Source organism: Eumetopias jubatus, unplaced genomic scaffold (genome assembly GCF_037043125.1).
Source record: "Eumetopias jubatus isolate StellerSeaLion01/CBP00866 unplaced genomic scaffold, mEumJub1_p1.0 scaffold_12, whole genome shotgun sequence".
Lineage (NCBI taxonomy): Eukaryota > Metazoa > Chordata > Mammalia > Carnivora > Otariidae > Eumetopias > Eumetopias jubatus.
The window spans coordinates 97,183,205-97,759,920 of record NW_028274818.1 but is presented as its reverse complement, the minus strand read 5'-3'; the positions used below and the strand labels follow the sequence as shown (position 1 = coordinate 97,759,920).

At 45.5% G+C, this 576,716-nt stretch overlaps 1 protein-coding gene and 1 pseudogene across 2 annotated transcripts; one reads left to right on the top strand and one right to left on the bottom strand.

The window, feature by feature from the left end:
- Nucleotides 1-120,263: 120,263 nt before the first annotated feature.
- Nucleotides 120,264-571,605, top strand: GALNT17 (polypeptide N-acetylgalactosaminyltransferase 17). 2 transcript variants are annotated; one of them, XM_028110175.2, is made up of 12 exons: nt 120,839-120,889; nt 265,815-265,860; nt 279,687-279,870; nt 320,271-320,437; nt 345,534-345,708; nt 351,062-351,259; nt 459,422-459,539; nt 531,045-531,230; nt 533,632-533,769; nt 543,561-543,656; nt 569,207-569,374; nt 570,044-571,605. In XM_028110175.2, the coding sequence occupies exons 1-12, from the start codon at nt 120,887-120,889 to the stop codon at nt 570,170-570,172; spliced, it is 1,608 nt and encodes a 535-aa protein (XP_027965976.1). In that variant the 5' UTR covers nt 120,839-120,886; the 3' UTR covers nt 570,173-571,605. The 2 variants fall into 2 exon arrangements, with proteins under 2 accessions (XP_027965974.1, XP_027965976.1); XM_028110173.2 differs by lacking the exon at nt 265,815-265,860 and having other exon boundaries at nt 120,264-120,889.
- LOC114214492 (ferritin heavy chain pseudogene) lies at nt 452,702-453,344 on the bottom strand (annotated as a pseudogene).
- Nucleotides 571,606-576,716: the final 5,111 nt, after the last annotated feature.

The window sequence follows — 576,716 nt, the reverse complement described above, 5'->3', positions numbered from 1 at the left end:
AGTTTTTACTTTTTTTGGTGCCCCAGGGACAGTCCTTGACCTCCTCCGGGCTTCTGGAAAGGAGAGGGTGGGACCTTGAGCTTTCGCTGGCCAGTTCTGAAAGGTCATGCTTTCTAGGCACTTAGGTTCTTAGTGTGGCTAGGCTGACGAGGGTTAGAGAAAGTTCTGGTGGCGCCGGTCCAATCTTTGTTGAGAGGTTCTTGTAGCGAGATGGACAAAGCCCTCAGAAGACAGCACTTCTTCAGACCAATTCCGTTGTTGTGAGTCATGGGCTGCAGGGGCCCCAGTTGGCTCTTCTCCCCTGCTCTTGTGGGGGAAGGTCGAGGACTCCCGAGACAGCTGGTTTTCATGAGAGTTACTTCTCCTTCCAAAGGGCATGGACTCTCCATCCTCCCGAGGTAGAGTTTAGTGGCTGAATGTCATAAACAGAAAGGAAATACATTCCCTCTTCTTGGTTTCTCTTATGTTAAACAGTTTCTATCTTAACATTTAAAAGGAAGCTACCAGAGCAACTCTGAGGGTCAGCCAAGACAAGCTGCTATTACTTGGCCCCAATTTCCTGTTCAACGCCCGAAATAGTGTGGCTGCTGAGATCAGCATATCCTTGAGCCAAAGACCATCTGGACCTTCTCCCCTCAGGGCTTCACAACCGGCCTGGGCCTGCGTGTCATGTGCATGCTCAGTGCAGGAAGGAGGAGGCCAGCAGGGCTGTTGGATCTGTATCTTGAGTTTCCCTGAAGGATGGGGATGAGCAAAGGGGCCCCTAAGCAGGGAAAGTAATTACAAAATCGTCTCAACAGTCTAGCCTCAAATTGCTCTTCTTTGTCTTGGTTGCTAAAAAATTGTAATGAATCCTTGAAGCAAGGTGGATAGGAGAGGTGTAGACTGGAGAGGTGGTAGGGTGGGGGGTGTCTTTCTTCAGTGGTCTGAAGGTTTTGTTCCTTCCCCCACTGAAAGTCTGGGAGGATGGGAAGAGGCCAGCAGGAGAGGCAAGGCTGGGGGTATCGCTCGTCAGAGGAGGCTGATGTGGATGCTGGGGTTGCAAAGAAGCATTTGCGTGGAGAGGCATAGAGTGTCAACCCCCGGGGACCTCCGAAATCACAGCAGAATTGGCAGACACAAAGGGGCCCGCCTCCTGGCTTTCAGACCCCATGCTCTCCTGGTTCCCTTCCACCTCCCTGGTTTCTCCTCCTTAGCCCAGCAGACAGGTCCTCCTGCATGAATGGACCTCCAGATGTGGGAGCCTTCAGTGCTCAGACCAGACACTCCTGTCTTTGCCTTTCTCCCTGGGGATTGCATCCTTTCCCTGGCCTGAGCACCACCGATGGGCTGATGACTCCCAAATATGTATTTCTTGGTGGACCCAGAGCTCTGGTCTTCCTACTTGACATCTCCCCTGGACAGGCATCTAATCTAATAGGGGTGAGGTGGAGATCTTGGCATCTGCCCAGACTCCCTCCCTCTGTCGCCCCTTGCTTTCCCTTCTCCATGGAGGGTAACAGTATCCACCCAGGGGTTCATGCCAGAACTCCATTTTCTTTCTCTTCCTCTCCCCTGACCATCGGCCCACCCTCATGACCACCATCCTCCTCCCTTACCTGGACCCTGTGTCCATCTCCCTGCTGGTCTCCCTGGGCCCTCTCTTAACTGTCCGTTCACTGCTCTGCACAGAAGCCAGGGTGATTTCAAAGTACAGAGTAGAACATGTGTTCCCCTGCTTAAAACCTTCATGGTTTTCCCACCTGGTGAAAAGGAGTCATCTGCCTTTGGAGCAGGGATGGGACGTGAGGACAAGGTACAGCCCTTTGGGTCTGGGTTCTGACAAAGGCTAATGAGGACACAGACGAGTGGCCCCAGACTCACTGACACGACCACAGTTTCAAGAAGAAGGACGGAGCTCTTGTAGCCCCCCCTTTTTTTTTTCTTTGCCAGCACCACTTCCTTCATGCTCTCCTGGAGGCAGATCCCACTCCCTGGGCTCTTGCGGTCCATCCCTAGTTACAGTGATGGGCGGTGAGTAAGGCTTGACCAAAAGATCCTCTCAGCTACTGGCCACGCTGAATTTTGCAAAGGTAGGTACCCAACCAAGCTCCACCAGTCTGAATCTCTCTCCTGGGAATCTGAAACTTGGAGAGAGACACAACTTGATGGAAAGAAGTAGTAGGAGTCCTTTCATAAGGTCATCCTAGAGAGAAGGTCTGTGGATTCCTGCTGCGGAGCTTCCCAGAGCTGTTCTGGTCGCCATGTTTGCCAAGACTTTGTTGTTCTGCACACCCTCTAATGGTATGAGCTGCCCTGGTAGCCTTCCAAAAGAGCTCTATTTTTGTTCAACTTACCCAGGCTTCAGCTCTGCTGCAACAGGGGTTGCAAAGACGTGAACCTGCAAGACTGCACAGGGCTACACGGGCTCTTCATCACATGCCACACACCCAGGGCCCAGGAACCGTATCGCCCCCTCCTCGCTCCCGGAGCACCAACAGAGGAGACGTTGGCTTTGGCCAGGCCCCAAGCATTCTTGCTGGGAAAAGCCTTGGAGGAAGGGCCAAAGAAAAGAGGAGCCTTGCGTCTGTGTCACTTAGATAACTCGTCACCCCAAAGTAAAGAAGATCGGGCTACTCATGGTCGAATGACAAAGGCATTTGAAATGATCTCCCACCACCAAAGTCTGGAAGTACGTAGTTGAGATGCTGGCTGTCAAGGCGCTGAGTCTGAACCTCTGGGATTCTCACATAGATTTCCATGATCGCATGCACGATGGTAGCTGTGGCTCCGAGCATCAGTTTCCAAAGACAGGAAGAAAGGGCGGTCGCCAAGATGCCAAAAGAAAGACTGCTCTCATGAGCCTTCTCCTTTCCTATCAGAGAAGAGGAATCTTCCCTGGAACCCCTGGCTCACTTCCGCATTGGCTAGAACCATATTTACATGGCCACCTTTAGCTCCCAGAGCAGATGGAAATGCAGATAACTCAATATTATCTCTATGACCGTCTTTGCCCATTGGGATTCATCCCCTGAGACTGCTACAACGCTGCCCAAATCAATCATGTTTAGCGAAGGCCATTGGCTGGGCCATTAACTTTGTTAACAGTGGCCTCATCAGATTCCCAATGTTATTGCCAGGGAGCAGATGAATAACTATGGCCTCCTTTTAAGTCTTCATCAAAAACAAGTGGGTGGTGCATTACTCAGAGCTCTCCAGAGAAGCAGAATCAATAGAATGTACACACACGCACACACACACACACACACACACACACACTATGATGAGGAATTGGCTCACACAGTTATGGAGGCTGACAAGTCCCATGATCCGTCGTCTATGAGCTGGAGAAGCCAGGAAAGCTGGTAGTGTAGTTTAGCCCTAGTCCAAATTCCTGAGGACCAGGGGGGCTGAAGGTATAAGTCTGAGTCTGAGCTCAGGAGCTGAGAGGGTGAGTGAGAAAGGACAGAGAGCCACTTGGGCAGAGGGAGGAGGGAGACTCCTCTGAGCACGCAGAGGACAGGGATGTTGGCAGTAAGAGGCTCTGGAACACTGTGGAGTACAAGAGAACTCTCAAGGAGAGAGAAAAGAGCATGCAACACGTATGGCTGAGGTCAGTGTTTGCATCATCTTCAACGTTTCTCGAGAGATGCAGGAGAGAGATGGGAGTTGCTCATTTATTTATTTTGAGGAGAGTTGCTTTGTTGGAACTCCGGGACTACTCACACAATTCTCGGAATGCAATTCTTTGCAAAGCCTGGTGATATGAAGTTTCCAGGTCTAACCTTTGCAGAGCCCTCCGTCTGGAATGTAGAGCCCTTGGTGCCCACAGACACCCTAACCGGGGGTGGGGGTGGGTGGGAGGGGGATACGGGAACGCAGGTGCACCACACCTGCTCCTTTCCCTTGGCCTGGGTTAGTGACGTTCTCCTTTACAGGAGAAGCCCCTCCTGTTGGGGAGCACAAGCGAAAGGTAGACAGTGAGCCAACTGTGGCTATTATTTTGGAGGTATTTTTAACATTTTATTTTAAAAGTTAACATGTTGTATAATTGCTCCTTTCCCCTGAGTGAACAGTTCTTTGAGTTTTAACACGTATAGATTCATGTAACCAAATGCAATCAGGATACAGAACTGTTCCATCAATCCAGAAAATTCCCTCATGCTACCTGTTGGTTGTCACAGCTTGCTCCCACCCTAAGCCCTTCACTGCAGATCTATTCTTCATCACTGTAGTTTTGTCTTTTCAACAAGGTCATGTAAATAAGATCATACAGTATATATTCTTTTGGCATCTTTCATGCAGTGTGTAAGTGAACCTTTTAAGCCTGGCTTCTTTATCTTTTTTTTTTTAGTATAGTTGACACACAATGTTACATTAGTTTCAGCTGTACAACTTAGTGACATGTTTATACATTATGCTGTGTTCACCATAAGTATAGTTACCATCTGTCCCGTTACATCACTATTAAAATATCACTGACTGTATTTCTTACGCCATGCCTTTTATTCCTGTGACTTATACATTCCATAACTGGAAGGAGACTGGCTTCTTTTATTTAGCCTTTGAGATTGATCCAAGCTGTTGCATGTGTCAATAGCTCATTCCTTTTTATTGCTGAGTAGTATTCCTGCACATGGAAGTACCATAAGTTGGTTCATCCATTCATCTCTTATTCACCTGTTGAAGGACATTTGGGTTGTTTCCAGTCTTTGGTGGTAATGAATAGAGCTGTCATAGACATTCATGTATAGCTTTTTGTAAACATGATTTCTCTTCTCCCGAATACCTTCTCTGTAGTAGTCTGATTTCTTTATGACACTGCCAAACGGATTTCCAGAATGGCTGTACCGTTTTTCATTCCCACAAGCAATATAAAAGTCTAGGTTCTTGTTATTATTGTTGTTGTTAGCTATTCTAGTAGGTGTAGTATCTCATCATGGTTTTAATGGGCATTTCCCTAACAGTGATGATGCTGAGCATCATTTCTTATGCTAATCTGACTTCTCTACAGCCTCTTTGGTGAAGGGTCTGTTTAAATCCTTTTGTCCATTTTTAATTCGGCTGTTAATTTTTTACCATTGAGTTGTGGGAGAGTTCTTTATAATTTTGTATACAAGCCGTTTGTTGGGTATGTGACCCGCAAATATTTTATTCCAGTCTGTAACTTGTCATTTCATTCTCTTAACAATGTCTTTTGCAGCGCAAAGATTTTAAATTTTGTAAAGTCTAACTTAACACTTTTTTCTTTTATGCATCATGCTTTCGGTTATCATGTCTAAGAATTCTGTGCCTAAACCTAGATCACAAAGGTTTTCTGTTGTGTTTCTAAGTTTTACAGTTCTGCATTTTATATTTATTATCTGTGACCTATTGTAGTTCCTTAACTTTTCCATATATATATATATATATATATAAAATGATATGATTTTGATTGATTGGAATTACGCTAAATATAGAGGTTAATTTGGGGACATCTTTACTATGTTGTCTTCCAATCCATGAACCTGGCATGTCTTACAATTTATTTAGGTGTTCCATAGGCTTCAGGAACAGATGCTGTATGTGTTTTGTCAGTTTTATGCCTAAGCATTTCATTTTTGGGGAGTTATTGTAAATTTTATTGATTTTTAAATTCTGGTTCATTGCTGGGTATATAGAAATACAATTGATGCTTGTATCTCCTATGTTGTGGCCTTGTTAAACTCATTTGTTAGTTCTAGAAGTTCTTTTTGTGGATTCCTTGGCATTTTCTATGTAGGCAAGCAAGTGGTTTATAAATAGGAAGTTTTATTTCTTTCTTTCCAATATGTATGCCTTTTGTTTCACTGGCTATGATTTCTGGTACAGTGTTGAATAAAAGGGTAACGTGGATATCCTTACCTTATTCCCGATTTTAGGGAATCTTTGAATCTTTTAAATCTTTCCCTATTCAGGTTATGTTAACTGTAGGTTTTTTGTTTTTTGTTTTGAATAGCCCTTCTCAGGTTGAGAAAGTTGAGGTTTTTTTAAAATCACGAATGACTATAAAATTTTGTCAACTGTCTTTCTGCATTGATTGATATGACCATATGTTTTTCTCTTTTCAACTCTACTTTGACCAATGTTTGGGTGGATATGGGCAGATATGGAAGGGAGAGTGAGGAATGACAGGAAGGAGATAAAGTTTAGCAGAAGTATTGAGTTAGAAGTGGCTAGGAGAAATATAACCTTGCCCCCTCCACCAAAGAACTCTGATATATTGGGAAGATCCTGGACCTATATGTGGGATGAGGCCCAACTCTTTTTATAGAAATCCTAAAGGACAAGGTGATTCCAGAAGTCTGGACACCTGGGATAGATGACTTCTAGGACAAACATGTCTCTCTACTCTTTCATGAACCTCTTGTGTGCAAATTCATTCATGTGTCTTATGAGACTTTTAAGTCATCACCCAGGTCAGTGCCTGGCATATGGGAGGGGTTTACACACTCTGTTCTGATGAATGACCGAGCAAATGAAATGTCATAGACTAGACAGTATGACATTGTGATTATGAGCATGGGTTGGGAGCCAGACTGCCTGGATTGGAACCATTGTAGAGGCTGAACCGTAGCAAATTACTAAAGCTCTATGTGCCTTAGTCCCTTATCTAAAATGGGCATAATAGAGGTACCTATCATGTAGGGCTTAGAAAACTGTTCAGCCCGTGGTACATGCAATGTAAGTCTTATTATTATTATTATTACTCACATCTTTTTCTTGGAATTAGAGCACTGCCTTTACTTTTTTTTTTATTACATCTCCACCATTTCTTTGTCTTTCTTCTTCCTCCCTTCCTTTACCCCCTCTTTCTTTTCTTTTCTTTCTTTCTTTCTTTCTTTCTTTCTTTCTTTCTTTCTTTCTTTCTTTCTTTCTTTCTTTCTTTCTTTCTTTTTGTTTCTTTCTTTTTTCTTTCTTTCTTTCTTCTTTCTGGAAGTAAAGCTTTAAGATAGTTTCTCTTAGTAGAGACATAGAATTAGAAACACCTTTAGGGCTGATCTCATTTGAGCTCTTTGTTTTCTGTGTGAGGAAAGGGAGACTCAGGGAAGCCATGTGACCTACCCACAGTCTCCTGGGTCATTGTTGCCCACCTGGGGGTTCAGACATTCTCCTCTGGCCATAAAAGCAGTTGCTCAAAACAACCCAAATGTCTGCACTGTTGGAAGCTATAGTGCGGGGTCCACTCAGGACCAGGGGACTTGTAGCTCTGCACATGCGTTCTCCTTGGGACCTACAGATGCGTTAGAAAGCGGAAGCACAGATCAAGGAGAACTGTCAGCAGCAAACACTGGCCACACCTCCGAGGAGAGACACCTTGGCTCCTGGGGCTCCCCAGACAGATCGCACATACCTGGAGGCTGCCTTTGTCACTGCTGGCCCCTCCCGACCACCAAAGCCATTTAGTTGGCTTTTCTGGAAAAGGCTGAGGCAGCAGCCCTGAAAATCACCGCAATCTGCCTTGTCCTGCCTAGAATACGCTCTGTGTTCATGCCCATAAATATTTCAGGCCGTGCCGCTTAGTTATTAATGGAATGAAATGAAAGAGAATTTTTTAGCCTCTCTTCTTCTCCACAGATTGAAAACAAGAGCCAATATTTGCGAGGCTGAAGTGACAGTTTCGTGGGGGGGATTTTGATGTTGGGGGGGTGGGGAGGCTGCAAATGGGTTGTGCTGTCTTGTCTTTATTGTGAAAAAGAAGCCCCTGACCCCTTGTTCCAGAACACCCCAGAGCTGTCTTCTGCTCCCTGCTTCTTTGAAACTGTGCGCCCCTGGTGTGGGGGGGGTGGATGTTGTCCTGTGGTGTCTGTCCCCCCTCCTCCATGGAGCAGACATTCAACATGCACGTGGGGAACAGGCTCAACGGCAAGGACTGCCTTCTGTGGACTGAGCCAGGGGGCAGGTGTTTCGATTCCTGCCCTGCCCCCTCTTCCTTTCTCAGAACTCAAGGAGAGGCATTTCACAGAGTGGCCCAGGGTGACGGCTTCTCCATCATTTAAACCCCCTACGGGTTGGCAGGGGCCAGGAAGAACTGGCTTTTTTCTGGGAGAGGAAGCAGGGGCAATGGCTTGCTGTTCCTTTTCATTTGGAACATAGTACACCCCGGAAAGCTTAGACCCCACGCTGAAGAAACCAATTACATTGCACAGCATTTTTAGTGCTCTGAGTCTCCGAGCAAAAGAAATAGGTGAGGCATTGTCGTCATGGTAGCTAGTCGCAAATTGTCTCTTAAAATAGTATCTGTGCTCGGTAAGAAGGGGCTTAATGCTTCCAGACTGGTGGCGAAGACGTGCATTCACCAGTCATGCACACACACTCTCACGGGGCCCCTGCTCCACCCCACTCTGCGAGAGCTTCCTTTGCGGACTGAGTGGACCAGAAGGCCCCAGCAACGGGCCACGACTGAAGGGATTTAGGCTCCAGGATTCCTGTTCTTGTCTCTTCAGTTCATTAACAAGTCTCTGTTGAGCACTTACTATGTGCCAGGCACCATTCTAGGCTCTGGGGCTGCAGTAGTGAATAAGACAGACGAGATCCTTATGTTCTAGTGGTGATGATGGACCTTCCACAGGATGCAAAGAAATAACAGTTAGTGAAGACGAAGCAGAGATGGGGTAGGGGGGCATGGTTTATATGGAGTGCCTAGCAAAGCCCTCTTTGAGACCCAAGACATGAGAAGGAGAGAGGCATTTGGAGCCCTTGATGACTGGGAGATGCACCTTCTGTCTTCCTGGTGGAACAGCACACTCCTGGCTTCTCTCTGCCCCTTTCCTCATTGTGCCCAAGGCAGGTGGAGGGGCTGATCTGATTAGCAGACTTGGCAGAAATCAGCCAGGCACCGCTAACTCTTCTCTCTCCAACCTTCTGCTTATTCTCCTCTCCTTTCCATCTTGGAAGCAAGCCGCCCTCGGGTGCAGGGCTTTACCTCTGTTCCGCCATGCTCTGAGTCTTATGCTGGTGAGGCTTGGGTCTTCTGGGTGGAGAGGTTGTACTGATTCTGGGATATGGTTTGTAGGCCATTCAGCTTTCATATCAAGCTACACTCCACCTAGCCTTTCTTAGTCGTAGAAGGGACATACTGATCTTCTTTGGCCATTTCTTTGTCTTATCTCTCTTTTCAGACTCAAAGTGAAAACAGGAGTGCTTTTATTGTGTCCCCTTTGGGGAAGGAGGCTCTAGATAGAGAAAAGAGAAAGTTCACAAGTTCTGGGGCAGGACGAAACTTGGCACGTTTCAAGACCAAAAAGGGGGTGAGTGGGACCAGAACAGGCTGGTCAACTAGGAGAGTGTCAAAGAAGAGTCAGAGACATGGAGCCAGATGTATGGCCTCAGAGGACTTGGGGTGGAGCTCGCATTTTATTTTAAGCACAATGGAGAGCCAAGAGGAGGATTTTAGGCAGAGGTGGGACATGACCTGATTTCTATTAAGCAACACAAAGCAAAACAAAATACAAACAAACAGGAGAATGTAGCAGCTTTCTAGATGAGACGTGATGGTGGTTTGGGGAAAAGCCTTAGAGGAGACACAAAGAGTGTAGTTAGATTTTGGAAGTAGAGCTGGGAAGACTTGCTGAAGGGTTGAAAGCATTTGGGGAAGGAAGATTACAGAGGAGAATCAAGTAGCCAACGTGGGCCACCTCCTCTGGCTCATGAGGGTGAATGCCAGAGCTAGGTGGGTGTCTGATTGAGTGGCTCTAGAGATGCACAGGGCTTTGGTGGGGTGGCCGTGCCCTGGGGTACTCAGGGTGAAGAGCCAAGACATGGATACGTGGCCAGCCCTGGGAAGATACCAAGGTATGAGCCTTGCTTTATAAGAAGCCATATGTCTATTTGTTACACGACCAAACGTTCATACCTTCTCCCTTTAATGATAGCACTGTCCTGGTCTAGCAAGCTAGAACACTCAGAGTCACTGTCAACATCATCCTTCTTCCAACTTTGCCTTTCCTTTCACACTCTTAGTCGTTCACCACTCTACTGGCCTCCCAACCCCCAACGTATCTGCCCTTTTCCTTCCCTCTGGCTAGCAGAGACTTTGATCTTTCCCCTACATTCTTACAACAGCATCCCTGTCCTCATGGGCTGTTCTTTTCTGTTCTTCTCTTCTTTTCATCCCATCTTTCAAACTGTCAGAATGGTCTTTCTAAGATACATAGGCTGAATCACACAACTCTCCACCCAGAAAATAATCGTGGTGCTTGGTTTTTGTAAAGAATAAAACAAACTCCCCAGCAGGACATTCAGTGTCTGCTATAATTCTTCCAGGCTCTTCCAGTTACTATGGCTGCAAGACCAACCACCCCAAAACTTAGTGGCTTAAAACAACAGCATTTATTATACTCTTGGATCATGTGAGTCAGGAATCCAGAAACAGCTTGGCAGAGTAATTTGTGCTTGGGGTCTGTTATGTTGCAGTCAGATGACTGCTAGAATCTTCTGAAAGCTGACCGAGGCTGGCAGATCCATTTTCAAGGTGGCTTACTCACACGGCTGGCGAGCTGGTGCTGGCTGTTGCCTAGGGGCCTCGGTTTTTATTCATGGGGCTGCTTGAGGGTCTTCATGGCACGGTGGTGGGCTTCTCCTAGAACGAATGATGCAAGAGGCCAAGTGGAAGCTTCAGTGCCTTTTATGATTTAGCCTTGGGGGCTGCTCATCACAACTTCTGCCATCTTTCCTTGGTCAAGGCACTTCCAAGGGTTCGCCCAGGTTCAAGGAGAGGGAACAGAGTCTCCCATCTCTTGGCAGAGGAACGTCAATGTCATAATGTAAGAGCACCCAGTAGGGTGGGCTGGAATGTGTATGGGTGCAGCGCATCTTTGGAAGATACGGTCTGCCACTCGGGCTCTTCGCATTTCTCCAAGCGTCCTGGGCTTCACCCACTTGCCCACCCACTGGCCACATGTTTTTGCAACCTTATTTCTTTCTCCCGCTGTGCCACTGAACAGAAATATCCCTATCCATTTCATCAGTCTTCGAGGCTGGCTCAAATAACACTTTCTGGATGAAGCTTCCCCGATCCTTCCGGGCAGAATGAATTCTCCTTGTACGGTCCCTCCGCATCCTGCTTACATCTCCAATTAGCATATTTTCCTCTCTGCTGTCTGTGAAGTCACTTATTTAAGGGTCTGTGTTCCCCACAAGACGGTGAACCTCATCTTCTACCCCCACTTCCTAGCACATGGTCAAGCCCGGAGCAAGTTCTGAATACTAATAATCCTTGCCTTATGCATACGTCTGAGAGGTGGCCCAGGCGAGATGGCTGTAGTGCCAGGCGGGGGGTGGCGGGGGGGGGGTCCGGGCCATGATTCTGTCGGGGTGGGGGGTTGTCAGCTTCCAGATCCATCAGGCTTGCTCTAAATTTAAGTCAAGGACCTTCCACGGAGGGGATCCCACTCTGAGTATTGGTGCCAAAGCTGGGGCTGGAGGCCCTGTCCCAAGACAGAAGTGGGGGTGCAGAGCCCCTGGCTGGCTCTGGAGTACAGCAGTCCCGGGGAAAATGTGCTGAGTTACAACTACACTTGCTCAGCCTCTACTACGGCTGGGACTGTGTGCCCAGGATTTCAAATGTAACACGTCCCGCCCCACCTTCTTGCTCTGTCAGCGAATGTCCGCTTTGCTCAGGCAGAAAATTCCTATGACTGCTCCTTGAGTCTTTTCTTCTGTTCTGTCCCCACCCCGTCCACCTGTAGGTCCCAGCGGCTCTACCTTTGGAATAAACCCCGAATCTGACCACTTTTCGTTCTCTGCCACTAGCACCCTGGGCCAAGCCACCCTCATCTCATCTAGAAAACCATAGAGGCTCCTGACTGCTCTCTCTGCTTCCATGGTTGCCTTCTCCCATCCTGGCCACCTGCACAGCAGCTTGGTGACCTTTCTCAAGGCTATATCAGGTCATGTCACTCCTGTGTGCACACCCCTCCGAGGCCCACATGTAAGCCTGGGAGTGAAATCCAAACAGTATGCCTTGGCCTGGAGGACACTGCATGCTGTGCCTCATGGCCACCTCTCCAACCCCACCTTCATTCATCTCCTGCATCCCTCCAGGTTCCAGCCCCATTGACCTTTGCCTTCACCTTCGCCCTGCTTCTTCCCCACCTTCACCTCCTGCATCCCTCCAGGTTCCAGCCACACTGACCTTCGCCTTCACCTTTGCCCTGCTTCTCGAGTTCTTCAGCCTTGTTCCCATCTCCAGGAGCTTGCTCTGGCTGTTCCCTCTGCCTGGACGCTCTTCCTCTGGGTCTGATGATTCCCTCCTTGTCAACGTTCAGGTCTGTGCTCAAAGATCTCCTCCGAGAGGCCTCCCCTCCCTACCTTCTGGTCACCCTGTCCCACCACCCTACTCTCCTTCCTCCATAGCCACATCCCTGCCGGAGTAATTATTGGTTTGCTTGCTCATCGTGAGTCCCCCCAGTAGAGGGTCAAGTCCAGGAGATCAAAGCCCATGTTGATTTGTCCCTTGCCGTTGGTAGGCCCCTCTCCTGTCTGCAGCATGCCTTGTACCAGTTGCTGCCTGGAGGAAGGCAGGTGGCAGGAAAGAGGAGCGCAAGAAACAAGCCAACTGTAAAAAGAACCAGCCGTAGAGGAGGCGAAGGCCTGGGATCCCCACTCGGCTCCTCTGAGGGGGCTCCTGTGTCCTCTGCTGGTTTAGCCCTCCCAGCCTCTTCAGAAGTCGGGGCCCTCTCCCCCAGGACCCATTCCTTGAGACTTTGTCTAGGGCGCCTTCTCCTCATTCCACTCTCCTTGTTCCCTGGGGGCCCTGGGTGTGTGGTGCACCCCCACCCCAACTCCAACAGCTTTAGTGGGAGGCCAAAGGGCTGGAGGAGCTTCCTGAGGAATGCTGAGCTGCCCCCCATGTGTTCTGAAGCCCTTTCCATTTCTCCCTTCCCAGGGGGACTTAGGACTGGGTCTCAGCCCAACATAGCTGCCTCTCTCTGCTTCTCTTCCCCTTTCGGCAAGGGGATTATTTTCACCAGGCTGAGCTGAGCAACTAGCGACCTCCTGCAGCATCTGCTGGGGAAGAAAGAATGAATACCAAACACACGGAGGCTCCAATTTGCAGTCACTGCGGAGCCATTCTCCGCATTTCGAAGTGAGTTTGTTTTGCACACTTTGCAGGTGGTAGGTCTTCGGAGGAGGGCAGCAAAGACTCCCTCGGTCTTTGAGCATGGGTGGCCTCTGCTCCTTCAGGAGTGTGACCTTGGCCCTGTCTTCATCTGTGAAATGGAGCGGCAGGTGTCTGCTCACCTGACAGGGCTGGTGTGATCACCCAGCAAGGTGACGGACAGCCCTTGCTTTACAAACTGCCTCTTTCCGCTCTAGCTTGGTTGGTACCTAATCCACGAATCCTCTTTTGTGATGGAAAGAGCTCACCTCGGCTCCCTTTTTCCTGAAGCTGGGTTCATGACCTGCTCAAAGGAGGCCAAGGCTCATGGGAAGGCCTCTCTTACCCCTTGGACTTGGAGCTGAAGTTCAAGAGTAGTATCAGGAAAACCCCCTGGCCTTCTTGGGTGGCCCCAAACCCTTCTTGTTTCTCTTTTCCTTTCGAATGTCCAGGACAGAGGGAGGTGGTTAGGTCCTGTTCCATCTTAGTGAGTGGACAAAGCAGAGGAACCAGGAGGCCCTCACACGTGGGTGGGTGGCTGGTGGCCCCAAGACAGGCTGAGGAGGGTAGGGGGGCAGGCAGAAGAAGGGCCTGGCATCTGGTGGACCTAAGTTCATCCACGTGACAGCCTGCTGCTCAGGGAGGCCACCAGAGACACGTGGCCCCCATACTTTCTGAGAGGAGACTAGGATGTGCCCCTGCCTCGGAACTGACCTGGAGAAACCACCCCACACCTTCGCCCTGCAGAGACACTGGGCCTCTCCGGGAGTCCCTGAGCTCTGGCCTCTTCCCGGGGGCTGGAAACCTAGTGCCGAGAATGTCGACCTGCAAGGTAGGAGCTATGGGTTTGTTTAGTCTTGATACCTTGAAGGGGTGTGTGCATGAATGAGCATCCATTCATACATTCACTTGTTCCACACACTTGTGCTGGGCTCCCCTACTGTGTTCCAGGTAGCATGCAAGACTCGTTAACTTACTGACCTTTTCAGTTTCAGGGGGTCAGGCCTCTTACCCCATTTTACCACCAGTGACCCAGAGACTTGGAGAAACCAAGTGTGAACAAAGCGATGTTAGGGTTGGGATGAGACCCTAGCTTAACATAACAATTATGTCCCTGCTATGTGTCAGAGTCTGGGGCTAGGGGGTTTAGACATATCATCTTTAATCCCACCTTTGGAGGTTGACAGTATTTGCCCGACATTACAGATGAGGCCGCTGAGGCCCAGAGGAGTTAAATGGTGTGCCCAAGGTCACTCAGCATGCCAAGGGATAAGCTGGGATTTGGGCTATCATCCTTCAGAATCGAGGCTCATTTCTGGGCTATAATCCCTCCCTGCCACCTCTGCCCGTAATGCATTTTTAGAAAAACAGCTTTATTGAGATATAATTCATATATACAATTCACCCATCTGATGTGCACAATTCAATGGTCTTTAATATATTATAGAGCTGTGCAATTATTGCTGTAATAAATTTAGAACATTTTCATCACCCCAAAAGGAAACCCCACAGCCCTGAACTGTCACCTCTCCACTTCTAAACTCCTGGGGTCCAGGGCAAGCACTAATCTACTTCCTATCTCCATTGATTTGCCTATTCTGGAAATTTCACACAAATGGAATTACACAGTATGTGGTCTTTGGTGACTGGCTGCTTTCATTTAGTATGATGTTTTCAAGGTTCGTTCATAGTGTAAAATATATCAGATCATCGTTCCTTTTTATGGCTGAATAATATTCCATTGTGTGGTTAGACCACATTTTATTCATCCATTCATCAGTTGATGAACATTAGGTTGTTTCTACTTTTGGCTATTATGAATACTGCTCACAATGCATTTTTTTTAAAGATTTTATCTATTTGACAGAGAGAGACACAGCGAGAGAGGGAACACAAGCAGGCCTCCCGCCTGACCAAAGGCAGACGCTTAATGACTGAGCCACCCAGGGGCCCCTAACAATACATTTTTAAAAGAGAATAGGAAACCCGGGAAACAGGGGAGACCCAAGGCCAGCTGTGTCCACTGCTGATCTGGACAGTAAGGCATGGCTGGCCTGACAGTGGTCACGATGGGGAGAGGCCAGCCAAGCCTCCTTCTGGCCCAGGGCTGCCCCCAGGACTTATAATAAGATCTCCGCTAAGAGTGGCTTCTCTAGGGTGGGCTCTCCCTCTTTCCAGGCCACAAGCTTTGTGACCTAAGACACCAGGGCCTGCTCCACCTGAGAAGCAGGTGCAGTATCTTCTCTGCCTGCTTCGGTGGCCCCCCAGCCCCACCTCCCTGTCCTCCCTAGCGTGGCCCCCACCCCAGCTTTTGAATTAATTTAATACTGGCCAGGGAGCAATTTAATAGGTTCCATAGGTCTCTGTTGCTCTGCTGGAGAAGAAACTCATTTGCAGGGTAATTTTTAAAGGCTTTTACATAAGTCTGATTCCAGAAATGAACCTTTTGATTCCTCAAAGAAGAAAAGGTAAAACTTGAAAAGTGTTAATTACCTTGCCTATGAAATATGAAATATGAAATGGGCAAAATGTGAATTCTGGCTCTAGGGGGAAAGGAACAGGGCAGACTGTTGGCACATCAAGGACCCATACCTTCTCTAGTCTGTGGCTGAGATGATCAAAAGTTGGTAGAAGTGTGGCCTTGACCCCAAATCAGGCACGTTGCCCACATACAGTTAGTTTCCACATTTGTTTTTTAAGCCCCAAAGCCTCCCAGGCAGAGTCTCCAGCTTTGGTCCCATCAGCAGCAGAGAACAGCCCGACTGGTGCCCTGGTGACTCTGGTGTGTCTTCCTGGTGCAGGGCAGGGGCTGTGTAACCATATGGGTGGGGAGGGGAGGCACCCCATGGTGGCCCACAGATGTTGGGGCTGCACATAGGAGGCTCTGGGGTTGACAGTGGTGGAGTCTGGGAAGGGTGTTTTTCTAGGGGCCATGTGGAATGGTCTTGGCTTGGAGGAGCGGACCCCTGAGCTCTCTGTCTATTGGAGGCAACCCTGAATGACCTTGGAAGTATGAAGAGAGAACAGGTTCTGACGGGACCTCAGATGGTGGATGTCTGCAGGAGAAAGTACCAGGAGCCATGTGCACGAGCTATGACAGAACAGAACATTCTGGACTGAATCATGGGCCTCATGTCTGCAGAATGATACAGAGGGGCTGAGGTGGCCCAGCTGTCCTGAGCACAGGAGACATAACACTGTAGCTATGAAGGAATCCTGAATTAGAAAATGTCAATGTTGACCCAACCAAAATGAGAAATGGACAAGAAATCAGGAACAGAGATTTTCTGGGCCAGCAGGTTACAGAATCTGATGATTTCTTAGAAGGAGTAAGAAGGAGGCAGAGGAGGAGGAGGGGGAGGAAGAAGGATTGTCATCAATCTACCCACAGTTGTGGAGATATGGGGGCAGGCAGAACCTGGGAAAACAGAGGCCCTCCTAGTGCCACCTCTAGGAGGACAGAGATGACTCGGTGGCTTTGAGAGGGGACAGGATCAGCCATAGCTTCTGCTGACACAGCCCCAGAGCGAGCCTGGGCTGGCAGGGAGCAGACACCTCTGAGTGCTATGCCACACCTTCCTTCTCATAACCAGTATCTTACTGATACTGGCTATCAATAAGCCTAAGTTTACCAGATGTCCCACAGGACCTGACGTGTCCCCAGTGCACCACAGAACTGGCGTTTGTGTTCTTGGGTCTCAGTGTGGGGACCTCAGGGTGGGGTGGCGTGTGACAGAAGGAGGCCTTTCCTAGAGCCATTTCAGGGCCCCTGGGGACCCTTGGCTTGTCTCAGACTAGCTCATCAGAAGGAGTCATGATGGAGCCTTAGGGCCGCAATGGGGTAAGTGGATAACGTCTGCTAAGAGCTTAGCTTGGGGAAACCATGGAGCTGAGGGCACGAACACAGGACCAGGAGTCACGGGAGCTTCTGAGTTTGTGAATCTTTGGGGCTCCCCATCAGGGAAGGGCTGGGTCGCCTTGCAGGGGCTCCCTTTGCCTCTGGGTCACAGCCTGAAGGCAGATGGCTGTTCTTTGGGTGCCCTGGGGCCCATTTCAAATGGTATCAAAGGGTGGCATAGCAGAGCCAGAAGCCATCTCAATAGTGGGGTCCTGGGTCTTTAAACAGATCCTAGAACTTTAAGGCTTTCTCGGAAGGAGTCTCTGGGGACCTAGGAAAGAGGGAAGGAGGGGATAACAAGGTAGGCCACCAGCTGGCCTGCATGAGGCCTTTGTACAAATTATTAAAAAACAGTCCCCTTTGGGCAGATGTATCCCTCCGGGGACATGTCTGGCATCAGACACGGTCTTTGTGCAAAGATACAGGGTTTGGCAGCTAAACCACAGGCTGTATTTTTGGTGCCTTTGTGCAGTCTACAACTTGCTCACATAGGGCCTGTGGTAGACAGAATAATGGCCCTCCAAAAAAAATATCCCCATCTCAATCCCCAGAACCTATAAATGTAAAGTTCACGGTGAAGGGGACTTGCAGATGTGATTAAGTTAAGGATCTTGAGATGGGGAGATTATTCTGGATTATATGGGTGGGCCCTACATGTAATCACAAAGGTCCTTGTGCAAGGGAGGCAGGGGGGTCAAAGGAGGAAGTAGGAGGTGTGCCCCCAGAAGCCAGAGGCCATAGCCATTCAAAGAAGGATCGCATGTGATGGAATGCAGGGGCTCCCAGAGGTATAAGAGGTAAATAAATGAATTCTCCCCAAGTCTCCAAAAGGAACCTGCCCCTGCGACACCTTGACTTTAACCAACTGAGGCTGATTTTGGACTTTTGACCTCAGAACTGTAAAATAATTAACTTGTGTTGCCATGAGCCACCAAGTCTGTGATTCACTACAGAGGCGACCACCTCCTTCTTCCTTCAAGCCTTCCTTTTCATCCGTGATGCACGTTGGGATTTCAAGTATGATTTCCTTCCACGAGGAAGAAGAACTGCAAAATGTGGTCTAAAAACACAGCGTTGGATGAGAGATGAGCTACAAGGATTGTTTTCAATGTTGAATTTACTCATGTTGATAACTGCGTTCTAGTTTTGGGGGAATGTCTTTCTTCTTAGGAGATGCATCTAGAGGTATTTAGTATGGTGTGTGGAACTTATTCTCCAATGAGTCAGAAAAAATTGTGTGGGTGTGTTTGTGAGGGTGCGTGTGAAAAGAGCAAATGATAAAGCAAATAGGGAAAACGTGTACAAGAGGTAAATCTCAGTGGAAGTATCTATACATGTTCTTTGTGCTCTTCTTGCAACTTTTCTCTAAATTTTGGAGCGATTTCCAAAGAACAAGGTTAAACAAGCCGGCTGTGAGAAAATGCCTCTCAGAGCATGAGCGTGGAGATGGTCCAGAGCTCACACAAGGCCTCCAAAATAGTCTGTAGCTGAGCTGACATTGGAATCGCTGGCTGCTGATCTCCAGGAGGTGCTTTGATGTGCAAAGGCCCCTGGGAAGTTGTAGCCCTTTTAACTAGTTCAGACTAAGGTGTTGATGGCTTCCTGGACTCTTCTCCTGATCCTGGCACCTGGGTCACCTGAACGCAGTGTGACTCTGTGGGTGGACACAGGGGAATGGTCTGGAAAGGAGGCAGAAGGCCCAGAAACTGGCCAATGTTTCTGAGCAGTCCTGTCTTGCTGGGATCCCACTGTGACATTATTTGCCATTGTCTTGAGTGTGGAGAGGTATTGGGATTCATGGTCCTTCCACTAAGTCCTGGGGAAGGTCAACCCATCAACGAATGTTAATGCACACATACTTGTATGCTCCACTTATAAGGGCTGGTCACGCAGATAACACAGCATGAACAAGGGAAATGGGTCTGGCGTGGAGCTTACATTCTAGGGGAGAGAGCGAGCCAATAAACAAAACAAGAGCAATATTTTGTTTAGTGGTGACAAGAAGACAATTAAATACAGAATCACATAGAGCAGCTGTTCTCAACTGTTTTGATGGTAACTCTATCAAAAAATATGGAGCACTTCATATACACACGCACACTTAGACATGTACATATAAAATTGTTTGCAAATAATATACACGTGCCACTGTACTAAGGCATGATAAAATGCACACGAAATAAAAATGTCATAAGATGGAGTAAACAATAACAGGAACAGAAATTCAATCGTTTCTTGGACCTCACTGTATTGTCTTTGGCATCCCAGAGTATGTGTCCCGCTCTGGGGAACCCTTGAGACAGGAAAAGGTAAGGGATTTGCTCTAGTCAGGATATAAGGAATAAATCTCTGAGGAGGGACCGTTTGCCTGGAGACCTGACCAATGAGTTGAGGAGGTGCCAAGAGATCTGGGGGGAGAGCCTTCCAGGTAGAGGGGCCAGCAGCTACCAGGCCCAGAGGAGGGAGTGGGCTTGGTGTTTCTGAGGAAGAGACAGAGGGTCAGAGTGTCTGGAGCAGAGGGGACAGAGAGCAGGATGGAGCGTGGGTTTCGTTCTGACACTACGGGAAGCCATTAGAGGGTGGCCGGCAGGATCATGGTGTGGTCACAGGTCCCCTTGAGACAATTTCACTGGCCACTCTGCAAGAAGGGAAGGTCGGTGCAGGATTAGAAGCCGGGAGACCAGGCAGGAGCTTCTCGCTCCAGCGAGAGTTATGGTAGACTGGGTCACCTGCGGGGAACAGACTGGAGACAGCTGAGGAATCAGGGTCGATTCCTGGATTTCCCGCCTGAGGCACTGACTGAAGGGGAAGCTAGGGACTCAGTTGTGCTCCAGATGGGGAGACAACAGGTAGGCGCTGTGTCCAGGAGTCTGTCTGCACGTGGGGGACGGGCGGGACTGTGGGTGTCAACTTGGCCGTCACTTGGGGGGGTGGGGGTGGAGTCAGAGGGCAGCCTGGGGCCAGTCAGGGGCAGCTGGAGAGCCCAAGATGGAACGGAGCTGCAGGAAGGAAGTGGGAAATCATCAGAGAGGAGCCGCACCATGCAGTGCGAGTTTTGCCCAGACTCAGCCCTGCTGTGCCCACGTTGCCGCGCCGAGCCGTGTTGCTTGGGGTTGCAGCCACAGCTCCGGGGGGCTGGGAGGCCCTGGGCCCCTTTGCCCTGGGGGAATGCCAGACGCAGCCATTGGCACGGGTGGCCGGGTTGGAAGCCCGTACAGGCAGGAGCTCACCCCAGTCCCCCCCACACCCCGGGGAGGGCGTGAGAACCCCGGTGCAGTGCCTCCCCGGCTCCTGCCCTCCCCTGCCCTGCAGCTGCTCCAGGGCCCGCAGCTCATGACATCTGGACAAACGATGCAGCTGGCAAACGAGGGCTGCGGGCTTGCCCAGGAGGACTGGACACATTTGCACGACTTGGCCCACGGAGCAGGTAGGAATGCCGGCCACTGATTCTTCCTGTTAGAAATCGCATCCTATCTTCTAACTGGGCTTAACTTCCATGTCAGATTCCCATTCCACCAAATGGCAGAAGTCTGCGTTTCTGGTTTCCTGGGGGAGGGGGGCACCAAATGCCACGGCTGTGGCATCACCAAGGCACGTGGGTCTCGGCTCTGCTGGGCTGTGTGCGCCGAGCTCTCCTGCGTCCCTCTGATCTCCTGCCATCAGTCCACCCCCCCCTTCTGCCTGTGAGACCCATTTGGGTCCACCAACTCTCGCTGCTGCTTGCAGACCATCCTGGGGTGTATGGGAGACATTCCCCTGCACCCCACTTCCACGGCCCTGAGAACTTTTGCTTTGAGCTCTTCTTCGTAGATGCGTTCGCCGAAACTTTTGTGCTGCCACGTGGCAAGTGGGACCTGTGACCCCGTCATGGCTGCTCCACCCAGTGGCACCCTCCTGCAGACATGGGGCTTTGGCCCCACCATACTGGGCTGGGCAGTCCTGAGTCTTCTTGGGTCCTGACCCGGGCGAGCCTCTTAAAGCTCCGGGGATCTCAACATTCACGGAGTTATGTCTCTGAGGGGCTCATATAAAGAATCAATTCCTTCTTCACTCAAATAGTATCTATTGATAAGTGAAAGTCATGCTCCTCACCTTTGTACTGGGCATAGAACTCTTATGATGGTTAATTTTATGTGTCAACTTGGATGGGTCAAGATGCCCAGATATCTGGTCAAATGTTATTCTGGATATTTCTGTGAAGTTGCATGTTGGATGAGATTCATATTAAAATCTGTGGACTTGGAGTAAAGTGGATTACTCTCCCTAATGTGGGTGGCATCCTCCAATTAGTTAAAGGCTGTAATAAATCAAAGATGGACCTCCCCAGGCAGGAGGGGATTCTGCCAGCAGACAGCCTTTGGAAATAGACAGCGACTCTTCCCTGACAACCAGCCTACCTTGCAGATTTTGGACTTGCAACCTCCACAAATTGTGTGAGACAATTAGGAAAAAAAAAACCACTTCCTCCTTCTGTCTCTCCTTCTCTCTCTCTCCATACCATTGGTTCCCTGTGTCTGGAGAGCCCTGCCTAATATACCTCCGATAGACTAAGGATTTGATTTAATGCTCCCTTTTGGAGACAAAGCACCTAGACTATACTACATGGGTGGATTTAGAAAATTATTTTACTTTAGGGCACCCCAAACATTTCATGGCTTGGATTATGCTGGTGCAACTCTCCATGGGAGCAGCTCTTGGGGAAGTCGATCTTGCAGATGGAACATGGCATTCCTTCCAGGCATAATGGCTTAAACTTTGAATGCCCAATGTGTGCTTGCTCAAGCCACCTGAGTCCATTCTGGGTCCCCCCAGGACCTCAGTGGCTCTAGAATTTGGCACCACATCCTGCGGGGTGCAGGGACTGGCCATGTGAGTTTGCAGGGGGACAGTTGGACCAATGCCACCTCTGGTGTCCCCTGGGAAAGGCCTTCTTGGGATTCAAGGCTGTCTTCACATCCTGGAGCTTGAGCCATGTTTGACCTGTGGACATGCTGGCCAGGAAGGTCCACCTCACTCAAGGCTCAGTACCACTGCTGACCCTGGACATTACATATGTGTGTACGTGTAACGTTTCTGGGCTTTCCAGCCTGCTTAGCATCAACTGTTCCCTTCTCTGGGGAGCCTCTTAAAGCTTCCTCTTAAGGACACAGTGCTCTTTTTATCTTTCTGTCTCCAACCTGCAGCATGAGGCTGAGAAGCTAATACATAATTCATACTTGTTAAATAAATGAATGAAGGAGTATTACTGGCCTCATCCTATGGCCAAAGAAACAAGTTTATCACAAGCTGGAAGATTTCTACCTTATGCTAAGACCACTACTGGGGACAAGGGTACAATGTTGGTGAATAAACTGACTGCTCTCTCATTACTCATTTTCCGGCCCCGTGCCCCTGCCCCATGTGCAGACCCTGTCTAGGAATAGTGGACTTTGCTACACCTGTCTGGCATGGTGTGTCATGAGGTCATTGCAAATACCCCAAGGGAACCTCCAGATTCCATAAGTGCGTCATCTTTTCCTTCTGTTAGTCAATATACTGGACACCTCTTGAGAAATATGTTCTTTGTGTATCCAGGAACATTTATGGTGAAGTGTATGCACATGCTGGCCTTTGGATTGTTCTTCAGTTTTACTGGGATTTGGTTTCTAGAGTTTAAAAGGAGCTGGAGGAGGCCACCCCCATCACCAATGACAATCAGCCAAAAGGGCCACTTATTTTCTCCCAGATTAATTTCTCCCATATTTCACCCAGGTGTTCTCCCTCATCCAAATGGTAGCACTTTGCAGAAAGACTGGAGGGGTATTGAAGTTGTAGCAACAAGCACACATGTTGAGCCACGGGTTCTTGGCAGAATGTCTAAACTCCTTTTCGTAAGAACCTAGGAGGACTCAGAGACCCTGGCTAGAGGATGTCAGAGCAAAGGTGGGATTCCATCCTACGATTCGTAAGAGCAGATCCAGTCTGGAAATCGGGGAGGGCATTCAGCAAGGTTGGTGAGCAAGACCAAAGGCCACGTCCATGGGCCAGGACACAAGAATGAGTAACCAAACTGGAATGGATTGAAATTCAAGCAAAGGGGTGTCTGGGGCAATTGTAAAGACTGGGGTGTTATGGACTGAATTGTGTCCCTTCAAAATGCATATGCTAAGGTTGTAACCCCTCGTTCCTCAGAATGTGATTGTATTTGGAGGTGATTAAGTTAAAATGAAGTCCTTAGTGTGGGCCCTAATCCAATATGACTGGTGTCCTTATAAGAAGAAGACATTAGGACACAGACAGACACAGAGGGAAGACCACACGAGCTGTCCACAAGCCAGAGAAGAGAGAAGCCTCCCGAGAAAGCAACCTGCTGACACCTTGATCTTGGATTTCTAGCCTCCAGAACCGTGAAAACATAAATTTTTGTGGTTTAAACCATCCTGAACGGACTAAGGGGGCTAAGGTGCTCTTGCTAGTCACCCATCAAGTGAGTCAGAGCTGGGTGGGGCTGAGTTAAGGATATGAGGTCCAGATTGGCAACTCTTATGTGGCTTCCTTAAGTTTAGGGAAGAGGGGACAGAAGGTGGCTGTGAATGTCGCCCAAGACAGAGTCCCCTGACCCGTCAGTTGGAGTTGGCCTTGTGGGGTGATGGTTCATCTCCTGCCAACCCTGCTCTGAGTTCTAAGCCTTGCGTTTCTCTGACTCAGCCTCTGCACCTGCTTTTCCTCCAAACTTGGCTCTTGACGGAGCCAAATAAGATGGGTAAGATGGAGACTCTCTGCTCAAGCCAACGTTGGTAGAAAACTTGCCGCATCACCAATGTATCACATCTGCCTTCTTGGTTCAGATTGGGCTCGGTTAAGGCAGAGAGCTCACTTGCCCTGAAGACTGGCTGCTGGAAGTTGGAGTAAAGAGTCATATTGGTGTGGTTCACTTTGCAAAGGGCTGAGCTGGAGGGATTTAAATGGGCCTGTAGGCTGGGTTCATAGATGCTTACCTACCCGAATTTCTAGGTGAAAATTAGTCTAACTAGAGGAATTTCCTCTCACAACTGTTTGTTGTGTTGAATGTATTTTATGCCTCCCGAGCCAGCAGAGCAGTGACAACTTTAATCCAGCTAGTAATTCATCCTTGTCCAAAGCCTCGTAAGTTGTGATGTGTTTCACTATCTGCACCCTCATTCAGGAGTCATAAACGCCCCGAGAGACAGGCAGGATGGGTGTCAGTCATCCCTGTCTTCACAATGGGGGAAAGTTGTCAGTGGGTCTAGGGTCTGGATGCTCCATCTCTGCTTTGGCACTCTTTCAGTTTCTCGGTGTTGGATTTTCAGGGAAAACACTTTCCCACTGAACTGCCTGGTTTTGCAGTGTGTACTCCCGCAGAAAGAGCTAACCCAACCCACTCTTTGACCGGCTACAGACACCTGGGATGCATGCTGACCCTCTCTGTCTTGCAGCTGTGGGAAAAATCTTTGTTATACTCCTGCCTCAAGCTCAGAGAGACGAGAAAGGAACTCCAATGCTGGCGAGTATCAACCTCGCTGTGCATCAGAATCACCAGAGAACTTAAAACAATGTTAAAAACCAATGGGTGGGGGTCCCACCCAGGGGTCTGGTTTTGGTTGGCTGTCATTGTTGTTATTTTTAGACCCTCCGGGTGGTTCTCACATGCAAATAGAGCTGAGTACCCCTGGGCTAAGTTATGACTCATTTGATGTGGGGTCACCAGTCAAGGAAGTGTCCCTAGAGAGCCAGGCAAGACCCTCATTTCTCCTCAGCAATGCCACTGGCCGCCTCTTGTACCTGAAATTCTCCTCTGTGGGTCTCCTGCAATGCTCCTGGTTTCCCGTGGGTGAAATCCGACAGGGTGCCATTTGCTGTCATCTGAAGAGAACTGGTCATCAGTCTATAGCCAAGATGGGGCCTTGGTCGGTGCAAAGTTTGAGAGGACAAATCTTATCTGTGTCAGGGCAACAAAGAGAGATTTGGTTGATGGTCACAAAGAAGGCCTGTAAACCCCCTTTCCTTGTCCCACACGAGGTCGTGGGGGTTGGCCTTGCATGATGAGGAAGGCTGAAGAGGCAAGCCCAGCATGTTGATCTATGCCCGGGAGGGATGACCCACTTTCTGGGCCCACTGGCATGACAGCCTTTCCTGGGCCGGTTCTTGGCTGCTCCCTGAGGTGTTGGCTCTGTGCAAGGGAGCACGGGGGAGAAGCAGGGCCTGAGGAAGGCTCGGGAAGTGTTTAAAAGCAAGCAACATTGGAAGTGGGCCGTGGAGGATGAACAGGCGATCATAGAGGTCATGATGGGAGGAGATGAGAGCCTTCTTGGCCAAGCACAGAACAACTTCACTTCCCAAACTTATATATTCTTGATTCAGTGTAAAGGGTGTGGGAAAATGGCTGATTCAGGCCAATGGGAAGGCGCGGTGGGGGTTTGTGCTTCCTCAGATGACTTGTGCAGCTGTGGCTGAGGACACCGGGGGACTGTGGCAGACATTGCAGTTAGGAGCTGGGGCATCCACAGGGACTGCAGAGTTCACTCTGAGAGCTGTGGGATCCTTGGTCCCTCTTCATCATCACCATTATCACGTAGTAAGAACCAGACTGGTTCAGCTTCCGATGACACCACCAACTCTCAATCTTGTGCAGGTAACGGAACATGGGGATCATTGTCCCCATTTGGTAGATACAGAAACTGAGACTCAGAGGGGTTGAATGACTTGGCAAAGGAACAACAGAATGGGGAACTAGGAACCTGCTGCTCTGGGCTCCAGACACGAAGGGCCTGTGGCTTCTTTTTCAGGCAATCCTCAACGCACGTTTTGTGAAGGAGGTCAACATCGCCTTTTGTGACATTTCCTCCGTGACAGCCGTACCCGGCCCCGCGGCTCACTGACAAGGAACCTGAAGCCCAGGAGGTGAGGTGACTGGCCCAAGGAACAGCCCGAATCTTAACCATGAGGTAGGGGCTTCTGAATCAGACAGGTGCCTGAGAATCTGGCGGGGGGTGGTCTCCCCATCAGAGCCTTCTCGCACCTGCTGACCAGGGGAGCACTCACCCTGCTGGCTTGTGGAGGTGAGGTGAGGTCACCTCTGCGAAGCCCCCAGCACAGTGTGGGCACCAGGTCGCGTTCACTCTGCATCAGGGGGGTCTGACTCTGAAACTCACAATTTACGTATTGAGCAGGTCAGAGGGGGACCAGACCGGAGGCTGGGGCAGGGCCTTGCGGGTCCACTGAGGTGACTGTGCTCCCTTGTGGGCCTTACAAGTCTCCCCAGCCACGCCCCCTGCCAACGTTCTGCAAGAGCTGTTCCCTCGGCTGAGGCAGAGAGTCTAACCGGAACCGGAAATGTGGCATTAAAAAATTTGGCATGGCAGAACCAGCAGCAGTTGGGAATCCAGGCAGTGATAAATTAAATGATGGTCCCAGCTTCTGTGGCTTCACCGTGGCCTCCCAGGAATACATTTCAATATAAATAATTTACCAGGTAAAGAGATATTGAGCCCGCCCACAGGAGCTGCAGGGATTGGAATAAACTCCGTTTCTCTGAATCAAAGAGAGGTGTGTCACCTTGTGAGGCAAAGACCTGGGACCTAGAGTCTGAAGTTCAGGGTCCCTGTCCTGTGGTTGGCCACTGAGCAGCAAACCCACTGAGTGGCTTTGGGCAACCCCCTTCTCATCTCTGGGGCCCCCTGTCCTCCCCCTGGGGTGGCCTGCTCAGGCCACAAAATCTTGGAAGTATTTTCCTCGTCCTTCTCTGGCTTCTTGTTAGCTGCTTCACAAACGCTGAGCATCTTGGCAATTCAGACCACCTGCAGGTTGTTTGGGAGGCATTCCGCACGCACGCATGGGCACACGCACACACACGCACCCATACATCACAGAGAGAAAAAGTCCTTCTTCCGAGTGTTACTTGGAACAGATGAAAAAGAGCTCAAGTGATTTTTTTTTTTTTCAATCCAAGGGAAGCCAGAGGCAAGTGGACAGGAGGGCCAAGTGGAAATTATAATTGCTAGAACCCCTGCATTGGAAACGTTAACTCTTTCCTTGTGACGGTGTGGCGAGGGGGCAGCTATGACACGAGGGGAGCTGGATGTGTCCTTGCTGGAGCCTCTCCAAACTTCGCTCCTTTTGTCTCAGGCTGGATTGGCTTCCTGGACCCCAGGATCATGTTCCTTCTCACCAGGAGCACTACACTCACTCGGAGCAGGAATCCTGCTGCTGTAGCGCATCACCAGACACAGTAACATCTTGCCTTGGCTTCTACGTCCAGCACCTGCTCGCATTTGGGTTAGCGTCTGCTCTTTAGAAACTGCTTACATTGTCCCCACTTTGCAGAGCTGTGCCTGGGTCAGGAGCCGAGTGCCAGAGCCAAAAGAAATAGCCAATCCCATCTATCTCAGCCAGAGAAGTGAAAAGCTACTCAGCTCCAGACTAGCACCCGCCCCAAAAGACTTTACTTCTAACCATACCTCTATTCCAGAAGAGAATAAATTCCACAGTACATTTCGTGGTCAGAAATGTGTACTGAGTGTATAGAAAGTCACCTCAGGACACAAGATTTCTTTCTCTCACCTTCCCTTCCTCCCTCCCTTCTTTATGGAAATACTTCTCAAGCACATATTATGAAGAAGAAACTCACAGACAAGGGAAGTAGGGAGTGAAGACAGAGTCCGAGCTCCCCAGTGGGAGATACAGAAACATTAGCCAAAAATTTCAAAGTGGTGCATTAAGCACTATAATAGAAGAAACAGAGGATGCTGGGAGTGTAAAGGAGGGACATTTTATCCAACTGTGCAATAAATAAGAGACCAGTGTCAGCAAAACTTCCTAGAGGAGGAGATGCTCAAGCTGAGCTGTAAGAACACAGTAGGGTACAGAGCAAGAACACGGTGGAGCACAGAGCAAGAACACGGTGGGGCACAGAGCAAGAACATGGTGGGTGCACAGAGCAAGAACACGGTGGGGCACAGAGCAAGAACACAATGGGGCACAGAGCAAGAACACAGTGTGACACAGAGCAAGAACACGGCAAAGCACAGAGCAAGAACACGGTGGGTGCACAGAGCAAGAACATGGTGGGGCACAGAGCAAGAACACAATGGGGCACAGAGCAAAAACACGGTGAGGCACAGAGCAAGAACGTGGTGGGGGCACAGAGCAAGAACATGGCAGGGGCACAGAGCAAGAATACGGTGGGGGCACAGAGCAAGAACACAGTGGGACACAGAGCAAGAACACAGCGTGGGCACAGAGCAAGAACACGGCGGGGGCACAGAGCAAGAACACAGCGGGGGCACAGAGCAAGAACAATGGGGCACAGAGCAAAAACACGGTGGGGCACAGAGCAAGATCATGGTGCTCTGGGTGTTCCATAATTCAGCTCAGTTCTGACACTAGAGATAGCATCTGATCCCACGTGTTCAGGGCTCAGTCCCACAAGACTGCCCCCCACACTTTAGATGCCAGTTGCCATCCAGGTTGTCATATGGGCTTCTGACCAGGTATAGATTGGAGATTCCAAAGACCTCTCCCTTCAGTTCCTTTAATTTGCTAGAGTGGCCCATATAACTGGGAGACATAATTTGCTTTCTGGATTAGCAGTTTATTATGAAAAGATAGAACTCAGGAAAAGCCAGATGGAAGAGATGCCTAGGGCAAGGCATGGGGGAAGGGAACAGATCTCATGCTTTTTCTGAGAATGCCACTCTCCCTGCATGTCCATGTGTTCATCAAGTCACCAACCAGGAAGCTCTCCAAACCCTGTGCTTTTTTTTTTTTTTTTTTAATGGAGGCCTCATTGCATAGGCGTGATTGATTAGATCATTGGCCATTGATGACTGATTCAACTTCCAGCCCTTCTCCCTCCCTGGAGGTTGGGGGTGGGACCGAAAGTTCCAACCCTCTAATCACAGGGTTGGCTCTCCTGCGGACCAGGCCCATTGTTAGGCTCAGTCCAAAAGTAACCTCATTGGGACAAAAAGAGACTCCTTTATCGTTCTCATAATAGGAAATTCCAAGCATTTTAGGAGCTCTGTGTCAGAAACAGGGACAAACACCAAATATGTATTTCTTATTACAAATCACTATATCACAGGTGTGATGCCACTGCTTGGGGGAAGTTGACACAGGGGAAGGGAAGGCCCATGGCTTCATGCAGAACCTAACTGGGACGAGCAGGTAACGTGGTTTGCAGAGCCCGGCCCGGAGCATCAAAGATGGAGCGTAGAATGTGGATGTGCAGCTGACAGCTAAGCGCTAAAGAAATCAACACTATACCCTGGGTACAGTGCAGGGTGGGAATTAAATGGGTAGGGGCTCCAGTGAGGAGGAAGACATCTTTCTCCGGTGAGGAACTGTGGGCACCCGGGAAGAGGAGGTGGAGATGAGATGAAGAAACCTGGAGGCCTAACCACCCAGGGGTGCGGCGCAGAAGGGGAGGAGGTAAGTAAGGGTGAGCCACGGACACCTACTTGGACAGGCGGTGGTGGTACTGCTCCCAACATAAGGCACAGGGAGGAAGATGAGAATGAAGAGTTAGGAGAGAAAGCGGAGGAGGAGAAACAACCACTCTACCTCTGCTTATCGACTTTTAAGAACAGGAAGGTCACTCCTCTGCAAGATATCATTCCACCGTTCGCTGTAACTGCTAACAACCTTGCCCTTTTCTGGAAGAAACAAACTGCCTTCGTGTAGTTGCTCTGCACAGATCCTAATGTTGCTCTCCAGAGCAGCCTGGGAAGTTTATCTTCTACCAGACAAATATTTGAAGACAATAGTTAGCTAAAAGAATGAATAAGAGGTGCGTTAGGGCTTGTAATTCAACAGAAGATGCTCAGAGTGTTTGTTTGTTTGTTTGTTTGTTTGTTTTGGCCCAGAGCAGCACTAGAGTTAATAACAGCCTGTGGCTTTGGAGGCCAAGAGAGGAAGCGACAGATGCTTTCCAGGGAGGGCAATGAGCCCCAGACAGAAGGGTACCACAGAGTCAAGTGCCAACCCCTCAGTGGCCATGCTGGTGACAGTCAGGGGAGTCTCAAGCCAATATATTCTGCAGAGAGAAGGAAGATGTGATTGGCAGGGTGTGGTCTTAGCCCCGGAGACTTTCTGGTCAAAAAGAGATGCCTGATAATGGCTGTGGGAAAGCATACAGTCTCACTGCAGAAGTGTCAGACCAGAGGTGACATAAATCCCACCCATGGCCACCAGGCGGGGACAGGTGAGGGGGCCAGAGGAGACTGTGGGAAGAACCCATGTACCTGTGCCCACAGAAGGTGCAATGATTAAGATTGTGCGAGGCAACAAGGGTGTGGGGACTGACAATGATAATAAAGATAGGATTTCTGATAAACCCCCATACTAGTTTGCTTGGGCTTCCATAACAAATGACCACAGATGGGGTGGCTTAAGGAAGATAAATCAGTTTTCTCACAGTTCTGGAGGCCAGAAGTCAGATCAAGGTATTGGCAGGGTTGGTTCCTTCTGAGGTCTCTCTCCTTGGCTTGTCTTCGCCCGTGTCCTTCCTGCTATGTGAGTCAATGTCTTCATCTCTTCCTCCTTTTTTGTTTTAATTTTTTATTTAAATTTAATTTAATGAACATATAGTGTATTATTACATTCAAGGTAGAATTCAGTGACTCATCAGTTGCATATAACACCCAGTGCTCATTACATCACGTGCCCTCCTTAATGTCCATCACCCAGTTACCCCAGCTCCTACCCCCCCCCAGCAACCCTCAGTTTGTTGCCTAGAGTTAAGAGTCTTATGGTTTGCCTCTCACTCTGTTTTCGTCTTATTTTTCCTTCCCTTCCCCTGTGTTCATCTGTTTTGTTTCTTAAATTCCACATATGAGTGAAATCATATGGTATTTGTCTTTCTCTGACTGACTTATTTCACTCAGCATAACACCCTCAGGTTCCATCCACATCATTGCAAATGGCAAGATTTCATTCTTTGTGATGGCTGTGTAATATTCCATTGTGTGTGTGTGTGTGTGTGTGTGTGTGTATATATATATATGCACACACACACCATACCTTCTTTATCCATTCATCTGTCAATGGATATCCGGGCTCTTCCCATATTTTCACTATTGTGGATATTGCTGCTATAAACATTGGTGTGCAGGTGTCCCTTTGAATCACTATGGTTGTCTCATCTTTCCTTATAAGGACCCCAGGCGTGTTGGATTAGGCCCCACCCCAATGACCTCATTTCAACTGAATTATACCTATTTGAAGACCTTGTCTTCAACTATAATCACATTCTGAGGTACTCCGGGTTTATATGAATTCTGAGGGGGACACAATTTAGTCCATAACACCATCTAATGCTCTTTTTATACAGCTCAATTGAACATAATTGATTATTCTATTATAACTGAATAGAAAAATAACCCAGCCCTAAAGCATCTGTTGTTTGTTCTGTTGACTTCTGATCACTTTTTCGGGGCCAAGGCAGATCCACAGTATCCTTCCAGGCTTTGCCTAAAAACACAGCTTGCATTAACACCTCTCAGCAAACCAGGAAATATTTGTGAATGAAATCTATCAAAACCTGGCAAATTAATTATTCATGCAGTGTCGTATAAACTGATAAGCTGTTGTGTTTTTGTTTTGTTTTGTTTTGTTTTGTTTTCCTGGAAGCCTAGTTGTATTCTTAAATTTTGGTCCAGTGGGAAGTAGATATTAGTGATCTTTGGGAGAAAAACTTAATAATTCAATATGATGCATTGTGGGCACTTCTGTGCAAATGTGGATCTGTCAGTGTTTTAAGAGGTTTAGAGAAGAAAGTGATATGACATGTTCTTTTGCCTGTAGGTCCTCTGAAAATGGCAAAGGAATCCTTATCCATCAAGAAAACTGCTGGAGTTCTTTCTAAAATTTTTTCAAGCGTGAATACTCAATAGAGATATCTTTATATTTTCCCTGTTGGATTTCTCATTTTAAATAGGCATGAAGACTTGTTTCTTATATTGCTGGACATATAAAATTTACATTGAAGTTTGCTATTATAGTCAAACATGAAATAGCATGCATTTTTTAAATCTCCTATGAAAAAACAAATTCATCAGAAACTTATTAATTCAAACTTGCCTCAGTGCTTCTGATTCCCAAGGGTTTTTAAAAGATTATGGTTTTACTCTACTTGCCTACAGAGGAGCCCTCATATTATTAGTAACAATGTCTAACATTTATAAAGTTCTTATTCTGGGCCAAGCACTCTACTGTGTACTTTACATGGCATCACTTCATTGAATTCTCGCAGTCACTGTTGGCTGTGGGAAAGTTAGGGTGATTATATCCATACATTCCCAAAGCTTAGAGAGCTTGCATAACTTGCCCAAAGTCATGTAGCTGGAAAGTATGGGAACTGAGAGTCAAACTCAAGGCTGCCCATCCCCACAGCCTGGCTCTCCAACTCCATGCAGCACAACCTCCCATGGTGTGATCAGTGGGATCCAAGATGGCGGTCAGGAATCCCTCTTCTGACAGCAGATATCGACTGCACGCACTAGGGGGAGACTCTGTGCTAGATACTATTTATACAAAAATGGAAGCGAGAAATTGTCCTTGCCTTCCAGAAGCCCTGAGCCTAGAAGAGGAAGACAGCCACATACAGACTGGGTAGACTGGCAAGATTTAAGTGCCACAGCAAGAAGAGCACAAAACGTGTGAGCATAGAGGAACATGCAACTAACTGCGGGAAAGAGGGTAGAAGTTTGCATGAGGTCACTGACATTTGTTGAGTTTAGATGGAGGAGTAGGAATTTGCTAGGTGGAAGAAGGTGGTAAAGCCTGAAAGACTGAGAGACCAGGTCCTGAAAATGCCCTACTGTGGAGCAGGGAGAAGTTTGGAAGGGATGGTCAAGAATGACTCTGAGGTTACCAGCTTGGGGGCTTGGCGGATGGTGCTATTAACTGAAATCAGGCACAGAAAAAGAAGATGGGTCTAGCTGGGAAGTGTGGAATTTCTGGGTCCCGCAGATCCGGAGAGATTAAGGAAGAGACCAAGGGAGAGATCAAGAAGAATGAGGATGGTGGGGGCATGCATTTGGGCATCATCAACAGATAGGGGATTTTTGGACGCAAAGTAGTTGATGAGGTCACCCAGGGGGGCATGGAAAACAAAAGGATAAAGACAGCAAAGGTACAGCCCTGGGGAAGAACAAAGTCTGGGGGAAGGTAGAGACGGCAGAACTGGACAAGAAGACCAGGAAGACCATTGTCGGAGAGGTAAGGGGGATGCCAGGAAGGGCTTTGAGACCTAAGAATGGTCGACAGTGTTAGATGCCTCATAGACCCTTGTGTGAGAATTTGGGAATAGTCCACTCACTGGTGATTAGTGTCCTAAGTTTCAGCAAAATGGTCAGAGCTGGAGAAGGAAGAAAGTGGGGAGACCTGAACACGTCGGTAGCGAGTGGAGGCATTGGGAGATGTAGTTAAAGTTGATGTGGGTTAACAAGAGAGCAAGGTGAGGAACAGGGGGGCAAGGCTGAGACCCCCGGCATGCAGAGAGGACAGTGCCTTGGAGGATGTGAGACACACGTTTCTCAAAGGTAGGAGAGAAGGGTAGGTGTCTCTCACGGAGACAGAAAGGAGGGAAGGAAGTGAAGTCAAGGGACTTCCAGGGTTGTGCCTTCTGTTTACCCCGGGAAGTTGGGGAAAACTCACCTGTGAAGAACCAGAGGAGGGTGGGGCAGGTAGGTTTTCATGGAACAATTATGGAGGCAATGAAGATGAGTAAAAGCCAATGAGAATGGTGAGTGAGGGCCTGATGAGGGACTGGCAAGGGTGTCAGAAGCCATCTATAAATTTGTGGTCTTAGGACCTGGAAATTCATGTAATCTTTTTCAGTCACACTTGGCCATTTTGGAAGAAGATTTTAAAAAAATGGGCAGGTGGAGAGATCCCGACCTGAGGATTTCCGGGCAGGGGTGGTGGGATCACGGGGAGGGAGCCACGCACAGCAATAACATCGTGAAGGGCTTACCCAGGAGGGTCAGGCTGGGTAGGAGAGCCAATGAAGCCAGAGGGGGAGGGCTGAAGGCTGGGAAGAATGAATAGAACTCTAGATTCTATGAAAAAACCCAAAAAGTTAGCGAGGAAGGAGAGCAAGAGGAGTGGAGTTGGCAGTTGTCTTGGTGCCTTATCAAACTACCGAGAAAGTGAGTTCTGAGGAATGTTGGGGGTCCCAGGGAGGATCTAGGCAGAAGGTCAGGAGTAGAGGAACCATTTCCCTTCACCTGGCAGGACGTCGAAGGTGCCTCACCTCACCCAGCTGCACCATCGATTATCCCCCGCACCCCCCCAGCCCCGCACCTGCCAATAGTCCTCTCAGCAGGCTGCAGATGTTTTTTCAGGGGTTGGGGGTATCAGCGACATCCCCCGCAGTCCCAGGACTGGATCAATGAGGATCACCTACGGAATACTGAGTGTGACAAAGGACAGAGGGTCAGAGAAGACAAAGTAATTGCTTCTGGCTGGGCGAAAGCCCCTGGCTGAGAGCATTAAGGCGATTTTTTTCCCTCTCTCCAAAGACTCTCTCTGTGAAAGACACAGAAAGCAGGGTCCTGGAGAAGCATTCACAGCTTCTCTGCTCAATGGGGCCGGATGTGTTTGCCGCATCAGAGCGGCCTGTGTGGCCAGGATGGATTAAGGATGGAAAAATATCTCCCTCTCCCCCACCCCGAGTCTGGCTCACAGGGAAGCCAGGCTGGTTTACATCTGCACCAAGGCATCCACATCAGACCTTTCTGGCTTCTTCCTGCTCTGATTCTGGGTCTCAACTGTAGCGTCTGAGGCTCGATTGAACGAATTGGGTTTTTCTTTTTTCTGCACGCTTGAAAGTGCAATGGAAGAAGCAAGTGCCATTAGCTCTCTTAACTAGAGCCTTTGTTCCAAAATATGACTTGGCAAGAGGTTCCAAAAATAAAGTAGTTAAAAGCGATGCCTTCAGGAACTTTTAGGGATAGCGCAGTGTCTCCAGGCTGTGACTATTCTAAACACCATGGCTCTTAAAAAAAAAAAAAAAAAAAAAAATCCCTTACCAAAAAAAGCAAAGGCTCTCAGTTTTCTGACATTTCTTCAGTCTCTCAAAAATGCAAGCTTGCCAATGGTAGGGAATGATGATGTGGCAGGCTGCCGACAAGTTTCTCTTTCAAGGACACACCGCCAGCCACTTCTTGTGGCTCTGGACTCCATCCTAGCTGGTTGACCCAGTTCAGCTGAGAACGTGATGCTAGAGAGTTCTCAAGCTCTCTGTTCCTGCTTGGAGACAGGGTGACAGCCTCCACCATAGATGGACTTGTATTACTTACAAAGCTTCGTGGCAAGCTGGCCATCAATGAGACCACATGTCTGCACACAACCAACACCAGCCTTCTACTGGAAGCTCCGAAGACAAATGAACCTTTCCCGACACCTGCAACTACCATGAAACATTAGAGCATCTTGAGAGCCTGAGAAGCAGCAATTACTGGTTAAAAGCAATTGGAAGGTCTTATTATGTCTTCATGTCAAAGCCATCTTTCCTCCAGTATGTGTTTATTGCTAAAGTAATACTCTAGGAATATTAAGGTTACGAAAAACAAAAACAGTCGACTTACAATCTCTTCATCTGAACACACCTGCTATAAATCATACCGCAAGTACATTTCCGTAATAAGTCTTCGTCCACTTTTCTGGTCATTTCCTAAGAATACATCCCTAGAAGAGGCATTATTGGCTCTAAGAGCCTGGACATCTTTAACAGTTACTGATACATTTTGCCAGATGGCTTTCCAGAAATACTGTTTTACGGCCTCATTGTTGCCTAATTTACATTTCTCTGAATCTTAATGAGCTTGAGCAATACTTTAAATATTTATTAGCCATTTATGTATCTTTCTATGAATTATTTCTTTACTTCCTCTGAACCCATAACTTTTCTATAATTTTGTATGGACTCTTTTTTTTTTATTAAGACTATGTTGCCAAACTTCTCGTTTGTCTCTTAATTTTACTGAGATTGTGATATATAATTTCAACATTTTTGTGTTTATGTATTCAAATTTATCCTACTATCCCTTGTTATTTCCCGAGTAATAATATCACTTACTGAGCACTTGTTTTGCATTAGGCCATCTGTTAGAGACTTTATGCTTTTGTTCTATTTGCTCCTTATGCTAAGCACCAGAGAGGCAGCTTACCATATATCCATTAGACAAATGACCATATAATAGTAATGAAATAAAATAATAATAACAATAGCAATGGCTAACGAGCAATTACCATGCTCTGGGTATTGTTATAAGCACTTGAAATGTACTATTAACCCACGTAATACCCAAAAACACTCCCACAAGGTAAGAAAGATTATCATTCTCGTTTTATAGAGGAGAAAACTGAGGACAAAGAAGTTAACGAAATTAATCCAAGGATACACAGCAGGAAAGTGGCAGGGGTCAGAGTAGGGGAAGTTCTGGAACTTGTCCCAAGTCACAGAATTAACCAAGGATATAGAGGCACGGTCAACCCTCAGCCTGACTAAATTCACGGTCCAGGTCTTTCTGCTTTTCTGCGGTCCTTACCTACTCAACTGCAACACTTGGCCTGGCTTCCGTCAGCCTATATTTAAGACCTACATTTATATATTTATATGACTCTTGCTGTCTTCTTTTTTTTAAAAAAAGATTTTATTTATTTATTTGAGAGAGAGAGAGAGCACACAAGCAGTGGGGAGGGGCAGAGGGAGAGGAAGAAGCAGGCTCTCCACGGAGCAGGGAGCCTTGATGTGGGGCTCGATCCCAGGACCCTGGGATCACAACCTGAGTGGGAGGCAGATGCTCCACCCACTGAGCCACCCAGGCGCTCCCTTTGCTGTCTTCTTTCTCTTTCATCTTTCCTTGCATCAGTTATGTCTTTTGTTGCATAATATTTCATTTGTTACATAGCTTTGGAAGATACACGTTCTGTATTTTATTCTGTGGACCCTCACAGTATCTGGGTTTTTGCTACTCAATGCCAGGTAACACCCAAACAGAGTACACTAAAATTGTAAAACCATCAGGATTATGCTTTAAAGGGAGACACTAATTTCTCCAATGTGAATTATATATCTTGCTTTTATTCTTTTGTGTTGAAGGCTGTGGCTGCTTCCAGAGGTCATATTCCTATAGAATTGTAGTGAGTAGTTGGGACATGTAGACCTTCTGTGATTTTTCTTTAGCAAAAACTCATGAGACGAGCAAGAAGGGGGCGGGTGGAAAGAAGTGTCCGTTTGTCAGGGAAGAACCCATGGATGGAGCGCGGTCCAGAGCAAAGGGCCCACATCGAGTTAGGGTCTTAGATGCTGGAGAGCAATGCCGTGTCCCAGGCAGCTGGGACAAATCCAACCACACACGCTTCAGAGTGATCATATGAGAGTACATTTTCCTGCTTCTTGGAATGTCTACTACTTCTAAATTTTCTTATGTTGAGCTTGTGGCAGGCAAGCAGGTAAGTTACTTGTGGATAACTTTTTTTAAAAAAAGATTTTATTTATTTATTTGAGAGAGCATGAGAAAGAGCACATGAGATGGGTTAGGGTCAGAGGGAGAAGCAGACTCCCCGCCGAGCAGGGAGCCCGATGCGGGACTCGATGCAGGGACTCCAGGATCATGACCTGAGCCAAAGGCAGTCGCTCAACCAACTGAGCCACCCAGGATAACTTTTATCCCTTTGAGTTTTGCTTTGCTAGGTGGGTTCCGAGTAGCCTTTGCTCCAAGGATAGTAAGCTCTCCCACGAAAGTGGGGGTCTCTGGAGTCTCCCCTGGGTACTCAGCAAACACTCACCATCGGGCTGGTTGGAGCTCCGGTGTCTCCCACTTCTGTGTGAGCTCTGGGAATTGTCCAGGTTCCACACCCTCGTCATCCTTTGCTTGCAGCAGTGTTTACTCCATGTGTACATAACCTAGCACTCAGCAAAGAATCAAGGGGACCTCTGTGCAGACTTATGATGCATTGGTCTTGCATAGCTCCCTGCTTTCCAGAACCCTGCCTTGAATTTCCAGCTGCCTCAGCCTCCCCAGTTTTCAAGTTCTACCTCCTCACCTCAGAGAGGCGGCCCTACTGTGTACACGTCCCTCCTCCTGTGCTCTTGAGATAAAGCTGGACAATTGTAGGGGCACCTCATTTGCTTCTCTTCCCCTGGGTTCACGGTCCTGTGCTACCCGTGGCCCCAGAGGCTGAAAACGGTCCATAGTCCAATGCCTGAAAACAGTGTGTCCAGTTTTCCGGTTGTTTATGGTGGCGGTGGGTGGGTGGTGAAGTCCAATCCTTATTACTCCAGCATAGTTCAACAAGAGTGAGAACAATTTAAATACCACGGGCTAATCTGCCTGATGAGTGAATGCCCGAGCTAGAATCTGCTGCTCCTTCCATTTGTCTCAGGGTCCTCGGGCTCTGCTGGGCTGAGTGTTCATATGTTGTTTAGAAAGATATATTTTTTCCTACAATATGGCTCCTCAGCTCAAGTCAATTACTTCATCTGGTGTGCATACGAAAAGCGAGGATCTGTCCCAGCAGGAGGAAAAACTCCCTGGTTGGATTTACTGAGTCTCCAGCTGAGCCCACTTTCCGAGGGCCATTTTTTTTACTCCACACAGTTTTTACCTTACAGGCTGACTTAAGAACCCAACCCCCTCCTAAGACACACCTTCAAAGTGCTTAGATCCCCTTTTAGAGGTTGGGTGAACCTGCAGTTTTGCTTAGGAGCCCTAGGGGTGTGGAGTTTGCTCTCGGCTTAGGACTGATTTCTTCCCTTCCAGGATGCTCTGCGACCAACATCGCACTGTTTATGAGCACTTGTTTCCATTTTAACCCCGGGCCTGCTTCTACCTAATGACATTTTTATACCTATTCGCTTTGTTTAATGGAAGGATCTGGAAATAGATAGTAAATCTGGAAGATTTACTATCTACAATAGTAAATCTGAGCGGGTTTGGTATTAAATTTTCACTCTTCCTCCTGCAGGGAAAGCCTTCATTTCCTCATTTGTAAATGATGGTAACTGTTTCCACCTTGTAGGGCGGTTGGGGCAATTAGATGAGTTTAGGCCCATTTATTTTTCAACTCTCTGGTATGGCTTCTAAACTCACCTCTCCACGGAAACTGCTTCTGTCAGAGTCATCAATGTCTACTGTGTTGCCAAATCCAAAAGACTTCTCCGTTTCTTATTTTACTAGATGACTTACTATTTGATATGGTAATCACTACCTTTTTTTCTTGAAACACTTAAAAAGATTGTTTTCATGATAACTTATTCTAGTTTTTCCTCTGCCTCTCTGGCCATTCCTTGGATGGCTCATATTCTTCTACACCAATCTCCAAGTAAGTGGTCTTCTCATTTATATTAATTTTTATTTGACTCAATTTTTAAAATTTTTATTTTATTTTTAAAAATTTATTATTATCATTTAAGAGAGAGCAGAGGGGAGGGGCAGAGGCAGAGGGAGAGAGAGAGAGAATCTTTTTTTTTAAAGATTTTATTTATTTATTTGAGAGAGAGAGAGCACATGAGAGGGGGGAGGGGCAGAGGGAGAAGCAGACTCCCTGCTGAGCAGGGAGTCTGATGCGGGACTCGATCCTGGAACTCCAGGATCATGACCTGAGCCAAAGGCAGTGGCTTAACCAACTGAGCCACCCAGGTGCCCCGGGAGAGAGAATCTTAAGCAGGGTCCATGCCCTGTTCAGAGCCCCACATGGGGCTTGACCTCACGACCCTGAGATCATGACCTCAGTTGAAGTCAAGAGTCAGATGCTTAACTGACTGAGCCACCCAGGTGCCCCAGTTGACTCAATTTTAATTAAAAAAACAACAACTCATCCTCTAAAATCGTGGGTGTATACGTCTTAGAGCATACAAAATATTTGAGTATGGTGGCACAGGTACGTAATTTTATTTTTAAAGATTTTATTTATTTATTTGAGAGAGAGTATGAGAGAGAGAGAGAGCACGAGAGGGGGGAGGGTCAGAGGGAGAAGCCGACTCCCCGCTGAGCAGGGAGCCCGATGTGGGACTCGATCCCGGGACTCCAGGATCATGACCTGAGCCGAAGGCAGTCGCTCAACCAACTGAACCACCCAGGCGCCCACAGGTACGTAATTTTAAATAACTGTGCACATTGGGAGTATAGGTTAACCATGTTCACTGATGGAGGTGAAATCAGAAACTCTTTGGAGGGTACTGTTGCTCTAAATGCTGGAGATCCTCAGGGTCCGAACCTCTTCTCTTCTCTTCCACTGTCCCCCTGAATGATCACATCCACTTTCATTAAACACCGATATTTCCTCAGTTTACATGTCCATCCAGGCCTCTCTTCTAAACTGTAACTCATGTATTCAACTTCCTTTATTTAACAATTTCCTATGCTTTTTACAGACTTCTCAAACCAAAGAGCCCCCAGACTAAACTCTGCAATTTCTCACCTAAATATGCTTTTCTTCCAGGCGTTTCCCACTGGATGTTCATTCCTTGAAGATTCCAAGCTGGTCTGGTTGCCCTTGCCCTGACTCCTGTCACACACCCCCGCCCCCGAACTCTGGTCTCTGTCTGCTTACTTCCTATCATCTTTCAAGGGTCAGCTGATTAATCACTTCATCTGTCTTTTCCTTTCCAGCATCTCTGCCCCTTTCTTACTCATTCTCTGATTTTCCTTTGGGAAGTGAGCAATCCTGATGGGACGGGGTGTCAAGGGGTCCAGCTTGCCCAGTTCCTTCCCACCAGCCCTCCAAGGAGTTGTCATATGGCCCCAGCAAAGCAGGTAAGTTGAATTTTGCTCAGGTTGATTCAAGGGAGTTAATAGTGGGAACATATTTCTTTTGAGGGTGGCACCTGGAAAAGTCTGCCAGTTGGCTCCTGCTCTCAGATCCCTGAACTTCTGTGGTTAGCTTGTTAGTATTTACTTTGATTCTCTGGGCTACCCCATCTACTTTTGTGTAAATTCCTTAGTTTTACATAAGTTAGCCCCTCCTTCTGTCATTTACCCACAAAGAGGCTGAACTGATATGCTTCCCAATCTAAATTCAGCCCTCACCTGATACTCTATCTTATATGGCACCCAGAGTAGTTTCCTAGGGAGGCTGTAACCAAGTATCCCAACCTGGATGCCTTAAAACCACAGAAATTTATTATCTCACAGTTCTGAAGGCCAGAAGTCCAAAAGCAAGGTGTTGCCAGGGCTATGCTCCCTCGGGCCTTTACTGGAGGATCCTTCCTTACCTCTTTCTAGCTTCTGGCCGCCCCTGACCGCAGGTATTCCTTGGCTGCTGGTAGCACAATTCCAATCTCTCCCTCCATCCTTCCCGTGGCCAAATTCCCTCTCTGTGTCTCTGTCTTCATACGGCATTCTAGTCTCTGTGTCTCTCTCCTTTTCTTCTAAGGATACCAGTCATATTGGATTAAGAGCTGACCCTGCACCAGTATGATCTCATCTTAACTTGGCTAATTACATTTACAGCGACCTTATTTCCAAACCAGGTCCATTCTGAGGAGCTTGAACTAGCCCTGGTACTGGGAGCTAGCACTTCAACATATTTTTGGGGGGACACAATTCAACCCATAATAGCACCCTATTTTTTTCTTTTGTAACACTTCCACTGTTTATGATTATATTTTTATTTGTGAGCTTATTTGTTTAAAGCGTATCCCCCCTCTTAGTCCATGAGGGCAAAAACTGGGTCAGTTTTATCACCACTGTCTACCCGGAGCCTAACACAGTCCCTGTTAAAACTATGATGCCAAATAGAACAACTGGCTGGTACCTGGAACATCAAAGACTCAGAGAAATGATAATTCTTTTGGATTCTTTAGGGAACTATCAGAAAGTTTTACATTGTAAATATATTACCAGAATCTACTGTATTCTGTGTGTCCAAGGACAGGAAAGAGGGCGACGCTAAAATACCCAAGGGGCATGTATTTTCTTCTCTAAATATTAAGAGTCCTATGTAGCTGAGGAATGGAATGGCCCCATCTGGCCCCACATGTCTCTGAGGGGGCCACGAGCTGCCAAGTTAGAATGAGGCCCCCCCCCTGTGATGTGGTGGGCACAGGCAGCCCTCGAGCTGTCTGGAAAAGTGTCTGCATCCCTGCTGGTGTTCATCCTTTACCTGGGCCATCCATTTCCCCCTGGCAGGGCTTTCTCTGTCTGGCTCAGGCATGGAATATGAATCAGGCCATCCCTGGTTACCCAGAATTAATCATTACTCCTTCAAATTGATTGTGTACCCCCAGAGCATTGAGTTGGGCCGGAAGCTCTGGAATCTGTTTTCTAAAATGATTTTCCAACTTGGCAAAAATGTTTCAGCTGGGAAGGGGGAAGAGGTGAATTAAGGAGGAGACTGTTAAAGCTTTGAAATAAGAAAAATTATTGTGCAGAGTTGAGGTCAGATCTGGCGCTAACCAGTAGGGGGATGGGCAGACAGTAGTGGGAAGAGCGGCAGGACCAATCAGGATCCAGGATCGCAGATTTGCTGTGGCATCTATCTGGGGGTGGTCTAAGATTCTCTAGTAGGACTCAGTCACCTGAGACCCAGAATGTGGACTTTACCCAGGGGTGGGTTTTATTGGAGTCGGGGGTGTGATGGAGATGGGGGCAAGGGATTTGAGACTGGAAGTCTCCACAGAGCCAAAGAGGGTAGTGGGATGGGGGAGGGGACCTCGGAAAGGAGATGAGGTTATAATGTAGAGCATTAGAGTTTCAAATTTCAGAAGTGCAGGTATTCAGAGTGAAAGGAAGAGATCCACTGTGGATGGCTAAATTTAAAGCACTTAACATTGTGTCCCAACTCATAGAAAGTGTTCAGTAGTTGTTACCTATTACTGCTATTAATATATATATATGCAAAATCCGGACTCTGCATTGCCTATGGCTAACTGATAATGAGCTCTTGATAATGTAACTGACCTAAAATGGTGTTGTTCTTGTTTAAAAACCATTAAGTCTGGCTTAATAAGAAAGAGCTCAAGATCAGTGTAGGCATGTAAGATTGGGGGAAGTAAGAAATTCCTTATTGCTATTTTAAATTTTGCTTTGGCTGCCAAAACATCTGGATAAAAATGAACATCTCTACTTTCAGACCTTCTGAGTCCATGAGGCCAAGTGTCTGGTGTTTGGCAACCTTGGGAAAACCCATTCCCCAGGCAGCCTGTGCATAGCTGGCGCCCCAGCAAGGTTTTGTGACAGAAGGCCTAGGCTTCAGGGTTAGATTGGGTGGTGGGGAGAGCTCCCTGGCAACACTTGGTTCCAGGGTCTTGGAATTTAAACAAATCCTGTGTTCAATTATCTGCGCCTTTCCTAGAAAACAGATGTTTTACATCACATAGCTGTAATATGACAATAATCAGCTAAATTTTCCAGGCAGCCAAGAGAAAAAATGAAAGAACCATCCGCCTCTCCTGAGTGTGACTACAAAGGTTTTGCTTACTGGAGTCCTGCACCTTCTTTTTCCCCTACTCTAAACACCTTGATGTATTATTTATTTATTTATTTATTTATTTATTTATTTATTTATTTGAGAGAGAGAGAGAAAGCACATGAGATGGGGGGAGGGTCAGAGGGAGAAGCAGACTCCCTGCCGAGCAGGGAGCCCGATGCGGGACTTGATCCAGGGACTCCAGGATCATGACCTGAGCTGAAGGCAGTGGCTTAACCAACTGAGCCACCCAGGCTCCCACCTTGACGTATTCTTTTGTGAGAGAAGATGTGATGTATGATGTCAAGCCCCAACAGTTTCTCATTCACTGTTGCTATCTTGGTCACCCAAATCCTCTTGCACATGGATCTGGAGTTGGGAGAAGTAGTCTTCCTACTGCCGGGCCTGGAGAACACCCTTTTTTGTATGAGAAGGCCATGCTCTTCTACCAAGCTGCAACATTGGATGGGATACCTTCCGAAGACTGAGAACTGAGACCTGCCCCCCTGGGCAATCCAATCAGTAGCCTCATCCCCAGGGGTCAGTGGGATGACAGAGGTCCCAGCCAGGTTCCCTTCACCTCCAGGATGATATTTACAGCAACTCTGAGGAGCAGCCTTTAAATTTAAAAAAAGAAGCCAATAAACCAAGGGCTGCTAAATTTAGACTGCTCAGAGGAAATCAAATATAGAATCCTGAGAGAGAATAAAAACAAATAAATAAAGAGATTAACCTCCCTGGAGACTCCGTTATCCGTTTCTCTGACTGCCTTAAGTGACAATTGTTATGGGTTCTGAGTATTCTTGCCCCCGAAATCTCTTGTCATCTAAGTGGAAGGGGCACAGAGAGGGTTGGAGGAAGGGAAAAGATGGAGGCTGTGTCTATGTGCATGCCTACAAATCCCCACCATGAAATGAACCCGCCTTCGAGCATGTGGGGATTTTGTATACACCACCTCTGAGAATGTATGGACTTCATCTTCAACCTACCACTAAATCTATGACTAAATATTTGGCATTTATGCCCACACCTAACAGATGACGGGGACTTCCGCTTTATTATTTTCCATGAATCCAGCCAGGACTTAGGGAAGGACATGGGAGTGAGAGGGTATCTACAGTAGAACCTGTGACAAGTCCTGTCACTGGAATTTTCTAGTCAGCAGAAGAATAGAAGCTTTTGTTAAGAAGAATTAAAGAGAGTAAAAAGAGAAAGCAGAAAGAAGGAGGAAGAGCCGAAAAAGGAGAGAAGGAATATTACATCATAAAAGAATAAAAGGGGTACCTGGTGGGCAAGGGGCCTCTGTACCCAACATCAGTGAAAAGTTTGAGAAACAGGAGTGAACATGCACATGCAAAAGAGAATTACCCGCTTTCAAAGCAGTCCCCTTAAAAGTGAGGTTGTTGCATCCTTTCCCTGGAAATATTTTGACATGAACCTAAAAATATCACAAACCTAAAAAATGTCTATATAATTTGAACAGTCATTCTTTTACTAGAACTCAAGTGTAATAATATGAGATATGAAATAGTTTTGCATACAGGGGTGTGCATCTCAACTAGTGGTTCTCAGTCCTCTTTGTACTTTAGAATTACCTAGGGAGTTAAAGAAATGTACTGGTGCCCGGGTCTCTAGCCAAACCCTGGGGAGGAGCCCGAGTACGGCAGGTGGTGGTTGCCGTTGTAGTTCTTTATTCATTTGTTTTCCAGCTCCCTGGGTGATTCCAATGTCAATGCATGATCAGATCGCATGACCACCAATGGAAGGCTTTGCTTGACTGGAGCCCTCACACTGTTCAAGACTAACTCAAATTTCATTCCCTTCGAGAGGTTGCCTTGGCATCCTATCCAATCCCCTCGCTCACACTAGATTCCCTATTTTCCTGTTTCATTTTCCTCAGGGTTTGCCATTTCTTTCTTTCTCCTTGTCTTCTTTTTCCCTAAGAGGATCTTACATCATTATTTCTCTTTGGTCTCTAATTCTGAGGACCCCTGCTTATTGTAGGGGGTAGGAGGAAGGAGGGCAGGTGATGGGGCGATGGGTAATTGGTTGTTATTCAAACTATAGCCTGGAGAGGTCACAAAGAAAGTTCTGGGGGCTACTCTGGCCTCCCCTGTACTCTCCAGGCCTGTGATATTTCCATGATTCCCCCTGCGGCAGCCTCTTCCAGCCCCTCAGATCACTGCTCATCTATTTAGGGGATGTTATGAGAGAGAATTCCTCATGCTCTCCTAAGGCACAACTCACCTTCTGGGTTAGAAGCCACATTGAGACATGCTCACCAGAAGAATCTTCCACCAGCTACCACTTTTCAAAGTGTAATCCATGGCATTGTGTCACCTCTTTGGCCCTGGGGACTTTGGAAGCTGTTTTTCCCATTGTCATTTTTTATACTCTCTTTAGTTCATTTTGTTAGCTTGGGGAAGGGTCACCAAGCCTGCTTGACTCCATCATCTTTATCAGGAAGTCAGCAAAAAATGTTCAGTAATGTAGTAAAATGCAAATATCATGGTGTTCAGTCAAAAAAACCAGTGATAGGTTTTGATGGTGACTCGTGTTAATATAAAAAAATGTGGGCAGAAACACAACAACGTGATAATAGCAATGGAATTCTTATGGAGGGATTATGAAAGAGGTTAATTCAAAATTTTCAGTACTCTAACTTTTCCACAACATTCTTATTTTGCTTTTACAGTGATAAAAAGTTCTGTAGAAATCCAAAAGCACACAGCACTCCTCTTTGGAGACTCAGTGCTTTATTGCATAATTCTGTCATTGCTCAGCTAGTTAATCCTTCTCTTTTGGAATTGTCCAGATTCCGTGGTCTCTTCTACGACGGTCCTAATTGGGGCTCATCTTCATCAAAGCCTTGGGCCAAGTCTGGTGAATCAGTGAGCGATCAGTCTGGGAAATCCCCCTTAACCACACTGATGGTGGAAGAGTGTGGCTGAGAGGTTGGTTTGGAGTCTCCTCCTGGGGACGAGCTCTGAGATGCTTTGCACACTGACAATAGCTAATGCTTCTCAAGTGCATGCCCTCTGCCAGGCACTGTCTCAAGCACTTTACATGTTTGAGTGTACTTAATACACAAGACAACCTCATACATTTGGAACTATTTCAATCCCAATTATGTAGATGAGAAAATCAAGGGTAAATAACTCACTTAATATCCTTGAGTAAGTGGCAGAGCTTGAATCTAAACTCCTGAGCCCAGACTCTCAACCATTGTTCTGTACTATCCCTTGTAGTAAGATGGCAGCATCGTTGGAAACAAAGTAATGTCCCAAGGAGCTACCTTAAAGGGGGCAACGGAAAATTCATATGGGTGTGATAGATCTGATGTCCTTGGTTCCAAGCTGATGGGTTAACTTCAGATGGTGTATAAATGAGTGGGGGGGATGGAGTGGTGGAGGGTTATCCATATTGGGTACCAACCTGTCCCCAAGTGCATGGACCCCTGACTAGTGCCAGTGCCTAGCAAGGTCAATACCTATAGCTGAAGGCACTTCAGAACTAATTCAGCACTTACATGAAGACCCTCACCTGCCATCCTGCCTTGGGAGGGGGTAATTGGTCAGACAGGGCAGCATTCAGGGCATGGTCTCGTTTTCTCCCTTAGAACTCATTACCTCTCAAGCATGCACCTGCACGCAACCCTTTTCCTGGGTGCTGATACGTGCATTTAGTACCTAAATGTGCGTGAAGCTTTTCCATTGACCAGTCATGAGCCTCTCACTGCCTTCAGAGATCCTCGATCTGTGGGTGGAATTCCTCCTTTCCCCTTTCCCCTCCACTGCCAAAAAGAGCCACGGCCTTCACTTCTAATGTGATGTCGGTCAACCAGAAACTGAGCATGCCAGCTCCCACCGCCCACCTGCCCTCTCCCTTCAGGCTTTTCTCATGGCTGGTGATTGAAGGCATGGACCTCATGGACTGGTCATCTGTGTAAAAATTCTGGTCCTTTTCTTCAGGTATGTGCCCTTGAGCGAGTTTCTTCACTAACAAATGGAGAATAACTTTCACTCCCTTATAGAGATTTATTATGATTGCTTGCATTAATAAATATAAAAATCCTTAGAACAATGCCTGGCAGGGAGCAATGATACCGGTATTTGCCATTTTTATTGAGTGCTCAGTGAAAGAGGGGACCAGAATGAGCCTTTGCTCTGAAGGCTTGCTGTAGCTTCCTCCTCTCCTGTTTACTAAGGGGTAGTAGAACCTAGTAAGTATAGCCCTAAATAATGTAAACATCCAGGAAACAATTCAGTCCTTTGGGATGACTAAGATACACTTATTACCATCAAGGAGCTTAAAATTTAGCTCCGGAAATAAAACAACCAAAACAACTATAACACAAGGCAGAATCTGACAAATGGTTCAAAAGAGGAATCAATCCAGGGCTGAGGAAGGGATTCTGTCCAGCTTTGGGGGTGGGAGGCTTTGGAAGGGAGATGTGAGGTTGAGCTGTGAAAACATATAGGGCAGGCTGGTGTGGAGAGCAGGGAATTCTGTGACAGAGTGATGTGGAGGGATACGGAGGTCCCCTGTGGCTGAGGTGTCTGGGAAACAGGGGAGTCTGGAGAAGACCATTCTGGGCAGTGTTAGAAGAAATGGGGAGAAATCCTTAATGACATGTGTCTTAGAGGTAATTTGGTTGCAAGAGCAGAAACCCAGTCGAGCTAGCTTGCGTGGATGGGGATTTATTTTGTGATTGTGGTTTCTCACAAAGCCCATGGAGATAAAATATAGCTGGGCACTCCACGGACTTAAACTGGGAACCTCTTTCACACTCTTTCCTTGCTCACTGCCTCATCTCTCTGCCCCTAGGTAGAAAATGGTTTTTCTTCTTTAAATGTTTTTCTTTTCTCATGTATTTCTTTTTTAAATTTTTTTGAAGATTTTTTGTTTATTTGAAAGAGAGAGAGAGAGCACACAAGCAGGGGGAGGGGCAGAGGGAGAGGGAGAAGCAGACTCCCTGCTGAGCAGGGAGCCCGATGTGGGGCTCGATCCCAGGACCCTGGGATCATGACCTGAGCTGAAGGCAGACGCTTAACTGACTGAGCCCCCCAGGCTCCCCTTTTCATGTGTTTCTAAGTTAATAGTACATATTTATCTATAAAGTGTTCTTCCAGGTCCTTTGCCAGCCACTTTTCTGTTGACTAGTTGATATTTTTCTTATTGATTTAAAAGTGCCGTTTATCGCTGTTTATAGTTTGAGGAAACTAACCATTTTTCACATATGAATAATTACCCCCACTTTGTCCTCTGTATTTTGATTTTGTTCATTGTCTTTGCGGCCATCAAATTTACTAATCTTCTCTTTCATGGCTTGTGGTTTTTGTGAGTTGCTCAGAAAAGTCTTGCCTTTTCCGAGATTATTAGAAGAAATCTTGTATTTTCTTGCGATTCTTTTATGGTCTCATTTTTTACTTCTAAATCTTTGATCCATCTGCGATTCATTTAGGTATAAGGAGTGTAAGCCATTACAATTCAAGATTATTATCAAACATTTGAAAAGTATTTTGTTGTCTTTTTTCCTCTAAACCTTGTATTTTTTTCACAAATAATTATATTTGTTGAGAAAAATCTGAAAATAAAAGGAACAAAGAAATCACTCAAAACAATTGCCCAGAGATACCTACTATTATTTTATTATGTAACATTTCTTTGTTAAAAAAAAAAAGCTATGTAAAGATAACACATATTTTTTTCAGAAAAAAATGTAAGGGCATTACGCATCGTGTTTTCTCGCCTGCATTTTCCAGCACACAGTATATCGTGACTCTGTCCAGGTGCATATTTTCAGCCATGTTCTGGACTGAAACCGTGAGTGTGAGGTTGAGGAGAGGAAGGAGAGGGGGTGGAGACATCTGGAAGCCCTCCTCCTCTACAAAAGCTCAGCGGTGACAGGAAGGAGAAATATAGGGCAGCAGTCGGAGGAATCATCCCGTGAGGATGGAGGAAACCAGCCTCTTGCAGACCAAGGTACCAGGGAGAAAGTGAGAGGCGGTGAAGGGGAGGATGGGGAGGTAGGATGGAGCCAGAGAGAGGATGCCCTCGCCAGGAGACAAGAGAACAGGAGGGGAGGGTGTCGAGGAGGTGGTAACTCTGAGGCAGAAGGGATGGAATGTAAAGGAGTTTCCTCTGTGTGGTTCCAGTCTCCCTGAAGTCGATGAGGTCATGGGCCGAGCACAGTTGGGACTGGCCACCAGGAAGGGGGGAGAATTTGGACCCCAAGTTCTGGGAAATTCAGCAGGGAGCCAGCAAGAGCCACAGTGAGAAGCCAAGTAGAGGACCACTCATTGCAGCCACACAGCTCCCCCTCCAGCACCACTGAGGATTCCAAGAGCGGGAAAGACGGGAAGGAGACCAAGGTGCAGGCTTGGGAGATGGGCACAGCAGAGCCCTCTGGCCAGGAGGAAGCACGCTTGGGTGTCCAGACCTGGGGGACAAATGCAGGGGAACGCTGGTCTTCATAAGCACCCTGCCCTGTCCCCCAGCGCAGGGCGTCTGCCTTCCACCTTCTTATTTCAGGGTCTCCATCTCTCCCCCCGCCATCTGTTTGGCTCTGCCTGGCTGCCAGCCTCATCATTCCTTTCCTCCTCACAGCTGGGTCCTCCTGGTCTCCAAGCTGCAGATCACCTCCCGTCCCCAGATCTCAGGGAGCAGGGAAACCAAGTAGTGGCCCCCCATTCATTCTAGAACCGTTTAGCAAGGCCCCTGGGTTCTCCCCCCACCCTCCCATCACCCCTCGGTCCCACCTGCACCACTGTTCAACTTGACAATGTGTCCTTGAGCATCTTGTTGGTGTCAGGCCCTTTGCTGGGCACGAGGGGTACAGAGATGGATCAGATCAAACCTCTGCCCAAAGGAAGCTCTGAGCAAGAGGCACCAGGCATAGTTTATACCTCATCCAGGCAAATGATTCCAATGTGCGGGGCTCTGCAAAGGGCAGCCCGAGAGACGAGCCCTATAGGACAGCAGGCGAGAACCCCATGGGCAAAGGCTCAGACCCACGATGACTCCGGCATCGGAGGGACTAGAACCCTGGGCACTGCCGGCTTGCGTGGCGTTGCAGTGGGCTGGGCTCCAATTCCACAGTTGCTAAGATGTGACCTAGGGAGGGCTCCACGTGGGTCTCGGACACCGGGCCTTCTCTTGGGACTGCCTGGCCACGTGGGTCCTAAGCTGCAGGGTGGGCGTTCTGCTCTCTGTCCTCTGAGCCGGCTCTCTGCTGTGGAAAACCTCTCTTCTCTTTCTCCAGTGCTTTCATTCCTTCCAAGGCCTCTTAAGGGTGGGGTGGGGGTACCCCTCGATCTGTGTTTAATGGAGTGGGGTGTCTCCAAGCAGGGCTACTCCCTCTCTCCAGCTGCCCGTTTTTTACCCATGGGGGAGACAGGGCCCGGAAGGCACATTAGGTCTCCGGCCCTGTAGTCCGCGGGCCTGGACCCCAGCTTGCCTTCCCTTCCCTCCGCTGAAGCTGCGATTTATTCTAATCCTCTCCAGCAGGACATATGGTGTACTGTGCTCCATCATATGCTAATAATGTAATTATGCGGTTAGAAGATCAGGTCAGCAGAACACTGGCCAGGATGGGAGATAAATCAAAGCCGGCATTTCAGGGAGAAGGTCCAAATGCCTCTTCAGCAAGGCCTCTCTGGGCTCCCAGCCCGGGGTGTGGGGCCTTGGACTCCGGGGCCAGGGCAGCTGCAGGGCTGTTAGATCCAGAGAGGGTCTGAGGGTGGAGTGGGCCAGCCCACCCAGACCCGGGGCCCAGTCACCACGCAGCTTGGAAAAAGGGGGTTAGCCTCTACATGGCACGTGAGAGGGTCCGGGACTTCCTCCAGCCCAAAGGAAGCCCAGTTCTTTGTTGGGTGAAAGCAGTGCAAGAGTGGCCCTAGTTAGGCAGATAACTAGCTCCTTAGTGCCTGGTCTTCGGGCCCCAGAGAAAGAGGATTTCATGACTTGGGCCCTCCTCCAATATCCGTGGTGCCTTTGGAGCTGAGGGACAGGTGGAGAGAAATCTGGGGTGCTCACGCTAGGGCAATTGCGGGTCGCTCGCATTGGGCGCCCAGACAAGCCTTAAACAGGGCTCGCGAGCAGTTCTCAGATACAGGTTTCCCCCGCTATCCGAAAGTACAGGGTTCCCATGAAAGCTTTCCTCAATCGAAATGGCGTAAATCGAGGAAGTACTATGAATTTATACGGATAATTTTTTTTTAGCATTTCCAGATCCCCCAAAATAACCTCTCTTAGGCTTTTCTTACCCTGGAACACATCTTGCAAACAAACGCACACGATGAACCGAGAAAAGGTGCAGATGCTCCCAGACAACGGTTCAGATCTCTGGTAGCGGGATTGTGAGACGCTGTGTGTGGTTCCCGGGGAAGGCGCTAGGTGGCGCCACTCTCGCCGCTGGGGCGCACGCTGTCCCCACAGGGCTCCTTGCAAAAACAGCGCTGAACCCTATTTTCACTTTTCGCCTTTTCTCCTAAAAGTGAAAATCCTCTTCGGGTTTCTTATAGTTAGCGAGAACGACTACAAGGGTCTTTCATGTAGGCGAAGTGGCATTGATGCGAACTTTCGAAAAGCGGGGGATACCTGTGTTGTTCCTTCGCTCTTACTCTTGGGGAAACTGAAGCTGGTAGAGGCTGGATTAGGAACGACTGGTTACCCCTCCCCGCCCCGGAGACTGACCTCGCATTCTTCTAAACTTGCGTGGTCAGGGGCCATTCACCCTCCTTCCCTAGTACCTGTGGAACTGCAGTGGCCTGAGCAAATCCACGTCCACGCCGCTGGGGAGGGAAGGCTTTGCTAGAACAGAGCTCATCATTACTGCAGGATGTTGGCTAAACACCTCCTCCCTTGGCTTCCAGCGCCTGACTTAATAGATGCATGGGGAGCCTCTCCGTCCCAATCGTGGGAAAGATTTGCTTATGGAAAAAAATAGCAGCACTGGGCCCACAGGTTCTCCAAGTGAGATGCTGGCTTTGCAGGAAAGAGTTCTTTTGGGGATATCTTAGGACTGCTTAAAAAAAAAATACATATATATATATGAAACAAAGGGAGGGCTCCTGGGTTTCTCAGTCGGTTAAGGATCTGCTTTCAGCTCAAGTCATGATTTCAGGGTCCTGGGATGGAGCCCTAAGTCAGGCTCCCTGCTTGGGGGGCGGGGGTCGGCTTCTCCCTTTCTCTCTGCCCCTCTCCCTGCTCATATGCTCACTCTCTTTCTTTCTCTCTTTCTCAAATAAATAAATAAAATCTTTAAAAAAATAAAAGAAACAAGGGGAAAGAATGCTAAGAAAGCAGGAAGCAGCTGCTAGCTCATCCACGGAAGGGCCCATTCCTCAGCCCCCAGTGACCTTGAGAATTCTACTCCTGGGAGGGGGGCAGCCCTAGGGCCACTGCTATGAGCTCCAGAGGGGGGGCCCACACCTCCAGTTTTCAGCCACCAACTCTCAGAGTGTAAGGGGATGAAAAAGAGAGAGAAGAAAAGTCTTTCAAAGAAGGTGAAGTCAAGAAGGTAGGAAGCAGACCGATGTGAAAAGAGCCACAGCTGTGGAGAGCTGAGTTAATCTTTATCAGATCCTAAGACATGGCCCCTTGCTTGCTTTCCTCTTTCTACTGGCAGAGTGGGCTTTCCAAGGCAGGGACCTTGAGGAAGGATTCATTTATGGAAATGCAAAAGGAATGTTAATGAGGCTGACCAGAGGCCCCCTCTCATCTCATCCTGGAAGCTTTCACTCCCAGGAGCCCCTTCCCCTCCAAGAACCTCCCAGGACCTGGATTTCATTAAATACCATGGAGATAAAACACTTTTTAATCATCTGCAACATTCAGACTCTCAAAGGTCCATGTGTCAGTTGTTCTCAAAATGCAACCCCGAGACTAGGAGCATCAGCAGCCCCTGGGAACGCGTGGACATGCACCCGCAGCTAAACTCACCATCAGCCGCAGTCTGGAAAGCAGTTCTCCTTCAGCAGTTATGTTCAGTCGGCTGGCGCCCAGGGAAAGTGCCCTTGTCCTGCAGAAGCAGGGACAGACCAACATGGACAGAGCACGTGACATCTGCAGGGGGAGGTGGGTCAGCACCGTGGGTCATCTGGCGACCATGTGGTCCTGACGATGCCATGATGTCATGGCGGGCCGCGATGTCACTTCTCTTTCCAGATGAAGAAACTGGAGGCCAGAGAAGTTCAATGACTTGCCCAAGACTGTGCTACTCAGAGGTAGTGGGGCTGGCGTTTGAACCCAAGTCTGAATCCCTCTCCTCTGACTCAGTTTCCCTGGAGTAGCTGTTCTGCCGGAGGGGGTCTGTGCAGCTGGAAAATCAGGTCCAAGAGGTTCGTAGGCAGAGGCAGATGTAAAGTCCTTACATTCCCGTGGAATACAGCAATGATTTTCCAGTCTTTGGCCTGATCTGGGGATCTCTTTGCACTCTGAAAAATTATTAAGGACCTCAAAAGAGTTCTTGTTTATTTGTCTTATTTCCAGTGATATTCACCGTATTAGAAACTAAGGCTAGGAAATTCTTAAAATGCTAATTAATTCATTTAAACAACAACAGTACACCCATCACACGTCCCTGTAAATAATGTGCTTTTAAAAAAAAAGCAAAAAATAAGTAAAGAAGCAAAAGCAAAAAGCAAAAAAAAAACCCCACAAAAAACTGAGAAGAAAGGCATTGTTTTACACTTTTGTAAATCTCTTTAATATCTGGTTTACTGGAGGATAGCTGGATTCTCATCAGGGCTTTTAATCTGTTGCGATATCCCACATCATGCAGCCTCTGGAAAAACCCACTGAACGTTAGAGAATAGGAATAAAAAGGCGAATAGCATGTTAGCATTATTGTAAGGTAGTTTTTATCTTGCAGCATCCCTGAAAGGCTCTCGGGGACCCCAGAGGTCCTTCTCCGGATCCAGCCTGCCCCGACTCCAGCTTGTCTTTCCTTTTGTCTCCTCTTTCTTGGAATGGGGCTCACCATCAGCCCCATCGAATCCCGGGAGAATCCCTACTTCACCAGGAGCAAGAGACAAGCAGACTCCTGCCCAGGGGAAGAGCTAGACACAAAAATAGCTGAGGAATTACCTTGAGTTGCTTTTAGGTGCTCATTTTTAGAATTCATCTTTCATCAATAAGTACTGGGCTATGGTCCCCCCAATCTGGTTTCTGCCAGATTTTCATTTGAGAGGTGGGCTGGGGGTGACGGGGAGATGGGGCAGTGCTGGGAAATGGAATGTGCTGCTGGAATGCTGGAATTGTGAGCCAGGCCCCTCTGGTCACCACAAAGACAAAGTGGGTCGCTGGTGGGCTTGCCACAGGGATGCTGTTCACAGAGGCCAGCCCTGCCCCGCACAGCCAATGACTCAGCTCTGGCCTGAAGTCCACCACAAGGTAGGAGTGTGTGGCAGAATCACAGCCTCTAGAACATTCAAGCTGGGTGCATGTGGAGAAACTGAGGCCCGGGGAGTACAACCTGCCCAAGAGCACATGGTGTTGGTCATGGGTGAGTTGAGTGGAAAGCCCCGGTGCTGTCTCCACCTGCTGACCTGCTGGACTCCATTTTCCAGTTGAGTGGATCCTTCAAGGAAAGTTGCTCCTCCGGGGGAAACTGAGTCCAGGGAGAGGGCATCACCGGTCAGAGCCTACAGTCAACATGTTATATATGAAGGTGACCTTCTCCTTAATGCTGTTTTCCCTTCTTTATATATATATATTTTAAATATTTATTTATTTATTTATTTATTTATTTATTTATTTATTTATTTATTTAGAAAGAGAGCGAGAACAAGCAGGGGCAGCAGCAGAGGGAGAGGGGGAGGAAGACTCCCCGCTGAGCAGGGAGCCTGACGCGGGGCTCGATCCCAGGACCCCGGGATCACGACCTGAGCCGAAGGCAGACGCTTCACTGACTGAGCCACCTAGGCGCCCCTCCTTTCTTTATGTTTTACTAGCATCTCTGGGGATAAAATGTCATTCTACACCCAACCACGTCCCACACATCACTGTGGTGGTCGTGCTGGATGTTGTCAGGGCAATAAACAGAAACCTGCAGGATCCCCACATCGCGGGGGGTCTTGGCCGTGGTGCTCCTTCTTCTCTGCACTCACATGGCCCCAGAAGCAGGTGTTGCCCGGAGCCCCTTCCTCCTTCCCTTGCTTCCACTGACCATTTGTGATGTCCCTTCTGCCATTGCTGGGGACACAAGAACAACTCAGAGTCTTGAAAAGCCCGTTATACTAACAGAAGGAGGAAATCAAGGGGACAACATCTATGGGGTGTGACAAATATCCCCAGGAGTCATAATGGTAGAAGAGGAACCACACGAGGCCAGGCACTTGGTCAGCTGGGAGAACCAGGGACACACAGTGCGTCGGAGAGCCCGCAGCCTGGGATGTGCAGCCAAGCAGGTGCAAAGGGGTGGAAGTGTCTGGAAGGGGGAGAATCTGGGGGAGGAAATGTCATCTTCACTCACTCTCAAGGCTTCCGGAGGTAGCCTGCCCGGGGCTGTAGGGTCACAAGGCCTCTAGCAGAAGGATTACATGTAGCTTCTGCAGATTATGAGCAGCCACAGAAATCTGGCTGTCTCAGCCCTGGGCAGGAGTCTGCTTGTCTCTAGCTCCTGGTGAAATAGGGATTCTCCTGGGACTCGATGGGGCTGATGGTGAGCCCTCTTCCCAGGAAGAGGAGACAAAGGGAGAGACAAGCTGGAGTCAGGGCAGGCTGGATCCCGAGAAGGCTGAGCTGGGCTCGGTGATTGTCCCGTTAATTAGCACCTCAGGACTTGTTATTGTGTCTGAAAGCACCCCTGCTTTCAGGGGACCTGGATGGAGGCCTCCTTTGGGAGGGGTTCCAGAGCCAGACAAGGATAGCAATCCCTGTCTGGGTGCCACATCCCACAGCTCTGTGTCCTCTCCTAAGACCTCTTCCCTCCCTTTAGGCAGGATGGGGTATCGCCTCACCACGGGACTGAGCCTCTTTGTCAAAAGAGTTTTGTTCAGTTGTTTTGGGATTTCAACCTCTTGGTCTCTAGAAAATTTTGATTAAAAAAACCTTGAAAAGCCGTAAGTTAAACATGCTTGGGTTTACACTGTTTTGAAAATCCTCCCTGTGTGAAGATGATCACAGATTAAATGTATTTAGAAAGGAGAGGCCCTCAAATCCCTGCCATCATACTACATCAACACTGACACTCATGGGCAGGCAGAGGCTGTAGCTGAGAGTGTTGGGTGTCCCCGAGCACGACTCCCGGGACATCGGCCAACCTAGACACCAAGTGCGTCCCCACTATCACAGACGAACACCTCAAGTCCGAGGATGTTAAGTTAGAAGTCCAAGATCTGGTTGAGAGACGGAAGCAGGCCCTGCAAGGGATCTAGTGGAAGGCTGCTGAGAGCAGGGTGGTCTCTGGGCAACATCAGTGACCCTCGTGTCCTTCAAAGTCTCTGTGTGTTTGCAGGGGGCTTGGACTGACACAGAACCCGCTGGCATGATGCTCTGGGCGAGGCTGGGCTTCAGGGCAGCTCTGATTCTAGACAAAGTAGCCCCAGCCTGAGGACTGCATCTGCCGGCCTTAATTATCTATGGATGAGTTCACACTTAGAAAGAGAACAGCATGTACAGTATTGGCAAGCTCAGCTGCCGCTCACCCCCCCCCTGCTCTGTTCCAGACACTTACTACCTGCTGTCCCTGGACACCTGATGCACATTGTCAGATTTAATTCTTGCAACAACCCCATTTTGCAGCTTTGGAAACTGAGGCACAAAGTGCCTAACAAGACTCACAGCAACGCCTTGGTCAGAAATAAAAACCTTCTGGGTCTGACTCACAAAGGATGGAAAGCTATAGAGTTGGCAGACATGGGGAGACACAGTGATATCACCAAGGAAATGCAACCATGCACCTTTGCCCTCAAGCCTTAATCTCACTCTCCCCAGGGGCTCCATGGAAATGTGTCCTCTGAGGCTGCTCAGAAGAGGAGGGTGGTCTTTGTGGGGAAGTTGTTGGGAGCTGCCACGTGGCCGACAGCAGGTGAGGAGGAGAGCTAGATGCTGGGCCAACTAAGTCATAGAGAAACCCTAAGTCACCAGGCAAAAGAAGCTAGAACCATGCCCAGGAAACTGGGCCATGAGCGGTAGGAAGGAAGTTCAAGAAGTCCAAGAAGATAGGTGAGTTGAGCCAGTCTCCAAAAAGGTGGGTTAGATGGCGAGGAATTGGTTGGATGATAACAGAGCATAAGCACCAAGACAAAGCCAGAGAGAAGCACACAGGGCTTAAAGGAGATACACCAGGACCCCAAGACTGGTCCTTGAACTCAAGTTCAAGCACATGAACTAGAGAGGAACTGGTTTAGGCCTAAAATTAAGGCCCAATGTTACAAACCGGGAGGCCCTGGAATGGCCTACCTGCAAGTTCCCCTCCCCAGATGAGTTCCCTCTTATCTGCTCCCCTGGATAAGGTCCCCTAGGCAAGCAATACTTCTCATTAAGGGGAAACAGCATAGTTCCTGCTTGTCCATGAGGAGTGGGTTCCAATTCCTTCCAGCTCACAGAATTATTCAAGCAAGCCAAGCACATCTTCCTGAGGGAACCAGGTCACCTCACCCTTTTGATCCCACCAAGTCTGCCTCTTCCAGCCCCGCCTCATCCACTCTGTTCCTGAGTGTAACCCCTGTGTGGTCCTGCATGGTGCCCAATGTCGGCTTCCCCCAGGTCATGACTCTATGTGATTAATAAATGGCCATTGACCTCGTGTGTCCAGCGTCAGGTACTGTGCTTTGGGTCATATCTATAGTCCTAGGGAGGAATCCCTCCCTCACAAATGGGGTGAGTAAGAGATGATTAATACAGGACCAGACACTGTCCATGCCCTCTTGGAGTCCCTTTGGGAAGACAAGTTGTGAAAGAAAAAGTATTAAGTGACATGCACAGACCAGGCAAGAAATGTGAATCATTCATTCATTTGACTAATAGGAAGTAAACTCCCGCTGCATATCAAGCACTGCTCCGGGCCCTGGAAACACAGCTAGGAAGGAAACAAACTAGTTGTCTGGAGAACTACAAGCAGAGTACAAGAGATAGAAGGCCTAGGGTAGGCATGGGGTTGCTATCTTGCTTATGTAGGATGGTCATGGAAGATCTCTCGAATAAGGAGATATTTGAACAGTAACTTAAAGACCTCGATAGAGGAAGCCATAAGAAAATCCAGGGGAGAAGAATTCTCAGCAGAGGAAAGAGCCAGAGCAAAGGCACTGAGGTAGGAGCAGGAGGGGATGGAGGGCTTGCTGTGCACTAGGAGCTTCTAGAAGAATGGGACTTAAATAGACCTGAGGAATGAGCAGGTTTTGACCACAGAAAGCTTGTGAAATCCTATGTTGGCCTCTTCCATCAGCCACCATTTTGCATGGTGCCCAGGAGTTCAGAGACCTGTAGAGAGATCCCGGGAACCCCAGGACTTAGGCTCCAGGCTGAAGTCTGAGAAGTGCTCTGCATACCTCCCTTCCTACTCCTACTTGACAGGACCCGGGCACTTACAACTTATACTTGCTGTCGACACAACTGCAGCTTTCTCCAGCAACGGCACAGATAGGGTCCCACGGTAGGGGCACAGACATTTGGCTCAGTGCTCCCACCCACTTCTGTTGACCACCAAATGCGTCCTTCCCACAGGCAGTGGGGGCTCGCCACTATTCCGTGAAGTAGCCCACAACCCGCTCCCTCTTGCTCCCAAAGAGCAAGGCAGTTTGCTTGACATCATGAGAAAATACCTGAGCTGCCTCCAAACTGTAGGGTTCTTTAGAGCCACTCTCTTCCACGGGTATCTGTCCATTTAACAGTTATTGAGGTCTTCGTCTGGGCAACTCACTGTCATAGCTGCTGGTTTGTCTTGCAATGAAAAGACAGACATGGAGCTTGCACTTGATTCGTCCAGCCCTGCAAGACCCCTTGAAATCAGAAGGGTTACAGTTCTTCTTGGTTCCTGGAGTTCACTGTGCTCATTTACGTGCCCACCTCGATCACTAGGAGCCAAGGCCATGACCCCCAGGCTATGCCGGTAGCCACCTCAAAGCAGACACGTGCTGTGGACATATGGCCTAACCACACGGACGGACACACACACACACTCAGGCATACAATCATGTGCATGCACGCACATATATGCACATGATTGTATGCACTTTCCGTGCACAGGATTTCTGCCCTCAACACCAGCTCCACTCCCTCCCTATTACTTTCAGCATTTTTTTGTGATTATCTAATTTATTTATTTGATAATACTGCATATATTTTTGCATATATATATTGCATAAATATTTATTTGATATATCCTATATAATAGAAAATATATGTGTATGTGTGTATATATATATGTATAAAATGTATCTGTATATAGGGAAGCATTTGTGGATGAATCACCTGGAACTGGCTTTAAAATGTCTCATGCTCCCCCAAATTGGGAGGCATGTATTTGTGAAACAAAAATGGCAACGTGTGGAAATTGTTGGTGCTAGGGTTTATTACATAATTGTCTCTACTTTTGGAAATGTCTGAAAATTTCCAAAATAAAAAGGGAAAAGAAAGGTAAGTTAAAAAAATAAATAAGGTATGTATGAACCGGCAAATAATAATGAAGCAAATGCCCATGTAACCACCACCCAGGTCAAGAGATAGAAAATAACTAGCCCCCCCGCCAAAAAAAATCCTCTCTGTCCTCCTGCCTCACCAGACATAACCATTAACTTAGCTTTCGTGATCCTAATTTCCTAGGTTCCTTTATGGTTTTACTACCTTTGTGAACATTGCTAAGCAACACAGTTTAATGTCTCCTGTTATGGATTCACAGAAATGGAATCACATAGTATGTGTTCTTTTGTGACAAGGAGGAGAAAATTGGGGGTGAAAAAATTGGGGGAGAAAGCATGACTGAGCTGGGAAGAGTTGCAGTTTGTCCTTGTGAGAACAAGATCGAGGCACAGCAAGGTGGAATTCTCATCCAGAGTGCCACACAAAGAAGAGGTTGGACACCAGGTCTCCTGACATTAGGGCAGAATATTCTGCTTATCCAAGCTTTGTTCAAGGTCATATATTCCGAAGTAGGACCAGGTTGAAGACCATCCTAATGGTTTGAATGAAATTCACGAGGACTTCTGGCCACCCGGTGGATTTGCACACGAGGCAGGTTGCTCGAGGGGGATTCAGCTCCAGGAAATGGAGTTTGTGAAGGACCAAAATACTTTCAAGAAGTCACATGGGACACAGCCTCCTGGGAGCAACTTTAAGGACAGTGTCCTAAAATTGGAGGGCCAGATTTGCAACGACGTGGATGGAACTGGAGGGTGTTATGCTGAGTGAAATAAGTCAATCAGAGAAAGACATGTATCATATGACCTCACTGATATGAGGAATTCTTAATCTCAGGAAACAAACTGAGGGTTGCTGGAGTGGTGGGGGGTGGGAGGGATGGGGTGGCTGGGTGATAGACATCGGGGAGGGTATGTGCTATGGTGAGCGCTGTGAATTGTGCAAGACTGTTGAATCACAGATCTATACTTCTGAAACAAATAATGCAACATATGTTAAGAAAAAAGAAAAAGAAGATAGCAGGAGGGGAAGAATGAAGGGGAGTAAGCCGGAGGGGGAGACGAACCATGAGAGACGATGGACTCTGCAAAACAAACTGAGGGTTCTAGAGGGGAGGAGGGTGGGGGGATGGGTTAGCCTGGTGATGGGTATTAAAGAGGGCACGCTCTGCATGGAGCACTGGGTGTTATGCACAAACAATGAATCATGGAACACTACATCAAGAACAAATGATGTAATGTATGGTGATTAACATAACAATAAAAGAATTTAAAAAAATTGGAGGGCCAGGGCTAGAAATTTATGCAGTACATGACATATGAGGTAGGTGGGCCAATAATGGTTCCCAAAGTGTTCATATCCTAATGGTATCTTACATGGTAAAAGATTTGCAGGTATGATTAAATTAAGGATCTTGAGTTGGGGAGATTATCCTGGATTATCTAGGTGTGCCATTAATGCAATCACAAGTGTCCTTATAAGGGGGAGGCAGAGGGAAGATAGTGGAGCGATGAGGATTGCCAGCAGCCACCAGAAGTAAGAAGAGTGAGGACAGATTCTCCCTCAGATCCTGAAAAGAGACCACAGTGAAACTGATTTCAGACTTCAAGGCCCCAGAACTGGTGAGAGTAGAAATATGTATTGTTTTCAGCTACCAAGCTCATGATCATTTGTTACAGCAGCTGTAAGAAAATAATACAGATGTGTTTATTGAATGTCTACAGTTCTGCACACTTGTGATCAACGAATAAATTAGACCAAGCCCCTGACGTCTAGAAGTCCGAATAATCTGGTGGAAAGAGGGATATGTTGGGTGCCTGGGTGGCTCAGTTGGTTAAGCGACTGCCTTCGGCTCAGGTCATGATCCTGGAGTCCTGGGGTGAGTCCTGCATCAGGGTCCCTGCTCAGCGGGGAGTCTGCTTCTCCCTCTGACCCTCCCCCCTCTCATGCTCTCTCTCTCTCTCATGCTCTCTCTCTCTCTCTCTCTCAAATAAAAAATAAAATCTTAAAAAAAAGAGGGATATGTCAAGAGGGCTTCTCGGAGGAGGTGATGCTGGGACCCTCCCGGAAAGAATGAGCATGTGTAGCCAGGGTAAGAGAGGGAAGCAGTGGATGCTAACAAGAGGCAGAGCACCACCTGCATAATGAAGACTCACAGGAGCCCAGAAAAGGCTGAGCACCACACTCAGAGGGCATGCAAATGGGAGCCACATTGTCCAATGGCTTGATGGAGACACAGATGCACCTGGGCGATGCTTTGCCTACCCGACCGCTGGCGGCTGAGAATCGACCCCTGTGACTCAGGAATCGGATGCAAGATGCCGTGGCCTCACCAACTGCAAAATGACCCCACGGGGCCCCTGCTTCTCCGCACTTCTCACTCCCGACGTGGAGTCCAGGCAGGGGCATGCGGTGAGCGTAGCCAGGCCGTGGGTCCATGCCTAGCTGCAAGGGAGCCTGGCAAAATAAGTGTCTTGCACTTTTAGCGTCCATACTCAAGGTGGGCTGTAGGGAGAGGGTTCCAATGCGGGGCAGCTGGAAACAATGACAATTGTCACTCCACCAGAAATGGGGGGCTGGATTTAAAGGAGTTGGGGGACATCGTCAGAGAGAAGTGTCTCAACTACAGAAGGAAATTAAGAAACTCTGACACCTGATCATTACGCTTTTATTAACTCCTTTAATTAAGGAGAGCCCGTCACTGCCTGAGCAGAAGCTCTGCCTCAGCAAGCTGAACGTGGCTCTCTGTCTCTACATAATGTTTTACGATCAGTGGACGTGGATGCTGTCCTTTATGAACCACCGTCCATTACAGAAACAGCAGGTGTTTCAATTGCTCCTTCTCTGATCAGCCCACTCTGACATTTCAAGTATTTTATATTTCAACCCAGAAGGCAATTGCTAATGTCTTTATCCTAAGCATCTCAGGTGATTCCGGGAACTACTTGATGCCTAACAGGGACTTGTGAGCCCCCAGGGCATCTTGGATTATTCAGTCTTTGTGAGGAGGCCTGGCTTCACTTCAGAGAAGTGCTCTCCCTGGAGCTGAATCTTTGCTTGCTTCTCCTTCTGCAGGGATTTCCACCAATGCAGAAGGATTTTGGAAGGATTTCCATTTTTCTAGGAGACTTGGATTCGCTCTTAATTGTCATTGTTGCTATAATTTTTTTTTTTTTTTTTTTTTTTTTTTTTGCTTCACAAGGATTATAGATTCCATGTACTTAATGCTATAGACAGCCTTTGGAAGGTACATGGATTCTAATGCACATTTTACAGCTAGGGAAACTGACATAATGACAGATTAAGTGATTTAGGCAGCGAGGGAACCAGGAAGTGAGCCAGCACCATCTGATACCAGAATGTGCTCCCCGATCTCTGCAGATAGATCCCACAGTTATCCTTAGCTGGGGCCACTCACAAGACAGGTAGCTGGGCGTCACACTCAGGTCCGGCTCTAGTGACATAAAGGAAGCCTCTGGGAAGTGGTGAAGAGATGCAAGGCTTTGCAGCAACGGGAGATCCTGGTGAGACCCACCTGAGAAATACGAGTATTTGCTAAGGGATAACTAAGCAAAAGACTTCCATGTTCAAGACTTGGGACAAAGTGACAGCACTCTCTAGGTCCTGAGTGGCAGAAGTGGCCATGGCCCGAGAAGCCAGCTCGTGGACAACAGAGTGTGGTCAGCAGAGGTAGGAACAGACACAGTCAGGGGCAGAAACAACAGCGCCAAAGGTCCCAGAAGTGCATGGAGGGGGCACCCTCAGCTGTGAGGGCTTGTCTCCTCATCAAGCTGCTGGGACTCAGTGCCGTGGCTCTTGGGAGGAGGACATTGGTGAACCCTCTTGCACCTACAATTTGGCGGTGGCTGGGGGGCATCTAGGTTACATCTGTTCTCATCCCACTTGGTCTCTACCAACGCAGGCTGCATTTCTGCTGTGTTGCTCATATTTACCTTGGCTACTCTCCCTCCATGTGAGCACCGCTTGACCCCTCTCAGACATAAACATTAATGCTGTAGGGAGTGGTTATTAATAGCTCAGAGTTGTCACATGGCTAATTTAGGGGAGATAAACGGCTTTGCAGCTTTCATCTTCCCAAATGAGAGAGAAAGGAAAAAAATTGCCGGTACCAAAATAGATATTTCTGGATAGCAGCTTCTAATATGAGAATAACGCTGAGATTTCCCATTTGTTTTATATGCTGTGAAGTCAAATCATTTACAGGCAAAAACAAACACATTACCGTATTTTAAAAAAAAACAGATTATTTGAAAATGTTAACTCTTTTATATATCTGGTAAAACTAATTGAGCTGAAAGGATGTGGCGCGTGGGTGGAATATGATGACATCTGTGTTTCAGAGGATGCTGGGCTTGACTGGAGTAGTGAGACTTCCTTGGGTCTGGAATGTGCCCCCCTGACCGACACCTTGCCCAACCTTCTGCTCTTTGGCTGGACGACTCATCACCTGAACAAGCTGGGTACCAAAGAATATGATAGGATATGAGTTTTAACATGTGAAAGGGATCCCGATCCATTACCAAGACTCTAGACTTGGTCTTTGAGCCCCAAGTGCCTCAGCTGCCTATGGAGAGGCTATTTCTTCCATGGAGCTAAATCAAACACCCAGATGCTATGTAAAACCCTAAGTGACCCATGAATTTGTTATGTCTCTTTGGAGGGGTGGTCTTCCTGTTCTTTCTGTGTTCAGCTTGCTATTGCGGGCTCTGTAGAGTGCTTAACCCTCCTGCCCCTATTTGCTCCCTTAGGATGAGAATTTTCCCAACAAAATCAGAGAAAAGACTGCTACAACCAGAGAGACACCAACTGGAAGCCCACAGTTTTGAACTGTTGATTTGTTTCTGAAAGTTAAGATGAGCATAGCCAAATTCTAAACGCAAGCAAGTGTTGCTGGGTCAGGAAACAGAAATAAAACTATCTCATTATTTCGAGCTTTTTCTGTCTGAGTGTGATGTGTTTCAGGGGACTCAATTTAGAGAACAGCCAAAGGAACCTTTGCAAGACTTTTGCGGACATCCGGGTTGTGTGGACGTCCCATGATCTGTGCAATGCGGGAAGGCCATTAGCAGTCTGCACCACTGTGGGCTTAGTAATCACTTCTCTGGGGACTCAGCTCGAAGTCTTGAGATGTGAGCCCCGGCTTCAGACGTGCCCTCTTTGGGAGCCAGTTCTGCCAGAGCGGATTAAAGGCACGAGTGGTAGAACAAATCTCTTTCTCTATTAAAGACATCATATCCTTGCCTTTTGAAGATGACACTGCTAAAGCTGCAGTCACCAGCGTGTAAGCTAGGAGCTGTTTTCCCAGGAGTGGAGAGGGATTTATCCTGTTCAGCCACACGTTCTGGCCGGCTGCTTCTGCAAGAATTGTCAGGCACCTGGCCAAGGTCAAGAGAATTGTCTGTGCTCCAGAGACTGGGACTCAAAATGGCTGAGGGAGGAAGGGACGCTGTGATCTCTTGAGCCAGCAAAACTCATCAAATCCCAGGGACAGAGGCAACGATGGGGAGGGGGAAAGCACCCCTGGAGGAAATGTCATCTAGATTTGCCACATTGTGAGGCTCTCAAAACCATTCATTTTCATCACAGCATTCTGCATGCAGCCATGAATAAATGGCCTCATCTTTCAATCTAGTAACATCCTCAGCGCTTTCTTTGGGGCAAATGTTAAAGGGATTGGGACACAGGTAGACACCAGGTTGCTGTGGACCGCACAAGACAGTCAGCACTTGAGCCATTTAAAAGAGGTAGGTAAACAAATAAACAAACAAACTGACACACACGCATGATCACACGCCATGCAAAGGCCCTGAGGTAGCTTACAAGAATATAAACAACATGATAAATAGGAGATAAATTTTTAAATTGTGGCATAGGAAAATATAGAACTCGTGGAAGGATAGGTCTGGGAGAAACCCAACAGGTACATATGATTCAATCAGGCAAACAAAATAGCTATTAAAATTAGGGAGAGTGGGAGTGTCCTATTCTCCAAAATAAAATCAGAAATACAATTTATTACTAATACATATTGTTCTTGATCCGCCCTCTCTCAAATTATATTAATTCTTCAGGATAAGCCAAAATATTCTAGACCAATGGGTCTAAAACAAAATTTTTTTTTCATAGAAAGGACAAAGCAAGAGCTGCGACATTGTGTCTGCAGTAATGTAGGAGTGGGTTTGTAGGGCAGTTTCCCATAGCATTCCTCAGTGTGAGCAGGGGGTCCGTTTGGGAAACGTTCTTCTGCTGCAGGAGTGAAACAATATAACGTTTTCCAATAGTTGGGTCTAATGTCCTCAAGCTTTGGGGTAGATCAGAATTATTTGCAGAACTTGTTAAAAAATATAGATACGTAGGCCCCTTGCCATGGATTTAGATTCAGCGAATTGGACCAGGCATTTGTATTTTTAATAATCTCCCCTGGTGACCGCAGGTTCTACCAAAGACTGAAAACAGCTGGTCTGTTCTGTAACTTCCTGAGCCTGTCCCTGCTTCTAGTTCCACCGGCCAGGGTCATTTTCTGGGGGCTTCTTTTTATACTTGCTCAACATGTGGAGAGACATTAGGTAATTGCTTCAAAGGACACCCCACTGGACTTCTCCAAGTAAACAACCAAATCAATAATCTCTAGACATTTAAAACTTTACTTTTATATACCAGATCAGCAAATGCAAGAAGGAAGCTTCCCCCATGCCTTGATTTTTAGCAGATTTAAATTGGATAGCATGAATTAAAATTGTATTCATTAAACACCAGGAAGGTAATTATGTTTGAGAAGATATAAATGCTTTCCCCTGTGGCTAGGAAGAAAGGCATATTAGAATCTCTACTGGATTCATTTCTCTTTCTCCTTGTAAAACTTTTTCCTTTCCAGGATACTTTCTGTGTGTCTACATGGGGCTCCCAGCTCAGTAATTTGGCTGAAATGGCCAGTTGAAAATGAATCACTTTGGTTAACAAAAGTTAATTAAATTAGTTTCTTGTTAATTAAAAAAGTAGCATTCATGTTTAACAAAAACTCATCTTAAAAACCTACAAGATTGGGGTGCCTGGGTGGCTCAGTTGTTAAGCATCTGCCTTCAGCTCAGGTCATGGTCCCAGGGTCCTGGGATCGAACCCCACATCGGGCTCCCTGCTCAGCAGGAAGCCTGCTTCTCCCTCTCCCACTCCCCCTGCTTGCGTTCCCTCTCTTGCTGTGTTTCTCTCTGTCAAATAAATAAAAATCTTAAAAATAAAAACCTACAAGATTATTTGTACATGTGTACAATTGTTCAATAAATCATTAAATATGTTAGCAAAAAATACATTTAAATATCCATGAGTGGAGGTGGCTAATTAAATTACGTTATGTTCATAAGATGAGCTAATATACAGTCACTAAAAGTAATCCAGTTACCATAAAAAGGAACAAAGTACTGATACCTGCCACAAAATGGATGAGCCTCTGATATATTGTGCTAAGAGAGAGGAACAATGTTAGCAAAATGGCAGAATCTCCAGCTCACATCTGCCCAACACAATTTGTTAATTGGCAGTCGTTCATGGACAAAAGTGCCTTTGTGGGAACTTTGGAAACAGGTAGAAGGTTGCAAAACCCTAGTGAAGCCCAGGACCAAAGACAACTGTGGTGAGAAAACATGCCCATGTCCCAGTGGCAGGTTTGTTGAATGTGGTCTCAGCTGCAGAATGAAAGCAGTGCCATCCCCTGTGGACTCAGCTCTAGCTTCCCTTGGCCATGGTTTCGCAACCAGCCCCAAATGCCGGGGTACCTTAGGAGGAGTTACACCTACCCATGCCCCTGGTAAGAGGCTTGCCAAACTTGGTGTTAACTGCAGATTCTGAGTCAGCCCTATGAATAATCTGTACCCCTACTCTACCATGGTCCATAGTCTCAGCTGAAATTGAGACCCAGCAATGCCCGTTTATATTCCTGGTATCAGGCCCATTGACCTCAGTCCTGTCTGTGGACCCGGAGGAAGCCCTGTGACCAGCTCCAGCCCTGCTAGAATCAGTTATGCCTGCCCAGAGACCCACCCAGGGACTGGTGGGAGAATGCTCAGGGACCTGACAGGTGCCATTACCCATCCACTCCCCTGATAACAGGTCTGCTATTTGCAGATCTGGAAGTGGCTCTGAGAACTGGCTCCAGATCTGCTTGACTGTGGTCCTATAGGTATTTCCTTCCACCTGGGGATCCAGCAGGAACCATTCACCCACGCCCCTGGTAGCAGGCTTGCCAGCCATGTACCCACCCATACACCTGGCAGCAGCTACATGACCCAGTTCCAGCCCCACTCAGTTGTGATTCTAGAGACAGTCCTAGGAGAAGAAGGTCTCTATCTGCTAAAATTGGTCTATAAAGATGTGTTTGCTCCTTCAAATGACTAGGCATCAATGTAAGGCTATATAAATAATGAAAAAAATCAGGTGAACATGACACTTCCAAGGGAAATGAATAAAGCTCTGGTAACTGACCCCAAAGAAATATAGATTTATGAGTTGCCTAACGAAGAATTTAAGATAATTGCTTTAAGAAAGATCAAACTACATGAAAATACAGACAATTCAGCAAAATCAGGAAAACAATACATGAACAAAATGAGTTCATCAAAGATATGTAAAAATAACATACAAAAGAATCAAACAGAAATTATGGAGCTGACAAATACAATGAATGAAATGAAAAATGCAATAGAGAGCTTCAATAGAAGAAAGAATCTGTGAGGAAAGTAGAAGCAAAAAAAAAAATCAGTGAATTCAAAGAGATTTGAAATGATCTAATCAGAGGGGAAAAGAGAAAAAAGAATAAAAGTCAAAGACAGAATTTTGAAAGCAGCAAGAGAAAAATGACTTGTCACATTCAAGAGAACCCCCATAAGTCTATGAGTAATTTCTCAGCAGAAACCTTGCTGCCAGAAGAGAGTGGGATGATAAAAGTCAAGAGCTGAAAGATAAAACTACCAACCCCAAATTCTACACCCAGCAAAGCTATCCTTCAGAAATGAAGGAGAGGTAAAATATTTCTCAGATGAACAAAAGTTGAGGGAATTCATCACCACCGGACCTGCCTTACAAAAAATGCTAAAAGGAGTTCTTCAAGTCAAAACAAAGATGCTAATGAAAACATGAAAACATATGAAAACATAAAAGTCACTGGTAAAGGTAAGTATATAGTCTAATTCAGAATACTCTAATACTGTAATGATGGTGTGTAAATCGCTTATAACTTTATTATAAAAGATGAAATCATTAAAAATATATGCAATGATTGGTTCATGAATACACAATGTAAAAAGATGCAAACTGTGACATCACTAACATAAATTTTGGGGGTGTAGAAGCAAAAGTGTAGAGTTTTTGTATGTGATTAAAATAGACTGTTTTAACTATTAAATGTTTTATGTAAGTCTCATGGTAACCACAAGAAAAAAATCTGTAGTAGAAACACAACGATAAAGAAAAAGAATCAAAGCATACCATTAAAACAAATCATCAGTCACAAAGGAGGATGGAAACAGAAGAAGAAAGGAATGAAAGACCTATAAAAATATTCAGAAAACAATTGACACAATGGAAATAGTAAGTACTTACCTATCAATAAATTACTTTAAAGATAAAATAGATTAGATTTTCCAATCAAAAGATATAGAGTGACTGAATGGATTAAAAAAAAACTAGATCCAATTATATGCTGCTTACAGTAGACTCACTTTTACTTTAAAACAACACATAGGCTGAAGGTGAAGGGATGGAAAATATAGTCCATGTAAATGGTAACCTAAAGGGAGTAAAGATGGCTATATTTATACCAGACAAAATAGACTTTAAGTAAAAAACTGTCACAAGAGACAAAGACAGTCATTATATATTGATAAGAGAGTCAATTCAATAGAAGAATATGAAATTACAAATATATATATGTGCACCCAGCATCAAAGCACCTAAATATATAAAGCAAACGTTGACAGATCTGAGGGGAGAAATAGACAGCAATACAATATTTGTAGGAGACATCAATACCCCACTCTGTAATGGACAGATCATCTAGACGGAAACTCAATAAGGAAATAGTAGAACTTAACAATGCTGTAGACCAAATGGATCTAATAGACATACAAAACTTTTCACATATTCCACATGCATATTCTCAAGCACATAAGGAACATTTTCCAGGATAAATCCAATGTTTGGTCACAAAACAAGTCTTAACAAACTCAAGAAGAATCATTCCAAGTATCTTTTCCAACCAAAACTGAATGAAGCTAGAAATCAGTAACAGCAGGAAAATGAGAAAATTCACAAATAATGTGGAAACCAAACAACACACTCTTGAACAACCAACCATTGGGTCAAAGAGGCAATAAAAAGGGGATTTAAAATATCTTGAGACACATTAAAATGAAAATGCAACATACCAAAACATTCCAAAGCAGTCATAAGAGGGAAGTTTTTATTAATGGATTCCAACATTAAGAAAGAAGAAAGATCTCAAATTAACAATCTAACTTTACACCTCAAGGTACTAGAAAAAGAAGAAAATCTAAGCCCAAAGTTTGCAGAAAATAATAAATGGATTAGTCAACTGATCTTCAATAAATGTACCAAGAACACCCAATGGGGAAAGGATAGTCTTCTCATCAAATGTTGTAACAGGTCATTCATTCACAAGACAGGTCTTAATAAATTCAAGAAGAATCAGTCCAAGTCTCTTCTCTGACAAAAATGGAAAGAAGCTAAAAATCAATAAGAGCCTTATTTGTGTTGGGCAACTGAACCTCATTCAGAAGAATGAAGTTGGACTTTTACCTCACATGACATGCAAAAATCAACTTGAAATGGATGTAAGTCTTAAACATAAAATTTGATACAGTGAAACTACTAGAAGAAAACAGGGGAAAAGCTTCTTGACATGAGACTTGGCAATCATTTTTTTATTTTTTGTTTTTTGTTTATTTTTAAAGATTTTATTTATTTGAGAGAGAGAATGAGAGAGAGAGAGAGAGAGAGCACATGAGAGGGGGGAGGGGCAGAGGGAGGAGCAGACTCCCTGCTGAGCAGGGAGCCGAATGCAGGACTCGATCCAGGGACTCCAGGATCATGACCTGAGCTGAAGACACTTGCTTAACCAACTGAGCCACCCAGGCGCCCGGCAATCATTTTTTTAATATGACATCAAAAGCACAAGCAATAAAAGCAAAAATAGACAACTGGGATTGCAGGAAACTAAAACCATTCTGCGCAGCTAAGAAAACAACCAACAGATGGAAAAGGCAACCTACAAGATGGGAGAAAATGTTTGTCAACCATATATGTATCTGGTAAGGGATTGGTATCTGCAGGTTAGAGATAATATCTGTCTACCAGGTCACATGAACCTGGTTTTACAACTGAAGATACCTCAACCCAGATCGGAAAAGTAACAAGGCAATATTCATGGGGAGGGTTGGTAGCAAGGCACCATCCACAAGGCATTCCAAGGAAACCGTAGTCTCTATAATATCCAAATGGCTAGCTCTTCCCACAGATTCCAGGGTGGACACTACATTAACCCAATGTGTGACCAATAATGGCAAACTGGCTGAGTAGAAGGCTTCAATTTGTCCTTTCTGGTGTCATGTAAACACCCACTAAAGTTATTTGGGATTTAGATTCCATAGCTTCCCCCTAAGACTCCTATGGGGTCCTGAAATAGCATTCTTACCTGCCAAGCTCTTCTTCCCAGGTTCTGTCCTAGACCCTGACCCTGGGAAGACCTTCTCAAAGGCAGGATCTTCACAGTAGCCAGCCAAGTAGAGAATAGCTCCAAAATCCTTCTACCATCATTTTTTTTTTTTTTTAAGTAGGTCCACACCCAGCATGGAGCCTAATACAGGGCTCAAACTCACAACAATGAGATCAAGACCTGAGCTAAGATCAAGAGTTGGACACTCAACTGACTGAGCCACCCAGGTGTCCCTGCCCTCATTCTTTTTTATTCATTTGTTTGTGTGTTTTTTGTTTTTTGTTAATTTTTTACTTAAATTCAAGTTAGTGAGCGCTGTGAATTGTGCAAGACTGTTGAACCACAGATCTGTACCTCTGAAACAAAAAATACAATATATGTTAAAAAAAAAAAAAAAAAGAAGATAGCAGGGGGGAAAGAATGAAGGGGGGGAAATCGGAGGGGGAGATGAACCATGACAGACGATGGACTCTGAAAAACAAACTGAGGGTTCTAGAGGGGAGGGGGGTGGGGGGATGGGTTAGCCTGGTGATGGGTACTAAGGGGGCACGTTCTGCGTGGAGCACTGGGTGTTATACTCAAACAATGAATCATGGAACACTACATCCAAAACTAATGATGTAATGTATGGTGACTAACATAACAATAAAAAATTTAAAAAAATAAATTCAAGTTAGTTAACATAACTGTATTATTAGTTTCAGGGGTTGAATTCAGTGATTCATCGGTTGCATAAAGCACCCAGTGCTCATTCCATCACGTGCCCTCCTTAATGCCCATCACTCAGTTACCCCATCCCCCTATCCACCTCCCCTCCAGCAACCCTCAGTTTGTTTCCTAGAGTTAAGAGTCTCTTATGGTTTGCCTCCCTCTCTGATTTTGTCTTATTTTATTTTTCCTCCCCTTCCCCTATGTTCATCTGTTTTGTTTCTTAAATTCCACATATGAGTGAGATCATATAATTGTCTCTCTCTGATTGACTTATTTCACTTAGCATAATACCCTCTAGTTCCATCCACATCGTTGCAAGTCAAGATTTCATTCTTTTTAATGGCTGAGTAATATTCCATAGTGTGTGTGTGTGTGTGTGTGTGTGTGTGTGTGTGTGTGTGTGTGTATACCACATCTTCTTTATCCATTCATCTGTTGATGGGCATCTGGGCTCTTGCCATATTTTGGCTATTGTGGACATTGCTGCTATAAATATTGGGGTGCAGGTACCCCTTTGAACCACTGTGTTTGTATCCCTTGGGTAAATAACTAGTAGTGCAATTGCTGGGTCATAGGGTAGCTCTATTTGTAACTTTTTGAGTTACATGCTGTTTTCCAGAGTGACTGCACCAGTTTGCATCTTGCCCTCATTCTTTAAGAGTAATCGGGACTTGGAAAAATACGTAAGGAGCTGGACTCATTGTAGAGGGAAGAACACTGCATGGTGAGTCATGGGGTCTGGGGTCAGGCTCTGTGGCTTGACATTGGAAAGACAATTAGCCACTCCAGGCCTTGGATTCTGTTTTATTTGGGGTTCTCCAAAGAAACAGTACCAATAAGATATGTGTGTTTGTTTGTATAAAATTATAAGATTCGGCTCATGTGATTATGGAGGCTGAGAAGTCCCACAATATCTGTCATCTGCAATCTGGAGACCCAGGAAAGCAAGTGGTGTAATTGAGTCTGAGTCTAAAGGCATGAGAACCAGGAGTGCTGGTGTCTGAGGGCAGGAGAAGGGTGACCCAGCTCACACAAAGAGAACAAATTTGCCCTTCTTTTTGTTCTACTCAGGCTCTCATTGTAGATTGGACAATGCCCACGTGCATCGGTGAGGGCGATCTGCTTTACTCAGTCTACCAGTTCAAATGCTAATCTTTTCCAGACACACCCAGAAATCATGTTTTACCAGCTGTCTGGGCATCTCTAGTCCAGTGAAGCTAACACATAAATTTAAGCATCCCAGCCTCCTTTCTTGTAAAATGATAAAGTTAGAATAAATGACTTGTAAAATTTGCTCTTTCCGAACCAAAATTCTGTGATTCTACTTCTAACCCCATTGCCCAGAGTGCCCTGTTGACCCTGACCCTGACTCTGCCGTCTTGTCCCTTTCCAATGTCCACTGTAGGCGAGAGCCCCGCCCTTTTAAAATGGCAGTTGCCACGCTCGTGCCCCAGCTGGCTACATATTCTCACTCTCCATATTCTCACTCTCCTCCTAAAGTGTGCTGACTTTCTGTTCTTTAAGGGTTTCTGTGAGAGGAGATGGGTCTGTGGTGTGATCAGACAGCCCTTCTCTGTGCATCTGAAACCTGCTGCTTGGAAAATCACAGGTAAAGCCTCTGACAGCATCATTAGTGTGAATCAGCATGATGTTCTTCAAGCCCGCAGTAATGTGGGGAGTGAAGGGTGTAATTTGCTTAAGCACACATACTCTCCTGCGGAATAATTACTTTGCAACCCACACACTTTGGGGGGGGGGGTCAGAACTCCTCTTGACTAAGCACAGCCTTCTTTGTTGTCTTCTGTCTGAAGAAAGACACCTACTCCATTGTCAGGAATGGAAGCATGAAAAATGAATGGAAGAACAAATAACGCAGGGAGGCAGGATGGTTTTTGTATCATTTGCTGCTCAAAGGCTTATTTTGCCATTCGGGTGAGAAGACATCCAAATGCCTCATTTTTTTAGACCCGGATACAAGGGCAAATAGGAGAACTCTCTAGCTTCCAAGCAAATCGATTTGGCTTAAGGACAGTGCTGGTGATAGAATATGGGACTCTCCCCATACCTGTGTCTCCCAGCCTATTGGACTATGCCTAAGGTTCCTCCCCAACCCTGCTCTGTTCCTACCTCTGCTCTGTGTTAGGAATCATGATTTGGAAAAACATATAACTCGCCATAGCACACTGCATGGGGAGTGAGAGGCCCTGGGCTCTGGCTCTGTGGGTTGACCTTAGAAAAGCAAGTAGCCATTTGGGGCCTTGGCTTCCTTTCTTGTCAAATGATAAGGTTGGAATAAACAATCTGTAAAATTTGCTCTTTCTGGGGCCAAAATTCTGTAATTCTACTTCTAACTCCATTGCCTAAAGTGCTCTGCTGACCCTAACCCTGACTCTGCCCCTTCATCCATTTCCTTTGTCCACTGTAGTTGACAGATCTAGAGATTTGAAGACATACCATTGTCACTTCAGTGATTTAACACAACCCAACGTACAAGTATAACAAGCTAGCTCAGTGAAATTACAACCATTATGCTTTATTTACTATACATATAATAATGAATATTGAGCTTGTACTTTGGACCTAGCTTGGCACTAGGCATTGTGGGTATATCTAAGGAGAATGTGACCTACCCTTGCATACACGGAACTAAAGGTTTACTTGGGAAGTTCACTTGTTCAAACTTCATAAAATAAGGAGAGAATAATTGAGCCTTAGTCTGTGGGCTGACACATGAGAATAAGAGTTTCAAAGAAGGGAAAGGTGCGTGTGGGCAGAAATGGAGAGAGGTATTTGGGAGCAAAGTGGGGTCAAGGCTGGGCCTTCAAGGATGGGTGGAGACTGAATAGGTGGAAAGAACCTCAGAAAGAGGGAGAGAAGAAATCCCCAGTGTTGAGGGGCAGTGAAGATCTTGTGCTCTCTGGAGAAGAGACCTCATGTTGGAAATGAGGTGAAGTAATATAAAGGTGGTTATAATCCTACAAATATATCACCTTTCTCATGGGAGAACTCTTATCTGTGTTATCTAAGTTAATTCTTACAACATCCTTCTGAGTTGATCTTATTATCTCTTCTTTGATGGGTGAAAAAGCTGTGACTCAGAGAAGTTACATAACTTTTCCAACAGTCACAGCTAATAAAAGGGGCAGAAGCCCATGTCTTCTGAATTTAAGTCAGTTCTCCTTTTACTCTGCGATGCTTGGAGAGCTAGATTATCGTAAACCTTACGTGATAGGTCTGACATCAGAGAGAAAGGTCCAAGACTCTAGACTCACAAAGACTCATCATAACTTCTATTTTCTCAAGAATTTTTACCTGGTCCTGACTCAGCATAGATCTGTGGGTTTTTGTGGGGAGCTGTTGGAGTGCAGACAGGGCAGAGCAAAATTTGAGATCGAAAGATCAGTCTGGCTAAGAATTTTGAAGTATGTTGGACCAAAAGTGGAGGAGGGAAACTCAGTTGGAAGAATTCACTTCAAAATTCATTTCAATTATTTCATCTTTTATTGAGTGTCTACTATGTGCTAGGCACTAGGCCAGGTGCTAATGTTTCTTCTTCAGTGTCACGAAGAATTCCAACAATACCTCACCATCTTACAACCCTTTCCCTGCATCTTTCCACTGTTCAGAACTTCAATTATAAATTCACCCAGCAAATATCTGTTGCACACTTACAATTTAATGGGCCCTATGTGAGGGTTATAGGAAGCACACACACAAGAGATAGGCTTCTAACCTCTGGTACAGGAATGAAAAAATTAAATAAATAATGGGATAGGGTTAAAATCAAAGGCTCTGAAATAGACACACAGTAGATATTGAAATTTGATACATATGCTGGAGTGGTATTTAAAGTTATTGGCTAGTGCTGGAAGGCTTTAGACTTGGATCCTTACCTGTACAATAAGTAGATTCCAGACGGATGAGAGAGTCAAAGAACAAAAGAAAACCACAGAAGAAATTGTAAGATCATGTTTCTCTCCTATTTAGATGGGAGAGACCTTTCTGAGCATAAGAGCAAGAGAAGAAATCATATAAAAATATCAATAGATCTAACTTCACAATTTAAAAAAAATGTACACACAAAGAAAAATACTATAAACAATATTGATGGAGGTCTTCCATGGCAATTTGATGCTGTGAGTTTACAGGTTGAATGATGCTCTTTGCTAGAAACTCAGCAATGATGGCTAAAACACAAAAGACAAAACTAAAGGATAGATTGGGGCTCAAGTACAAGATAAACATCTTCGTGGATTGGACACAGCAGAAATGCAAGCCAAAGCCTTGGGCTTGCTGCACCCTGGGTCCAGTGTCAGGCTGAGAGTAGCATAACTAAGCTAAAATCACTGCTCTGTTGGAAGTTAGGAGCTGAAGAAAGGCTTACTGAACTTGTTCATGAAAAGAGCCTGAAAAAAAGCTTCAAAATACTACAGAAGGAAAATATTTTCAAATCATACTTTTGATAAGAAACTTGTATATCTAGATATACAAAGAACACATACGACTCAACAATGAAAAGACAAATAACCCAATCAAACATGAGCAAAGGATTTGAATAGACATTTCTCTAGAAAAGATGCAGTAGAATACCCTTATTCATGGTTTCACTCTCTGAGGTTTCAACTACGTCCAGTCAACTGTGGTCCAGAAGCAGATGACCCTCCTGACATACTGTCAGAAGGTCATTAGAGGCCTAATGCTATGTCACAATGCCTACATCATTCACCTCACTTTATCTCATCACATGGGCATTTTATCATCTCACATCACAAGAAGAAGAATGAGGGCAGGTACCATCAGATATTTTGAGAGAGAAAGAGAGCATATTCACATAACTCTCATTACAGTATATTGCTATAATTGTTCTATTTGGTTATTATTGTTATTAATCTCTTATTGTGCCTAATTTATAAATTAAAGTTTATCATAGGTATGTATGTATAGGAAAAAACATAGTATATATAGGGTTTGATACTATCTGTGGTTTCAGGCATCTGCTGGGGGTCTTGGAATGTATCCCTTATGGATAAGGGGGGAGTACTGTACTCAAGTCACCAATAAACACATGAAATGTGCCCAACATCGTTAGTCTTAAGGAAATGCAAATCACACATGATGGTATCTCACAATGAGATACCATTTCACACTCACTAGGATGGCACTAATAAAAACAATGGATGATAACAAGTGTTAACAAGGATGTGGAGGAATTGGAATTCTCATACATTGTGTGTGGGAATGTAAAATGGTGGAGCTGCTGTGAAGAACAATTTGGCAGTTCCTTAAAAAGTTAAACCTAGAATTACTATATGACTAAGTCATTCCATTCCTACGTATATACCTGAGGGAACTGAAAATAATATATCCATACAAAGGTTACACCGAAATGCTCATATCAAGTGCTATGCACTGAATTGTGTCCCCCCTCCCCCAAATTTGTTATTGAAGTGTGATGGTATTTGGAGGTGGGGTCTTTGGGATATAATTAGGTTTAGATGAGGTCATGAGGGTTGGGCCCCCCCCATGGGATTAGTGCCCTTATAATAAGAGACATCAGAGAGCCCCTCAGCTTTCTACCATGTGAGGACACAGCAAAAAGATGGCCATCTTCAAGCCGGGGAGTTCTCACCAGAACTCAACCATACTGGTACCCCGACTTCAGACTTCCAGCCTCCAGAAACGTGAGTAATAAATTTCCATTGCTTCAGCCATGTAGTCTATAGTATTTTGTTATGGTGGCCTGAGCTAAGTAAGACAGATTTTGGTGCTAAGAAGTGGGAGGCTTCTGTAAGAAATACAAAACAAGTAGAAGGAAGCAGTTTTGGAACAGGGCAATAGGTAAAGATCAGCAGAGTTTTGAGGTGCATGACAAAAATATGGAATTAAAGGTGATTCTGGTGAGATCTCAGATGGAAATGAGGAATATGTTATTGAAAACTGGAGGAAAGACCATCCTAGTTATAAGGTGACAGAGAACATGTCCAGACGACGTTCAAGTGTTTTCTGGAAGGTAGAACTTGCAAGTGATGAAATTGGATATTTAGCTGAGGAGATTTCTAAGCAAAGTGTTGAAGGAGTTGCTTGGTTTCTCCTGACTTCTTACAATAAAACACAGAGAGAGAGAGATGAATTGAAGAATGTTTTAGGCAAAAAGGAACTGGAACTTGGATATTTGGGAACATCTCAGACTATCCATATCGCAAAAAAATGAGAAAAGCTGTTTGGAAGAGAACACTGAGGGTGTGATTGAACAACCATTTGATAAATCATGGGTATGACTCATGGACTCAGTCAGCTCAGCTATCTCAGCAGAAGCCAGGAATAGAGATAGTATTATACTAGTGAAGACACTGCCAGTTTGAACTAAAGGAGACAGAGAAAGCCCTATTGGAATTAAAGAAGGCTCTCAGACTCCGTGGATCTACAGGACTGGACTATAGAGATATTTGACTATAATGTGCACTGTTTTATCATAAAAAAGGAAGAATGACCCCAAAGTGATTCTGAGATCATCAGCACTGCCTCTTTGGTTTCAAAGAGCAAGGCCATCACCTCAGTTTCAACAGGCTAGATAGTCTCCGTCCCAGAGCCTTGGGGAGCAGGACCTCTGTCTGGCAGAGGCAAGGGGACAGAACGGCCACCCCAGTGGGTCCAGAGGGCGGGATATAGAGTCAAAGAGGATTATTCTCAAGCCTTAAGATCTAATGGAATTTACCTCGTTGGGTTTTAGACTTGCTTGGGACCCATCACCCCTTCCTTCTTTTTTATCTCTCGCTGTTGGGTTGGGAACGTTTATCCCATGCCTGTCTCATGATTGTACTCCACACAGTTTGGTTGCATAGGTCCATAGCTGGAGAGGAATTTTTCCTCGCGATGAATAGTACCTTGAATTTCACCCATTATCTGATGACATTTAGATGAGACTTTGGACTTTAGAGTTATTGCTGGAAGGAGTTAAGGTTTTGGGACTGTTGAGGTGAAATTAATGTATTTTGCATGTGAGAAGAACACAAGTTTTGGAGAGCTAGGAGCAGAATTCTATGGACTGAATTGTGTTGTCGCCCCGCCCCCCTCCAATTCATATGAAGCCTTAACTCCCAGTGTGCTAGTATATGGAGAGAGCGCCTTTGAGCTATGATGAGGTTGGAATGAGGTCACAAGCATAGGGGCCTCGTGATGGGATTAGTGTCCTTGTAAGAAAAGACAATGTGAAGACCCAACAAGAAGGTGCAATCCAGGAGGAGAGCCCTCGCTAGAGACCAACCATTCTGGCAGCTCAACGTCAGACTTCCAGCCTCCAGAACTGTGAGAAATAAAGTTCTGTTGTTTAAGCGTCTCAGTCCATAGTGTTTTCTTATGGTATCCTAAGATGACTAATACAGCAGAATTATTCAAAAATCAAAAAGTGGAAACAACCCAATATCTGTCAGTTGATGACTTAGGTATATAAAATGTGCTATGCCCATATAATGCAATACTATTGAGCAATACTAAAAAGGAATGAAGTACTGAAACATGATACGATATGGAGGAACCTGGAAAACACTATGCTAAATGAAAGAAGGCAGACACAGAAGGCCACATATTGTATGATTTCATTAATATGAAATGTGCAGGATAGGCAAAGCCAGAGAGATAGAAAGTTTAGTGGTTTCCAGGGGCTGGAGGTAGCAGGGGAGGAGGAATGACTGCCTACGGGTACAGTGTTTCTTTCTGGGTTGATAAAAATGTTCTGGAATTCGTGGTAATGGCTGAACAGTGTTATAATAACTATAGTAAAAACTACTGAATTGTATACTTTACAAGTATGAGTTTTATGATATGGGAATTATATCTCCATAAAGCTATTATTTTAAGAATGCTGCCTATGGCACTAGCTCCTGGCAAACTGTAGGCCCGGGGAGGAAGGTGAACATAAGCTTGACCTCTAGATTAAGACACTAGCCAAGTTGTGGGCCAGCTTTATGACTGGGTATGTGATGGTCCCAAAATCAACACAAAGCCTGGTTATGGATTGGGATCCTGAAGAATCAGGTGGAGGCCACTGCAAATCACTAGACAGAGAGGAATAAATAAATGAAAAAACAAACAAAAATAAGAAATTATACTGTAAACCAAAATAAGAAAATACATCTGATGGAAGCCAGCAAATAAAATCAACATTCAGAACAGAACATAAATTCATTTGTGTGAAATTACATTTATAGAACAGTCTGACAAAGACTTTAATTTAGATATAATTAGGATGCTTGGAGAGAAAAAGAAGACTTACTTTCTATTAAAAAAAGAAATTACAAAAAACAAGGAAAGCTGAAAAAGAGTAAGTAGATACAAAAAAATGTCAATTAAAATGATACAATCCCAGAAAAGGAATCACTACAATTTTACAAAATGGAAACAAAAGGAGGATCAATTAATTGGAAGACAGAATTGAGAAATTCACACAAAGTGTATCACAGAAAGGCAAAGAGATGCCAAACAAGAAAGAGTAGTTAAGAGACATGGAAGATAAATTGAGATACCTCAACATTTAACTGGTAGGTGTTTTAGAAAAGAGGAATGGTGGGAGCAATGGAAAATCTGTTTTCCTAAAGAAATAATTTACAGAAATGTTCTCGAATTTTATAAAAATAGTCTTCAATTTGGAAATGCACTCCAAGTATTGAACATGATCTAACTGCATAGAAAGCTCAGGAACATACCCTCAGGCATATGGAAAATCAACATATGAAAGAGATAGCATCATAAATTAATGGAGAAAGTAGTATTGCTAAAGAAATATGGAAACTATTATGTTCATATTGCATAATATAAACCAAATAAATTTTAAGTAGACAAAAACCTAAATTGCAAAGGCAAAGTTTTAAAACTTTTAGAAGAAAATACAAAAGAATAACTTATAATCTTTCCATAGGGTGGATCTACTTAAAAGAAAGCACAAAACATCAAGGAAACATTAGATAAATTGGACTACTCTATTTTATTTATTTCTTTCTTTATTTAAATTGGACTACTTTAAACATAGAAAACTTCTTTACAATCAAAATAGGGAAAAAAAGGTTAAAAGACAATCTACACACTTAGAGAAGATATTTACAAAGTACGAAAGAAAGAGTTATTTACAGAACATTTAAAGAATGTCTACTATCAAAGACAATCCAATAGAAAAATGGACAAATCATATGAACAGGCAATTTATAGAAGAGGAAACCTGAATGATGAATGAATATTCATTTAAACATTGAACACTGAAAGGTCTCCATTTCACAAGTAACCATGGAAATACAAATTAAAATAACAATGAATGTCAATTCATACCTATCAGATAGGCAAAAATTAAAGTCTGACAATACTGAGTGTGGGTAAGAACGTGGAGAAACAAATTCTATTACACTGCTAGTGGGTGTGCACATTGACATAACTACTTTGTGAATTTGATTGTATTTGGTAAAGCAGAAGATTTTTATAGTCTACCACTCAGGAAAGAAATTCTCACACGGGCTAAAGGAGATATATTTATGAATACTCATTGCAAAAGGAAAACCAAACAAAAACAAAAAAGAGAAAAGGAAAAAAGGAAACAATAGAAATTTTCAATCCATTCACAGGTGACTAGATTAATCATATGTGGCATGACAAGTTAATAGAGTAAACTATACTGTAACTAAAATGAATGAACTACAGTTATATGTATCAAAATTGAAAAATATTGGGAAAGAATATGGAATGAAAAGAGCTAGATGCAGAGGGGTAAATGCCAAATACACATTATATACATATAATATAAATTTAAAACATGGAAAACAACATCATCGAAACCCCATGGATGTCTAAATTTGTAGCAAATGCATGGAATAAAATGACTAAATTCATGATAGTGGTTAACTAAACGGGGAAGTGGGGAAGGGTTTGGGGAAGTGGGCGATGGGGACATAGAAACCGTAAGTTTATCTGTAGATCCTTTAAAACAAGTCTGAACTTATTCTAAATATAGAATAATGTTAATATTTTATAAAGTGAAGTCATGAATGTTTCTTTTATTGTTTTTATTTTTTGCTAATACACTTTAGATGCTTATTATAATGAAAATATTAAAAATTCAAACACTCCAGTACTAACAGATAAAATATAAATTGGGAAAGAATAATTGCAACATGTGCCGGACAGATGCTGGAGGTTCTCATTACATAAACTACTCTTGTTAAGCAGTGAAAATGAGATGAACGCATAAGAGGAAGTTGGAGTTAATAGCATTAACAGGCAATTTGCAAGAAGAGAAATACAAGGGATTTGTGAGTTTATAAAAACAAATTCGATATCCCTGCAAAGATGCAGAATGGAGCAGCAACAAAATCCACTTTTTTTAAATTTACCAAATTCTTGGAATTGACCCATAAGAAGTGGCCAGGAATTCTCATAAAAACAAAACAAGACAAAACAAAAAACCCCTTTATTTTCAGGGATAATATTCATGGTTAATGAAAGTGGTGAGAAAAAAATATGTGACAATAGAGTGTGTGCGTCTGTCCACACCAGCAACCTAGGAGAAAGTCTTGATTTCGTCCTTTTTACTCCCCATCACCAAAGACTGACAGTTCTGCTTAATAAATTCAATGTCACACATGTGTTGTTCACCTTTTAGCATCTGGGAAATTGGGGTGTGTCTTACAGTCATTGCCCGCTAGGGGGCAGTCACGATGTAGCTGTCATCGTCTAGATGAGCTGATCAAAACTTGGAAAATAGGTGTTAACGTTCCTCTCAAAAGCTTGGTAAGTACCGTAAGTACCATACAAACTTCATACGTGCAAACAAGCTCAGAAACCCACAGTCATCTCAAAAGTGCCACCTTAGTACAAGTTAGAGCAAATTAAGACAACTCTGTTGAATAAGAGAGAAAGGAAACCACAAAGCAAAGCTGAAGTTGAGATGGCATCTTTATATATGATAGGTTTGTATCTTTGTATACCATAGGTTACTAGGCTGGTTGCTAGTTTGAAGTTCAGGGAAAACAGCCTCATTCTGAGAACTGCAACAGGATGTAGCTGTTTGTGGTTGGCAGAGTCTAAAAGTTCAGGTTCCATCCAGGTGTGCTTGTGCATAGGACCAACTTCCCCAATCACCTCCTGGCTTCTTTTTAGGGCCCTCTGACATTCCTGACTCCATTTCAGATGTTTCTGTTCACAGATCTAAACCAGTTAAGTGAAAACAAGCAGGAACAAGCAGAACATGACATTTTTAATTTAAGTGAAATGTGAGTGTAAGTTTAGACAAAACTAAGCAGTTCATGTCAAAGTCGGAATCTGTCATCCTTCTTGGAACCAATCCCTTTCAGGGCATTAAAACAAGTTCTAGCTGAAACAAAACAGTGTATGTGAAACTGAGCTCAAAAATCACTTGTTCTCATCAAAATTTCTTATTGCTCATTAGAACAAATTAATATGTAACTGAACGGTTTATATTGAACCAAAGACAGACTCAAACATTCTTTGCAAAAGTGACAATCTTAGGATGTGTTGGGGGGTGTGTAGTTGAAACTAAGCTGTACGTATACAATCAACCTTGCAATCTCTCATGCATTTCAAACAAAACTCATAAGCTTTGTAAATGCTGTATGTGTAAGCAAAGAGAAGAAATGTTCCTTGCCCTGCTGATCAAGAGGTCATTGGACTCAGTGATCATTTGTTTCCCATTTGCTTGAAGTCAGATTTGAGTTGCTTTGAATGAGGAGGATAATCTTAGCAGCTCCTTGGGAAGAGCAATTCAGGGACACACAAAGGAGGATTTGTAGGTGCTCTAAAGCAATGTACAAAATAGTGACGGGGGATGAAGAGTTAATATCCTCATTGTATAAAGGGTCTCTGAAAATCTCTAAGTCCCTAATACATGTATAGGCCAAGAACAGAGAACTCGCAAAGGAAGAAATACCATCAGCCAAGAAACGTTTGAAACATATAAACTCGAGGGAAATCAGAGAAATGCAGACTAGGACAAGAAGTTAATTTTGCCTCTCAAATTACCCAAGATTTAACCGATAAACCATCCATCATTGCTCCGGTTACAGTAAAACAGGAAATATTACGTCCTTGTGGGAGGGCTCATGGAAGTAGCCTTTCTGGAAAGCAATTTGCCAATATGTAAAAAGAGACTTAAAAATATCCATGCCTTGCTCATTTACGCAAAAAAAAAAAAACCTGTAGGAAGTATAAACGGAAAAGTAAACACTGGTATTCGAGGGTGAAGGGGGAGTATGAAGAAGAGGAAAAGGAAATCATAAAGAGAGCCAGAGAGTGGCATTTGTGAGTTTATACATTTTTTTTTTTTTTTTTTTTAGAGAGAGAAAAAGAGAGAAGGCACGCGGGGTGGGGAGGGGTAGAGGGAGAGGGAGAGGGAGAATCCCAAGAAGGCTCCATGCTCAGTGCAGAGCCCTAACTGGGGTTCCACACCTCCCTACCCTGAGATCATGACCCGAGCGGCTGACTGAGCCATCTAGGTGCCCCATGTGTGTATAAACCTTTCATGTAGTTCTGAGTTTTATTTATTTATTTATTTTTTATTTTTTTATTATTATTTTTTAAAGATTTTATTTATTTATTTGAGAGAGAGAATGAGAGAGAGAGCACATGAGAGGGGGGAGGGTCAGAGGGAGAAGCAGACTCCCTGCCGAGCAGGGAGCCCGATGCGGGGCTCGATCCCGGGACTCCAGGATCATGACCTGAGCCGAAGGCAGTCGCTTAACCAACTGAGCCACCCAGGCGCCCTGTAGTTCTGAGTTTTCGAAACAGAACCCCCCCCAAAATGAATAATTTAAATCAGCCAGGATGTGGGGAAACCCAGAATAGAATACAGAGAGCAGGAAATGAACCTAGTTGTGTTACAAATGATTAACTCACTGAAGGTGGTAGAGAAGAAAAAACTAACCTTCAGAACATTGGAAAACAGGGTTTTGGCTACATATTGCAAGACCAAAGACAAATAGAACAGTATAAAATACTGTGCTCAAGTTAGTAAATGTGTTTCTCGCAGGAGTATGGACTAACAATTCTGAAACTACCTTATATGTACACTAGGATTGAATGAATGAATGAGTGAATGATGAATGAATGTATAAGTTGTAAGTAACATTTGCAGGGGTACCCGCTGTTAGAGAAAGAAGTTACAAACAGGGAAAAGGGGGAAGGTTTTGGATTGCAATTAGAGGTATCAATATGAACTCAAGAGTTGTCAGTAGAAAAATGTATATTCAAATGCTTTGCCCATTTGTTAGTTGGGTTATTTGATTTTGTTGTTGTTGTTGATTTGTAGAAGATCGAGCCTGCTTAGGACTCCCTCTCCTTCTGCCCTTCTCCCAACCCCATGGGTGTGTTGCACGCCCACTCTCTGTCTCTATCTTTCTAATAAAAAAAAGAGGAAGAAGAAAAATTCCTGGAGATCTATTTCACAACAATGTGAGTGTACTTAGCACTCACTACTGAACTAACTTAACAATGTTTAAGATGGTTATGTGGGGTTTTTAAACCACAATAAATAAACAAACAAGTAAAAATTTGAGAAGAAACAGGATATTTGCATAGTCTTAAAAAAAACTCCCATCATCCAAATATTTATTCATTTCAAAGGGAAAAATAGAAACTGTACTGTAGGGAAACCCGGCAGACACCAGACATTACCTTAACCAAGTGATCAAGGTTAACGTCACCAAAAATAAGACTTATCAGCCCTAGGACCTTCCTGTGGTAATGCACTGATAAGGGCACAACATCACTTCTGTGGTTTTCCTGCCAAAAGCGCATGACCTCAATCTAATCATGAGAAAGCGTTGGGCAAACTCACATTTAGGGACATTCTCCAAAGCTTTAAGGTCTGGGGCTTTGAGCAACCAAGCAAGACTGAGGAGCTGTCACAGATTGGAGGAAACAGAAAAATATGATAACTACGTACAATACGTAACCCTAGACTGGATCCTGGACCAGCAAAAGGACATTAGTGAAAATACTTGTGAAATCTGAATACAGTCTATAATTTAGTTATGAGCATTCTTAAATTTCTAAATTTCAAGATGGTAACATTAGGGAAGCTAGATGGAGGGTTTACAGAAACTCTTTGTACTATTTTTGCAACTTTTCTGTCAAAGTTATTTCAAATTACAATTTAAGAAAATCCATACATTGGGGGAAAACTCCCAATTGCTGGCAATTTTTCTTTCCTAAAGGAAGAATCTGAAATACAGAAGATAATCATCATAACATTATTCATAACTTTAAAAATTAGAAACAAACTCTATGTTCCTGAAAAGGATGCTGGTTAGTAAATTATGATCTCTGGGCTCTTGGATTTAAACAGAACCTGTGCACATTGATACCCAAATATATGTCTCTGCTGGTAGAGACCATGGCGGGCTTCTCATCTCTACTCAGAGGAAGGTCTAAAAGACACATCAAATTGGTATCTGCAACTTCAACCGCAGACTTCCCTGTGGCTTAGGTGAAACCTACAAGTTGTCTTGAGTTCCTTTCATTTCCTTGTGTTCCAGGCTTGCTCCATTAACAAGTCCCTTTGCTCTCCCTCCAAAACATAGCGTTGATCAATTTACTCTCTGCAGCACCATTGCTCTTCCTGGTGCAAGCCCCCGCCCCCCCTGCCGCCCCAGACCTCTCCTGGTCCACAGCACAAGCCTCCCAATTTCTCCCCTGTTTCCTCTATTGTCTGCTCTCATCACTCTCCATGCTGCATTCTGAATGATTTTAAAAGAACACATCAGCCTGTTCCGCCTCTGCCTAAAGCCCTCTAGTGGTTCCCTATTACACATAGAATAAGGTTCAACTTCTTTACCATTTCCTGTTGGGTCCTACAGGAGCTGGCCTGGCTTTGAGCTCTGGGCCTGTCCCTCAGCCTCTCGCCTCCTCTGTCCTGTGTTCTGGCCAGAGTGGCCTCATTCAGTGTCTTAAATGCAAGCTCCTTTCCTTCCCAGGGCCTCTGCCCAGAAGATTCTGTGCCCAAATCTTCCCATGGTTGTTTCCTTCTTGTATTCAGGGATTGAAGCAATGGTCACCTCTTGGAGGTGAGTTAACATAAAACATCCCCCCTCCTACCCCAGTGTCATTCTCTATGCCAACAATGTATTTTAACAACTTCTGAGCACTCGTAATAAGTAATAGTCCAAAATTATTTTGTTCATGCATTTGCTCAATGGTTAACTTTTTTATTGTTATGTTAATCACCATATATTACATCATTAGTTCTTGATGTAGTGTTCCATGATTCATTGTTTGTGCATAACACCCAGTGCTCCATGCAGAACGTGCCCTCTTTAATACCCATCACCAGGCTAACCCATCCCCCCACCCCCCTCCCCTCTAGAACCCTCAGTTTGTTTTTCAGAGTCCATCGTCTCTCATGGTTCGTCTCCCCCTCCGACTTAACTCCCCTTCATTCTTTCCCTCCTGCTATCTTCTTCTTTTTCTTTTTTCTTAACATATGTTGCATTATTTGTTTCAGAAGTACAGATCTGTGATTCAACAGTCTTGCACAATTCACAGCCCTCACCATAGCACATACCCTCCCCAGTGTCTATCACCCAGCCACCCCATCCCTCCCACCCCCCACCACTCCAGCAACCCTCAGTTTGTTTCCTGAGATTAAGAATTCCTCCTATCAGTGAGGTCATATGATACATGTCTTTCTCTGATTGACTTATTTCACTCAGCATAACACCCTCCAGTTCCATCCACGTCATTGCAAATGGCAAGATCTCATTCCTTTTGATGGCTGCATAATATTCCATTGTGTATATGTACCACCTCTTCTCTATCCATTCATCTGTCGATGGACATCTTGGCTCTTTCCACAGTTTGGCTATTGTGGACATTGCTGCTATAAACATTGGGGTGCAGTACCCTTTCGGATCCCTACATTTGTATCTTTGTGGTAAATACCCAGTAGTGCAATGGCTGGATCATATGGTAGCTCTATTTTCAACCGTTTGAGGAACCTCCATACTGTTTTCCAGAGGGGTTGCACCAGCTTGCATTCCCACCAACAGTGTAGGAGGGTTCCCCTTTCTCCACATCCCCGCCAACATCTGTCGTTTCCTGACTTGTTAATTTTAGCCATTCTGACGGGTGTGAGGTGGTATCTCATTGAGGTTTGGATTTGGATTTCCCTGATGCCAAGCGATATGGAGCACTTTTTCATGTGTCTCTTGGCCATTTGGATGTCTTCTTTGCAGAAATGTCTGTTCATGTCTTCTGCCCATTTCTTGATTGGATTATTTGTTCTTTGGGTGTTGAGTTTGATAAGTTCTTTATAGATTTTGGATACTAGCCCTCTATCTGATATGTCATTTGCAAATATTTTCTCCCATCCTGTTGGTTGTCTTTTGGTTTTGTGGACTGTTTCTTTTGCTGTGCAAAAGCTTTTTATCTTGATGAAATCCCAATAGTTCATTTTTGCCCTTGCTTCCCTTGCCTTTGGTGATGTTTCTAGGAAGAAGTTGCTGCGGCTGAGGTCGAAGAGGTGGCTACCTGTGTTCTCCTTTAGGATTTTGATGGACTCCTGTCTCACATTTAGGTCTTTCAACCATTTGGAATCTATTTTTGTGTGTGGTGTAAGGAAATGGTCCAGTTTCATTCTGCTGCATGTGGCTGTCCAATTTTCCCAACACCATTTGTGGAAGAGACTGTCTTTTTTCCATTGGACATTCTTTCCTGCTTTGTCAAACATGAGTTGACCATAGAGTTGAGGGTCCATTTCTGGGCTCTCTATTCTGTTCCATTGATCTGTGTGTCTGTTTTTGTGCCAGTACCATACTGTCTTGATGATGACAGCTTTGTAATAGAGCTGGAAGTCCGGAATTGTGATGCTACCAGCTTTGCTTTTCTTTTTCAACATTCCTCTGGCTATTCGGGGTCTCTTCTGGTTCCATACAAATTTTAGGATTATTTCTTCCATTTCTTTGAAAAAACTGGATGGTATTTTGACGGGGATTGCATTGAATGTGTAGATTGCTCTGGGTAGCATTGACATCTTCAGAATATTGGTTCTTCCAATCTATGAGCATGGAACATTTTTCCATTTCTTTGTGTCTTCTTCAATTTCTTTCCTGAGTATTTTATAGTTTTCTGAGTACAGATCCTTTGCCTCTTTGGTTAAATTTATTCCTAGGTATCTTATTGTTTTGGGTGCAATTTTAAATGGGATCGACTCCTTGATTTGTCTCTCTTCTGTCTTGTTGTTGGTGTATAGGAATGCCACTCATTTCTGTGCATTGATTTTATAGCCTGCTACTTGACTGAATTCCTGAGTGAGTTCTAGCCATTTTGGGGTGGAGTCTTTTGGGTTTTCCACATACAGTATCATATCATCTGCAAAGAGTGAGAGTTTGACTTCCTCTTTGCCGATTTGGATGCCTTTGATTTCTTTTTGTTGTCTGATTGCTGTGGCTAGGACTTCTAATACTATGTTGAATAGCAGTGGTGAGAGTGGACATCCCTGCCGCGTTCCCGACCTTAGGGGAAAAGCTCTCAGCTTTTCCCCATGGAGAATGATATTCGCTGTAGGTTTTTCATAGATGGCTTTTATGATATTGAGGTATGTACCCTCTATCCCTATACTCTGAAGAGTTTTGATCAAGAAAGGATGCTGTACTTTGTCAAATGCTTTTTCTGCATCTATTGAGAGGATCATATGATTCTTGTTCTTTCTTTTGTTAATGTATTGTATCACGTTGATTGATTTGCGGGTGTTGAACCAGCCTTGCAGCCCAGGGAAAAATCCCACTTGGTTGTGGTGAATAATCCTTTTAATGTACTGTTGGATCCTATTGGCTAGTATTTTGGTGAGAATTTTTGCATCCATGTTCATCAAGGATATTGGTCTGTCATTCTCCTTTTTGATGGGGTCTTTGTCTGGTTTTGGGATCAAGGTAATGGTGGCCTCATAAAATGAGTTTGGAAGTTTTCCTTCCATTTCTATTTTTTGGAAGAGTTTCAGGAGAATAGGTACTAATTCTTCTTTAAATGTCTGATAGGATTCCCCTGGGAAGCCAACTGGCCCTGGGCTTTTGTTTGTTGGGAGATTTTTGATGACTGCTTCAATTTCCTTAGTGGCTATAGGTCTGTTCAGGTTTTCTATTTCTTCCTGGTTCAATTTTGGTAGTTGATACATCTCTAGGAATGCACCCATTTCTTCCAGGTTATCTAATTTGCTGGCATACAGTTGCTCATAATATGTTCTTATAATTGTTTGTATTTCTTTGGTGTTGGTTGTGATCTCTCCTCTTTCATTCATGATTTTGTTGATTTGGGCCATTTCTCATTTCTTTTTGATAAGTCTAGCCAGGGGTTTATCAATCTTGTTAATTCTTTCAAAGAACCAGCTCCTAGTTTCGTTGATCTGTTCTACTGTTCTTTTGGTTTCTAGTTCATTGATTTCTGCTCTGATCTTTATGATTTCTCTTCTCCTGCTGCGTTTAGGCTTTCTTTGCTGTTCTTTCTCCAGCTCCTTTAGGTGTAGGGTTAGGTTGTGTATTTGAGAGCTTTCTTGTTTCTTGAGAAAGGCTTGTATTGCTATATACTTTCCTCTCAGGACTGCCTTTGCTGTATCCCAAAGATTTTGAACAGTTGTGTTTTCATTCTCATTGGTTTCCATGAATTTTTTAAATTCTTCTTTAATTTCCTGGTTGACCCATTCATTCTTTAGTAGGATACTCTTTAGCCTCCATGTATTTGAGTTCTTTCTGACTTTCCTCTTGTGATTGAGTTCTAGTTTCAAAGCATCGTGGTCTGAAAATATGCAGGGAATAATCCCAGTCTTTTGGTATTGGTTGAGACCTGATTTGTGACCTAGGATGTGATCAATTCTGGAGAATGTTCCATGGGCACTAGAGAAGAATGTGTATTCCATTGCTTTGGGATGGAACGTTCTGAATATGTCTGTGAAGTCCATTTGGTCCAGTGTGTCATTTAAAGTCTTTATTTCCTTGTTGATCTTTTGCTTAGATGATCTGTCCATTTCAGTCAGGGGGGTGTTAAAGTCCCCCACTATTATTGTATTGTTGTCAATGTGTTTCTTTGCTTTTGTTATTAATTGCCTCATATAATTGGCTGCTCCCACGTTAGGGGCATAGATATTTACAATTGTTAGATCTTCTTGTTGGATAGACCCTTTAAGTAGGATACAGTGTCCTTCCTCATCTCTTACTACAGTCTTTGTTTTAAAATCTAATTTGTCTGATATAAGGATTGCCATCCAAGCTTTCTTTTGGTGTCCATTAGCATGGTAAATGGTTTTCCACCCCCTCACTTTCAATCTGGGGGTGTCTTTCGGTCTAAAATGAGTCACTTGCAGACAGCATATTGATGGGTCTTGTTTTTTAATCCAATCTGATAGCCTGTGTCTTTTGATTGGGGCATTGAGCCCATTTACATTCAGGGTAACTATTGAAAGGTATGAATTTAGTGCCTTTGTATTGCCTGCAAGGTGACTGTGACTGTATATTGTCTGTGTTCCTTTCTGATCTATGCTGCTTTTAGGCTCTCTCTTTCCTTAGAGGACCCCTTTCAAGATTTCTTGGAGGGCTGGTTTCGTGTTTGCAAATTCCTTTAGTTTTTGTTTGTTCTGGAAGCTTTTTATCTCTCCTTCTATTTTCAATGACAGCCTAGCTGGATATAGTATTCTTGGCTGCATATTTTTCTCGTTTAGTGCTCTAAAGATATCTTGCCAGTCCTTTCTGGCCTGCCAGGTCTCTGTGGTTAGGTCTGTTGCCAATCTAATATTTCTACCATTGTAGGTTACATATCTCTTCTCCCGAGCTGCTTTCAGGATTTTCTCTTTGTCTCTGAGACTCGTAAGTTTTACTATTAGATGTCGGGGTGTTGACCTATTATTATTGATTTTGAGAGGGGTTCTCTGTGCCTCCTGGATTTTGATGCCTGTTTCCCTTCCTCACATTAGGGAAGTTCTCTGCTATAATTTGCTCCAATATACCTTCTGCCCCTCTCTCTCTTTCTTCTTCTTCTGGGATCCCAATTATTCTTGATAAGATGTTGTTTCATCTTATCGTATCGCTTATCTCTCGAATTCTGCCCTCGTGATCCTGTAGTTGTTGATCTCTCTTTTTCTCAGCCTCTTTATTTTCCATCATTTGGTCTTCTATATCACTGATTCTCTCTTCTGCCTCATTTATCCTAGCAGTTAGTGCCCCCATTTTTGATTGTACCTCCTCAATAGCTTTTTTGATTTCGACTCGGTTAGATTTTAGTTCTTTTATTTCTCCAGAAAGGGTTTCTCTAATAACTTCCATGCTTTTTTCAAGCCCAGCTAGTATCTTTAAAGTCATGATTCTGAACTCTAGGTCTGACATCGTACTAATGTCCATATTGAGTAGGTCCCTGGCTGACGGTACTACCTCTTGTTCTTTTTGCTGAGGTGATTTTTTTCATCTTGTCATTTTGTCCAGAGGAGAATAGATGAATGAGAGAACAAAATGCTAATAGGTTAACAACGTCCCCAGCAATTATACTCTATACAAATCAGAAAAGATCTGAAACCAGGGGAAAAGAAAGGGAAAGAATGAAAAAAGAAAGAGAAAAAAAGAGAAAAAAGATAAGAACAAAAACAGAACAATACAAAAAAAGCAGAATATGATCAAATATGATCAGGCTAGTGCATAGATCAGTGCCACACACTAGATTTTGGGCGTATTTTGGTCTGTTAGAAAAAAGTGCCTCCTAAAATTATAAAGGAAGCAAGACATATATGTATAAAATAAGGGTTGATATAATGAAGGGATGGAAGATGACTGTAAAGATGAAAATTATAAAAGATTTTATAAAAGGAATTGATAAGTTGTTTGAAAAAAGAAAGAAGAAGATTTAAAAAAAAAAGAAAAAAGGGAGAGAATGTGATCAGGCAGGAGACTAGAACAAAGCCATACACTAGTGATTTAGGGTATATTTTGATCTTTTAGAAGAAACTGTATCTCAAAATTTTAAAGAGAGAACAACTTATGTATATATGCCAAAAATAAGGGTAACTACTATGAAGGGATAAAATATGACTCTAAAAATGAAAAATAAAAAATGTTTTTTTTAAAAAAGGGATTGATAAGATGTTGGTTGAGAAAGGGAAAAAGAAAAATTAAAAAAAAACAGTTAAAAAATTAACTTTGATGAACTAATGAATCATGGTAAAAAAAAAAAGCCATGGATTCTATGTGCAGTATTCCCCTAGCGCTGGAGTTCTCCCGTTCTCCTTGATCGGTAAACTTGGTCTTGACTTGCTGGCTGTTCGTGCTGATCTTCTGGGGGAGGGGCCTGTTGCCGTGGTTCCCAAATGTCTTTGCCGGAGGCGGGATTGCCCCGCCCTTGTGGGTCTGGGCTAAGCAAGCTGCTCGGGTTTGCTCTCAGGAGCTTTTGTTCCCTGCAAGCTCTCGGTACAGCTTTGGAGGACCAGGGAGAAAATGGTGGCCTCCCAATCTCCACCCGGAGGAGCTGAGAACTCGGGGCCCCGCTCCTCAGTGCGCCCCCAGAGAAAAGCAGTCACTCCCGTGTCCCCGGTCTCCGGCCGCACTCCGTGCTCACCCGGCCTGTGACCGAGCGTTTCTATCTCTGGCACCCGACCCCGTGTGGAGTCTCCAAACCCAGCAGATACCTGCGGTGTGCTCCTGCGCTGCTCCTCCCGGGGGAGGAAGGGGAGTCTCCCTGGATCTGCCGCTTGTTGGGTCCCTGCTGGAGGAGCAGTGGCCGAACTGGGCCGCGGATCACAGTTTATGGCAACCCCGAGCTGAGAGCCCGCGCCTCGGCTCCATCTCTGCAGCCGCCTTCCCCGCTCCGATGCCTGGGAGCTCTGGCGCACTCAGGCACCCCCGGTCTTTCTGTGACCCCGAGGGTCCTGAGACCACACTGTCCCGCGAGGTTTCCACCCCCCGCTTAGCCACTGGAGCGACGTCCCCCAGCGGAGCCGACTTCTAAAAGGTCCGATTTTGTGCTCCGCGGCTCTATCACTTGCCAGAAGCGTCCGCCGGAGGCCCCTCCCCCGCCGTCTAGCCTCCCGAATATCGCCTCGGAGTCACTTCTCCGCACGTCCTACCTTCCAGAAAGTGGTCACTTCTCTATTCAGAGAGTTGTTGCTACTCTCTTCTTCTATCTCCTGTTGAGTTCGTAGGTGTTCAGAATGGTTTGATCCCTATTCAGCTGAATTCCTGAGACCAGACGAAATCTAGGTCTCCTACTCCTCCGCCATCTTGCTCCGCCCCCTCAATGGTTAACTTTTCTGCCTCGCTTTAAAACATAATCTTCATGAGAATAGTTCAATTGTATTTTGAAAAATTTCAGACCTCCAGGAAAGTTGAAGGACTAGTACATATACCTCACCTAGTTTTATCAAATGTTAACATTATACATGGTGTTTCTTGCTCTGTTTCTACACACACACACACACACACACACACACACACACACACACACACACACTTTTTCCCTTAACCACTTAGAATAACTTGCAGACATCATGGGACTTCACCTCTAAATCCTTCCTCATGCATTTCCTAAGAATAATGACATTTTTCTGCTTAATATCAATACCATAATTAAGAAAATGAATAATTCCGTATCATCTAATATACAATCCAAATTTCTCCAACTATCTTTTTTAAAATCAGTTTTATGTTTTTTTCCCCCTTCACTGAGGATTCAGTCTAGTGTCAAGCACTGCATTTGGTTGTTATGTCTCTTTTTTTTATTTTTTACTTTTTAAAGACTTTATTTATTTATTTGACAGAGAGAGACACAGCGAGAGAGGGAACACAAGCAGGGGGAGTGGGAGAGGGAGAAGCAGGCTTCCCGCTGAGCAGGGATCCTGATGCGGAGCTCGATCCCAGGACCCTGAGATCATGACCTGAGCTGAAGGCAGACGCTTAACGACTGAGCCACCCAGGCGCCCCTATTGTTATGTCTCTTTAGTCTCTTATCTTGTCCTTTAATTTTTCATGATGTTAACTTGTGAAGAGCCTGAGTTCTTCAAAGAGCCCAAAGAGTCCATCTGTTATATAAAAGGCCCTGAACTCTGAATCTGTCTGATTATTTCCTCCCGGTGTCAATTGACATATCTTCTGTGTTTTCTTTCAGCCAAAGGCTAACTCCACAGCTGCAATCCAATATGGTGGCCACTTGCTTCATGTGAGCACTTGGAATGTGGTTAGTGGGACCGAAGACATGAATTTTCACTTTTATTTAGTTTTAATTCATTCATATTTAAAGTTTTAAATGGACATTCTTTTCAGCTGTTGGGAATTTTAAAATTATGTTTGGAATGACTTGGGTATGTGAATCTACTTTTTAAGCTGTATATTATATTGAGATCTGCATTAAGTGTAAAATATCAACTGAATTTTGAAGACTTAGAAATAAAAAAAGAATCCATTCACCCATCCATTCACAAAATCTGCATTCAAGCCATGGTTTAAAAATTCTGACAACACACGCACACACACACACACACACACACACACAATTTAAAAAGTCAGGAGCAGAAAGGCAAGGGCTAGTTGAAAATGACTCACCAGCTTGTAAATTCTACCAGGTAGGGATCATTATCTCTTACTCATCAATGTATCTGTGGTGTTTATGCAACACCTGACACGGAGTTGATGCTTAATGGATATTTCTGGATGAATGAGAGTGGGTGACCAGATGGTCAGGCCTCTGAGGAAGGGAGAATGGCTTTGCTGAAAGCTGAGGGGGCCCTTCCCAGCAGACCTGCAAGCACGAACAGGCAAACAGTGGTGCCCTAATCTAGGAAGAACAGAGACAGGGAGGGCATGAAAGATCTGGCAAAACCCCAGGGAAAGGGATAAGCGCCTTGCCCTTCTTTGGGCATTCTCTGTGTGGGCCTGTTTTGGCTAAAGCACCTGCTGTGAGTGGCAGCCTGGCCTGGGCCTCACTCTGGGACATGTTCCTGGCCAGCAGGACCTGCAGTGTGACACCTACCTTGGTAAGTGGCCTGGCACTCGGTCAAGCCCTGGCAGCTGCGTCTGGCCTCCCTGTGCCCGGAAGAGGCACACACGGGACATGCTTCAGAGACCCTCTGTGTTTCCCAGCCACAACATTTGTCTTTCTTTCATCATAGAGGAACGGATAGGTTGGGGACTGATACATTTAATCATGAGAGTTCATTGTACCAAGTACTTAAATACTATCCAGATCCCATTCTAATCCTGAGGAACACGTTACAAGGTAGGTATGATTATTCTCAGTTTAGACAGGAAGAAACTTGATTTTGGATAGGTTGAATAATTTGCCAAAGACCACACAGCTAGTCAGTGTCTGTGCTGGCTTCTGAGAGTAGTGGGGCCCCAAGTTTTTATTTCTCCACAGGCGAATAAGACTATATAATCACAACCCTCCCCTGGGGCTGTCCTTGCACAGCTCTGGAGTCTGTGCCCTACAACTCTGTCTTCTTAAGTTGTGTGTCCCGTATATGTCACTTTGTACATTTATATATAAACATAAATTTTATATATATAAATATACAAAATTATAGTCATATTTAATATTTAAATATTAAACTTACTCATCGATTTTTATTTATTATTCATTAATTTTTATTAATAATTTATCAATAAAATTAAGATTATATAATTATTAAATAAATCATGATCAATTATTTAGTATTAATTAATGTTACTTAATATATATTTAATAGTTATAGATTATAAATTTTTATATGTGTGTATATAAAATATAAAATTATATTATATATTTAATATTTAAATATTAAATTTATTTATTATTCATTTCATTTATCATTTATTAATTTTATTAATAATTTATCAATAAAATTGATTAATATCATTTAATTTATTAATACTAACTTAATAACTATTTAATATTAATTAAATATATTTATATACATACATGTAGAATATTTTATATAAATATTAAATATATGTTAAATAATAAATTGATAATAAATAATCAATAATTATAATAACATATTATGTATTATATTATATTATTTATTTTATTAATTATATTTCACTAATTATTAAATTATTATAATAATTATATTATGCATTGTGTTATAGCATTTATTTTATTAGTTATATTTCACTAATTATTAAATTATTATAATAATTATATTATGCATTGTATTATAGCATTTATTTTATTAACTATATTTCACTAATTATTAAATTATTATAATAGTTGTTATAGTATGCATTATGGTTATAGCATTTATTTTATTAATTATATTTCATTATTAAATAATACTTATTTATTATTAATTTATTTAACATTTGATATACATTTAATATTTATATATTATAACATTGTATATAAGTATGTATATAAATGGATAAAATTATATGCGTATTAAATTTTATATATACATATGTGTGTATTCCATACTTATATTACATATACATACACCCATGCATATATATATATATATTTACATATATATAAATTGCATTTTTTTCTAATTAAATTATGGGAAGAAAGTCTTGCTCCCCAAATTTCTGGTCATATTATTAAAAGCTTGAGGGAAAAACTGTTAAATCAGAAATCAGCTGACACAAACCTATCCCTCCTAAAACTGGTTTCCCACATTTGAATGGGACCCAATCCCTGCAATAGCATGCAACACTCTTCTTCTGAGACCTGGACTACCCACTACCAACAGTGTCAGCTTATCGTTTGCTACAAAACTGTAGCCTTGGCTAAAAGTGCCAGAGCTTGGAAGGCAACCCTATGCCTGTCTAACGTGCTTTTATCTAAACATTCTTCCATTGCAAGCTTGGAGGTTTCCATTAGAGAGGGTTCCAACTTTATAATGATCAGAAAGTGGGGGGATTGACACTTTAGTTCCCCTACTAAAGAGCAGTATCCCACGGAGAGTGTTGAAGACATACTGAACAACAGGATCTGCTTCGGAATTACAAATAACCTTCATGTAATGAGATCTGGGGAAAACTGTTTTACAGAGAGCTTCGAGATTCCTGGATTAAAATGTGGATTGAATTGTACATTTATTTTCACTCCCTTCCTAAATCCTGCTGGGACCATAGAAAAGAGATTTTAAAAATATGCAAACACAAACGTGTGGGAAAAACAAGAGAGAAGATAGCAACAGAATTTGGGGTGATGGATGGAAGTAGATGTATGCGTGGTAACTGACTTAGGAGATCCAATAAAGCTAAATCCTAAGCCAGCAGTGGGCCGAGCTGCAGGCCACTCTGATATATACTGCAGAATCCTGAAGAGCCACAAGAGGCATTACCTCTGAATCTAGGCAAAGCCAGTGGCTAGGATGAGAGAACTGGGTAAAAACTGAAAAGAATTGGAGGGAGAGAGGGAGAGAGGATGTAGCTCTGTGACCTACTTCCTCATGTGGGTGCGATCCAAGGCCATCTTGAGAGGGCTTAAGTAGGCAAAACCTTCTGTGTGCTTCCCTCAGCATCTGCCTCAAATTAAACCCATCAAGTTAAAATTGTTAAAACAAATGTCAAAAAGCAACTTTAAATTAAAAAGACAACAGTTTGAGGATGTAAACAGAGTGAGGACTTGTAGATCAGTTGTACGTGTACAAGAATGAGGTTTTGCTCTCTCAAATTAAAGCCTCTCCTTCACTCACATCATGTACCCTCCGGTGGCAGGTGCTGGGAAGTTTCTGAAGAGTGCCTTGGGTAATGACCCTAATTTCTTACAGCTAAAAAATGGCTCAACCTGAAGGCCCATGTAGCCTCTAATAGAAAATTGCCAACGCCCTAGAATGTTTTTCTTGCGACCAAATGCTATAAACACCTTTGAGTTACACATTGCTGAAATTCATCAGGAATTATCTTTGAGCAATATACTGAAATGTCCTTGTCTGGGCTTGGAGGTTTAATTTTTTCAGCTATCTGAATTCAGCACTTGGTCAGATGTCATAACCTGCCATTATGTCAGCACCAATGTTATTATAAAACTACATTGAAATAATTTCTGTGACAGGCTTGAGTAGTAAATAGACAGCTTAGAGTAGCATAGCATTTTTCAATTTTAAGTAAAGAATCTCTTTTAAAGGGAGGGAAAAAATCCTTTTGCTGTACCTCAAGTATTGACTCAAATTATTTTTATTTGTTACTAAAACAAATACAAACATTAAACAAGACATAAATTCCATGTTTTTATAGCTCATAAACTATACAATCAAAAGAGATATTAAAATTAAATTTAAACGAACTATAGACCAAAAAAATCACACAATACTTTTAAATTGATAATGCTGAATTCCTCTATAATTAGGATCTAGAAGTTTATGGCAAATTAGTACTCCTGTCATAATGACTAAGAAATAACTGGATGAAATGAAATTTTACGTTTTTAAAATATACCAGAGAGCTGTGGGTGCAAATAAATTTAAAGGAATAAATTCCAGAGAGGAGAGAGTCCTTTCTAGATGAGGCAGAGATCTCACCTAGAGATTAGCAAGCTTCCTTCCTAGGGGCATTTGCCAAATTTGGGCACAGGCAGAGATTCAGTCTTACCATAGGCAGAGAACACTATGCGGGAAAGAGAAGCCATTGTAATTTTTAGCGACCTTGTGGACTGGCATGAAGAAATGGAGGATGGTTTTTCCTACCTGCCAGTTTTTGATCACATAACTTTCACTGAGTATTGGGGTTGTGATTAAGAATAGAGCTTGGCTAGGAAGGCAGAGAAAGAATCCCTGTAATCTTCTGGTTCTTGAAAAGGATAACCCCTGGAGGGAAAGCCCTGAAATAAACACAGACAAATCTCACCCTAGATATGCTTGAAAACAAAGGAAAAGTAAAACTAAGTAACTGAAACCAAGACCCAAAGCAGCTCAATTTGTTGACAGAGAAAAAAGGCATTTTTTTTTTTTGCCTGGGAAAAATAGCTTTACCTGCAGTCCCTATGGATCTTATCTTTTTTGTGCACAATATCTGGCACAAAATAAAGAATGAAAAGATTTTCAGGAGAATATGATCATGCCACTTTGTGTATTTATATATAAACATGAATGTTATATGTGTGTGTATCCTATATTTATATTATGTATATAATTTATATATGACATTTTCCCTAGTATTAGGAACAAAGTCTTGCCACCCAAATTTCTACATCATATTATTAAAAGTGAGAAATGCCATGATTCAAGAGAAATAACATTCTATTGAAGCAGACCTACAGACAACCCAAGCTTTAGAATTAGCAGAGGACCTTAAAATAATTGTTATAGATACATCTTAAAAATAAAAAATCTAGAGAGAAATGAATGAAAAGATAGAAAATTTCAGTAAATAAGTAGAATCTATATCAATAAAATATAATCCAGGAACTTAAAAATACAATATTTGAAGGGAAGAATGGAAAGAATGGAGAGGGCAGGAATTCCAAAACGGTGGCGTGAAAAAAGGAAGGGCAAACTTTTTAATTTTAAAGAAATTCCATTTATTCTTTCCTTAAAAATCATAGTTTTGGTATTATTCTAAGAAATCTTTACTTAACTCAAGGTTACAAAGATTTCCCCTAGGTTTTTCTCAAGAAGTTTTACAATTTTCTCTTACATTTAGGTCTATGATCCATTTTCAGTTAATTTTTGTACATGCTTTGAAATACAGGTCTAAGTTTCTTATTTTAAATACGGATATTTAGGGGCACTTGGGTGACTCAGTCAATTAAGCGTGTACCTTAGGCTCAGGTCATGATCCCAGTGCCCTGGGATCAAGCCCTGCATTGAGCTCTCTGCTCAGTGGGGAGCCTGCTTCTCCCTCTCCCCTCTGCCTGCCATTGCCCTGCTTGTGCTCTCTGTGTGTCTGTCATATCAATAAAATCTTTAAAAATAAATAAATAAAAATGGATATCCAATTTTCCAGCACTATTTGTTGAAGAGACCATCTTTTACCCCATTGAATTGCCTTGAAACCTTTGTCAAAATCAGCTGACCATAAGTGAAAAGGTTTATTTCCGGACATTTTATTCTGTTTCATTAACATATATGCCTATCCTTTGAGACCAGCTACTGGAAGTCTTAAAAGTTTGTTCTTCTTGTTCAAATTGCTTTGGTTATGGATTTTGATAAGAATGGCATTGAATGTATTGCTCAATCTGGGAAAACTGCCATCTTAACAATACATAAACGTGGGATGTATCTTTATTTGGAGCTTGAATTTCTTTGTTGTGTATCTATGAGTGGATCTCTTTATATTTATAGTAATTAGAATTTACTGAGCTCTTTGGAGATATAGATTGTTTTTCCTGAAAATTTGAGGCTTTGGACATTATTTCTTTGAGTATTTTTTCTGCCCCTTTCCCTCTCTTCTCTGATTCTAGGAATCTGTGTTGGTGTACTTGTCCACAAGTCTCTGAGGTACTCTTCACTTTTCTTCCTTTTTTCTTCCTGTTCTTCAGATTAGATCATTTCTATGGGTCTATTTTCAAGTTCATGGATTCTTCCTTCTGCTAGCTCTCATCCTATCTGCCTTTGAGCCCTTCTAATGAATTTTTCATTTCAGGACTATTCAATTTCAGAGTTTTCTTGTTCATATTATTTATTTATATTTTATATTTTATATATAAATGCAAATCAAAACCACAATATAATAACACTTCACACCTTTCCACACACTAGGATGACTATAATTTAAAAAGATTGACAGTATTAAGTTCAGTGAACATGAAGAGACACTGGAAATTTCATGTATTGCTTGTAGGAATGTCAAAAGGCACGACCACTTTGGAAAATCAATTTGGTGGTTTCTTAAATAGTTAAACCTACACTTAATGGTAGAAGCTAATAATCTCATTCTTAGGGATGTATGAGGAGAAATGGAAATATATTTCCATATAATGCTCCATTTTCACAGGAGCATTACTCATAGTAACCAGAAACTAGAAACAACCAAATTATCCATCAACTGGTGAATAAATGAACAAAATGTGATGTCTGCAGGCAATAGAATGTTGCTCAGCAACAAAAGGAACAAACTATACATGTTACAATATGATTGAACCTCAAAAAAGGTACACTAAGGAAAGTAGCCAGACAAAAAAACTATACATATTTTAAAACTATATTTATAGGAAAATTCTAGAAAAGTCAAATCTCTAGACACAGGAGGCAAATTACCCTAGTATAATTATCTGGGTCAAGGAGTGGGAGTAAAAATGTATCATAAATGGGCACATAGGAGCTTTTTAGGGTAATGACAATGTTCTGGAACTGCATTGTGGTGATAATTTCACAGCTGTATAAACTTACTAAAAGTCACTGGATCATATGCTTACAATGGGTAAATTTTATAGTATGTAAATTATATATCAGTTAAACTGTTAAAAAATTTGATAAGGTTGTAAGGAAAAGTTACAGGCCCATCTTACTCATGACCACAATACAAAAGTTGTACCCAGAACATTAATGAACCAAACCCATCAATATATAAAAAAGGATATTGTATTACCATTAGATTGTGTTATTCCAGGAATGCAAGGTTGGTCAAACATTCAAAATTGGCCAATGCAGTTGTCCCATCAGCTTGTGTTGGGTCAATGGTGAGGGTTCTGCTACCTGACTCTGTGTGCTCACTTGGCTTACTAGTTGCCTATTTCCCCAGGTAGTTTTGGGGCGCCCAGACCCCTGGCTCAGGGGTATCTTCAATGGAAACATGGATGGGATTCTGTGTCTCGACTGTGAGGTGCATGCCTACTTCTGCCTCGGTCAGGTGGAATAGAACTTTGGCTTTGGCTCTAAGCAGATGGGTTTCCCCACAGTTAATTTTCCAGAAAAGCGGGAGATGATCTTCCAGTGCTCGTGTTTACTGGCCATTGCTGTGGTTGAGCTAATGCTGGTGATGGAGTTGTCCATAAGTTGGCAGTGATCCTAGGAAGGAACCCATAGTACAGTAGCACTAAAAAGTCCATGGGAACTCATGCATAATGTTTAAAGAAGACTTCTGTGGAGGAAACCTTCAGTGTGGCCACTTTTTTGTGTTATTGTAGAATATTTAACTCACCTACAGAAGCAAGAAAATAAGTGGATGGGCAAAACTGATAAGATATGTTAAGCATACACAATGCGTAATCTATTAGCTTGTGAGAGAGGACATGAGTAGGGATGTGTGGTTAGTGGGTAAAACTAGGAAAAAGCAAGGAGGGGCACCTGGTAGCTCAGTTGGTTAAGCATCCAACTCTTGACATCAGCTCAGGTCTTGATCTCAGAGTTGTGAGTTCAAGCCCCACATTGGGCTCCATGGTAGACATGGAAACTGCTTTAAAAAAAAGAGAGAGAGAGAGAGAGAGAGAAAGGAAAAGCAAGGAAGGGCTTACCATGGACTGTTCTAAGTAACACCTGAACATACGTCCCTGACCACCTTTCTTAGAACATTTACTAAAAAGGTCCTATAATTGTGAAACCTTCTTCTGTCCCTCTGAGATGTATATGTATGTCCTACAACTCCAGAGTGTCTTTCTCAAGAACCTGAAAGCCATTCCTTTAAAATATAATCCCCAGGAAAGTAGGGCCTCTGTCTCCCAGTCCCTGTACAAGGAAAGAATCCTATCTTAGAGAGTTGCCAGCAACAGACACAGCTGGCTTCGTCAACATTTACACTAACCCACCCTTTGTAATCTCTCACTTTTCTGCCTCTGCTGACCCCTGCTTGCCCCCCTCCCCAATTCCTTATTCTCCTGTTAAAATACCCAGTCACCTCTGCGCAAATCAGGATTGGGTTCACGTTCAGTGTGGATGCTCTTCTCTACTGCAATAGGGATGTAAATTTGAGATTTACTGTTTAAAAGCTGTCCTTACTGTTTAAAATCTGTCCTTAGCACTCTTGAATTGGTATCTGACTGTGCTTATCTTTGACACTATAAAATTGGGGGACAGGAGGAGAGTGGGGTGGGGATGTTATGGGGGCCTCTGGGAGCTGAAGTTCTATTCACGAGAATGATGGTTACACAAGTGTCTGCTTTGAGTCTTCGAGCTGCCCATTTTTGATTTGCCAACATTTCTGTAGATGTGTTATAGTTCCTCATTTTTAAAAGGGTTAAAAAAAGAATAATTGGATCTGCTTCTCCCCAGAGGCTAGGGCTTCATGAATTGCTTTGTAAGAATGTGAACGTAAATGCCGTTCATTATTAGCTTCAGGAGAAAAATTGTGCTGACTTTGGTATTGCTGTTACGATTCATTGAGGAAGAATATAGATTTTTATGTATTAATGACTTTTTGAGAAGCCACTCATATTAGATTTTAAAACGTTTGATGCAGAATCTTTCCACATACTAATGGTTTCTTTACATTTCCTGAAGTGTGTGTATTATAGCGTAGGAAACTCAGGGAGTAATATCCTAGTAAATCTTGGACTTTGAAGGATGTTGCATACTCCTGTTATTTTTTGTTTTTTCTTTAATTTTTAATAATAGCAAACGTCTATATAGTGCTTACTCTGTGGTCAGGCCTAAGTGCATTACATAGATATTATTAACCCATTTAATCCTCAAGAAAACTCTATAAGGTAGATACTATTTTTTTATCTCTAGAAATAATGAAACTGAGGACCAGAGAAGTTAAACTACTGGACTGGCCACTGTGCATAGTGGGTTGGTTTCCTGGGCTGCTTGCTGCAGATGGTGGGCCATAGCTCTATTTTTATATACGGTTTGGCCATTGTCTATTTGCGTATTATTTGCATACTCAGTTCAAGATCACACAGTCAATAGTGGTAGAGCTGGACTTTGAGCCATGTGGTCAGACCCCCAAATTCATGTTCTTTTTTAAAAAAATTTATTTGAGAGGGAATGAGAGAGAGAGAGAGCATGCATGAGTGATGGGGAGGGGCAAAGGGAGAGGGAGAAGCAGACTCCCCACTGAGCAGGGAGCCCCATGTGGGACTCCATCCCAGACCCCTGGGATCATGACCTGAGCTGAAGGCAGATGCTTAACCGACTGAGCCACCCAGGCACCAACCCGTCCAACCAAAATTCATGTTAACCAACAGGCTATGTTGTCTTATAAATGCTAAATGAATAATTTTATTGCATATGGTAAAATAATAATGCGTTGTGCAGTTTAAAACATATATAGGATTAAAATAAGAGTAAGAGTCTGAGTATGCAAATGGTCAGTGGTCAAACCATATATAAAAATAGAGCTATGACCCACAATCTATAGCAACCGGCCCAGGAAACCAGCCCATTATGCACAGTGGCCAGTCCAAGAATCAAGCTTCTATCTCAGACTGGAGATCAGACAGCTAACTTCCAGCAACTGGCCCAGGAAGCTAAATGATAACAAACAGTAACAATTGGCCCCAAATGACCAGGATTTGATGAAAACCTGACAGCTTCCTTAATTTTTGTCCCCATTTCAATTTAGGACCAATCAAAGAAGGTGAAATATGCTCCTCTTGCCAATCATATGGAATGCCTCCTTCTGATGATCCCATCTACAGCTTCCCCAAGTCAACAGTCTCCCCTCAGGGCCTATGATCCTCTCTTTCATAATTCATTCTCTTGCTGGTTCCTGCTTACATCCCCTCTGCATACCAACCCTTCCCAAGCTTCTAGTCAGAATTTATTTCCCCCTTAGACCACCAAGGCCAGTCTTGGTCTCCAGCCCCAAATAATGAATGAACTTTGGAAGAAACTTCTAAAAACAGCCTCACAACTTCTTTCCGGGGGGCTGTATGCCTGTATCCCCCGGGGCCATTCAAGGGAAGGCCTGGTCAGGATTTGTTCTGAAAATACAAAGGAAGAAGGACTATTTGACTTTCAAAATTCCTGTTCCAACTGTGAGATCCTGCAGTTTCCTGATTAGACAGAATGAAGGATGGAGCCTGGCATTTATCCATTAAAGCAATGATGAGTAGGTCTAATTTGTGGTATCTCTAACTGATAGTTTGCATTTTAAGGTTAAGATATTTTATTGCTTCCAGATGGTCAGCTAACTTCCAGCCAGAGGAACATTATAGCCGAGTTTAAGAATAGCTATGACGCAAAGAGAGATTTTAATTATCATGTAAAGGATCTAATTAAAAAGACATACAGTAGTCGGCTTTTCACATGCTCAAGCCCATAAAAATCAGTAGTTTAAAAAATTACCTTGAGAAAGAAATTGGAAAATTATTCAATTTGAAGCAGAGACACTTGAGGAATTTCTCAAATTGGGGAACCAGAATTAGGTTAACTGCTTATTCCTAGAGACCTTGATTTCCATGTTGTTCCTTCCCTTCTGCTTAATGGCAAAAACTGGTGGAGGTTCAAGTCTTTTTCTTCTTTGTTAGTCTGCGTCTGGAATAAGGCAGATTAATTTCTTGGTCTCAGAACTTCACATCTCTGTGTTGAGATCCAGATTCTTCCACTTACTGGGTGACCTTGGGCAAAGCACATAACCTCTCTGAGCCTCAGCTTTCTGGTGTGTAAAATGGTAAGCCCTCTCCTGAGGGTTTCTGGAGCATATCATGAGACAATGAGTTAGCTATTGTGATCTGCAGAGTTTTAGAATGAGGCCAAGGACTCTGGAAGACAGGTACCTAGCAGGAATTCTACAGAAAGGTATTTGACAATGTACTGTTTCCTCTGTGACTTCCTCTCCCTGACTCTTGAGCTCTGCAACACAGAGACATTTTTCAAGAGGAGCAGTGGAGTTTGTAGCAGGGCTGGGGAGAGAGTCCTGCTGCAGGCAAACTGAGCTCTTTGGACTTAATGATTTGGACCCAGGTGGCTACTGACATGTGATATGGTGATGTTGAATAGACATCATCTTCCCATGATGCCCCCGGCACTTTCCTACATCAGGACCTCCTGATCTACCCAGCCCCATTTCCTCCATTTGTACCTGGGGCCAGTGCTGGAACAAAAAGCTGCAAATGGCCAGCAAAACTCAACTTAAAACCTGTCCCATCCACCTTCTTCCTCTTTGTGGCCTCCAGTCATCCTAAAGTCTCCATTCTCTCCCCACACTACCTCTCCTTCTCCTTTCCCGTTTGATCCAGGGAATTAGTTTGATTTGAATAAACTTGAGGTCTCCAAATATGTTAATCCTTTTCTTGGAGGGTGAAGTTACTACAGCCCAGTCTTCTTTTTTTTTTTTTTTAAAGATTTTATTTATTTGACAGAGAGAGACAGAGAGAGAGAGGGAACACAAGCAGGGGGAGTGGGAGAGGGAGAAGCAGGCTTTCCGCTGAGCAGGGAGCCCGATGCGGGGCTCGATCCCAGGACCCCAGGATCATGAACTGAGCCGAAGGCAGATGCCTAATGACTGAACCACCCAGCTGCCCCATGCCCAGTCTTCTTTATAGCTCTGTGGAGTGCAATGAGGCTTGGCCAGGTGCTATGAAGAAAGAAAGACATCCCGCCTTCTGCGGCTCTGGGTTGGAAACCCTAATTTATTGGGCACCAAGGCTGTTCTCCTGATAAACACAAGGCAACCCAACAACAGACCTGCAACTTGTGGACTCTTTCCACTTCTGCTTTCTACCTTCAATTGTTGGTCACATTATTTAGTTAAAAGGAGTTAGAGGAGACCTGGAGGGATCATTAGGGAAGAATGAGCCCTGGTCTCTCCTCCCATGAATCAGTGGGCCCCAGGACAGACATTCCATTTTCTGGACTTGGTAGAACCCATAAGGCAGAAAGTTGGTCCAAGTCGAAGAATGTTTAATTTGTTAACTTGAGTGACTGTAATAGCCTTGCCCAGAACCCAGTGGGGGTTGTAGATAGCTAATAACTCCCTAGAATATCTTTTCCTTTATTTCTACCTTTCCTTTCTTCCTTCCTGCCTGCTATGTTCAGAGGTCAGATTTAAAAGAATGAGAAGGTTCTAGACCATACCTCTTTTCCCCCAGAGACAAAGCCCAGAGCCCTAACTAATGCAGCAGGTGTCAGCCACATGCAGAAGCCCAGGCTAGTTCACGTAACAATTGTGGACAAGAAGCTTCCAGTAATTAGGGTAAGTAGCTCTGATAACTAGGAAAGGGCAAGTCACTCCCTACTGCCAAACACACAGAAGAGTGGGATTTGTGTCTAGAACATATAAAGAACTCTCACAACTCAGTGAAATAATACACAATCCATTAAAAAAATAGGAAAAAGACTTGAACAAATATTTCATGAAGGAAGATTTATGGATGACCTACAAGCATATGAAAAGATAGATGTTTATCGTCATTTGTCATGATGCAATTTAAAATTGCAATGAGATACCGTTTCATACCCACTGAAATGGCTAAGAGGAAAAAGACTTACCATACAAAAGCATTGGTGAGGATGTGGAAGAACTGAATCTATCATATGTTGCTGATGGGGACTTAAAATGGTACAGCCCCTCTTGAAGGCAGTTTTGCTGTTTCTGATGAAGTTAAACATACATTTGTCATATCTGCCCGTGATTCTCCTCCTAGGCAGTTACCCAAGAGAAATGAAAACATATGTCCACACAAAGACTGGATGGATGTTCATAGCAGTTTCATTCATACTAGCAAAAACTGGAAACAACCTGATTTCCATCAACAGATGAATAGATAAATAAATTGGAATATCTCCATACAATGGAATATTACTTAGCAAGAAAAAAAGAATGGATTATTGACACATGTTACAATATGAATGAATCTCAAAATGATTATTCTATGTGAAAGAAGCCAGTCAGGCCAAAAACAAAGTATGTATTGTTTAATTTTTTTTTTTTATAAAGAAAACAAATGAGTGTCTTCCTGGGGCTGGAGAAATTGACCACAGAGGCGCATGAGGGAACTTTTGGGGGGTGATGAAGATATTTTCTATCTTGAAAGGGGATCCTGACATTTGCGACAACATGGATAAACCTGGAGAATGTTATGCTAAATGAAACAGCCAGACACAGAAGTAGAAATAACTGCATGATCTCACTTACTGGTGCAATCCAAAAAAGTGAAGTACATAGAAGCAGAGATAAAAATAATAGTTAATAGGGGTGGGGAGATGGGGAAAACAGGGAGATGTTGATCCAAGGATACAAATTTACAGTTATGTAGGATGACTAAGTCTAGAGATCCAATGTACAGCATAATGATTGTAATTAACAATACTGTATAGAATATGGGAAATTTGCTGAAAGTGTAGATTTCAGGTGCTTTTATCACACAAAAAGGTAACGATGTGAGAAGATATGTTAATTAGCTTGACTGTAGTAATCAGTTCACTATGTATATGTATATTAGATCACATTGTACACCTAAATATATACAGTTTTTATTAAAAAATAAATAAATAAGTCACTGACTAAGTAAAAAAATATTCTTTATCTTGAAAGTGACGATTGTTACAGGAGTGGATGTATTTGTTAAAACTCACTGAAGTGTACATTTAAAACTGACACCTTTGGTTATATGTAATTCACACCTCAATAAAATTGGTTTTTTTAAAAAGGGGAAAGCACAACTCTAAACCCAAACCAATGAGCAACAACCAAAAATATTGCTAAGACTTCTGAGTGGGCTGAGGAATATGCCTGGGGGGGGGCAGTAACCAGAACTCACAGGAGGAAGGCAAATCAGCTGTGCCAAAATCAGTTTTTGGTGTTTCTCTGAGAAGAATTTGTTCCCAGCAGAATTTCCCCGCCATAGTAGCATGCACATAGCTGTCTGTCTGCATCTAAAATAGTGGGGTGGCTGGTGCAGATTGAAGGACAGACGGCAGGCAGGTAGTTCTACATAAAATCACATCTATCATGCTAAGAGTAAAACCAAGTTACTTTTAAGTGACAGACGATAATGGGAAATCAGGCTTTTCTGAGCTCAGAGAATGTCAGCTAACCTGCCTTGATAGGCCTGCCTTGAGACATGAATATTCTAAGCTTAGGGATGCTATTAGGGGGCTGGAAGGCTCAGGGCAGATGCTCTGATGTTGGCTTTACGGATACCCGCAAAGAAATTCTCCTGTGTATTGGACACAAGTTTTCACCTCCTATCAGATTCAAATATCTCCTTTCTTCCTTTCTACAAGAATAAAAGGCTGGATGTGCAACCACAAATACAAATCAAATCGCAGTGGAACTACTCCAGATTTCAGGCTGAAGGACGTCCACCACGGCCCCTGGGGGGCACCTGCATGACCCATTCAGACCAGAGGTTGTTCGTTTATTTCTTCAGGTCATTAATTCACTCCCTCACTCGGCAGATATTCCTTGTGAAGCTTCTGCATGTAAAGTGTCCGAGACAGACAGCATGTTTCTGACACTGTCTCTCACAGTCCATTTGGTGAGAGACATGTGAACGAGTAATTACAATGTGATATGATCATTGAGGTGAGTGTTCAGGAAGCTCTGAGAATACAGACAAAGGAGTAACTCACACAATCTAGGGAATTAGGAAAGATTTTGCCCACACCTAAGGGCACGTGCACACACTCAGGGGGTTACTTCCCAGACAGAGGTGCCAAGGGCCAGTTTGGCGAGAGAGTCCCGAACTTTGACCTTCCCTGAAACAATCCATGTGAAGATATCACCCGTGGTTTCTCTAGATCCATTTAAGGCTGAAAGTACCAGAAAAATGAGGAAAGGAGGAAGGTTGTTTATAGTCTCTCCAGTTCTGGGATGAAAAGGATGGGCAATCTTATTTCCTTCACCCAGCAAAGGTATGAGCCATCTTCTGGGTAGGAAGAAAATAGCACGTTGGTGTAATTTATTCATTCATCTCACTTTTTAATGTGCGTGGACGGGCTTAGTGATTGCCATGATGCAATCGTACACATACATTTTCCCCAAATCCACAAGGTGCCGGGATCGGGTTACATCATTCTTGATTTTCATTCTTTGTTCTGCCTTGCCTTTTTCCTTTTCCTCTTTGAGGGACCCCACCTCCTTGTCCTCCTAGGCAAAAAGATCAATAAGAAAAAATGTCATTCGCAAATTTTGCAGTGACATTCTGAAAATGCAGGTTAATAGCAGCATGCTCTGGGGCCGACTGTAGTGAGAGAAAGGAGGCTTCTGCTCTGTCCCTGACTTCTCTGACATGCCTCTCCCCTCCCAGTTGTGGGGTTTTGAGATCTACCCACATGGGTGTGTAGTAAAGATGAAAAGTAGTTAAGGCTTAGCTCTGGGGCAGGGTGTGCTGAAGTGGAGTACACATATACCTCTGATGAAACCTGAGAAAAATGAGGTGGTCTATGGATGGGCATATTTTGTGAAAAAGTTAAATCACTTAAAGGGCATTACGGGCACATACAACTTACAAAACAGGGCTATGAAAAAAGGTGGCAGCCTGTGATGGTTCAAAGCATGAACGCTCGAGTTAGACTGCTTGGGTTCAAATCCTGGCTCTTCTACTTATCAGCTCTTGGAACTCTGTGCCTCAGTTTCCTTGTTTGTTAAATGGGCACGATAATAATAGCCCCTCCCGTATAGAGTTCTTATGAGGATTAAAACCCAGTTAGTGCATGTGAAAGATCAGTAAGTTACATAAGTGACACATTAAATAAGTTAAAACACATGTGTTGAAAGCATGACACATAGTAAGCATCTGGTAAAATTCCCCTTATTATTTCATGGATCTTACTATTTCAAATGTAGCTACTTGAAAAGAGAAGTGGGTTTGTTTAAATAAAGAAGTTCTCTACATAATGACACAGTTGGTACTTAAACATGAAAACATTGGCGAATCTATCCACAGTACGGAAGGTTAGGGTGACCGTAATGAACATAACCCCCCAATTCAGCATCTTAAAGTACAAGAAATTTATTATTTTCTTCACAGTGGAGGACAGACATTTCCAGCAAGCAGGTGGTTTTGCTCCATGTGGTGTTTCAGAGCCCCAGGGTCCTTTAGTCTGGAGGGTCCACCTGCCCTGCAAGTTTCCTCATCACCTTCATGGTTACTAACGGGCCGGTTACCACATTTGGGGTCTCGCACACAGGAAAGGGGAAGGAAGGCTGGCAGCTATCTTCAAGTCTCTGGCCAGGAAGGGGCCGCCCCACTGCAGCTCACAATCCTTTGGCTAAAACTTACTCCCATGAGACTGGGAAGAGCTGTGTAGCTGGGCCCCCAGTTTGGATGGACAGCTAGCTGACTCTGAATGCAAGTGATAGAAGTTTGGGAAATACTGCTCTTGGGGTTGGTGGGGGGATTCTTCTTAGGACCGAGGTCAAGGAGCAAGATAGCAGTTAAGGGAAGGGCCAATGAGTTTTAGGCCCCCTGCCACTTAACACTGAGCTTTACTTCTGGGAAAAGTAAACTTCTGTGTTACATACTCTGTTATATACAGTTGCCCTTGAGTTGGAGGTGCCTGGGGCATGATGGATGGGACTGTGATGGGCAGAATAATTCACCCCCCCAAGACCCACAAAGATGTTATCACCCTAATCCCCTGAACCCATGAATATATTGATGTACATTGCAAAGGGTCTTTGCAGACATGGTTAAGATTGAAGACCCTGAGATGGGAAATTAGCCTGGATTTTCCAGGTGGGTCCAATCTAATCCTTTGAGTCCTTATAGATAGAGAATATTTTCTGGCTGCCATCAGAGAGCCAGAGATGGTGGTAAGAATTCAGACTGAACCAATTGGCTTGAAGATGGAGGAAGGGGGGCCATGAGCCAAGGGGTGCAGGCAGCCTCCAGAAGCCTGAAAAATGCAAGGAAATGTATTCTTCCCCAGAAGCCCCAGAAAGGAATGCAGCCTGCCAGACACTTTGATCTGAGCTCAGTGAGATCCGTGTTGGACTTCTGATCTACAGAACTAGAAGACCAACTTGTGTTGTTTTAAGCCTTTAAAGTTTGTGGATACAGGTCTCTGTATCCCTTGGTTTGGAAGAAATAGTGAAGCAGGAGCATGGAGACATGGAAAAATGTTGGCTGGAAATCCAAGGGTTTTAAGCACGAGGTGACAAGGACAGCCAGGCAAAGGTGAGCAACCTCAGAGAATCTTACCCTTAGAAGTACTGGGGGGAGGACATTAGACTTCTTGCAGCAACTACAATGGAGGATCATAAAGGAAAAGGTGACCCAGGGGCCTGGGGAACTTGGGGGACAATCAGTTTACATGTCCTTGGCCATGAAGCAAGGTAAAGCTAGCCAAGACAAAATCCCACCAACTTCTATGCATCCCGAAAATTTCATCTTCACCGTGAGAATTCCAGTAGCCTTGTTCTCTCTCGGAATTCTTGCAGAGTATTTGGGGCTGTTGCACGTGGATGCTTTCCTGGGAGTTTTCTCCAAACGAGCTGTTGCATTCAGCAAGCTAGCCCAGGAAGCTGTAGTTTCAAAGGCCACCTCCTGAGGCTGCAGGAAACGATCCAGCAGAGCTAATCTTGAGCCCAGCCTACCACCCATGACAGAAAAGCTGCTGGGCTGTATTGGTCAGTAAGTATGTAATGAGAAAGGCGTCGTGGGGTATAGGAAGACACATTTCCTATGGCTCCGGTGCATAGGTTCGCAGGTATCAAGTTGTGAACAAAGGAAGATGTGTAGAAAACACCCAGAAATGGAATTCTAGTCCTTGCAAAAGAGCATGGGGATTAATGGTTTAACAAATACCTTCAACTCACCTGCCTCTGACCCTGAGCACCCACACCTGCTCTTGTTAACTGGAGCAGGACTAAGCAGGTAGGACTAGAGCTGGTGTGGGGCTGAGCGGGATCAGGGAGTGCGCCGGGGCACTGCGGGGTGGAGGGACTTCATTGCTGTCCCTCTCACAGATGGTTTGAGCCCCTGGCCATCTACTTCGTTTCTGAGCTGCCTCGTCCACTCAGGCCAGAGTCCCGCCGAGCAGCATCCACATCACACAATACCTGTGGGGCCCATGGTGGGGAAAGCCTAGTCTCTCGGCCTCTTCTCCACACGCTCATGCTCACCCCAAAGCCAAAGCAAGAAGGGTCCAAGAAGGGCTTTTATTCACAGTAACATCAGGCGATGGACAGACAGTGAAAAGTTGCTTTTGAGTTCCTTATTCACACTTTCCCTCTTCTTTTCACTTAGAACCAATGACAGACAATCTTTTGGTTGTTCATTAAATGAACAGATGAATGGATAAGGAAGATGTGGTATATGGTGGAATACTACGCAGCTGTGTAAAGGATGAGAGCTTGCCATTTGCAACAATTCAGATGGACCTAGAGGGTATTATGCTCAATGAAATAAGTCAGACTGAGAAAGACAAATATATGATTTCACTCATCTGTGGAATCTAGAAAAAAACGCCAAATGAATAAACAAACAAAAAGCAGAATCAGACCTATAAATACCAAGAACAAACTGATGGTTGCCAGAGGGGGGTGGGCAAAATGGGTCAAGGGGCGTGGGAGATACAGGCTTCCAGTAATGGAATGGGTAAGTCATGGGAATAAAAGGCATAAAATGGCCTAAGGAATATAGTCAATGGTATTATAATAGCATGGTATGGAGACAGACCATAACTATGCTTGTGGTGAACATAATAATGTAGAAACTTATCCAGTCACCATGCTGTGCTCCTGAAACAAATGTTAACATTGTGCGTCAGCCATAGTAAAAAAAAAAAAAAAAAAAAGTTGCAGATATAAATAAAATAGAAGCTTGGGCATACAAAGCACCAGAGTGAGGTCCATGTACATTTGAGAAGAGCATTTCCAGGCCTTGGCATTTTCAATGGAGCTGTCCTTGGGAGGGGTGTGGGGTCCCTGAGCAAAAATAAGAAGGAGCCTGGGGGCAGGGAGGAGGGAAGGGGAGTCCCCAGAGTAGCTAGTTGCACAGGGCCTCCTGAAACCCTGTGACTCCGTGAACAACAGGCCCGGGACACCAGATCCCCACGGTTAGGCAGAGTTATTTCTCCTAAGTGCAACTCAATAATTTTGGTGTTATAATGTATTTGTGACCTACCTCTCCTCCTAGACAATAAACCCCACAATTCCCGGCACACAACGGTCCATGACAAGTATTTGAGAAATGTTCAATTACTGAACAAATCGATGAATAGGCAGGTACTTTGTAGATTGGTAGATATATCTGTGGATAATTTGTCAATAGAAAGGCATCCAGAGTTCTCTGATAGGGCTTCCCAGAGGGCTGGGAGGCTAAGCTGGGCCTTAAAATGGTCTTTGAGTTTTAGGAGGAATCCAACTTCTAACAGAAAGGGAGCATTTTAGTGAAAATGTATCCCCAGGGTTTCCATGCAAGTTGACCAATAGACGACTATTGCTTTTTAATGGTGGACCCTACCAGGAAAAGATGTGAGACGTGTATGCCCATTATATATGTGGTTCTTTAGAAATTATGTGCATGTGTGACTCTGCATATATTAAATATCAGTAGCTTTTGATTTGTTTCTTATTTTGGATAGCAGTTGAATATTTTCTTCCTACACCCCAGTGGGTTGCCTCGTGTGCCCATCTTGGAAGCCCACATACTCCCGACTGGTTGGTGATTGCCAGGGGCATGGGGATAGGTGGTACATTGGCAAAATGAGTGAAGGGGGTCCAAAGGTACCCACTGCCAGTTATAAAGTAAATAAATCATCGGGGATGTAAATGTACATCATGTTGACTGTTGACTGTAGTTAATACTGTATTGTATATTTGAAAGTTGCCGAGAGAGAAGATCATAAAAGTTCTCATCACATGAAAAAATATCTGTAACTCTGTATGGTGACAGGTGACAGACTAACTGTGCTGATCGTTTCACAACGTACACAAAGAGCAAATCATTATGTTGCACACCTGAAACTAATATAATGATATATGTCAATTCTATCTTATTAAAGAAATCAAATAAAACCCCCAGTTTCTGTTGCTCAGGGTTTTATGGGAAAAAATGATAGCTCCACCCCTTGCTTCCAGCAAGAGTAAGTAGCTTGGCAAAACCTCTGTAGAGAGATGAGCCCCTGTTCTTCCTGATGAACCTCCAACTCTTTCTAGCTTCTGTGACAGACCAGGGTGAGATGTGAGAGATTTTTAACAGGCAAGGAAAGGTGACACAGAGAAGTCAGCGTTGCGCATCATGTGAGCCATGGTGGATGAGTGAAAAATGTATGTGGGATTGAAATCCTTCGTGAACCGTTGACAGAAATACATCTATCACCCTCCTTTCAGTTGGCTAAACAAACCAACAAACATGCCGATAAACCTCTTTTTAAAAGTATCTGTAGTTTAACTGAATTTTATGATTGGGAAAGATTTTTGGAGCCCTCCAAAAGTCGAGAACTGATTTGCTTCTTGGTAACAGGTGGACTAGAGCCAGGATCTCCTGGTGAACAGGCCGCAGAGGCTTGGAGGTGTTGTTTTGTTGGTTTTACAAGCTGGATTGGGGCAAGTGGTGTGTAGATGGATGGCAGTCATTGAGGGAGCTCGCCCACCCCTCTGGGAGCCTCTGGTTCCAGGACTGTAGGTGGGTCCTTTTGTCTCTGTGTATGTGGTTTAAATGGCTAAGTGTGTTCCTTCCAGGCCTGATGATTTCCTCAGCAGGCAGAACCTGTTCAATTCAGTTCCTTCGTATTAGTTCAACCTTCATCCCTACAAGCTGCTGGCCTTTGTCCGGAGTCTTCTTTCTTCCATCAACATATGCAAACAACTAGAGAGTTCTACCAACCTGGTGTGCCTTGAGCCACTGATTTTTATTGGCATACAATAAATATTGACTTGATTATGTTTTTGCATATCCAACATATTCCGGGCAGGTTTTTAAATTTTTGGTGTCTCTGACCACCATTGAGAATCTGTTGGAGGTTGGGGGGCTGACCCCTCAGAAAAATGCCCATATGACACACATGTATACATTTTTGTATTGGATTGAGGGGTGTTTACGGACTTCTGAAGTCTACCCTGGGCACCTCTTGGTGGGGGGCGGAGCTGGTTAGGATCATGGAATTAAGAATTAAGGATCCAGTTCAAGTTAGATACCACCAACTGGTAAGGTCTCCAAGCTTTGGGTGATGGCGTTTTCCCTAAGCGCACTCTCTTGCTTGGAGGCGTGGGTGCAAGAAAGAAGATGGTGAGATTAATTCAGAGGCGGAGATGGCTGGGCTGGGGACTTTGGGAGCATACACACAACAGAGTGTGTGAACTGTGGCCACTACTGGGAAAGTGTTTGAAATAAACAAGTAATCAGAGCTAAAGAGTAACCAGGAAGGGCAGGGAAGGAACTCAGGAGGGATTGGAAGGGGATGTAATGTATGGTGATTAACATAACATAATAATAAAATCAATCAATCAATCAAATCAAATAGAAAGGAAAGTCGGAGTGTCAGTCTTGGCATTTCATAAAGGTAGAATTCAGATCAGAAAGCATTATGAGATAAAAGGGTACTTGATAATGATTAAAGCTGCAGTGCATGTTAAAAAGAAATGGGGACCATCTACATACAGGCAGGGAGCGTTCTCCTGGATGTCTTGTTTTATGAAAATAGAAAAAATGTATAAAGAAAGAAGGGGGGAGCATATGAATGTGTATATGTGTTCATTTTTAAAAAATAAAAGAATAAGTCTATTTTTAAAAAAAGGGGATGGAAGGGCTTGGGTACTTGGGAGGGAGACAGGGGTTGCTGGTGGCTGGAGAATACGTCTGTTTGGAATTGTGAGTGGGAAATTTTCGTGCAGGATTGCGGGAGTGGATCACTTCTCTGTGATGACAGGGCTCAGGATGTGAGCCTGACAGTGGGTCACTCATGGACTTCAGCATGTCAGATGTCATTTAGGAATGGAGAAGTTTTCCAGGATGCTTGTGGAAGGGGAGGAGAGAAGCCTATAAGAAGCATGATAAGATCATCAGTTAATTGGGGCCAGGGACCTCTCCTGCTTCGGGGGTGGGGGGAAGAAATCTCTCTGAATTTGCATCTTATGTGGAAACATCTCTATTGCTCAGAGGGTGTTCCCTCTACTTTGCTTCCTGTCTCCTACTCCCAAATAGGCACATGCTTGGGAGTCAAACCCACCTGCGTTTATAGCCACTCATTTCTGGGGGACCCTAGCCCTGTGTCTCAGCCTCCCTGGCTTCAGTCTTGCAGCTGAGTAAATGTTGGAAAATGATTTTTGCAGAAGTTTCCACTGATTGTGCTAGCTTCCATCTGGGTCCTCGGTGAGATATTGTGGGGACCCTGACTGCCCCGGCGCCTGTCATGTCACAGCTACCCATTAACTCAGGTTTCTAGGCCCTTGGCTCCTTTCCTGCCCAACAGGTGTGGCTAGAAATGGTCCCTTGGGGCTTTTTATATGTGGCTTTTTCATTTAACTCTTTTGTATTCACTTTTTGTAGGCGATATAAGGAAAAAAAAAAAAAAAAACAGGAAGATTCGATTGAACCCAGGCACCGAGTTCCAAGGGAATAAAAAATTTAAAAATCGTTTTTTTTATGCACTTTTCTGTTAAAAAACGAGTTAAAATAATAAATAAGCAAGAAAAGCCAAAACCCCCAAAACCCAATAGTAAAAAGAAAAACTTCAGTGAGATCGAAACGGTGAGGTGGAAACCACCAGATTCATTGGCCTTTACGGCCCGATCTTTATTAGTTGGCAGTCTGGGTTCATTTTTAGGCCCAAGGAATTAAGTGGATCAAGAAGGGTCTTTGAATTCTAGCCTTTCAAGCGCCTGGCTTTGAAAAGAGGAACAGCTCGCGGAAATCCAGTAGCCAGAATATGCTTCTTATGATAAAATGTGGGTGGGCACAAACACTGTGACTTGGACGGTTAGAATTTTCACACGGAGACAGCCCCCCCCCCCCCCCCAGCCCACTAACGCGCGGCCTGGCTCCCAAAGTAACAGAATCCGAGTCTCCAGGCCAGATTTTCCCTCTAGCCATTCCCGGCCACGCAAAGCGGAGCTGCGAGCACACAGAAAGGGATGTCTTCATCGCCTCCCAGGATGGAACAAACCCGCCAGCTCGGGGAGTGCTGAGAACCAGAGGGTTCCTCCGACGCCGGCAGCAGCCAACATGACTTGACTGCCCCCATCCCGCGCGGTCCCTACTCTCCAGGCTCCCCCACCCTTTCCGGGTGCGCGCGCACGAGCCGGCGAGCCAGGAGCTGTGCGCCTGGCAGTCTGCGGGCGGCGGCGGCCGCCCGGCTCGTGGGGAGAGCGGTGGCCAGGGGCGGCGGCGGAGGAGCTGGCGCCGCAGCCGGTCCCCTCGGGCCGCGCCCCGCCCTCCGCCGCCACCTGCGCGTCCCCTCCGGGGCTCTCCAAGCCGGGGCCAGGGCCGTGTGGGCTCTCGGTGCCGCAGCGGCAGTATCGCGGCGTCCGCCAATTAGGAGACTCGGCGTTTGGCTCCGTGGCGCGCGGGACGAGCGGCGCTGCCCGTTCTGGCGAGCGAGGGGGCGCCGCCGCGCTCCCCGCGACGTTTTAGGAGGGGTAGAGAACTGCTGTGACTTTTGAGGTCCGACTCCTCCTTCCGGCCAGCCTCGCGACGCGCCAGCTTGGGGCGAGGCCATTGTGACCGGCAGGCCCCGAAGGCTCACTGCGTGGGGCTGGGGCTTGGAACGTGTCCGGGCGCCCGCGGCGCTGTGCGCGCTGGTGAGTTTGGTGGCGGGGTGGGGTGTCCCCGGCGCGAGGGGCGGAGAGGACGTCGCGCTCTGCCCCTTGGCCCGCCCCCTAGTGCTGCCCCCACTTTGAGAGTAATTGAGACTTGAGCGTGACTGCGGAGCCGCAAGGATGCGGGCGCCGGGCGCGGGCTTTCCCTCTGCCGGGCGTGAATGAGCGGGTCGGTGAGCGGAACAAAGGCGCCCGCCCCGGGGAGTGGGTCCTGGGCTGAAGACCGCGGGCCGCGCGCCGCGACGGCCGCCTGCGGACGAGGGTGGTGGCCGTGCGGCCCGAGGCGCGGCGCGCTCCCCCGCGGGCGGGCGGCAAACCCTGAGCCCGGCACCTGCGCGCCGCTCCCGCCGCGGCGCCGGGGCAGCTCCGCTCCCGGCGACGCCGAGGTCCAGCGGCGAGCCACTTGCTGGTGCCGCGGAGAGACTCACGGCCCCCGGCCCTTCGCCGAGAAGCGGAGGCGCCCGGAAAGGGCCGCGCGCCGTGAACTGAGCGGGCGTCTCCGGGAGCACTTCTGCACACCGAGGGCTTCCATGTGAGCGATTTCGCTCTCCCCCTGAACGCCCCGTCCTCCCAGCCGTCCCGCTGCCGGAGCATCCGCGCTGCGGGGCCAGGAGCCTCTGGGCTCCCCGCCGGCCGTCCGGAGTGTGAGGCTCACACGGCCCCCGGCTGCCCCGCGCCTCGCCGGAGCCCGAGGGGGCGCGGGTCCGGGGCGAGGGCCGGCCGGGCGTGTTTGATGGCTTCACTGAGAAGAGTCAAAGTGCTGCTGGTGTTGAACTTGATCGCGGTGGCCGGCTTCGTGCTCTTCCTGGCCAAGTGCCGGCCCATCTCTGTGCGCAGCGGGGACGCCTTCCACGAGATTCGGCCGCGCGCCGAGGCGGCCAACCTTAGCGCGCACAGCGCCAGCCCCATCCAGGATGCGGTCCTGAAGCGCCTCTCGCTGCTCGAGGACATCGTCTATCGGCAACTGAATGGTAAGGACACCCGCCGGCGCCCACGGGGCTCTGAGCGGGCGGGCCGGGCCCCGGTAAACCCCTGGGGCCCTGCGCGCGGTGCCTGGGGAGTGGGGGGAGCCGGTACCTCCTGGCTCCCGCAGGCTCCCTCTTACCCTTTCTAACCTGTCTTGGTCAGGAGGCCGGGGCTGCTGGAAAGAATTACCTGCTTCTTCTGTGCCCCAGCTGTAAGTTTGCTTTTATTGCGGAAACATGTCAGCCCAGCTGGCTCCCCGTTCCCTCCTGGCGACTCGAGCCCGAGTGCAGAAACTAACTAGTCGCGCGGCCAAATGGAACTGGAGGCTCAGGCCGGCCGACTTGGAGGAAATAGCTCGTGCAGCTTAGCGTTTGGTGGGGTCAGACAGGGAGGGACACTGGCGGGCTTAACTGTCTGCAAAGTCAAGACCTCAGGTCTGGAGCTCATGCGCTTCGGTAATAAGTTGGATGACTATGTCATCTCCCCGGGAGGTGGGCTGCGCAGCTAATAATGAGGACTCCTCCCTTCCTGCTGCCTCCGTGGAGGCTGCTATTAAAAACACACCCGGTTTCTCGCCGGAGAGCTGCCTGAGGGCGATTGTTACAGTTCCTGGTGGGTTGGGGAAGCAGCGTTTCAGAGTGCAGCAAAGCGAGGCGTGCCGTCCAATTAATGGCAATTGTCAGAATCTGTCCCATGTAAAACGTTCTCCTCAGTGCTTCTGGAGAAGGGGGGACTTTTGATGTGCCCTGGTCACGTCTGGCCCAGGGACTGATGGGTCAATGGACACTTGCTGTCCCCAAGGTCAGAGTGCAAATCACCTGAGTACAAGGAGTATTGGTGGTCCATAGGGCTGGCATCCAAGGCAGATCCAAGGCTGCCACCTCCCTTCCTGAGCTTCTAACTCGTGTTCTCATGATAATTCCAGAACTACAAATAAGCATAAAGATAATGATAACAATAGTAATAATTGGTATAATTTTTGCTCCCCAGTGATCCCTGCTGGGTCCTTCTAGGTGGGATGTGGTCAGATCTCTGAGCACCCTCTGAAATATCGCCTTGGTCTTCTTGATGTCATGTCACAAGTGTCCAGGGGATGCTTTGAACTTGTATCTGCCCTGGGTATTTGCAATCCCCAGTTTGTTTCCAGACAAATTAGAAGCTTATGGGGTGGGCCTTTGATTCTACTCAGATACCGGCCAAAGACCCACCCATAGGACCCAAAAGAGAGAGTTCAAGATAGCCCGGGTCTCACTGTAAGGCTCCACATAGGGACACAAGTCGTTTTAGTATTGGTTTCCGTTAGGAAATGAAATATGGTAGAGCCACACTCCCACGTGCTCCAAAGAGGAGTAATTAAAATGTGAATGGTATTTACTAAGTGCGCAGACATGCAGGGACTCATTTAGTCTTTATAGCAACCCCAGGAGATAGGTGCTGATACTGCCTGCTGAGGAGTGGAGCTGAGAATTGAACTTGGATGGTCTGTTCCAGAATTGAGGTTCTTAGCTGCGGCACCAGTCTGCCTCAATCTTTGGCATGTGTCAGAGTCAGATGGAGGGCCTGTTAGGTCATAGGCTTCTGGACCTCAGCCCCAGAGTCTTTGATTCAGTAGATCTGGGGTGGGGACCTGAGACTTTGCGTCCGGGCTAGCTGTGGCCTGCACCGTGGCCCACTGCCTACACCGAGCAAGCAAAGAGGAAAACCCATTCGCCCGTTGGTGCCAGCTGGTTGGGGTAGGGGTGGGAACTTCTGAGAAGCCAAAAGCCTGCTTCACATGGGGGAGGTGGGGAGGTGTTGGGTTTCTTTGCATGTTGCTCTCCTGTGATGTAAGCAATTCCCTGGGGGATGAGGGACATGTCTGGCACTGGGGGCGGGTTGGGTTGGGCGCTGTGGGGTGGGAAGATGGAGCTTTCTTGACTTGCTGCCTCTGAGGTGGAGCTGGTAGGAAGACTGGCTTGAGAGCTTTTCCCGGGCCAGCCAGGAATTCTAGCTGCGACTAGGTGGGTGCTATCTTCCTGGCTGCTGAGTGTAATTTGGAGCGATGGGAAGCCCGAAGGAAGAGGTCAGGGAGGAGTCAGGAAATGGAGAGGACACCCCTCTCCACCCCACCTGCTGGTGCGCCATGCCTGTGCTTGCCTTGGGCATTGTGCGTCCCACCTGTTGATGCAGTAGGCCCGCTGGGGCCGCCTGCTGCAGGGTGAGGGTGGCTGAGGGTGGCGAGGGCTCCTGGGGCCTGGGTTCCGGTGTCCACTTGCTCTGCAGCCTATCTCTATCCCTTGCCTCTGAAGGATAAAGAAACCTTGACCTTGGTGTTCTTTATTCCTCAGGGATTAATGGTGGGCCTGTGAGAGCCTGGCACTGGGCATACCGTAGGAGCAAGGCCACTTGGGTCCAGCCCTCCGGGTACAGAGTGGGAGCTGGCCTGTTGAAGGCTGCCCAGATTTCTCAAACCTTCCTGTGGACTCTTAGCGAGTTCCTGCAGGAGGGACGGAGGTGGGGGGGGCTGGGCTATGGGGCCCGGGGCCCCAGGCTTCCTTAGAATCAGCCTCTCTGCTAAGATTCTCAGTGCCCACATCCCAAATCCTGCCTTTGGAAAAACAGTTACAGGTTGTTGAAACTGTCATGTTTTTCTAACTATAGGCTGCCAAGGATGCTTTAAAGAGAAAGCGGAGATGCTGATATGGCAGGGAAAGCACATGGAGATGAGTTAGTTTTTTCCCCTCCAGACTCTGTCTGGCACCTGCTTTCCCATTCTTTCGGCAAGGCTCCCACTGCTGACCCCAGATGTAGGGCAGTACGCTCTGCCCCGTGCCCTGGGCCTGGTCTCTCACACTAGCGTTCCACTGATTATGCGTGGCTCCTGCTGTCGGCGTGGGAAGCACCACTCCCCAAGGGCCCAGCTTCTAGTGGCTTTCTGTTTCCTAAGGAATCACGGTCAAGCCTGGAGGCTGATGGCCAGGGTCGTCCACAGCCAGCTGCAACCATCATCTCCCAGGTTCTCAACTTGCCCAGTGCCTTCTGCCTCCTCCGGCCAGACCCATATGCTCGCAGGAATGCCCAGCCTTTGCCTTCGGATTGTAGCCTCCATAGTTCAGCCCCAGCCTTCGAGAAGTTGTCTGGGTTTGCTGTCCCTGCTCCCTTTATGTTTTCCTCCATCCTTGAAAGTTTGGCTCAAGGTCTTTGCCCTGGGGGTGGGAGTGGGGTTGTGCCAGGCCACGTGTCTGAGCTCTTCCTGCTCCGAGGTACTTGAAGCTTTCTTGTCAGCGACTCTTTGCACTCATGGCTTATATTCCTGTGCCTCCGTGGGTTTGCCTTTGAGTCCAGAGCTGGACGGTAGGCTTTTTAAGGGCTTGAACCAGTATTTTGGACTTTTTAATACCACTTCCATCCTTCAGGCATCATCCACAGCACCTCGTACAGAATGTGGTTGATTAATTGGATGGGAGCTAGTTTTAGGAGGTAAATGATAGACACAGAGGAAGTAGTCTTGACACTGTCATGGCTGGGTCAGGCTGGGTGCATGTGGTGAGGGGGAGGGAGCTAGAAAGACTGAGCTGGGGAGACTGAGTGTGAGGAAGCCATCTTGTCTCCACCATCTTGTCTGCGCCATCTTGAGGCTGCTCTGGTCCTTCGCTCTCCTGACAGAAGGGCTCCAGATCCTTCAGAGGAACTTGGAAGGGAAGCAGTTGTCCAACATAGGGAATAATGCATTTCAGTATATTTTCTTTGAATGTGTGATTTTTTTTTATAATATGAATATGGTTTTATATTCCTTTTTTTGGTAGGAAAAAATTCATTCATATTTATTGTAGAAAATTTGGAAACTCTCAAAGAGTTACATGAGAGAAAATAATGCTGTGTTAAAATATTTTATGAAACGGCGGCTTGGTGGTTCAGTACGGGCATTAGGAACGACTGACTTAGGGACAGACGGATTTCTTGTTAGAATTCTCATGGAACTCTGCACATGACTTGTGACTTTCTGTCACCTTCTGAGGAAATTATTTGTTTCATTTTAGAGCTGAGAGAAAGGTGAGAAACAGAGATACTGTGTGACTCAGCCAGGATGACATAGCCAGGGAAGGGCAGCGCCAAGATTTTCTGAAGACTCGGTACTTCCCCCAGGCAGGGTGGGAGAAAGTCAGGGTGAAGACGGTGTTTCTCTGTTCGACCTGCCCCACGCCAGCCCCAGGATCTCTGTGGATGATGCCTGAAGGATGGAAGTGGTGGATTGAGCCCCTGTGTGGCACGTCGGAAGGATGCACGTTGCTGCTACAGGGAAGCCCAGGGCAGCTCTGTCGTAAGAGAAAATGCAATCGGGGCGCCTGGGTGGCTCAGTCGTTAAGCATCTGCCTTCAGCTCAGGTCATGATCCCAGCGTCCTGGGATCGAGCCCCGCATCGGGGCTCCCTGCTCAGCAGAAAGCCTGTTTCTCCCTCTCCCACTCCCCCTGCTTGTGATCCCTCTCTTGCTATGTCTCTCTCTGTCAAATAAATAAATAAAATCTTAAAAAAAAAGAGGAAATGCAATCGATTCAGGTTAGCTTCCAAATTTAGATTTCAGAAGGGTATTGAGTAGAAGCAGCATGGCTTGAAGAATTGAAAATCTTTATGGGAACAGAGAGAAGTCAGAATTACCTATCTGAGTCCTGCTCCCAAACCACAGAGGCAGACGGAGCTGGGGTCTGAGCTGCAGAAAACCAACAGGTTCCCAGCAGCGCCTGCACAGCCCACCCAGCCTGCCGCCCAAGGACAGCCGGACAGAGGTGGAGATTTGCTCTCGGAGGCCTGCAGGTGGAGTCAGAAAGAGAGGGATGGCATTTTGAAGGCACGTCTACATGGATGCCGGGGCCGGCCTGGAGCTTTTCGCTTTCTGCTGCCAGGATATAGCCGTGTGCCTGGGACCAGCACTGGCTAGGGGAAGGAGGGCAGGGGGGAGGAAGAGAGGGCAAACGTTTGTATTAAAATCAGTCGCTGCAGTGCACATCAGAAGGAGGCCAGGGCAGTTCGAACCTTCATGGGCTGCGTGCAGGTCTCTGTGTCAGGCAGGGGCCCAGGCTCGGTCAGCGGAGCCAGGGTCTGGGTGCTGGAGGGAGGCTCGCTTCCTTTCCCTCCGATGGACCGCCAGCATCTGGTACAGCCACCCCTCCTGCAGAGAGGCAGCGTGTGGGATGGGCACCCTGCCGGCGGGGTTAGCTGTCACCTGCCCAGCCCAGAGGTGGCAGGGAAGAGGCCACCATGTCATTGTCGAGGAAGAAATCCAACCCCCTGACCTTTGCTGTTGCCAAATCGGGAGTGTCCTTTGTGGACAGGAAGAAGGCTCAGTAATTAGAGCAAGAAGGACCTGCTCTTACCCCTTTGGAGATTCACATCGCAGACAGCAATGACCACACTCTGCAGTGCGGAGGCAAAGGGAGGAAGGGGCATGGGCATGGTAAGGCGCATGGCAGACAAAGAAAATCTGAGATCAGATAACCTGCAAGTCTCTTCTAAGAATATACAATTGGGGAAAAAAAAGTTTGTTCACTCGGGCATCGGACAGACTGGATTGGATGACTGATTCTGGCACTTACTAGCTCTGTGACCTTGGGCAAAGCACTTCACCTCTCGACTGAGAAATGGGGTGGTTGTAAGGCAGGATGAAATGGGACTCAGAGAGGATGGGCCAAGCCCCGGGGCCCGGCGTGTGGCAGCTGGGAGAAGGTGCAGGTGTCTGGAAGGAAGGGACCCGGCCGGCCTGCCCCCCTATCCCATCCCGGACGCTGGGAGCCGTCCTGGCCCATAGCAGGTGTTTAGCAGATATTTCTGGCACGAGTGCACGAGCAGCTAGCCATGCTCTGTGGCGGGGTGTGGTCATTGTTGTCTGCGATGTGAATCTCCAAAGGAGTAAGAGGAGGTCCTTTTCCTTCTAACTTGCTTGGACTCTGAATTAATGGAGATCCTTCTCTCTTCCTGTGTTTGTCTGAGGCCGAATTCTGTTTCCTTCGTCCTTCGTTCTCCCTCTCCCTCTCCCACTGGACTTACAAAGATGATGCCTTTGGATGATGCTTGTGAGGCAGAGGAGTAGTCATGAGCCTCTACACGTCGGATCCCGAGACAGAAGCTCATGTGCGTTCTGAGCACGGCCGGCTGGGGGCTGGGGGCCGGGATACGGACAGGGGCAGACATCTGTGGTCTCGTTGGAAAGGTGCGTCGGTGGTTTTAACAGGTGCAGACGTGGCAGGGTTAGTAGCGTGAGTGTGGAAGGGCTGAGGCCTGGACGGGCAGGTGGGAGGTGCGTTGAACTTTAACCCAAGACTCAGAAGTTTTGACACGTGCACCGTAGGACACAGGTGGTCTGACCCCCCCGGGGACCTGATGTGGAAGCGAGTTGCAGACGATGGTCCGCTCCCAGGACTGGGAACCCGCAGGGTGGCTGGCATGGGGAGCCGCAGAGATGGGGCAGAAATATGTGCGGGGAGCTGGCTGGTGAGGTGGGGCTGGTCTGGAGGAGCAGGTGGAGAACTGCTTCAAGCCCCAGGTTTGGACTCAGTTCTGCAGACATGGGGGGCGGGCCCTGGGTGATCAGGGCACCACGGTGACATGAGGGAATTGATGTCAGGTCATGGTTCAGTGTAGGCACAAGCAGGTGGGAAAGTGGGTTAAAATCCAGTGGCGGGTATAGGTGCTGGCATCCCCTGCCCAGCTGTGCCTCTGCTACAAGATGCATCTGACCCTCCGAACTTCAAAGATCCCAGTGCACCTCACTTTGGAAGCCCATCCTTGGCCATGTCCTGGACCAAGAGTCAGCACCTGGAATGGCTCCCTCTGGAAAATCTGAATCCGCCCTCGGAGCTCTGCCTTGCACACTCCACTTGAGCTTGCTCTCCCAAGCCCTCCCCTGCTGCTTTCAACCTCATCGAGGCCCTCCCAGCCATGCCCTGCTTGCCCCCCAGCCTTCTCTGGCTCCCTGGGGCTCTGTCCTTCCCAATCCAGCCTGGACAGCTGCTCCCATCAGGAATTCTGCTGGCTCCTCCAGGGTCCTCCCCTCTGTGTCCTCTGTTCCATTTACCTGTTGTCTCCCTGATCCTGGGGCAGCTTATTCCCGAGGAAAAGTCCCACCGTGGCAAGAGGTGGCGCCCTTAGGATGCATGCACCCTGTGCAGTCTTAGCTGGGCGCCCAGCTTGTCCAGTACTTACGACAGGTCTCCCTTTCTGTTCCGCAGCCAAAGAGGTTGCCCGGTGGCCTGGGGGCTGGGGGACTCCGTGGGGGGCCACGGTGAGGACGTGGGGTTGAGGCTCCCACTGCCCTTCTGCCCTCAGGGGACACAGAAGCCTGTTCTACCCCAGCTGCCTCTGCAGCAGCCCACCACACGCAGGCTTTGGCCCAGCTGAGACTCCCCAGGGTCTGCCTCCTGAGGCCACCACCCGGCATCTGGGTCCTGTTACCCCTTCTGGATTTAGCTGAGGTGCTGTGTTGTAGGGCAGAACCTGCTTCCGCAGTGGCCGCCGAAGCAGAAGATGGAACCTGGACGTCCAGGAGAGCCAACTCTCCATGGCATGGCCTTTGCCTGGGGGGTGACAGGAGCCACCCCTCAGCAGGAGGGGGGTCTCCCTTCCCTCCCTCCCTCCCTCCCTCCTTCCTTCCCTCCTTTCCTGATGTCTGCAGCCCTTGAAAAAATGCAGGACTCATTTGGTTGAAAGGCCTTCTTCTGTGTTAGTTATTGCTCCTCGCAGGTCTTTAGACTATTCTGACACAAGGATGACAATTGGCTTAGCCACTGATAGAGAAGTTTTCCCTTTTAATAATGTCCCTGTCATTGCTAACTGCAGAGCCTCAGCCTTGCCATGCATGAGTAATAAACCACTGCCATAATTACAGGCGGCCACATCCAGACACCAACACATGAGCGTGCTGACAGTTAATAGGGAGCAAGGTTCCACAAGAGCCTCCTTCCATCCTAGCCTCAGACACAATGGCTAATTGTGTGATTAGTGTTTACTGAGGGGTGTCTAATGGTTATACATGCCTTTTAGGTGCTGTCCGTCCCTATAGAAAGAGCACTGAACTAACAGGGGACCGGGGTTCTAGTTCTACCCTCTTTCTAGGGACCAAAGTTTATGTGTGTATAACTGAGAGCTACATGACTTTAGGGTCCTTTAACTCTCAGATTATGAGTAACATCCTTCTCCCCCCTCCCCACCCCACTATTAAAACCTCATGCATTCTCCAGCAACCATTCAGAATCCCTTTAATCCCTGAAACCTTCCCTGCCACCTTGTCAGAAATGCTTGTCTCGTCTTCTGGGCTCTTACGGTACTTTGCAGGGTCTGCTTTTAGCCCTTGTTCTTCTCTGCCTTACATTATAACGAATTGTTTACATGGTCAGAGCCAAGAGTTTGCAAGAGAATACATTTTATTAATTTCTAAAAATCTTTCTCTGTGTCATTTGGGAATTAATGCATCAAGTAACTGGTTCTCTCATGATATGCCCAGAAGTAGTGGTAGCTAGCTTTGGTTTGGCATTATGAGGTCATTATGATGACATAATTTTATGACATTATAAATCTCTTGGTCTTCATTGTTGCAAGATGGCTGCTGTGGTTCCAATCATTGCATCTTTGTACAAAGAAGGAAGTGGCCACATCTCCTATTCTCTAATCTGGAAAGAAAATCTTTTCCAGAAGTGTCTCTGGCATGATCCACATGTGGTCTGGAAACTGGTCACATGACCAGCCTTGCTTCAAGAGAACAGTTGCTTTCTGGAGAAAGTGAGTATGGCTGAAGCAGAAGACCAAAGAGGGAAAGGCATTTACATTACGAATCCACGAATCCACGGTGTCTGTATCCCCTCCACACCCCCAATGCATTTTCAGTGACTATTAAAATGAAGCAAGACTCTTTGCTAACTAGAAATCAATTAACTAGAATACTCAAGTCCTGGGGCATTTTGATTAACTGAGATTTGCCTTGAAGACCTCTCACGCATTGAAACTGTAGCCATATTTTGTCAATGGCCATTTTTGTGTCTCTGAAACATTCATTAGGGTTGGTGATGTGTCATAGTTTAACTGGTAGCATTTTTTCCCCATAAAAATGGTACAGCTTATAGTCGGAGGCATCTTAGATTTGGTGAAATGCAATATGTGGTATTTGTGCGTATCTATGTATACAGTAGTTTACCCTGCACCGTGGTTTTATTGAGCACTTAATACATACCAAGGGTTTTGTGCTCCTGAATTCTACATCCGGCTTACGCATACTATTATGCCCATTTTACATATGAGAAAGCTGAAACTCAGAGAAGCAAGTAAGTTGTCCAGAGACACCCACCTGCTGCCTCTCTGTGTCTCCCTTTGTGAGATTGGTGCTCACCGCCTCCTGGGTGGCCACCCAGTCCTGATCAGCACTGGTGGCTGGCCCGGGGATTGTAGAGGGGCAGGCTTGGGGGTTCGGTGACAGGATGGTGGCAGGGAACCTTACTTCCATCAGGTTCAGCAGTTATTAGTGTGTAAAGTCGCAAAGCTGTTAATTCTAGGGCTCTAAATTATGCTGCGAGAGCTTTAAATCCAGCCCATAATTAGAACAAAATGTGAGAAAAGTGAAATTGATATTAAGTTAATTAAAAGGCTTTGCTGGTATTTGCAAGGAAATTAGCACAACAAGAGTGCTGACAAGTGCACATTGTTAATTTCTTCTTTGTTTGGGCAACTCTCAGCAGGCCTGAGGCAAACTTTGTTCTTGGCTTCTGCCTTGTGCCCCCTCTACAGTCCAGTCTCCAATTTATTGGTGTTCGCAGTGGCTTTAATTGGGCAAGATCAGTGTAATTCTGTGAGGGTCATTTTTTAATGGAAACCAAGCCTTGAGTAGGAGCCACACCATCCAGCTGAGGGTCGGCCCAGAAGGATGTGTGGGGCTTTGGATGTTGTAGAGGCACCTGCTTCTGGGAAGCCGGTGCCACAAGCTGATATCCCAGAAAGTAAGCCCTTTGGCTCCAGCACGCCCTTCTCATTCCTGTTCACCATCCTGACCTGTGCGAGAGACTTGGGGTTGAGTATGTGGTGTAGAACTCTAGTTTGGAGTTCCTAGGAGGCAGGGACAAGTCTTTTTGATGGTACTGTTTGCACCGGATCAGGGTCTCCATGAGGGAGGCTGATATCAGGCAGCCTAGAACCATCCTTGTCTCCAGTCGGGGTGGCAGAGCTAACGCTGATGCTCACCAAAGAATTGCCCTTTCCTCTTGAGCACAGAGCTAATCTTCAGCCTTGCCTGCAGTTAAGTGGGGGCCATGTGACTGAGTTCTGGATAGAAGGTGAGTGGAAGCGATGTTTGTCTCTGTCAGGTTTGGTCCCCAAAATCCCCTCCATGCTTTCTCTCTTTGCCTGTGTTTTTGGATGGTTGTGTTAAGCCATTGAGATCTTGGAGCTTCTCTGTTATAGTGGCTAGAGTTAATTATCCTGACTAATTCAATTAGGCTAGTCTCCCTGAGTGACAGACCAGCCTTTCTACTCTAGGTCTCAGCCCTTGATTAATATGATCAACAAGTACTGATTGAGCTGAGCAATAAGTAGGTTGGGGTAAGGTGGTGGGATTGAAATAGATCTGGTTCTGGACTAGCTTCTCTGTCTGATCTGTTGGCTTTAAGAAAGAGTCTTGTTGCTCAGTGTCCTGGTGTTCTATTTACAGAGTGATGGAGTGATTGTAATCATCCCCTATTTATGCTCCATGTTGGAGCTGAGGGATAAGTATTGAAATATAGCTAAGTTGTTTGCAATTATAAAGAACTAAATAATATATGCATTGTCTTTATTACAGTTTCTGCTGATAGGAACTGGCATTTTTCAAGATGAGACAAACTGAAAAGGTTAGCTTAAGAATTAGCAATTTAAAAAATCATGATCTTTGCTGCCACTGCATTTTAAATCATGCAAACATTTATGTTTGTGCCAAAGTTTCACAATTTCCTTTAGAGCAATTACTGAAATGCATTTACAAGATAAAAATGGAGTTCAGGGAAGAATATTTAAGAGCTCTTTAATGATGTTACAAACTTTGCTAATTTGCCAAGTTGTTCTAAAACCTACTTCAGTTCTTTTTTTTTTTTCTGCCTACCCATCTTCCTGCAATTGAACTGATTCCAGAAGGTTTGAAGAAAGGGGCTGCAACTTATATTAAAATACACAAATCTTATGAAATATCTTTTCAAGAGCTTCGTGTCTTCCTTCATTAGCTGAAGGTGAACACTCAGGAAGAGACAAGAACCCTTGGGCTGTGTTTACTTGCACAAAGCAGTTTGGGGAGCAACCAAAAGCCAAACAGTAGTTACTAAGTGGGTAGTTTGAGAAAGTCTTTTATTGCCCCTCAGCGGCTCCTGTACTAGAGGCTTGGGGAGGAGTAGACAGTGCGAGTGTTCTCTTTGTCCTCTTCACTCTCAGAGGTCAGCCTGGACTTGTGGTCCCTGCAGCCTGGCATCTGAGTGGTGTTGCAGCTTCCTCGTCAGGGCTCTGGGAACCCACATCTGTCCTTCTGCTTCCGCACAAGAAAGGATCTCACGTTCGTGGTGCAGAGTTTTGTTAAAGTGTAAGTTCCTGGTTGCCTCTCAGGGACGGTTCTCTTGAAAGCCTCATCTTCAGCAGAGAAAGTTTGATGCCGCCGAGTTCTGGACAAGAGCCAGCCATGCAACCCTGCCCCCCCGGCTCCCCCTGCTCTTTACTTCCCCAACCAGCTGATCTCCAGGGGGTACCACACAGTGGACTGAGCATGGGCTTTTGAGGCCGATAGATTTTTTCCAAACTTCCTTTTGACTGTGTAACAAAGCCAAGCCAAACCGTGGGTTTTGGGCCATTCAGTGTTGCCGAGCCTCAGTTTACCCATCTGGAAAATAGCAGTTGCCCCTGTAAGTATGGTAAAGACTGGACAAGAGTGCCTGTAAACAGGAGAATGTTGGGGAAAGATCCTGTGACTGCCGTAGCAGTGGTGGGCAGAGCCATTGTGGCTCCCTGGACGAAGACAGCTAGCCCCTCCGGGACTGCTTTTCTCCCCAGCGAAATCTAGATGGGATCGAAAGTGTGTTCAAGTTCTGTAATTTTATGGATCAGATTGGTGATTCAAAAGTGCCTTTCCATGTAAACCGTGGCCAGTCGGCATTGGTTGGATATGCATTTTTTGGCCGCCATAAAAAGTTCAGTCTAAAGGAATGAGAAAGGAGCGACTGCCTTCTAAGGCTAGAATTCAATGGAAGCGATGTTGCAGGACTTCGGAGGCTGGGTCTAAAGGGTGATAGAGTGTCTACCAGGCACTCTCTCTGGGGATGTGCATCTTTGAAGCCTTGAGCCACAAGTCAGAAATCAGGCTGTCCTGAGGCCACTGTGCTAGGGGAGAGAGAGAGGGGTGGGGGGAAGGAACAGGGGAGGGGGGGGAAAGAGTTTCAGAGGGTCCAGCTCCCAGCTGCTTTTGTCTTTCAGGGCAGGTGCCAGACATATGCGTGAGTGAGCTTCAATCTACCCCACCCACACTACCCTTCCCTGCCGACCCCCCCCCCCACCTAACCCTCCTACGCATCCACCCCTACCTGTTTCACCCTACCCCACACCACTTTGGCCTTCAAGCCTCCCCAGCCGATGCCAAGTGGAGCGGAGAGTAGCAGTCCCCACCCCCAAACTCTGCCCAAATTGCAGATTCATGAGCAAAATAAATGTAGTTGTTTTAAGCCAGTAACTTTTTGGGTTGGTTTGTTATACAGCAATAAATAACTGGAACACCGGGCCAGCACCCTTGTGTTCAGTAAAGTGTTTTTTTTCCTTCCGACCCACAAGAAGTCGGGGATTCCTGGTGATGATGAAGACGATGGTGCTAACAGGAATACATGTAATAGTAGCTAACATTGCGTGTGCGCTTAAGGTACCCAGCTCTGTGCTGAAGACTTTATACGGATGTAATAGTGGGTCAGGAAACTCTTTTCTAAGCCTTGGGTTTATAGGCCGCCGAGAGACTGTGGAGAGCAGACTAATGGTTGCAGAGGGGGTCAGCTTGGCCACGAATTTCAGCATCTCGTAGCCGAGTTCCTGATTCAGCCCGGACTGCTAGGCACCACTGCTGTGCTTCGGTGGGAGAGGGGGGCGTGGCGGGCCTGCCCCCTCCCGTGAGGGCGGCCCTTCGCTCACCTTGAGCATCGTGTCCAGACTCATGGACACCCAAGTTCCCACTGTTTCAGGTCTTTGAGGAGGTACAAGAATACGTTCAACAGAGCTTGTTTCTGCAGGAGACAAATGACTTTCTGCTTGCGGGGGGTGGGGGTGGGGGGAGCCTGGAGCGTTCTTCTATAAGGAAGACACACAGTGCAAATCTACAGAACACCTTATGCCCCAGAAGTTGAAATAAATACTGTAAGCTTCATTTCTTTTTTAAAGTTTTTTATTGTTATGTTAATCACCATACATTACATCATTAGTTCTTGATGTAGTGTTCCGTGTTTCATTGTTTGTGCATAACACCCAGTGCTCCACGCAGAATGTGCCCTCTCTAATACCCATCACCAGGCTAACCCATCCCCCCCTCCTCCCCTCTAGAACCCTCGGTTTGTTTTTCAGAGTCCATCGTCTCTCATGGTTCGTCTCCCCCTCCGACTTACTCCCCTTCATTCTTCCCCTCCTGCTATCTTCTTCTTTTTCTTTTTTCTTAACATATGTTGCATTATTTGTTTCAGAAGTACAGATCTGTGATTCAACAGTCTTGCACAATTCACAGCGCTCACCATAGCACATACCCTCCCCAATGTCTATCACCCAGCCACCCCATCCCTCCCACCCCCCACCACTCCAGCAACCCTCAGTTTGTTTCCTGAGATTAAGAATTCCTCATATCAGTGAGGTCATATGATACATGTCTTTCTCTGATTGACTTACTTCACTCAGCATAACACCCTCCAGTTCCATCCACGTCGTTGCAAATGGCAAGATCTCATTCCTTTTGATGGCTGCATAATATTCCATTGTGTATATATACCACCTCTTCTTTATCCATTCATCTGTCGATGGACATCTTGGCTCTTTCCACAGTTTGGCTATTGTGGACATTGCTGCTATAAACATTGGGGTGCACGTACCCCTTCGGATCCCTACATTTGTATCTTTGGGGTAAATACCCAGTAGTGCAATTGCTGGATCGTATGGTATAAGCTTCATTTCTTCTAGTGAAATAGACTGGGAAGTAGGGGGCTTGTCTGGACTGCGGTCTTATAACGAAGAAACAAATCGACATCTCACTTTTCTCAGGGTGAGAACACTGTATTTCGGTCCCAACTTGGACACACAGTGCCTATGCTTTGTCACTTACTCAAGAGGCCAGAGCTTCATACTGATGAAGAAACTTGGGAAACTTGGGAAACTTTGGGGAAAAGTACCAGTTCCCAGATCCCTCCACCTGGAGGTTCACATTTTGCAGATACCAGTCTTGGATGGACTTGGCTTTGGAAATCCTTCTTTTTCAAAAGCTCAGTGGGTGATTCTGATGAGCAGCCGGGAGCCAGGGAGGGTGGTGGCCACCTGTGCTTTGAAGTGCTTCCTTCTTTATCTCTGGAGTCAAAAGCTCCCCCCGCCCCCCCCCCCCCACCGCCCTTCATACCACCCTCAGCCGGCTTCTCGGAGGGCAGATAGCACCCCTCGTTTCAATGTCTGCATCTCTAAAAACATTGATTCCACAGGGCTTTTGGGAAGCTTGGATGAGTTTATTCACGTGGGATGTTTGATACATTCCTGGCTTCTAGTAGATTTTTTTTTTAAACTTCCCAACACAATTAACATTTTTGCCAGGATTTGCCTCTTAATTTCAAGATGCAGAAATGTACCTTCAAAACTGACCTTTTCTTTTTCTCATTGCAAGAACACTGAACATGAGATTTACCCTCGTGATCAGTGGGTGTTGCTGTGACCCCAGCAGGTGGCCCCCCTTTTGGGGCTCGCGGTGTGCCCCTGTTCTGCCCGCACCATGCCCACATCTCATGCCATCTGGGTGTCTTTGGTTTGGATAAGCTTGATCTGGGTGAATAGATTTCCTTCTGTTTGCCGGGAGTACAGTTTTACCTTTTTATGTAAAACCTGCTTGTCGTCTGGTGTTTGCTAAATCAGTTTACTGTAGTATTGATCTGGTTTTACAAGGTGCTAGCTTCCGTCTTTGTTCTCAGATGCGGTAGCCGCCCATAGCGGCCTCCTGAGGACTCCCGGCTCGCCCATGCCTTTCTGCTCCCTCTTCCTGGTGCGGCCCCACATCCTGCCCAGGACCTGGGAATTGGCTCCAGGATGGTCTCCACCTCCAGGCTCTGCTCCAAGAACGGCCACCAGCGCCGTGGTCCCCAGCCATCCCACACCCTCCATTCGCTCCGGTTTTGTTCTTCATCCCTGGCAATGCTTCTTACCCCTTAGCACCAAGGTGCCTTTCCTGAAGAAAGCCACCTGTCATCTCCAAGCTCCTGAAAAGTAATGGGGGTCTGTGTGGATGTGATAGTTTAGACTCTAAGACAGCACATTTCTGCGGTGTGCAGAAACCTTCTAGAGTTGATGCATTTCTTTTTCCTAACCTTGTGTGGTTGTCTTGCCCACATCTAATGGCATTCCTTGCCCGCTTGTGGTTTTCTCCCCCCCCACCTTGAGTCTTTCTAAAGCGTTTAACTTGGTTTTCACTGAGACAGTCACCCTCTTTTTTTTCTCACTCATAATGTCATCCATTTATGTAATTCAATAGAATTACATAATTACAGTAACAAGCACAGCTGGTATGAAGAAGTTTGGGAAAAACACAAGGGACTGTTGGCAGGTACACAACTCAACTGAAGAGAGCAGAGGCAGGTGGCCTGCGAAATCGAGGGGTACCTGCCAGCCTGGCGACTGCGTGCCGGGGTCTGTTGGTCTGTCTGCATCTCCTACTTTACGGAGGTGACGGAGGGTGGCAGCCAGGCGGTCTGTGTGGCAGTTAAGAGAGCATCTCTGGGGGCGCCTGGGTGGCTCAGTTGGTTAAGTGACTGCCTTCGGCTCAGGTCATGATCCTGGAGTCCTGGGATCGAGTCCCGCATCGGGCTCCCCGCTCATCGGGGAGCCTGCTTCTCCCTCTGACCCTCCCCCTTGTCATGTGTTCTCTCTCTCAAATAAATAAAAAATCTTTAAAAAAAAGAGAACATGTCTGATATCAACTTAGCACATTCACTGTGATAAGTTGGGAAACAGGGAACAATGGAAATTCAAAAATAAAATTGTTATAGCTCTACAGCATTAAGATAAGAGCATCTTCTTTCTTCCCTGTAAACACTCTTGCATCTTTAAGATCATGCTTGCATATAAATGTTTGTGTCCTGTGCTTTCTCTTAACATTTTTATATAAATATTTCCCCGTGTTACCAAACACCTCGTCAACATTAATTTTGGTTATATAGTATTTTCATGCAGTGGTTTTATCCTAAGTCTCTATCTCACTTCCCTCTAGGCAGAAATACAGATTGCTGCATCAGGAAAAAATTCAGAGTTTTTCCTTCCTCTGTAGGGAAAAACCCAGTTCTTCCTTCCTGTGTCTCTTCTGTGTGTCTCCTTCATGACTCACAGAGAGCACTTCATTTCTGACACTTCTGGTCGCCAGATGTGGTGTTTCCCCACACCTAGCAATTCTCTGTGCTTCCAGCTGGGGGTCCCGTAATTCAACTCAATTCTGGTACTGTCTACCTGGGGATAGCGTCAGATGCCCAGGTTAAGGGCTCAATCCCACAAGACTGCCCTCGCCCTAATTCAGATGTCAGTCACAAGCCAGAGTTTCCAAGGACTCCCTCCTCAGGTTCAGTTAATTTTGTAGAGCACCTCATGGAACGCAGAAACATTTTACTTACTTTCACAGGGTTGTTATAAAAGGATGTGGTAAAGGATACAGTTGAATATCCAGATGGAAGAGATGTGTAGGACGGACCGTGGGAGCTTCCGTGGCCGTTCTGGGCATGCCTTTCTCCCAGCCCCTCCATGTTCACCAGCCCAGAAGCTCTCCGGATCCCGTGCTTTTGGGATTTTATGGAGGCTTCATCACACAGGCACGATCAATCATTAACTCTATTTTTACTCCTTCTCCTTTCTCAAGAGAATGGGATGTGGGGCTGGAAATTCTAAGCTCCTAGTCATGGCTCCATCTCTCTGGCGACTAGCTCTCATCCAGGAGTCCACCTAGAATCACCTCATCAGAACGAGCTCCTCCATCACCCAGGAAAGTCCAAGGGTTTTTGGAGCCTGTGTTGGGAACCAGGCTCAAAGAGGACACACTAGAACAAAAGATGCTCCTCTTGCTCTTATCGCTTAGGAAATTACAAGAGTTTGAGGAGCTCTGTACCAGGAGCTGGGACTGGAGACCAAATATATATTTTCTATGATTTCCTTTCAAATTTTGATTATAAATAATAGTGTGATGAACATCTTTATATGTAGAACTTTATATCCAGTATCAGGTAGAAGTAGTGTCCTGTGGAATCAGTAGACCGAAAGGTATGGGCTTTTTAAAGACTTTTGATAAATTTTGCCAAACTGGTTTCCATTAGGTTTGTATGAGTTTGTTTTTCACAATAGTACCCGACAGTCCCTGTACTCCCTTATCTTCTTTCACAATGACGAGATGTTACAATTTCTAAAACCTTGCTAATTTGATAAACAATCACACCTTCGTGTTTTAGCTTACATTCTCTTGATTGGTAGTGAGATTGAATATTTTTCCAAATATGATTTATTTGCATTTGCATTTTGCTAAAATTTTAAGCTCTGATTGATCTGTTCAAAACAATTTATCTGTTGATTAATTATTGATTTGCATACATTTTTTAATGTAGTGAAGAGATTATCTTTGTCTTCAGTATTTATTACAAATATGCTTTCCAAACTCATGGCTTACCTTTTAATGTTGGTAATTTTTTTGGACGGGATGTATTGGCTTTACATTTTCCAAGAACGTTGAATTTTACAAAGTGTTCTCTGATTCGGTGTTTAAAAAAATACCCACATGTATTTTTTCTGGCTTTATTTAAAAAAATTAAGCTGGATTTTTAGCATGTAACTAAAAATACACATGAGAATTATGCTTGGGAATTATACTTGGGAGTTGAAGTTCTAGCTTGATCTTTTCCACTTATTTTAGTTATTTCAGCCGTGTTGGTTGAATAATGTTGCCTTTCCCAATGACTCATGTTTCTCTTTTGTCGAGCTCTCAATTGTTACATAGAAAAAGATGATGATGTTTCTGAGAGGTCTGTTCTGCTCTGATGTTATATCTATATACTTGAATCAATGCCATGTTGTATTAATTATATGATCATATTAGTCTCCATCATTTGTCTTCTGTTCGTCTTTTTTTTCCCCCTTTTTGTAAAAAAGGTTTATTTATTTGAGGGAGAGAGAGAGAAAGCGCGTGAGCAGGGGGAGGGGAAGAAGGAGAGGGAGAATCCTCAAGCAGAACCCCCGCCCCCAACCCGGCGCTGTGTGGGGTCCGACGCAGGGCTTGAGCCCAGGACCCTGAGATCAGGACCTGAGCTGAAATCAGGAGTCAGACGCTTAACCGATTGAGCCACCCAGGCACCCCCACATACTGGAATTCGTAATTTTGTTTGTCTTTCACAGACCAGTAACATTTCTGAAGGAAATGTGCGGGGATGATAGATTTTCAGAGATCTCGTTTTGTGTTTTTCCTTTGCTTTTATGTAGATATATGCCTTGGCTAACTACAAAATTTCTTTGTTGAAGTCTTTTCCTTGCAAGCTGTGGCATTATATTCTGACATTTAGTACTGCACTGCCTAAGTTGAGTCCATCTGTCCGGCCATCCATTGATCCATGGATCGAGCCATCCATCCTTCTGGGACCAGTTATGTAATTTGTGGAGCCCATGGTAAAATGAAGATGTGAGGTACCTTGTTCAACAATCATGAACCATTTCAAGATGGTGACACCTTCTCCTGCTCCCCCTGCTTGTGCTCTCTCTCTTCTGAAATAAATAAATAAAAATCTTAAAAAAAAAAAGATGGTGACAGCAGAGCGTTAAACCAAGTGCAAGACCCTCAAAGTTCAGGGCTTCTTTATTTCATGGACGCTTATTGAGCATGTGCTGTGTGTTGCATGCATTAAGGGAATGACCCCTCAAGGTACAGTCCACTGGGGGACAGAGGCAACTCAGATGTGGCATTGTTAGTGCTCGGTGGAGGTGTGCCCAGGATACTGGGGATGCACAGTAGAGAGGAGAACTCCACCAGACCTAGCTTCCAGAGAAGGTTTCTGGAGGAGATGATACATGTACTGATGTTCTGAGTGATGCCGGGAGAGTTTTGTGCTTAAAGTAGCGACATGCTCCAATTCAGATGTTTTCAAGAGACCACCCTGGCTGTGTGGAAATGATGTTGTAGGGGACAGGGTGAAAGCAGGAGGGGAAGCAGTGGGAAGGTCATTGTGGCAATCCAGGCAAGGGAAGATGGAAATGGTGGCTTAGATCTGTTTGGAGTAGTGGAGGCAGTGAGACGTGTGATGTCCCAGGTAGATTTTGTAACCAATTAGAAGAATGGGGTTGTCATTCACTAAGACGGGCAAAACTTGCGGGAGAGCAGGTGTGGGGGGAGATGAAACATCCAACTTTGGATACACTGGATTTGAGATGCTTATTAAACATCCAGGTGGAGATGTTGAGGAGACAGTTTGATGTGAAGTTCTGGAGCTGGGCTTGACCTAAGAGGGGGAAGAGGCTTTGCCAAGGAGATTGTTAGGGAAGAGATGATAGATACACTGCCAATAAAGTGTTTTTTATTGTTACTGTTTTTTATTCAAGCATAATTAACACAGAGTGTTATGTTAGTTTCAAGTGTACAATATAGTGAGTCAACAATTCTATACATTGCTCAGTGCTCATCACGTGAAGTGTACGCTTAATTCCCTTTATCTGATTCATCCGTCCCCCCCACCCCTCCCTTCTGGCAACCACCTCTTTGTTCTCTCTATTTAAGAGTCTGGGTTTTTGTTTGCCTCTTTTCTTTGTTTATTCACTTTTTTTCTTAAACTCTACATTTGAGTGAAATCATACGGTATTTGTCTTTCTCTGACTTATTTCACTTAGCAGTATACTCTCTAGCTCCATCCTTGTTGTTGCAAATGGCAAGATTTCATTTTTTTTGATGGCTGAGTAATATTCTGTCATGTATCTAATACTACTTCTTTATCCATTCATCAGTCATGGGCACTTGGGCTATTTCCGTATTTGGCTATTGTAGGTAAAGCTGTTATAAACATAGGGGTGCTTGTCTCCATTTGAATTAGAGTCTTTGTATTATTTGGGTAATTACCCAATAGTGTCATTGCTTGATTGTAGGGTAGTTCTATTTTTAATCTTTTGAGGAACCTCCATACTGTTTTCCACAGTGGCTTCACCAGTTTCCATTCCCACCAAAGGTCCCAAGGGCTCCTTTTTCTCCACATCCTTACCAACACTTGTTATTTCTTGTGCTTTTGATTATGGCCATTCCGAATAAACTGTTCCTACTGACCGATTTCACATAGAGAAGGAGGAAACAGATTTAAAGAAATGACACTGACCAGCTTTTATGGCTCTTTCCCCCTCGTTCGTGAACCAAACAGGGATTCCGGAATACAGAGTCATGTTTCTTTCTTTTGGAGAGAGCCAGTCTTGGAAGTATTTCTTCTAGTTCATATTCCTGTAGGAGATGATGAAGACAATTTCTTGATATTTACTTATGATGAAGAGAGAATTGCTGCCACTTAAATGTTGAATTATTAATGATTCAGGAGGAAATGACTTCTTTCGGAAACACTGATCCTGAAGGCGTGTTAGACAGAGGCCAGGTAGTAAATTACCCCTTTCAGCGACAGGCCTAACGTGTTGATGCGCCTCTAAAAGGATGCAGTGATTACCTTCACCGGGTTGGGTTCAGGCAGTCACGATTCTGGAAGTCCAAATCAGTTCGCTTGTGACACTCGGCACATTTTACAAGTCCATCTTTGCTCATGGAATCCGTTACTATGGGATTAATCTCTTACTAGGGGGAAAGTGGGGATCTTTAGAATCAGTGGAATTGGAACCGAAACAGAGTATTTTCAGGGTTCGGGGAAGAGCCGATGGGTCCCAGGACATTCTGATCTGACCTTATGAGACAGTTCTTCCAGGGTCTGGGGCTGTTTGTTCCCAGGCATGGTGGCATATTAGGTGGGGGAAACATAGCACAACCTCGTCCCCTTTCACAATTCAGAGGAGTTTTTGCAGAGAGGTATGGGACTTGTGTGGTACTTGCCTTGTGTATTGTCACCAGTAGGAAACTCAATGAGGAGACGGGGACGGCAGAGAGGACCATTTTAATCATCTGGGGAAGCAGGTGAGTGTGAGTGTGTGGGTATGACAAGGTGTGTATTTTATCATCATCTCATACATTCACTTGCAAAGAAGAAGTTCTCTAAGGCCATTTGCTGTGTTCTGAAATGTATTAAAAGCTTCCTTTATTTCCAGCGAGTGATTTAAATATTGGATAGCTCATTTGTAATTGACGAAAAAATGCAGGGGCTCTTTACAGATTTTGAAGGCATTCTCTCCAAAAGGCTGTTTTGTTTTCTCTTTTTGAAATAAACATGAATTAGCATAAGAAATAAGGAGGCCCTGAAAGGAATCAGTAAAATTAACTGGAATGGGATTTCACACTTTGAATGCATTACACGTTCCTATTAGGGGAGATATGGAGCAAAAGGGAATCAGTTCAAAGAGAAGCTGAGGCTCATGAAAGACTGACCTACTTCAAGAGGATGAATATTTAAAATCAGAAAAGCTTGAAAAATAATTTGCTTTACATTGATGGACCGAAGCGCAAAAATAACAGGGAAGCCTACTGGAAAGACGGGTTGAATGAAGCTGGGCTGTCACCGTGTTGGGGAAGCCCAGAGGTGTGGGGAGAAGCCCAGAGGTGTGGGGAGAAGCCCACGCTTGGATTCTGATCTGGCTTTGAGTTCTGGTGCTGCTGATTAGTTTATTTCAAATATATGTTTTCATTTTCACCCTTAAAACTGTTTTCATTTGCATTGCAAATGAAATTGGCTTGGCTTTACTTGAATGTTAAAATTAAGCCCATTTAATTTTTTTTAGGTGAAACAATGAAGGAGGAATTTAGTAGTTCAGACCAAGCTAGAGCCTTGGCATGGAGGGGCTGAGAATGGGGAGTGAGTGTCCCTGCAGACGTGACCCACAGCGCTCCTTGATGAGGTGGGCAAAGGCTTCAGGGAAGGCCACTCTTTGCCCACCTGAAACTCTCCTTACCTCCTGCTTGTGGGGCCCTCTGAGCCTGGAGTCGTAACACAGATAAATGCTCAGGGCGGTGAAGTTTCTGCCTTCTGAAGAGTTGTCCTTTGCAGAGTTGTGCTGACTTCATAGTTCAAGCTCAGTGTGCACGTCTGTTGATTTTTCTTTCGCAAATGAATGTGGGCGCTCAATGTAGAGCATCCGTATGGAACCAAAGTAAAGTTTTCTGTTTACCTGGCAAACAACTGAATTTCCTCATGAATAAAACGGAGAGGGGCTCCCGGGTGGGTGGCTCAGTCTGTTAAGCGCCTGACTCTTGGTTTCAGCTCAGGTCATGATCTCAGGGTCATGAGATCAGGCCTTGCGTTGGGCTCCACACTCAGTGGGGAGTCTGAGATTCTCTCTCTCCCTCTGCCCGCTCTCTCTCTAAAATAAATACATCTAAAAGGGAGATAAAATGCCCATCAGATTTGTTCAGCAGTCTCCATTTCTTTATACTTACTTGGACTTTTTAGAAGTTTTTTTTAAAACAGCTTTATTGAGATATAATTAATAGACAATCAGCTGCACGTTTAAAGATTATACTTTGTTAAGTTTTGAAATATACATGCACCAGGGAAACCACCACCACATTCAAGCAAATGTACGTATTCATCACCCCCAAAAGTTTCCATGTGCGCCTTTGTGATAATATTTCCTGCCCCTCCCATCTGCCTTTCTCTAACAACACCTGGTATGCCTTCTGGCATGATAGATCGGTTTGCATCCTTCCTTAGTTTTACATAAAGGGGATAATATAGTGCGTATTCTTTTCTGGCTGACTTCTTTCACCCAGCACAATCATCCATGTTGTGGTGTATATCAATAATTCATTCCTTTTTATTGCTGAGTATATTCCATTATATGAGTAGCCCACAGTTTGTTTATCCATTCTCTTGTTGATGGGCATTTGGGTTGTTTCCAAATTTTGTCTATTCCAAATAAGACTGCCATGAACATTCATATATAAGTCTTTGTAAGGATATAGGCTTTTATTTTTTCTTAGGTAAATAACCAGACACAGATTGGCTAGATTATATTGTAGGTAAACACTTAAGAAAGTATTTTTAAGAAAGTACTAACCCGATTTCCATTTAAATTCTCACTAATGGTGTATGTTAAATTTGAGCCATTTTAATGTGTGTAGTGGTACCTCTTCGTAATTGTAATTGCCATTTCCCTAATAACTGATGTTGTTTTTCCGTTCAAATCTTTGCACATATTTTTTCATTTTTTATTCCTGAGTTTGTATCCCTTGATACAATTGTCTTATCAGATATGTGATTGACAAATATTTTCTCCCGGTCTGTGGCTTGTGTTTTCATTCTCTTAATAGTGAGTTTTGAAGAAAAGCTTTAAATTTCCATGAAGTTTATCCAGTTTATCTGTTTCTTCTTTTATGAATCATGCTTTTGGTATCTTAGTTATTAACAAGTCTTCACCTAACCCGTTTTCACAAAGGGTTTCTTCCATGTTTTGCTTTATATGTTTCAAGTTTTGGTTTTACATTTAGATCTATGATCCACATTGAGTTAATTTTTGTAAATGGTGCAAGTTACGGATTGAGGTGTATTTTTCTTTTCTTTTTGTATATGGATATCCAGTTATTCCAGCATCATTTGTTGGGAAGACTGCTCTTCTCTCACAAACTGCCTTTGTACATTTGTCAAAAATCAGTTGATCACATATGTGGGGGTCTATTTCTGGACTCCCTGTTCTGCTTCTTTGCTGTACATGTCTGTATTCACAACAATACCACACTGCCTGATTACTCTAGTTTTATAATAAGTCTTAAAATGGTTAGTATGAGGCCTCTAACACTGTGTTTCTTTTTTAAAAGTTCTTTTACCTGTTCTAGGTTCTTTATATTTCTATATGAATTTTGGAACCGGTCAGTTTCTGTAAGTGGGGGTAAACTCCAGTTGGTCATCGTTTTTTTTTTCCCAAGATTTATTTCTTTGAGAGAGAGAGAGAGAGAGAGCGCGCACACGTGAGCAGGAGGAGGGGCAGAGAGAGAGGGAAACAAGCAGACTCCCCACTGAGCACGGAGCCTGACCATGCGGGGCTCAATCCCAGGACCCTGAGATCATGACCTGAGCCAAAACCAAGAGTCTGACACCTAACCAACTGGACCTCCCAGGTACTTCTTCCAGCCGTTCATCTTTTAAATTTATTGTTGAATTGTGTTTCGAATTACTGCATCTATGTATCTGTTGGCTGATAGCAACAGACACTGTTCTGGCCCTCTGTAAGTCCCAGCCACTGTTACCTGTCTTCCCTCTGGGTGGTTCTTTCCCCAGCCTTTCTTCACACTAATGCATTGATCAGTGTTCAGCGGATGCTGGAGGGGGGCCCCTCTGCAGGCCTCTGGAATTTTCTCTCTCTGCGGCATTCCCTCTCCAGTGCTTTGCCCTCTGAATCCTAGCTGTCTCCAACTCCGTGGACCCTCTTCTGTATCCCTTCAACTCAGGAAGGCTGCTGGCCTTTGCCTGGGTCTCTTCTTCCAGTAAGTGGTCGGGAAACTCTCAAGGTAGTAGCTCACACTTTTCCCCCTCTCTTTTGGGGGTCATTGGGCTTTGTTGCCTGATGTCCAGTGTCTTGAAAACTTTTTTTTTCTTCCCCATATGTTTTGACTATTTTGGTGGTTTCAGGTGGGAGAGTAAATTTGGTCTCTGTTACTCCATCTTGTTTGGAAGTAGAAGTGACTTACTTGGGTTTTACATAATGGTTTCTTCTTCTTTTTTTAAAGTTTTTATTTTTTAAAGTAATTTTTATGCCCGTCATGGGGCTTGAACGCACAACCCCGAGATCAAGAGTTGTATTCTCTGCTGACTGAGCCAGCCAGGCACCCTTATGTAATGGTTTCTTGGTTTGGTCTGCTTTTTATATGGGACGTTACCCTAGCCAGGCTGTCCGCGACCTTCTGTGTGGGGAGGGCAAGTTCTTTCTATCTAGAGTCCCCCCTTCCTTTGTCTTGAATTTATAACACCTTTTCTAAACTCTTGTCATTGTTTTTTTTATTGTTTCTCTTTTCCATTTGACTATAGTCTCCTTGAGGATTATGGCTGAGTTTTATTTACATCTTGCCCTGCTAGTGAATGTTAGTTTATGTAATGAATAAGTCAATGAAAGTGAATGAGATTTTCCATTTCCATAACAATGCATGGGTTGCTCTTTTTCCCTTCCCCCTTCAAAGAAGTAGATCAGCAAAGGATATACTCTGTTGGAAGGGTGAGGCTTTATTTAAAATTTAGCTTATTTGGGATTTTGAGTGTGGGTTCATGTGCCTGCATGGGTGCAACAGTAACAGGGTGCTTGGTGTTTTAATATTGTAAAGGGCTGGCTAATTGGAAGTCAGAATGGCCCCAAAATAATACATGGTGAATTTCTCTCCAGGAGATACAGGTCTGGGACCATATGTTCCTGAGCTTTTTAATGGAAGTTTATTAAATGAATGTTATCATGCTTTATAGCTATATAATGTGTGCTGTTTAATCCATTTTTCTTATTTCGCTTTTGTTGCTAAATGGGATAAAGGCAGAATTGCAAAAATGTATGATTCCTAGGAAGCCCCTGTGGGAATTTGGTGTCTTTGAGGGGCCTAGTGAGTTAGAAGGAGGAGCAACACTCGTGAAAAAAACTTAGTAGAAGGGGTATCTATCTCTATGAAACAACTCTTTTAGAGAGAAAATTTGTGTCTTGGAAATATTCTCATTAGAAATTTTTGATTTCCAATTACTTGCAAGTTGCTAATTTGGGGAGGCGAATTTACTCATTCTTATTGCCATGCACTTTGCTCTGTTCCCTGTGATGTACGCCTCTGGCTGTTTTGCAGAATGCGAAATGTAAAACAAATGCAGACGGGGGTTTTTAATCTATTTGAACAATTTGGAAACTTGCATCCCACTGTAATGGAATTTGCTGTGTCTTGCCAAAGGATTTTTTTTTTTTTTTGATTCTGAAGCTTTTGTGCTATTTGCTTTTGCTTTATTTGAAAAAGATTCTGGGACGTTGCCAAAGACAACTGGGAATTGCTTGAAACTATATTAGAAATACACGCGATGTGGGTTGCACGTAGAACTATAGCTGCGTATGTTGTGAGTCATTCCCAGAGCCGTTGTGGGACTGGGTATGGCTTTCCTTTAAGTAGTTGTGATCATATTTGTAAGGAGACAAGTCAATAGTGTGAAGAACGCGAGGTTATGGGATTTTTTGCGCTAGAATACGTTGATCGAAAGTTTCTAGAGTGTTTTCCTTGACTGTTTTTGATTTTCCACACAGTTTAGATTTATTTTCAGGAAAGGATACATACACCCTCCCCTAATCTGCTGCCCACTCATCCGATATTTTGCTTGACTCTTTTTGGCCCTTGGAGTTACCTGGGTGTGCTAATGTGAGGGTGATTTTGTGGAAGGGGAGGGGACTGAGGAGCAGGTAAGAGAAAACCACATAGGACAGAAGAAAACATGGTAGAAGAAGAATTTTGGAAGAGGGCAAAGAAGTGAGAAAGGGAGATGAAGGTGTATGTGTTCTTCAGAACTATTGACGAAGTTAACCAGGTTTAGGAATGGATTGTAAGAGCCCTAAAATAACCCTTTTCCGCCTCTAGTCTTATCTAAGAATCTTGGTTTTCCCCAAAGCAATGGCTAGATGCCATCTTGGACTGCTCTTTAGAAGGACTGAAGACCCCACAAGGACCAAACCCTCTAGAATGAAAGCTACCTAAGGGCGAATGTGTCACCATTTCCCAGTTTCTGCCATGCCGTGCACATAATAGTAGCTTAATGAATGTTTACCAAATAAGTCAAAGTCCCTTAGTCCTGAAATTGCACTACACTTCATGATTTTTTTTTGATAAGCAGAATAACCCGATTGCTGAGATAAGCTATACTGAGTGGCTTTGACATGTCCTGGCAGCTTCCTGTTTAGTTTGAAATGAAGGTGTTGTTGCATCCTAAAGGTGAGAAGTGGGATTATAGAAAACTGGTAGCAGGAAGAGAAAAACCAGGGATAGGAGATGGGGCCAAGAAAAGAGCAGATGCTAGGGTAGGGTATGGGTTTTGTATCCCTGCAAAACAACTGAATAGGTTTCACTGTCATGATTATGATTGCCCTCCCCCCCCCCCCCCCCCCACAACACAGCGCATTGTCTAGCTGCTGGCTAGCTGGCCCTGGAAACCATCATGCCCATCCCAGGAGAACCTGGGAGGGCAACAGGCAGTCATTTGGTGGTTTCCCTGATCCTCGGAGGTGGTAGTGTGTGTAGGGCCCTCTGGAATTGGTGGAATGGTTGTGGATGCAGATCCTGGAATCCCCAGCCATGTGAGTGGGAAAGGAGATGGTGGGCCTGCACTCCTGAGGTCATGGTATGGCCATAGACTTCAACTCTTGGGCTGTGTGTATTTTGATAAGGTGAGCTGTGTCGCTGCATCATGGAGAAAGAGAGTATTTAGTCTAATGATGTGACTAAATAGTTTAACATTCTAGTATTATTATTATTTTTCTTATTAAAAGTAAGCCACACAATCTCAGGGGCTTTTGTCTGTTTTATTCACATTGTATCCTCAATACCTAGGGCAGTGTTTAGTTCAGGGTAGGCACTCAATAGATAGTAGATGAATTTTTTTTAAAATTTTTTTATTGTTATGTTAATCACCATATATTACATCATTAGTTTTTGTTGCAGTGTTCCATGATTCATTGTTTGTTCATAACGCCCAGTGCTCCATGCAGAACGTGCCCTCCTCAATACCCATCACCAGGCTAACCCATCCCCCTACCCCCCTCCCCTCTAGAACCCTCAGTTTGTTTTTCAGAGTCCATCATCTCTCATGGTTCGTCTCCCCCTCTGACATACTCCCCTTTTCTTCCTCTCCTGTTATCTTCTTCTTTTTCTTTTTTCTTAACATATGTTGCGTTATTTGTTTCAGAAGTACAGATCTGTGATTCAACAGTCTTGCACAATTCACAGCGCTCACCATAGCACATACCCTCCCCAATGTCTGTCACCCAGCCACCCCATCCCTCCCACCCCCAACCACTCCAGCAACCCTGTTTGTTTCCTGAGATTAAGAATTCCTCCTATCAGTGAGGTCATATGATACATGTCTTTCTCTGATTGACTTATTTCACTCAGCATAACACCCTCCAGTTCCATCCACGTCGTTGCAAATGGCAAGATCTCATTCCTTTTGATGGCTGCATAATATTCCATCGTGTATATATACCACAGATAGTAGATGAATTTTTAGACAGCATAACTACAGTGTCCGTGGGTCAGGCAAGGGGAGGAGAGAGAGAGGAGCAACGAATGCCCTTGTGCTTTAACTAGTTTCTCTTGGCGATCTTTTCTTTTAGGCAACATAAGAGATTCTTCAGTGCTTGCTGTGCCCCAGCACAGTGCTAGGCACTGATAAGACAGATGGGTAAGGCCCGGCCCTGCCCTCGTGGAGCTCTCACTCAAGAAGGAGAGGTATGGTGGCAAGTAAGCCATTGCCATAGAGCTGCTGTGGGGGTCTGCTGCAGATGCTGGGGGGATCCTGGTAGGCTCTCCAGGGTCAGGGGGGCCTCCCAGAGGGGACCTCTGAGCTCAGGGTTGATACCCTCATAGGATGGCAGAGAAAGAAACTGGGGGGAGTTCCTTTACGCAGAGGTCATGCCAGAGCACTGGTATCAGCCTGTGGGACCTTGGCCCCATCAGGGATCTGCACACCTTTAGGTGTGTCTGGAGCTCTAGGGAGGATCTGGGGAGGATCCAGGCATGGGACAAAGCTTAGCAGAAGCCAGATGAAGAAGAAGCTTGTGTGCCATGCTTAGGAATTTGGATTTCCATCTGTGGGAAGTAATTGAAGATTTATTTTATTTTCATTTCCTAAAAAACTTTTAGGTGAAAAATTTTAAACATGTGCACAATTCACGTTTTTCCATATTTGCTCTCTCCATCTTTCTCTATCTTCCTGTCTATCTGTCCATCCATCCATTTGTCCACAGAATCATCTGAAGCCTCAGTCACACACATCTGGCTGGTTGATGGCTGGCTCTTGCCCAGGATCTTATAGGGACACCCAGGTGTGGCCTCACCACATGGCCTGGGATTCTTCACAACATGGTGTCTGGATTATGAGGGTGAGTGTCGAGAGAGAGAGAGAGAGAGAGAGAGAGAATGAGCACACTAGGTGGAATGACTGCCGGGACACAGCAAGCACTGAAGAATCTCTTATGTTGCCTAAGAGAAAAGATCGCCAAGAGAAACCAGTTCAAGCCCAAGGGCGTTCATTCCTCCTCTCCCTCTCCTCCCCTTGCCTGACCCGCGGACACTGTAGTTATGCCGTCTAAAAATTCATCTGCTACCTGTTGAGTGCCTACCCTGCACCAAACACTGCCCTAGGTATTGAGGTATTGAGGATACAATGTGAATAAAACAGAAAAAAGCCCCTGAGCTAGTGTGGCTTACTTTTAATAAGAAAAATAATAATAATACTAGAATGTTAAACTAGACTCCAATGTCATGTCCCATTGTTTTCAGCACATTGTGGTCATCAGGGCAGTCACAAGTTCAAGAGGAGAGAAAATAGTCTCCACCTCTTGATGGGGAGTGGCAAGATTCTAGAAGAGCGTGTGGATCTGGAAATACTGCTGTTGGCCACGTCTGGAAAATACAGCCTCCCCTCCAGGGGCCAAAATGGCAGGATCTGTAGTTGGATGTACAAAGGGTCTGAGATCACACTCAGGCCTCTAGGATGAAGGGAGGGGGGTCATGCACAGAAAGGGCAATGTGGGTAGAGGGACAGGAAAGCGGGGGGATGATGAGGAAGGAGTTTGGTTTGGGGCTCCCTGATTTGTTAGTAAATCCTGCATCAGGACAGCTTCAAAAACTACAAAACCCACAAGTATAGCATTATTCCAGGAGTAGACAGCTGAATGTTCCAGTTGTTTTCTGACAGCTTGGGCTGAGTCGGGTTTCCTGGCCTCCCTGCGTGCTGGGAATGCCAGGGCCCTCAGCTACTGGCTTCCTTCAGTGCCTTGGAGCAGGACTTAATGAATTCATCTAGCAGGTGTTTATTGAGCACCTATGGTATGCTCTGACCTGAAGGGAGCCCAAAAGAGCTTTGTGCATAGACGGGGAGATGGTGCTTGGGGCCACACACGTACCGCTAAGCGCCAAGGATACGGAGCTCGGAGCAGGGGCAGATGCCAAACGTGCTCCCTGGGTTTTTCCTTGCCTCTGGGTCCCCCACGGGGTGCACTGTTGCTGGTGTCTCTGTTGGAGCACAGAAGGTTCTGCCTGAGAGGAGAGGCCTGGCCACCCATCCTCACACGTTATGGGACATTTATCCGCACGGGGCTCTCTTGGTCCCTAAGTCAAGCTCAGCATCCTCAAGATGGCATCCCCTCCCCCTGCCCCTGGGGCAGAAGGCAGACACAGTGGCCAGATGGCCCTGACCAGTATTGCTGTCTCTAGGCATGCAGTGTCCCAGAAAGCCTGCTTCCCTGGGCATAGCCCCCGCCCCACCCCTGACTCCCAGCTTCCCGTGTCTGGGCTCTGATTTAGTGTCATATTGCCTGGGTGGTTCTCACACTATATATTCTGAAAACCCCGCCTGCAAATCTGATTCCCTGTAGCTTGTATACAAACGAATACAATTCAGGGTAGAAAGCCCTGAAATGCAGAAAGAGTTCCACAGAGGGAAGGAACCCTTCTGCCTGGGGAGAAGAGAGCAAGTTTATTTGAGGAGAGAGCATTCCAGGTGTACTTTGAAAATCAAATAGAGCAGGATCTACAGAGCTGATGGGGATGATAGAAGAAACATTCCTGTTAGAGTCCCAGCTAGAAAAAAGAAAAGCAAGGGAACAGGACATGATTTTTAATGATTTTTATCAGCTCCTTCCAGGAGCATGCATACAGTTCATGCTGAGCTATTTACCTTTATTTATGTCTTAAAATTCTTACTAAAATTAGTTCATTATTTCCTCCTGCCTACATGCGGACATTTGCTTTTATCAAGAAAACCTGAGCAGAGCCCTCCGGCTGAATCTACTCCATAGGTGATGTGAACAGAATCAGCAAATTGGGAACATTTTGATTGAGTCAGAACTTTTGAAATGTTTTAGAGAGAGTTCTAGCATTTTAAAATCAATACCAGAGTTTTATATGGAATGTGTATTTATTTCTGTTAAGATTAAGAAAAATAAACCAGGAAGGGAAAGTTTGCTTGTCTGAAGATTTAGGTGATCTGGAATGTGTATTTTCCAGTAACTTTTTATTTTATTATTATTTTTTTTTATTAGAGAGAGAGAGAGCATGAGCAGGGGGAGAGGGGGAGAGGGAGAGAGAGAATCCTAAGCAGGCTCCAAGCTCAGCATGGAGCCCAGAGTGGGGCTAGATCTCATGACCCTGAGATCATGACCTGAGCCGAAATCTAGAGTCGGACACTCAGCTGACTGAGCCACCCAAGGCGCCCTGTAGCCCTCCATATGTAATTCAGAGACCACTTTATACCTTTTATTTTCATTAACATTCACACCTTCCTGTAGATTTGAGTTACCACCCACAGTCCTTTTTCTTCAGGCTGGAGAACTTCCTTTAGGGGTTTAGAGTTTTGCTGCATAACGAATTCTGGGTTTAACAGTTTTTCGTTCAGCAGGTTAAAGATACTGTTCTACTGTCTCTTGACCTCCACGGTTTCTGATGAGAAGTACACACTCACTTGTATTATTGTTCTCATGGATGTAACGTGTCACCTTTCTCTGGCTGTTTTCAAGATCTGAACTTTGTATTTCTGCAGTTTGCCTGGATGTAATTTTTTAAAATATTTATTCTGCTTAGGTTTTGTTGAGTTTTGTGAATCTATGCTTGTTTTTACTAAAGCTAGAAGTTGTAGGCCTATTAAAATGCCTCAATTTTTTTTTTTTTTTCCTGCCCGTTCTCTGTTTCCTCTCTTTTCTGGGACTCCAACTATAAGTTGAACTGATTGATGTTGTCATACAGGTCTCAAAGCTCTGTTCATTTTTCTTCAATCTTTTCTCCCCTTCTGTTCTTCAGATTGGACAGATTATATTGATCTTTCTTGAGGTTCAGAGACTTTAATGCTATCTCCAAATCTGCCATTAATCCCATTCCAGTTATTGTACTTTTTACTTCTAATTCTCATTTGGTTCTTTTTTTATAACCTCTAATTTCAGGGCTGAGATTCCCCCATCTGTGCATTCATTATGTATATATTTTCATTAAAATTCTTGATATGTATAATAGCTGCTTTAAAGTCTGTGTGCTAATTAAAAATTTTTTTTTAATTTTTTTAGAGCGAGAGAGCACAAGTGCAAGGGAGGTGGGGAGGGGCAGAGGGAGAGAGAGAATCTCAAACAGGCTCCACACTTAGAGCCTGATGCAGGGGCAGGGATCCATCTTAGGACCCTGAAATCATGACCTGAGCTGAAATCAAGAGTTGGATGCTCAACTGACTGAGCCACCCAGGTGTCCCCTTTATGTGCTAATTTGAATTTCTGGATCATCTCTGAATTGCTTTAAAAATTATTTTTTTTGGGGTGCCTGGGTAGCTCAGTCGTTAAACGTCTGCCTTCGGCTCAGGTCATGATCCCAGGGTCCTGGGATTGAGCCCCACATCAGGCTCCCTGCTCAGCGGGAAGCCTGCTTCTCCCTTTCCCACTCCCCCTGCTTGTGTTCCTTCTCGTGCTGTGTGTCTGTCAAATAAATAAATAAAATCTTTAAAAAAATTATTTTATTTCTCAAAAATGGGTTCTGTTTTTTCATGTCTAGTGATTTTGGATCAGTCCCTGGATATTATTAAATATATGTTATAGAGACTCTGGATCCTGCTAATAAGTTCCTTTCAATAGGATTCTTATTCTAACAGACCGTTGACTTGGCTGGAGTTAAACTCTAAGCTTGGTCCCTTGTACTAGGTGGCACGTGACATCTCCATTTATTTCTTTCAGTTTCCAGATGCTCTTTTTCACCAACCCCATGCCCCTCCCCCCACCCCCATCATGGTCCTTCATGTCTGTGTGTAGTCTGGTAGTCAGCCAGGAATCTGGGGGGATTTCATATACAGATTTTATGGGTTCATCCCATCTGCAGTTGCCTCCCTCCCAGGATTTCACCTCTAACTTTCTGACTTTTCTAGCCACCAAGTTTTCCTCTGATAACTGAAGCCAGTTAAGTCTGTGGCCTTCTGCCACAGAAGCATGCCATTTGGAGAGGGCCTTCAGGTAAAAGGCCTCTGCGGTCACAAATTTTACCTTCTGAAGCTATTTTTCAAGGCTTGACTCTTGTCCAGTTTCAGCCTGCTTTTGGTTCCTCTCCCATACCTTTAAATACTTTTTAAGAAAATTATACTTTGTCTGGATTTGATCGTTATTATCTGCTGAAGGCTTAGTTTGTACAAGCCGTTCTGACATTACTGAAGTCTGGGTCAACATGGAGATTTTTTTTTTTTACAGTTTCATTGAGGTATAATTGATATAAACTGTACATATTTAAAATATATAACTTCAGGGTGCCTGGGTGGCTTAGTCGGTTAAGCCTCCGCCTCTTGGTTACGGCTCAGGTCATGATCATGATCTCATGAGCCCCACATTGGGCTCCACACGCTGGACGTGGAGCCTCCCTGGAATTTTCTCTCTCCCTCTTCCTCTCTCCCCATTCCTGCATGCACCATCCCTCTAAACAAACAAACAAACAAACAAATAAAATCTTTAAAAAAAAAATATAGGGGCACCTGGGTGGCTCAGTCGTTAAGCATCTGCCTTTGGCTTAGGTCATGATCCCGGGGTCCTGGGATGGAGCCCCGCATCGGGCTCCCTGCTCTGCGGGAGGCCTGCTTCTCCCTCTCCCACTCCCCCTGCTTGGGTTCCCTCTCTCGCTGTATCTCTCTCTGTCAAATAAATGAATGGAATCTTAAAAAAGAAAATAAAATATACAACTTCGTAAGTTCTAATATATGTTTATGCCCTTGATACCATCACTACAATCAAGATGACAGCTTTTGAGTTTTGTTAAAAAAAAAAAGTCATATGAAATGAGTAGTGAGAAAACAGGGCTCTCTCATGCTTTATATTTTACACATTGCTTTCAAATGCAATATCTCATTTTGATCTTCATAGTATTCCTGTGTTATGGACAGAATGTTTGTTTCCCCATCCTACCCCCTCCCCCATTCATATGTTGAGATCCTAAGCGTCCATGTGATAGTATTAGGATGTGGGGCCTTTGGGAGGTGATTAGGTGATTTGGTGATGAGGGCGGAACCCTCCTGAATGGGATTAGTGCCCTTATGAGAAGAGACAGGAGCCCTTGCTTTTCCTCTCTGCTCTGCCACGTCGGGATGCAAGCTGGCCAACTGCAAGCCGAGAAGTGGGCCCCCACCGGATACTGGATCTGTTGGCACCTTGGGCTTGGACTTCCCAGCTTCTAGAACCGTGAGAAATATATGTTTGTTGTTTGAGGCACCCAGTCTATGGTAATTTGGTCCTGAACAAAGACACCTAGTGAATGTACCTTGGTTCTTAATGGCACCCTTCTGCTGATGAAAAATTGAGGTGATGTGTTAAGTGGTTTGCCCTTTTCATGAAACCTGCTATGCTTCCTTACACCACCACACACCCGTGACTCTCAGACACATCAGCTGTGGTCCTGCCTTCAGGAGTGCAGTTTTATTTCGCGTGGGGAGAGGAAGCTGCTCAGAACAGGGCCAGGTGAGTTTGGGGCCGAGAATTTGGAGACCCTGGAAGCCAAGTGGAGGTATTTGGACCAGACATGGGGTGTGGTGGGGAACACTGCGGTGTTCGAGCAGAGGAGGTCTGGGACAAGGGGGGCAGTAGGGCTCAGTGAGAAACCGAGTCAAGGAGCCCCGTTTGGGAAGCGTGTGCAATAAGGCAGTGTAATATGATGAGCGTGGTTGTGAAAATGGAAAGGAAAACAGGTATTAGAGCCTTTTCAAAGGAAGAACTGTAGGGAAATAGGAGAAAAGGGAGGATCCCAGGTGGTAGCCTCTTTATTCATTCTTGATGCCTGTGCTGTTCACTGTGTAAGTGCCCAAATGAATGTTAGTCGAAATAACGTGAATGGCAGTGGGGAGAAGGGTGCCGGGGTGAAGCTTCCTCACAAGCCACTAAATTAACACTTCCCTAACTTGCGTGTGCATCAGAATCACCTGGAAGGCAATTTCTGGGTCAGTAGGCCTGGAGTGGGCCTCCCAATTTGAATTTCTTTTTTTTAATCTTTTAAATTTTTATTGTTTTTATCATTGAATCAGGCGAAACAATAAAGATGTTCTTATGCTTTTTTTTATTTTATTATGTTATGTTAATCACCGTTTGCATTTGTAACAAATCACATGCATCCTGCTAGCCCACGGCCGGCCGCACTTTGAGAACCAACTGCTCAAAGTCAAGAGAAACTTTATGAATTCTGCTGTCTGCCCTTTCCGCTTCGGTGGGGCTGACTGCTTGGAATGTTTTTCTCTCAGTTTTGTCTGCTGGGATTCACAGTTGGAGAGGTGTCTTTGGGATCATTAATCACGATTTAACATTTGCAAGAAATCTACTTTATTACTTCCCTGAAACTCCAGAGCCCTGTTTCTGGATCCTCTCGGGTAACATTTTGAGAGCATTGTATGTTCTGCCACAAATTCTTTGTGAGCAAACGAGGAGGCTTTCCAAATGTTACAGAAGATCCCGTGTCCTGGGAAGGCAGTGCTGGCTGGCCCCAGCAGCGGACAGATTGGAAGGTACTCGTGGGAGGAAGGACGTTCGGCTTATTGGCTAATGTGCGGATTCATGACTTCACGTATCATCAGGTAGGGCATCCTGGGCATCTCTCCAATTTGTCAGGGGTCTTCTTGAGTTTCTGCTTGGATTGCAAAGAAGGGAATGTTTCTGTTAATGAAGCCCTTAATGTGTTCAGGCACTGCAAGCCGGATGCCGCGGGTAATTTTTTCTTAGAAAAAACCATGTGCATTTCGTGTCAGTGCCAGGCTGTCGGGGTGTTGCGGACCTTGAGGGATTTTGTGATTCTTTTATGATTTTATGACCCAGCTGTGCAAAGTGACGGGGTTTAGCTTATTCTCCACGTAGTGTCAGTTCATGGCAGGAACTGAGCCTTGAGCGCTTGGGAGCACGTGCACTCTCTACCCGGACGTGTAACCATTTCACTCATCTGGTCCGCTGTGAATGATGGCTTTGTTCTCCTACACTCCTCCCAGCTCTGGAAGACAGGAGGAATCACCCTGAGCACACACCACTGGTCTGGACCTGATATGTCATCAGGACGTTGAGGTTTTCCCTAATTCCAACCCCTGCACTCACAGGACATGTGTTTTACAAAAGCCCCCACTCCCACGTTTTATTTTTTTTTAATTTATTATTGTTATGTTAATCACCATACATTACATCATTAGTTTTTGATGTAGTATTCCATGATTCATTGTTTGTACATAACACCCAGTACTCCACGCAGAATGTGCCCTCTTTAATACCCATCACCAGGCTAACTCACCCTCCCACCCCCCTCCCCTCTAGAACCCTCAGTTTGTTTTTCAGAGTCCATCGTCTCTCATGGTTCGTCTCCCCCTCCGACTTACTCCCCTTCATTCTTCCCCTCCTGCTATCTTCTTCTTCTTTCTCTTTTTTCTTAACATATGTTGCATTATTTGTTTCAGGAGTACAGATCTGTGATTCAACAGTCTTGCACAATTCACAGCGCTCACCATAGCACATACCCTCCCCAATGTCTATCACCCAGCCACCCCATCCCTCCCACCCCCAACCACTCCAGCAACCCTCAGTTTGTTTCCTGAGATTAAGAATTCCTCATATCAGTGAGGTCATATGATACATGTCTTTCTCTGATTGACTTATTTCACTCAGCATAACACCCTCCAGTTCCATCCACGTCGTTACAAATGGCAAGATCTCATTCCTTTTGATGGCTGCATAATATTCCATTGTGTATATATACCACCTCTTCTTTATCCATTCATCTGTCGATGGACATCTTGGCTCTTTCCACAGTTTGGCTATTGTGGACATTGCTGCTATAAACATTGGGGTGCACGTACCCCTTCGGATCCCTACATTTGTATCTTTGTGGTAAATACCCAGTAGTGCAATGGCTGGATCATATGGTAGCTCTATTTTCAACCGTTTGAGGAACCTCCATACTGTTTTCCAGAGTGGTTGCACCAGCTTGCATTCCCACCAACAGTGTAGGAGGGTTCCCCTTTCTCCGCATCCCCGCCAACATCTGTCGTTTCCTGACTTGTTAATTTTAGCCATTCTGACGGGTGTGAGGTGGTATCTCATTGAGGTTTGGATTTGGATTTCCCTGATGCCGAGCGATGTTGAGCACTTTTTCATGTGTCTGTTGGCCATTTGGATGTCTTCTTTGCAGAAATGTCTGTTCATGTCTTCTGCCCATTTCTTGATTGGATTATTTGTTCTTTGGGTGTTGAGTTTGATAAGTTCTTTATAGATTTTGGATACTAGCCCTTTATCTGATATGTCATTTGCAAATATTTTCGCCCATCCTGTCGGTTGTCTTTTGGTTTTGTGGACTGTTTCTTTTGCTGTGCAAAAGCTTTTTATCTTGATGAAATCCCAATAGTTCATTTTTGCCCTTGCTTCCCTTGCCTTTGGTGATGTTTCTAGGAAGAAGTTGCTGCGGCTGAGGTCGAAGAGGTGGCTACCTGTGTTCTCCTTTAGGATTTTGATGGACTCCTGTCTCACGTTTAGGTCTTTCAGCCATTTGGAATCTATTTTTGTGTGTGGTGTAAAGAAATGGTCCAGTTTCATTCTTCTGCATGTGGCTGTCCAATTTTCCCAACACCATTTGTGGAAGAGACTGTCTTTTTTCCATTGGACATTCTTTCCTGCTTTGTCAAACATGAGTTGACCATAGAGTTGAGGGTCCATTTCTGGGCTCTCGATTCTGTTCCATTGATCAATGTGTCTGTTTTTGTGCCAGTACCATACTGTCTTGATGATGACAGCTTTGTAATAGAGCTGGAAGTCCGGAATTGTGATGCCACCAGCTTTGCTTTTCTTTTTCAATATTCCTCTGGCTATTCGTGGTCTCTTCTGGTTCCATACAAATTTTAGGATTATTTCTTCCATTTCTTTGAAAAAACTGGATGGTATTTTGACGGGGATTGCATTGAATGTGTAGATTGCTCTAGGTAGCATTGACATCTTCACAATGTTGGTTCTCCCAATCCATGAGCATGGAACATTTTTCCATTTCTTTGTGTCTTCTTCAATTTCTTTCATGAGTATTTTATAGTTTTCTGAGTACAGATCCTTTGCCTCTTTGGTTAAATTTATTCCTAGGTATCTTATGGTTCTGGGTGCAATTGTAAATGGGATCAACTCCTTGATTTGTCTCTCTTCTGTCTTGTTGTTGGTGTATAGGAATGCCACTGATTTCTGTGCATTGATTTTATATCCTGCTACTTTACTGAATTCCTGGATGAGTTCTAGCAGTTTTGGGGTGGAGTCTTTTGGGTTTTCCACATACAGTATCATATCATCTGCAAAGAGTGAGAGTTTGACTTCCTCTTTGTGGATTTGGATGCCTTTGATTTCTTTTTGTTGTCTGATTGCTGTGGCTAGGACTTCTAATACTATGTTGAATAGCAGTGGTGATAGTGGACATCCCTGCCGCGTTCCTGACCTTAGGGGAAAAGCTCTCAGCTTTTCCCCATGGAGAATGATATTCGCTGTAGGTTTTTCATAGATGGCTTTTATGATATTGAGGAATGTACCCTCTATCCCTATACTCTGAAGAGTTTTGATCAAGAAAGGATGCTGTACTTTGTCAAATGCTTTTTCTGCATCTATTGACAGGATCCTATGATTCTTGTTCTTTCTTTTGTTAATGTATTGTATCACGTTGATTGATTTGCGGATGTTGAACCAGCCTTGCAGCCCAGGGATAAATCCCACTTGGTCGTGGTGCATAATCCTTTTAATGTACTGTTGGATCCTATTGGCTAGTATTTTGGTGAGAATTTTTGCATCCATGTTCATCAAGGATATTGGTCTGTAATTCTCCTTTTTGATGGGATCTTTGTCTGGTTTTGGGATCAAGGTAATGCTGGCCTCATAAAATGAGTTGGAAGTTTTCCTTCCTTTTCTATTTTTTGGAACAGTTTCAGGAGAATAGGTATTAATTCTTCTTTAAATGTCTGATAGAATTCCCCTGGGAAGCCAACTGGCCCTGGGCTTTTGTTTCTTGGGAGATTTTTGATGACTGCTTCAATTTCGTTAGTGGTTATAGGTCTGTTCAGGTTTTCTATTTCTTCCTGGTTCAATTTTGGTAGTTGATATATCTCTAGGAATGCACTCATTTCTTCCAGTTATCTACTTTGCTGGCATAGAGTTGCTCGTAATATGTTCTTATAATTGTTTGTATTTCTTGGGTGTCGGTTGTGATCTCTCCTCTCTCATTCATGATTTTGTTGATTTGGGTCATTTCCCTTTTCTTTTTGGTAAGTCTGGCCAGGGGTTTATCAATCTTGTTAATTCTTTCAAAGAACCAGCTCCTAGTTTCGTTGATCTGTTCTACTGTTCTTTTGGTTTCTAGTTCATTGATTTCTGCTCTGATCTTTATGATTTCTCTTCTCCTGCTGGGTTTAGGCTTTCTTTGCTGTTCTTTCTCCAGCTCCTTTAGGTGTAGGGTTAGGTTGTGTATTTGAGACCTTTCTTGTTTCTTGAGAAAGGCTTGTATTGCTATATACTTTCCTCTCAGGACTGCCTTTGCTGTATCCCAAAGATTTTGAACAGTTGTGTTGTCATTTTCATTGGTTTCCATGAATTTTTTTAATTCTTCTTTAATTTCCTGGTGGACCCATTCATTCTTTAGTAGGATGCTCTTTAGCCTCCATGTATTTGAGTTCTTTCCGACTTTCCTTTTGTGATTGAGTTCTAGTTTCAAAGCACTGTGGTCTGAAAATATGCAGGGAATAATCCCAGTCTTTTGGTACCGGTTGAGACCTGATTTGTGACCTAGGATGTGATCAATTCTGGAGAATGTTCCATGGGCACTAGAGAAGAATGTGTATTCCGTTGCTTTGGGATGGAGTGTTCTGAATATGTCTGTGAAGTCCATTTGGTCCAGTGTGTCATTTAAAGTCTTTATTTCCTTGTTGATCTTTTGCTTAGATGATCTGTCCATTTCAGTCAGGGGGGTGTTAATGTCCCCCACTATTACTGTATTGTTGTCAATGTGTTTCTTCGCTTTTGTTATTAATTGCCTCATATAATTGGCTGCTCCCATGTTCGGGGCATAGATATTTACAATCGTTAGATCTTCTTGTTGGATAGACCCTTTAAGTAGGATATAGTGTCCTTCTTCATCTCTTATTACAGTCTTTGTTTTAAAATCTAATTTGTCTGATATAAGGATTGGCACCCCAGCTTTCTTTTGGTGTCCATTAGCATGGTAAATGGTTTTCCACCCCCTCACTTTCAATCTGGGGGTGTCTTTGGGTCTAAAATGAGTCTCTTGCAGACAGCATATCGATGGGTCTTGTTTTTTAATCCAATCCGATAGCCTGTTTCTTTTGATTGGGGCATTTAGCCCATTTACATTTAGGGTAACTTGAAAGGTATGAATTTAGTGGCATTGTATTGCCTGTAAGGTGACTGTGACTGTATATTGTCTGTGTTCCTTTCTGATCTATGCTGCTTTTTAGGCTCTCTCTTTGCTTAGAGGACCCCTTTCAATATTTCTTGGAGGGCTGGTTTTGTGTTTGCAAATTCCTTTAGTGTTTGCTTGTCCTGGAAGCTTTTTATCTCTCCTTCTATTTTCAATGACAGCCTAGCTGGATATAGTATTCTTGGCTGCATATTTTTCTCGTTTAGTGCTCTGAAGATATCATGCCAGTCCTTTCTGGCCTGCCAGGTCTCTGTGGATAGGTCTGTTGCCAATCTAATATTTTTACCATTGTAGGTTACATATCTCTTCTCCCGAGCTGCTTTCAGGATTTTCTCTTTGTCTCTGAGACTCGTAAGTTTTACTATTAGACGTCGGGGTGTTGATCTATTATTATTGATTTTGAGAGGGGTTCTCTGTGTGCCTCCTGGATTTTGATGCCCGTTTCCTACCCCACATTAGTGTAGTTCTCTGCTATAATTTGCTCCAATATACCTTCTGCCCCCCTCTCTCTTTCTTCTTCTTTTGGGATCCCAATTATTCTAATGTTGTTTCCTCTTATGGTATTGCTTATCTCTCGAATTCTGCCTTCGTGATCCTGTAGTTGTTTGTCTCTCTTTCTGTCAGCCTCTTTATTTTCCATCATTTGGTCTTCTATATCGCTGATTCTCTCTTCTGCCCTATTTATCCTAGCAGTTAGTGCCCCCATTTTTGATTGCACCTCATGAATAGCCTTTTTGATTTCGACTTGGTTAGATTTTAGTTCTTTTATTTCTCCAGAAAGGGTGTCTCTGATAACTTCCATGCTTTTTTCAAGCCCAGCTAGTATCTTTAAAGTCATGATTCTGAACTCTAGGTCCAACATCGTACTAATGTCCATATTGAGTAGGTCCCTGGCAGATGGTACTACCTCTTGTTCTTTTTGCTGAGGTGATTTTTTTCATCTTGTCATTTTGTCCAGAGGAGAACAGATGAATGACAGAACAAAATGCTAACAGGTTAACAGTGTCCCCTGCAAATATAGTCTATACAAATCAAAAAAGATCTGAAATCAGGGGAAAAGAAAGGGGAGGAAAGAAAAAAGATAGAGGAGGAAAACAAAAACAAAAACAAAACAATAGAAGAAAAACAGAATATGATCAAATATGATCAGGCTAGTGCATAGATCAGTGCCACACACTAGATTTTGGGCGTATTTTAGTCTGTTAGAAAAAAGTGCCTCCTAAATTTTAAAGGAAGAAAGACATATATATGTACAAAATAAGGGTTGATAGAATGAAGGGATGGAAGATGATTGTAAAGATGAAAATTATAAAAGATTTTATAAAAGGAATTGATAAGAGAAGAAGTTGTTTGAAAAAAGAAGACGATTTAAAAAAAAAGAAAAAAAAAGGGGAGAGAATGTGATCAGGCTGGAGACTAGAACAGAGCCATACACTAGTGATTTAGGGTATATTTTGATCTGTTAGAAGAAACTGTATCCCAAAATTTTAAAGATAGAACAACATATATATATATGCCAAAAATAAGGGTAACTACTCTGAAGGGATAAAATATGACTCTAAAAATGAAAATAAAAAATGTTTTTTTAAAAAAGGGATTGATAAGATGTTGGTTGAAAAAGGGAAAAAGAAAAATTAAAAAAAAAACCAGTTTAAAAAACTAACTTTGAAAAACTAATGAATCATCGTAAAAAAGCCATGAATTCTATGTGCAGTATTCCCCTAGCGCTGGAGTTCTCCCGTTCTCCTTGATCGGTAAACTTGGTCTTGGCTTGCTGGCTGTTCGTGCTGATCTTCTGGGGGAGGGGCCTGGTTGCCGTGGTTCTTAGATGTCTTTGCCGGAAGCGGAATTGCCCTGCCCTTGTCGGTCCGGGGTAAGCATACTGCTTGGGTTTGCTCTCAGGAGCTTTTGCTCCCTGTAAGCTCTGGCACAGCTTTGGAGGACCAGGGTGAAAACGGTGGCCTCCCAATCTCCACCCAGAGGAGCCGAGAACTCGGGGCCCCGCTCCTCAGTGCGCCCCCAGAGAAAAGCAGTCAGTCACTCCCGTCTCCCCGGTCTCCGGCCGCACTCCGTGCTCACCCGGCCTGTGACCGAGCGTTTCTATCTCTGGCACCCGACCCCGTGTGGAGTCTCCAAACCCAGCAGATCCCTGCTGGTGCAGCAGATCCTGGCGGTGCGCTTCCACGCCACTCCTCCTGGCGGAGGAAGGGTAGTGTCCCCGGATCTGCCGCTTGTTGAGTCCCTGCTGGAGGAGCAGTGGCCCGACTGGGCCGCGGATCACAGTTTATGGCAACCCCGAGCTGAGAGCCTGCGCCTCGGCTCTGTCTCTGCTGCCGGCTTCCCCGCTCCGATCCCTGGAAGCTCTGCCGCACTCAGGCACCCCCAGTCTTTCTGTGACCCCGAGGGTCCTGAGACCACACTGTCCCGCGAGTTTCCACCCCCCGCTTAGCCACTGGAGCGACGTCCCTCAGCAGAGCCGGTTTCTAAAAGGTCCGATTTTGTGCTCCGCGGCTCTAGCACTTGCCAGAAGCGGCCGACGGAGGCCCCCTCCCCCGCCGTCTATCCTCCCGAATATCGCCTCGGATTCACTTCTCCGCACGTCCTACCTTCCAGTCAGTGGTCGCTTCTCTGTTTAGAGAGTTGTTGCTACTCTCTTCTTTGGTCTCCTGTTGAGTTCGTAGGTGTTCAGAATGGTTTGATCCCTATTCAGCTGAATTCCTGAGACCAGACAAAATCCAGGTCTCCTAGTCCTCCGCCATCTTGCTCCGCCCCCCCAGTCCCACGTCTTTGAGATTCCAGAAACATGGCCCCATGTGGGTCCTCAATTCTAACCCAAATAGATAAGTGTTCCCTTCTCTCAGAGAGGAGCCTTACTGGGGCCTTACCGGGGCCTTACACCTGGCCCCTTCAAGAACTCGTCTCCCTCCCAGGCTAGAGTCTAGTGTCTACTGCTTGTCTGTAAACTCCAACAAACAAAAGAATTCAGCAACAACCTCACCTTCACTACGAACTGCCATCCAGCCTATAATGGGCCGAATTGTGCCCCCCAACCAAGTCCTACAATGGAGTCCTAACCCCTAGTTCCTCAGAATATGACCATATTTGGAGATAAGGTCTTTAAGGAGGTAGTTAAGTTAAAATGCGGTCTTCAGGGTGGGCCCCCATCCAGTGTGACTGGAGTCCTTATAAAGGGAAATTTGGACACAGCAAGAAGGCCGCCACCTCCAAGTGTAGGAGAGCGCCTCAGAAGAAGCCCACTCTACCCTCATTGTGATCGCAGACTTCCAGCCTCCAGTCGGAGGAAATAAATTTTTGTTGTTTAAGCCACCTGGCGTGGTACTCGGGTAGCTGTTGAAGTAACACAGATCTGCATAATATTTGTCCCTTCTCTGAGCTTGGGGCCCATGGCCGAATCGCACAGTCTCCCCCAGCTCTGTCCCTTAGGCCTATGTAGAAAGCTTATAATCAGACCCAGCCTGTCTTCTGGTTGCTGTCTTCACTGACACACTTTACCTCAGGTAAATCCTTCCCGTCCTCAGCTCAGCCACGTAGGAGACTTACCCTCTTTGGATAAACCCAACAGGCCCTCTCTGGCTAACTTTGCCAGCTCCCGGGCTCAACCCTCAGACTTCCCTCCCCTCGCTTAAGATGGAAACCAGCTGGTTACCTCAAAAGGGCTATGCACTCATTTCCCTTGTTGGTTTTGCAGCACAGTGGGTTATTAAAGGCCCATTTTACATGACCCTATTTGTAGCCATACCTGCAAATGCCGGGTTAGTTGGCATTTACCAGAATTCTAAGTTAACTCTGACACCAGCACTAAAAATGTTATGGGGAATGAGGGAGCGGGTTTAAGGCAGTGCATGTGAGTTCTGAATCTGGAGTCAGCCTGCCATACAAACTGTGGGACCTGGGGGGGAGCATTATCTAATTGTCTACGAGTCCGTTTCTATATCTACAAGATGGGGGTGAGAATTGCAGTCAGTCATGGGGCGTTGTGTCGTGTTGAGCTGCAACATAGGAAGCAGATGCTCTGTCTGGAGTGAACTCAGTTCTTAGAATTGTTACTTTTATAGTAAGGATCTCCAAGATAATTCAAGATTCCTATGTGCCCTCTACGTCAACAGAGATATATATTCTGTTAGATATGCTACATAATGGTGCTGTTTATGATCTTTTTCTATGAGTTACTCTGTATAGGTTCTCCAAAAATGGTAATCCAAGTAAAGAAACTGTATGTAGCCCTGTTTTTGAACAAAGAGAATTCTGCTTTTTTTGGGGGGGGGGTCTGTGAGTCCTTAGATTTATATTTCCTGGTTGGTTTCCTTTTGTTATTTAAAACTAGAAGGTGAAATTGCATCTCTTTCTCATTTCCCTGCTCCCTTGCTCCTCTCTGAGAGAAGGGAACACTTATCTATTTGGGTTAGACTTGAGGACCCCCATGGGGCCATGTTTCTGGTGGGGTGGGCCATGGCTTGTGAAAACCTCGTGCTTGGGAGTGTGGCCTTTTTTGCTTCCTCTAATCCGTGCTGCAGCCCTAAGCTGAGCTGTCCTAACTATTTTACCATCTTTGCTCTTCTCCTATGGGCATTCCATTGCCTTCATATTTTCATTGGAGAGTGTAAGAGCTTGCCTTTTGGGTTTGGGCTTAGCAGGTGGGAGAGACTTGTAGAGCTTGATCCTCAGCCCCACAAATCAATCAGAGTTCACTTCACATTTGCCATTGCCCTTTGGGTGCTGGTCAACCTCAAGAGCATGATGGAAAGGAGAGGTTACTAGCCTAATATCATCAAAACTCCAAGCCCAGTTCCCCAAACAAAGGGTCTTAACAGCCATTATTTCCCTAGCCAGTACCAAAATGAAAGTGGGATTTGGGCCTCTACGAGCAAACTCAGCTACCTGGTCGTGTAAGTCAAGGCTGATGCTATAATGGGAAAATAAACATTTCCCCTAAGGCAAGAAAAGCTGAGGCTGCTGAAGCCTGCAACTCCTTCCCTCAGGACAGAGGCTGTGTTTCTCTTATTTTCTCTTTTTCTCCCCAAAGAGAAACATTCAGGCAGACAGCTGCCCTCACCTCTGCTCCACAGATCTCCTTCCTGTTTTCTCTGGATTTTGTATTTAAAAGCAAAGCTCAAATCTCTTGACAGGTGGACCCAGCCACAGGGTAAGAAGCCGCAAACTGCAGAGAGGGGCGGGCACCTCCATGTCTTAGTAGCTGCCCTAAAATGATCAGTTCAACAAGAAGATCTGGGATAAAGACATGGTGACATTTTCAAGGGACAGGTAGAGATCTCTCCTAAGTTAAGCTGACTTTTGTCTGCTTTGTCTATTTAGATCACTGTTGTTAGTTTTGCTAGGTAGCTTTATTTTGAAGGAAGCCACAAAAAGAAATTGTTTCCTAGTGTTATTCCCCCCCCCCCCCCCCCCCGCCTTGTCCATTTTCCATTGTGGGATTCTTTGTTCTTGGGAGTATAGTTAATGCTTAAGAGCCGGGAGAGGCTGACGTTGTAGGTTGCAGTTGTCCCGGGGACCATGCTGCCTGGTGAGAGCCATATCACTTTATATGTTGAAATATCTGCAGCAAAGCTTTGGGCACCTCGCTGGGTCACTGGAAATGGGCCCGAGGGAGAGTGAAGATGCAGGGGAGGTTTTGTTTTGTTTTGTTTTTATTCCTGTAGCCGCAGCTCAATGTAAATGTAAATTACGCCTGGGTATTTTAAGTGTGTGTGTTTTGATTCATGCCGCACAGCTCTTGAATGAGGTTTTGATACAAGAAAGAGAGGAAAACTGAACAAAAAGGTTGGATGATCCTTGGAAGGCAGCCTTCCTCATGGTCCTTCACTCAAAAGTTGTTTCTGCCCACAGGGGCTGTGAGCTAGCATGTGTAATGTGCAGGTGCCAAAGGGATTGATAGAACCCCAGTCTCAGGCCCTGGAAAGGATGGGCAGTCAAAGGGAGGGAGGGAGGTGGGACTGATCTTGGCCATGAGAGCTGACCAGTCAGTGTGGTCCAGTGGTTAGTGCAGGGAGAAGGCTAGAATGTGGGTCACTGATGCTGTGGCCATGGTCTGAGGAGGCCCCTGTAGGGATGTTTTGGATTGGGCGGGAGGGGTGGGCAGTCAGGAGAAGGCTCAGCCTGGCCTCAGCTCTCCTTCAACCAGAGCATCTTTGCTTTGAACTTTTTATGTCTTGGGCATGTCCCGCAGGACTGTTTGAACAAAAACCGTAGACGAAATAAGATTAAAAGCCGCGTCCTCCCAGGAATCCCAAGGGGCCTGAGGCTTGGTCATTAAGAAACAGCTATACAAGATGAGCTTGAACTTGAATTTCAAATGTAAAGCTAAGAATGCATAGAGTCTAAGAGAAAGACATCCCAGTTTAGAGGTAAGATCCCACCCTTGTGTTTCTTGAAAATTTTTTTTAAGTATTTCTAAATTGAGGTGTAATTTACATGTGGTATGAAACATATAGATCTTAACCGTACAATTTTGATCAGTTTGGACAAACTGCTTACGTTTGCATAACCGACACTCCACCAATATATAGACCAATTCAATCACCCCAGAAAGTGCTCTGTACCCCTTCCCAGTCAGATCCACATCCACCAGAAACAAGCACTCTTCTGATATTTTTCACCATAGATTAGTTCTGCCTGTTCTAGAACATCACAGAAACGAAATCATGAAGTTCATACTCTTCTGTTTCTGTTTTTTTTCCTTCTTCACTCAGCATAATCTTTTTGCATTTATCTTTGTCAGAAGTCTATAGACATTTTCTTAAAGAAGCAAATAGTAAATATTTGAGGCTTGACAATCATAAGGTCTCTGACATTATGCAAATGACTGGTCACTGCTCTGTTTCAATAAAGCTTTGTTTACAAAAAACAGGTGGCCATTCTGCTGGTATAATTTGCTGACCCTTGATCTATGTTAGTTTATCAGAAGTTTCTTTTTATTATTTATGAAAAGTATTCTGTGTATGAATAGATCACAGTTTATTCGACCTTCTGTTAATGGACACCCAGGCTGTTTCCAGTTTTGGGCTATTATGAATAAAGCTACTATGAATGTTTTTGTGTGAAGACTTTTGTGAGCCTGAATTTCAATTTCTCTTGTATAAAAACCTGCGCGTGTAATCACTGTGTCATAGGGTAGGTGTACGTTTAACTCTTAAAGTACCAGACTGTTCTACAAAATCATTGTACCAACTTATACTTCTGTCAACAACATATGAGAGTTCCGGGTGCTCCTCACCCTTGCCAACACTTGGTGTTGTCGGTATTTTTCATTTTAGTTGTTTTAGTGGGTATGGAGTGGTATCTCATCATGCTGTGAATACTTACTTAATGCAATTCCATCCCAGGCATTGTCTTTATTTCTGAGGGGGCTGGGAAGGCCATGCCTCTTCCTATGATCAACCTTCCAAGCATTTAATAGCTTCTCTTTACATGGAATCTGGATGAGTAAGTGGCATGTGATATTCAGAGTCTTTGACAGGATGTATTTTGGTCTTTAATCATCATCTCCTTTAATTGTCCCCATGAATCAATTTTATTCTTTGTATTCTTTGGTGGAGAAGAGCTGGGAGAAGGGTGGTTCTTCTTGGTTCAGTTGGTGGAACAGAGCTGGGAGAAGGGTGTCAGCAATGACGTCATTTCTGTTTTTTACAAATGCCATGCTCTTTCCTCCTTTAGAGCTTTAAGACCAGGCTGGTCCCCATTTATTGAAACACCCAGTTGATTCCTTCCTGCCATATGGTTGATTTTCCCTGGGGGTGAGGGGAAGGACTGAGAAAACAGACCCATATGCTGCTGGTTACTCTGTTTGTGTTTGGATACAGAGTTTGGTTTGATTTGTGTCAGAAAATAGCAGTATTTTTATTTCATTGATTTCCTTTTTGCTTCTTTTATAAAAGGAAAGAATAAAAGCTGGGAAATTAGCTACAGAAATAGCAAGTAAATAATAAAATAATATGTTGTTGGTCCATGTGCAGTAGAAAAAAAGGAATAATGTTTTACTTTCTTTTGGTGTGTATTGACAAAAAACATACTGGTTTCTTGTATCAATGTGGTGTTTTAGAGGCATAAAGAATTCTTGTATCCCCTTTCTTATTCAGTAGTGAAAATAACCCTGTGAACTAGTTTTATCAATTATGAAGCCCATTTTATAAATGAGGACTCTGAGGGTCACAGAAATGTAGTAACATGCCCAAGGTCACTTAGCTTGGACTGTGGTCCTAATTGAATAGGTATTTGAAATTGCAAATGGCTTGGTTTGTCATAAAATACTTTTAGTGAATAGTTTTTTCCCCACCTTGGAAGAAGAGATATGGCATCTTAAGAAAAAAACAAAAAACTTTGGGATCCTCAAGTTCAAATAACGGTATTCCCAGGAAGGTGCAATAGTGAAATTAGAGGAAGGAGAAGGGAAAGGTGGATTTGGGGGAAGAGAGCTTTATCTAGAGATTCAGCTGTGCATTGAGACAGAGCCTGCATCTGGTATTGATGCTGACTGGTGGGGACATGAGGTGGTAGGGGTGACAGCCTGGGTGTTGAGGAGAAATTTCTGATTACTCTGCGTGGATACGATCTTCTTTCTCCCTTACAGCTCTAAACTTTACTCATTACCTAAAATAAATTTCCTTCATTTTAGTTACTCCCTTTAATCAAAGAGTAGATTTGGTAGAGTTATGAGCAAAACCTAAAATAAGTTTCCTTCATTTTAGTTACTCCCTTGATTCAAGGAGTGATGTCTTAGTAGAGTTATGAGCAAAACACCAGCACCCCTCAGTGTCCAGTGCTGGTCTCAGATTTGTATGGTCCTATTGGAACAAGGTCCTTAAGGAATTAAAGGGAACAAGGGATGGGTAAGAGTTGTCTGTTCCTGTGTCTGGAGAGACTATAATGGCCTTTGGCCACAGCTTCTAACTGTTACACCCACCTTTAGGTCCCAGGGATGTGAGTTGATGTGGAAAGGTGTTTGCCCAGCCCTGGCCTGGGTGGAGGGGCTAAATGGGGAGGCAACAGTAGCTAATACGTATTGAGCACAGAGTCTGTGTCAGAACTTTACATACATTATCTTATACTGTATCCTTATAACAACCCTATGGAGCGGATATTACGATTAACGGCATTTTACAAATGAACGCATCCTAAAAGCTTTAAGTGATACACCGAAGGTGACAGAGATGGCATTTGAACCTTGATTGTCTAATCTGGAGCCTATGATCTTAACCACTATTTTATGAGTAGCCACATGATAATATCAATAAGCCAATATTTCTCGACCCTTGCTTTTGGCCAGGCGTGGTGCAGAGCACTGTCCAGGTGCTGGGGAGCTGTTGGTTAGCAGGCTGGGCCAGATCCAGGGCAGGGGACAGACAATGGATTGGTGTTTTTAGATTCTGTGTTTGTGTCTTTGGCATCCATCAATCATGGAGCCAAAGTAATGGTCAGAGTTGTTTTTCTCTCCTCTGGGGTCCGGAGTCCATAATGTGAACTGCCTTGTTATATAACTTTCACCCACCAGGCCAGTATCTCCCCTGCTTTAAATCAACCCAGGGTCGGGGACCAGACAACTGGGGACAGCTCTCTGCCCCAGGTGTGCTGGAATTCTTCAAACCAGCCAATCCTGAGCTCTTCACCTGCACTGCTTTGCTGAGGCCCAGGCTTTTGCCTCAACTCCTCCTTCTGTCTCCTGAACAACTCCAGATGGCCCTGTGTGGGGTGGCGTGCCCCTTGCTCTTGGGAAATGCAAGTAGTCAATGTCTTCTTTCAAAGGCCTTGGTCTCTCTTGTTGTCACTCAGTCACTTCCGTAAATCAAAATCCTATGGTATAATTGAGACCATCAGTTACATTTTGCTGACCAAAGATTTGTTCTGGAGAATGGAATAATTGACTCTGGGGCATGTATACATTTAAAAATTTGCCAAGGGTTCATTGGGTTTTTAGGGAAATATTTGAGGAACAAATTTGTCTAGCATAGCAGTGGACTGAGAAGAGGCTTTGTACCTGGCTTACCCGGTGGGCAGAAAAGATTTAGCCCAGCAGAGCTGAGACTATTATCTTTGTGGAGATCTACCTACGAGGTTGGCCTTTGGCTGGCATCTGAGAGCTTGGGTTTTGAGCCGTTGCCATCCTTTCCTGATCGGAGTGGCTCACTGTGCCTAAATTGTTTGTGCAAATAATATGGTTTATGCTGAACACCTGCTTTCCTTCTGGGAGCCTGGAGTTTAGGTACATGGTACATGGCCTATGTGACAACCCCCAGTGATAACCCTGGGCACTGAGTTTCTAATGAGCTTCCCTGGTAGGAAATATTTTATATGTGTTGTCACAACTCCTTGCTGCGGGTACTGAGTGTGTCCTGTGTAACTTTACTGGGAGAGGACTCCGGAAGCTTGTGTCTGGTTCCTTCCAGCCCTTGTTCCATGTGCCTTTTCCCTTTGCTGATTTTTGCTTTGTCTCCTTTCCCTAGAATAAATCCTAGCATGTTTATGGCTATATACTGACTTCCGTGAGTCCCCTACTGAGTCATCCGCTTGGAGGTGGTCTTGGTGACCCTCAACACACCTGTATTTGAAACCTGGTTCTGCTACTTCATAGTGTGTGGCCTTGAGACAGTTGCTTGAGTTATAAACATACTCCTCGTCTGTAAAACAGGATGAAAACACCAGTTCAACTGGTTAGGGCCTGGGGTTCAGCGAGAAATATGCATATGGTAGCCTTCACGGATTAGTTCTTTTCTGCCTTCCCACCCAAATGTAGTAACTAACCAGAACGAGTGATGAGTCGGTGGACATTGCTACAGGAAAGGAAAGGCCTGCAGCTTCCTTCCATTTCCTGTTTTCCTTTCCTGTTTCCGTTTCCTGTTTTCATTTCCTTCATCTGCCAGGCCAATAAACTTGGCCCTGTACCAGAGAGATTGAGAGAACACCAAAAGACTTTGAGCTCCCAGAATTTTTTCTGGGGTGTCTGGACTAGTGGTAGACAGCTGATGCCAACACAGAGCTCCTAAGAACGAAGAACCTCACAATTACCTGTACTCTAGCTTATGTACCTTGGGAAGTTGGGTACCTTGAGTTAGCCCAGGAGTCACTTTAGTCCGGGTGTCTGCAGGTGGGGTGTATGAAAATTTCAGTAGAAGGAATTTTTATGTCTGCATTTCACCTGGAAGGCCTCTGTGTTTTCATCAGGGAAACGTGTGTGTGTGTGTGTGTGTGTGTGTGTGTGTGTGCGTGCGTGCGCGCACGCACATACTCTCCCCTCTGCCTTCCTAAAAAAAGAAATCTGGGTCAAAACAAAGTGTGAAGTTCCCTTCATTTATGTGCTGGCTGCAGGGGTTCTTGAACTTGAGCCGGCTTCAGCATCACCTGGAGGACTTGTTAAAACACAGATGGCAAGCACCACCCCCAGAGTTTTTGATTCATAGGTCTGGGTGGGATGTGAGGATTCACATTTCTAAATGGTTCCCAGTTGCTGCTGCCGTTGCTGGTCCCTGTCACACTAGCCTGTGGCTTCTGTGGTGGCATAGCTGGGTCTGGCCGAAGGACGTCTCTCTGTCAGGAGTGACTCATTTAAGCTCCTCACTGTGCTGCTTTCACCCTAATTAATGGCCCAAGAGTTTAAGCTTAATTTACAAGGCAAGAAGCCCTGAATTTTTTCTTTGAATGATTTCACAAATAATCCATCTAATTTTTTTTCACAGAATGACATTTTAAGTCTTGTTTGCTCTCTTGTTTGACTTGTGTTCAGAATATCACTGTTCTTACTGTTGTAACTTTTGTAACCCACTGGTTATGTATAAGTGGTTTGAGCAGCTCCTTCCTGGTGGATTCGGACTCACAATCATCTATCCCCTCATCCATCGATCCATCCATCCACCTACCCACCTATCCAGCCAGCCACCCACCCACCCATTCATCAGTCCACCTACCCACCTTTCTATCCACCCACCCATCCATCCACCCATCTGGCCACCCAGCCATCTATCCACCCAGCCAGCCAGCCAAACAGCTAGCCATTCATCCAGCCAGCCAGCCATTTACCTAACATAATGTGCTGGTAGGCTGTAGAGTTATAAAGAAAAATAAGACAATGTTCCTGCTCTCAAGAGGTTTATGGTACTGTAATAGAAACTCCTCTTTCTTGTCTTCCCTAGAGCAATTGTGCATTTCTTTCTTCCTAGTGAGTTTCAATAATACTTGCATCCATTAGATTAATGCTGTCCCTTCCCTACAAGCATTCATTTCCTCAGAAAATGTTGTGAGAAATCTGCTGATTTCTTGAAATAAAGGCACAAATGTTTTTAACTCCATGCCTTATTGGAAAGGCAGCTCAAGGAAGCCTTTCATAGCCTCTTGGTGATAATGACAGGTTTTCTTTGAATCAGGCTGCTGCTTTTTAGAAACTTCTGCCGTGTTCTCAGGTTATCTTGAAAGACCCATGTCTGTTTCAGCAAGCCTCACCAGTGGCTCTGTGCAAGATGGTTGTGGAAGGGGTTTTTGCAGTGATGGAGCACCCCCTGTAAATAATTCTAGAACATCTTCCTGGGGACATTTTTTTTCTTTTTTCTTTTTTAGTTTCAGAGGTAGAATTTAGTGATTCATCAGTTGCATATAACACTCAGGGCTCATCGCATCATGTGCGCTCCTTAATACTCATCACCCTGTTACCCCATCCCCCACCCACCTCCCCTCCAGCAATCCATAAGAGTTTCTCATGGTTTGTCTCCCTCTGATTTCATCTTATTTTATGTTTCCCTCCCTTTGCCTATGTTCATCTGTTTTGTTTCTTAAATTCCACAGATGAGTGAAATCATATGGTATTTGTCTTTCTTTGACTGACTTATTTCGCTTAGCGTAACACCTTGTAGTTCCATCCACATCATTGCAAATGGCAAGATTTCATTCTTTTTGAAGGCTGAGTAATATTCCCTTGTATTTATATGCCACATCCATTCATCTGTCGATGGACATCTGGGCTCTTTCATATTTTGGCTATTGTGGACATTGCTCCTATAAACATTGGGGTGCAGGTGCCCCTTCAAATCACTATGTTTGTATCGCTTGGATAAATACCTAGTAGTGCAATTGCTGGGTCATAGGGCAGCTCTATTTTTAACTTTCGGAGGAACATCCATACTGTTTTCCAGAGTGGCTGCACCAGCTTGCATTCCCACCAACAGTGTAGGAGGGTTCCCCTTTCTCTGCATCCTCGCCAACATTTGTTATTTCCTGAAGTGCTAATTTTAGCCATTCTGATTGGTGTGAGGTGATATCCCATTTTGGTTTTGATTTGTATTTCCCTGATGCCCACTGATGTGGAGCATTTTTTCATGTGTCTGTTGGCCATTTGTATGTCTTCTTTGGAGAAACGTCTGCTCATGTCTTCTGCTCTGACCAGGTACCACTTTGGTTTTCATTGCTGGGTGAGGTAGTTCAGGTGAGTGCCTGTCCACAGGTAAGAACTGCTTTGTTTCCTAGAGGCCTTTTCTGAAGCATTTAAAATGGTGTCTTTGCTCCATGTGTCCCTCCATCTTGCAAAAGTGTCAAACATTTGCATTATAAAGTTGTATTAAAATACCCGAATAATTTTCACCTCTCCTTACCCTTGTCCCATCTTTACTGAAACAAATAGAGCTCTTTGCATGGCTGTAATCACGGATATTCAGTTTTTTGGCTTTTCCCATTTTGCATTATTTGGTAAGTGTTCTTTCTTGCACCTACGTGGCCATAATGACTTCATAGTAGTCACGGTATAATATACGTTTATTGCTTCTCCATTTTCCTTTGCTGAATATTAGGTCACTTCTATTTTTTTAAAATATAACTAAATGCTTCTATATCTAGTATCTATATACAGAAAGAAAAAAATCAAGCACACTCTTATTTCTGCCTTTGAATTATTTACATACATTTTGATGATTGGGTTATTGTTCTTGTCGCTGTAGTTTTAATTACTCTTGATGCCATGAGTGAGACTTTCTTCCCAAAGAAGTGAACCGATTATCTCCCTGCCAAAATTGAGCTTAATAATTTTTCTTTGTTTTTCCAGTCTAATAAATTTTAAAGCCTATGCCCACTATTTTGATTTATAATTCTTTAATTGCCAATACCATTAAACCTGCTTTCAGTTATTGGTTTACTAAAGGAGTTCTGTTCACGCCCACGTTCATATTTGTGCTAGAGACTGATGACCTGCGTCTCCTTTGTATGGGGCATTTACATATATACTCGTGTGTGTGTGTGTGTGTGTGTGTGTTAATATTTACATCTGGATTTTCCAGTGCTATGTTTTTTTTTTCAATTACTCCTGCTTGGCCTCATAAAAGTTGATGATTTTTATAAAAATACATAGAACAGTAAGTTCTGCCTGTTTGGAACTCAGATATTTATTGAATGGACGAATATTTATCTTTTATTTGAAGTCTCTTCTATTACAATAAGTTTAAGAACCACTTGGGAGAAGAATGTTATTACTACTTCTATGTTTTTTATTTCCGTAGGCTATATTTTCCATTTCCATTACTTGTAAACTCTTAATTTTTATTTAGGCAAACTCTACCCGCAACGCAGAGCTCGAACTCACAGCCCCAAGATCAAGAGTCGCACACTCCACTAACTGACCTAGCCAGGCTCCCCAAGTGTCATTTTTTTCATTCTAGTTTTTCGACAGGGCTTGATTTGTTACATTAAACCGTTTTGCTACCAAATTCAGATTGGGTATGAATCTCAGCTAATTTTTCTCCATTTTATTATTTGGTTTCTGTCATAATGTACACTATTACATTTATTTCCCGTTCCCATTGTTTTAATTCTTAAAAGTTTGGATCATCTTTGGGGTTCCTCTTGTGCCTCTGTGATTTCTGGCTTGGTTTTGAGCCATGCCAGTTCATGATATGCTTGAACTTCAAAACAAAACATGCTTGTTTTGAACATGTTCTAATATTTAATGGAAAAAATCCTTTTTTTTTAAATTCATCCCTTTCCTCTGGAAGGTAACGTTTTTCCCTTTTCTGTTTTTAATTGCATTTTACATACAACAGTGTAAATAAGGAATGAAGAGCTTTTTGGAGCAAAAGGTAGTTTAAAGAGCAGCCCTCCCCTCTGTAGTTCCAGGGAGATATAATTAGAAAGGTATTAATTATGTATTTTTATTTAGAAACTTATCACACAGGACTGTAGTAATCTATTTGCTATATACATATATTTTTAGAAAATAATTGTTGTACACCTAAAATGTCAGTCATATCTCACTAATAAAAAAAACTTGTCACGCAGACAGTATTACAACAATAGTAAAGAAAATAAAGTGAAAAAAATCACCCACGGTCACCTGTAATTTTTTTTGAAGCTTGCACATAATTCTATTTAAAAGTATCTGAAGTTTTATATGGTTTTAACTCTAGCCAAACTTTAGTTTTATAGCTTCATATTTTAAATGTATCCATTTAACTTTATATCACAAAGATTTCCCCATATTATTATGTTCTAAATAGTTACTATTTTCTGTGACTCGGTAAACTCTATTGCATCAAATCAGTGGTTAATAATTGGTCTAACCAATTCCTTCGTTAAGTATTTAGGCTGTTTCTAGCCTTTTGCTATTACAGATAATGTAGAAACAGACTTTGTAGTACATACGGCTTTTTCTCATTGCGAGTGACTTTTTGGGATATTTCACTGCAGTGAGGTCACTAGGCCAGAGAGTAGAGACATATGGGTGTTTATACAAATTGCTAAGTTGCTTTCCCAGCTTGAGAATGTGTGCAAATTGTATGATGTAAACAAATGCTTGGTGAATTTTCCTACAGCTTTGATTTCTTTGTGTGTGTGTGTGTGTATGTGTGTATGTGTGTGTGTGTGTGTGTGTGTGTAGTCACCTTGTACTCCTCAAATTAACAGTATATATATTTCATGAGTACAAGGGGACACATAATTTCAACTTATATTTCTTTGAGATTGAACATTTTCCCATTTTGTTTATTTATACGATACTTCTTGTAGGAGTTGGGTCCCCTGTCCAATTTTTCCATTCCAGAGAGCTTTTCTGAGTGCCTCTGGGGGGCCATGTGAGACACTGCTCAAAGCAGCACTGACTATCCCCGCATACTCGGAGGAGGAGATGCAGACGATTCAGCAAGCAGGACAAAGACCACATTGGGGAAGTGAACACTGCTCAGCATGGCAGGGCACTTAACCAGACCCAGATTTCCCACTTTCCCTGCTGCGTGATCCCTTTCTGATCACGGTAGGGATGAACAGACCAGGGGACCCTGTAAGGACAGTGTATCTGTGTGACTTGGCCGTGGGCAGTGGGAGAAGCTCTCATCAGTGTAGAGGTCCAAGTTCATCTTTCCATAACCACGTCGAATTCTCCCCCTTTGTGATCTTACTCTCTAAGGCACACACTCATTCCCCAAGTTCCTTCCCAGAGATTCCCTTGTGGTAGCACCAAGCAGACAATATGCAGCCTTGATTCTAATTAGTATTAGTATTTTATTTGCAGGATTTTCTCACGTGATTCCATTTCTCATGTGAGGTACAGGGAGAGGTTCTATTGTCAGGGCAACCAAGGTAGTGGCTTTCCAGAGCAACCTTGATGAAGACGTCTCCTTGGGCCGGGTCCTCGGTTTCTGTGGCCAGAGGAGGCACACCATCTCTGGTCTCTCCCACTTTGCCTCTTGGTTTGATCCCTCTGTGCAAGGGTCCCCTCTTCTCCTCAAGACTGATCAGCAAGAGGTTTCTCTGGAATCTACCAGCCTAACTTTGTGATGCCTTTCTGCCCTCCCAGAAAAGAGAGCCCTTCTCTGAATTTTGCCTTTGATCATCAGTTGTGTTCTATTTTTAGTAAGCAACATATATTTAGCTTTTGATCCAGTTTTAATTTCTCTTTTTTTTAACTTGTAAGTTTAACACACGCCCCTTTGTTGTCATACCTTATTTTTTTGGTTTGATTTTTGACGTGATATATTATTGAGCTGCCACCTGTCTTCTGTTCTCTTGAATCAGAATAATTTTATTTACCTTCATCTTCTGTAGTGATGTGGAGGGTGGATACCCTATTTAATTCTTCTGCTAATTTGCACTGAGGACTGGAGGGATTTCATCTGCCCACGTGGATAGTGGGAATGATGGAAGCTGGTTGGGGTGAAGGTGGGGATAGGGTAGGATGCATGTCACGGCAGATGGACTTTCCGAGAAAGGGCTTTCCAAGACAAAAAATGACATGCCACCATAAGGAAGTATCATCAGTGCCTGGACTTTAGGGGGAGAGTGGTGAGAAATGAGCTGACAACCCGTCAACAGTTCTTGAGGGCCTTACATGCCATATTGATGAATGTGAACTTGATCCTGAAATCACCATGAGCTATTGGAGCTAAGCTGTCAGCATCTTCTTGAAATGGAGGAGCAAAAGTTCACTGACGGTTTTCTGGCCATTTGCTTTAGCCTGGGTATTTGTCATAAACACATATCTGGAACCATCGATGTACGTTCAGGTATGAGATGGACACACGGCTGTAATTTTGATTTAAATGTGATGTCCTAAGAATAACTGCACATACCTGCTCCCAAAGGAAGATTGATCAGGGGCGAAGTAGCTTCCTGTCCATAGATTGCTGTAGCCAGAGAGCCTCAGCCAGACTGACCCCCCACAGTCAGATGCCGCCAAAGAAACATTAATGACGTGGCTTTCACACTGTGTTTGTTTTGATGTAATTGGTGCTTATAAATCACATAAACTATTTGTATTTCCTTTCTTATGTAAGCAGTTTCAGTATTTTCATGGTATGATATGGACTTCCAGAAATGGAGTCTCCGTTAAGAACGTGATACTCACAGGAAACAAAGAATTGATCTATTACTTGACTTGCTACTTTTGTCCAATAATTGATTAGGTCAGGGTTGGCAAACTTCTTCTGCAAAGGGCTGGAGAATAAATCCTTTCAGCTCTGCAGGCCATATGGTCTCCGTCAGAGCTACACAACCCTGCCGCTGTGGTGTGAAACAGCCACAGGCACTGCGTAAACAAACGAGTAGAGCTATGTGCCAATAAAACTTTATTTTTGGCCAGTGATATTTGAATTTCATGTAATTTCCATGTATCACAAAATATTCTTCTTTGGATATTTTTTCCACCCTTGAAAGATGCAAAAATATTTTTAGCTTCTGGGCTATACAAAAACAGGCCAGGGGCCAGATTTGGGCCCCAATTTACTAAACCCCCCCCTTAAATATAGGCTTAGATCATACTTTAGGGTTGTCTGGAGAGCTGTGATTTACATAACACACTGTGTGTGCTAGGTTCTGTGCTGTATACTTTTCATGTATCAGCTTACATAATTCCCATGAAAACGCTGAATTCTATTTATTTATTTATAGGTGGGGAGACTGAGCCTTCCTGAGTGCCCAGGAGAATGCACGAGGGGGTGGCATTTTGAACTGAGATCTGCCTGAGTTTAGGTTGGAACTGTAAATTCCTCGTACCTGAGGAGTTTACAGAGTTGTGGGGAAGAGAGTGGGCAGTTAAATAATTTTGGAATTGTAACACAGGGTCATTATAATTCAGCCGATGAGCAAATTCCTAGCTCCAACATACTAATAAAGTCTAGGATGACTTTAGTTCTTGGCTCTTCATCAAGCGTAATACAGGAGAGGAGAAATTGTCTGGGCGTGAATCTGGCTCCACCACTTGGAAGTTCGTTGACCTTCAAGTTATTAATCCTCTCTTTGCCTCAGTGTCCTCATTTGTAAATGCAAGTAAAAATAGTGGTTTACACCGGGGAGTTGTCCAAAGGATTATATGAGCTGGGATAAGCTAAGTGGTTGGCACATTAAATGGGAGCTGTTGTTACTATTTTGAACTTCGAGTCAAGTTAAAACCCCCATAGCTATGTTTAAAACTCATGCTCCCCATTCTATTTTTGTGAACTTACTTTTGGAAAAAAAAATATTTTATGGACTAGTATATTGTTCAGTATATTTTCCCTGCATTCAGAAATGAAATTGCAGAAGAAGTTCCTTTTGTACATCGTCCTTATTAATGTTTGTGATTGCAGATGACTTCTTTCAGGATGAAGTATATCACATACCTTCTTTTCCTGTGCTTAGAACTACTTTGCAGTGTTTAGCAAAACTGTTACATTTATTAAAATTCATTCTGGGTCTTTCAGATTAGGGAGTTATGAGAGTATATGTGTCTAGTTTTTTTTTCTTATTGAAATTGCTTGTCGTCGTCCAGTTACTGATTTGTTTAAATTTTATAGTTCTCATTGGCTTGGTATTTTAAAATTCAACAGAAAATTATAAATTACCCTTAGATTAACCAATCCATTTATGCATAGCATTTTCAAATGAATTTTCTCTATCATGTACATTGTTATTTTTCATTTGTAATGTTGTGCATTTGTGTTTATTTCTTGTTTAAATTTACCCGAGGATTTTCTGGGTCTTTTTGTTTGTTTGTTTTTTCTTTTTAGTTTGAAAAAAAAAAAGAAACTCTTCCTTTTATTCGTCACTCCCCAAACGTTTTTATCTTTTATTAACACATTTGTTATATTGTGATCAGAGATTTTGACTCCTATAATAATTACCTTTCTGTACTTAATGGCATGCACTAACTTATCAATTATTATTCTATTGCTTTCTTTGAAAAGGAGAAACACTGTTTTCATTTAATTTGTTCTAATTCTCCATTAATTAAGCCTTATTAGTTATATTGTTCAGATGCATGCCAATGCTTTTAATGTACCAGATTCCTAAATTCTAACAACATGACTTTATGGTAAATCACTACAGGGGTGATTCCATCAAGTTGTCTACATTGGACAGTCAGTCTTTATATATTTTGCTGATATTTATTACTTGAGAAATGTTCAGCATTCTTTGGTTTTCAGTCGTTAGTATGCCTTTAACATTTTGTAATGACCATATGTAATTTAAGTGAATTTTGACTCAAACACTCAGTACTGTTTCCAGTTTTTACTTTTGTAATTGAAGTACAATTAACATACAGGGTTATATTAGTTTCAGATGTGCAATATATAGTGATTCAACACTTCTATACATTTCTCAATGCTCATCGTGGTATGTGAACCCTTGACCTCCTTCATCTATTTTCCCCACACCCCCCCACCCCACCTCCTCTCTGGCAACCATGAGTTTGTTCTTTGTATTTAAGAATGTGGTTTTTTTTTTTAAATTTTATTTTATTATGTTATGTTAGTCACCATACATTACATCATTAGTTTTTGATGTAGTGTTCCATGATTCATTGTTTCACATAACACCCAGAAGAATCTGTTTTTTGTTTTTTTTTTAAATTATTTATTTGACAGAGAGAGACACAGCGAGAGAGGGAACACAAGCAGGGGGAGTGGGAGAGGGAGAAGCAGACTCCCCGTGGAGCAGGGAGCCCGATGCAGGGCTCCATCCCAAGACCCTGAGATCATGAGCTGAGCCGAAGGCAGACGCTTAATGACTGAGCCACCCAGGCGCCCCCAGAAGAATCTGGTTTTTTGTTTGTCTCTTTTTCTCTTGGTTTGTTCATTTGTTTTGTTTCTTAAATTCCACATATGAGTGAAATCCCATGGTATTCGTCTTTCTCTGATTGACTTCTTTCACTTAACATCATACTCTCTAGCTCCATCCATGTTGCAAATGGCAAGATTCCATTATTTTTTTATGGCTGAATAATATTCCATCATATATAATAGGATCTATATTCCATAATATATAGTGGTGTATATGTATATACCACTTCTTCTTTATTCGTTCATCTATGGATGGACACTCGGGTTGGTTCCATATCTTAGCTATTATAAATAATGCTGCAATAAAAATGCATGTACCGTTTTGAATTAGTGTTTTTTGTTTTCTTTGTGTAAATACCCCATGGTGGAATTATCAGATTGTATGGTAATTCTATTTTTAATTTTTTGAGAAACCTCCATAATTTTTTCCAGTGGCTGCACCAGTTAGCATTTCCTACCAACAGTGCATGAAAGTTCCTTTTTTCTCCACATCCTCACCAGCACTTGTTTCTTGTGTTGTTTTCTTTTAGCCATTCTGACAGGTATGAGGTGATACTCATTGTGGTTTTGATTTGCATTTTTCTGATGATGAGTGATGTGGAGTATTTTTTCATGTGTATGTTGGCCATCTGTGTGTCTTCTTTGGAAAAAAGTCTATTCAGGTCCTTTTGCCCATTTTTAAAATTGAGTTATTTGTTTTTTTTTTGGTGTTGAGTTATAGAAGTTCTTCATATATTTTGTATATTAACCCCTTATCAGATATATCACTTGCAAATATCGTCTCCCATTCAAAAGTTGCCTTTTTTTGTTGTTGTTGATGGTTTCCTTCACTGTGCAAAAGCTTTTTATTTTGGTGTTGTTCCAAAAGTTTAATTTTGCTTTTGTTTACTTTGCCTGAGGACACATATCTAGAAAAATGTTTCTGCAGCTGATGTCAAAGAAATTATTGCCTATGTTTTCTTCTAGGAATTTTATGGTTTCAGGTCTCACATTTAAGTCTTTAATCCATCTTGAGTTTATTTTTGTGTATGGTATAAGAAAGTGGTCCAGTTTCATTCTTTTGCTGTCCAGTTTTCCTAACACCAATTGTTGAAGAGACTGTCTTTTCCTCATTGTATATTCTTACCTCCTATGTCATAGATTAATTGGGTTTATTTCTGGGCTCTATATCTTGTTCTGTTGATCTCTGTGTCTATTTTTTGTGTCAGTACCACACTGTTTTGATTATTACAGCTTTGTAATGTATCTTGAAATCTGGAATTGTGACCCCTTCTTCTTTCTCAAAATTGCTTTGACTAGTTGGGTTTTTTTTATGGTTCTGTACAACTTTTAGGGTTATTTGTTCTACTTCTGTGAAAAATGTTGGTATTTTTTAGGATTGCATTAAATCTGTAAATTGCTTTGGGTAGTATGGACATTTTAACAATATTGGTTCTTCCAATCCATGAGCATGGAGTGTTTTTCTATTTCTTTGTGTCATCTTCAGTTTCCTTCATTGACGTTTTATAGTTTTCAGAGAACAGGTCTTTTACTTCCTTGGTTAAGTTTATTCCTAGGTGTTTTATTCTTTTTGGTACAATTGTAAATGGGATTGTTTTCTTAATTCTTTTTCTGCTTCTTCATTATGAGTGTATAGAAATGCAACATATTTCTGTATATTAAGTTTGTATCCTGCCATTTTCTGAACTCATTTATCTGTTCTAGTAGTTTTTTGGTGGCGTCTTTAGGGTTTTCTATTTGTAGTATCATGTCATGTGCAAATAGTGGGAGTTTTACTTCTTCCTTACCAATTGAGGTAAGGAATACCAATTTGCTTGCTTTTTATTTCTTTTTCTTGTTTGACTGCTGTGGCTAGGACTTCCAGTCCTAAGTTGAATAAAAGTGGTGAGAGTGGACATCCTTGTCTTTTTCCTGATCTTAGAGGAAGCACTTTCAGTTTTTCACCACTGAGGATGATATTAGCTGTGGGTTTTCATATAAGGCCTTTATTATGTGGAGCTTTGTTCCCTCTAAGCCTACTTTGTTGAGAGTTTTTATCATGAATGTATGTTGTACTTTGTCAAATGCTTTTCCTGCTTCTATTGTGATGATCATGCTGTTTTAGTCTTTTCCTTGTTAATGTGATGTATCACATTGATTTGTAAATATTGAACAAAGTTTGCAACCTGGAATCTTGATCATGGTATAGGATTTTTTTTTAATGTACTGTAGGATTTGGTTTGCTAATATTTTGTTGAAGTCTTTTGCATCTGTGTTCATCAGAGATATTGGCCCATAGTTGTCTTTTTTTGTAGTGTCTTTATCTGATTTGGTATCAGGCTAATGCTGGCCTCATAGAATGAATTTCAAAGCCTTTCTTCCTCTTCTGGTTTTTTGGAATAGTTCGAGAAGAATAGGTATTAACTCTTCTTTAAATGTTTGGTAGAATTTACCTGTGAAGCCCCCTGGTTGTGGACTTTTGTTTGTTCGGAAATTTTTGGATTACTTGATTCAGTTTCATTGTCAGTAATCAGGCTGTTCAAATTTTCTATTTTTTCCCGATTCAGTTTTGGAAGATTATATGTTTCTAGGACAATCCTTTGTATTTCTGTGGTGGTGTTATTTCTCCTCCTTCATTTCTGGTTTTACTTATTTGAACTCTTTTTATTACTTTTACTTTTTTTTAAAGATTTTATTTATTTATTTGAGAGAGAGAGAATGAGAGATAGCACGAGAGGGAAGAGGGTCAGAGGGAGAAGCCGACTCCCTGCTGAGCAGGGAGCCCGATGTGGGACTCGATCCCGGGACTCCAGGATCATGACCTGAGCCGAAGGCAGTCGCTTAACCAACTGAGCCACCCAGGTACCCTACTTTTACTTTTTTTTATTTTTAAAAAAATCTGTACACATCCTTTTATATTTGCTTTTGGTTCGTGTGTAATAGATTTTGTTCACTAAACCAGCTAGAAACTCCTTTTTCCCTAATGGGATAATAAATAAGTTCTTTTGTATTTGGCATTACATTTGGATCATCTTCTGTCATCCTAATTATTATTTTCATATTTTTAGTTCTTTTGACATTTTTTCCCAATTATAACTACATAAATCCTGGCCATTCCTCACTGGCCTTGTTCCTTATTTTTTTTCTCTCTCCATTAATTTCATTCTTCTGGTAACCAGCCTCTTCCTACTGTAATATCACTAAACCAAATTGGGCAGCAAACATTATATCTTGGCACATACCTTTAATTTTTTAACTGCTTAATGCAAACCAACAATTCTGGTTTAAAACTATTTTATTTAAAAATTTTTTTAAAAAAGATTTTTTTTATTTATTTGAGAGAGAGGGAGAGTGAGAGGGAGAAGCAGACTCCCTGCTGAGTGGAGAGCCCAACATGGGGCTCAATCCCAGAATCATGACCTGATCCGAAGGCAGATGCTTAACTGACTGAACCACCCAGGTGCCTAAAACAATGTTAAATAACAATTATGTGTAGTTAAGCTGTACAACATGATGATTTGATGTACATGCATACAGTGCAATGGTTAAGCCAATTTAATCTATTGCTTCTTTACATAGCTGCCATTTTTCGTGTGTATGTATGATGGGAGCACTTGAAATCTACGCTCTCAGCAAATTTCTAGTATTCAATACTATGTTATTAACTACAGGCATCATACTGTACATCGGATCGTTGGACTTACTCATCTTGCATAACTGTGACTTCCTGCCCTATCTCCCCATTTCTCCACCTTCCTGCCCCTGGTTAACCACCATTCTGCTTTGTGCTTCTGTGTTGCCAACTTTTTAAGATTGTGCATGTAAGTGAGATCATGCAGTTTTCTTTCTTTCTCTTTCTTTCTTTCTTTCCTTTCTTTCCTTTCTTTCTTTCTTTCTTTCTCTTTCTTTCTTTCTTTCTTTCTTTCTTTCTTTCTTTCTTTCTTCCTTTCTTCCTTTCTTCCTTTCTTCCTTTCTTCCTTTCTTCCTTTCTTCCTTTCTTCCTTTCTTCCTTTCTTCCTTTCTTCCTTTCTTCCTTTCTTCCTTTCTTTCCTTTCTTTCCTTTCTTTCCTTTCTTTCTTTCTGTGTCTCGCTTTTTTCACTTAACATAACGTTAGTAATTTTGGATCCTCTCGGTGGAGGAAGAGCAAGTGTGTCCCGCCCAACCCCAACCCTTCACCCAGTCCCCAACTTTTCCTTTTACACGTGGAATCTTTGAGAAGCTCAGAGCCAGTTTGTCTTTGATACCACACTTTATATGGCTCTCATTGATCTGAGATTGTATTGATTCCTATTCCTCACAGTGCAGCACCCCTTCCCATTAGTGTCTTTTATTTATCTTTCGGAGTTGGCATTTAAATTCAGTTGCTGCTTTGAAGTCATTTCAGAAGTGAAATTTGTCAGTAGTGGTGTGCACGATAAATAATTCCTTTAGGAGTTGGACACATTTAGGTCTTCTGTTGCAGGCGTTCTGAAGTGATAGCTTTGCAGGGTAAACAATACCTGGAAGTCTCTGCTTTTATGTCTGAAGATTTATGTGTACTGCCAAGGTCTAAGATGAGAATTCCGAGAAAAGCCTTATTTGTGGTGTTTCTTTCATCATAACTCCTCCTTTCCTTTTTCAGTGCATTAGGAAGGCATTTCCTAGGAGAGATTGGGGTCTTCCTCCTTGCTTGCAGATGCTGGAAGGAATGTCATGAGCTCCGTTGGTCTCCAAACTAAGTTTTTAAACAATCTAGGAAAACAGAGAGTGAGAGAGCAGAGGTGGGGAGGAGAGGCAGAGGGAGAGAGAATCTTAAGCAAACTCCACGCTCAGTGCAGAGCCCAATGCGGGGCTTGATCTCACGACCCTGAGATTATGACCTGAGCCGAAACCAAGAGTCAGACGGTTAACCAACTGCGCCACACGGGGGCCTCTTCTCAGGTGTTTCTAATTGCTCCCATCTTATTGTAGTCTTCTTTTCAACCGCAGTTTAATCTTGATTGATTTTCAAGAGAAGATGCCAGTTGTTACCTGAATGTCATTTTTGATTCTGGTAGTTGTTACATTTTGGTTATCAAAGTGCTGTTTCCAGCCCACCCTGCCCCTGGCCGGCTCCCAGGGCTTTGAGCTTCTGTGGTGGAATACATTTTCGTCCATCCTGGGTTTTTGATTTTTTTTTTAACATTGTTAAAATTTATTTTTCTGTTTAATTTGTTTTCTGTTTTATTGGTATTTTCAGTGGAAGAGCCTGTTTTGTTACCTTCAATTTTTTTTTTTTTAGGTTTTTTAATTTATTTATTTGACAGAGAGAGAGACAGCAAGAGAGGGAACGCAAGCAGGGAGAGTGGGAGAGGGAGAAGCAGGCTTCCCGCGGAGCAGGGGGCCCGATGTAGGGCTGGATCCCAGGACCCCGGGACCGTGAACCTGAGCCGAAGGCAGACACTTAACTACTGAGCCACCCAGGCGCCTCGTTACCTTCAATTTTTGGAGAGTGTTTTCATTACCATTTTTCAAAATGATCTTTTATTGTGTTTTATTTATTTCCCTGATGAAGGTGTGTGAACGATTATGACTTTATTTTATTAATTTTTATTTTAGTTGTATTATAATAAAATTTAAAATTCTACATTAAAGTAGATAGACTTCTATAATACTCTCTCATGTATCCCATGCCAATACCCAGGTACTACCTAGCTTTAGTAATAATTAGTTTTTTTTCAGTCTCATTTTATTTATACCCCACAGACCCCATTGTTTGTCCTGGAGTATTTTCAGGTGAAGCCCAGATATTATGTCATTTCACCTGTAAATGTTACATATCAGAGTTCCGGGTATGGCTGATGCTTCCTCATGGGTGTCATTGAACTTGCTTCTCCAGAACCCGTATTTCCTGTAAACTGGTGGTTGGATTGAGAGCTGGGGTTCTCCAACTTTTCGGCCTTCGGATCCCTTTGCAATCTTACATATTATTGAGGATCCCAAAGCTGTTATTATGTGGGTTAAGTCTATTGATATTTGGTACAGTAGAAATTTAAAACTGAGAAACTTGTAAAACACAAGTTAGCTCTAAGCTCACTCTCCATTGGTCATAGATGACATCATCCTGTGTCCTGCCATTTCTGGAAAACACCATATACTTGGCTGAGAATGAGTACATAGAAGACAAATAATGTCCTCGTATTATTAAGAAAAGAGTTTTGATCTTGTGGATTCTGTAAAAGGGTCCTGGGGGACTTCCAGAGGTCCCAGATCACAGTGAGAGAAGTGCTGATCTCGGGGCTCAAATGTATTCAGATTCATCTTTTTAGGGATGTTGGGGGAGCAAGGGTACCTCAGATGATACCGTGTTCTCCTACTGCATCCCATCTGGGGGTGTGTGAGGACTGGTTTTCCCCTGTTACTGATGCTGAGATGGATCCGTGTTTATAGGTAAGACCATATAATCTGACCCAATTTTGGGAAACGTCTTGTGTACATTTGAGAACAATAAATATTCTGCTTCTCCTATTATATGCTTTTAGTTAGTTGTACTTTCTCAATTGCTTTATTTAAATTAAGCATTTTTTAAAGATTTTATTTATTTATTTGAGAGAGAGAGAATGAGAGAGAGAGCACATGAGAGGGAGGAGGGTCAGAGGGAGAAACAGACTCCCGGCTGAGCAGGGAGCCCAATGCGGGACTCGATCCCGGGACTCCAGGATCATGACCTGAGCCGAAGGCAGCCGCTTAACCAACTGAGCCACCCAGGTGCCCTAAATTAAGTATTTTAATTGTTCACTTGGTAACCATATTATGATATTGGGTGTTATGATTTGGCACTATTTCCGTGAGAAGAATTTTTCTGGAATTTATGACATTTTTGCCTTTTATATATTACTACAATATTGTTTGGGGATGTAACTTTAATATTCTATTCATGTATTTTGTCCTCTATTGTCATATACTCTCCGCGTGTGTGTATGTATGTGTGTGTGTGTAACTTTTTTGCTTTTGTTTTCACTTAATATTTTTGTCTTAAATTTTCATTTGTGGGTATAATGATGTACTTGCATTTGATTAGCCCAGTTTTGATATTTTATATTTTAATCTGAGGTGTGTTTAGTTTCCATGAGCCTTGTATAATCAGCATATTGTTGCACTTGATTAACTCCAGATGGAGAATTTCCTTCTTCTTCGTCAGACCAATCAGCTTGCTTGTATCCAGGGCAGTGGTTGTTATATTTGAAATAGCTTCTATCTTTCCAGTTTTCCTACTGTTTCATTTTTACCTCTCTTAGTCTTTTCTTCTTCACTTTTATAAAAGTGCTGAAGTTGCAGGTACATACGTTATTATTGGAAACTTCCATAATTGGGAAGTAGAGAAGGAGAAGTGTCTCCACAAACTTCTCTGCACTCCGTGCTGTCATTAGCCCTGTGAGCCGTTTGGCCTCTGCCTTTTCAAAACCTTTTCTATGCGCTTCTCCACAAATTTGGAGACGTTAAAATCAAAGTAAATACTTGGGTTTTTAAGATGGTTTTCGAAAATGATAAATGGGTACGTACCCTGTGTTTTTTTTCCTGCAACTCACTTTTTCTTTGTCTTTTAACCTGGCAGTATGTCTTGGAGATCCGTCCACATTGGCAGAATAGCCGACTGCATTCTCGGAGATGCTGCGTGGCCGGGTGTAGATGCTGGCAGCCTACTCTTGATGGACATTAAGGTGTTTCATTGTTTTCCTTTGGCAACCACTGCCATCCTTAACATCCTCACGGCGGCCTCTTTGTGATATTTATAGTGTTTCTCCACATAGAAACCCAGAAATAAGAATCCTCAGGAGAAAATTCTGTCCATTTGGGGGCGCTTGGGGGGCTCAGTACGTTGAGCTTCTGACTCTTGATTTCCGCTCAGGTCATGGTCTCAGGATCGTGAGATCGAGTCCCTCAGTGGGCTCTGTGCTGAGCGTGGGTCTGCTTGGGATTCTCTCTCTCCTTCTGCCCCTCCCACCCCCACGCACGCTCTCTCTCTCTCTTTCTCAAATTAAAAAAAAGAAAAGAAAATTCTGTCCTTTTCGTGGTGTAATGGGCACCACCCCGTTATTCTCCCAACAAAGCTGCACCACGCAATGGATTTCTGTTTTCGTCTCTTGCCCATTTTCCCACTGGGTTGTTTGCAGGCACCCATTTACAAGTTCTGGCTATTAATCCTTCGTTACATTTGTTTTAAGGGTAGTTATTTGCTTCTGGTGTTTTGCTTGGCTTTTAGCTTTGTCCATGGCTTGTAGTTTTTAATCTTTTGCCACTTGCTCATTTTTTTTTTTTTTCCGCAAAAAATTGCTCAATCCCTTTAAAGGATTTTCTGTGTGGTTCTGTGTTTTTGCATCTTTTCAGTGTTTTAGCATCTGGAACAGAGTCTGTGGACTGCTTTGTCATTTAGTTCCCCTGTCACCCACACGTGTGACACACATCCTCATCACTGCGGACTTGCGGAGAGGTCTGAGGGGAAGACCAGTTGCTGGGGGAGCCGGAGGTCTTTTCCCTGACAGACAAGGCCTTGCATCTGGCTCTTTCCTTGGATTCTGTCCTCAGCTAACCAGGATTTTGTGTTTTCTAATCCCTCCGTGATGTCTCCTGCCCCTGTGACTGTATGTGTTTTCCTTTCCATCTGGAAAGTGTCCCACTTTTGCTTAGCTCTTAGCTGCTGAGTGCTCAGAGTGTGCGGAGCACGCTGGGAGGTACGTCCAAGGTGTCATCTTTGCTGCCTGCCATTATCCTACAGGGTGACCCCGGATGAATCAGGCCTCGTGGCGGCTGCTACACGTCATGCCCTCCCAGCCAGCGCATCCACACTGCCCGGTGACATGCTCCAGTCTGGGAGGCCATGCTGATTCTGGGCAGCGGCCTTAAGAAGGCCCGGGTGCCCTTGTGTGCCCGGAGCCACCGTGGAAGGGAGAGGCCCTGAGGCTTCCTGGAGCCATAGAGGACAAGAGGGCCGGCTGTGCCAGAGTCCAGCCGAGCCCTGCCTTCTCTCTGTCCCGGCCACGGCGCCACACTGTGGGTGAAGCGACCATGGCTTCTCCAGCACCATCCATCACCTGACGGTGGCCTTCAAACCAGCAGGAGAACCGATGAGCTGAGCCCTGTCAACCCACAGAATCTTGAGAAGTAATGACACGGTGGTGATTTTATAACACTAGGTTTGGGGGCGCCTGGGTGGCTCAGTCGGTTGGGTGTCTGCCTTCAGCTCAGATCATGATCCCGGAGTCCTGGGATCGAGCCCCGTGTCCCTGTTCAGGGGGCTCCCTCTCCCCTAGCCCCTCTCCCCCTGCTCATGCTCTCTCTCTGTCAAATAAATAAAATCTTCAAAAATAAATAAATAAAATGCTAGGTTTGCAGGAGTATCTAATGCTGCAGTAGAGAAATGGAACAGGGAGGTGCGAGTAATTGCTCTGATAGAGAAGGGCTAGGGATTACTTAAAAGGCTTAATAATACTATCAACAGTAGTCGTCCTTGAATGAAGTGTCTACAGTGGTCCAGGCCTGGTGTAGATAATGTACACACATTCTGCATGGAAAACGGCTCCATAGTCTTCATGGATTGTTACTGATTTTATAAGAACACGAGCAATAACAACTACTCTTTATTGAGCAGCTAGTACATGCCAGACCCTCTCTCTAGGTACTTTGTGTGAGTTATTGTCAGCAGATTCCTACTTGGTGTGGGTGATTCTCAACCGACTTCTGCTCATCCTTCAGGATGGTGGCCAAAGGGAGGCGACAGCCCCCTGTATGGGCTCCGCCGATGGCTGGCCCATCCTTGCTTCCCCTAGCTTGCAGAGTACCTGGCACTTTGCACCCGACCCTGTCTCCCTCCGCCCTCTCCTGATACCTGCAGGCTAGAGTGGTTGGTCCAATCAGGTCTTAGCATTGACCCTCCTAGGACTATATATGTACTGTCCCCTGATAACCCAGGAATCTGTGATCGCATTCATAATCGCGTACAACTCCTGTAGTGAGTAATCACCTTGCTTTTTGTCTCTTCCTTGCTCTTGGATAGTTTTCTTTGTGCTTATGGCGACTGTCCCATATGCTGCCACAAAATGATGAACCCCTCTGGATGCTCTTTTCCACATGGTCAAGCACATGAGCTCCATTTTCTGTTGTGTTTTTGTTCTTTCCTTGGAGACGGTCCTCCTGGGGCCCCACAGTGCCTGCTGCACACCCTCCTGGGGTTCCTTCTGCCTCCTCCTGTGCTCGAGGGCTGAGTTTCCAGGAGCTTCTGTTCTCTTTTTGATTTGTTCCCTCGGGATCATTGGCTCTGCTGTATATGTATTTTAAATCTTCGTCTCCCCGGTTTTCTGAAATGCTTCTCCATCAGGTACTATGCCTCCTTGATTGAACCTCTGACTTTCCTTTTTCCCCTCAGATTTTTTGTTTTTTGCCTTTTTATCCAATTTTTTTGGTGGGGGGTAGATTTGGTCTCCTGACTCTTCTCTTAAAACTTTAAAATTTCTGTTCTATGGAATCCCTAAAACATTTTCTTATCCAGTAGTGTTCTTCTGAATATGCCGGCTCTGTTCTGTGAGTGTAGCGTCTTCCCCTCGACTCTCTGAGGATCACGGGGGACTTGCCCTGTGCTCCCTGTGGGGTCCGCGCACTCCACGTCCCAAGCGTGAGGTTAACTGTTTGTTTTGGCATCATGTTGTTAATTTTCCTCAAGTACCAGTGATACTTTGTTCTTTCGTATCGAGGAGGAAGGCACCGAGGCCTTGGGGAGCTTTCTGTGCCTGGTGGGGCAGAGCAGCTGGGGGTCCCCACTGGTGGGCACTCGAGCAGGTGGGTGGCCATTTCACCGGGTGATAGGGGTTTACTTGTGTCACCCCAAATTCATATGTGGAGGTCTTACTTAACCTCCAGTTCCCCCAGAATGTGGCCGTATTTGCAGATAGGGTCTTTAAAGAGGGAGTTAAGGTATAATGAGTATAATGAGGTCATTAGAGTGGGTCTTAATCCAATACCACCGATGTCCTTTTAAGGGGTGGGGCTTAGGACACAGACATACACAGAAGGAAGATCACGTGAAGACACAGGGAGAAGGCAGACATCTGCAAGTCAAGGAGAGTGTCCTCTGCAAACATGTATGGTTCATAGCTTTTGAAATCCTTTTACTTCTGGGGCGCCTGGGTGGCTCAGATGGTTAAGTGTCTGCCTTCAGCTCAGGTTATGATCCCAAGGTCCTGGGATCGAGTCCCGCATCGGGCTCCTTGCTCCTTGGGAGCCTGCTTCTCCCTCTGCTTCTCTCTCTCTCTCTCCCTCTGTCTCTCATGAATAAATAAATAAAATCTTAAAAAAAAATAAAATCCTTTTACTTTTGTTTTGATAAGATTTTGGAAGAAAGCACAGAGGCCTGTGTTCAGTACCAAACGTGTTTGGTCCTAAAGATTTTTGTTTGTTTGTTTGTTTCTTACGATGTTATTTTAATTATATTCACTGTCCTCTAAATAAATCCTCTCTGAAGTGGGCATCTTTTAGAAGGAGTGCTTCCCGTCCCCATCTTTCCAGACACTGTAACCTGAATTTCCTCCCCCATCCTTAGTCTGGTGCCCTTGGCACCGATATTATACCTAACTCAAGCCCAGGATCCTACTCGGTTTAAAACCTTTGGCACATTCCATCCTGGTCAGAGCCAGCAAACCACAAGAAAAGCCTCTTCCCTCAGAAGGAACCAACCCTGCTGACACCTTGATCTCAGACTTCCAGCTTCTAGAACTAGGAGAAAACGAGTTTCTGTTGTTCAAGCTCTCCCTAGCCCATGGTACTTCGTTATGGCAGCCCGAGCAGACCAAGACGCCAGGTGAAGCCCACTTGTCAGTATCTGTGGGTCTTTCTTCTGGGGCCATTCACTTTCCCTCGAGGAGAAATTCCCAGTCTTCTGCCAGGTTGGAGGCCTGCTGTGAGCATCTGGGAGCTCATGATGGGGAGCTAGACTTCCATGTGACCTGCCTCTGTTCCCTTTGACCCCTTGCCCTCCTCCAGGGAGCCTGGCACTGGGGCCTCCGCGAGGGGAGGCTGTCAGCTGTCGGAGTGGGATTGGCATGGGGTGGGGTCGGAGGACTAGGGGCATAGCTGCACCTTATATAGAATTACAACCGTGCTTCTCTTTCAACCCTACACCTTGCCCTTACTTTCTGGAGATCCCTGGGTGTGAGTTGGCATCTCCCTCTGCAGTGGAAGAATCTGATCCTTGTCTCGTTCCATCTCCCCATGCTGCTGCCCGGGGTGTGAGTTTCATTTTTAGCTTTGCATTTTGAAATAATTGTAGACTTACAGGAGAGTTGCTGAGAGAATACAGTGAGCTCCTTAGTGGGGACATTTTACAGAACAATGGTATGACAGAGTGGAGACGCTGGTGCTGGTACGATCCGAAACTAAATATAATAACCAGATGTACTAATGACAGAACTTGATTCAGAACTAACGAACGACAGAACTTGATTCAGATTTTACCAGATTTTTCGGCAATGCCCTTTTTCCACTCCAAGATCCAATCCCGGATCCTACATTGTGATCAGCTGTCTGGTTTTTGCTGTCTCTTCGAAGCAGTTGGAATTGCTCTGGATTTCCTTGTGTCTCATGACCTCCTATGCTGGAAGGGCGCTGGTCAGGTATTCCGTAGAAGGTCTCTTAACTTGGGCTTGTGTGGTGTGGAGCTTTCTCATGATTTGATGAAGGGTTTTTTGGATTTGGAGGAAAGGACACCGCAGAGGGGACGTGTACCCTTGGGGGCATCATGTCAGGGTTAGGGGACCTGATTGAGACAACTGGTAATGTTCATAGGATGACTTGCTTAGGTGAAGCCTGCCAGGTTCCCCTCCCCCAGTAAAGTTCCAGTCGGGGGTAAAGCCTTCTTTGTAATTAATATGCCTTTGGGGGATCATGGAAGCCTAAGCAAGTGTCCCATTTCTCCTTGAAATTTGGCCCACCCCCCATGTTTAGCATACGTTGGTGGGCATTGCCTGTAGCAATGGTTACTGTGGTGGAGATTTTCTATTTATCATTCCTTCCATACTTCCTAATTGGAGTGCTGTAAGGAAAAGTTGTCCCTTGTCCCCCATTTTCTTTGTTTATTCAAGAATTTACTTATATCAGTAGGGATGGATGTATGCATATTTATTTTATTCTTTGGGGCTATGTACAGTACTCTTTTTTCTTTTATTGCTCAAATTGTTCTCACGCTGGTCATTGGGAGCTCTGTCAGGTTGTCAGGTTGGTTCTTGTGACCTTGTGATGTGTGTCCAGCTTTTTTTTTTTGAGCATTTTTTCATTTTCTGATACCACAAGATGCTCCAGGCTCATCTTGTATAGTTCATAGATTTTTAAAAATTCTTTTTACTTCTGTTTTGATAAGGTTTCAGAAGGAAGCAGAGAAGAAGCATGTGTTCAATACAATGCTTTCTCTAAACTTTTTGATCATAAAGGTTTTCTTTTTCTTATGATGTTATTGTTTTTTAATTTATATTCACTGTTGTCTAAATAATCTGTTAGAAGGAGTACATCCAGTCCCATCTGTCCAGACACTGTAACCTGAATTTTCTCCCATGCTTAGCCTGGTGCACTTGGCACTGACATTACACTTAACTCGACCCCAGGATCCTACTCGGTTTAAAACTTTTGACACCTTCCGTCCTGGTCAGAGCCATCAAACCAGGAGGAAATCCTTTCTAAGGGCTTTGGGAAGGGGAAGCTTTCTCTTTCTTCTATAGAAGCAACCAGAAGATATGTTCTCCCTTTCCTTGGATGATGATGTATTCCGAAACATCAGGTTTGGAGCTGCTGCAGCCATTTTGCCACCATGAGGGTCAGGTGCTGCTACCGGGAGCTGTTGCCATGTAGAGCCTGAGGGTGAAGCCAACCCAGGAGGGAAGAGGCCAGAAGAACCAGCACCTTGGGGCTTTGTTTGAGTTGCTGCTGTGGAAAGCCCCACATGACCTCCGTTTGGACAACCAAGTCACAAACCGAAATACCTCCTTTATTGATGAAACCAATGCGGTGTATCATTTTTGGATAGTTTCCCTTCCAACGAATATAATCTCTTTCTTAACAGAAATCATGTTTTACTGCCTTCAACGTGCAAGCAGGGTAGGCAATAGAGATAACAATGATCTGAATTGATCTGCAAATGTTCTGAAGCAAGCACAGTCTTATTTTGTATTTCCAGGTTGGTAAGTGCTTTGCGCTGTGTAATGAGGACAGTGATTACATGGGAAGCTGCTTCTTTGACAGCTGAGATGTTTGGGACTATAAACTCCCTGCCCTGGGCCGTTCTCCTAGGAAGTTAGAATTCAGTCCAGGCAGGGGCGCCTGGGTGGCTCAGTCTGTTATGCGTCTGACTCTTGATTTCAGTTCAGGTTGTGATCTCAGGGTCGTGGGATTGAGCCCCGCTCTGGGCTCCGCGCTCAGTGTGGTGTCTGCTTGGGATTCCCCTCTGCCCCTCCTCCCTCTCATGCTCTGTCTCTCAAATAAATAAATAAGTTAATTTAAAAAATTAAGTCCTGTCAATTAGTAGGGCTGTCTGTTAATTTTCACATACAGAGCAGCCTTGTACTCTGTTGTCTAAGAGACTTCCCCAAATGTCTTGTTGCCGTGGATGACACAACCTGCCTTTTGACCAAACAGTTACATCTTAGGAAATTATCTCAAGGAAATAAGTAGAGAAGTGTGTGTATACAAGGAAGAAACGTGCCAGAGGGTTAGTGTAGTGTTGTTACGACCCAAGAAAATTGGGGATGGCGTAAAGGACCAGGAACGGGCAGTTAGTTACATAAATTATGGTACATTTGTGCAATGGCATACCACACAGCTACGGAACAGTGATGTCCATGTATATTTGGATGTGAAGCAATGCTCATGATGCACTCTTAGGTTAAAAAGAAAGCAGATCTATCACAGTGTAGTATGATTACATTTTGTAAAAAATTATATATGCATACCTATAAAAATTAGCAGTTATATTATAGATTTTTAAAATACCCCTCTTATTTAAAATTTTTCTAAATGAAATCCACACCACTTTTGAGTAATATATTAAAGCAAATTAAAACCCAAATTAGCTTTGTGACACCAGTACCCTTCTTCTGGAGCTTCTGTTTCTGAACAGCAAGTGAAGCGTGCATGAGGTGCTTCTTTAATAATCGATCATTCGCGAGCTGGTAAGGTCTCACGTGTCTGTGACACAGATATTCCCCCCCACCCCACCTGGCCGTTCTCGGGGCTTGGCGCAGGCAGCCTGGACGGGGAGGTGGGGTGTCCTCTGGTCAGCAGCACAGCAAAGGTGAGTGTGAAAAGCAATGGACCTGGATTCTAATTCGGGGTCTTTCATTTCCTATCGTCATGGTCCAGTCTGAACCCCTCTGCTGTTACATAGGGGCATGGGTCTGGCTTTCTCTGCTTCATAGCAGTATTGTCACAAATGAGGTGATATACACGAAAGAGCCTTATAAACTAAAGGAAAACATCCTTGGAAAGGCTCTGAGGTCCTATCACGTCTTGTTTGGGAAAGAAGCTGGGATGTTGTCTCTGCCTCTTAACGTTTCTTGGGCTGAGAGTCTGTCCGGGTTCTGTGCTGCCTTCTAAGGAACCCCACATCATTGGAATGGAAGGGAGCAGAGGGTGGGGGGGATCATTTTGTCTTCTCCAGCCTTTGAGCCCCTCCTTAGAACCTTCCCTCCGTGCAGTCAAGAGGGAGACCCTGGAGGTCAAGTGGTAGGTCCTGGAGCTCTGGGGAGAACCCGGTTCTCTCCAGGCCACCCTGTCCGCCTCCTGTAGGAGCCTTGTCTGACCACACTTCTTGTCCCGTTCTTCTGCTTTGCCTGGCTCCATGATCTGGATGCTTCGAGCCCTTTTCATAAGCCATGATCATGTTCCTTTGGCAAGAGACCTGTTATCCCCCCTGCCCCCTTTGCTTGATGGCTTAATTTCGTTTGCTCCCACCATTTGATTTGATTTGATGGCATGCAGCATGACGTCCCCAAATCATTTCTGCCTGTTAAGCAAACATATATTTCTGGGATTGATGTTTTAATTTAATGAAACACATTCTAATGAGGGTCAGCTGCAGCCATGAATTTTTTATGAGTGATTTGCTGAAAACCACATCAGATGGTAACATCCTGTGCTTGGCTGAGGGAGCCTGAGCCTTCATTCCAGCACATGGATTGAGTGAGACGCGAGACGAGATTCTGCTGGCCGCGGCGTGCCTCGCTTCTCCTGCGCATTAGGATCAGTCCCTTGGCTTCTGTGCGGTGGCTCGTCAGATGCCATATTCCCGGGGCTCCCTTCCATTGGGATAAAGAGGGAGCGTTTGGGGGTGTCCAGCCCAATAGAGGAGGACACCGTGGTCCCATAGAACCCCAGCTTGGTGTCTGCTCCAGGGCCTCATCTTCAGGATCTATCAGGGCAGAGAATTGGGAGGGCTTTGCTTGATGTAGGTGTGTGTGCATGTGCACACACGTTAGGGGGTGCTGAGGTGGGAAGGAGGGGTCAGAGTCTCCGTGAAGGAACCTTAGGGGCTTACATCGCTGGTTTCCCATCCCAAAGCCATTCTCCCTTGCGTTTGTTTCTTGCGGCTTCGGTAACAGGTCACCACAGACTGAGTGGTGTCAAACAATGGAAACGTATTCTCTCTTGATTCTGGAGGCCAGATGTCCAAAATCTGTAACATTGGACTGAGATGAAGGTGTCAGCAGGGTTTTGCTACCTCCAGATGTTTGAGGGGAACCTCAGCCTCTTCCAGCGGCTGGTGGCTGCCATTTGTCGTTGGCTTGCAGCTGCACCAGTCCGTCCTCGCAGGCCAGCTCCCCCTGCCCCTTGCTCTGTCGTCCCCTTGCCCTCTCCCCTCCAGTACAGGTCAGTGAATCTGTGATCGAGTGATCCTTAACTTGATCATGTTCCCTGTGAGCCCTTTTCCAAATATGGTAACACTCACAGCTCCCAGGCATCCTTGGGGCATTTTGCAGCCTATAGTCGTCCTCCTTCCTCTTTGCCAAGGCCCCGATTTGATGCTACTCGGCCAGCACCTCTGTGCCCGGCTGGTCTGGTTCACGAGGCAAAGGACAAGTCAACGGTGGGTGTCCGGGCTGCCACTCGCCCTTCTTTTCTGCTCTGGGGGCTGCTATGTGAAGACATGACTCTCAGAGGTGACGTAGCCATTTTATAATCATGAGCATATGTCCAAGAGAATCGTGAAGAACCTGACCCAGAGCCCAGACGGGACTGCCCACTTCCATGTTCCTCTGCAGCCAGAAAGCTGTTCACTGACCCAGGATTCACTTGGGAGGCCCCTCCTGCCCTGGCTGACAGGCCAGCCTCCCTCACTGGCCTTGGGGCGAGGGCACGACAGGCCCAGGCTGGATCCTAGAGTCTTCTTTTGTTGTGTTTCTGGCTCTTCCGTCAGCCACAGCACATCTGAGCACTTGCTGGCCACATGGTTTGGCCACAGGCCGTGCTATTTCTCAGCCTCATGTCTGGAAGCCAGTGCCGCTGAAGGAGAAGATCAGATCAGGGAAATCCATGTATGGGAGGTAAAGTGAGGGCCTCTTGTGAGCCACGCTTACTCTTACTGTGGAGAGAAGTCCCCCAGCTGTCCCCAGCAGCCCCTGATGGCCAGGCAGAGAGGCACAAGGGTGGCTTGGCTCTTCCAAAGTGTCCTCACTCAACCCAGCACATTAAGTCTGTGCTGGGAGCTGGGCCCTACCTGGACGTGGGGTGTGTGAGAAGTCATGGGGCCACCCACCCCCCTCGCTCAGCTCAGTGTCTGTGGCAAGCTGTGCCCGAGGCCGGGCAGATGCCCACTTAGGTCATCCCACAGGCGGAAGGAGAGTATAACAGGGTGGAGCCGAGAGCAGCGACCTGCATCTCTGATGGGCTCCGACTGACTGAGCCAGAGGTCAGCGGGACGTGCTTGGCAGGCCTGAGGCCCCACCCGGCACAGAGAACACCTCACCGAGCTGGGGGCCACGACTAAGGGCTACTGGGAGAGGGGCCAGGGCAAGTGGGCCCAACAGGTAAAGGGACAAGTGAATGGAGGGGACCTGGACCTGGGAAGAGGAAGCAGAGGGTGTTCCTCGCATTGTTATTACTGCTGCTTCTGCTCTGTGCATCTCCCTGCCCCCAGGAGACCAATGCTGAATGACCAGATATGAGGGAATTGGTTAAAATGAAAGTGGAGTTAATAGTCTATCAGTTGAGATCTATCAGCCTTAAGACACGGAAAACCAACTAACAGCAAATTCAATAGGGGGTTGTTTTACTCGTGACCAAGAATGCGGGAACAGGCTGCTACTGCATGGGAAGAAGCTAATGTCAGGGCTTCCCTCCTTGCTGCAAGAAGGCTGCCACAGCTCCGGGCATGCTGCCTGCATTCAAAAAGAGGGAGGGAAGTTGGCAACAGCATCAAGGGACCAAGAGTTTTCTCAGCTCCCCCGGCCCCCAGCAGACTTTCCCTTTGTCCCCTTGGTCAGAACTCTGTCACATGGCCACTCTTAGCTGCAGGGGAGGCTGGGACGGTTGTATTTGGGGGCTGGGAATGAGGCTGGGTTAGGCATCCCCCAACATCGGCACAGCATGACCTGTAGCACTTCAGTGTCTGCAGGTAGAGAGCATTATGACCCGTGGACCCTGCCAAGGGAGGAGGAGGGAAATCCAGAGCCACCCCGCAGGTGTGTCTCAGGTGGGGTGAGCTTCTGCTTCAGTAGACCCCTGACATGGGCACATCCCAAGATAGGTGACAGCGGACTGGCTCTCAAAGTGTGGTCTCCCCAGGAGCATCATCGGCATCACCGGGAACCTGTGACATACGTAAACTCTTGGGCCTCACCCAGACACATGGATCAGAAACTCTGGGGTGGGGGCCAGCCGTCGGTGGCTTCACAAGCCTCCAGGTGATTCTGGTACACCCTGCAATTTGAGAACCGCTGACTCAGAGGCCGGACGTTGGATCAGAGTACCAGCATGGGCGGGTGCTGGTGAGAGCCCTCTTCCTGGCCTGTACAGGGCTGCCTTCTCGCTGTGTCCTCACGTGGTGGGGTGGGGAAGAAGGAGGGGGGAGGGAGGGAGTCCTGCCTGTATCCTCACCTCCATCCCACCACCGCCGCCTGGGGGGTTAGGGCTTTTAACGTGATTTGAGGGGCACACAGACATTTGGCCCATAATGATGGGGAAGTTGGATCTGGATGGCTGGTGTCTCCCGGGGCAGATGGGGGTCTTTAGCATTCTAGCATTCCCTGAGTTATGCTCAAAGTCACTATTCACTTTGGAGAATCTTGATTTCCACAGAGCCCCACTGGGCCCTGGGACGCTTGGTGGGTGTCCGTCAGCATGAAGAGTTTGGGACTTGGGACTGGGGTGGTAAAGGTGAAGGGCATAGAAGCCTGATCCTCCCCTCAGGGGTGGTGTGCTAAACCCCCGAGGGGAGGCCTCCACACTCTGTGCCCTCAGACTAGACTGTTTGTACCCTGGCTCCAACCAGCCCATCTACTCACGCAAGGGTGAAGGCTCCTCTCGGGGCCATGGTTGTCACGGTCAGTGGGGCGGGCACAGCCTTTCAGAGTAAATTCTGCCTCCAGTGACGACTCCCAGGCAGCTTGTATTTTATTGAGATCAGTAGGGGGGCACCCAGATACAGAAAGCAGAGGTGTAGGAGGGGTGGAGGGCGAGGGGGTTTTATACGTGCTTAAGATAAGCAGGTGCATGTCCATGGTGAATTCCAAATTCACACACGTGTCATCGAGTCATCTCAACAACCCTGTGAGGTCGCTTACCCTCTGTGATACAGAAAGGGAAACTGAGTGCAGAGCGCTGGAGTCTGCTCCGCCAACTGGGAGGAAGGCTGGATTTTAAACCTCCGGTGTTGGCAATGTGTGACGCACAGGAGAGCTGTGACCAGAATAAATCCTGAGTCCTCCTCCCAAGGAAAACAATTCTCTTTCTTTTTTTTTTTTTAAAGTTTTTTTTATTTATTTGACAGAGAGAGAGACACAGCAAGAGCAGGGAACACAAGCAGGGGGAGCGGGAGGGAGAAGCAGGCTTCCCGCGGAGCAGGGAGCCCGATGCGGGGCTCGATCCCAGGACCCTGGGATCATGACCTGAGCCGTGGATGATGGGTGCTCACTGAACGTCCTGCAGTAGTCATTTCACGGGATTTGCAAGTCAAACCATTAAAAGGGACACCTTAAACTTACAGTGAGGTATGTTAATTACATCTCGGTAAAACTGGGAGAAAAAAACCCCCTCGGGCATTCTGCTGGGAGCCCTGGTGGCCAGTCCACCACACCCACTGCTCCCTCACCTTCTTTTCCACGTGGGGGAGTCTGTCCACAAGCCTGGGGCCAGGGCTGCGCAGGTGGAACTGCCCCTCCCCACCTGCTAGGCTTACATCCCGGTTCACAGAAGTGGGAGCCATGTCGGGGAGAGGACAGAGCGGGACCAGGGAGCCCCTTACATAGACCATGCATCCTGTGGATCTGCATCTTGTCTTCCATACTGAAGGCTCCAAAGATGGAGGAGCCCATGTGAGGGACCCATTCACTGAGCGTCGCATTCAACGGCACTGGACCCCAGGATACCAGGTGTTGACATTGGGAGGAGCGGTGTCCCTGATGCGAGGCCTAGAAAAGTGTGCGTGGGCATGACCTGCACAGAGCCCTCTGTTGACCAAATGGAAAGCCAAGGAATAAATCAGAAGTGGACTCTGGGAGCCTGGAACCCGAACCAGATCAACGAATCGAGGTGTGACGGCCGCAATCTAGGAAGGAGGATGCAGCTGCTCTACCTCATGGGGCCATGGTCTTGCCTTTGGGCTCTCATTCTGTGGTTCCAAGCTGACCCATGGGCCTTTGGAGCCCAGGCTCTTTGCTCCAGGTGTCTTAACACCGTCAGGCTACACACCGGGCGCCAGCCTGTCTCTTTCATGTGTTTTTGCACGATTAGAGATTTCTGAGCTAGTGTGTGCTGACATTCCATTTAATCTTGGAGGACACACCGGATGTGAAGGGCAGGGGGTTGGGTAAAAGGAAGATAACTAAACCAACCCTCCCGCACCCGTCAGATGTTCTGGAACGGATCTTGGTTTCATCCACAGTGATAAATAACCTTGTTTCTTTCTGCAATGATAACCCCCAGTACTGGACCCGGACTGGTTTTATTCCCACCCTGGAAACCAGCCCCAGGGTTACGGATGCTGATTCCCAGGTTGGGGACCAGGAGATGTGTCCTGGCATGAAATGTCTTTTTGTACCTGGCCTTCTGCACAGTGAGGACCCTGGAGGCTTGCCTTTGCCCTTCACGATAAAAAAATTCAGTTCGCTCCTCTTGGTTTCGCCCCCAGTTGGGAATCAGACCCTCTGTCCAGGGTTTGTGACTTCATGACACAGATGCCCGTATTACTTGGGATCTCTGGTTCTCATGGTGCAACATAATTTTATTTTGCCGTTTTTGTTTGCTAAGGACCCAAAGTGACTTGGATGGCATTGCCGCTGGAATAAATGATGTATGAAATGAGAAATCTTTGTCCAGTACTGCCAGGGGGTGGGAGAGGAGAAGAGTGGGCTTTCAACAGCACTGCTATTGTGCAGAATTACTTCTGATACAAGCCAGAAACACCAAAGAATCAGACAGTGAATCATCATATATTTCTCTCCATTTTTCCTGAAAAGTCAGGATTTTATCACTTTTCCATTACCCCTTGGAGGCTCCCAGCAAAGGAGAGTGGATCTTACACCAAATGAAAGCGAATTTTCATTTAGTCCAGCCCCTCCCAGGGGTCGAGCACAGGGGACCCTGTTGTCTCTTTTGCCTCGACAAATCTGCTCTCTCAGGAAAGGAGCCGACAGGCTCATCCACACTGAGGTTTAAAGGGGGGATGATGCTTCATTGCTAACTTCCCTACAGGGGGATTTATTTTGAATGGCGGAAAACCGGGATCCAAGATCGGAATGCACCAGAAAGCAGATGATGCTTCTCAGGGCCGATGCCCGTGAGGTCGAGCAGTACGGCCTGGCTGCAGGATGGGTCTGGTCTCCTCGTCACGTGCTTTCTCAGGAGCTTGCCAACCATGCACACTCTCTCGTCTGCAAGGCTGCTTTGTTTTCTTCCTCCACGGTGTGCGCAGTTGCGCCATTCGGCCCCAGGGCCCCTGCTGTCCCGCGTGGGGCGGGCTGGGGGGGGTGGGCAGACCAGTGTTCTCTCCACCACCGCACGCTCCTCGATCTCCAGACGACACCTTTGGGCTGGGCTGGGAATCCGCAACCAGAGCGTCAAGAGCCAGACAGATGGAATCCAGGCCAGCCCTCAGCAGGGCTCCTGACCTTGACCTCACTCACAGCCCTCGTGTGGAGTGTTTACAGAAGCTGCACCTGCTGCCGTAGCTGGTGGCCATGCTGGGGAAATGTAATCATCTCAGCCATCGGAAAGAGAAAAGCAAAGAAAGTCAGCCCGGGGAAGGAAACGATCCATACCCTGCTCTATTTTTGTCTCTGCTACATGCTCACTGAGTGTCCTTGAGGGAACTGCCTTGGTTCTTGGTCTTGCTCTGTTACTGCCCGGGCCGAATTTCATGCAGTGCTTGCTTGCCAGAACTCCCAGGGAATCTTGCGCCTCCCTGACAACACGCGGACATACTGGCACATTGTTTTTTGGGGGGGGGGCAAGGGGCTGCGGAGGGTGGGCGGTAGGGCCATCCGTCATAGGGGAGGGCCAGCAGTGCCCCAGTTCATCAGATCGTAGGCACATTGAATCTTTGTGCTGCCCTTTTAGGGCTAATCTTATTGTCCTTATTTGTAGCCCCAGAAGGGTTTCTCCCAGCTGGGCTGCAGAGGGCCTAGGAGAGCTACCATTTGCTGACCGTTTCCCGAATCCTTTCTACCCACGTGTGTGCATCATTTTACTTGCTTCCCATTTTCAAGAAGAGGGAATCAATGCTTCAGGAGGTCAGGTTATTTACCTGGAGCAGAATGGGAACATCTCTTGTTTTTAGACTCCAGCACGGAGCCTAGCACATAGTAGGTGCTCAATAAATAGTGCCTGAGGAGGAATGTGGGGACTCTGGGGGGCGGGGGGCGGTGTTTATCCATGCTCTGCCCTATCTCAGTTCCCTGGCTGGTTCACCTGTAAAATAATGTGCACTGGGTCCTTGTGTGTGATGGGGGATGGCTGGGGGGTGCGGGCAGTTGTTGGCACCCCGTTCTACCCCACCTGAGTTTGAAATCACTTGGGAAATGAGCACAGGCATCAGGCCCAATGGAGTAAAAATGTATTAGCTTTATTAGTGATAGAAGCTGGCCTCGGAGGGTATGGCTTCAATCCGTGGCCAGAGTGGGTTTCCTACTATTTCAGCCCACAATTAAACTTGTCCACCAGTAACAGCTGGAGCTGGACAGCTTCCCTGTGGGACAGAGCACATCCCACGTGGCAGAGGGCGGATCAGTCACACTCTGTCTGGGCAGCTGGAGCTGCAAGAGAGAGAGCCTTAAAGGGGCTGAGGCACAACAATGACTCTCCTCTCATCTGTCCCAACCCGGTAGCTCACTCTGGTTCCGAAGTGGGGTCAGGGAATGGGAGGCTTTGGGAAAGAGGAAGCTACATCCAGTATTTATTAAGTTAATGGGTTAAATATCAAAGACCAAGGGAATACAGGTTCCCCCAGCCCTATGGATCTCTTGGACTCAGCGTTTGCTCTTATCCCAAGTGAAATAATGAATGATGCCTTTTCTTTACGTGCAATTAAAGCCTGTCCTAGGAAGGAATTTGGAGGCAGCCTCCGAGGCATGCCTGTGTAGCACATTTATGCCCAGGAGTAATCCTCTCCTCATGAATGTGGGTAGGGCTGTTGACTCATTCTAATGAACACAATGCAGCAGAAGTGACTTACGACACTTCTGAAATTAGGCTATAAAATTCTGCGAGGGCAGTAACAAACCAAGACCGAGAACTAAGGCAGCTCCCTCGAGGACCCTCAGCGAGCATTTACGCTATCTGGGGCACACTGTCTTGGAACACGCGTCTGGAAGAACCCAGTTGCCACGTCATGCATGAGGCAGCCCTGTGGAGAGGTCCACGTGGCAAAGGATGGAGGCCCTGTCAACAGACGTGTGAGTGAGCCCGGGAGGGATTTCCCCTCATCCCCAAGTGGAGCCTTCAGATGAGACAGCAGCCTCAGCTGACAATTTGATTGCAACCGACCGAGAGACCTTGAGCCAGAGACACCCAGCTAAGCTGCGCAGATTTCCAACCCATAGAAACTGAGATAATAAATGTTGCTTTAAGCCACTACATTTTGGAGTAATTTGTTATGCGATGACAGGCAGCCAGTGCAGAAAGCCTTCTTCCTTGCACGAGGGCCCTGCAAAGTTGAGTTACCAAGAAAGCCCGGTCATATCCTAAACTCGTGGCCTTTTATTTGTAAGGAGCAGAGTCTGCCCGTTTGAAGCAGCTCAGCCAAACCAAGCCCAGGATTCATTTTCACCTCAGGCCCCAGACTAGGGATACGGCCGAGCTGGATCACGTGATAGGGCTCTGCAAACAGGTTTAAAAATAGCTTTACTAGCTCACACTTTGAAATTTAAGCCATCCATTTAGGAAATACTGTGTGTAGCTAGGAGAAGTGATTTTTACATTATTACTTTTCAAGAACAAAGTGATAAGTGACTTTGGAGTCAGGAAGGGGTTGTTTGCAGAATTTATGAAAAATAAGCTGTCATCCTTGTCCTATATTACCTTGGAGTCACTGGGAGTTAGAACTTAGTTTTCTTAAATTTGGGTGTTTTAAGGGATCTTGGACATACTGAAATAAAAGAATGCCTCACAGTTACACAGAAGTGACATTTCCCACTTTTCCCCTCCAAGGATAGAACATTAAAAGCACGCTTACTCTTTTGGATCTTTACCAAGGGGCTTCTGCACAGTGCCCAGGGAAGAGCCTGAAATAGAGACACATGTGTTGCCCCAGCCGCCTTAGCTGAGACCAGAGGAATTGTCAATTATATTTAGATAAGCCATATTCTCAGACACCAAATATACTTTCTAACGGCATTTGGGGAATCAGGCAGTTCTGTTTGCTTGGCTCCGAGCTTGTCCATAAGATCTCTGAAAGTGGCTTGTTTTGCCAACATACTTTGCATATTCCCCAAGTTACAAATTCCCAAGGAGGCTGATGCCCTTGGGTGACTGCTCTCTCGTTCTTTCTCTTTTTCTCAGTTGGCTGTTCTGATAAGGGCTCTGATGGGAGAGTAAGCTCCTTGGGGACAGGTGCCATGCGTCCATTGTGTCCTTCGCCCTTTGTGACAAGGACTGCTAGTTGCCCGTCTTCCCTAGAGACAGACTTTGCGGCTAGATACATGACCATCCTCCCTTGCAGTGTGGTTGCAGAGATATGAACTAAAGGGATATGAACAGAAGGGTCATGTGCCCTTTACAGGGAAGGAGAACGCTCCCCTCTTCCCTTTCCCACTCACCACTGGCCGGAATGCAGATGTCGTTTTGAGCCAACTTGGACCATAATGAAGAGGACAGCTAGCTAGGGATGGCGGGGAGAAGCCGGGGCCCCTGAGGACTTTGTCAAGCCAGACTTCCTGCCACCTGCCTCATTTCAGCCAGTATCACTTCAGGTCTCTGTCACACACAGCAAAGATTGTGTCCCAGTTCATTCCCCTCTGTGACCCCCAGGGTGCGTGTCATGGGCCCGCTTGGGAGGTACCCAGTGTTCATCAAATCATGTGGTTGAGCAAGACACCACCCTAGGTAAAGACAACCACTGAGGATGTTTGCAGATGGCACCTTCCTTCTTCGGTCTGTGGTCTCCCACCACTTAGGCCATTAGAACCTTAGGCTTGGAGAGAATCTTCTGGATCAGCTCTCTAGAGCACCCTTCACTGACGTCCGTTTCTGCACATCCCTCTTGGCCCATCTAGCTCCCAGCCTGATGATGGAACACAATGTTGGACAGTCTTAATTGTGCCCAAGTTCTTCCCAACAAGCAGAAATCTGCCACCTTTGATCTTATCCTTATTTTCTTCTTTGAACCCCCTCGAATCGATACTTTCGGGGGCAGATTTTTCAGGGAGGTAGTGAGAAAGTGTCCAAACTTGTGTAAAAATGAAATCTATTCATGAATGTCATGAGTGTCATTGGCAGGAAGGGGATGGAAGCCACACGGAAGTGGGTTGGGATTCAAGGTGAGAAAATGGGAGAATGGGGCTGTTGGAATGGGAAGTGAGGAGGGGCCACAGGGAGGGCTTGCTGTACCTCTCCAGGAAGGAGGGGTGCGAACAAAGGAGGGGTGCGAGAGAGCTGGGACACACTGCTGTGTCCAGGTGAAAAGGTGAAGAAGCAGGGCAGACAAGGCTGGCCGGGAGAGCATTGTCCAGATGGGGAGCGCCGGAGGCCGTGATGAAATTGGGCAACTAGATTATGAACAGAGGGACAGACAGTTCATCCTTTGAGACCAGAGGGAGGCAGAGTAAATGTGTTGAGGTGGTTTGCTCTGAGGTCGAGGTCCAGGAGCCGAGGGAGATGAGCTTGATGGAATTAGTGAAGCGGCAGACAAGGTTGTGTGTGGAGCCCAGTGTTCAGCTTAAACAGGACGCTTGAGTAGCATCATGAAGATGTGCCACAAAGCTCCAATGGGCATAAGAGAGGGAGCCTAAAGGACCTGTGTAGGGCTGACCAAGTGCCCAGCTGAGGTACTAGAACTTTCCAGCAGTCCACACAATGGTGTGATCCTTTCTGAAAGTGCTCAACCACAGTGATACAGGCCCAGAGGCAGTGGGTTTTGGCCTTGATCCAGGGTAGGGTGAGGTCGTGGGTGCCCTGGAAGGACAGGGGTGCTGGGGAGTCAAAATGAGTGTGAGACAGTGGTTTGGGGGCCAACCTTGGGCCTAGGTGGGGAGAGAAAGGAGATGCAGGGGATGCTGGCTTGTTTGAGCAGTTTTCACTCAAGCTGGGGGAGGGTAGGGGTGGGAGGCTTGCCCTGGTTTCTTCCAGGTGTGTGTGTGGGGGGGAAGCAAGCCTTACCTTCCGTGTGCCTGGCTCCAGAGGATGCTGCCTCTGTCTCCCTGGGACAATCCTGTGACTTTTCCTGACCATCCACCTTTGGGGTCTTCCATCCATTCTCCTCCTTGAGGGTCTCACTGCCGGTCCCAGCCCCCACTCTGGGGCCCCGCCCCTTCCTCCCTGGCTCAGAACACATTTCTCCCGGCTCTGCAGCCATCCTTGGAGCTGTTTGAGTTCAATATACCCTCCTTTGCTCCCACTTGCTCAGCCTCACCATGGGTCTGTCTTCATAAAGCAGAAAGCTTGCCATTGCCATGCTGGGTTTGAGCGCCCAGGCACCGCCAGCTAACCCCAGCTTCCTAACACCATAGCATTTGGTTTCGTGGCTTGTTCATTCTTCTAAGGTAGACAAAGAGCTCGGTGGTCAGGAGCTGAGATGCTGGAGTCACGAAGACCTAACTTTGGACTTTAACTCTGCCATTTATTAACCGTGTGACCTTGAGCGAATTGCTCTGCCTCTTTGTCCCCATCTATAAAATGGGGACAAGAGAGAGGCCCACGTGAGGAATAAGCGATTGCACGCGAGCTTTGTGGGCATGATCTCGGGCTGAAGACAGAGACAGGGAGCCTGAACGTGGCCGGAACTTGGATTAGAACACAACCAACTAAACCACTCATCTTTTGGGAAGGACCCCCATGACGAAATGGGTATCTCCGAGGAAAGGCAGTTAATCTGTGTCACACAGCCCCACCCTAGACACTCCCAAATACCCCATCGTGTGTTTGTGTTTGCGTGGTTTATTGGCTCACCGACAACAAGCAGTTCGGTAATTACATTCTAATTCTTGGGCACCCTGTAATTCTTGTCTTCCACCCCCCTACTCTGTGGAACCTTTGTCACAGCCTACAAATAACATGCCCGAGGTCTGTGGGTTTTTTCTGATGGAACACACACTTGTAGCCCGCGGGGGCCGTGCCAACAATGTGTGCAAAAAAGACAAACTATTTAAAAACCATCTTGATTTTGCGAAGCACACTATAGTGCCATTTTTCCTTCGCACCGCCTGTCCCCCAGGATAGATGGGAGGGCACAAGTCTGAAGTAGCCGACGTTAATTGTGACACTCCAAGCACATTTCTTGCCCTTGGGCTGGAAGGGAGGAGGCAGAGAAGGATAAGCATCACCGGGCTGGGCGCGGTTGGTCTAACATGATTTTGCCATGAAAGAGTGGGGGGTTTGCAATCCGCCCCACCCCCCGGCTTGCGTGCAGCTTCTTGTTCTGAGTCCCTTTCTGGACACTGGGGACTCAACTGGCTGGGGGTTTCACTTTTCTGGCTCTCTGATGGGCAGAGGCTCGAGATAATTAAGGGAAACCCATGTGCAAATTAGTATTTCAGATTAGCTTTAAAGGAGATGGAAATTTTGACCAAAAAAAAAAGGCACAAATCACTCCATAAAAACAGGGAAACCATTAAAAGAAGGCTAGCATGAATCGTGAAGTCTGCAGAGAGAATGTATTTGCAAAGAAATCCTTGCTGCCCAATACGGTTGAGGTGTTGCCAGGACCCACAGGCTTCCAGGTAGCTGGTGGCCTTGTAAATTCCAAGTCACACTTTGGGAAAGCCATTTGGAAGTACACATCATGACCCATAAAAATATTTCATACCTTCTGAACGGGTAATCTCCCTTCTGGGGATTTATCCTAGGGCAGTCGGTCTAAAAGGAAGAAAAATATCACATACATGAAAATGCTGATTGTCTTGTTGGTTTTAATACTAAGAATTTGGAAGCAACCTCAAGGACCAACAGGGATGGGGTGGTGACTTGAATTATGGAATATTGAATCACAGAGTATCAGCCCGTCATTAGGTTATAATTACGAAGACCACGTAGAAGCATGTATCTGTCTGAGCTGACAAGCTTTCATGATATAAGTGAAAACAAGCATAATGTCAACTGTTCCCTGTTCTGTGATTTATACGTAAAATCGAGGTATGTCTATAAGAAACAGAACCTAGAAGGGCACGCAGAAAGTGAGAATGTTTGATGGGTTCACGCGGCGAGAACAGGCATGATTGCCTCCGTTATTCTTGTAATACGGCTAAAAGTCAAATCCTAGTTTTGTCACTGGATTATTTGAGTTTGGTCATCTGTAAAATGGGTATAATGCTACTTCAGAATATGAGCAGCTCAGTCCCCACCCCCAGCCCAGGCTCCGTTCTTGGCCAGTCCATAGGTCAGCTCTTTTAGTCTCCGACCCCTCCCCCGGCCCCTCTTGGGGTAGCCCTAGCAGACAGGAGAGAGAGCTTGGACGGTTTGTCATATGAAGGTCACTCGGAGCAGAGTTGGGCTTCCAAACCCACGTGGTTTGACTCCAAAGGCAACACCCTTCACTCCCTACCCAGTTCAGTCTCCTTTGCCTCTGCTTTCCTGGAACTGTCTGAGTGTGTTGTCGAGGTAATGTATGCTCCCTTTGGGCCTGGCATTTAGTAGGAACTCAGTAAACAGGAGCTGCTAATCACCATCCTTATTATACTGTTTGTATAATAAAGAAGTAAGAAAAAAAAACAAAAGTAGAATGAGTACCTTGAGGTTCATGTATATGGGTGAGTAAAGCTTACAGGTAATATTTCCAGGTCTGTGCCCTATTTTAATGAATTCTTAAGGTCCGTCTTCAAATGACAGCATCTATTACAAATTTTCTTATAACAAAGCCATGTTAGAATGAACATCGGAGGGGCGCCTGGGTGGCTCAGTCATTAAGTGTCTGCCTTCAGCTCAGGTCATGATCTCAGGGTCCTGGGATGGAGCCCTGCATCAGGCTCTCCCTCTGTCCCTGCCCCTACCCCTGCTCGTGCTCTCTCTCTCAAAATGAATAAAAATTTTTTTTTAAAAGAATGAGCACTGGACACCTTTAGCCTGGATGAGAGCAAAATAGCACAGATTTTTCACCAGCGGGGTCAGAAATAATAGCAGTTCATTTTAGTTTAGACCTCTTTATTTATAATTGCTTTGCCTCTCTTTGGCACTCTCGGCTTCTTTAAAAGCATTCTCATATTATTTTTCCACTCATTGATTTGGTGAGACACACAGTGGTCTCTTCACTTAACAGGGTGGGGGCTCTAACCTTTTTTTGATCATATACACTATTGGTGAGAATTTTTGAGCTCATACCTCTAATACCTGTATATTTGTTTACTTATAAATTATACGTGTGGCTCACAGTGCTGATGGATCAGGTGTGAAAGCATGAGATGGTAAGGTGAAATAAGCAATGTTTAAAAAAAAAGTTTTCTGTGCTATTTGATTTAATAGCACAGAAAACTTTTATGCTCTCATTAAAATACCATTGCTAGTCATAGTTTCAATGAGAGTGGCGTTAGTGGATATGTTTTATTGTCTTCAAAATCCTGACTTAGTACTTGGTGATACGGTAACTCAGATGTCTGGTTTTAATTCACTTATTTTTGGTTCCAGTAGCTGCAGACGTACCTCAAGGAGATATGTAGATTTGAGTGGGAGAGGTTCCTAGGCAGTGGTACTTACTAAATTATGATGCTCATTTTTCAGTCCCATCCGTGTGTTATGCAAAGGTTTTTGTTGAAATTCAGCTGGTAAATTTTCATTTCTCAGGATGTCAGTCCCTTGTTTTTGCATACTAGCTGAAATGTGCTGCATTTCAATATTTTTAACAAATAGGTTTGAAGCCCACTGAAATTCTTCATTTGGAAAGACATTTAAAAGACTAGGAAAATCCGTTTCCAAGTTTTTGAAGTGTGCAGATATGAGCTTTTATAAATCGAATTACAGCGTTTTCAGCCACAAATCATTAATCACAGAAACGTTTCCAAACATCCATTTTCAAAATGCCTCTCCAATGGTACGAGTTTTTTTTCTTTCTTTCTTTTTTTTTTTTGGAAAGCATTGCTTCCTCCTTCATCATGAAAACGTCGACTTTACCTGGAGGGAACAAATTAAGTGTATTTATTTTTCCTGAAAATATCTGCTGGGTGCCATATGTTTTTGATAGTCACCTGTCATCCAAGAATAGGCCATCAAATTTTGAAGTTTAAAAAAATAATAATGCATCATTTAATTTTTTAAATTTGCAACTCGTCTTAAATTCTTTGCAAGATAACCAGGAAACATCTGGGTGTTCCAGAAGATTTGGGTCACTGCCCATCTTATTAAATGAAGTTTGGTAAGGCTATGGCTCCATTTTAAAGATCATGGGTTTTTACAGTTGATGTCTTGGAGCCCTTGGTGCTCTTTGCTACAGTCACTTGCCAGGAGTGATGCAGTAAGTGAATTTCCTTGTGCTGCTGTCTCTGTAACCGAGCCCCAACCCTGTTTTTATTTCGGGCAAAGCTACCATTCCATCAGGAGCTACATTGAATTTCCTCCAGCAACAACGTTTTCATTTAGTTCAGAATATGAATTTACTGTCAATCTTTTGTTAATTGACGCGTGCGCACACACACACACACACACACGCACACACACACACACACACACAAAACAGTGTGTCATTATGGAGACAGAATCTAGCACATACCACAAGCTGAACTGCACCGAGAAACACTCCGCCCAGAGCACAGCAAACCTCCAGCTGCATGCATCTTCCTCAGGTTTCTCTCTTTAGATCGTCACCACTGTTCTCAGTACCTTTTCCAAAGGTATTTGTTGACAAAGAAGTGCATTTAATTTGTGGGCAAGTGGTTTTGCGTGAGATTGGCTAGTTTTACTATAGTCAAAAGCACAAGTGTTTCTCCCACAGGGTTTCTTACTTTTCTCTATTAAGAAACCTTAAAAGAGAATCGAAATGTTTTTCTTTTAAGATTTGGTTTATTTGAGAGAGAGAGAGCACAAGCAGGGGGTGGGGCAGGGGGTAGAGGGAGAGGGTCAAGCAGACTCTGCTGAGCAGGGAGCCTGATGCGGGGCTCCATCCCAGGACCCCGGGATCATGACCTGAGCCGAAGGCAGATGCTTAACCGACTGAGCCACCCAAGCGCCCCAAGAATCAAAATGTTTGGGGAAAGTTTGGAAGGCACTTGGATTGTGTCTCGTGCGATGTTAAGTATCACTGAAAACACCCTGGCGATTCATGTCCGTTTTCTGTATGTTTCCGTGAGAGTGACGGTCTCCCGCTGTGCTTAGCTAATCGCTCAAGGCACAATCTGTTCTTCAGGTGAGGGTCACTGTGATGAGAGTGGATTTGCACCCACGCATTCCAGTTCTCTTCTTGCTAATTCCTTTTCTTCTTATCGGATCTGTGTCACATTGGCACTGTTTTTACCTGCTATGGTAGCTGAAGACAAGCTCCCATCAGGGGGAACATGTCAGCTTTGCCCTGCTTGGTTGTTGGCTCGTGCTTGCCTTACTCCCATCATCCTCAACACCTGCGCTTTGCAAAAAACCTCTAAGTCTCTCACCTGTTTTATGGAGGTTGGTTTTGTTAAAGCCATGCTCTAGAATCTGTGCAGTTCGTGGGCACATGTAAATGGCACGTTCAGCGCGGGGCTGTGATCAGGCCCCCGCAGGTGTTGCATCCTCTGGGCTGTGGAGGTGCTGGGCTCACTTGGGGCACTGCATTTTTTTTTTTTTTTACCATATGTGACAACTCCCCCAGTGGGGATGCTGCCGTGACGGTGTGTATTACGTGTGGTTAGATTCAATATCCTGTCTTATTTTCAGATCAATAAGCATTACTATCACAGAAGTTGTAGTGTAGGCTTGTAATCTTTTCTGTTTTTTTTTAAAGATTTATTTACTTGTTTGAGAGAGAGAGAGAGAGAGAGCATCTGAGTGGAAGAAGGGGTAGAGGGAGAAGGAAGAGAGAATCTCAAGCAGACTCTGCACTTAGTGGAGCCCGATGCGGACCCTGAGATTGTGACCTGAGCCAAAACCAAGAGTTGGATGCTCAACCGACAGAGCCACCCAGGCTTGTAATCTTTTATCTGCGGTTCTGAAACTCAAAAAAAAAAAGATGGTATCCAAACCCACAGAACGTACAACACCAAGAGTGAACCCTAATGTAAACTATGGGCGTTGGGCGATAATGATGTGTCCATGTAGGTTCATCGATTCCAGCAAATATGGCGGGTGCTGAGCATGGGGGAGGCTGTGCATGTGTGCAGGCAGGGGAAATATGGGAAACCGCTGTGCCTTCCTCTCAATTTTGCTGTGAACCTGCTCTAAAAAATAGTCTTTAATAATCCTTCTTTAAAAAAGTGCTCAAGTCTAACCCTATCTGAATATAAGGCTCTTTATGATATGTATTTATCCCATTTAGTGTAACTATGTTTACAATGTATACCGGAGGAACATTCACATGTTCATTTGGGGTGCTGGCCTGGGCCCCCCACAGAGTATTAGGTCATATATGTAACTCCCCCAAATGCTGATTCTGAAACTGAGCTCAGCCCAAGGTTTTGGTATGGGACTGTGAACCTCTATGAGCTTCCCATGGCCCTGTGGATTGTTCTGGGCTCTCCCAGAGAGAGAGCACCCCACTTTTGTGTATACAGAGGGTGAAACCAAAGCCCAGGGGAGTTTATCATTCAGAGTCACCCATCAGGCTAGAAACAGGAAATGAGACAGGTTGAGTGCTGCTTTCACTGAATCACATCCGATTGCCCATCTGAGGAGAAGCTTCTGGGTCTGGTTTCAAACCAGAGCTTCCCTAAGAGAACATGTATATCCGTGGCCTCCTGCCAAGAGAAGGTTTCATTCACTGTCAGCATCAGCTGTGAGAGGCAATGTCAGCAAGTGGGATGAATCTAGAATCACAGAATGTTCAAGTTAGAACATTTTGTCCATGGATTCCTTTCTATTTCGCTCGCCCATTCAACAAAATATTTATTGATCCTGTGCTAAGACTCAAGCTAATGCTGGGGAGGCCAAGATCAAATATCTGTTAATTGCTGCCTGCCCTAAAGGTGTTTACGGGTCCCTGTAGGACAGCCGGGTGTGTATGCAGACTGCACGCGTACAATCCCAGTCCAGCAGGCTAAATGCTTGGGACTCGGGAGGAGAGGCATTCTTCCTCGGCAGTCCAATGAGGCTGGGCTCTAGGGAAAAGAGCTCCTCGATGGAGATGTGAAGGTCGACTGGGATTAGTGCATTAGCCTGGAGAAGGCATTTCAGTTGAGGGACCGGAGTGGGTAAAGGCATGGTGGCTGGCTGGGGGGCTTGCTAGGTCTCACTGCGTTCTTGGTATACTCCAGTGTTGGCCTGTTTCAACTCCGTGTATCTGGGGTGAGCCAAGAAGTAAGCAAGGTGAGAGAGAAACCAGCCTGGTTGGCAGGGGCCCTGTCCTCCCAGGCCCTGTGCTGAGGGGCGTAGTTTTCCCGTGTGGAGCTAGTGAACCAGTTTGAACAGGGGAGGGACGGGTTTGTCTAAAAAGGCTCCCCAACCCTTGGCCCCGCAGCAGTTCCTTTGGTGGCATCCCTGGTTGGGTGGCCTCTTGTTCACCACTTCTGAGACATTATTTGGTTAACGTAGAAATTAGGTTTTTTTTACGTGGCTTGTCATCTGTAACTTCCATTTGCTTTAAAACCTTTTTTTTTTTAGGGCGCTCTGTACAACTTCAGGTCCTTTTTTGGGAAATGGGTGCAGGATACTTTAATTCCTTTTGTGTTTCTCATTTTTCACACCAGTTGCCTTATTATTCTTAACTCTTATTAAAAGGAATGATAAAAAGTAATTAACCATCTGGAACAGATTCATGCTTCCCATTAGTCAGGGCATCCATTATAAAACCTCCCCAAAGTTCAGCCTTGGAAATAAATTCTGCAAGTAGGTGGATTAGCTAATGAATTTTTCCCCTCCAAAGGCGAGCACATTTTCCCAGCACAGCCAGTCCTTCACTGCCCATTTATCAAAGGGGGAAAAAGTAGAAGTGAAAATGGAAACAACTTATCAATATAAATTACTGTGTTAAAGCTGTAGATTTGATAGGGTTTTTGTAGGGCTTCTGCACTGTACTTTTCCACCACCATTTATGGATTTAGTGTGGCTTTTAACATCAGCTTATTCAGCCAGTGCTCCCTTCGGGGTTTTTGGGAAACAGCCCCCGTCCTTCCAGTCCATGATGGGGAAGCTGGAGATGGGTCTGTAGCAGGAAAGCACCGAGGGAATGTTGGAGGCCACAGCTTGTCTCGTGTGGATGCCCCTGTGAATTTTAGGGGTACTTGGAATTTGCCCAGAGGAGGAATTGTGTTAATAGTGGGTGAGCTCTGTGTCATGCCTGGGTTCCATGGATCCCTGTTTCCCACAGCATCCTGGGCATGGATAGGCGGTCCGACTCCTGGAAGACCCACGTGATATGGCTCGCAGCTATGTTGGACTGCCATCCTGGCTCTTTGTACACATAACCCCAGATCGTTGCTTCCCCCCTCCCCCCCCGCCCCGCTGCTTCCCTGGTGTCCCACAATTGCGAATACCCAGGAACTGAGCTGGGATCTGTCATCACTCACCATTTCCTCCAGATTCAGGCTGCCCTTGAGTGGACATAAGCTCAGCCCCCAAAAGTCCGTCCTTGGGGAGAGGCATCCGCCCTCGGTTATTCTTCCTCGATACAGAACACGGGGCTGCAAGGCTGACTCCCCATCAGCTGTGTCAACAGGAGCATTTGCTTTTCACCAGATCTGAAGCTGTTCATAGCACTCAGAATTCCCAAGGTGCAAGGCTGATTCAGGGCCAGGAGTGAACTCTTCATGCTCCATGAACTTTTCTACGGTTTTGTATTAGCCTGATGAGGCTTAGCTTAAGTAAACTTTCCTTTATGAAGCTTTGATAATGCTAGCTTACGAGTCAATTCTATTCAACAAATATTTATACACTACCTTTTGTATGCCGAGCCCCGTGCTGCAGTCTGAGGATACAGGGGTGAGTGAGGCATGGATCTGTCCCCAAGGAGCTCTCCGTTTGCTGAGAGATGCACATACAGAAAAGTTACAGATAAATGTGGTAAGTACTATGAAGGAATAATCTCAGAAATAGGCCACAGGAGCCTGGAGAAAAGCCTTCCCATCTACTTTGGAGGCTTGGGAAAACCTTCCACGGAGAGGATTATATTTATGCTGGGCCTTGATGTGTTCTCAGGAATTTGTCAAGTTGAAAACAGTTGAAGCAGAAAGGACACGTACAGAAGCCTGGCTTGAAAGACTGTGGGGTGGGGCACGGTGTTTTCTTTTCTTTTTTTTCCTCTTTTAAGATTTATTTATTTTGAGAGAGAGAGAAAGTACGCATGTGTGAGCAGGGGGAGGGGCAGAGGGAGAGGGAGAATCTCAAGCGGACTCCCTGCTGAGCACAGAACCCGACCCGGGGCTCGATCCTATCACCCTGAGAGCATGACCTGAGCCCGAATCAAGAGCTAGGTGCTCAACCGACTGAGCCACCCAAGCGCCTCAGCATGGTGTTTCTTGAGACTGATGCTCAGGGTATTCGTCCAAAGAGGGTTAGCCTGGAGCCCGTCCTGGTTGTATCTTCTCTGTTGCAATCACCTTAGACCCCAAGCCTGGCACGCAGTGCCCACTGGGAGCAAGGGGCCTGGATGGAGACCCAGGATGAGTTCACGGGCGAGGGCTGGGGCAGGAGCTCCCACCTTTGGGAGGAGTGACTAAACATGGCTGTCTAGGGGATCCCCTGCCCAGGAACTTGGAAGGCAGGGATCAAAGCTGCAGATCTCTGAGTAAGAGGAGGGGGCTCCAGTGGGAGGAGAAACAGAAGCAGGTTGTTTGAGCCAGGGATGAATGGCACTTGCATTTTCCAGTTTCATATCTGCATGTCTTTATTCTTCCAATAGATTATACTTGAAAGCAGAGGGGATGGCTTTAAATTTCTTTTTAAGTCCTAAGCACCAGGATCTAGTATTGTCAAAGCACGTGAGAAGTCATGCCACTTGCTGACAGTTCCAGAGTCCGTAGGGTGGCAGAATGAGAGGCACTGTGCCTCTGGAGCTTGTGTGTCAACCCCAGCTCTGGATGGCTCCTAGAGACAGAGTGCTTTTCTCCCCTCCCCCGGCCCCCACCCCCAAATCCAGGTATTGAAAGTTAATTCCCCAGTGTGGTGATACTGGAAATGGGGCCTCTTGGAGGTGATTGGATCATGAAGGTGGAGCCCCCATGAGTGGGATTAGTGCCCTTATAAAAGCAACCCCAGAGAGTTCCTTTGTCCTTTCCACCGTATGAGGACACAGCAAGAAGATAGCTGTGTGTGAACCACAAAGTGGGTCCTCATCAGACATGGAATCTGCGGGTGTCTTGATCGTGGACTTCCCAGACTCCAGAACCATGAGAAAAAAATGTTTCCTGTTGAAGCCACCCAGTTTGTGATATTCTGTAATGGCAGCCTGAGCGGAGTAGGACAGAGGTTCCAATGGCCCCTGTCCAGTGGGTCAGGTCTCATTCAGGGAATGTGCTTAGTAGACCGTGTCACAGATAAGAATGGACATTAACAAATTAAAACGCATGCAGAGGATGGAGACCTGCTGTCCTTTGTCTTATCCTATGAAAAAAATTAAGGGAGCAGAGAAGTTGCCAGAGAGGCCTGTGTGTGTTGGGTGGGGGGTGGGGGGTGGGAAGCAGGGTCATTAAATATTTGCAGGAGTTTCATGTGGAAGAAGAATTCGTTCTGGCCTGTGTGGTCTCGGGGGCAGAACATAGAGGTTGCATTGAGGAGGCAGATCTCCCCCTACCCACTGATGCTGCTTAAAATTTCAACAGGCAGTTTAGAAAGAGTAAGCCTCCCTGGACAAGAGGCAGAAACAGCAGGGCTAGTGTCAAGGAGCTTCCTTCTCTGAGTAGGGGATCCCACCAAATGATTTGCAATGTCTCTTCCAATTTGAGGTTTCTATAAATCTCTTGATGCTTCTATAATTCTGCCATTCTCCCCTGGCTGCCATCAGAGGCCAGGCTGTGTGAAGACATCAGAAGCTGAGAGGGTGGCTGACTGACACCCAGCCTCTGTCTTCATTATTTCAGTGTGTGGGATCCATTTGCCAAGAGAAATTGGGAAAAATATTTTTAGCCGAGGCATTTGCTTTCATGGGACCCAATTTCCTAGAGAAACTCTGTTCCTCCACTTTTATGCCACACCTTATCATTCCCCAGGATTTTTACTCCTTGAGGTGCTATTTAGACTCTTTTCTTTTTCATCTATTAAACCAGTTGGATTCCAGAAGGATTAAAACTCAGGTGTTAAATTTCAACCTAGAGAGACAGCCTCCTATTGATTGCTACAGAAAATACCCACTCCCGAATGGGTGGCCAGCTTTAGAGCAGGGTTCTCAGCTTTGCCTGAACTCTGGAATCACTTGGGGAGGTTTGAAACATCCCAATACCCAGGCTTTATGCAGACCGGTTAGATCAGATCTGGGTGGGGCCAGGCACCAGAGGTTTATAAAGCTCCTCTGGTGGTTCCACATGCAGTCAAGTCTGAGAATCATGGTTTAAGATACATTCCGGATTCCCCTTGGAGGACCTCCTGACCTCTGTTCCATTTTGGCTCTTAAAGGGATGGAGAAAAGCAGCTTACAGTTCCCACACCTGCCACTTGTGTACTTTGAAGAAGTTAATTGAGTTCTCGGAGCCTCTGTATGGAGCTCCTAGAAGGTCAGTTTTGTGTGTCGTGTCCTTGACATGGTTCCTGGCAAGGAGCTCACTCTGGTGCTGTTAGCTGTGATGATGATGATGTTGAAGATGATAATATTGATGAGGGCAGTGGTGATGATGATGATGGCAATGTTGATGACAGTGTTCATGATAACAATGACAATGTTGATGACAGTGAAGATGATGAGGATGAAGATGACAGTGTTCATGATGATAGTGATGATGAGGATGACTATACTGATGATGACCGTGTTCATGGTGATGGTAATGATAATGTTGATGATGATGATGAAGATGATGAGGATGAAGATGACAGTGTTCATGATGATAGTGATGATGATGATGACAAGGATGAGGATGACAATACTGATGATGGCCGTGTTCATGATGATGGTAATGATGATGATGATGAAGAAGATGATGGTGAAGATGAGGATGATGAGAATGAAGATGATGAGGGTGAAGATGACAATGTTCATGATGATAGTGATGATGACAAGGATGAGGATGACTATACTGATGATGACTGTGTTCATGATGATGGTGATGATGACGATGATGACGAGGATGAAGATGATGAGGATGAGGATGACAATATTGATGATGACTGTGTTCATGATGGTAATGATATGATGACGGTGAAGATGACGAGGATGAAGATGACGATGAGGATGAGGATGACATTACTGATGATGACCGTGTTCATGATGATGGTAATGATAATGATGATGACAGTGATGAAGAAGATGATGGTGAGGATGAGGATGATGAGAATGAAGATGATGAGGGTGAAGATGACAATGTTCATGATGATAGTGATGATGATGACAAGGATGAGGATGACAATACTGATGATGACCGTGTTCATGATGATGGTGATGATGATGATGATGATGATGAAGATGAGGATGAGGATGGCAATATTCATGATGACTGTGTTCATGATGATGGTAATGATAATGTTGATGATGACGGTGAAGATGACGAGGATGAAGATGACAATGTTCATGATGATAGTGATGATGAGGATGACTATACTGATGATGACTGTGTTCATGATGATGGTAATGATGATGTTGATGATGATCAGGATGAAGATGACAATGTTCATGATGATAGTGATGATGATGACAAGGATGAGGATGACTATACTGATGATGACCGTGTTCATGATGATGGTAATGATGATGATGATGATGACGAGGATGAAGATGATGAGGATGAGGATGACAGTACTGATGACCGTGTTCATGATGATGGTAATGATAATGATGATGAAGAAGATGATGGTGAGGATGAGGATGATGAGAATGAAGATGATGAAGGTGAAGATGACAGTGCTCATGATGGTAGTGATGATGATGATGAGGAGGAGGATGACAATATTGATGGTGACAGTGTTCATGATGGTGACTATGATGGTGCCAATGACGAGGATGAGGATGACAGTGTTGGTGGCAGGACGATGATGATGACAGCCATAATACACACTGTTGGGCATACTCCTGTGTGGCTGTGGCCTCGGTGCCAGGTGTTTTGCACATGAACTTCATGTATCCCTCTCAGTAGTCATAGGTGGTGGTTACTATTAATATCTTGCCCTTTCCACATCACCACCTCCATGGAGAATGATGACATTTGTAGAGCACACTGCAGTAAAGGTGTGACAGCTGCGGGGGCTGGAGGTGATGAGCTTGGTCCCGGTTCCAGGAGTCATGAGAGGGGATCAATATCTTGGGCACGCCCCCCAGAATCCTACCTTATAGCTGGGAAGCTCTGCCTTTTTCACCTGATGATGATGATGATGGTGAAGAAGAGTGTGAGGATTATTGCTCTGTTGATCCCTTATATACATGTCACTTGTCATTGGCAGGCAAATTACAGCTGTTCACATGGCATATTTTTAATTTTTAGGGAATGTTATGGGCTAAATTGTATTCCTCCAAATTCCTATGTTGAAGTCCTTACCCTCCTCCCCCAGAACTCGGAATATAACCATATTTGGAGATAAGGTATTTAAAGAGGTGATTGAGTTAAAATGAGGTCTTTAGGGGCGCCTGGGTGGCTCAGTCGTTAGGCATCTGCCTTCAGCTCGGCTTATGATCCCAGGGGCCTGAGATCGAGCCCCACATCGGGCTCCCTGCTCAGCGGGAAGCCTGCTTCTCCATCTCCCCCTGCTTGTGTTCCCTCTCTGTCTCTGTCTCTCTCTGTCAAATAAATAAAATCTTTAAAAAAAATAAAATAAAATGAGGTCTTTAGGGTGGACACTAATCTTAATGTGTCTAGTGTCCTTATAAGAAGAGGAAATTAGGACTCGGACATGTACAGAGGGAAGACCATGTGAGGACATGGCAAGAAGGCGGCTGTCTACAAGCCAGGGAGAGAGGCCTCAGAGGGAGCCAATGATGTCCACACCTTGATCTCAGACTTACAGCCTCCAGAAACCATGAGAACACAGATTCCTGATGTTTGAGCGCCCCCCACCCCAGTCTGTGGTGCTTTGTTATGGCAGCCCATGCAGACTAATACAGAGACAAAGACCTCTTAACCACTTCCTGGCATCTGCCTTTAGAACTTCCTTGGGTTTCTCCTGCCTCTAAAAGAGTGATTCTCAGAGTTTAGCAGGTGTCAGAACACCCAGAGGTCTTCTTAAAGCAGATTGTTGGGCTTCACCCCTAGAGTTTCCAATGTATCAGTGTGGGGGATCAGGAGGGACCTGGGAATTTACGTTTCTAGTATGTTCCCAGTGTCTTAGTCAGTTTGGGCTGCCAGTTTTGGAGCCTGGAGGTCCAAGATCAGGATGTCAACATGGTCGGGGGTCTCACGAGAGCCCTCTTCTGGGTTATGAATTGCTGATTTCCGGTTGTGTCTTCATCTGGTGGAAGGAGAGGGTCTGGCTCTCTGGCTTCTTCTTTCCAGGTTACTAATCCCATTCAGGAGGGCTCCACCCTCATGACCTAATTACCTCTCAAAGGCCCCACCTCCAGATTCCATCACACTGAGGTTTAGGGCTTTGACACAGGAATTCTGGGGGACACAGACGTTCTGTTCGTAACACCAGCTGATGTGGATGCTGCTGCTTTGGGGCCTACACTTTGATAAGCACGGTTCTGGCAACCACAGGCCTGTAGGTGGCTCCTAGCAGACCCTCCAAGCCTTTTGAACACTTTGGGATTGATGGGGGTCGGTCTGGGTTCACCTGCGTGAAGTGGCTGGCGTTTCCAATCCTGCCTTCTTTCCTCTCTCTCTGACCCTCCCTTCCGGGGCTGAGCGTGCAGTAATGCTTCCTTTCTCATGGGCCTTTTTGTTGGCCAAGCAGAAGGGCAACACCTTTATCTAGTTTGGAGTCCCTCTCCCCATATTGTTATGGTTCCTCTCTGTTCTGGCCTCACATACACAGGTATATCCTCGAGGTTACAGAGATGATGGAGGCAAACACTCATGTTACTTGTAAAAAGGTTATCAGGACCAAAGAACTTTGTGTTGGATACCATGTGGTGACAGAGTGCCGAGTGGCTTACCTTTGCACAGGGAGGGAAAAGATGGCTTGACAGAAATAGTGGCATCACATCTGGGGTGTGCCTGAGGAGCAGAGATTTTCCCGGCAGAGAGGAGGGCACGCCGGGCTCCCGTCTGAGACCGTGGCACGTGCCAAGGCACGGGGGTTGGCAACGATCAGCCTCTTGGGGGAAAAAGTTAAGGAATGAAGGTGGCTTGGAGCATAAGTTCTGTGGGCGGAGCGTGGTAGGAGCTGAGGCAGGAGAGAAAGGTGGATGCCACCCGCATCTACTGGGAGCGTGGTATGTATCTTAAGGAATGAGGACACGTATCTCGTGCTACCTCTGTAACAAATGACTCCAAACTTGGTGGCTTAAAACAGCACATTTTTTCCTCTTATAAGTTATCAAGGTTAGAAGTCTGAAATGAGTCCTGTGTCAGTAGGGCTGTGTTCCTTCTGGAGGCTTCTGTCCCTTGCCTCTGCCAGCTTCTAGAGGCCACCCCCTTCCTCGGCTGCAGCCGCAGAGTTTGATTCTCTGCTTTTATGGCCGTGTAGTTCCTCTGACTGATTCTCTTGTGTCTCTCTTGTAAAGACCCTTGCCTTTATTACTTATTCATCTATTGTTGTCTCTGTTTATTACATGGGGATCAGCCAGACAATCCAGAATAAGATCCTGCATCAAGATCCCTAATTTACACTTGCAAAGCCCCCTTTTTGCCATATAAGGTAACATTCATCAGTTCTGGGATGAGGACGGGACACATTTTGGGGGGCATTATGCAGCCTACCGCAGGGCAACTGAAGAATTTTTAAGTCACCTCATCAAGCTGAGAGAGAAATCCGGAAGACCAGCTCTCCTGGTCCCCAAGGCCACGTGACACTCAAATGGGGCCATTAATCAAGAGGAGTACAGGTCTTGATGAATTACTGAACTCTACGTCTGAAACTAATGATGTTGGCTAATGTTGGCTAATTGTATTTAAATTAAAAAAAAAAAGGGCGGGGGAGCACAGGTCCTTCCATGACCTGCTGCCTGGCTCACGCCTCTGGTCGTTAGGACTCTCAGGAATCCTTCTTGGGCATGTCTGGTGAGGTCCCCAGCACACCTGCTTCCTGTTGGCAGACTCTGTCTGGTGCATCAGCATTTACTTGCTGTTCTGTTAGGCTGCAAGTTTCTCGAGCACCTTGCAGGGCGTCGTCTGCATAGTAGGCTCTGGTTTTCATCTGTCAGTTTCCTCTGTATGTAGACATCTGGGTGCACATGGGCAGCAGCTGAAGCCAGGAACCATGAGATCCGCCGTTGCTAGGACACCTTGTTCACTCTCCACAACTTCCCGGAATGATGATAGGGGCTGAGTTGTTAACCTTGATCTCCCTGGTTATGAATTTTTTAGTTTTCTCCCCTTCAGGAAGTCATGTATCTTCCAGGATGTCATGTAGTCTTTAAAATGGGTGTAAATAAACCTAATAGCTGAAAATGACTTGGAAATCGTTTAGCAAGGAGGGATAATTCAGCTGGAAATATTAGAAAGCAGTTTTCAAGGCTACTTGCCTGTGTATTGCCAGAAATGTGCTCTCCCTTGAGATAATATTTCTTGCATCCGTTTCAATAAGTATCTGTTCTGTTCACTTGCTGATGGATTTTGAAGCGTTCTGTCTTCTGTGTGTCCTGGCTCTTCCTTAGCCTCTTTTATCCTGCTTGTTCCTTAAAGCCACAGAGAATAGTAGGTTCCTTTGTTTAAAAAACAAGAAATGAGATGTTGAAGGGGACTTTTCCTTTTGCTTGGGAATTCCGGTTCCTGTACCAAAGCTGAAAGCAATAAGAGAAGGTTTTCCATCAACCAGGGAGAAGGTGGAGCCCTCATGGGAGGACCCATCCAAAGATGGTGTGATTGGTCCACACGCTCAAGGACTTCTCTACGTGGACAAGATGTGTTCATGGAGGAGAGTTATGGGAGAGATGGGGTGCTTGCTCTTTCCTCCATGGGAATGACTCCCCCCAATGTAAGCAGACCCCAGATAGAGATTGGGGGTGCCTTCCAGAAGAGGAGTCTGGCCTGTGCTTGCTGAGTCATAGCTCTCAGAGGCCCATCTTCAGACCTGGGAGCAGAATTTGATGAGAATGTTCCCGGGAGCCCTGGAATGTGGAAGAATTGACACGAGTCCTCAGGATTGGGGGCATCCATGTGGACCTGGAGGCCTGAAGACAGGAGGCCGGCAGCAGGCAGGGAGGGCAGCCTGCACTCTCTCCCCTGCCTCCAAGGCAAGCAGGTGCGAGTCTCCTGTGGCTCTTTGGAGGCCTGAGAGGGGCAAGGGGGCAGGCTGGGCAGGGGGTCTGCGGGGCGGGAGGACCTGGGCACAGAGGCTGCCGAGGTCAGGTGCAGTGAGATTCCCCAGAGAGCTCCTCACCACACCAGGGAGTCCTATAGTGTGGAGGTCTTCACAGCAGGGCCTGGGGGAACCCCTCAGATGTGCCCCGCAGGAGAGCCGACTTCGATCGCCTGCCAGGAGGTACCAATGGACCTCGGCAGCCAAGTCTTTGAAAGGCAGGTGTTTGCTTCTCTCGCTCTATCTAATCCATTCTCCCTCTGCCTTGGAGGAAGCAGGAGGTGGGGCTGCAGGAGGAAGAAGCTCAGAGGACCAGCGGGAGGCCCACCTGCCTGTGCGGGGGGGGGGGGGGGGGGGGGGGGGGGGGAAGGCGCTGTTGACCCCTGCGTGGGGCCCAAAGCGGAGGAGAGGGATGAAGCTGGGAATTGGGTGTGCGTGGACACGTTCGCATTGGGCTGCACCGCACCTTTTAAATCCGGAAACCAAGTCCTAATTTCCTGACGTGTTTTGTTCTTCCAACCGACTGTGAAGGGAAGGCTGAAGAATCTGGCCCCGAGGGTGATCACCAGGCAAGTAGTTGGGGGGGGGGAGCGCGGAGGGCAGCTGGGCAATGACAGAAGAAACACAAAGCCATTGCCTCTTTATCCCACTGGGTTTGGCCCATTCAATACGTTTGTTAAAAAAACCAACAGGACCACGGCGTAGATTATCAGCTCAGGATCAGAGATTCAGTATATTCAACGAACCCCACTGTACTGATTAAGTGGCTTTAGGAAGTATGTGTGCACGCGGGTGTGTGTCAATATAATCACATCGTGGCACGTAATGGCCAGCACATAGTCGGTACTTAGAAATATGTCTCCCTGCTGCCCCACACTGTTAATAAATGTGCTGTAAATTCATTGACTTCTCACAGCCATCTTGTGATTAGGTGCTATCAGTGCCTTTTTACAAAGAGGAAACAGAAACACAGAGAGTTTAAGAAACTCACCCAAGGGCCTTTGTGTGTTTGGTTTTTCCAAACACACAAAGTAAAGAGAATGGTATCATGGACCTGACAGACACTCATGCAACTCCAGCTCTTCTCAATTTATAAGCTGGGCTCCGAACCCCATGCTCTTCTGCCTCTTTTAGCAAATTTGTTTGAGGTGGTGGATGTTTGCTGAGTGGACAGATTAAAAAAAAGAAGGAGTGAAGAGTAATTGCCATTTGATACAGAACAGAAGAGCTTAGCCCCTCTCACATTCTGAAGTTCAGCTGCAGGAAAAAAAAAAAAAGCAATTCAAGTAATTTAAATTCTGCATGCTGACTTGGTTTTGTCGTCCTCATCTTATCTGACCTTAATTTAGTCAGACAAAAAAAAAAAAAACAACAACAACAAAAAGGAAACATCAGGAAGGCATCTTCCAGGGATTTCATCATGACCCTTTAAATGAATTTCCCATTTACACTTAGATAATTGTTTCATATTCGATAGTCTCAATAATATCAAGTTTCATTTCTAAAGCAAGCTGACAAAAGCTTTTAAAGGCTCACTCATTCAGATGTGTTAGAGAAGCTGAGAATAACAATGTGCTGCCAATTCATTTACTTTCAAAATTTTCTGCCTCAGGGTGCTGCACTTTTCCTTTAAAAGAACCCCCCACAGTTCCAGAAAAAAGCCTCCACCCTGATCCCTGATCCCTGTCCCCCGAGCCATAAGAGATGACCACCCTTTTGAATCCACCCCTCCACTCCTCCACGTTCAACCTCAGACCCCTTGCAGATTCCTCCTGTCCAGCAGGCTTTGCTTAAAGCTCCAGAAGTGTTTTTTGGAAGCATCTGATCTTACAGGAATGAATTAAAAAAAAACCTCTGGCCTTCAGGTTTTTCCTTTCAGTGAGAATGATTGAAGTCTAATTTTCCTGTAATAATGTTCACCTTTGTAAGGTGTACATTCCATGTTTTGTCAACGCATGCAGCCACGCATCTACCACCGCAGTCAAGATTCCATCACCCTAAAAGCTTCCCTTGTGCCCTTTTCCAGTGAAAGTCCAACCCCATCGTCTGGCAGCCACTGAGGCACTTCCTGCTTCTGTGATTTTGCTTTTCTAGAATGCCGTAGAAATGAGCCTCCTACAGCATGTTGCCTTTTGGGTGCGGCTTCTTTCGCTCAGTATAATGCTTCTGAGTTTCACCCCGGTGGTTGCATCTATCAGGAGTTCATTCCTTCTTATTGCTGAGTCATTGTCCACTGGATGGATGGATGTTTGGGTTGTTTCTGGTTTGGAGCAATGGTGAGTAAATCTGCTGTGAAACATTCACACGCGGTCTTTGTGTGAAACATGTGTTTTCGTTTCCCTTGTGTAGACACCTAGGAACGGGATTGCTGGACCGTCGTCAGCAAGTGTAGCAGAGTTCTAGTTGTTGGACATTCTTGTCGACACTTGGTATTTTCAGGTATCTTTTTAGCCATTCTCTTATGTGTGCAGATTTTTATACAGGGAAGGCTAGGAATGCACTCTCTAAAACCCAGCCTCAATGACTGCTCCCATGAGCGCCTTTCTTCAGGATGTTGACGGCAGGATTCCCTGGGTTGGGATGCACTTTGTGCCCCTTGCCACGCAGTGAAGTGGGGAAGAACATCCTCCTGGCAGCCTGGGACCGATTTTTCTTTCTGCCACTTACCGTGCGCTCAGCATCCAGCAAAGCATTTGAAGGCTGAGCCTTCCTGTCCCCTGTCTCTGAAATGGAGATAATCATGGCTGCTTGCCCACCCTCCCGGAGAGTGAAGAAGAGCCTTGAAAATGGAACAGTGCCAACCAGAGAAGATAGGAGGGCATGATTATTTTTATTGCTACCGAGTGGCTGCTTCCTGAAACCCCAGCACTGAAGTGTAGAGCATTACTGTTATTAGCAGTGAAGGTCGAGAGGACTGTTTCTCATCCGCTTTGTTATTTTTAACCATTTTATGCACATCTGATCGCATGAAAATGCCAAGGAAGCTGCTTGGAATAGAGGCTGCATGTTCTGCTGTGATTTTTAATATAAAATTCTCTTTAGGCATACACGACCTCTTGTAATCACTCACCTTCTGTCCCAGCTACCAGTCCTCTGCGATATTATTGGAGATCTTGCTCCAATTTCAAACACTGTCCACTCTTGCTCATAAAAGGAGCTGTTTATATAGTTTGTGGATTATTCCTTTTCCCCCTTGGACCATTTGTTTTACTGCTCAATGCCATTCTCAGTTGGTTGAGACAGGAGGAATGGAAGGTAATGAAATGTAGGCTGGATTATTTTTAACCTGGTTATGGTTGTTGTTGAAAGTTTGGCTAAAATGTAGTGTTTTGGGCTGTCTGGGGATTTGAATTATTCATGCTATACCCCTTTCCTCTGTTGCAAAGTCAGCAAACAATTGAATGAAGGTGGACAATGAGATATTCCTGTTTGTGCTCTACGGTTCCTATCTTATATACACCAGAAGGTGATGTTCAAAGTTTGTACGGAGCAAAATTTATTAGGAGTTTACTTCTCATTTGTACGTTGGAGACAACAAATATTTCTTTCGGGGGAAGTGAGAAAAGGAGCAGAATAAAGAGCCCTTGGCTGAGCATTCTATGATGAGCTAAAAAGTTTGATTGTGGGCACCTGGGTGGCTCAGTTGGTTAAGCGACTGCCTTCGGCTTAGGTCATGATGCTGGAGTCCCGGGATCGAGTCCCGCATCGGACTCCCTGCTCGGCGGGGAGTCTGCTCCTCCCTCTGACCCTCCCCCCTCTCGTGCTCTCTCTCTCTCTCATTCTCTCTCTCAAATAAATAAATAAAATCTTAAAAAAAAAAAGTTTGATTGTTACTGACGGTCAAGTACAATAGTGGCATTTCTAAAATAATTTTCTCTAACAAGATAATGTGCGAGTGTGTGTGTGTGTGTGAGAGAGAGAGAGAGAGGGAGAAGGAGTGAATCATAGGTCTGCAGTGACCTCCATTTTAATTTCAGAGTCTCATTTCAGAGATGTAAAGCCACAGAAAAATGCCCGGCTGCTAAGCTCAGCAAGCACTACACACAGAAACACTCCCGATCCCGTCAAGGATTTCCGTGCTGGTAAACAAGTTCTTCGATGGGGAGCGATTGAGAACGAGGTGGGGCGGGGAGGGGAGTGGGAAAGGTGGAGGCGGTGGGTGGGGGCGCCTTGGTGCAGATATTCCTGCCATGGTCAATTTCAAGCTACCCGTAATTGACAACCGGCGGGCAAAGTTTCTGAATATTTAACAGCCGGCTCTGACGGAGCTGACTCCAGCACACCATTCGTTTCGAGGAACATTCTGCTTTTGTCAGTGATCCACTTTCACATGCTTAATTTTCCTACAGATCCCCCTTAGAAGATATTTGTCAAGTGCATTGCACTTCACATCGGTGCACACAGTAATAGGTTGCAATATGTTGGCAGATGTCGCCTGGCCGATTTGGGTTTGCCTGCAAACACCCTCATCTTTGTGCCCCTGTGGTTTGTGCAGGTGCCCCATGCCTGTGGGTGCCCTGAGGACTGGGTGGACAGGAAAGTTCAGGGCTTTCTGATTTGCATTTCAAAGTGAGGGCGAGAAATCCTTGAAGAAAAGCTCGTTTCCATGGCTATCGAGGTAGTGGCATGCAGGGGACTAGGCTTGGACCCACCTTTGGGGTCCACAGCCCCTGCCCTTGGTCCCTGGTCTCCATAGACGGGCTGATGCAGCCTTCAGGGGTCTGTCTCGAGAGTCAGGACCCCCGAGCAGACTACTGAGTCCTTTCAGCAGTGGGAGGCCCCCCAAAATGAACGCAGAAATAACACGAAGTGTTTGTATTTGCCTCCTGCTACCCTCGCGGATGGTTTCGTTTCTGGAACCCCAGCTTCCCCCCTTGGTCAAGTAGATATAATCCCTCCGATACAACAAGGGTTCTCAGAGTGGGGGTGGGGTCCCCAGACCAGCAAGAGCAGCATTGCCTGCCAGCCTGTTAGAAATGCAGGTGCCCAGGCCCCCTCCAGATCCCGGAACCAGAAGCTCTGGGGGGTGGGTCCAGGGAGGCATCAGTGCTTACTGGGCTTTGCAGGGGACACCAGTGCCTGTTCAGGTGTGAGACCCACCGAGTCATGGGGCTGTTTATGTGAACACTTAGCCCAGAGCCTGACACGTGTATGAGCTGCATCAACAGCAGCTCACTGAGGGCACTCCGGGGGAGAAAACTTTCAGGTGGTCTGCAGGTTGAGGAAGGGGGACAGATCATGCTGCCACTCTATGTAGGTGACTTTGTGGGGAAGGTGTGGCCAGGTGGAGGAAGGAAGAAGGGTTGCTTTTGCAGGGTCAGGCAGTAGAACTGCCTCTGAAGCCTGGGCTAGCCTCATCCTGTTGTGGACCAGCTTACAAAGCTCCCTGCCCTGAGGTGGGGCCCAGTGCTTTGTCCCGACTCATGGAGCCCTAGGAGAATGTGGTCTTGCTGTAGAGAACTAGAAACAAGGGCACGATGGACCATCCTTCCCATAGTCCAACCGTCAGCTCCTGTTACTCCCTGTGTTCTTACTGGCTTTGTTTTCTCCATGACACTTAATACTCACCGCGCTTAAGTTTATCATTTGTAGGGGCGCCTGGGTGGCTCAGTTGGTTAAGCATCTACCTTCAGCTCAGGTCATGATCCCGGGGTCCTGGGATCGAGCCCTGCATCGGGCTCCCTGCTCCGCGGGAAGCCTGCTTCTCCCTCTCCCATTCCCCCTGCTTGTGTTCCCTCTCTCGCTGTGTCTCTCTCTGTCAAATAAATAAATAAAATCTTTAAAAAAAATGTATCATTTGTAATTATAATGCTTACTTGTCTCTTGTTTCCCTTGCCTAGCAGAATGTAAGTTCCATAGGGCAGGGACATGATCTGTTTTGTTTGCCATGGTCTCCCCAGCACCTTAGCATGTGGCCGGTATGCAGTAGGTTTACCTGTAAAGGTCTGTCGGATGCACGGGTGAGAGGATGTGTGAGCATTTCTGGAGATGGCCAGGTGCAACCCCAGGCACTTCTTGGAGGAAGGAGACATGGTTTACATCACAGTTTGTCTGAAATTTCTTTGGTGATCTGGAAGCACCAAAAAAAGGCCGTTAGAAAGTAGGGAGCAGGGCCCCCGGCTGGCTCAGTTAGGAGAGCGTGTGACTCTTGATCTCAGGGTTGTGAGTTTGAGCCCCACATTGGGCATGGAGCTTACGTAAAAAAAAAAAATTAAAATAAAAAAAAGGAGAAAGCAAAGCAAAGCTGGAGGTATCACTCTTCCTAATTTTGAAATAGATTACAAAGCTACATGAATTAAAATAGTACGTTCCTGGCAGGGCACCTGGGCGGCTCATGTCAGTTAAGCGCCCGACTCTAGATTTTGGCTCAGGTCATGATCTCAGGGTCTTGAGGTCAAGACCCACATTGGACTCTGTGCTTTGAGTGTGGAGCCTGCTTAAGATTCTCTCTCTCTCCTTTTCTGTCTCCCCCAACCCCACTGCTTGCACGCATGCTCTCTCTCTCTCTCTCTCAAAAAAAAAAAAAGAAAATTTAAAATAGTATGGTTCTGGCAAAAAGACAGACCTATAGACCAAATAGAGAGCTCTAAAATAAACCCCCACATATACGGTCAACTGATCTTTTGACAGGGGAGCCAAGAAAGCAGAATGGGGAAAGGACAGTCTCTTCGATGGTGTTGGGGGAACAGAATACCCACATGGAAAAAAATGAAATCAGACCCTTATCTTACACCATACTCAAGAATCAACTCAAAATGGATTAAAGACTTGAACATAAGGCCTGAAAATGTAAAACTCCTAGAAGGAAATATTTTTACGAAGCTTCTTGACATTGGTCTTGGCAGTGATTTCTTGGATATGACACCAAAAGCACAAGCAACAAAAACAAAATTAGACAAATGGGACTACATCAAACTTAAAAGCATCTGCGCAGCAAAGGAAACAATCAGCAGAATGAAAAGGCAGCCTACAGAATGGGGAAAATATATTTGCAAACCATCTATCTGGTAAGGGCTTAATATTCAACATATATCAGGAACTCCTACCACTCAGTAGCATAAAACCCCGAATAATCCAATTAAAACACCGGCAAAGGCACGGATAGGCATTTCTCCAAGGAAACATACAGATACATAATAAATGGCCAGCAGATACATGAAACATTGCTCCCCTTCATGAAGCATTAGGGAAATGCAATTCAAATGCACGTTAGGATGGTGATGATAAAAACCAGCCAGCCAACCAGCCAACCAACCAACCAACCAACCAAACCAAAGCTAAGTGTTGGTGAAGATGTAGAGGAATTGGAACTCTTATACATTGCCGCTGGGAATGTCCAATGGTGCAGTCCAATGGAAAACAGTATGGAGGTTCCTCAAGCAATTAAAAATAGAGTGGAGAGAATAGACTTAGAACTACCATATGGACCAGCAATCCACTTCTGGGTGTGTATCCAAGAGAACTGAAATGGTATCAGAGAGATGTTTGCACTCCCGTGTTCCTTGTAGCATTATTCACAATAGCCAAGAGGTGGGAGCATCCTAAATGTCCATTAACAAATGAATAGGTGAAGAAAATGCAGTATAATCATACTATGGAACGTTAGCCTGAATAAAGAAGGACATTCTGCCATAGGCTAGAACATGGAAGAACCTGGAGGACCTTATTATACCAAGTGAAATAAGCCAGTCATGGAAAGATAAATGCTGCATGATTCCATTTATATGAAATATTTAAAATAACTAAACTTGTAGAAGCAGAGTAGAATGGTGGTTGCCAAGGGATGGGGGGGAGGGGAGCTTGCTGTTCCATGGGTATAGAATTTCACATAAGACAGATGAGTAAGTTCTAGACATCTGCTGTACAACATAGTGCCTGTAGTTAACAATATAAACAATTTGAGAGAGTAGATCTCAGCTTAAATGGACTTAAAACACGGCCCTCCCCCACAACCACCAAAAAACAAAGGGGCACAGGGAAACTTTGGGAGGTGATGAATATGTTCATTACTTGGGTTGTGGTGATGGCCTCCTGGGTGTATGCATGTGTCCAAACTCCCAAATGGTTTGCATTAAATACATGCAGGGTTTTTGTTTTGTTTTAGTTTTTGTATGTCAGTTACACTTCTCTAACACTGTAGCAAAACAAAGAAAGAAAGTAGATGGCTGTCCCAGCCTTGTAAGACCAAGAGGATTGCAGTTTGTTTCATCACAGTCCCCACTTGTGGTCCTGGCTTTCATTTATTTGTATTCTGCTTTCGTGCCCTGCGTGGTCACCCCTGAAGGAAAACATTTCAATTACACAAAGGGGAAAGAAACTTGAAATCCATTGTTCTTTTTAGTTTGAGAAATTAATCTGAAAGTAGAGTTGGTATTTGGAGCCTAAGATAATTGGGCTTTTTTTTTTTTTTTAATTCTCTCTGATGATACTTAAGGGAAAGTCAAGCTAGGCAATTCATTTTCCCTTTTGAGGTGTGCCCAGGGGAGGGAGGGATGAAGGGTATTACAATAAGTAATCATAATAATATAACATATAATAATAAGTAAAATAACATTGTATCTATAACAAGTAATAACATATAATAATGACTATGTATTATATTTATATTACTATATATATTATTGTGTATTGTGTTATATAACATAATATATACATAATTTGATCATATATAATATAAAATATTTAGAAATATGTTATTACAATTATAAAATGTATTATATACAATTATATTATTGTTTAATAAAACTTATTATTACTTGTGTATATATATTATACGTATAATATATAAAGAGATTTATTTAAGAATTGGCTTGAGACCCAGGAAAGCTAGGGGTGTACCTCAGTCCGAGTCTGAAGGCCTGGAAACCGGGGGAGCCAATGGTGTGAATCCCAGGCCGAGGGCAGGAGAAGATGAGATGAGATGTCCTAGCTCAGCAGAGAGGCAGAAAGATAAAGGGCATGGATTCCTCCTGCCTCTGCCTCTTGTTCTAGTCAGGCCCTCCATGGGATGGGTGAACTGAGTCCCCTGATTGACCAGAAACACCCACACAGACACCCCCAGAAAGAATGTGACCTCTGGGCACCCCAGGGCCAGCCCAGCGGACACATACAACTCACCACCACACTCTGCTCTTACTTGATCCTCATAACCACCCTGTGACTCGGTCCCTGTTCACAGAGAGGTTAAGTGACTCGACCCAGGTCCCCGCCACTAACACCCTTGTGTTAGTTTCCCAGGATGTTTGGGACACACGACCCCGACCTGGGTGGCCTACAACAATGAGCATCTCTTCTCTCAGATCTCTGGAGCCTCGAAGCCTGACACTAAGGTGTCCACAGGGCTGTGCTTCCTGTGGAGGCTTCGAGGCTCTAGAGAAGAATCCTTCCTTGCCTTTTCTAGAAGCTTCTGCTGGCTGCCGGCAATCCTGAATGTTCCTTGGCTTGCAGGAGCATCCCTCCAGTCTGTGGCTCCGTCTCTGCAGGGTCCTCTTCCTTCTGTGTCACTGTGTGTCCCCTTCTTGTAAGGACACCAGCTGTGGGATTCAGGGCCCATCCTAATGTCTCATGACTTCCATCTTAATTACATCTGCAAGACTTTATTTCCAGACAAGGTCGCATTCTCAAGTTCCGGAGAGATGGGAACACTGCAACCACGTCTGACTTCAGAGCCGCGTCTGTCGCCCCATACAGCCCAGAGCGTGAGGGTTCCGTGGCGTGTGGCCAGGCCTGGAGGAATGGAGGAAGGTGGGGGGAAACTGAGTTTGGGGGTGGGGAGGAAATTCCACCAGTGGGTAACATGGGGCTTTGTTCACGTTCTTTCTGCTGTTTGGCATGTCAGCTTTCTTGCCTGGCATGTCTTCATTGGAGATTTTAGCTTTTGTCAAAATTCTAGAGTTTGCTGGCTCATTTAACAATTCCTGTTTCTCAGTCCTCTTTGTCATTAACCTGGAATTCTTTGTGTTTGGTCAGTGTATCCCGGGGCATGCTTTTAACTGGTCTGGGTTATGTTGTTTCAGGCATGTTTGGTACAGGGGTAGAGGGTAGCATTTTCTATCCCGTTTGGAAGATTTTCACCTGTGGATGGGAGAAAGAAGTCACAGAGGGAGGGGCATCCCTGATGGGGACAGAAGGAGGGACCAGAGCCCAGGAGACCACACGGGCACTTCCTCATCTCCCTCTCTCTTCTGGCCTTCATGGTGGTCCTTTGGGGTTGGTGCAATAATCCTCTTACTGCGTTGGAAGCTGAGGTGTGAAGCAACCTCCCCGTGGTCACGTGGCTTATTAGTGGCCAAGCTGGCTGGGTCACCATGTCAGCCTGCCTCTACTCTCTACTTCCACCAAGACAGGCAGGCAGCTGATGAGGGTCAAGCGGAAATGATCAGGATTAGGACCCCGATTTAGAAGTCTGTCTAATAGACCCTCTTGGTTCCAAGTGACAGAAAACCACTTTATCCTTGATTAAACATGAAAAGGAGGAGGCAGGGATCTATTAGCTTCTGTAACTGGGAAGTCTAGTGTAGTGTCTGGCTCAAGATAAGGCCAAATCCAGGGGTTCAAGTGACGTCTTCGAGACTCTGCTCCCTATCTCGTAGACACATTTTTCTACACGTGATAGCTAAGGAGGGAGCTGTAGAAAGAGACTCCCCGGGAAGGTTCCATCAGAGAAGTCTTGGGAAAGTCTCTGGTTTGGTTTGACACACATCTCTGTCTCTGAACCCCTCCTAGGGGCTGGGGGCCTTGGGTTTGTGATAGGTCTGGTCTGCGGCACACGCCCACTTGTGCTTTAGAACAGGAGGGTCCCACTGGTCTGCATGGGGTGGGATTCACACTGAGGAGTTCTCCTGCTGGAGGAGGGTGAGGGTAAGAGCCACAGATGCCCAGAGGTGGTGGTGGTGTTGGTCTTGCCGTGAGAAGAGGGGGCTTTGGGCCATGAATGCAAAAGAGATGGAAAAGTCGGAACCACAGGCCCAGCTGTTGGGAAAACCTGGAGCTCCAGGGGAGGCTGGGCTGAAAGAACCAGTGTTATTCCACAGTGTTAAATACCATGCTGGGCACTGTCTGGGCTGACTGTGGGTCTGGAGGCAGGCTGTCTTGGTCAGCCCCGGCTGCTGTAACAAAAAAGACCACAGACTCGGGGGCTCAGACCACAGACATTCCCTTCTCACAGTCCGGAGGCTGGGAAGTCTGAGATCAGGGTGCCAGCATGGTTGGGTTCTAGGGAGGCCCCACTTCCTCGTGTGCACCTGTCTGCCTTCTCCCAGTGCCCTCACCTGGCAGACAGCAGAGAGAGGGGGCTAGCTCTCTTCTTCTGATAAGACCATTAGTCCCATCATGGGCTTCACCCTCACTACCCAATTACCTCTTGTTGTGGGGGGGTCTTGGTGGGAGGGTTTGGCGACATAAATATTCAGTCTATAGCAGGAGGGTGAGCAATAGCCAGTCTGGAAAAGGAGAATGTGTTCTTAGATGGGCCAGTAGGACATTTCAGCCTTGGTACATGTACCAGTTGACGAATTTTCCAGGCCTTCCTTGAAAGTTAACTTCGGGAGAAACCCACCGCCCTCCCTGACCCTACACTCTGGCTGATTCCCTGTCCAGCCATCAGCCCTAGAGTGGTCACCTGGTGTCTGCACAGGTGGAGGCCATCTTGATGGCCCTCCATGGCCGTTGGAACAGAGGCGACCACGTCAGATCTCCAGCATGTGGCCACCTCTCTGAGGGAGAGAGACAGAATGCCATTTAGCTCAAAGGAATTGGCCCACCTGAGCTCCAGCTCCGTGCAGACAAGAAAATGGTCCATTTGCTGGAATCTGCAAATTTCCAGAGGCAGATTCGTGGGCCAGACATAGGTATTTCAGACCCGCTGCTGTGGCTTTGATTGGATTTGGCTCCTGCATGCTGTGGCCGCCCAGAGAATGACAGGGTCTGTCCGTGAGGCAGTGTCTCAGTTGAACTAAGGAACATCCCATAGGGATGCATTGACTTTTTTATTTGTGGTCTTCTGATACGATTTGATCATATCACTGGATTAAGCCCTTTCTGAAGTCAACTGTGGTGTCCGTGTTCCCCGGTGTCCTTATGCTGGAAATTTGTCAGTAGTTCGGAATTCGGGGGAAAATTACATATATTTTTCTGATACCAGAAAAATCCATTTTGACCTAACCACCTCCCCATGTAGGAACAATCTTCTACTCAATTGAAAATTCATTTGAAATAAAAAAAAAAAAAAAGTGACCCAGAGATTGCAGGTTAGCCTTCTGGAATGAAGATGAGCTACCCACAGGAGCCGGTTCTATTCTGGAACGAACCTGATTGCTTCTCATCCCTACGAGGGCCTGGGTTACTGGTGGTCCCCGGTGTGTTAACTGTTTCTTTCACAAGGTTCTCCCAGTTTCTCCTTTGTGATAAATGAGAACTGCACTTGGGCTCCTGTGTCTTTGCCGAATCTTGCGTTCATGGGGACAAACCCAAGAGGAGTCCACATGCTTAAGGCTGTTACATGGAATCCCAGACTCATTCAGTGGGATGCTTGTTTTTGTGAGCTAAAGCTTGGGCAAAAGCTTGTTTGTCCTCATGATAACCAGCATACTTGCGACCCCAACAGTGAGAGTGAGACCTTATTCTCAGTTCAAGTTCAGCAAACCTTTGGGGTTTGAGACAGCTCCAGGACCTTGGAACCTGGTGGGAGAGACCGTGATAGAACCAGGGATTCTGCAGAGCGCTGGAAGAGCAGTGCTAGGGAGAAGGGAAAGCCATTTAGCATTATGTCAGGCACATGGTGGGCGCTTCATCCATATTTGAGGAGTAAATTGATGAATGGATGGATGGACAGAAGGACCTCAGCCAGACTAGAGAGTGTGTTTGCATGCCGAAGGGAAAGCCTAGCCACAAGGGCAGAGGAGGGAAGAATGTGGTGCAAATAGGGTGGGGTTGGGAAGAATACCTCACAAGGACTCAGGGCTTGGGTGATGAGTCCATCTTGGGGAAGAGGGGTGTCTGCATCTTTGGGGAGGGCCAAGTCTCAGGGAAAGCAAATAAGGGGGGTTCGTTTACTGGGAAGAGGCTGAAACCACATGGAGTTAGCTACTGTGTGGTACGGGGTCTTAGAGGCTACCTGGGAAGGGTTTGCCAGGAGGAGAGAGGATTGTCAGGGAGGGAAGAGCACGGGGCAGTGTGTGGCTGAGGGTTCAAGAAAGGACTCATGGCAGGAGGGGCTCAGAGAGACATGACCGGGGGTGGTGGCATTAGCTGGAGGAGTCCTCCCAGAGCCGAGGCAGTGATGCTCCTTGGCCATGTGGTTCCCAGGACACATTTCTCCTCCTCCCTCCTCCTTATAATACGTGGTTCCGATTTTTGTCTTGGGTTCGTTATTTTAACTGGTTGGGCCACAAACCACCTTCAGATTATCCTTATATACAGGTGTGTGCATATAAATCAGTTCAGTTAAAAAAAAAGTTGGGCTTTTCATTGAGTTTGAAAAGCCAGGCGCTCCTCTCTGGGAGTCAATATCAATGTATACTCAACGTAAGATTATTTTTCCATCTCATCCAGACGAAGTATTTTCCTACAGGGCTCTTGATAAAGGGTTCTGTGAGCTTTCAATGGTTAGAAGGGTCTTTTCCTTCTATAGAACTGTTCTACCCTCTGCTATTCAAATCCATTCTTCTGGTCCTTGGTGGAGATGCTTTAAATTAGAGCATTTATTTTTGCTGAGCTTTTTTTCATAACTGAGTCAACTGTTCGAAGGAACAGAGCACTCAATTAGGGGACATGGGATTCAGGGTTTACTGGGGCTTGAAGCTTACACAATTTTGGCTTCCTCTTTTAAGAAAAAGAATGCAAATTTAGTAATACAGAATTAGGTGCAAAGTAAATATTTGTCTAGAATGAGAAAAAACTGCAAAAAAATATCGACAAGTTAAAAAAGCTGACAAATATCACAAACGTCACAAAATCTGGGAAAACAGTGTATTTTTATTAGCTTCCTGACACCCCTTTATAATCCTTTTTCTTACATTTTTGACTGTGTATTATTAAACTGACTTTTGGTATATGACAACAATTTGGAACATCCTTTACTGTTGAGAGAATAAAAAGATAATTCAGTCTTTCTTCCAATATGGTTGATTTTAATTTTAGCTTCACAACTCCATATTGGCAATGTCCTGTAAATTTTTAGGATTGTTGTCAAAGTTGGGGCGACTCCTATCCATTTGCCATATGAGCTGTAGGATTTCAAGGCTTTCGGGTTTTTGTTGTTGTTGTTGTTATTTGTGGTCACTTGTCTTAAATACACTTTGAATTGATGACATTATGAGCATTCTTGGAAGCTATTCCTACCTGGGAAGCTCAACAATATATGGGAGACTGAGAACCGTCATAAGCATATTCCACTGATGCTAAAATAAATGTATTCCCAGCTCAGATGTCCCAAATCAAATCCCAAATAACCATCTTTTCTGCCACTCCTCCCCACCATATGGGGGGAAACTGTCACGAAACTAGAGTGGAAAGAGGTGGTCAAGCTTAGCTGATTGCAAGGAAAGTATTTTGCTTTTGGGGCGCCTGGGTGGATCCGTTGGTTAAGCGTCTGCCTTTGGCTGAGGTCATGATCCCAAGGTCCAGGGATGGAGCCCAGCATCTGGCTCCCTGCTCAGTGGGGAGTCCACTTCTCCCTCTTCCTCTGTCCCGCCCCGCCCCCATTTGTGCTCACGTTCTCTCACTCTCTCTCAAATAAATAAATAAAACACTCCTTTAAAAAAAAAAAAAAAAAGCATTTTGGGCGCCTGGGTGGCTCAGTCGTTAAGCGTCTGCCTTCAGCTCAGGTCATGATCCCAGGCTCCTGGGATGGAGCCATACATCAGGCTCCCTGCTCAGCAGGAAGCCTGCTTCTCCCTCTCTCACTCCCCCTGCTTGTGTTCCTTCTCTCACTGTCTCTCTCTGTCAAATAAATAAATAAAATCTTTAAAAAATAATAAAAATAAAAAAATTTAAAAAAGCATTTTGCTTTTGCAAATTTTATGGAAACATCTGACCATGCATGCACATTGCTAGGGCCAAGGGGTCCGTGGAAGTGAGGCACCTGAAGCTCAAGCTTCAGTACTGCATGATAAATCTAGCTCTGCATCCGTTGATTAGTTCTGAAGAAGAATATTTCCTAAATCCCCCAGGTGAAGGAACTGGGAGCGCACACCCTGGTGTTTTCTCGAATGGACCTTTAAAATGAAAAAAAAAAAAAAAGTTTTTCCCTTGAAATAGGCATTAAGCATACTTGCCCAAATGATAATAACATTTTCTAACATCTGTGTGGTGGTTTACAGTTTGCAAGGGCACACAGTGCCTTCTTGTCCTTTCCTCTCCACCCCAGCCCTGTGAGCTAGACAGGGCCAGCATTATTCCTGTTTGCAAATAAGGAGACGCGCTCTGAGCAGCCGGGCTTTTTCCCATCTGCCTCGCAGGAAGGACACTTGCATCGGGAGGCGCCTAGGTGAGAGCAGGGACTGCTGGGCGCCTATCCAGAGGCCCGTGATGGGGCTGGCTCCAGCTGGCTCCAAGACCCTGTCTCCGGTGTTCCCAAGCCTGTTTGTCAAGGAGGGGTGAGCTCCTGGAGGTGCCCCTTCGGGGGCACTTTTCCTGCACTGTCCTCTACTTAATCCAGAGCAGAGTTCCCGCCTCTTGGCTTACATCCAAATAGGGGGCAGTGGACCTTTTCCCTTCCTTATTTCTCTGCTCTTGAAATCCTTTTACTTCCTGGCATCATCCTAAAATCTCTCACTGTGTCTTTTCCGGAACGGAAGCCCTGGGCCGGCTGGAGCGGGGTGGAAATGATTTTTCTGCTCCTCTGATTTCGGAAGCTCATCCCAGACTCGCAGGCTGACGCTGCTGTGGGCTCTCCCAGGCCCGGGGGCAGTGCAGGGGGCTGGGGGGGGGCTCTTTTGGACACATTCCCTGACTGTGGTTCTGCTGCCTGGTTCCCGGCTTTGATGCATATATATGTCTGGGCATTCAGAGGTTCCTGCAGTTTCAGAACTGGGTCTGGCAGAGGTACACCCAGGGGGGTGCAGGAGAGGGGAGTCCATTGTTTACCCCAGGAATGTTCTGGTTCTGGATATATTTCTTTTGAGGAGACTAACCTCTCAGCAGAGTTTTCTTTTCATTATCTCTTTAATGCTGAAGCATGCTTTGGTTCATATAATTGAAAAAGACTGTAAACTACGTAATTCAACGTGCCCATTTTACCTCTGGGGATACTGAGGTCCATTGATGAGCGGCTGGGAGTCCTGGATCAGAGAGGTTAAGTGGGAACCTGGAGCTTGTGTGTCGGCCGCCCCTTCCCTGTGTGTCCATCATCATCGGACCTCATGTCTTTTTCTTTGCAATCTTATTTTGTGCTTTGTTATCAGAATTGGTACTGGGCATATTTAGTAAGGAAATGATTGAATTGGAATATTCTTTGGTGGTTTTACTTATTTATTTTTATCTTTAATTTTATATTTATATTTAATTTTAACATGCATTTAATTGTACATGTAAATACAGAGATACCTTTCTAGGTGGCTTAATACTGAAATGTAGGTGGGTTGTTTTTTTCTTCTTTTAGTTTTCTTTTTTCCTTTTCCGAATTTTTATGTTTTTATTATAAAAGTGACATAATGTGAAGTTCATCACGTTAACTGAAGTGGATTTTAGTATATTTCCATGTTGTACAACTGTCACCACGTCTTAATCCCAGAGCGCTTTCATCACTCCCAGAGGAAACCCCACAGGTATCAGCTGTCAAAGATTTCATTTTACAGGTGGGCTAAATCATGACGCCGAGGGTATGTTTACAGGTGGACTTGGCCTTTCAACTTGACGATGAGCATCTTTGGAAAGGTGTTCCTTTGTTGAACGTGCCCGGGATTGCAAAGCCTTCTTTCTCGCGGCTGCTGCTGTAAGAACACACTTGGGAAGGTGTGTGGGGGTGCGGGGGCTGGCCGAGGCTGCCGGAGTGGTGGGGGGGCGGGGGGACAGAGCCCTGCCGAGACCCCTGTGCTTTCCCAGCCCTGGTGAGCCAGAGCCAGGGCCGCAGGAAAGAGCTGAGCTGCAGAGGGGCCGTCTCCAGAGAGGCGGTGAGCCACGGTCCTGGTGTCTGGTCTATTAAAATCTCCCTCAACACTTTTGACAAAAGCACCACCCGTGTTGGCTGGTCACATCCTGATTTGGATCCTTAGCTTCTGCCTCTGAAAACCCTCCCTGATGTTCTATTTGCATGTGTTATTCCATTCTCCCCGAGTCTTTCTGCTGTGGATTACTCCTGTCCAGCAGACTCACGTGTGCAGGCTCTGGAGAGCTGTGCTCAGTTATAAAAGGCGATAATTGGAAACGGTATGGTTAGGCAGGCATATTGCCGGACACGGTGCTTGGCTTGGCTCTCTGCCCAGTGACGTGACCCTGACCAAGTCGCTTACCTTCCCTGGGCCTTGCTTTGTTCATTTTTAAGTGAGTCGGTCGAAATAGATGATCTAAAAGTAACAATACCTGCTTTATAGGAGTTGTCGGGATTAAATGAGACAATACATGTAAATCCTTTGGCACAATGCCTGGCACACGGCTTAAGTGCCCCCAAAGGCTGTTAATATAAATATACTAATCCTTATTAATATAGTAACCATAATAAACTGGCTCATCTATCCAGAATTCGCTTCTGAATAGCCAGTGTCCCCAACACCATTTGATAAATAGTAGAGTCCTTAATTTGTAACACCTTCTCTAGCATATATTAAATTTATTTATTAGAATAAATTTTACGTTTGACTTATTTTCATTATTGTGGCTTTATTAAACTTTTTAACATCTTGGGGGCAGCCCTCAGCTCTTCTTGCCTTCCTGTTCTTCTATATAATTTCTGTAACTTTGTAGGACTTGTATGAGTGTTTCAGTGGGTTGCCCCCAGATCCTCCTGGGATTGTGATCAGAGTCCAGTTCTATTATACCTACATCTTGGTTTGGGCAAACTGGCTACCTAGCGATTTTTTGGCCTTCCCCTCTGGGAAGAGGGTGTACCTGATGTACCTCTTCGTTGGTTTACATATTTTATGTCTTTCTAAGCATTTATTTCCAGGGTTCTTCCTAGACAGCTAATTATTTACTATTTTGACTGGTATTTTCCCCCTCCTGCATTCTAATTGGTTTTTGCTTTAGGAAAGGTGTTGGTTTTTAAATTTTTCTATCATCTTCACCTTATGCCCACTCCTGGCTCTGACTTACATGCTAATTTTCAGAATTATTATTTCGATTATCTTTTGATTTCTATACATATAATCATTGAATGTGCAAATAATGATAACTTTACCTCCTTTATAAGTTTGATTTGCCAGAAGATTGTCTCTTTGATTTTCTTTTTTAAGTAGGCTCCACACCCATCGAGGAGCCCAACACAGGGCTTCAGCTCCCGACCCCAGGATCAAGACCTGACCTGAGATCAAGAGTCAGACACTTCACTGACTAAGCCACACAGGCGTGTCTGTCTCTTTGATTATTTTAAATCATTTTGTATTTATTTACCCAATTATGCAATTTTTTTTTCTGGTTTCTGATTCATTAGTATCTGCAAAATTTTATCCCTGTTTTTCACTTCCCATTTTCTTTCTTTGTTTTTCTAACTTCTTCAATAGAATGCTTGGGGACTCATTTAATTTAATGTTTTTGCTTTCATAATACATGTACTTAAGGCCATGAATTTTACTCTGAGTAGGTCAGAGTACACATAACCCTGACATGGATTAATTCCATTTTAGATATTTTCAAATGAGTTTGTCATTGTGGATTTGATTTTCTTTTGGAACTCACAGTTTTTCCAATTCTCTTTCTGGGAGAGTGAGATCGATAGCCAAATAAAAGTGTCACTTGGAAAGCGTCACTCTGTAGGGGGCCACGGAATGCGGCGGGGGCGGGGCTGTTGGGTGGACAGCAGGTGCTCCGGGGTGCTGGGCTGCCAAAGTCCATTGAGGTATCAAGTCTGTATAGACAATGATAGTTAATTAAAGGATTGTTTTCAAATCTTCATGTGCTTTGGATTCTTTTTCTTTGAAAGATTATTCTTTTTTTTGTTTGTTTCATTGTGTTGTGGACTGTATGTGGGCTGGCCAGTTTTTGCTTTTAAAAAATTTTTCAGGTTATTTCTTGTGGCCTAATGTGTGATCAGTTTTTATAAATGTTCCATGGATGCTTGGGGTAGAGGCATAGTGTCTGTTGATAGGTTACACATATTGACATGTATGTCCGTTAATTCAATATTATACATCCAAATGCTTTATGTTCTTATTTATGTGTTTTGGAACTTGATGTGTCAAGTATTTAAAGAGGTCACTGGGAACAGTTGTTTTGTTCATTTTCTCCCTTTTGTCTAACGATTCTGATGATCTGTTATCTGGCACCCCCCGCCCCGTGCCGTGATAGTCCATATTATTTGCGAATTTTCCCTTTTATAGATACGTAAGTTGTAAGTCGTATGTGTGGACCTTTGACGTCTTTCTTTTGCTCTCTTCCTCACAGTTTGTGCTAGTCCCTTGCTCCCAGTCTTTGACTTGACGGGGGCAGTATTTTGTTTGTCTTTATTGTCTCCATTAGCAATTCTCTTTGAAGAGAATTGGGCTATGGTGAAACAAGCTCTTGCTTCTATAGATCTGTTTATCTGAGGCAAGAATGAAGTAGTTTCTCTTGATTCCTCATTATGTAGGAGGTATTCTAGTATTTCTTAACCCCCTCTTCTCACGGACATATGAATCCTTGACCTTCGGGACCCCGGGTGTGTGTGTCTATGTGTGTGTATTATAATATATTATCATATATTACCGTATTTTAAACACAGTACAAATACATACATAAATATAATTTAATATATGTTAATATATTAAAATATGGAATGTGTTTATGGATGTGTCTATATGTGTGTCCACAGACATATATATATATATATATATATTTTTTCCCTCATTGTGTGGATTGAACTTGGCCCCCAGCATGGCACGTGAGTCAGCCATGCTCGTAGATGGGTAGATTCCTCCTCTCAAGGCTGCAAATGTCAGGAAAGACAAGAACCTCGTTCTTTCACTCAATGTCTGCCACTGTTGCTCTAGGGGACTAAGGGGAAGCCCTTCCTTACCCCCATGGCCCGTGCTTCTATCACGTTCAGATGGGTTAAGTGGAAACACTCTGCGCTCTTCTTCCCCCCGCCCCGGGGAAGGCATAGCTCACATGTGCTGCTGCCATGTTTGTTCTCAGCTATGCTCTGCCCTGGGGCCAGAGTCTCAAAACGCATCTTATAAAACAAGAAATGTTTGGATCAAAATGCTCAAAGTGATCTTACTCATAGTAGCTCTAAACCATAGGTGAATGAACAGCCTGGTGGGTTCAGACCATGGAGTGCCATCCAGCCATACAAGTGAGCCATACGGTGGATGAACATAAAGAATACCGTGTTGAACAAAGGAAGCCCCCACGATAGGATTCCATGGATAGGAAGTTCTAGAATGGCAACAGTAGCCTCTGGTGATGAAGTGACAATGTGTTGTTTGCATTTGGAGGATGGGACGGTAGCCTGAAAGGGGACATAAGGCCACCTTCTCATGTGCTGGAGGTGTTCTAGATCTTGTCTTGGGGGGTAGTTACACAGCAGGTCTTTACAATTGTCAAAGCGCATTGACCTTTAGATCCATGTATTGTATTATATGTAAGTGATCTAGTGATAAACTACATGGCCACGCTTTTGGCAAAAAAAAAAAAAAAGGGCAGATGAGATACCATTTCACAACCATTGGGCTATGGTGAAACAAGCAGAAAATGACAAGTATTTGAGGACGTGAAGAAATTGGAAGCCTTGTACATTGCTGCTGGGAACGTAAAATGATGCAGCCATATGGAAAAGTGTTTGGGGGTTCCCCTAAAAGTGAAGCATAGAATTACTCTATGACCCAGCAATTCCAATCCTAGGTGTATGCCCTAAAGAATTGAAAACAGATCTTTGAACAAATACTTATATACAAACGTCACGGTAGCACCGTTTACAAAATAGCCAGAAGGTAGAAAACAACCCAAAAGTCCATCAGTGGACAAAGGGATAAACCAACTGTGGTATATCCGTGCAATGCAATGCAATTCAGCCACAAAAGGGAATGAAATTTTGATGCATGCTACCCTGTGGGTGAACCTCAAAACATTATGTGAAGTGAAAGAAGCCAGGCTAAAGGTTCATGTTGCCTGATTCCATTTATAGAAATATCCAGAAAACACATTAGTGGTTGCTAGTGGCGGGGCGGGGAAAGAAGTGTGTCCTGAGTGTGTGGAGTTCCCTTCTGGGGTGATGGAACTGTTTGGGAATGAGACACAGGTGGTGATTGCACACTATTGTGAATGTACCAAAGGCCACCAGATTGTACATTTTAAAATGGGTAATTTTATGTTATGCAAATTTCACCTCAATTTTCAAATATCGACACAGTGTAAAACAAAAAAAACAGGGGAATAAAATAATATGTTAACCTAAATTAAATATGATTCATGAAAAAAGAGACTGAAGTTGAAGTTGAGAGCCGGCCCCCAGGAGCGTGGATAAGTCTTGGCACCTGCTACAGTCTGTCCCACATGCAGGCTCCTCCTTTGTCTTTCTGGCTCAGACACCATGTTTTCCCCTGAGCTGAGCGTGAAGGATAGCCACAGCGGGCTTTCCTGTCTTTGTTCTGAGTGGCAGGGTTTTTCGATTTCCCAAAGTAAAGGTATGTTCAGACCTAGCTTCATCGGATTTCTACATCATTTTTATTTCCAGTGATTTCAGTGTGTGTGTGTGTGTGTGTGTGTGTGTGTGTCCACCATGTGTGCATGGGCCTGGACCTCCTATGGGATATTGATAGAATTTTATTTGGGTGTGGAAAGACCCTTTTCAGAGGTGCCAGACTAATGCCGTTTTAACTCCAAGATATGGAATATGACTTAAAAAAAAAAAACAGTAGCTGCCTGAGGGATCTTGGCAGTGCTGATGAAACAGTGCTGATGGTGTGATGGTGGGTCTGTCACATCTCCCTGAGGGGGGCCCGTGAGGGTTTTCACCCCAACGACTTGCGGCCACCGTGTCCCCAACCCTTGCAGAGCGTGAACACCAGTGGCAGAGTCTTCCAGCCATGCACAGGCAAGAATGTTACATCTGCTCCCAGGACCTTAGGTCTAAACCTTATAGGTGAGCAGGCCTGAGCCTCAGACAGAAGGGACTGGTGAAGCACCTGTCGGGAGCCCACATAGAAGACCAGCGTTCTTTGGCTTATGATTAACTTTTTTCTGGTATGCTTTTTTGATCCATCTTGGTCTTTGTCTTGTGAAGGTATCTCCAGATGCTTGACACATGTTACCCCTTAAATTCCTTGCAGCAGACCTATGAGGTGGGGGTTATCTGCCGCATGGAACAGGCAAGGAAGCTGAGGCTTAGGCAGACTTAGGACTTGCAACACTGTGATTTCCCTCAGCCCCGTGCATGGGGAGAGAGACCAGGCATCTGCTGTGTGCCCAGCACGGAGCATATTCCGCTGCTCCTGTGGGGTGCACGGGCGGTGGCCGAATCGGTAGGGTTTTGCACAGAGAGGACGTGTGGTGGAGAGAAAGGGGGTGGTTAGGCAGAGCTGTGTGTCCTTCACATGTCTCTGCTTTGAGGTCCTGGGGGGAGCGATTCACCCTCATAATCACAGTCATCACAGAGCCTGCTCTTCCTTGGCACCTGGCACTGCTCTGTTCAATCAAACTTTGGAGGGAGATGGTTTAAACGGTTTTGATAACACCCGTGGGAGTTGGGTCTCCTTTTAATAATTTAAGGTGAAGGTCACAAACAACGAATCATGGAACACTACATCAAAAACTAATGATGTATGGTGATTAACATAACAATAAAAAATAAAAAAATAATTTAAGGTGAAGGGATGTGTGTTCTCATTAAAGGCAAGAGGTGGATTTGAAGTTTGCCTTTCTCCAAGGAGGCTTGTTGAGTTTAAAAATCAGAATGACATGGAGGCTGGCAAGCAGGGAGACGTCTGCCTGCCTCCCCTCCTGTGTCCCCCCTCGCTGCACAGCTAACATGGCTGAGCTTTTCCGAATCACTGGCTGTTGGATGTTCATGGACTTGGACAGGATAACAAATGGAAGGGGGTTACTGTCTGATCCTAATAAGTGAGAAACAGCTGTTCTTCCTAGCTTGGAAGGCAAGTCATTTGTTTTCTACACACACACACATACACACACGGTTATCAACATGCTGCTAGGCAAAATTAAAAGTTGCACATGGTAGTTTTGAAAAAGATTTTATTTATTTATTTGAGAGAGAAGGCAAGCCCAAGCAGGGCAGGTGGGGAAAAGGGCAGAGGGAGAGGGAGAAGTAGACTCCTCACTGAGCAGGGAGCCTGCCCGATGTGGGGCTCGATCCCAGGACCCTGGGATCATGACTGGAGCTGGAGGCAGACGCTTAACCGACTGGGTCACCCAAGCCCCCCAACACATGGTATTTCTAAAAGAAGAGAAAAGGGATCCAAACATGCTCACCATCCCTGCGTCTCCTTACAGTGCGTGATGCCGTAGACCTGACCCTGACCTTGAGCTTCCGGGCCTGCCCTCCCCCCCAACCCTCTGGCCAGGGCTGAGGAGACGTGAGCTGCCGAGGGGGCGTCGGAAACTGGACTTGGTCTTTTTCTGTAATTTATCATCAGCTGCTTATTTCACTTTAGCAGAAGCTTATTCTAAAAACGAAGACTGTTGAATCCATTTACATTTAAAGTAGTTATTGATAGGGAAGGATTTACTCTTGTCATTTTGTTAATTGTTTCCCGTTAGTCTTGTAGTTCTTTTGACTGTCTGTCTACAGGCATAAAATTTCAGTGAAGCCAGATGGATCTGTTGTAGAGGTCTGCTGTATGACATGGTACCTATAGTTAACAATGCAATATTGGCTACTCACAAATTTGTTAAGAGGCTAGAGCTCATGCTAAGTATTCTTATCATAGTAAAATAAGACAAAAATGAAAAAAAAAATGAACAAGGTAGATAAATGAAGGCATCTACTTAGGTGAGAAAAGAATTTAACTATCATTTGAATTAACTTTTTCTTGGGAGCTTCTGCTTTTTTACCCAGGGGAGGAAGGCGAAGAACCTGCTATGGGTGGTAACTTTTAATAGTCTCAGTAGGAACAAAGTGTGATCACAAACAATAACGATGGTTTCTTAAGCATAGACTAGAATTTGTGTTTCCAAAATGAGCATTCTCTAAATTTAAATGGTCACCTTGGAATTCTGTCCAGTAATTTCAGGGCTTGAAAGATACAAACATACATGTACTAGGCTGTGTGTGCATATGACCTGTCTTGATTATTCTGGGCACATGGTCTTATTTTTTGCTTCCAAGCTCAGAGACTTCCACTGCACAGAATGTTACTGCATTGGGGAGAGGTAGCCAGGCTGAGTTGGTAAAAATCCAGAAATACAATTTTACTGGATTTTATTAGTTTGACCAAATTTATCATTTTCAGAAACACAGCATGACTCTGCTGTTTAAAGAAGAAAAAAAAAGCTGTCTCCATTGCAACTCTGTTGAACTTGCATTATTCAACACGGGGCACTCATTTGTGATCAGGAGCAGCAACGTTCATCCATGTAATTAGTATACTAAGACCCTTAAAAATAGGATGGCTTCTGTAGGTTAGGCATGCCAGGCCTATTTATACCACTTAATTGCTTTCTTTTCGTTTTCTTCATAAATCACACCAAAGTGAAATTAGCCCTTCCGGAATGAATGATCCTGGAGTCTGATTTGGTGGGGTCTGTTAATGATGGCTGCTAGAATATACTTTGAGATGCCCGAGGGGAAAGAGAGCGTGGTCAAATACAGATACTGTGGTTTTTCTCACTTGCGCTGGAAGGATGTCTGATTCTAATCTTTCTTGTTAATATAGTCATTATGGATACTTAGCACATTGATCTGTTCCTTGGAAACGATGCGCAGATTCTCTGGGATAGGGGAATTACTCTCTTTGTTTCTTCATGACTCAGATTAGTTTGGCCTCTCCTCTAAAGAAGAGGCCCTTAAATTTGATGAAGAGCCGCATTCCTTGCAAGACTTGACCCCGAACATTTGAGATTAGCCCTCTGAATTTCTCTTTCTGGAAATCTGACGGAACTTGGTACATATTTCTCTCCGGGATTCACATAATAGCTGAACTCTTCAGGGGCAGCCGTGAGGCAAGTGTTTTAAAAACAACCACATTAAAGTTATCTGGAGAAAGCAAACAAGAGTTGGCTTTTGCTTCTCCACACGTGTCTCAGGGAGCACATGTGTGTGTTTGGGTCCATTAAAATATGAAATGAGCTTGTCTGTCAAGCGTGGATGTGAAACTTTCTACTCTAATTTCTCTGACTCATCTCTCAAGCACACCTTGCTTGTTTGAACAAAACATACCTCGGTTTCCTGCTCCTTGGGCAGCCGTGTACTTGATTCTTGTCAGCTTTCCTACTTTAGAGAAACAGCAGAACTCAAGCAGCATTCGTTCACTCACTGATTCTCTTGCTCTTTTACCCAGCAAATGGTTTTTGAGCATTTACAAAGTGCTAGGCACGGCCTAGGCTCTGGGAACACAGAGTTCCCGACCTCTTGGAGCTTATTATCTGGAGAGACTGACAAATGGACAGGTACCTCCATACTGTGTAAGGTGATAATGACAACTTGAAAGAAAATAAGGCAGGGGAGGGCATGGAGAATGGCAAGGAGGTGTGGTCTTATTTAGAGTGACGTTTGTGCAAAGATTTCGAAGTAGGAAGGGAAGAAGCCATATAGAAGGACTTTTTAGGTAGAGGGAGCCGCGGGTGCGGAAGGAAAGAGCTGGCGGAGGCAAGCAGGGAGGATGAGCAGGTGGTTTTTGGGGCACATGGTAGTGATTTGGTGGCAGGAAGTGGTGAATGTTGGATATACTCCAAAGGAAGGGCTGACAGGGCTTCCTGAGGTCTTGGTGGGTTGAGGGCAGGCACAGAGCCCAAGGAGGGCCATTGGAAGCCCGAAGCTGCTCTGGGAGGAGATGGGGAGACGTGTAAGGGGCAAGTTTGGGAGGGGCCTTGGGAGCTTGGGTTGGGCATGTTGAGCTTGGGATGCCTGTTGGACACCCAGGCTGAGATGCTCTGTGCACAGGTAGGTATATGAGTTTAGAGCTGAGAGAAGAAGCTTGGGATGGACAGATCATCAGTGTTGAGAGAGGGTATTTAGAACCATGGGACTTGGTTGGCTCTTGGTTGTCTTTCACGCATTGGGCAGAAATGCCCCTGGTAGCCTGGGCCATGCTCAGTCATTGGCTGGGGCTGTCCAGGGAGAGCATGGCCACTGCTCGGAAGATGAGGCCGCCCCCAAAGGTGCTAACGGCTGGGGGCTGTCCATCGGCAAGGTCCTTCTGGAAGGGAGAGTCAGGCGGTACGTCTGCATGGCTGCCATTCCTGGCACTGTGGTTTCCTGCATATTTCCAGGACTGTGTGGAGGGAATCGGGCTGGTACTCCTCTTTCCTCATGGTTGGCTTAAGATGCAGCTTTGTTCCTTGTGTAGTAGCCTCCCGAGTTCTATTCCTATTGCCTCCTCTTCTGCCTGCCCCATCTGTGAGGGCTTGTGCCTCCTTCTGAAGTGTTAGTTGGGGTGTTGGGGAGAGAACAAAGTCACACAGCTATGCTCAATCCGCCATCTTTACTCAGAAATCTAGTATTTTTTTTCACCCACCAGGAAAAGACAAAGCACAGAGGAGGAAGAGACATTAGGGATAAAAAATACTGACTTCCATATTGGAAAAGCCAATCACTGCACGGAGAGGTCTAAAGCTGAATTAAGTGAACAAGATTGGAAAGCTGGATTAGGGCTTCGTCAGTGTGTAGATGGACCCCGAAGGCATGGGGGGAGGGGATGAGCACCCGGGCTCAGGTGTTGGTTCTCTCCCTTTGCAGCTTGAATCACCTTGGGAAAATTACCTCATGACCCCGAATAGTTCTGTAAGTGTTTGGTTACATTCAGTCAATGGGTAAACCACTGAAGAGATGGACAGGGTTTGGGGGCGTCTGGGTGGCTCAGTTGGTTAAGCGTCCGACTCTTGGTTTCGGCTCAGGTCATGAATCTCAGGGTCGTGAGATTGAGCCCCATGTTGGGCCCCGTGCTGGGCGGGGAATCTGCCTAAGATTCTCCCTCTCTCTCTCTGCCCCTCCCCTGGAGACAACTCAGTTTACAGGGGTGCCGAGATGCAAGTTACATTTGTTTGCCCACCTGTGCCAACGGGACACCTGCACTCTGGAGATCTTCCCTTTGTGCTTCTTAGCCGAGTGTTTTTTCTAGAAAAGGATCTGCTAGATGAGCATCCATTGCTAGTTTTACTGCAACATTCAGTATTTTACCTAGAGGTGTCGTATTTTTCCGATGTGGGTGTTAGGGACTGAGTTGTGTCACACGAAAATTAATATGTTGATGTCCTAATCCCAGTACCTTATATGTGACAATACTTAGAGATGGGGCCTTTAAAAGGTAATTATGTTATAATGAGGCCATTGGGCCCTAATCTAATCTGCCTGATGCTGTTTTTTTTTTTTAAGATTTTTTGTTTTATTTATTTGACACAGAGAGAGAGAGAGACACAGCGAGAGAGGGAGCACAAGCAGGGGGAGCGGGAGAGGGAGAAGCGGGCTTCCCGCGGAGCAGGGAGCCCGATGCGGGGCTCGATCCCGGGACCCCGGGACCATGACCTGAGCCGAAGGCAGACGCTTAACGACTGAGCCACCCAGGCGCCCCTTGCCTGATGCCCTTAAAAGAAGAGGAGATTGGGACACAGACGTACATGGAGGGAAGACAGGTGAGGACAGGGGGAGAAGACAGCCATCCCATTGGCAAGCTAAGGAGTGAGGCCTCAGGAAGGACTAAGCCTGCTGGTGCTTTGAGTTTGGACTTTCAGCTTCCAGAACTGTGAAAAAATAAATTTCACCCAGCTTGTGGTGTTTTCATTAGGCCAGCCCCAGCCAACGAATACAGTAGGGCAATGAAAAGAACAGGGTTGGAGTCTAGGTAGATGTAGATATAGATGCAGGTGTATGGACTCTTAAAATTAACTACCTTAATCCCTGACTTCATTATTTTTCTTCCATCAAACATAATCCGATTTGGAGCAAAAAGGCTTTGAGAGCATTTTAATTTTGCTAGTTTCTTGGGAGGGGCTTGCTTATTTATTTATTTCACGCTTCTGCTTCCCGGACTAGTAAATTAGTAAATGCTCGTACAAAACTTGACATGTTAGCGAATCTTTACCCCACTTCTTTCTTCCTGTGGCGACTTGCCTTAAACTGTAGATCATTTCTGACTCCAGGCTAAAGTACCACAATTGCTTTCTTCTCTCCTTCACTGACCCACGGGGAGAATACATTTTCCTTTCCCTCGGGATGGCAGATTCCATCCTGGAAATTCACAGGAGTGAACTCCTTAACAGTTGTTCTTAAAGTCTGGCCCTCTCTTTCGTGGAGACTGTGTCTCTGACATTTCTTGATGTTTAAAGAGGAAATCTGTCACCCGTTAGGAGCAGGGTGCCAGTTTTTTGGTGGATGCCCTGCAGTCGGCCAGGGCAGGGCCCCTTTCCGGGAGGCTGTCCCCATAGCTCTGAGTGGATCAATGGTAAAGGACATGTCAGGCTGGTTATCTGGAGTCCCAGGCTTTGGCCATGGAGCTGGAGAGTTTCTATGTTTGGACTAATATTTTGGATTTCGTAGAGATCATAGTTGTTAACTAGCCACAGAAGACTTCCCCCTAACATAGCATGATTCATTTGCCACTTTTTTTTTTTAATATTCTAAGTTCCCTGGAAAGCCACTGGATGTTATAAGAGTGTCATGATTTGATTTACACTTTTTTTTTAATTGTGTTGAACTATACATCGCATAAAATTTATCATCTAAAGGGGCTCCTGGGTGGCTCAGTCGGTTGCTCAGTCAGCTCAGCCTACTTAAAAAAAATTGCCATCTTAACCTTTTTTTTTTTAGAGAGAGAGAGAGTGAGAGTGGGTGGGGGAGGGGCAGAGGGAGAGAGAGAATCCCAAGCAGGCTCCACGCCCAGCGTGGAGCCCGATGCAGTGCTCCATCTCTCGACCCTGAGACCATGACCTGAGCCGAAATCAAGAGTTGGACACTTAACCAACTGAGCCAACCAGGCGGCCCCCCATCTTAGCCATTTTTAGGTGTACAGTACAGTAGTTTTGAGTACATTCACATTGTTGGGCAATTTCCAGAACGTTTTCATCTTCCCCAGCTGAAATGCTGTACCCATTAAATGACTCCTCAGCGTTGCCTCTCCCCAGCCCCTGGCAACCACCGTTCTCCTTTCTGTCTCTGTGAATCTGACCACTCTAGGGATTTCGCATAAATGGAATCATGCAGTGTTCGACCTTTTATGACTGGCTTATTTCACTCAGCATACTGTCCTCAAGGTTCACTCGTGTTAGAGCACATGTCAGAATTTTCTTCCTTTTTAAGGCTGAATAATATTCCATTGTACGTGTCTACCATTCTGTTTATCCACTCATCTGGATGAATGGACATTTGGGTGGCTTCCACCTTTTGGCCATTGTGAATAATGCTGCTTTGAACATTCAGCTGTCTGAGTGCAAATATGTCTCAGAAACCCTGCTTTCAGTTCTTCTGTATATACACCTAGAAATGGATTGCCGGATCATATGATAATTCTATTTTACATTTTTTTGGGGGGGACCACCATACTGTCTTCCATAGCAGCTGCACCATCTTGTGTTCTCATGAACAGTGTATGCAGCTCCAATTTTTCCACATCCTCACCAACACTTATTTTCTACGTTGTTTTTTGTTTTTGTTTTTGTTTTTGACATAGCCATCTGATGGGTGTGAGGTCGTATCTCATGGTGGTTTCTAGCACATTTGTGAATTTCTGCTGTGTGTGCATTATGTTCTCAGGTGCTAGTGCACCGAAAGAGTAAGACCCAGTTTCTGCCTCCAGAGGGGACTCTCATGGTCTGTTGGAGGACAGAGCCATCTGAAAAGAAAATTATAATACGCCATACAAGTGCCGTGATAGGTAGATAAAGACAGTGCCGTCTTAAGAGAACACGGAGTGGATACAATCAAGGAAGACTTCCCAGAAGTGGGGGTACTTCTTAAAGTACTCTCTAAAGCCTACTTGGTAGAAGGAACTGGAACATGAGAAACTGAAGTTAAGCTCCAAGTGGTTGGTAGGTTTGGGTTAGAGTGGTATTTTTGGCATAGAACAATGTGTGAAGCATTTTTTTCTTTCAGTTTTTGTGTCTTTCTGGCTCTGAGAGATTATAAAGGTTATTTAATTGGGATACTTACTTCACAGAGTGTGGTTATCTGGAAGAGGCCAGACCGAGGCCTTTGGGAGAAAATGTGCACAGCAGGTGAGTAGGAGCAAGGTGCTCCGTGAGCCTGATCCAAGGTGATGTGTGTTTGAAGGGGAAAGTTTGAAGGCTCGGGGTTAGGGGGAGCGCAGCGACGAGATGGCGAATGTGGACAGAGAAACAAAGTATATAAAGGCCTGCTATTTAGGAAGGGTGCTCTTGTTGTCATGGTGACTCACATTTGTCAAGCCTTTGAGGATATATGCAGAGGAAGAAGGGAGGATTGAATTGCAGTCGCAGGTGGGCAGCCTGGCTCCCGGTCCTGGGACTGAAGCTGTGTGTGATCTCACCCGTGTTTCTGAGGGCTGTCCTGCCACCCGGACTGCTCTGTTTCTTTTCTCCTACCTCTGGCTGCCTTTTATAGAACTGTTCTCAAAAGAGGCAGTGGGTCTGATGTCACAAGATCTGTGTGCTTTCCTCAGGGAGGAGGAGAGAGACCGACAGAGAGGGAGTATAAGTTTGCAGAACTTTTGTATTAAACACCTTTCCCCAGCCCTGGGTTTGATTTAGCACTTATATCTTCAGCGTGGGCTCCATGTAAGGCTCCCTGCAAACTTGTCTAGCTCTTAGAGTAGATTGAGAGCCCCTTATTCCCCCCAGAACCATGCAGAGTGTCAGGCACTTTGCAGATTAGCCAACGTGGCACATGAATGAATGGATACAGTGGGCGTCGGGAATAGGCCCTCCTATTCTCTTAGCTCGGGTCCTTTTTTATCCGACTCAGACAGCCGAGGTCACCTTCAAATGGTCTTTTCTCCCTTCAATGTCATTTTTCTGACTTTAGTCAGTCAGGGTCATGTTTATACCATCGGATGCAGACTTGGTCATGTCTTTTCTCTTTCCTACTCAGAACGTCTCATGGTTTATTGTCCCCAGGAGGGCAAAATCCATGACCCTCTGCATTCTGATTCCTGTCTCTCTCTGGTATGTTAGGGGCCTATCCACTTCTCTCCCGTCTCACTCTGCCCGAAATTCGCCTCTCCTTTTCTGTGATTTGAGGTAGATGCGTCTCCTTCCCCTGGGAAGCACACACCCGTTTGCTCTTCCAGAATGAAATCCAGTTTTGCCTCGTCAGGGAAGCTGATCATGTTTCTTTGAAGGAGAGAGAGCTATACCTTCACTTGGGTCCCATTATCTTCCCTGATAGATCTTCCCTGAGTCCCTTACCCCATAAATCCCCCCAAAGTATCTTTTACTTAACATTTATTCACTTAATTAATTTCAAAAGTGATTTTGACCGAAGAAAAATGACATACTACAGAGTTATCCTTATGGATATAGAATGTTACATTGCAATGGCAGTCATAGTTGTGTGTTACGGAGAAAGAAAGGTCATCCAGGTGGTTCACCTTGTCTCCAGGATAAAGCAGATCAGAAGCAGCACAACTGCACCTGGTGCTAAGACTCTAAAGAAATTTCCCGGAAGTTGTCCTAAAGGACCCCCTGAGTCCTAGCACGATGTTTTCCATGGCATAGGAGGTCAATGTCACCTCACATTTTGTGCCTGATTGTGTTTGTTTGCAAATAGCAGAAGGTCCAATAGTGTCAGGGACCATGAAGACGCTTACTGTCTACTTAACAAGAATTCGAGAGCTCTGGGGTCCCAGGCTTGTTGGCAGGTGTGTGGTTCTCGGCCCAATGGCTTGCACTCTTTCCTTCGTGGTTGACCCAAATGTCATGTCCTGATGCCGGCATCGCAAGCAGGGTGAAAGGGCTTGTCTTTGTATCAGAGAGGAACGGCCTTTCCAGAATCTCTTTAGGAGTCTTTCCCTTATATTGGCCAGAACAAGGTCACATGGCTCCCCGAGCAGCAAGAGGCCTGGAGACATGTCCAGCAGAAGGGCGTGATTGGCGTAGATCAGCCTGATCATTGTGGGGCCCTGCAGAATGCCGCCCGGTCCATGTTCTCTCAGCAAGTAAGGAGGTAGGGGTCAAGGAAGAAGGGTTTGGGAAGACAGCTCAGAGTGACGGCCACAGTAGGCCCCTACACACCAGTCCAGTCGACCCTGTTTTCCAGGGGGCAAACCCAGTGTGCGACTCAGTGTTGATTAGATTTATTCCCCAAATAACTTCCGAGTCTTCAGGGGAGGGGCCCCCCTGTATTTCCTTTCGACAAGCCTCGGTGGGTATTCTTTTATTTCCACTGACCTTCTCTGTAACCTGAGCATCCGGGAGCTTGAAAGTGAGGCTTCCTGACACTATCTGGAGTGAGGGCTATCTATTTGGCCAGTTAACCCTGCATTGTGTCCCTCGGCAGAGATGGGAATAAGGGACCACACGCTCTCAGTTAAGTTGATGAAGCCAGTGAGGACACATGGCTCCCAAAGGTGCACGGTGTGATGATGGAGGAGAAGCATGCTTTAGGCTTGGCAAACACTCATTTGCCTCAGGCCTTCGATTCAACCAGATGAGGACGCTTCTTGTGGCTGGAGATAGCCTGGGGGTCAGGCGCCTCCATGGGGACTGCTCTTACTGGAGCTGATGAAAGGCACAGTCAGAAAAGTCGTGTAACAACAAGGAACCTCTGGGGGGCGGGAGAAACTCCCTTTGCTTGGATCCTACATGGCGAACCAAGGGGAACCTATATCAGGAGAGAACTGAAAACCGTTCATTGCAGGCATGGCAATGATGACTTAGCTCTGAAAATAGATGTACTCATCCATCAGGGATGAAAACCCCATAGAATAGTATATGTGCTCTTTGGGGATTGATAGAGAGACAGAGGTTGTTGAAGCCCAATTGCAGGCTCTCCCCTAAACCCCAAGGATTTCACAAGAGCACACGCAGAGGAAGATGGTGCACTTCTGGTCCACATTCCCATATCCTTGGTGGGTACCAGCTGCCCTGACACATTATGAATAAACTGTCCAGTGGATCACAATGCCTGGCTTTCCAGCCAGAGGGCAAACTTGTGCTCTACTCAGCTACTCTGGAAACTTCTCTGAGCTTAGAGAAGTTGCTTCCCCGCCTCCCCCACTGAGAAGATCCTTCCATAATTGAGCCAAGAAGGGAGGAAAGAGAGGGGGCAATTCAGAAATAAGCATTCCAGAGGTCAGCAGGTGGGATGAAAGCAAAGCCAGTGCCCCTATTTCTTCTCTCTCTGGGAGTGGCTTCCCATTTACCACGTCTTCCGTGTTGTGATGGAGTTGCATGTAGTCTGCCCCCAATCCGGTATTTGACAGGATTGGTTTCCAAATAATCGCTTCCCCATGGAAGGGTCAGAAAGGGCTGGGTTTCTTAAATCCTCCGTCTGGTAACTGGGGTGTGCCATCTGCACAGTCTTGACCTGGGGAGCGGTACCCAGAAGGTCGGAGGACCATCCGAGGAGGTGTATCTCTTGAGAGCTGCCTTAGGTGGTCTGGGAAGGCCTGGGGATGAGGGAGCCTGGCTGGGCAGCTGGGGATGGTAGTCTAGGAGGAAGAATACGCTGGAAGCGCAGTGTCATCAGGGTGGGGTGTAGCAGCCTCCCCTGCTTCCGTTCCCACCACCACATTGGCCAATATAGAAATGAATTCTCAAGAAATATATAGGAGAAGGTGACTTTAAAAGGTAGTATCCTAAAAGGAGGGCAGAAGGTTAAGGGAGTTTTAAAAGCAAGGAAACCAAAAGAAAGTAAAAACAGGGAAGTGAAATGTTTACAGGCGATAAAACAAGACAAAAGAATTGAGATTTTTGCTAAAGGAGAGAAGTTGAAAGTGACAATTAAAATTTTTAAAAAATACAAAAGAAAGGGAATAAAATTTGAGGCAAGTGTTTAAAGTAGGTTGGTAAAAGAATACTTTTTGAGAGAATAGAATAGTTTATTATTTTTTTTTAAAGATTTTATTTTTTTGAGATGGAACGCCCGGGTGGCTCCGTCGGTTAAGCGTCTGCCTTCAGCTCAGGTCATGACCCCAGGGTCCTGGGATCAAGTCCCACATCGGGCTCCCTGCTCAGCGGGGAGCTGCTTCGCCCTCTCCCTCGGTCTGCCGCTCCCCTTGCTTGCCCTCTCTCTCTCTGTTAAGTGAATAAATTAAAAAAATCTTAAAAAAAAAGGATTTTATTTATTTGCGAGAGAGAGAGAGAGAGAGAGAGAGAGAGAGTGCACAAGAGGGGAGAGGGGCGGAGGCTCCCAGGACAGCGGAGAGATAAAGCAGAATAGCAGAGCTCATCGGACAATGGGCAAGGACACAGTTGGGAGAGTCTTCCCTTGACTCGTTAAATTCTCTAGATGGGCCGGTGCAGGGGAAGGAGCGTCTGCATGTAAGGATGTGCATGGCTGTCCCGCGCAGTTTTGCTCCATCGATCCCTGTGTGGGAGGAGCATAAGATGCGAGAGCCCAGAGGACCTTGGCGGTCACCGAGACAGAAGAGGACATTAGTCTATAGCTCCCCATCCCACACCAGCTGTCCCTGTGTCTGTATCCACCAGGTAACTTTCATCATTATCTGCTTACCTGCATCAAAACCTTGACGTTGACTGCTGCTTTCATGTCGCCACTGCCAAAAAGCCCTTGAAAATTTAGTGGGTGGGGGGGTGGTGGTGGGCGCCTGGCTGTCTCAGTCACTTCAATGTCCAACTCTTGATTTTGGCTCCGGTCCTGATCTCAGGGGCCTGGGACTGAGCTCCATGTCAGGTTCTGTGCTCTGCTGGGAGTCTGCTGGAGATTCTCTCTCCCTATCCCCCGCCCTCCCCCTCCCCTACTCTCTTTCTCTCTCAAATAAATAAATTAAAAAAAAGAAAGAAAATTTAGCAGGATCGTCTGTGATTGTGTGTTGGTCTGCCGGGGCTGCCGTAACAAAGGACCACAGAGTGGGGGGATTAAACAACAGAAATTTACATTCTCGAGTCCTGGAGGCTGGAAGTCCAAGATCAAGGTGTCGTCTGGGTGGGTTTGTCCTGAGGCCTCTCTCCTTGGCTTGCAGACACCTGCCCTCTCGGGCATGGTCTTCCTCTGTGTGCTCATCCCTGGGGTGTCTTCTTACTATTAGGACACTAGTCAGATTGGATTAGAGTCCACGGTAACAACCTCATTTTAACTTAAACCCCTCTTTAGAGACCTTATCTCCAATAGGGTTACATTCTGAGCTACAGGGAGTTGGGAATTCAACATCTAACAACACGGAGCAGGGCATGTTACTTGCTCTACCCCTCCCCTGTTGCACTTGACCTAACTTGAATCAATTACTTGTGTAATTAGTTGCTTGATGTTCGTTTTCCCTGTTAGCCTGTAAGAAGCACGAGGGCAGGAATTGTGTCTGTTTTCTTTGTGGCTAAATCTCTCCCTAGGTCCGGGGACATAGGAAGTACCTAATGAGTTTGTGTCGGTTGAAGGCAGAAAGGAATCTCTTCCTTTCTGTTCCCTTTGGGGTACCCTTGTCACGTGCCTCTTCCTAGCTCTGCTCATCAGTGGAGGGCACACTGGCTGTGCATGGTGGACTTGGCAGGTGAGGGCTCCCCCAAAGAGAGATTTCTCAAATCCCAACCCAGAGTCCGTGCTGGGGAGCGCCACAGACTGATCCACTTATTGGACTAGACCACCATGTCTTACCATCCTCGGGTATCATAAACATGAACACATTCTTCTAAGCACATATTGACAACCTCATTCTCTGAATCATCCCCCCGATTATGCTCATGAGTCTTTATTTTTGCCACTCAAGCAACACAAGCATACCTCAGCTTCCTGTCCAGATGGTAGTTTCCGGAAGGACCAGAGTGTGATCAGGATGCTTTTTCCCTCCCTGTATCCCTGCGAGGGCTTGGAAGGACTCTCTTTCAGTAGGCTGGAATTCGAAAGAGTAAATAAGGAAGGAGAGTCATCAAGTAGCAAAGGTTCTTCTGCTCTGTGGCCAACCGTCCAGGGCAACAAAAACACATTAGCAAGCCACAGTGCTTGTTTCTCTTTAGCAAAGAATAATTATCGAGAATGAAGGCCGCCTCAGAAAAAAAATCTTCAATGTATCAGGTGAATATTTTGTAAAGGAGACTTTTTGACCTTAAAAAATGGTGAGCCGTAGCTCAGCAAAAGCTAATTAGGGAGAGAGCAAGCTGGTTGGGGGAGAAAATGCATATTGACTCAGAGTTTCTCTCCATGAAGGCAATTTGTATAACAATGAGCACATATTAGGTTTGAGGCAGTTATGGCTCATTGGAATCCTTCTAGGGTGACTATTGTGTTGGATGCAGAGTCCCCTCGGAAACCTGGGTTTAAAAGGAAATTAAATGTGAAGGGTTGAGTTGCTGTACTTTGTTAGCCGTGGGGAGGGATTAAAGGGGACATTTTATCATGTGAGGCATCAGGAAAATTCTCAAAGAGCTCACTACGTTGTCCACTTGAAAAAAATCTCCCCCCGCAATGGATTTTGAAAAAGATCATTTAATTTTGGCTCTTGGGCATTATGGGCAGGGGGTGGGGGGGCAGATGTTGCTCTTCATCCTTAGAGGGACAGTCCAGTTTTTTTTTACAAAAGAAAACACAACTGAAATGTAGTTTGGGTCTGTGGTTTATTGCTCTGCAGACAACGGTAATGGAAAAGTTATAGTAGTTCATTATTCCTGAAGAACAGAAAATTGTGTGTGTGTGTGTGCGTAACCGTGACACAAAACTGCTTCTAATTTCTTTGGCTGTAGGAACTGAATTAGGGGGGATAAATATGGCAGTTAGAGAACTTTGCAGAGGAAAAGAGGTGGAATAAAATTTTGAGTCGATGATGTGTAGATCGACAGGTGAATGGAGAGACAGATAGATACAGAATATGACCCGAAAAAGAGGTAAAGGAAGACCTTTCCTGGGTTGCACTGGAGCTCAGAGCAGCCTCTCTGGGTCATAGGATGTTGAAATGGAAACAAGGAAGTTCAAGAAAGAGGAGTCTAGAGCCTTTCCTGTTGTTGTTTTTCCCTGCATGGTCTACTTTGGCTTATTTTAACATTTTCTATTATTTTTTTTATTAAGAGACCATTCACATACCATAAAATTCACTCTGTACAAATCACCAGTATGTAATTCTAGAACATTCCATCGCTCCCAAAAGAAACTCCACGATCGTTAGCAGTCACTACCCATCCCACCCCAGCCCCTGGCAACCACCAATCTATTTTCTTTTTTGTCTCTGTGCAGTTGCTTCTTCTGGGCATTTCATACATATGTTATCATACAGTATCTTTGATGTTTTGTCTGGCTTTGATTTAGCATAACGTTTTCTGGGCCCATCCACATTGTAACATATCCATACTTCATTCCTTTTCACGGCTGAATAATATTCCGTTGTGCGGATGCGCCACATTTGTTGATGTGTTCTACGGTGGACGGGCATGGGGATGGTCTCCGTTCTTTGGCTGATGTGAATAGGGCTGCTGTGGACATTTGGGTCCAAGTTTTTGTGTGGATATACATTGTGTATCTAGGAGGGGAATTGCCCTGGCAACTCTGGGTTTAACCTTTTGAGGAGCTGCTTTCCCTGTTCTCAAAAATGGCCATGCCATCTTACATCCCTTCAGGAATATACGAGAGAACCCTTATGATTTGAGGCCCTACTGTCTGCCAAGCGCTGTGCTTTCTGTCCTCTTGGTGTGCACTCTGTTGTATGAGCTGATAAATCATTATTCCTCCTTTTCAGAATAAGAAATGGAGGCTCCAAGAGTTTAAGACAGAGAGAAAGGAGAAACGATCACCTGTGGTTATTGTTATATAACTGAGTGTGGGGCCTCGCCTAAGCCTGAAACCCTGCGATCCCAGCCCTTGGGGCTGGTGGGCAAAGTGGAGGGACATCCTGGAAAGCGGAGAAGCTGCACCCAGGGAAGCAGCTGGAAGTCTGCAGAGGGACCAGCCTCTCTGCTGCTTCTGCAGCTGGAACCAGAGCAGAAGCTAGGGAAGCCAAGAGCCTCGAAGGCCACCTGGGGCCAGGGAAGAGGATGCCTCAGATCAGAAGCAGAGGGAAAGACAGAATGGGCTGGATCCCTGACAGTGGTCCCTGGAGCCCCACCAGGTGGGAGCTGCTGGACCATCCCTAAGACCCCCGGTACATGATCTCTGCCAACTCTGTCAGTCCCCACCCATACCTGCCTCACATCGGGAACCGGGCTGGTATTGATCCGTAATTTTTTTCTCATCGCTTTTCAGTTATTCTTGTCTTCTCCGTTCCTGATTTTGGCTTCGATTATCACTGTTAGTTTTGCAACGAGGAGGGGCATGAATAAATGCGTCCCAAATGAAAGAGCTCCACGGCACCAAGTTAAATGAGCACCTCCTGCTGGCCCTCCGGACGGAGGAAGGGCTGGTGGTGCCTCCCGCACCTGCACACCTGGGCGGATGTGCTTGCCTCACACCTCCTAGAATGTTCCAGCCCCGGCCCGAGGTGAACAGGTCCATGCTGGGGAAAGTGGCCCGGATGGTAGAACGTGTGTGTACATTCACTGTGGCGCTTTGGGAACGGAAATTGGCATTTCCATGTCAGCCTCTTAACAAAGCTCGGGTCCTGGAGGTCATTCATTCCCCAAAAGGCTTCCAGATTCTTCTCAAGCCAAGAACAATAAAGTCAGGGCGTTGTTTTTTTTTTTTTTTTTGTAGATCATTTCCACAAACTCTTGCCATCAAGGTCATTTTCTAAGAACTGGTGAGTAACTGGGGCACGGGGGTGTGTGTTTTCCTTTGGGCTCTTGTATCCATTTCGATCTCTGGCTAGTGAAATGTCCAGACAGTTCCATCTGCATAAACCCTCAGCCTCCGGGTAGAGACTGTTCACCGTGGTGGGACCTGGCGCTGTATGTTTCCCCATGGAATAATCACCTCCACTCTGTCTGCTTTTTGTTTTCCTCATCGGGGAACTCCAGCAAGAGAAGGAACCAAAGTCACGTGGAATAATGAGGAGCGTGTGAGATGAACTGGAAGGAGTGAAGGTGGAGAAACCTGTCCTGGTCATAGATGTCTGTGCCCCGGGGACAGTGGCCACATCCATAGCTCTGGAGCTCAGAGGAAGTCAGCTTCTTCTGTGTGTTCCCAGACAGAATTAAGACCAGTGTGTGGAAGGTAGAATGATGAGGCTGACGTTGGCTGTATTTAGAGAACATTCAACACGAACCCAATGGAGTAGGCTGGCTGGGGGCTCACAAGGGAGTTTGAACTTCTGGAGGTGTTTATTCTGGGGCTGGATTCACCCTGGCAGCAACGTGGAGGAGATACATTGCATTATGTCAAGGACCAGAGTGGCCCTGGATGAGCCTAAGAGTCCGAGATTTGGGGATTCATATTTTTGGGGGGGGGTATTTTGCAACTGCTGACTTTATTGAATCTCCAAGAAGTTGGGTTTTACCGCTTGTACGTAGAGTGATAAATCCTAAGCTAGTGCTGACATTGCTGTATCTGGGCCCGTCCACGTAAGAAGTTTGGCCTCTTGCTTCCCTTCCCCTGGTTTGCTGTGATGCCAGAGTGCTCTGAGGTTCCCACCAGGTGGCAGGACCTCACAGGTGTCCCCTGTACAGGTCACATGGAGCCACAGAACCCCCATTACAAAGACCTTTGGAAATCTACTGATTTCTAGATGCCGTCAGGTTATGCCGCGGTCTTCCTTTACTGACAGATGAGCTTTCTTGCTTGTGTCCTCATTCTGTCACATGTTTTCACACCGGGGCTGCTGAGAGAGGAGCATGGAATCTGAGACGACAAGGGGTCTCAGACGCTTTTCAGTCCCCATTTTACACATGTGTGTTTCGTGGCAGGAATTTGCGGGAGGCCATTGTCCCAGCAGGGCAGAGAAGGTCCTAGGATCTGCAGAACCACGTCCTGTGCATGCCAAGCCTTATTTAGTTGTTTATTTGTTTTTCTGTTAGGGTAACCCTTTTCCATTGAATAGAAGCAGCTTCACATTTCTCTGCTCTTTCTTACAGCAACTCTTTGGAAGCATTAGCTGTACCTGGCCGTCTTCACGTGTTCACTGTTGTTCTCTCTCGAGCCTCCTCCAGGTTTTGGTTCCCTGAAGTTTGCCCTGCAGGATTTGCTGGCATCTCGGCATGACCAAATCCATGGGGCAGCTCCCAAAAACCTACCATTTCCAGGTTTTCTGTTTCCATTCCTCTCAATTTTCTTGTAATGGCTCCTGCTTGGTGGCGTGCCCAGGGCTCAGTGGTCAGGCTTCTTTTTTCTCTGTGTATCTCCGTTGCCTAGGGGACTCCTCAAGGAATGTGTCTTTAAATTACCTTTGGACACTGGTCAGTGCCAATTTTATATTTCCAAAACTGACCTCATCCCCTATCATATGCTTGACATCTCCATTTGGATGTCTCACGGGCATGTCCAGTTCAATATGTTCCACCCAGCCAAACTCTTGAGTCTGCATCACACCCACTCATACCCAAAGATCTTTTCTTCCTCCTATTTTCCATCTTACCGAATAGCCCCGATGTCCAAAATCCCTCGTTGCTCAGGTAAAAAAAAAAATGTAAGTTATTTTTGGAGCCTCTCTTTCCCTCATGTGTCTTCAGATAAGCTGATCTAGCCTGAGTTTAGCTTGGCTGGCTTCTAAGTTGCAAAATGGATCCAGCTGTCCCATGAGACTCTCATCCTCCTTGGACCAGTGCACCACCCGAAGCGTGTTGTCACGTAGAGGCTGGGTGAAGAGGCCAATGCCAACAGTCTGAACATATTTCAAGCCTCTTCTCATATCACATTCACTAGTATCTTGTTGACCAAAGCAAGTCTCATGGCCAAGCCCACAATTAAGAGTGGGGAAGTACACTCTGCCCAGCAAAATAGAGCCCACATTAGTGGGATGGGGATGTGTATGCTTCCCAGGGATGTGGAGGGCAGAAAGTTTGTATTTGCTGAACAAAAATCTAAAGTAGCACCTTGGAGAAACACTTAAAGGTGGAATTTACTTATACGTTAATGGGATCTTTAATCAACAGGGTCTTTTTTTTTTTTTTAAGTAGAATTGCTGTTTAATAGAGGATCTCCATTTATGTGCATTTTAACCCTGTATTCCTCTCCTTTCCAGACTTCTCATCATTACCTTTTTTGTTTTTTAATTAATTATTTATTTATATTTATTTATTTTTTATTATGTTATGTTAATCACCATACATTACATCATTAGTTTTGATGTAGTGCTCCATGATTCATTGCTTGCGTATAACACCCAGTGCTCCACGCAGCATGTGCCCTCCTTAATACCCATCACCAGGCTAACCCATCCCCCCAACCCCCTCCCCTCTAGAACCCTCAGTTTGTTTTTCAGAGTCCATAGTCGCTCATGGTTCGTCTTCCCCTCTGATTTCCCCCGCTTTGTTCTTCCCTTCCTGCAACAGGGTCTTTTTTATGAGGAACTGGATGTTCATTTTTAAACTTGTGTTGCTTCTGACTAGCTCTTTGAGAATAGGTACTTTATTGTTTCCAGTTTCTAATAATCAATTAGAGATGGTCATGGTGGTGGTGGTAATGTTGATGGTGTTGGTGATGGAGGTGATGGTGGTGTTGATGTGGATGTTGATGGTGATGGTGATGATGGTGATGGTGATGATGGTGGTGATAACGGTGGTGCTGGTGATGGTGGTGGTGATGATGTTGATGGTGATGATGGTGATGGTGGTGCTGGTGATGGTGATGGTGGTCCTGGTGATGGTGGTGGTGATGATGATGGTGATCGCGGTGGTGATGATAGTGGTGACAGGGGTGTGTGGGTGTTAAAGGAAGGTGATGCTGTTGGTTTTGAGGGGTGAAAGAGATAGCAACATTTTCCTATGGTGGTTCATTTTTGTGTTGTCTTACTCCTTCCTTATCCCTCTTCTGATTTCATAATTTACCCTCTGTGACACGACCATAGGTGTTGGCACTCAAAATCTGTGGAACTATACATATGCTATTTAAAACTTATATGCTTTTTGTAGAATTTGGTAAAGGTCAGTGTTGCTAACCTTCACTGCCCTCTCTCCCTTCTTTTTAACCCCTCTCATTGGGACTAAAATCCTAGGAGGAGGGTTCAGGGCATGAAGGGAGGAGCAGGAATGTTCTCTGATAGCTGTCAGGACGGGCAGGTGCTGAACGAATGTGACAAATGGCATGGTCTGCAATGCCTTGAATGCATTTGACACCAGTGAATATCACAGGTCACGGCAGGGGACTTTCTCCAATTCAGCATATTTCCCACATGGCCCTAGGTCAGCTTTTTTTCCCCTTGTGTAGTTTTATAAGTGATGTGAGGCTAAGTGACACAATTAACCTGTGCAGCCAGCATCTTTCATCCATCTGCTCCAAGCAATCTCAATGATTGCCAAGCTCTTCTTTTCTTTATTTTATTAGAAATATTTTTTTCATCTACACATTCAGACATATGCATCAGCTAGAGCCTGGGCCAGGCCAGAGCCATGTGTTTATCACATCCACACTCAGGGGGATGTGTGTGCCAATGTTTGTTTGGCACAGAGAGTGAGATTCAGGCCTTACTTGGTCTTCTTCATCACAGCATGAAATCAGAGAGTGCATTTCCTGAAGACGGGCTTGGCAACCGGAAATACATTGACCCCCGTTCTAGATCCACCTCGGACTGTTTTCAGTGATCTTAGGATCATTCATAATCCTCACTGGGCCTCCTTTTCTTATCTGCTGAATGTGGATGGGGCTATTCTGAGGATCAAATTAAATAATCTTTGTAGAGAGATTCCGGGAAGTCTAAAGTTCATAATACATGTATGATATGTCATTTTGTATAAAACTGCAGTTTGAAAATTTATGGACAGTTTGTTCCAAAGGCACTTCAAGCACATAACAATGATTCATATCTCTTGGAATTGCAAATGCTGCATGAACAGTTTGGTTAATGGGCAAAAATGTACTTCTAGTATTCTGGGCTCTCGGGGGGGGGGGGCACATCCAAAGACCCATTAATCATCGTTTCGTTGTCTACGACAGAATCCAGCAGCAGATGACCATGAGTTATGGAGCGCATGTATGTATCACCCCCACCAAGTTCACATCTTACAGCCCTAACCTCTAATGTGATATTGTTAGGAGGTGGGGCCTTCAGGAGGTAGTTAGGTTCAGATAAGCTAAGTGAGTAGTGTCCCCATGATGGCCCTGGTACCCTTAAAAGGAGAGGAAGATACCAGAGCTTGCTCTTGTTCCATCATGTGAGGACACAGCAAGATGGCGGTTGTCTGCAAGCCAAGAAGAGAGCCCTCCCCCAGAACCAAATATGCCAGCACCTTACTTTTGGACTTCCCAGTCTTCCAAACTAAGAAATCAATGTCTGTTGTTCAAGCCACTCGATCTATGGTAATTTGTTATAGCTGCCTGAGCAGACTAAGAAATCATGGAAAATTGGAAAATCAGAAAACATGGTCATACAGAGATGACTGAAGGAGTGGATATGTTTAGCCTGGAAAAAATATAGGGAGACAGGTCATGATAATGAAACAATACTGAAGATGATATGAAAGTATAATTATATGCATGACAGATAAGCCAGGGATGGCCTGCTGTGTCAGGTGGTGACTTCTTTATTCCTACAGGAATATAGTAGACACCAGGCGGCCATCTCTCTGGAGTTCCGGTGCTGGATGGGGCTGTGGAGAAATGGTTGAATTGTCCTTCCTTCCCACTCAGGATTCTGTGTTGGATCCCAGGTGTGCTATTGCTTTTAGACATAGGCAACAATTTATTTGGTTCTCTTGCACCAAGAAGCAGCTGACATAGTTGAACTCTGGGAGTTCATTCAGGATATTAAGACTCACATAACCTTTGGACATCATATCTGGGAAGCACTGAGAATACAGGACAGAAAATGTCAAAATCATTATAATGTAGATGTCAACAAATGTCAAGATCATCATACTAATATATGAACCGGGGATTTTATAATGATTCGATATGAGTTCATGAAGCGGTGCTTACCGGTTTCTGATGCATCTCCAGGAGATGTCTGTATCAGCCCTAGAACATGGTAACATAGTTGGCCAGCCCAGCTTCTAATGCAGTCATTCACTTATTCTTTCATTTATTCAGTTACTTTGCTCATCCAGCTATCTGTTCCTCCATGCAACATGTATGAAGTGCTTCGTAGGTGCAGACCATGTATAAGACAGGTCTTCCTGTTTGCAGGAAGTGTGAGTGACTACTCAAGGACACGTGTGATATGACAGGAGCAACGCTGTGGTTGAGATTTCCACCAAAGAGCAGCATCTGACTTTCAGGGTAGGGTGGTGTTCAGAAAGGGTCTGTGGGATTGTGTTGAGTAGCGAGGATGACTGGCAGAGGCACGAAGGGCCAGTGACTTTTTAGAAGCATCAGAAGGCTAAATAGCTAAAATAAAGGATGTGGTGGAAGGACAGGTGGAAAATGAGGCTGGGCAGGGAGTCAAGCTAATGAGCGGCTTTGTATATTACAGGGTGATTTGGGATTTTTTTTTCTACGGTGGCAGGAATACGCTGATGAATTTTAAGCAGGGGGTGATCAGACTTGTATGTCTCACCCTGGCTCAGGCTCACTCTAAAGAGTGGGTTAGGGTTGACTGTAGTACCTCTAGGAAGAGGACTTGAGCTTGAATCCAGGCGGTGGAAGCGATGCAGAGAAGGAACAGAGTCAAGAGATACATAAGAGCGAGCCCCAAGTGTTGTTGGAGTAATGAATTAGAAAAAATACGTATATGTAAATTAAGGGAATTAGCAACAACTATATATATATAACACAGATATAGTTAGCATATTTGTTTAACATAAATACTGTATAATAATAATTAAAGTGATTGGTATAGTGCTTTGCATCTAACATTTGTCAGCTTAACTAATTATCACTAATAATTGTGTCCAACATGGAGCTATCTTCTTTTGGCAATATTTCCGGGCTAGCTTTTCTTTTCTTTTCTTTTCTTTTTAAGATTTTATTTATTTATTTGACATAGAGAGAGAGAGCACAGGTGAGAGTCAGAGAGAGAGAGAGAGAGAGGCAGAGGGAGAGGGAGATGCAGGCTCCCTGCTGAAGCAGGGAGCCCAACTCGGGGCTCGATCTCAGGACCCCAGGATCATGGCCTGAGCCGAAGACAGACGCCCCCAGACTAGCTTTTCTGTTCCACTGATGTGCCTGTCACTTCTTGTTCTATTGTCTCACTGTCTTATCAGAGCTTTTCAGTATGTTTTACTAGCTGGTATGTTAAGGCCCTTCACGGCCCCTTTTCACTTGTTTTTCAGGAGTCGTCCCTATTTAGATGTTGGTTGGGAATATATTGCTGGAATTATTGCTCACTATTCAGTTTATGGCTGCAACTTCCTGATTGTAAGTTTGACAACTCCCAAATGCTTTAGCATCATGGAGTATCTCCCTGAGACTCTGTGACCTTCCGGGGGCATCGGACCTCTGCAGAGACCCCCTAACACAGGCTCACCCAGCTAGGCCACGGGACGTGCCTGCCTCGTGGGCTGGTGTGTGTGTGTGTGTGTGTGTGTGTGTGCGTGCGCGCACGCGCGCACACGCATGCCATGGCTGCCCAGATGATGAGGAGCTTAATGAGTCGACAAGGCACCAGACTGCATTTTGCCACAGCCTCTATCTATCCTGGAGTTTGTGCGTCCGTTGTGAGTGCCATCCCTATTTCTGGAAGAATAATTCCAGTTATCTGTAAACTCATAAGTTTAAACTGTAACCCTGGAGAAAATTATGTCCTTCATTGTATGGAGGGAGGTGGGAAGGCAGCTTGATTTATAGCCGTGGTTCTTTATTTTTACTGCCACCATGGAGCCCGGGTAGCTTGGGCTCAGCCAAAGACAGACATGGGCCGAGTGATTGAGCCTTGCTGAGCGGTCATCAAGTATGAGCACCTCAGGATCCCCGGGCTCTGTGCAAGGTTCATGAAGCTTCTCTGTCATCCACAAGTGAGGTGTTGACTCAACCGGATTGAGGGAGTTTCTAAAATTTCAAAAGTGGAGGTTATGTTAATGACTTCATGTTTGGAGAATTGGATGACTATTTGAGAGAAAAAAAAGTATATCTAGAGCCTTGCTTCCCAGTGTATATGTAGAATTTCCTCCCAGTGACTATGCCACTTGAATTATTATTGCTTTATTTTTGAACTTAATATTGGCAAGGGCAACCTCTCTCACTTTTCTTTTTTTTTTTTTTTTTAAATCTATGCTTTCTGGCCTCTGTGTTCTTGCGGGGTAATTTTAGAATTTTTGTTATGTTCCTGAAAAAAAATCTCATTTGGAGTTATATTTAACCTATACATTAAAGAGTTGAAGTATGTGTCTTCATAGCATTCCACCTAATACTTCAAAAACGTCTCTCTCTCTCTCTATGCTGAGCTAGATATGTCTCATTTTATTCCCTTCAGTAGAATTTTATACTTTTCTTCCTATTGGTTAAAGTTCCTTCTAGATATACTGCAATATTTGTTAATTTTTATAAATATCACTTTTTTTTACATTATATATTCTAGTGGGTTATTACTGGAATACAAAACACTGGTAACACAGGGCCCGTCAAACGTGCTCCAGCCCAGGGGTCCTGACTGAGGAGTGAAATTGCCTCCCGCCTCTTTTCTTTTCTGTCCTAGGGATGCCTACTTTATGGACATGGCGGTCCTCGAGGGCACCAGGGCCCACCCCATGGCCAAACCAAATGGCCTTTTTTAGGCTTGATTTCCCTGTGACATTCATCAGTGTGGACTTTCTTCTTTATGACTATAAATACAATGACCCTATGTAGTTTTCATTGCTCTTCTCTTAGTAGATTTTTGTCTCATGGATATTTAGTGTTCTTTCTCGACATCAACTTTGTTATAGATGGCTCCGAGTTGAATCTCCAGATCTTTCTCTACTCATCCATGTATTCAACAGTTTTTAGGAGCTTCCTGTGTGTCGGGCACTGGGGTGACCACACCCCTGCCCTTCAGGGGAGGGTGTAGACGTGGTACCATGGGAGAAGTCATTCCCCCGGGGCTAGGTGGGATGCTGTGTGTGTCAGGATCCCAGCAGGAAACAGACAGCATACCCAGAAGAGGTGATGGAAGAGTCTAGCAAAATATTTACCGAGGCTCAGAGATCAACAAGAATGACAAGGGATGGTGACTCCCCTAGGGCTAGCAACAGAGGAGGAAGAAGTTGGCATGCCAGGCGTGAAGGAGGAGGTGGGGGGAGTGGTTAACAGAACACAGGTCTGGATGTAACCCCAGGCAAACCCTAGGAGAGGGCTGCCTCATAGCAACATCGGCAAAGAGAAGGTGACCCAACCACTTCCCCTTCGGGAGTAAGCTGGGGGAGGACACACTCCAACCTCTTTCTCTCTCCATCCATCAGTCTCCTCCAGGTGGCTCCTGTTGGTTGGCTCCAACCTAAAGCCCTTGATGCTATCTCTATAGGTCTGTCTCCTGGGATGTGAAGCAGGTGAAGATGGTGGACAGTGGATCTGGAGAGAAACATGAACAATATGTGGTAGAGGTGCTATGGGATGACCGAGCTCAATTTGCTCTCGCTCTCTTTATCTTCAGCTTCTTGCCTCTTAGCTCCCCCTTGGCTCTGCAGTCTTCAGCTAAAATAACTCAGAAGGCCTTGCCTGAAGATAGAGGGAATGATGCATCTTCCCAGACCCAGTGCCAAGCAACCACTCCTCTTTCCCTCTTTTCTTCTTCTTCTTCCCTTTGCCAATTGGGACTTCCAGGCCAACAAATACATTTTGGTCTGCAGTGGCTACAGTTGCTTCTGACCAGATTGTAAAAGGCACTTTCAGAAGAGAAGGTTCCCGGGTGCATGGAGTCATCCCAGCTGGCTCCAGGGGCGACTTTTCCTGGCTAAGGGAAGACCAACTTGAGCCTTGTTGATGATCTTGAATTCTTGTTTATCTTTGCCAGTAGTTTCTGGGGCCTGCTAAGTAAGCACATTAAAATGCCAGTGAAAATTTTTGCTGCTTTGTTGAACCTTGGTGGCAGATTCAATTGGGGGGAAAATGGGAACACATGGACCACAAAATATATAATTCGTAGTTGTCACATTGCACTGTGAAGAATGATCTTTTTCGAGGCTGCTAAGTGGGTGCCTTCCATAATGGAAGAAATAATGCCACAGAAAGGGGGAAAAAAAAATCTCACTGGGAACCGTCACTCCCTTTGTGTTCTTGGTGGGATTAGCATGCATTCCTAGTCTTAATTCCTGTGCCATTTTAAATTGAATTCCTTCCCTGGCCCTTCTGCCTGCGTTGGAAAGGCTGCCCATGGAAGCTGCTGGGCAAACACAGCTGAGATGCCTTTTAGCTCTGAGGTGGCATTTAATGGCCAAAAGAAGGCCTTTGTCATCAAGGGAAGAAAAACATGTGCTAACCAAACCAAACAGATGAGGTAAGAGGAAGAATCAGATGTTTTCTACTGAAACTGCTCAGTTAAATTAAAAGTCAGTCATGTCCCATTCCAGTGGTTTCCTTCCTTGACCCTTGGGCTCCATGCTGGCAGGAAAACTGTGGAAGGCTGAGTTTGTGACCTACTGAGAAAAAGGGAAAATCCAGGTGAATGAGCAGAAGTGCATAAGACAAGGAGAAAACAACCCACTGTCAGTAGTCCCTGCATGAATTTTTTTATTATGCAAAATGCCATCCATTATATATATCACATACATGTCAGGTGATAATTCTATAATGAATTATTATGGAATTGAATGAATGAATGAATGAATGAATGAATGAATGAATCCTCCTAGCTTTCTAATGGAGCATTATCAGGACCTTTGAGGTCCTTTGTGTGTCTTTCCCAAGGATGATCTAGTCTCTTTTTTGCAGTTGTTTCTGGTTTCACTCCATGAGTTTGTATCTCTGAACTATGTTTTGATTAGCTTTTGAAACTTTGTATAAATGGAATTATATGAATTAGTGTTTGCTTTTCACTTGACATTGCATCTCTGAGATTCATCCATTTATTGGCAAGTAATTCATTTTCATTGCTATACAATATCGTCTTAATGAGTTCACTATCATTAATTTATCACCATCATGTTTTCCATGCTGTGTTCTTTCTTCCTGAAGAATTTCCTGGATAGAACATTTGTGTGTGTTGAGGTTGGAAGGGATGTCTTCCATTTCCATTACTTTTGGAAGGTCACATAATTAATCCTCCTGAGCCTCCATTTCGTGATCTCTAAAGTGATCCCGGTAACATCAACCTTTCCTGTTTAATACAGAAATGGATATAAAACCATTACAAAAATTAAAGCCTAAACAGTGATCATTAGTGGATGGAGAGAGGGTGGTTGAATGGATCTATGAAGATAAGCAAGAAGCTTAACCACTTGGTTCATACTGAGATATTTCTCCATTCCTTTAAGTCTTAGTTCCTTGAAGTCTTGAGCTTCACTGAAGTGTAGCTTCAGTGAGAGAGCCCGTGTACAGAGTGCAGAAGATATAAGTTTTGAAGGATGCAGTTCCTACTCTAAATATGTTGAAATTCCTGAGCATCATCTGTCTTTCTCCTCCTTGCTGCTCGACCTCTGCCCCCAGCCTGCCACCCCTACCCTCCCTCATGGCTACAGCCCCTGCCAGGCTGTGGCTTCCTGGCTCATATCTTGGCCTTCGTCTTCCATCTTAACTTCCATTCTCGTGGGTTTCAGTTCCCCACTGGACCTCTGACTCTGTCGGAATGTTCCATGGGTGCCCCGTACGTAGACTACCTGTGCAAAGTGGAACTCATCTTCTCAAACCCGCTTCTGACTGCACCATCTTTGGGAGCAGTGTTCTCACCTGGTCCTCACACTGGAAGCCGGGCTCACTCACTTCTTCCTGCTCTCTCCCACCCTGACACTGTCTGTCTCTGCCTTGTGACAGTGTCTCTTAAATACTTCTCCAAACTCTCCTCTCCTTTGGTCACTATTACCACTGCCTTAAAATGAGGCCCCTATCCTCTCTTGTCAGCTGCTGCACGAGTCCTGGAATTGGTCTCCTTATTTGTCACAGAGGCGAGGTTTTGTCCTCCTTTGAGTCTCTTAACTATACCCAGAATCTCGGTCTGTCTTCCTTTACCAGCCATGGAACTTTGACCAAGTTACTACATTCTCAGACTCAGTGTCCTCATTTGTCAGAGATCAAAATAATACCTTCCTCAGAGGTTTGTCAGGAGAGTCGACAAAACAGGAATACACTCCACGTAAAGCACTTAGTGGGGTACCCAGCACGTGGGAGAGCGCCTCCATAAATGGTGGCTGTCTGGGGTCTGTCCCGTTCCCTCAGATCGTGTTCCTTTCCTTCTCTGTGCTTTAGGCACCTGTCACTTATAGATAAGAGTCTAACAACCTCAAGGGAATAAGGGCCACATAATGACTTTGGCCTTGGTGGGATTCTTCCTCCATTAAAAAATGGTATTAAGAATTATATTTTGTGACTATGTTCTGATTTTAAAAGAACTTAAAACATTTTTTGTTTTAGTAGATTCACAAGTTTATGCACCTGTCGCCGCAATCTAACTCCAGAACATTATCATCACCCAAAAAGACACCCCCTACACATTAAAAGTCACTCCCCATTTCCTCCCCCAATCCCATCAGCCCAAAACAGATACTGATCTACTTTCTGTCTCTGGAGATTTGCGTGTTCTGTGCATTTCATATAAATAGAATCACACAATATGTGGTCTTTCCTGACCAGCATTGTTTACTTGGCATCATCATGTTTTCAGAGTTCATCCACGTCATAGTGTATATCACTACTTCCTTCTTTTTTATTGCTAAATAATGTCTCATGGTATGGTTTTACATTTTGTTTATTCATTCATCAGTTGATAGACATTCAGCTAATATGAATAATGCTCCTATGAACATTTCTGTGTAAGTTTTTGTGTGGGCAGACCTTTTCATTTCTCTTGGGTATATACCCAGGAATGGAGCTGCTGGGTCATATGGTAAAACAATGCTTAGCATTTTGAAGAACTACCAAACTATTTTCCAAAGTCGTTGCACTGTCTTACATTCCTACTAGTAATGTTCTGTGACAAGTGATTTTAAAACCCAGCACATGTATTTGCGCTTGACATGGGAAGAGTTCTTATAGATTTTTGAGCATTGTGAAGGTGATGTTATTGGAATGTTTGTGGCACATTGACGTGGAACGAGAATTCAAAGCCCAGGAAGCAGGTGGGAAATGTTGGAATAATCTAATGCGCAGCTGAGGGTGCCTCTATCAGGATGACGGCAGGCAGAAAAGATGTCAGGCGGAAAAGATGTCAGGGTTCCTGGAGCTCAGAGTGGACAGTGGAAATGATTCTCAGGTAGAAAAATGATGTTCACCTGAGACCAATTCTGAGATGCTTGCTCGACCTTTGCTTTTTGATCTTGGTATCACGGAAATACATTTCTGTTTTCAGAGAAGCAGGCCAAGTCTTGCCATTATGTGATAGAGTGCTGTTCTGTGATGGGAGCAGAGTTGTTGGCCTTTGACTGGTCTGGGGGTGCCTTTCTGGGAGGTTCGAATCATCCTCAGCTCTGTGGGCTGCCCCTCATGAAAGCGGAGGGCACTGTTTACATCTCCGCTCCATGTTCTTCCTGCCAGTAGGAGCAATGGGACTTGTGTGGATAAAGTGTTTTGTGTGTGTGCGTGCGCGTGTGCACATGCTCCTGGGTGTGCTAAGTAACTTAGCTTGAGCATTCAAAAGGGAATGAGAGCCCTTAACAGCAAAAGTTTTCTAGCCCAGAAGTAAAACCTCCCATAACTCTTGGATTTCAGAATTGCCCATCAAGCTGTTTATTGTGTAATGGAACAGTAGGTATAAAGCTGCCACCATCCTGGGAACTTGCTATTGCTCAGTGAGGCTTGTTACAGAGGCCTCCTACTCCACTTGGCATGGTTATCACCCTTGTGGGGTTTTTTTTTTTCCCCCCTCTATGATTTATTCTCAAACATTCTATATTTCTTTTTGCCATTTAGATGAAATTTAAATAAAACCATTAGGTAAAGAACTGTGTCAGGTTGTTACACACTTTAAACTCATGATAAAATCAATCTGTATGTCATTCTCTGTTCAAATGACGGAAAAGCACCTTTGGTTTGGCCGTTCCTTGCGGCTGGCTGTTCTTTTTTTATGTCGCGCGCGTAGCTCGTGGAATGGAATATCAAGGCTTATTGTTGCCCCACGGGGAAAGGAAGACAGGCCTGGCTGATAGCCCCACGTCTGTTCCATTCTCTGTGTCCTTCCTGGTCTGCATTTGTCCCAGTTTAGACAGTCTCTCCCTTTTGTAGACCCTCATCCCCTCAGTTCCCCAGAGGAGGGAGAAGCTCCTTACTGGATATTAAACTTAGTCCCAGAACTCTCAGTTGCCCCGACCTTCCTCTTAATATGATTGTGTTCAGGGCACATTGCTGGACTGCTCTATCGAGGAAGTAATTACCCATGACAGGTAACGTTAGACTTGCCGCTGAAGCATATATCCGAGCTTGAGTGACATAGCCTGATGTGGTGGCTTTCAAATAATTGTTTTTCCTTCCTTTTTCTAGGCTTATCCAAATCCCTTGGGCTCATTGAAGGTTATGGTGGGCGAGGCAAAGGGGGCCTTCCTGCTACCCTTTCCCCGGCTGAAGAAGAGAAAGCCAAGGGACCCCACGAGAAGTATGGCTACAATTCCTACCTCAGTGAAAAAATTTCACTGGATCGTTCCATTCCGGATTATCGTCCCACCAAGTAAGTTGTGATCCAGTCGTTCAGAGCGGCTTGCTACATCACAGGATGGGTGCAGACCCGAGTCTAGAACATGTTCTCAGGTCCTTTGTGACTAGCAGAGGGGCTTCTGTCTTACTTAGTGTCCTTCACAGTCAACAAACGGAGTACTGTGGATTATGAAATATTATCTAAATAAAGTCTTGACAGTTCTATAAAAGTAATCCGGAAACACATAGGAAGGTCCTCAATACAAAAAGTCTTAAGTAAAACACAAAACTCGCCATGATCTCATTACCTAGAGACAGCAGGCAGTCAAATTTTGGCATTTTGTGTTTGAGTCAATTTTCTATACAGATTGTGAGCATGTGATGTATTGTTTGTTTCTTTCTTCCATTTACTATTTCATGAGCGCTTGCTGATGTCATTAATTATGATTAACGCTGATCATTATGACCATTTTGCATCATTATTTCCATTGTTGGAAATTCAGGGTATTGCCAGTTTGTCATTATTATAAATAACCATTTGATGAATATCTTCTCACTCACATCCTCGTGTGTCGTGATTTGGTATTTATTTTCTCAAGCCACACTTCTAAAAGTATAATGCTTATGCCATATCGTAGGAGTACTCTGGAGGCTCTAGATACATCTTGGGATACTGTCCTCCAGAAAGTTGATGGCAATCCTCACTCTTGTTGGAATCTTACTTGATCCTTCCCAAACTGGGTACTCGTGTTTCAAAAACGCTTTGCCAAGCTGATGGGTGAGAAAGTGCATTCCATGATTGTTTGAGCTTCCACTGTTTAGTTTGAGAGTGTTACCTTTTAACCAATTTGTTTAGGTCTTTTGTCTCAGGAAAGGTCTTTGTTCTGCGGGCTCAGATTTAAGAATTATTTGTTTTCTCCTTGGGAAATGGAGAAGAGGGATCGGTCATAGAATCAAGACGCTGGAGGAAAACCTATTTTCTAGGCAGGCGTCCACATTGGCTTAACAGGGTTCTTTGTTTTCGGTTAAGAGTTGTAGTGTCTCTTTTTTTCCAATTTCGAGTGTGTCCTTTGCTTAGAGTAGATTATTTCTTTTTCAAATGGATTTTGGGCATATCAGTTAAGTATCCTGGTTACTGAGAAAAATAGATTCAAGATAAAGAAAATTATCTTAAATGGATTTAAAATTGCAGCATTAGCCAAGGAACCTGCTAAATCTCTCTCTGCCTAATAAACATATATTTATTTTGAATCACTAGGAAAATATACATCACCCCTGTTGGAAGCTATTTTGCGTTCCTGGACTTTGGCTCTCAAACACATCTGGCTGTTTTCATTTCCTGGTGCTCTCTGATTAGCCTTTCTTACTTGGACATTGGCAAATAAACAGAGCCATATATATATATATATATATATATATATTTTTTTTTTTTTTTTTTTTTTTTTTTTTTTGCCTGCCTTTGAGAATGAAAATGTTGCCAACACGGAGCTTACTGAAGTGGGTCAGTTGAACACATATTAGGAGCACCTATTATGTGCCAGATGGTTTTCCCCACACTAGAGGCAGGACATTGGAAAAGACACAGCCCTTGCCTACTGCTTATCTAGGGAGGGAGGCAGACTTATAGACAGGGTGACTTGGCACACTATGGTCTATGTGGTGTGTGTCAAGCCAGAGATAAATGCAGCCTGTGTGGGGAGGATCTGGAAAGTTTCCCGCTTGAGATGATGCCTGAGTCTGATCTAGAAGGGTCATTAAGGGTTGGGAAATGGATGAAAGGAGGAGAATAGGGATGGACCAGGCAGGGGGGCAGCAAGAGCAGAGTTGGGGGCAAATAAAAACATGGTGTACTTGGGGTTGGGGGGATGCATAGCTCAACGTGCTCTATAAGTTAGCATGGTGTCTTGAACTTCCTACTTGTATCTGGCCCTTCCTGGCACTTTACTAGGATGATAGTAAAGAACCAGAGACGATGGTAACTTATAAGGGACGACTGAACAGGTTAGGGGATGACTGCAGGGAAGAAACACCTACAAAATTTTGGAAGGCGGACAGAGGGGGAATGAATCGTAACTGACAGCAGACTGGATGAGGCTGGGACCCAGTCTCCTGCCTATGGTGGGAAGACCTGAAGAATGCAGCCTGGTCACACCTCAGAACCCCAGAGACCTGGGCATTGGAGGTTCTGGGTACTTCCAATGGCTGGGAAGTAGGTTTGAAAAGAAGGATTTCATCTGTACCCCCAGATTCTGTCTCCAACACTGCACCTGGCAGACTATGGGAGATTTGCTCTCCGGAAAGGTGAACTCTGGGCTTGAGTTCGTAAGATGTAGCCTAGGACAGATGGTAAGACTGCAGTGTCATTACCCCTCCAGGCTTGTACACCCCTGTAAATCAGTACTTGGAAGAATCTACTCTTGAAGCAACCAGCCTAAGAAAAGGCTAAGAGATGTGGCAGTTGGCCCCCCTCCCCAAATGTCTGAGTTCTGCTATTAGTAAGGCATGGCTGTTGTGAAACTCCATTTGTCTCCACATAGCTGTCTCACTCTGAAAAAAGAAAGAAGAGCCAGGATCCCTGGACATCCCCGGAGTGTCTTGGTTACAATAGCCTTAACAACAGCGACAACAGGGGGCGCCTGGGTGGCTCAGTTGTTAGGTGTCTGCCTTCAGCTCAGGTCACCATCCCAGGTGAGAATAGAAAAGAAGTCTTGGGAGTTACGAATAAGATAGGAATAAATCAACAAAAGAGTGGAAGATAGCGCTGAGAAAAATATCTGACAGATCAAAAAAAAAGAAAAATGGGTGAGAAAAATTAAAGCAGTGGGATCAGTTCAGTAGGTCCAACATTAACTAATAGGAGTGTTGGAGACAACAGAGAACGTGGAGAGAAGAAAATCACCAGATCAATGATGGAGCACAATTTCCCCGGACTGTGGGACGTGAGCTTTCAGGTTAGAAGGTCCCACCCTGTGTCTAGGGGATGAATGAAAAGAGAAATTAAGCCCACATCACCAAATGTATTTATGTTTCTTTGTACAACTCCTCAGAGCAACCCTCTATTTTCTAGCTGGCATGCTGTCTGATTCGTGAATCAGTTAGTAAAGCCAGTTAAATTCTCAAGTTTTATTTTATTTATTTATTTAAAGATCTATTTATTTATTTATTGAGAGAGAGCACGTGTGCACGTGTCAGCGGGGGTAGACCGGAGGAAAAGAGGAAGGAGGAGAGAACCCTCAAGCAGACTCCCTGTTGAATGTAGAGCCCAGAGTGGGGCTTGATCCCGGGACCCTGAGATCATGACCTGAGCTGAAATCAAGAGTCAGATGCTTAACGAACTGAGCCACCCAGGTACCCCTGATCTTCAAATTAAAAAAAAAAATGTAAATGTAAAATTTCAAAACAAGTAAATATATTACATGTAAGTAGGGTCTTCACGATTGTACCTTCCCTGCATCTGTTTTCAGGAAGCTACTCAAGGATATGCTCCAGTAAAACAAGGGAGTAAAGTAAGAAAGAGAATGATAATAGTATTGAAGAAAGAGGGGACTCCAACAGGAGCATACAAAAGGCAGATCCTGGGAAGCTGATGAAGGGATGCTCCAGGGTAACATTTCAGGGTGACAGCTGTGTGGCAGGTGAAGAGAACACCCATTCCACACTGGAACAGGAGGATGGAGGGCTGTATGAGGTAGGTCACCAAAGGAGGCCAGGGGACAGAAGAGCTTGATTGCCTAGTGTTTTTGACGGCATCCAGAATTATTATTATCATTATTATTGAAGCATAATTGACATACAACCTTATATTAGTTTCAGGTGTGCAACGTAATGACTTGATGTTTGTCTACATCGTGGAATGATCACAAGTCTAGTTAACGTCTGTCAGTACACGTAGTTACAGGTTGTTTTTTTCCTGTCATGAGAACCTTTGAGATCTACTAGCTTAGTAACTTTCACAGGTGTAACACAGTATTATTAACTAGAGTCACCATGCTGTACATGACATCCCTAGGACTTATTTATTTTATAACCAGAAGTTTCTTCCTCTTGACTCCTTTCATCCATTTGGCCTACTCCCCACCCCCTGCCTCTGGCAACTACCAGTCTGTTCTCTGTAGCAATGAGCTCATTTTGTTTGTTTTTAGATTCCACAGATTTGTCTTTCTCTGTTTGACATTTCACTTAGTCTAACACCCTCAAGGTCCATCCATGTTGTCACAAATGGCAGGATTTCATTCTTTTTTATAGCAGAATAGGAATCCATTTTGTGTGTGTGTGTGTGTGTGTGTGTGTGTGTGTGTGTATCACATTTTCTTTATTCACTCATCCACTGATGGACATTTAGATTGTTTCCATTTCTTGGGTTTTGTGAATAATACTGCAATTCTGAACATGGGGGTGCAGATATCTTCAAATTAGTGTGTTCCTTTTTTTTTTTTTTTTTGGATAAATACCCAAAAGTGGGATTGCTGGATCATATGGTAGTTCTGTTTTTTTTTTACTTTTTTAAGGCACCTCCATACTGTTTTCCATAGTGGTTACACCAGTTTGCTTTCCCACCAACAGTGCACAAGGATTCCCTCTTCTCCAAATCTTCACCAACACTTATTTCTTGTCTTTTTGATATTAGCCAGGCGTGAGGTGGTATCTTGTGGTTTTGATTTGCATTTCCTTTATGATTAGTGATGGGAAGCATCTTTTCGTGTACGCTTTGGCCATCTATGTGTCTTCTTTGGAATAATGTCTGTTCAGATCTTCTGCCCAATTTTCTAATTGGATTGTTTGATTTTTTGCTATCGAGTTGTATGTATAAATTTTTATATTAATCCCTTACCAGATACATGATTTATAAATATTTTCTCTCATTCAGTAGGTTGCCTTTTCATTTTATCATGGTGTTTTGTTTTGTTTTGTTTTGTTAGCTGTACAGAAGCTTTTTAGTTTGATGTAGTCCCACTTGTTTATTTCTGTTTTTCTTGTCTTTGCAAGATTTTTTTTTAACCATTCTTTCAGAAAGTTTGGGACTAAATTAGTGATAGAAACAAAAGGGGGAAAAATGCTTCTGACAAAGCAAAGCAATTGTTGGCCATAGGAAAAAAACAAGAGTTTCTCAAGAAAGGAATTGTAATTTTATACCCTCTGGCTCAGCTGGGCATAATATAGTCACACAAATGTAAATATTGGATATTTACCTACCTGCAAATTATGAAATAGCTGTATTGGAAGAAGGAGGAGGCCAAAATGTGTGTGTAAGGTGTGGGCAGTTTAAGACCATTAAATCTTTATCCTCAGAAACAGAAAATCAGTTGCAAATGTCTAAAATGTAAACATCAAGAAATAAGGGCATTCACCACTGATATTTGGGTACATGGAGATGACAGAAATGAGATGTTTTGTTTTCACAAAATCAAAGTTTAATTAAGCAGTGAATGTTAATCTACACAAAAAAATTCAGTGCAGGCCAGGCAGGGTGGAAGTATGGCAGAAGAAAGAGGTGGAGGAGATAGAAAGAGGTGGGTTGGATGACATAACCGCATTTGCCTTCTTAAGATTATTCCGGCAGCTCTGCGGAGGATGCATTGGAAGGTGGAATTGGAGATGAATTTGGGAGATTACCCATGAGCCATATTTGGTAACCAGAGGTACCATTGTAAATTCTGGGCTCCACAGCAAACGTTACCAAATTAACATTTGCTAATTGCAGATTAACCCTTGCCATCAAAAAGTGGCAAAGGATTTGCCTATGGAAGCTGCTTCTCTCTATGGGAGCCCTGGGGATGTGCAGGGAGGCAGCTGTCTGGGGCCAGAGTAGTTTCCTTCCCCCAGGCTCAGGAGGAAGTATCCCCCAGTGGGTGAGATCCTTTTGATGAAGCTCCCCCAAAGCCCTCCCGAGTGTAGAGGATTTAAATCAGCTAGTTTCATCACATTTTTGTACAGAACCTGGTGTTGCTTTAATTCTTACTGTTTTCTTATCATGTTGCTCTTAAGAAAATTGTTCTTCGTATAAATGTGAATGAATTTTTAGGTAGTAGTGGGATTAACCATTTGCTTGTTTTCTGTTTCATTTCAGTTCTGTGGGTTTTTTTTCTTCCACTGGACAGATAGTTTAAATTTGTATGAATCCCAAACTGTCAATCTTGCCAGTTTCATTTCTTCACTGCTTTAAAGCCGAGAAAGATACCATCCCGCAGAAATACTTATAAATATTCTATTCTGTTGGTGTTGCTTTTCCGTGACTCTTGTATTTTGCTGCTTCACCCATCTAGTGTTTATTTTGGAATATGGTACAAGGTACGTATCTTTTGTTTAAGATGTCTGTCCATTTTTTTCAAATCAGCCTTTTCCGAAAAAAACAAAATCTGTAAATAACTCTTTCCTTTGGAGGTGCTTGATATAATGCAGTTTATACGTTTTATATATCTAGGCTTTTCTTTTTTTAAAAAAGATTTTATTTATTTATTTGAGAGAGTGCGAGAGAGAGTGAGCAAGGTGAGGAGCAGAGGGAGAAGCAGGCTCCCTGCTGAGGGGGGAGCCCGACGCGGGGCTCGATCGTGGGACCCCGGGATCACGACCTGAGCTGAAGGCAGACGCTTAACTGACTGAGTCACCCAGGCGCCCCATATATCTAGGCTTATTTTCTAAGCTGTATGCTGATCCTTCAGTCTCTATTTTTTTTTCTTTTCCTTTCTTTCTTTGTTTTTTTTAAAAAATTATTAAAAATGATTCTTGACCGAAGTCTCCAGTCGGCCGGGCGCTGTGCTGCAGCGCGGAGGTAGCCTGGCTCTTACTGGCGAGCAGGGATTTTTCCTTCGAAGGGATGGCAGGGGTATTTCAAAGAGAACAGCCTGTGCCCGATTTCTTGGATTTGGGGGTGAGGGGACCAGCACACAAACTCCTGGTTGGAACAGATTTTCCAGAGTGAACTGTGGAAGGAGAGATTGAAGGGGAAGCAGGTGGCCGGGTTGGGAGGCAGCCTCATGTGCCAGGCTTTCTCATCATCAGTGGACACCAACAAAAGACAAGAGGCAACATGGTACTGTTGGTATAATCCCCTTTTTGACGACAGCTTTTAGCCAAATTGTCGGCTAGGTTAGAACAGATGGAGGCTGGTAGCAGGTTGGTTAAATAGATTTAGTTTCTTCTCCATCCACCCAACGTTTGTTGAGTGCCAACCGAGTGCTCAGCATTGCCTGATGGAGAGAATGTTATCGCTAATAATAGAGCGAACATTTCATTATTCACATACTATTTTTATGAAAATCATTTCTCGGTAGCAAACCAAGGACTCAGAGATGGAGTGGACGGGCTAGATTCAAGAAAAACTTTCTGAGAATCAGCCAGATGTGGCAGTTAATTGGATGTGGATGAAGTGGGTGCAATCAGAAGTTTCTAGCTTGGGAGACAAAGTGAAGTGATTTCATTAACCGGGAGAGAGAGTCCCGCAGAGGCTCATGCTTTGTGTGCAAGATGGACGATTTGCTGGTCCAGGTTTTCCCTTAGTTATGGTTTTCTTCACCACATGAGACGAATCTGTCCAGCTTTATTCACTATGTGACTAGATGTGTGCGAGACAGGAGGTGATATTTGGTGACCCTAGAAGCCAGACAAGGCTTTAAAAAACCCTACTCCCCATCCCTTGCGGGGCAGCCCAGAGATCCGTGTGTGCTTATTAAAGCCACCTCTGAGATCCTTGCACGCTTTTTATGGCTGGCTTCCTCCTCCCAGATCCTGTCGGTAATTTATGGGCAGTTTCTACTGCTGTTATCTTCAATTTCTCCTTTGGCCTCCTGCTTATAAATCCAGATGTCAGCTTTCTTTGGAATTCATTTTGCTTCGCTCAGAAAGTCCCCTCTTTCCTTGCCACAAATTCTGACCTGTTATATTCCAACAACACCTGCCTTGAGCACACAGGGCGTGAGACGTCTGTGGACCGACTTCGTGTCCTGTCCAGCAGACAGCTGTACCTTTGGATATGGAGGTCGGAACGATGTCAGGGCTGGCCAAGGAGATTCGAGAATCATCCAGGTTCAGTGGGTATCTGAGGTTGAGTCCGTGTGTGTATGTGAGTTATGGTGTTTTAATTACCCGACTCAAGGTTTCCACCCCCTTTGCGGAGAGAGCATCTGATTATTGAATCTGTGACTGGGCTTTTTTTTTTTTTTCCCCTGAATCATTCTTCTGATGATCAATATCCTGTGTCTCGTAGGTTGGTTTTCCAGTAGAGGGGCAGCACCTCATAGAAGGTCAGGGCTCCTGTGTTAAACTTTGTCTTTCACAGATGTAGGCACAGAGGGTCACTGTCCCGTAAATACTGTTGGTCGACATCATAAGGAGGTGCATGCTTAGGAGTGTCTCTGAATCACTAACCACGATAATTATTCCCTTTTATTGACTGCCTTTTATGTTCACCACGCTGCATGTTTTATTGATCTTGTTTAAATTTAACTGCTCTCTGAAGTAGCTGCTCCCATCTCTGTTTTGTAAGTGAGGAGAGGGGGGTTAGGAGAGGTTGAGCACCCTGCCCGAGGTCACACAGCCGGTACGTGCTGGAGGCCAGGTTCAAACCCCACTGTGTGTGCGTCTTGGAGGCCTGCACACTTGCCCGCACACCGAGTTGCCCCTTCAGCAACTTGTCCTTCTGTGTCTGTGGAATGGAACCTTCTAGCTCCACCCTGGCACCGTCAGAAGGAAGAGAAATTCCGAGTCTGAGAAACAGGACGGTTTCTTTGGAGAATGTGTGTGTGTACTCCCTTCGTTTGCTTCTCTTCGTCCCTTTTACCCCTTCCAACTAGAACCAAATTCCATCACCAAAGGGGCTGTGCTTTGAATTCGATTAACTGGTGTCCATTAGGGCCCCCTCATATGTTGGGTGATGTAGTTGAAACCCTCTTTCAGGGATATGGTATTTGTTTGTAAAACAAAGAAAAAAATAAGTAGTGCAATATTAATAGGTTTAGGGAATGTCTCACCGTCGAGTTAATTTCACCTAGAGGCGTAACCGAGAGGAAGGAACGTCTTTTGCTAGAACTGGTCCTCACCCACAGTCATGGGAAATATGCAAATAGCAGAACCCTTCCTTTACTATCTGATCAGATCTGTGGGTGAATGTTGATCCCAGTCTCATGGGTTCCTTAGGTCTGAAGAGCATGTCTATGCCACTTAAAACCCGTAATGAGAGAGTTTTTCAGAGAGGTCAAGAGCATGGACTTGGAAATCCGCGTTCCCATCCTAGCTTTGTCTCTTTACTAGCTCTGCCACCATGGGCCAGTTATTTAGCATTTCAGAGCCTTATATGTAAAATGCTGATGTGTTGGTATTTCCTTCAGGGAATTGTTGTGGGGAGTAAATCAATTATTTCCTGGGAGCTGCATAGGCTGATCTACCAGGCATGGTCTAAGCCTTTCTTGTGTATTAATGATACCTGATCAATAAATATTAGCTACAGTTGTTCTTAAAGATCCTTCATCATACATACCCCTTATCCTTAAAACACCTTGTGTGTAATGGCAGAATCCTTAGGGAAGTATCTACCTGAAGATTACAGCATAGCTGTGTGTTGCTAACATGTAAAACTCAAATCTAGGGTAATGACTATTCCCTTATCCCCAAGTCGGCACAGAAATCCAGGGGACCCAGCCTGAGACAGATGCCAGGCTGTGATGAGTGCCTGGGAGGGTCAGTTGGGTGTTCAGAGGGCCCGAGACAGAGTAAAAGCTGGCGGGATGAGACCAGCATCTTGTTTCTGCTTTGCCATCGTCAATAGCAGTCAGACTGAACACACAGTTTACAGTCGACCCTTGAACAATGTGAGGGTTACGGGTGCTGACCCCCATGCTGGTGAAAATCAGCCTATAACTTTTGACTCCCTAAAATCTTAACTACGTAGCCTACTGTTGACCGGAAGCCTAACCAGTAACATAAATAGCTGATTAACACAGATTTTGTATGCTCTGTGTATTGCACACTGCATTCTTACAATAAGGTAAGCTAGAGAAAAGCAGATGTTATTAGGAAAATCATAAGAAAGAGAAAATACATTTACAGTACAGTTCTGTAAAAAATCTGCGTGTAAGGGATTCATGCAGTTCGAAAATTGCGTGAACCCAGTTCAAACAGTTTAAAGATCAGCTGTAATATGTGTTCTTACTTTTTCACAAATTGAAATGATTTTTTTCACCATGCATTAAAATAACTTTTCCAGGGCGCCTGCGTGGCTCAGTTGGTTAAGTGACTGCCTTCGGCTCAGGTCATGATCCTGGAGTCCCTGGATCGAGTCCCGCATTGGGCTCCCTGCTCAGTAGGGGGTCTGCTTCTCCCTCTGACCCTCCCCCCTCTCATGGGCTCTCTCTCTCTCAAATAAATAAATAAAATCTTAAAAATAAAATAAAATAACTTTTCCACGAAAAGGGCTGAATATTCAAAAGCACATTTTAGAGTATTTCTCAAAGTGAGGTCTTTGGAGCTTGCAGAAAATGTAGGTTGCTGGGCTCTGCAGAGTCCCCGGTCTGAAACCTTGGCCACTTTCTATGATTTAATTCCTTCTCTCGAGCACCTCTGAAATGATAAGAGTTTTGAAAGATGGGCCGTGGTTCAGTTGTGGCCTTGTGTGCAGAATGCCTGTATTCTCAGTGTAAGTTCTGATTTTTGAGATGTTCTGTGAAGCTGCTCCAATATGGAGCTTGACCGAGCCCCTGAGGCTGGCCGTTGGCCTGGGGCATCAGTGGGAGGACAAAGGAGCCCTCATCTTCCGGTCTGGTCTGGGGACTGCGCATGCACAGAGAGAACACTTTGTTGCCTCAGGCCGATGCTCCTGCCTTAAAATCCCCAAATGTTATGGTCAAAAGGCAAATGGCCCAGTTTTCATCATTATTTCCTGCCTGTTATGGAAAGATGAGAATCTTGGAATAAGTGTTCTAGAATGTTCTTTGGGTAAAAGTGTCAGAAGTCATCAAAGTGAAATGTGGAAGCTCTAGGGCCCGCATCCCTGTTTGCCTAAACGCATGGATTATCCCTACACAGTGGTTCTGAGCCTTGACTGCACGTTGAAATCACCTGGGGAGCTTTTACCATTGGGATGCCCATTCTCTCCCCCACGGTGATCAACTCAGAATCTCTGGGAGTGGGGCCCGAGCATCAGTATTAAAATTGTTTAACAAGCTTCCTGGGGAACGCCTGCGTGGCTCAGTCGGTTAAGCATCTGACTTCAGCTCTGGTCATGATCTCAGGGTCCTGGCATCGAGCCCCGCATTGGACTCCTTGCTCAGCGGGGAGCCTGCTTCTCCCTCTGCCTGCCGAACTGATCCCCCTGCTTGTGCACTCTCTCGCTCTCTCTGACAAATAAAGAAAATCTTTAAAAAAAAAGCCCACAAGCTTCCCAGGTAACCCCAGTATCTCATCAGATTGATACTCAGCAGGCCTATCATGTTTCTGGAAGCCTGGTCCTTACCTTTGACTCACCAGGGCTGCTGGTTAAATATATCAAGTCCTCTGCCCAGCGGCAGTTAGGTTGACCAGAATGGGGACTGTAAATTAACATCTTCACAAGCTGATTCACCTGAATGATTCTTATTTTTAAATTTTGAGCATCTTGCCCCCCCACCTCGCCATTTTCTGAGGCAGGTGGAAGCAGATGGAAGAGAAAATGCGGATCAGAACAGGGTGGGGCTTCCCATGCTTGGAGAGGTTCCTGTCCTTTGCTATTGGTTTATCTTCCCTCCTACCCCTTGTTCCTTCCCGTCCCATGTCCTCCAGTGCATCCCTTTATTGAGTAAATGAAAATGAAGGAAAACAACCTCATTTTGGGCACCTGGGTGGGCCTAGTCATTACGCATCTGCCATCGGCTCAGGTCATTATCCTGGGGTCCTGGGATTGAGCCCCGCATCAGGCTCCCTGCTCCCTGCTTCTCCTTCTCCCTCTGCCCCTTCCCTCCACTTGTTCTCTCTCTATATCAAATAAATAAAATCTTAAAAAAAAGAAGTCAACCTCATTCTGAATTCTCTTCCTTTTCAAATTTCATTACACCCCATGAAATGGTTGACACCCCTCTGGAGTGTTGCACACGTAGAGACGGAGAGTGGAGAAACGGATACGAAGCTGAGATACCATTGGTGTTACCAAGGGCATCGTAAACACGGGGGTCAAAGATGTAGCTAATGTTTAAGAAAGGATTCCTCTTCTAGAGGGAGTACCAGCCTGACTGCCCAGAAGTTTACGAATGGGCAAAGTTAATCTTTTATCTGAACCTGAAAGGATTCTCATCTAAGTGCATCAGAGCGAGGGGCAGGAGAGATTCCCCTCTGCTTCTGTTCTAGACAGCTTTCTGGACCTGGTCCAGTTTCCCGCATGGGCACGTGACCTCAGCCAATAGAAACCCACTGTGAACCGTGTCCTATCTATGCAAATGGATCTGCTCAGTGGTCTCTTTGCAGCCTCCAGGCTTCTTGGGTACCAAATGCATGCCCCCCAGATGTAGGTGCGACTATGGGAGGCGGGATTCCTGATTTATAACCTTAAATCAAGCTAGTGTTGGGATTTACAGCTGCTGTTCCTGCTTCTGCAACCCTTTGATACTTTGTGTAAGGATTGTCAGCATGCATGAACTGTAGGGGAATAGCTCACTTCCAGTGACATTCAGAAATTCCCACAATGCCTATAATAGGGGACTCTTGCAACCTGCAACCTCTAGGTTTCTAGGGCATTATCCTGCCTGCCAGTCTTCCTATCCCTCCCGGTAGCAGTGTGCTCTGAGTTAAACTCAGACACACACACACTCAGACACACACACACACACACACACACACACACACACACACACACACACACACACGAAAGCCCAAGACAGCCTCCATGAGCCTGGTGTAAGCAGCCTGCCGAATTCCACTCTGATTTGTCTAGTGGCTAGTTATGTGAAATACTTGCCCGAAAACATTTCTTTCTCAGCCCTGAATATAATCAATAGAGGCAAATGTCTCTGCAATCACAAGGCCTTTTTTATGTGTGGAGTTCTTGGTTGTTTTTGCTCTGTGAGTAGAGTAAACATCCCCCAAAGAGGCAGCAGGGGAGTGCCACAGTGCTGGGTAACAAGCTGAGATTTACAGCGCTGGGAGAGCTGGGGGGATAAATAAGGCTTCTGGCGGAATGGGCGAAATGGGCTAAATTCAGGTATTAATGGGAGTGCTCTATGTGCACTGCAGAGGGAGACAGGCTCATCAGTATTACAGATGGAATGTCCTTGGAGTTAATTTAGAAAAAATTCTGATCAGCCAACAGAGCTCTGAGGATGGATGTAAGAAAAAGAAGACGGTGGCATATGGAGAGAACATATTTGTTCTTGGAAAATCAGTAGAAAATGTTTAATGTCATCATAACCTCATTTGCATAAAAATAGTCATAGGCAGCAAAGTGAATGAAAGCAAAAGAAGACATGATGTAGCCAATGCTGTTTGAGTTTCATTTCATTATGAATAACGTAAATAATTCAATTGAATAAATAAATATAAAATTGCTTCAAGTGGATGTACCGCGAATTATTACTCCTTGAAGATTCCTTTAATGGTACGTGTTGCAGTGATGAAGGAATGTGATGTGCCTCTGTGGACAGCACCTTACTGTACACATGACCCTTGATAATGATATCAAGCTCTCCCTAACTTTCAAATGCTTTGTGGACACACGTGACATTTTTAGTGGCACAGTCCGGTTCATAACATGACTTTGAAGACGGTCTCGTCCTCATCATGGTGCATCCAGTCCCACTTTGCACATGGGTCCGCTTAAGCAATATCTGATCCTGGAAGTTTGATGAGTCTTGGACTGCTCTATGGTAGATACAGAATCTTTAAGAAATACTTGGAACCCTGGTGGCAGAATTAGAGCCATTTTTTTTGTCTTACAAAATTGGACCGGGAGAATTCTTGTCTAAGAATAAATTGTGGCATGGAGAAAATTGATGGAATTTAGTAGTTAATTGACTTCAACAGACATTTTCAAGGGCTGTGTAGAGAGCCATGGGAAGGTTCTATGGGAGTTGTAACAGATGTGTATCTCTCTCTCTCACACACACACACTTGAATTTATTTATTCATTCAGCAAATCCTCATTGATGAGCTCCCATGTCCCAGGGACTGTGTTGGATGCTGAAATTATAATGTGAGACAGATAAGAAACTGGGAAAAATAAACACAGGGTAATTATAGATTGTGGATTGTGGTAGGTGCTTTGAAGTAAACAGAGTGCTGAGATACAGAGTAACTGGAAATGAGGGTATACTTTAGAGAAAGGTCCACTGAGGAACTAGAAGAGATGAGCATGAGCCAGCAACTCAGACACCTGGTAGGAAAACACTCATGATGGAAAGAACAGTTCTCAGAAAGGGCCCCAGTTTGGGGCAGGCTTGGCTTTATGAATTGATAGGAACTGCTGGCAAATGGTTTGTGGAGGATGGAGAGGTAGGTAGGAACCAGAGCATGCAGAACTGTGGGCAATGATAAACAACTTGGGATTTATTCCAATGGGAATAAAAAGTGACTTATTCGGTTGAATAATGTAGCCCCCCCCCCACCACCAAATGCAAGTCTGTCTGGAACCTCTGATGGTGACGTTATATGAAAATATGGTCTTTGCAAAAGAAACTAAGTTAAGGTGAGGTCATACCAGATTAGGTTGGGCCCTAAATCCAAGGTGACTCGTGTCCTTATAAGAAGAGGGGAGACAAAGAGACACGGACACAGAGGGAAGAAGCCTGTGGGAAGACACAGGAAGAGTGTTGAGTGATGATGCATCCACAAGCCAAGGAATGCCAAGAATTATCAGTGATCTCCAGAAGATAAGAAGAAGCAAGGGTGGATTCTCTTCTAGAACCTTCAGAGCATGGCTCCAACACCTTGATTTCAGACTTCTAGCCTCCAGAGCTACGTGATAATAGATTTTTGTTGTTTTAAGCCACCTTTGTTATGGACGTTCTAGGAAACTAATATTAATAGTAATGGAACCCAGGGGAGATCTGATATGGGGAAGTGTCATGATCTGGTCTATGTTTTTAAAACATCATCTGAATGCTTTTGGAGGATGGGCTGTAGAGAGCAAGAGTGAAGCAAGGAGTCCGGTTTGGAGGATAGTTAAGGTAGGAGATAATCGTGATTCCAACGAGGTGAGCACAGGGAGATGAAGAAAAGATGAGTTATGTTGAAGGTAATCAAGGGAAACCACAGAGTTTTAGGTGGAACCATATGGGAGGATGGTAATGCCATTTACTGACATAAGGAGGACAGAAAGCCAAACAGATTTTGGGGAGATATTTGAGAATTCTACTTTGGGCATGTTAAGTTTGATTTGACTTTTAGTCCTATAATTGGAGATATCAAATAGGTGATTGAATGATTTATGAATCTGGAGCTCAGGTGAGAGGTTGGGGTTGAGGATATACCTCTGGAGGCATCAGCAAAGAGATGCCCATTGAAACTGAGGTCACCAAGGAGGGCTGTAAATGAAGCAAAGGCCCAGGATTGAGTGCTAAGTCATTCCAAAACTTAGAGCATTGGCGGAAGGGAGGAATTCAGCAATTGATGTGAAGAGGGAACAGCAAATAAAGACGGAAGAAATCCAGGAGAATGTAGTGACCTGGAAACCAAAGGAGGAGAGTATTTCCAGAAGGAGGGAGTGGTCACTAGCTGTGAGTGGTACTGAGATGCCAGAAGTATCCATTGGGTGTGGCAACAGGAAGATCATTGATGATCTCCACAAGGGTATTCAGCCGTGATTGGGATTGGTTAAGGAATGAATGGGGAGGGAATGGGGAGAACAAGTTGACTACTCTTGGTGATTTTTATTATGAAGGGGAGAAGAGTCATGGGATTGCATCTGAGGACTTTGGGAATCAAAGGAGTTATTAATACCATTATGCTTATATTTAAATTTTCATTATGACATAAATTCGGACTTACAGAAAAGGTGCAAGAAGAGTACAAAAAAATTCTACATGCCCTTTACGCAGATTCCTCAAATGTTAACATTTTATCATATTTCTATCTGCCCATATGTACCTATTTTTTCCTGAACCATTTGAGAATAAGTTGCAGACACGATGTCCCTTTCCCTCTTAATACTTCAGTGTGTGTATCCTAAGAACAAGGGCACGCTCTTATATAATCACAGAACAATATGGATAATGTTACCTGTCTACAGTCCTTATTCCCATTTCACCAATGGTCTCAGTAAAGTCCTTTTGGAAAAACAAAGGGCTGGATCACGAATGATTTGTCGTGATTTTTTCATTTTGAAACGGTCCTTCAGCATTTCTTTGTTTTTCGTGACATTGACATTTTTGAAGATTGCAGTCCAGTTATTTGGAGAAACATCTCTCGATTTGGAAATGCCTGTTTCTTCAGAATTAGATTCAGGTTAGGCGATCGTGCAGGAATACTACAAAAGGGATGTGTTCATCTCAGTACATCTTATGAGGATGCACGTGGGGTCTAGTTGTTTCATTGCTGGTGCCATTAATGTTGATTGCTTGGGTACAGGTGGTGTCTGTCTGGTTGTCAGTTGCCTTCCCTGAGCCCTCCGTGCAATGTGGAATTAGTAAAAGCGAGTGGGCTCCCTTGCCTTGCTTTTGACCTTGATGGAAATGCCTGTCCTAAGATGCTGGTTTTATGACTATGGTATAGTTATTTGCCTGGCTAAGAGAGTATCTATCAGTTTCTCTTTTCTTGAGTTTTTTTTATTAGGAGGAGTTGAATTTGTCAAAGACTTTTCAGTATTTTCAGTACCTATACAGATAATCATAGATTTTCTTCTCCCCATATTGTGTATTATGTTATTAGATTTCCTACTGCTGACTCAAATTTGCATCCCTGGAATAAATTCCACTAGGTCATGGTGTATTATTTTCTTAATGTGATATTCACTCATATTTTATTTAGAACTTTTGCATCAATATTTGTAATTCTCTCTCTCTCTTTCTCTCTCTGTACTCTCCTTAAAAAGTTTAGGTATCAATACATATAAAAAGAATTAGGAAGTTTTCTTACCTTTTCAATGCGCTGGAGCAACTTATGCAGAATTATGACTATGTGGTCTTTGAAAGTTTGGTAGAATTCACCTGTGAAACCATCTGGTCCTGTGAGTTCTTTATGTGGTAATACCTTAATGCTTTTTTCTATTTCTTCTGGGGATACAGGTCTATTAAAGTCTTCTGTCTCTAATGAGGTCAAACTTGGCAACTGCCTTTCCCTGGAATATTGTCCATTTCATTTAGGCTTTCAAATGTATTTGCATACATCTGCAGATTATTCTCTCTTAAAAAAAACTATTTCAAGAGTTATTTTTCCCTTTGGTTTCTTATTTTATATTTTTGTGCTTTTCTCCTTTTTTGATTAAACTAGCTGAAGGTTGTCTTATTTGGTTAATTGCTTTTTAAAAATTAAAATTTTGGTTTATCGATTAGATATTATATTTTTCTATTCTCTATTCTCTAACTCATTGACTTCTGTTTTTATGTTTATTATTGTCTTCCTCATATTTCCTTGTGGCTTACTTTGTGGTTCTTTTTCTAGCTTTCTGAGCTGGTAATGAAATTCAAGTATTTTTATTGCTAAAAGTTTTTAAGTCTTCGAATATTCTTACTACTTGAAAGTTTCCCATTAATTTTATGTGCTGTTTTTATTATCATTACTTTTTAGAAGTAATTTAGTTTTGGTTTCTATTTAGCCTAGACTCAAGATGTATTTAGTAGTATTTTTTTTAGATTTCCAGGTGGATGGCTTTAAAAACTACTAATAATTTTTAATTTTATTGCATTGTGATCAGACACTGTTGTCTATAATATTTCTACTTTATGATATGTCCTGATGTTTCCTTTGTGATTATTTTTTACAGCTTCCCCTGAGGTTGAGAGGAAGGTGTTTTGTCTATTTCTAGGAGTAACGTTTGATGGGTAGCCATAAATTCTAGCATAGTGATTGTATTACTTAAGCATTCTCTCTCTCTCTTTCTCTCTCTCTCGCTCTCTCTATTTTTTAAACTACAGGACTTCTTTTATTTATTTATTTATTTATTTATTTATTTATTTATTTATTTGAGAGAGAGAGAGAGAGCACATGAGTGGGGGGAGGGGCACAGGGAGAGGGAGATGCAGGCTCCCCACTGAGCAGGGAGCCCGACCTCTCAGGGCTCAATCCCAGGACCCTGGAATCATGACCTGAACTGAAGGCAGACAGTTAACCAGCTGAGCCACCCGGGCACCCCTTAAGCATTCTGTATTTTTACTCATTGTCTCTTTGGTTTGTCAGTGCTAAGAGTGGGGTGTTAATATTTCTTAGCAGTGTGGGTTCTTGCCTGTGTTTTCTTGCATCCACTGTACTGATTCATAAAGATGGTGGCTGCATTATTTGGTGCATAGATATGAAAAATTTTCACATCTTCACTGTGAATTATGCCTGTAGCATTAAAGAGTCACCTTTGTTCCGTTTAATTGGTTGCATTTAATGCTTTTTGTCTTGTATCTCCTTTTGGTGGTATCAGGATCACGAACTCTGCTTTCTCATTTTTCTGCATTAGTGAAAATTTGAGGTTTTGAGGGTTCTCTGTCTTAGAGTAATGCTATAATTTTATTCTTTTAGCCATTATTTATGATTATTTTGGAGAATGTGGTGAGAAATTTGGATTTCTGGAGCCCAAAGCTTTAGATGCTATTTTAAAGTTGGGAGATATTGGATTTAAAGTTTATACTGATGGGGATATTGACTTACATCTGTGAAGCAACTGCATCAAAGTCCCTTTCAGGTTCTTGTTGTACTACAGATTCTTAGATTCTACTCTAAGTAAACTGGGTTAGAATCCCTGGAAGTGGGGCCCCGCGATTTGTATTTCAAGGGACACCTCAGATGGTTCTTACACTCATTAAAGTTTGGGAGTCACTGATGTAGATGGGAAAAATGACAAAATCAGATACAGAAACAACTACCCTTGGTCACAGCATGCCCAACCCGGAATTTAGGGGACTTTGGGTAACTCACGTAATATCTATGGGCCCAATTGCATCACCATTTATGTATTCATTCAACAAGAACTTATTGGTCACCGGTAACTTCTTTTAGGTTCATTTGTTTCTTGATGTAAATTATAGCCATCAGAAAATGGAAAAAAAAGAAGTCTCTCCATATATTGTATTTCATCCCTTGCTCTTAGGAGAAAGGAACACATGACTATCTGGTATCTGAGATTTAGTAAAACCAAAGCATTTTCAGTGTCTGCTAGCAATTATATACTGTTCACGCCAATTTTCCCTGCCTTGTCTTTTTGCTGGATTTAGAGAGATGGCTGATGCTCTGTGGCCTTGTTCCTGGGAATGTGTGAAATGACTTTTCCATCACAAACTACTCCTTCCTTCTGGGTTCCTTGCTTCAGGGACTCCCGTGACCTGGAAATCGCATTTCTTTCTTTTCTTTACACATTGTGATAATGGAGATCACATCTCATTGGAATTGGTAGTCTTAATATCTGGGTGATTTAATGGACTAATTTTTAAACAAATGAGTTCTCTAGAAGTTTTTAGAAAACAGAGAAGACACCAAATTGCTTAGGGTCAATTTAGTTTAGGTAAACTGTGTGTATTTTCATTGTATTTGGTTGAGCCGAATGAAATTGCTGACATTTGACCAGAAATTGCAATTTCTTTTCTTTTTTTTTTTTAAGATTTTTATTTATTTATTTGACAGAGAGGGACACAGCGAGAGAGGGAACACAAGCAGGGGGAGTGGGAGAGGGAGAAGCAGGCTTCCCGCAGAGCAGGGAGTCTGATGCGGGGCTCGATCCTGGGACCCCAGGACCATGACACCAGCCAAAGGTAGACGCCCAATGACTGAGCCACCCAGGTGCCCCGAAATGGCAGTTTCCTCTGGTGTCGCCTGCCTCTCCAGTTCTTTGAAACTTGGCCCCGGGTATGGCCCAGCTACTGGCTTCCCGTTAGTCCGAATAGTCAGGTAACTCCTCTCTGCTTTTCTCTTTATTATGGGTGACTTATTTACATAGACAACATGTCAGATTTTTTAAACAGTTCTTTTTTATGCAGCCAAGGGCTTAATGAATTATTTCGTACTCAACTGGAAGACCTGGAATGGAAATTGGCCCAGGATCGGATTATCATTTTACAAAAAATTGTCTGGCATTTTAGTTGTAATTTGGGAGTCAGCAAGCTCGACGAGTGTGCCTGTCATGGGGAGCCCTCGCACCTGAACCCTTCCCTCCACCCCGCCTCCCCGCCACCCCATTGTCCATTATGTAAGATGGCCTTGACATTTCTTTTCGCGTGCCTTCTCACTCTTACTCTTGGGAAGAATCCTCAATTCATTTCAACAAATAGCAATTGCATGTTTACCATGTGGCAGATGCAGAGCTAAGAGCTTGAGGAATGTGGAAATGGACGAGATGTGCTCCCTGACTGCAAGGAGTTTTTAATCTGCTCGGAGAAGGGGGCACGTGTGGCTGTAACACCTGGCGGCATAAAATAGTGGTGACTTTGACTTCCCATTGAGCTTTACTCTTGTTGCATAGATTGAATGCCTTCTGCTTCCGGTTGCAAATTCTGGTGACTGCAGCACAATATACGTTATAAATAGCATTGCATCTTGACTGCAGATGAACTCAGAGAGAGAGAGAGAGTGGGCATAAAGGTAGAGCACAATCTGTCTGCGTCTTTGTTTATGGGAGTGAACTGTGTCTGGGTCCAGGTGGTATTCCTGTCTAGAGGCAGCCTGTGTGATTTTTGTCTCTGTGGCTAAAAGACTTTTGGTGACCGTGTCTTTGTGCAAATGCGCATTCTGTCCGTGAGCACGTGTGTTCATGCTTAACTGATGTAAAGGCTACATTTCCCCTAACATATTACACCAAATGTACTTAACAGCAATTAGAATGTTTGCCTCCTGCTGTGTGCAAATCTCCCCAGAAAACAAAACTCTCCTAAATGGCAGTAGGAGTAATTCTGAAGATTAAAGCCAGTGATTTGCAGAGTGCTTGCTTTGTTTGCTTCCTGCAAATATCAAGATTAACAAAGAAATTCATTGATCCCATTTTGCCTCCTCGAAGTTGGCGTGTGGGCCTTGGGGAGTACATCACACGTGGTTCTGCGATTCAGATGAAGACTTGTTATTGCTTTCTTTTACGGCCAAGATGCTGATTTAGTGGCATTTCTCTTGGCAAAAGGGTCTCAAGAAAACAAACTAGTTTATGTATGTTTTTTTACAGGAAACACTCCACCCAGCCCTTGCCCAGTAACAGCCTTCTCAGTGGGTGGGAAGCAAGCATGACCATTGGACGGGTTTTGAAAGGGCACCTCGGGTCCCAACTCAAGACCCTCCCCTCTCCCCTGGTTGTGTGATGCTGGATGGATCTCAGCCCCTCTGGGCAACTGCGAAACTGTTTCTTGGCTCCAGCTGTGAAAAAGGCCTTGAACGAGTTGCTCTTCAAGTCTCCCTTCCATTTCTAATGTGTGAATTGACTCAAGAGTCAATGATTTTGGACTACGGATGATGTGCCGTGGATTGCACCCGGCACTGGGAGACACGGTTGTAATTGTGAGGCCAAGTCTTTGCCCTCAGAGCAGAGATGTCTTCTCCAAACATACATAGCGACCAGTGACCAATGCCTGCTTTCATTTTAGGCAGTTTCTTGGGACAGTGCTAGCTCCCTGTTCCCTTTCATCCAGACTTTCCTGCGCTGCCCACCCCCCCCCATCTCCCCAGCTTGAAATTATCTGACTTCAAACCATCCTCCCTCTGTCCCCCTCCCAGGTCCTTCCTGTTCCTCATTCCTCGCCTGGATCAGTTAGGTAACTTGCGCACAGCTAGTAAGTGGCTGACCCGGGATGCAAAGTCAGTCCTGCTCTAAATCTTTAGGATGCCAGGTGTGATCCACGGACCCCTGGTCTCCTCATCAGCTGGGAGCTTGTTAGAAATGCGAGATCCCCGACCTCACTCCAAACCTACTGAATTGCAATCTGCTCTTTAACGAGATTCTCAGGGGGTTCACGTAGATGGTCAAGTCAAAGAAGCCTGGTCTTGGACCAGTACCATGACCCAGACTCCCAGTAAGATTTATTCTCACCTTCTGGGGCAACCCCTGAGACATTCTGGCTGAGTCCCTGCTGGCCAGGTGAGGCGGGTGGTGGTTTTCAAATGCCTCGACTTGCCCATCTCCTGTGTTCCTCTGGTGGCCTGACTGAACAAGCAGATACCCCAGGGTTAGAGAGGCTGTCCTGCCCCAGGCTTACCCAGGCCTGAGGACTTTGCTACATCTAGCATCATTAAAAGTGGAGGCAGTGTGGGAGGGCAGCAGAAGCAACTTTGTACAGTAACTTTCAGCCAAGATAAGGAGCTGCGGTAATCGGGTTCCCAAAGGTGTTGAATAATCGTGCACAGACCTGTATGGAGGCAAAGTGCACCGAATCTTGGACCGATGAATAACAATTCAGCACTTGGCTTCCACCTGCAGTACACGTGTTTGCACCCTGCCCACTTCTCTGCACGCCAACGAGCCCCCCCCCCTGCCTGCCTGGCACAAGCCAGGACGGGAAGCATCCACAGGCTGCCCAGGGGGGTACGCAAGGCCCCTCTGAAGCTCCAGGATGTGCAGCAGGAAATGTCTGCTAAACATTACTGGACATCAGCCCAGGAAGTCCGGGCTGGAGATGCCGTTTGACGCCTTTCTTGATCTACATACAAATTTCCCTTGTAAACACTTAAGGTGCTGCTTGGGGCTGTCTGTGTCTTCAGAAGCCCTGTGATGTTCCACCCCGGGCAAACCCCATCGTTGCCACTATTTTGCATCTTCTGTCATTCCCTGCTGTCGCTGCCACATCCACCCGGACACGGAGACTGTGCATGCAGAACTGCAGAATTCTCGCATGTCACCATCAGCTCCTGTCCCTGGACAGTAGACAGGTAAGGAAGACAATCTTTGGAGCCAGCCTCCTGCTTCAGGGAGGCTCCGGGTTCACCAGGACAGAGGAGGCAGCTGAGGGGCACCTTTGCAGAGGCTGGGGTCTGCCTCACATCTGACCTTTTAAGCCAGACCCGTTCTCTCACATCCTGGCTGGCCCAGATACGGAGCTCAGTATTGTGGAAACAGGCTGCTAACTCTTGGTTGGAATACTGATTTCTACCTCCTCAAACACAGACGTGGTGATCCGCCTTCCTCCATTCCTGGCATTTTGGACCTTAGTGTTCCTACACAGTTTTTCCTTTGCAGACATGGGCTGTCTTGATGAAGTCTGTGGCTCCCGCCCTCATCCTCAAAGGACTTGGTGCCCTCCACCATTACCCCAGCCCCCCTTCTGTGAGGTGTTTGTGTGGGAGTGGAATTCCCAATTTAACATCATTTTGCCAAATAACAGCATTCCCATAAATATTCATTTGGACCAGCGTGCAAAGTAGAAGATTTTATGGAGTATTGCAGACGTTTTGCTACATACTTTTTTTTTTTTTAATTAGAACCCATTTGCAATTACTCATGAAGGCAATTTTTAAACACAGACACACAGAGACCCAGAGTCGGGGAGTAAAATGTTTTAGGATGAGAAGAGTTAGATGTGCCAGGACACTCATTTTGAAAAAGTCATTACTTTGTCTGCTAGACCTTAACACGCTTCCCGCCTGCAGTCAGGCCTGCTGGGGAATAAGGAACAAGGTTCTTTAAGGATGTAGAAGCACAGGACCAGAGGGACTCATTTGCAGGGGCTGAATGCCAAGTGAAGATTCCTCTTTTTAAACCCACTTCTCTGCTCTTTCCTTTCCCTCCCGGGCTGGGCTTCTGGGAGGAAGTTTTAATTCACTCCATCTATTCCTCCCTCCACCACTCATTGTACAAAGCGCTATATTGAAATTTACAGATGTTTCTTATGATTTTCTGTCTGCCACATCCAATAGATTTTTTCAAGTCTTTTTTTAATTTAAAGAGAGTATACAAGTAACAGTTGAATGTGTTATTTATAAACTATATAGATGTATATAGAGAAAAAAAATTCCTCTTAAGGCCCCAGACCCACATTGTCAGTCTTTTCAACCAAGGTAACCACTATTGTCTGCTTCATGGGTCTGTCTGACATTCGCTTATGCCTGGGTGTGCTGGGCATGTTCATTTTTAATTTTGCAGGGTTCTGCTAACTTGTTCTTGAAAGGATTTTGCCTGTTTATACTTCAACCAGCAGTATACGAGGGTTTCCTCTGTCTTCACATTTGATGGGAACGTATAAGATCTGTCTTCAATTTGTTTTGCCAAACCAAAGGATAAAAAAATACTTTGTTATAGCCCTTGGATGCATTTCTTTGATTACTATAGAGATTGATCATCTTTTCATGTACTTATTGGATATTTTTGTTTCTTTGGGTTTCCGAGAGAGATGTGTTAATATCTCTCGGTGTGATTGTGAATTTGTCTTTACTTCTTGGATTTTCAGTACATTTTGCTTTGCGTGCTTTCAGACCCTGCTGTCAGGTGCATATGTTCATGACTATTTAATTGTCCTAAATCATACCTTTATCAATAAAAAAATATCCCTCTGACCCCAGATCCTTTCATGTTTCTTGCAAAATCACTCGACTTGTCTTCTCATTGATTTCCTGTTCCTCTTGCCCCACCTTTTCAAAACTTCTTCCCTCATTGCTTTAGGGTATCTTACTAAAATGTAGATTCAGTTCAACTGGGTATTAGCATAGGATGAGTTGATGAAAAGTATGGGGCCAAAAAGAGTATTAGTGGAAACCCTAAATTCCAATCCCCTGGCCAGGGATTTCTCTTCGTATGTGGGGGCTAGGTGACGTTTCCTGCTTGGCTGCCAATGTGATGTGTGGTCTACTGGCCTTGGGTGTAGGCAGAGCTGCCCTCTTGTTGGACATGGTTTTTTGTTTTTGTTTTTGTTTTTGTTTTTAAGATTGATTTCTTTATTTTAGAGAGAGCACGAGCAGAGGGAGAGGGAGAGGGAGAAAGAATCCCCAGCAGCCTCCCCACTGAGCGCAGAGCCTGACACGGGGCTTGATCCCAGGACCCTGAGATCATGACCTGAGCTGAAATCAAGAGTCAGACGCTTAACCAACTGAGCCACCCGGGCGCCCCTGTTGGACAGGTTTATTGGTGATTTCTGGATGGGCACCTTTGACCTAGCTGGTAAGGGGTGGGGCCAGGTTAGGGTGAGGTCCCCGAATGCCTGAGGCCCCTGGGAAATTGAGAAATCGGATCTGGGAAGTTGCTGGCTTCTTTGCCTGGTCTCACCAGCAACTGAGGAGTCCACAGCTCCTCCCGAGTTTAGTTTCAGAGGTCAGCCCATCCCATCTGGGGCTTTGCCTGTAAGATAAAATGCCTTGCTCATGGTTCTAATGACTTGAACCGAAAAACATCATTTCCTGCCAATAACACTGTGAGCGGTAAGTTTATGTAAGTGATCAAGGAAGTAATTTTTGTTGTGGTCTTTATTCAGGATGGGGTAGAGGGGCCCTGCCAAAGATCGACTCGGAGACCTTGTGGGTAGGCCAGAGCTGTGGGACCTAGGAGAGGAATTGGAGTATCTGAGTCAAGCATACGTACCTTTGGAAGATGTCTCTTTAGAGTCCAGCTCCCCCAGGCCATGTGAGGAGTGGGTGAACAGCCATCTCGAGGAGCTGGGGTTGTGATCTGGGCAGTGTGAAATGAATGAGCTCCTTGGACAGGAAACTTGTACACCTACGTCCTTTTTGAGAGCTTAGAACTCAGCCTCTGAGGTCACATCTTGGCCTGACTTGAAGGGATGCTGTTCTTTGATTTAGACACCTGCCATGTGTTGTCATGCCACTTACCTGCTCAGTAATCCTTGACCTCATGGCTTCGCGCTGCTGGAGGACTGAGTCTGAATTTTATCAACTGCCTTCAGAGTACCTGGTCGACCACTGGTTTCTTTTCCTCATCCCAGACATGCCCCGAAACACCGATTTCTGTTATGGGGGGTGCACTGTACGTTTTCTCTCCTCTGTGTTTGCACATGCTGTTCATTTTGTTTTGCTCGAAAAATTTTTCCCATCTTCCCCTCTGTCCCTTCACAGGCCCTCACCTGGAAATTACCTACTAAGGCTACACGGCCCAGGGCAAATTTTATCTCCTCGGGGAAACCTTCCCTGGCCAGGCCCCCCAGAAAACAGAAATCCCAGACCATCCTGAACAAACTTCCCTTGTGACATTCAACATTTCATAACTGTAGTTACGATTTACCTATCTTTTTCTCTTTCCAGGGTCATGGTGAGGTTTTTAAAAAATTTCTGTATCTTCCGCACTTTGCTGGTCCATAAATAATGTCCAGTGTGTGCAAATGTCACCATTAAGCTATTGTTTCCAGGTAATATAGATACATTTGTCCCAGGGTGCGTTAAATATAAAAGAACAGGGCTTTTTTTACATTTTATTTTTTATTTTTTTAAGTAGGCTCCACGCTAGGCGTGGGCCTAAACTCATGACCCTGAGAATAAGACCCGAGCTGAGGACAAGAGTTAGATGTTTAACCGACTAAGCCACCCAGGTGCCCCAAGAACAGGTTTGCTTAGGGGGGACACAAGATCCATGTTTAAAACTGAGGGATAGGCACTGTCTTCCATCCATCATAAAATATTTGGAATTAAAGAAAGTCCCCATCCTCCACCAGGAGAGCTTCTTACGTAGTGATCTGATGTGGCATCTTCAAACAGGTACCCTGGGAGGGGACTCATTCTTGTGATTCTAGGGTCTTCATTAAATCCTTAGGATTCCAGAACTGTACATTCCCCATAACCTCTTTATGCCACAAGTGCCTAGAATGTCTCTTCTCTGTTTTACTTATTAATGTATATTACACATATTTATTGAGCATCTGGGATGAGCGCTATGTGTGCTGGAGATGTACCAGCCAAAGAGATGTGGTCCCTGACCTCATGAAACCTACTGGCCAGTGATGGGAAGGGTACGTGTTGGGACCTTCAGCTGCAAGGACAGATTTATTATTACCACCGTGACTCGTGTGTCTGCTACCATTTCTGTACCTCCCTCGCCAGCCCAAGATATGAGAAATTGAGTCAACAGGTTGGAAGTCTCAAAGTTAGTGTAAGATCTTACCTGTGGGATTTTGGAAAGGAAGGCATTACCTGGAGGGAGGTTGAAAAGAATGAAAAGTGCATGTAATTAACATGTCTGAGGGAGGGTACAAGGGACAAGGAACATTCTACAGGACATTGAGAAACCAGCAGGAATGGCATTTAAAGAGGACTGAAGTTTGCCTTCATGCCGTTCTACTCCAGAGCAGAAGTATATCGTAGGGCAGAAGTCACTAGGTCGTTTCATCAATGGTTATTAATGGGTAGACTAGATGCCTGGCAGGCTCAGTGGGATGGTTCAGTTTCTTTGTAAGAAGCCCAGGCTCAGGCTCACATCTCATGCAGCATTTATTATCACTGTAAATGGGCAGTTCCCATAACCTTAAGAAACTGGCATAGAGCTGGAGTTAACTCCATAATTCAAACAAAATTACAGTTATTTTATATTTAAGTTTCTCATGCCCTTTCAAAGCTACATGTTGACTAACAGAGGAAGGTCTACAATTGCAGTGATTGGTTTTATGTTTATTATACCTTTAGAATATAAACCCTTTGTTATATGAGGCCATCTTGGAATAGCTCCTAGGTAGAGGAAAAAGGTGGAGGTCTATTTTGGTGGTAGGTATGCTTGCTCTCTAGAATGGATAACCTGTGAGATCAGGCCATGTCCTTCTTTTCCCCCATCTGCATTTGAAAAGGTAGAATGGTTGTGATTTTGGTCTTGACTCAGAATTCTCTCTCTGATTGTGGCGTCATGTGGTTGTGGGGATGACATGGGGTATTTCTTATTCATGCCAACTGATGTCATGCCTGAATGAAAACCCAAGAGCTTGCAGTCAGGCATTGCAGTTCCCTTTAATTTTGCAATATGGTTCTGTCATTCATGTATAAATCAAAACTGATGTGTTTTTCTGTGTTATATTTGCTCACTGTAAAAAAATAACAGAAAATGTACAAAGAAGCAAGAAAAAGTTATTTATAATTCCACCACATAAGGGCAAAATGACATCCCATTATTGTTTGAATCTTTTTTATTCCTAGTGATGGTCCACCTATTTTCATGTTTGTTATTTATTTCTTTTGTTCTCTGAATTGTGTTCATGTTTTTTGTTTATTTATCTGTGTTCTTTGGGTTCTCATTATTTTTTCTCCTTGTAATTGCTCTAAGGTTTTCTTTCTTTTTGTTTATTTTCAGTTTGCTCTTTTAATTTTATTATTTTTCTGGTCGGAGGTTTACAAATATTATCAAACTATTGAAGATTCTTCAATATCCAGAGTTTGTATAAATATTCCCATATATTTTTATGTTGCTTTCCTTATATTTTGAGTTCTACATTCAACCATTTTGTCTATCTAAAATTTACTTTTAGGGGTGCCTGGCTGGCTTAGTCCGAGGAGCATGTGGCCGTTGATTTTGGGGTTGTGAGTTTGAGCCCCACAGTGGATGTAGAGATTACTTAAATAAGTAAATAAAATTGAAAAAAAAATAAAATTTACTTTTAGTGTGTAGGGAAGACTCTCACTGTTTCACCCAATAAAGCAGTCCCAACGCCATTTATTGCGTGATTCTTGCCTTATTGGTTTGTGGAACCTTCTTGGCATAAATTCCCCAAGATCAGATCTGTTTCTAGAATCTTCTGTTCCACGTGTCTGTCATCTCGTTCTTGATTCGATGATAGTCACTTTATGTTGGATTTTAACATCATGTATGTCTCCGGGTTTCCTTGACATCCTTTCCCCTCTAACAGTGTTGTTATTTATTCTTCCCTGTTTATTCTTTCTGGTCAATGTTGGAATTATTTGTCAAGTGCTAAAATTATTTTATAGAAATCTTTGAAAAAGTAACTTTAGTGTTTTTAACTTATGAAAGTAATACATGTTTGCTATAGAACACTGGAGACTACAGTTAAATATAAAGGAATGAGCCTGTTAAAAAAGAGAATTCTACCAAGTAAGTTGGAAGATCTAATTGGCTTTATTAAGTAATTCGTGAATCCGGCAGCATCCCATCTAGCAAATAGGGGTGGTCCTCCAGGGAGTTGTGCAAAATGGAAGGTTTTTATAGGAAGGAGGGTGGGGTGAGAAGTTATTAGCAAAAGAAAGGATTGTTTCAGGTGGGGTAACCTCCCAGGGCTGGGGGTCTTATTAGGTGGATTGCCTCATTTTACTTTGGGGGATAGAGAAGGGCTACTGTAGCTTATGACCTCATCAGTGCCGACCAGAAAATTCCTGACAAGTCAAGACAGCATTTCTGGGGGAGGCTGAAACTGCAGTGAGGTTAGGTATTAAGTCCCAGTCTGGTGACCTGGCTTAGCATAAGTGACTCCTTTGTCACGCTTGTGGCTTCGTCGAACAAACAGAAGCCATCCCGAATCCCTCCACTCAGACCCTCCTTGGGAACTCGTTTCTTTTTTCAGAGGCTAAGACAAGAGGCTTTGAAGTCAGGTGGGTCTGGGTTTCAAGTCTGATTCTGCATACCACTCGCTTGCCTTTGGGCTGGTGACTCTGAGCCTCAGATTTCTCATCAGTGCAATGGCCACACCTGAATTACTGGCTCATTGTGAAAATAATGAGATCACGTAGACACTGTAAGGTTCTTGGCACAGCGTGTGGCCGCAAAGGTTGGGCTCGCACACGTGTTTGTGTTTTGGGGGGGTCACCTTTTTTCCGCTCATCTTCCACTCCCATCTGGGACCAGAGGGCTAACGCTCTGCTTCTCAGGTGATGGCTAAGGGCACGAGAACGCCTCGAGGCTCATGTGTGGAGCAGGCAGGATCCCTTCACCTTGTTCCGATAGTCAAAGCAAATCATGGGGCTGCGCCCAGATCCCACGTGTGGGAAAAGAGACTTTGCCTCCTTCGTGAGAAAAACCTAGAAGTCACGTGGCAAAGGGCCTGCATATACCGAGGGGTGAAGGATGAATGCATTTCTCTACACGGGAGCAACAGAATCTGCTAAACTGCTCCAGCAGGTCAGGGAGGGGAGGGTGTTGCGGATTGAGTGAGATGGGCAGGGCCAGGTTAGCGAGAAACTGGTGGGGGCAGAGGGGCTGGTGGGTCAGATTTGACTCCGACTTGGGAGGGCCTGCCCTCAGGGAAGACTTGCTGGGTGGAGGACGAGAGCCCCAAGGACAGAGGGGTGGCCCAGATGCTGGAATAGACAGAAGTGTTTTCAGGGTCAGCATCCCTGGGCTTGATGGTCAGTTTGCCCAGAGCATTGAAAGGAAAAACAGCCAGTTTGGTAATATGTTTCTCACCACCAGGCTGAAGTTCTAGAAGACGACCGTTAGCCCCAGATTGGAGCTCTGTGAGGGGCTGGGGGTGGGGGAGCGACGCTTTGGCCAAGAGCAGAACGTTTTAGGTCCTTCTATTCCTCTGAGGAATCAGATTGACCACAGTTTGGAGCGGCTGGGCTTTGGAACATGGCAATTTATTATTTCCAATTTGCATCATATCCTCGTGTATTTTGGCCCTCCTGCAGCAATCGGGGCGTCCCCTTTCACTGCGCTCACCTTCGGAAGGTTATGGGGTAAATACCACGTGTGGAGAACTTGGGCAGCATTTCCTATGCCTTAAGTGCACTGAGGTTTCCTTAGCTCTGGCCTGAAACTGTCTCGGCATTAATTTACCCTTAATTGCTTTTAGAGATTCTGTTCCCTTGCCATTGCTTAATGAAACTCTGGGGTTTTTCTTTTCTTTTTCTGTTCTTGTCAGTTGACTGTAACAAGATAAGCTTCCTCATAGCCAGAGAGATCCATCTGCTGAGCTGAGAATCTGAAGGATGCCCCTCCCTTGCTTCTACCAGCCCCCCGGCCGCATGGGTGTGGTTCCTTCCCTCCTTTCTAGAAAAACCATGCCACACAAAGCAGGGAACTGTGGTCAGGGTTGAGGGTTAGAGAAGGTGAAGCAACACTTTTCGCTTAAAAACAAAACAAAACAAAACATAAAACCTTCTGACGATAGAGAGACACGGGTAGGGGTTTGCCTGTGTCCCGACCTTACACTACACCTTGGAACTGGCGTAGCCACCACTTGGCCAAGGAGAGGGGAGTCTCGTGGATTTTCTAGCTAAAGACAATTACTTTGTCTTTGGAAAAGTAACTCTTTGAGACTCAGAGAAAGAGGCTTCCCAGGAAGCCGGGGAGGGAGAGAGAAGGCACACTTCGCCATTGAGCTAGTAATCAGCTCAAAGATCAAAAACGGCTTGGGGAATATTCCGAAGTAAATGTTTGTAGGAACTAGGCCGGCAGGGGAGGCCTCGAGCCTCGTTGATCCCTCGGCGCTTGAAAACAGGGCGTGGGCCTGGCTGGCACAGGGGTGTGCCCGGGGCGGGGCTGCAGACCAGCAACCACCCCTGCTGGCCCCCTCCCGCCAGGCTTCTGCAGGAAGCCAATGAAAGGTATGAATTCTCGCCCCAGCAACACCAAATCCTCCTACAGCACAACATCTTACATTCAATTTTGGGGGCTTTGCCTGGGGGCTCTGTGGACCCCAAGATGGGAAGCCGTGCCAAGCCCGGAGCAGGCTGCGTCTTGATTCATGAAAATTGCCCCAGGACGTCTGATAGGCAGGACGCCCAGGAACTCCAATGCTGAAGTAGGCAGTTCGCTGAGACTGCTCTGTGCAGGGACTGAGCTAATGAGGTGTGTGATGCTCCTCCCCGGATGAAGTGCAGAGCTGAACTTGAGGAAATTAAGCCACTCAGCAAAGCGTGCATTCTCCTTCATAATGAGAGGTCCAGCAGAGGGGCCTCATACGTCTCCGTTGCTCAGCCCCTTGTCGTGTTTTGCAAGGCTCGTTGTTGCTAAAAATGATACCGCCCTTGCCCTGGATTCCAGGAGAGGCTTGATGAGGAGAGCAGCAAGAAAGGGAATATCCGCCTGGTTGATGCACTTGACCCGAGCAGGCTTTCAGAATTTGAGTCCTGATTAGTAAATCAAAGGAGACAGCAGGCAGTTGAGTCCAGGATGGGATCTTTTTTAAGTGTTGAGGTGCCATCACTGATGTTGTAATTCGGGAGGAGATAAGTGATGCCTTTGATCATAAAAAGCAGAGAGAAGAAATAGGGAAGGTAGGAGGCTTTGCATTTGTTCGTGCAGTAACCATTTCTCTGCCAGGGACTGTGCTAGGCTCTGGGGACACAAAATGAAGACTGCGCCCCGCCCCCCCCCGCGGCTGCTCCAAAGAGAAGAGAGTGAAGGGTCTCAGGAGGGGGAGAAAGCAGCAGAGAACGAGGCTTGACATCGGGCTGGGGGCCCGGAGACTTGCCTGGAGCTGGGGCTGGGCGGGGATGGGCGCGTTGGGCAGAAGGAAGGGCACTGTAGGCAGAGAGGAAAGAGTATGAATTGAGAGAGGGCATTCCTGGTTCTGGGAAGTACAGTGGGTTTCAGTAGATGGAGGAAGGCGGGGGACGAGATGAAGTTGGAGGGATGAGCTGGGGCGTTCAAACACACAGGTGTTTGAACCTGACTCTGAAAGCACTGGAGAGGCAAGGAAATCCCTAAAGAAGAGAGCCGTGATCCCATTTGCCTTTTAGGAAGATCACGCCTGGCTTGGCTCAGCGGGTGGAGCATGCAACTCTTGATCTCAGGGTTATAAGTTCGAATCCCACGTTGGGTATAGAGATTACTGAAAATATAATATTAAGAAGAAAGAAAGAAGGGAGGAAGGAGATAGATCATGCGGGCAACAGTGCAGTGGACAGAACGAGGTTGAGTTGTAGAGGGGCAGGCTGAACGAAGGGCACCAGCTGGTGGCTTTTGGTGTCCTTCAGGAGGGAAGTGATGAGATGTGGAGCTAGGGCGGTACAAATGGGACAGGGGTGAGTGTCATAAAGAGATCCTAAAGATGGCAGAATCTTCAGGATCTGGTGACCGACTGGACGTGGTGAATATGTCGTGATTCTAGCTTGACGCCTGCAAAGAGAGCGTGGGGTACCCTGCAATGCAGACAGGAAGGCACAGCAGAGCCGGTGGCAATTTTAGGCATGCTGAATTTGTGGGGCCTACGAGGCATCCAGGGGGAGGTGTCCCATGGGAAGTTGGTGCTTGAGCGAAGGTCCAGGTGAGTCATGCGGGTTTGGAAGTTGCTGGCGTGACAGTGGGAGCCATAGATTTGGATGTGGTCACCCAGTTTGAGTCTATAACGTGAGACCAGCAGAGGGCGGTGGAGAAGGGGCCCGGAGGAATTGGGGGATTTGGAGGACTAGCAGAAAGGGCGTCCATAGAAGCTTCCAGAACCAGGAAACAGAACAGGTGGCCAGGGCAGATCACGTGGGAGAAAGAAAGGAGGCAGGGCTCAGGGGAACCCCGAATGTGCAGGCATCCCAGAGTAAATCGCGTTTTATAAAAGGAGAGAGGCAACAGTGTGAACTCTGGAAGAAATGATGCTCAACTAAGGTCGGGTTGGGAAGTTTCCCTGGATTCTGGCCACATGGATGTCATTGGAAACTAACCAGAGCAGTTTTTGTGGCCAAGGGTAACTTGAAGCCAAACAGAGAGTAGAGAGTGAGGACCTGGACGGGAGGTGGGGGAGGGAGGCAAGGAGAAGAAAGACAGTCATTAAGGCTGTGGGAGGGGCCTTTTTTTATTTAAATGGGAGAGACCAGCCCTGTCTGACTTCTAGACTCTGCTTCCTTCCAGGGAGGATGGACGGACAGAGGGTGGGGTTCAGGATCCAAATGTTTGCCGGTGGCTGGCGGGACTAGGGAAGTGGTTCTCACATTTCCACCTGCAGAGGAACCACTGTGGAGCTTGGTGGGGATTCTGGGTCGTGGGTCCTCCTGATGGCCAGGCGATCCTGATGTTACAGGCCTGTGACCGCTTTCGGAAATCCCTGCTGGTGGCCTTGACTTCTTGTGTGGAGTCGGAGGCACCCTTCCCTGCCAGAAGGAGATTGGCAAGAGGAAAGTGGTAAAAGCAGAGAGCAGTGGGTGGGGTGTGGGCTCCTCTGAGGGCTCCGTGGATACTGGAAACCTGGGATTTGTCTTGTCATCAGCTGCAGGTATGAGACTTCCTTTGTCTCTTTATCTATCCCTATGGTCTATATTTATGTTTATAGATTGATGTAGATAGATAGATACATAGGGAGAGAGAGGGAGAGCTAAAGAGAGATTTACTTCAAAGAATTTGGCCTATGTAACTGTGGAGGCTGGCTGGCATGTCCAAACTCTGCAGGGCTCACCCTCAACTTGGAGACCCACGGAGGAACGGGGTGTTGCAGCTAGAATCCGAAGGCGGTCTGCTGGTGGAATTCCCTCTTCCTTGGGGGTCCTCGATCTTCTTTCTGTTAAAACCTTCAACTGATTGGATGAGGCCCACCCACATTATGGAGGGTAATCTACTTTAACCCAAGCCTACTGATCTAAATGTTAATCATATCTAAAAGAAAAGTACTTTTGGGGCATCTGGGTGGCTCAGTCAGTTAAACGTCCGCCTCTTGGTTTCGGCTCAGGTCCTGATCTCATGGGTCATGAGATTGAACCCCATGTCATGCTCCTTGCTCAGTGGGAGTCTACTTGGATATTCTCTCCCTCTGCCCCTTTCTCTGCTCACCCTCTCTCACTTTCTTTCTCTCTCTCTCTCAAATAAATAAATAAATCTTTAAAAATAGTAAAATAAAAAAGTACTTTCAGAAAAATCGAGAATACTGTTTGACCAAAATACCATGCCCTAGTCACGCTGACACATAAAATTAAGTATCATAGTCAGTTAGACTTGCTTTGGGGTCTGACTTCATAATCTGAACCCACATCCACAGTGAGCCAGAGAGAGAGAAGGGAGCAGTTTGTCTCCTCGTTGGAGAAAGAGTGAAGTGGTTGTTGGTGTACCGCAGAAAGCATGTGGAACATTCTGGAAGTTTTGTGTTGGTTGGCATGTATAGTGTCAATGTTCATGGCCATTTCCGGGCTCAGGAGTGTGGGCATTTTTGCAATAGGGCTTCCAAGGAGGAGGCCCATTTCTGTTCCCGGTTGAGCATAACCCATGGCTTGGTTGGTATAGCTTGAGTTGGCACACGCGGGCCACTCTTTGGCCAAGCCTGCGCCTTTGGTGCTTGTGGGCTCATGGAATTCAGGCAGTGGCTAAGAGATGACTATGTGACACACTTGTTTTTCCTTCCTGATCACTTCTATCTGGAGCTGGATACCCCCATTTGGAAAATGAATCCCACTGTTAAGTGGCTGGGCCACCCCAGTGCTTTCTTGGGGGTGGGGCCTCTTTGCTTCTCAGTTTGCGATGGTTGGGTGTACATGAAGTGGGTCTGCTGTGGGTCGGTGCAGTGTGGCCACCCACGTCAGGGGAGCGGGTATGCCTGTTCTGGAAGTGCAGGGGATGGTGGCACGGGGGCGGGGGGGACATCCCAGGTTGGCTCTCTTATGTAAAGCACATTCCGAATTTGGAAGGGAGACACTCACGGACCTGGACCCTCCACTTTGGAGTGGATCTGATGTCGTGCGGATGTGACAGTGGTGGGCAGGCAGTCCCAGAATGCGCCCTCCCCTCCCACCTCTGCCCACAGCCGTGGAAGGAGTGGATGTGAAGATGTGTCTGCCCCCACACCTGCCACATCCTCAAGAGTTTTCTCGCTGGAGCGTGGCTGCTCTTGGGGTCAAGGTGGTGTTTTCTAACTCAAACTACCTACTCTGTTTGACTCTGCACACTTCCTCCCTTGTTTCACTCCATGCTGCTGGTCTGTGCTGTAAAGAACCCTTATTCGTGGACCTTTATGACCTCATGCGTGTTTTTGGTGTGCTTTGAAAAGGAAAACGAATTGGCCTGGAAGGAGTTTGCAGAGCCTGACATGAGTCTGTGGTTCCAGGACTTGGCTCTTCACTGCTCCGTCTCTGAACAAGCTTAGATAGGTTTCTTCTGGAAGGCCTGTGAAGAGAAAAAGAAGGGGACCCTAGTGCCTCTGTGTGCTCAGAAGTGTGCTCACTGACTGCCCCTCCCTCTGTTCTTGCCCGTGCAAGTTTGATCCATTGATCCAGCTTTCAAGTTCATGGCTTCTCTTCCCTGTCCTCCTGATCCATCTCAGTCCACCTATCACATCTGGTATAGGGACCACCATTTGGCACTTAGCATTGACTGCGTTGCATTACGAGCTGCCTTGTTCTAAGTGTTGAATGTGTTTTTGCTGCAAAACCCAGGACTCTTGGTTACCAGCAGCAGGATCAGAGCCTGGGCAGTGCTGGGTCATCTGGCCCCTCACTAGGGTGGGGCAACACTGGGCCGAGACCGAGGGGCATCGTTTCACCCAGAACCATCCTGGTGAGCTGAGGGACTGGGAGAGATTGGGTAGGCCCTGGAAGAGGGGCCCTCACATTAGGGCTACCACCCCCTGCCTTGATCAGACAGGGGCATCTGGAAGAGCCTAAACATCAGATGATACAGCTCACTCCCAGGCACTTTTGCTGCTTTTCAGGCTTGTCGTGTGACTCAGAGCAAGTGACTTCACCTGTCTCAGCCCCCAGTTTCCTCATCGGTGAAATGGGGATGATAATACTGCCTACCTCTTAGGCAGGTTGCTGTGAGGATTAAATGAGACAGAACAGTCCATAGAAGCTTCCAGAGGTTTCTGGCACATAGCCTGCACTGTGTAAATGTTGGTTGTCCTCCTAGTCGTCACCATCATCATCATCATCATCATCTATAAGTTTCCTGGACCACATTGCAGCTAAATTCTTTGATAGCAGTGGGGATGTTTGGGGGTCATCTTTTTGTCTCCAGCTTGGCAGACTGGGTCACAAGTGTGACTTGGTACCTCTGATCCGTACCACATTGAGGTCGTGTAAGTTGTTTCTGTCAAAAGGGCTCATGGGCAGGGGTCTGCCTATGACAGGGCATGGCCAGCTCTTTGGGCTTTGTTTTCTTCCTGCTGGAGGCCTGGCCCTTGACCTTCTTTCATGTCGGCTGTGATCCTCTCTAGTGGGTCCTGAGATGGCTGGTTCTCCCCAGCTCTCCTCTCCTCACTCAGCATCCACGAAGGGAGATAGCGGGCACTTTGGGTGATGGATGAAGTCAGTGCTCTGGGAGAGGGGGAAACAGTCGTCGCCATCAGGGAGCTACCAAGTTCAAGGAAGTAGCCCAGGCATATGGGCAGATGGACAGGAAGACGTCAGGACAGATGTAAGGTGTCTGAGAGATCTTCTTTGGTTGGTTACTTGTCTCTGCTTTCTTTTCCCTATGAGATCAGCTTGGCAGAGACTGTTGCCCTGCCAGCCCTCTGAGGAGAAGACTGGGCTTACGTTTGTTCTTTGTCATCCCTTCATGTGTTGATTGAAAATTATCCAGACTAGGGCCGCCTAGGTGGCTCAGTTGGTTAAGCGACTGCCTTCGGCTCAGGTCATGATCCTGGGGTCCCGGGATCGAGTCCCACATCCGGCTCCCTACTCAGCGGGGAGTCTGCTTTCTCCCTCTGACCCTCCCCCCTCTCATGCTCTCTCTCTCTCATTCTCTCTCTCAAATAAATAAATAAATAAAATCTTTAAAAAAAAAAAAGAAAATTATCCAGGCTTTAAGATAGTTTTCCTGCCTGCCATCTTTTTTCAGACAAGAGATTGTTTATTGCCCGCTGACTTGTTACTAAAAGGAAATCCGTGATTTCTGGGACCCAGATCCAAGCCTGTGTTGCTAGAGGGGGGAGAACACGACACCCAGCTATGGGTTGTGAAGTATGTTTGCAGTTTCTGTGGCGTGCCATCTTTTGCTTATTCCCGAGTATCTTGCAAATCCAGACTCTGTTCTTTATCCTCACCACCACCCAGGCTACTGGGCAGGCCACAGTGAGAATTCAGTATCAGCTCCTAGAGGGCAGGAGCCATTTCTGTCCCCTTTCTCTGTGCACTATCTCTGTATTTCTGTGGCCTGTGAGTCTCTCTCTTTGCACCGTCCACCCTTAATCTTCCTTCCCGAGCTCATCTTCCGCCATTGGGCATGGAGTGTCTGTTTGGGAGCAACGTGTGTATCAGTCAGCACCTACCCCTTAGTGCATCAAAACTGCAGTGTCCATCTCTCCAGAATATTCTGCACTTCTTCTCCATAGCAGGCAATAAGCCAGGCTCAGGGATTTTTTTTTTTTTTTTTTTTTTGCTTGAGATGGTATCTACCTCCTTAGACATTAAAGACTGAGGAAAGAATGCTGATTTTCATAATAATGATTGTGTTCATCTTGTCTGACCAATGTGAAACCCTGAGGACTTTGGGCACAGGAGAGGTGAATCGTAAGCTGGGCAAGGGCAGAGATCCAGGTTGGCCAGGCCGGGAAGAGAATCCTGGGTGGGTCCTGTAGGAAGGGTCTGGGGTGAGTGAAAACTCTGGAAGCCTGGCTCATGATGATGTGGAGTTTACAGAAGGCGACAATGGGAGCGCGGGGCGGCCAGGCCGACTTTGGTCTTCCCATGAGTCGTTACGTTGCATGTTTATGGGGCTCTCAAATGATCCTTATGGGGATCTTAGCCCGGCACCCACAGCTAGGTGTGGTGTGGATTATTTTGACAGGTGTAGAGAAGACGAAATAGGAACGGTGTGCTCAGGGTGACACGTCCAGTGTGTGACAGAGCCCTTCTCGTTTGTGAAATCCGCCCCTCTCTGATTTACTGCATGGCCACCTTTACCCATGAAGGGGCAGGAGGGGGGTCTCTCCTCATTCCTCCGAGCCTCCCACATTTCCCACTTCACCCAGGGGAGGGGTTGCCTGCTCTGGTGGAGAGGCGTGACTCACACATGAGCTTCAATTGCATCATGGCCCAACTGCCTGTGGGTGGAGAAGGTGGTGCTGGTGCCATGCAATCTGGTCTTCTTGCTTCTTCTTTCCAAGCCAGAAGCTGTTCAAAACAAAGGGCCAAAAACACCAGGCCTAAAGATGAGTGCCCGGAATAGGTGGGTGTGTGCGGCGCGTGTGCTCAACGTGGATGGGCCGGTCAGTGGTAGCATCTGACCCCCTGCCAGGCTCCGGATGGTTGAGGGGGCTCCGAGGGACCTTCCGGGGCGCCCTCCTCCCTCGGATCACCACGCGGTAAATGAGAAAATTCCTGCCGACTGCCCGGGAGCCCGTCAATAACTATCCTAATCTCCCTGGCAGCCCCCAGAAGTGAATTTACAGCGACGTGGTAAAAATGAGGCTCCATGATCAATGGGTCCCTGGGCAGCCTCCTCCAGGAGACACAAATGTATATTGTAACAAAACTTTATTTTCTTCCGAAAATTGCCTGCATGATTAATATGGCCCGACACAGCCCAAGCTGTTCCGCATAAAAAAACAAGCCGCTCTTCTGGCTCCTTCTTCAGCGCTGTCCCCCTCTCACTCCATTCCTTCATCTGGTTTCCTTTGTTTTCTCCTCTAACAGGCGTGCTATGTATTGTTCAGTCTCACTCAAGGAGGGGGAGAATGTATGGAAATGCCCTAGCTCGCTCTTCCATTCTCCTTGGTTTGCTCTCGGTATTTCCAACGAGGCTCAGCCATAGCACGGACGCAAATTCGCTAGTCCTCTCGGGATGGAGTGCGGTGCTCCTGTGACTGAGCCATGCAGAGCACGTGCTCTTACATGACCGGGAGCTCTCCACTGCGGTGTCCAGCCTCCGTGAAAAGAACTCTTCTCTTTCCCTCCATTTTTCAGGGCTGGGAGAGTTGCTACGAGGGAGGACCTCGGAGGCAGGCAGTCCCGTCTCCTGCCCACCCCCCCAAGGAGATTCTAGGAAGAGTTGGGGTGCAAGAAGACTCGGGGTGTCTCAGGCAGCATGCTCCTATGCAGGCGGAAGACCCGCTTCCTTGATTATGATTATTTACATGTGCATTTTATGGCCTAGAATGCAGGCTCCACCAGAGCAGGGTCTCCAGTAGATGTCTCCGTTTGGGTTCCCCAGAAGCAGACCCTGAGACAAAGATTTGAGTGCGTCGGTTGATTGGGAAAGTGGAGAGAACACCGCTAGGGGCGTGGGGATGTAGGACTTAGAAGGGAAGGCATCCCCCAAAGGATGTGGGTGACGGAGCCTAATCCCACTGGGGGACTTTGGGGGCCTTTGTAAACCACCCCCTCAGAGTCACCTGCTCCAGGGGTGAGCGAGCTGGGGTATTGATGCACCAACTCCTGGCAGATGGGGGCAGGGGCATTGCTTAGGTGTCAGCAAAGCAGGTTCCAGGCAATGAGATGCGGGTGCCTGGAGTGGGAAATCGGGCAGGTGGGCACTGAAGTGGGACCAGGTAAATTTGGGAGAATCGGGGCTGGGTCCCTTAACACTCTCCTTCTTAGGGTTTAGCCAGGAGGGGCCAAGAGGGAACCAGTGATTCACACCTTGGGAGGATGTGTCCATGCATCTGTCCCCAGTGTCTGTGCCTTCCTCCTTCCTCTCTCTCCCCCCAGGTGCAAGGAGCTAAAGTACGCCAAGGAGCTGCCCCAGATCTCCATCATATTTATCTTTGTGAACGAGGCCCTGTCGGTGATCCTGCGGTCAGTCCACAGCGCTGTCAACCACACGCCAACACACCTGCTCAAGGAGATCATCCTGGTGGACGACAACAGTGATGAAGGTAAAGGGTGGCCCAGCTGTTCTGGAGAGGAACGTGGCGCATGCACAACGTCAGCGGGGGGAAACGCCGCTCGAGTTGTGGCGTGAGCCCACCTGTCTTTGTCTCCTGTCCCTGGGGCATCCTGCGGGGTGCGAGGTGTTTTGAGGAAGACATTGGGGCGAACACTGGTTCATTAGACCACAAGTCCTAGAGGGCCCTTAAGAATGATTGACTGGCCACATATCTAGACTCAGTTCCCCTCTCTGTATGACCTCAAGTCGATGACACTGAAACGCTGAATTCCTCCATGCTCCCTGTCCCCAACCCCATTGCCATCGTCCCATGATGGGAACCATATCTGAAGTTCCCTCTGGGCTGCTGTTCCCAAAATGACCATAGGTGGAAAGGAGCAGTGTCCACAGGCCTTCCAGGGTTCAGCTCTGTTAGGAATGATGGCTCAATGAAAAAAATCTCAAACAAGCAAGTGTTGGGCAGCAATAACAAAAGTCCTCTGAGGTCCTTGGAGACAAGTCAGGGAGAGGGCTGGTGTCCAGGTGGGGGTGCTGGGGGATTGGTCTTGCTAATTGTGCCTTGGTGTTGGCTCTTAGCCTCCAGAATTCACTGTGCTCACTGCAGGGAGAAAGCCCCACAAGCAGATGACATAAAAGAAGGCCAGCCAGTGTGCGTGCTCTAGGCCAAGGAGGCTTATCTTCTGAGCCACGGAAGGATTAGGGACAGGCTAAGCCCCTTGCTCTCAGCATGCTGAGTAGAGGAGGATTTACCCATGTGTGCTCCCAGGTCAGGAGAGGGTGAAGAAGCAGGAGGACCATGCCACAGGTCCTGAGTGAACCCTGATTGCCTTCAGGAGCTCTGGGCTGAGCCTGTCACATGTCAATGGCCCAGGTGCTGAAGTCCGCCTGGCCCTCCTGAACTGGCTGGCCCTTACACTGAGGGCTCTGGGGCACCTGGGCCCGGCAATATGCCAGTCAGGGTATGCCCCCTGCACTGGGGCCTCCAGATTCTGAGGGTGGATGTGTCATTTGTTGTATTTGTCACATCCTTATTTTTCTCTTTTTACCTTTGGCCACTTCATTATCTGTTGATCCTTCTCAAACTGACATTGATAGTCTCCTGGTGAGAACACGGCACGTTCCGTTCCCCGAAGCCTTGAGGTTGTCTGGTCAAGTCTGTCTCCCAGATGTGGCTCCCAGAGCCCCTCCCTGCAGCCTCCCTGTGTGCCCACCATGGAGCTCTTGCTTCAGCAAAGGGAACCCCTGATCCCGTGCCCTCCGTTTGCTGGCTAGAGTCCACACACTTGCTTCCTACGTGTCCCCTGTGTCACCTTCTCAAAGAATCCCTCACTGCTATCCTAAGGCCCTTGCTCTGTGCTCCCTCAGCTTCTGAAGCTCGTAGCAGGTGATACCTCTGAGTCTGGCACAAGTGGCCTTTCAGCGCTGGGCAGGACTTGGTTTCCCAGGGCCTGGCTGGTAGCCGGGCCTCGGTGAGCCTCACCCGGCCTGGGAGTGAGTGATGAAGGAGAACAGGGCTGGCAAGGGCCAGTGGGGGCTAACAGCATGGCTGGAGGCTGGGCGGAGAAGAGCTCGCAAACCCAGAGAAGAGAGCGGGGGATCTCTTCTGGACCGAACTGGGGTGAGGACTCACTCCCCGTGGGGCTCACTCCCCTGAGGAAATCTTGGCAGAGCTCAGCGAGGGAGGAAGAAATGGAAGTCCAAGCCAGTCCCAACCAGAACTCAAGCTGTGGTGGTCTCTGGTGGGTGTCTTAGTTTGAGCTCCCCCAGAAGCAGCCCCTGAGACAAAAGATTTGAGTGTGCTAGTTGATCTGCGAGGGGGAGAGAACACCTCTAGGAGCATAGGGAAAGTAGGGAAGGGAAGGCATCCCCCAAAGGGTGTGGTGTGCAGACTGCCCCTGGGGCCGACAGAGCCTCACCCCACGGGGGGCATTCTGGGAATGGAGGGAGTGTAAAGCCCTCTCCTCTGGGTCAGCCTGCTCCAGGCGCGAGGGAACTGAGGTATTTACGCACCTTCGGCTTTCCCATCAGCACCTCCTGGAGCGCCCCCCCCCCGCCCCCCGGAGGAAATTCTGTTTCAGGAGGTCTGCAGTAGGGCTGAGAATTTGCGTTTCTCATAAATTCCCAGGTGGTGCTGATGCTACTGGTGTGGAGACCGCCCACTGAGTACCACTGATTAAGTGCTATTTCCGTGGTTCACATTTCAGGTGGAAATGAAGCTGTTTAGGGGGTAAGAAAAAGGGCAGGGCAGGTATTTGGTCCAGTCTGACCGTAAAGTTAATTCCCATTCAACCTCTGCCCCTGCCCTCCGCCCCCAACCCCGCCAAAATGCCCAGTGGACTATATTAACACGGTTTTCCTCTTTTCCTTCCTTGGATTTAGCCTCTGTATTTTCTCCAGGCCAGAAGTGCCTTGTCTTTAACTGGAAAAGGAACTTAAGATTTTTTTCTCTGTTGAGATTTTCTTTGTGACTAGTATTCTCGAGTTTTGTAAATGTTCTATATACACTTGAAAAGACCCCCACACACTCTAATCATGGAACTGAATCCCTGCCAGACATCAGTTTTGTGTATTTAGATAGACTCTGAGTTTATTTCCTTAAGTCTTTTTGATAATGGTGTTTTAAAATCTCCTCTGACAATGACTATTCCTTCCTGCGTTCCTAATAACGTTTGATTTCTGTATTTTGTTGTCAGTTTCTTTGACAACTATAGATTTGTATCCGCATGGCTTCATTATTAGTGGTGGTTGTCACCATTATGTAATGCTCCCTTTATCTTAAAAGCGTATTTTTTTCTTGCCTTGAATTTTGTTCATCTAACTTTAATATTGTGATCCCTGCTTACCTTCTGTTTGAGGGTGATTAAACCATTTTTTTCCAGCCTTAACCATATTTTCTGATCTCAAAAGTAATGCATGCTTTTTGTAGGAAAATTGACTATGTCAAAAAGGACTTGTAATTGGAAAATACAAATACTGCGCAGACTAACTGAAGGCAAATGCTCATTCCCCCACGTTCTCCCCTTCTTTTTTAATGCATAGGTTACGTAGTTAAAATCCTGTAGTAAAAACAAGTTAATGTTCTTCTTGTTTTCCCCCCTGAACTGTGAAACATAACATTCATCTTTTTATTAAGAATGATCTGGGGCACCCAGGTGGCTCAGTCAGTTGAGCATCTGGCTCTTGGTTTCGGCTCAGGTCATGATCTCATGGGTTATGGAATCAAGCCCTGTGTCTGGCTCTGTGCTTAAAGGGGAGTCTGCTTGAAAAATTCTCCATCCGCCCCTCCCCCTCCTGTTGCTCTCTAAAATAAATGAATGAACCTAAATAATGCAAACATCATTTTCATGAGGGTAGAGTGGTCCATTCTCAGGCTGGTCTAGACTGGCTCAGGTGATAACTATAATTCCTCACCTCTGTGTTATCACACACATTAAAGAAAAATGAGGCTTTTTCAGGGAAAGAAAAAGAAAGAGAGAGAAAAAAGAGAAAGAAAGAAAGGAAGAGGAAAAAAAAACCTTGGGCTCAGGGAATATGTGAATAAATGTGAATAAAATCCAGATGACTCTGGATCTGTGTGCATAGGCAAGTCAGCATCTTTCCCTTGTTAGTTTTTTTTTTTAAATGGTTTCTTTCATTCAGCTTCAATGTTGACTTTGGCCTAAGTTAAGCCCAAGTAAGATACAATGCTTTGTGCTCATGTACATTAAACTGAAATCACTCAGGCAAACTTTGCCAGCGATCACTGCTCACCCGATCCAGTGGGCATTTCCCTGCTCCGATCTGGCCACATCTGACATCGTTGGTGGCTTCCTTCCTGGCACTTTTCTCCTCCTGAGGCCCCAGCACCACTGTCTTCTCCACCTTGACTCCTTGCTTCCAATGGGATCACTCATGCTGCTCACCATCAGGACACAGTGGGCACTTTCTCCCGTGTGCATGTTCTGAATTATCTCCAAATCCATCCTTCTGGCGCAAGGTAACTTAACCTCTCCCTTGAGCCCCAAACCTGTGTCTTCTGTGTCCTCAATGGCCCAGGGTCCCTCTGAACCATAAGCTCAGTCTGTCCAATGACTAGCTTAGTAGTATTCTCCTCTCAGCCTTGGACACCTGCTTCTCATTCTTTATCTCCTGTGTCAGTGAAGGGCTTTACCTCTTCTCTGTGTTCTCATCACCAAAGACTGGAAGGCTTTTCATTCTATCTCTGCTCCATTTCTCAGCATCCGCTTCGTTCCTCTTGAGCGTGATCCTGTCTGGCCATATCCCGAGTCTCTGGTCTTTGTTTAGGTACTTGGCGTTCTTTGCCTTGATCTTTATTTGAGGGTTTGAGGGCGAGGGGATTCGGGTGCATGGAATTATATCGATCATAATTCTCAACATACCCCATCATGGTCATCCTTTATCATTTCCCCTTACTTTTAATGGAGATATAATTCACATAACATAGAATACATCATTATACAGTGTATACCGTTCAGTGGTTTTCATTATATCCACGGTGTTTTGCAATTATAACCACTAATTCCAGAATATTTTCATCCCCCCCAAAGAGATCCTGAACCTGTTAGCCATCTCTTTCAGTTCCTCTGACAACCACCAAGATACTTTCTGTCTCTATGAATTTGCCTTTTCTGGACATTTGAGATCAATGAAATCTACAGTATGTGGCCTTTTGTGTCTGGCTTCTTTCACTTAACATAATGTTTTCCACGTTCATCCATGTTGTAGCATAGATCATTACTTCATTCCTTTTAGTGGCTCAGTAATACTCTGTTGTGTGGATCTAGCACATTTTATTTATCCATTCATCAGTTGATGGATATCTGGGTTGTTCCTGCTTTTTGGTTATTAGGAATAATACCACTGTGAACATTTATGATAAGTTGTTGTGTGGACATGTTTTGAGGTCTCTTGGATGTATACCTAGGAGTAAAATCACCAGGTCATGTGATAAATCCATGGTTCATTTTTTGAGAAATCATCAGACTTTTCCACAACCACAATGTTTTTCACAGTGGCTGCACCATTTTTTGTTCCTGCCAGCAACGTATGAAAGTTCCAATTTCTCCACATGCTTAACAACATTTGTTAGTTTCCTTTAAAAAAAAATTATGGCCACCGGAGGTGATAGCTTGTGGTTTGATTTGCATTTCCCTAATGACTAATTATTTTGAGCATCTTTTCATGTGCTCATTTGCCACTAGTCTATCTTTGGAGAAACGTCTATTCAAAACTTTTGCCCGTTTTTAAAATGGGTTGTCTTTTTAGTGTTGAACTGTAATTGCTTATGTCTCCTGGGTACATGCTCTTATCAAATATATTCTGTAAGTCTTTTTTTGCAAATGTATTTGCAGATATTGTCTTCCATTCTGTGGGTTGTCTTTTCTCTTTCTTGATAGTGTCCTTTGATGCACAAACAGTTTTAATTTTCATGAAGTTTGGTTTGTTTATTTTTCCTTTGAGTGTACGAGATTTTGGTGTCATATCTAAGAAACCGTTGCCTAATCCGAGGTCACAAAGATTTACATCTATATTCTCTTCTAAGTGTCCTATAGTTTTAGCTTTTACATGTAGCTCTGTATCCATTGTGAATTGTTTGTATATGGTTTGAGGTAGGGGTCTGAATTAATTTTTTTTCCATGAGGATATGCAGTCGTCCCAGTACCATTTGTTGAAGAGACTGTCTTTCCCCATCGAATGGTCATGGCATCCTTGTCAAAAATAAACTGCCTTGGAAATGTGAGGGTTTATTTTTGGACTTTATATCCTGTGTCATTGATCTACGTGTCTTTCCTGGTGCTAGTACCACCCTGTCTTGATAACTCTTCCTTTGTAGTAAGTTTTAAAATCAGGAAGTGAGTCTTCCAAACTTCTTCTTTTTCAAGATTGTTTTGTCCATTCTGGGTCCCACATGTTGACATACGAATTTTAGGACCAGTTTGTCCATTTCTGCAAAAAGGCAGTTGGAATTTTGTCAGGTTTTGCATTGAAGCTATAGGTCAATTTGAGGGGTATTGTCATCTTAGCAATATTAACACTGCTAATCCATGACATGGAGTGCCTCTGTTTATTTAGATCTTCTTTAATCACTTTCAACAGTGTTTTGTAGTTTTCGATGTACAAGACTTGCCTATTTTGGTTAAATTTATTCCTAGATATTTTATTATTTTTGATGCTGTTGTAAGTAGAATCGTTTTCTTAATTTCATTTTTGGAATACTCATTGCTCATGTATGGAAATGCAACTGGTTTTTGTATATCAATCTTGTGTTCTTCTATGTTGCTAAACTTATTTATTAGCTCTGATTGTGTGTGTGTGTGTGTGTGTGTGTGTGTGTGTGTGTATTCTTTAGAGTTTTCTATCTAGAATATCATGGCATCCTCAAATAGTGACAAGTTTATTCTCACTTCCCAATCTGGATGCCTTTTATTTATTTTCCTTGCTTAGTTTTCCTGGTCCTTTATTTTTAGAAATGTACTTTTTACCAAATGCCTGATATGCCATCATGTCTAGAACAAGAGCAGTGACCCATGTGCTATCCTAATTGTTTACAGTAGGCTCTTCGGGAGATGGCAGCTAAGTCATGAGTGAGCTCAGGAAAACACAGGGCTCACCCCATTGGGGACATCTAGCAGGCTATTGTGTGGACCAGGGTTGGGTATAAGGCGAAAATCTGGACAGAAGGAATGGCTGCTCTGTGTTTTCTGCCTGTGACCTCATCAAGGTACACTGTTTACGATTAGGCGGAGGTCGAAGCAGACCATGTCTGAGGGACAAAATGAATGTCCTCAGCTGATCCAGGCAGCAGGCATGGAGAGACAGAGCACAAACTCTATCAGCCTGTGGCCAGAATATCCAATTATAGGGGAGAATGGCGACAATCTCTCCTCATTCAGATTATCATTTCACTTATTAGAGCAGAAAAGATGACGAAGATTAAGAAGAGTCGGTGTCAGTGAGGATACAGAGAAAAGAGACTCTTATATACTTATCACAGGACAGAACCACATGTCTGAAGAACAATTTATCAATTCGTCTTAAAAGTTCTTGTCTCATTCAGACAACCTATCCTCAGTTTAAAAATGAGGTATGCTTGCAGGAGAGAGAGTAATGGCAGCTCTCCATGTATCTGTCTCAAGTCCCACTGATCTGTTGTGGACAGTTGGCCGCAATGGCTGTATGTCATTGTCACCTGGGATCCTTCCTCACCATCCTCCTGGGGACCTCCTTTGCCCCCCTCCACGTTTTTCTCATCTTGGTTTCCATGCTTATTTTGGCAAAACACAACAGAAGCGTCCTTAAGAAAGATTGCAAGGAAGATAAACTCTTTCGAGATCATCCAAGGCTGAAGAAAGCTTTATCCTAATTTTCTGTGTGACTGATGGCCTGGTTGAGATAGATATCACCTACTTTCAGAATTTTGATGCTTTTGCTTCGTTATCTTTTTTCAGTGTTTTTTAAAAGAACAAAGGCATTCTGAATTCTGATCCTTTGTGTGTGTTTTTTCCTTTCTGGGAGCTGGTAGAATCTTCATTTTGTCCCCAGAGTTTTGAAATTCAGAATGATGAGCCTTGGTGTGGGTCAGTTTTCATCCACTGGGCTGGACATTTAGTGGCTTCAAGCTGGAATCGAATGTCTATCAGTTTTCGGAAAATTTCTTGGAATATTTCATTGCTGATTCCTCCCCATTTTTCTCGGTTCTCTATTTCAGCATCTCCCATTATTCCATCTTTTTCCCCATTACTCTATTATTAAGCCTCTTGGGCGGAACCTTTAATTTTCTTATCTTTTCTCTGCCGCCTTATCTTTCCTTATATTTTTGCTCTGCTTTGTTTGCTCTCTTCAATTTTATCTTCCTTCCCTTCTATTCAGTTTTTTATCTCTGCTATCATGATTTTACTTTCAAGCACTCATTTTTATTCTCTGAGAGTTCCTTTTTATAGCATATTGTTCTTATTTAATAGAGGCAATATGTTTTCTTATCCCCTGGAGAATATTAATAATATTTTGTCTTTTGTTTTGTTTTTCGATTTTTCTCCCGGCACGGTCTGTTTCCACACGTTGCTGTTTTGCTCCTTACAGTTTGGTTTCTGTCTCCCACATCAGAGGCCTCCCGCATCGTGATCCCCGCTGGTTTTGACAGCAGAGGGGTCGCGTGGGCTGGAGCATGCGGTGGGGACGGGGGTCTGGTGGTCGGTTGCCTTTCAAATTGCCTTCCCTCTGGTCCTCCTCATTTCTGTTTCCGCATTTTACCCCCAGTTCAAGAGGTATCTGGTGCTGTTGCCTTCTCTGTCCCTCGAGGTATAAATTGAGTTGGTTCTCAGTGTTTCCCATGGTTAGCTTGGGGTCAGCTCCCACATGGCTGTGAGCTTTCTACCCCTTTCCAGCTTCCCCAATATTGTGCTTTGTGTCTCCTCTTGTGTTTTCTCTGACCTTGGAATAGACCTATGTATGGGTCTCTTTTATTTCATTTTTTAAAATCCCTTTACTATAGTTTTCAGTGGCTTTGAGTAGGGAAGTGTGTCAGATTCACGAATTAAATTCATCTTCTTAATCTGAAAATTCCACATTAATTTTTAAGAACTTTTAATACGAATTAATAAATTGCTCTCCAGATACGTGGTTCTGTCCCATGAGAAGGATGCGAGAGAGTCTTTTCCTCTGCACCCTCCCCGACACTGACTCTGATTTATCTTGTTCATCCTTATGGTTCTGATGAGTGAAAAGTGACAGAGCTTTTTTTTCACTTTAAATTTTTTATCGTTATGTTAATCACCATACATGACATTATTAGTTTTGGATGTAGTGTTCCATGATTCCTTGTTTGTGCATAACACCCAGTGCTCCACGCAGAACGTGCCCTCTTTAATACCCATCCCCAGGCTGACCCATCCCCCCGCCCCCCTCCCCTCTAGAACCCTCAGTTTGTTTCTCAGAGTCCATCGTCTCTCATGGTTCGTCTCTCCCTCCGATTTCCCCCCCTTCATTCTTCCCCTCTTGCTCTCTTCTTCTTCTTTTTTTTTCCTTAACATATGTTGCATTATTTGTTTCAGAAGTACAGATCTGTGATTCAACAGTCTTGCACAATTCACAGCGCTCACCATAGCACATACCCTCCCCAATGTCTATCACCCAGCCACCCCATCCCTCCCACCCCCCACCACTCCAGCAACCCTCAGTTTGTTTTCTGAGATTAAGAATTCCTCATATCAGTGAGGTCGTATGATACATGTCTATCTCTGATTGAGAAAAGTGACATACTTTTAAATCCACATTTTTTTAAATCTTTTTGGAGCTTTTTCATATGTTTAACTGTCTTTATTTTTGTAGAGATTTGCCAGTTGATGACCCCATGTTCTGTTCCCCCTGGAGTATTTATCTTTGCCTTACTGATTCGTAAGAACTTTGTATATGTGAAATAAACTCCTTTCACATTCATCTTACAGGTATTTCTCCCAACTTGTGCTTTTGACTTTAACTTGTTTATTGTATTTTTTGACAAATATTTACATTTTTGTGTAGTCAAATCCCGTCAGTCTTTTTTTTTCTTTTAGTGATGTCCTGAGAGAGTTATTCATCATCCCTAGATGACACAAATATTCATGCATATTTTCATACAGGTAAATCTTTTTTTTTTTTTCAAAGTCAATTCCAAATGGGTTAAATATTTTTGTCTTCAGGTATAAGAGGTTCAGCACAGAGACCCTTGTCGCAAAGTATGCTTATCTCAACTTCTTTAATAATCTATCCTCAGGGCGCCTGGGTGGCACAGTCGTTAGGCATCTGCCTTTGGCTCAGGTCATGATCCCAGGGTCCTGGGATCGAGCACCACGTCGGGCTCCCTGCTCAGCGGGAAGCCTGCTTCTCCCTCTCCCGCTCCCCCTGCTTGTGTTCCCTCTCTCGCTGTCTCTCTCTCTCTCTCTGTCAAAATAAATAAATAAAATCTTTAAAAAAAATAATCTATCCTTATTTACCACTGATTTGACATTTCCTATTTTCATATGCTAAAATATTCTAGATTTGGAAACATGACAGCTGAATCACAGGAGGATTGATCCGTTTTGGGGGAGGGTGAAGAGGAATGAGGAGTCATAGAGGGGTCCTGGCTCTGGTGACGGGGCGGGGGGCGGCGGTATTGGCTCCACTCATTAAGGGGAATATGACAGAAGTAGCAGGTGTTGGAAGGAGACTGAGTTCACTTTTTTGGATATGCCAAGTCCAAATTCCTGTGGAAGTTTAGTACGCCTTCAAACCTCAGGTGAGGGGTAATTGCAGCCATCAAGATAATATTAATGGCTTGAAACAATATTAGACTAAAATAATATTAAAATAACAATAGAAGCTTCTTTATTTCTACAATCATAATCCTTAATACATTTTTAAATAGGCCGTTTTTTAAAGCATTTTTTTAAAAGACTTTATTTATTCCACCTGAGACACACAGAGAGAGAGAGAGAGAGAGCATGAGCAGGGAGAGAGGCAGTGGGAGAGGGAGAAGCAGGCTTCCCGCTGAGCCAGGAGCCCGATGTGGGGCTCGATCCCAGGACCCCGGGATCATGACCCGAGCCAAAGGCAGACACTTAACCATCTGAGCCACCCAGGCGTCCCTAAATAGGTCTTATCAATAGTTTTCAACTACTTTTTAAAAACTTCCCTCATTAGCATTCTTTGTTCTTAGGCAATAGTGGTGGAAGAAAAAGTAGAATCAAATCCTGTGTGGTGTTGGCCAAGGCCCTTACCTTTTCTGATCTTGAGTACATTGGGAATAATAGTGGCTTTTGTGCAGGGTTTAAATTGTGAGGTTTAGAAGTAATACTTGCAAAAGCCCACAGCACAAGTCCTAGAAGTATAATAAAGGATGTTCTCATTGAGTGTGCTCACGGTATTATTTGATTTGCTAGCTCCAGATTGTTCTTTAACACTCTACTTCTCTGTCACCTCCCCTGGGGAGCCTTCCTGGATTTCCCAGCTATGGCAGGGTTGGGGGCCCTTCGCCTCTGTTCCCTGGGCACCAGGGTGGAGTTTGGCACAACACTTGGCCTGCTGCATTGCCTTCGTGTACTTGCCCATCTCTGGACTGTGAGCCCCTTTAGGGCAAGAACCATAGCTCCTTCTTGCTGCATTCCCAGCACCCCGCACACTGCTGAGTTACATTGATTGCAGACTATGTTCATTTAAATTGCATGTGTGCAAATTTTTTTTTCTACTTCACCCGGGACTTTTTGTACTTGGTCTCGTTGTACATATTTGGGCTTCAGTGCTGTAGCTCTTTTGGTTGAGATCTCAAAAAGCACCGACCTCCAGTAATCGGCATTGGAGTCTCTTGGTGCTCAGGACGGCCGTATACCTGCTCACTGGTACTTCCCTGCGGGGCCAAGCACCCCCGACCAGGCTCTTCTCTTGGCTGGCGCATTCAGAGGTTGAAAGCAGGATGGCTCAAGTTAGAAGACTTCTTTGAGTGGGAGGTCATACCCTCTGGTCTTCCAGAAGGGATTTAGGAGATGGCACCTGGCATTGTTTGCTTTTCTTCTTGGTTTATAGTTGCAGGGCTGGGAGAAATCCTGTGTTTCTGGAAGATAACATTTTTCTGGTGTTGTTGAGGCTCCGAGTCAAGTGGCCAGGAGACACCTTGTTATCACACAGCTCCATGCTGGCCCAGGCTTCCTTACTGGAACATCACCTGCTTTTCCCACAGCCTGCAGAGAGCCTTCCTAATCGGGGACAATACTTGTTTTTGTTCCCATCCAGATCGCTGTGGTGCGACCGCATTGGCTCTGTGGTTCTGTAATCACAACCGGGTTGTGTGTTTACATTTCTCCTTGTGTATTTTTAGGCCATGAGGAGGAAAGATTAAGAAAGAGAGTGTATACTTTTACAGAGGCGACACTGGGAGAACCCCAATGAAATCTTGATAGGCTAACTGGCTTTGAAAGACAATGATGAAAAAAATGCAATAATGACAGCAAAAACACCTTGCTATTTTGAAATAATTTTCAATTCATAAGAAGTTGCAAAAATGAGCAAAAGTCTGATGTGTCTTCACTCCGTTCCTCCCAGTGCCTATCATCTCGCCAAACTCTAGTCCATGATCATGACTGGGACATTGACTTTGGTACTGTCCACAGACCTTGCTCTGATTTGACCAGTTGAATGTGCGTGTGTGGGGTGTGTGTGTGTGTGTGTGTGTGTGTGTGCAGGTGGTTCTGTACAGTTTTAGCACATGTGTACATTCCTGTAACCAGCACAATTAAGGTACAGAACTGTGCCTACACCCCAAAGCTCCCCCATGCTCTCCTTCAATACCCACACCCCACTCCCACCCCCATCCCTGACCCCTGACAACCACTGATCTGTTCTCCGTCCTATAATTTTGTTATTTCCAGAATGTTCTCTAAATTGATTCATACGGTATCTAATCTTTTTACACTCAGCATGGGTCCCTTGAGATCGGTCCTAGTTGCCGTGTGTACAGAGTTCATTCCTTTTGATTTCTGCACAGAGTTCCATGATATAGCTTCATCACAGTCTGTTTCCCCCTCGGCCCATGGAAGGACATTTGGGTTGTTTCATTTGGGGTTTTTACCAATAAAGTTGCTATCAACATTTGTGTATAGATGTTCATGTGAAAATAAATCTTCATCTCTGTGAGATAGATGACCGAGAATGCAATTGTGGGGTCTTACGATACGTGCATGTTCAAATAAGCTTTTTTGGTCATTCATTCCAGTTGTGTGATATCCCCTCTTCAAAAAGTTCAATTAACTTTTAATCCTCCAACCCAGCCTCCAGTGGAAGAAAAATTTCTGTTTTAACCTTGGTGACCGTGACTAGGGCACGAAAGGGAATGGTTGCATTCTACAAGAACCAGGAGTTATCCAGAATGTTTGTTGAAAGTTTTGCCTCGTGGGCAGACTTAGGGTTCACATTGATGGGAACCAACAAAAATGCTGGAGGGTCTGACCCAACCCCGAGACAAGAGTGAGGCTGACATCAAAAGGAATGAGATTTTGCCGTTTGCAACGACGTGGATGGAACTGGAGGGTGTTATGCTGAGTGACATAAGTCAATCGGAGAAAGACACGTATCATATGACCTCACTGATAGGAGGAATTCTTAATCTCAGGAAACAAACTGAGGGTTGCTGGAGTGGGGGTGGGGTGGGAGGGATGGGGTGGCTGGGTGTTAGACACTGGGGAGGGTATGTGCTATGGTGAGTGCTGTGAATTGTGCAAGACTGTTGAATCACAGATCTGTACTTCTGAAACAAATAATGCAACATATGTTAAGGAAAAAAAAAGAAGAAGATAGCAGGAGGGGAAGAATGAAGGGGAGTAAGTCGGAGGGGGAGACGAACCATGAGAGATGATGGACTCTGCAAAACAAACTGAGGTTTCTAGAGGGGAGGGGGGTGGGGGGATGGGTTAGCCTCGTGATGGGTATTAAAGAGGGCACATTCTGCGTGGAGCACTGGGTGTTATGCATAAACAATGAATCATGGAACACTACATCACAAAAAAAAAAAAAAAAAAGAGCGAGGCTGAGCCAAGGGAGAGTCAGACCCAGGCATTCAAAGGAGTCTGTGAATGACAGGCCACCTCCAGTTCTCTGGGCCACCTGGAGGGAAATACGGCTTGGGAGATGGCTCAAAGCTGTGTTATAATCCCAGCTTCCGCCACTGGAGAGAGACAGGCCTATCTCTCCAGGGGAATCCTAGGGAAGGGAAATGGTGCTTTAGTACGCATCAGATGCCCTTCCCTGAACCTGCCAACAGTGTCTAGGAGGGCAGGGTCATGCACAGAACCACCCAGTAACCATGAGGAAAGCTCCAGAAGGGGAGGGGGCTGGGTGGACCGGCACACCGTGGACAACACCTCAGGGGATTCGTACTTAAGGTTCCTACAAGTTGGGGAAATAAATGAGGTCTTTGTGGTACTTGAGTTGGCCCGTGAGAGAGATTTGGGACATAGGGAAGTGGGAGGAAGCAACAGTAGGAAGAAGTATCCAAATGGAGGCAGGGAAGCTTGGGGTACACAGAGGGAAGCGTGCAGATGAGATTTGATGTGTGAGAATTGATGATGGACTGGAGTCTCAGAGAGAGAGAATCTCAGTCAGGTATGAGGAGCCTTACTGAGCCACAGGATTAAGAAGGGATAGCATGCACCGGTGAGTCTTCGACACCCTCCAACAATGCTGTGCAGCCTCAGAGCAAGAGGGATGCCCAGGCTGCTTCAACAGCCCAGCCCAGGATAGGGATCAGCAAACATGGAAGTGAGATTGAGACAGAGCCGTAGAGCAAGGAAGCCCGGGGGATGTTTGAAATAGTGGTCAGGAAGGCCACCCAAGGCCATTTTCACCTTTGTTCCTCAAAGAGCTGTGTTCGAGTTTGACCTTATTTTATTGGGGAAGAAAATGGGCTGGGTACTTGACATGAGTGTCTATTGATCACGTTAGCTGCGAGCTTTGGTTGACTTGCCCTTTGGCCTCAGGCTATGCTACGGGGTCTGGAAAGGCCCGTGACCAAGACCATCACCCGACCTACAGCGAACCCTTTACTTGCTCTCGCCCTTAGGGCACCATGGCCGCCTTCAGAGTCATGAGGGGTAGGTCTTGACTGATTCACCAATTTCCTGCTTTTCTTACAAGGGAGGACAGTCAGCTGCCTGACCTCAAGGGAGTCTACTAGGAAATCCCCCTTGTAGGATGTCTTGGAATGCTGGAGGGGTTGGTACAAAGGCAGAGTGGGTGTCCTATGGCGGCTGAAGACACAGGTGTGTCTCTGCCTCCCCAGGTGGCCCCGGGCCCAAGGTAAGTGCACCCAAGTGCACCCAAGGGGCACCCTCTCTTCTTGAGTTCTATCCATTTTCATTCTCTTTCCACATCAGAACATTCCAGCTCCGTGCAGCCGGTGTGCTCCTGTGTGGGAGGCATTCCAGCCCCACTGTGTTCTGCTTGCTCAGTGCCCGTGATTTCCTACACATAGTCTCCTGGCTCAGCGGAGACATAGGTTCTGCGGGCCTTTGGGACCCTCACACGAGCTGCTCTTTACAGAATGCTTTCGTGCTACGTATCGCTTCGGTGTGGGCTGTTTGTTGTGAGCATGCACAAGCATCCTCCTCGCGCCCCAGGATCCATGCTGCCATTGACCTTGGAGCATTCAGGGCTCTGAATACAGAATCCCCAAAGACTAGAGAATGGTGGGCTGACCAGAGGCCTTGCTCTTGTTATTCCATTCCTGGCTGCCACCAGCACTGAAGGAGAACCCGAGGCGACCCAGCGCCAAGACGTGACCCTGTTCTCTCCAGGACTTCATGTCTCTTGTGTTCTGTTTTGCTCTCCCCACCCTTGCCCTCAATGACTGTGACTTTTGCTATTTCAAGGAAAAATCTTGCCAGCTTCAGAGCATTCAGAATCAATATCGCAGTAAATAAGAAACATAATGAAAGAAAAACACACTCCAGCTTGTAGACAAATTTTATCGCTTAAATTCATATGTTATTATTAGAATCAGCTGCAAATACCAGACTTGGAACTGCCTTTTGATGGGGCAGGATCAGGAATGCTCTTCTAATTTGGGGCAACAACTTGGAGGTACCACCTATGGGCTTTATGATGTTTCCCTGTTGCTTTAGGCTACTTGTGGGTTTTTTTTTGTTTTGTTTTGTTTTTGTTTTTTAAAGGTGAAATTTAAATGGGGGAAAACAGAGGAGAGGAATTTCACAAAGGAATTGAAAGCAGGGATGGCTTCCCTTTTCAAAGCCCCTCTCATGAATGCACAACTCTGTGGGATATATTTAGTTTAACACTTTGGTATATTTTGTGCCTTACATCTCTTTTCTTGCTTCTTTTCCTCTTTTGCTTCTTTGGTCCTTGCTTTGATCTCGCTATGGAATAGACTTTAAAATGCTTTCACACACAGCAAAAACATCTCTTTTTAATCTCCCCCATTCTTCCTGAAGTTTTCTGCTCCCGCCTCTTTTTTTTTTTTTCTTTTTGCTCCCATAGTCAGAAAATGCATTATTTAAGTCACAAAGCTGAGAGCTGCTCGGAGAATAAAATACGCATTATAGTCGCCTTCTGTATTATTTCAACCTGCATTTTAACGTGCTCACTTCCTTTCTGTGGATGTTTGCAAGGGCCAGGATTTCAGAGACAAGCAGGCTTGTGCAGTGGAGTGGGGACCGTGGCTCGTGTGTCACTGCTGTCCTTTCAGAGTCTGGTAGGACTGTCTCCAAGTTCAGCACGTTCTTCTAGATGGCCCGCCCCCCCCATCCCTTTCAAGCCTCTCCAACAGCCCATGGGTTTGTTCTCTGGAGAGGGCGATCACCATCCGTGGATGGTGATGCCGAGAGAGGTAGATGCATGCACCGAGCTCAGAGGGAGAGTATGGGTGCCTCAGAGTTACAGAGGGGGCCAGTTCCGGGACAAATCTGGGTCAGAACCCTACTTCTCTGTGCAAGGTATGGTTCCTGCATGAGCAGACCAATGACTTCAGATTTCACAGCCCTGCATCCACAGGAATCAGGGGCAGAATGACAGGCAGGGTAGCCCGTGTCACTTTCAAACTGTGTGACTTGCGGTAAGGACCTTGTCCTCTCTGCGCTCCAGTTGGCTCATCCATAAAATGGAGATAATACCCCTTACGTCACAGCGTCATTGCGAGGGTAGAAAGAGTTGATAGAACCAAAGCGACTACAACAAGTATGTGGTCCTTAATTAGTGCCAAGAAGTATTAAATGTTAAAGCAAAAAATGTAAAATCAATACCTGTGAAGAAAAAAGTTGTAGAATGTTAGAAGTTGGCAAGAAAGGTCATTCTCTCATTGATTGTGAAAGGGGAACTAATCTGAATAGTGTTCTGGAGCATTTCATGATTAGCAGACGGTCTTAGCTTGCTTAGCTCTTTTGGCATTGAGACACTTCATTGTAGATACAGACGAGCATCGTATTTGAAGTGTGATTATTAGCAAAAAGGAACTTTGCATCCATGAAGTCAGCCTCACCCGGGTGTGCTCACTGTCAAGCTAACAAAACTTATGCTTTGGGACCTCTCAGGTCTGCAGCCCCATCGACTGTGTTCACCCATTGCTTTTGGACTGTGTTTACCCCAAAGCCCATGTGTTTTTGGAAAATTTATGAAGAAGAGATTTTTTTTTTTTTTTTTTTGAGAGAGAGCACGCAAGCCGGGTTTGGGGTGGGATAGAAGGAGAGGCAGAGAGAGAATCTTAACCAAGATTCTGCACCCAGTGCAGAGCACGATGTGGGGCTCGATCTCGCGACCCTGAGATCATGACCGGAGCCAAAACCAAGAGTTGGACACTTAACTGACTGAGCCACCCAGGCGCCCCAAGAGATTTTCTTTTCTTTTCTTTTTTTTTTAAAGATTTTATTTATTTATTTGAGAGAGAGAGAACGAGAGATAGCATGAGAGGGAAGAGGGTCAGAGGGAGAAGCAGACTCCCCGCTGAGCAGGGAGCCCGATGCGGGACTCGATCCCGGGACTCCAGGATCATGACCTGAGCCGAAGGCAGTTGCTTAACCAACTGAGCCACCCAGGCGCCCGAGATTTTCTTTTCTTAAAGAGGATCCTCCAAATTTTACAGACTTTCGGTTCTACAAAACCCGGATTTGTTTCTGGAACTTCCTATCTCCATTTGGCAAATGAGAAACCCATATATTGCATGACCAGGATATGCAACCAGGTTTCTCTGTCTTCCCTTTTTATTTTAAAAGACAATTTTTAAAAAAGCACTATTGGTTTTTGTATGGCCACTTTTATGCATTTAGCTGGTTAGTTGTTTCAGGCACAAAGATATTTGCGGCATACCCGAAAAGCCTTGTGTTTGAAGTCTATATTCTGTGTTCTTTCTGGGGTACTGTAGCTGGTTTTTACATTAAACAAATCTCATTAAAAAAAAAGACACTGCAGAAATGTAGGGCTAATCACAACTAATAACTCCGCTAAAACCCTGTTTCAAAGACCATGTTTTTTTCCCTGAGTGATCTTAAAACCCCCAAGCGTGGTGAGCTGGAAGTTTTCATCAGGGATGGAGGAAAGGCTGGTGTTAGGCAAGCCTGGGAGTATGACATAGATTCAAGGGCTGGGTCCTCTCCACAGAGAGGCCAGAACCCCCTTCACTGAGCCTGGAGTTGCTTTGGGAACAAGCTTCCGGTCGACTAGAAGACCAAAACGAGGGTCAGAAAAAGCAAACTGGCAGCAAAACCTAGAATCAGATCTTCAGTGAGGCCTAGGTGTTAAAAATCACACTCAAAACTACTCTTCATCTCTCCTTCCCCAACTTCATAGTTGACCCAGGCTTATAGACCAAAAGGCCACATGCTCTGTGATTCCATTTTTATGAACTATACAGAAAAGGCAGATTCATAGGGATGGAAAGTGGATTAGCAGCCACCAGAGGCTGAGGTGGGGGTAGGAAGTGGAGAACCACTGCTTAATGGGGGCAGGGTTTATGTTTGGTGTGATGGAAAGTTCTAGAACTAGAGAGTGGTGATGGTTGCGCCACACTGTGAATGCACAGAATGCCACTGAATCGCACACTTAAAAATAATCAAAATGGTCAATTTTATGTTATGTGTATTTTATCACGCTAAAAACAATGAAAAAGAATCCCACAGTGCTTTCAAGAAGTTTTGGGTTTGTGTTAGAATCGTCTGGAGTGCTGGTCAACCCTACTAAAGCCAACTAAATTAGAAATTCTTAGAGTGTGCCTGGGAACCTGCATTTGCACAAGCTCCTAGGTGATTCCCAGGTAGGGACCACATTCTAAGAAATGCTGGCTTTGAGGCAGGCGTGTTTTGTTTTTTGCTTTTAACTGGAACATGCCATATGTGCCGTTTTCTCATCCCAGCTGTCACAACCCATGCATTCCCCGCTAGTGGCATGCCCAAAGCTGCTGGCAGGGAGAAGGGTTGGTAGTAAGTGGCTGTGGTGGTGACAGTGGCCCTGAGAGTGGCAGAAGTAATATTGGTAGAATCGTAGCACTAATAGCAGTAGCAAGAGGAGTCCTGGGAGTGAGAACAGAAGCCAGGAACCTATGAGGTCCTGGGCAGGGGATGGACCTCATGGTGAGGTTGCTCCGTGCAGGCGTGACCAGCAATGGGGATCCGGTTTGGGAAACAGCAAGACAGACCCTCACCATGTAGACTGAGGTCACCTTCAAGGAGCTCCATCTCTCAAAGGAGGCAGGAGAAGAAGGTTCACATAGTGGGAAAAGCAGAGATGGACAGTGGCACCACTGGGATTCTGGAACGTCTGCTCAGTCAGGAGGAGTCCCGTTCCATACACAGGGGCTAATTCACACAGATGGGGTTGTAGAGGTGGTTGCCACTAAGCCAGAGCTACCCAAAGCGCGATTGCCAGGCTAGCAGCAGCAGCAAGCCCCTTGAAACTTGTTAGAAATGCAAGTTCTTGGACCACACCCCAGACCTACCAGGGATTCAGATGCAGGTCAACATTTGAGAGACACTCATCTGAGCTTACACTGATTCTCTTGAGTCGCCATACCTTGAGGGAGAATTAGAACATTCAGTAGGTCTCATCATCAAGACATAATAACTGTGAGGGTTGAGAGGTACAGACATGGCTCAGCCCCGGGCAGCATGGCCAGTTCCAAGTTCACGTCTTTGTGGCACCAAGGTTCATGGACTGGTTCTGCAACAAGTAGAGATGAGTTTGCAAGGTCATCACTTGCTTCTGAGCAGGGCTTAGATACAGGACTGGACTGATGGTTTATTCTCTAATATCACTGAAAGTGTGGGATCTAGATATAATTCTGTAATAATGTTTTTGCTATAGTTCTCAGTCTCTGTAACTTTCTTGTTGCCAATATGTACTCCTTAAGCCTGGATGACAGGTGTTTCTTTTATTGATAAGGAGAAGATACATCTCTCTTCTGGTCCCTTCTGATTACAGGTGGTGTTTGCTTCTTCCCTCTTGACCTCCCCAAATGCTATTTACCAAAACCTTAGGAAACACAAAGATTCCCAAATGACTCTGGACCAGTTTACTATTTGATTTTATGACACTGGAAGGTAAACACTTATTTTTGCAGACTCGAGTTTTGTTTTTTTTCCTCTGAGTTTGCTGGTGAGAAAAATCATATGTAAAATGTATTTCTTACTGTTATTATAATATCCAAGCTTGGTTTCATCTGCTAAGGATGATAAAGGATCTCAGGTGGTGGGGGTGACATTTCTTACCACTGTCAGGTTGGGAGTGGGTTTCTTTCCCTGGTGAGCTTGAGGGCCTTGTTTTTACTTGGTTAACTTGTAGGCTCTCTTGTTCTAAGACAATTTCCAAATCTCAACACCCCACTACCTCAGACTGTTAAAACTGTGTTCCACCAGGAGTAGTCTTTCTGGAAGTCTCCTGAGCTCTCCCACTCATCCACTTCTCTTGATGCAAACCTATCCCTGCAGGGCACAGCTGCTTCCAGAAGGAAGTTCCTTTTTCTCTCTGGTCCCATCAGGAGCCTACTCTTTGTCTAGATCTAAGGGCCATTCTCAGCTCTCATTTCCTCTAATGCATTTGATTTTCCTCACATTGGACGTTGGGTTACTCTTTGAGGATAAGGATTGCGTCATTTTCAGCCATGCAAACGCTCTGCACATATTTGTGAAATGAATGCGCATATCCTCCTTTTGAGGCTCTACCCTTGATATGATTCTGCCCCTATGACCCTGTTTCTAGCCAGCCTTGTTCCCTAGTTCTTCTTCCTGCCTCCTAAATGTGCCCCAAAATGCTGTTCCAAGTCTTCACTCCATCTCCTGGAGTCTCCAGCCTCTTGTATGATATCATCTCTCACCACTGTGTCCCCAACACTATGTGCCTCTCTCCTCACCTCTGGGTCACTAGTTTGGTTCAGCAGTCTACCTGAGTGTCTGCTGGCACCTCACCCTGTCCCCAGGTGAACTCACCAACGTGTTCTTCTACTTCTCTTCTTTTTCTCTTTTCTAATTTATGACATCATTCCAGTCCCCCAGACAGTGATTCTGTCATCTAAGAAGACTCAATTCCATGCTTATGTATTTTGTTGTGTGTTTATGTATCCTGGGATAGTGAGAACACATGTCCAAACCTTCTGCTTAACGCAGACACTTGCTTCTTCATGAACCCCCCTGCCCCAAGCCAAATAATTTCTCCCTCTGTGACCCTTCCTAGCACTTCCTTGTATGGCCATTTTTCTTAGGCCATTAGCTCCATTTTCCTTATCATGCTGAATATTGTCATTTGGGGAACATATCTTGCCTCCTTACCTAGACTGTAAGCATCTGGAGGAAGCCCTTATGTCTGAATTGATTGTAAATCCAGGCAAGGGCACGAGCCACCACCTTTTGAGGTGTCGAACCACATGAGGTAACTGGGAAAAGAAGCCTGACCAGTATCCCTTGTTCTTGAATCTTGCTGGTGAGAGGGTGACTTCTCCCTCAGTGTTCCCTTAAAAGCCCATAGACCATCACTTCCGTTGTATTTAGAACAAAGTGTCCCCAAACTTTGTAAGTGAGGATGGTGTCTGCCCCTATACAGTAGGCCCCAGGCTTCAGAATGATATGGACTAGCTAGAAAGACAAGCTATCGTTCATGGGAAGTTATAAAATTGATCTACGTTAATAATGTTAATGGGTCAATTATTATTAGAAATCACATTTATTGAATGCCTATGAAGGGCTTTAGATGTAACATCTCTTTTTTTTTTTTTTTTTTTTTTTTTAGCAGCCATAGGGCTAGGACCAAATGATTGGGCGTTTCCCCTTTATACTTTTCAAAGCCCTTTAATGTCTGTATCTCAGTGGCCTTGAGCTGTAGAAGGCAGTGCTAATGAACCACACCGTATTTTGCCAACACTGTAAATGCTTGTCACTGCTCTCCACCCTCAGTGCAGTGTCTCAGTCATAACCACGGAACCAGTAAGGAAACCACTTGGCATTTAGACACAGTGACTGGTATGTCCAGGAATTGCCATCCAGTTATCAGGCAGAGCCCCACTGGGGTCCCAGATCACCCAGCAGCTAAAGAGTAACAGTGCCTGTGGGTGCTCTGGTGTAGTGCTTAGCACTGAGCACTCAGGATATTCTCCCTGCACTTACGAAGATTCCCAAAATGCCTACCACCAGTGCCAAACCTAGTGAATGGGCAGGCTTCCCACTGTAGCATTCTGTGGGTGAGGTGCCCATGCGTGATCCATTGTCTTCCATGGCATGTCCCTTCATCCCCTGACCACCTACCCAGCACTGATGAGGAAGAGTGAAAATCCAAGCAGACATGGCCTGCCCAACACTCTTGCTAGAATTCTTGTTCCAAGAAATTTAGTGAACATACAGGAAAGCCCAGCCAGCCTTCAGTCAGTAGATGGTGTCTAGAAGCTGAAAACCCATGTATTTGGTTATCCTTCCCTCAGGGTGGGTGAAGGAGCAGGGGGTCCCCGCATCCTGGCTTCTCCACCAGCCCCCTCAACAATCCTGGGATGATGGCAAGTATTGGTGAAACCAGTTGGTGAAATCACCAGCAATAAATAACTTCTCGAGGGTGTATAGTGCGCCAGGCATGCACCAAGAAAGCCCTTTGTGGTTTGAGCTCAGGGGTTCTCAAAGTGGTTCCCCATACTCCAGCATGGGCACCCCCTGGGTCTTGTTAGAAACACAAATACGCAGGCCCCACCCCCAACCTTCTGAAAATGGAATTGTGGGGGAGGGGCCCAGCAATCTGTTTCAGCACCCCCAAGTGGTGCCAATATGCCCTCCAGTTTGAGAGCCATTGTTCTAGCATGTAGGACTTTTCCCTTCTTGGGTGCAGCTTCCTCAGGTTCCCTGGGCTGCTCTGGAATCTCTGTCCATGTGCCCTGCACCTATGTGGACGGAAAGAGGGAAAATTAATGCCAGCTACTCAAGGTTGAGCCTTTACCGTGTGGCAGCGATAATTCTTTGCATTCTCTCTATAGTAACTCATTCGGTCCGCACCGTAGTGCTCTGAGGTCCATACAGTGATTATCATCCCCCTTCTGCCCAGGAGGAAATTGAGGCCTGAATTGATTGGCTAAATCTCCCAGGGCCACTCAGGTGATAAGTGGCAGCCCTGGGTTCTGAATCCTAGGTGGCCTGACTCCAGTGTTGAATACCCAAGCACATGCTACTCCTTGTTAGAGGTTTATGCCCCTTCCCCACCCAGATTCCAGTTTTTTCCCCTTTCCAAACAAATACCCCCCCGTATTAGTTTGCTTGGGCTGCCATAACCAAGGACCACAGACTGCGTGGCTTGAACAACAGAAATAACAACAGAAATTTATTTTCTCACCGTTCTGGAGGCTAGAAGTCCAAGATCAGGGTGTGGGCAGGGTTGGTTTCTCCTGAGGTCTCTCTCCTCGGTGTGGGGATAGCCACCTTCTCAATGTGTCCTCTTTGTGGGTGCCTCCCCCACCCCCCCGGTGGCTCCAAATCTCTTCTCGTAAGAACACCAGTCATACTGGATTAGGGCCACACTAACAACCTCATTTTAAATTAATCACCTCTTTCAAGTCCCTCTCTGCAAATAGGATCACATTCTGAGGACCTGGGGGGTAGGGTTTTTTTTTTTTTTAAGATTTTTTTTTATTTATTTGAGAGAGAGAATGAGAGAGAGAGAGCATGGGGGGGGAGGGTCAGAGGGAGAAGCAGACTCCCCGCTGAGCAGGGAGCCCGATGTGGGACTCGATCCCGGGACTCCAGGATCATGACCTGAGCCGAAGGCAGTTGCCCAACCAACTGAGCCACCCAGGTGCCCCAGTAGGGTTTTGACAGATAGATTTTGGGGAGTGCACAGTGCAGCCCATCATGTTCCTATTCCCACACCATCTGTGCATAGGACTGACAGGAACTGTTCCATGTCTCCGTGCCTTGGAGACTCTCTCCTTCCCATCCAGCTACACACCCTGGCCTCTGCATTTCTTCCCGGGTCCCATGGCTGCATCATCCCCCGGGACAACACCCATGACCTAGAGAGCTCCACTTCTCCCTATGCTCAAATGTATGGCTTTAATTTCCCAAGGTTGCCGTGTATAACTAAGAAGTGAGGGTTCTACACGGCATCTATAAATACAACCTTTTTGGGTTTCTCTCGAGTGAAGTCAGAGGTAAAAGTATCTCTTAAAGTATGGTTTATGGTCTGCTTGCATGCTCCCAAGCCCCATGAGTGACCCATAGCCTGCTCTCCAAGGGTGGATCCTTGCAGGGGGCAGATCTGTGAATCCCCTCCCGGGGAGCCCCTCCCCCCTCCTCCTCCATCTGGTGAGTCTTGTGTACAGAGAGGGGTCAACCGTCCTGTCTATGGTGTTAGACATAGACATGGTTCATGTTTTAGTCCTTCCATTACTTGATGTGTGACCTTGGGACAGGTTAGCCCCCCCGAGATTATTTCTTCATTTGCAAAGTGGAATGAATCAAGCTAATTAATGGAATTAATCTAATTCCCTCTTAGGTTGCTGTAAGGATTAAATTAGATCATATAAATAACACACTGTATACCACCTGCTTGTTGCAGAAGGGAGGGTGTTCGGGTGTTCTATCTCTGGAGGAGCAGCATTTCTGCAACTAGACAAAGATTGTTTTGTTAAACTAAGACCACAGTAACAACCTTGTTGACTGTGCGTCTGGTGCAGGACTATGAGTCTGGACCACCCAGGACATGTACTCTAAGAACCAGTGTATGTGCTGCTGGGAAAACTGATATAGAAGTTGAATAACGGGACCCAGGGGACAGTGGGAGGGCAGGAACGCTGGCCTAGAAAGGAGGAAAGGCCACAAAGAAAAGCAACCTCAAAAGACATCTGCAAGCCTGTAGCAGCCAAAACGTAAAAGCCAGATGTGGATTCTGTCCAGCTGTATACCTTGGACGTGGGACGAACATTGCTGTTCTGGGTTGGTGTGTCAGTAATGCCTCCTTACTCTCACGCTGACCAAGTTGTCTCTTCTACTGAAATTTCTGACATGCCAACTTTTCTGCCTCTCTGAACTCCCTGAAGATCCATTGGCATCGCAGTGGGTTGGACACCCTGGTGAAATGACATGTTTATGGACCTTCTTGCATTTTGTCATTTGTAGAGGAGCTGAAGGCCCCCTTGGAGGAGTATGTCCACAAACGCTACCCTGGGCTGGTGAAGGTGGTGCGCAATCAAAAAAGAGAGGGCCTGATCCGAGCTCGCATCGAGGGCTGGAAGGTGGCCACGGGCCAGGTCACTGGCTTCTTTGATGCCCACGTGGAATTCACCGCTGGCTGGTAGGTCACAAGCTGGACCCCAGGGGCACTGAGGACCCGCAGTAATGAGGTCAGGAGGAGTTAGAATCTGGGAGGTGGAAACTTTGCCTGTTTCCTCTGGGGCTACTAGAACAATGGAGAAGGGTTGGTTGATAATCTGGGACAAAACTGGGAGGCAGGGAAAAATTTGCTGTTTTACTCTGTTCATTGTTGTGGTCATCACCATTACCATCATCATCAAAATTCCCAGCGAAAATGACATATTAATTGGAAAGAACTCAAGGTAATCCTTGCTAAGGGGACAAGATAGCCATGTTTGTTCTCTTCTCCCACTTGCTTTTCCCTTGTCTGAGGAGGATGCTTGAGTGCTATCTGGAGGAAAGAGATCCATTTATAATTCTACCTATACAGGGAAAGCCTCCTGGAACCCACGGGATTATCTGTAACATCATTTGTAGGGAGGGAAGAGTTTATCTCTGCAGATGTGGCCCCCAGTGGCTTCCCAGGTGGTGAAAAGAACAATCTGGGAGAAATTGGGGGGAGGGGCACAGGGAGAGGAGGAGACATAGGATGCAAGAAAAGTAAAGCATCAAAATGCCCAAATCACTCAAGGAGCATACTGACATTGGTTTAGGACTGGACAGCTGAAGAGCACAGTCAGGTGGTTGTTGCTGACTACCCAGTGATAAATCAGAGGTTAAGTAACCTGTGCTCAATTTGCTTAATTACTAAGAAGCAGAGTCTTTAATTTCACAAATCATGTTTGTAACATGTGTCAACTCACTGGTACCATCTTGAATAAATGTTCATGGTACCGGATTGGAAGAGCCACTATCCCATCACCAATGAAACATTAAAACATCTGTTCTTCTTCATTTGCAACACACTTTAGAATCTCTTTAATGGCTGGATCAAAGGAGAATGGTTATCCGCATGAGCTCATGAAGGAGAGGGTTAACACTGGCTCTTTCAAGTGCACATGGGTATCTGATGTCATATCAGACGCTAGTTTCTTTTCCTGGTTTTTCTGTCACCATCAGACCTGGTGACAGACAGCTGTGTGTTTGCAGCCCTGACCTCCCCTAAGCTTCAGAGTTGTTACTGTCTCATAAACGGTCTCAAAGTATGGTCCCCAGACCAGTAGCAGCATCTGGGAACTTGTTTGAGTTGCGGATTCTTGGGCTCCCCCCCAAGACCTCTGAAATCAGAAGCTCTGGGGGTGGGTCCAGCAATCTGTTTTAACCAGCCCTCTGGGTTAACTCTGATGCTCACTCAGGTTTGAGAACGGTTGAACTGGAAGCCTTCCGAACAGATGCGCTCCAATGCTCCATTGGAACTTTTTGTCTTTTTTGCCACATCTTTGCCTCCCTGTTTCTTTTCTGTCAAAACTGGTGGCTCTACCCATGTCCCCTTTCACTTGATTCTTCCCTCCCCATCATGTCACTCATCCAATCAATCTCTAGCTCTCATCAACCTCTAGCTCTAGCTGGTTTCCCCTTCTATTTTGCATGTCTGCCTTTCGCCTTGACCTCCACTCACGCATCTCACACCCTCATCATCATCCACCTAAAGTAACACAGTGGCTGCCTGAATTATCCATTTGACAAATATTTGCTGGATGCCTGCCACTGTCCCAAACACTGTCCTAGGCCAGGGATGGAGTCACCCACTGTTCAGATCTGCCTAGTGCTGAGGGATTTCCCAAAATGCAGGACTTTCAGTGGTAAAACTGGAACAGTCCTGGGCAAAGTGGGACAGTTGGTCACTCAGCTGGGGTTCGGAATCTGGCAGGATTTGCTGTCTGCCCTCAGGTAGCCCATAGTCTAACTGGCCTCTGTGCCAGCCTTAGGCCATCACGCTCAATTTCCACCACCAGAGTGACAGATGTCCCTTGTGCTGACTTGTTACAAGGTAGACACTGTGTCTCAACTTTCGCTGGGTTATATACTGCAGTCATAATCTCCAACTTCAGTGATTTATGACAACAAGGACTTTCATCTCGTCTGTGGGGCAGGTCAGCTGCTGGTTCTCTGTCTGTAACCCTGCTCCCCATAGCCTCCACATCCTGAGACCCCCAAGGAGGTTTTTGTTGTAACTTAAGGTACCTTGCGAAAGTCAACAGAATTGGTCATAGCAACTTTTAGAACTGGCATTAGTTTTGCAATATTAGCTGAAACATAGTACAGAGAAGACAGGACTTCTTAAAAAAGATTTTATTTATTTATTTATTTGATATATATATATATATAGAGAGAGAGAGAGAGAGAGCACTAGCAGGGGGAGCTGCAATCAGAGGGAGAGGGAGAAGCATGCTCCCGCTGAACAGGGAACCTGATGTGGGACTTGATCCCAGGACCCTGAGATCATGACCCGAGCCGAAGGCAGACGCTCAGCCGATGGAGCCATCCCGGTGCCCCAAGACAGGATATTTGAGTTCATTTGCTTATCATCTATAACTTTAAAACAGCTTAACTTGTACAGTTTACACACATGGTCACTTAGGTAAAGTTCTCCTGAGACTGTCCCTTTTGTTTAAAAAATTGGAATTTGTTCTCCCTTCTCGGAAGGGAACATTGATATTTAACAGTCTTTAGACTGTCATTTCATGTACATAAAATGGAAATCCGGCTAGAAGAGACCATGTAGGAAATGAGTAGTGATGTATTTTATTTTATATGCCAATCTACTTTATTGTGAAAAGATTAGAGATTTGATTCAGGGCTTGTGGAAACTTGTAGTAAAATGCCTTAAGCTGTTAACTGTAAGGTATGACATAGGAATTGCTCAGTGGGTTGGTTGGACTACTTAAGTCTACATTTCTTAATGGGGCTAATAAACAGTATTAAAACAACCACCTGAAGAACACCCAAATTTTAAAAAATACAATCTGTAGATTAACAATTGGATCATTGCTAAAATGAGGCTGTTTTCGGTTATTTATTTGATGTAGCCATATTAGCATCCCCGTTTTTCAAATCCAGGAATTTCAGTTATGGGTTATAGGTCTGGGGAACATAAGAGAATTGTATTGTTATCTAAAACCACGATTAGGTAGCGGGCATTTCTCAGCAAGAGCATTTAGTGCCACCCAAGGGTGTGAGTGACCCAGCGCCATAGCTCGCAAGTCCTGAGCATGGTCATGGCCCCTCCAGTCAGGGTTGACGGGGGTGGGCTGGCGTAACAGGTCATGTGGCGACGTGCATGCGTCTCAGAGAATCGGAGGCTGCTTCCCTGAATGCCCCTGATTAGTATTTGCAATCTTTCACTGAAGATGCGCTTCTGGCTTGAAGCTGCACAAACGGCAACACGCAGACAATTTAAAACCATCCAATACAATGCAATATTGAAATGAGAGACACACGTCCTGTCTCTTCCGTCTGAGGCTACAGGAAGCAGGACTTTTGTCAAAGGACATCCCATTGTTGTGGCTCGGGACTGGCTCTGCCAGTTTCTGCTCCGGTGTGACGTCATCTCGTGTGCTCACACCCCATTGGCCAGAGCAGGTCACATGATAACGGGTTGCGGGCGGGAGTGCGCTGCTCCGCCGGAAGCACAGCGGGCCGCTTGGTAGAAGGTTGGGGTATCTGCAGGGGCGGGAGAAAACAACTGGAACGGGTGTACCTTCCCTCGCAGACTGGGAGGTCACACTCCGCAGCATCAGAAGCGTTAGTGGGACGAAGCTCTTCTGTCCCCATGCTTAGAAGTTCACCACAGTGACGGGGGACTGAGTGCTTCTAAACCTCAGGCCACCAGACCGGCCGGGGGGAGCCTGGCTCCGTCAAGGACACAGTGGAGCTTATGGGTCGGGCGTGAAGCCAGACCATCCGGGTTAGAAACCCGGCCCTGCCACCAGCTGGCTGTGTGGCCCCGGGGCAAGCCACTTTACCTCATTTGTCAAATGCTGATCATTCTGTCTACCTCCTAGGACCATTGTGAGAATGTTTAGAATGGTGCCTAGCCCGCAGTAAGTGCTCCATAAATATCAGCTTCCATTCGGCCGTAAGGAAAAATAGTGTGTATTCCAAGACTAGCACAGACAGCGTATAGCCAGAGTGACTTGATGAGGTGCAGAAGATGGTCCAAGAGCTGAGAGGAGGGAGAGAAGCTTCCTACCAGGAGAAATCAAGGAAGGCTTCTTGGGAGAGGTGGCACTTGATCTGGTAAGACTCCATAGGTAACTAGACTTCCTGCCAGTGGCCACGGGCACTTCTCCAAGGAGGAGAACAGCAGGAGCAGGTGCTTGGAGGGGTGAAGCTCAGAAGTGTATCTGGAAGCCATGGCGAGTCAGTCCCCCTTGGCTTCAGCCTATTTGGGGTGTGCAAAAGCACTGGAGGCGGTAAATGGCCCAGGGTATATTTTATTGCTCATTTTAAATAGAAAGATGAGATGAGCCAACAGGTAATTCAATAGCTGGAAATGGAAAGAGATGGGAGGCAGGCCGAGCATTCTCATTATTCTTCCAAATAATGCAGAGGGATGGGGTTTTCACTTGACTCTTTTCCAAAGCCCGAGCTCTGTTCTAAGCAGGGAGATTAATGCCCTGGCTTATGAGAGCCATCTTTTCCTTCTCGAATCTGGGAAACAATCCGTTCCTACGTCTGCCTTGGAGACACACACCGGTGGGGGAGTCTGACCATCTGCTTTCTCCTAAGTGGGCAGGACTGCATCTTGAACCCTGAGCCAGGTCCCTGCCTATCCCCCACTGCAGGCATGAGGGGGCAGGCTTGCTGGGAGGCAGGATTCTGCTTGCCTTTGCATTTAATTAGTTCTCTCCTGCCATTGCTAACCAATTCAATTAGATCCCTTGTAAGAAATCAATTAAATAATCAATTAAAACAACTGAAATAGTCACACACACCAAGAAGCTAGCGAAATGCTTATTAAAACCAGGCCGTCAAGGGCAGGAGTGACCCATTTTGGGAGAGAAAATTCAGCTCCTGCAGAAGAAACAGGAGGCATCAACCAGTGCCCGAGGGGAAATGGCAAACAGGAACCGCTTGGAGTCAGCGGGGCTTGCCTTGGCTTACCGCTGTCAGCACAAAAGAGAGGCCTGGGGCTTTCTGGGGGAGAGGCCCCCACGCTCTGAATTCTTGCTGCGGGCCCCTCAGGCCCAGGCAAGAGCGACGTAGGATCCCCCTGGGGGCCAGGGTGTGGACCACACTGCACCACCGTACAGAGCATGCTCACAGAGGCACGATCCACCCCAGGGCAGGTCACTCAGGTGCTTCAGTTTCCACCTGAGGCCCAGCCCACCCAGGGCCCCCCCTTTAGCCAGGTTGCTTTTGTTCATTCTCCGTGGTGTGGGGGTCTGTGTCAGGGGAGGGGTGGGCATGCCGCAGAAGAGAGATTTTACTTCTCCTTCCGTGTGTTTCAGGGCCGAGCCGGTTCTGTCCCGAATCCAGGAGAACCGGAAGCGAGTGATCCTTCCGTCCATCGACAACATCAAACAGGACACCTTTGAGGTGCAGCGGTATGAGAACTCGGCCCACGGCTACAGCTGGGAGCTGTGGTGCATGTACATCAGCCCCCCGAAAGACTGGTGGGACGCCGGAGACCCCTCTCTCCCCATCAGGTCGGTGGCAGGCAAGCTCTGGAGGCCATCATGTCCCCAGATCCCAGGGACACAGGAACCTGGAGGGAGGGAGTGTAGGAGAGGCTGCCTGGGGCAGACCAGCAGTGGATAAACCTGCTTTGGGACCTCATGGGGTCTTAGCGTCAGAGATTTCTTGCTGGGGAAAGATACCGCATTTTGCTTCTTTAGCTAAAGTTTTCAAGCGCAGCTTATCAAACAGTGATACTGAAAGATCGAAATGTAGGGAATGTCCACCTCCTTTTATTTGTGCTCCTATCTGATGGGCTGTGTTCAGGAGCTTGCCCTGTGATGTTTGAGAGGTGCTTATTCCTGTGGCTCTGTCATACCTGCAACTTTCCCTCCCCTTTCCGTGGTGCAGGAACACGGAGAAAAGAACAGTATTTGTGTGACCCCGGGGACACCTGGAGGGCCTTTGGGTAGCTCTGTATGACTCTTGCCCACGTCCTACCCTGCTGCTCCCAGAGATGCGCAGATCAGGATCCCAGAGCACACCAGCTGGGAAGCTGGAGGTTGAGTAAAGTGGGTTAATTTTGATGCCATATTCCCATGGCTGCTATAACAAATTACTACCAGTGTGGTGGCTGGAAGCAACGCAGAGGTATTCTCTTATGTTCCAAGGTCAGAAGTCTGGAATGAGCTTCACAGAGCTAAACTCAAGGTGTGCTCAGCGGTGTGGGTCCTTCTGGAGGTTGTAGGGCAGAATCCATTTCTGTGCCTTTTCCAGCTTCCAGAAGTCCTCATTTCTTTGTTTGTGGCTACATCACATCCCTCTTCCTCCTCTTCCTTCATCACACGCCCTTCTTACCCCTCTGACTTTCTTGCCTCCCGTGTGATGGGCCCTTGTGATAACATTTACAGTCTATGTGCATAATCGAAGATAATCCCCTGGCCCACGATGAATCCCATCTGCAAAGTCCTTTTTCCGTGTTAGGTAACATTTACAGGTGCCAGAGATTAGGATGTGGATTTTTTTGAGGGGAGGGGACATTGTTCAGCCCATTACAGATGCTCTGATTTTTAACCACAATGGTAGCTGAGTTATCGTCCAGTACTTCCTGTGAGTTCTGCTCAAGGGCCAAAGTGACTTAAGATCTTCAGGGTTCTGTCTTGAGTTAGAAGAGGTAGAAGAGGCTTGCTTACCTTGGCCCACTTTTTGCGCAGCGTTGATATAAAAGAGAATGGCAAGAAGGAACTCTGGAATAAGATGAGGACTTTCTGCAGGTAGTTCTGAAGTTCATAGTCGTTACATTTTAAATAACTAGGATGCCTCATGTTCCCTTATTTTCCTGCTCAAATTGAAAGCTGAGGAACTAACTACAGTAGAGTAGAGCTGCTCATGGGCAGATATGTGCAACAAGGAAGATGATGTGTTGGGCCAGTAACTTCCTCCACCAGAGATGTCTTGTGACTCAGTTTCCATCCCAGTCTCGGATGTGCGATCGATGCCATTATGGGCAATGCTGCAGGACCACACTCTTGGCTCATGGACTCGTCACTAAGGTGTCACCTGAGAAGCAAAGCATAACCTTTGGGATATTTAAATTTAATGAGTGGGATACCACCTTACATCTATTAGGATGGCTACTATCAAACAAACAAACAAACAAACAAACAAAAGCAGAAAGGAACAAGTGTTGGCAAGGATGTGGAGAAATTGGCATCCTTGAGCTTTGCTCCTAGAAATATCAAATCATGCAGCTGCTATGGAAAACAGTATGACAGTTCCTCAAAAAATTTAAAAAATAGAATTACCATGTGATCCAGCAATTTCACATCTGGGTACATACGCAGAAGAGTTGAAAGTAGGCACTGAGAGGTATTTGCACACCCATGTTCATAGCAGCGTTATTCACAATGGCCGAGAGGTGGAAGTAACCCAAATGGCCACCAACAGATGGATGGGTGATTAAAACGTGGGGTATACATACAATGGAATAGCATTCAGCCTTAAAAAAGAAGGAAGTTCCAACATATACTATGGTGTGGATGAACTTTGGGGATTTTATGGCAAGTGAAATAAACCAGTCACCAAAGACAAATACTATATGATTCCACTCATATGAGGTGCCCAAAATGGCCAAATGTATGGAGACAGAAGAATGGTAGTTGGCAGGTGCTGGGGAGAAGAGACGCATAGGGAAATGTTACTTGATGGGTGTAGAGTTTCAGTTTTAGAAGATGAAATGCATTCTGGAGATCAGTTGCATAATAACATGAATGAAATTAACACTGCTGGACTGAACACACATAGTGCTTCCTCTCTGACCCACAGGGGGGCTGACCTCCAGCCATGACAGACATGGGAATGGGGGTGTGACAGTGGTGTTAGCCACAGAGGGAAAGTAGTGGGTACAGTGCCTTGCTGTAACATGCCCAGAAAACATAGCTATTCCTATGTACGAAAGGCACTAAGCGAAAATTTAGCTTGTATTTTATGAGTTACGGTAATATTAACAGATGATTAATATGCACTTTAAAAAGACCCAAGAAAATAGAGTCGTGATCATGAGTCATTAATATTACATGTATCTCTGATGTACAAAACAGAATCAAATACCAATGATCTCTTTTTAATGTATCATAACTTATGAAATGCTTAATTTGTTAATAGTGGATGGAGCTATTTAATTGTAGGATGGAGTTTTTATGGCCTTTCTGATGTTATTATGCAGATACACTATGATTTCTTAAATGTTAGGACATGGTCGTTTCCACTCCCCACTGTGATCCTAATATTTTAATAGTAATGATTTTATTTTGGTGAAGGATGGGATGGGGAGAACATTTTCACAATCCAAATGGCATTTGACTGGATGAGGCTACTGTAGATACTGAGTCTTCCCAGTAGACAACATAACGTAGGAGATTTTGCGTTAAGAAAATTTATATCCTTAAAAAAAAGGAAAATGTATATCTTTTCTGTTTACGTCTTTCCCTTTTTCTTCCTATATATATATTTTTTTCTCCTGCCTGACAAATAGTTTATTTCCCATGGTTTTCCGTTTGTTCTCTGCTCTTTGTCTCCCCCAGAGCTTCTGGGGTGGAGAGTGAGCAGGTGCCACGAAAGAGAGCAGAGTCCAAGTATAAGGGGGGGCGGGGCACGGGGACTGACGAATACATCCCCCCCACAAGGAGGCAGCTGCTATCAGCCCTGGGTGACAGTGCTGGAGGGGGGGGACCCAGGGCTGGCGTTTATTGGGTCCTCAGACTTTGAAGAGAAGACACAAATCCAGATCATTGCGTGAAATCGCCTGACTTCTAAATATTGGCCAAAAAAAATCCCTCTTCTTCAAAGCTATGAGAGAGACCTCTGTCATTCCCAGGACAGCTGAGGCCCCTGCTTCTCACATCGGGAGCTCTGGGCACCGGCGCTATGTGGCGTTCCTGCGGGACTGGGGGATTTGGGGAAAGGGTTACTCAGAGCCACAGGAGAAGCATAGTTAGACTTAGTGGAGCTTGAGTTAAGCCAAGTTTCCCTTATCGCCTCCATTGTGTGTCACTGCCCTCTGCTGCTGAGATTCTTCTTTGAAAGACTCTGAGGAGCCCTGACCCCACTCTCGCCTCTCATAGAAGGGTCTCACATCTATGTCTTAAGCCCTGATTTTTCTCCAGAGTGACATCATGTCCAATGTCACATCAGTAGCGTTTCTGTGTCAAGGACCTCTTGGCTAACCTAATGAAAGGCATAGATCGTGTCAACCCTGAATATGTCCAAGTGGACAGAACTTTGCATATAATTTCATGAAGTTTATGAATACCTTAATGATTCATAGGGCTTATATTAAGAACTGCTGCTAGGTGTTTCTACTTGCCTCTCCCAAATGGAGAGCCTCTCTTCACCATCTTTATCACCCACTAGACCATATGCTATTATGAAGCCAGGACTGTGGCTAGTTCATGGTTCTAGCCCCCGTGCCTAATTACTACCTGGACCTTAGTAGTTTGCTCAAAATCTTTAGTGAATGAACGAATGGATGAGTGACATTTGAGGCCCTGAAGAGAGGTCAGGGCTAGCGATTAAGAAAAAGAGTGAGAGTGCCCAGAGGTCCATTAGAGAAAGACAAGGAGAACCCCAATATTTCTGGGATGGAGGGAGCCTTCATAAGTGAGACTGACAAGTCTTGATGAATGGTCAGAGAGATAGGAGGACAGTCAGTGGAGTAAGAGGTTTAATAACAGGAAGACCCAAAGCACCATTGGGTTTAAGGGATCAGCTCCTCATAGCCTTGGTGAGACCATTTTAAGGGATCATTTGGGTCTGAAGCTAATTGGCCGTTGGAGGGACAAATGGGACATGAAGAAGTTGGAAAAGTGAGTGAGGTGTTTGGGGCAGACTCGGCTTGGAGAGGTGAGGGGTAGAAACTGTGGAGGAGGATGAATAAAGATCAAGTGATATGCCTTTAGGAATGGGAGAGACTGAGCCTGCACCTCTAGTGCACTGAGTAAGTAGAACTCATGGGGTATATTGGCTGGGTCGATCAGTAGACCATGCGACTCTTAATCTCAGGGTCATGAGTTTGAGCCCCACATTGGGTACAGAGATTACTTTAAAAAAAGAATCATAAAAAAAAGAACTCCCGGGGCATATTGATAAAACCCCACTGTCTTGGTTTCCTCCTTGCTCAGTGCAATGAGCCCTTCCCTTGCCCCAACGAAAACCCCGGTAGACCTCATGATGTTTCTTATCACTCTTGGGTAATGTAAGTCCTAGGGTCACTTTAAGTCACAAATCAGCCTCAGTCCATTATGGAAATTGTCCCATCTCATGTCATCATAAAAACTTGACCTTCCTTGAAATTAAGAACCCCTCAGGGCGACTGGGTAGCTCAGCCGGTTAAGCGTCTGACTCTTGATCTCAGCTCAGGTCTTGATCTCAGGGTGGTGAGTTCAAGCCCTGTGTTGGGCTTCATGCTAGGCATGGAGCCTACTTAAAAAAAATAAATAAGATCTCTTTCTAACCCTCACTGACCCTTTGCAGTGGGAGAGCAGCTGGAGTCCGTATTCTTCCTGTCTTTCACTCATCTGTGCCTCGGGAGGTGCAAGGAGGAAGGTTCTTCCAGGTGCTCAGCGTAGGGCATGGGGAATCTGAACCTCCACCTTGCTTTATCAAGGCAGCAGGGACCCTCCTTCCTTGGGCCTCTTCCAGTGCTCCCTCCACCTGTGCCTTTGCATCTACCCCATGCCCTCTTCCTGCTGGGGTCCCCGTACTCCAGAGCCGCCTTTTATTTCCAAGTAATTCATTCATTAATTTACATATGCATTTTAAACATTTATTTTTTTCAAGCTTTATTGAAATATGATTGACAAAAAGTGTATGTATTTAGTGTGTACAATGTGACGTTCTGGTAGAGGTACACACTGCAAAATGGTTACCACAATCATGCTATTTAACATATCCATCACTTTGCATAATTACTTTCTTTTAAATGGTGATAACCCTTAAGACCTGTTCCCTGAGGTGATTTCGGGTATATGGTGTGTTATTATTAACCATAGTCGCCATGCTGTACATACGATCTCCAGAACTTATCCATCATGTAATTGGTAGTTTGTATCCTTGGACCAGCACCTCTCCATTTCCTCCAGCCCCCAGCCTCTGGCAACCACTGTGCTGATCTTTGTTTCTCTACGAGTTTGACTTTTTTAGATTCCATACGTATGTGCAATCATTCTGTGTTTGTGTTTCTCTGTCTGACTTATTTCACTCAGCATTATGCCCTCAGTATCCATCCATGTCGTTGCAAATGGCAGGATTTCCTTCCTTCTTAGGGCTGGATAGTATTCCATTGTATAGATACGTCACATCTTCTTGATCCAGTTCACCCATTGATGGACACTTAGATTGTTTCCATTATCTTGTAGGCTACAGTCTTGGACATCCCTTTTTTTCTGTTTTGTTGATGATTTTATTTAAGGTGGTAAAGTACACATAACACAAATCGTTACCATTTTAACCATTTTACGGTATAGAATTCAGTGGCATTAAATACACTCACACTATTGTGCACCCATCAACACTCAGTGTCCAATTCCTTCCCCATTAGACAGTCATCCCTTTCCCCACACCCTGCCTCCCCCAAGTCCCTGACAGCTGCCAGTCTGCTTTCTGTCTCTGTGGACTTCCAGTTCTGGACAATTCATATACGTGGAACCGTACACTCTATGGGGTTTTGTGTCTGGTTTCTTTGATTCTTTAATAGCATAAAGTTTGCGAGGTTTTTCAGTTTTGTAACATGAGTGAGTACTTCATTCCTTTTTTTATCGTGAACTTTAATAATGACCACTTTGAAAGTGGTCACAGGCCAACATTCCCTCTGGGTTCTGCATCTTCTTTCCAGGATTCATATACCTTTGTCCCACATGGGAGGGGAGAGGTGACTCTCCCCCTACCCAGGGCTCCCCTCTGCTCCACAGGCCACTTTCCCTTTGCTAAAACCTTGGTCGGGAGCAGTGAGGATGTTTCTTTGCTGCTGGAAGCGCTGAACTGGGCTTGGGGTCAGATGGTAGGATCCCCACTCGCTCCAGGGAGCACCTTGCCCCAGGGAAGCTCTCCTCACACATTCCTCCCCTAAACACCACTCCCTCGTTAGCTGTTTCTTAGCTATTGACATTGAACCTTCTGCACCATCTCCTTGAATTTGGCATCTGTTGCTTGAACATCCTTTTCCCAGGTGAGGACATGAAGAGGGCTGTTTTAACATAGTACATAGAGTTGAGGGCACGGAGCAAAGAGAGGGAAGGTCTGAAGACATAGGAAGAAGGGAGGGGGCTGGTTGGGAACGAAGGACCCTGGAGTGCAAGGAGGAGGTCAGGTCAAGGACACGAACAGTAGTTTGGTCTTGAAGAGCAGGAAGAGAGAGCTCATGCTTTATGACCCACATTTTCCTCGGGAAAGAGGAGGCGAAATCACCCTCAAAAGTGAGAGCTAGGCCTTTGCCTAGGAGGTTATGGGAAAGTGATAAAGGTCTGGAGTCATTTCCAGAAGGAATGAGAATGGGCGAGCTGACCAAGAACAAAGAAGTAACTGATGGCAGTTTTGAGGATCTGGGAATATACATTCAACAAATCCTCCGTGAAAATTCCCTGACAAAAGAACTACTGTGAGTTCAGTTGTTCTCGGATATAAACTTAAATTTTATGATTTTTATAACATTATGTCCATGTATGTGAAAAATAGTAGCAAAAATAAGCATGAGGGGATATAGTCTATGTAGCCAGGAGGCACTTAGGTTGGGGGCATCATGAATTCATGGAAACCCAGCTTAGCTCAGCAGCATTCAGAGGTGTATCTCACAGCGTCCCAAGTGCTGATCTTTCCAGTTCTTTCCAGCTGTAAAACCCCGTGACTTTTACCAGGAGGCGAGGGTGTCCAGTGTCACCAAAGATGTGACATTTTCCAGCACATTGTTTCCGGGAACAGTCTGCAGTTGAATTAGGCATCTTCTGTGAGCTGCCGGGGTTGCCCGCCTGCTCTGTGTTAGGTGACCCTGTAATTAGTGGCATTACTCATTAATAACTGATTCAGGCTGATGATTAATAATTAGCCATCCTAAATCCAACATGTAATTTGATGGTAATTATAAGGTATAGGAGCCATGAGAGGCTGTTAGACACTTTTAGTTGAAAGGGCTGTCCTGGATATGTGTGGTTGCTGGTATCTTAGATTCTATACACAAATGTATATAAAGGAGAAGGGTGTTTTTTGTCTTTTTTTTTTTTTTTCCCCTCCCTAGAGGAATATCGCTGGCTTTCACAAGCGGAAATCCTTACATGAAGAATCAGATTTTCCTAGACTTTTAAATAGATGTATCTTCCCTAGGCATCAACAGATATATTTTAGGAACCAATTGTGTGTTCAGCCTTGTAGGAACTTTTGCGGGGACAGAGTCAGTAAATGACATGATCCTCCTGAAGGAGGTCATGGGCTGGTTGGAGACCCAGGACCCAAGTGGGCACAATTGCATTTAAGCACAGGTAAGTGCCGCTTGATGGGAGGGAGGTTAACTTTGTGAGTGGAGCGGATGGGAGAGCTCATAAAAACCATAACTAATGCTGGAATTTCCTATGTGCCAGGCATTAATCTTACGCTTTACACATTGCAAATCCATTTACATTTGATGCTAGCCCCTGGAGGTGAGTAGTATTATGGTCTCCATTTCATGGGCAGGGCAAGCACTTTACTCAAGGTCACACGCTTAGTGGGAGATAAAGCTGGGATGCCGATCCCATTGCCCAGAGTCTGCACTCTTCCCCATTGTGCCGTCTCTCCTGGAAAAGGTGTGACTTTCTGGGCCTTGTGGGAGACAGCACAATTGGAGGGCTAGGAGTGAAAAGGAGTGTGTTTGGGGTCCCCAAACTGCCCTCAGGTGTGATGATTCACTAGAAGGACACAAAACTCAAGCAGTCATGGTCCCCGTTTGCAACTTGTTACTGTAAAAGGGTACAGATGAAAATCAGTAATGGAAAAAGACGCATAGGACAGAGTCCAGGAGAAACCAGGCGTGAGGTTCGGGTTGTCCTCTTCCATGGGGTTGCATGGACAAGACTTCATGTCCCAGCAGTGATATGGAACAGCAGGTGTGAAGCAGTGCCAACCAGGGAAGCTCACCTGAGCCTTAGTAGGGGTCAGTCATGAAGGCGTGGAGTGCCAGGTGACTAAACTTGACTGGGCAGTCTCCAGCTCCCCACACGCAGAGCTTAAACTAGCATGGTCTAGGGCCTCGGGCCTGCAAAGACACTCTTATCAGGCAGGATACCTCAAGGGCGTATCAGTTATCTTCCAGGACCCTGGCCAGAGCTAGTTCTTTCTTTAGAACTTCAGGGTTTGGGCAATCCAAGTCCAATGAATTAACCATTTATCACACCAAGAGGTTAAGTTATTTTGGGTATGGTGAAGCAGCTGAAGGTAGGGAATGTGCATTTAAAAGGAGAGGAGAGATTGAAGACCCAAGTAGATCAGAACAGGAAGTCCACTTTATGAAGAGTTCTCAAAACCAAACAGAGGAGCCCAGACTCGATCCAGCGGTCCAATGAGGTAGAGTGAAGATGGATAAAACACTAATTGGGAGAGACAAGAAGTAGAAGAGCAGTTGTCTTGGCCTGGGGAAGGGGCGGGGAGAGGAGGGACTGCTGAGTACAAGGCTTTTTGGGGGAGTGATAAAAATGTTCTAAAATTGATTGTGGTGATGATTGCACAACTCTGTGAACATACCAAACACTGTTGAATTGTGCACTTTAAATAGATGAATTGAGTGGAATGTGAATTCTATCTTGGGAGCTGATGGCCATCAGCAGATGGCCAATCTTGCAACAAGATGAAGACAGTTGGGTATTAATTCTTGGCTCCTAGTCTTGTGTGGCCCCCTTTTGAGGGACGTGGCTGGACAACACAGAGTACGCCAGCTAATTCAACTGGGGTCAGATCCCAGAGCCGCAGAATGTCACGGTAGAGTTGCAAGCAGGGATTCAGAAAACAAGGAGCATCCTGGGAAGATGTTGACCATCACCCAGAGCCAGAGTATAAACTTCTGTGTATAAACCTCTGTTCTAAGCAGGATAGAGAATACTCTACTTGTGTTTCAGTCTTTTTCAAGTTTTTCCATGTTTGCACATTTCTGAGACCCCAAATGAGAACTCAGTGAATGAGAATCACCACTGGAGAAGGAATGAATGCATTCTTGCTTTTCTGTCCTTCTGTTAAGAGTTTCCGATGGAAGCCGTATCCACTTTTTTAAAGTATTTGTTGGCCAACCTAGGCTGTGCATCTGATGCCAGCCAACTGCAACACGTGGGGAAGGACAGATTGAAGACCACAGTGGTTAGTACTTGCCTTTGGGTCTAGGAAAGGAGAGTTCGGAAAGGAATCTAGCTCAGGGGCCAACTGAAGTCTGTCCCACTTCGGGAAGAGAAAAATCACAATGGAAAAGCTCCACCTTCTTTTCCTGCCATGGAGTTGTCCAGTGACAGAGGAAAGACCTGGTCAATTTTGCCAACAATAGGTTCTGTGTCATTAGGCAGGTCATTTATCCTCTGTGTCAATAGGCTTTTCATTTTCTTAGCCATAAACCATACCCAGCATGGTGTGTACAGGTGTGTTGTTCCCAGAGTAGAAAATTTCCATAACAAAGCTTTTGGTCCCTCAGATGAAAGGCCCTCATTGTAAACTCTCTGAAGTTTGGGCACGAGGTGTTGTAGATAATCAGTTTCAGTAAATAGAGTTTTACTACAGAAGCAAGACACGAGGCGATTTACAGTTAAACATAACAACCCTCCACAAAACTCTGCTTGCTTTCTTTAGAGGACAGTCCCTGGAGGAACCCCATTGATAGAAGGTGTTGGTTTGGTTGATAATGGTCAACTGTGGGGTTTCATCTCCTTCTGGAGGAAGCATTTTATGAGTAGGATCAGGGATGGGGGCTGGCTCTGCAGTATTGTGCTTGTCCGCTCTGCTTCCTGAGCATTTATACCTATTGTGTATAAACCTCTGTTCTAAGCAGGATAGAGGATACTCTACTTGTGTAAGGTCTTTTTCAGGTTTTTCCATGTTTGCACATTTTTGAGACCCCCAAATGAGAACTCAGTGAATGAGAATCACCACTGGAGAAGGAATGAATGCATTCTTGCTTTTCTGTCCTTCTGTTAAGAGTGTCCAGTGGAAGCCATATCCACTTCTTTAAAGTATTTGCTGTTTGGTCAGTTAGCTGGAAAGAATGTCTGGTAGTGATCACAGTTGATCAGGACCTTGAAACAGCATCATTCTCAAGTTTGTCACTTCCTGGGAAAGCAGCAGGTCCAGCCCACAGGGAAACACAGGATGGTACGTGTCTGCTCTGTATAGCCATCCGCTGCTGACTGCTGCCTTCTCATGGTGCTCCAAGCTGGGATGGGGCACCTGGTGGCTCAGCCATCAAGCGTCTGCCTTCAGCTCAGGTCATGATCCCAGGGTCCCGGGATCGAGCCCTGCATCGGGTTCCCTGCTCTGTGGGGAGTCTGCTTCTCCCTCTCCCCCCTACCGCTCCCCCTGCTTGTGCACTCTCTCTCTCTCTCTCAAATAAATAAAATCTCTAAAAAAAAAAAACCTGGGAGCAAGCACTTCTCAATGATTCTGTGTGTCAGCGGCATGATGGGAGAGAGAGAACATTGCTACGATCTGTTTTGGGGCCAGATTTGACCACTGGCTTTGAGCTTCAATTTAGTTCTCTGTAGAAGGGGTAGATGTGCCCTAAACCCATTCTGCAAGACCTCGGACAAGCCACTTTACCTGTCTGTGCCTCAGATTCTTCATCTGTCAATAAGAACAGTAATCTATCTTACAGGATTGTTGTGAAGACTAATACATGCAAACTGCTTAAAAATGCTAGTTGTTGCTGTTGCTGGTAGGGCTCTTCTGTATTCTGCAGTGGCAAGCCTTGCTGCTCCCTATGGGAAGCCCTATAAACCTTGTCTTCATATTTGGTCCATTCCTCCCACTCTGCATGGTTAGGACAGATAACCTGATCGTTGGATTAGCCCTACTCCGTACCCTGCATACAGAGCAGAACTCCGGGTGCTAACGAAGAAGCGGCAATTTTAATGAAAGGGCATTTGCCCAGAAAAAGAAGAGGCCCACAGTCCTCCAGTCAGTCCCTTCCAGGAGGCTGTTCATTATAAAACAGAAGCGTGCTTACCCATTGGTGAACACACTGCTTTTGGGCGAAATAAATGGTATTTCTTGACATCCTCTCTGTACCTTCAACACCAGCCTGGGTAGATCAGTTTTTCTTTTTGCATGACACACTGATACCGCGGCTGGATGCTGTTCTTTTGGAAGCAAAATTCCTAGGCAGTGCCCCGGAGCTAAAGCAAGGCTTTGCAGGGCAGCCATTCACTGCGATGACAAGCAGAGACCGGCCTCTGTCAGCCAACATGTGTTATGACAGCTCATAGCAGCAAGTAGGTAAATCTGAATAATGTGGGGAAGGCTTTCCTCCTCGCTTACAAAGAGGCTCAGCGTGCTGGGCTGCCAAACAGCAGATAAGTTTCCTTTTAAATTTAGGAGTTTTAAAAATAGAAGATGCTTTGCCTCTGAGGTAAATGCCCAGGTCCTGAGTTATTGCTGGACATAAATAGGGGAGCAGCGGTACCATTAATTCTGCCAAATTGATCTGGCGGGGGCCTCAGATTCCTTATCGGTTGGAGCTGGATAGGTATGATTGCGGAAGGGGTGGGGAGGGGTAGGCTCCCAGCCATTAACTTTGGTAGCTTTAATCCCCCTTTTCTAGGTGATTCCAGAATGTGCCATCTTCCAGCCTTGCGTATGTTTTCCTTCTCCTGCCTTTTCCTGCCATTTCTTTTCTCCAGTCCACCCTCAGAGCCCAAAAAGTAGCTCCAGAAGACTCTCGGATTGAGTTCAGAGCGGTAAATGCCCTCTCTTCCTTTATTTCCGGCTGCCCCATTGTTTTCTCTGTGGCGAAGTTTGGAGCTCTGGCCCATTGTGTCCATGGTGCATTATTGCTCCCTGGTCTTTTTTAGGGCATCCTCTGGATGCGATGCCTAAGATACAGGTCATAATTTGTCCGCGAGCCCAGCCAGCCTTTGCCATTCGTCCGGCTCCTGGCTAGCACTGCCAGTTACCATCCTCCCCAACATAGCAGCTCCAATCAGGTTTTCTCAGTTGCACAACCTTTGTTCACTTGAGGCTCGATTTGGAGCCGAGCCCCTCTCTGTTTCCCCCCTCTCTTTGACGGAAATACAGGGACACGTGACTGTTTCCTTTCTCGTGGACTGGGAAGAAAGCAAGTAGAGTTTTCCGTGAGCACCCGGGAAATTAATCAGGAGCTCCGATAGTAAGAGTCTGTGCTGTGTTTCTCCGCCAAGTAATGAACCGCCTGCCGTCCGGCACGCACACATGACCGTCTGCTGTTAACTCCGTGGCACCCTGCCATTCTCCATCCCGTGGACCCAGCCCAGCTTCTAAGGCTGCAGGAGTTCGCCCCAGACTTCCCCAAGGCAGGGAAGTTCAGGTAGACACTTCGCACTCTCCCTCTGGAATTTTAGGTCAGAGCCCTCACTGGTTTTAGTCCCATGGTGCTCTAAAAATAGTTTGCAACCAGGCACACAGAAAGGGGCAATGAGCTTTGTTTTCCTCCAAGAAGTCCAGGCTCCTGTGTCATTAAACCACTCGGGTCTCACATCCTCATAGCAGTGGAGGGGCTGTGACAGGCTGGCTTGACTGTTATGGACAACATCAGTACGAGTAGCGTGTGATGGAGCAGTGGCCCCTTCAAAGCCTTTTGCAATCGGGCAGAGTCTGAGGTCTGGGAAGGCTTCCCTGCACGGGAGATCCTTTATAGACCCAGTAGGATGCGTAAGTCAGTATTTTGGAGTTTGACTTCTGTGCATGAAGTTCAGTGGACCCCCAGGTTCCTAAGAAGTTTAACTTAAAGCAAAAACGAGAGAAATGTTCCTTGAGTGTCTTTTACGAATGTTGAATTTCCGACTGTGGCGTACGTTGTCGCTGCAGATGGTTTTATAGACAGAACCAGCGGCAGCAGGTGGACCATTGGTGGGCTGTAACCAAGTTGGAGAACCGCCCGGGGCCAGTCACAGCTTCTCACGTTGGAAGCAAACTTCATTTCCAGTCCTGACTCCACCGAGTGTAGTTTGTGAATTTATTTCGGTTTCTTTTTGCCCTCACTCAGAAAGGTTGATAGCAAGTTTGCTTTTACCTGTATTGGGAATCAAACTGATAATAACTCTGAATCCAGGAGCTGCTATTACTTCTATATGTACCCCTCCATCCCCCACCCCCCTCCCGTTGGTGACTGACATGTGTTGTTATGAGGGAAATGGAAGCAAAAAGTCAATGAAGCCAAAGAAAAGCCATTAATGTGCATTTTCTACCCTGCCTCTGGCCGCCTAGCCTCAAGTGCTCTGATGTGGAGATGAATGATAAAATAGCACATCTGCTATTGAGTAGTTACGAAAATTTCTTTAGTTTCCTTCCGCTGTCTTGGACAGTAAAGTGCAGAATATCGAATCCTTCATTGATACAGCCCCAAATATTTATTGAATGTTTACTATATGCCAGGCTCACCCAATTCAGAAATCTAGGGAATGTGCTCTGTTTGGGTTATTGAGAGCAGTTTGTCCCTTTGGAAATGCTCAGCCTCCTCCAAAAAGAATACTTGGTCTCAGACGGTGTGTGTGTGTGTGTGGGGGGGGTTCAGGTGTAGGGGCAAGTGGGCTCATCCCCCTGGTGGCTGAGTGGAAGCCTCAGGGTCTCTGTGTGTCTTTTCTTCCCTTGGGCAGGGTCTCTGACCCTGTCACAGTTGCTGGCAGGGGACTACAGCCAGCCTGATTGTGATCTGATCTCTCAGCTTGGTCAGGACCATCTGCTTCAGTTCCCGGTGGCTTACGGGTGGCAGACACCCGAGCTTAGTCATCTTTCTCCCCACTCGTCCCAGCCTCAGCTACAGGCTCATCTTGCCTTCAGGAGAGACCCTCAGCTGCCCTTCTGGCTTTCCACTCAGCCTCCCCCTTCCCTCCAAGGGAGCCTCCCGCTCCTCCCCCCCCATGACCACACTGCGCCTTCATGTTCATTTGGATGAGGTGGGCCCCACGTGTATATGGGGCCATCTGTGAGACAGGCTCCTTCCATGGCCCCCGGGGAAAATGGAGGCAAAAGCCCCCCTGTGCCCTCTGCACCAACCTCACTGGGGAACACATCGCTCCCTCTCTGGGCTGAAACTGGGCACTTGTCACTTCTCATCACCTTCCTGTTCCTTGTCTTCTTCCCATGGGACCGGAAGCAGGAAACCACGGGCTTTCATTTAGAGCACATCTTCATTCTTCTCAGCACCGACCCCAGTGCTCAGCTTTAGTGGAGCGAGAGGGTTTCCTTCCGTTTCTGATAGCCCCATGCCCCACTAGCTCTAAGCTGAGCTTCACCCCTGAAAGAGGCAGTGAAGGCACTGGGAAAAGTCCCCCGTTGCCCGCCTGGCAACTTAGAGCAGGGGAGTGGAGGTCATGGAGCCCAGGGGAGGAAAGCACAGGGACAGTTTTCAAACTGCTGCCTCTTGCACGTGGGTTTGGCTTCTTCTGGAGCAAAGAGAAGGGGGTTTCTGAAGAACAGCTTCCCCGAGGCTCTTCTTCCATTCCAGGTTTTAGAGGACAGTTGGGGACAGCGGCAAAGATCTCTGTCTTTCCCCAACTTGTTCATTCCCCAGCTCCCCTGAGATCCGCACCCGACTTCCTCTTCTGTGGACTTGGTCCCACTCTGGTCCTGGGCCCTGGTGTCTGACATGGTGGCCCAGCTGCAGTCCTGGGCCCCCAGGGCATGAGCCAAGAAGCAGTGTTTCCGTCTTGAACCTTGAGCCCCCAGGCATCCCTGTGGCTCTTCTTCCTCCCGGTAGCCAGCACTGCTCCCATAGGCCTCTGTTTTGTTCACAAGGCTCCCGGAGTAGGGTTTCCATGTTGAAACCCTCCACTCCGCCAGTGTGCTCTGTCCTAGAATCCTGGCTTCCCAACAGCCAGGGGCCTTTCTTTGGCCAGAGCCTCTCTCAGGGATGTATCCACTCAGAGTCCTAGGCTCCTGGAAATCATTGCTGGGCCTGCCCTGGAATTGTACCCCTGAATCCCAATTCTCCATTGACCTGCCACTCCCCGTGCCCCAACTCCATGTCTCCCTTTGGATTTCTGGTGACCCGACGGCTAAGCTCTGATTATAAGTTGCTGGAACCCTGAAATGCAATGATTTTACCTGAAGGGCTGAACCGCTCCAGCCTACCTATGTGCTTCTTGACTCCAAATGGCCCCCTTGACCTTTCCACCCCCAGTCTTTGTGTATCCCTTTGAATTCACTCTCAGGCCTCAAAGTGGTGAAGAATGGTGGTCTGACGGATTGTAAATGTTTACCCGACTGGGCCATCCATACCATCCGCCACCAAACCCTATAGTATCTTAAAAGTAACTTACACACGGGGAAAAAAATCCCTGATACTTGTAGTCATCACTAGAAAACTGGAATTTTTGCTTGAAGAAACTTGAAATTGCAGAGACTTCAAATCCGGAGGAATATGAGGGGGGAGGAGCAGAGGCTGATAGCCATGAAATTAGAGCTCTATAATTTGTCTATAGGCATTCAGGAGGGGAAGAAATAGGAGTCATTTTCTGCTCCACTTCTAACCCAGATGTTGTCTTCCAACCCAGCGAGAAAAACAAGGACAGTGGTGAGGAGACTGGAGAATTTGAAAATCACATTGTAAAAAATACTTTTTTAATTATGTATTCATTGTAAATTTAATATTCATTTACAAATTTAAAAATACAAAAAGTATTAGATGATCACTCATCATCGTACCACTGGAAATCACCATGATTACTATTTCATTAGGGTCTTACATATTTTAAATATTTTGTAGTTTTATGAAATGTATTACATGTGTGTTTTAAAGTCTAATATATATTCTAGAAGGCTCTATTCACTCTCTAGAGGGACTACTCTCCACTCTTGAAAATGATCCTTCTGTCTACCTCTTTCCAAATAATGTATTTGTTTTTTGAGATTTAGGCATGATTTCTTGACTTCCTACTATGGGAGCTGAGGTAATAGCTACCCCTGCCACATTTACATGTACCTCTCCCCATCCTCCATCCTCCCCATCCTCCAATATAATTATATTGGAATTTGGTTTAGGTCATTTATAAATATTTGTATTATTATAATAACTTACTGCTGATCCACATGGTATACTTGGGTTATTTCCCCTTTCCTGATCAGCTTTTTGTTCTTCCTGTACTTAATCATTGTCTTTTTATTTGCTTGCTTTGTTTTGCTTTGTTTTCCATATACTTTTCACTAATTCAACCCCAGACCCTCTGTCTCTTCTCTGAATTCCCTCTCAATCCTCTCAGCCACATTAGATATTCTGACCAGTTCATCTTTTTGAGGAACAGTCTCCAGAGTGCTTTGGCCCTCTGCACTGGGACAGGCTCTACAATATAACACAGATTCTAGAGTTCCCTTTCCCTCTCTCCTGTGTGTGGTCCTCTGTGTTCTGATCTCATGCCTTTATTTTCTTGGCTTACTCCTTCATTTTAGTGATGCATATCTTCAAGTAAAGTTTTAGTCGTTGCATGTCTAATAATATCTGGATTCACACTTCCCACTTGGAATGATTTTTCTTTCAGATTTTGAAGGCTGTGTTCTACTGCCTTCTAAGTTTCAACATGGCTATTGGGAAGTTCAGAGCCATTTTGACCCGGTTCTTTGAAGGAGACTTGTCATTATCTTTTTAGAAATCCTTTTTATCCCAGGTATTCTGAAATTTCATGATGATGTGCTTTGGGATTTACTTTTATCCATTGTGCTGAATGCTTGGTAGAGCTTTCCAATGGAAACTCATATTTATTGTTGATATTCTTTATTGGTGCGTGTGTGTGTGTGTGTGTGTGTGTGTGTGTGTGTGTGTGGCATTCTTCATTTTTGGAACTTGTTTTATTTGAGTGTCAGACCTCCTGGACCAAATCTCTAAGTTTTTAATCTTTACCCTCTTATTTTTCATTTTTTTGCTTTTTGACTGTACATTCTGGGAAATGTTCTTAACCTTATTTTCTGAACTTTCTATTTCTGCTTTTGTATTTTAACTTTCAAGTGTTCTTGTTGGCTCTCTAACTCATCTTTTGCTATAGCACCTAGTTCTTATTTTATGAATGTGATATATTCTCTGATTATCTGAAGATATTAATGCTGTCTTTTTTGAAAACAAAAGGCATGTATATTTCTCAAACATAATGTTGAATCAAAGAATTCAGATCCCAAATAGTATACACTATTTGATTCTTTTTATATAAGTTTCAAAATCTACAAGGTTAGTTCTCAGGATAGTAGTTACCTTTGGGCAGGTAACCACAGAGTAATGACTGGAAGAGCACACTGGGAGATTCAGGGAGACTGGTCATCTTCTGTTTCTTGACTTGAACGATGATTAAATGGGTATGTTCAGTTTTTGAACTGACAGGGCTGAACACTTGAGATTTGTGTGCTTTTTAAAAAATGTGTGCTTTGCTTCAATAAAAAATGTTCTTTTTTTCTTTTAAAGATTTTATTTGTCAGAGAGAGAGCGTACGCAAGCGAGAAAGCGCACAAGGAGGGGAACCGTAGACAGAGGGAGAAGCAGGCTTCCTGCTGAGCAAGGAGCCTGATGTGGGACTCGATCCCAGGACCCTGGGATCATGACCTGAGCTGAAAGCAGGTGCTTAATCGACTGAGCCACCCAGGCATCCTTCGATAAAAAGTTTTCATTAGAAATGACAACTGGCCACTTTTCTGGAGTCTTTATAAGTTCTAATAATTTTTGTTGACTTTTTCTTCAAAGTAGAGCTCACATTATGAAACAAATAAACATAGCTTTGCCTTTTTCTTTCCCTTCATCATATTTACCTTTTTTATTGCCTCCACTGAAATCTACAGAGCAGTACTGAATATGGATGGTAACAGCAGATCTTTATCTCATTTCTGACTTAATGAAATGCTTTGAGCATTTCACCATTATAACTAATATTGGATGTTTGTTTGAAAAAGACATCAGGTTCAGGAAATTTACTTTCTAATTTTGTAGGAGATTGTCCTTGAGAATACATACTTAATGTTTTTATATGTCTTTTTGGCATTTATCAATGTGATTATTTTTTTCTCTTGATTTATTAATATTTTGAATTGTATTAATAGATTGTCTAAAATAGGGCCATATTTGTATTCCTAGAGTAAACTCTACTTGGTTCTCGTATGTTAGTCGCTAGGATTTTTTGTTAAAGTTTTCAGTCCTCATTGATCCGATCAGTGACACGTGTATATAGTTTTTCCTTTTGATTTTGTATATGCATTTAAAAAAAAAAACAGCCTTATTGAAATAAAATTCATTTGTCATACATTTTATTCATTTAAAAATGTATAATTGAATGAGCTTTTAGTATATTCACGGAGTTGTACAACCATTACCGTGATCTTAGTACATACTCATCACCCTTAAAAGAAATCATTTACTCATTTCCTCTGACCCCCCACAGCCATAGGCAATCACTGATCTCCTTTCTGTCTCTATAGATTTGCCTATTCTGGGCATTTCATGCAAATGAAATAATTTGTGACTAGCTGCTTTCACTTAGCCTGATGTTTTCAAGGTGTTTGTGTGTTCGCTTTACTGCCTCTATGATGAGCTTTGTGCATATGTGGAAAAAATGACCAACTTTTCCCTTTTCTTTTATGTTCTGTGCTATTTCACATTACATGGTATTTTCTATTCTGCAAAAAAAAATTGACAGAATTTATTTGTAGTACAATCTGGGTCGAGTGCCTTTTTGGATAGTAATCCCGGATGACTTTTCCAGGATTCTAACTGGTTGGCTCCTACCAGTTTTCAGCTCTGTCTCAGAAAGCTTTCTGGATTGGCATTTCTTCCATTTATTTATCATTAAAACTTGTAAAAGCTTTTTTATTGTGTGGCCAAAGCCCTTTTCTCGCTCCTAATGGCATTTATGTGTTTTTTTTTCTCTCCTTTAAAAATTAGATTTAATTTTATAATCTACGTAGTTGGCCTTTTCAAAGAACCAGCTCTCTGACATACCAGTTCCTCTCTTTCCCTGTGTTTGAGATCTACAGTTTGCTTTCTCCTGTCCCCTTTCCCCTTGGCTTCTTGCTTTCTACCCTTTGAGTTGAAACCTCAGCTCATTTATCTTCCTTTTGTCTTGCTTAATAGTGAAAGCATTTAATGTTATGTGTTTTCCTCTGAGAACAGATCTTGCAACAGCTCATAAGTTGTTTTTTTTTCCATTTTTTTATTGTTACGTTAATCACCGTACATTACATCATTAGTTTCTGATGTAGTGTTCCATGATTCATTGTTTGTGCATAACACCCAGTGCTCCACGCAGAACGTGCCCTCTTTAATACCCATCACCAGACTAACCCATCCCCCCACCCTCCTCCCCTCTAGAACCCTCGGTTTGTTTTTCAGAGTCCATCATCTCTCACGGTTCGTCTCCCCCTCCGACTTACTCCCCTTCATTCTTCCCCTCCTGCTATCTTCTTCTTCTTTTTTTTTTTCTTAACATATGTTGCATTATTTGTTTCAGAAGTACAGATCTGTGCTTCAACAGTCTTGCACAATTCACAGCGCTCACCATAGCACATACCCTACGCAATGTCTATCACCCAGCCACCCCGTCCCTCCCACCCCCCACCACTCCAGCAACCCTCAGTTTGTTTCCTGAGATTAAGAATTCCTCATATCAGTGAGGTCATATGATACATGTCTTTCTCTGATTGACTTATTTCACTCAGCATAACACCCTCCAGTTCCATCCACGTCGTTGCAAATGGCAAGATCTCATTCCTTTTTGATGGCTGCATAATATTCCATCGTGTATATATACCACATCTTCTTTATCCATTCATCTGTCGATGGACATCTTGGCTCTTTCCACAGTTTGGCTATTGTGGACATTGCTGCTATAAACATCGGGGTGCACGTACCCCTTCGGATCCCTACATTTGTATCTTTGGAGTAAATACCCAGGAGTGCAATTGCTGGATCGTATGGTAGCTCTATTTTCAACTGTTTGAGGAACCTCCATACTGTTTTCCAGAGTGGTTGCACCAGCTTGCATTCCCCCCAACAGTGTAGGAGGGTTTCCTGACTTGTTAATTTTAGCCATTCTGACTGGTGTGAGGTGGTATCTCATTGAGGTTTTGATTTGGATTTCCCTGATGCCGAGCGATGTTGAGCACTTTTTCATGTGTCTGTTGGCCATTTGGATGTCTTCTTTGGAAAAATGTCTGTTCATGTCTTCTGCCCGTTTCTTGATTGGATTATTTGTTCTTTGGGTGTTGAGTTTGATAAGTTCTTATAGATTTTGGACACTAGCCCTTTATCTGATATGTCATTTGCAAATATTTTCTCCCATCCTGTCGGTTGTCTTTTGGTTTTGTGGACTGATTCTTTTGCTGTGCAAAAGCTTTTTATCTTGATGAAATCCCAATAGTTCATTTTTGCCCTTGCTTCCCTTGCTGTTGGCGATGTTTCTAGGAAGAAGTTGCTGTGGCTGAGGTCGAAGAGGTGGCTACCTGTGTTCTCCATTAGGATTTTGATGGACTCCTGTCTCACGTTTAGGTCTTTCAACCATTTGGAATCTATTTTTGTGTGTGGTGTAAGGAAATGGTCCAGTTTCATTCTTCTGCATGTGGCTGTCCAGTTTTCCCAACACCATTTCTTGAACAGACTGTCTTTTTCCCATTGGACATTCTTTCCTGCTTTGTCAAAGATCAGCTGACCATAGAGTTGAGGGTCCATTTCTGGGCTCTCGATTCTGTTCCATTGATCTGTGTGTCTGTTTTTGTGCCAGTACCATACTGTCTTGATGATGACAGCTTTGTAATAGAGCTGGAAGTCCGGAATTGTGATGCCGCCAGCTTTGCTTTTCTTTTTCAACATTCCTCTGGCTATTCGGGGTCTCTTCTGGTTCCATACAAATTTTAGGATTCTTTGTTCCATTTCTTTGAAAAAAGTGGATGGTATTTTGATGGGGATTGCTTTGAATGTGTAGATTGCTCTAGGTAGCATTGACATCTTCACAATGTTGGTTCTTCCAATCCATGAGCATGGAACGTTTTTCCATTTCTTTGTGTCTTCTTCAATTTCTTTCATGAGTATTTTTAGAGTTTTCTGAGTACAGATCCTTTGCCTCTTTGGTTAAATTTATTCCTAGGTATCTTATGGTTTTGGGCGCAATTGTAAATGGGATCGACTCCTTGATTGGTCTCTCTTCTGTCTTGTTGGTGTATAGGAATGCCACTGATTTCTGTGCATTGATTTTATATCCTGCTACTTGACTGAATTCCTGGATGAGTTCTAGCCGTTTTGGGGTGGAGTCTTTTGGGTTTTCCACATACAGTATCATATCATCTGCAAAGAGTGAGAGTTTGACTTCCTCTTTACCGATTTGGATGCCTTTGATTTCTTTTTGTTGTCTGATTGCTGTGGCTAGAACTTCTAATACTATGTTGAATAGCAGTGGTGAGAGTGGACATCCCTGCCGCGTTCCCGACCTTAGGGGAAAAGCTCTCAGCTTTTCCCCATGGAGAATGATATTCGCTGTAGGTTTTTCATAGATGGCTTTTATGATATTGAGGTATGTACCCTCTATCCCTATACTCTGAAGGGTTTTGATCAAGAAAGGATGCTGTACTTAGTCAGATGCTTTTTCTGCATCTATTGAGAGGATCCTATGATTCTTGTTCTTTCTTTTGTTAATGTATTGTATCACGTTGATTGATTTGCAGCTGTTGAACCTACCTTGCAGCCCAGGGATAAATCCCACTTGGTCGTGGTGAATAATCCTTTTAATGTACTGTTGGATCCTATTGGCTAGTATTTTGGTGAGAATTTTTGCATCCATGTTCATCGGGGATATTGGTCTGTCATTCTCCTTTTTGATGGGGTCTTTGTCTGGTTTTGGGATCAAGGTAATGGTGGCCTCATCAAATGAGTTTGGAAGTTTTCCTTCCATTTCTATTTTTTGGAACAGCTTCAGGAGAATAGGTATTAATTCTTCTTTAAATGTTTGGTAGAATTCCCCTGGGAAGCCATCTGGCCCCGGGCTTTTGTTTGATGGGAGATTTTTGATGACTGCTTCAATTTGCTTAGTGGTTATAGGTCTGTTCAGGTTTTCTATGTCTTCCTGGTTCATTTTGGTAGTTGATAAATCTCTAGGAATGCACCCATCTTTTCCAGGTTATCTAATTTGCTGGCATAGAGTTACTCGTAATATGTTCTTAAAATTGTTTGTATTTCTTTGGTGTTGGTTGTGATCTCTCCTCTTTCATTCATGATTTTGTTGATTTGGGCCATTTCTCGTTTCTTTTTGGTAAGTCTGGCCAGGGGTTTATCAATCTTGTTAATTCTTTCAAAGAACCAGCTCCTAGTTTCGTTGATCTGTTCTACTGTTCTTTTGGTTTCTAGTTCATTGATTTCTGCTCTGATCTTTATGATTCCTCTTCTCCTGCTGGGTTTAGGCTCTCTTTGCTGTTCTTTCTCCAGCTCCTTTAGGTATAGGGTTAGGTTGTGTATTTGAGACCTTTCTTGTTTCTTGAGAAAGGCTTGTATTGCTATATACTTTCCTCTCAGGACTGCCTTTGCTGTATCCCAAAGATTTTGAACAGTTGTGTTGTCATTTTCATTGGTTTGCATGAAATTTTTTAATTCTTCTTTAATTTCCTGGTTGACCCATTCATTCTTTAGTAGGATGCTCTTTAGCCTCCATGTATTTGAGTTCTTTCCGACTTTCCTCTTGTGATTGAGTTCTAGTTTCAAAGCGTTGTGGTCTGAAAATATGCAGGGAATAATCCCAGTCTTTTGGTACCAGTTGAGACCTGATTTGTGACCTAGGATGTGATCAATTCTGGAGAATGTTCCATGGGCACTAGAGAAGAATGTGTATTCCGTTGCTTTGGGATGGAATGTTCTGAATATGTCTGTGAAGTCCATTTGGTCCAGTGTGTCATTTAAAGTCTTTATTTCCTTGTTGATGTTTTGCTTAGATGATCTGTCCATTTCAGTCAGGGGGGTGTTAAAGTCTCCCACTGTTATTGTATTGTTGTCAATGTGTTTCTTCACTTTTGTTATTAATTGCCTTATAAACTTGGCTGCTCCCGTGTTAGGGGCATAGATATTTACAATTGTTAGATCTTCTTGTTGGATAGAACCTTTAAGTAGGATATAGTGTCCTTCTTCATCTCTTATTACAGTTTTTGTTTTAAAATCTAATTTGTCTGATATAAGGATTGCCACCCCAGCTTTCTTTTGGTGTCCATTAGCATGGTAAATGGTTTTCCACCCCCTCACTTTCAATCTGGGGGTGTCTTTGGGTCTAAAATGAGTCTCTTGCAGACAGCATATGGATGGGTCTTGTTTTTTAATCCAATCTGATAGCCTGTGTCTTTTGATTGGGGCATTGAGCCCATTTACATTCAGGGTAACTATTGAAAGGAATGAATTCAGTGGCATTGTATTGCCTGTAAGGTGACTGTGACTGTATATTGTCTGTGTTCCTTTCTGATCTATGCTGCTTTTAGGCTCTCTCTTTGCTTAGAGGACCCCTTTCAATATTTCTTGGAGGGCTGGTTTCGTGTTTGCAAATTCCTTTAGTTTTTGTTTGTCCTGGAAGCTTTTTATCTCTCCTTCTATTTTCAATGACAGCCTAGCTGGATATAGTATTCTTGGCTGCATATTTTTCTCGTTTAGTGCTCTGAAGATATCATGCCAGTCCTTTCTGGCCTGCCAGGTCTCTGTGGATAGGTCTGTTGCCAATCTAATATTTCTACCATTGTAGGTTACATATCTCTTCTCCCGAGCTGCTTTCAGGATTGTCTCTTTGTCTCTGAGACTCGTAAGTTTTACTATTAGATGTCAGGGTGTTGACCTATTATTATTGATTTTGAGAGGGGTTCTCTGTGCCTCCTGGATTTTGATGCCTGTTTCCTTCCCTACATTAGGGAAGTTCTCTGCTATATTTTGCTCCAATATACCTCCTGCCCCTCTCTCTCTTTCTTCTTCTTCTGGGATCCCAATTATTCTAATGTTGTTTCGTCTATGGTATCGCTTATGTCTCGAATTCTGCCCTCGTGATCCTGTAGTTGTTGATCTCTCTTTTTCTCAGCCTCTTTATTTTCCATCATTTGGTCTTCTATTTCGCTGATTCTCTCTTCTGCCTCATATATCCTAGCAGTTAGTGCCCCCATTTTTGATTGCACCTCATCAATAGCTTTTTTGATTTCGACTCGGTTAGATTTTAGTTCTTTTATTTCTCCAGAAAGGGTTTCTCTAATAACTTCCACGCTTTCTTCAAGCCCAGCTAGTATCTTTAAAGTCATGATTCTGAACTCTAGGTCCGACATTGTACTAATGCCCGTATTGAGTAGGTCCCTGGCTGACGGTACTACCTCTTGTTCTTTTTGCTGAGGTGATTTTTTTCGTCTTGTCATTTTGTCCAGAGGAGAATAGATGAATGAGAGAACAAAATGCTAACAGGTTAACAACGTCCCCACAAATATACTGTATACAAATTAGAAAAGACCTGAAACCAGGGGAAAAGAAAAGGAAAGAAAGAAAAAAGAAAGAGAAAAAAAAGATAAAAACAAAAACAGAACAATAGAAAAAAAGCAGAATATGATCAAATATGATCAGGCTAGTGCATAGATCAGTGCCACACACTAGATTTTGGGCGTATTTTGGTCTGTTAGAAAAAAGTGCCTCCTAAAATTTTAAAGGAAGAAAGACATATATGTACAAAATAAGGGTTGATACAATGAAGGGATGGAAGATGACTGTAAAGATGAAAATTATAAAAGATTTTATAAAAGGAATTGATAAGTTGTTTGAAAAAAGAAAGAAGAAGATTTAAAAAAAAAAAAGAGAATGTGATCAGGCAGGAGACTAGAACAAAGCCATACACTAGTGATTTAGGGTATATTTTGATCTGTTAGAAGAAACTGTATCTCAAAATTTTAAAGAGAGAACAACTTATATATATATGCCAAAAATAAGGGTAACTACTATGAAGGGATAAAATATGACTCTAAAAAATGAAAAATAAAATTTTTTTTTTAAAAAAGGGATTGATAAGGTGTTGGTTGAAAAAGGGAAAAAAATTCAAAGAACGAAAAGAACAGTTAAAAAAATCAACTTTGAAAAACTAATGAATCATGGTAAAAAAGCCATGAATTCTATGTGCAGTATTCCCCTAGCGCTGAAGTTCTCCCATTCTCCTTGATTGGTAAACTTGGTCTTGGCTTGCTGGCTGTTCGTGCTGATCTTCTGGGAGAGGGGCTTGTTGCGGTGGTTCCCAAATGTCTTTGCTGGAGGGGGAATTGCCCCGCCCTTGTCGGTCCGGGCTAAGCAATCTGCTCGGGTTTGCTCTCCGGTGCTTTTGTTCCCTCCAAGCTCTCGGTATAGCTTTGGAGGACCAGGGTGAAAATGGTGGCCTCCCAGTCTCCACCCGGAGGAACCGAGAACTTGGGGCCCCGCTCCTCAGTGCGCCCCACAGAAAAGCAGTCAGTCACTCCCGTCTTCCTGGTCTCCGGCCGCACTCCGTGCTCACCCGGCCTGTGACTGAGCGTTTCTATCTCTGGCACCCGACCCCGTGTGGAGTCTCCAAACCTGGCAGATCCCTGCAGTGTGCTCCCGCGCCGCTCCTCCCCGGGGAGGAGGGGGAGTGTCCCCGGATCTGCTGCTTGTTGGGTCCCTGCTGCAGGAGCAATGGCCCGACTGGGCCGCGGATCACAGTTTATGGCCACCCCGAGCTGAGAGCCCTCGCCTCGGCTCCATCTCTGGCGCCGGCTTCCCCGCTCCGATACCCAGGAGCTCTGCCGCACTCAGACACCCCCGGTCTTCCTGTGACCCCGAGGGTCCTGAGACCACACTGTCCCGCAAGGGTTCCACCCCCCGCTTAGCCACTGCAGCGACGTCCCTCAGCAGAGCCAACTTCTAAAAGTTCCGATTTTGTGCTCCGCGGCTCTATCACTTGCCAGAAGCGCCGACGGAGGCCCCCTCCCCCGCCGTCTATCCTCCCGAATATCGCCTCGGATTCACTTCTCCGCACGTCCTACCTTCCAGTAAGTGGTCGCCTCTCTGTTCAGAGAGTTGTTGCTACTCTCTTCTTCGATCTCCTGTTGAGTTTGTAGGTGTTCAGAATGGTTTGATCCCTATTCAGCTGAATTCCTGAGACCAAACGAAGCCCAAGTCTCCTAGTCCTCCACCATCTTGCCTGTAATCCAGCTCATAAGTTTTTATACGTAGTGTTAGAATTGTCACTGTTTTCTAAATAGTGTATAATTTCAGATTTTATTTTCTCTTTGATCAAAGACTTATTTAGAGACCTTTTATTTTTTTATAACTCAGTGGGTACAGTTTAGAAATGTAAACCTTTATTCTTAATTTCTTGTTTCAACTGCATGGTGGTGATTTTTTTATTTTTATTTTTTAAGTATTAAGGGTTTTTTTGGAGGAGGGTCTACTATATGATCAACTCTTATAATGGTTATTGGAAAAGAAGTTGTGTTATGCATGGGGAGGGCATGGGTAGCATTTTTCAGTCATTGGTATTTGCCTCCTCGGGTTGTGGAGTGGTGTGAGCTGGGCTGAGCAGAGGGGGGTCTCTGTCCACTTTCTGTGCAGTGTCTTATGGGAAGGGCTATCTCTGGTGAGCACAGCTCAGGAGCTCTGGAACAAGCATAAGCATCTTGCACTTTGTTTTGTTTGTTTCTGGCAAGTTCTGTTTCATGAAGTATAGGTATAGGTTTCCTATAGTGTAGGAAGTTTCCTACACTTCCTACACTTTACTACACTTCCAGAGTATTCACTCCTGCTGAATCCTGAGTAGCTCCTTCTCGATTTTGCTCCATCTGCTTTAAAATGATTGCCAACTCTGCCTAGACCCTGGCCCTCAATTCTCTGTCACTGTTAGTGTTCTTCCCTGTCTTGGCCATTAGTTTCCCTGTTCTTGTCATTGCTTCAGGGAGTCCCAGACTGGGGACTCCATCAGGGTAGGAGTCATGCTTATTTTATTCATTGTCTTCTCTCCAGGGTATAGACTCCTGCCTGAAATTGTAGTAAGTAAATATGTTTTTCATGAATTCAAGTTGAGAGTGGCTGTCTGGGTTGGGGTAGGGAGGGGTGGGTGTTAACCAGACTTCATTTTAGGCATCATTCACAATTATATTCCAGGTATTGTTTTTTGCCTGAGTAATACCCTGGGTAATCAGCAAACTTGATTGCAGAATACAGGGTAATGGCATTCTTTAGTATCTGCCCTTTACACATATATGGCATGGTGGGGACAGGTGCAGAATGGCTGGGAAGTAAGCAGTGTGTGCGGATGTTCTCCTGTCCTCCTCCTTGATTCTGTTTCAGCTCCGCGGGCAGTGCTTTCTCTCCTGCTGCACAAATCCTCATTGGATGTTGAGTATTGTCATCAGATTCTTTCTGTCAGTGTCCGCGGACACACTGATTGGCTCCTTTGGCTTCTGCTGTTCCAACTCCTAACTTAGCTTTCCGTGTCCCTCTTTCTGCCTGCCCCCTCTCCATGACTGACTTGCTAATCTCCAGTAAACTCCTTCATGCTACAGTTTTCAAAGATCAAATGACAACTTAATAGGTCCCATGAGTATTGTTACTCTAGGTTTGGGTATGGGGTTTTTTGCATTTTAATAAGAGTCTTCATCTTCTCATTTATTCATTCAGCAAACATTTCTTGAACCTCACTATGATTGAGGCACTGTACCAGACCCTGTAGGACCAACGAGAGCTTGGCTCCCAGAGAAGATAGGTGTCTCTAATGCTTGCAGTCCATGCTCCCTAGCTGGGGTGGGGGAAAGGGCTTCCCATCTGGAACCTCAGAACCCGCTGGGGAAATACAGCACTGGGCAGGTAATGACTTCTCTTTCAAGGGTAGTCCTATCTGCATAAGAGAACAAGTCCGACTTTAAAAACCAAGTAGACCTGGATAAAGCCTTGGTCCCGGGATTTGTCAGCTTTTTGTCCTGGTTCATTTCAGTGGGTTAATTTCAGACCCCATGGGAAGTCTCAGGAGAGACTGTTATCTCTTGGGGCTTTGATGAAGGTTAAGGTGGATGACATGTCTGACTCCATTTACTGAGTGTAGGCCATATGGTGGGAGCTGCGGACTGTTAGCTCTTTTCTACACTTCCAAAAATCAAGTGTGAGGCCTGGGAGGGGAGGGATGTTTGTGCTATTACATTTACATTTTAAAATAAGCCTCTTTGTAGAAAAGAGCTAATGACATTTTATCTCAACAGCAGGCAGCAACAGAAGGCAGGGCACACAGCCACCCCCTCCCCCCAACTCTGTGAAGTCACGGTGTGTTCCCCAGTAGGGCCTCTGTTCTCACCTACCCACATCCTGCCATGGAGTGCCACAGCAAAGCTCAGCGTGAGGGGTTGACCCAGTCCTGCTGCCAGGCTCAGTGGCCGGCTGATCCTTCTTCACCACAGATGTAGTGGGACTCTATTCTGTGTATCAGCAGACGAACATCTGATTGATCTTTGGTTGTTCCAGGAACAAAGAAAGTAGAGCTTTCCCGTTGATTGAAAAGCTGCATGGAGCAGTAGATGGACATCTCAGATACACAGGTGGATTTAGAGATTTCCATTAAATAGACAAGAATGTCAGTGTTGGACCACAGCACTGGGGGCAATATTAACTATTACTAGACTCCTACTTCTTAGGTAGAATTTTTGGTCACATATGGCAGATAAAAATAAATAGAAACTGTAGGGGAGGAACATTTTTTTCTTCTCTCTTCTTCTGGGTTCTCAACTGGGGGCTCCTGTAACAAAAGACAGCTTAACAAGGGAAAAAAATAAACAGAAGCTTATTAACATTTATATCTCTTAAATACTTGGGAGAAACTCAGGGATGGGTAAACTCCAAGAGGTGGCTTAGAATTTGGGCTGAAATGCCATCTTCAGCTAAAACAGAGTAAGAAGGGTGGGGAGGAAAGCATTTATGGGAAGGGGACCAGGAAAAGTACCCTGGGCAAGGATAAGGTTTGTTGTATAGATTTAAGTCAGTGGTTTCTCCATGGATAAGAATCTCTTGTGATTTGGAGTCATCCTTCTCTTCCTGATAAAGAGTGAGAGGCACCCTTACAAATGGAGATTGCTTTAGAAGTGTTAATTTCCCTTACAAAAGGGAAGCTTCTACTCTGTTTTCAGAGCTTCTCCTGTGTCTACTGTTTCTCAAAATAATCAGCTCAGAATAATCTTTATGTCAAAGAGGCATATTTGGGGGTGGCATATTCTGGTCCCCTACAGTGATATTTTGGGGTGGCGTGTTAGAGTTTCCTACAAAATTAACTCACCACCATCCTAGCAACAACTATGACCAGAGCTACTGTTTGCGTGGAAACTGTCCACTTCTGATTGGTATACAGGGCCAGACCTTTTTTTTTTTTTTTAAGATTTTATTTATTTGACAGAGACACAGCGAGAGAGGGAACACAAGCAGGGGGAGTGGGAGAGGGAGAAGCAGGCTTCCCGCCGAGCAGGGAGCCCGATGTGGGGCTCGATCCCAGGACCCTGGGATCATGACCCGAGCCGAAGGCAGACGCCCAACGACTGAGCCACCCAGGCGCCCCAGGGCCAGAACTTCTGAAGGGATAAAGGGATAAAGTACATCTCACACCAAGGAATTGGGTTTGGGACTAAAATAAAAAGTAGAGGGAAATTAGGGAGACATAACACTTCACATTCCTGGAAGGTCTCTCATGCCTCTGAGTGAAACCCAGCCATTTAAGAATGTATTAACCAGAATATCACCACCCTGGTTTTCTAGGTCTTCTAGATACACCATAGACTTGTCAAGGGAAAACCAAGTATGTATACTGGAAATACCTTGTGGATGTTAGATGAACACTTAAAAAACACAACCTGAGGGAAGAAGTGGAGACAGAATGTGGGAATGAGCCTTTCATTTTCCTTAAGCAGAAGGCGTTGAAATAAATTGTTGACATACTGCATTCTCTTCTCATTAGGAAGCTGGGTATTTAATGACTTCTATGGTGGGTATTCAAAACAGGGAGGTGATAATGGAAGGATTTCTTGGAAGCAGAGTAAAGAAAACAGTCCTTCATCCAAAAGGATGTAGAAGAATATTTGGAGAGTGATTGCTGAGGGCTGTGGTTTTCTTTCATGTGTGTATTAATTCAGTGTCCTTTTTACTCGGGGGGGCATAAACATACAGCATTTAAATTAACATAAAAAGTCAGAAATGGGACCTCCATTAACATATCCTCAGGGGGGAAGAAGTACTTCCATGTGATTGCTTGATGCTGCTGCCTCCCTCAGCTGGGCCACCAGATGGAGCCCCCTGCGGATTGGTCCTCTGCTCTGGAGTCTCGTTCTCAGTGGCTTCTCTCATCTCTGTGCCCTCTCCCACAGATGTCCCAACAGGTCTGAGTTATTTATTATGTAACTGCTGTACACTTGTTGCATGACCCTCTGGGACAAGAAATAATACATGTCTTTAGCTTTTGAATAAAGCAAAAATTGGTATAATTGCCTAGATATCCAGGAAAGCTAGCTTCGGCTCTCCTGTTCCCACCTACTTCAAGAAGGATGTGGGCGTCCTGGGAAAAAGAGCAGAGCCTTGCACTACGTGCTGGTGGGGATATGAGCCACTCCACCTTACATATGTGCCCCATATGTAGATGTGGAGGGGCCTCCCTGCTCTTGAGCCTTCTGAAGTCATTGCTGCAGCCACGCCTTGTTGGGGCACTGCAGGGACCCTCGCATAGGACTCCTCTACAGGAGAGAGCCTGGTATCAGCCCCATTATCCTCCTTTCAGTCTCAAGGACGTTTATCTCCACCCCCAGCCATTCATGTCCTCCACTCAAAGGGGGTTTAAAGAAATGGATGATACTTAAAACCATAAGGAAGACTTTATTCAAGATGATCCGTAAGGGCTTAACTCTGTTGTAATAGGGGAGAGAGATAGAGCTCAGCTCTCAATACAAGGACAAGTGGGGATTTATAGCCAAGGAGCAGGGTGACAGGGTCCCTGGATAGAAAATTACTAAGGCTGGGGGACATCTGGGTGGCTCAGCAGGTTAAGCGTCCGACTCGATTTCGGCTCAGGTCATGATCTCAGGGTTATGAGATTGAGGCTCGCATCAGGCTCCATACTGGGTGTGGAGCTTGCTTAAGATTCTCTCTCTCCCTCTCCCCCGCCTCTCCCCCTGCCCTCACATGTGCACATGTGTGCTCTCTCTCTTTAAAAAAAAAAAATACTAAGAGGGGACATCATGGGTGGAGGTATTCTTACTAAACTGACCTAATAGGATTCTTGCTGAAGGCAGACCAAGTGCTAAGGCATCAAGAGTGGAGAACAGAGAGCTTGGTCATATACCAACAGTGGGGGATTCTCCCTAAACTGACTTTGCAGGATCCCTGCTAAAACTAGACTCATCAAGGGTGGACCTGGAAGGCCAAGGTCAAAGCCTGGCAGAGAAGAGGGCTCAGAGGAGCCTTACTGAGATTTGGTAAAGAAGAGAGTCTTCATCAAGGGGTGCCCCTCTACTCCGCTTCCCCTCCCTGCCCTTGATGGACCTAACCTCTCTAAACAAGAAGGGGTGCGGGCTTTCTTTGGAGATGCCCCTGAAATAGGACGAAGCTGTTTATTGTCCCTCCATTCCCCTCCCCCAGCATAACCTGCAAACCACAAAGATTTGCTAGAAAATGGTCTTGCATGCTTTCCCAGCTCCTTGCGCAAATGCAAAGGACCAGGCTCCTTGGTGAGCCCTTCACGTTACTTATCTGTGACTCCCCCCGGGTCTGGACGGCATCAGGTTCCCTAGAATCCCAGTGCTGGGGGGCTTGAGAGGCACGGAGAGGTGATTGCTTTCTTTCTGGCTGCTTCCCTTCCCTACTACAGTTGTCTCCAGCCTCCTACACACACTTTAGTTCCAGAGTGATAATGTAACATGAAGAAGAAAAACATGAAAGAAACGTAACTCAGCTACTCAGCTAGCTCTCTGGAGAGTATTTCAGATGTGTTTCTTCATGTGGTGGGTTGGAGCGCCTCTGCTCTCCCCAAGATGACTGTCTGGCAGGCCACATACAAAAGAGATGGAGCTTTCCTACCCAGCTTCATCTCCTCCTCCCGGGCTTAAACCACACACACCCAATGCTGGTGGGAAAGAAATTCCAGAACAGTTTCTTTGTCTCGTCAAGGCTGTTTAGTAAAAGCATTTGCTCCAGCTATGCCTACTCCTCACCTACTTTCTCTCATCCTTGGGTCTAGAACCTCTTTCAAGTTATATGTCTGGAAACAGTTCTTGGGAAGACAGCAGTAGGGGCTCTGGAATCTATAAAGAAGAGGTTTTGGGACAACTGTGTGGTTGGAAAGGAACTGGGGAGGGATTTGGCAATGTGGTGGAGCCACCTGCACATCAGCTGTGTCTTTTAAATATGCTTTTTTTTTTTATAAAAAAGGATTTTATTTATTTATTTGAGAGAGAGAGTGAGCACAGGGGAGGGGTGGTCAGAGGGAGAAGCAGACTCTCCGCTGAGCAGGGAGCCTGATGTGGGAATCCATCCCAGGACCCCGGGATCATGACCTGAGCCGAAGGCAGATGCTTAACCACCTGAGCCACTCAGATGTCCCAAAAATATGCTTTTATTCACAGAAGAGCCACATGAGATTGAGTAACTGCTGAGTGTATTACAAAAACATTACTCTTTAAAAACAATCGGGTTAGTTTGGGGTGATGGGGAATACAGTTATGCCTGGAAGATGGTGGTCATCCATGGAGAAACACGAAAGCCAGGAGCCCTGTTTTTCATCTAAACTACAGAAAACAGCTTGTTTAATATAAAAGATCTATGCTTGAAAAGATGGCCTTGAAAGTAATTTCTGCATTTTAATACTAATCTCTCCCATGGCAGGACTTGGCCTGGTGAGTTACCCCTTTAGTAACGGAAGGTTTGGGGTTCTGGAGGCCTGAGGCTCATGCAACAGAGTTCCATTCTAGACGGCAGGAAACATAGCCAAAGAAAGAGCTCAAAGTCTATAGGGGAACCTGAAGTCCAAATACTGGGAATATTAGAACATGGAGACAGCTGTGATGGGGATCAAGGGGCCTCAGAGCCAAGGCATATGGGAAAAATTACACAGGGGTCCTGGAGAAGAGCTGCTACACCAGCTGGACCTTGCATCTGGATTTTATGAACTGGCACGTGGGGGAGAGGGTGAGTGTGTTCTAGGGGATTCTTTTTTCTTTTTTTTTTTTAAGATTTATTTATTTATTTGAGAGAGCTTGTGTGTGAGTGGCCTCACAAGGAGTCTCTATGCCAGGCTTGGGGCGGCTAGAACAGGAGGGGAGATGTGCACCCTCACCTCTTGGCTTGACCCCTCTCCCTTGGGACCTGGTATTGACCCAGACCTTGGGGTGGCCTGGCAGGCAGGACTCAGGCAACAGTGACTGGGCAGGAGGCGGCACGGAAACCTGGCCCCACTGCCCTTTGGCAGGGCCAGAGGGGGAGGGGCAGAGGGAGAGAATCTCACGCAGACTCCCTGCTGAGCACGGAGCCTGACATGGAGCTCTATCCCATAACCCATGAGATCATGACCTGAGCCAAAACCAAGAGTTGGGTGCTTAACCAACTGAGCCACCCAGGTGCTCCAAAGGCATTCTTGATGTAATAGATGGGCTCCCCCAAACTCTCACTGGCTTGTGTTCCTCCCACCTTGACCTAGGAGCTTGCAGTGTCTATCCCAGCACAGGGAACTTTGGTTTCTCCACCTGGGGCTGCTTGCATTCTTTCATTTATCTGTCTTATAATCTGTCACCTGTTCATTTTTCTATTGGCCCAATAACAGTTTAGTGAGCTCTTGATACTTGCTGGGTTCAGGGTCACAGTCATAAGCCAAAATAGAAGTTTCTACCCTTTAAGGAGCTTGGAGGTGGGTGGGTCATCACACAAATGAACTCACAATAGCAAACTAAGATAAGCTCCTTGCCAGGAAGTAACATGGTGCAATGAGAAGGTAATCAGGAAAGTTGTCCCCATAATGGGGACACTGGAGGGCAGATATGATAAATAATAGGAGTCCAGTAGGCAAAGGAACGGGGGCTGGGGGGGTTGGGGCGGTGGTTTTCTGGGCTCAGGGAATGGTCAGTGAAGGTTCTGGGCTGGGAGAGAGTATCACAGGTTCCTGGTATCTCTAGGAGCTCGTTGCTGGAGGGATGAGGTGGGGAGGAGGGATGGAACCGGGTTAAAGAAGGTTCTAGAGTCCCAGAGGACTCCACTCTGTCACTTTGGGCAAGTTATTTAAACTTTCTAAGCCTTCGACTCATCCTTTGTAAATTAACAGTGGTACCAGCACTGTGACTAGTTAACAATACTACATACTTGAAAATTGCTAAGTGAGTAGGTATTAAATGTTCTCACCGCAAAAAAGAATATATGGGGGCACCTGGGTGGCTCAGTCATTTAAGCGTCTGACTCTTGGTTTCAGCTCAGGTCATGACCTCAAGGTCTTGAGATAGAGCCCCGAGTAGGGCTCTGAGCTCAGCAAAGAGTCTGCTTGAGGTTCCCTCCCTCCCCCTGCTCTCTCACTCCCTAAAATAAATAAAATCTTAAAATAAAAAAAATTTTAAAAAGAATATATGTGTATCAAATCATCGTTTTATATATCTTAAATTTATACCATGCTATATGTCAATCATATCTAAGCCAAACAAAACAAAACAAAGTAAAACAGTAGTTGCTATCACCTAGGACAGTTGCTAGTAATATCAGCCAGTGTTTGTCTGTGGCCTTTGAAGGCTGAGGCCAGGCACCAGAGGACCAATGTGACTTTATCATGCAATTCAAGATGTTTTCCCCTGGAAAAAAATGTTGGTCTCAAGATGAGACCTTACATTTAATATTGTAGCCTAGTTCAGAGATTAATGGCAGTGATATATGTCCAAAAATAAAAGACAAAATATGAATACAGTAAGTTTTAGGGGGATGTTGGTTTGTTGGTTGGTTTTGGAGAAACACCAGTTGAGGTCAAATCGAAGGGAGCATTCTGTGTTGAATGTCCCTTCCCAATGCTGACCTTCTGGAGTATGTGTATGTCTCCCTCTGGTTGTTCAGACCCGGACTCAGAAAGGAAAAAACTCCTTTTTAAACCGCTGGCTTTTAGAAATGAAAAGACTGATCCAAGCAGAAAGAGGGAGGTGATGTAAAAACCACAGCAGAGACTCAGAGCAGATCAGAAAATTAACAGACTGGAGACCTTGCTTAACTAAGACATCCATGGAAACCCAGAGCGTTGCAGGCAAGTGACTTGGAATCATGAATGGAATCAGTTGTCTGATGCTTGCATCTCAGAGAGTGACAGCGTGTGTTTTGCATATTGAATAATATTTGGGTTGGGTTGGGTTTTTTGTTTTTGTTTTTGTTTTTTTAGTTTATTAAATTGTGCTTCCCCCACCCATTTTCGTAAACTTTTTTTTTCCGTGCAAATTCATTGTTTGACATGCAGTAGCATGCTGAAATTCTGCCCATCTGATTCCCCAAACCACAGTTAATCCATTGTATGTTTTGAAAAGCATACATGCAGTTTTAAAATATAATGGTATGACCCCCCAACGTGACTGGGCCTCTGTGGGCATAGCCTCTGTTCTGCTCCCGGTACCCTTCTAGAAGTAGGGCTCAGCATCCTTTGCTCAAAAAATAAATTTGATGGGGTGCTTGGGTGGCAGCGTGGGTTAAGCAGCCAACTCTTGATTTTGGCTCAGGTCATGATCTCGGCTCAGGTCATGATCTTGGGATCCAGCCCATGTGGGACTCTGTGCTCAGCGGGGAGCCGACTTCTCTCCCTCTCCCTTTGCCCCTCCCCCCACTCATAGGCATGCTCTCTCTCTCTCTCAAATAAATTAATTAAAAAAATTCAGCTCTACAAAGCATGTTTTGTATAAAAGAGATTTAACAGGCAATTAATGCAGGAGGAAGCAGAGAGGACCATGTCACATGCCCCAGTAAAATTTAACAAAATTACTATTAAAACACCTGATTGCACCCTTTCATTTCCTCATTGGCTGCCAGTTACCTCCTTCTCCTCCCCGGATCTTTCCACAGTTCTTCTCTTATGCTAAGCACGGTTAACTCTTAGCTTTTCCAATCTGCTTTTCTCAAGTCCATCATCCCTTTTAGCAAACAAAGGACCCTTCTGGCTCCATCCTTTGCAGTTAGGGATTATAAACAACAAATAATGCTTTCCTATCACAGATTGTTTTCAGTTTGCGTATGTATGTTGGTTCAATCCTAATATTTGCATTTTATGATTGTGTTCTGAAGTTGTTGAAAATAACCCATCTCTCCTCAACCCGGCGAATCGCTGTGTCTGCCCTCAGAGAGCCTAATCAGTGCTTCATTTTTGGAGTGGGCTGTTGTGAAAGGTAAACTGCAAGCTTTATGGAATCACAGCAAAAACAGATTAGTGGGACATGACCGGTCACTTGGTCCAGCCATCCCGTTAGATTGTACAGCTCAGGGGGCCCTCCAGCCAGACCTCCCTTCCTTAGCTGTGTGACCTTGGACAACTCTCCTAACCTCTCTGGGGCTCAATTTTATCATCTTTAAAATGGGGATAAATAACAGCCCTTATCTTCTCTCATGGGCTTGTTGCAAGGATTAATATCACTAAAGCATAATTTAAAATCATGGTTTGCATGCATGTATGAAGTGAGAACATAACATTTCATTCACATTATTAATTCACAGAAGAATCATAAGAAGTTAAGTCCAGTTCAAATGAAAGTTTGATGTACAGCAATTTGTTGTCTTTACGAGAAAAAATTCATTACAGGTAGCCTTTGCACTGTTCTCAGTGGTCTGTCACATAACAGCTACTCCTGTGGTGAACGCCCCGCACCCCCACCCAAAGTTCTCCACATCCTAATCCCTAGGACCTGTAAACTGTTGTTTTATTTTATTTTATTTATTTTTTAAAGATTTTATTTATTTATTTGCTAGAAAGAGAGAGATAGCGAGAGGAGGAACACAAGCAGGGGGAGAGGGAGAAGCAGGCCTCCCACTGAGCAGGGAGCCCGATGCGGGGCTCGATCCCAGGTTCCTGGGATCATGACTTGAGCCGAAGGCAGACTCTTAATGACTGAGCCACCCAGGCGCCCCTAAACTGTTATTATTATATGGTAAAAAATGACTTTGCAGATGTGATTAAATTAAAGATCTTGAGATGAAAAGCCTATCCTGGATTATCCTGGTGGGGCCTACATGGAATCACATGTACCCTTGTAGGAGGGAAGCAGAGGGGGACTTAGCAGGCATGCACACATGTGTGCACACACATGCACGTGCTAGGATGCATTGTGACCGCGGGCGCGGGGTGACATGACCACAAACCAAGGAATGCCGGCAGCCCCTGAATACTGGAAGAGACAAGGGACAGGTTCTTCCCTGCGGCGTCTGGGGGGAGCACAGCCCTGCAGATGCCATGATCTGGAAGCCCTGTGAAATGGACTTCAGGCTCCTGGCCACCAGAACTGGGAGAGAAAAAATTTCTGTTGTCTGAAGCCAGCCAGTGTGCGGAAGTTTGTCACAGCAGCCCCAGGAGTTGGCTTCGGAGGTGTAAACTAGCCTCCTCAACAAGTCCATCAAAAGCCCAGACTCCCTGGAGGGTCTGCTGGCCCGTACCCAGAACTCCACCGAAGGGATTTCCAGAAATCTCTTTGGACAATTCTTCCTGACAGTCTTAGGGTATTGGTGAAGTCTGAAGTGCTCAGGATGGGGCGCCTGGGTGGCTCAGTTGGTTAAGCGACTACCTTCAGCTCAGGTCATGATCCTGGAGCCCCGGGATTGAGTCCCATGTGGGGCTCCCTGCTCCTCGGGGAGTCTGCTTCTCCCTCTGACCCTCCCCCCTCTTGTGCTCTCTCTCTAATTCTCTCTCTCTCAAATAAATAAAAATCATTTTAAGAAATAAATAAAGTTCTCAGGAGATATCCAGAGCATCCAACTCATAGGAAGCAGTATGGTGGGGTAGCTTTAATCCTACTCTTACTACTACCATGACTACTCATTAATTATCTTGATCCTCACCATCGTGGTCACCAGCTGGTTCTTTTCACTGCGTGGGCTGTGTTGATGGGGTCCAGGGATCCCCTGGACTAACTGGGATCCATGTCCTCTGGAAGAGAACGATGGGATCATGCGTGAAAATAATGGTCCTTCTAGTTGGGAATTTGTGTTTCAGCTCTTAAGTGCAGGAGGACAGAGGTGTCAGGTGTGGGCAGTGATGGGCTTGGTATGATCTAAGCCTCCCCAGCTCAATATCCTGAGCTTCTGGGGAGATACAGATAGCCAAAAGGATAATTAACTGTCAAGATGTGTGGTTTTCAATGAACAGAAGTCGTGGAGAGTACCAGTAGGATGTAAAGAAGCTTACTGGCAAGCCCCCTGCACAGCAGAAGGAAGTACCTTATGGCTAGCTTCAAGGAGATTGTATTTCTTTTTAATGAATGAGCAAAAGCCATAGGTTGATCAGAATAGAGTGTGACATTTAATAGCATTTTGAATTAATCTAGGACTGTGGTTGTCAAGGAGGTAGGGGGGGATTTTTGTCCCCCGGGGGACATTGGGCAATGAATGGTGACATTTTTGGTCAGTGCAACTAGGGGTGCTGCTGGCATCTGGTTGGTAGAGGCCGGGGAGGCTGCTAAGCATCCTGCACAGGATCGCCTGCAAGAAATATTCCACAGCCCAAAAGGTCAGTAGTGCCAAGGCTGAGAAGCTTGCATCTGAGAAGAGAGTTCCAGACTCATGGAATCAGAGCCCCCAAAGGGACTCTAGAGATCACAAAGTTGAGTGGTTTCCAGATGACATCCTTCAGATCCCAGAGGGGGGATGAAGAGGCCCTGGGAGCTATAGCACGCTCAGTGGGGCATGTGAGGCAGTCCCCAGGGGCTACCACCTCACCAGCCCCTCTTTCTTCTGGGTTGACGTGGGCCTGGGCATTTCTGCTGGGTGTTATTGCCACTCAACAGAAGTCTGAAAATAACTGATGTGTTTTAGTCCTTTTATTTTGGAGCTGAAAAGCAGAACTCTGGTGGCTGGAGCATGGGTAGTGAGTGACGGTGCCCTTGGGAACCTGGCGCCCTGACTTCCCCGGTTCCATAGCCGGACCCTCTCAAGTATCCCCTCAGACCGTGCTAGAAAAACCTGGGGGCTTTCAAACCAGTGTCAGAAAATCTTGCAGACACAAACTGGTTTCGTTTCTGGCCATAATGTATGGTTATTGAGGATCTTACTGAGACTATTTACTGAAGCATTTACCAGCCTACCCTATTTTTGGCCCTGAACATTTAGGGGGTATTAAATTCACAGCTGAAATTATACAATTCCAATACACGTTCTAGAAGCTGGAGTTCATATGTTGGCCTCTCCTACACAGAATGTGGTAAGGACCAGGAAAAAAAAAAAAAAGGACACACTGGGTGTCCTGCTGTCATCCTGTCTTCCCACTTGGTGGCCGCCTGGCACCTGTGACCACCTGCCTTCTGTGTGGGGGAATTTCCACCATGAGGCCAGCCTTTTTTTTTTTTTTTTAAGATTTTATTTATTGAGAGACAGACAGAGAGAGCACAGGCAGGAGGAGAGGCAGAGGGACAGGGAGAAGCAGACTCCCTGCTAAGCTGGGAGTTCAATGTGGGGCTTGATCTGAGGACCTGGAGCTCGTGACCTGAGATGAAGGCAGACACTTAACCATCTGAGCCACCCAGGCTCCCCTCGTCCAGTCTTTCTAAGGTCAAAGTGGAAACTTGCTTTGCTGCCTCCCTTGTGGCTCAGGCCAGAGGTGAGAACCAGTTTCTCCAGTCAGACTTACCTGGGGGAGGGTTGCAGAAGACGGTAACAGAGGACCTATCAACAGCCAATCCATTCCCGGGACAGGGAGGCAAACATGGTGTCTGTTTTTGTCGGGGCGTCTTGTTCCCACCTAGACAAAGTGGCAGCTGGTCAAGGGCCTCCATTAATAAATTCCCACGCAGCTCAACTAGCTAGGGTCCCTTCTGTAGGTTGCAAATCAGAACTCCCCATCCCATGCAGAAGGAGAAGGGGACAACAGAAGTATCCCAGAGACCAAATCTCTTGGTGTTTCTGTGTTTCTGCCAAAGCGTCACAATTCACCTTAATTAGGCAGGTTTGGGAATAACTCTTGGTAGTATCTTGTCTAAGACCAGAAATCATCCTTTACAGTTGAGTTCAAGGCCAGTGGCTTTATGAGAGAGGCGTTGTACAGCTCAAGGTGACCGTATGTGTGACTGACTCAATCTCTGTGCTTAAATTTCTAAAAATGTTTCAAGTCAAGTGAAAACAAAAAGTTACCATTTTTTCCACCCAGTCTTTCACTGTGTTGCTCAACGCATGTGGCTTCAGGTGGGCTCTGTCTGAACAGATTCTTGGAAAAAGCCGCAGAGAAGAGGCCGTGACAGGCTCAGGGAGCTGCCTTGATTACAGCTCAGCACGGCCTCCGATGACGCTCAGGTAGTTAATTGATTCAGGCAAGAGAATGTGTGAGTGATAAACAGCAGAGACCTTTTCTTTTCAGCTGGTCAGTGAGAAAGAGGGCCCCTAATTCAGTCTTAGTGGATGACTTTCTTCCTCTTGCTGGAACTCATTCATTTGCAAATCGGAAGATGTTTAAATGTCTGTGGAAATGTCCAGAGATTGCAAAATCAGAGATTATGTTTGCCGAGATAGCATTGGGCTCACCCTTAGATGAATAATAAAATTGCATTTGAATGGGCCGGGGCTTTGCGGAGCTGCTAATGGTGTCTGAGTCAAGGATTGCCCTGATGTTCTCAGGCTACGGGACCCACTTTGTAGCCACTCCAGCCATTTTTCCAGAAAGTGTTCAAATGGAAACACTATAGCAGAGCTGCTTTTGTGAGATGCGTCACATCTCTCATGATGCTGACAGAGTCATATTCTCTCTCTGCTTTGAAGTAAACCCCTTCTCCACCAAGCAGGTCTTTCCTTTGAGAAGATGCCTTCTGCCACCTGCTGTGTTTCTCACCTTTGACTTCTTTGACCCGGGTTTTCCAGGCCATGTGGCACCAATTGGGCTGATGTTCCAACTCGGTCCATAGGAATAGTCACAGATCCGAGGGGGGCTGCCCCGGCCTGGCGGTGCCTCTTCCTGGGCAGGGTCTCTGCGGTCAGTCCTCTTGGCTGCCAGCACAATGTGTCCATTTCTCTCTCCTGCTCCCGTGTGATTTCTCCTTTTGCTCCGATGCCCCAAAGCCAGTGCCATGGGTAACGGGCCGCTGGAGACAGGCGCAGCCGTCCACCCTCACCCGAGGTGCTTCGATGATGCATGCTGTTCACCATGACGCCCTTGGTGTCTGATGTCCAAGACGTTGTCTCTCATCCTTGCAGAAGGGACCAGTGCGTACCCTGCTGCGGCTTTGCGCTTTCAAACCCAATATTTTCCTCGGTGGGCCCTTTCAGCCGGGAGCTCGAGAGCCAGGAGCCCTTGCAGCTTGCCTGTGAGGATCATAAGTCACCACAGCTGGCATCCTGGCCTTGCAGTCACCTGTCTGCTTTGCCTGTGGTCCCCCAGCTTTGTACCAGACTGGGGCACTGTCCCAGGAGGGAGCTTGGGATCCCTCCTGAAAACCCATGGGATGAGTCCTTCCCACAGCTTGGTGATGTGACAGTTGCCCCATCTGCCCTACACTTTCCAGAATTCCCCTCTACATATGTTTCCAGCAGATTCCTGGGGGAGGGGTGGGAGGTGGGGGTAAGGCCGCAGTCATTTGCTCATCTGCTGGCTCCACAAGTCCACCATCCTGCTACTGCTCTGCCTCTCCCGGGAGCCTCCCTAGCCTCTCCAGCTCCTGTGCTGGGTGTGTGTATTTAGCTACACGATGAAGGGCCCTGGCTTCTGTAGGACGCCCCAAACCACCGAGCTCAAGCGGCAGCAAGACCCCTGGCCAAGTTTTGTTCGTCCACCTGGGCTTCAGCACATGTCTGTGCGTTCCAGCTTGTTCTCGCTCCCTCTCCTTATATTCATCATCTCGCCTTGCTGACCGTCTGCCCTGTGCAAGTCAAGCCCCAGCATCAGGCGTGAAGACAAGAGCCTTCCAGAGTCTGCTTCACCCCTCCTGCAGTGGTGTCAGCTCCCATCCCTTCATCACGCTGTATGCCTTCAGCTCCACTTCCGCCATCCAGGCCTACCCCCTTCCCCCTCCCCAAGTAAACACCCCCCCCGACTATTGAGGGTAGGGCATGAAGGTCCAGCCCCCTTGCCTAATTCGGGGCATCTCTGGAGGGCAACTCTGCTTCAGTGCTCCCCACAGGATCATCCCGGGTCCCTGTCATGTCTGCATCATGGTTCAGCTTCTTTGCCCAATCCTGCTTCCTGCCCTCCATGCACCCCAATCTCCGTGTTGGAGACTGCTTCCCAGGGAACAGACACATGCTAGTGTCTCCATCTGGGTGGCAAAGTTTCTCCTCCTTAAGCATTTTTCCATCTCTTACTAAGTTTGCTGGAGCATGAACAACAGGAGTCTGTTCATATACGTCCTTGGCCACGCTTAACTGATGTAGAATAGGATGGACCAGGAGGAAACTAGAATCTGGAAACTGGAGCAGGTGGGTCAGAAGTTTGGTGACAGTACGGAAAGCTTGTCCGGGGGTCCAGGGAATCCCTGGGGGCTGAGCAGCAATAGCCCAAAGCAAAAAGCAAGCCCTTATTAGGCAGTGGGGTGAGGAAGAGCCAAGGGACCTGCCAGGGCGGCGAACCTAGTTTGGGCAAGCAAACTAAGGAAGCCCTATAGCAGAGAGCCAGACCCAGCATCCCATCAGACCAGAATTCAGGGGAGGTGTCCCGTCTTTGCTGGGGGAGAATGTGAAGAAACTTCGAGAAGGCAGGTTCCGCACAAGGAGCAGGACCGAACCCCAATCACTCGTCACAACACAAGCTCGAGCCCAGGTTCTGAAACTTGACTGGCATCAGGATCACCTGGAGGGTGAAATGCTTCCCAGGCTCATCCCCAGATTTTTTCATTCAGTGGGTCAGGGTGGGGGTTTGCATTTTTAACAAGTTCCCAGGTGATACTGATGCTGCTGATCTGGGGCCGTATGCTCGGAGAACCCTGACGTGATGTGGGCACCCGAATACAAGCCCTAACACAACTTACTCACACTCACATCCTATTGGCGAGGACAGAAACCTGCTGGAAGGTCAGAGATTCACACAAAAAGGATAGCCTGATCTTATCAATAGACTTTGGAGTCAGATGTTCGCTATGGGAAGTGACTCGACTCCTCTGAGCCTGGTCCTTCACCTGTAAAAAGATGATAATACCAGCCATCCCATAGGGTTCTTGTAAGAATTGCCAGAGATCAAGTATGGAAGGTGCTAGCATGAAGTCTGGCCAGAACAAGCCCTCCCGAGACAGAATGAAGGGCCAGAAAGAACACTTAGATAGAACGATGGAATGATGGCAAGACTTTCCTGTGTTTGGAGAGTGTGCGGGGCTTGGGGGGGATGCCAGTGGAGGGGAATGTCATCTAGAATGACGAGGTTTGGGTTCCATGGGCAAGGGTAGCCAGTACCCCCTCCTCGCCCCCCAAATTTTGGCCTCCTGGTGCCCTGGCCTCTGAATCATGCTCATTCTGCGGGGCCTTCATGGTAAAATTAAGTAGCTGGGGGTGAGGGGGTGGGAGTAGAGGGTAAGGGTGGTGGTAGAGGTGATTTTTATCTTTCCTCAGGCAGGGAAAGCACAAAGCTGTCGGGATGGCTTTCCTCTACCAGTTGCGTTTTACAGCTTATGATTTGTAGAGAGACCCGTCATGGCCACAAAGCAGGCAGCATTATTTATATGTTTGCTCCTTGCCTTGTTCCCGGAAGATTTAAGGCAGTTGCACACCCTAGTAAATTAATCCACTGTCAGCTCCCATGGGGAGAGGCAGAGTTCCGTTATCAGCCCAGGCGGGTGGGCTTGGCCAAGTGGTCTTAGCAGGAGACCCCAGCACCACCTTGGCACGCCAGAGAAGAGAACCCAGAGTAGCTACATGGAGGGCTTGTTCACGTGCACGTTGCCGAGCCCCACACTGATTTCCTGACTTACTAGGTCTAAGGCAGCCCCGAGGATATCCATTTCTAAGTAACCTGATGACGCTGATCCTGCCAGGCTGGGAAGTTGTGCTTTGCGAAGCACTGACCTGGAGAAATTTATGCTGACATCTTTCTTCTAGAAGCGTGAGCTGGATACCGTGTCCATGCTCCAGCGATGATGGGGGCCTGTTTTCGGTGCTCTCCCCACCCACAGAGCTGCCGGGAGCCTCCCCCTTGTTACCCACCTTCCTCAGATGTGTCATGTGCTAGAACCTTCCAACCTTGGCACCTGTGGAAACCCTTGGTCCTCTGGCTCTCACTTTCAGAGCCTTGTCAGGAGCCAGCATCCTCATTCAACTGTGTTTTCACGATGACATCAGATGATCTGATGGGTGGCTCCTTCCTGGCAGAGAGAGGGAGGGAGAGGAGACAGACAGGCTTCGGTGGCAGATGGACCTGGCTTCAGAAAAAAGGTGGCCAGGTGGAGTGAAACTGGGCAAGTTACCTAAAAACTCAGTCACTGATCTGTAAACTGGAGAGAATACAGTTTCATGGAACTGCTGTCAGAAGTCAGTTTTATAGGGGCACCTGGGTGGCTCAGTCTTTGGGCATCTGCCTTCGGCTTAGGTCATGATCCCAGGGTCCTGGGATCGAGCCCTGCATTGGGCTCCCTGCTCGACGGGAAACCTGCTTCTCCCTCTCTCACTCCCCCTACTTGTGTTCCCTCTCTAGCTGTCTCTGTCTGTCAAAAAATAAATAAAATCTTAAAAAAAAAAGAAGTCAGTTTTATAATACAAAGTACAGTTGAGCCTTGAACAACACAGGTTGAATGGCACGGGTCCACTTATACACGAAGTTTTTTCGGTGGATACAGTATAGATGTATCTCCTCTTCCTTTTGATATTCTTTTTTTTTTTTTTAAGATTTTATTTATTTGTCAGAGAGAACGAGAGAGAGCACAAGCAGGGGGAGTGGGAGAGGGAGATGCAGACTCCCGCTGAGCAGGGAGCCTGATGCAGGACTCGATCCCAGGACCCTGGGACCATGAGCTGAGCCGAAGGCAGACGCTTAACTGACTGAGCCCCCCAGGCGTCCCTCTTTTGATGTTCTTAATACTGTCTTCTTTTCTCTAGCTTACTTTATTGTGAGAATATAGCATGTAATATGCAAAATGTGAGCTAATCGACTATTAATGTTATTGGTAAGGATTCTGATCAACAGGATATTAGTAGTTACATGTTTGGGGAGCCAAAAGTTATATTCGGATTTTCCACTTTGCAGGGGGGCAGCACCCCTGACCCCTACCTTGTTGAAAGGTCAACTGTACTTGACACCATGTTGTCATTCTTCCCTTTTCCTCCCAAAATACATCCTAACAAGAGCCTCATCTTGAAAGAATGACCCAAATGGAGAGATTTGGGAGATGACAATGGGCCAGAGCAGTAATTGTGGGAAGATGAGGGACCAGGGGTCCTCCTATAGCATTCCTTAGTTCACATGCTTCTGTATGGATGGGTTCCTCTCAGCCCCTCGGTTTCCCCTTGGATCCAAATACATTGCATGAGCAAATACATATTTTAGTCGGAATGGTCGGTTTCCAGAGTAAATAGTTTTGATTTCTGCTGTTGCTGGTGCTTGAATTGATTGGGACAGGTACCCGGTGTCTGGGCTGGGTGTTGGGGTCACAGAGCCTGGTGCAGCAGAGTCTTGCCTCCGAGGAGCTCCATGTAAGCCTCGCTCCAGCCAGGCTTTGTCAGGGCTCTCTCGGGGGCTTTTCCACCTGAGCACTGAGTGCAGAGGTGGGTCCCTCAGCCACGCTGCCAGGGCACACATGTGGATCCTCAGTTGTCTGGATATTCTTGACACCGCCCCAATTCACCCTCTTGTTGAAGAATTATGTGCACCTGGTACAGAGAAGGAAGTTAGCTTTGGTTGGCCCCTCCCTTCTGTGCACTTCTCCTTCCTTCTTCCCATGATGCCACCCCCATGCCTTTGCCTGTCTTCTCTGAACAATGCAAATATTTCCCTTTAGATCTATCAGGTGATCTATCATACAGTGTTATATGAGTTTCAGGTGTACAACATAGTGATTCGACAGTTCTGTACCTTATGCGGTGCTCAGTATGGTAACTAGTCATGATCTGTCACCAAACACCGTTATGCCAGTATTACTGACTATATTCCCTATGCTTCTTATCCCCATGACTTATTTATTTTATAACTGGAAGTTCATACCTCTTAATTCCCTTTACCTATTTCACCATCCCCTCCCTCCTCCCTCCTCTGGCAACCCCCAGTTTATTCTGTATTTATGAGTCTGCTTCTATTTTCTGTTGTTGTTATTTGCTTTTTAGGTTCTACATGTAAGTGAAATCATATGGTATTGGTCTTTCTCTGACTTATTTTACTTAGTCTAATACCCTGTAAGTCCATCCATGTTGTCTCAAATGGCAAGATGTGGAAAACAGTTTGGAGGTTCCTCAAAAAATGAAAAACAGAAATACTCTACACTCCAGTGATTCCACGACTGGGTATTTACCCCCAAAAAATGGAAACACTAATTTGAAAAGATTTATGCACCCCTGTGTTTACTGCAGCATGATGTACAACAACCAAGATATGGAAAGTGTTCATCATTAGATGAATGGATAAACATATGGCTTATGTACAATAGACTATTAGTCATTAAAAAAAATGCCTTTACTATTGATGGCCTTGATGGCTGTTTCAGGTTGTTTACACACAGGGAAGAAGGAAGTCCATCAGCTTTTTTGTAAAGCAGAGGAGAGGAGCCTAGGAAAGACTATACTCCATATCCTTTGTGAATAATGAGAATAATAGCTGTCTTTATTGAGCACATATCACTACGAGCCAGGATTGTGCTAACCGCCTTCCACGGATTAATAACTTATTACTCAAAAGAGATTTATAGATGAGGCAGAAAGAGATTAAGTCATTTGCCCATGGCTAGCAGTGGCAAGACTAGATTTAGATGTAGTGCCAAGGTCTGACCCCCAGCACATGGGACTCTTAACCACCAAGTCCTGACCAGGCTCGGAAACAGAGCCGTGTCTTGGCAGAGCCCCCTAATGGGAGGGTGATTTCTCTGCTTGAATTGGGAAGGAGAATAATGCCCCTCCTCCCTTCAAATGTGTAGGAGGTTGCAGGGTAGTAAGGAGAGTTCTAGGAATGCCCGTTTTTGGTCTAGAGCAATAAAACAGCAACCCCAGTGGCCGGCAGGTGTCATCAGAGTGGAAGGAGCCATGTGTGGTATGCTTGGGAAGCAAAGAAACAACTCCGAAGGAGTTCCCTGTGTCCATGGAAGCACATAAAGAAGCTCCCGGGGCTTAAGGGTGAGGGGATTTGGGGTGACAGGGGCAGGCCTCACAGGAATGCCTCCGGTGGCTGCAGGACCGGGAGCGGTGAACCTTACCCAGAGTGTTTGCAGGCATGGCTGCCTCTCTTTGGTGGGGGTGAGGAGGTCCTTAGCATTAGAGGGGAACATTTCCCTAGAAGAAACGGCATGGTAAAGGGCCGGTTTAGTGCATACCACATTGGTGAGGCCGGTAGCCACAGTTTGAACCAAGGGAGCCAAAGTGAGGACGTAGCCTCTTCTCAGCACTGACCTCCAATGACACGGGACAGTCTCTGCCGCCCCTCCCAATACCGCCCCATCTCACCTTCCTGACCCGCCTGTCCTTGAGAAGGAGGGTGAAGAGGAGGAGGTATCTCAGAGCCCAACACTCCCCTCTCATTCCAGACCCTTCCAGCTGCACTGGTTCAAGGCAAGAAGGCCGAAGCAGAATGAGATCAGTGTTCTTAACTGGTCTAGGTTTCAATGACTGAAAATGACTTGAAAGGTAGGAAATTTGTCCAAGGCGGGAAATTTGGATCCCCCTCATTGAACTGGGAGCAGGAACTGGATAAAAAAACAAAAATCATCCAATGTTTCTGTCCCAGTGAACTAACCTTCCTCTGAGTATCCGTCTCCTAGAGCTGCCATAACAGTTTATTACAGACAGCGGGGGGCTTGGACAACAGAAACTGACTTCTCATAGTTCGGGAGGCCAGAAGTCTGAGATCAAGGTGTGGGCAGGGTTGGTTTCCTCTGAGGCCTCTCTCCTTGGCTTGTAGATGGCCGCCCTCTCCCCCTGTCCTCACACGGTCGTCCCTGTGCACGTGTCTGTGTCCTAATCTCCTCTCCTTACGAGGACAATGGCCACATTGCATTAGGACCCACCCTAACAACCTCATTTTAACTGAATTACCTCTTTGAAGACCTGTTTCCACATGCAGTCCGTTCTGAGGTACTGGGGGTAAGGGCGTCAGTGTGAATTTTGAGGGCACCCAATTCAGTTCCTAATACTCTGTTACATGTGGGCCCACTGTGGCCCCGTGGGAAGGATGCTGTTTTCAAGGAACACATACTCAAAATGCCGCCAACAGCCTGCTGGGGTTAGTGACGTCCACCGTGGCTGCCCACGCCTGTTCTCATTGCCGCAGACGAATGGATGGCTAGGCCAGAAGTGACAGGAACACCATCTGTGGGCTCCAGCAGGAACAGCTAGCTTTGGGAATGCAGGTGCTCTTTGCAGCGATTCGTCCTACAGATGGCTGGGACTTTGGGGGAGGGGGACATCCACAGTGTATTTTACTCAGTGACAAAGGAAGTTTGCAGAGCAGACAGGATAGCATGATTCTGTTTGAAGAGAATGTCTGTGTCTGCACACACGTGTGACCATGCCTTGGATGTGTGCAAGCAAAGTCTGAGGTGACAGCCCACAGTGGGGCAGAGGTTTCCTTGTTGGCAGGAAGATGGGTGGTTGCCATTTCTAGAAATTCTTACCTGTATTTACTATGTTTCCTACGATGTCTTGATATTACTTTTGTGACATAAAAGAGAGAAAGGGCTATATAACAGAGGAGAAGGGAGGCACAGAGAAGGTAAACGCTTAGCCTGGGAGCTGGGAGTCAGTGAATGGAATGTGGATTTCTGAGCCAGGACTTGGAAGGTGCCCAAAACCCAGATACAGCAAAATTAAAAGCACCAGATCAATAAAATAGAGTTCAGTAAGAGTTTATTGTGCATATAAGAACAGTTTGCTAACTGGGAGCTTTTAAGCTCAAGACTGATAGGAAGCTCAGAGGCATGAGGTTACAGGGTGGCTTCTAAAGTGAAAACGAGGAAGTCATTGAACCTTTACGATACTTGGTCGTTACACTGGGGGGTTGCAGATGGCAGGGGATTGGTGTAAAGTGATTATCTTATACCATCTTTAGGAATGTGACTTAAGTCTCTTTTATACTTCTCAGAGACTTTGACAAGAAACACCGTACGTTTTTCACTTATGTCCATGAAATACTAGGTTCTTTTTTGCTCATGTGGTTTCAGTGGTTTTGTCAGCTCATGGAATTTTCAAGTCTGGTCTCCTTTTTTGTATTTAATTTTAACAGCCATCAGAGTTATGGGCTTGGGGTTCAAGAGAGCATGGTGTGTCCATGGAGGGGGTGCACATTTGCCCAGAATCAAGATGGCCCGAAGAGGATGGGGACCCAGCGGAGGCTGGGACCCTGTCTGTTCAGCTCTGCAGCAGCCATGAATGAGCTACCAGGCTGCCTCAGATGGATGTCCAAGCAAGAGCAGATAACTGTATCAAAGAGATGAATAGAGTTGAAAGATGACATTTAATGTCCCTCCTAACCCTGAGAGTCTGTGCTTCTGTGAAAATGTAAAACCCCTGAGTTGAGTTGTCTTTGAGGGCACGGCGACATTTGATGCTAAGAGCATCTGTTGATAGTTTCTTTGAAATCTGCACTGGGCCAACTCTACCTATAAGGATGACCTGCAGGACGTTGGAATACTTTGTAAGTCTCCATAGCAACTCTTTCAGCAGAAGTATATTTTTAGGGAGATTCGAAGGCAGAAAGACAGTGTGGCATTATATTCTCATCTCTACAGCTCTTGTCCAAGTTAACTACCATTTCACGAAATGGCATTTCTTTCTCAGATTACCTGTATCTTAATACCATCACCTGTAACGGGTTCCCAGTTGGGGCAGGATATGCAGATGGGCTCATCATTTACGGGTATTTTGCATGGACCAGTAACATTTCCAATCTCAGATAATGTTGATTTGTAGACAGTATTGCAAGTGGGAGAGATTGACCGTAACTCAGACCTGGTCCCAGAGGTGCTGGCTCAGATCACCAGCAAGAGAAGGTGCTGCAAATAGGAGCATTTTCATTAATGACGTTATCGCTTCATAATGAGCGCTCGAAAGATTCCAAAGAAATGCATCCTTAAACGCAGACAAGTCATGAACAAAGACAGTTTGCTCAGGCCTCCATCTGCTTGAAATGTGCTTCCAATGTCTTTTTTCCTTCTCCGGATTTAACCTGTTCCACCAAAGCCGTTTCAAATTCATATTTTTCCTCCATAAATCCAACCCGGACTCATCCATCCCCAATTGATTGCTTTCTCCTATCAGTTTCCTAGAGCAATTATTGACATTCATGGCACTGCTTTGTGCTGTGTCTCATTACACTCTTGAATGTCCATTAAAACATTTTTGTGTGCTTGTGTCTCCTCACGGTGTCAAGGAAAGTGTTGAGAAAAGTAGGCATTCAGTAAAGATTCTCTGTTTTGAAGACCACTGTGATGGTCAGCAGTAATCGCTTACTGCACATTGATTTTGCACTTGGCGGACTCGGATGGCGGTCCTCCTTGCCCCTCCACTCTAGCATTATCACCAGTGACTTCACCATCTACAGGGGTGCCCCCTTCTCGCCCACTTGCCTCTCTGATTCTTGGCTTCTTCCTCTCCATTGACCTCTCGCACTTGGCTTCATACACCCACTCTTGTGGCTATACCCCCAGAGCTTGTCGTAACCTACACAGCAGTAATGCAGACATTCGTCCCCCGCTGCATCCTTGCCTGCACCGCTGGCCCTCCCACTTGGAGCCTTCTTTGATGGCATCAGAGCCTGGAACACACTACCTCTTCTTCCTGTTGGGGTGCTCTCTTTTCTCTCCTGCTCCTTACCTAGTTTAGATTCCAGGGCTCATCATTTCAGTCACACCATGACTATACAGTAAACGCTCTGCTTCCTCCATCTTTTTGCCACGGCAAAGCCTCAACTCTGGATGGGTCTCTTCCTGATGAACTCATGCCCTGAGTGGTGTGAGGGACGCTTACCACAGGGCAGGTGGGCTCCTGATCACCAACCTCAGGTGGCCCTTGACTGTGTCACAGTGTTCGGGTGATTCCAATTTCTCCAAGGTTAGTGTTTCAAAATTTGGCCACCCTCCCAGTCCAAGCCTCTGACCGCCCTTCTCCCACGTACCTAGGGAATACATCTCCTGTCACAGAAGAAGCAGGAGACATCCTCATCCTCAGGACTGTAGACACAGACTTATAGAAATATCACCACCCTCTCCTCCTTTCCTCCTATTACAGTGGAGAAACTGTATCTCCTCTTAAGCTGGTTCCTTCACCCAACTCAGGATTCGAGTGCCTGTCTTCATGGGCTCTCTGCACTGTTTATTGATAAGCCCTTTGCTCTCCTTTTTATATTCAGCCTTCTCCCCCCCCGCCCCCCATCAAATGGGTCTGTCCCACTGGCCTTTAAACATTTCTGGGCACTTGCATTAAAAAACAAAAGAGATAATCTCATATTTGCCAGCATCTATTCTCTCTTGACCCTCATGGCCAAAACTTAAGTTTTGCTCACCATTTCCTTACCTCCTCTTCATTCCCACGGCAGACTGTCTCTTTCAAAGATAACCACGCTAATATAAATCCCATCCCTCTTGCTCTTCTTAACAATATGACACTGACATTCCATTGAGACTTTGGGTCCTGGGAGGACCTTTGGAGCTGTCTCAGCCAATAGGATGTGGTGGAGTATTGCTGTCCAGCCTCTAAGACTGGGTCATAACAGGCAATATGGCACCTTCCCTCTCTCTCTCAACACACATCTTGGAAGCCTTGAGCCAACATGTAAGAAGTCTGGCTTCTCCAAAGTCACCATGTTGGGAAGACCATGTGGAGAGGCCACATGGACACAGAGAGAGAGATGTCCAAGGAGCCCCCACTACTCTAGCCCTGCTGTTTAAGCTTTCCTAGTCTCAACCACCAGGCATGGGCATGAGGAAGACTTTGGATGACTCCAGGCCCCCAGCCTTTGAACTGCCCCAGCTCACACTGAGGAGAGCAGAGACAATGCCATCCCAACAGAGCCCTGACCAAACTGTAGAATCGCAAGCAAAATTTGTGAGCAAAAATACTGTTACAAGCCACTATTCAGAGTGGATTGTTACACAGCAGTAGTTAGCCCAGTCAACTCTTAAACCTACCCAAGGCGACTTTTGCCCCATCACATGCTTACAATGGCTCTCACTAGGCTCACCATGTTGCTAAGCCCAGTAGGTATTATTCAGACCTCCTCTTTTCTGAACAGTTAGCCTCTACACTGTTGACCACCCCACCGTGAATGCTGGATTCCCTTGCAATCCAAAATATAGCCTCTTTTGGACTCTTTCGGTTTTCTTCCTACTTTTCAGGCTGCTTCTTCCCCCTTTTTTACATCATTCCATCCCTAACTATTAAATACAGAAATTCTTCAAGACTCAAGCCTAGTCTCTCTTCTGTTCTCATTCTGTGCTTCACCACTCTAGACATTTTCCTCCATGTTCACATGTCTGTACACGAGTCACAATTTACATCTTCTCCAGGCTCCTGATCCCTACGTCCAGTTTCCTGCTGGCAGTTCCCCCTTGGAATGTCAGAGTTACCTCAGATCGAACATGGCCAAGATTTCAAAACTGTACTCATGATCTGCTCTTTACCTGCTCTGCCTTGAGGGTCATGACATTCAGTCATTGCATGGATGCCAGTCTACCTAGAATTTGAGTAAGACAGATGAAGTTCTGCTCTCATAGAGCTTTTATTCCAGATACTTGGAGCAGATAAATACAGAAATATGTAAATAAATAAAGAAATTGAAAGATAGTGACAAATACCAGACAACAAATTTTTTTAATTTTTTTCTTGTTATGTTAATCACCATATATTACATCATTAGTTTTTGATGTAGTGTTCCATGATTCATTGTTTGTGCATAACACCCAGTGTTCCACGCAGAACGTGCCCTCTCTAATACCCATCACCAGGCTAACCCATCCCCCTACCCCCCTCCCCTCTAGAACCCTCAGTTTGTTTTTCAGAGTCCATCATCTCTCATGGTTCGTCTCCCCCTCTGACTTACTCCCCTTCATTCTTCCCCTCCTGCTATCTTCTTCTTTTTCTTTTTTCTTAACATATGTTGCATTATTTGTTTCAGAAGTACAGATCTATGATTCAACAGTCTTGCACAATTCACAGCACTCACCATAGTACATACCCTCCCCAGTGTCTATCACCCAGCCACCCCATCCCTCCCACCCCCCACCACTCCAGCAACCCTCAGTTTGTTTTCTGAGATTAAGAATTCCTCATATCAGTGAGGGCATATAATACATGTCTTTCTCTGATTGACGATTTCACTAAGCATAACACCCTCCAGTTCCATCCACGTCGTTGCAAATGGCAAGATCTCATTCCTTTTGATGGCTGCATAATATTCCATTGTGTATATATACCACCTCTTCTTTATCCATTCATCTGTCTATGGACATCTTGGCTCTTTCCACAGTTTGGCTATTGTGCACATTGCTGCGATAAACATTGGGGTGCACATACCCCTTCGGATCCCTACATTTGTATCTTTGGGGTAAATACCCAGTAGTGCAATTGCTGGATCGTATGGTAGCTCTATTTTCAACTGTTTGAGGAACCTCCATACTGTTTTCCAGAGGGGTTGCACCAGCTTGCATTCTCACCAACAGTGTAGGAGGGTTCCCCTTTCTCTGCATCCCCGCCAACATCTGTCGTTTCCTGACTTGTTAATTTTAGCCATTCTAACTGGTGTGAGATGGTATCTCATTGAGGTTTTGATTTGGATTTCCCTGATGCCGAGCAATGTAGAGCACTTTTTCATGTGTCTGTTGGCCATTTGGATGTCTTCTTTGGAAAAATGTCTCTTCATGTCTTCTGCCCGTTTCTTGATTGGATTATTTGTTCTTTGGTTGTTGAGTTTGATAAGTTCTTTATAGATTTTGGATACTAGGCCTTTATCTGATATGTCATTTGCAAATATTTTCTCCCATCCTGTCAGTTGTCTTTTGGTTTTGTGGACTGTTTCTTTTGCTGTGCAAAAGCTTTTTATCTTCATGAAATCCCAATAGTTCATTTTTGCCCTTGCTTCCCTTGCTGTTGGCGATGTTTCTAGGAAGAAGTTGCTGTGGCTGAGGTCAAAGAGGTTGCTACCTGTGTTCTCCATTAGGATTTTGATGGACTCCTGTCTCATGTTTAGGTCTTTCAACCATTTGGAGTCTATTTTTGTGTGTGGTGTAAGGAAATGGTCCAGGTTCATTCTTCTGCATGTGGCTGTCCAGTTTTCCCAACACCATTTCTTGAACAGACTGTCTTTTTCCCATTGGACATTCTTTCCTGCTTTGTCAAAGATCAGCTGACCATAGAGTTGAGGGTCCATAGACCATAGAGTCTGGGCTCTTGATTCTGTTCCATTGATCTATGTGTCTGTTTTTGTGCCAGTACCATACTGTCTTGATGATGACAGCTTTGTAATAGAGCTGGAAGTCCGGAATTGTGATGCCGCCAGCTTTGCTTTTCTTTTTCAACATTCCTCTGGCTATTCGGGGTCTCTTCTGGTTCCATACGAATTTTAGGATTCTTTGTTCCATTTCTTTGAAAAAAGTGGATGGTATTTTGATGGGGATTGCATTGAATGTGTAGATTGCTCTAGGTAGCATTGACATCTTCACAATGTTGGTTCTCCCAATCCATGAGCATGGAACGTTTTTCCATTTCTTTGTGTCTTCTTCAATTTCTTTCATGAGTATTTTAGAGTTTTCTGAGTACAGATCCTTTGCTTCTTTGGTTAAATTTATTCCTAGGTATCTTATGGTTTTGGGTGCAATTGTAAATGGGATCGACTCCTTGATTTGTCTCTCTTCTGTCTTGGTGGTGGTGTATAGGAATGCCACTGATTTCTGTGCATTGATTTTATATCCTGCTACTTGACTGAATTCCTGGATGAGTTCTAGCCGTTTTGGGGTGGAGTCTTTTGGGTTTTCCACATACAGTATCATATCATCTGCAAAGAGTGAGAGTTTGACTTCCTCTTTGCCGATTTGGATGCCTTTGATTTCTTTTTGTTGTCTGATTGCTGTGGCTAGGACTTCTAATACTATGTTGAATAGCAGTGGTGAGAGTGGACATCCCTGCCGTGTTCCCGACCTTAGGGGAAAAGCTCTCAGCTTTTCCCCGTGGAGAATGATATTCGCTGTAGGTTTTTCATAGATGGCTTTTATGATATTGAGGTATGTACCCTCTATCCCTATACTCTGAAGGGTTTTGATCAAGAAAGGATGCTGTACTTTGTCAAATGCTTTTTCTGCATCTATTGAGAGGATCATATGATTCTTGTTCTTTCTTTTGTTAATGTATTGTATCACGTTGATTGATTTGCGACTGTTGAACCAGCCTTGCAGCCCAGGGATAATTCCCACTTGGTTGTGGTGAATAATCCTTTTAATGTACTGTTGGATGCTATTGGCTAGTATTTTGGTGAGAATTTTTGCATCCATGTTCATCAAGGATATTGGTCTGTAATTCTCCTTTTTGATGGGGTCTTTGGTTTTGGGATCAAGGTAATTGTGGCCTCATCAAATGAGTTTGGAAGTTTTCCTTCCTTTTCTATTTTTTGGAACAGTTTCAGGAGAATAGGTATTAATTCTTCTTTAAATGTCTGATAGAATTCCCCTGGGAAGCCATCTGGCCCCGGGCTTTTGTTTGTTGGGAGATTTTTGATGACTGCTTCAATTTGCTTAGTGGTTATAGGTCTGTTCAGGTTTTCTATGTCTTCCTGGTTCATTTTGGTAGTTGATAAATCTCTAGGAATGCACCCATTTCTTCCAGATTATCTAATAGCTGGCATAGAGTTGCTCATAATATGTTCTTATGATTGTATGTCTTTGGTGTTGGTTGTGATCTCTCCTCTTTCATTCATGATTTTGTTGATGTGGGTCATTTCTCTTTTCTTTTTGATAAGTCTGGCCAGGGGTTTATCAATCTTGTTAATTCTTTCAAAGAACCAGCTCCTAGTTTCGTTGATCTGTTCTACTGTTCTTTTCGTTTCTAGTTCATTGATTTCTGCTCTGATCTTTATGATTTCTCGTCTCCTGCTGGGTTTAGGCTTTCTTTGCTGTTCTTTCTCCAGCTCCTTTAGGTGTAGGGTTAGGTTGTGTATTTGAGACCTTTCTTGTTTCTTGAGAAAGGCTTGTATTGCTATATACTTTCCTCTCAGGACTGCCTTTGCTGTATCCCAAAGATTTTGAACAGTTGTGTTGTCATTTTCATTGGTTTCCATGAATTTTTTTTAATTCTTCTTTAATTTCTTGGTTGACCCATTCATTCTTTAGTAGGATGCTCTTTAGCCTCCATGTATTTGAGTTCTTTCCAACTTTTCTCTTGTGATTGAGTTCTAGTTTCAAAGCATTGTGGTCTGAAAATATGCAGGGAATACTCCCAATCTTTTGGTACCAGTTGAGACCTGATTTGTGACCTAGGATGTGATCAATTCTGGAGAATGTTCCATGGGCACTAGAGAAGAATGTGTATTCCATTGCTTTGGGATGGAATGTTCTGAATATGTCTGTGAAGTCCATTTGGTCCAGTGTGTCATTTAAAGTCTTTATTTCCTTGTTGATCTTTTGCTTAGATGATCTGTCCATTTCAGTCAGGGGGGTGTTAAAGTCCCCCACTATTATTGTATTGTTGTCAATGTGTTTCTTCGCTTTTGTTATTAATTGCCTTATATAATTGGCTGCTCCCATGTTAGGGGCATAGATATTTACAATTGTTAGATCTTCTTGTTGGATAGAACCTTTAAGTAGGATACAGTGTCCTTCCTCATCTCTTATTACAGTCTTTGTTTTAAAATCTAATTTGTCTGATATAAGGATTGCCACCCCAGCTTTCTTTTGGTGTCCACCCCCTCACTTTCAATCTGGGGGTGTCTTTGGGTCTAAAATGAGTCTCTTGCAGACAGCATATGGATGGGTCTTGTTTTTTAATCCAATCTGATAGCCTGTGTCTTTTGATTGGGGCATTTAGCCCATTTACATTCAGGGTAACTATTGAAAGGAATGAATTTAGTGGCATTGTATTGCCTGTAAGGTGACTGTGACTGTATATTGTCTGTGTTCCTTTCTGATCTATGCTGCTTTTAGGCTCTCTCTTTGCTTAGAGGACCCCTTTCAATATTTCTTGGAGGGCTGGTTTCGTGTTTGCAAATTCCTTTAGTTTTTGTTTGTCCTGGAAGTTTTTATCTCTCCTTCTATTTTCAATGACAGCCTAGCTGGATATAGTATTCTTGGCTGCATATTTTTCTCGTTTAGTGCTCTGAAGATATCTTGCCAGTCCTTTCTGGCCTGCCAGGTCTCTGTGGTTAGGTCTGTTGCCAATCTAATATTTCTACCATTGTAGGTTACATATCTCTTCTCCCGAGCTGCTTTCAGGATTTTCTCTTTGTCTCTGAGACTCGTAAGTTTTACTATTAGATATCGGGGTGTTGACCTATTATTATTGATTTTGAGAGGGGTTCTCTGTGCCTCCTGGATTTTGATGCCTGTTTCCTTCCTCACATTAGGGAAGTTCTCTGCTATAATTTGCTCCAATATACCTTCTGCCCCTCTCTCTCTTTCTTCTTCTTCTGGGATCCCAATTATTCTAATGTTGTTTCATCTTATCCTATTGCTTATCTCTCGAATTCTGCCCTCGTGATCCTGTAGTTGTTGATCTCTCTTTTTCTCAGCCTCTTTATTTTCCATCATTTGGTCTTCTATATCACTGATTCTCTCTTCTGCCTCATTTATCCGAGCAGTTAGTGCCCCCATTTTTGATTGCACCTCCTCAATAGCCTTTTTGATTTCGACTTGGTTAGATTTTAGTTCTTTTATTTCTCCAGAAAGGGTTTCTCTAATAACTTCCATGCTTTTTTCAAGCCCAGTTAGTATCTTTAAAGTCATGATTCTGAACTCTAGGTCCGACATCGTACTAATGCCCGTACTGAGTAGGTCCCTGGCTGACGGTACTACCTCTTGTTCTTTTTGCTGAGGTGATTTTTTTTCGTCTTGTCATTTTGTCCAGAGGAGAATAGATGAATGATAGAACAAAATGCTAACAGGTTAACAACGTCCCCAGCAAATATACTGTATACAAATCCGAAAAGACTTGAAACCAGGGGAAAAGAAAGTGAAAGGAAGAAAAAAGAAAGAGAAAAAAAAGATAAAAACAAAAACAGAACAATACAAAAAAAGCAGAATATGATCAAATATGATCAGGCTAGTGCATAGATCAGTGCCACACAGTAGATATTGGGCGTATTTTGGTCTTTAGAAAAAAGTGCCTCCTAAAATTTTAAAGGAAGAAAGACATATATGTACAAAATAAGGGTTGATACAATGAAGGGATGGAAGATGACTGTAAAGATGAAAATTATAAAAGATTTTATAAAAGGAATTGATAAGATAAGTTGTTTGAAAAAAGAAAGAAGATTTAAAAAAAAAGAGAGAGAATGTGATCAGGCAGGAGACTAGAACAAAGCCATACACTAGTGATTTAGGGTATATTTTGATCTGTTAGAAGAAACTATCTCAAAATTTTAAAGAGAGAACAACTTATATATATATGCCAAAAATAAGGGTAACTACCATGAAGGGATAAAATATGACTCTAAAAATGAAAAATAAAAAATGTTTTTTTTTAAAAAAGGGATTGATATGTTGGTTGAAAAAGGGAAAAAGAAAAATTAAAGAAAAAAACAGTTAAAAAAATTAACTTTGATGAACTAATGAATCATGGTTAAAAAAAAAAGCCATGAATTCTATGTGCAGTATTCCCCTAGCGCTGGAGTTCTCCCGTTCTCCTTGATTGGTAAACTTGGTCTTGGCTTGTTGGCTGTTCGTGCTGATCTTCTGGGGGAGGGGTCTGTTGCTGTGGTTTCCAAATGTCTTTGCCGGAGGCGGAATTGCCCCGCCCTTGTCGGTCAGGGCTAAGCAAGCTGCTCGGGTTTGCTCTCAGGAGCTTTTGTTCCCTGCAAGCTCTCGGTACAGCTTTGGAGGACCAGGGAGAAAATGGTGGCCTCCCAGTCTCCACCCGGAGGAGCTGAGAACTCGGGGCCCCGCTCCTCAGTGCACCCCCAGAGAAAAGCAGTCAGTCACTCCCGTCTCCCCGGTCTCCAGCCGCACTCCAGGCTCACCCGGCCTGTGACCGAGCATTTGTTTCTCTGGCACCCGACCCTGTGTGGAGTCTCCAAACCCAGCAGATCCCTGTGGTGTGCTCCCGCACAGCTCCTCCCGGGGGAGAAAGGGGAGTCTCCCCAGCTCTGCCGCTTGCTGGGTCCCTGCTGGAGGAGCAGTGGCCTGACTGGGCCGCAGATCACAGTTTATGGCAACCCCGAGCTGAGAGCCCGCGCCTCGGCTCCGTCTCTGCAGCCGGCTTCCCCACTCCGATCCCTGGGAGCTCTGCCGCACTCAGGCACCCCTGGTCTTTCTATGAACCTGAGGGTCCTGAGACCACACTGTCCCGCGAGGGTTCCACCCCCCGCTTAGCCACTGGAGCGACGTCCCTCAGCGGAGCCGACTTCTAAAAGGTCGGATTTTGTGCTCCGCGGCTCTAGCACTTGCCAGAAGTGTCCGACGGAGTCCCCCTCCCCCGCTGTCTAGCCTCCCGAATATCGCCTCGGATTCACTTCTCCGCACGTCCTACCTTCCAGTAAGTGGTCACTTCTCTGTTCAGAGAGTTGTTGCTACTCTCCTCTTCGGTCTCCTGTTAAGTTCGTAGGTGTTCAGAATGGTTTGATCCCTATTCAGCTGAATTCCTGAGACCAGACGAAATCTAGGTCTCCTACTCCTCCGCCGTCTTGCTCCACCACCTACCAGACAACAAATTTTAGGCAGGTAATGCGTGGAGATCAGTCTGGGTGGTCGGGAAGAGAAGACATGAAAGCAGAGATGTGAATGACAAAAAGAGCCATCATGCCATGAGCAGGAATGCAATGCGGGTACAGGATACGCGGTAGATGAACCTTGCAAACATTGTGCTAAGTGAGAGAAGCCAGTCACAAAAGACCACATATTGTATGATTGCATTTATAGGACATGTCCAGAAGGGGACAGATCTAGAGAGACAGAAAGTAGATGTGGTTGCCTAGGGCTGGAGATTGGGGGGAAATGGTGAGTGGCTACCCAGTGGGTCTGGGATGTCTTTTTGGAATGATGAAAATGTTCTAAACCCAATTGTGGTGATACTTGCACAATTCTGTGAATATACTATAAACCATTGACTTATACACTTCAATAAGTGGATTGTATGGTTTGTGAATTATATCCCAAGAAATTTTTTGTTAAAATAAAACAGAGCCACCACATAGAGATTAGGTGGCAGGAGCATTCATGGCAGAAGGAACAGTGATGAAAAGATGTGGAGGTGGAAAAAAACTCTTGGAATTTGCGGGGAGCTCAATGAATTCCGTTGTGTGCTCTGGAGAGTGAAGGGAGTGATGATCGGAGGTGGACCAAGAGATTGGCACCAGCCAGATGGATCATGCAGGAAAGCTGGGCCTGGGACTTGAATTGTGTCCTAAATGGGATGGAAACTACAGTCGGGTCAAAGGAGAGAAGTGGCATGATCTGGCTTAGAAAGATCCCTCCAGCTTCTGGGTGGAAAAGGGACAGTAAGAGATACATGTAGAGAGATAAACGTAGAGTCAAGGAGACCAGTGTGGAGGCTGCTGCTTCAGGAGGCCAGGAGGTGGTCAGACTAGAGTGGGGGATGAGGGCGGTGGGGAGGACTGGGTGTATCTGGGACGTGTTTTGAAGCTGCAGTCAACAGAATTTGTGGGTGCATTAAATGTGGAGGACGATGGCACGAGAAGAGTTGAGGATGATCCCTAGATCTTGGTTTGAGCAGTGAGGTGGAGGATGGTGGTGCCATGTCTAGATGGCAGAGACTTGGGGCCGAGTGAAGAGTTTTACTTTGGCTGTGTTAGATCTGAGATACCTGTTGGACACGCAGGTGGAAATGCTGCATAAACAGCTGGATATAGGAGCCCGCAGAAATCAGGGCTGGAGTTGGAGGTTGGGGACTTCGGTGTTGTTATTTATACCCATGGGGCTGAAGAAGTCACTTAAGGAAAAATACAGAGAGAAAAAGAGACACGGCACAGAGCCCTGAGGACACCAACATATAAAGAAGGAACAGCCTTGAGCAAACAGGAAACCCAGGTACCTTTGGCCAAAAGGGCAAGTGAGGGGTCTTGCCCCCCCAGCCAGTTACCCAGCTGGAAGCGTCATCCTTGTCCCCCGCTGTCGACGCTAAGTCCTGAATATGGCTGTGGTCTCTCTGCCCCTCTGCTGAAGCCACCCCAGACCAAGCTGCTGCGTCTCCCACGGGCTTGAGCTGTAGCCTTCATACTGGCGCCCAGCTTCCTTGTCCTGATGAGAAGGGGCTGAGCTGCAGGGCATGAGGTGTTGGTTTGCAAGGGCCCGCAGCTCCCCACCTCGTCAGGTGCAAGCTTCACCTTTTCTATGCTTTCTCTTCTTTCCCGGGGGGCTGGGGGGAGGAAGACATTTCCTCTTTTCTATCCCAGACTGCCATCTCGCGGTTTTTGTCAAAATGCAGATCGGATCCTGGCCCACGTGCTTGAGGGCTCACGCGCAAAATAATGCAATGGTTTCCCTTGGCTTTTAGAACTAGGAGGCTGATCCTTTACTTGGTCGTCTGGCCTTTTGTACCTCGCCAGCCCCGGCTGGGACAGTTTCAGCCTTGCTCTGCCCTTAGCACATCAGCCCTCTTCCTCTTCTTCCTGCCACATCACCCCCTGCCACAGGGCCTTGGCACATGCTAGTCCCTCTGCTGGAATGTCTTCCCTCTACTGCCAGTTAATTCCTCCTCATCTCTCTTTTAGAGAATCTTCAGGGAATTCTTTTTTTTTTAAGATTTTATTTATTTATTTGAGAAAAGAGAAAGCGAGAGAGAGTGAGATTACCAGCTAGCGCTGGGGAGGGGCAGGGGGAGAGGGAGAAGACTCTCCACTGAGCAGGGAGCCCCACACAGGGCTTGATCCGAGGACCCCGGGATCATGACCTGAGCCAAAGGCAGACATTTAACTGACTGAGCTACCCAGGCGCCCCTCTTCAGGACATTCTTGAGGACATCAGATTCCTCCATTATATGCTCTTAGCATGTGCCTCTTCTTCTGAGTGTCCAGCTGCAGTTAATTGTGTAATTACCTTTGATCCCATTCCCCCCCCCCCGCAAAGACAAGGCTTTTGAGGCTTCCCTACCTTCCAAGAACTTAGCGGAAAACGTGAAGACAGAGAGAGAGAAGCAATTACTTATGCTTTGTGACATTCAGTACTTTTCCCTTTGTCCAGCTGAAACTCCTCTTAGCTCCTTAATAAAATAATGTATTCCAGAACGGTGGAAGCCACATGCTCCATCACTTTAGTTTTTCTCTTTCTGCTTCTTGGCTAAGGCAAAACCAAGAATCAGAACCAGAGAGGAGGACACACCAGCTGGGGTGTGGAGGACGTCCTTAAAAGGTGTGGTCGGTGCACCGGAAGTGGGCGCGGTTAGGTGTCCACCCTGCCTCCCCTGCCTGAACACAGTTGTGATCCTGAACTTGTTTGGGAACTTATTTTTTCATACAACAAAAGTTAAATGCAGCCAAAATGATGAGAACGCACGGTGTTTACACACAAACCTAAGTGCTTTCTGGAGAAAACCTTGTCATAGGTCCAGAATAATTTTAAGATGGTTCTGCTAGAGCCCCAGCCTGGAAGTAAACACTCATTCACAGTCCCTTTGGACCCCGAGGTCTGAATTTTTGGGGGGACCGGCCTTGACACCCCGAGAAAATTAAACCGGCTTGTGTCTATGTGCACAGCTGGGCCCCGAGCCAATGTGTTGCTTAATCTTTAAGCTGTGTCCCTTTAACACAGCAGTAATTTGCATCTCCTGATTACCTGTTTATTACCTGCCAGATAAAAGAGTGATCCAGAACGAGGCACATTTCCCCATAGGAGGAAAGTTGTCTGCGTGGCTGGGAAATGTTTGGACAAGGGATGAGTGAGGAAGAGGAAACGGCTCCCTCCCTGATAAGCCTAATTGTTTTAAGCAGGGGGATTTCAAGTCGCACGCACCTGGGATCAGTATTCAGCTCACAGGTTTTGCTAAGCTTGTGTGACAGGATAATCTCCTTTGTTCAATGCCCGAGGAGGATATTTTCTGCATTATTAGACAAGTCAATGAAGATAAAACAAAATATTAACTATTTTAGGCTGCACTAGTGCACCCCAAAGAAATTAAGCCTCCTTTTCTAATCGTGCCCAGCTTCCTTGTCCTAATGAGAAGGGACTGAGCTGCTGGGCATGAGGTGTTGTTTGCAAGGCCCGCAGCCCCCCCATCTCATCAGGTGCAAGCTTCACCTTTTCTCTGCTTTCGCTTCTTTCCCGAGGTGGGGGGGGGGGAGGTGCGGTGGTGATTTGTGAAGCTGGGGACCTTGTTTCCAGGCAGGGAAAGAAAGAAATGTAACATAAATGAAGTTCACAGTGGCGTGACATCCATCAGCATATTTTTAAAAGGCATCTATGTCTCTTGCAATTATGTTAAACCTGCTAATCCTATGTCTGGGCTTTGGCAACTTGGAAACATCAGAGCAGTTCAGCCTCAGGATTCTATCCTGCAAAAACTGCTGGTCCCCGTCTCTGCATTCGTGCTATTGTATAATTTCCAATCGGCTTTTTAAAGACAGAAACCTGGCCATCGTCAACTGAGCAGCGATAGCGTTTGCCCACTTTTCTGGCTCTGTAGAAGCGAGAACAGTCATTAAGAACCAGAGAGGGGAGCACACACAGCCCTTCTCTGGCCAGTTAGCTGAGCCCTGGTTTTACCGGCCGTCCTCGTTGGTTTAGCTGATTGTTCCCGGTGCTGCCCACACCCGTCCTGAAGAGCCAGACCCTCCAGGTCCCAGCCTTGCCAGATTCAGAACCTGTGGGAGGGAATCAGCGCCCCCCCCCCCGCTTCACTTCTCCCCAGAGGACCATGAGCCCCTGCGCGCGCACGTGTGTGTGCGTGTGTGTCCACGCGCATGTGTGCGTGTGTACCTGAGTGTGGACAGCCCCTCACCTGTGTTATATTCCAGTTATTCGTCCATCCACCCTGCTAACTCCTATCTCTGTTAGTTCTTGTGCTCAGCACCCGTGCTGGTTGTTTACATTTGCTGTCTTAATTTAATCCCCCAAGAGGTGTAATTATCTCTGTTTCCGTAGCTAAGGAAGCACTTGGCTTCCCTGAGCCTTCAACTAGCCCAAAGCTTATAAGTTTGTGGCAGAGCGAGGATTCAAACCAGAGTCCGTGCCTTTGTTTGGGATGCCCCCCAAAGACCCTGAAGCTAGGATTTGGGGCAAGCACTTTCTTGGGGGGATGATCCCAAAAGCACTGTGAAAGGGAAGCAAAGCAGTGAAGGGGCTTGGTGAGCCACCCGCTGCTGCGGACTCGGCCCTAGGGGGCTCTCTGAGAACCTGTGCGGACAGAGTCCGCATTTTCCCATGAGAGGGGAGGACTCGGTTTTCTTCTTTTTTTAAGAGCTATTGAGATTTAAATCCCATGCTAAACAATTCTCCATTTAAAGTGTACTTTTTTTTTTTTTAATGGCAGCCTTGAGCTGCAGAAAAGAGCACTGGACTGGGAGTCAGGAGGGGTCAAGGCCTCCCTCCCAGCCGCAGCATCAGCAGTACAGTGGACTTCTTCAATAACTACTCTTCTCCAAGGACCTACTTTGTCTGTTCCCACCCAGGGATCAGGCCCAGCCCCAAGGCTTGCCAAAGTGCACAACACACTGGTTTTTAGTGCATTCACGGTGTTGTAGAACCATCACCATGATCGATTTTACAACATTTTCATCATCCCAAAAAGAAACCCTATACTTCTTTGCCATCCTCCCCTAGCCCCTGTGTCCCTCCCAGCCCTAGCCAGCCGCGGGTCTACTTTCTGTCTCTCTGGGTTTGCCTGATGCTGGGACTTTTGTCCCCCCTAATCCTGTCCTCAGTCAGTTGGGGCACTCCCGATGCTGATACATCCAGCATGCCCAGGGCGCGGGCTCATGGGCCAACCCACATCTGCCCAGAGAACACAGAACACACCGAGGCAGAGAGGCCCGGGAGCAGAATGCCTCAGCGGGTGTGGGGGCCTCAGGGATATGGGTCGGGTTCTGACAGCATCTGCTTAATATACTTCTTCCCTGTGCCCCCCCGGGGTCCTCTACTCACCCGTGAATCTTCTTGGCTTCCCTCCATTAAATCACACCTCTTTTCTCCCAAGATCCAAGAAGGTTGTTGTGAAGTCTCTGCTCACCAAGTCCATCCCATTCTATGTGCCCTCTTCCCAGGCGGGAGGGTAATGTGTCTTTAGAGAGTGCAGTCAGGGCATGTGTCCTAAACGGAGAGATGAAGCAGCTGAATCGAGTTCCAGGGGACAGGCATCTAGGTGCAAAGTGGGGGAAGCAGGAATGGGCTTGGAATTTGCACGGATCCAACTGGAAGCCTGAGGCCTGGGGTTGGGCCATAGTGAGGGGTGGGCAGAGGGGCATGAGGAAGAGGTAGGAGAGGGTGGGAGCAGCAGATCCTGCAAGGGACTCTTGGTGACTTTGGTGAGGAGTTTGGATTTTCTTCCAAAGCAAGGGAAGTCCTTGAAGAGTGTTAAGCAGGGATAGGTCTTTTTGATTTCCTATTGACACCTAGTCCATTTCCCGAGGACTTCAGTCCTTTAGCATTGGATTGCCATTGGCCTTCTCCAACCCCACCTGTTTCTCATCTTGCCATTAAACTCCGGTCCCATGACATGGGCTCTGTCACTAGCACCCTTGCTAGCCCAAACAGCACTTTGTGCAAATTAGGAAAAGGCACAAGACACTTTACTGCCATCTGCTGAAAAACCATCATAATTAATGTACATATCTATGAGGGTGCCCCTTAGAGTTGGGCAGTGTGCAGCCTACACAACTGTCCATGGCAACCCTGCCTGCCTTCCATGACAGACTTCTCTGATACTATTGTTTGAATTAGCCAGGGTTCCCCTCGCTTGTCTGACATCCCAGAGTCCTGCTTCTGCTCGATATTTCTGGTAGTAACTGCCACATGCCACTGTACTCCTAGCACCCATGTCCCATGTACCTGGACAGAAAGGAAGTCTTTCTTTTATCTTCAGTAGAGTTTGTTTCCTCAACACTGACTCTGCTCATGAACAGCAAATTTGGGATCCATCTAACCAAACTGTGGGATCGATCCTGCATCACTGAGATCACCCTTCCTTGTCCAGCTGTGTTAGAGGCGGCATGACAGTGAGAAGTCACTTAGGCTGGTGGTGTTTCTAGCTCTCTGTGTGTGGACAGCCTCTTGTCTTTGGCATCTAGGTCAGCCTAGCTGAGGGGGACTCACAGAAGGCCTGCAGGCGCTCCACCGGCCTCTCAGGGCAGTGCCCTGTGAGAAAATGCTTGCCCGGGGCTTCAGTACAACTGCTCAGAGGGCAGCTTTGCTTCGGGGCTTCCTCAGTTTCCCTGTTGTTGGTGCCCCTTGGGAGACTGGTGTGGGAGATGTCAGAGACTGGGCATGTTTCTGAGGCTCTCCGCTCCACCACCGTGCCTGGCTGGGCCCGGGTGCCGCCCTAGGCCTTGCTCCCCCCGTCCCTCTGACAGCCAGCCGTACACCTGGCTCCCTGTGTGTGGGGAAGGTGGGGGGTGCTGGAGGGGGGTTTGGGGGAGAAACAGGCCCGAGGCCCAGGTTCCCTGTCAAGGGAAATATTTCATTCTTGTCTAATGGGCCAAGATTCCTTTAGCTACAACCTGGTTTCCTCTTTTTGAGCACTGCGATTTCCCAAAATATTACGGACTGAGCCACTCCCTGGGAGGCAAGGAAGCCTGAATTCAAAGTCTTTTATTCTTCCCTTGGCAGTTTCAGCTTATTTTTATTTCTTTATTATGGAAACTCTCAGGCTTATGCAAAAGTAGGGAAATATTTCATTCTTGTCTAATGGGCCAAGATTCCTTTAGCTACAACCTGGTCTCCTCTTTTTGAGCACTGCGATTTCCCAAAATGGCAAATGGAAACTGAAACACTACATTAAATAGCATTTCTATGCAATTAAAGCACATTAAAATGGCAATTAAGTTTCACAAACAGCCTTCTCTATGTTCCCGGGTTGATTAGGCTGTTTGTGTTGTTTTTCAAGGATGATTGTTGTAACTAAAAGCTGAGTTGTCTTTTTACGGACTGAGCCATTCCCTGGGAGGCAAGGAACCCTGAATTCAAAGTCTTTTATTCTTCCCTTGGCAGTTTCAGCTTATTTTCATTTCTTTATTATGGAAACTCTCAGGCTTATGCAAAAGTAGGGAGAACAGTATAACACACCTCCGTGCACCTATCACCCAGCTTCCATAATTATCAACTGATAATTGGTCAGTCTCCTCTTGACTATTATTTCTTCCTAAAGAGAAAAACATGTAGGAGAATTCTGGTAAGAGAAATTGGCATGGACTCAAAGCTTTCTATAGTCAGGAGACATCTCCACCCCCCACCCCCACCCCAGCCAGCAGAATGCAGCAGGGATGGGGTCAGTCCTGGGCAGATGTCCCTACTTGCCACTTGCATGCTTCATGGTCTAGAAAGGACTTCATTGGAGCTGCCAGGAGGGTCTGCTGAGGTCAGGCTTCCTGGGCACACTCGCTGAGGCTCTGACGGGTCCCTGGTGGCGCTCTTCCCTCCTCGTTCACGAATGCAGACCCTCTTCATGTGGGCTCATCTTCTCTTTTCCTCCCTGGCTTTCCCCACGGGAAGAGGAGAGTTATTACCCTGCTCATTTTGATAATTGAGGAATTTAGTAATTGCTCCGAATCTACAGTGATTAGTAGCAGAGAAGGTGTAGGACTTGGGTCTCACTGTCTCCGAGGAGTGATGTAGCTGCTGAGCTCAGCGTGTGTTCGCAGGGCCGTGGGATCAAGTCTAGAACCCCTTCCTTTACCTCTGGTCATCCAGGGGCTGGAACAACAGCCCCTCCTCATCTTCTTGCCTGTCTCCTGGGTAGCTTGCTCCAGATCCCAGGGCCTCCTTCCGAGAGCAGAGGGGTGCAGGGTATATCTCACGCTCCTCGGGCATGTGGGCTTCCTTGGGGAAAGGGAGACGTGCTGGAGTTAGCCGAGGTCGGGCCGCCCCCTGGCCCATTGCTCCGGCTGGCACGCATTTCCTTCTCTTCTGCGGTGGCGGAGTCCCTGTTTCTGCCCAATTTCTGCCTGGGAGAATGGCTTTTGTCCTCTGGGGCTGCAGGTGCCAGGTCTGTCCTAGCTAGAAGCCACTACAGCCTTTTAGCCTTATGCCGGGTTGCTCCAAGCTCCAAGTGCACAGTGTGGTCCATAGGGCTTCCCGGGCCACCGGGGATGAGTGTCATTGTGGCCAGTATTTATATTCTGTCTGTGTCACCATTCCCCAGAGCCTGAACTCACCCCTGGGGCTGCTGACAGTAATGTAGGGACGTCAGAAACCTCAGGACGGGAGCACTCTTTCCCCTGCTCTCTGGCCTATCTGGTTGATTTTCATGAGCAGCTTTTTTTTTTTTTTTTTTAGGAATAATACAACTTCGGAGCTTCCTTTCAGCCAATCCATTTGTTTATATTCTCTTTTTAGTTTTGTGGTGATTTTTCCTATTAGATTAGACCTCAGATAGATAAGACGTCAAGATAAATATAGGATAATAAAGATCAATTATTTAATAAAAAAATATTTATTAACTGCAACTACATGCCAGGGGCTGTTGTAGGTTCAAGGATTTCATTGGTGAACAGTACGGAGAGGGCCCCTCCTTTCATGGTACACACTATAGGAGGGAGAGACATGAAACCAGTCGGTCCTCAAGTAAATAAAAACAGAAAACCTAAGTCTGTGATATGTGTTATGTAGGACACTGAACAGGGGGGACGGGAGAGCAGCGTGGGCACTGCCCCAGTGAAGGAGAGGAAGAACCAGCTGTGGAGAAAGGGTTGAGACCAGGAGCTCTCATCTCTGAGGGAGCAGCTCATCAAAGATCTCGGGGGGAGGGAATGCTTGGCCCCTCATGGGAAGGAGAGGATGGGCAGTGGGCACGAGCCAGTGGGAGAGAAGAGAAGGCATCCAGAGCCAGATCAGGTGGACCATCTCTGCCGGGGCAAGCATGTAGCATTTATTCTTAGTTCAAGGAGAAGACTTGAGAGGGCTTTAAGCAGGGGCTTGGCATGAGCTGATCTAGTTTATAAAAATAGCCATGAAGTGCTTATCAGCAATTGCCACCTTATGTATTCCCTTTCTTATATTCTGTTGCTTCTGCACATTTCCTGTCTCCCCTGATTTCTGAAGAAGACAATTATGTGATCTTCACGTCATCATTTTCCTTTCTCCTTTCCTTTGGGACCCAAGTTCTAAGCCAGAAATTGCTTACTTCAGGGAACTCTGGTTGGGTGGTTTGCCATCTGTTAAAAGCATCTTCACCTGCTCTGCTTTGAATACGGTGTTTCTGAAAGTCCTGGATACACTGTGAGATTTAACCGGGATACCATTAATCACCTAAGAGTCACAGTCCAGCGTGTGCTTCTCAGATCAATATGGCTTGAGATTGTTATTTCCAGAATGCCTCCTCACTTGGTGAGTCACCAGGAGGCTTCAGAAGGGCGGTACAGCTCCCCAAATTTGCAGCTTTCCTAAACATGATTTGGAAATACTCTCACGCTGCCCCTGGGGTGGAGGGAGACAAGACGGATGTTCTGAACAGCGTGTATTTCTAAAAGCCGACTGCCAGACAAGATTAAAACCTTTGCCTGGAAAGAAACTGGAAGATTCTCTGTGCTCCAGCAAATAGTCCCAGGCCTGTTTTCCCCTGTGTCTTGCTTGGATTAGGGAAATCGTTTAATCGGCGAGCATTGGCCAATTCATTCATTTACTTTCACATTCATTCATTTTATAGCCATACTCTCTGCCAGATATTCCGGAGAGCATTGAGAGGAGAAAGACATTGTTCTTTTTCTCTTTAGGAAATCACAAAGATTCTTCAAAGTCATGGTTGAGAACCATGGAGGCATATTTCCGCGTTCGAAGTTAAAGAGTTAGCATCAGGTTGGGGTGGCTCCGGCACAAATAAAGCCAGGAGGGACCAGTCATGTTGGCTCAGGGAGTATGACAAATGGGGAAGCATGATCTGGAAGTGAGCTCAGCAGTTATTCTAAGGAGGCTTGCATGAGGACTGTGTAAATGCAGGGTGCAGGTGGGGAGGGGAGAGAGGCAGACATGATGGGGCTCTTGTCCAGGCAGAAGGCAGGAGCACTCACTGGTTCAGTGAGCATCTGTGGAGCACTTACTATGTGCTGGGCTTTGTATAAGACCCTGAGAAATCAGTGAGATTTCAGTTCTGGCCCTTGAAGAGACTTATATTTAGATACAGAGTTCTATCCAGTAGGGTCGGACTATGGCCGACTATGGCCGATCTATGCACGGTGTCCCTCGGGGACCTAGCGTTGGGGCTTGTGATCCTATGTGGACTCTCCAAGGACTCTTTCTGAAAAAAACGGTGCTGGGATTCCAGGTAAGAGCAGGTGGAAAGGGACATCCTGGCAGAGGGACCAGCATGGGCAAGGACAGGGAGGTAGGAGGCAGGATGGGGTGTGGGTGGAGGCTACAGAAGCAGACTTAAAGGAGAGTTTGGGAAAGACAGGTAAATGGTGGGACCTTAATCTCAGTGGATATGATTCTCAGAAAAATGCTTGGGAAGGAAATGGGAGCAGGAGGTCTGAGCAAGCATGGTGGTAGAGGATGGGGACAGGGATGTGGGGACCCAGCAAAAGGACTGTAAGAAGAGAGACGAGGAGGGGCGCCTGGGTGGCTCAGTCGATTAAGCGTCTGCCTTCAGCTCAGGTCATGATCCCAGGGTCCTGGGATTGAGCCCTGCATCAGGCTCCCTGCTCAGCGGGGAGCTGCTTCGCCCTCTCCCACTGCCTGCTGCCCCCCTCGCTTGTGCTCTCTCACACTCTCTCTCTCAAATAAATAAATTCTTAAAAAAAAAAAAAGGAGAGAAACTTGGAGACAACGCACAGGAGCTTGGATGGAGCTATGCCGAGTGGTGTGCAATCTTCTGGTACTCTATAGTGCAATGCTGCCCTTCAGGTAAGCTGCCTATGGGAGATTTCTGAGGGCCATGGGGAGCCACTGAAGACTCTGGGTGTGTGTGTGTGTGTGTGTGTGTGCGCGCGCGTGCATGTGTGTCATGGGTGCTGGGATTCCAGAATGTCACACACCTCTTTGTAGCACAGCAGAGCTGTGACTGTGGGTGCTCAGACAGATGGCAGCTCTGTCTTTCTGCAGGCAGCTTCTAGGGCCGGTGTGCGTTTGTGTATTTGTGCGTTTATGTGCTTGGGAGTCGGGCAAAGGCCAGGCTAGCACACCTGTGTCCAGGTGGCCAGAACAGCTGGTCTGCCCAACATAAAGCCTGTCTTCTTCCTCCATGCTTGCTCGTCTGTCCCAAGAACTTCCTCAAGCCTCTGCTCACCCTTCCCCAGTGTCTGGGTCACAGACTTCCAGGGCCCACCTGGGAATCCATCTTTGTATTAACCACTGCTTCCCATAACTTCTCCATGGAAATCTCTGGAACTCTGGTGCCAACATGGCAGCTTCTCTGCTCCCAGCGGTTGAGGGTGGTAGTTCTATGAGGTCACAGCAGCTGAACCCAGCTCTGGGCCTGCTCCACTCTGTTCTTCTTGGGCTTCTCATGCCCAGGCTCGGGGCCCAGCATGCCTCATTACACTGGCTTGTGTGGAAAGTGGTTTCTTCCTGATCCATTTGGTGGCAAGTTGAATCTCATCAATCATACTGCAAGGAAAGAATGCAGATTATCAGCTAATGGCATTGTTGTGTTTATGTCACATCTGAAACTATAACAGATGGTCTGCATTAAAAGTGTAACTGTTGAGTGAGGAATCCCATAATCACAGAGATTTTCTCCCCCTAAAGTTTTGATTCTAGAAGGAGTCCTAGAACATTAGACCATAAGGGCCCCTGGAAAGCTTCTCATCCAAATGTCTCGTCTTACAAGCCAAGAAACGAAAGTCCAGTGACATTAAGTGATTTGTCCAGGGTCACTGAGGTAATTAGTGATGAGGCTGAGAATAAAATGTGGGCTCTGGACATTCGGTCCAGTGTTCTTTGTATAGTGCTGTGGGGCCTCCTGAACTAGGCTTTGTCTTCTCTCAGAGACAAGAGGCAGAAAATGCTAGAAGCCTGAAGGTTGATATGTTCCTGGCACAATACTGTCTCTGAGCTTCAGACTGTCCTCACACCCTTTCTGAGGTGATGCCAATGATTTTGGGTGTCTCTGCTGGTGTGGACAGACTACACCCGCTAGCCCTGTTCTTCAGGCCAGAGAGGTGGTCACACAGCTCAGGCCCCCTACCTGGTGGAATCTGGTTTCACCTGGCGTCATTTCTTGCTTCACTGGCGATGTTTGGATGAGTATGGGAATACATCATCTAAGCCCATGTTCTCAAACTTGCTCCCTAGACCCTCAGCACCAGAATCCCCTGGGAACTTGTTAGAAATACAGATTGTCAGTCCATCTGCCTCCACCCCCGCCAGACCTACCAACTAGGAAACTCCTGGGGGGGCCCAACAAATCCATGTGACCATAATACCACCCAGGACCTCCAGGCTGTCCCCAGCACATGGAGCTCCGACGATACCCAAAATCCACACATGACCTCAGCCTCCAACTGGCTGAGCAGATGGCCACAGTGTAACACATGCATTTCCTAAAATATTCAGTGAGTGCCCTTGGAGAAGGATGTTCCAGAAAGTGAAGTCATTGTGTTCCTGAGAGTAGAACTTCTGGGTTTCGATCTTACGAAGAGTGATGGGAGTCTTATCCGTGCAGGTCTCCGATTGATGTGGGGGCAGCAGGCATTACCTTTCATCCTTCTGACATCTGTACCACTGCCCTTGGTTTTTTTGCTTTACTCTTGCCCACCTTTTAACCTTTCTGGGTCATTTTGTTTTGAGCATGCTGCTTGCGAATAGTATGTGGATGGGTTTTGTTTTTACATTCTGAACTATGTGATTATTGTCAGAAATAGCGCCATAGCCCTAACTTCGTGTCCTGGGATATAGCTCCTCTTTGCATACTTCCTTGGCCTTCATTTTCTGTCTTTTCCTCTGATATAGGTCTTTGGTTTTGTCTTCTCTGGTGATCTAGAGAATGCCCGTTTCCCTTTTTCTTCTAATACTTTTATTTATGTTTTTAGAAACTTGTGAATCCTGTGTTTTCAAATGATCAGAGTCAAGAGGAAATCTCTGTCGGTTGAATTCTCTAAATACAAAGTGTTTAACTCGTTTCAATGTTTCCTGCTCCCTCTTTCCCTCTCTCCTTTCCTTCTTTCTCTTAATAAAATCTGAGGTTTGGGGTCTACATTATTATCAGCTTATTAAACTTTTCCATTAGCTGACTTTCCTTTGAAGAATAAGATTTGACAGTTATGTTTACTTTTGTGACCAACTCTATAATAATGATTAGACTTACCTGTTTAGATGATTTTAGTCCAGAATGTTCCCACTTTTCCTTTGTTTTGATGCTTCTCTTGGGATGTTGGTTTGTTTTGTTTTGTTTTGTTTTGTTTCTCAAAAAAGAGTTTATGTGACTGCAGCTTGCACACGGAGCCAGAAATAGAAAGAAGACCTCAGTTATTTCGATTCAGTTATTTCGATTTCCTTCTCTCTCTCAAACACTCCCATCTTTCCTCAAATCTGCAGCCAATGCCTCACAAACTGGTTGAGCCTCTTCAGAGGACCAGGCAAGACTTTTCGTGTTGAAATGCGAAAGATACTCTTTTGCAAACTGGAACCACACCATGCTCTTAATATTTCCAGACACTGCCCTGCTTCCATGGCTTTACCGACACAGTCACATGTGGTTAAAATGCCCTCCTCGTCCACTGATGCCCAGAGGAGCAGCCTCAGCCCCTTCCTCCATGAAGCACGCTATCATCTCCAAACTCGGTGTAATCTCTCCACAGCCCCTTCATCCACACCTCATTTACAGCCATGATTATTTTCTTTGCCTTATCACCTATTACATTTCACATCCCTATCCCTTCTGTCAGTGTCTGAGCCCTATTAGATTCTTTTATTAGGATTTTAAGATAGAATCCCTGGTCCTGTTTATTTTTGTGTCCAGCCTGTATCTAGCACAATGTATGGTACACAAAAGGCATTCCATCCATTGTTGCTGTTGTGATTATTGACGGGGATATCCAACAAACTCTCAATGAAGGAAGTTAATTCAGCATATGTGGAAACGTCCCTTCAGTAAAATATTAAAAGGGAAGGAAGGTCTAAAGATAGTTCAGCACAATATATAAAAATCTTACAAAAACCCATCACATAGGTCATTAGGCAACGCGAAACCATAGAAGAGAAAAATTAGGATAAAATCATCACCTAACACCACCGTTTAAGTGTGAAGAACTAGTGTTTTACTCCTGATTATGTGAGCAGCCCTCTGAGAATGCCACTAGGTTTCCTGGTATGTAATTGAAAGGAGCTCCCCGGCTACAGATTTCAAAGTCGCAACTGCATGGGGAGATCCTTTTTTCCCTCTTTTCTGGCCTGATTATTATCCTGTCTTACCCAGGCTGACACTGAAGGCTCATTTTACTCTTGACTTCAAGGCTTGTGTCAACTTTTAACTGTCTTTTCTTGCTGTGCTCATTTTATCGTTGGTTTGTTAATAAATATTTGCCATCTGTAGCAAATCTTAAAATGTAGCAAAATCTTAAAATGTCTACAGCAAAAAAAGCACGAGATGGGGAACTTGGCATTTCATAAGAAGAGACCTTTATTTTCTCCCTAAATCTCATATGTGTGTGGGGGCGCGTGTGAGGATGTGCACGTGCGCATGCGCGCACACACACACACACAAATGTGCACACACATTCCCTGGCATACACACCCCCTTCCTTATTTATTCATCTTTTCTTTGCTTTTGAAATATGATTGTTGAACCAAGGTTTTTAGCAAAATTCCCTTCAGTCTGGGGGGACTAAGTAATCAAGGCGAGTGTGCCAAACCCAAGACGTCTCTGCAGGAGAGGTATAAAATAGGTAGAGAGCCTGAAAATGATTCATAAACTCTCCTTGCAGTTCAGGGCATAAGTTTATTGGGGGTCCTGGGATTTCACTGCTGCAGTCTTTCTGTTCCACACCCTTCTGTTTTCTTTGCGGGAAGGTTTTAGACAAGCGTAACACACATGTGTCTCTGACCTCGTGTCAGCTATGGTGTCTTCTGGGCTGATCCCAGCCGGGAGTGCTCCCTGAGTTGTGGCCAGTGCTCCATCTTGCCCTTTGCATCAGCAACAGTGAAATTAAGAACCATGCTTTTGCTGTGTTATGCAGCATAACTGGTCACCTCCAAATCGTAATGGCCTCACCAACAAGAGGTCATTTTTGCTCATGTCCCGTGCCCTCTGCGGGTTCGAGGCAACCCTGTGACCTTCTCCAGATTGTGGGTTGACTGAATGTCCATTGTGTCTTCTCATTTCGGGGACCCTGACCTCTGGGTACTACGTATGTGCCACATGCTGTTCTTACGGAGGGGACAGGAGCAATGACAGCCAAATGGCACAAGAAGCCCTTGAAGATCTTGTTGGAACGTGGTCTGTGTCAGCTCCATTCACACACCATTGGGCCAAACAAGTGACACGTCCAAGCGTGGGGAAGTTCCAGGAAAGCGTGGTCAGAGCGGGCAGAAGGGGAGCAGTTATTTTCAATGAATATAATGTATTTCCCTTTAAAATTCCACTACCTTCAGGGGAAAATTGGAAATCCTAGTGAAGGGGCTCCTGGGTGGTTCAGTTGGTTAAACGTCTGCCTTCGGCTCAGGTCATGACCCTACTTCTCCCTCTCCCTCTGCTGCTCCCCCTGCTCGTGCTCTCTCTCAAGTAAATAAAATCTTAAAAAAAAAAAAGAAATCCTAGTGAACCTCATTACCAAATGATAGCTGTCTCCCACAGCAAGGAAGAATGATTTGGCTGGATGGGTGGCTGCATAGGTGAATTTATAATCACCTATTTACAGAAAAAAATGTGAGAAGACTTACAGTAAAAGCACAGAAGTAGAAGACCTAAGCCACGTGATATAAGATTAAAAAAACACTGAGTGTAAAATAAAATGTAAAGTTACATATTGAAAGGAAATACAAAGCGTCAGTGATTGAAATAGCCCACTGGCCACCAGGGCAAAGAGGAAATGATGGAATACTTAGCTCTCATTTGGTGGTGGTGAGTGTTGTACACATACGTTACGAGAGACACCTTTACCCAGCTCTGGGCTCCAAGAAGCCTTTGTTACTTGGTTTTTTGCGTGAAGGCGGTGCAGAGCAGCATATAGAATAATACCCGCAGGGGTGGATTAGGCATGTCCTGTGCCTCTCCTCTGTAAGAGGGGAAGGCTGAGTGTATGTGTTACAGCGCAACTAGGGAGTGAATAATCCGTGAATTTTACTTATGTTTACCTTAGTATTTGCAAAGCTAATTATACAATCAAGAACTCGTCGTTACAAAAGTGTTAAGTTTGACGCTTGGGCTTTTCTTTGGGAAGCTTTTGAACTATAATTACCTATAAAATGTAAACAAACTTTTGTTTAAAAATAAAGATTAATTGTGATAACGAACAGAGAAGCAGGTACTCAACAATGAGCTCTGTGATTAGCAAGGTGAACAGGAACAATAATTAATGAGCTTGCGACTCAGGCAAAGATGCTTGGCTACCTATTTCTCCTCCTTACCAGGTCAACTGTTGTCTTAAGACAGAGTTCCACTGAGAAGGTGGCAAGTCCAGGGCCCCTGCTGTCCCTTCAGCACAGTAAATAGACTCCTGCGTTGACTGAGCTTTTATTTTGAACTGGCATCATCTTTAAAATTTTGATTTCTAGAATTCTGGTTAATCATCAGTTCATGGCATTTGTGTTTGTCTAGGCAACACACACACACACACACACACACACACACACACACACACACACACGTAAAGACATTATTAGGAGGAATGTTAGGAGAATACCCCATTCCCTCCTTCAGTTCCTCTTAAAGTATGCTCTGGAAACATAGCAGCACTTGAGTGGCCCTGTTACCAACATTGATTGCACAAACCTTCTAAATCAGCATCTTTTGTAGGACCACAAGAATTGTGTTTTTAACCAGCTCTCTAGTTGATTCTTAGGCACGCAATAATCTAGACCAGCATCGTCCAACAGAGCTTTCTGTGATGATGAAAACGCGCCATATCTACGCCATCCAACATGGTAGCCACATGAGCCAAGCAGGCCCTTCAGATGAAGCCAGTGCACTTGAGTGACTGAATTCTTGATTTCATTTTATTTTAACTAATTTATATTGAAATTTAAATAGTCACATGTGGCCAGTGGCTACTGTATTGGATGGTGCAGAGCTGGATAGTAAGTTGGCAGCAGTGATAGATGCGGTGGTAGTAGTAACAATAGCCACTATTTGTTTTGTGTTGTTGTTTTAAAGCGTTATTTGTTTGAGAGAGTTCGAGTGCACGCACACGAGCACATGAGCAGGGGGAGGGACAGAGGGAAAGGGGGAGAGAGAATCCTCAAGCAGATTCCCTGCTGAGCATGGAGCCCGACACGGGCTCGATCCCAGGACCCTGAGATCATGGCCTGAACCAAAAAATCAGGAGCCAGACGCCTAATCGACTGAGCCACCCAGCGCCCCAATAGCCACTATTTGTATGTGGCTTGACCCTTGGGCTTTTCAAGTTTGCCACAGGCCAGCACAATTCTAAGTACTTTGCATACCTGAGCTCATTTAAACCTCACAAAATTCTAGGGTGTTTCCTAAAGGCAGTGGGTCGGTGAGGGACCAGTTAGGAGCACAGAAGCCAAGCTGGGAGTTTTGAACAGAGTATTACTGGCAAGTGCTTCTGTCAGCTGGAGACTCGGTGTGGAGCCAGGAACTCTGGGTTTCACAGGAAGTTTGGAGCTTTTGTCTTCCTTCACTTCTTGACACATGTAGACCCAGGCTGAAGACAGGGCATGGATCCTGTTTCCTTCTCCTGACTTCAAGCCTCCTGCCAGTGCCTCCCATTGGCAGAATTTAATTTTATGGCGCATATAATCTGTAGAACCTAATTTAATCAGAACCTAACCAGGAATCTAATCAGAATATCATTAGGCAAAGGGGTCTGGAAAATGTCATTTGGGGACTCCCTGCCCCCAGAATCCCAGGGCAGGGTTTAGAAGGGTGAGCTTGGCACTGAGGGAGGACAGATGATCATACAAACAGTAAGTCATCCGCTCTGTGGGGCTTCCTTCCAACATATGGCCTCTTAATAACCACAGTGGCTTTGTCTCTAGAGTTTGCATCGCAAGCGTCTGTGTTAGGAAGAGTGGTGGGTGTGAAACCCTTGGTCACGTGGGCATTTCATGTTATCATCTTATTAAGAAGATAGATGTCATTTCTGGGCCAAGTGTCAAGACCCAAGAGGGTTACTAACAATTGGAATATTAGTTGGTAAACATTAAGTACTTCTGCACCTGAGATGGATTTCCCCGAGGCAATTTAATTTGTAAGAATAAATGCATTTAATTTCCAGCAATTGGAATTTCTGACTCTGTGTCCCGTAATGCTGAAGCCGTGTCTATATTATGCCCCAGCCAGGCCATTATCAGGCCATGTTTAGTAATAAAAATCAATGATTTCAGTTTAACAGCTCATTTTATGACTCAGCTGACTGTCTTAACAATCAGTCTGTTTGGGCATTTAGCTATCAAAGATGAAAGACCACGCATCAGTGACTGTGCAAGGCAAGGGAGATTGTTTACCAACTTTGGTCACTGTTCTTCTCACTGAACTCCTTTTCCCAGAGGTACCGAAGAGGGCTAGCCATCATCAGTAGATGTGTTCACCTCGGTTTTGGATTGCACCCAATTCTCTGCTTTGGGGAGGCTCCTACATCTGGGCCTCACCCTTTCCCAGGCAGCTTGGCATGGAGACCCAAGCCCTGGACACAGCCAGGGCCTGGACACTGGTCGCTGCTCAAGTGGGAGCAAAGAAGACGGGCCTTCAGCCTCGAGGAGCTCCTTGTATAATGAGGAGTACATGGGTACAGATAAGCTTGAAGTTGTTTTGAGTCTGCCCTTAAACGGTTGAGTAGTAGCAAATGGTTTGGCAAGACGTGAACTTGGAAGAACAAGGTCCTTCATGTCCTGACTCCGCATGGTCAACCCCATCTTCAGGTTCCTCCTCCTCTGAGACACCCACAGGAGGACTCTCTGCTCCTGGCTCCTTGGCTTACTTTGCATGCCCTGAACACACCATGCCCATTCAAACCTCCCGCCTTCCTCCATGAGGCCAGGATCTTTCTACAGCCTGGGATGCCCTTTTGCATCTCACAGCATGTCTGCCTGGTGATTACTTATTCATTCTTTAAGGCTCAGCCCAACACCTCCTCCTTTATACAGCTTTCTCCTCGATCAGTCTCTCAACTGTAGGAGGGTGGTTTCCATCCACCTTTTATATTTCAGATTGCATTGTATCACAGCTACTTGATTACACATAACAAATTAAGAACTCTTCAAAGGGGAGAACTGAGGGTTATGTATCTTTGTGTCCTCAGTGTCTAGTAGAGGGTGGTAGATTGAATGGTGGCCCCCCCCCCAAAAAAAAGGACCCATGGGACCTGTGATTGGGTTCGGGATTTCTAGATGAGACCATCCTGGATTATCAGGGTGGGCCCTAGGTTGGATGGCAAGTGTCCTTATAAGAGACAAGAGGAGAAGACACAGACATAGAGGAAAGGGCCAGGTTTGGAGCTATGGAACCACAAGACAAAGTATGCCTGGGGCCACTGGAGGCTGGAAGGGGCAAAGGCAGATTCTCCCCTGGAGCCCTGGGAGGGGGTGCAGCCTGCCTATGTCTTGATTTTGGACTTCTGGCCTATGGAATTCTGAAAGGATGCATTTCTGATGTAAGCCTCCCAGCTTGTGGCGATTTGTTATGGCAGCCCTAGGAAAACTAGTAGACAAAGTGACCGGTACAGAGGCGGGGCTTAGCTGTTCAATGAATAAACATTGATAATTCTGTACTTAGAACATTTGAAAGGGTTAAAGACATTTCAGGGGAAAAGGGAAAATCCTGGGTGTGTCTTCTGCACACGTTTTTATGAGTCCAGTTGACACCCTGGAAACCAGAGCTTACCGATGCCATTTCAAGCATCGTGCTCCTCCATGAAGGACGAAGGGGCCTCTTACACCTTCAGCCCATAGGCCAGCGGCACAGTGAGGGGACTCCATCCCCTCTGCTTCCAGTTTTCGGCAGAGATGAGAGACTGAGAACTCCACTCAGCCTTCCAGTCAACCCGACAAAGACATGGCAGATTGTAGAGCACAAGTGAACAGAAAAGATCATCAATTAACCTAATAAAATTGATTTAAAGGCCTTTAAACTTGAGAGTGTGTTCAGTGCCAATGAAGGATCTTCCCAGTCCCTTGAAATGATGAGATGAAATGATCAATCGCCCTTACCAACCTCCCTTTTTTGGTAATGCAGTGGCAGGAATAGCTACTCCACTGTCAGATTAACCCTTACTTTGTAAAGGGTCTCTACACTCTCCTTCGCTCCTAAGTGCTTGGAGCTGAGCCCGTGAAACTCCTTTCTCCTTCATTGCTCGCCTAATATTTATTGGAGGCATGGTAGGAAAGCAGCGTGGGACTAGCCCTGGCGATTGACTGCCCTTTTTCTCGGAGGATTTCTCAGAGGCTGAATTTTTTTTTAAATGTCATTTGAATTATAAAAATAGAAAAACGTGTGTTGTAAAAAATTCAACCCATTGAGAATTACATAAGTCAAAAGCCCCTTATTTTACTGCCCTCCTTTGAACAGTTTGGTATATAGACTTCAGGACCCTTTGCTTTATGCATTTACCAATACGTGTACGTGTGTATGCGTGTGTGTGTGTGTGCGTGCACATGTGTGTACAGGTGCATATGCTCATAAACATACATGACGTCATCTACAAAATTCAGTACATTCAACAGACTTTTTTCCGACAAATATTTTGGTGGCACTTAAGATGTGACGAACTTGGAGTGCCTCATTCATATTATTCTGCAACTTGCTTTTGTACTTAATTCACCAAGGACACATCAATCGCTGGAATTTAAGTCTGCCTCAGGCTTTTTATTGAGTACCTACCGTGCGCCAGCACTGTTCTAGGGGCTGGGCTTATAGCAGTGCACTCAGATAGGAGTCTGTCCTGTGGAGCATTTTAATCAGGACCTATTGTTTATGGGCACTTGGTTATTTCTATTCTCTATTCCAACAAATGCAATAGTTAATAGCCTTAAATGTATATTTTGTTACTTGGGTATATTTCTAGGCCAGTTTCCCTGAAGTAGAAGCGTTCTGTTCAATCGTGTGAGCATGACAGTTTATAATTCACAAACGACCAGGAGGTTTGAACTGCCCCTCAAGTCAGTGTTCATCAATGGACCATTTGCTTTCTTAACCCAAGGGTAATTACTGTCAATTGCTGCATCATAAGGCCCACGTCTCCTGCTTAGAATCCCTACTCTGCACTCTGCCCTGGATTCTTGAAGCCACAGGACAGAGTTGTGCTAAAGGACCAGTGGCCACTCGCCACCAGGTGGTATGGCGAGAGAGTCCTTGGGTCTCCTGGCCCCACACAGTTCCCATTCATAGTCCCTTCTACCCATGTGCTGTGGACCTAGGCTTACTCTTAACCCAGCCCCTGATGATGTGAGAAGAGAGGAGGTGCAGTTCCGGCTTTCTATGGATAGTTCCTGAGAACCCACCGTGACGGAGCTGCAAATCTGAAACAGGAACGGGAAGGACAACCTAATTATAAATAAGACCATTTGGTGATTTGCACATCATTTCTTTCTGAATTATGGCTGCTCCCTTATGAATACACATGGAGGCCCTTTTCAGAGAAGACTTCTTTAAGCAGAAGAGTTATTGAAGAAAAGAATGTGGTAATCAAGCCCATGCATTCATTTGCTACCCAACAAGAATTTATAGAGTACTTGCTAAATGAAAGACATTGTGTTAATTGCTGTTGATGATACACAGGGGAACTCAAACATGAGCACATTTTGAGAGTGGGAGAAGGAGATCATGTAGGTGAATAAGTGCAGTGTAAGGTGGAAAACCGTAAATGCCAAAGAAAAGTGAAGAACAAAGCGTGCTTGGAGTCTGCAGACGTCACTTCCCTTTGCTGTTGATTGCTCTGTATCTCTGGGAGAAGCCACTCTTCTTTAATAAAAGATAATGATAATCTTGGGAAGGTTATTGAGATTGTCAAGGATGTCGCTGGAGCAGGATACATAGATCTGCATTCTACTTTCCTTGCCCTTTTGAGAATTAAAATATACAGCAGGTATTTTGCAAGCAGATTTACCCAGGCTCCCTCTGCCAAGGTTAACGAATCCAGAGCCTCATCAGATTTAAGATCCCACCTGGCAGATATGTTGAATCCCAATAACTTATAAATTTAAGCTATCAGAATAGAGAAATCAAGCCTGTTTGGGGTGGGAGGGGTTTTCAGGAACGAGATGTCTGAGCAGTTTGTTTCACTGTCTCCAGAGGGAGAATGCTTGCCCTTTTAAAAAGAGAGCCCACGCTCCAAAAGAATTTCATTTTTCCTTGTCCTTTGGTCAAAGAGTTTCAGTGACCATGGTTGAGTTATGGTTTCAGCCCATGGTTGGGAATGTTTCTCATTTTTGTGCCCTGCCTATGAAATTGACCCTAGCATAGTTCCCATCCAGTTTATTTTCCCCTAACATAGGAAGGAGATGAATGATGCATTATCTCCCTCCCACCAAAAACGATGAAGTCCAGAGTGGCAAGAGTTCATTCGGAGAACCAGCTGTAGCCAGCAGTTCCCTTTTTGCAAGCCAACCCTGTCCTGTCTTTTATCCTCTGCAGCTGTAGGCTATTTCTGCCTAAGCAGGAAGAGAGCGCTCTCCCCATCGCCAAGGAAGGAAAGTTGCTTCCTGGTTCTGGCTTGGGGTTGTCCTTGGGTTAACACTGTGGAGACTCAGTTAATTTTGTCAAGTTTACTCCATTAGCATCCCAATTAGCATCTTCCATGGTGTGAATGTGTGTGTCGCCCACCCCCCACCAGCCCAAATTCGTATGTTGAAATCCTCCTGTCCAATGTGATGGTATTAGGAGGTGTGGCCCTTTGGGAGGTGATTAAGTATAAAGACAGAGCCCTCATGGCTGAGATTAATGACCTTATAAAAGAGGTCTGAGAGAGCTCCTTTGCTCCTTTCACCTTGTGAGGATACAGAGAAATTTGCAACCAAGAAGAGGACCCTCACCCAGCCATGCATTCTGATCTCATCCATGAGCTGTGTGATCTTGTGCAAGTCCCTTCCATATCTCCGAACCTCCATTTCTCCATCTGTGAGATGGGCAATTAAATACATGCATCTCCGTTACATGGATTCTTTTTGGATCAGATGAATTATATGCATTAACCTTGAAAGCTTTATTTATAAATTACAAAGCTTTATTCAAATATAAAACATTTAGTAATTTCCACTCTTGGCCACAGGGAGAAATTGCCCAGGCTCCAGGACCTTGCTGGCCAGTGTTGTATGCCAGGATCCAACTTTCGACTCTCTTCATCTCTTTTGCCTATTTTCCATCTCTTTGTATGTACTAAGGATAATTTCATCCATTTATCCCTTTGTTAACTCCATTTCACTCTTTCAGCTATACCTAATTTATTATTTGACTTGCCTGCTGTGTTTTAAATTTCAAAGTCTATACTTTTCATTTCTAGAAGTTTTGTGTCATTTTTCACATCTGCTTGTTTATTTTTCATAGGGTCTCCTATGGTTTTGAGCCCTATTTTAAGGTTTTTAACATTTTTATTTTATGGTCTCTGATAGTTTTGTTATCTCGAGTTCTTGGGGACCCTAATTCATATTGTATTTGCTGACTCTCACTTATGGTGGATTGTATCCTCGTATGTTTGTAATTTTAGATTGTAAGCTCACCTTTTGTGGAGCTTCTGGGTTGTCTGGCTCTGGGTTGAATGTGGATCTCTCCAGTGAAGTTTCTTTGTTTTGTTTCGCTTTTTAATTGAAGTGTAGTTGACACACAATGCTACATGGGGAGGTTTTGCATCTGCTTTTGCCAGTCGCTCCTGGGTATCATCACCTGGGGGCTATGTTTCGTGTAAATCTCTAAGCGTGGTGTTTGCTGACCATGCAGCCAACATAAATTAAAATCTGAAACCCCGCTTAGGGACAAGTTATTATGAATTTTCAGGACAATTTTTTCATGCCCAAATCTCAAGAGGAGACAGGCAGGTTTCCTCGGGTCTCCCCTGTAACTTGTGCTTAGAGCAGATTTTCTGAGCGTAGACAGCCTACACAATCACCGGGTTGAGTTGGAGAGACCCAGGGTAGTATGTTCTCTGCTGCATCAGAGCAAGCATCCACATTCTCTGAACTTCAGTGTCCCCAACTCTCAAAAGCAGATACTATTACTCATCTAAAAGCATTGCTGTGAGAATCAGATGGAATGACAAATATATGTCAAGCTCATGGCCTCACACCTGCCATAGAGGAAGCAGTCCATCGATGGTGGCTGTCCTCCATCACCCCACTGCAAGGGTAAAGGAAACTCAAACCCAGAAAGAATCAGCCCACTGCTGGATGAGGCACTCTCCCTACTTCATGGTCAGGCCATTATCCTTCCTTCAGAAACCCTCTCATGGATCCACTTGTCCACATTTGGGTACATTTGTCTGCCCTTGAACAATAGAAGAGCTGAGGGTTTTATTTTTTATCTTTTTATTTTTCTTAAATTCTGTCTCAAACTTAGAACGGGGTCCCTGGCCTGAGCCTGCAGCAGGAGAGAAACCCAAAGCTGAGGAAGGAGGGACCATCACTGTTTTCACTGATAATGAAGGCAATTTTCTAACAATAAAGGAAACACAATAAAAGCTCTCACAAAATGGCTTTCATTACCCGTTCTCAAGTCTTTTCTAAACAATAGGTTATTAACCATATGCAGTAGGGGCTGAAGCTAATTGTTTTCCCTACTTTTCAAATAAAGAAATGAGTTGTACACAGTGATTTCTTAAGGACACTGCCAATGCTAATATTCTGCCAATTGATTTAATGGAGAGCACTGTGGAAGAGTCAGAAGTTCATAGAGACTGGGAGTTCTGCTCATCTTTTTGTTTTCTTGAATGGTGGAGATACATCCCTGTCTCACTCTACCCCCAGATGACAACAACAACAGCAGGCTTTTCTTATGCCTTTGTGCACATGGCTTATCCAGGTTCTACCTGGATGTGCTGTGGCCACGACCCATCCTTCCCTTGTCATGGTGGAGGAGACTGCCTGGTCTCAGGGTTCAGCTTTCCCCATCATTTTCTTGGTGACTTAGAACCAAGAATTCCCTCAGCCTTGACCTGCTCATCTGTGAAGAGACTGATTCCTGCCTGCCTCCTGTACAGGGTTTAGAATAAAATAGGCATGCTTTGGAAGTGTGGAATCTGGCACAAATGGAAAGGTAAGATGACTGTTGGGGTGTTATCTGTCTATTTGGATTATGTGTAGAAAACAGTGAACATATCAGGCTTAACTATTCTTTAAAAGGCCCACTTATAAGGTTGGCCCTTGGCTGGCATCTTGGACCTCTGATAAGAATGGCTCACTTCATGTGGTTTATGCTGTGTACCTGCCTTCCTTCTGAGAGACTGGAATTTTGGTACATGCTAGGCAGAAGGTACCCCCATCATCAATAAAAACCCTGGGTACTGAGTCTCTGGTGAGCCTTCCTGTTAGACAGCATTTCCCAGTGTTGTCTCAGCTCTTTGCTGGGGGATATCCTTTCTGACTCAATGGGAGAGGATCTTGAAAGCTTGTGCTTGGTTTCTCCAACTGTGTTCCATGCACCTTCTCTATGCTGACTTCCTTCTGTCCTTTTGCTGTAGTAGATCATAGCGACGAGTATGACCACATACTGAGTCCTGTGAATCTTCCTAGTAAGTAATCAAACCTGAGGGTGGTATTAGGGACACCCTCATGCAGATGTTCATTAGGTCTGCAGCTTGAATAACACATTGTGCTGGACTCCCCTATCCACCCCACTGTCCAGGGCACTGGCCTCGCAGACTCAAAACACAGGCTAGGACTCTCAGCAGGGCTAGTGTCTCAGAGAAAGAACAGGAGGCAGTGGGTCTCGCTGAAGCAGGAGGACTGGAGGCTACCAGAGCTGGGAAGATACACATTCTCTGGAGACAAGTACTGGATTCTAGAAGAACAGGAAGAATCTGCTTGAAGGATTGCATGTGGCAGGGGAGGACCAGATCCATGTAGGTACTGTGGACCACTCCCAATAGTGCGGTTCTCCCTGAGGCCAGGGCCAGGACCCACCCAAAGGTGACACATACTGTGGGGAAGGTAGGGGGAAAGGAAGCTCCATGGGCTTTGTCTGGGAGAGCCTGGGTTCAGATCTTGGCTACATACTTACTGGTGATTTGCTGCTGGGAAGAGGATTTACCTCCTTTGTGCCTCAGTTTTCCCGTCTTTCAGTTGGGGATATTAATAGTACCTCCTCATAAGTTGGATTAAGTGAAAGGATTAAATGAAATAATGTATGTAAATGCTTAGAACAGTGCCTAGGACTTACCAAGCACTCAGTAAAACTGAACTATGATGGGGTTGGTGGCAAAACTGTCAATTTAATGGCTCAGAAGTCCCTGCCCCTCAAGCCGGGCAGCAGAGGCTGCTCATAATGGGCACATGGGGAGAGGTACCTCTGGGCTGATAAAGACCAGGTGAAATCACAGCTGCCCAGTCAGTTCTATATAAACATGCCTCTGCTCTGATTTTCACTCTGTGACTCTGTAGGTCTGGATTTGACTCTGACTTAACTTGGATTTTCTGATCTCTTCGCTGGAAAATATTTGGGGCTTTGTCTTCTAAACTCTGAACCTGGCAGGGCTGCCAGGCATAACCCAGCCCTGTACAAAAGGCCAGCCTCATGCCTGATCTCCCCGGCTTCCTTCTGCCAAGCTCCCTCCTCCCACCCAGCTGCTCCCAATGCATCATGAGTCAAAGCTGTTCTTAGTAGTCCATTCCCTCCTGGCCGCTTCTCAAATCTCCCAGTGACAGAATTATTCTGCTCTTTTGGACCCAGTTTGGTGAGTGTGGATGGCAGAGAGGCAGTGCAGTTGTCGTATCTATTAAAAGCGTGCTCTGCTGCTGATTTGTGCTGCCCAAGCTCTCCCATTGCCGAATGCCCATAACTGGGAAAAGAGCAATATGGCCATTTCCCCAGTCCTGGGGCCTGGAGGTAGGGGTGGGGAGACACAGGACAATGAAAAACAGAACAATACACTTGCCAAAGGAGTGCAACAGACAACAGGTTCTCTAGAGGTTGAGCGCTACTGTGCTGAGCTAGTCAAAGGATTCATGGAAGCAGCTGGGCTGAAGCTAACCCCATAAAATATAAGGACTTGAATAGGAGATAGCAGGGGATGGTCTAAACACAGGGGATGAAGTACAAATAATCTTGTCCTTTGAGTGAGGAGCAAAGGATTCAGAGAGGGAGGGGATTCTAGAAAAGAAATTTGGAAAGCTAAGAAGGGGCCAGATTTCCGTGAGCCTTGAATGAGTATTGCCTAGAAGTTTGGAATTCATCAGGCAGGTGTTGAAGATGCCCTGAAATTGAGCATGGTCATGACCTTTGGAAAGTCTCTGTACTTGGAACCTTAGGAGAGAAAACATTTGGGGTGTTGGACGATGTTCTGAGGCAGAGCCAGCTGGTCTACCTGTGCTTCTAGAATAGGTGACCTGTCTCTTCTCCCTCACAATAGACACTGTTAGCAAGGAATGTTGTCATTAAGGAAAAAGGCAGCCAAAGTCCTGTTCTTGTGGAGGATTGCTTAATGACATATGTTACATCTCCTTGTAATTATCCAACTAATCACCCTTCTAAGGAAGTCACTAACAGCATTTGTTGTTTCTTTCTCTGAGCCAGGGAGTGAATGAGGGGGTGTGAGAAATGGCTTTGCTTTTGAGCTTCTGGGAGTTCTGCGTAAAGTCCCTTAGCAGCCTCTGGCCTCTCATAACCATGTGGCCTCCATGTTTAACTCCTTTCTCATGCCATTATTTCCAGGAGGGCAGGTTCATGTTTCATGTGGTCTTGCTGTTATTCCAATGAGTTCCCACACTACAAGTCTACTTGACCAGACTTACCAGTCCTTCTGGGCACCTGATCCTTTCTTGATTTAACTCCAGAGTGGAATTCCAGGGGCTTTTAGTCCCGTGGGTTGAGAAGGTGATTGAAGGAGATTGTCCTTCATGAGCTTCTTGGCCAAGTATCTATATGACCATGAGAAAGGATCTTAATGTAAATCTGGTAATAATATGTTATAAGATTTAATATATCTTATTATGCCAAAAGAGTATTTCTTTTTCTCCTTCAGTTGTGCTAGAAAAAAAAAGCCCCTTTCTGTCATCCCAGCTTGTTATATGGCAAGCCCAAGAGGGGATGGGGGAAATGCCAAACTCCTGGGAGAATTTTGGAGGAAAAAGAATCCCATTCTGTCTTATGGGTCTTCTGGGAAAACAGAAAAAGAAGTGTAGAGGAAAAGCTTGGTAGATTCTCCACAGAAGCATCTGGAAAAGAATATGTGACTTTCTCAGCTATATGCTCACCCTGCTTACTTAATACCATGTCTGAATATAAAGCTATCTCTTACTTGTCTTTTTTTTTTTAAAGATTTTATTTATTTATTTGAGAGAGAGAATGAGATAGACAGAGCATGAGAGGGGGGAGGGTCAGAGGGAGAAGCAGCCTCCCTGCTAAGCAGGGAGCCCGATGCAGGACTTGATCCTGGGTCTCCAGGATCATGACCTGAGCCGAAGGCAGTCGCTTAACCAACCCAGGTGCCCTCTTACTTGTCCACGTGCATAAAATCCAACATACTTAAAAATAGAATAATTAGAATGTGATATATTCAAAACAACTACTAGCTCAAATGGGTCCTGCCCCAATTCAAAATTGAGAACAATGGTTGCTGGTGTTATATTTTTAAATAAAACTTCTCCTACATCATTCAGTGTTTTTTTAAATGATATTTTAATAGCACCATATATTTTTATCACGGGGATATGCCAAAATATGTTTAACTGTATCTCTGTTGGTGGAAATTTAAGTTTTTAGTTTTTCTCTATGACAAATAATGTTTTGATTAAAATTCTTACACAAAAACTTTGAAAAATCTTTAATTATTTCTTTTTCTTTCCCCATCTGGCTGCTTTATAAGATTACATCTTTTTTGTTTATGTTTTTTTAATTTCGTTGTGATGTGTCTAGGTGTGGATTTCTTTTTATGTATTCTGCTTGAGATTTGTTGAGCTTCTTAAATCTTCACATTGATGTCTTTCCTCAGTTTTGAGACATTCTCAGCCATTACCTCTTCAAATATTGCCTCTGCCATTTTTTCTTCTCTCCCAGGATCTCAAAAACCCATGTCAGACTTTACTGTATTCTCTATATAACCTCCCCTCATTTATGTATTTTTCGTCTTTTTGTCTCTCTGGGCTTTGTTCTTGAACGTTTCTTCTGACCTATCTTCCACTTTAATAATGCTCACTGCCTAAGTGTCTAATCTGCTGTTAAACTATCCATTGAGCTCTTAATTTTAGTTACTTAACTTTTCAATTCTACATTTTCTTTTTCAATACCTGCTGTTTCACTTTTTATATAGTTTCCAGCTTCCTGCTGAAATTCGTAAGCTTGCTTGAAACCTTTCTGTTATCTCTATTTTCTGTGGGTCTGACCTTTGACATCTTGAGTCTGATGCTTCTGATTATCTTTGATTATGTGTTGGAGAGCGTATTTGAAAAAGTATTTGCTGAAAGAATTTGAAACCTAGAATGATATTATCTGCATCTAGGGAGAATTGTTGTTTACTCCTGTCAGGAGCATGGGAGTACTGGTAACCCTGATCCCTTTAATCAAAATTCAAGAGTTGAAGTTCCCTGGGCTACTCAAATGAAATGAAGTGGACTTGTATCCTGTGGGAGGGCAGGTTGATTTCCAGTAGACTGTTACTCTTAGGTCAGCCTTTCATTGTCCTAGCCAAAAATGGAAGGTGGTTTATCATGTTGCCCTTCATGGTGGGCCCTGAAGTCTAACTTTTAGCTTCCTGGTCTTTTGAGGTTGCCATAAATGTAGCCCCCCTCTCTGTACTGGTACATAGCTCTGGGCAGAAGCAAACCTAGCACTGGGATTCCCTTTATTCCAATCTCAGCCAGATCTCAACTCAATAGTTTATATTTATAATTTTGTTCATCTTTAATGGTTTTATTAAGATTAAAAAAATTTTTAAATCCAGTTTCTTTCATTGTTTTCAGCTGGAAAGTTGTCCAAATCACACAATCCAACATTCTCAGAGGCAGAAATCATTATTATTATCTAGGATAAATTCGTGGGCATGGGATTTCTATGTCTAAGACTTGTACGCTGTTACGATTCATGAGACATCTTGCCAAATTACTTTTCTAGAAAAGTTGTTTTTCTTTTGTGACTCCTTTGTTCTTTTCTCCTCCTTGTTTTCTGTTGGTGTCTTAGAATCTATTCATTCTTCTAAGTACTCCAAAACCTGTAGCAGGTTTTAAATTGTAGTTGCAAGTCAGATGTGGGAAACGTTGACTTTGTTTTTCTGTATTTGAATTCAACTTGATCTCTAGCCCCCATTTTCACTGATGATGAGAAAGAAAACTAATCTTGTCATCTCAAGGGAATTCAGTTTCTTCCAATTTAAAACTCCATTTCTCTGAAGTCAGTTGCTCAGTTAAATCATGATTACACAGGCTATTCTCTGTAAAGGTTGCTCTTTTTCCTCAAAGGATCTTCTTCTCCTGCTTCCCCCCTTGAAGAACTCCTAGGAGCAAGTGGGAGCTGACATTATACAGTGGTGATGGGGAGAGGTGTCTAGGATGTAAGCTGTCCTCTGTAACCTTCTTGGCCCCTGTTAACGTGCCTCATACCTGCCATCTTCAGCTTTACCCCCTATGTATTCACTGCTGAGGTCCTTCGTGTCCTGATCCTGAACTCCAGGCATAATATCCACCCATTCTGTGCCCTCCAGGCCCCTGACTCCCTTGATCCAGTCTGTTTAGCCTTTTGCCACCACTCCCCTGGGAAACGAGGGAACATCAGGATTTCCTGCAAACCAAGAGCTAGCTGTGGGCACTGGGAGCACTATTGTAAGTCTTCTGCCTGCCTAAACATCACTCAACCATCTCTGCCCCACTGCCTGGGCACTCTGCAAGACATTCTCCCTTCTGTAAGAGTGCTAGGCAGTGTTCGGGAGGAAGAAATTTTCTGTACCCTTCAAGATCCTTCCAGCTGCTCTAAGGATCAAATTAACATGAGACATTAACAGAGGAAAATCAAATTTAGTTTTGTACTTACGGGGAATCCACACAATCGTGAAATTCTAAAGACAGTAGGCAACATGAGGCTTATATGAGCTAAGGAGAGGCATGGGGGTCTGAGGATACAAAGGGAGGACGACCATTAGCAGGAAAGTAAGAGGAGATGTTTGGAAAACAAAGGTTGCCCTATTATACAGATAAAATTTTTTAGATAAAAAGGAATCTCTGTGAATACCTCTCATCCTGGTACAGGCTCTCTTTTACAGTGTAAATTTAGGCAGTTGAGGGGGAGGCAACGTTCTTCTCCTGAATCTGCTGGGTTTTTATTGCTTTAATTTTATTTTTTAAAATATTTTATTTGAGAGAGAGAGCACACACTCACAAGTGGGGGGAGGGGCAGAGGGAGAGAGAGAATCCCAGGCAGACTCCACACCAAGTGCAGAACCCGATGTGGGGCTCAATCTCGTGACCTAGAGACATGACCTGAGCTGAAATTAACCAAATGAGCCACCCAGGCTCTGGTTGCACTTTTGAATCAAATATGGATGTAGAGCAATTGAATCTGAGTGTCTGGGAGTGATCCCAAGCACAGGTAGTTTGTCAAAGCTCCCCAGGTGATCCCAGAGTGAGCCAGCATTGAGACCATGGCCATGGAACAACCTCGTCTTGCCTTTGCCTGATTTTTCAAAGGACGCTCAGATTTAGAAAATGCTTTTCTTCTGTGCATGGCTATGGTACTTGAAATCCTGGCTTCAAGACTATTTCAGTAGTTTCAAGAGTCGGCGTTATAGTCACAACTGAAAATTAACACTTCTTTGCTTCTTTTTATCTTAGTTCTGACAGTCTTTACTCATCTCAAAGCTATGACTGCCTCTGGATGAAACAGTGAACCCAGAATAGAAAAGCGTACTCCTATATTTCAAAATATATATTTTATTTGACTACTTTCTTAAACTACTTTACTACTCCTCTAACCCGTAAATAAGCAAGGCCATCAGAAAGCTATGTTCTTACTTTGACCTCATTTTGGCCTTGAAAACAGTTGTCCTCATCTTATTATAATTGGGTAAATGCTATGAGCCAATGCTGAGGAAGGTTTTAGGAAACAGATTTGTGGAGCTTGCTGTGTTGCTGAAGCAGTGTTTTGATGAGACGATTCGCCAAGTTACTCTGGAGAAATACCTTTTGGGTCTTAGAGGCCAAGTATTTGTACTTCTCTTTTAAAGATCTTTTGGGCACTGTAGATGATTCCAGTAACTCTGTTTGCAGTGACTGCCAGAAAGCCTCTGCTGCATTTGTGGCACACATTTACTAAGTATACATTATGTGCACTAAGCTCACCCTTGGCATCAGCTTCTCCTGCTCACTTCCCCTCTGCCTGCTTATTCTCATTTACTTACTTCTAATTGTATTTTATCCCACGGTACCTGCATTTATATAGGATGTCCTCAAACCTTCTCAGAAAGATTCTCCACCATTCACACATCTCAGTACTCTTCCTTTGGGAGGGGAGGAAAAATAATTTTCCTTTTACCGTTCTAGGTTCTTGGCTGAGATTCCTCCCTGTAATAAAAAGATTAATAGGAGAAAAACAAACAGAAGTTTAATAACATGTATACCTTTTGTATACATGGGAGAGACCAAGGAAAACTGAGTAACTCCCCCAAATGGCCCAAGCTACCACCCTAAACACGATCTTCAGCTAAAGACAAAAGAAAGACAACCAGGAGGCTGTCAGTAGGGGGTGGCCAGGAAAAGCACAATTAACAAGGGTAAGGTTTGTTAATGATGATTTAAGTGGATGCCTTCTCCACTGATGAAGGTTTCTAGAGACTTCTCTTCCAGATACAGAGAGGGAGGCACCCTTACAAATGGTGTTGGGTATTAAGGAGGGTACATACTGCATGGAGCACTGGGTGTTATGCGAAAACAATGAATCGTGGATCACTACATCAAAAACTAATGATGTATTTTATGGATACTAACATAACATAATAAAATAAAATTTAAAAAAAGTTAAAGAGGCGCCTGGGTGGCTCAGTTGTTAAGCGTCTGCCTTCGGCTCAGGTCATGATCCCGGAGTCCTGGGATGGAGCCCCACATCGGGCTCCCTGCTCCACAGGAAGCCGGCTTCTCCCTCTCCCACTCCCCCTGCTTGTGTTCCCTCTCTCGCTGTGTCTCTCTCTCTGTCAAATATATAAATAAAATCTTAAAAAAAAAGTTTAAAAAATGGAGATTCCCCTTATAAATGTAAAATTCTCTTTCCAAAGGGTAGGTTTCCAGGGCTACTCCTGTGTCTGCTGTTTCTTAAAAATAACCAGTTCAAGATAATCCTTATAGCAAAGAGGCATATTTTGAACTGGCATATTCTGTGCTCCTTCACTTTCCTTATGGAACAATGAGTGTTGCTAGCCTGATGCCACTTTTGGGTGTGCATCCCCAAAGCCTTCACCAGATTTGTTCTCACATCAGCCCTGGAGGCTGGAGAGGAACTATTACTCCCCCTTTACAGATGAGAAGGACACTCATCCATCCTCTAAGTCTTTCTCTCCCCAGGCCCCTTGTCTGCCCTTTTGAAAGTTACCCTTTTGCCTGTCACTGGTACCATGTTGCTCCACATGGAGTCTGCGCTCCCCTCTAGGGGTCATGTTTTAGAACAGAGTTTGGCAAATTTTTTCTCTAAAGGACCAAATAGTAAATACTTTAGGCTTTACAATCCAAGAGGCAGAGTCAAGGCTGTTGTGTGGATACCTATAAACAAGAGTAAAGGCCAATTTCCACAAATATTTTATTGATGAAATCCAAAGTATAATAATAATGAGGACAGTTTTTTGGACTTCATGTCTACTAATGTGGGTGATGGGATTTTTGTTGGGGGAGGGGTAACATTTTGCTGTGTTCTCATCTTCAAATCAATATGTTCATCTATAAAAAGCATTCTTAGCTCTTGGGTTGGACAAAAACAGGCGGTGGTGTGTGCTGACCCCTGTTCTAGACCTTTCTTCTGTTTCTCTTCCCCAAACATTCACCCAACTTAGGTTTTATCTCAGGAGATAGCTAACCAGACGCTTAAATATACGTACATATGAGGCGTTGATGGCTGATAATGGCTTAACATGTTATCACTTCTTTAGAAACTTTGTGCTTTTACAGAAATCGTCTTCAAAGGATTATTTGCAAATCATTTTCCCAAAGCCTCCAGAAAATATGAATAGCAAAGAGCAAAAGTATTACGCTGAGAAGATTACTTGTAGGGAATATCTTACTAGGGAGTCTTGATATGGTCTTTGTTTTAATAAAAACAAGCGCAGGCAAAATCAGCCAGCCAAGGAAATGCGTCTGGGACTGGCAACTGCAATCCCCACTGGCATTTTCTGCATCTGTGAAAAATCACACTCCGGAGAGATGAGCATTTCCTTTATCTTCCACAGGGAAGAGCTCCTTCCTACCCAGACAGTTCCCTTCCCAATCTGGAAGAAGTGGTGGTTTCAGCGTGAATGATCTCTTCAGCAACAAAACGGAAAGTGCTACCTCCATTTACCAGACGAAGCTCCGGCCTTTGGGCCCTATTTTCTTGTGAGATGTTTGTGTGCTGGAGATAGTGTTTGATTTTTAAAAAGGCAGCGGCACTTACCCTTTTGGTATTTATATGTATAGCAGAGGCAAATGGAACTCTGAGTATTAAATTACTATACTGCGCCAGTTGAGAATTCTATGCAAGCCAGCCAACTCCTTCCCCCAAGTTGTATTTTTAGTGTTTAGCAGCTGCAAGTTGCCAGAAATCTTCAAAGCAGGACCACTTATTCCACCCAGTGCAAGAGCTCGTAGCTGCAGCCTGTATTTCATGATCTTGTTTAGGAGGCTGTGGGATTCCTAGGAGGGTGTGGGGTCAGACACCACCAGGTTGTCTGCACTTACTTCCATGTGTCTGCCCTTGGCCAGTTCACCTAACCTCTGACATCAGATTCCTCCACTGGAAAATGGGGCTAGTAGTATCTACCAAGGAGAGCTGCTTTGAGGATTAGGGATAACTATGAGTTGTCCTAACTCAGCACTGGATGGATCCGTTTTCTCAATATGGGGCGTTGTTGGCCTGGGTGATGCACCACCCACCCGGTCCTCCTCCCCCATCCCTGCTCTGTCTTTGGGGCCCTTTAGCACATCAGTATCTGTGCCAGAGGATGGCTGAAGAAGGGTGACATGCACATGAGACACCCTTTCTGTGTATTAGGAAATGGTGTAAAAGTGCTCATCGCATACGTTACTATAGCAAATGCAGTGAAATAAGTACATTTTGAGTAAACAAGCTACCTAATGCTGAGGAAGTGGACAGTACCAAAATACCCAGTGCAGGTTGTACCCTGAGAATGGGACTTGCAGAAACCCTTTCAAGGATAACTCCAGTGATGGTGTAGAGTTTTATATGCTTTTCCTACAAATGGGGTCTTAGCATTAGGAGGTGCTCAGCAGGGGCACCTGGGTGGCTCAGTCAGTTAGATGTCCGGCTCTTGATTTTAGCTCAGGTCATGATCTTGGGGTCATGGGATCAAGCCCCATGTCAGGCTCCATGATCAGAGGGGAGTCTACTTGAGATTCTCTCCCTCTTGCTCTGTCCCTCCCCCCATATTCTCTCTCTCTCTAACTCTCTCAAATAAATAAATCTTAAAAAAAAAAAAGAAGGTGCTCAGCAAACAGGCCTGGACATTAACTGTAGCAGAGCTGGGGCCAACAGAAATGGCAGGTATCTGAGTTTGAGGACAGAGGGAAGCAGTGAGTCCCAATGAGGCAGGCCAGCTGGAATCATGAAAAGAGAAAAACAGGGTGAACCCTGGATCCCTGACTCATGAACCATCAGCCTCATATGAATTTGGAGACATGGCCACCAGAGACAGGGGAGAGAAGACAGCGGGGACCTATGAAAGCAGCAGGAGGTATGAGGCAGGCAGGGCAAAGCAAGGGGCCAGTACCCTCACTGGTGACCAAGACAGCTAGCCACACAGTGACGTGCACATACCCAGTCACTGACGATCAGGAGAGCGAGGAGCAGAGGAAGGACCCCTCCCAGTGCAGGCTTCTTTCTGAAGACAGCAAACCATCTAGTCCACAGGCCACAGACCAGCAGAGTCTCCATTTTCTAGCATCTCTTCCCACTCCAATGGTCTTGTTCACCAGTAATAACAAGCGGCGCCATGACTTCAACCAGAAAACATCTTTACTAAGAAACAACAATAACAAAAAATGGGGGCGTCTGGGTGGCTCAGTCGTTAAGCATCTGCCTTCAGCTCAGGTCATGATCCCAGGGTCCTGGGATTGAGCCCCGCATCGGGCTCCCTGCTCGGCGGGAGGCCTGCGTCTCTCTCTCCCCCACTCCCTCTGCTTGTGTTCCTTCTCTCGCTGTCTCTCTCTCTGTCAAATAAATAAATACATAAAAAATCGTTAAAAAACAACAACAAAAAATAATAATATTTGCTTGTTCACTAGGACAGAATCACATGTGCTCGTATTCCCTCAAGTCCTTGGGATCTAGCCTAACAAAGGTGTCCTCCATGGCCTCGTAATGCTTATTGACCCGATGAACAAATGAATGAAGGAGTGAACAAACATGATCCCTACTCAGACCCCTTCTCTACAGTGATTGATAAGGTATGCAGAATAGAAAGCCTTCCCTCACATGATGGTTCAAGGTGCTAGGAGCCATGGAAGTGGGATTGCACACACATTCTCTTGGACTCTCCATGCAGAGGCACAGACTCTGCACTCAGTTGTGGAGGTGAGAGATGACCTCAGGATGGGATGGACATTGCAGGCTGGACAGGCATTTCTCTTGGGGCCACTGTGACTGCCCCAATCTCTTCCCTGCCCCAATACTTAACCTCAAACGTCACACCTCTGTGCCATGCTCTACCAGACTTTCTCATTTCCCTTTCCTCCTGGAGTGCAGACTACCTCCTCTGCCTGTCTCACTCTAGACCTGAAATGTTTCTTGGAGTGACACTATTGGCCAGGATACTTCCTCACCAGCTTCTGCCCCCTTTGCCCAAAACCCTCCCCCTCAGTCCTTTATCCTTCTACTGTTCTTTTATACGTCTCCATAATAACTCACATGTATTGAGCACAGAGCACATTTGTTTTCTTTATCTTCTCAGATTCTTACGACAGTCCTACTAGGTTATCAGGGCAGTTTCATGTCCAGTTTATAGATAAAGAAACCAAGTCACCACTAGTTGGATGACTGCCCCACAGGATGTTTAAATTAGTGTGCTTTCCCTGAACCCTGGGGCCCTGGGTTTCCACCCATTCTAGAGTGAGGACCATGGTGCTCACCATGATACAACCATTTATCCCAGATTGAAAATATGGTCTTTGGGCTAAAACATTAAATATTTTGGAACCTTCTCTCCAGAGTGCTAGAAGATCTGTCTCCATGAACAGAGAGTAAGAATGGAGATAAAACCACTCTTCCAGTCTCCCACCTTCTTTTTTTTTTTTTAAGATTTTATTTATTTATTTGAGAGAGAGTGAGCAAGAGCAAAAGAAAGTGGGAGAGAGAGCCTGGGGGGGGGGCGTAGGACAGAGGGAGAGGGAGAGGCAGGCCCCCGGCCCAGCAGGGAGCCCGATGCGGGACTCAATCCCAGGACCCAAGGATCATGACCTGAGCTGAAGGCAGACACCTAACTGACTGAGCCACCCAAGCACCCCTCCAGTCTCCTACCTTCTGTTCTAATGGCAATTGGAAATTTCGGGTTCATGTTTATAATGTGACATAACAATCAAAGCAAGCTTGAGGATTGTTATCATCAGCTCCACATTTTTTATTGCGGTAAAATACATATAAAATTTACCATGTTAACCATCTGAAGTGTACAACTCAGTGGCGTTAAGCACATTCACAGTGTTGTGCAACCGTCACCACTTTCTCCTTCCAGAACATTTTCATCACCTCGAATGGAAACCCTGTACCCATTAAGCAGTCACTCCCTACTACCCCTCCCCCTCCCCACTGTCCCAGACAACCACTAAGCTGCTTTCTACCTCTTTGGATTCGCCTGTTCTGGATATTTCACGTAAATGGAATCATATAATCTATGACTCTTTGTGTGTGGTTTTTGTCACTCAGCATAGTATTTTTGAGGTTCATCCATGGCACAGTACTATTAGTACTTTATTCCTTTTTATGGCTGAGTAATATTCCATTGTGTGGATACGCTACATTTTGTTTACCCATTCATCCATTGATGGACATTTGTGTTGTTTCAACCTTGTGGCTATTGTGAATCATGTTGCTGTGAACATGCACGTACAGGTTGGTGTGGGAAGACCCGCTTTCAGTTATTTTGAGTGTATAGCTGGGAATCTGGCTGGAGCAGAGAGCGCAAGGAGAGAGGAGGTCAGAGAGGCCCCAGGAACACGGACTGTCTAGATGGGGCCTAGTGACCCCGGCTTTTGCTCTGAAAGAAATGGGGAATCATTGGAGGGTTTGCAGCAAAGGCCTAGCCTGATCTGATTTATATTTTAGTAGATTGTTCTGGATGCTGTGTTGAGAGTTTACCAAAGGAGAGCAAGGGTGGAAGCAGAAGCCAGTTGGGAGGCCATTGTAGTTACCCAGGCAATATGATGATGATGGCCTGCCCTAGATGGTGGCAGCAAAGGTGGTGTGAAGTCATCAGATCTCAGCTAGGTCTTAAAGGTAGAGCCTAAAGATTTTCTGACAGATTGGCACCAAGGCAAACACCAAGGTTTTTACCTCAATATTTTGGAAGAATGGAGTTGACATTACCTGAGATAGGAAAGACAGTGCGTGGGGCAGGTTTGAGTGGGAAGAAGGTTAAAAATTCCATTTTGGCCATGTTTGAGAGATCTCCTAGACACGATGGAGATGTTGAATAGGCAATTGGATATTGCCAGTCTGGAGTCCAGAGGAAGGATTCAGACTGGAGTGTAAATTTGGAAGCTATTAAAATATAAATGTTGCTGAAAGCCATGAGAAAAAACAAGACCACCAAGGAGGGCGCCTTGGTGGCTCAGTCGGTTAAGCATCTGCCTTTAGCTCAGGTCATGATCCCAGGGTCCTGGGATTGAGACCTGCATTGGGCTTCCTGCTGGGCGGGGGGCCTGCTTCTCCCTCTCCCTCTGCCTGCTGCTCTGTCTACTTGTGCTCGCTCTCTATCTCTCTGTCAAAAAACAAAACAAAAAAAAAAACAAAAAAAAAACCCACCAAGGAGTGAGTATAGTTGGATAAGAGATCTAAGGGCTCTGCCCTGGAGTCCTCCTGCCTTGAACACCAGAGAGAAAAGGAAGAGTCAACAAAGAATATGGATCAGAGCATCCAGGAGGACACCTAGGCATGTGTGGTGCTGTGGACGCCCAGGGGAGATCCTGCTTCCACAGAAAGGGAATGAGTCGCTGGGTCAGATGCAGCTGGGAGGGCACCCGTGATGAAGACTGGGCCTTGAACGTGGCATTTAGGACAAGTCATCTCTGACCTTGACAAATGCACCTGTGGCGGAGCAGTGAGGGTGAAAGCCTGGTTGAGTGGGTTTAGGAGAGAACCAGAGAAAAGATTCAGAGGCACGGGTATAGACAGTGCTTTAAAGGGGTTTTGCTGTAAGGGGAAATGTTAAATGAGGAGGGGGGTGGCTGTAGGGGAAGTGGGTGGAGAAGAAGATCTGTAGTCTCTGTAAGCTGCTAGGAATGATCCAACCCAGGAGGTAGGCCAATAATGTACAGTATTATTCTAAAAAGTACCTGGGAGTTTTCTTTTTCAGGCCTGATGAGGACAAGAGATCAAGAGGTCAATGCCATCGAAAAGATAGTTTTAAGTTCCCAAGAGGAGGCATGGCCTGCCGTGCAAGGCCATATGAGGAAGCACCTGGGTCAGTCAGGCGGCAGAAGGAGTGAGGGGAAAGCACAGTCAGGAGTCTCTGCTGTGGTTTTTTCTTTCTTTTTTTTTTTTTTGGTGGGGGGGTACCAAATTACTTTATTTGAAGAATGGTACAAATGAAAGAAGTTAAGCAGATGTTTTGGTACAACTTATAGAAAAGGTAAAGCTAACCCCAACATGCATGCACTGCCTTGGTGACCAGGGAAGTCACCCTTGTGGCTATGGGAGGACAGCCTAAGGCTTCGCTCTCACTATCACTGTTTCCCAAGGTGTGCTTGTCGAAGAGATACTCTGCCATGCCAGATTTGGGAGCCCCCCATCTTGCGCAGGTTGGTTACGTGGTCACCCAATTCTTTGATGGATTTCACCTGCTCATTCAGGTAATGAGTCTCAATGAAGTCACACAAATGGGGGTCACTTTTATCAGTGGCCAGTTTGTGCAGTTCCAGTAGTGACTGACTTACGCTCTTTTCCAAGTGTAATGCACACTCCATTGCATTCAGCCCGTTCTCCCAATCATCACGGTCTGGTTTCTTGATATTCTGAAGGAAGATTCGGCCACCTCGTTGGTTCTGCAGCTTCATCAGTTTCTCAGCATGTTCCCTCTCCTCACGAGATTGGTGAAGAAAATATTTGGCAAAGTTCTTCAAAGCCACATCATCGCGGTCAAAGTAGTAAGACATGGACAGGTAGACGTAGGAGGCGTAGAGCTCCAGGTTGATCTGGCGGTTGATGGCGGCCTCCGAGTCCTGGTGGTAGTTCTGGCGCCCCTGCGAGGGGGACGCGGTCGTCATGGTGGCGGCTGAGAAGAGGCGGCGGCTGCACGGCGCTGGAGCGGTCCGAGGGCGCTATGAAGAGATGGCGGAGGGCTGGCTCTGAATGGACGGCCCGGGTGGGGGACGAGCACCGGGTTCCGTCCAAGCACTGTTGAAGCAGGAAACCGCAGCGACTCTCAGCAGAGACTGTCTCTGCTGTGGTTTTTTCAAGAAGGAATGGGCAAGGCAGGGTAAGGCTTAGGATTGGCTAGTTGGAATAATTTTGGCGAGCTCTGGGGAATAAGGGCTGTCCCCCGTCATCTGGCTCCTGGTTCTGGGATGATCAGAGCAGAGAGATATTGCCTCCTGGAGCATAGGACCCAGAGAAGGGCTAAGCGTGGGCTCTGGGATGGTTAGTTTGCATAGGAAAGGCAGTGCTCCCTAGCGGGTCTTCTGCTGTCTCTAAGAATTGGCCAGCCCTGGGAAGGGCAGTCTCTCCCCAGTTGGCAAGGCCCGAGACGCCAAAGCCTCAAGAATACAGAGACAAAGAGAAGACATTTGATACAGGGGAGGGGCAATTGCTGGAGTGAGTCTTGAGTAACAACAAAGGACAGGTGGAGGGGTTGGCGTCGGCTAAGAGCATGAGTTCGGTTGAGCCAAGAGTTCAGTTATAGCAAAAGGAAGGAAAGTGGGTGACAGCACGAAGCAAGTAGATGTGGGATGCGGGGACATTCACTTTTGTTCACCGCCTTTCCAGGGAAGCAGGAAGCAAGGTCGTCAGTTGGGAGTGAGGGAGAAGGAGGTATTAGAGGCTTGAGGAGGGAAGAGAAGGTGGGGCAGAGGCTTCTAGGACGGTGAGGGAGGAGGGCCCTGTAGCGTGAAGGAAGGAAGGGCAGCAATGAGACCCCCTGGAGGCTCACAGCCCTAAATTTAAAACAAGACCAGCCCACATGGTTACGTGCGTCTCTAACTGCCTTGAGCTGTGCGTTACAGGTGTGGCAAGTTGCCTTCATCAGCATGAGGGTTTTGCCAACTGAGAACAACAAAGTGCGGGGGGTGGTGGGGGACGGGGGGGTACCAGGGCACCATTGCAACAACTGTTGGGGCTTTAGGCTGGGTGGGAAAGGGGTCCGCAGGGCCAGTGGATCGGAGGTCCCAGCGGGGAGAAAGACTGTGGGCCCGCCGGGCTCAAGGAGGTGAGCCGGAAAGATGGGGGATGGTAACGGGACTTGAGCGCTCTCAGTCACAAAGCAATGAAATTTGTGTTATTTTTGTCGAGGTGTATTTTCTATAAGGTAGGTATTAGTTTTTTGTACCATGAAAAATTATTTTTTTCAGATAGAAATGTGTTTTGAAGGGTGGGTAGGATTTGCATAGATGGAGGCGGTCTCGGGGAAGACGTTTCGGAAGAAGGGGGGACAGGCATAAATTGGGACAGGCTTTCTGAACGATGACTAGCCCAGAGTAGCCAGGTCATGGCATCTGTGGGGCAAACGGCTGGGAAGGTACTGAGGAGGACAGGGCAGCTGAAGAAGAGCCTGTCCTTAACTGAGGAGAGAATAGGGAGGCAATAAAGGGTTTTGGGGTGGGGGGGAAGACCTAGACCCCAGATGGGCCCTTTGGCACTTACAAGGAGAAGAAGCGTGGACACGGAGAAGGTTTTTGCATGTGGTGGAAATCCTCCCCATCTCCCTCCCAGCTGGAGCTGTTGTGCGTGTTGCATATATTCTGCACCACAGCAACAATAAAAGTGATTATTTTTAATTTCTGTTCTTCTCCTCTGTAATAGAGCTATTAGACTTTGGCAGATCCCTTAATATGATTATCGTTTTTGAATGATTTTGAATTGAAATGTTTGCACTAATGGTAACCACAGTTGAGTTTGAGGAACGAGGCTGTAGGCTCACGTTCCAGGATCTCGTCAGCCCCAAGGCGCCGTTGGCTGGGCAGGTGGCAGGGAGACCAGAGGGGAAGTGGGGGCAAAGCTTGGCTTAGGACGGGTCTGGCCAACCCTGCCCCCACCCCCACCCCTGGTGCGGCAGCTCCCAGGCAGGGCCCGGAGATGGTGTGGTGGTGGACACCTGCTCCTCCCTGTGCAGAGAGGCAGCTACTCACCATCGGTGCAGTTGGATAGTTCCAGAATGCAAAGCAGTTGTCCCACCGACCTCACCAGAAATGCTGGCTGGCCTAGCGGGGGATGGGGACAGGTGTCTTAATTCTTCAGTCTCCATGTTTCCCAGCTCTATGCGAGCCACCTGCCAGGAGCCTTGCGCCGCGGAGCCCTGCCCTTGCACACGGGGGCGGGGGGGGGGGGCGTCTGGGCTCAGCAGGGAGGCCACCTCCTGGGGGCTGATGTCCAGGCTGGTGCCAGCCTCTCTTTCTCAGGTACCACCTTCCGAGACATGGAACGGTGCCTTCCCTCTTCTTGACACCGTGGCACGTTTTCCCCGTGGCCTTTAGGATACCTTTTGGCAGGCCACCACCAGCAATAATGGTCAATGGTTTGTCCCAGGTCTGCATTTCATTAGGGCCAGCCCCCCCCCCGCCCCCCCCGCCCTTCACCTTCAGCTTCTGACGGCCAGCCCAGGAGGCACACCAGGGCCTGCTTTCAGCTGCTGAGGCCTGGTTCCAACGAGGAAGCCCTTGGGGACTTCTCCGTTCTGTCGTGAGGAACCCTAGGGCTCCTGGTAGGGAACCGAGTTGAATCTGCGGAACAGAGCTGTGACCAGCAGAGAGGGGACCCAGGGCAGCTCCTGTGAATTCTTCTCTCCCCGCCACCCGCAGGCAAAAAAAACCACCCAGATGAAGCCAGTTATACTAAAATATCACGCTGCTTAACAGGGAAGGATGTTTCCCAAAGGGCGATCCGAGAGGGATCTGGAAGGAACAAGCAGCCTGTCTACCCTCCTTGACAGTGAAAGCTTTGTGCTTCGAAGCCCACCCTCCCTCCTCTTCACCCCTCCCCCACTTCCTCCTCCTCCCTGCATCTCTGCTCCTCATCTCCTCCTCCATTTCACGCCCCTCCTGGTCAGCCCGAGCTACAGCGTGCCTCCCTGCTGTCCTTGGGGTCTGGGCCAGTTCAGCCATTGTGCCCCTGAGACATCACGGAGCCCTTCCCCACCAGGGGCGACCACCCAGCTGTGTTATAGTCACTCATTTGTTCACCAGTAGCCAGCCGGTGCCTGCTCTGCTCCTGGGAATAAGAAACCAGGGGGCTAACTTCTCTGCCCCCGGACACCTGACCGATCGAGGAGCAGATGGCTCCACAGGATGGGTCTGCTGCTACAGACCCAAGTCCCTGAGTCCCGTCTCTGGAAACCTGGTTGCACAATTCTGGGCCGCACTCACAAGTCTGCATTTTCTAAAAACCATCCTGGTGATGCTGGTGCACGTGGGTCCCCGAGCCAATCTCTGAGAAACATCCTTTTATCCCAAGCCACCCCTTTGAGGGTGTGTGTTGAGTGCCGGTGCCATCTGGTTTCAACAGCCTCGCTTACCCTTGAGGGGCTAGAAAGTACAGCATCTTGGGGCAGGATCTTAATTATGCATGTATGTTAATGTTGGGAATTTCTAGATGCTAAGCACAGGCTTTGGGGAGATTGTTCCAGCTTACCAGAGTTTTTTGATGTGCTCAGCACTTGCCCTCAAGAAAACTGAGGTGTTCCTGCTGCGGCCTCCTGTCCCCCCCTCCTCTGCAGACCCCTGTCACCTCCCATTGATGGCATTTCTCTCTCACTTGGGTGGACCCTGGCGCTTAGCTCCCCCAGAATGACTCTTCCCTGCAGTTTGCTCCCCTGTGGCTGCGTGATAAAACATCCTCCCTCCCCCCGCCCACGATCATGAGTAGGAGGAGATAGCATGTGTTCCCATCATTGGTTGGGAAGAACAGAAACCTATTCCACACGGTTTGAGTCAAGGAGATAGAACACAGAGACTCGGGGTGGGGGGGGCTCTCGCATGACCCCAGGGGTCAGAGGGCAGAGCCAGGCCTGTCAGCTGATGGGAGGCCAAAGTCACCAGGTTGTCCCTCACCACGGCCTCACACCTCCAGCATGCATCTGCTTCCTTCCTCTGCACAATCATGCACGTGCACACGGAGGCCAATGCAGCCGTCCCAAAATGGCACCCTGAGTCCTACAGATGAAAGAGACCATGTGGTTCTCACTTCCAGAACCCTCCTGACTCCAAATTTTTCCTCAGGAAAAACATGATTTGATTGACCCAGTTTGGGTTTGGTGCTCATTCCTGGTTCAGTTGACTGATGCCAGGGGTCGGGCTCACACGGTACTTTTCCATGTTTGGGGTCAGCTGCCTGTCTCTGAGGGGCGCAGGGCTGGGAGGAGAGGATCAACAAGTGAAGCACCTCCTCTCCCTGGTGTGGCCCGCGTGGCACCTGTGGAAGGCCACACCCCATGTACAGGGCTGTGATTGGTATGGGATTTCTGGAGAAAACATTATGGGTGGGCTTCCCAATGAGAGGGCAGAGGAACAATCTTCACTGAACCCCTCCTTTGTGAACGTTGCATCTCTTTGCAGAGCGATACTCCATAGGGACTTAACTGGGATCCAGAACATTCCATTAACATCACACAAGTGTGGGTCTCAGTGGTAACATCAGCGTTCAAACTACTCCACTCAGCGCTGAGCACTGATTCTTCTGGTGTGCCCCTCCACTGCTCTACCACGTGGGTTCTAAGAGGTGTTCCATGGGGTCGGAAATCTGGATATTAAGGTGAAAGTCAAGCTCAAAATCAGGAGCAAATGAGGATCTGACGTGGAGGTTTACGGTTCAGCTCGAGAGAATTCCACCTCATGAACAGCTTCCTGGTGGCCCCAGGGGAGTTTCACTGGCCTTCCTGTCTCTTTTCCTCCGGAAAGCATCTTAACAGCATTTCTGGCCTTTGGCAGCTCAGGGATTTGCCCACTCCTCCTTGGAGCCTTTTCTGGAGAGTAGAGTGGACTTTAAGATTGGGTGGGTCCTGAGCCCCACCCACCCGGTGACTCAGGGCACCAGATCTCCCTGGGCCTCAGCTCTGACTTGGTGTGCTGTCCCTCATTAGCCTGTGGCCCATGCTAGAAGAAATAATCAAGGGGATTAATATATTCAAAAACAAAGTACAGATCTTTGTTTCCAGACTTTATGGTCACAGGCCACCCTGCCAATACTTTTCATCTTTCTTCCCGGGCACTCTTCCCAGCAGGCTGAGGTGGCCTCTCCCTGGGCACCAGTGGTCTCCTGGATGAGTCTTCTCTCTTCTCGGTCCTTACCTCTGAGCTTCTCTGTGACTGCCCTGGGATGCTCATCCTGTCACATAGCTGTTACCAGATGTGCCATGAGAACCATCCTCATGCTTGCAGACCCCATGGGTCATGTGAGACCGTCCTGTGTGAGCTACCCAGAAGCCGGGTCGCCGCTGGATGCTCTGGGTACCCTAATTTGTCTGAAGCTAAAACAGAGCTTCATGGAAAGTGTGAGTGTGGGAAATGAGAACTTCAGGGAAGTTTCTCGATTTGCCAGAGTGAAACCCAGCACCTGTCAGGACGGTGCCTGCAGAGGGGTTTCTGATATGTCACCTTAATGGCTTTAGCTCCTCCTTTTTTTTTTTTAAATTGAGATATAATTGACATCTAACATTGGGTATAATCTATTGATTTGGTACGCTATATATGGCAGTATGATCACCCCCAAAGCATTAGCTAACACCTCCTTCGCATCACATAATTTTCTTTCACCTTGTAGTGAAAACATTTAAGATCTAGTCTCTTAGCAACTTTGAAGAATGGGGTGCAGTATTCTTGACAATAATCACAATGCTGTGCATGCGATCTCCAGAACATACTCATCTTCGAACTGCACGTTTAGACCCTTTGACCAGCATCTCCCCGATTCCCCCAGCCCCTAACCCCCAGTAACCACCATTCTACTCTGTTTCTATGAATTCGGCTTTTTTAGATGCCACATATAAGTGAGAACATACAGTATTTGTCTTTCTCTGACTTCTCTCAGCCTAATGCCTGCAAGGTCCACGGGTGTTGCAAATGGCAGGATTTCCTTCTTTCTCGTGGCTGAATCATATATATGTCAGCTGATTCTGACTTCTTTCTCGCTCCTGCAGGACGCCAGCCATGATTGGCTGCTCCTTCGTGGTCAACAGGAAGTTCTTCGGTGAAATCGGTCTTCTTGACCCTGGGATGGACGTGTATGGGGGAGAAAATATCGAACTTGGAATCAAGGTTTGTGCATGATTCATTCATGTTTGTGAGCAGAGCTGCCTGGTCATCCTTAATGTGTATTTAAAGCTTCTTTCACTGGTGAGTGGCAGGAGCAATTCACCCATCCCCGCTCTTGAGACTGTGCCAGCGGGTTGTCACCCTCTTTAGGCAGGGGGACCCTGGGCTTTCCCTTCTCCAAAGGTTGACCAGCGTTTCATGCTTTGGTGACCCACTCTGGACATGAGCCGGAGAATTTGGTTCCCACTTCCATCCAGTTTTTCTTCTTTCCTTAACTTGTTCTTAAAATTAGGTTATCTCCTTAGTGAGTATTTCCATTGGATGCATTTTGACAATTTGTGTACATCAGAGAATCGTTAAGAGGCTAGAAAAGAGAAGGACCGTGTTCCCTGGCACCTTTCCTTTCCTTAGAAATGCTTCTAAGGAGGAGGATGGGGAAGGGGAATGACAAAGAGGCAGAATGGTCCTCTTGCTGGGCCCCCAGCCCCCATCAGCCTCACTGTTAGATAACTTGTACGTGGTTGACCCTTAACCCGGGTTTGAACTGCACGGGTTCACTCATATGCAGTCTTTTTCGATAAATACGGTAAAGTATTGTAAATGTATTTTCCCTGCCTCATGATCTTCTTAATCAGATTTTTTCTGTACATAACATAGTACATAATACACATAACACACCAAGTATGCGTTCATCGGCTGTTTATGGTAGTGGTGAGGCTTCTGGTCAACAACAGTGGGCTAGGAGTAGTTAAGTTTCTGGAAAGTCAAGAGTTACGCATGGATTTTTGGCTGCACGCACACAGGTGGTCAGCGCCCTAAGCCCCCATGTTTTCCAAGGGTCAGTTGTGCTGTGTTCTGCTTGAGATTTTGTTTGAAAAAATGAATTCCAGGGTCGAAAAAATGCAAGGTGGCCACATTGATGCATTCCGACCTCTTTGTTGTGGAGTTAAGATAAATGAACCCCAGCCAGGAGTTGGAGCGGGGGCGGGGAGGTTCCTTGAGACACAGTAACCACTTAACTAGTATGTCTTCATCCATACCACAAAGAGCGGGTGCTGGGGAGACCCCCAGCTGGGGCCTCTGTGTCCACTGCCCTTTGTCCTGAACCTTTGCATACCTGAGCCCCTGGGAAGGAGGCTTGTTGGAAACCACTCAGGACACAATTGTAAGATTTAAAATTCACTGAATCTCTTTTGCCTCTCTCCACCACATTCTCATTTTTGTTCTACCAGGCAACAACACCCAGGACAGATCTCCTGCCCTAGTCAACGCCTGCTCTTTGCATCCTGTCTCACTCGTGTATCCCTCACTGCTCTATACCTTCCATCAGCCCCTCATCGACCCTCGATCCCCCTTTGTGGAAATGAAAGGCGTCGTGCCCTCATGATGTAATGGCCATCTGTGAAAGGGGATGGTGAGGACGTTCCCTGCCTCCTCAGACCACTCCCTTTCGAAGACTTCCTCTTGCTCTCAATGTCAGGCTGGGTTCTTTCCTTGATGGAATTTGCATAGGGTTTCTCTGTAAAGCCCCGCAATTAAAAAGCCCGTGCATATGTTATTATAGTAAATATACTTGTCATTCATCCATTTGGAATTTAACGGAAGGAAAAGATCTGGACCCAGCATGTTGAACTTGGCCTGCAACTTAGACCGCCATCTTGCTCTCGCCTTCTCCTCTCTCCTTGTGCTGTTCTGCTTTTTTTTTTTTTTAAGTTCTCGCTGACCTCTAGCATGCCATAGAATTTTCTTATTTATTATGAGTATTGTTTTTCTCGACCTTGCCCTCACTAGATTGCAAGCTTTATGGGGTCCAGATCTTTGATGTGCTCCCCTTTGTGTCCCAAGCACCTAGAACCGTGCTCGGCACATGGCTCCATAGGTGTCCATTAGATCCACGTCTGAGTGAGTGTTAGGAATCTGTGATAACTTGTTGCAGGTACCTGTCCGTGAAAGAAATGAGCTGACAGAAGCCCCACATTGAGAGAGTGAAGGTTTTGTTTTTTTTTTGTTTTTTTTTTTAAGAGCAGAGAGATTTGGAGGTCTCTCTATGCTGTTAGAAGGAAGCCCATGAAAAGTAAGACATCACCCACAGAGGGGAGAACCAGATTATGGGTGAAGCACTGCCCCATTGGAGCCAGGGGCACAGGTGGGGGGGTTTCTGAGGACAGGAGGGACTCCCAGATTCGATTGCCACTGCCCACTGTGTTCTGGGGAAAACCGAAGCTGTGACAGCAGAATTCAGTGCTAAGGCTCGCTAAGATGTTTGTCTACCCACACTTGCAAAAGCATTTGCTTTGCAGTGACTTGGACCTTGCAAAGGTCTGTGTGTGGGGCTCTGCCAGGCTCAGTGGTGATGGTGGTGATGGTCCTGTGGGGCTGGCCCCCTCCATGAAGGGGGCCAGGGGTCCAGGGGGCTCACCGGTTTCCATCCTGAAGCAGAGCCCCGTTTACCAAAGCCTATGTACCACCAACCAGCTCAGGGGCCAATGAGTTCTACTCCACATGCTCCTTATGAACAGGCTGCAGTGAGCAGTTCACGGAGCCGGCTCCCAGCCTTGGCTTCACTTCAGTTCAGCTCCTGGCTGTTCTCTGCACGTCTTTATGAGAGCTTCAGATGGATCGGAGCATGGACGCCACCCTCCTGTGTGATCACCTGGCTCTTACTGTGTACCCAGGCATATCCAGCATCCACGCTGGAGATGTGGGAATGTTTATGCCTTATTGCCCGTGGATCATGTCGTCCTGCGAGCTGTGGGCCGACTCTATAGAAGCCTTGGTTTTCTGCCAGTTCTTAAAGCAGGAGTTGAGTGCTGTTGGTGCCATCAAGACCACAGCCGGCGCTCAGGGTCCACGTAGCTGCTGTCTACACAGTATTCTGTGGTTCTCATGGGGTGGTCCCTGACCAGCTACATCGACCTCATCTGGGAACTTGTTACAAATGCAGATTCCTGGGCCCCGTGTCCCACCTACTGTATCAGACACTCTGGGCAGTGGTTCAGCAACCTGTATTTTAACAAGCCTGCCAACTGATTCTGTTACACACCCAAGTTAGAGAGCCACTGGTCAACACCCCAGCCTTAGCCTGCTTCCTGGCAAATACATACCTCTCCTCAGAAAGCAGCTCAGGTAAGGATCCATGTCTTTCAGGGCCTTCCTCTGGCTGTTGCTCACAGCCACCGCTCTCCCTGTCCCCCAGCCCACACAGCCTGGGCCCCCTTGGGTATCAGCACTCACTTCCTCATGAAATTCACGGGCAGGTGTTTGGACCAGGAGACTGTGGGATTTCTGATTTTTTACATGAAGTAATCTGTGTTTTACAAACTATATTCATTCCCTTTCATTTCGTGCTGTTTTATGCCACTCAGAACACACATGAAATGAATAATAAATACATTGTTAAGAAAGCCATCCCCATTGCTTGAGAAAACATCAGAGCTTTGTTTAATATACACAAATGGACCCATACACATATATAATTTTCATATAGCACACACATACACAATTATACAAACTAACCTATAAGAAATGATGCAAAATAGGGGCGCCTGGGTGGCTCAGTTAGTCAAGCGTCTGCTTTCAGCTCGGGTCATGATCCCAGGGTTCTGGGATCGAGCCCTGTGTGTCGGGCTCCCTGCTCAGCGGGAAGTCTGCTTCTCCCTCTCCCTCTGCCCTGCCCCGCATTCATGTTCTCTCTCTTGCTTTGCTCACTGGTTTCTCTCAAATGAATAAATAAAATCTTTTTTTTAAAAAAAAGAAATGACCCTGAATCTTATGCTTCAGTTAAGTAGGAAAATTTTAATATGAGAGCACTATCTTTCTTTGTGATTTTTTTTCACCAAGAAATAAGTCCATCTGCAGTCTTTCTAACTCTTCTTTAAAATTTTTTGTTACTTTTTAATTCCATCCTCAGTAAGTAAAGATGTATCACAAGGATAAAAACGTAGAGTCTTACTGTGGTTCAGGGAAAAACACCCAGCAGGGTTGACTCTAAGGCTGTTGCTTAGGTGAAAGGCAGCTTGCCTGTGACCAAAACAATCACTACAAGGAAGGGTAGGGGGAGCTTTTCAGGACTGAGAAAATAAATGAGATTAGAAATGAAAGGTTTCATCTTGTTCTGAGTAACGTTAATCAGAAACTATTAACAAGGCATATTATTGTAACATGTCTAAATGGGAAGAGAGAAAAAAAAATTCTCCAAGGAGAGCAGGACCAGATAGATTACTTTTAAGTGGTGTAAAATCAGATGCTTTTAGATTTCTCCAATCTATCAGACTTCTCTGGGAAGAAAAGGTACTATCTTATTCTGAAGCCTTGTAGAAAAGGGTGACACCTGAGTCTCCTGAATCCTGTCGGGCAGCCATTCCTAAAGAAGGACAAGAGAAAAGACGTTATCAGATCCTCAGACTCTCAGAAAAACATCTTTGCTTGACCGGGAACCTCAAGGACTGTATGTGTACATTTTGGTAAATATTTGTGAGACCAGTGATTCGTGATGCAGGTCAGTAAACTAGAGGGTATGGGGAGGCAGAGGTGTGATAACCTTCTCACCTGGCCCACTCGAGCCCCAGGGCTTTCCCTTTGGTGCAGCTTTCACCGGAGGCTCCCCAACAGTGGCTACTAAGATTCAGACTCATGCCATGGTGAGTGATGGGCAAAGGATGTGTGTATTTGAATTTGCTCAGAGTGACAATAATGTGCTTAAATGACAGAGTTTGATCTGGCTGCTGCAGCTGCTGGCTTCACAGTGCATGGTGTCCCCGGGCCACACCATTTTCCTAAGGCATTTGGATGCCATTCTCATGACCCAAGTGGGCCCAAGGGTGGCATCCCTGCCATCTTGCCCAGCCCAGGCCATTTGAGTTCAAGACACTGAAGACCTGCAGGGTTACCCCCAGGCGCTGGCTGTCATAGTTCCTGAGCCAATTAGGGTAACAATGGCAGCAGATTTGAAGGATTGCCTCCTTCAAAGTGGTCATTTAGCAATTATAGGCTGTCTGGGGTGGCCGAAGCCCCAGGCCCCCAAGTGAACATGGAATATCCCATTCACACTGGTCTCTTGCTCACAGTTTTGCTTCCCACCTTGTCTCTTGTCTCTGTGAAGCTGGTGGTATAATTCAACCCAACTCTGAAGGCCTGAGAACCGGGGGGCTGATGTACATATAGTCCCAGGTGGAGTCTGAAAGTGTGAGGACCAGGAGTGATAACATCTGAGGGCAGGAGAAAATGAATGTCTTAGGTCAAGCAGGAACATGAGACCAGCTCTGACTGGTGCCATGATCCCCATCCCAGCCACTACTCCATCCATTTGGGACTCCTAATCCAGCACCCCTCTTCACCATCAAAACTCCCCCTGCCCTCTCTGAGACCCATCCAGAGCCCTGATGTCTAGAAGCCTCCTGTGACTTTCGTCTTCGATTTAGAACTCTTGGGCTCAAGTTACCACATCTAGTGAATGTTGTGATTTGGATAATGGTCACTCCTGTGGGGAGGGGGACCAGACCATCAGCTCTGTTCAGTTTTCCTCCTCCTTAGATTGTTTGAGTCTTTGGTTCTCCCTTCCCTGCTGGCATTGGTCATGTCTGGCTATGTGAATGTCTTCCTTGTGCAGGATTAGAGTATATCTGTGATAAAATTCAGGGTGAAGCTCCTGGTCATTTGGGGATAGGGTTGGCCTTGGGGTTTCCTGCACTGGCCTTTAATCAAGATGCATATGTTTTAGGTGAACAGCAGTTCAATGGCACGCTTTTGAATAGAAAGGAGCCATGTTGAGTGCCTTCTGTGCTCTAGCAGGATGTCACTGGGGGTACCGCAGTGATTGACATGGTTTCGACTTCCATGAAATTTATGGTCAGGCAGAAAAACCATTCATTTAATAACTTCCAGTGTGTTCAGTATGAAAAGACAGGCTGGAGGATGGTATGGGAGAATCTAGCAAGGGAATATAACTTAGTCTAGGGAGTTGGGAAGAGCCTCCCTGAGGGAATGATGTTTAAGACTTCAAAAATAAGGTGAATTTAAATAGGCAAAGAAGGAGTGGGTGTGGAGTGTGGGAGTAAGAATATTCCAGGCAGTTTCAGTTAGGTGAGATGAGTAAGTCCTAGAGACTCCCTGGACATCATAATGCCTGCATGGTGTACTTCAGCATTTGCTAAGAGGGTAGATGTTGTGGGTTTTTTATATTAATTTATTTTATTGAGATATAATTGACGTATGTCACTGTATAAGTTTAAGTTGTACAGCATGATGGTTTGAATTATATATTTTGTGACATGTTTACTGCAGTAAGTTTATTTAGCCTCTTATATAGGTACAATAAAAAGAGAAGACAAAAAAAAAAATTCCTTGTGATGAGAACTCTTGGGATTTACTCCCTTAACAACTTTCATGTAAATCGTAGAACAGTGCTAAGTCATCGTGCTGTACATGACATCCCTGGTACGTATTTATCTTGCCATTGGAAGTTTGTATCTTTTGACTACCTTTCCCCTTCCCCCTACCCCCTGCCTCTGGTAACCACAAATCTGATCTTTTTTTTCTAAGAGTTTGCTTGCTTTTTTTTAGATTTTTGCATGTAAGTGAGATCATGCAGTATTTGTCTTCTCTGTCTGACTTAAGTCATGTAGCATAATGCTCTCTCAAGGTACATAATGCTTTCATGTTGTCACAAATGGGAGGATTTCCTCATTTTTTATGCCTGAATAATATTCTATTATATATATAATAAATTTATAAACATATAAATTTATAAATATATAAATAATACAGATATTATGTATAATAATAAATAAAATATATAATAAATTTCTTTATTTATCTGTTGATGAGTACTTAGGTTGTTTCCATGTCTTGGCTACTGTAAATAATGCTGCTAATGAGCATGGAAGCGCCTACATCTCTTAAAGTTAGCCTTTTCATTTCATTAGGATATATTCCCCAAAGTGGAATCGCTGGGTCTTATGGTAGTTCTAGTCTTAAATTTTTTGAGGATCCTCCCTACTTTTCCATACTGGGTGCACTGATTTATATTCCTACCAACAGTGCAGAAGGGATCCCTTTATCTTGTCATCGTGCTGATGACCAGTCTAACAGGCATGAGGTGCTAGCTTGTTGTGGTTTGATTTGCATTTCTGTGATGACTAGTGATGTTGATCATAACTTCATGTACCTGTTGGCCTTTCATATGTCTTCCTTGGAAAAATGTCTATTCAGGTCTTTTGCCCATTTATTGACTTTTTTCTTCTGAGTTGTATGAGTTATTTATACATTTTGGATGTTAACCCCTTATCAGATATATAGTTTGCAAATATTTTTCCTGTTTCGTAAGTTGTCTTTTCACTCTGTTGATTGCTTATTTTGCTGAGCAGAAGCTTTTTAGGTTGATCTAGTCCCACTTGTTTCTTTTCTATTGTGTTGCTGGTGCTTTGGGTGTCATATCCAAGAAATCTTTTCCAAGACCCATGCCAAGGAACTTCTTTTCTGTTTTCTTCTAGAAGTTTCATGGTTGCAGGTCTTACATTTAAGTCTTTAATCCATTTTACGTTAATTTTTGTGAGTGGTGTAAAATAGGGGTCTTGTTTCTTTCTATTATGTGTGAGTATCCAGTTTTCCCAGCACCATTTATTTAAGAGACTGTCTTTTCTCTTTTGAGTACCCTTGGCTCCCTTGTCAAATATTAGTTGTTCATATATGTTGGCATTTATTTCTGGGCTCTCAATCTATTCTGTAGCTCTGTCTGTCTGTTTTTATGCCTCTATCACACATTTTGATTGCTATAGTTTTATAGTATAGCTTGAAATTAGAAATTGTGATGCTTCTCGCTCTGTACTTTCTTCTCCGGATTGCTTTGGCTATTTGGGGGTCTTCTGTAGTTTCATATAAATTTTAGGATTTTTTTTGTACTTCTGCAAAAAATGCCATTGGAATCTTGATAGGGATTGTATTGCATCTATAGATGGCTTTTGGTAGTATGAACATTTTAACAATACTAATTCTTTCAATCCATGAACATGGGATATATTTTCACTTATTTGTGTCTTCATCAATTTCTTTCATCATTGTCTCATAGTTTTCAGAGTAGAGATCTTTCACCACCTTGGATAAGTTTATTCCCAAGTATTTTGTTGTTTTTGATGCTATTGTAAATGGGATCATTTTCTTTATTTCTTTTTTCAGACAATTCATTGTTAGTATATAGCAATACTGCTGATTTTTGTATGTTAATTTTGTATCCTGGAACTTTACTGAATTCATTGATTAGATCTAACAGTTTTTTGGTGAAGTCTTTACATTTTCTTTATGTAAAATCATGTCATCTGCAAATAGAGAAAATTTTACGACTTCCTTTTCAGTTTTGATGCCTTTTATTTCTTTTTCCTGACTGATTGCTCTGGCAAGGACTTTCAGTGGTTGAATAGGAGTGGTGAAAGTGAACACACTTGCCTTATTTCTGATCTTAGAAGAAAAGATTTCAGCATTTCACTATTGAGTATGATATTAGCTCTGGGGTTATCATATATGGGCTTTATTATGTTGAGGTGCATTTCTTCTATACCTAATTTGTTTAGTTTTTTTTATCATAAACAGATGTTGAATTTTGTCAAATGCTTTTCTGCATCTCTTGAGAGGATCTTATGATTTAAGTGTTTTTGTCACAAAATAATAATGATACTAATAGTAATAATAATAAGTAAAGAGTGTGGGAGGAAACTTTTGGAGGTGATAGATATGTTATAGCATAGATTGTGTTGATGGTTCCACAGGTGTATACATATCTTCAAACTCATCAAGGTGTATACATTAAATAAGGACAACTTTTTGTATGTCAGTCATGCCTCAATAAGGTGTTACAACAGAGAAAAATAATATTTCAGGCAGAGAGAATAGTATGTGCAAAGGTTTGGAATTCTGACAGGGAAATATTCTAGAAACTGCGGGAGTTCCAGATGTCTGGAGCAGAGAAAGGAAGAAGGAAACATGTTGGGTGTGGTGACAACAGTCTGGGTGGGGCTTGGCTTATGGGGACTTGTAAACAAGAATTTGGCTTTTCTTTAAGGGCCGCTGTGCACATTTTGAAAAAAAATTTTTGAAAAAATAAAAAAGATATATATATACACGTGTGTGTGTAGTCCCATGTACCCATCACCCAGCTCCTTGGAAGGGATTTAAGGGAAGTGAGGTCATCTGACTTTTTCTTTTTTTTTTTAATGATCATTATGACTGCCACGTGGAAAATGGATTATAAAGCTGAGTAGACTCAGAGGAAGGAAGCCTCAGTGAGGGAATGTGGAGTATGGTTGGGGCACTGGGAGAGGCATGAACAAATTCAGAAAGTAGAAGAGACAGTATAAGAGGAAGACTGAGTGTATGAAGGGAATGGCGGGAAGTTGGGGGGGAGGGTCAAGGCCAGCTCCCACATTCCTAGCTCTAGCAACTGGGAAATGCTGGTGCTACTGAGATAAGGAACAACATTGGAGGAGGTTTGGGAGAAGGCAGAAAGGCAGTGCTTTCTGTTGAGTCTCTGAAACACCCGAGTTTATCCAGCAGGCAGTTGGCTGTATAGGGCTTAAGCTAAGGAGAGGCCTAGGCCTGGAGTAGCCTTGGGCATTTTGGTCCATAGATCATATTTGAAGTCGTGAGAGGGAGGAGGTTGTGTAGAGAAAGGAGAAGAAAGGACAAGACAGAAGTCCAGAAAACAACATTTAAGGCGTGAAAAGAGCAACTGGAAAGGAGACTGAGAAGACATGGGCCAGAATAAGAGAAAAACCAAGAGAGTGAGCTTATGGCAGCTGAGAGAAGAGCATGTGTGGGTTCGCAAAGTTGGTCCTTCAGGAGGCATGGAAAGGAGGAGGTGGAGACGAGTGCCATCCGGGAGGTATGAGTAACAGCGCCTGGTTGGTGACTGAACATGAAGAATGAATGAGAAGTGAATGTGGAGGGTGCTTCCCATCCTTCCCAGCTACGGGGTAGACTCACTTAGTGAACACTGGCACAGAGGAAGGTCTGTAGGTGGGAACTTGAGGAGTTCCATTTTAAAAACGTTGGGTTTGAGGCGTAGCGGTTCCCTGTGACCTGGCAGTGAGATGTCAAAGGGAACGTAGGCGTGGGATGGAGCCCCGGCCAGGAGTGTGAGCAGGTAGAAGGTTCCAGTGCAAGGGCACTGTCCTGCTCGGGGGTCTGCTGGACTGTGGTGCTGTGGACTTGGAGTGACTTAAAGGAGCTAGGGCATGGTGACCCCTTTTATGGTTAGAGCCTGTGGCCTATGGAAGAGTTAGGAAAATAGCATTATTGTCATTATTGTTTTATTGAAATATAATTAACATACAGTGCTTATTAATCTCAGGTATATAATGATTCAACAATTCTGTATGTTACTCAGTGCTCATCATGGTAAGAGTACTCTTGATCCCATGTCTATTTCACTCGTCCCTCCACCTACCTCCTCTCTGGCAACCACCAGTTTGTTTTCTCTATTTAACAGTCTTGTTTTTTGTTTGTCTCTTTTTTATTTTTGTTTGTTTTGTTGCATAAGTTCTCCATATGCATGAAATCATATGGTATATGTCTTTCTCTGACTGACTTATTTCACTTAGCATTCTACCATCTAGTTATCCATGTTGTTGCAAATGGCAAGAACCTATTGAATGGCAGAAGATATTTTCCAATGATATATCCAGTAAGAGGCTAATATCCAAAGTATATAAAGAACTTAGACAACTCAATACCAAAAAAGCAAATAATCTGATTAAAAATGGGCAGAGGACCTGAATAGACATTTTTCCAAAGAAGACTTACAGATGGCCAACAGACACATGAAAAGATTTTTTTAACTAAGAACTCTTCATCTCTTTTTCTGCCTATTTTTGGGAAAAGATTTTAGTTTTTTTAAAGATGTTTAGAATTTTCATATCTCTGCTCCATGCTTCAGTTTCATGCAAATATGTGAGTTTCCTAGCTGCTCATCCAGTCCCACTGTGTTCGCCTCTTTGTTTCTATGACACTTCCCAAAAGGAGAGGGTGAGGTCCCCACAAACTCCCCATCGGAACAACAGCTGATGAGCCACCTATCTGTAAAGATTTAAAACCTGTCGTGACACCTTGCTCTTCTAGCTCTTACCATGGTGCAGAAGAGTGCTTTATAGGACATGGTAAGAGCAAGAGGAAGTTAATTTAAACAGTTTATGGCATTAGATAGCGGGGCCATTTTGCTATCTTTATTAAAATGTATTGCCATCCCCTTAAAGAAGACAAAATAAGCTCATATATGTAGAAAGCTGAAAAAACACACACATGTGTGCATACACACACACACACACACACACAGAGAGACCCCCACACCAAAAAATCTTCCTCAAGAGACCTTCCGAAGGACAGCCGGCAATGTGATGTCAGTTGTAGAATAAAATGGCCTCCATAGAGTTTCTGAAATTCTTTAATGCTAATTTTGTATGGGCTGGGAATTCTACCGAGTGGATGAGGGGTTTGATTATTTTGTCTCTTGCTATTTTTTCCCCTCAGAACAAATTGGAGAATGAAGAATTCAGTCATTACGTTTTATGTTAATTTCTTTTATTTTAATTCAACATTTTATTATGGAAAGTTTAAACATACACAAAAATAGAACAGTCTAATGAATCCAAATGTACTAATCATTCAGTTTCAACAAATATCAACATTTTGCTATGTGTTTTTCAGCTACTGCCCCTCAGCTTTTTGAAAGCAAATCCCCAGACATCCTACCATCCCAACTATAAAAACTTCAGAGGGCATTGCTAACATATAAAGACTTTTTTCAGCATAGGCTCAACATAAACTTACACTTAGTAAAATTCAATACCCAGACCATGTTTCTCAAAAACATTTCTCAAAATTCTTTGAGATCTCTCTGTCCATACTTGTGTGCACAAGGGCGCGCGCATGCACGCACACACACATATACACACACACAGTTGCTTTGTTCAAACAAGGATCCAAACAAGATCCACACACTGTATTTGGTTGATAGGTTTCTTTAAATGTCTTTTAATCTGTAACATTCCCCTCACCTTTATTATTCTCATACTATTCATTTGTTGAAAACCCCAAGTCATTTGTCCAGTAAAGTTTTGCACAATCTGGATTCTGAGCAGATTGATGCTTCTTGATGTCTTTAACATATTCCTTCTAGGGTGCCTGGGTGGCTCAGTTGGTTAAGCAGCTGCCTTCGGCTCAGGTCATGATCCTGGAGTCCCGGGATCGAGTCCCGCATCGGGCTCCCTGCTCAGCAGGGAGTCTGCTTCTCCCTCTGACCTTCTTCCCTCTCGTGCTCTCTCTCTACCATTCTCTTTCTCTCTCAATAAATAAATAAAAATCTTTAAAAAACAAAACAAAACCAAAAAAAAAAAACCCCATATTCCTTCTAATCTCCATGTTCTCTGAGCTGTGTTGAAGTCCCCCCTTATCTGCAGTTTCACTTCCTATGGATTCAATTACTCATGGTCAACTGTGGTCTGGAAGCAGGTGATCCTCCTGACTACTACTAGCTTTAGTAGTAGCCTGATGCTACGTCACGATGTCGTGTGTCACTCGTCTCACTTCATCTCATCACATAGGGATTTTATCATCCCACATCAACACAAGAAGGAAGGATGAGTGCAGGACAGTCAGATATTTTGAGAGAGAGAGAGAGACCATATTCACATAGCTTTTATTTTTATTTTTTTATTAAAGATTTTATTTATTTGACAGAGAGGGACACAGCGAGAGAGGGAACGCAAGCAGGGGGAGTGGGAGAGGGAGAAGCAGCCTCCCTGCTGAGCAGGGAGCCCGATGCAGGGCTCGATCCTGGGATCCTGGGATCATGACCTGAGCTGAAGGCAGACGCTTAACGACTGAGCCACCCAGGCCCCCCCTCACATAACTTTTATTACAGTGTATATAATTCTTAAATTTTATTAGTAGTTATTCTTGTTAATCTCTTACTGTGCCTAATTTATAAATTAAACTTCCTCATTATGTATGTTTGCATAGAACAAAAACAGTATATCTAGGGTTCAGTACAATCTGCAATTTCAGGCATCCACTGAGGATCTTGGAATATATCCCCTGTGGATAAGGGAGAACCACTGTAATTAGACCTAGAAAGTTTACTAGACTTGGCTTCCTTCCTTCTTCCTTCCCTCCCTCCCTTCTTTCCTTCCCAGTAAGAATACATCAAGTAATGCTGTAAACTTCCTATCACATCACATCAGGAGATATATAACATCTGGTTGTTTCATACTTTGTGACGTTAAGTTTCAACAGTGGGTTCATGTGTTGTCTGCCTGACTCGTCCATTATAGATGTTCCTCATCAACCTTTCGCCTAAAGGTTTGAGCAGCCACTAATGATCATTGCCTAGATCCATTATTTCATTAAGGCCTACGAAATGGTGATTTTTAAACTCTACATTAATTCTGCATTTATAAGCTGGATCTCTCCTATTGAAAAGGAACTTTCCCTCACCAACTATTTGGATACTCTGAAATACAGTTCAAACAGGAAAGGCAGGATAAATGCTTAATTCTTTCCTGTCATTTAAACATTTTTAGAGTAATAAATTGGTGCCATAGCAACCTCCAAAGATGACCAATGGGCTCTTTCTCCCCCAGTAATATTATGGACTCATAGTTGTTTTTTTAATATGTATTTTATGTGTCTAAACCCATTACAGTCATTATTGATTTGTTTGCCTGTTCTATATGTGTTTTTGTTGAGATATTCTTTAATACAACAAAGTACACAGATTATTAGTCTTCAGTGTGATGGATTTCACAGTTATATACATCCCTATAATCACCTCCCAAAACACGATTTGAGCATTTCCGCTGCCTGAAAAATCCCTCTTCGCCCCTTTGCTATCATTTCCCGCCACTACCCCACCCCACCCCTTCCAGGCAACCATTTTCTGATTTCTGATGACTTGTTTCTTAGAACTTCACATAAACGGAATCATATCTCAGATACTTTACTCTTTCAACACAAGTAATATGTTTTACATTCCTCCTCGTTGTTGTATGTGTCAGCAACTCCTTCTTTCTTATTGCCGAGAAGTATGCTACTGTGTGAATATATGATGAATTTGTTCATTCATTTTCCTGCTGAAGGAATAGTTGGGTGGTTTCCAATTTGCAACTGTTAGGAGTATTCATGGAAAAGTCATTTTTGGGCATATGTTTTGGTTTCTCTTGGGTAAAAAGACCTCAAGATTGAATAGCTAGAACATAGGGAAAGCGTTGGTTTAACTTTTTAAGAAACTGCCAGACGGGTCTCCAAAGTATCATTTTCCACTCACACCAGCACCATATAAGAGTTCCAGGAGTTTGGCATCTTTAGTGTATTTGGGGTTGTCAATATTTCTTTTAACAAATCTAATAGGTTTGAAGTGGTGCCTTAGTGTCGTTTTAATTTACATTTCCTTCATGGCTGAGACACTGAGCACCTTTTCTTGTATTTTGGATAATCTGTGTATCTTTTTTATTTACATGCAACTAGCCAACTTCTAGTACATCATTAGTTTCAGATGTAGAGTTCAACAGTTTATCAGTTGCATATAACACCCAGTGCTCATCATATCATGTGACCTCCTTAATATTCTTTTCCCCATTTTTTACAATATTGTGTGATTTATATGTATACTGGATACTATTTTCATATATAAGTACTGTGAATATTTTCCTCCAGTCTGTGGTTTGTCTATCCATTTTCTTCTGTTTTCTTCAGAAGCTTTATGGTTCTAGCTTTTACATTTAGGTCTTTGATCCATAAAGCCCCTGAAGAAAACAGAAGAGAATATATTGAGGTAGGCATTACTGTTTTAGACTGGACACAAAAAAATACTAACAATTTTTGTAAGTGATAAATGAGACTTAACCAAAATTAAAATCAGCTAATCAAAGGGTACCATTAAAAATGTATAAGCAAATCAACACACTGGGGAAAATATTCACAGTGTGTATGTATATCTGACAAAGGAATTTTATCCAGATTATATATGATAAATCCTAAAAATCAAGAGTAAAAAATAGTAAGAGATTTGAACATCCACTTTGCAGAGCTTTCTTGCTTTCTGGCATAAGAGGTTTTGGTCTCGTGTTGTATATTTCCTATCCCGACCTAGAATCAGCGATTTCTCCAGGAAGCCCTAGTGCCTTCTAATGGGAAACAGTAAGACTTTAGAGACCAAAGTCTTGCCCATTGCTATTGGATCATCACTGTGTTGGTTTTTAAAGCTATATCATATTGAGTTTTGTAGGCAGAGAAATGTAGATCATTATTTCACACTAATATTTCTGATTTGAGTTTGTGATTACAGGATTTTTACTTCTTTGATTTTATACTTATCTTTTTCTGAAAGACTTGGTCCCTGTTGATGTAATTTCTTATTTGCATGATCTACAACTGTGTAAATAATGGTTTCAAAATAAGAATGCCAACTACCTAGTTAATTGAATGAAATTGAATACTTCTTCGTGGTTTGTTTTATCCTTAAGATGTATTCCACTGGGGATATGTAGTCAGTGTTCTATGATTTAAAGTTATTTTAAGTAATTTTCTCTGTGTGGTTATATCACCTTCTTGATATAGGATGTTAGAACTATGTGGCAATGGACAATGAAATTCACTTTCTTTTCTCTTTTAGAGTTTACAAGTCAGGTGATTAAAATCATGTGACCTAAAGTTTTGGCTTTAAAAAGTTTCTTAGAGCAGTTTTAGGTTCAGAGTAAAATTGACAGAAAAGTACAGAGATTTTCCATATACCCACTGCCCCCACACATGCCTAGCCTCTTCCATTATCAGTATCCTTAACCAGAGTGGTACATTTGTTACATTTGATGAACCTATACTGATATGTCACTATTGCCCAAAGTTCACTGTTTATATTACTGTTTACTTTTGATGTACGTCTTATGGGTTTCAACAAATGTATAATGACATGCGTCCATCATTCAGCATCATACAGAGTATTTTCACTGCCCTGAAAATCCTCTCTGCTCTGCCTATTCATTCTCTTGTCCTCAACCCCTAGCAACCACTGATCTTTTTACTTTGTCCGTAGTTTCTCCTTTTTCAGAATGTCATATGGGTTGGAATTGTGCAATATAGAGCCTTTTCAGACTGGCGTCTTTCACTTAGTAATACGCATTTAGGCTTTCTTACATGTCTTTATATGGCTTCATAGCTCATTTATTTTTACAGTTGAATAATAGTCCATTGTCTGGATGTACCACAATTTACTTATTCATTTACCTACTGAAACACCTCTTGGTTGCCTCCAAGTTTTGACAGTTATGAATAAAACTGCTCTAAACATCCATGGGAAATTTGGGCAGTTCTGTATGTCATAACAATGTGCACCAAACACTTTTTTTTGTCTCCTTCTGACCTCCTTTTTTATTTTATTTTAATTATTATGTTCAATTACCCAACATACAGTACATCATTAGTTTTTGATGTAGTGTTCAGTGATTCATTAGTTGTGTATAACACCTGGAGCGCATCACAACACATGCCCTCCTTAATACCCATCCCCCGGAAAAGATCTTATGTATTTGAGAGAGAAAGAGTGCAAGAAGGGAGAGGGAGAGGCATGAGCAGACTCACACTGAACACTGAGCCCTCTGCGGGGCTCCATCTCACAACCCTTCGTCGTGGCTGAGCTTCTGGATCTGATTAGGTGGAGGCTCTGTAATTATTATTGTTGTTGTTGTTGTTGCTGTTGTTGTTGTTATTATTGCTAGAGCATTGGGAAAAAATTTAAGAACTGCCAGGCATAAGAATAACACTGAACACCTCCGTCCCCCAAAGCATCTTATTCATTGTCAAAGCTCAATTAAATTCTCACATACCAAAGCTAAGCCAGAGAGGAGAAATAGCCCATAGAGGGGTTCAAACAGGGCCCCCCCAGAACTCTAAAAAGTGGGGAGAGAGCATCACTGTCATGAGTGAGTGGAGGGAGCAGAGAACAGAAGGGAGAAGAGCTCACAGGCCTTGTCTGTATCCTTCATTGTGTGGTACTTTTGGGTACCAGAGTCAGTCTATATTCGGTGCTCAAGAAGAGAAGCAAGTGGATAATGAGTTTGAGAATGGGTTCCCACAATGTCATTAAATTGACACAAGAGAGGGAGGCACTTAAAAATAATATCTACTGTTGATTGGCGCTAACACTGTGCTAAGCACTTTATAAACATCAGATTATTCAGCCCTCACGACAGTCCTGTGAATTAGTCATCATTGATTCCATTTTACAGATGCCACTGGGATGGGCAGAAGCCAAGTAATTTGTCCGAGTTCTTAGAGCTAATAAATAGAAGAGCCAGGACTCAACCCCAATCTCTCTGACTCTAAAGCTCCCTGTGGCTTTGCTCACCTACTGCTTGGCGTCTTTATTCATCCAGAACACCTCAGCTGTCCACCCTCGGGGTAGCTGTGAAAACTGCAGATTATGCACTGATGTCATCATATAGTAGGTGCTCAGGATGTTGCTAGTATATAATACAGATCATAGAGTAATTCCATTTGTAGCAGACGAGACGATGTTCATAATTCCTATGTAGACACACAGATAGATCTCATGCCCATACATCTATTTCATGTAATACACTATCTCATATATAGAGAAGTGTAGTTATGTAATAAACAAAAATGTGTTTGAAACAGCATGAAATTGGATTTCCTCATCCATAAATTGTGTTATATTTATGTCTAAGTTATAGTTCAAGAAACAGAACCGCGATGTTGATATTTTTATAAATGGCGTCTAATGTATTTCTGTTAAGGGGAGATATATTTGCTGTGTTGAAATGTATTATCATAATAGCCAAACCATTTACTCTACCATTGGAAAATGGTGTGGTATGCTGTCTGGAATTCCACTTGCCTGCTCCCAGCCTGCCAGATCTATTGTAAATCATTGTAGGCGTCTGTGAGTTATTTTATAGGAAGCATCCATCTATTTTTACAACTCCAAAAAGTCTGTCACTCTCATTCATCTCCCTGGGAATAAAGCAATAATTTGATTCTCTATAAATGTGAACCTGAATTTACACCATCCTCTCTAGTCGGGACTACAGTGATGTGGGTGATTTATAGCTCTGTGTCTCTGGGGCAGGGGACTAGAAAGTGGCATCCTGGCCCAATGTGTTTGTTGCCATTTTCCATTACTTCCCCAGGAAAGAGGGTGGGAATCAACCTGTCCCTATTCTGTTTAGGATGTCACTGTTTTGTTCCCTGTTCCATGCGGACTTATCGAATGCCACGCCACAAGGGACAGCCCTCAGGGTCCTGAGCCGCTCCGTTCGGCTCTGGATCCCGTAGTTGGGATATCTGCAAATGCACAGGCACCATGATATGCTCAGCTTTGAGAGACCACCCTTGCAAATGCTTACATTTCAGAGCTTCGACAGGAAAGCGGTCGAACATTTTGGGGGGCCTTTCAGATATTTGCTGTCCTGTGGATAGCCTGTAGGGCAGACCCACCTTATCCATCTTTGGCGTCCATCCTTTGGCTTATTGGATAAGAGTCTGTCTGGGAAACGTCAGTGTTTTATCCCTTTTTCCCTTGGTAAGATGCCAAGGGGGGGCATCCTTTTGTCAGTGGCTTGGTCCCTATGGGACTGAGACTGTTTGGGCCTGGAAATCTGGATGCTTCCAATGGCCAGGGAAGTGGGTAGTGGGAAGAGAACCTGAATAATCACTAAAACGAGGAGGTAGGGAACAGGAACAGAAATCAGGGCTGGAGGGTATAGCCAGAGAACTGGAGTTCCAAGAAGACCAGAGGGAGAGATGATGGCTGATGGGGCAAGTGATGCAGAGGAGAACCTGAGGCAGGTGGGGTCTGGGGCCCTGGGCTTGGCTTTTCCATGCATTCCACAGCATGGTGCTTGGGTGGGCTGGCTGCACTTAAAGGACTCATCCCTTGGCTGTAGTCCCCACTAAGGAATCCACCTTCAAGCATGAAAGCACCTCTGCCCTCCCTCTCTTTATCATATTCTGAATCTGGAAGGTTTGTGCTGGGGCGCTCTCCCTAATTGAAACCATTTGTCCTGGAAGGTCATTTCCAAAGTATTACACACCAGTCTGACTCAGCAAGAAAACTGTTTTTGCAAATGACCTGTATTATTATGGAGGCTCTTATTTAAACGACTTAGTTTGGGGAAAAGAAGTCTAAGTGGAAATATGGCAGATGGATTTGTCAATGGCGACTCTCAACTTTGAAGCCACTGTCCCTCCGTATGCAGAATGCCATGTATGGACCCTTCTTCCGGTTGAAGGCCTCATGTAACCACTGTCTGCTTCACAGAGTATGAAACGGCTTCCCATTTGCCTATTTTGTAATTAATTCTCTCTTCTTTCAGAATTCTAAATGGGAACTATATTGTGCATTTGACAACTTCATAAATTTTAAAATACTCAAGCTTAGAAATGCAACTCCATGTTTCCTCTATGTGACCGGAATAGAAAGAATGAAAACCTCACATATTTTCCAAAACTTGCATTTAGACTCTTTTAAACCTTTCTGAGGCACATTCACATTCCATTCCCCTACAAGAACAACCATGTAGGAAATTATAAAGGTCCATTCTGTTGATGTAAAAGAGGCCAAAGGAATACGCACATTCATTGACAAGCTATCGTTTTCTCTTTTTCTCCTGCGAAGTTCTCCTCTTTTTCTCACCCAGAAAACCAGCCAGTTCTTTGGGCTTGGAATGGTTATGATAAATTTGGAGCTCTTTTTTGGGGAAGTTCTCAAGGAAGAGTCATCCCAGAGGCATGCTGTGGGTCTGGGACAAATTAGGGTGGCCTGCCAGAGTCCGAGAGCACAGGGGCAGGTTCAAAGCTTGCTCTGCGGGGTGGGGATGCACTCCGAAGATGCTCAGGCTACCTAAAGAACCAGCAGCTATGGTAGACTGTGGGAAAGGATATAAGACAGGAAGAGGTCTGCACGCAGGCAGAAAAGTGGAAGGCACAATTTCTTGAGAACCAGATAACAGAAGAGGTAGATAGATGGGTTCGAGGGAATTGGTTGATGTTCAGATTCTAGGTGTATGACAAATAACCCCCAAATGAATGCCTTAAAACAGTAACGGTCATTTTATTATCTCTTCTGTGCATCTGGAATTCAGACAGAGTATGGTGTGTTAGGAGATGAATTGTGTCCCCCCCCACTAAGCCGACCCCCCCCCACACACACAAAGATAGGTTGAGGTCCTAACTCCCAGGACCTGTGAATGTGATCTTATGTGGGAGTCGGGTCTTTGCAGATGTAATCAGGTGCAGATAAGTTCATTAGGGCCTGTCCCAATCCAGTATGATTACTGTTCTGAAAAAAGGGAACACATAGGCACACAGGGGAAATACCATGTGATGACACAGGAAGAGTCTGGAGTGGTGCAGCTACAAACCAAGGAATGCCAAGGAGCACCAAGGGTTGATGGCCACCACCAGAAGCTGCCATGAAGCAAGGAAGGATTCTCCCCTGCAGGTTTCAGAGAGAGCAAGGCCCTGCCAACACCTTGATTTTGGACTTTATTCTCCCAACCTGTGAGTCAGTACATGCCTGTTGTTTTCAGCCCCCAGTTTGAGGTCTTTGTTATGGCAAGCTGAGGAAACTAATATGGGGGAGGGGGGGATAGTTGGTCTCTGTTCCATGATGTTTGGGGCATCAGCTGGAAAGACTTAAAGGGTGGGAGTTGGAATGTTGGAATCCTCTGGAATGTTCACTAACATGTCTGACAGCTGATACTGGCTGTCAGCTGGAACCTGAACTTGGCTCCCAAGTAGAACAGCTCCATGTGCCCTCTCCAGGTGGTCTCCTGGATGGGCTAATTTGGGCAGTTTGACATCATGTTGGCTGGGTTCCAAGAGCATCTTTAAAGAGCCAGGTGGAAGTTGGATCAACGTGTCACTTTTGACCTTGTCACTGAAGTCACAGTGTCATTTCTACCATAGTCACAATTCAAGGGAAACCCTGGGTTCAGGAAGAGGAGACATAGACCCCACTTCTTGATAGGCAGGATGTCAGGGTCACATTACAGAAGCACAGGTAGAATGGGAAAGATAATTACAGCAATTTGAGGAAAATACAATCTGCACATTGGAAAATGTTCCAGAATCTACCCCCCAGCTTGGGTAGATTAGCCATCCCCATCCAAGGGCAGGGGACAGGGACCGTCTCTCCTCCCTCCCTTCACCTTTCTATTCTGCCATCTCCTTAATGGGCTTTCTTCCTTTATGGGTTGTCTTCACTGCCGCGTTCAGTCCTTGCAACCATGGTCTAGTCCCCCACCAGAGAAGGAATTAAATTCTGTCCAGTAAACATGTTCTGAGTCCTGTGTGCAAGAAAGTGAGCTAAGTGTTGTGTCAACCCCTATGTCTGCAGAGAAGGAGGTTGCTGGGGCCTAGAGAAGTCACAGTGATGGACTATGACAACAGACATTGCGCTAAGGCCAGATGTGATTTTCTGCTGTCCACCATGTGGAAGCAGAGCGTTGTGGAAACGAGGAGACCAGAAGTGGTTTCCTGGCAGACATAGTAAAGATTGTCTCCATTGCAGGAACAAGTGCTGCAGGAATGCCTTGTGGGTCTTCTGCCCCCAGCCCCCTTTGTGCTTGGCCTAGACTCATCTTTCCTCATGGTCCCCTATGCACAGCATCACGGCTTCGTTTCTTACTCTGAGGGAGATGTAGTTCTGTACTTCAGAAGGCAGGAACAAATCCACATTCTGGAAGAGGCTTGTCTCTCTGAGAAATACCAGCTGACTCCCTCAGAAGCAGCAGAGTGTGTCCTTCATGGACTGCATTTGACAACTGGCTTTTCTTGGTGGGCAGGGATATGGATAACACGGAATGTGCGTGTTGATCTCACACATGTGAAGTCACAACAGCTGTGTTTATCATTTCTCTTATCTGTAGTGGGTGGTAATTTTTTATTTCCAGTGGGACTTTCAGATTTGTTTGGAGGCTTTTTATTCTTTTTTTTAATTTAGTAGATTTAAGGCAGAAAATCCTAGGAGATACATCTGCAGAAGTGAGGTGCCTCAACCAACTTTCTAGGAATATTTTAGCATGCAATTAGAAGTGAACAGGATCCTATGGAAATGCCTAGAGTTCAGTCAGTCTAACAAATACTAAGTGTCTACTGTATGCTGGCCTGGGGTATTGAGAGGTCTCCTACATTGTAGAGTTGACGGTCTGGTTGAGGGATTGGGCGTTAAGTAACTAAACACACACAAGTGGACAGTAATGCATTGGGATAAATTACGTGAAGGAAGAGGGTTGAGTGCTGTGAGAAAGAACAGGGGGTTAGGTGGTGGGCAGGAGACATTTGTGGTCAGGGAGGACAGCTCTCAGGAGTAAGATTGAAGCCTGACCTAAAGGGGAAAAGAGGAGAGCAGAGAGCAGCCAAGAGTGTTCCAGACAGAGAGCAGGCCAGATAGTGCCTCCAGCTACAGAGACAAATGGAGGTTCCTGGGGTTCCAGGCCCTGGGGAAGGCCTGTATGGCTGAGCAGGAAGATCAGGCTGAGAGGGGCAAGTTCAGAAAAGCAGGAAGGGGTCAGATCTTGTGTGGCCTCGTAGGCCCCCTGGCACACTGGGCACTTTTTCCTGAGTTAATGAGAAGTCAGTGAAGGAAGAACCACATGACCTGTAACAGACTTGGGTAGAGACAGGGCTGAGAGGAGGCAGGCTGGTCTGACCGCATCCGGAAAGCTGGGGCAACATGTTCTTAGGAGTTTTGCTTTCTTTTATTTAAAAGGTCAGTGCCTCTCTGTGGCAGTTGGACTCTGTGAGTCTCTGAGAGCCACAGGTTTGGGCAGGAGCGACCAGAATTTGGGGCTCCCCGGGGCCTGGGAGCCTCATAGGCTGTGGAAGTGTGGTCTTAGCCAGTACCTCCAGGGAGCCTTGTGCTGTCACCACGTCACGGTGTGGAATCCTAAGAAAGGCCCTTCCCTCTATGAGAGCCAGCCAGAGGCCAGCAGAAGCTTAAACCTAGGATAGCTCTTCTGCCTGAGCAGTCTCCTAGGGTCATCCATTAGAGCAGAAGTTCTCACCTGGACACCAGTGACATGTGGGGCTGGGCCATTCCTTGCTGTGGGGGAAGGGCTGTCCTTGTGTTTTAGGATGTGTAGCAGCATCCCTGGCCTCTACCCACCAGATGCCTGTGGTGCCTGCAACCTCCACCAAGTTCTGATGACTAAAAACAGGTGTCACCAAATGTCCCGGGGGTGGGGGAGGGGAAGGAAACACAGTCGGCCCTTGGTGGAGAACCACTGATGTAGACCATGCCTTCCCAGTGCGGTAATATGCTCCTTGTGGGGGGTGGGTAAAAATAATGGTTCTTGAGGAGTGAAAATCTTGGATGTTACAATGGTTGATCGCCCTCCAAGGGCCACGGTACACGAACAGATATATCCATGTATTAAAATCGCATGGGGGAGGAAGAACCCCAAAAAAGGCTTCTTGGGAGGGCGATCATAAAAGACAAAGCTGAGAAACACTGATCTAGACCAAGTGAGGGGCAGTTTCTCTGGGAGGCTATGGGACAGGAAATCAAAATGGGGAAGCAGAGGGCACAGTGGGAAGGGTCAAGTGATCATCACAGCAATAGCTAAACAGTAATCGCTGACCGCGTGCCAGGCATGGGGTCACGTGGTTCTGAATGTGCACAGTAGTGCCCTGGTGGGAAACCGAGGCACACGCAGATTCACGTAGATTCACAATAAACAGCCAGTGTCCAGAGACCATGCCCTCTACCGCGGTGGGGCAGGACCGTCCTGTGGGTGGAGGAGCATGACCCAAAGAGCCCATCAGAGGGGCTTTCAGGGAACTTGGGGGACCAGAGGGCAACAGGAGGCCGGGAAGGGAGCAGAGGGAGGAAGGAGGCAAGACAGCAGGGAGGGAGTAGGGAGAAAATGAGAAACTGAGAGATTAGACCAGAGGAGGGAGGGAGGGAGCCTTGAGTCCAACAGGCATGTAGGGAATCAACCTCAGAGTTCAGTGCAGTCCTCAATACAGCCTTCTCGCAGTTCTTCTGCCTTCTCTCTCTCCACCTTAGTGGCGGAATTGTGGCTTTGGAGCAGCTGCAAATGGATTCTTTCCAACTGACCCACGCAAGGCTGGCCTTTGCCATGTCCTGTCACACTTGCCAAGTAAATCAGTATGCCTCCTGACTTCCCTCTGGGGCATGTCTCAAACTGAGTTCTTTCTTGTCCTGAGTTCATGATCTTTAGGAAAGAAATTTTGTGAGCATCCCTGATTAAAAAAAAAAAAATGCATGGAGTATTTTCCACCCAAGCTATATATCTACACAGAGAAATAACACTATTTCATGCCTTTTTTTTTTTTTTTTTGGCAAATATTGCTCTCTTCTCAGAGTTGGAATCTTAGCTCTTTTATCCTCCATCTGTGCTGAGAAGAAAGGGTTTTAGGTTCCAGCTTTCAGGTCCCATTGCTGGGGAGGCAGCTCCGAGCCCCCAGGGCATACCCCCAAACAGACTTACCCTCCTTTGGTCATCAGTGGTGACCTCGGAAGGCAGTAGAAGCTGCATCTTGGATGTTTGAACTTGGAAAAGTGGTGGTAACATAGAGTAATTGGAGCATTTCAAATTAGGAATGGAATTATGATAATTGACTCTACATGGTGTTCTCTCCAAAATAGTTTTTGCACACAGACTATTCCATCCAGCTCCAGCCTCTTTCACTGCAGCTGTTGGGGGTCCGGAGCAGCTGCAACCACATCGCAGGGGAGGTGTCCCACCAGGTCATTTTCAGGCTCTCGGATTCACTGTACAGTTCTGTTGGGAGGGACCTAAACGTTTATGTAACGGAAACAGCCGGTCTTCCCCTTTAGTCTTTTCTTCTGTGGGATAAACATACCTAGTTTCTCCTCCCTGGTTCTTCTAATCTCATGCTTGAAGCTCCTACCGTCTGGGATCTTCTCTTCTTGCTTTGCCCAGAGAAGAACCTGACTCTTCCTTCTGATATGGCAAAGAGCAGGATGGGGGGCAAAGAGCCCGGCCAGCTCCTTATTCTAGAAATTATGCCTAAAGCCTAAGATCACATCATGCTGTGGATACAGAGTGGATAAACCCACCTGGTTTCCCACAGACAAAGACCTGTTTGGGGGGATTCCCTTCCAAAGGAATCACTGACGCTACATTGACAAGACGTGGATTTGGGATACCTAGAAAGCTGTCCCCAAGCTCCACCCTCAAACTTGACCCAGTCTTCAACACTGTGTATGTAAACTTCAGGAAGACTCCCCTTGGTATCAACGTTCTGTTTATTCATTCTCTCACCCATTCATGTGCTCGATACCCACAGAGAGGAGGAATACCAAAAGATACAAACATGAAGAAGTCCTAGGTCCTGTTTTCAGGGAAGAAAAAGAAGAAACTCATAGTTATAATAATGCCTGATGAGCACAATAATACAGGAGATGCTGGGATTATGGGAGAGAACTCCAGGACTGGGTCGTCTGGAAGCACTTCTGACAGCACCTTGAAAGGCACCTATGAGTCATGGTGTTCCAGAAGGAAAGGACAGGTGCAGAGGAAGGAGAAATCCCTTCAGCCTAAGGGAAACGCTCCAAGATCAAGGGAGGCACGGTAATATAAATCATATTGGAAGAGCTTCCCAATATAAATGTTTGTGGACTACAACTCATTAAGGGTAGTTGGTGTGGCTTTGCAGATGATATGATACTGTATGTGGAAAACCCAAAAGACTCCACCCCAAAACGGCTAGAACTCATCCAGGAATTCAGTAAAGTAGCAGGATATAAAATCAATGCACAGAAATCAGTGGCATTCAACTCATGGTAGACACTCCTGCAGATGTTACTCACCCAAACCTCTCTCCACTTTGGGCCAGTGGGCTCAGGTGGCCAGCACTTGATACGAAGAGAGCGAAGGAGACTCCACAGCTCTCGGCAGTGTTATCTTTTTGAGACATTGTCCTTTCTTTTGTCTCCTTCCTCCTTAGGGATATCCTCTTTTTATTGATCTTTATAGCCTCTCATTTCATCTCATGGCAACAGCCAGACATCTCTACTTTCATAGAGTATCTGAAGGGGTACGTATGGTATCCCAGCAGTCTGATTATAGTGTCTTGTCTCTCAGTTGGCCTTATACCCACCCTCATCGTTCCCTGCCCTGCCTTTATGTAAATGGTCCTAGGGTTGGTGAATATTTCTCAGGAGACTCTTGGTTTTGCTGAGTTTACTTCAGTTAGCTTTAGCCATGATTATAACACTCATTCACACTCACTTGTACACACACACACACACACACACACACACACACGGGGAAATCCCATCTTGACTTATCTTGCTCATAATCTTGGATCACAGGTCTCTAAAGCAGGGAGAGATAGACTGATAACACTCAAGAAGCCACGAGCAGGATTATTGGAGAGTATAGTGAACCTGAAAGAGATGCGGGGGGAGGCAAAGTATAAAATTACTTGGTGGTCAGAAATAAATGGCCCATACGTACAGGGCATGCTCCTCAACTGGATGGCTTCTTAAAATACAAGTTGATATCATCCAAGATGGTGATAGGATGAGAAGCTATTTAAAAATGCTTCCAGTATGGGGCACCTGGGTGACTCAGTTGGTTAAGCATCCAACTCTTGGTTTCAGCTCAGGTCATGATCTCTCAGGATCGTGAGATCAAGCCCTGTGTCAGACTCCGTGCTCAGTGGGGAATCTGCTGGAGATTCTCTCTCTCCCTCTGCCCCTCCCCCAAATCACACGCACATAGATGCTCACACACGTAGGCTCGCAAATAAATAAATAAATAAATAAAATCTTTTTAAAAAATGCTTCTAGTACTGCCTGAGGAATAAAAGAGTTTTATCATCAATTCATCAAACTCAAGGAAGTGTGTGAACACACAGGAAAAACATCAAAAGCCCATGGAAACATTTTGTAGCACAAAAGAATAAAGTCATCAGGAGCTTAAAGGTGCACCTGAATTATTTCTTACTTGCAACCCATGAAAAAGTTAGGAAGCAGTTATTACACATTCTCAATAAGATAGAGGGGGTATTTATATCTATTAATCATAAACAGAGTGGCACATAAGAAAGTGGAATTCAGGACTCCTGGGTGGCTCAGTCGGTTAAAACGTCTGCCTTCTGCTCAGGTCGTGATCCCAGGGTCCTGGGATCGAGTTGCGCATCGGGCTCCCTGCTCAGTGGGAAGTCTTCTTCTCCCCCCTCCCCCAACTCATGCTCTCTTTCTCTCTCTCTCTCAAATAAATAAATAAATACATCTTTGAAAAAGGAAAGTAGAATTAAAACCATAAGAAACTATGTACTATTTTTTTTGGTTGCACTAAAAATTAAAACTGACCCTAAAGAAGATAAACAAATAAACAAGAAATGTTTCTCAAGGAATGTGGGAAAAGATGACTGACATGGTAATAAAACACAGAAGTATAATCAGTGAAGAATAGGAGTTCCCAAAGAAAAAGAGAAAAAAATAAAGTCCCCAGAGGAAAAGAGAGAGAGAAGAATCTCTCTTCTTTCCACTCAGAGGAAGAATTCCCGCTCTTCCTCTGGTGCTTTCTCAACAGAGCCAACCAAATGCAAAGCAGAGCCCCTTCATTCCTTGTTGATGGTCAGCACATCGAGAGCCACACTGATACTTCCCAAAGAACCATGTTAGTCAGGGCAAGATAAGCACTGCTGTGGTAACAACTTCACCCTGAATTTTCAGTTGCTTACACACAAAAATTTTGTCTCCCACAAAGTCCAGTGAGAGCTTTGGGACTGTCCAGGGCAGTGGCCTTCAAGTGGTCATTCAGGGATGCAGTCCGCTTCCAACTTGCTTACCATAGGGCACCCACAGTACTGTTGTCCCGGCAGGCCTACAGCAAGTGCCTCTTTCACTCCCCGAAATGGACGCGCAAGTGTGTAAGTTAGGTAGGCATCTCATTGTTCCACCATCTGGAACTGGCTTCCAGGTCACTGCAGCAGGGAAAAGAGAAACTGGAGACTCATGTGCCAATTTTGGTCCTAAATGCCCAGGTGTGACGCCCGTTATTTCCACCAACCACTCATTGGATTGCAGTGATTTATTTTTCATCTCTCTAGGGGGAGGCCAGGACATGGAAGCGAGCACATGGATAGTCAATGAGCAGTAAATATCACTGTCATAATAACCTTAGTAAAATCCGACATTAAAGGAAAATAGCGAGACAGATACAGGCAGTATCAAAATAATGAAGTTTCCAAGTACAGTCATATAATTTTAGCTCATCTGTTATAACCACGGAAGGGACCCAAACTCTGCCTGGTTTTTTACACCCCCTCCCACCTAGGTCCACACCAAACACCATCTCATTTTCTGACCCAACTATACATGTAGTCCTCTGACAACCTTTCTTCTCCCTGATCAAAGCCACCTGTCTAACTCCTCCCACCCAGAGCCTTCATCAACAAGTCAGCATCTACACTGAACAATATGTCTTCTTCCATTTCCCTGGCATCGTTCTTTTGCTCTGAATCTTTTGCCTGGGCTTTCCTGAGGATATTATGGATGCAGAATGAGTGAGCCGTTGAGGAGTGGTCAGGTACGAACAGGTCAGAAGCAGGACTGGGGTCACGAATGGCCCTTTGTGAGTAGCGAGTGCCTTCTGAATAAGAGAGCAAACCACCTCAGCCACGGTGGAGACAAAGAAGGAAGCAAGCCCAGAGTAGCAGGTGAATCGGGGGTGTGACACAAAGTAGAAATAGTTAGTCCACCATTATCTGCTATAACATACAGCATATCTGGCAAACTGAGGGGGAAAAAACAAAGGAATTATATAGCTGATGTGAAAGGTATAATTAGTTAGACTTAATCATATTTAACAAACATTTATTCATCAATTATATGATTAATGAGTGAATGAACACACATAATTATAAAGGTAAATATTTTTAGAACTCGAATACGTCCCAGAAGGAGAATGTAACTTCTTTTCCAGTGCCCGTGAATCAGTCACAAAAACTGATTGTATCCTAGCCTGCAAAATTGTCACTGATCTTAAAAAGCAGAAAATTTTCAGATCTTTTTTTCTGATCACAATATAAGACCTGAAATTGATAGTATAGGATTAATCAAAAGACCACTGTGGGGAGTCTTGGGCTTTGAAAGATGCTCCCAAATACAGCATTGTTGGTCAAAGGAGAATACCCAGAAAATCCTTAAAAGCTGCTAAAATATAATACAAGTGAAAATAGTACTTGTCAGAACCCAAGGAATGTTGCTAAAGGAAAGTCTCAAAGGTAAGTTGACAGCTTTTACTGTAGTCGTCGTAATCACGTGTGGTCCTGGGGGAATCAGAAATACTTCTGTCTCTGCCCTTTTACTTTGCCCTGCACCCAGTTCATCCAGAGGTTCCCTCTGAACACCCTCAGGTTGTCTGCCAGCAACACCTACTCTCTGTGCCCATTGCCTACTCTCACTCAGGCCGTTATTTCCACCCGTGTGGGATTTTCCAGCAATCTCCTCTTTCTAAAACAGATAAGGGCCTGCTGTTCTCCCTGTGAGGCACATTTGCTGGATCCCTACTGCTGCCAGATTGAAATCTGTCCTCTACGGGCAGGCACTCAAGGCCCCTTGCACAGAGGACCCCAGTCCGAGGCACTGGATTTCAAGATCCCAGCTCAAGGGCCAGCTGACCGCTACTTACAAGTAATCCTTCATTCCAGCCAGCCCTCCCCACCTTGCTCATGGTGGCTGTGAAAGTGGTATATTGTAGACAAACCCACAACTGTTGACTTGTCTTTTTTTTTTTTCCCCCAGGAGCTTATAAGCTTCTTTCCCATGTCCTACTACCTCCCTGAATTGCTTGGTCCCTGGTCTTCCTCACTGTGCCCTAGCACAGTGCTCTCAATACAGAAATACAAGACAAATACTTGTGAGATGACAAAAAACACTTCAGGTCTTAGAGCCGCTGTAGGCATTCAAAAGGCATTGACTCCTGTTGGTGTTAATATGTCAGACTCTTGGGGAAAGGGGGAAACTCTGTATTACCCAGGGCCGGGAAAGTGCTACAGGAATTTAGAGAAAGAGGACCACGGCCTAGAATAACCCAGGGTGCCCTAGTATGTTGCTGACTTTGCAGAGGGAAAACCTTAGAACAGTGAAGGAGCTCATGGCCTGGAATTTCTGGCTGGAGGAATATGATCCAAAGCAGAGGGAGGGAGGAAGTGTGACAGCAGAGGGGCTGCCTTAGCTGAGGGGACAGTCCCTGATGAGGAGCACAGGACATGAGTTTGGACAGTTCCCACAGCCACCACCCAGCCCCTGTGTGGGGCAAGTGGGCTGAATCCCCTATCTCTAAAGCATCAGTGATGGAAGCAGTTGGCATCCTTTAGACCAAGGTAGGGTTTCACATGCTCTTAGAAACCTTGTTCAGCAATGTCTATAAGTTCAAACGGAATGCCTCCCCCCCCCCCCCCCCACACACACACACTCCAATGTAGAAGGCTTTGTCTACTGTTTGCAAACTTGACTAAGAGAATGAAGGAATTTAGAGTCAGGCTTGAGTGCTTGTGAATGGGAGAAGAGAGAATTGTACTGAATTCTTTGGGTTTTTCTGTGTTGGTTTTCATCCCACACAGCACAGAGGCTAAGCCTGCTACAACACACACCCCATTCTAAGGGCTGCGCCTGTGGAAATAGCCCTTTAGACGCTTAGAATTAGTCACTTTATATTGTGCATAATTCCTCTGCCTGCATTTCGGTGTGGACGACTGGCCTTCGGCTCATGCCCTTCATGTGTTCCATTAAAATTAGTTAAAGGAATGCGTGAAAAAGAGACTGTGTTTAGCAAGCCATTGTGCTGATATCTGATTTAGTAGAAGCTTTTTAGCATGCTGTGTCAATGAGATGTGCTGTTGTATTAATAAGCTGTAAATTCTAAATAATTGCTTGATAGAATGAGAACCTGAAGCAATGGGTTCCTTTCTGGAGTGCTGATTATTCCCCTCACAGAAGGCAAGAGGACCCATTCCTGCAATCGTTTCCCTTGGGAAAAGGGAGGGACGTTTGGTCCTGGCATACTGACAGAGAACACTAAAAATTTCCTTGGTGATTCTTTTGTTTCCTTTCTTCTGAGCTCCTGGTTTATTCACACATTTGCAGACATCAACTGGGCAAGGAGAAGACTCCTACCAGTTTCTATTTGCCAGTTCCCCTGAGTGCCAGGTACTTCTTTTTCTGGTCAGAGAGTAGAAATTCTGTCTTTGGAGCCAGCAGAGTCCCCAGATACAAACAGAGCTTCCCTGGGGAGTCATAACCCTGAATGTGGGTGACTTGGCCACCCTCTCGCTGATCTCAAGGTTCTAGCAGACATCTTTGATGCAGGGAAGCTCAGCTCTGAATCCAAGCCAGCATTGGTTGTTGGTTCCAATTAAAAAGCAATTGCATTCCCAGCAATTCAAGGCTGCAGCCAAAAATACAGCATGTTCAGAAAAGCATGATCATTTTGGAGAGGCAGTTACTCCATAAAGGGCTGGATGCTGCTGCCAGGGAAGGCTAATGATGGTACATTTGTATGTGATAAAAATTTTTAAGTTCAAAGACGAAACCGTAGTAAATGATTTACTTTATAGTCATTTGTAGATGGCAGTGAGGGTTTCCTGTTGCTCATTTTTTTTCCTCCAGCATTAAGCAGCCCACTTATTAGAGGACAAATAGAAATTGACCTTTGTCAGACAGCAAGGAAACAGAGCGATCACATTAAGGAAATCAAAGGCGAAAATGCCAAAGGGTCTACATTAACCAGCCCTGGGAAGCAGTGTCATTCTGCAGGTGCATCAGCCAAATAAGCATCTGTCCTTCTGTGAGCGGTCCCTGCTTTCTTGGAGGACCAATAAGGACCAAGAGCTTGAAGAGGCGTTCCAGATCGTTGCGTGCCTTCCCCTCCCCTGATTCAGTGGTTATGTCTGGGTATTTTTAGCAACCTTCTCTATCTTGTTTGGCTCCAGGACACATAATTTCAGAAGAATCATAAAACTGAAAGTCAAGAACCCGGATTTTTTTCGCTTTTGGACCTGAGCAAAGTCACTGAACTTCTCTGGGTGTTTGTTGGGAGTTGCGACTAATTTTATTTTATTCCTCTTAGTTCATGATTTTAAAATAAAACCATCCAACCTCATCACCATCAAAATTAGTATTTCAAAACAAAGAATCCCATAATTTCCAGTGTGTGCGTGTGTGTGTGTGCGCGTGTGTGTGTGTGTGTGAGGGAATGTACGTATTATGTTGGGCCAATCCCAAGTTTTCTTCTGGAAGGGCCAAGAGATGACTTCTGGAGGCCTTTCTGACCTCACACTGCTAGTCTTCCTTAAGGAGGAAATAGATTACTGATGCCAAGACATCCTGTTTCAAGACCAGTGTGACTGGCACGAATCTTCTGGTACCACCATAGTAGGATCTAGTGAGGTAGTATCTGGTGGGGAGGATCATTGCCCTGGGAGAGAAGGTACTGGGGGTATGATGAAACAAGAGCATCAGCAGAGAGCTTGGAGAAGCTTATCTCATTGCCAGTGCTTCGTGTAACTGAACAAGCTGTTTGTCATATTTAATTCTAGGTGTAATTGTTCAATCAGGACCTTATCCAGACTAGCTTCCAACCCAGTAGCCTACTCTGCCCCCCTGTCCTAGGGTCTGTGACTCTGTTACTTTCCCAGCCCTCCATCCACTCACGGGCCAGCCCCGACCAGGTCACCTACATTGTTGGCCCCAGGTGTGGCTTTTCCAGCCCCTGGAGTAGATGAAAGCATTCTGGCTCCCTCTTCTGTCTGCTCTGTAGAAGCAAAGTGTTTCTGCTCTCTTATTCCTTTACTCTACATCAACTTTTGTCTCCAGTGGACTCTGAATGAAAGAGGCCATGAGAAGAGGCACGGCATCCCCTTGGCTTGACAGGAGGAAAGCATCATTTCTCCAATGATTCCAGGGGGAGGAGGTGTCGCGCTCAGCTCTCCAACCTCTGACAAGGGCAGGTGCAGCACAAGGCAGCAGGAAGAACCCTGAGCTTGGAGTCTGAAACCTAGGTCCCAGTTCTGAAGGTGGTGTTTTGATGGGCAAGACTGTGCCTCTGTCAAATGGTGCAGGTGCCTGTCCCGCCAACCTCACAGGTGGATGGGATGGGCCCTGAGATAATACATATGGCAGTACCATGTGAACTATTAAGGTCTGCACATGTGTGCCCAGAAGGTGATCTCCCAGCCTCTACCTCAAACAGATGAGAATGATGCTCTGACTAGAACCTGGGCCTGTTTGTGGATCCTGAGATGGGCAGTTCACAGTGGTACCTCTGGAGAAGCTTAAAGTCCTCCAAATCCAAGATTCCTTATCCTCTCATCTCCTCAGAACTTGATGGCTTCTCTTGTCCTCCTTTCTTCAACCCTGCCCTCTCCTTTTAAACTGACCAGTCTCCTCCCCTCCAAGCTGTAGTTTTCTCTCTTCCTGTTCCTCTCCCAAGCTCCCGGAAATGAAAGGTGATCCCCTTATAGCACCACACTTCCTTCAGCGTTCCTCTGTCTGTCTCCCCTGGATGACTCGTCTAGAACTGCTTTCTCAAAATGTTCAAAGTCTCCAATAACCAGAGACTTTGAACATTTTGAGTTTTCACCCTACTGAGCCACGCTGGCCTTTTCCTCCTCTCTGATCTCCCCTGCCATCATCACACACCATCATACTCCTCCTTCCCTGAAGGAATCGGCTTTTTAGTTCAAACAGCCAAAATGTAACTTGACTTAATCATCCTTCTCCATTAGTTTAAAGAAGATGACCTATTCTTGAACTTGTGTGATAGGCAGTTAAAAGTCAGGAAACAAGAAGATGTAGGTTTTCCTTGGGGGAAAAAAAGAGGACATGCCCCCCTTTAAGAATGGGAATTCTATTCCTCCCATGTAGCCAATCAAACATTGGTCACCCTAGATACGTCCTCCATCTTCAACATTCTCTTGACCCCCTTGATTGGGGACTGGATGGAGGGGTGCCTTCTCTGCTATGTGCAGAACACTGGCCTCATAGACTCAGGGTAGCCTTGGAGTCTCTTCACAGACGGTCTATACACTAGAGTCATAGTTTTCCATGCTCCGGGGCCAAGGGGATGAGGGACGGCTAACGCCCTGCCCGGTAGACTTCACTGTGGGTGGAGACTGCATCCATGGGCCAGGTGCTTAAAGCTTGTATTCGGCCACAAGTCTCTCTCTGGAGAGTGGGTGTGGGAGGTTGCCTCTGTCCACCAAGAAAACACTAGGTCTCCAACCACTTCTGCCCAGGGACACCCACATGCGGCCTGAAGGGGCCCTGGTCATGCTCCTTATCTGTCATCATTATGAATGAGATTCCAAAGGAGGGAATCAGCCCTTTCCCCTGAAAATTGGTTGGAAGTGTGAAATGACATAGGTCCCTTCACTTTGCTTCTGCTGTTCTATGTGGGGAAATGTGAATCTTTTGGCTTCCCCCTTTCATCAATACATTGCTCATTTTTCACAGTTTCTGAAAGTTTTTTGAGACCATTCATCATCTCATTCAAAGAGTAATTTTGAAATAAAGTGGAGGGAATTGATAGGGAAAGGCACCAAACCTTTTTGACAGAAAAGGAATAATTGTCAGAAGCACAAAAGCCTTTTCAGTGTCAAGTTTCTGCCGACCTCTTCAGCTATTCTTGGTTGTCACTCTTTTCTGGCATCAGAAAGCATTTCCCCCCACTTTGGATAAATATCAGGTTCAGTTCTGATTCTCAATTCACATAAGCTTGCAAATTCAGATCACACTGAAGACCAAATTACTGCTTTTGAGACAATGGCCTTTGTCTGATTGCTAATTGGGGATTTAGTAAATAGCCCAAGAGACAGGATTTGGGTCTGAGATTTCACTGGGTTGCATTTTTTAAAAACACAGCTTAATTATATGCTTAGGTCATATATTGAAATGCAGGTATGAGACATACCACATTCCCACATTTTAATTGGATCTTTAGGTAAAGAGATTTTAAGCCACGTATTAATTCAGTGTGAATATCTCTGTGTGAACACACTTTCATTTTAATGCCTGGCTTTTTTTTTTTTTTTCCTTTGCCTTACCTCCTTGCTCTTGTAGCACCCTGAACATCTTTTCTTCTCACCGTACTTGAAATACTTGTAATAGCTTCGTCAGCATCCTCATCTGTTAGATGGCAAACTCTGAAAACGGTCTATATCTATTTTAATTATCAGTACACCCCATGACTAACCTAGGATGGTACCTGACATGTTGTAGGCCTTAAAAAAACATTTATTAAAAAAAATACATTTGTAGGATGGATGGGTGGATGGATGAATGGAGGGATGGATGGATGGACAGATGGGTGGATGAATGGACAGACAGATGGTTAGATGGAGGGATGGATGGATGAGTGGATAGATGGATCAACAGATGCATGGGTGGATGGACAGATGGAAAATGGATAAAAATGTATTTTTCCTGTCTTCTATTTTTGAAAACCATGATAAGATCATAGCACCCTAAAATGGAAATAGAACCTTCTTCGTTATGCATTAAAGTGTTCTCTTGGCGACTCTTCCAGATTGGCCACATACTGTGTCCTAGGAAAGGGCTCTTACCCTCTTTCTTTAGAACTTTAGTAAAATATCTTTTCTTTGATCATGGTCTCTGAGGTTCATTTTTTTAAATATGTCAACAAGAAAAACAGACTGTTCTAAGTGCCTGTTCGTTTTTCACTTCTTGGAGATGAGGGACCAGTAGACCCCAAGTGCTTGTCCTCCCAGCTCCTTTGCTGCAAAGGGATTTTCTTTTTTTTTTTTTTAATTTTATTTAATTTTATTTAAATTTAGTTAACATGTAGTGTATTATTAGTTTCAGAAGTACAGTTCAGTGATTCATCAGTTGTATGTAACACCCAGTGCTCATTCCATCACGTGCCCTCCTTAATGCCCATCACCCAGTTACCCCATCCCCCCACCCACCTCCCTCCAGCAACCCTCAGTTTGATTCCTACAGCTAAGAGTCTCTTATGGTTTGTCTCCCTCTCTGATTCCATCTTATTTTATTTTCCCCTCCCTTCCCTTATGATCTTCTGTTTTGTTTCTTAAGTTCCACATATGAGTGAAATCATATGATAATTGTCTTTCTCTGAATGACTTATTTCGCTTAGCATAATACCTTCTAGTTCCATCCACGTTGTTGCAAGTGGTAAGATTTCTTTTTCTGTTGGGTGAGTAGTACTCCATTGTGTATATATATATATATATATACCACGTCTTTATCCATTCATCTGTCGATGGATATCTGGGCTCTTTCCATTGTTTGGCTATTGTGGACATTGCTGCTATAAACATTGGGGTGCAGGTGCCCCTTCAGATCATTACATTTGTATCTTTTGGGTAAATACTTAGTAGTGCAATTGCTGCATCATAGGGTAGCTCTATTTTTAACTTTTTGAGGAAACTCCATACTATTTTCCAGAGTGGCTGCACCAGCATGCATTCCCACCAACAGTGTAAGAGGGTTCCCCTTTCTCTGCATTCTTGCCAACATCTGTTGTTTCCTGAGTTGTTAATTTTAGCCATTCTGACTGGTGTGAGATGGTATCTCCTTGTGGTTTTGATTTGTATTTCCCTGATGCCGAGTGATGTGGAACATTTTCTCGTGTGTCTGTTGGCCATGTGTATGTCTTCTTTGGAGAAATGTCTGTTCATGTCTTTTTCCCATTTCTTGATGGATTTTGGATACTAGCCTTTTATCTGATAAGACATTTGCAAATATCTTCTCCCGTTCTGTAGGCTGTCGTTTGTTTTTGTCCTTTGCTGTGTCAAAGCTTTTTATCTTGATGCAGTCCCAATAGTTCATTTTTGCCACAGAGGAATTTTCTAATACTCAGTACTTGAGAGTGTTGGTCCTACAGCCAAAGAGCCTGATGGGCAGGACCATAGGCTGCATAGCTTCAGAGTACGTCATACAGGGGAATGGGAACCCAGCACAGAATCCAGCTGAATGGAGCGCCTGGAGCATGCACCATGACAACTCTGCTGTTCGGCAGGTAGATGTCCTGTTTCACAGGCTAACAAAAGACTGCTCTGTCTCTTCATCAGACTGTTCTAGGCATTCTTTTCCTGGGGCTCTCTGAGCGCAACCTGATGGTTTTACTATACACTGAAACAGAACATGAGAGCATGCTTTCGCAAGTGGTAGAAGCATCAGTTCAAACACTGGACACAGCAGCCGTTAAGACTTACTGAGAGCAGCTAGAGCCCTGGGGCTTCAGAAGAAGTCCTCTTGTCCCCAGAATGAGTGGCCTTTGTTTACAGCACACCGTGGGCCTGCTCCCACTCCCACCTGTGTCTCTCTTAGCTTTACTAAGCTTTATTCTCGAATGCCTCCGCTCGCCCTGACTGCCGCCTGGCTCCCGTACAGTTCGAAGTTTCTCTCCATGTCACTTCAGGATCTGACACTTTCTGGGTGTGGCATCTCTCAGAAGCTGACCCGACTGTGTCCAGTGTGGGCTTCCTCACTGCTGTTCATAGGCTGGGAGAGTGCCCTTTGGGTCTGGCTGGAGGCAGGAGGAGGTTGAAGGACTGAGGCCAGTTGCAGACTCTTTAGTAAATGTGGATTCTCCCGTGATTCCAAGACACATCTCCTCCCACCTGCATGTAGGCCTCTTCAAGGCCAGGTTCTCCCTCTAAGTGAGTATATTTGACCTGCACCATTCATCTGCCCCTTCCTGTCTTCCTGGATCTGGACCTCCTTCTTCCTTTCAGACTGGGAGCTCCTTGCCTCCCTGGAAAAGGGTATCACATCATGTTCTCTGTCTACAATATAGTGTGAAAAAGCACAGACTCTGGCGCAAGGCTTCCTGAGTGTAAACCCTTCCTCTGCAGCTGATTAGCTGTGTGACCTTGAGCACATTACTTAATCTCTCTGTGCCTTCCTTTCCCTCACCAGCAAAATGAGGTGAGCAATAGCACCTTCTTCCCAGGGTTGCAAGGTCTAAGTAAATAAACACATGCAGATGAATCAGATGTGTCTGGCATGGCGGAAGCCCTCAGTCAGTGTCAGCTCTTGTCACTACTATTAGCAGTAGAAACTCCTGGCGCAAAGGTTCTTGGGAAACATGCACTCAGTGAGCCTGTGTGTGTGCGACCTCTTACCTCTCAACCTCACTTCCACTGTCTCCCTCCCCACTTCTCCCACTGCCAGGCGGTGGCAAAAAGAAGGACAAAAACTCTGGGTTGCTCAGACCCAAAAAGATGGGGGCCTGTCCCAGATGGAGGGAGGACAGAGCCACCCAGGGCATTTCTTAATGGCTCTGTGATGTTGGCCACTGTCTCTCTCTCTGCTGTCCAGGTCAGCAGTGAGGTGCTGATGTCCCATGTTTGTACCCATCCACATGGCACGGGGCTCATCAGAGGCTAATGAGGCAAGCACTGGGGAGCTAGGGAGCTGCCAGCCTGTTGTCTAGTACTCTAGACATCAAGAGATCTGTAACACGGTGGAAAAATGCCACTCTCCTAATTGTTTGGTTTGTTTTGGAAAATACACTTATTTTTCGTAAACATGTGTTATGTATGTTGTTGTTTAGAATGATTTAAGAGATACATTTTAAAATATCCACTTTAATTTCTAGCATAGTAAAAATGGATAGATAGGCGATACATAAGCAAAAACCCTCCGGGGTGGTCTACCATAACTTTTAAGATTGTGAAGGGGTGCCTAAACCAAAAAGTTTGAGAACAAGTGCTCTAGACAGTGGATGAAGTTTACTAATGAAATCATCAGTCATTGTCCTCCATTCTTCTTTATGCCATTTTTCCCTTCCAGTGGATTTCTTTTAAGATCTGGTTTCATTTCCCCCCAACATTCATAAGTTGAAGCCTTAACTCCCAGTGCCTCATAAAGTGACTGTATTTGGAGACAGGATCTTTAAAGTAGTAACTAAGTTCAAATGCAGTCATTAGGGTGGGCCCTAATCCAATCTGACTGGGGCCCTTATATGAAGAAGAGATTAGGACACAAATATGCTGAGAAAGAGGTCTCAGAAGAAACCCAACCTGCTGACACCTTGATCTTGGACTTCCAGCCTCCAGAACTGTGAGAAAAATCATTTTTGTTGTTTAAACAGCCCAGTGTGTGGTACTTTGTTATGGCAGCCCTTGCCCACTAATGCACCATCCGTGATGTTCCCTAAGCCTGTGTCCAACTTTCTACAGACTATTGTTTTGAACTCGGACTGAATTCTCTGAATTCAGAACAATTCCTGGGGTGGAGGGGAAGGAGGAATGACCACTGTTGAAGGACATAAGCTAAAGATTTTTCTGAAGAAGTACACCATGTGAGCAGCTCCAGAGAGTGCTCAGGGGACCTGGGCCCTCAGTGTGTCTGTGATGCTCCTGTATTTGGCTTGTCTCCCAGGTGGAGAGAGGGTGAGACAGGATAGGCATTTTCAAGGTAGAATGAATCTACCTTTGGTTGAAGAGAAGTCAGGAAATGAATTTGAGTCTTCAGTGTCTGTCAAGTCTTGTGCTAAGCCTTGGGAAGAGAGAATGCCCACAGGAGCCATGATGTTCCTCACACTTGCTATAGGGACAGTTATGGGCAGGGTTTCAGAGGGGGGCTGAAGGAACCACCAGCCTATCTGCATTAACCCCGATGAAGAAGACGTTCTGATTTTTACTCATTGACTTCCGAAGACCTGTGGCCTTGGGGAAAAGGAACGTGTCTTAATAAAACCTTGGGCTCCGTTTTTTCCAAAGTGTGTTCCTTGGAATGCTAGTTCCATGGGTCATCGTAGGTATCCTGCAAAATCAAAGTAGCTCTGTGTAAGTAAAAGTAATAGAGTCCAAAGATTCTGCCTTGAATAGCAGTAAGTGGGCTTCTGGGGCACCTGGCTGACTCAGGCGGCAAGGTGCATGCAACTCTTGATCTCAGGGTTGTGAGTTTGAGCCCCATGTTGGGTGTAGAGATTACTCAAAAAAATGAAGAAGTGGGGTTCACTACCGAATGGACATGGCTCCCCAGCTCTTTACAACACTGAGTGTGCTGCAGGTATATCAGAGAGGACCATTTCTCAGACTGGTGTTTTCTGCAGACCAGCTTGCTGCACATTCCAGGAGCAGCCTCTCCAGATGGTCTGTAGGGCGCCGCATGGCTGCCCTGAGATGTCCAGATGATGAGCAGTGAATGGTCACAGGGTAAATGACAGAGGAGCAAGAATATTGGACACGACCAACCGGATGCATGACCGTGGCCTCTTCCTCCTCCTCATCTGCCAAAGAATCATAAGACCCAACAGGTAGTTTATAGATAAGGAAACCTACCAAAGTCCATAGTTAAAAAAAGTTCAGTAGATACCCTCACTGTAATGTTCAAGGGAAGTGAAAGGTGATTTGCAAGAATGTGTATATTTCAACACTCCAGCCCAACTACTAGCTGTCAAGAACCGCCCCGCCCAGATTTCCAGATCCCCCGCTGGGGGCAGCACCTACTTCACCCAGGACTACAGTAGTGCTTCTCAAACCATCTGTGGCATGCCTTCTTACTGAGAGTGACATAGTCCCCAACAGGGTGAAAATTGGTTCTTGGAGGGGATGCAAAAGAGTATTGCTCTTTTTATGTGTAAATCACAAACTTACAGCATGCAAACAGATAGACAGAAGGTCTGTGGTATTAAAATTTCATGATGGGAACAGAGTGGGAGGCTGGCAGGGAAAGGAAAATGACCTACAAGTGCTCCATGGCGGGGGGGCAATAATGAAAAGAAGGTTGAGAAACACTGATGTATCATAAAAGACCAGATCTCATCTTACTTCCAGTTGATCACAAACTGAGATTTTAATAAAATGCAATAAAAATGAATGACTAGAAAAATAAGCTGAAGAAAAAAAAGAAGCAAACACAAGGCCCAAGTTTTTATTATTAGGTTCCACCAACATAAAATTACTCAGTTGAATTGCTGTAAATGCTTTTGAAGCTTACTCACGATTTTCATCCCAAGCTTGTTTTGCAGACAATTCACGGACAGGCAGTGTGGGCCTCACTTTGGGTAGCCCTGATCTCGCGATGCTGGGGTGGGAGAGAAGCAGAGGTGCTCAGGACAGGCCTCAGGGAGGGCATCCCTGAAAGGTCTAGAAGGACCAGCAGGAGTTGGCTCTTGGGGAAGGAAGAGTGTTTTAGCAGAAAGTACAGCCTGAACAAAGGCACCAAGGAGGAAGCTTGTGGCCCCTGTGAAGACAGATGGCAAGGTATGGCTCTAGCAGAGGGAGGGAGCCTGAGGAGGAGGGGAGGCCAGGGAGGAAGGCAGAGCACACTGTCCCAAGCAGGAACTGGACCCATAGCTCTATGGGCTGCATTCAACACCCTGCTCTAACCAAGCGGCCATTTTGAGATTCTGATGGCACCCATGGGCCCCCTCCGTGAAGACGGAACAAACTGAAGACGTTGTATGAACAATCTGGGAGGATGGTTTTGCCATCCCATAGGTCCATCAAAGTCTCCAGATTCAGAGCTGGATGCAGACAGTTGAGTTGATCCCTCTGGATCACCCCCTCTGGAGGTGAGCTCGTTCATTCCCACAGCCTGTGTCTGAAGATCCCAACTCTGTGCTGACTGCAGTTCTGTCAGGCCTGCCAGGTTCACATGGAACAGGCACCATCCAGAGATTAGCCCAGGTCCCAGAGATCTGGGGGTAAAGCCAAACCCTTCCATTGGCGGAGCATCCATGCCAGAGGAACAGAGGGTAAACACAAGACATCCCGTGAGGACGAAGGGCTTGGTGTTCTCCCAACATGCTGGCTGGCAACACCATCCCACCCGCCCCCCCAAAGGGCAGTCTGGTTCTCCTTTTCCTGACGCTCTCCCTGGGTGAGGCCAACTCTGCATTTGGATCCCTTTTGTGCACTTTCCGCTGCATGAGCTATGGTGGCAGAGGCCACTCAGGACCAGACTGTCACTATGGTTTTAGGATTGGCACACAGTTAGTGGGCAATTTCATCAGTGTTGGTACAGATTGAAAAAAAAAAAAATGAACTAGCAAGTGGAAATGTACCCAGAGAGGCAGCTGGGATAATTGGCCCTCACAAACACACAAGAAGTACTCTTCTAAAAATACCGGGGCAACACTGAAAAGGCAGGCCAGGGACTCAACTCAGCAAGAACTGAAAATGGCAAGGATGAAACGTTTGGCTCTTCCAATACAATCCAGAAATCATGGAGGTTGGGAATGAGGACTCAGGGGAGAGGTGCCATTTTGGGTGTAAAGAAATGAAGCAAATCTGCTGTGGGTCACACCAGTGGGCTCATACCCAGAATACTTGCTGAGACCATAGGCTCAGCTGCAGGCTCTTGGACTCGTTTCTTTATTCAACAGGTATTCATTGAGCACCTACTGTGTCCAGGCCCCACTTTGGCATTGGGAATGCAGCAGTGGGCAAAACAGACATAGTCCTCATGGAGCAGACGATAAGCAAATATATAATATGGAATAAAGGGACAGAGGTTGGGGGGTTGGGGAGAGACTGTTTTGAATAATGTAGGCAGGGAATGTTTCAGGGATGAGGGAGTATTTAAGTAGTAGACCCGAATGAGGTAAAGGGACAAGTCATGTGGATTTCTAGGGGAAGAATAGCCCATGCTGAAGGAACAGCAAGTGCAAAGGCCCTGTGGCAAGAACAAGCTTGGCCCAGTTGAGCAGCAGCAGAAGGTCAGTGTGGCTGGAGTAGCATGAGCAAGGGTGTGAGCGAGAGGAGATGGCAGAGCAGAAGAGGAAGACCATAATCCATCGTTAGAGTTTTGCTCTGTACTCTGAGTAAGGTTGGTTTATGTTCTAAAAGGATCCCTTGTTGCTCTATGGGGATTCTACTACTGTGGAGCAAGAGCAGGAACAAAGGGCCTTGTTAGGCAGGGAAGGTGGGAGTGATCCAGGTGAGAGATCACCAGGTGGCTTCAATTCACATGGGCTAGTGTGGAGGTGCTCGAAACTGATGACAGACTTCAGGGAAGAGAAAAAATAGCCCGCAACCAGCCTAAGACTTTGAGGACCTGAAGTAACCCCACCCTAACACCCTCTGTGGGGGTCCAGGAGGCATGTCAAATGGAGATCCATTAAAGGATCTGGAGATGTTTAGCCTAAAGACAGAAAGAAAAAGGACAGAGGTCCGGAGCCCTTCAGATACCTCACAGATGCCCTTACAAAGAGGACTACAGTTATGGCTGGAGAGGAGGAGGGGCTTCTGTCCAGCCATGCGCTCCCCGCCGATCAGGCTGCTTGGGTGATGTGAGGCCCCATCCCTAGAAGTGAGGCCCCAAGGGCCCCCCTGCTGGGATGCTATGGGCACTGGGCACCACCCCAAATCAGAGTCACCCGTGCATTCGTTCATTAATGACACTGATATGTATGGGGCTCGAATATTGAATGAGATCCAGCCCCAGCCCTCAGAGAGGGCCGACAGTGCTGGGTGGGTCTGAGAGGGTGCAGGTACGCCGAGAGGAGCTCCCATGCAGGCTGGGGGTGAAGAGAGTGGCCGCTGAGGTCGCTGAGGTCAACCTTGAGAGCCCAGCACCGTTAACCACGCTGGATGGATCTGGGGGTGTGTGTGGACATGGGACTGGGCGTGAGGAGAGGACCTGGCGCCTTGCTAGACGCTGAAAACCTGGCAGGGGTGGGGGTGCGTGGCATGGGAGGAGTGGTGGGGATGCCAAAGGTACCACGGTCAGGTCGGTGGACAAGCCCCCTGGAGCTGGTGTGCGAGGGGAGTTGTGCACATGTGTGTGGCCGCGTAGGAGCTCTTCATGGATTTTTTGCATTTTTTTCAATTTTTAGAATGCGGCATCAAAATATTATCTATCTTGACTTCTGGGTTTTTATGGCACCCCTTCCATGCTGTGTATGGAGAGAGCCTCGCCTGCCTGACCCCAGACCCAGCTCTGCTCTGGGAGTGGGCACATTTCCCGATCTGCAGCATCTAGGGCGATACAGGAGGTTTGCCCCATAAAATCATAGAAGGAGGCCTTACAAATCATGGCCCATCTACCCCAACACCTTACAGAGGGGCAGACTGAGGCCAGGATACCCCTCTAGTCACCTGATTTGGGGAGGGCTCCCACAGAATCCAAAACAGGTGCAAAGTTCCTTCACCCAACAGGGAATGTTCGTGGGGAATGTGGCCCAGGAAATGAAAGCAGCTGTTGGTGTCGGCCTCCTCATTATTTATTTATTTAGGGAGATGGGCTGCTCTCTCTGCTAATCTTCATATAGCATACCTCATTGCCCTCTGAAGGCCCGGAGAGGTTTCTCGTAACATTTGTTGGGCTGAATTTGTTCTTGAAGTCCTGTTTCTTGTTGCTCATTAATTGGTCGCCTGGAAATACCAGGGAGGAAGTGATTCGTTTTAGAGGCAAGGCAGCGGATGGCAAATCCAGGGCATAATTGGCATTTGCAGGTGGGGACCAAAGGAAAAAGCCCATTTTTACTTCCCGTTTGCAGCCAGAGGCTCAGCTGCATCAGGAATTGTGAGGGCAGCCGCCCTGGGCAAGGCTGAGACAAAAGAGGGGAAGCTTGTGCGGAGGGCCCAGCCCCCGCTTAGAGGGGCACCTGCCTCACACTGGAGCCCCCCACGAGAAGCCCCGTACCACCCCCACCCCTCCAGGGAGCACGTTTCAACAGAGGACCCGAGAGAGGACCAGCTCCCTGGGGCAGTGGGCGAGGGGACCTTAGGAACGGGGCGGTTTGGACAGGGTCTTCCCTGAGCACCCAGGTGCTGGCCCCTGAGTTTTCTGCAGTGCCCTCCTCAGACCTCTGGCCCCTTTGGTTTCTCTCTCAGCTTTGGTGCCTCCTTACATTTTCTAGGCCAGGGGATCGTTCGCAGATGTCTTTGATTCTGGGGCATTTCCTCTCCGTGCTTTCTCTGGAAGAATGTTGTGGGTACGGTCGGCAAGGATCAGGCCAAGGCAGTCAGGCTGAGTTGTCTTCAGGCCTCCAGTGCTCGGTGGCCACTTCTCAACAGGGAGCATCATTTTATTAAATTCTGTTTTGTGCCTCAAATGCTCTTTCCAACAGGGTCTGTTGCTGCCCTATGGGGCAGCCTGGCTGCCATCCCTGGGGTGGGGAGGTGAGGTGCAGGCCTGCTCTCTGTCCTGAGGCTACAACTCCGGGGGTCAGAAGCCCACGGGCCAGCCTGGCTCTTTCTGGTGCCCATTTTGGGTCACTTTCTGTGAAATGGGCCAAGGGTGGGCAGGCCTAGAGGAGAACCTGTGAAGGAGCCGCTGATAGAGACCTGCACTCCCACTCAGGAGTGGGAAACCCCTCAGGAGACCAGGGCTGGGGCGGGGCAGGTGGCGCCAGGCCCTAGGAGGCCTCACAAGGACTACCCACCACGTGACCACCCTCCTGCAGTACGGTAAGGACAGAGGAGCTAGAAGACACATCAGGCAGATCCTTGCACTGTGCTGTGTAGACCGTGGAACATTAAGCTGTACAAGCCAGAGACGAAACGTGTTCAAGAAGGGGGTTGAGCGACTTGAGGGGTAGGAGGACAACAGATCATTATTAGAAAAACAAGGATTGTTATTTCCCCCATGTTTTGGGGCCTACATCACGGAGGCTAATGAGAACACCCAAATCCAGAATCGCAAGCCCCTTCCGGCCACCCTTGCACTATGAAGCAAAAGTTACTGAACTTCTCACAGCTTTGGGTTTTCATTGTAAAATGAAAATTATAAAACTGATCTTACTGAATCATGGGAATTAAGTGAAATAACCTATAACATGCCTAGTCTGGGGCCTTGCACGTTGGAGATGGAATGTTGGTGTTTCAGACGATTGTAATGTCCATATAATAAATGTTCCAGTGGCGCTTCTTGGCAGTGTGGGCCTCACAGATTGTAGAATTGACTCTAGGAGCCGTCTTTACATTCAGAGACCAGATTCCCTGAGAATCTTAACCCCACCGGTTGATGTTTTGTTATCGGGCAAATGTCCGTGATGCCTGAGACATCACTCTGTGCTGGGATTCTGACAAGGGATCAGAGAGGCGGGTGCCAGCGCTCGGTACTTGACAGCATGATGGGGACTTAAACAAGTGGACAGCAAGCAGAATGGAGATGCCACGGGCTAGAGACGTGGGGCAGGTAGCCCCAGTCAAGGGCTAGGGAAGCTTCTAGAGAAAGTGACGTTGAGATCGGATCCGAGGATGAGTGGGAGAGGTGGAGGGTGGAGGAGAAGGGTTGTGGCCATGTGGTGTTGCAGATGGCAGGGCCATGGGCCAGACAGAATTGTGGCCGGGACTGACACACTCGTGCTGTGGCTGGAGCAGGAGAGACCTGTAGATGGGAGCAGACCCGCAGAGACGCGTTCTCCCAGGCCTCGTGGGTATAATTTAGACCTTCTCCTAAGGGCCATGTGGAGCCGCAGGACAGACGGAAGATGGGGGTGCCGAGGCACGGTTTGCACATTAGAAAGGTCTTCCTGGCGGAGGCGTGGGGTGACAGAGACACAGCGAGACCACTCAGGAGGCCCCACTGTCCTCCCGGGAAGATGGTGATCAGAGACGCAGCAGGTGGCAGGGGTAGAAAGAAGCAGGTGTTTTCAGAAGCTGTTTTGGAGGGAAGATCACCAGATCCTGGTGATAAGTTTCTTCTTTGGACAACGGGGTGAGTCCCTGGGTGCCATTCACTGAGATGGGATGAGCACATTTATGGTGACTTTGGAATAGGTTTCTGAACTCTGTGGCCCATCCAGGCAGAGGGATGAGTCGACCGTCAGATCTATAGGTCAGAAGCTCAGCAGAGAAATTCAAGCTGGGGACTTGGTGTCAGCAGCCTACAGACAGCCACTGACCACAGAGAGCTAGGGAGAGCGGCCCTGGGGGAGCCCCAACCCGTAAAGTCCAGGGGAGATGCCCTCCAAGGAGGATGAGAAAGAGCAGGAAGCATGGCAGAAAGAACCAAGGGGGAGTGGTCCCAGAGCAGCCGAGGAAGGGGAGAGTTCCAAGAAGCTGGCCACCTCTGACCACCTCCCTGCTCCCTTCTTGGCTCCCTCCCATCTGGATCACTGGTGGAGCCTCCTCCCTGGTCGCTCTGCCTCCGCCCCGCCCCCCACAGTCCATCCTAACACAGCACTCAGAGTGATGCTCTTAGTACTTACATCAGATCACTGCACGCCTCTGCTCCAAAACTTCAGTGGCTCCCTGTTTCACTTGAAAGAAAAGCTGAAGTCCTTTCCGTTCCCTACAGACCCTCCTTCAGCCCCACTGACCTCCTTGCTCTTCCTTGAGCCTCTGCCACAGGACCTTTGCTCTAGCTGTTCCTACTGTCTGGAATGCTCTTCCCACAAATATCTCTCATCCTCTTTGTGCTACAGTCTCTCCCTCTCCCTGCCCATAACCCAGCTCTGCTGAGTCCTCTACCCGGCTTTCCTTCTTCCTCCATAGGCTTACCACCTTCCAGTGTGCTACCTAATTTACTTCCTTAGGATATGTATCATTTAGTGTCTCTCTGCCCTTGCTGAAATGTCAGCTCCACAGAGCAGGGACCCGTGCGCTCTTTCCTCCGGTGCCTGACACATAGCAGGAGCTCCATAGATGAATGAATGAAATCGGGCTGAGCACCACAGTCAGGTCAGGGGTTAAGAGTGCCCTTGGATTCAGCCCAGGGCACCATCCATCATGCTGGGGAGAGTGAATTGAGGAGTAGAGGGGAGACAAAGGCTAAACTGCACTGGGCTCGGGCGTGAGGTGACAGGGGAGTAAAGACAGCAAGTGTAGACAGCTCTCTGAGGTCTGACTGTATGGTTGTGGTATTGTGTTTGCTTTGCACTGCTTTTAGGGAGGCAGAGACTTGGCACATTTCGCGCTGATCAGAAAGAACCAGGAGAGGGAAGGAGAGACTGCAGGTAGAGGACAGAGCCAGCGGAATAAAGCCCTGCAGGAAGAAGAAGGCTGGCGGGGGGGGGGGGGGGGGGCGGGTGGCATGCCCACGTGAAGGCTGCATCCCCCCATAACAGGAGGAAGGGGGGTGTCTGGCAAGGCTGGAGGCGAAATAATTTGGTGACAGAGGGCGGAGCGGCTTCCCACCTGCTGGCTTCTGTTTACCGGGGAAATGCAGGTGATGTCATCAGCCGAAAGTGAGGGAGGGTTGGAGGTTTGAGAGCAAATGGGGAAGCTCGAAACTGCAGCAGCAAGGACCAAAGAGGGAGCTCCCAGTGAGGCTTAGCTCCTCTGGCAGCATCCGGGGTCCTCTTGAGGGTCGAGCCCATCCATTTGTGGTGACAACCAGTGCTTACATGATTTTCCTCCAATAGTATTTAGTGGTTTAGGTATCGGTCCAGAAAATGCAGACTGTTGGTCCAATCCACGATTGTGGCTTTGCCAAGAGAATGCAGAAGGGCCGTGGTGCAGAAGTAACAAGAGAGGGGCACGAGAGAGCCTTGGAAGTGACAGAGGGGATCGTGAGCTGAAGAGGAAAGGAAGAGCCAGGGATAGCCCAAGTAGGAGGCACAGTGTGGGCAGACCGCCAGGGTGCAGCCCCCAGCTCAGCTACTACGGAGCGTGGCAGTTCGTACCTGCATCTTAATTTATCAAGGTGGAGGCACGATGATTCGGAGAGGTCAGTGCCACTGGGAGAAAAGTCTAAGTTATTCATAGTTCCCCAGAAATGAGAGGTTTTCCACTCCACTCAGGGCCATGGGGGGGAAGCACCAGGTTTGCTCAGGAGGCAGAGAGATGGGCGACTGGGTTTCCATGGGGGACAAGGCAGGACAAACAGCTTAGGACGGCCTAGTTTGAATGACTCAGGCCAGCCTTGGGGCAGAGGGACTGTCCCTGGTTGCCTGGTACCTGGCCCTGGGAGACTGAGGGCAGGGGGAACACTGGCCCGGTGTGGGAGTCAGACAAGAATGTGGTTCAGAGTATGGGCTCTGGTTCGCAGTGGAGATGTCAGTAATCTGGGCTGTTCGTTTGGCTCTGTGATCAGGGGACACCAAATGATACAGAATCTAAGAAAACGCAGTTGAGACCCTGGATATCATTGGGCAATTTGCCTTAACTCTCTTTGCCTCAGTTTCTTTGTTTCTAAAATGAGGAGCATAATAACACATACCTCGTCGTGTTATTACGTGATCGAGTTAGTAATGAGTTAGTAAATGTAAAGTGCTTAAAACACAGTTAAGTGTTAGCTCTCATTACTTTGCTATTGTTATTTTATTATTACAGGCACCATGTGGCCTGAGGCCCTCCTTTCTGAGCAAGTTTAGTGGGAGAAAGTGAGAGAGAAAACTGGAAGAGAAGGAAAAAAAAGCCTGAGGTCAGAGTGGGTCATTCTGAATGCAGCCAGGGTGTCACCGTGGGGGCAGGGGATTGCTGGGGAGGGGGAAGGCCGGTGGAGATAGGGAGCTTGGGACGTTTTTCAGCACTGGTTCGCTATGCAGCTCACGAACTCGAATCACACACAGTGTCCCTGTGCATAGCCTGCATTTTAGACCATCTGCTCCATCTGTGAAAGAGTAGCACAAACACAGTGTGTTCAAATGAAGAAAGGGGGCCGTCCCTCCCTTGGAGGGGTAGGACGGTGCTCTCTCGGGAAGGGTCCCTGGGCCTCGGAAGGTGAGCGGGATTTGGATGGGCGGAGAGGGCAGGAGAGGGAGGCCCTGGTATGGGCACAGGGTGGGCCGTCACTGAGGTGAGAATGGATGGGGGAACATGCGGCGACATGTCACGGGGACAGCGGAGGAGGTGAGTCTGAAAGTGTAGGCTTGGGCCACGGCAACAGATGGAGATGGTGAGACGGACCTTTTGAGATTCCGGTCTGGGTACCTGACGTCAGCGTATAGTGAGGCCTCGAAGTCTGGATGCTGAGGACCTAGGCCTGTGGCATTGTGGGAGAGGAGAATATTGCTTCAAAAGGAGTCCACAGAAAAACCATTTGCGTAGGCTTGGATGACACAGGGCAGTTTGCTGAGACCGTCCGGAGGATGAAGCCGTGTCTCCATGGCCATGCTCCCATCACCACGCACACATCTGGGAAGAAGGCTCCCCTTCTCCTCCCGGCTGAGCTGGGCTGAGCCCGCAGGTGTCCCGGAGATGCCCACTGGTGTCCCGATGGACAGCTGTCCACCCTCCTCTGTGGGCTGGTGCCTGTTCCGCCCTCAGAGGCTCTGACGCAGAGTAAGTTGCACAGGGAGGTCCGTGGGGACGGCTCAGCTCACCGTGGCAGGTGAAAGTGAACTCCCTGTTACCTCTGCCAAGGAGATGAATAATTGTGAGCAGCCTGGAAACACTAGACTGCAGCACACAACTGAGAGCAGCAAGCAAGAGATGCTTTAAGCTATTAAAGGCTTTGTGAGCATGCACAAAATCCTATTATCCCCAGTATCTGTGGAAAAGCTACGCACAGCAAACTTTCTGGTGCTCATAAAGCATTGTTCCTAGTTGCAACGTGGAGCTTTTCGTTATTGCTTTATCCAGTTGAACCTTCAGGTAATCTCATCAGAGGGGGCTGCACTCTGACAAGGCGAAAGAGAGGGTGGCTGATTACGGGAAGAACACAGCCCTTTCCATGAATATATCTCCGGCACCATTTGCTCTGAATAAGGATAATCATGTCTCGCAATCTGGAAACCATGTTATTTAGAAAATTAGGATAAGTGCAAAACAAAGCAAGGAGTCGGGGGGGGGAATAACTTTCATCTTAGAATACAAGAACGCTGACAACAAGATAAATCCTGCAACATTTTCCCCTGTGAGATTTGCATGAATGTGATTTCTTGTGGTTGCTGTTCCACGGGTGATCATTAATTTTTATATCAATCATTTAATACAGTCCCTTGCAAGGAAGAAAAGATCAGAATATCCAGGCAGACCTCGCATTGCCAATGAAAATCAAGTGCCTTTTTGGCTTGATTTTGCCTCTTGTAAAACCCGTGTTTGTGGAGAGATAGCTCTTGACATTCATATTCTAAGTGTTTCAGATTTTATAGCTGGCCCGAGCCCCAGAACAAGAGTGTTTAGTCTGGGGTCCACACATCTCCATGGAGTCTTGTGATAAAATCAACGGGTGTGTAAATTTGGTCAGGAATATAAAACACATAGGGTTTTTTTTTTTTAAGATTTATTTATTTATTTGAGAGGGGGAGAGAGAGGGAGCGTGTGAGTTGGGGGAAGGGCAGAGGGAGAGGAGAGAGAGAGAATCTCAAGCAGACTCCAAGCTGAGAGTGGAGGCCAATGAAAGGCTCGATCTCACGACCCTGAGATCATGGCCTGAGCTGAAATCCAAGAGTCAGACGCTTAACCGACAGAGCCTCCCCCAGGTGCCCCTAAAATACATCTTTGTGTCCACTAATCTCCACCTGGCATTAGCGATCATCTCAATGATGAATGGAGGCTACAGTTCGATATGCCGTGAGCCATACCTGGGCTTTTGTTTCCAGGGCTAATCACAGATCTGAGCATATTACATCCCAGTTTTTATGGACGTCTTGAAATACTTAGGTATCCTCCTGTCTGCATTCAGATTTATGATCATTGTTAAACCCACACTAGATCTTGTTACTGAATGTGTTAAAGAAGCATATGGGTTACTATCTCAAGGCTTTTTAAAAATTTGAAAATGGTATTTCCAGGTAATTGGTTTCCTTTGTATTTCTGTGCATTTTGCTTTATTGAGGCATTTTTATTCTGGGAAGGGCTGTGGAGGCTGAGCCAGACTGCACAGGTGTCCCTGGCACAAAGGTTTTAGGATCTCTGCACAGCTCCAGACAAGTGGATTCTCTAAGCTCGTGAAAATGCCGATGCCAGGCCCTTCCCAAAGCCTGCTAAATCAGCAGCTCAGGGCCTGGGACCTGGACATGGGTGTCTTTCAAAAGCTCCCCAGATGATGAGGATGCAGCCAGCCCAGATCAGAGGGCTGTTATTTAGAGGCCTCTGACTTAGAGCATCTGTATCCCAAATAACCAGGACCTCAGAAGTGGGGGTTGGTGGCACTAGGGAGGGGCCATCACAGAGAGACAGGGTCTTGTTCACTTCTGGAAATATGCATGGGGGACCCCAGTTTGCATTTAGGTCTCTCATTCCAGAAGTGTGTGCCTGGGGCATGGTCACTATCCTCTCTGAGCCTCAGTTTCCTCATCTATAACACAGGCTTGCTATGAGAAAGGAGGAAAATGCTGGTGAGCATACAGCACTTTGCAGGAGACTGACACGTCGCAAGTCGGCTGTCATTGTTTTTGGTGATGCTGATGACATTCTGGTTTGCAGGCTGGCAACTCTGAGGGAAGCAGTGATTATAGAGTGACAGCAAGACCTGGCTTCCGAAGCTTGGTGGGGCATTTCTCCTGGCGGTTACAGTGCTGCTGAGTTAGGGGGGCTCCTGCCAGCTCAGCTGTCCCCTACTCCTACGGGATGGGGCTGACATGTCACCAGGAGTCTGGGGCTGTCTGCTGATGCCCCTTGCATGGTCATGAGAGTCCTGTGTCACTCCTGGCTACCCCCATCTTGGTGCAGGAAACCAAGCATCTCATTTTGCAAAGAAGCCCCTTCCCATCTGGGGGCCAGAAGCTATTTTTCCTCTCTATGGAGGGACTTTGAACAAATCTCTTCTGAGAAAGGTTTTTAAATGGTTTCCCAAAGTGGGCCTCCAAGCTAATAACAGAAGGTGCTATGGTTTCATGGGCAGCTGAATGCTTCCAAGTCTTTCAAGATCACATGCTTTGAAGCAAAGTTTTCTTTTACAGACTTTCTTCTAGATTTTCCAGAACCTTCTAGGGGCCCGTCTTCCGTGGGTTCACCCAGGGCCATGCCCTGTCATAAATCCAGGGTAAACATAGGAGCGATACTGTATTAGTGCGCTCAGGCTGCCATAACAAAACACCACAGTGAGGGTGGGCCCGACCACAGAGATTCGTTTTCTCACACTTCTGGAGGCTGCAAGTCTGAGATCAAGGCATCTCCTCACGCCTTTCTTCTGGGCTTATTGACGCCATCTTTTCTCCGTGTCTTCGCAAGGTCTTCCCTGCGCGTACGTCTGTGTCCTAATCTCCTCTTCTTATATGGGCTCCAGTCGTATTGGATTAGGACCCACCTCGTGACCTCATTCAACTCTCTTTAAAGACCTTCTCCCCAAGTACAGTCACATTCTTTGGACCTCAACATACGAATGAGGTCGGGGGGGATAGAGTTCAACCCCTAACAGACATGATTTCTTCCTACTCCTTGAGTACTCCTCATAGGACCCAGGGGTGCCAAGAAAATGCAGGGACCCATGGCATCAGTTGGGAATGTCAGACATGGAGAACTTCAATCTCAGGATGGATTGTGCTTCAAATTCTCCAGCACAAAAGGCTGGGATGGCCCCTAAAGACACGCTGAGCTGATGGTTCAAGATCAATGCTATTCAGTGGCACTCTATGTAAGAAGTATCAAAACCCCACCCCACCCCACCCCCACATCTTTACAAAAGGAAAAAGAATTTTTTTTTTTTACAGAAAAAAATTCAAGAGAATACAGCATCATCCCTGTGTTTTCTCTGAGCCAGAGTGGATAGACATATTTGAGTCAAGTCGGCTTTCTTTTTGACCCAGGTTTCTGTGAACGGGTAGTGCGCACACACATTATGCCTTGTGGGTTCAGTGGGAGCTGGGCCACTCACGGCTTACAGCAGCAGAAGTCAGCAGGTAGGAGATGACGTTTTAGAATTGTTCAAATAGACCTCAGGCCTAGCAGATATGCTGGACACAGTGTTAGGAGAGCAAGAACAAAGCAGCACCAGAAAGAACTGTTTAAAAATTTAAAAGAACCTTTCCCTTTATCAGCTGCACTGTGGGCTATTATTCCAGCAATTTCCAGAATGTGAAACTGGCCCCAAGCAGAACAGAGAGTAGAATGGAAGAGGGCAAATCAGTGACATTTTCAATATCCCTGTACAATATCCAGCTTCCACAGAAGCTGAGGAATAGATTGTTTTCTGGGAGAGAAACAAATAAAATTAGCAGATCGGAGGGGCCCTCAGTGAGGCTGCCTGCTTCAGGACATCTAATCCATTCAAAGCATGGGATTCCTGTATGCATCTTAAAATTCTGTACACTCACAAGTCAAAATAGGGGATAGGGAGTATCTGGGGCAAGTAACTCTGGCCACTGGAACAAAACAAACCTCCAAATCTCAGTGGCTTACTTGAGATTTTTATAAAAACCCATTGTGGATGTTTGTGGTTAGCAGGTAACCTTCCTCGTGGTCATTCCGGGACCTTGGCTTCTTCCACATGTGGCTCTCACTCCTTCAGCAGGTGGCTTCCGAGGTCCCCGTGCCATGGGAGAGAGGGAGTAGCAATTATGTGAGGCCTTGGGTAACATGCCTCTCCCGGCTCGCACACACTGGTAAGAACGAGTCTACACTGGTAGAAGTTGCCCAGATCTTTCCCCTGGGTGATGTCCTGTTGGGGTTAGGTCTGTCAGCGGATGGTTACAGGCTCAAGTACAGCATTGCATGATTCCGTGCTCCTTCTAGGGACCCAAACAGAAGTTGAAATTCAGTAAAAAGGACTGAGAGCCATCATTTTCTCAGTCTATGAGAGTCCCCTCCAGTTGTTAGAATTCTTTCCTGCTCAGAGTCCTAAAAGTTGGAAAGATTGTGAAATCTACTGGTGTTGTAACCCATCAGGCAGCAAGCCACTAAGCTACAGGCCCAGGTGCACTGAGGAGGGACATCTAATGGTTGAGTTTCATTTTGTGCCGAGACCCAAGCGAACCAGATCTGTGTTTGTCTTTCCTCGGCTATAAATCACCCAACATCCCCAAGATCACTGAATGGCATAAAGGCATGTAATTTCTGGTCTTCAGACTCTACTGTGGTGGCAGCTTCCTCGTCCCTAAGTCCACTCCCCCAGCTCCACACTAACTATCAGTAACTACGGGATCAGCCATTTTGTCCCCGAACTACTGGGCCCCAACGCTCCATCCTTTCCTGACTTACAGCTCATCATCAGCTTCGGAAACCTCACATTTCCCTGACATCTGAGGCTTCTAACCCAATTATTAGTCCAACATTTTAAAAACGACTTGATACTCCTAGCAGTTTATGCAAACAGAAAGGAACTGCTATGGAATCATTGGAAGGACTCTGGCGAGCCTCCAGCCTTGGAGGAAGCCATGGGTGACCCAGCTCAGGAAGGCAGGACCACGCCTACTCCCAACACATCAGCAGCCTCAGCCACGAACCTTCTTGCTAACTAATCGGCTGCCTGTAAGGGACTCGGTGTCTTTATCTTTCAAGTGGAGTGGGAGGCGGATTCATCTTCTGTTTAAATTTAACTGCTAGTTATCTCTCTCTCTTTTTCTTGGCTGAGCCTGGGAACTTGAGTGTGTGTCCATTTATTAATATGGCTCCCAGTTCACAGGGGAAGGAAGTTGGTTACACTTCTCATCTCAGCTGCAGGAGAAGCAGAGAGAGGGCTAGAAGCCTTCCTACACCCAGACTGTGCTTCCTCACGATCCCCTACCAAGAAGGCCAGTGTGTTTGTGATGCTGTCCCTCTAGGAACACCCAAAGCTGCTATTTGTAGATGGTGACAGGGATGGGGAGAGAGGTTGGAGACCCAATAGGCCCCATTCATCCCACTCCTATGGGATAGAGGAAGAGCATGAGTGATGACTTCTTTCATCCCCTGTTGACAACAGGCTGGCTTCCTGCCAGGGTCCTGGAACCCCACAGCATCTCACTGCCAGCGCTGCCCTGTCTGCACCTCCCGGGAGGTGTCTGTGGTCACAGCCTCTGGAGAACCAACCTCAGGTCACCGTGGACTCCCAGGTGGTGCTCAGGGTCCATCTGAGTTTCTCTTAAGTGGCTGTCCTTACTCTCTGAGCCTCTGTGAACACTGGACACCACTTTACAGCAGGTGCACCCTAGGAAATGCGCAGGCCTGACCACCTGGGGTAGGACAAGAGGGCCAAGGGTCTGTCCAACCAGGCAGGACAGGGTCAGCCATGAGGGAGCCAACATCCAATCACAGGTCTGTGCCTTGGGCAAAAGCCAAATGTGCACATAAGGACTCATGGTGCTCCAATGGTGAGGTCTGTGTCCCTTGCCCCAGCATCAGTTACCCTAGCTCTCCCTGAGGTTATTGGGTCATTCTCTCCAACTTGCCCCTCCCATGCACACCATATGCCCTACTGACTGTGCTATAATGAATGGGAACTCCTTATTATATGAGAGCTAATAAGGATGGGCTCTTTCATCTGGTGGAGCTATGGCAAGCTGGTCAGTCCTGGCCTCTTCCTCATCCTGGTCCCAAAAGGCAGGCAACCCTGTACCTGCTGTCCCCTTCTGTAGATTTTTGGGAGTGGTCATTGGTAAGGCCTTTCATTTAGCCCAGACCAGGTTGGTTTCAGTGATGGAGCTCAGAAAGAGCAAGGACACCCTTCGAGGATGTTTTGAACCATGGTGATAGGATGCTCTTTGAAGCATATGGACATTCCAGGCTCCTTCCAGATCGCTATACTTGCTCTCAAAGCTCTGGCTTAACACCTTTGGTGTTAAAGACACAGAATTAAATATAATTCACTTTCCTCCTATGGTGAAGCATAATTTAGCTCTAATTGCCTCCTACCAGCTCCTCTTTTGTCCTAGGCAAAATTGCAGGCTAAATGATAGTAGAACATGGATGCATAGAGAGGGGAATGAACGCAGTGTTAGCACCCACCCCCCTTCTGGCTGCTTCCACACCAAGGTTTTAAAGCAATCTTCAACACTTTCCTGGAATTCTAATTTTAAGTTTTGAGAAAAGAGCAAAGACTGTGCGTAAGATGTACATCTAAATTATCTTTAGATCCCTGGCAGCATTTAGCTCTGAGCTCTGGTCTTAGTAAACATGTAGATGGTATTGAATTGAATGACCAAAGAAGGTAAATTATTACAAGTTGAAAGCATCAGGCTGGGAATACAGAGGGATAAATGCTTCATACCTACTTAGTTGGAGCTGCTCTTGCAAAAGGAGGGACTGTCCAAAGGAAGGAGTCTGTGAACAGGGCAGAAATGGAAGGACAGAAACAGGAGTGAGGGGAGGCCCACATAGGAAAGTCCTAAGTGGTAGGGAAATAGGGAAAGGCAAAGGAGTTGGGGGAGGACAGGGGCAGAACGACCTAAAAGTGCATGATTGAGGCTGCTTTGGGCTTTTTTCCTAACGAAGAACCCCAGGTCCTCTCTGACAGTAGCATGCTATCAGGCTGGGTCGCAAGGCCGGGCTAAATTTTAAACGGGTAAGAACATAGACCTGATATTATTTGTTCCCCGCCCCCCAACATTATTCTTTCAAACACATCAGCAACAACCACAAAAATTAAAAGAAAAGGAAAAAGCCCTCCCGACACACCTTCCATGCTCAATAAATCAGGCTGTGAATACACATTTTCAATATGTATGCATTTCTTTCCTTCTCTGAATCACATGTCATTTTACCAAGCTTTATTTTAATTCCTCATCTTGTATTAAGAGAAATGACTTGCATCCACTGGCAATAGAATCCGGATATTTAGAGGTTCTCACCACTGTGGTGCTTAAATTGAGATACGTTTTGAGGTCCATATTTGTAAATCCGATTTCTGAGAAATGGTAATAAATAAAGCAGAAGATTGAAATTGAATTTTTGTTAAAGGACTTTAGGAGGAAAGCCATTACGCATCTGTCCAATTTAAGGGGCTAGAACAGTTATTTCAACCATGAAAAGCCAGCTCACCGTCTCCAGGATGGCAGAGAAGAACATGGAGGAGCAGGGGCACCTCTGGGAGTCCTGATTTTGAAGAGAATGAGCCTGTATTTTGGGAAGTGGGTTATCTACCAAAAGTGGGTTACCTACCAAAAAAAGATTGGTAGGATGGGGGTAACAAATTAAATGTTCTCTTAGTCAGAAATCTATGTTGTTTTGAACAGATTTTACCAGCAGACAAAAGGCTAAAATTTGCCTGCACTTGGATTACCAAATGGAGTCATTTACATAATTTGTGTTACATGTTCCTCCAGTGTTGCTTTTAACAACGTACATGGGCTTCAGTGGCTTCCAAAGTGACTTCAGTCTGATACCAGGAAGAATTTGCATCCATGGGAAGGAGGCATCTGGAAGACCAGCTCCAGAGTGGTAGGGCTTCACTCCCCAAGGGAGAAGGTGGGAGAGGCCCCTAGTACAGGGCCTCTGGGTTCTGTGAGGTCAAATACACAGGTCAGGCCATGAGAGGAGCCCATGCTAATGAAGGTTCTGGAGCTGAAGGTCAGTTAAGTCCACTTCTGCTTGGGAGATGGTCATAAGGACTGTGGGAGCTTGTGTGGCCCCATAACACCTTATAATCTAGAATCTCCAGGCGCTGGTCACAAACCACAGGAACACATCAGAGTGTTTATTGAATTATAGGCTCTTTGATTCCCCTTCTGCCACCTTTTTTTTTAAGGGTAAGATTTTTTTTCCTCTTATATTCCAAGTCTACATGACAAAATATAGAGAAAATTATATGTACTTCTCTCCTAAGAGATGTCAGTGAAGTCTCCTGTCACTTCAGGTGTACGGGCCTTTGAGTTGGGGAGAAAGTTTACTGAAGATAGACTGGAGACTTTCGCAAGGAAGTTTTATTTTCTGTACTCCTTCCTGGCTGGCTGACCTGTCAACTTCCTTAAAATTCTCCCATTAGAATTCTGGTATTTGTCATTTTCCTCTAGAGAAAAGCCAAATGTAACTTGTGAACAACAACATCCTGTAAGACATCAGAGAAGGATGTTGCATAGCTCCTGGGTGGTCTGGGGGCTGCAGAACTTCCTTGGTTGGCTTGCCTCTTTGGCTGACAGACCAGAATGGACAGCAAGGGACACCAGTGGTCACCCTTGGAGCAGGCACAGACCCCGTGGATGAGGTTGGTGTAGAGGAGAAAAAAAATCTTTTTTTCAACTCTTCTAGGTTCTCAGCTAGGGCGCCTGTAAGAAAAGACAGATTAGCAGGAGAAAAGCAGACAGATATTTATTAACATCTCATATATACCTGGGAGAAACTCAAGAATGGGAAAACTTCAAGAGGTGGCTTAGAACTTGAGCTTGAACACCATCTTCAGCTAAAATGAAGAGGGGTGTGGAAGATACCAGTTGTGGGAAGGGGACCAGGAAAAGTACTATAAATAAGGGTAAGGTTTGTTAGGCAGATTTAAGTCAGTGCTGTCTCCATGGATGAGTCTCTTGTGATTTGGAGTCATCCTTCTCTTCCAGGTATAGAGCAGAAGGGGGTGGGGAACCCTTGCAAATGGAGATTTTTTAATAAAAGTAATTTTCCCTTATAAAAGGGGAACTTCTGCTCTGTTTTCAGAGCTTCTGTGTCTGCTATTTCTCAAAATAATCAGCTCAAAATAATCTTTATGGCAAAGAGGCCTATTTCCGGGTGGCATATTCTGGTCTCCTACAGTGGCCATTCCTGGGCCTTGAGCAAGGGCAGGAGGATAGGGACGCCCAAGAGGCATATATCTGAGGGAGAGTGTTGGCAAGGACACTGAAGGGCACAACCCACACAGACACTTGGGGCACAGGCCTGGACATTTTGGAGAGACTATTAGGCTGGACAAGCTAGCACAGCTCATCAGCATGCCAGTCCTTGCCAGTGTATTCAATGCCCAATCAGAGAAAAACCTTCTGGAAACTCAGTCCAGCCCATCCTCCTCTCAGTTGGTACTGGGAGCAGAGAGAGAATGTGGCATCAGAAATCTAGCCTTGGAGTAATGATAACAATGATGTCCCAGATAACGTGTATTGAGAACTTGGAGCCATGTACTGCTCTAAGCACTTGGCATATAGCACATCTCATTTAAATATCACGACAACCCAGAGAGGTAAGGACGTATATTATCCTTCACTATAGAGGGGAGGACATTGGGACACAGTAAGGCTAAGTTGGCTAAGGTCAACCAGGGAGCAGTGGAACCAGGGCTGGAAGCATGCGGTCTGAAACCTGGGTCCGAGCCCAGGAACCACATCACTGGTCTCCCATTGAAAGGCTGGGAGACTCTGTGGTCTCCCTACATTTTTACATCCACAACCTCAAGTGGCCCTCATCATGGCTCTGTGGTGTAGGCAGGCAAGTAGTATGACTCCATCTTATAGGTGAGGAAGCCTTAAATCTGGGAGGAAAGAGGAGAACGACTTGCTTAACATCACATAGCTGGACTTTGGAGAAGGTAGAACAAGAGTATTGGCCTCTGCTGCACGGTTCATTTTTCTGTAACCTCGTGGCCATCTCCATGCTAGCTCTACACACAGCCCAGGGAAGGAATGATTTAGGAGACCTTGAACACTGGAGCATTTGGATGATGAAGAGTGAGGAGAGGGAGAGAAATGACACTGGAAACCAACTTCATTTTCTCCATACAGCCTCTGATAATAATGAAAAGACAAACAACCCAATTAAAAATTGGGCAAAGGATCTGAATAGACATTTCTCCAAAGAAGATATACAAATGGCCAATAAGCCCATGAAAAGATGTTCAACATCATTAGCCATCAGGGAAATGCAAATCACAACCACAACAAGATGCTACTTCACACCCACTAGAATAGCTATAATCAAAAAGATGGACATTAACAAGAGTAAGTGAGGATGTGGAGAAATGAGAACCCTCATTACGCTGCCGGTGGGAATATGAAATGGTGCAGTCACTTTGGAAAAGATTAGCAGCTCTTCAAGTGATTAAACATGGAGTGACCATATGACTCAGCAAATCCACTCCTAGGTATATACCCAAGAGAAATGAAAATATGTCCATGTCCATATAAACACCTGTACATGGATGTTCATAGCAGCATTATTCATAACAGCCAAAATGGAAACAGCCGAAATGTCCATCAATGGATGAATGTATAAACAAAACGTAGTACAGTATCCAGCCTCAAAAATGAATGAAGTACATATATATGTTACAACATGGATAAAGCTTGAAGATATTATGCTAAGTGAAAGAAGTCAACCACAATGGGCCACATATTATATAATTCTGCTTATATGATATATATCCAGAATAGACAAATCCGTAGGGACAGAGTAGATTAGTGATCGTCTATAGCTGGGGGTGGTAGTGAGGGGGCTGACTGGTCATGAGTATGGGGTTTCTAGTTGGGTGATGAAAATGTTCTAAAATTGATGGTGAGGATGGTTGCATAACTCTGTGAATATACTAAAACCACTGAATTTTTACATTTTAAAAAGGTGAATTTTATTATATGTGGGTTCTATCTCAATATATCTATTATATATTAAGGAAAACAAAAAAGCCAAAAACAAAAGCCTTAGCCTACTAAGATTCCCTCTTCAGCCAGATCTGATGTGATGCCCTGGCCTATGGTCCTATGAGTTAACTCATTCCATTTTGCATCCCCTCCATGTTCTGCGGGACTATTTGCTGGACCTTCTACAGCATCTCTTGTCTCTTTTAGACTTGGATATTGGTGGTAATTGCCTAGTAGTGACTTTGACCCCTTTCTGCTCTCTGTGGTTCATCTTCAAACAAGCCTGCTAATGCCCCCTGACAGCTTGCCTTTGCCCTCAACACTCCTACTCATTTCCTGCCCCAAGGATAGTAGGCAGGCCCACTGGGCCACTTAGTCAGGACCTGGACAAGACACTGGCCTTGGTCTGGGCTGGGTGAGGATTCAGGACAAAATTAATTAATTTCTTTCTTAATTAATTTTCATAGATCAAAAATAGCTCATATCCCCCCAACGAAAGAAACCAACATTTGATGGTATAACATGCACAGTTTTGACTGCATGAGTGACACAGAAGACTCACTCACACACACCACCTTGGGTCATCTTGGCCTGTGTGTCCTCACAGGAGTAAAGACTAAGATGTTGAGTGCCACAAAGTGAGTGAGGAAGACCAGCAGCCATCTTGCTTTCTACTCACCTTAACATCTTAGGAAGTGATAGTACTTGTTTTGTGGGGGTATGAAAGATGGTCTCCAAGAGAAAGCCAACTATACAACTGATAATAGAATAAAAGAAAGTGATGGCTGCTCACCAGAAATAAGTTTGGGATAAATTAAAAGGACGGACACACTTAGCCATGGTTTAGATCTGGGACCTGGTAGTGTCTCTTTTACGCCCTACGCCAAGACAAGAAAATGCCATTCAAGAAATTTGTTCAGTAAGTGGCACAGGGAATGTTGGCTGGTTCATAGGGAGAAAATACAGTTTTGGTGCATGCCTGGAGACTGCTTGTGATAGAAAGTGCACACGAGAACCCAAGGCACCCTAGAGATTTGATTCAGAGATAAAGCAGTGGTCTAGCTAACATGCCTGAATTCATTAGTTGGGGGATTCCTGGTGGTCTCAAGATTACTCCTCAAGAAAGTCAACACTGTGGAGGGCGGTCTAAGGAAGCTGGTGTCCTCCACTGGTGATGACCCTGGCCCTCCAGGCTGGGACCCTAGCCCTCCAGCCTCGGACTGAGGCTGGGACGTAGGTGTAGGGAATCATAGACACTGAACACCAGAGCTGAAAGGAGCCTCAGAGATAGTCTCCCCCTCATTTATAGGGGAGAAAACTGGGGTTGGTAGGGGTAGAATGAGTGTGCCCAAATTGTGGGAGAAATAGAGCCTGTGGCCTTTCCTTACTAGAGAATAAAATGGTTGATTCCTCCTCTGTATCTGTCAGCTTGTGCTATAGGATGCCTCCCAGGTGGGTCCCAGCTGGGCTGGATTTGCACTGAGTCAGGGTGCCAAGGAGCAGCAGTCCCAGAAGCACAAGGGTGGTTTTGGGTTTGTGGGCATACAACTTGGGGAGACTCAGAGCTTCATGGTGTTGAGTCCTATAATAAAGGCCCTTGGTCAATCTGATTTTCCTTTCTGTGCCTGTCATTTGTATGTCTAGATTATTTCCATCTTCCATCTTCATTTCATTCCTCCCTCCGTCCCTTTTATGCCCTCTCTCCAGACCCATTCCACACATGCGCCCTCCATCCCCCGCTGCATTCATTAACGCATTCACATGTTCATTCATCGAACAAAAAATTTGTCAGGTGCTCACTGATGTGCTGGACCCGGTGCTGGGCCGTGGGGCCGCAGGATGACATGGGTCTTGTCCTCATCGAGCTAATAGCCCAGTAAAGAAAAAAGAAAGTAATATTCTCATACACCCACTGTGTGGGGGGGCACGCTCACAAAATCACAAGTGCAGTAAGTTGTGCTTACACGAGTGTATGTGAGCATATAATAGGGGGCTCTGGCTTTATGGGGGGCTTCCCTGAGGAAATGTTGATTGAGCTAAGGCTGAGGTTGGAGGAAGAGGTAAAGAGGCAGAGAAGAAAGCAGTGTAAGCAGCATCCCAGGCAGGGCTGTAGCAAAGGCTCCGAGGCTGGAAAAGAGAAAGAAGGGTCACTGTGGGGAGCTGCGGAGATGATGATGGTGGGGTGAGGCATGCAAGTCCTCAAAAGTCACTTTAAGATTCTGGGCTTTATTCTCGGAGCAAGTAGGAGCCCACAGAGTGTTCAGGGGAATGATGTGATCCGATCATGGGAGTCTGGCTGCTGAGTGGAGGCCAGATGAATGGAGCCATCGGGAGGTGGGTGCTGTGGTCCAGGTGGTGACAGCTTAGAGTGATGGTGGAGGAGGTCGTGGTCTGGTGGTCATGGCGGGTGTGAGGGGAAAGGACTGCAATTGAGCCATAGTTAAGAGTCATTGTCTGCAGGACTTGGTGATGGATTGACCAGTGCCTGGGGAGCTGAGTGCTGAGCAAATGGCACCTGGATTTCTGGATTTCTTTCTGGATCCTGCAGCTTCCTGTTCAATCTGAATGAATGGGGCGTGGGGGCAGAGGGGGGTACAGAAGGCTCTGGGCCCCCTCCCGTAATAGCATCTGAGGCTCTTCCCAGAGACAGCTGACCCCCCCCCCCGGTTGGTTGCTGAAGCATCTCAGGAAAAGTGGCTTTCATGTTCTCAGGGTGCTCACTGTTCATATTCTAGTGACACAGCTGAGAATTCTCACTAGATTACTTTGGCTACAAACCTACTCATTCCCAAACAGTACTTTCTGCTGCTTTTGAACAACAGCTGGCTTCTAAAAATGGTGCAATAAAACTAGACCTTGAATATTTGAATTCTTGTAGTGGTTACCAAAGCCAGACACACAAGATAATCCGCTGGAGTCCAAGAGAAATATATTAGCACTCCATTTCTATATAATTTCAAATGTCTTTCTGTATACACTTATCATCTGTAAAATCTAGTAGTACGATAGCACGCGCATATAATTTAAAATGGATAAAGACAAACTATGAGAGATCCTTGACTCTGGGAAACAAACTGAGGGTTGTGGAAGGGGAGGTGGGTGGGGGGATGGGGTAACTGGGTGATGGGCATTAAGGAGGGCATGTGATGTGATGAGCACTGGGTGTTATACGCAACTAATGAATAAATGAACACTACATCAAAAACTAACGATGTACTCTATGCTGGCTAATTGAATTTAAATTTTTAAAAAATGGACAAAGTCAACAGATTGGAGGATGGGCTTCAACTGTTTTTTCCAGATGAGAACGTATATCAAAACTGTTTAGAAGCCACTGCCTACAATAGGTGATATAAATGAACCAGCCACATTGGCTTTAGCTCCTGGCCTCCTCCACAGCTCCTCACCTCCATCAAAGCAGTGACTTCTGGCTTCCTCACTTTGCCCCCTTCCTGACCAGGCTCCTTGGTGATAGAAGCACTGGGGAGAGTGTGGTCCAAGCAGTACCTCTTCCCAGCATCTCTGGAACCACGACCCAGTGTTCTGAGCTTTGGCCAGGCACATCATCACTTCTCTCGGCCTCAATCATAAAACCATAGACCCAGGATAGATATTAAATGACTTTAGGCCTGTGGTTCCCAAACCTGGCTACACATAAGGGATGCCTTTAAACACCCAGTGGTACCTCAGCTCCTCCCTGGAGAATGTGATTCATAGGTCTGGGTTGGGACCCAGGCATTTGTAATTTTAAAGCACTCCCTTGGTGATTTGGAGGCACAACCAGGTTTGGGTACCAGCGACGTGGACCAGCTTCTCATCCTGGCTTGAAGGGAAGACTTGAGACCCTGGGAAGTACGGAGAACATTCAGGGAGACCAGGAGACAGGCTGAGATCCGGGCGTAAATTCTGGAAATAACAACTTTTGCCTTGTCCAATGACATACTTTCCATCGTCTTTAGGACTCTAATGAGCTGTTGAAATATTTATGAAACAACATGAGTTGAATGAATGAAATGCATCAAAAGATGGAATTAAGCCAGCATGCCCTTGAAGACCCTCTCTCTGGAGCACTGGTGGGGAAATCAGAAATCATTTGCACTCATTGACATCCTTCTCCTCGTGTCTTGTTCTTCCAGGGCATCACTGTCCAAAGCAGGAAGGATGTGTTCTTGTGATGCTCTTTTGCCTCCAGAGGCCTGGGTAGCCTTGGGCAGGCTTTCTGGCCCAGGACGTGATGCTTCCACGCTATGTCCAGCTGCACAAGCAGAAAACCTAGGAGTCCTTCTTGGTCCTTCGTCTCTGCCAAATCCAACCCATTGCTCAAGATTTTGCCATTAAAAAGCTTAAATCTGTCAACCTCAGTTTCTGTTTCACTGCCCTAGCCAAAGCTACCAGCATTTCTCCCCAGGATGACAGTAAGACCCTCCTGCCTCCTCTGTCTCCCCTCTCCTTGCTACTGACCTATTTCCCACACTTCAGCTAGCATGACTTTCAAATTCATATCTTTCAGTGGCTTCTCATTTAGAACAAAGATCAGTTTCCTCAATGTGGTCCATAGGCCCGGCTGGTAGGATCCCTGCCTGCCCACCCAGCCTCATTTCAGGCTCTTCTCCCCTCTTCCACCCCTGCTCTGAGATACAGCCACATGGCTGTTCTTTCAGTTTCTTGAATATTCCACTTAAGTCAGTTGTTTATGTACACTCAAATTCAGTGGCTTAGAAGAACAGTTGATTTGCTCACAATTCTGGAGTCTGGCGGTTTGGGCTGGGATCAGCTAGATGGTTCTTCTGCTCTTCACAGTACTGGTGGGCTCATTCACGCATAGGTGATCAGTCAGTGGCTTGGCTGGAGATGTATGGTCCAGCTGAGGCCCAAGGCACATGAGAAAGTCCAGGCCGGACCCCCTTCACCCCATGGCCTTTCATCCGCAGCTTCTTTATAGCCTGGTGGACTCAGGATCCCATGAGGGAGAAAGTGAAAACTGTAAACCCTCTTAAGGCCTGGCCTTGGAAAGTGTGAAACATCACTTCTAGTGCTTTCTGTTCATCAGTGAAAGTCTTAAGGGTAGCCTAGATCCAAGAGAATGGAAAGTAGATCTAACCCTTTGATGGAAAGGAGCATGGGAGGGATTGTTGCAGCCATCTTGAACCCAGCCCACCGCCCCAGGCTCCCCCTACGCAAGGCCACTGCACCTGTCCTGGTTGCCCCTGTGCTTGAGCTCTCATCCACTTCGCCCACTTCTTTAACCAGGTTAGCTCAGTCTAGGCCTTCTGATTTCACCTTACCTGTCCCATGTCAGGGATACTTTCTCTGAGCCTATAGGCCACATCCCTCTCTTGAATGCTAGTTTTTCCAGCACTGTGTTGCTTTCCTTCATAGGAATTAGCTTCATTTCTGAGAGTGCACATCTACCTGTGATAATTTAATTAGTGTGTTTCCCTTGCAAGACCATCAACTTCATGAGAACAAGGAGCAACTTGTCTGTTGACACTCCCTATGTCATTCTTATGCTAGAAAGTAGGCTCTGAGTGGAATTTTCTGGTTGAATAAAGTAATTAATACTTGTTCCTGGAGTTACCACACCTCCTGATGGTCACCTCCCCACTTCCCAGGCAAAGGGTCACCAAGAGCCACACCATGGCTTCTCTGCACCCCCAGAACTGGTCCCAGGGCTTGGAGTGTGCTGTCTTCCTGGCCGATTTCAGCCCATTTAAAGGGCCTGCTCCCCCCTTCTTCCACCTTGGCATCAGAGATGTACCAGTTAGTCTTTCATCCTCACGTTCTTACTCATTTCCCTTTGGTATCATTTCATCCAGTCTTTGTAGGACTCACCATTTGGGCTGATAAATAGTAATGGTCATCCTTCCTTGGGATCAGCTGTACTCAGGACACATGTACCTAGTGGTTATGTCTGGGAGAAGGATAAACTAGATCACTCCCTGTTTAGGGAGCCACCCTTTTGCTTTCATACCTCTCAGGTAGAGTAGGAGGCTAGGTGAATAGCAATCCTCTGGAATAGACCTCGGCAGTTGCCTTAGCTCACACTGTTGGTCTTTGTCTGAAGTATTCAGTCCACTTTCTTGAAAAACGTCACTTCTACTGTCTACACTCAGTCATTGACCATGGGCAAACTCCACATCAACTTATCGACACTTAGGGCCAACCCATGAGCTCTGCTGTGACCACTCCTGTCAACTTGGAGCAGAGCCTCCCGAGAATTGAGAATCACTCAACTCACTGGCTCCTTCCAGTTCCCCTTGCAGTGCCACACCACCAGATGGCTTCGTGTGGCAGGAAGCTAACCTTGACTCCCCTCACAATGACACCCCTAACCTTGAGGGTATCGTTGGTGCCATCCTGCCCCCCTCACTCACCCTGGCTACAGGGCAGGTCGGAGGTGCAAGCTGTGGCTGAGGAAATGCTGGAGGACCCATGGCCACAGGTCAGCCTCCCCTGCATTGCAGGGGTCGAGCTGCGGTGCCCACCAAGTAAGAGCCGGCATGCTGGTATGGCATGTGGTTAGGTTGTGGTTGTGGATCCCGCACTTACTGACTGTGAATTGTAAACAACTTAATCAACTTCTTGAGTCCTCAGTTTTCCTCATCTTTGAGGATTTCATGAGGTACTTGATGTTTGGTGCTTGGTTGTAAGGATTTGGCTGGTCCTAGGTTCTGGAGCAGGCAGAGTGAAGGCACTCACCTCTGGAGGGGAGGGTCTGCAGAAGTGGAGGATGGGGGAAAGGTAGAGCAGAGGGGAGCTCCCAGGACCTACTCCAGGGCTGGGGCTGTCCCTCAGGGCCCAAGGGACTGGGCTTAGTTTGCTTCCCACACCTACTGGGTATTTATGTGTCTCTATCTTCTTCTCTGTTTTTCCTTCCTCCCTCCTTCCCTCCCTCTCTCCTTTCTTTTCTTCCTTTCCTTCCTTTTTCTTTCCTTTCCTTCCCTTCCCTTCCCTTCCCTTCCTTTTCCTTTTCCTTTTCATTTTCCTTTTCCTTTTCCTTTTTCCTTCCTTCCTTCCTTCTCTCTCTCTCTCTCTCTCTCTCTTTCTTTCACTTTGAATCACCTCTTCTGTCTGACACTTCCAGAGTACTTTACAGTGTGAGTGTTTCAGTGATGTCATTTTCGGTCTCATACAAGATGTGCGGCTGCTAGTTGCTCATGCTTATGACCTAAAACCAGTCTAAGTCACTGGAGGTGACAGGCTGGGGTGTATACCAAAGCCAGGCAGGCACAGGATGGTAACAGGAATGTGGTGCAGGCAGAAGGGGTCTGTGATAATGTTACCAGCATCTGGGCCAGCGCCCAATTCTGGGTCCAGCAGAGGGCTGTACCATCAAGACACTAAACAGTCTGACAGCCCCTTGCCTCTCCCCAGACCATACAGGAAGAGCTAAGTGGCTCTGAGTTGGTGTCCACTGAGTGTGCCAACTGGTATCCACATGGCAGAGCCCAGGACAGGAAGTCAGTGTCCCTGTCACACAGGACAGACATGCTGTGCTGCCTGCCTCCCAGCCTGGCACACCATCTCCCACTCTTGTTCAAGAGGCTTGGGGTCTGACCTGGCCCCTCTGTTCTCTCAACCCACCCATAGCAAGGAAGGCCACCTGACACCCCTTGTGAGCCTAGTCGTACCCCCAAAGACAATCTGGAATAATTTGGACTATCCTGACCTTGGTCTGGACTGCTTACAGAAGACTGGCACCAACTCGGCCTTCCTGTGGGTTCTGTTCCCACCTGGCACCTCCATTCTTGTGACTGGGTTTCTGGCTTTTGCTAAGGCCCTGCATACGCCTGCACCTGTGATCCCTGCTCAGAAACTGGTCTTCATAGAACTCGGCTTTGGCCTGCATCACTTCTCCTTAGCCCCCCAAACTGGAATCTATCCCTTGAATCTCCTTTTCCCCATCTCTCTGTGGAATTATCTATCCATCTACCTATTTATTTTTGTCACAGCTTTGTTGAGCTATTCACATACCATTACAACTCACCCACTTAAAGTGTACAACTCAGTGGTTTTTAGTATATTCAGAGAGTTGTTCAGTGATCACCTCAATCAATATCAGAACATTTTTATCACCCTAAAAGGAAACCCCATACCCACTGGCACTGGCCACTCTACCTTCCTCCAACCCCAGGCAACCATCAGTTTTCTTTCTTTATGGATTTTCTTATACTGGACATTTCATATAAATGGGATCATGTAATATACTGTCCTTTGTGACTGGCCCCTTTCCCTTAGCATAATGTTTTCAAGGTTCATCCATAGTGTAGCATGTGTCAGTGTTTTCTTTATTTTATTGCTAAATAATATTCCTATTGTATGGATATACCATTTTTGTTTATCCATTCATCAGTTAATAAACATTTGCCTAATCGTAGGTCATGAAAATTTGCCCTTACGGTTTCTTCTAAGAATTCTACAGTTTTTGCTCTTACATTAGGTCTTTGATCCTCTTCAAGTTAATTTTTGTATATGTTGTGAGGTGGGTGGTAAAAATTCTTTCCTTGGCATACTGTCTGGCACAGTTTGTTGAAAAGACTATTTCCCCCCATTGAATTGTCTTGGCACTCTTGTTGAAAGTCAGTCAATTATAAATGTGAGGGTTTATTTCTAGACTCTTGATTCTATCCTATTGTCTGTCCTTATGCCTGCACCACACTGTCTTGATTATAGTAGCTTTGTTGTACGTTTTGAGATCAGAAGTGGAAGTCCTCCAGTTTTGTTCTTTTCAAGGTTTTCTGAGTCCCTTGTATTTCCACATGGATTTTAGGTTCAGTTTGTTAATTTCTGCAAAGAAGCCATCTGGAGTTTTGATGGGGATTGTGTTGAGTCTTTAAATCAATTAGGGAAGTATTGCCATCTTAACAACATTAGGTCTTCAAATCCATGAACATGGGATATCTTTCCATTCATTCCTTGAATCTCGAAACTGCCCAATGCTGCATACCTGTGCAACTCTGTATCTTTGCATATTGCCCACCCCTGGAAATTCAGCCACCGGGTTTTGCCCTGTAAGGTCTCTTACCCCTGTTCCCCATAGGCCTTTATCCATATTTGCCTCCCTGACTTGGCTTCCTTCCACTGTCAGCAACTGTCATGCCAACCCATGGGGGCACCTACTTGTCAGGTCCCAAATTAAACTACTCTGGACCACCCACTGTCTACCAGTCTCTTAGCTCACAGTCTCCTCCTTGAAGATGAGGATTCGTGGTTATGGGGAGAATTTTCCATCTGTATCATTTCCCTGTGGTGCAGCCAGAGTTGGGAAGTAGAAACAGAAGATCACACACATGTGGAAACTTGCAAGAGGGTCCCAGTATCCTGGAGGAGGGGATCTGGGAGACTAAAGGTAGAGGTGGCTTGAAGTATCCCAGGTTGGGACAAGCAACGTTGTCTGTGCTGACTGGGTCAGCTCACCAGCACACTCTCATTTATGGAGAATATACAGGATCCTCATGGCAGGACAGTAGCATAGGTCCCTGAAACCTCTCTGTGTCCTCTCTCCCCACCAGGACCAGGAAGTTTATTTCCACAAAGTAGTCCTTCTTGACAATCAGAAATGCTTTATTTTTCCTGGGACTGAGAGAAATTGGGTAGTTCAACTTTCCCCAACAAGCAGGGCCTTCTGAGCCTGGATGTCTGCCATGCCCATGCAGAGACTGGCAAGTGTCATTTCCCTGGGCTTGTGCATCCCTCAAGGCAACTGCCATTTCAGCCTTCCACCTGAATATTCCAGCAATAACAAGTGATGCCTGTACATGATAACACTGGGGCAAATGCTTCCAGAAGGCTGGGCATCTGTGCTCTTAGGACTCCAAAATAGAGTCTATTAACAATGCATAAGTAGACTGTTGTATACTTTGTGCTGATATGAATAAAGATGGGTTGTTTTTCAGTTTGAATTTTCTGTTCTAGGTCTGCAAGGCATAGCTTCAGCAGGTGGGAAAGAAAACCTCCACGGGGGCCAATTGTTCACTACTGAGAACTTAAGAAAACCCATGCATCACCAGGGGCACCTTAGGTTAATGGTCCTCTGTTACCCAGAGCTCTATTTTAACATCCTAAATTATTATATCTATAAAAATTCTTTGACACCTTTTATCCAGTTTAGGTTAATCTACATTGCAGTAACAGACAAACCCTGAAATACATTAGAATGTATTTCTCACTCATGATAAGTCTCCTGACCATTGCCTTGGGGCCTTGGGGAGGGGCAGTGGCCTCTAAGAATTTCTCTGTCCAGCTGATAAAGTCCTTGTGCCTCCAGGTGTGGCTCTGCGGGGGCAGCATGGAGGTCCTGCCTTGCTCACGAGTGGCCCACATCGAGCGGAAGAAGAAGCCTTACAACAGCAACATTGGTTTCTACACCAAGAGGAATGCCCTTCGGGTTGCGGAGGTCTGGATGGATGATTACAAGTCTCACGTGTACATAGCGTGGAACCTGCCACTAGAGGTAAGGGGCGCAGCCTTCCCCATCACCCTGGACCAGTGGTCTTTGGTTTGACGGGTCACTGATCCCTTTAATCAGTTGACGGTTCCTCCCCAGAAAGATGCTTACACTTGCAAAAATTATAAGAGTGTTTTGAGGGGTTTTGCAGACCTCCAGGTGGTAGAACCCCTACTTTACATGGGGACTGGCACAGTGGAGATCTCAAAATTCTTTTACAAAGAGTAGAGGATCTTGTTGTGTTAATCCCAGCCGTGTTCTAGTAATCCGAGTGCCTTGCTCCTGAACAAGCATTGTATCCAGGAGACTCTCGAGCAAAGGTCTTGGTACAGGCCCCCATCATTTGCTCTGACTTTGTGCCCTCCCCTGGACCTCCAGCTGCCCCCAAGACATATGCCCCTACTGTTTACATGACTCTTCAAGTCTCCTCCATATCCTGCCCAGAATACTGAAGCCCCACAGGAGTATTGCATGGTGGCTGTACACTAGCTTGGTTGGAATCCTGCTCTACCACTTACTCATTATGCAGTCTTGAACAAATCCATTTATCACCTCTGTCCCTTAGGTTCCTTGCCTAAAAATAGCGACAATAGCAAGTCCTCTTTCCTAGGGTGATTGGGAAAACTAAATCTAAAGTACTTGCTTAAGTAGTAAGTACTAAGGTACCCAATCTAAGTACTAGAGTACTCAGTTTAAGTTCTGAGTCCTGAAATGCTCATTATAGGTACTTAGGTCCACAGCACAGTGGGCTGACCAGCACCCTCAGCCATGCCCTGAGAGAGTTGCCTGGAATTGTTCCCACTGAGAATTGGCAGCCCCTGTGTTTCAGGAGGCTGGAGCCCAGAGCAGCAGAAATGCAGTTGAATATGTGGAAGAATTATAGATAAAGAGAATAAAAGTGAAGAATGTTTATCATATCGTTACAGTTATTGAAATAATGTTCTAAAGCATTGACAGTCCCTTACTGCCATGCAGCACTTTATAGGTGTTAAGCCAGAAGTGATTCTACACATGATTATTTATATAAACATAGGTAATACTTGCTGAGTCCTTGCTGTGTCCCTGGTGCTTGGCAAGTTCCTTATTTGCAATATCTCATTTAGCCCCCATAACAACCTCCTGACATAGTTTTCTATGCCTCAGTTTCATCATCTGTAAAACAGGGATTGTTAACACTGAGCATTTCTTCATTCTCATGAAGATAAATATAAGGCTTAGAACAGAGCATAGCAAATATTAAGGGATCAATAAATGCTAGCTTGACCTGGACCTATGTGCCGTCCATTTTACAGATGGGCAAACTGAAGCTCTGGGAGGTTAAACATGACTTGCTTAACGTCCTACCCATAGCATATGGCGGGGCAGGGATGCAAACTCACATCTTTATTCGACTCTCCCCACAGCCCTGTGGACATCAGCACAATAGGTATTGTCATTCCTGCTTGTGGATGAGAAGTTGTGACCTACAGTGGCATTGTTACTCAGTCATAAGAGTTCAAGGCTGCTGGCTCTGTCCCAGTGCTTTCTCCAGACAACCTCTGGTCCCTGATGCCAAGCAGTACCCTCCTGGGCTTTTCAACAATGGCCATTCTCTTTTGTTATGCTTAAGCATGTTAAAACCAAGAGTTAAGATATCACTGTCCAGGATTGCCTTTGGGTCTTAAAAGTTTTACATTTAAAGGGATTTTCCTTTAAAATCACCATTTGGCTGTTGAAAGAAGAAATCTTAATGGAATAATGTGAACTCTTCCTGGCCCCCAAGTTGCTGCCTGGCTGCCCGCCATTGTAGAGACAGCACCCCGTCCCTCCTGGGCCACAGCCATCTTGTAGCAGAGTCTGTGGAGTCATATTTCAGCTACTCTATTTTCCTCTGTCAGCACACGGCAGCCCATTACAGGTTCATTTCTGTAAAAGCAGAGTGAATTATTCATTAGATCATCATTACAAGCTTTGCCATGGAAAATTATTTTCACTTCTGTGTATAATGAACTTCACAAAGAGCCAGCAAAGGGGGAAAGCACACTTGTAGGGAGCAGAAAGACAGGAGGTGGTTATAGGCATTTATTTCCTTGTCTTAATCAAATAATTCCTCTAATAATGGCTCTGAGAGTTGCTGAGGATGTGCGGGAGAGACGGAGCTGGGTACGTAGGTTGTCAACATCTGTGTGTCCCAGGGTCCCTTTCGTGTGGTGACAAGGATGGTTGACTTTGGGGGCTGCTAGCTGCACTCAGGGGACAGCGGTCTAGCTTGGGGCTCTATGATCAAGTGAGTCCCCTTAAACCTACTTTCTAAGCAAGCGTGCAGGACTTGAGGTTTCTCCCTGATGGTTTCTTTGAAGGCCACCTGTCCTCTCCTCTGGCCAGGATTCCCCCGTCACAAATGTTCCTTGCTTATCTCTACTTTCAGAATCCGGGAATTGATATAGGTGATGTCTCCGAAAGAAGAGCCTTGAGGAAAAGTTTAAAGTGTAAGAATTTCCAATGGTACCTGGACCACGTGTACCCAGAAATGAGAAGATACAATAACACCATTGCATACGGGGAGGTAATTAAGACCATCCATACATGCTGTCAGCTTGGATAGCTATGCCTTAGGCTGGAGACTGCTTTGATGGGGGGAAAATAGAGAATAGAGTCATTCATTCATTCATTCATTCAAGAGTGGTTTTGGAGGTGCAGGACCTGGAAGCAAGGCTCTCACCAGCTGGTGGGGGGAGAGCATAATAAATGTTACAGTGGGGGTGTGGACCAAAGGCTCTGGTGGCCTGTTCTGCCAAAGGGTATGGAGTACATGATCAGTTCTGTTTGGGACATTCTGATTTTGAGGTTCCCTGGGACCTGTAAGTGGGACATAGAGCAGGAAGTTGTATATAAAGACAGGCAGTGACTGGAGCTGTCCATTGCTCCGTGCTGGGGATCAGAGCCCGTTGTCACCAACAAAAGGGTAGATGCTTTTATATTTTCTAGGATGAGATTGAGATGACATCACCTCTCTAAACATTACAACAGATTGACTTTTCTCTGATTACAAATGCCATAAATATGCATTTTAGAAAATTTTGAAAATAATAAGAATAGCAGTCAACACTTGCAGAGTGCTTTTGATGTGCCAGCACTATTCTAAGTGCTTTTCACATATGAACTCATTTTACCCTGTCCTTATGAGGTAGAAGTATTATTTCCATTTTGTTGATCAGGAAGCTGAAACTTAGATGAAGTAAATAAATCACCTAAGGTCTCAGCCTGTGAGTCATGAAGCCAGCTTTGGACATAGGCATTCTGATTTTCTAGATAATATGTACAGTTTGATGTATGGTCTTTACTCTGTGCACGTGTGTGTGCGCACATTTTTTAATATTCACACATACATGCTTTTTATTAACATATCTATATGTATGTATTACTAAAGCCATGGTATATACATGCATAATAATTTGAAATATTAATGCTCTACAAAGAATATTTTCCTGTGTCATTTCTGCAACATTAATAATTATTATGTATGATGCTACCTTTGTGTATGCTGTGTTTTGCTTGAAAATATAGACATTTATGTTGTTTCCATTTTTAAAATATCAGCACCCCTGCTGAGAACATGGTTGTACATAAGCCTTGTTGCCTCCTTGCGTTGTGTGTTTAGACAAGGAATCATTGGCATAGAGTCAGGCCAGGGCACAGGCAGCCAGCTGCACTGGACCCAGTGGAGACACCCACTAGCTGCAGCATTTGGGCTTCTTCCCAGGCCTGCCTGCAGCTGCCCTATGACAACCAGGCTGAAGCTAAGAAGGCTCTCTAAGAATTAGAGTGTTCCCTTTTTTTATAACTGTGTATTTTCCTACTTTGTGCCTGATGCCTTTTATAGGAAGTAAATCAGCTGCTGGTTAAACCATGGGGGGTGTGGGCGAGGTGTCCCTCCTGAGCCGGAGTCTGGAATGGGAAGCATGTGTCTTGCGTGAGGGCAGTCTATATAATGATTAGGGATGTGTGAAGATTAGGGACCTGTGAAGGCTGAATCCACTGCACAGGTCTGTGGGGAAGATTTGGGACAGTAACTGGTACCCAGCAGTGACAACTAACAGGTCCAAATTGCTTTGTCTTTTCTTGTTCCAAACAAAAGCATGGTGTGGGGGTTTTTGGGTTATCAAAGTAAGATCAAACAAAAGGAGTCCTCGAGAAATAACAGGCAGTGAATGGATTATTTGTAAGACAGTTGGGTGAATTGCCTAGCTCTGTGGAGAAGAAAACAATTTAAATTCTTACAGCTCACCATATCCTGAAGGGTATTTCAGATGAACTACAGAGTTAAATGAAAGAAAAGAAACCATAATAGAACCATACGGAAATGCGTGTGCATCTGATCTCTGAAAGGGCCAGAGCTTTCTAAGAATGAAAGCCCTGGAAGAAAATGCGAAGGAAATGGATAATGGATCTCAGCTTATAAATATTAAAATAATCTATACACCAACTGAATAGAGACACTGTATGTCAAACTAGAAGTATGTATGCCATAAATAGTGTAGATGAATGGATAATACAGTTAATATATCATGAGCTCTGTGAACTGATTTAAATTTTAATAATTAATTTAAATAAAACATCCCCAAAGAAAAATAAAGTACGAGAGGAAACACAAATGGTTGGAAAACACATGGAAAATTTTCATGGATTTCATCATCAAAGAAATTAAAATACGTCTTAAAATACATTGAGGTAGGGTTTTTTTCTTCTACCAAATAAACGAAGATTCACTTTTGGAATATATGTTGGCGCTCTGCCAGCCAGATCTTGGTTATATGAAAAACCACAAATCCTCTGGTGAGAGTGTAAATTGAAACAAGCTTTTTAAAAAGCAGTTTGAACCACATGTATTAAAAGTCTTAATAATAGTCACACTTTCATCTCCACTCTTATCCCAAGCAAATAATTTGAAATGAGGACAAAGATTTGAGAGTAATTGTTCATCTTTTTTTTTTTTTGGACCAAAAATTTTGAATCTAACTTGAAAGTTAGTTAAATATACCATACTAATAGTTTGAAGTATTTTGCAGCCATTTTAAAAGATGTGTACAAAACTTTAATGACATGAGAAAAATGTTGATACAATTTTTTTTAAGATTTTATTTATTTTTTGACAGAAAAAGAGAGAGCACAAGCAGGGGGAGTGGCAGGCAGAGGAAGAGGGAGAAGCAAGCTCCCCACTGAGCAGGGAGCCCGATGCGGGGCTCGATCCCAGGACCCTGGGATCATGACCTGAGCCGAAGGCAGAAGCTTAACTGACTGAGCCACCCAGGCAGCCCTGCTACAATTCTTTAGAAGCAAAAAGTCTGGGTGGTTTAGTCAGTTGAGCATCCAACTCTTGATTTCTGCTCAGGTCATTATCTCAGGGTTGTGAGATCAAGCCCTGTTTAGGGCTCTGCACTTGAAACCTGCATGAGATTCTTTCTCGCCCTCTCCCCCTGCCCGCCCCCCCCCCCCCCGTGCGAGCACATACATGCACACTCTCTCTCTCTCTCAACAAAAAAAAAAGGATTATAAAATTGGATTGGCTACTATTTTAGATTGGAAGCAAGTAGGAGAATAGCAATGGGGAAATGGAGTTGATAGTTGTGGTTACTTCTGTCAGCGAGACAGGCAGTCTTTCTGGTGGTACTTTGTCATGCTTTCCCAATTATTGCTGATGTTTATATGATAATATTATAGTTAGAAAAAAAGTATTAAAAAACAAAGAATAAAAATGGGAAAATTCAAGAAGATGGCAAGGGCACAGTTCCACAGGCTGTGCACTGAACAGCTCCAGGGCCTGCCATTCACATGAAGGACAGTGTAAATGACATCTCTGGAGCTGAACAATGGGGTGACCATGGAGTCAACATAGAGATCATGGTCTGATTTTTGGAGGAGAGAAGACTTTTGTTTTTGCAAATCTCTCTCTCTCTTTTAAGTAATAAATTCAATGCACACACTCTATAGAAAATAAAAAGATGAAACAAAACTTATTCCAAATCCCAATTCCCAGATATGATCCATGTTAACATTTTAGGGCATTCGCCTCTATTACTCCTTCTCTGCTTGCTGAGTTCCATATGCTAAAATAGATTTCATATGGACCATAACATTAAATGAAAGAAATCAAACTAATCAAATTCAGTTTGGTAACAAAATTTGCCATTATTTGGACAACTTTATTTCTGACACTCACTCCTACTGGTTCTTTTCACCACACCAGGCCCCCGAGCAGTGGGAAAAAGGAAGGCAGAGTGAATATCATACTATATTTGCAATTTATGTCCTTCGTTTTTCATGTACAATTCTGTTTGAGAGTCTTTCCCCAGGCCAATGAATATTTCTGGGTTTAATGTTCCTTGCTCTTTCCCAAGTTTTTAGCTTGCTTGTTTTTTGGCTTTAAAAAATCTTTCTAGTCATGTGAATTGTGTATGTCTTGTTCTTAATTGCATTATGGTAATGTTTTTTTGTTAGGTGTTTATTTAAATTGCAGTTAGCATACAGTGTAATATTAGTTTTGAGTGCACAATTTAGTGATTCAACACTTCCATACAACCCTGGGTGTTCATCATGACAAATGGGCTCCTTAACCACAGTCACCTATTTCACCCCTCCCCCCACCCCTCTCCCCTCCAGTAACCATCGGTTTGTTCTCTATAGTCTGTCTTGGTTTGCCTCTCTCTCTTTTTTTCCTCTATGCTCATTTGTTTTTTTTTTCCTTAAATTCCACATATGAGTGAAATCATCTGGTATTTGTCTTTCTCTCACTGACTGATTTCGCTCAGCATTATACTCTCTAGCTCCATACACATCAGTGCAAATGGCAAGAGTTCATTCCTTTTTGTGGATGAATAATATTTCATTGTATATATACCACATCTTCTTGATCCATTCATCAGTCAGTGGACACTTGGTCTGTTTCCATAATTTGGCTATTTAGATAATGCTGCTATAAATATCAGGGTGCATGTATCCCTTTGAATTTGTATTTTTGTATTGATTCGGTAAATGCCTAGTAATGCAAAGATGCTCACCGTCAGTCATCATCAGGGAAATACAGATCAAAACTACAATGAGCTATCACCTCACACCCATCAGAATGGCTAAAATCAACAACACAAGAAACAACAGGTGTTGGCGAAGTTGAGGAGACAGGGGAGCCCTCTTACGCTCTTGGTGGGAATGCAAGCTAGTGCAGCCACTGTGGAGAAGTTTGGAGGTTCCTCAAAAAACTAAAAATAGATCTACCCTACGATCCAGCAATTGCACTAATGTTTTTTTAAAAAATTCATCTCTGAGTCTCCATAATGAAAGGTCAAGCGGTATTAATACAAGAACATTAACACACTTTCTCCTGACGGCTTCATCGACTTCTCAGTCTTTGTTAACATTAACTGGGATTTTAGATGCAAACATTATTTTACTTTATTTACATTTCATACCTTTCAGAATAGCTTTTCAGTTAAATTCATTTCAGTGACAAAATTTGTGATTCTTCAGACAATTATATTTTAATGGTTATAATGCTTCTCGTTCTTTTGGCCACACACAGACCCCAGCACAGTTGCAAAGCTAGGCAGGAACCTTTGAGTGGGTGTCAGTCCCAGTGTTTCTGCCTCACACAACAATAATGGTGCCTACACCCACTTAGACAGGAAGTCATTTTCCCTTGATTTTTTTTCTTTGAATTTTTATTTAAATTCTAGTTAGTTAACATACAGTGCAATATTGGTTTCAGGAATGGAATTCAGTGATTCATCCCTTACATACAACACCCAGTGCTCATCATAACAGGTGCCCTCCTTAATACCCATCACCCATCTAACCCATCCCCCACCCACCTCCCTCCATCAGCCCTCAGTTTGTTCTCTATCATTAAATCTCTTAGGGTTTGTCTCCCTCTCTCTTCTCCCCCCTCCCCTATGTTCATCTGTTTTGTTTCTTAAAGTCCACATATGAGTGAAATCATATGGTATTTGTCTTTTTCTGACTGACTTATTTCACTTAACATAATACACCCCAGCTCCATCCGTGTCTTTGCAAATGGCAAGATTTTATTCTTTTTGATGGCTGAGTAAATACCACATCTTCTTTATCCATTCATCAGTCGATGGACGCTTGGACTGCTCCCACAGTGTGGCTGTTGTTGATGCTGCTGCTATAAACATCAGGGTGCATGTACCCCTTTGAATCTGTATTTTTGTGTCTTTGGGTAAATACCTAGTAGTGCAATTGCTGGGTCATAGGGTAGTTCTATTTTTTAACTTCTTGAGAAACCTCCAAACCGTTCTCCAGGGTGGCTGCACCAGTTTGCATTCCCACCCACAGTGCAGGAGGGTTCCCCTTTTTCCGCATCTTCGCTAACACTTGTTGTTTCTTGTGTTGTTAATTTTAGCCATTCTGATGGGTATGAGGTGATATCTCATAGCTTTGATTTGTAGTTCCCTGATGATGAGTGATACTGAGCATCCTTTCATGTGTCTGTTGTCCATCTGGATGTCTTCTTTGGAAAAATGTCTATTTGTGTCTTCTACCCAAATGATTCTACTGGATCATTTGTTTTTCATTTCCCTTGATTTTTAAATGTTTATTTACCTCTATTAGCTGGACTGTATTAAAATAATTTTTAAAGAAAGACATGTGGATACTTGATATCTTGACTCTCCCATGTATGAGATAATTGCTTTTCCACATGTAAAGGCAACTCGGTGTGCACAAAAACATTCACCCCCAAATCCTTTGCTCACATTCCGTGGTTGACTCATATTCTCCTTGTGGCCTGAAGACCCCTAGTTTGGTTTTATTCATCTTTTTTTCTTTTACTGTTATTTATGTGAAAGACAGTACACATATGCATAAAGCATACATGTGTAGCATAATAATATAAAGTGAAAAACTACCTGGGTAAAAACTAGAACATTTCCAGCAATATTTCCACTTACCCTTGGCTTACAAGTCCGTCTTCTTAGTGTCTGAACCTGCAGATGGGGTGAGGATGTTCTCCTTGCTGTCCCGGCAAACTCAGTATGGTACCAGCTCTCCTTTTGTCTAACTCTCCAGACCATGGACTATTTCAGGGCAAGGACTGTTTTGTTTATCTTTGCATTCCTTAAACTTAGCACAGTCCCAGGCATGTAGCAGGCCCTCCATAAATATTTATTAAGTCCCTGAATAATAGACTTATTTGCATAAACATCAGAAACAAAATTTAAAAGGCTAGCATTCTGAAATTATTATATGGAACGAATATGCCTTAAAAACAATGTCCTTAATATATAAAGAGCTCTTACAAATCTACAGTAAAACCACTTGAGATCCCAATAGGGAAATAAACAGATAATTCTCAAAAAGGGAAATAATTGCTAAACATGAAACATTCCAATTTACTATTAATTGTAAATTCATAAAAGCAAGATGTCTTTCTTCACCTCTCAACACAATATTTTTTATTACCTGTAATTTTTATTTTATACTTATTTTAAAAGCCTCATTAAGCTTCCTATAGGCACATTTTATCATGTTGCTGTTGTACAGACATAAAAAGGAAATATAAGCAAAGTACATTGGTAGAGGTATTTCTAAGATTTCATTGTTTTCAACATCTTAACTCTTCTGAATTACTTTTTGACTCAAAAGTTGTTTGAATTTTTCCATGTAATTTATCCTCTGCATCACTGAAGGCATTAACAATGAACATTTCCTCAAAGCATCTAAGAAAGAACTAAAATATGGTGCGGGGCTCCTAAGGTGGCTTTATAGTTCCTTGGAGATCATTGCTTGGGACTCGTTGTGCAATATGTCTGATTCATCACTTCTACCCCTCTGCACAAATTTTTGGAAACTTGAGTTGAAAACAGTACTCCACCAATTTCTTTAGAATTTTTCTTCCGAGCAGCTTTCTTTTTTTTCTCCTCCAGCTTTATTGAGATATAATTGACATATAACATTTTATAAGCTTAAAGTGTTCAACATGTTGGTTTGATACAGTTCCATATTACAAAGTGGTTACTGCCATAGAGTTAGCTAACACCTCCATTACATCCCATAATTACCATCTCTTTTTTGTGGTAAGAACATTTAAGATGATCTATCCACTTAGCAATTTGAGTATGTAATATTGGCTGTAATCACCATACTGTACATTAGGTTCCCCAAAATCTAGGTTTGGAAGTTTGTGTACTTTGACCAACACAATGTTTTTAAATGGTGAAACTCAGGACTAATAATTTATTTACGTATCTTGTGGATGGGAATAGAAATTAGTTCAAAGTTTCCAGAAAGCAATCAGACAGCATGTTTTAAGAACATTAAGGGATCCATACTTTTTGCTACTGTAATCCCAGTTCTCAGATTTTTTTTTAAGATTTTTTTATTTATTCATTTGTGAGAGGAAGAAAGAGCAAGTGAGAGCAGGGGGGAGGGTCAGAGGGAGAGGGAGAAGCAGACTCCCTGTTGAGCAGGGAGCCCAACGTGGGGCTCCATCCCAGGACCCCGGGATCACGACCTGAGCCGAAGGCAGACGCTTAACCGACTGAGCCACCCAGGTGCCCCTCTCAGATTATTTTCTTGAGAAAAACCTGAAATGGGAACAAAGCTTTACATGCAAAGTTTCTCATTACCATCAAAAGTGAACAAAACTAATTTGTCTCAAAATTGGGAAAAATTAACTGATTGTGGGAAAGGATTGTGAACAATTGTTACTTCCGCATTTTTCAAGATATCTCAGTAAGATGGTATTATTTTTATAATCTTTAAAAAAAAAACAGGCATTAAAACTCTGCTCAGTTAATGTTCACAATAGCCAAACTGTGGAAAGAGCCAAGATGTCCATCAACAGATGAATGGATAAAGAAGATGTGGTATATATACACAATGGAATATTATGCAGCCATCAAAAGGAATGAGATCTTGCCATTTGCAACGACGTGGATGGAACTGGAGGGTGTTAATGCTGAGTGAAATAAGTCAATCAGAGAAAGACATGTATCATATGACCTCACTGATATGAGGAATTCTTAATCTCAGGAAACAAACTGAGGGTTGCTGGAGTGGTGGGGGGGGTGGAAGGGCTGGGGTGGCTGGGTGATAGACATTGGGGAGGGTATGTGCTACGGTGAGTGCTGTGAATTGTGCAAGAGTGTTGAATCACAGTTCTGTACCTCTGAAACAAATAATGCAATATATGTTAAGAAAAAAAAAGAAGAACATAGCAGGAGGGGAAGAATGAAGGGGGGGGAAATCGGAGGGGGAGACCAACCATGAGAGACGATGGACTCTGAAAAACAAACTGAGGTTTCTAGAGGGGAGGGGGGTGGGGGGATGGGTTAGCCTGGTGATGGGTATTAAAGAGGGCACGTTCTGCATGGAGCACTGGATGTTGTGCACAAACAATGAATCATGGAAAACTACATCCAAAACTAATGATATAATGTATGGTGATTAGCATAACAATAAAAAATTAAAAAAAAAACTCAGTTGTCAGAACCTAGACAAAACTTGAGCACACCAAAGCAAAGTGCCCCTTGCCTCTCTTCTTGATTTATCCCTGATTAGTTTAGTTTCCATGGTGAATAGAACCTGGAGAGGGCTGAGTATATATGGATAAGACCAACAGCATTGGCATTTTCCCCTTGGTTGAGATTGCAGCATGGTGGGTGTGATGGACATCAAAGCAGAATCACGGAACTCCTGGAGGTTCCAGTTAGACAAATTCTTCCATGTTCCCAAAGAGATGTGCCTCGCTGGGTTCAGGGGTTTTGTCTTGGGGACTTCGGGCTATTCCTCCACAGTTGCATTCCAAACACTTAGGATGGTGCCTGGCACAGTGTAGGCATCAGTGAGTATTTTTGGAATATATAAATAAATGTTACCAAGGCTTTTCATGATGGCAAGGTTTTCATTTGCTTTTTGGATTATTGTTTTTGATGCCTCCATGTCAGTAATGACTTCAGAAGCTGACCTATGATTCCCAGGGAGATTAAAACCTGTGTTGGTGTCGAGGCCCACTTTGGATAACCAGTGGGTAACTAGTGTGTACCTCTGTCCAAACATTCCCTGAGCCCCTCTTTTGTGCTGGGGATGGGGTAGCTGTGTATAAGCGGAGGCTGGAGGTGTCCCAGGCAGAGGGCTGGTGCCCACACCATCCATTGAAGGACTTGGTCTTTCTTGCGAAAATGATCACCTCACAAATTTGAGCCTTGGTCCTTACATGGGGGCGGGGTCATGTGGCCTTTGCATCGAGAAATCGGGTCCAGGGCATGGCAGGACAAGGGTTGGGTAGCAGAAGTTCCAGCCCATGAGCTCTGATGGGGGATATCTTGCCTATTTCCGCAGCTTCGAAACAACAAGGCGAAAGACGTCTGCTTGGACCAGGGGCCACTGGAGAACCACACAGCAATACTGTACCCGTGCCATGGCTGGGGGCCCCAGGTAGGAGCCCATATCTGACCAGGAGGAGAGTAAAAGCACCAAGGATTCGTGGGACTTGCGGTGACATCTGCTGTCCCCTATTTGTAGCTGTTATGTGTTCTGAAATGTTAAGAAGGTGGGGGGCTTTCTGGTTGTTTCCATATAACACTTGGGGAAAGATTCATGAGTGTTTGCATCAGCACAGATATTAAGGTGACCAGTGGGCACATTGCATACTGAATAGAGAATGTGAATAAATTGCAGAGTCATTTACAAATAGGCGAGTGTACATGTGCATACATTGCAGTTATAATCAAATATGCCTGAAGAAATAGCCGATTTCCTCATGAGAACATGCTCAACACGCTCATCCTGAAAGGTCGACAGCAGTTGGGTAGGAAGTATGATCAGGTCTGTAAGCACCAGCACAAGAGCCCAGGGCTGATTCTGTAGGAGGAGTGTGCTTGCAGTGACATTTCAGAGAACACAACGTGTTCTCCAGTCTCTCGGGAGAATGCACAAGATAACCCAAAATGGCAGAACGACCAACCAACAAAGTAAAAACCGAATCTGGTAAATGAATTTCCTTTGGCAACTTCGTGCTAACCCAAGGTGTGTGCATGCACATAAAGACCTTAGCAGAAAGTCTCTACGATTGGGAGAACACATATCCAAGAATGTCATTAGACGTGACACTCATAAAATATTTAAAACATTTTTTTATATCAACTCATAGTAATAAAAGGCCGGCTACAGATGGGGAAAACCTTTATAATCCAACCCTGGAGGAACGCCAGACAGGTGACTCTAATCCAGACTTACCGGTTCTCTCTCTGGGTCTCAGCTGGCTCATCTGTAAGAGGAAGACACTGGACAAAATGCCCCGTAAGCACCCTTGGTCTTGCTCATGTTCTGTGAACACACACATTCAGTGGCAAATCCACACTCATCGGTCACGAGTACACACGTGCATTCATAAAGGCTCGTAGGTTTTCTCTGCTTGTGGTACTTTGCTTCCCATGAAGCCAAGACCTAGAAAGAGAATTGCATTCTCTCTACTATCACAGCAGGTGGTTCTGAGGGTCCAGACCCTCAGCCTCCCTTCAGTGTGTGACACGTCTGGAAGGTGGATAACAGGTACTGTGGGAGGGATCAAATCCTGTGCTCCTTTGGTCCCTGCGGCCCCTCTGGAAGGTAGACAGGCAGCATGAGGAAACTGAGTTACGGGGGTGCCCAGTGCTGGCGAGCAAAGCAGACTAGAATCCAGGCCCTCCAGCATGACCAAAGCACTTTAAATTCAAACCCAACCCATGTACTTCAAGATGATTTACTGAGCCCTACCACCCACAATTGGCCAAAAGTGCCCTTGGGTAGCAGGAGAAGGATGGGGAAGCCTAGACCTGCTCCACTTCCTGATGGGTCTCCGCAGGGAAGTGGGGCGTTTGCACTAAAGGCTGTAGGGTCTAAAGAATCCAGGGAGGGTCTTTTTTTTTTTTTTTTTTTTTGAAGATTTTATTTATTTGCGAGAGTGAGAGAGAGCACGAGCAAGGAGGACAGCGAGAAGCAGGCTCCCCACTGAGCAGGGAGCCCGACTCGGGGCTTGATCCCAGGATCCTGGGATCATGACCTGAGCTAAAAGCAGATGCTTAACCGACTGAGCCACCCAGGCGCCCCCAGAGTGTCTTTACTCATTTGTTCATTCACTCAGCAAGTTCTGTCTTGATCACTTGCTGTAGACGCTGGTCATGAGTATATGCAGCAATGGATAAGATACAGTCCCTGCTCTCAGATAGTTTGCACTTGAGGAAAGAGACAAGTAAAGAGGCAGGAAAATCTACAGCATAGTAAGTGTGGAAAGAGCAAGATAGCTTGGAGTGTTGGGAGACAGAAGGTAGCCCAGTTTGGCTGGTGCCCAATGCAAGAGGGAAGGACCCGCCAAGAGATAAGGCAGAAGGGGATGGAGAGGCGGATCTCCCAAAGCCTGATAAAGCAGTTAGGCTCCAAGGCACTGGTCCTTGCCTTCAGTGTGTGGCCAAATCCCCTGGAAGGCTTGTGAAAGCACCACCTTCTGGGCCCTAGGCCCAGAGCTTCCGAATCAGGGGCCCTGGGGTGGGAGCTGAGATTTCTCATTTCCAGCAAGTTCCCAGATGATGCCAGGTTGCTGGCCTGGGAAGTTTGGGACTTGACACTATGATATGCTTAGACTGGGCTTAGTTTGAACTCCTGGAGGAGTTCAGAGAGGGGTGGATACTGAGGAGACATCCTGGCCTTCGGCTCCTGCTGACTTCCCAGCTTTTCCAGCACAGGGTCTGTGATCATTGTTGGAGATACGAGGAGTGGCTTATACTTAACTCCCAGGTTTCTCTGTCCAGTGCTCTGAACAGGTAACATTTGAACTAAGTACTTAGTAACCGTGGCGTCATAGACACTAGCGCATTTAGATACCCTCATAATCAAAACCTGGCCTGTGAAGCTGACTTTGGGAATGCGGAAGGAAATAAAGCTGGTCTAAAGAATGTCTCCTGGACATCTGAGGGCTTCCCCATATGGCTCCAAGCAGTGACTTTTTACCTGGGTGATTCCGGGGAAGATTTTCTAAGCCACTCGGGATGTTCTCAGCTGAATCTAAGGACCAGCACATTGAAGTGGCTCCATCTGCCTTCCGTGGTCCTGTGACACTTCCCCCGGGGCCCTCTGCCCTTTCCTTCTGCCCCAGCCACTCAGAACGCCCACGAACGCCCTTGTGATGCTCCCAGCTCCGGGACAGACCCCTGTGAACTTGACCTCCCTCACCCTTCTGTCCAGAGCCTTCACTCATCTGGTGTCCCCTGCCTCAGAGTCCCGCCAGTCACCTGCTAAACAGATCCAGCCTGCAGATGGCCACCTGTCAGCTCCCTGCCCACACTGGAGCCAGCCAGCAGGCTCTCCTCTCCCCGTGGCTTACACAGCCGACGACCAGCACCTTTGATGGGAAGTAATGAATTCATCTTTCACCGGGTCCACCTGCATGCAGAGCTTTTCCAGATGAATGCTCCTGCCATTTAGGTGATGATGGAATGGCAAACCAAAGTAGGCGGCTCACTGCTTCCCCCCCAACTCTGGGATGAATACCTATGAGTGGGCCCTGGTTGTTTCCCATCAGCTGATTTTTTTTTTTAAGTAAGTCTAATGTTGTTTTCCGTTCTACTACATGTTCTGAATTAAGAAGGCACCCTTGGTACCTCTCTGCAGCTGCTAGTCTGCCCCCCACCCTGGCTCATCAAGGTTTCTCCCCCTCCTTCCAGAGCCGCTCCCTCCAAGCTAGGAGTGAGCCCCCCACCCCCACCCCACCAGTCACGTGCCTTAGCATCTTTCTGAACCACTTCGGAAAGTGCTGTGGGCAAACAGAGACTGAATCAAAGCTCCCGTAACAAGGCAACTCCCAGAAGAAGGAGCTGGTGTTCCACGGACACTGTTCGCTTAATTAATGGACTCTCTGTTGTAATTTATTATCAAACAGCAATTAAAAGGAGATAAAATAAGCACTGAGGAGGGTAATTTTCTGTCTTGCAACATGTGTTTGTCAACAAAATGGAAATGGTTCCTCACCCCGCGTTGAGCCCACTCGCTCGCAAGTGTCTGTCGGCGAGCCAGTGACCAGCCTTGCCCTTGCCTGGTTACTAATTTGGATGAGACACATACCCTTTTCTTTTTTGAGCCTAAGTTTTTATTTAAAAATAGGAAGTCAGAGATGCGGTAACAGCCTTTGAGGTCAGCTTGAACTCATTTAGAACGAGGGTCTTGTCTCAGGAGAGCCGAGGCTCCCCCACCCCGGTGGGGGAGCAGCAGGTGGGTCTCCGAGCTGGAGCGGTCCATGGCATTCTGGTTTTAGTAACACATTGCATCCTATCAGGTGGGTAGCGACCCTCCCCCAGTGTGGATAATAAGATGCAGGTAGTGCCATGACACTTTTTAAACCGAAAGTTCTATGACTCCTGGACATGAATTCTGGGCTGTGACATCTGGTGCATTGTGGGGAGCGTGTCTCCCTCGCTGGAGCCCCCATATGTTCGCTAGCCTACAGCAAGGCCTGGGGTAGGACTTGAAGCAAGCATGGACACAGCGCTAGAGAAGAGGTAAGAGCAAAGGCGTGGAGGTCATGGGGGTGGTGGCGAACGGCGTGTTGGAGGGACAGTGACACAGTTGGCGGAGGCAGGTGGCTCAGGCCAGCCAGTAGGGTCCAAGTGTTGAGAGCCCTGGGTGCCAGGATGCAGAGCCCGGGCTCGCCACCCAGCATCTCAGGTGTGGTCCCCAGAACCGTGAGCCCCCGGCCGTGCATGACAAGTGCTGACGGATCCCTGAGTCCAACCCCAGACCTACCTGAAGACGGGGCCTGGGAATCTACATTGTTGTCTCTGAGTGTTTTCCTTTTTCAATGAATACCATCGATTGAGCACCTATTTAGGGGCAAGACTTCATGTTAGACTTACAGGTAGTCGTCAGATGTCTGCATCTGCCCCAGACTATGCCTCCTGTCCTAAACTTAATTCTTTTTTTTTTTTTTTTAAGATTTTACCTATTTATTTGAGAGAGAGAGAGAGCATAAGCAGAGGGGAGAGGGAGAAGCAGACTCCCCGCTGAGCAGGAAGCCTGATGCGGGACTCGATCCCAGGACCCCAGGATCATGACCCAAGCCAAAGGCAGACGCTTAACCAACTGAGCCACCCAGGCGCCCCCAACCTAATTCTATTTTTAATTTATCATACTATTTCAGCTTTTATATAATTGGGTTTTTTTTTTCATTTTTAAGGTAAATTCATTCTTGTTAATAGAGTTTTGCAAGTTTTTGTAACAAACACACACCATCAAGTTAACCCCACTGCAATCAAGATCTAGAGAGGTTCTGCCATCCTCCAAACTTCCCTTGAACCCCTTCGTAGTTAATCCCTCCCTCTGCCCCCAAATTTGAGGCCTAACCTCACTGGGAGTATTCACAGAACCACGTACCCAGCCACAATTCTGACACGGGTTCCTCCCCGCGCCAAGGACCACAGCTTCTCAGCAACCCATGCCTTGTCAGCACAAGGTTCGAGCAGGTGGTCCTGGGACATTCAAGAAGCACTGTGTGAAACAGTTCCTAGCTGTAGTGGGACGTTCTAGGAGGTGTGTATCATGGAGAGGGGTGTCAGGCTCTGTTCACAGGAGGACCTCTGTGATTCGCTGGGCGCCAGGGAGATATCAAAGGTTTCTCTTCTGTTTGTCCTTCTGTCAATGCATTTCATTCTTCCTCTCCCTTCTCTTCGGAGAAGCTTCTATTCCTTAGCCTCAGTTAATTCATCACCCGAATGATAGGTGAGAATTCTTTTATCCTGTAATTAAATTTAATCTGATCTTGGACTTATTCTTTGATGGCTTTATCTTTTCAGCGATACATCATCCAAACACCATGTCACAATGATGCATTGTGCCAGTAAGACGCTGGTGCCCCACCAGAGTGACAGGGCTCCCACAGCTATTAGCATGGGGAAGGCCCTCAGAAAATACAGGAGGTAATGACATCCAGCAGCCTCTTGGCTTCCAAACAAAGTCAGGGAAGTGTCGGTGCTCAGGGGATGGAGCCGTTGAGAGCACTTTGGAGTTAATGCCCAAGGGAAGATGGCTTTCTGGAGACCGGCCTCCTGCCCTGAGTAAGAAGCAGACCTAGGAATCCCTTTCAATTCCTGGAGAGCAGAATGAGGTCAAAGCAGGGGAGCTTGAGACCTTGTGGGAGAATAGGGTTGGAGGAGCGAGGGCAGGTACTTTTTACATTAGGGAAATCTACAGAGACCAAAGAGAGCAGACGAGAAGCTGGAGAGAAAACCCTGGTGCTGTTTGCCACATCTGGAGTGGGACACCACGGAGGCTCTTACTGCTCACGTCCAGCCCCCATCTCCCATGCAGTGTTTCTAAAATCCTCCCCCTGCATTCCAGTGCAACACTTATAAATTCATTTTGTCTCATTGCAGATAGCAGGAGTATTAAGCGCCTTTTTTTGTTGTTCCCCTGACTCATGTCTCAAAATATTCAAAATGCTTCTGCGTTTATTATTTCCAGGTTGTTAGTTCCTGCCTCCCGGGCCCTGCCTCCAGCTAGCCTTTGTGAGCATCCCTGGTGCCCATCTTCTCTGCAGACCTCCACGAGGTGCAGGGTTCCTACCTTTCCACTTCCTGACAGTTTCCCGAGCCTTCAGGGGACCCGAGCCTTGTCCTCTGCCATCTGCTCTGCTTCCCCGTTTTATTTCCAATCCCCAGTTCACTCTTCTAATTATTCCTGACAAGTAGGTCTCGTGGTCCACACACTGGGAACAGGAATGCCCGATTTCCTAAGTGGCATTCAGAATGAAAAGCACATGTATTTGATCTTGCTTAAGGAGGACGCCAGGTTAAGGAGGAATTACTGTATTGCTCTCTTGCCAGAATGGGGTGATGGACTATTCTCTCCAAAAAATCAGAATCATAGTCATAAATTGTTTTCCAGTAGAGATTCTTAGTTAAAAGTTTCCTGTCTCCTTAGAAGTTTGGTGGATTGTTTTCTCCAGACAGAAAAGCGAGCCAGGCAGGCTTTGTGTTAATGTTGGATTTGGAATAAGGAACTCAGACTGAACAGTGAGGTGGTGGGCACCTTATCAGCTGAACCTCTCTACCATGCCCAGAGCTGTTAAATTCAAAGAGGGTCACTGCTAGCTAATCTTTTCCTTTTCTACTAAAGATGCAACAGCTTTGCGATGAATTTGAAAAAAAAATTTAAATCATCCATAATCCCGCCACCCTAAAACAACTATTATCATTTCTGAGGCTTGCTTCTAGTCTTTATTTTTTTCAAAGAAGTATTTTGATTTCTCAGGTTGTTTTCAAATCACTGAATTAATAACATCACTGCTTCTGAAGGACAGGAAGGGGAAGATGAAGCCTGCTGGTGAAAAGGTATTTAGTGCCTCAGGACTACCAGCTGCAGCAGAGCAAGAGGAAGCCACTAGACTAATAGCCTCATGCCCTGACCATTTAGTTCAGAGAGTTTCAGTGTTTCTTTGGCACAGTGTGCCTGTAGAGGGGTTACTTGCAAAGACGTTGCTTGTTTGACATGGAGATGGTCTGGAATGTGGCCAGTCAGAATTAAGGGCAGATCCTAAAGAGTTTAGGGCTAGTGGAGTTCTGGCCATTGGTCTGGGCCTCAGAAGGCTGGGTTCCCATCAGAGAAGGCCAGAGGAAGGCCAAATGTCAGTAGCAGAATGTTCTAGACCATTCTCACTATACCACCTGCCTGGCTTAGAAAGTAGGGGTTGTGCAAAGTGCCGGGTTTGAGACAACTTGCTGGAATTCCACCCACATGGGGACCACCAAGGGTGCCATGTATTCACTGACGTTGGTTCTAGAAAGGTGTGAAGGCCTTCCTCAAATTGCTCTGTGATGTGGTTTCAGTGCCAGCCCCTTTCCTGAGAATGCTGCACTGCATGGCCTCCTAGATTCTTCCTGCAGTGACAGGGGTTGAGGGTCAGTGACGGGCCTGCTTTTGAGGAACTCCTATCAATCCTCTTGACTGCCTGATCCTGCTCCCAAAAGACTAGGTTCACGTCTGTGAATTGCCTGCAGGGCCTGAATCTGGGGCCTCTTTGTGGAAATTTAAATGTCAACCAGCCAAAGGTTGAAGGCAAATCATAAGAAGCCTTGCAGGAAGGCTATGTACACAAGGACGTGAGTTCTCATCAGCTTGGGCTCCATATCTCACGCTTAAATAGTTGGTTTGGCCATGCACAGGGCAGGAGGTATAAACCACGGTGGGGGCGGGGGTGGAGAGACATATGGTCAGCCAAAGGCCCACCCTAGCACTTCAGATACTTTTTCACGGCATTCTCTGTTGGGATGAGACTCCTGATATACCGCCAAAGTGGCACAGGAGCTAACCAGAGCCATGCATGGCTAAGTGAAGGTCTCTGGTCCCTGCATCTTAGTGCAGGAAAGGACACTTCACATACATCCTGGACCAGAGTTAATTCTTCTGTGATGATGCTAAGAGGTACCTTTCTGTGTGTGGCTGACTCCTAAGTGAAACACAGCTCCCTTGTTTACTAGCTATGACCTTGGGCAAACACTCAAGTTCCTTGTACTTCAGTTCCCCTCTCTGTAATGTAAATATAATGATAGTATATACCTTATAGAGATACGGTGTCAGTTAAACAAGCTAATCCATGCAAAGTCCTTAGACAAAAGTCCATGGCACATATCATATAGAAATGATGTCCCTGGTGCTGACTGCAGGACCTTGGGAAGGCTTCAGTTTTCCAAGAAAGATTCAGTTAGGTCCTACTTCTACAAGATTCTACTTCTTGAGGCTATTAAAAAAAAAAAAAAAACAGTAATGAAGAGCAGTGAAAACTTGAATATGTTCAGGCACTTTGAGCACCTCAAGTCCTCATAGAACTTGCAAGGGGAAGATTGGACCAGTTCTCTGGTTCTGGAACACATGAGCTTTCCATCATTCAGCTAGTCTTCCAGCCTGGTTCAGGTCTTTAAGGAAATGTTTCCTGGAAAGCAAGTTACTTGGAAAGACAGATGGGACATGGAGGCTCCTACCATCTAGGAATTCAGTTAATTAAGATATTATTGTATAAAATACCCTGGTGATTGGTTGAGTCCAACCACTGATTTTTTTTTTTTACTTATCAAATTAATTTCTGTAGACTTCATCTTAATGATGAATATTATGCAACTTATGACACATTTTTTTCTAATTTATCTAATCTTCAGACCAACCCAACAAAATAAACACAGATATGGTTTTCCTGATGGGCAAAACACCATATTTCAGAATATGTAATATATTGAAGTCTTATGCTGTTCTTCATTCTTATATTTCTTGATTAATTGCTTCCTTTACAAGACACCAAAATATCTGGATCTCAGACATCTTCTCCCTGGAATTCCACAACATCTTGTTGACAAAATTTCATTGTTTCTTGCATTGTTTCTGAGAGGCCTTCTGTTGTTCCCATTTTAAAGATGGGGAAACTAAGTCTCCAAGACTAAAGAGGCTGAAACACAGAGCATGAGGTGGGGAGTGACCAAAGGTGAGGCCAGATCAATAGGCAGGAGGCAAATAATGTACAGCTCTATAGGAATGTTAAGGAGCTTGGGCTTTATGCCAACCCCCATAGGAAGCCATTGAAATAGTGAAAGCCTTTTAAAATAGAAGGTTGGGGTACAGTCTGATTTACATTTAGGAAGCAATCACTTGGGATTGGTTTGAGGAATGGATTGGAGGGGTCTTAAGCTAGAGGCAAGAACTTCAGTTACAACACTGGTATGATTCTCTTGTCAAAAGTCAGTCACCTAAACTTGAGTAGTGACCATTGGGATAGTAAGAAGTAGACAAATTTAAAATGTGATTAGGGATAAAATTAGACTCATACTTGACACTATACACAAGCTTAAATTCCAAATGAATTAAGAATCTAAATGTAAAATATGAAACTGTACCCATGCTAGAAAAATAATGGGTGAATTCCTCTCTAACTCTGATCTAGGGGAGGGCTTTTAACTAAAACTCAAAATCCAGAGACAATAATAGATTGATGTATTTGACTACATTAAAATTTTTTAAAACTTGCATGGTGATATAATACCATAAACACAGTCAAAGACACCTGACAACCAAGGAGAAAATATTTGTAACATATGCCACCAGGGATAATTTTCCTGTTGTATAAAAGATGCTTAAAAATTGAACAAAGGACTAAAAATATGATAGAAAAATAGGAAAAAGACACAAGCAAACAAGTTGTCCTCCCACCAAAAAAAATATATGTGTGTGTGTATATATATATATATATATATATGTTCTAGATATATGAAAAATGTTCAAACTCATTTGTAATTGGGGAAATCCAAAGCAAAATAACACTGAGAAGCCGTTTTCCTCACCTATCACATTTGCAAAAATTAAAAAAATTGACAATATACTCTGTTATCAAGGTTCTGAAGAAATAGCCAATCTCCTAGATTGCTGGTAGAAATGCAAATTGGTACCATTTTTTGGAGGGGAGTTTGGCAATACTTAACAAAGCGACAATATGCTTACTTTCTGACCCAGCAATCTACTTCCAGAAGTCTACTCTGATTTCCAACAATATGAAAATAGTGTGCATTACAGCATTATTTACAATTGCAAAATATTAGAAACTAGTTTAATGCATATTGATAGGAGAGTGGTTGAATGAGCAGTGGATAGCATGCAGCTATACAAAATAACATGGGCAATCTCTATGTACCAATACAGAGTGATTTTCGCATATTGTTAGGTGAAAAAGGCAAAGTACAAAAGAAAATGCATAGTATGCTAAGCTTTATTTAAGACAAATGGCCATTTAAAAAATAAATACCTGTATCTGCTCGTCTACACAAGAGATTCAGGAAGGATAAATCAGAAACTAATGGGATTGGTTACCTCCTAGAGGTGCATGAGAGTGAGATGGATGGAATGTGGAAATGGGGGCAGAAAAACGGAATAAAAGGGGAGTGACACTTGTCTCTCAGTGCACCTTTATATCAAGTTCTGACTCTCAGAACCATGGTGATATTTCAAATGTCTGAGAAAGAATAATAATTTCAGCTAGAATGTGGAGAAGAGGGCCCACAATGGGATGCAAATAGTAAAAAAAAATAATAATAATAAATAATAATAGCCTAACTAAACAAATATAACTACACGGATAGACGGGGAAGAATAGCACCAATCTAAGTAACTTTGGAACAGTTTGGACAATTTTGACTGGATTCTAGAAAAAAACAAACAAACCATTGCCAATACTGCATTCTAGTAAGTAAGCTTGTTTTCTACAGCAGTCTGGATTAACGATTGTGAAACTACTGTATGTATATACTAGGGTTGAACGAGTAAGTATATAAAGTGTGGGTATTGGGAACCAGGTCTCTTGCTGTTGGAGAAAGAGGTTATAAATAAGGAAAGAGGTATGGCTAGAATGAATGGATGTTGGATTGCAATGTGAGGGATCAGGATGAATTTATTTTATATGTATAATATATATATATATAATATATATAAATAGAGATGTAGAAATAAATTTGTAGAAAATGTAGAAAGAAAAACAAATGTGTGTATGGGTTGGTGTACATACATATATTTCCTAGCTCTGAGACAGCCTAGAAGCAATAAAACCCAGTAGCACTGAACACCTCTGGCACCCAGATTTTGGATGATCCCAGCAATGGAGCAGGAAAAAATAGAGGTTAAGCCTGGAAAACCTTTTGGTGTCAGAGTAAAAGGAAGTTTTTATTCTTGTTCTATTGTCTTCTCAATAGAACACAGGAACCACCCTGAAGAAGTTCCGAATGTCCAAACCTGGAACTATTTGAGCAACAAAATAAACAGTGAGAATATTGGATTGTCACATAATTTTTTTTTAAATCCATGAGTCCATACCAACATAAATAAATAAATGGAGAGAGGGGGACCACTATTCTTTCCGTAGAAATCCACTTAGTAAGTGTAGAAGGCATGTGGGAAATGAAAATCTCCCCTAGGTGGTCGTGCCAGTAATACTTGCTGAAGTCCAGAACTAGCAATGGATGCTAAAATTAGTGATCAAAAGTAAGATATTTTCGTAGTTTCCAAGTATCTCCCTTTATCAAGGGAAAATAGTAACTTCATGGTTGAGAAGCCCAGAAGACACTGCCTTAACCAAGTGTTCAAGGTTATCATCACCAGTGATGAAACATCATGCTCCCCTGATCTGCTGCCCCAGGAAGGGCACAGCATCATCCCTGTGGTTTTTCTTGCTAAAAATGTACAAATATACCTTCAATCTTCATCATGAGGAAACATCAAACAAACCCGAATTGAGGGGCATTCTACAAAATAATTGCCCAGTACTCTTCAAAAGTGCCAAGGTCATTAAAAACAAGGGGAAACTGAGGACCTGTCCCAGATAGGAGGAGATTAAGTAAGGAGACATGACAACAGAATGCAGTGTGGAATCCTGGAAGAGAAAACGTGTTGGAAGAGCGATGAAATTTCTGTGAGGTCTCTAGATTGTTAATAGGATTGGACCAATGTTAACTCCCTGGATTTGGTGATTACACTATGATTATGTAAGATACAAACTTTAGGATAAGCTGGGTACCACATATACAGGAACTCACTATACTATATTTGCAACTTTTTTATAAGTCTAAAATGGCTTTGACGTTAAAAGGGCTTTTTAAAAATGTTTTCAGAGGGCTAATTGGCTGGAATTATTAGTGGAGAGGTCAAGGGGAGGGATGAGAGAGATGGAAGTGATACTCAAGTCCCTGGCTAGACCAGGGGTAGATAGTGGCACCATTGCTGAGATTGGAGACAAAGGTTTTGGGAGAAGTTGATATGAGTTCTGTTTGGGGCATTGTGAGTTTGGGGCAAGGGATGGGCCTTGGGAATCCCCACAGTGATGTCCTCCAGGCAGCAGAACATTCCAACCAGGTGCTGAGGACAGAGTGGCAGAGGCAAATGGGGCTTTGGCCAAGGGAGAGAACAGTGATTCTAGGGACAGACCCTAGTGTGGCTCCACCATCAGTGGTGCTGCCCAGAGGTCCAGTGAGCTAGACTACACTGTGTGTTAGATACAATACCAAATGTGGGCGAGAGGATTCTCCATGGAGCATGGAGAGGAAGCCAGATGGGAGTGGATGCAGGGGAGAAAGGGAGGTGAGGAAGTGCAGACATGGTGGGAGAGAACCCTCCGGAAGCTTGACTTTGAGGGAAGGTGAGACCAGGTAGGGAGGCAGAGAAGGGTCTGAGTTAAGCACACTTAGGGCAGAGTGAAGGGGAGTGAAGACTAAACAGAAAGGAGTTACTTATATTTCTAAAATATTAGTGGAAAGTCTAAAGAACACTGAGGATTAATGCTCAGAAAGTAGATTTTCTACCATCTTCATTTGCGTATAACTGTACCAACACTGAATTTTCCCCAGGTCAAATTATGGTAAATAGGAGCAGAAACTTAGACTTTGTTTCTTTTTTTGGAGAGAAATCTCTGAATTCATCTCAAACAGAGATCGACTGACCTGCCAGCCTTGGGGTTACCCTCTTGAGAACCAGTTTCTAGCTCACCTAGCACAGCTTGCAATGCTGAAGGCCCTAAATTCCAGGGAAGAGTGTTCTGGGAATCTCAGGCAAGTGCTTTCTCTGATAGAGGAGGCTGTGCCACGTGGTGGGCAAGTGATGAATGTTTGATGTTGAAAGAAGAATGTGCAAGTGGGGTGCTAGCTACTGGCAGGGAAGGCACTGGATGCTTTGACTGGACCCATATGGTGGCCATGGGCTGAGTCCAGGCTCAACACAGGCCGGCACGAGCTTCAGGATACTCTTGTGGGCTCAGGTGGGAGGGTGAAGATGGGCAGCATGACAGGAACCAATCTAATTGGACAGGTCCACAAAATGAGGGAGAGGCCACTGTGCCCACAGTGTTGGCTTCTGGAATCAAGAGAAGAAAATTTAGTCTCTCTAGTGGGAAGATAAGAAGAGCAAGTGCCCTGACTTTTGTAGGGTCGTTATCATTGGGTAAATTACATTACATGAATGAACAGAGCCAGAATATATATATATATATCAAATGGCTCTTCAGTGATGTTAGAAACCCAGAACTGACTCTCAGAGATTGGTGCCATTTCAGAAGATCTTCACATCTACACTCACACATGAACACCAACACCGGGCTCACATCTAACTCCTCTGCTGAGGCTCTGAGTTCCTGACTGGTCGAGGACGATCAGGGCTGGCCTCTAGCTGGTGGTGTGCCTGGGATTCGTCAAGGAACATGCCGGGAGCAGGAAACAAGGAGAGCAGGAAACAGGCAGGAACAGGAAACTTCTCACCTTCACTGCAGAAGTGTGAAGGAAGGACAGTGAGTCCAAGATGAAGGGCCATGAGAGCTCAGGACTGGAGGGCATCACTGGAACACAGGGGTGGCTTTAGAGATGCAAAGCGGAGTCCCAAGGCCCCACCCAAGGTCCAGTTCCCCCAGGAATCTGGCCCATTCTAGACAAGGGCATGTAAGATCTGGACCAAACCAGGGAAATGAAGTTGAGGGTAGGGAAGAAAAGGGCAGGAGCATAGCAGGGGCCAGACCCAGCCTGCCTTGGGTCGGGGCTGCAACTCAACATCACCCACAGACCCAGCCCAAGAGAACCCAACGGGCCAGAAAGCCACCTGTCAGTACTCAGCTGCCCAACAGCATTGTTGAAGCACCTGAGGCAGCAGCCCTTGGACAAATGGCTCTGGGCGAGAACAGGAAGCCTGGAGTGGCTGAGTGCCGGGAAGGAGCCGGGGCCAGGAAATGCTGGCTGCACAGGGCCACATGGGAGCACCATCGGGAAGAAAAGAAGTCTGGTGAATTAGAAACAAGGCCCAGTACTCAACTGGGGCATGAGGTCAGGGGAAATAGGAATAACAAATATATGGGGCTTACTTTGCGCCATGTGCTCTTCTCGCTCATTTATTGAATTCCGTAACTACCCTATGAAGTAAAGTGTAAAATTATCCCCAATTTGAAAATGAGGAAACAGAGTCCCATAGGGCTTAAGCAACTGGCCCAGGGTCATAAAACTATTAAGTGGCAGAGCTTGGATTTCTTTTTTTTTTAATTTTTTTATTGGTATGTTAATCACCATACATCATTAGTTTTTGATAGGGCTTGGATTTCTTAAACAGGCTCCAGAGTCCAAGTCTTTAACCGTATAATAGACCACCTCTTTGATGACACAGCACAAAGCCAGGAACACTGTTTCAGTTAGCAAAAATGAGAAGGTGAGATAGATTTAATTAAGATCTTGCTAAAAAGGGAGCCAAGTGTTTGCCAGCATTTCCACACTATACCCGATACAGTCCTACCTTCCTATTTCACATGTGGAGAAAAGGAGGAAATGTATCTCTTTATTGAAAAATAGAATCTTTGCTCCTCTAACCAGTTTAGCAGTCTGGGTGAACTTCGGAGGCATGCTTAGGAATTTGCTCCTGATCCCTGGGAACTGGAGTGGGCTCTCCTGCTCACCACCCCCTCTCCCACTTGGCTCTTCTGACCCTCATCCTGGTGCTGCCCACACCCCAAGGGCCCCTCCCCACAGGCTCCCAGCTCTCTCCACAGAGTTATGTGGGCCAGAGCCTGCCATTACCCCACCTCCACTGGCAATGCCCTGAATCCATCCACTCTTCAACTGTCTGTGCAGGATAATCAACCCAAGACTTTGTGTCATAAATATGTTTCCCCATTCATTCTCAGTAGCAGTGCATTTTCTGGAAATATAATGCTTTTATCCAGCATGATGAGTCATAATGGTGGAAAGGGAGAAGACTGAGGAGGGAGGCCCTTAGAACCATCCAGTCCCCTAGGAACTGGCTCTCTCTGCAAAATACGTATGTGATTCTATAGCCTACCTTCTAAGCTTCTAGATATATTTTTAAATCAACTTTATTGAAGTATAAGGTCAGTACAACAAACAGCATCTATTTAAGTGTACAATATGATGAGTTTTGACAGGGTACATGCCTGCAGTTCTTCCTCCCCAATCAAAATATACATTTCCATTTCCCCCAAAGATTCCTCCTGCCCCAGGCAGCCCCTTTCTCCACTCCCAGCTCCGAGGCAGCCACCATGTGTCCATTTTGAGATACAATTGGAGACATTTTTTGTCCTGTATTGTTTGGGATCAGGCGTGCTCTGGACAATGACAGAGAAAGTCTCTTTGTTGTTAAGAATATACATATGCATATGTAATCACCAGAAATCACTCCTTCAGCCAAGCAGCAAACAAATAAATTCACCCCAAAGCAGGTTCGAATCAATGGAACCCCCATCTCTCTGTGTCCTGAGTAAAACAGGGTAAAATGCATTTTTTCATTTAGCAGTGGTTTTCTGACTAAGCCTGATTCTGAAGTGATGAGAAAGACCCTTAATACGAAAGCAATTGCAAGCCATGATTTTATTGACAATTTGATGGATTTTGCTGTGTCCCAGAGTCATTCCACAATCATTTGGCTGGTTTTTGTTTATTTGGCTATAACCTGCATATTTTAGTTTTCCCTCAAGGCTGTTAAATGTGGGTTAATAGTTGTGTGTGCCTCTTAGATCATCTCAAATAGAAAATTCTTCTTTTCTGCTAAATGAGAATTAATTGTATTTGAGCTCAGAGCTTTTTTTCCTAATGCATTAGGGTTGTGGATAATGACATTCATTTCTCCTCTTGGGCCCAGCAGCCAAACCTAGAATAATCCCATTCAATTCAAAAGGCATTTATAGAGTATTTGCTTTTTGCAAGATACTTTCTTACTCCTTATGCTATATAAAAATGAGTAGGATGCTACTGTCCTAAAACAACAGCAACAACAACAACAACAACAACAAAACCTATAGCAAGGAAAGTCACAGACTACACAAGTATGTAAGTTGAAAGAGATCACATCTGGGTGGGGGTTTTGTGTAACCTAGGGTAGGAGTAGGGTGGGGATGTATTCTACACAGGGAAGACAGCTGGCTGGTTTTGAGAGACCTCAAGTCATCTATCAGAAACCAAGAGTTAAAGTTGGGGACCTATAGTAGAAGATCATGATTAAAAAAATAAGTTTATTCTTAAGTCAGGGGGTAATGGAGCAAATGAAGGTTGAAGAAGGGAATGATATGATTTGAACCTGCAGGATTGGGAAGGATAGATGGAAACTGGGAAGGCCTGGAGGTGGGAAGACCAGTTACAAAGCTCCTGTAACAATTCACCTGGGAGATTAGGAGGAAATATATGAGAGAGGCATATGGAAGCAGGAATTAGAAGACTTGTAGCTTTGTGGATGGGGGAGAGAGAGGGGGGAAGGTAACCCAAGTTTGCAAACCTAGAGCCTGGGAAGAGATCAGGAGTATGGGTATATAATAAGGAACTGGTTGTCCTTTGGCCATAACCGGAGAAGTGAGAGTCAACAAGTTTTAAGCAGTTATCAGCTCAGAGGAGGAAGCTTCACCCATTGGCTCTTCAGTGGAGCACGTGATGTGTGAACCCATGCTTCTCCTGCTGTTACCAAGATTGCCTAGGCAACATTGTACTGAGGTGACAAATTCCACAGACAGTGGCTTGGCCATAACTTTGTGAGTGAGCATATGGAGAGAAGGTGAGGAGACAGCTTCCAGCAATAGAGCAGATTAGATACTTTGAAGGGTCTTCCCCCTATTGCATAACTAGATTCTAGATCAACTACAACAAATACCATTTTAAACTCTTTCTAGTTGCACAAGAAGCAGTTATATCTGTTAGCTTTTGCTGCATAACAAGTCACTCCAAGAAATTTTCAGATAAATGGAATCTGGGAGGGTTTACCATGACAGATAATCACCAAGGAGCTTCTAAAGAATATACTTCAAGAAGAAGGAAAATAACCCCAGAAGAATGTCTTGAGGAAAGAATGAATTATAAACAAAGAAATTTATAAACATATAAGTAAATCCAAAGACATGTTTCTTACGTAATAAGAATAAGGTCTAATTTGGGGCAGGGTAATATAACCAAAGGCTAAACAGTGAAAAGAAGGTGATCAGATTTAGTGTCCTAATGTCCTTGAATTTTATTGAGTGAAGTAGACATTGGGATATTGAATAATCTGCTAAATTGCTAATTGTTAAATTTCAAGAGTGAACAGTAAAATAATAGAAATGAAATAGAATTTCCAAATCTGTAGATAAGAACAATGAAATATAATAACATTCCAAAAAAAAAATCAAACCAAACTAAGGCAAATAAAGGAGAAAAAGGAAACAGAGAAGGCTGGACACACAGAAAGCACAAAGAAAGAAAATGGAAATAAGTCCATATATATCATTAAATGCAATAAAAACAAAGGGACTGAACATTTTGGCTAAAAAACATAGATTGTCACCCTAAGTTTTTTTAAATCCAGGTGTATTCTGTTTCCAAGAGACACATCTAAAACATAAGGAGAAAGAAATGTTGAAAGTAAAAGCATGGAAATGGGTGCAGCAGGCAAATTCTAAAGAGCAGAATGCCAGGTTAACTACATTAATATTAAACCAAGTGCCTTCCACACAAAATGGATTATTAAAAATGAAGTGTTTCATTTCATGACAATAAAAGATTTAACTCACCAGGATGATAGAATCCTTCTTAGCTTGGATGCATCTCTCTCACCTGTCATCTTCTCTCTTCTTTCAGTGTGACCACTTGAGTTGAGACCTTCATCATGTCCCATTGCAACTCATTGTCCATTCAGCAGCCAGTGTGGTCATCCTAAAAGTCAGGTGGCTCCTCATGAAAAAGGCCTCAATACCTGAGCATGATGTGTCCACATAGTTCAGTCTCATCTGCACTGTACCCCTCCTCCCCACTTCTGCCCCATCACAGCCATTACACTCCATCATGGTGAATGATGCTCAGATCCCCCAAAACACCACATTTCCTCTGGTCTCTAGGCCTTTGGACATGTGCTCCCTGTGTCTGATCTGATCTGTCCTCTCCTCACTTGGTTGGCTGACTCCATCAAGGCTTCACTCAAATGCCCCCACTTCTTGGAAGCCTTCTCTGACCTCCCTTTTCTGGATTGGGGCCTCTTCTGCTCTGACTCGAAGAGCACACTTAGTATATTTCATCACATTATTTCACACTTTGTTGTCCTCTCCTCTTTACTTGCCTTCCTCCCTAAGTAAGCTGTGAGCTCCTTGAAGGCAAGTACTCATGATGTCAGCAGCATTTATCAAGCACCTACTATGTTCCAGGCATCCTTCTAAGAGGTAGGGATAGAACCATGAACAAAAAAAGACAGACAACATTTCTGCCTCATGCCTCTCACATTCTAGTGGATGGAGCCAGACAACAAGCTCTATAAATAAGGAGAAGGTATAGTCTATAAGGAGATAATAGGTGTTTGGAAGGATATAAAGCAAGAAAAGGGATAAGGAGTATGTGGTGAAGGTGAAATTTTAAGATGGCAAGAAGATGACCTTTAAGCAGAAACTTGGAAGAGGTGAGGGAATATTAGGGAAAGAGCATTCAAGAGAGAACAGCCAGTGCGAAGACTCTGAGCAGGAGCAAGTGTGGCCTGTTCACAGACCAACAAGGAGGCCAGTGTGGCCAGAGTGGAGTGAGCAAAGGGCATAGTGGTGGAAGTTGAGCTCAGGCAGCTATTATTAGATTGCATTGAGCCTTGTGGTCCATTGTAATAATTTGACTTTTATTTTGAGTAAAATGGGAAGCATTTGGAGGATGTTGAACAGAGGAATGGCATGACCAGACTCCAATTTGAATTAACATATTTTTAAATAATATAATAATATTTTAATATCATATATTTTAAAGGCATTCTAAATGCCATATTGAAAAAAAAAAAAAAAGACCAAGGGAGGCAAGGGTGGGAGCTGGAAGACAAATTAGAAGACCATTGTACTAATCTAGTCAAGAGGTGAAGGTGGCTTGGAACCAGGAGATAGCAGTGGAGTAAAATCTGAATGTAGTTTGCTAATGGGTTGGGAATATGGCAGGTCAGAGGAAGAAGCAAGTAAAGGATGAAGCCAAAGTGCTTGGCCTAAGCAACTGGAAGAATGGGGTTGTCATTACCAAGATGGAACCAATGTTGGGTGAATGTGGAGGGGAAAGATAGGGAACACAGGGGAGGAGGAATTCAGTTTTGATTATGTAAATCTGAAATCTTACTAGACCTCCACGTGGTATGTCCAGCAGTGAGTTGGATATACAAATCTGGAATTGCGGATCAAGTTTGGTTTGGAGATAGAAACTTGGCACAATTAGCCAAGTTAGCATAGAGATGCTACTGAAAGCCCCCAGAATGGCAAGCTCTCCAGGAGAGTGGATATAGAGAGAAGAGGTGGTTTCACCTGCACCCTGCAAAACGTCTGGCCCACAATCATTGCCCCATATAAAAACTAAGAAAAAACAATTGAAGTTGATAATTAATGGATCCTGTTGACCCTCAAGAGAGCAATGTCAATGAAGAGTGCTGGTAGAAGCCAAACTACAAAGCACTAAGAAAAGAGAATGGAAAACCAAGGACAAAACAAGGAGGTCATGAGATCTGTGGCTGGAGATTTCTGGGCATAAAGATCTGGTTATGTTTGTAGCTTGGAAGAAATGAAGGAGAAGGGGAAAATAATGACTTAAGGTATCTATGGAGTGAAGAGGAGACAGAACTGAAAGAAGTGAACAAATGTGAAGGAAGACAGGTTTTGAGGGGTAGGGAAGATACCTTCTCAACAAAATGGGAGGCAAGATTCCCTAGAGCAGTGAGGGTCCAGGACACAAAACTAGGGATTAGGATGAAGGGCACATTTTAAAAATCTAGACCCTGCTGCAGGTGGGAAGGGTGTTGGCTGGCAGAACACAGGAGGCGAATGAAATGATGAGAGACTTGCGGCGAGGTCCAGGCACCGGTGGAATATGGGTCTGCATTGGGTGCGGGGCAGTCAGCACCTGGCCCTAACCCTGGGGAAGAAGGAACTAAGGGGACTTGCAGAGCCTGCTGTTCTGAGTGACCGTAAGGTACCAGGGTGGCAGCTCATGGTTCACAGAAATGTCTTAAAGATACTGCTTGCACTACCAATGGACATTCTGAAAAGGAAATTAAAACAATACCATTTGGAGTAGAATCAAAAAAGATAAAATACTTGGGAATAAATTTAACCAAAGAAGTATACACTTCCCCTGTGGGGGAGAAAGACTCATACACTGAAAACTACAAACATTGTTTAAACAAATGAAAGACCTAAATAAAAAAAAATACATCCTATGTTCCCTGATCAGAAGACTCACTGCTGTTAATGGCAGTCCTCCCTGACTTGATCTGTAGATTCAATGCAGTACCTATCAAAATTCCAACTGCCTATTTTTGCAGAAATGGAAAAGATAATCCTAAAATTCATATGAAAATGCAAGGGACCCAGAGTAGCCAGAAGGACATTGGAAAAAAACAAAGAAGACTCACACTTCCAATTCCTAAACTTACTACAAAGCTGTACTAATCAAGACATTGTAGTGCTCTCGGAAGGTTAGGCACATGGGTCGATGGAATAGAATTCAGATTCCAGAAATAAATCCCACATTTACAGTTTTTTAACAAAGATGAGAAGACAATTCATAGGGAAAAAGTCTTTTCAACAAACAATCTTGGAAGAGCAAATGTCCACATTAAAAAAAAGAATTTAGACCCATACCTTACATCATATATAAAAATTAACTCAAAAAGGATCAAAGATCTAAATGTAAGAGCTCAAACTATAAAATTCTTAGAAGACATATGGGTAAATCTTCATGACCTTGGATTTGGCAGTGGTTTCTCAGATACGACATCAAACGCGTAAGTAATCAAAGAAAAAAATTGGTAAGTTGAACTTCATCAAAATTAAAAACTTTTGTGCTTCAAAGAATACTCTCAAGAAAGTGAAAAAATAAATAAATAAATAAAACAAAAAAGAAAGTGAAAGAACCCATAGAATGGGATAAAATATCTCCATTCATACATGTATCTGAAAAGGTCTAGCATACAGAATATATAAAGAACTCTTACAACTCAACAATAAAAAAGACAATTTGCCCAATTGAAAAATGGGCAAAAGATCTGAATTAACATTTCTCCAAAGATCTACAAGTGGCCAAAATCACATAAAAAGATGCTCAACATCATTAGTTATGAAGGAAATGCAAATCAAAACTACAATGAGATACCACTTCACACCCAGTCAATGGCTAGAATTTTTCTAAAAAGAAAGAAAGAAGCAAGGAAAACACAATAACAAGAATTTATGGGGATGTGGATGAATTGGAACCCTGGCTCATTGCTGGTGGGCCTGTAAACTCTGCAGCTGCTTTGCAACAGTTTGCCACTCCTCAAAAATTTAAGCACAGATTTACCATATGACCCAACACTTAGCAATTCTACTTCTAGATACAGAGTTAAGAGAATTGAAAACATATGTTACACAAAAACCTATACATGAATGTTCATAGCAGCATAATTCATAATAGCCAAAAAGTGGAAAAACCCAAATATCCATCACTTAGTCAGTGGATGCCCAGAATGGTCAAGAGGAAATGAGATACTCCCACACCACCTTGGAGTGAGAGACCAGAGCATATGGATCATGTTGCACCAAAGACTTGAGAGGAGGTGTGGAGGGTTGGGGGATGGAAGAGTTAGAGAAGACACTGTGGGATGGAAAGAATTGTGCTGAAGTCTAGGAAAGTTGAAGCTAGAATGTTCTAGAAGAAGGCCATTAAAGGAATCACCTGGAGCAAAGCCTTGAAGGCCTGTTGCACGTGCAGATGACAGGAAGCAGAGGTCCTTAAGGAAGGAGTATCAGGGATGGGGAGCTGGAGAGGTGGACCAGACAGTGGTCCAAAGACACCACAAAGACTCGCGATCCAGGACTGGCACAAGAAGGGGGATGTGCTTGGCATGAGGTCTGCGCACACACCACCCTCCTGCCTTGTGGGGGAGAAGCAGTGTGACATCTGTTGGTGTAACTTTAGCCCCACCATCCTTTCAGACCACAGCACCCTTCCCCTGACCCCGGCCCCTTGGCCAAGCCAGCAGAACCTATGCATGTGTTTTGGGCTTGAGAAAGCACCTTCCCCCCAGAATGGAAATCCTATAGGGCCTCCCCACCCTCCCTGCCCACCCCAGTGCCTGCATAGCTTGGGGCTGGTGCTTGGCTTTGCAGGTCCTCGTAGCTGTGGTCTCATCCTTTGCTCACAGACCTCAGAAAGGAGAGCCTCTAACTCTCGGTGGCATTTAGCTTCGCTCTTTAAACATCTGGGTCACAGATATGCTCAGTTAATTAATGTTCTTAGCGCTGTTCATTTGCCTGCTGGATAATAGATTGATTCATAATTTCAATAAGCAGCTGTGTATATCTTTCCCCTGAACATAAAAGCAGCTTGCTGTCATTCATCACTTTGCATTTGGTGAATTTGAGTATATTCAGAGAGACATTGTTTAGGGAGGGGCAAGGAGGGCTTTTGATTTTCTTATCATTTTGCCTCTGACAATCACTCTGATTTGGAACTAATTTGGGTTTAAAGCACATGTTAACCACATCTCTCTCAAAGGCACTTAATAGACTCCCTGTCACTTGTTTCAGAGGGGAGCAGGTGGGCCCCCCTTTGGGGATGAAGGCAGAGGGTTTCTGAGTGGTTTTCATCAGCAATGAGAACCCCTGCAGAAAATCTTATCCCCTGGAGAAGAGGCACTGGCGGCCCAGAGCTGCCTTCTGGCTTCTTTCCTGGCCAGAAATGCCCAGGCTCTCAGGAGAAGCCCAGGATCGTGTAGGCAGAGGCCCCTTTGCTGCTCAGCTGCTGGGCCAGGGCACCCAACCATGTGGGTCTCTAGGGTCCCAAGGGGAGAAGCCAGGACCCAGCCAGGTAACCAGATGTCTTCAGACCGCAGTTTCTTCATCTTTAAAACAGGGAGAGTAATAGAAACTTACCTCACTGAGTTGTAAAAATCACGTTCTTTATTCTCTGTACAATGCTTAGAAATGATGCAGTGTGCCTTTAATACATGCAAGCTGGTAATTTTTTGTTTTAATTTATTTGGCACTAGCTGTATATTAATAATCTTCACTCCTACCCCCACCACCTCATAGGATGTGAGAGCAAAAATGAGACATGTACTTTCCTGTCTCATTGCCTTCACCAGCCCGCACTGGAATTATCAGTGGGAACACAGCCACGTCCTCATATTCTCAGAAACCGGTTCCCAGGCTGGTCGCACAGAGAACTCTTCAAAACAGGCTTATGGAGTTTAAATGAATGGACGTAGCTGCATCTTTTAAATGGTGTCGCTCACCACATTTATAATGTGCTCATCCACAAACACGTTTTGAGCACTTGGTCTGTGATTTTCTCCTAGCAAAGAAGGAAATTAATTACAGACAGTCCCTGCCCCTAAAAGAGTGTGAAAGACGGATGAATGCATTTGCTCGAAGGTTGGAATACAGAATTTTAAACAACGCAGACAGGCAGGAGAGGGAGGCCACTTGAGTAGCATGGGTGCTGCTGTGGGAAGAGTTGGTAGGCAGCACCATCTCCGTATCAATTAGCTCTTGCTGCATAACAACTATCCCCCCAAAAAACTTAGTGGCATAAAGCAATATGCATGTGTTATGCATTATCCAGATCAGCTGGGTGGTTCTGTGAGCTGGACCAGGCTCGGCTGATTTCAGCTGGACTCATTCATACATCTCTTGGCAGCTAGCAGGTCAGCCGAGGGCTGCCTAATCTAGGATGACCTCGTCCACTTGTCTGGTGGTTGGCTGGCTGTTGGTTGGGCCATCCAGAGCTTACTGCCACGGTGCCAACAGGACTCCAAGAGCAAGAAGATGGAAGCACGCAAGGCTAAAGGTCTGGTCCAGGAACTGGCACATCTTTGCTTCCGTTATATTCTGTTGGTCGAAGCAAGTCACCAGTACTCAGGGGATGGAGGAACAGACTTCACTTCTTGAAGGACATTGCTTCGGAAGTCTTACTGCCCAGGGTGTATAGAAGGAAGAATGAAGGATGGGGCTTTAAAAAAGAAAGATTTTATTTATTTATTTGGGGGAAGGGAGAGAGCAAGCAGAAGTGGGGGGGGCAGCAGAGAGAGAAAGAGAGAGAGAGAAAGAGAATCTCAAGCAGACTCCCTGCTGAGCATGGAGCCCGACCCAGGGCTCGAGCCCACAACCCTGAGATCATGACCTGAGCCGAAACTAAGAGTCAGACACTTGACCGACTGAGCCACCCCGGTGCCCCCACAATCCCCCAGCATTTGTTGGTGTGCATGGAGCGGAAAGCAGGTGCCAGGACTGTGGTACACCTTTAGGACGCTTCTGCTTTTTCATCATTATAAATAGTGTTGCAGCGAATATCCTATATACATTAACTTGTGTTCCCGGTTTTGATTGTTACCTTGGGATAAATTGCTAAAAGTGGATTTATTGGATCAAAAGAGAAAAAAATTTTTTTAAAGCACAAAGAATATATTTTGAAATCCCCTTTTTGAAAGGTTGTTGTAATTTTCCCCCACTCCAGCCCATTTTATACTAACCTTGACAATATGAGAATAGGTTTATTTTTTCTTTCAATGTGGTATCACCTTGCTGTTTTAGTTTATTTATTTTAACACCTGTTAAGTTTAATGTTTTTTAATATATCTGTTTCTTTTTCAGTGACCTGCCTCTTTGGGTACTTTACACCAGGGTGGAATTAATTAATTAATCCCAATTTATAAATGAGGTGGAAATGCAGACTCGGAGAGGTTAAGTGACTTATTCAGGGTTGCCCAGCCAGCTGGGAGCAGAGCCGAGCTTTAGAAATCAGACGTCCTGCTCTTTTCTTTATTCCTCTGCTCCCTCATGTTGCTGGACAGAAGCCCACAGTCCAGAAACACTGACTGAGGACATGCTTAGAAAGAAATACGCCTGGCCCTGGGGATGCTGTATCCAGGCTTAGCAAGCCAGGGACGCATGGGTGAGACCTGCAGACCTGAGTCAGCTCTCCCCACCCTCTCCTTTGCTCTCTCCCCAGCTTGCCCGCTACACCAAGGAGGGCTTCCTGCACCTGGGCGCCCTGGGGACCACCACACTCCTCCCCGACACCCGCTGCCTGGTGGACAACTCCAAGAGTCGGCTGCCCCAGCTCCTCGACTGTGACAAAGTCAAGAGCAGCCTGTACAAGCGCTGGAACTTCATCCAGGTGAGTGCCCCAGGGAAAGGGCCAGCACCCCAGAGCAGGGGAGGCTGCCGCGGGCCACAGGGGGAGCTCACTTCCCCAGCAAAGCGCATCCAAGGTCTCCAGCCCTGGGCCAGCCTCATGAACCCAAAGTACGTCCAGGGGCAATCAACGGAGGAAGGTTTCAGGTGGCACAGTCTCCCAGGTCCCTGCAGCAGCACCAGGCAGGCTGGGCTCTGACAAACCTCGGGAGGGGAGTGTGCGGTGATTTCCCTGAAATCTGCTAAGTAGTCAGTAAGATGGAGAAAGTCAGACCCCACTCGGACACCATCCCCCATCAGTGCTTGTCACCTGGTTCAGCCATTCAAACTTGGTGAAGCTGATACGTTTTCTGACTCTGGGGTTTCTGGAGGGGGCTCTGTTGATCCCTCCCCCTGTGCAAAGAATTTTGGTCGGACCGCTCCCCATGAGAGGCCATGTGCCAGGCACTATAGTGGTTAAACCTCTTTTTCCGTCTCTCTCTGCGTTTCTGTCTCTCTCCGTTTCTTTCTCTCATTCTCTTGTCCCTCTGTCTCTCTCTACCTTCTTCTCTGTATCTCTACCTCCATCTGTCTCTGTCTCTCTTTGTCTCTGTATCTCTCTCTCTGTCTCATTATGTCTCTGTCTTTCTGTCTCTCTCCTCCTTTTACCCAGAATGGAGCCATCATGAATAAGGGCACAGGGCGATGCCTAGAGGTGGAGAACCGGGGCCTGGCTGGCATCGATCTCATCCTCCGCAGCTGCACGGGACAGAGGTGGACAATTAAGAACTCGATCAAGTAGCGGGGTTGGGGGGGAGCAGGGGCCCCTAGAGCCTGGCCCCCGGCCTGGGGTCTGCCCATCTTCTGGACCAGCCACACTGGTGGAGAGACAGCAGGAAGCCAGCAGGTGCTCAGCGGGCCTCCTGGGGCTTCTCCAGAGCAGCACAGGGGCCCCAGATGGAGACTTGGTGTCCCCCCTTTGGCGCTCAGCAGCCGTGAAGCCTATGCTCCCTGGAAAAGCCCCGCACCCCTCCTCTGGAAACCCAGGAGCCGTGTCTTCTGCCACCTGGATGTGGACCGCGTACCATGGAGTGAACCCCCATGTCCTCTGCGTCCTCTCCCCAGCCACTCGCAGGACTGGGACTCGCAGGGGCCCCTCTTTCTCATCTCTTGCAGCAGCAGCTTCTGAATGCCACCCCCAGGCCTCAACAGAGTGGGGGGTGGTGCTCAGCCGCATCCTGTCTCCCCCTTCTTGGAAGAGGCCCTTGAGACTCTGTGTCCCTTGACATTGCTTCTGCCCAGATGCCCATTTACAAGGCAGCCTCCACCCCCAACCTTTCCATCAGATGGACAGCCCTGGACTTTTCTGGACCCTCCCTAAGATGGCCTGGAAGGAGTTAATGCTTCCATGGTCACCCCGTGGGGCTCTAGGCTCCGGTGTTCCTGGGCCAACTGCAGAGAGACAACTCCATGTCTGCAGAGAGCCAGAGACGGAGAGGCTGAGCGCGCACAGGGAGGTCGTGGCTGTGAGGGGCCCCTGGGGCTGGAGCCGGGCCGGTGCAGCTCTGCCCCCCGCCCCGGGGACTAGGGAGCCCTGACTCACCCAGAGCTTAAGGACTGAGGCCAGCACAACAGAGGGGGCCTGGACCCTGGAGGATGCTCCGTGTTCATCTCATTTCACCCCATGCTCTGCTGGCTGACAGGGGAGAAGGCAGTCGATTCCTCTCTGAAGAGTAATAATTTTTCTCGATTGCCCTCTGGTTAGGGTGCACTTATAAATCAGAGTTAATATATGGACGCGTGTGCATGCCCATGAGTATGTGTGCCTGTGTGGTGTGCGTGACTGCGTGTGTGCGCGTGCATGAGGGTGTCTGGGTGTGTGCCTAGGAGTGTGTGATAGAGCAGATGTCAGCGTATGGCCTTGCGCTTGTCGTTTCCTTGCTCACCTGGATCAGGACAAGGCTGCAGGAAGCTGGGGGGGTTGGCCATGCTTCTTTGGCCAGGAGGACGTGGCCCAGACTTGCCCCATGTGGAGCCCCAGATGGAAGGCTGTCCCTTTGGCCAGTTCCCTCTCTGTCCCTCATGCTATCCCCAAAGGCCGAGCCCTGCCCAGAACCAAACCCTGTAGTCACCCAGTTTGGGTTCACAGTGTCTCATTTGGTGGCATCTTACTGGTGATCGCCCCCTGCCCCATTCCTCCCTTGTGAAATAAATACATGTGAGCACTTCCCAAAACAGCCTTGCTTGCTTCTTGGTTCCTCCAGAACCCGGGGCTCAGGGGGAGTGTCTGGAATATGGCAGAGGGTGCCTTTCGTTTGAGGATTTGGTCTTGTTGTGAGCAGCATCCCTCAGAGCAGAGGCTGAGACAAAACCAGCCTGCACTTGGACTCAACTTCCTCCCCCAAAGAGGGACAGAATTTGATATTTGGCACTCACTCACTGACCCCCTGGTGGCCCCCAGCATACGAGGGTCAGGCTGGCACAGGAAGCTGGAAAGAGGAGGAGGGTTGAGGCGACCTGGCCGTGTCGCCCTGATCTGCCCGCTCCCGATGCCATGCAGCCGCTGATACCTCTCAAAACCACGGTGCCTCTGCCAGAAGCATCTGCCCCTTTTTATCATGGAAATGTGAAATCCTTAAAGATGCCAGACCTTCTGTCACGGAGATGGGTCTGGTCAGGGGTCCCCTCAGCTAGGACAACCCCTCTTCCCTTTGAGGAGGCCAAGAAGGTCGATCCTGTTGGATGTTACACAGACAGGCCTATCAATGGACATTCCCATTTTTCTTCTGGGTTCTATGAGAACCGGGTCCATGAGATGGAAAATGATGCCATTTGGAAATAAGGAGCTCATCAGACTTTAATATCAGAGTCTCAGGGCCACCATGAAGTGAAAAGAGCTAAGGTCTGCACGTTCCCAGGGGGGTCAAGGGAGACATTGAGAGACTATTGTGATACGATGCCTTGGGAAGGAATCCCGCCCTGACTGCACCATTCTCCCTCTGTGTGGGTCTTGAAAGAAAAATATAAAGAAGGCATCATCCTGTTTTACCATTGGCTGAGGTTTTGATCCCAAATCCTGGTGAGGTACTCAGTGGAATCCTTCATTCTACAGGAAAGGGGCCCAATGGCCTCAAACCAAAGTAAGCGGCAAGACCTGCTCGGTTCTCTGATGGAGTGGGAGCCCGCACCCTCTAGTGCTCCAGCACACTCACTGCATCTGGGGCTCCTTCGTACTCCAAGCTGCACCTCTGAAATACGAATAGCACCAAGTATCCTGGAACGTGCAAGAGAGAAGTACCCTTCTTCAGTGTCCCATGCAGCAGGACAGGATGTTTGGGTTTGCTGATGTGTGTTGGCGGGGGGGGGGGGGGGGGGGGGGGGGGGGCACGGTGGTGGGGCTGGTTCAGGACCACGGGAGGCTCTCTGCGTTCATATGGGCATCTGCTGTCGGCACTCACCCGAGCCACTTCCCAGAGGCTCAGCTACCTGGAGAGACGGGCCAGAGCCCGAGGCCAGCATCCCAGGACGGCCCCCTCTTCCCCCCACAGGGTCCCTGTGGGCCTGAAGGTGGTGGGGTGGCGGACCAAGAGGGCCAAGGCAGAGAAAAGGAATGAACAAAGTCAAAGGGGGAGGAGAGAAAAAAGAAGCAGGGCCCTGGGGAGCCTTGCATCCCAGTCCTCGGAATTTGGAAGCTCCAGGGCCCCATGTCTCCTCACAGTGGCAGCGAGCTCCAAGTGTCGGGTTCCAGGGGCATCTCACACTCCTTCAGCAAACAGTGGTAGTCGGCACCATCTGTAGCTGGGGAGATCACTCCCTGCCCTCACCGGGGGGACGCTGCAGTGGGGGCTGAGCTTGGACAGCCACTGCTTCACACCCCCTCTGTCCCCCCAGCCCCTCCCCTGCACCCCCACTCCCCTATCTGGTGACTATTTCTTCTTTTCTCTCATTTCTCCTCTCCATATTTATGGCAGAAAACCTCACCGATGGTGTTCCTGACACATGTCCAAACCTCACCGCCGATCTCTCTGATTCTGTATGTGTTCTCTCTTAAATGCCTTCTTTATGCTTATTCTGGTGGCCAGAGAAGGAGAAATAGGGAAGACCGGGAAAGCACACTCTGGGCCAGAAGCCACCATCTTAACCCACTCCGAGCCCTTTTGCTTGGTTTCCTGAAGCCATTTCTGTGCATCTGAAACATCTTCCTACCATTCTTGAGAAGTATCCCGGTTTCCCAAAGGGCCGAAGTCAGGCTTGGGCAGAGCAGACGGCTCTCCCAGGGCTGCCCCATGGGTTGTCCCTGATTTGCATGCTGTTTCTCTCCTTCCACTTTGCTTGGGACTGCTACTCCGAGTGACGGCCCCGCCAACCCCCCCCAACCCCCGTGACAGCCCCCCAGGGAGTGGGCTTGGGAGGGGCCTGGAGCCTGTGCAGGAAACCAGGAGGCCCAGGCCAGCAGGAAGCTGACAGGTGCCTGGCTGCGGGTTCCCAGTCTCTGCTCATTGTCACATCTCTTGTTTTTGCTTGTTTTTTCTTAAGTTTTTAGTTTAATTCCCTTGTAGTTAACAAATAGTGTTACATTCATGTCAGGTGTACAATGTAGTGATTGAACACTTCCATACATCACCCTGTGCTCATCGTGACAAGTGTGCTCCTTAAACCCCATCACCAGTTTCCCCCATCCCCCCTCCCACCTCCCCTCCGGTAACCATCTGTTTGTTCTCTATAGTTAAGAGTCTGTTGCTTGGTTTGCCTCTCTCTCTCTTTTCCCCTTCGCTCATTTGTTTCTTAACTTCCACAATTGGTGAAATCATGTGGTATTTGTCTTTCTCTGACTTATTTCACTCAGCATTATATTCTAGCTCCATCCGTGTTGTTGTAAATGACAAGATTTCCTCTTTTTGATGGCTCAGTAATATTCCATCGTATATATCCACCACAGCGTCCTTATCCATGCATCTGTGGATGAACACTTGGCTGCTTCCATAGTTTGGCTATTATAAATGGTGCTGCTACTAAAAGGCAACCTCCCCTCGCTCCAGATCGGCTCCAGGTCATCAGCTCCTAATCCATTGCCTTTCCTCTTGCCCAAATCATGAATCTGAATCTCTCGGCCACTCTGCTTTCTCACTTATCAGGCAAGTTCCCGAAACCTGGGCATAGCGCTCCGCGGTGGGCCCCAAACTCCAGAGGCCCATTTCAGTTCAGTTCAACAATCACCTTTGGACACTTATCCTTTGGTTTGCTTTTTCAGACTCCTTAGAAGGGGTGGGGGGAAGGAAGAAGGAGCTAAACTTCATTGAGCAAGTGCACGATCAGTATCTTAGTCTTTACCCCTTAAAGCTTATATTGGAAAGAACACAGATACAATGTATATGGTCTCCCCACCCCTGGAGCCTGGGCAGTCCTGAAATGGGGTCTACTCCTATCAGCATAAATGGGGATCTTGGTGTATTTACAGATTTCAGTGTTCTTGCCCCCACGAGGCTCCAGCTGAGGAGCAAGTGCAGCTCCCAGCTTGACTATCGGCTGCCTGTTGCCCTGGGCTTCCAACACCACCCAGGCACAAAGAGCCAAGTTGAAGAACTAAGCAAGCCAAGCAGGGATCATTGGTGTGGCGGATGGTGGCAGAACATGGAGACTGTCAGCCCTAGCCAGTTATCGTCATCATCCTTAATAAAGAGTCAGAGGCTTCCTAATACCCCAGGGTCAAAATATCATCTCATTCACTCTTTCATTGGATGCCCACCTACCTTAATCACTTGGCATCTGCTTCATACACTCTACAGCTTGTCTTAGGGCAGAAAACGCTTTCTGCTGGTGAGCCAAGCAGAGGCCAAATCTCAGTAACCTCTTCCCACCGCCCACCCTCTCGAGCTCTGAAAATAAGATTAACTGTGCATTAAAATCCACAGTGTGCCTTAAAGTTGTAACACTGTGGGTTATAAGGGTGAGAAAAACAACCATTGGCAGCCTTTGATCAGTAGACAGTGTCCTCCGCCATCTGGCGAAATGGTTAACTGTCTTGGCTAGGGAAGCCGCGTCCCGTTTGCCACAGGATTGGTCACATATTGTGAAAAAAATGTGTATCTACTGCTTCTTAGGAAAACTAATAGACGGAATCCCTCTGAGAAAAAAAAAATCCTCACAGCCCCTCAGGGTTGACCTAATTTATCTCTTATTGTCATGTTTCTCAAATATGCGTAAACATAAAACGGCTTTTGCTCATGGACCCGTTACCGCTATAAAATAAAAATAAATTTACAAGTCGATACAAACAAATCGACCAAGTCAATAAAACTTAAGTGAACGTTCATTCAACCTGGTGGCGGCCTCCCTTGCCTCCACCAAGTTCCTGCTGCTTTGAATGTGGCCCTAGTGGAGGTTCTTCTGTGTCCTGTGATAACTCGAACCTTTCTCCTCTTTTTTACACTCCAGCTGCTTTTGAAATATTTACTTGCCATGCATTCATTCAACGCAGAACATGCATGCATCCCAGCTTGTCCGGGATGCGGCTAAGGATAGAGCACTGAGCGAAGCAGACAGAGACCCTGCTTGCCAGGAATCTACATTCCCCTGGCTTTCCTGAGGGGCAAACACATTTATATTAAAATCTCCGTTCCTTTTTTTCTCCTTCCCCTGGGACAATTACTGTAGAACTTTTTAGTGCCAGCGATGTCGTGACACCAACTCAAAGCCCTGCCCCAAATTCACAGTGGGCGTGCACCTGATCATCCAGCTAATCCAGAATGTGCTTATGTTAGTTTTTAGGTAATTAACAAAAGGAAGGCACAACATTTGAAAATGTTATGGACGTCTTGCAACTGCAGGAGTCAGAGAACCTGCGGGTGCCTGTAAAGCGCCAGTTGGAGGGGATTCCTGGGTGGCTCAGTCGGTTAAGCATCTGCCTTCGGCTCAGGTCATGATCCCGGGGTCCTGGGATCGAGCCCCGCATCGGGCTCCTTGCTCAGTGGGGAGCCTGCTTCTCCCTCTGCCTCTGCCTGCCATTTCCCCTGCTTGTTCTGTTCGCTCTCTCTCTCAAATAAATAAAATCTTAAAAAAAAGAAAGAAAAGAAAAGCCTCAGTTGGAAAGGCACAGTTTGCGTCTCTTTGCATTCCACCAAATTGGATAAGGCCGTGGTACCCTCAGACCTATGATGGGTCTCATCCCTATGGGACTTGTTTTCAACTCTTGCTTTTCTTCCAAACTGCTCACCGTTGAGTCACTCCCAACTTGATGCAATATGTAGATGAGAGCAAAACCTCATAACTGAAATATCACAGGATTTTTTTTTCCTTCTGATTTTCAATGTGGAGCAAGAGCTTGTGGGACAGGACTTTGGAAAGCG

Coding starts and splice junctions, on each gene's coding strand:
- GALNT17 (XM_028110173.2), top strand. CDS start 120,652: ATGGCTTCACTGAGAAGAGTCAAAGTGCTGCTGGTGTTGAACTTGATC. Junction 120,890..279,686: donor CGTCTATCGGCAACTGAATG/GTAAGGACACCC, acceptor TCCTTTTTCTAG/GCTTATCCAAATCCCTTGGG. Junction 351,260..459,421: donor GACCCCTCTCTCCCCATCAG/GTCGGTGGCAGG, acceptor TCGCTCCTGCAG/GACGCCAGCCATGATTGGCT.